Consider the following 576,716-nt stretch of genomic DNA (forward strand, 5'->3'; position numbering starts at 1 on the left):
GGAGACCCTCACATTGGGACTTGCCCTGTTTTCTGATTTTGTCTCCTACCACTCTTCTACAGATGCCTATCTCTTTTTCTGAGCTATTTGCTGTTCCCAGATCCTATCCCTAACATGCTGTCTCTCTCTCTGTTTTGTGTTCATCCAAACTGCCTCGTCATCCATCTGTTTCTAAAAATCCTATTCATCCTGTTAGGCTCAACTCAACAAGTTATTTCCTTCATGAAGTAGTTCCCAATCCCTCCAGATTGGAACGGCACAGCCTAACACCGAGAGTCAATTGTCTCATGTCAAGGTCTTGGTGACCTTGATCAGTCTGCTCATCAATTTCTAAGTTTCTTAAAGATAGGAGCTCTTTCAATTACACAAATTCCCTTTTTAAAAGTATTTATGGAACAAATAAATAAAGCTAAGTGTGAAATCCTGTTCGTGTTCGAAACTCAACAGCTTTGGTTGAATAGGATGGAATGAACATCTAAGCAAATCTATGGGGTCTTAGTTGACTCTAAGTAGAATAAGTAATAAATACTATGGGGACCAAAAGCTAATGTAAACATAGACTACACAATCCAGATGACAGATAAACTCTTGTGAGTAATTATTCTGTATGGACTCTGATTATCAAATGCTTAAAGGGTTGCTATACAGTAAGCTAATGGATGAAGGGAAAGGGCTTCACCTGTAGGGTGGTTTCTTATCATTTGCCTTGCCAGTAACAACACATTCCTTACCCTGGAATCAGATGAAATCTCTACACATTCTTGGACCTACAGGGACCAAGGAGTTGGAATCCTATGTCCCTGGTGATGGCTGCAAAGGGGACACATGGCTAAAAAGGGTTGGGCTCATCTTACGTTGGGAAATAAAAATGTTGGTGGCTGTGAGGGACAGTCTGAGGACACTGAATTGGGATGGGAGCACAAGAGGCGTGACCTCCATGGGAGTCGGGCTGAAGACCTGGAGGTCAAACAGCCACTGGAGGTCAAACAAGAGGTGGCTACTGGAGGAGGCGGAGGAACAGCCCGAAGCCTGTGGGGCACAGCAGCCCTGTCACTGAAGAGTCAGAAGGTCAAAGGGGAGAAGCACCTACATTGGTGTAATTTGTGTTTTCTGTAGTCATTTCTGTTTTGCCTCACCTTGGTATTTCTTAAAGGATTTTTCCTGGAAAAGTAAGGAAAAGCCCTCTGATTTCCAGTTCTGCATGTAAGGAGCTTGGAAGTCACTATCCCCTCCTAACAACAAGTAAAAAGCTAAACAGGCTAAAAAAAACAAAAACAAAAACAAAAACAACTATCCTAAGATCTGTAAGAGAAGTAAGGACACAGGGCAAACCACTGCCTCTAAGGGTGGAGATACAGACAAATACAGAGAAAACCCAGGAGCAGAGACCAACAAGCAGAAATGGCCACTGGCACCAGTGCTGGGGTAGGAAAACCAGAACCGAATCGACAAGTTGCTGGAGGCTCAGGGCAGACAACTCTGAGAGTTAAAAACTCCAGGGGACCCTGTCATGGGGCGGGGGGCCCACAATATTGTGACATTTACCTCCAGGATCTTGACCAGGTTCTCACAGTAAATACCAGAGAAATTTTCCTTCGTGCTTCCGGCAGCAGGAGGTCACGGTGAAGGAACCATTTTGAAATACATCAGGGCGCTCCGTTCTTAAGAAGGCTTTCCCTCCGGTGGAACTACTTAACAGAGCCTAACCTGCTGGGCTGTCTTCGGGGCCTAACCAGGAGGAAGGGAACTAGCCAATTGCAGTCAGCTGTAGCCTGCCACAAAGGGAGATAAATACTCAACTCCAGCCATGCTAGCCACCCTCTCCCACCTAAGAGAGGGGAAAAAACTAAGACCCATTTCCCAAACTGGAAAGCAAAGAGAACAAAACCCAGAACAGAATATCCAAGGACTGTAGGACCACTACAGAAGGTGTAACATAGGGGCGCCTGGGTGGCTCAGTCAACTGAGTGTCCAACTTCAGCTCAGGTCATGGTGTCATGGTTCATGGGTTCGAGCCCCGCATCAGGCTCTGCTGACAAGCTTGGAGCCTGGAGCCTGCTTCAGATTCTGTGTCTCCCTCTCTCTTTGCCCCTCCCCTGCTTGTGCTCTCTCTCTCTCTCTCAAAAATAAATATTAAAAAGAAAAGAAGGCATAACATATACCTACTGGGAATACCAGGAGAAGAAAGAGAGAAAGGAAGAAAAGAAATATTTGAACCAATGACTTAGAATTTCCCCCAATTTAATGTTGGAAACCTAACCACAGATCTGGGAAGCTCAGAGAACACCAAGTGGGATAAATGCCAACAAAACAAAGCAAAACAAACAAAAACTGTACCTTGGCATTTCATTTTTAAACTATAGAAAATCAAAGATGAAGAAAAAAAATCTTGAAAGTAACTGGAGGAACCTTGCCTTTAGAGAAACAAAGGATTACATCCAACTTCTCTTCAAAACCATGCAATCAAGGGAGGAGAGAAACATCTGAAGTGTTGAGAGAAAAAACCCACCAATCTAGAATTCTGTATCCCACAGATTTATCCCTTAAAAATGGAGCAATAAATAAAAATTGGGGGAAATCGTTGCTAATTGGCTTGCCTTGCAAGAAATGTTAAGGGTTCTGTAGAGAGAAGGAAAATAAAATAGGTCAGAAACTTAGATCTGCATGAAGAAAGGAAGAACATGGAAAAAGGAATAAGTGAAGATAGTTTTCTCATTCCTAACTGACCTAACAGATTAACAGTTTGCTCAACATAATAACAGCAACAATGCATTTGATGATGTATGGATATTATGTTTATTTTTTAAAATTTTATTTATTTACTTTGAGAGAGAGTGAGGGAGCACAAGTGGGTGAGGGGCAGAGAGAAGGAGAGACAAAATCCCAAGCAGGCTTTGTGCCATTAACGCAGAGGCCGATGGTGGGCTTGAACTCATGAACCGTGAGACCATGACCTGAGTGGAGATCAGGAGTTGGAGGCTTAACTGACTGAGCCACCCAGGTGCCCCTAGATGTTATGGTTATATGTGTCTTTATATGCTTATGTATACTTATCTATAAATGAAATGAATGACAGAGATGATACAAGGGATGGGGAAAGAATTAGGATTATTTTATTATTATAAGGTACTCACATTACATATGACATGGATTATTTGGAAGTAGTTGGATTAGTTGTAAATGCAAACTCTAGGGCAATCAGTAAAAAAAAGTTTTCAAATAAATATAACTGATATACTAAGAAAGGAGAGAAAATGGAATCATATAAAATGCTCAATTAAAACCATAAGACCAAAACCACAAAGAACAAGGGCAGAGACATACAGGGAACAGAGCTGAGCATCTTCAAAAGGTGACACCCGCCATCAGCCTGTGGCCACGCGACTCCGCTGAGCCCAATCTAAGCCAGCCAAAGTGCAATCCCATGCAGATTGGTGAGCACGGGCAGAGACTTGCTTGTTACAGGCCACTGAGTGCAAGGTGGATTTTTTTAAATGTTTATTTTTGAGAGAGAGAGAGAGAGAGAGAGAGAGAGACAGAACCCCAAGCAGGCTCCAGGCTCTGAGCTGTCAGCACAGAGCCTGACGGAGGGCTCGAACTCACCAACCGGTGAGATCTGACCTGAGAGGAAGTCGGACGCTTAACCCACTGAGCCACCCACGTGTCCCATGAGGCGGAGTTTTAACACAGCACTATTGCGGCAATGCCCGATTAAAGAAAAAAGCCTACCTGCCTTACATCCCATTCTCTCAGGGGCGTATTAGGTGACTTCGTGGATGGTCATTGACACGGATTCTGGTTAAGTACATCGGGCTCTGTGAGCTCAATGAGAGCGCTTTCCAGGTACTGATTGTAAATTTCAAAAAGGCTCTTCTGGAGCCGGTGAGCTATGTCTGGAAAGAGATACACTCCATCAGGTGGATCTAAAGAATCTTTTCTATCTCCCCAATTCAGAGGGCTGCTCAGAGGCTTGGTGGAGACCGGATTGAAAAGGGCAAGACAGCGGAATAATAGAAACTGTAGCTTTTTCTTGTTGCTGTAAACGAACTGTACGGTATACTGAATTGCATTACTAAAACCTGAAAAGTAATCCATTGTAGCAAGATATCACAGATGATTAAGACATTTAGTTTCTAGTCTGTGGTATTAAATGTTTAGAACCCTTCCCAGATTCATATTTGAGGGTCACAGACGGGTACAGATGGATATATGGAGTGCTTAACACGCTCATTCATAGATAAGAGAATTTTTAGAATGGGTTTCTCATAAGTGACGTCTAAAATAACCTGGCAACAGCCGAAGGGTCTTGGGACTCCCTGTGGTTGGACTGTTTGGAAATATGTAGCATTTCCTGCAAACATCTATTATTAATTCTAATGTTAATAAAGCCATCCATATGGCATATACTTCCGAGTTCCCATAAAAGTTGAAAGAGTTTCTATTTTTAGTTTTGACTTTGCAGCTCGATTGCTTTTCATCGAAATCCACACTGAGCCCTCTCTGCCAGACCTTGGCCAGGACACTGAAGTGCCCTCCTTATTGATTCTCCGCTGTGTGTGTTGTTGCTTGCTGGATTGATCCAGTCACATCTTGTATTGAAAGCAGCCCGCTGTCAGTTCCATTAGCTAATTTTATGAGCGTTGGCGCCCATGTGCAGTCCCAGATGGGATTCTAGGACCCGTCTGCTTCCACCTGCTCTGATAGCATGACATGGCTTCTGCTTTGGTTGCCCGCTCTCTCCTGGAGTTGTATCATGGTGCTTTCTGAAGAAGGGACATCTCAGCCGTGGGATGTTTGGCTTAAATTTCTTTTAGCCACAGTCTATGTATTAGTCAGAAAACTGTGGGTATTTGAAGGGATTCTTCATGATTTGGGCTCTACCCGTCTCTGCAGCCTTATCTTCTGCCAGAGATATTAATGGACACCGCACTGATGCACTGTTTGTATATGTGTCTTTGTATGCCTCATCTGTATTTACCTAGCTATCTATCTAATGCAGTCATGGCCCCAAACTCCATACGGCATCAGTAGTTATCTCTAAGGCCCACAGAGCCCAGGTTAATAGCTCAAATGAGCAAAGGCCAGCACAAGTACACACGCAAATACTCACGAACGATCTGGCTGAAGGGTGTAGCCCCAAGTGGGGCTGGCTGATTTTTGCTGTGAAATATTGCTGGAAGTTTCTTTCTTTTTTTTTTTTTTAATTTTTTTTTCAACGTTTATTTATTATTTTTTGGGACAGAGAGAGACAGCATGAACGGGGAAGGGGCAGAGAGAGAGGGAGACACAGAATCGGAAACAGGCTCCAGGCTCTGAGCCATCAGCCCAGAGCCCGACGCGGGGCTCGAACTCGCGGACCGCGAGATCGTGACCTGGCTGAAGTCGGACGCTTAACCGACTGCGCCACCCAGGCGCCCCTGGAAGTTTCTTTCAAGAGAAGTTATTTAAGGGAAATCAGAAATCCACACCTTTTCAAAAATTTTAAAATTTATTTAATTATTTTTGAGAGAGAGAGAGAGAGAGAGAGAGAGAGAAAGTGAGAGCACAAGTGGGAGAGGGGCAGAGAGAGAGAAAGGGAGACATAGAATCAAGAGCAGGCTCCAGGCTCTGAGCTGTCCGTGGGGCTCGAACCCAGGAATCGTGAGATTGTAGAAATCCACACTTTAATGTGAAATCTCCTAATTTAAAAATGTTGACTCAAATGCCTTCATGGTAGTAAATGCGGGGAATGTGAATTGGTGCAGCCACTGTGGAAAACGGTATGGGGCATGGTCCTCAAAAAATTAAAAATAGAACTACCATATGAGCTTGTTTCCACTGGACCCACTGGATTCTACTTCTAGGTATATATCCAAAGGAAACTAAATCAGTATCTTGATGAGACAGCTACACTTGCGTATTCATTGCAGGACTATTTATTACAGCTGAAACATGTAAACAGCAGAAGGGTCCACTGACGAATGACTGGATGAAGAAGATGTGATATATACATATGTATCACAGACAGATCTAAATATCGATGTAGATAAGACATATCCATATAGATAAGACAAATACTGTATGATTTCACTTATTTGGCTAAAAAAGCCAAATTCACAGAAACAGAACAGATTGGTGGTTGCCAGAGGCGGGACATGGGGGTTTGGGGGGAAATGGGTGGAGAGGGTCAAAAGGTACAAACTTCCAGTTGTAAGATAAATAAGTTCTGGGGATGTCATGTACAGTATGGTGGCTATGGTTAACACTATCTGAAAGTTGCTAAGACAGGAGATTCCAAAAGTTCTCATAACAACAACAACATGTAACTAACTATGTGTGAGGTGATGGATGCTAACTAAATTATTGCGACATTCATTTCACAATATACAAATATATCAAGTCATTTCATCGTACACTTTAAACTAATGTAATGTTATATGTCAATTATAGCTCAATAAAAACCAGGAAAAAGAGAATACATTCTGAATGATACAGAAAAGGGTGCAATCAAATAAGACAGCTACGTATGTTACCAGTGTGTATGAAAGACAACTCGGACGTCACTAGTTCTCAACTTTTGGCTTACTATTCTTACCTTCTTATTTCTGTGCATGCTACTTCCTGTGTTGTTAGCCTGCTACCCCTCTATTTACCTTCAAAATGCTCACTCAGGTGGTACCTCCTCTGTAGAAGTATTTCTGGTCTCTCTCTCAGAGGCCAGCGGTCAGTTTGAGCCCCACCCCATCTACCCTGTATATATAACCATCGTGGTACTTATCACACCGCCTTGTTATTTATTTATTTATTTATTTATTTATTCATTCATTCAGTTATTTAGTTATTTAGTTATTGAGAGAGAATCTTAGGCAGGCTACACACTGACACTGTGATTTTTGGCTGAAAGTTGGACATTTTTATATTCTAATATGTAACTTCGGAAATAGTACTCTCTCCCTTACCTTTTCTGTTTTGTTCTGTGTTTGTGTTGTGGTTTTGGCTGTTGAAGGCTGTAGTAGTCCATTTGTTTGGTGACTTTCCCAAACGACTATTGCAAAGACTGTATTCTTGCCATGTGTGGTCACTGAAATCTGTTCCTTACCTTTTTGGGGGGCTAGTATTTGACAGAGATTTCTTTGGATGCCAGCAGCTGAAAACAAAAACAACAAAAACACACATAGCAATCAAGCATACAAAAGGAGAGACAGAAAAAAGGCACGTCTTACAATCTTGGTAGATTGGGTCTGTCAGTGCCCTCCTTCAGCATTTAGCCAGGTTTGCACTGAGATCAGGGATCAACACGAGGCTGAAGGTTTAGGGTCCCATTGAAAAGACTCAAAACGAAAGCTTAGAGTCTTTTCTGAGCATGTGTTTTGTCCTTGGAAGGCATAGGGGGCTTTCTAAATCCCCCAGTATACATGGATGCTTTTGAGTGTCCTAATTTCCCAAAGAAACTCGCCTCAACTTTTGCTTAGGCAGTCTAATACGGGTTTCAGCTATAATCTTTGCCTCAGACATCTGAGGACTGTTAGTTCAGCCTCCAGTGTTTTCAGCAATGCTCATCACTTTTTTGGCCTGAGTTCTGAGGTAGGCAAAACAGAGATGAGTGCCTTCCGTCAGTCCTTCAGGTACCCACCAGGCAGGTTAGAGCACATATACACAGTGTAGACACAGCAGTCTGCTAAGGCTGCCATAACAAAATACCACAGACTGGGCGGAGAGTAACCAACAGAAGTTTGTTTCCTCACAGTTCTGGAAGCTAGAAGTCCAAGATCCAGGTGCTATCAGGGCGGGTTTCTGGTAAAGCTTCACTTCCTGGCTTATGATGGCTGTTGTCTTGCTGTGTCCTCAGATAGCCTCTCCTTGTGTGTGAACTCTCATATGTCTTTTCTTCTTATAAGGACACCCACCCTACTGGATGAGGATCTCACCCTTGTGACCTCAATTCTTCTTTATTTCCCTTAAGGCCCTTTCTCCAATACTGTCACATTGGGGCTTAAGGCTCCAACATATGAATCTTGAGGGGGCACGATTCAGTCCATAACACACAGTAGCTTGTGAATAAGGTCTTCACTCCTTCCTCCGGAGCCAGGAACCAGGGTTCCCTTCCAGAAACGTGGACTGCTGATGCTTAAAGACCAAAACTGCCTAAAGGGCACAGGGGAAAGGCAAATAAAATGACCACAGAGCTTTCCTACCATTTTGAAATTCCCTTTTCTTGAGTCAGCGTTCATTTGGTTGCTGTAAACTTTTGACTGTTTTACAGAAATCTGGTAAAGTTGGTACTCATGGTTCCCGCTTGTTTTTGTGTTTCTGGGGAGGGAGCTATCAAGAACTTGGAGCTGCAGACTCCACCAACTTGCTGATGTCAATTTAGCCCATGCTTCTTAAAAGTTGAACTTTTGTAATCCCTTTATTCCCAGAAAAGAGCACAATGTTTGGTAAGAGAGAAGAGTTAAATAAATATTGAATACACATGTCAATCTTGGTGAGCATCTAGGCTAATGCAGTGCATGGGCAAGAGTCTAAAGCCTTCACGGGAGAGCTTCAAGGAAATTCAAGGCTCTGGAAGGAGGCTGGAGGTTGGAGAATCTGGGAGCTGGTATAGACCAAAGTCTGTGGGAAACAGAGCACCAAGAGCCACCTATGTCCAAAGCCAGAAAGTTCCGTGGAAACATGTTTTGCTATATTATATTATATTATATTATATTATATTATATTATACTTTATTTTATTTTTGAAAAGTGTTTATTTTTGAGAAAAAGACCGTGTGAGCGGGGTAGGGACAGAGAGAGTGGGAGACACAGAATCCAAAGCAGGCTCCAGGCTCTGAGTTGTTAGCACAGAGCCCAATGTGGGGCTCAAACTCACAAACCACTAGATCATGACCTGAGCCAAAGTCGGATGCTTAACTGACAGAGCCCCCCCAAGCGGCTCCTTGCTATATTTATGACGATTCATTTTCAAATGCTTCAGGATGATATGTAAATGTGGGAAGATGAATTTACCCTACGTTATCAATATCTTAGGATTGTTTAAATTATCACTGCAAGTGGTAGAAGTACTTTGATAGAACAATTCAATTTTTATTCTTTGCTTAAATAAGGCATAAAATTGTCAAGCCCAACAGACTACACAAGGAGTCAGCGAAGTATGACCCATGGGCCAAATGTGGTCTGATGTAAGTTTTTGTAAAAAAAAAAAAAAAAAGTTGAATTGCAACACAGCTATTCTACTATCTATATATTGTCTTTGGCACCTGTTGTGCTACAACAGAGTTGAATTGTTGTGACAAAGACCATATAGTCTTCAAAACCTAAATTTATTTTATTTTATTTTTTTAACATTTTAAAAAAATTGTTTTATTTATTTGTTTTTAGACAGAGAGAGACAGAGCATGGGCGGGGAGGGGCAGAGAGAGAGGGAGACACAGAATCTGAAGCAGGTTCCAGGCTCCGAGCCATCAGCACAGAGCCCGACGCGGGGCTGGAACTCACAAACTGTGAGATCATGACCTGATCAAAAGCCGGAAGCCCAACTGACTGAGCCACCCAGGTGCCCCCCAAACCTAAATTTTACTGTATGTTCTTTTACAGAAAAAATTTTCTAACTGTTGTTCTACAGCCTGATATTTGAAGGCCACTTTGGCAGGATATAACATCCTGGGTTCACACTTTTCTTCCCTTCAATTTTCAGAAAATATTTCTCCATTGCTATCTTGCTTTTTATGTAATTATTGAGACATCTAATGCCAACCTGATTTTTCTAAAGCTTTGTGAGTCGGCTGGTCTTTGCTGGAATTCCAGCAATTTTTTCCCCTGAAAGTCTAAAGGTTTTACCAGAAATATATTTTGAGAATGATCATTCTGGATCAATTGTCTCAGGTATACATTTTTCCCCTATATATGTCCAGATCTTCTTTTATTTTCACAAAATTTTCTTGAATTACTAATTTAAATATAACCATCCATTGTTTTGTTTTCCTTTTAGGGGACTTCATCATTCACATATTGTAAATGTTGGGTTTTATTTGTTGATTTTATGTATCTATAGCTTTTGTCAGATCCTTTTGCTTCTATTTATTGATTTATTGTGTTTTACTCTTCTTGATTTTTATAATTCTTCTACTCAGGTTTCAATATTTTCAGCAAATCTATTATCTCTAGGTATTTTATAAGGTCTTTATTTCTGAGATGATTTTTTTCTTTATTTCTTGAGTTTGGTTAACTAACTGTTATTTCACATTTTCATATTTTTGTCCATTTCTCTTCTGATTAGACTTCTTATTCAAGGCATTCTCTTCTACCTGAACATGCATTGATATGTTAAATATCAATGATATTTAATTTGTGTGGCAGGTCAAAGACTTGGGGACGAATGACAGATACTCAGGGCAGGAGTGGCTGAAGAAGCCTAGGCTCAGAAGGGTTAAAGGAAATTTTGCCAAGACTCAACTGAGTTCATTGTGGAGGGGAGCTTTGAGCTTTCAGCAGGAGTTTGGCTTAGAGGCTTGGACACTGAGAGGTCAGAAGTCAGATGAGTTTCCACTATGCAGGCATTTTTTGATAAAGCTTCAGTGTCTTTATTGGGGGGAACAATGGGAATGACTCAAAAATATCTGAAGGAAATTAACAAAATCCAAGCCATTCCCAGCACCTGAAGGTTGGATTGCATCAGTAGCCAAGCAATCCCTCCGATTTAGGAAGGATCATTTTAGATTCAGTCTTTCCTGTGCCATCATTAAGGGTTGCTAGTATAAACTCAAGCACCAATTAGACCCCTTTCCAATATTCAGTATAGACATTAAGGACTAGCATGATAAGGATTCCCATAGAAATGGGGAAACTGAACCCTGTGTGCACTAGTTATTGGAAGTCCAGAGGACACACAATTCACATTGAATAAGAAGAGGCTTAACGCTGCCCACCATGTGCCAACATGTTCATGAACCTTAGGATTATAGGGAAAACACTGATATTATTTTGGATGAAATAGGTAACCCTAATCATTATTTGACAGGATCCTGGGAGAATTCTATGATGTTGACTATGGGATATATATAATATGACTGAGATGTTCACCCTGTACTCTCCAAGGGGAATTGACATAATTGTTATAAATCATGTCTAATTATTTTAAAAGCTTATAAAAAAGAGCCAATTCAATAAATACATCCTATTGTTTATGTGGGACCCTGCTGGGTGCAAAGGACAAAAATTAAGGAACACAGTTTTTGTTTTTGTTTTTGTTTTTGTCCCTTAGGAATATTAATACTGTAAGAGAGAGAAGTTTTGACTGTAATGTGTGGCACCGGAGATAGAGAAATTTCTGTGCAGGCCACAAAGTAGGCATATTAGTTGTCATGGGGTAAATGAGGAGTTTCATTAAGGAGGAAACATTGGAAGTAGACATGTAAGAACATGTAAGATTTGGCCAGGCAGAAAGAGGGAGAGGGAGGAGGAATTCTATGCAGAATTAACAGCAGTATCAAGACAAGAGAAAATACGGTATCTCTGAGAAATAGTAAATAGTCTAGTATGGTTGAAGGGCAGGAGATGTTGGTGATTGTAGTGGCAGGTGAGTTTGGAAAGATTAGTTACTGCCAAATTGCGGTGGGCCTTGAATTCAGGCTCAGGATTAACAGTTTATTTAATAAAGCATTTAATAACGGTTTATTTAATAAAGACTCTGAAGATCTTTGTGCAAGACAGTGAAACAACCCCAGCTTTACAGGACAGATCAGACGACTTGGAACTCCCTGGGTGATACATACTAGGAAATGGGGTGCCTGGGTGGCTTGGTCGGTTAAGCGTCCGACTTCGGCTCAGGTCATGATCTCATGGTCCGTGAGTTCAAGCCCTGCGTCAGGCTCTGTGCTGACAGCTCAGAGCCTGGAGCCTGTTTCAGATTCTGTGTCTCCCTCTCTCTCTGCCCCTCCCCTGTTCATTCTCTGTCTCTCTCTGTCTCAAAAATAAATAAACGTTAAAAAAAATTAATGAAGTAGGGTAGTAGCGGTGGGGTGGGTGGCAGGGGAGGGTTCTACACATGATTTGGAGTTACAACACCACCGACTTGGATGTGAATCATACAGTGATTGCTAGTGTAAGAGTAAGGAAGAAGTTAAAGGTAGTATTAAGATTTTATGCGCTATTACAAGATCATAGTGATGCCAATTAACACCAATAGAAGGAGGAATGGTTTTCCGGGTGAGAAAATAGAATGTATAGTTTGGGACATGTTAACATTGAGGGGCTGCTAGGACACATCGGGAGAAATGTCTGGGAGGTGGTTAAAAACTCAGATTTGTAGATGGCAGAGATTTGGAAGTGATTTTCAAGGAGGTGAAAATTAGAGACACAAAACTGGATGAAATGGGAGGCAAGGTGGCCTTGGATGGAAAAGGCCATGGGCTGGAATGCTCTTCAAAGGAAATGATTGCTCAAGCTTGGAAGATGTGCTCTGGTGGTGGTGGTGGTGGTGATGATGTTGATGCTATCGTTTATTGAGTACCTACTTATGTCTAGAAACAGTGCTTAGCTTTCATACATAGTGTTTTGTTTTACCTTGGTGATCTTCTAAGTTAGACTGTTTTTATTCTTTTTTTAAAAATTTAAAAAAATTTTTTTAACGTTTTTATTTATTTTTGGGACAGAGAGAGACAGAGCATGAACGGGGGAGGGGCAGAGAGAGAGGGAGACACAGAATCGGAAACAGGCTCCAGGCTCTGAGCCATCAGCCCAGAGCCTGACGCGGGGCTTGAACTCAAAGACCGCGAGATCGTGACCTGGCTGAAGTCGGACGCTTAACTGACTGCGCCACCCAGGCGCCCCTAGACTGTTTTTCTTCTTATTTGACAGGTGAGAAAACTGAGACTCAGTCGTGTCAAGTGACTTGCCCAAGGTCACAAAACTATAAATCGTAGAGCTGGGCTTTGAATCCAGTTCTGTCTGTCCCTAAATTCCATGTTATTAACCACTGCACTCTTCTACTATAGCTCTGCCCTGAACCTTGTAAGATTTCTATTTTTAGGAATTTGAAGACAAAGCATATCAGCTAAGGGAAAGAGAGTAAGGACTAGAGACAGAGATAGTAAAGTAGCATCAGTGTGTGCTGAATTCATCCAGGTATAAGAGGAAATGATACACTTTTGGTGCAAATTCAATCTTCCAAACAAACGCACTCTTCATTCGGGGCAATGTAGGGATTATGAATGGATCATCAAATCTCCATTTCTGAGTGTTCCGAGCAAAGTGGATTGAGTGTACTACTTTCGAACCCAGGATTCAGAAATATAAACAAGTGGCCATGTCCCATAGGCAGGGCTGTAGAGGGCGAGAGGTTGGTCAGTGAGGTCCCAGAAGAGCTGTGGGGACTGTGCCTGGGTGTGTGAACACACTCATGAGAAGTGCTTGGTAAGTTGCAAACACGTACAAATATTGACTCTTGTCGTTGTTGTTTCGGGGTGGTGGTGCTGGTGGTGTTAGTTGCATGCAAAGGAAAGTACAGTCAGTGAAGCAGAAGAAGATCTGGTGGAGGAAAGAACTGCGAGTTGAAGGGAAAGGGAAGGACTAGTAGAATCAGGTCCAAGGTGGCTGAGAAGTTGACAAGAGAAGTAGGGGATGGGTAGCCTGGTCATTTTGCTGGGGTGACAAAAAACCTACCATTGACTTCAGTTAGAAATCGATACCAGAAAGGAACTTATGGGCACGGTGTCATTTGTAGAAAATACCCAGCCTTTACAGAGCTTTAATGCTAACCGAGCTCTTCCAAAGTCCCAGGAGACCATCTGTCATGCTTCTAGGAAGGCCCTTGATAAAATCACTCAGCAGAGAAGCTTGTCCTTAGAGCCTTTCCCTCTGTGTGGTCGCCCCACAAACCAAAGAGTGGGGCTCTGGGAGGGGGGTGGTCAATGAAGGCAGCCTGCTTTGCCTCTCCTAGCCACATGGCCTTGTGGCAAGTCCCTTGATAATCACTTATTAGAGTCATAGAACATTCTGCAGCTTTTACGTTGCTTTCACAAACATATCCCTGAAACCCTGGGGACCAGAGTTTCATAGCATTTCCTAGTATTTTGATTTATCTTAGTTGACATTTTAGAAGCAGACGTCCTTCTTACTGTCTCTGCCTTCAAAACCTTTTCATTCATCTTGCGCTCAGAAGTCTTGATCAAATTTTTTAAAGCTATCTTTCAGCATCTAAAATTCTTTAATTTTTTTAAATGTTTATTTTTGAGAGAGAGAGAGAGAGAGAGAGAGTGAGTGGGCAAGGGTAGATAGGGAGACACAGAATCTGAAGCAGGTTCCAGGCTCCGAGCTGTCAGCACAGAGCCTGATGCGGGGCTTGAACTCACCAACCGTGAGATCTTGACCTGAGCTGAAGTTGGACGCTTAACCAACTGAGCCACCCAGGCACCCCTCAGCATCTAAAATTCTAATAGCATTTTTATGCAGGATAAAGATAACAGAACTTGGATTATTTTCTAAGTTCTTAGAAACACCAAGCCAAACACTCTGCAACAGATAAAATCAAAAAACAGAAAACACAAACTTACAATTTAGGAGAAGTCTAGAAGTCCAGCAATCCAAAAGTAACCCGTAAACCTTTTGATGCAATAATGCCCGCAGATGAGTCAGATCTGCAGAGAGTTAAATATCCCAATGTGCTTTGGACTTTAAATTGGTGCTAACAGTAATATCTGACTTAAAAAAAATTAAGCTTTGGAGAAAAATACCAGGATCTCTGTAGATGATCATTGCTTGCTAAAGGGATTTAAGAAAGTTACCAGGTAGCAGCTGGATGAATCAATACCCAGCCCCATATGGTATCATTTATTTAAAAAAATTGTAATTTCTAGTTAGTGATTAGCTTTCATGGATGATTTAAACAAAATTTTTAAAAAATGGAAGCAGGCTAATTGGTCAAAATATGTACTAAGAGCTCACAGTAAACGTAGCAAATGCACATGCATGGGTACACCCACACCCACACCCACACAAGGTCCTTGATGAAATCCAACGTCTGCGCATTACCACTCAGCAGGGCTACCTACTGGGCACAGATATTTGCAAAATCCTAGAAAAGTGGTGAAACCACCAGCATCCCCATGAGGCTGCCTTCTCCACATATTTCAGTTGATAAAAGAAGGTGTTCCACAAATTCAATGGGGATGAAATCAGAGAACAGGGAGAGAGGGAACTACATCTAGTTGGTGTAACTGAGTTTACAGTTCTCATAAATGGAGGGGCCAGAGAAGGATGGTTGGGGATTAAAAAAACCAAACTCTAATCCCGGATAGAGGTGTAAATTGAAAAAAGAACACCATAAGGGTATACCGCTAGTTTTGCTTTCCTTATACCCAAATCTCCCCCTTCGTTGCATGCAGAGACTGACCCAGAGGTCCATCAAACTGACTCATTTCCTGAACTCTGAGCAGAAGTGAGATGAGCTACTTTCAGGCCTCTCCTCTCTAGCCTGTGGATGAGCGTCGCCATCTTGAAGTTGCATGTTGAAGATGAAGAGCCATAGCGAAGGGGTCTGGGTCCCAGAGTCACTGCTCAGGGGAGAGCTATCTGGTGATTAGGAATACGTTTTGGACGTGAATGAGCTTGGGCTACTCACCAGGTGTGCGTGTGACGGCACCTGGTGTTACACAGTGCCCCCTCTCCCCTCAGGCATGCTGCATTAGGTGGGCACCAACAGTATCCTGTAAGACCCTGGGTTAACGGCTGCTTCCGCCTCGCCCCTCAGATTCCCCTACATCACTGGAATTCAGGAGATTCCTAAGAAATTGAAGGGAGTAGGTAGGTGGCCAGCTGCTCTTCTATTTTTCTTTCTTTCTTTTTTTAATGTTTATTCATTTTTTGAGAGACAGAGAGAGACAGAGCTGAGTGGGGAAGGGGCAGAGAGAGAGGGAGACACAGAACCCGAAGCAGGCTCCAGGCTCTGAGCCATTAGCACAGAGCCTGATGCGGGGCTCGAATTTGTAAACTGTGAGATCATGACCTAAGCCAAAATGTGACGCTCAACCGACTGAGCCACCCAGGCGCCCAGCTGCTCTTCTATTTCTAATAAGGAGTAAACATGGATTCCTGGAGGAAACCTTCTAGAGGTTCTTAAATTCATTTCATTTATTTTCTTATGGTGAAGTATCTCTTCCTTAGGATGCCTTTCTATGGAGATACTTGTATTTACAAGTCAAAAGCCAAGAAGGCACACTTAGGTTCTTATGTGTTCATGTCAGCTCTCAGAGAGAAAGTGCCCTTCCCAGGGAGATTCCCCAGCCATCGGGTTCCCTCTCGGCCATTTTCCTCTATTCTAGACTGCTGCCATTACTGTTCCTGAGGCTCCTAATACAACTGCAGTTATTACTGGCTTGTGGCTTTATGTGTATTTCCAAATCTCCCCAGGAAGCATATTCTTTTTTTCAGTAAGAGAAAAAAAATTCACCATGTTTTGTTCTGAGCTAAAATTCACAACTCATTACACTGTAATTACATGAAGTCTCATTTCCCATAATTTCAGTAACTGTTTGTTTGTTTGATAATTTAGAGAAGATTGACCTCGGCTGAAGTTTACCAGTATTTTAACTCAAGGAAAGGGTTTTCTTGGGATGCCTGGCTGCCTCAGTCTGTAGAGCATACAACTCTTGATCTCAGGGTGGTGTGTTTGAGCCCCATGTTGGGTGTAGAGATTACTTCAAAAAAAGGGGGGGGGTTTCAAAAATGTGACAATGCTGAATACAAGAAAAAATATGGAAGGGAAAATACCATTGTTTAAAATGTTTTTAAAAATATGTTTTGGGGGGTCGCCTGGGTGGCTCAGTCAAGCGTCTGGCTTCAGCTCAGGTCATGATCTCACTGTTCATGGGTTCAAGCCCCGCATTGGGCTCTGTGCTGACAGCTCGAAGCCTGGAACCTGCTTCGGATTCTGTATCTCCCCTCTCTCTGCCCCTTCTCTGCTCAGGCCCTGTCTCTCTCAAAAATAAACATTAGGGGCACCTGGGTGGCTCAGTTGGTTAAGCGTCCGACTTTCGCTCAGGTCATGATCTAGCAGTTCGTGAGTTCGAGCCCCGCGTCGGGCTCTGTGCTGACAGCTCTGAGCCTGGAGCCTGCTCTGGATTCTGTCTCCTTCTCTCTCTGCCCCTCCCCCACTTGTGGCCTGTCTCTATCAAAAATAAGTAAGTGTATAATATTTTTTAATAAAAAAATAGGGGCGCCTGGGTGGCGCAGTCAGTTAAGCGTCCGACTTCAGCCAGGTCACAATCTCGCGGTCCGTGAGTTCAAGCCTCGCGTCAGGCTCTGGGCTGATGGCTCAGAGCCTGGAGCCTGTTTCCGATTCTGTGTCTCCCTCTCTCTCTGCCCCTTCCCCGTTCATGCTCTGTCTCTCTCTGTCCCCCCAAAAATAAATAAACGTTGAAAAAAAAATAAACATTAAAGAATTAAAAAAATGTATGTTCTGGGATGCCAGGGTAGCTCGGTCGGTTAAGCATCTGAGTCTTGATTTGGGCTCAAGTCATTGTTTGTGGGTTCTAGCCCCACACTGGGCCCTGTACTGACAGTGCAAAGCCTGCTTGGGATTCTCTCTCTCTCTCTCTGCCCCTACCCTGATTGTGCTCTCTGTCTCTCAAAATTAATAAACTTAAAAAATATGTTTTAAGCACTGTGGAGAACTTTCACATCCTCTTTATTTCTCTATCATTAATGCATTTCTTATAAATCATTCCTAGTCATCCTTAAAGCAGTTTGACTGAGGAGTCCTGCTCAGCCATCACAAGCCCAGCTGCATGGAAGGATCTGTTTGGAACCAGGCAGCAACCATGGATCTCCACACTGGGTGGGGATTGAGGCCACGGCCAGGAGCCCGGGGACTGGCTGGTCAGCGCGGCCCTCCTAGGCTGTTCCTCGGGGTCTGGTATTCCTTGCTCCAGAACCAAAGTCCTAGGAGACTGCAGCCTGCTGGCCAAGTGCAATTCACCCCTCCTTTCCCTCCCTGGACTGTGGGGGGGAGGGGTGGTGGCGCCCATATGGAGCATCTGTTCCCTTCAGCCTCCGAACCGAAGCAATGTGCTGTTTTAAATAGGGATCAGATGCCGGGCAGCCAACACCAAGCCAACTACCCAGGAAATGTCCTCTCTGCTTGTAAGATTTTGGCAAAGGCATTTTAACTCATTTCGTGGGGCAACCGTTTATCTATTATCTAATAAACCACTTTATTGAGATATTATCCACATGCTGTAAAATTCTCCCCTTTGAAGTGTATGAAAAATTGAATTTTATTTAAAAATTTTTTAATATTTATTTTTGAGAGAGAGACAGAATGTGAGTGGGGGAGGGGCAGAAAGAGAGGGAGACACAGAATCTGAAGCAGACTCCAGGCTTCGAGCTATCAGTACAGAGCCCGAAGCAGGGCTGAAACTCACAAACGTCAAAATCATGACCTGAGCCGAAGTCAGATGCTTAACTGACTGAGCCACCCAGGCACCCCGAAATTGAATTTTAGAATATTCACAGAATGGTACAACCACAACCACATTCCAATTTTAGAACACATCATTTATTTTCAAAATCGAGTATGAAGAACTCCACATTATGCGTCCCTGGCTAGATTTGGAAACACACCTGTTCTACGGGGTGGTAGGTTCTCTGGCAACAGTTTCTTCTCTCCTGTTTCTCTTTAGCCTGAGCGTCTGCAGAGCAGGTATGAGTTCCCAGAGACAGCTGTGACTCGATGTGGCAAGGCGGCTGGTCACTTCGTGTCCTCTGGCTCCAAATGGCCACATTCTGACAGAGAAGGTAGGATTGGAGGCTTCTAAGCGTCTTTGGGACCCTGATCAGCAGCAGAGGCCCCGTATCCTCTTTGTACTTTCTGTCTTTCCTTCTACTCTTCAAAGGAGCAAAATTGGAAGAATCCTTTCATTGCTATCCAGACTGGCCTCTAGAGGGCAGACGATTCCCCAGACAGAGCACTGATGGAGCCTGTTTCTCAAAGCCACGCCATGGTTCCATTGGAAGGGACTCTTTTTCTGGGATTCTTCTCTTCATAGACCCCTTCTGGGTTAGCCACAGCTCACACCAGTCCTTGAAGCCTGCTTGGGGTGGAGGTGGGAAGATGTGGTTTGTATCCTTTCTGGAAAGAAAGCTCTCAAAGCCCCTCAACCCTCTTCCAACTCGTGTGTATAATGTCCTGAGAGGACCATTAACCATTCCTGAGAGTTTTAACCTTTTTATGTCACATACCTCACCTTTAATATTTTTTTTATTATTATAACATGCAAATAACATAAAATTTACCATGTAGGCATTTCCAGGTGTACGTTTCAGCGGCACTGGGTACCTTCACATTGTTGTGCCCCGTTACCACCATCTGTCTCCAAAACATTTTTATCTTACAATTGAAACCCTGTCCCCACTGAATGAAAACTCTTCATTTCCAGCCACTAGCGGCCAAACTTCTGTGTCTATGAACTTGACTATTCTGGGTACCTCATATAAGTGGATCATGTATTTGTCCTTTTGTGACTTCTTTCTTTCAGCATTATGTCTTCAATGTCCATCCATGGTGTACCGTGTGTCAGAATCTTTTTTTAAGGCTGAATAATATTCCACTGTGTGTACATGTTGTTTATTTATTCATCTGTTGATGGACACTTGTGGTACTTCCACCCCTTGGCTTTTGTGAATAAGGCTGCTATGACCCTAGTGGACAAATACCCCTTTGAGTCCCTGCTTTCAATTCTTTTGGGTCTTCACCGTCTTTTAGGCCAAATGGGTGAGTGGGGTAAATCTTCTCTAGTGTAGGCCTTCCCAACTTTTTCATGCTGTGGCTTCCATAGGAAATGTTTGGCACCCTGACGTAACAAAATCATGGAGGTGACTCGTCCAGGCTCCACTAAGGGGGCTGAGGGGTTCCCCCTCACAGCACACACTGGACACATCAGGCAGGGAGCTCTCTGCTTTGGACAGCTCAACTCACCAGTTCTTATTTATTATTCTAATTTATTTTTAGTTTTTAATTTACATCCAAGTTAGTTAGCATATAGTGCAATAATGATTTCAGGAGCAGAACCCAGTGATTCATCCCCTGCGTATAACGCCCAGTGCTCACCCCAACAAGCATCCTTCTTAATGCCCCTTGTCCATATAGCCCACCACCCCCCACCCACAAACCCTCCAGCAACCCTCAGTTTGTTGTCTACATTTAAGAGTCTCTTATGTTTTGTCTGCCTCCCTGTTTTTGTTATTATTTTTGTTTCCCTTCCCTTATGTTCATCTGTTTTGTCTCTTAAAGTCCTCATATGAGTGAAGTCATATGGTATTTGTCTTTCTCTAATTTCGCTTAGCATAATACACTCCATTCATGTTGGAGCGAGTGGCAAGATTGCATTGTTTTTGATCAATGAGTAATATTCCATTGTATATATAAACCACATCTTCTTCATCCATTCATCTGTCAATGGACATTTGGGCTCTTTCCATACTTTGGCTGCTATAAACATTGGGTACATGTGCCCCTTCCAAACAGCACACTTGTATCCTTTGGATAAATGTGCTATTGCTGGGTCGCAGGGTCGTTCTATTTTTAATTTTTTGAGGAACCTCCGTACTGTTTTCCAGAGTGGCCGCACCAGTTTGCATTCCCACCAGCAGTGCAAAAAGATCCTCTCTGTCCGCATCCTCGCCAACATCCGTTGTTGCCTGAGTTGTCACTGTCAGCCACTCTGACAGGTGTGAGGTGGTACCTCATTGTGGTTTGGATTTGTATTTCCCTGATGATGATGAGTGATGTTGAGCATCAGCTCACCAGTTCTGACCCCAAGGAGCAAGTGATGCATGGTGTATGGTCGCTCTAGGTGTGGCTGGCAGGGTGACGTGTCCTGAAGAAGCTTGCCGTCTCGTCTCCTCTCTGCTCCACCCCCCCTCCCCCCCACCCATCCTTAGAGAACCTGGCCGTTTGCAGCTGCAGAATGAGAGACATTGGACCTCACGGCCCCTGGCTGCAGCTGCCTGGAACAGAATATTGAGGCTGGTACCTCAAATTCTCCACAGAGCTAGAACGAGGTTAGGACACTGAGGCAGAAGTGAGGGGTGGGAGTGGAGCTGGAAGACCGTGCCGACATGGCGACCGAGGCCGCCACTTGGAGGTAGCTATGAGGGCAACGTGAGCTGAGGAAGCAGTCTGTGCAGAAAAAAGAGAGACACAAGCAACACCCAGAGCTGAGTAGGGGGCAGGCGCCTGGAGGGAAAGGAGAGGGGGGTGAAGGGAGAGGAGGAGGGGAGGGAGACGATGCCTCAAGACATTTTGTATGAGGCCCAGATGGCTGTTTTGCATTCTGCTTTTGTGCCAGTCACCTCTGTCGTCACAATGAGAATCTTCGCCCCTTGAGGTGGCTGGGTGGGTTTTCATGCCTTGGTGGCGCGGGAGGGTGGGACCTGCTGGGAGCGGGAATGGGCGGGAGTGGGCACCGTGGGAATGCAACAACGGGGCCACCAACACAGCACGAAATGCTTCTTTTTTAAATAGTTTATTCATCTGTTTGGCCAAACAGGTAATGGAAACTGAGAATAATAATTTGCTAAAAAGTTCAGGTCACGAATGCCCCTTTCCCCTATGAAACGAAAGACTCCATGGTTAACAGAGTGCACCATTGGGTTATGACAACATTTCAAAATAAGGTCTCCATTTCGTATGTAACAATGTAAACTTCAAAAATAGTAAACTCTAACCCCCTTGTCCCTCTTTACAAGATCTATCACAGATAGAATTTTTCTGGCAGACCTAAATTGTGTAAGTAAACAGCCCGGTGCTTTAAAAGTTTCATAAAAAGGTTTACAGGTTCAGGAAGTAATTTTTCCAGCTTGGTCACGAAGTGAAAGCAATTCACCTCCGGCATAGTCTACCTTGTCTGTGCATTGCACACCGCTAACCATGTGCCATTACACAGGTCACCAGCTTGTCATTTTTCGTACACACACACACACGCACATATATAGTTTTATTGGTTTCTAAAGATTTTTACACCTAAATAAGAAGACGGCGCCAGTGACTTACAATGTCACCTCGCTTCACGTAGGTAAAGACGAAAATTCTGTAGAAGGCACTGTAATTTCTCTTGCGTGATCTTACACAGACACAGGAGAGCATCCAGATGGGGCTTGGGCTTCTCTTTCCCTCTCTGTCACCCGGCGCGGGCCTGTCCTCCTCCAACCGCCACCCCGAGGTTAAGTCCGCAGTCGATGGGTTCTGCAGCCCGTTTCCCTTTTCCGCGTCACCTCTTAACGTCCTCATCCATCCATCCCTCCGTCCGCCCAGATTGACCGAACAGTCAGCTTTTGGTTCGTTGAGATCCCTTAAAATTAAGAATACAGCTCTGGTATAAAACAAAATATGACCCTACCATAGCTGGAAAGTAATCACAGTGTGCAATGTAAATTTTCAGTTGCTAAGATTCAGAACACTTGGCCCTGCCTCTCGTCGTCCCCGGACAATCAATGCCAGGGTAACTGTAACCAGCTTTACATTCCCTGAAAAAGGGCCGAGAGGCTCTTCTCGTCGCTCTCATTTTGAACTGGTAACCTTAGGAGAAAGGTCTGATGTGGAAAAAGAGCAAGCAAATTGGACATGCCAATAAATACCGTATAACTTACCGCAGATTACCGGAACTGTACAGGTATGTACACCTTACCAAACCGAGGGGCCCCCGCCAGGAAGAGACCCCCCAAGTCACTAACAACGAGCGTGAGCGTTCGCCGCAGAGTTCTGGAGGGCCCACGGTCAGCGGGCGAACGAAGGGCGGGCTCTTCTGTTCTTGCTCTGAGGTCCCGAGCCCGGGTCTGCAGCGCCCTCCGCCGTCTCCTCCTTCTTCCTCACCTTGAGGCGGGTCAGCAGCTTGATCAACCAGACATCCCACTCCTCGGGCAAGAGCAGGAGGAGGAAGCCCAGGCCGATGATGATGATGGCGATGACCCGGACGCCGTTGAAGACGATCTTACTGGTGTAGTGATCAACCACTGCACGAGACCGAGAAAAGCCGGGTTACTCGGAGGTGAGCCAGGCGCAGGGGCTGGGGCGTCCCCTCGCGGGCCGGCAGGAAGCGGTCTTCCTTGACCACAGGATCTTCCTCAGGGTGGCTTCGTTCCTTGCGGGCAGGGGCTGCCTCTCAATTTTATAAGCCTGGCGCTTGTATGTCGCTTCCCCAAACTGACCTGGCACCTCAGTTCAGGCACTGACTTATGTGACAGGCAAAATTAACGGTGGGGGGGGGGCAATTGGAGATACACCCCCCCTCCCCGGACGATTATTCTTGGCCCACCTCCCGAGGATCCGGGGGAGGGGGGACGGGCAGGATAATGAAAACATTATTGCCTTCTTTATATTTTTGGTACTTTTCATGTTTTTTTTTTTTTTTTTACAATGACGTTTTGTATTTATAATTTATTTATTTATTTATTTTTAATTTTTTTTTTCAACGTTTATTTATTTTTGGGACAGAGAGAGACAGAGCATGAACGGGGGAGGGGCAGAGAGAGAGGGAGACACAGAATCGGAAACAGGCTCCAGGCTCCGAGCCATCAGCCCAGAGCCCGACGCAGGGCTCGAACTCACGGACCGCGAGATCGTGACCTGGCTGAAGTCGGACGCTTAACCGACTGCGCCACCCAGGCGCCCCTGTATTTATAATTTAAAAGCATTATTTCCCAATATCCGCATAGGTACGGTTTAAAGGCCAAACTCACACTGGTGTTTTGAAGATAATAAATATAAATTCTTGTTCCGCCCCAGGCCGTTATTAGCACGACACTTCAAAGCCACCTGGGTCGTCACTGACTATTCAAGTTTATTAAAGGTCCACGGGGCACATGGCTCATACCCGACCCACATCGGGTGAGGGAACACAGCGAGAAGCAGGGTTAACGTCCGGTCATAAAAATCCACACCATCACTCTCTTCATAGCTGAATGGTCAAAACCACTGGGGATATTAAGGGTTTTCTTTTTTCCTTTTTTTTTTGCTTTATTTCCCTGCGTTCTTAATTAAAAGCCAGAAAAAGCAAATTTGGAGGCCGCCTTCTACACAAGAGACACCAACTGCTTACTTTTCTATCACTTCGTGACAGAGCGTTTGCTGACTTCGAGCACGCGGCCTTTGAAAGCCACCTTGCTGGCCGGCGGTCGCCGGCTCTCCACGTGTGGGCCCAGGATGTGGCCCCGGACATGGCCTGGCTTCTGGCCTTCTCCCCTCACGGGTCTCCACTCTCCCTGCCTCCCCCCAGCCTCCCCTCCCTGCCTCTCACCTTGCCACTAGGGGAGGCAGAGAAAGACACAGGGATAAGAGTTAAAACGGGAAGAGAAACTGTTAGCAGCCCTTTTGTGGAACTAAAGTGCCTCTTTTGTCTCACTGCAATTCAGCAAGGCTTTAATTTTTAATAATGGCGGAACATTCTGTGAATTCAACGGACGGGGACAGTCAATTAGCAGGGCCCACGGGCTGCGCCCCAGATAGGCGCCAGGGAGGGTCGGGAAACCACCCAATGGCTCCGCTCTGACACATCAGGTAATGGTGGCCACCTTTGCTCCTCTCTTCCACTGGGGAATTGGATGTGATCCCTTCCTTGGCCGCAGAATTAAACTCCTAGGTTGCAGGTGAGTGATGAGAAATGATGCTGATTTCTCTCTCAAACCCCTGGCTGTATGATACGGTCAAAGTAAGCATCTGTCTAGGAACCACCTGTGATATGCCTTCTCCAAGTGAAGAACGGCGTGACTACAAAGACGCCGTAAGGGGTAGGGGGTAAGCTGAGAAGTGATTTTCCAGAAGGCAGCAGTGTCTGGAGGCTCACGGTGAGGACCGCTTCTTACCAGCTCTCTCTGACGCATTCAGCCTTTTGAGATATTGACCGAGGGGAGGTACTACCTTCACATTCGGGTGGGACAGGCAAAGACCCAGCGAGGCAATGGGTTGGGACCACCATCCTCCAGGTGGGCGGAGCCCGTGCTGCCACCCCCGCCAGGCCTTTTTCCACACGCTGCCCTGAGGTACCCCTAGGAGGGTCTGGGGCCAGGGTGAGGCACATACAGAACAAGTGGGACAGGAGGGGTGAGGAACCAGATCACAGGAAAAGGCTTCGGAAATTGAGAGCTGTCAACGGGGCGAGTGCTACAGAGAGAAGAGATTTACAAACCCTTCTCCGGCTAACGACAGGTTATACGGGGGCGTCAGGTGTGGGGGGGGGGGTGCTACGGGAAGAAAATCCAAAATTGCCACCAGGATGAGCCAGGAAAGGAGGAAGGTGGGGGGCAGGCGACCACAAAGTTTTGGAAGAGCTGCCGACTGTCTCCAGCAGAAAACAAAGCAAGGTCCCGAGTCACCCGGGGAAAGGGCTCTCGCTCTCCGGGGAGGTGGAGAATCACGTGCACGCTCCTTCAGTCTGTAAACCCTACATCGTACCCATCACACCCTGAGCACATTTTCTGCCCCAGAAAGTCACTTGCAAAAGTTAAAAGTTTCTTCCCGCTACGTATTTTTCCATGCTTCTGACTCATATGAATGATACTCCTCTCCGGTCCTCACGGCAGTTAGCCCTGAGATGGCTTTAGACTAGCTGTACTTTGGTGTGCTACGTGAAAATCAATGCATTCTGGAGAAATGCCGTATATATGAGAAACACCGACTTGTACCTAAGTGCTTGCTTTCTTTCGTTTTTTATTTGTTTATTTTGAGAGAGAGCGAGCAGGCTCCACGCTGTCAACATGAAGCCCGACATGGGGCTCGATCCCACGAACCGTGAGATCATGACCTGAGCCGAAATCAAGAGTCAGACACTCAACCGACTGAGCCACCCAGGCACCCCTAAGTGCTTTCTTTTTATACAGAAGGTTAAACCTGCTTTCCATGGCAGGCACAGCAAGAGTGTGTGTGAGTACGTGTGTTTGTAAGCGTGCACACGTGTGTGCGTGTGTGTGTGTGTGCAAGCAGATACTGGAAGCCATACTGGCTTACCTGCATTCACAGGTACACTGAGGACGATTCCAACAGACATCAGAGTGGGATACGTAACAGCAATTCCAAAATTTAATACAATATTGAATGCTGAAATAAAGAAGAGAGAGGGTGTTATTCGTGGCTGGCCCTGGACTTTACAGCCTCCCTGGTCTGTCCCACCCCACCTTCTCTGATGAGGCTGGAGTCACGGGAGTTACCACTGACTCAGTGACCTTGGGTGGGGGTTAGGGTCGAACACCCTGATTATGTAGCTTTCTTCCCTCCCCTGAGCGCTGAAGAAGGGAAAAGAAATCCGGAAAAGGTGGTCAGGGGGAAGGCACTGGAAAAGAGGGCTGGGGCCATCCTACTCATCCTACATCCCGGTGCTTTCTGCCGGCAGTGACCATGGCAGGCGCTTCGGGTTATGCATTTTTAGATGGAAACTGGGCGAGGCACCTTCTTGGCCACTTTTCTGCCTAGGACCCCGCCTTCCATCAAGGAACGGTGATGATGATATTAACAGTAATGATAACTGATAATATTTATTGGACACCCATGTGTATTAGACACCGTTCTAAGAACCTTGCGCGTATCATTTGCCAACTCCCTACCGGTCCTGTGGGGACTGTTCTGTTATCAGTTCTGTTATCAGTAGGTCACTATTCAGAGCGGCAGTGACCATGGCTACTACTGCCTCGACTGTGGTTCTGAATTAGAATCCAGTGCCATCTTTACAAGGACTTAACAGTCTTCAAAGACTCAACCATCTTGAAAAGCACTGGGAATTTCAGCATAACAACAGAATGCTTTTCTTCTTCAGGGCATGGGTTTGCAGATGCCCCTTGAGCTGCCCGGTCCTGTTCACCCATCATTGCTTCTGACGGCGGGGATTCTGACGGGGTGATCGACACTTACTCAATAAGAGGACTGAAAATCCACAAAGGTTTCCCCATGGAATGTCATCGAAGGAGCTCCAGTATTCCACTTTGGTAAAGTAGAGGATGACGGGAATACAGGTGATGAAGAGGATGTTAAACACACCCAAAATGGACAAAAATAAGGCGGCTTCTCCGAACTTAGCACTGCCCAGGAGGAGCTTGAACAGAACCTGCCGGAGGAAACAGAGGAGGCCGGGTGAAGACTCGCCCCAGACGTCACCTTGTCACAGGGGGAGTAGAATGCACCTGATGAGGCTGGGCTGGACCACAGGACTGCAGCCACGTGAAGGGTAAATCCTCCCTTACCAGGCTTCATGGAAAAGGTGGTGGGGTCTGACCTATGTGCACCTGTACACATATCCAAATCTCAGCAGCGCCATAATGAAGAGTTACGGATCTCTGGCCTCATAGAAGGCATCTTCAGGACTCGTGGGTTTTCACGCTAGGCTTCATTTGTCTGTGTTGTGTTCATTGAATGTTTACTTATTTTTGAGAGAGAGCGAGAGCGCGTGAGTGTGAGAGAGCACACAAGTGGGGAAGGGCCGAAAAAGAGAGAGGGAGACACAGAATCCGAAGCAGGCTCCAGGCTCCGAGCTGACAGCACAGAGCCCGACGCGAGGCTCAAACTCATGAGCCATGAGATCACGACCCGAGCCAAAGTCGGACCCTCAACTAACTGAGCCACCCAGGTGCCCCTGTCTGTGTTGCATTCATCACACGACATGCCAGGTTCAGAGAGTCTGAAGAGGAGGAAGCCACAGAAATTACAAGTGACTACCGTTCGTCTGATGGATCTCTGACTTTGCACAACACAGCTTGCCCCCAGTGAAAAGAGCTTTGGCTGCAAAGCCATGTTCTGCAAATCGAAGGTAGAGGGACTGTAACACTCAGCTCATCTCTGCTCCATCCCGCCACCTCATTCCAGAACCGGCAAGGGTTTTAGTGGAACGCGCCTGCCCCACTCTGAGTTCTCACACCCTTTCTTGTTTGTACATATTTCAAATGTGTGAGGGCCGGAGAGAGAGGGATAGATGTGCCTGGAGGCTGGGAAGCTGGGATTACAGAGGCAGCCTTCAGGGAACGATCCACAACCAGGGAACTAACCGATCTGAGTCGAGCTGGAGTCTCCTCCTACCCTGCCTGCTTCTTCCTTTTTTCAGCCAGTTCTCAAGTCTTTCAGGTATTTCTGGGCATACGTGCAAGGAGCACGAAGAGGGAAATAAATTGCTCGGGCTTCCACCCGCTAGCCCCTCTGCGTAAGGAGGGGGCAGGGGAGGAGATGGGAAATGGGAATCAAAATCAGCATTATTTGTGCTCATTGTGGATTGATTGCATTTCCGTGTGCCCTCTGCTTCCCATTAGCACGCAGCTGATCGAGTGCAGCCGAGTGTGGCCTTGTCCTATTTTCTGCATTTGAATAGTGCCTTTGAAGTCTCAGAGCGGCGTGGGCCTATCGCATCCTCTTGGCGAGCTGTGTTCCGGAGAAGGAAGATGGCCTGTGTGCGTCTCTCTGTGGGCAGTGAGGGCAGGGAGCTGATGAAGGATGGGAAGGTGCCGTTATTTCGCATTCCCAAACCACAAAATGTCTTACGCACAGAGCTGGGAAAAAGTGCCTTTTCTTATACCTCTCTACCATACATCATTTTCTCTGTCCTACCGTCTGGATCCCCAAAGGGCCAGTAAGTCTCAAGGCTAAATCCTCACTCCTCCCTGGGTCCTCCTCGAAACCTCCGGGTCAGGCTCCCAGCTTGGAGATCAAAGACTATTTGCATTCTTCACAATGGACATAAAAGAAGGAGAGAGGAAGAAAGGGAAGGAGGAGGGAGAGCAGCGAGAAGCCATGATGGGGTGGGGGAGCAGAGAGTGGGGATCAAAACTGGTCCCATCCAGGGGCGCCTGGGCAGCTCAGTCGGTTACGCATCTGACTTCACCTCAGGTGATGATCTCGCGGTTTGTGAGTTCGAGCCCCGCATCGGGCTCTGTGCTGACAGCTCAGAGCCTGGAGCCTGCTTCGGATTCTGTGTCTCCCTCTCTCTCTGCTCCTCCCCCACTCGCACCCTGTCTCTCTCTCAAAAATAAGTAAATGTTGGGGCACCTGGGTGGCTCAGTCGGTTAAGCGTCCGACTTTGGCTCAGGTCACGATCTCGCGATCTCGAGGTCCGTGAGTTCGAGCCCCGCGTCGGGCTCTGGGCTGATGGCTCAGAGCCTGGAGCCTGCTTCCAATTCTGTGTCTCCCTCTCTCTCTGCTCCTCCCCCGTTTACGCTCTGTCTCTCTCTCTGTCTCAAAAATAAATAAACGTTAAAAAAAATAGGTAAATGTTAAATTTTTTTTTTTTAAATGGTCCCATCCACACCTGCAGTTGGGACATGCTTTCCAGCACTTCCCAACATTTTGTCAAAAATAGGTTATAATCCCCATATCATAGTAGTTGTTCTTCAGATCTCCGGGCAGTGCTCCAAATGCATTATGGATTCATGCTGAGTACGGGTAGCTGCACAAACCATGGGATGAAAGGTTTCATTGACAAGGCTGCACCGGGTATTTAAATCTTCGCGTCAGACCTGGTGGGAAATCATCTCCCCCAACACCGAACCAGCCCTTTAGGGCCCCCGATCCTCCTCCAGTCCTTGCCAAACCATGAAGTCACCGACATCTGACACTGCCGATCCACTGCTCCATCTATGTTATCCCCAGTACTGCAAAGATACGGCCGCCGATGGCCAGATCTAGAGAGTCAAAGCCAAGAGCAGGTGCACGCCTCATCACTACAGTCTGTATGCTGCTCACCTTAAAACACAGGTGCCATCAAGGCGCCCCAAAGGTGCTGGGCCAGCCACGCAGAGGCCCGCTGTTCTCTCCCGGGAAAGCTCAGGGAGCTTGCTCTGCGCGTACTTACCTTGTAGAGGGCAGACATGGACGCAGAGCCCACCACCAGCGCTATGCCGATGACAGAGTGGCTGTGGAAGCCATCCGCATAGGTCATCATCACGATCCCAGCGATGGCGAGGATGGCGGCCACAATCTGGACAGAAGGAAGAAGACAGCGGTGAGGGTAGTGGTGGGGAATCCGATGGGCCGCTGGAGGGTGAATGCGGTAGAAAAGCTCATGGAAGTTCAGTAATGGGACGGAAGAGTGGGGTCTCCTTTCCAGGTCTCTGGAGAACGAGCGAAATTTCCGTTCTTGCTCAGTAAAGCTTGGTGCGACCGAAGAACCCGGAATGGCTGTTAGCAAGGAGACATGCTCATCCCGTGGTGGCCCGTCACTGGGAGCCTTGGGAACCGCAGGGGAGGCGGCCGTAACGCCAACAGCAGGTGGTTTGGCCGTGACAAGGGTTGGTAGATAGCACCTGGAAGTCACCTCGGTTCCTTCCCAACCTTCTGAAAGCACCTCACGGGATCTTGCTTTTACGTACTTTGTATCTCAACAGAGAGAGGGCGCAGATCATGACCCCATTTAACATGCCAGCAGTAGGGTCTTCTGATAGAGTGAGTGTCATATGACAAAGGGCAACAGTGTCCTCACCCTGGGAGGGCAGCTCCTTTTCTTAGCTGCTGCAGGGCCATCCCCCCCGCCCCCCACCGACCCCCGCTAATCCTGTCATTATCCGGATATAGACTTCTTGGGTGGAATGGCCCTTCCAGGGAGACGTACACATTCCTGCCGCTGCGCCCAATGAAACTGTCGGAATACCCAGGAGACTGACTCCATGGGATGACATTTCGCAAAGGAGAAATGCATCAGCGCGGCGAACAAGGACAAGTTTGGACCCGAGGCGGTCAGGGAGCTACGGAAATGTTGCTGGTGCTGAGTGGGGGTGCTGTAGGCAAAACACGGGGAGGCCAGAACAAATGTGCGCGATACAAGTTTCTGCTACTGGGTTCGCTGGGAGCTTTCTCTCTCTTAACGGATCAAAGTTGACCTCAGCTGCCTACAACAATATCAGTCGCCACTTACTAACTCGGGGGTCACGGGCTAAGTGTTCTCTATGTATTTTCCCGCTTTATCCTCAAAACAGGTAGATACGATCATTCATTTCATTTTGTAAACATGAAAGCTTTGGCTCAGGGAGGCTACGTAACTCGCCCAAAGTCACAGCGCTGGTGTGTGGCTGAGCGGGTACGCCAAATTTCAGGTCTGTCTGGTTGCAAAGTCACTGTTTATCTCAACAGGAAAGGCTGCCTCACGTCACATGCTACTGCCAACCACCCTGTCTGCGGTTGGAACTGTGGTTTCCTTCGCGGCTTAAACATAAAAATTTCAGGTTAGTGCAAGGTACTGCGGTTGAGCGTCACGCAGCCTGAGTTACAAACTTCTGGTATGTTCCTCACACAGTACTTCCGGGTCATGATAAATCTGCCCGGAGAATACAGAGGCTCTTGAGAGAGCAGGTGATGGTCATCTGCTAGAGAAGTGCCAGGCCCCTGTCTGCCTACTTGTCCTTTCTGGGTTAGTGACTCGCTGTTAGGCAGATGCTTCATCCCGCATCACACACGGAATCTATTTCATACTCAGATGCTACCCATACTGCGTGCGACTGCTCACGTAGGGAAAGAAACGGAGACCGTAAGACGGTAAGGGGGTTTTCTTCCCCCCTCCAGAAGAAGAGAGGGGCAAGCGATAAGGCCGGCAGGGAAAGAGGGCGGCTTCTGGTCCAGGGGACACACGCAGCGCAAAGATGCCGCTTGGAACAGTTTAACCTGGCTGGGCACCGGAGGTCCGCAGAAGAGAAAAATAACTAGAAAAAAAGGAGGGAAGAAAATAGCTGCGTTTCAGACGATTTGGTGCAGCCCCAATGGTATTTGAGCCTTTTCAAACTTGGGGCTGAAGTTTCAAGGAAATGAAGGGGATCAGGGCTTATTTTCTCCTGAAGACTTACAAGGCTGGTCTCCAGCCTCTGGCTCTGTCTTCCCTACTGGGTAAATAACGAAGGGCTGAAAGCTTCCGCCTGCGCTGAGCTGTGCAAAAGAGTGGAGGGAAGGGGTTGGAGGGGTAAGAGTGAGAACCTTCCAGTCAGCAGTCGGGAGCCCGGGCCCCAAGATTTCATTCTGACAGGTGGCACCGGGGGACTGTGGTCCCCCCCCCCCCCGCCACTGGCTCAGACCTCCAGTTCTCCTCTTCGGAGTCCCTGCCACAGGTCACAGGGGACTCCTGTGAGCTCCACTGTGAGGCCCCCACTCTCCTGGCACCAGCAGCCCTGATGGGACCCCTAGCCCTGAGCCTGGGGCACACCCATGGTGCTGGGGCTAAGCTAACTCTTAACACCCCCCGAACAGCAGGGCAGAGCTGAAGCACCCTATGGATTTGGGGGGGGGGGGTGGGACCTGGAAGTCCTCCCTCAAGCCTGACATTTTCTTTCAAGATCCCAATTCTATCTTTAAAAAAATACGTGCAGGGGCGCCTGGGTGGCTCAGTCCGTTAAGCTTCCGACTTCAGCTGAGGTGATGATCTCTCGGTTCGTGGGTTCGAGCCCCGCGTCGGGCTCTGTGCTGACAGCTCAGATTCTGCGTCTCCCTCTTTCTCTGCCCCTCCCCCCGCCTGCGCTCTTATCACTATCCAGCAAGGCCAGACATGCCTGTCCTGTGGTTTCACATGCCCCTTGTCTAGATCGGGGTGTCCCTGAGGGAGAATGTGGGGTTTGAGGAGGAAATAAAGAAAAGTAGACAGCCGAATTTCCCCCAGCCCTCCTTTCTCCCACCTTCCACCACCCCCTCCAGGTAGCCCACTGACCTGTCCCAAAACGGGGACTTGGGGCTTCAGACTGGTGGCTGACAGAGGCCCTAAGACCAAGAAGGGTGAGATCACCATCTCTTCTCCAGCTGGAGGGGAGGAGAGTTAGACACAGGAGACTCCGAGGCCAGTGTGGTGCCAATTACCCTTTTACTGGTGGCCTCGCCTCGCGTGGTGACCCCACCAGAGCCTGCCTGGCCCTGGGAGCTTTGGATTCAGAGCTCCAGCAACTCAGTGATGCGCCCTGCGTCCCCTGTGGCCGCACTACCCCATCTCCAATGTCAGGCTGAGCAGAAGGAGGTGAAGCCCTCGAACATCCAGGAGGAAAGGTGGGTGCAGCACCACAGTCGGGCCCCCTCTCAGACGGGCTCTGCCCTCTACTCTGCCCAGACCGCGATGGGCCGCGCGTCCTCTCCCCAACCAAGCCCCGGGTGCTGCACTGTGGATGTTGACAGTTGGGGGCAATTTTGAGAAATAGAAAGGACACGTTTTAAATATACTTCCCCTAACACTTCCCCTCCCAGCTCCTAGCTGCTCTTCCCCACTCAGAAGAGTGTAACAGGAGGGGGCTGGCTGTGAGCCCTCCAGTGACCCCCCCACCCCACCTCCCCCGCCGTGCTCTGTGTCCCAGCTCCCCCCAGCTGTGCTCAGGTGGCAGGGGGCAGCCTCCCAAACGGAAGGCAGTCGAGATCGGAAGTGGAGCTACCATTCAGGGATGGCCCCTCGGGCGACACCAAGAGAGCACTGTCATTATTGAAAACATCAGCTGGAATCTGAGATGGGAACTGGTCTGGGAAAAAGCACGGATCCCCGGGGAATGTGCTGCTGGGCTTTGGGGGCCCACGTGAATGATCTCTCAGGTGGCTGTCTTGCTTCTGCCCCAGTCCCTCCTGGCTGGAAAGCCCTAGCTATTGGGGACCGTTATGAATAGATGCCCAGGAAACAGAAGATCCCATCATCTTCCGTTTCTACCGAGATGGGGGTCTCACCCAGACAAGGCTTCTTTATCCAGCTGCTGAGCACAGCTGGGAGGGCTTTGGCTTTAGCAGAGGCCTTCCTCATGCCCCAAGTTCTACCTGTTTTCGTTCAGCCGCTGCTTTTGCTACACAAAACTGCCTCCCTAGACATCTGTCGGCTTCCGGGACTGTCACCAGAAGAATGGAGCTGATCCAACAAACCCCTCCAGCTGAGAAGGAATGATCAAAATAACAACACTGAGAAAGAGAACAGTTACTGGATTTTATGTGCCGAGCACACATCATCGTATTTTATTCTCACAACTGTCCTATAAAATAAGTAACAAAGGCTCAGAGACGTTAAGTAACTTGCTCAAGGCCCAACAGCTTGTAAGAGCGGAATCAAAATCCAAAGCCTAGTCGTTTGACTCTAGACTGGAACATCTCCCTACTGCATCAGAAACCCTGAATCTGGAGAGCCGGGGGACGTACGGAAAGCCCATCTAAGCACAGGGTGAAAGGGGACACAATGGCCAACGTGGGCTGCTTTCAACAGTCCCCTCTGATGCCTTAAGTGGCCAGGATCTCTCCAGCATGAGAAGATATGTTTGCTTCTTCTTGGCCAGCCCATGTGACCTGGACCAGTTGATGTTTTCCAGGAACCACAGCCCTTGTGATGTAACTGTCGTAAGAACGCAGATCCTCTGGGCGGGCTGTTCCCACAAACATAAGGTTGGTGCTCCTTTGTCTTAATGTCTGTGAGATTCTCCAGCTCATATGCTCAGCCCCCAGGATGGGGAACACTGTCAGTTTCCTCCAATGTCTGGAAATTTTGTGCTTGGATAACCCAGCAGTCTGAGGGAAATCTAAAAGAACCCTTGCACCAGTTAGATATTATCTTGGACCTAGGTTTCCCATCTGTTATCAAGGGGGAGATTTCCCATCACTCTGGCTGCTGCTGGGGTCCCACAGATTTTGCTAGCTCTCTGAATTCTTAAAGATGGGAAGAGGGGAATACACCATGACTTGGAGTGGGAAGCTCTTGGATGGGGGAGCGGGGGTCACATGCTTCTCAGAGGATTAATGCTTATTAGGGAGACCCATAGCTACACAGCACTTTACAGGTTACAAAATTTCATTGCCAGTACCAGCTTCTGGGACCTTCTTTTCAGTGCTGGCCTAGTGATGGCTTCAACACAAAATTTTGTTCAGTATATAGTGGTCAGTGCAGACCAAACTGACCAAGTGGCCAGGACGGCTAGACAAGATCATAGTTCAAGGGATGTCATGGGAGAAAACCCTCCTATCCGTGAATAGCAACAAAGGAAAGATCTGGGTATGTCACATTGTTCTCTACGGGTCTAGGAGGGTTTCAAGTATTTTCCAGCCTACTTCTCTTAACCTCAAAAAAAAAAAAAAAATCCAGCTTTGGTGCAGAATTCATCTTGAAGTTTCTCTTCCCGATTAACAGAGTCTCATTTGGAATTTGCTTTGGACATGAGAATCATGCCAAAGAGTTTCCTGAATTCCCTTGGCATGTGGCAGCCAAATGAAGTCACAACGGGCTCCAGGACATCGGAGTCTGCAGAGTCCAGGCAGGCAGGCTGTTGGACAGATTACCGCTGGAAGCACCTGTGTTTTTTGTGGCGAGGTATTAGATCATGTATTTGCTGAAAGCTTTTCTGGGTGGTAGCACAGTGAGCGAGTTTTAATTCCAAAATTAACACTGAGACTCAAAACACAATTTCCCCCTACTGCAAGCTAAAAATACTACTCAGCAGTTGACTCATGTCCCCACTGCTGTTTGAGTAACTAGGTGGGTGTGAATCCTCCATCAGGGTGATGTCATTGTCCTCAGGACAATGAGCAAAGGATACAAGTGGAGGACCTGGAGTGGAGCCTGCCCCTTGCTGGATGCCTGTGTGGTTCACGGTCACAGAGCTGCCCATCAACAGGGCTCTCAGCTGCATGGCCGGCCCACGTGGCCCGACGGGCAGGAAGGAGTAAGCGATGTGCCCTGTCTACAAGAGGACGGGCCGTGTGGCCAAATCCCCTTTTGTCCTTGTTTGTGGCAAGGAGGTGATGGGGCAGTATCAGCTCCTGGCCACCAAAGGGAGGCGAGCAGAAGCCACCAGGACTCTGTCAACTGAACTGTCACCTTGTGCTTTCATTCAGGGTGAGTCCCTTGCTATTACAGCTGACAGTTGACAATGCACCTATCATATTTCACACAACCGTTAGGAAATCTGACTGGCTGAGGTTGACTAGATTTTGACGGAATTTACTAAGTCTCGGATCTCACAACAAGAAGTAATTCACAGGATATAATTTCCCTCTCCCTTCGCCTGGGGTGTGAAGGAAATGAAACCGGCCCTCCACAGTCTGGATTTAGCCTAAGTGCATCCGGCCCACTTTGGCTTGTACACACGGTCCAGACAGAGGGTCTACCAAGACTGCGCGCATATGTGGATGCGGAAGGATCCTCAGGCTTTCAGATGCGTCCTAAGCAAAGAGCGACAGGGTTAGCAGAGAGCTCCAGGCTGCAGGGCACTGCTGCCCAGGAGAGAGAGAGAAAGCACGCAGAGAGGAAATGCATCCCCATCCCCAGGTTGGGTCCCCGACTGGCACACACTTTGGGGAATGCTTGCTGAAATGCTTGAAATGAACGGTGCTTTAATGAATGCTGGTCTAGTATGGTTTGCAAGCAAGAGAGTTTGCAAGGCGCACCAAGAACCAGGCCCTCTGCCGGGGCTCCTTTTCTGCTGCAAATCAGAAGGGAAGTGGTCAGCAGTTTATGCTTATGACGCAGCACATGGAGGTAAGCAAGCCAATGGGCAGGTTTTGGTTGACATGACCAAGTGAGGGAGGAAGACAGAGAATAAGGAACTTACCCTCACTCCCATGAACCTGTCCCTGAGAACGATCCATGAGAGCAAGAACACAAAAGCTTTGTTGCAGCAGAATAAGACGGAGACATCCGTAGTGTTTATTTTCTTTATTGCATGTAAGTACAGGTAGTTTGTGAGTGTCCAAAGAACACCAAAGGGTGCTGCCTTGGTAAAAAACACCTTCAAAGTCAAGCCATTGTCTCCAAAAAATCGACAGCATTCCCTAAAACAAGGAAAGAGAGGCAGTGTTATTATATTCTTGGGTTGAGACAGATCATTTTTTCCCCTATACCCATTTTTAAAGCAGATGAGGAAGGGGTGGGGTTGCTTATTATTATGTTTTCTGGAACATCTATTAAATAGCTCTTCAACCTATTGCTTTAGTCCATTGGAGACAATGTCCCACGACGGTCTGACATCATAGATGATTATTCCTTCTGCTCATGCTAAGTTTGGAACTGATGGTTCTAGACAGAAGGTAGTGGAGTGTTGGGCTTATCTGAAGAAGGCCCAGTTCCATGGCGACTGACTGAGGAATTCTTTTACCTGCTTGTTAAGAGAAGGAAGTCACTAGATCTTTTCAGGGGGGCGGGGGGGGGGGCGGGAAGAATACTCGAAGAGAACTCACTAAAACATATTTTTAAAAAAGTTTGCCTCCAGCTGGAATTGTCTCTGGTCAGCCAGGGGCAGTCCTTTCTTGGGTGCCTCTAATACATTTTGGCTATGATACAACTAGTGTTAACTATCTGCATTTTCTCTATGAGGCCTTTTTTAGGGTCTGTCCTTCAGCCATGTGGAAGTTCATGTCTCCATGCCACCTAAGAAACTGGCACAGATTCAAGAGCTCAGCAGCAGAACAGAGAGGGAGGTGAGGAACCACCGATAGAAGGAGGTTTTTGAATGCTCTTCTGGATTCCAGGGGAAAGGACCATGAGTGTATGGAAAACCACGTCAGAAAAACAAAGCTAACCTTCCACACACAGAAGAAGACAGCAGAGGAGGCCGTGGGGTAGATGGAGAGGACATCTACCCCCTGAGAGGGGCTTGGTCTGCAGACAGCCTGCTATTGCCAGGACCGCCTGGGAGCCAAGGCCATTGCTCTGCTGCCCTGACAGCCAGGCAAGGGGATGGGTGGGCAAGGAGCCTGGATCCCATGGCCGTCAGCGCCCAGGCACACAGACTGTGCCCAGTGCAGCTGATGCATGAGCGAGTGAGGACAGGAGTGAGAGAAAAGAAATAACTAGAATAAGCGAAATACCCCAGCGTGGGGGAAGGGGGGGGATAGCTGTAGTCTATGCCACTTAAATTTAAAATGCAGCAGGAGAGGAGAAAAATTAAGAGCACGCATCAAAGGGGATTTGGCATGATTTTTATTTTAATTTGTTCTTATCATTAATCCAAAATGCAATCCGCCTTCGCTCATGACTTGACTGTGGGATCGCCACAGAAGAGACAGGGAAACGCATGCTCTTTCACTGAATTCAGGGGCCTCTGTTGCTTCTAAACCACCACCAGGGGAATACGTCTGAATTTCTAAAGTTACCATGAAACCAATTCGGCTGAATTGATTCCAGTGCGGCTTTATACAGACGAAGCTCTCATCTGATAGGTTGATGTTTCTGCTGCTTCATGATCTTCATACAATATTTCAGTGGAATTTTTCTAGGGGGTTTTCTTGAGTCCCTGTGCATGGAACAGTCTTCTTTCCTTCAGGGGTGATGCCCAGGGATGGCTTCCTTCAAGTTTGTGTTTGACAGTAGCCAGAAAGTGGTGTCAGTCCTTTCAGCATGATCAATAGGAAATACAAATTAAAAAAATTTTTTTAATGTTTATTTATTTTTGATACAGAGAGAGGGAGAGACAATGCGAGTGGGGGAGAGGCAGAGAGAGAGGGAGACATAGAATCCGAAGCAGGCTCCAGGCTCTGAGCTGTCAGCACAGAGCCCGACACAGGGCTCAAGCCCACAGACCATAGATCATGACCTAAGCCAAAGTCGGATGCTTAACCGACTGAGCCACCCAGGAGCCCCAGGAAGTACAAATTTTAACTCTACTTAGAGGTTACCCTTCTTAAGGGAGCACAATGAAAGTAGGATTTCTAAGTTTCCCTGACTCACTAGTATAAAAAATGATTCATGCTGTGGCAGGGGCCATCCGAAGTCAGTTGGACACGTTATGTCCTCTCTAGGTTCTAAGGAGACCAAGATGATTGGCCCTGAGCCAGTGAAACTTGTGCTGTTTTATAGTTAGAGTTGGAGAATGTCCTTGGAGAGAGAAGAGAAGAAATTATATCAATGAAACAAGAACAAATGGCTATAAAAAAGGAGACAATCTTGGAAATTAAATAAAGGATAGCTAAACTAAAAAGATTAAATAGAAGAATTGCACATAAAGCCAAGATAATCTCTCATGAGAGAAGGAAAGAGAAAGAATCTATGTGTGAGTCTTCCAAAGTGTGATGGTTGTAGAAGTGGTGGGGGAGGGGGATCCATCCTGGAGATGGAAAAGGCAAGATTTCTGAGCCCAGTAGAGTTCTTTTGGCCCTTTGTGGACTGATGGCTGGGGAAGTACAGCTAAGATGGGTTCTAAGGAGACCAAGATGATTGGCCCTGAGCCAGTGAAACTTGTGCTGTTTTTTTTTTTTTTTTCAACGTTTATTTATTTTTGGGACAGAGAGAGACAGAGCATGAACGGGGGAGGGGCAGAGAGAGAGGGAGACACAGAATCGGAAACAGGCTCCAGGCTCTGAGCCATCAGCCCAGAGCCCGACGCGGGGCTCGAACTCACGGACCGCGAGATCGTGACCTGGCTGCAGTCGGACGCTTAACCGACTGCGCCATCCAGGCGCCCCAACTTGTGCTGTTTTAAGACTAAAGGCTGTGCACTGATCTATGTCAGGTATATATACCCTTGATTGCAAGGGGACTCAAGAGAGATGATGAGCACAAATTCTTTTCTTCCAGATACCTCTTCTTGGTACACAAAGAATAGAGTATAGTAGAGACTCTTGACTTGTTTTTGCTTAAATGATATGACAGTTGAATGCCCTTCTTTCTTTGGCAGACCAAGTACTCAAGGCTGGCAGGGTATTCTCCAGCAAGCTCAAACCCTTTGGTTTCTACCAACTGAGTCATGTGTTAGCAGAGATTTAGATGTTGTTTGTTTCCAATCCTGCTTGTGCCAACTGTTCTTGGTTATTTCAACTGCCTAATTTATTAGATATTTTCTAAACCAACGAAATATAGTGAAAAAAGAAAGTTGTGTTTTCTCTATGAAATCTAAGTAGAGAGTTTCATGGGAAAGTCAATAAAAGTCACTAAAACATTGTTCTTGAATAACCCAGCTAGGACAGCCTGACTCAGTGGAATTAGGATGGCCATTTTTTTTAAACCAATAAGCACTTATTTATCACTTGTTGTATTCACAATTCTAGACAAGGCACTCTGGCTGATAAAGAACAAGTAAACAGTGCTTCCTTGGTCTTGAGAATATTAGAGTGCGATCAGGGAGAGAAAACTGATTTCCTCAACAGCAAGAAATGCAAATTTAATCACGTATTAGATGGTGTGGAATATAACAGTGCCATAGAATTCATGTTTAAGGAAGAGATTTGAACTGATTGGACAAGGCCTCACACAAGATACGGATTTTGACCTGAACATTCAAGGATAGGTAGGATTTATAGTTAGAGTTGGGGGAGAATGTCCCTGGAGAGAGAAGAGAAGAAATTATATCAATGATACAAGAACAAATGGCTATAAAAAAGGAGACAATCTCGGAAATTAAATAAAGGATAGCTAAACTAAAAAGATTAAATAGAAGAATTGCACATAAAGCCAAGATAATCTCTCATGAGAGAGGAAAGAGAAAGAGAGAGAAGGAGGAGGAGGAGAAGGAGGAGGAGGAGGAAGGTAACATTAGAAGGTCAAGCCAGGAGGTCCAATATTAAACTAAAAGAAACTCTAGACTAAAGGGAAAATGGAAAAAATGAAGTGGAGAAAATTACAAAAGAAATAATGCAAGAAATGTTTTTAGAAATGTAGGATATGAATCTTCATAACAAAAGGGCCTACCAAGTATCAAGAAAACTGACTGAAGGAAGAACCAAAACAAGGCACATATTGTGACATGAAGGGATAAAGAGAAAATGTAAAAGCTCTCAAGAGTAATAAAACCAAATAGGTCCAAGGGGTAGCAAATTGTAATAGCATCTGATATCTCAAAAACCAAAATGGAAGCTATACAATAATGACTTTAACATTTTTCAAGGGCAATGTTTTTTGGGAGCCAAAATTCTGTTACCAGCCAACCATCAATTAAATGGCACAGTAGGATAAAGACATTTTCAGTTATACAGTACTCAAAAACATAGTCTCCCTTACTATTAGAGGACAGGCTGCACCAACACAAGGGTATAAACCAAGAAAGAAGATATGGCAGCAGGAGGCATGGCTCCAACACAGGCAAGAGTGAAAGCTAGTCCCAGGAGGAGGCTCCACGGCAGATCACGTGGGGCTCTGGAAATGGAATCTCCAGGGAAGTCTTCTGATCAAACCAGCACAGGGAATATATTGGCAGGTTTTTGAGATGGCAGGAGATTTAGGAAAAAATATCAATCATTACTGGAAATCAGGGTAAATGAGACAAAAGAGGCAAATGTTTCTGCAGGAGAAATGACAAGTTGTTCATAAAAGGAGACAGTCTCCGGGTACTATTTGCATGCTTATAATAATGAAAACACTATTAACCAAATGTTGAGGTAGCATTATGTTGACGGGAACAGAATCAGGGCAAGTGGGTATAGGAGGGGTCAGAAATCAATAGATGTCTACATGGGAGAAACACGGAGATAAGAATTTTACATAAATTGGCATAAATAACACAAGAATTGGGAGTGGCTGAGAGTGAGGAGGTATGGACAGGGGCTGCAATTTTTTTAAAATAATTATTTTACTACCATTTGCTTTCTCAAAGTATGTACATGTATTAAATTGCTAAAAATAAAAAACATTATTTAAAAACACGCAAGAGAGGTCAAGGTCGCTGTGGCTGAAGTTGAAATGTGAGTGCTCTCAGACAGTTCTGAGGAGTGCAGTTTGAAAACCGTAATTGCAGAGAAACCCTGCAAGGTACAGATAAAGATGCTGTGGCCCAGACAGATTAAATGATGTATTCAAGTTCAGTCAGTGGTGGAGCCAGGCCCGCAGCCTGTGCTCACTCCCCAGCGAACACTCTCAATGGTCCCCCTTCCTTTTGGATCCTTTCTGTCACCATTTAGATAGGCCTAAGCCTCACCAACCTTAAAATATACCCCCCAAAGCAAAAGCAAGCATCCTGTCAGCCCCCCGTCCTCCCTCATCCCCTCTTTCAGAGCCAAGATTCTTCAGAATGGTTGTCTGCACTCAAGTCCCCCACACCCACCTCTCTCACTCTTCCATTTACTAACCCAGCATCAGCTCCCACCACTCACCCAGACCCTTGGCCTGATAACTAATGAGCTCTGCACTGCTACATCCAACAGGTACCTTCGGATGTTCCTCTTTCTCTCGGAAGCCTCTGACGTTGTTCACTATTCCTCCTTGAAGCACCTTTCTTGACTTCCAACTCCGCACACTCCTCTTGGTGTCCTCGAACCTCTCCGCCCACTTCCAAAGCTTCCTCTGAAAGACTTCTTCAGTATTTTCCTAGATTTCTCTTCTTCTATCTCCTCTTTTTGTCCTGCAGTCACTGAGCAACCTCATCTACTGTTCTAGTTTCAAAGCCCAGCTGGTGATCTCTAGTTAAGACACTTCTACTGGATACCATCTGCATGGTGGACATCCCAGACACCTCAAATCTGGCCTTCTCAAATGGATGTGATATCTTCCCCCTCAACCTTCAACCACGGCATGGTACCATGATTCACATTTCTACCCAGGCTACATATACTTGGGAATCATTTTTAAAAATGTCCCCCCTTCTTCACATCTAATTCATTCACCAAGACCTATAGATTATTTCTCCTAAATATCTCATTCCCACGGCCACTGCCCTGGCCCATGCGTCTTCCCCTCTCACTTGGACCACTGCTGCCACAGCTAATTGAGCTTCTGTCTCCACTGTTGTCTCTTCTCCAATCCATTCCATTCTCCATGCTACAGCCAGAGAGGTTCTCCTCTCACCTCGCTTTCTCTTAGGATAATGGCCAAGCTTCCCTACAAGGCTTGTCAAGTCCTTCCTGACCTGGCCTTATTCCATCCATTAACTTACCCATCACTACTTCCCCACCCATACTCTGAACTTCACTCACCTTGAACTCACTTCAGTTCTCTGAATTCACGTTTTTTCTTTCTCTGCTCTAGGTCTCAACCCATTCTCCATTTCCTTTCACTGAAACACTCTTACTTTCCCCCTCTTTCTTTGGTTGGTTTCTTCCCATCCACTGGGTACCAGTTCATACACCCCTTCAGTGAAGTGTGCCTGATATGTGCTCCCCAAATGCCATATACTCCTTATCACACATACGGTACCCTCCGTTGTAACTGTACTTTACTGTAACCATTTATTTCATCATCTGACTTCTTCATTAAAAAATAAGCTCCTTGTGGTCATTATATTTTTGCTTCATCTTATATCCTCATAGCCTAAGACATAATCTCTCTCTATCTCTATCTACATACACACCATTAGTCTTAGAAATCTAAGGGATCCTTTAAAAATACGGATTACCTGGGGGTTCCTGGGTGGCTCAGTCACTTGAGCATCCAGCTCCGAATTTCAGCTTGGGTCATGGTTTGTGAGATCAAGCCCCACGTCATTGTTGGGCTCTGTGCTGAATGGTATGGAGCCCGCTTGGGATTCTCTCGCTCCCTTTCTCTTTGCCCCTCCCCTGCTCATGCTGTCTCTGTCTCAGAAAAAATAAATATAAAAAATAAATATAAAAAAAAAGATTGCTTGGATTCAACCCTAGATATACTTGATCAAATTGTCTAGTAAGGAGCCTAGAATCCTATAGAGAATGGTGCTGTTTACAGAAAGGTTACATTCTTGACAACATTCCATGGTTCAAAACTTACAAATCTTGATTCGTTTTTCCCACAGTATACTGTATTTCTGTTTGCCAGCGAATGTTAACACTGCCACCTGGCATTTATAGTTCCCTTGGCCTCCCAGAGCTGATATTGTGATTCTTATTTAACATTTAAACTCTCAAGAGAGTCACATTATTTGAAATTTTATGCATAAATGAATCATTAGTCATACTTACATTTTGTTATTGCAAATTTGCATTAAAATGTGACTGCTCTGTATTTTTTAAAATTTCCAAACGATTCTCATGTGCAGCTAAGTTTGGATTCAAAAGTTCTCTGTTTTCTTGCTTTAAAAAATGTTTTTAATTGTGGTAAAATCCACATAACATTTATGATTTTAAGCATTGTTTAGTGTAGTTCAATAGTGTTAAGTACATTCATATTGTATAATCAATCTCCGGCACTCTTTTCATCTTGCAAAACTGAAACCCTGCACTCATTAACAACTCCCCATTCTTCCCTCCCCATAACTGCTGGCAAACAGCATTCTACTTTCTGCCTCTGTAAATTCTGACTACTCTAGGACCTCGTATAAGTGTGACAATATGGTATGTGTATTTTTGTGACTGGCTTATTTAACTTAGTATAATGTCCTCAAGGTTCATCTATGTTGTGCCATGTGGAAGAATTTCTTTCCTTTTTAAGGCTGAATAATATACCATTGTATGGATATACCAACATTGTGTTTACCCATTTATTCACTGATGGACGCTTGGGTTGTGTCACCTCTTGACTATTGTCAAGACTATCGTCTAAGACTATTGACTGTAATTATTGTGAATAATGCTGTCACGAACATGACTGTACAGATATCTCTTTGAGATCCTGATTTCAATTCTTTTGTATATATACCCTGAAGAAGAACTTCTCGATCACGTGGTAATTCTACTTTCAATTTTTTGAGGAATGGCCATAGTGTTTTGCATAGTGGCCACATGATTTTATATTCCACCAAAAGTGCACAAGGGTTCCAATTTCTCCACATCCTTATCAACATATATTTTTTTAATTTTAATGTTTATTGTAGCGATTGTATGGATGTAAGGTGGTATCTCGTGGTTTTGATTTCCTTCATGATTTCCCTCACAATTAATGATCTGGAGCATCTTTTCATGAGATTGTTGGCTATTTGTATATCATCTTTGGAGAAATGTCTGTTCAAGTTCTTTGTCTATTTTTAATTGTTGGTTTTTGTTGTTGTTGAGTTGTAGGAGTTCTTTATATATTCTGGATATTAACCCCTTATCAGATATATGATTTGCAAGTGTTTTCTCCCATACCATTTCACTCTGTTATGTCCTTTACTGTGCAAAAGTTTTTAATTTTAATATAATCCAATTTATTTTTACTTTTGTTGCCTATGCTTTTGGTGTCATATCCAAGAAATCGTTGCCAAACACAATTTATAAACTTTTGTCCTTATGTTTTAAGAGTTTTATAGTATCAGCTCTTACATTTAGATATTTGATCCATTTTGAGTTAATTTTTGTGTATCATGTAAAATTAGCATCCAACTTTATTCTTTTGCATTTGAATACCCATCTTTCCTAGCACTATTTGTTGAAAAGACTGTCCTTTCCCATTGAATGATCTTAGTATTCTTGTCAAAAATCATTAACCATGTATGTCAGGGTTTATTTCTGGGTTCTCTATTCTATTTCATTGGTCTATAAATCTGTCTTTATTCCAGTATCACACTTCTTGTCAGTTTTGATTACTATAGCTTTATAATGTTTTGAAATCAAGAAATGTGCAACCTCAAACTTTATTCTTTTCTTTCAACATTATTTTGGCTATTTTGCATTCCTTGAGATTCTATATTAATTTTAGGATGGATTATTCTATTTCTGAAAAAAATGCTCTTGGAATTTCGGTAGGGATTACTTTAAACCTCTAGATTGCTTTGGGTAGTACTGATATCTATCAATATTAAGTCTTTCAATCAATGCACAAACACTAAATGATGGGTGATGTCTTTTCACCCATTTTGTGTCTTAATTTCTTTTAGGAACATTTTGTAGTTTTCCATATAGACACCTTTCACTTCCTGGGTTGTTTGCTTCTAAGTAATTTATCCTTTTTGATGGTATTATAAATGTAACTGTTTTATTCTCTTTCTTTTTCAGAAAAAAATTTAAAAAATGAAATACTACATGTATTTCTTTAAGTGCACAAAGATTAAAGTATACAGTCTGATTAATTTTTATAAAGAAAAATTATACACATAACACCATCTCTATCAAGATATAGAATATACCAGCACCCTAGAATCTTCCCCTGTGGCCTCTCTTAGTCATTTCCTGCCCTCTAAATATAATCATTATGGAGAGTTCTGTCATAATAGTTTACTTTTCCTTTATAAAGATAGAACCACACGTTATATTTATTCTTTTGTGTCTGGTTTCTCTTACTCAGTATGATGTCTGAGAGATTTTAGTTGTAGGTAGCTGTAATTCAGTTGCTTTATAGTATCTACTTTATGAATTTACCACAATTTACTCATTCTTCAGTTGATAGACATTGAGTGGTTTTATGAATTTAGAGAGTATCCATTTATATTTTACCACATATTTGCTCTTCTTAAAGTTTATCATTCTTTTCTGAATTATACTTCCATCTGGATTGTTCCTTCTGCCTTAAGAGTCCCTTTAAGTATTTTTTTTCTACTATTGGTCTGTTTGTATTAAAATATCTTTATTTTGCTTTCACTATTTAAGGACATTTTCACTGGATTTAGGATTCTAGATTGACAGTCATATAATTTCTGCCCTTTGAAGAAATAATTCCATTGTCTTCCAGCTTTCAGTTTTTCTGTTGAGAAATCAATTGTCCGTTTGTTAATACGTCTTTTGATCTTTTGATAATAATCTCATTTTTCCTAGTTTCTTTAAAGATTTTGTTATTTACTTTGGTTTTTAACAGATTTGCTATGACGATAATAGGTGTGGTTTTCTTTTATCCGTATTTTTTTTTTTTTTTTTTTTGGTTTGAGATTTCTAAATCTTGACTCTGTGGCTTGATGTCTTTCATCAATTTTGGAGAATTCTTGGCCAATATACTCATACTTTTCCCTCTACTCCTGGTACTCCAATTATACACACACCAGACCTTTCCACTGTTCTCTTTATGCATCTTGTACTTCTTTTTGTATTTTCCATCCCCCCTTTTTTCAATCTTATTTGTAACTGACCTATTTTTCCATTTTACAGATTCCTCTTTTGTTGTGTCTAATCTGTTGTTAAACTCATGAACAGATCCTTGACTTCTGTTGTATTTTTCAGTTCTAGAATTTTCATTTGATTATTTTTCATAGATTTTTATTTCTCTGGTGAAATTTTTCATATGTTCAGCATTCCCTTGAACATATTAATCAGTTATTTTATGGTGTGTGTGTACCTGATACTCCAAAATCTAGAACATCTCTGAATCTGTTTCTAACGCCTATTTTATTTTTTTCTTAGGTTTTGGTCACCTGTTTCTTGGCAACCTGTATTATTTTTGATTGATGACAGACTACATATGGAAAATTTTAAGGCTGTGGACGATGCTTTCTTCTTCTAGTGTAGATTTAATTTCTTCTGGTATGAAGATCACCTTGGCTAATTGATGCTAGCCAATTTCCATTTTCCTCCCTTACTCTTAGGTCACAGCTCTTTTACTGGTCTCAGTTGAAAGTATCTCCTGCTTTGTGGGCTTGAACCCCAACTTTTCACTCCAGGACCATGAAACTACTGAAGTTTTTGACCCAGTGGCTGATTTTCTACTTGGTTCTAGCTACAAACATGCATATCTCAGGAATCAGATAATGCTTTGGGGGGATAACTGCACATGAAAGTCAGGTTCACTTCTGACCTTTTTTCTTTTTTCCTGGGATCCTGAATCAATCCCAACCCATGGCTACCTTGGCAGCCTTGAATTCCTAATTTTATATTCCTATCCCAATGACTGCTGTAAGCTCTATGCTGTTAATTTCTGTTTGGCTTCTATAATCCACTCTGTTAATTTTTCAAAAGGGAAAAGAACCAGAAAATGTAAGCTTCCCTTCATGTGTTCCCTTTTACTCTGAGATCTTGGTGCTTCAAGTCCTGGCTGTACAGGTTGTTCTCTATGCCTTCAAACAATTTTTTAAGGTATTTTCCCCAAGTTTTAGAATTCTTTATGGAGGAAGGATTGATATTTTGTTATAGAACTATCTCCCTTGTTAAGCTATTAACATTTAGAGGCTTTGAGGATGTTCTGAAATAGCCCTGGGTAGGTGATGATAAATTAGCCACACTGGTGTCAAACTGATGATTCTTGGGCCCACTCCAGAGATTTTGTTCCAGTAGGTTTGGAATGGGGAACAGGGATTTATATTTTTAAACGATGCTTAGGAGATTCTGATGTACATCCAGATTTGGGAGGCAGTTCTCTAGATTGCTGTTTCTGAAAGTGTATCTGAGGAACATTATAACACCTGGTGCACTTATCATCCTGGTCTGAGCCACCATCATATCTCAGAAAGATTATCATCGCCATTTCTATTTTTGTTTCCCTCTTTTAAAATGTAAGTCAGATCATGCTATTCCTTTGCTCAGAAACTTCCACTGGCTTCCCATTTTATTCAGAGTAAAATATGTAAATAGGGAAGATTTGCCATGGTTCTCTCCCTCACCCCTTCAGGTCTCTGCTCAAATGTCAGAGAGGTCTTCCCAAACCCATAGTGAAATCACTATCTCAATCCCCCTCATTTCTTTATCACTTGGGTTCACACTCTCTGACATGCTATATGTTTACTTTAAAATTTTTAAAAATTATTTTTATAACTGTTCGTGTTTACAGAATGATTTGCAGTTCTTTTATTTATTTATTTTTTTATGAAATTTATCGTCAAATTGGTTTCCATACAACACCCAGTGCTCCTCCCAACAGGTGTCCTCCTCAATGCCCATCACCCACCCTCCTCTCCCTCCCACTCCCCACCAACCTTCAGTTTATTCTCAGTTTTTAAGAGTCTCTTATGGTTTGGCTCCCTCCCTCTCTAACTTTTTGTTTTCTTCCCCTCCCCCATGGTCTTCTGTTAAGTTTCTCAGGATCCACATAAGAGTGAAAACATATGGTATCTGTCTTTCTCTTTTAATTTTATTTATTTTTGAGGTGGGGGAAGGGGCAGAGACAGAGGAAGCCCCAGAATCAGAAGCAGGTTCCAGGCTCTGAGCTGTGAACACAGAGTCTGACGAGGGCTCAAACTCACAAACTGTGAGATGATGACCTGAGCTGAAGTCGGATGCTTAACTGACTGAGCCACCCAGGTGCACCTATGTTTCCATTTTTTTATTGTCTTTGTTCTTCCACCAAAATATGAGCACCATTAAGGCAGAAACTTTGTTTTATTTACTGCTGAGTTCCCAGTGCCTAGATCAATGCCTGGTGCATCATAAGCATTCTATAAACATTTGTTGACAAAGAGAATCCTTGTTTCCACACCAGATGGCTGAATTAGAATTTGGGGGTATGAGGCCCAAAATACCAGCTATCTCAACTGTGTGTATACTCCCAATTCTCTAATGTAACTCATATCCAAAAAATTAGTTTTAAAGGGGGAAAACACCTATAGATCTCCTCCATTCTTAGTTTTAAGTGTCATCCTATTCCTGGCTATGCCAGGAACATTGGTATTCTCAGAGAATTAATGTAAAGAAATGTGAAAGTGGTTCTAAGCTCTCTGTGTGTGTATTTATGTGTGCGTTACTTTCTTGATGTATGTGTGTTTGTCTTGCTCATTGTATTAAAATATTTAAAATTAAGACAGGGGTAAAAAAGACAATTGCCTGAAGGCAAATTTTATAGAAACAGCCATGGCTTAAATGGCTTAAATGTGACATAGCTAATGCCACCTTTAAGCCAGGTGACTATAGATTATCAAAGATAGGACTCCTTAAATTGGAGTCCAGATAATTTAATATCTTGTCACTTCCAGGACCTGGTTATTTAATCCACTGAAAGATACTGTGAAAATTGGTGTTTTAGTTTCATTTCATGTTGCTTAAGAAAATTCTAGAGTGATTTGTTTCTGAAGACTAGGATTCCAACTACCAGTCATAAAGGTGGAAAGGGAAATATTCATTTTAATTGATTATGTCCAACTGTAGCCCCTGAAAGAAGTAGGTGGTGTGTGTGTCGGGGGGTAAGATTAGAGGGAATATCACTTCTGCAGATGCTAAGGCATTTCAAGTAACTCAATTCCAAGGTGAGAAACCAGACTCTAAACTTTGTTCCTGTCCAAGAACTACCCTCACATATAAGCCATTAGGATAGTACTTGTTAACAGAAAACATGATAAATACCTCACATTCTAGAAGAAAAATGTGAGGCAAACACATTGGCTACATTTATATTCGCAGGAGCTGGAACAACCCAAGAAGTTTGGTGCAAACAGTGTAGATGGCTCTGGGAGATACACAGAGTCCCTGGGGCACACAGACTCATACATTTTGTAAGGACCTCCAGGTCAGAAACCAATTAATGCTGGTTTCTAAAGGGTCCACTGTTAAAACCATAGCACGGTGCCAGGGAAATGTGATTCAGTGCCAGGGCAGGAAGCTCAGGAGATAGATTAGAACCCTAGGGAGCAAACCCAGTCTTGAGCATTAGATAGAAACACTATTGATTTTCTTCTGGATCTCTCTCTGTGTTGAGCAGCTCTGGCCTGCTTTTGTACCTACAGCCCAAATCTCTGTACTAAGTTCTTCCTGTCAGGCTCATTAAGAATAATTCCATCAGCCAATGTTTTTGACCCCCACCATCTCTGTCCATAGCTTGTAATAAAATATGCATTTAGTATATACTGGTGGTGATACAATATATTATTCAAGTTCAGGGACACACACATATATGGTAGGTGATCAAAAATATAATAGATTTATGTACAAAGATAGAAAAAGAGACTGAATAATGTATAAAATAAAAAATATAGTGGGGGCACCTGGGTGGCTCAGTCATTTAAGCATCCAACTCTTGATTTCAGCTCAGGTCATGATCTCATGGTTCATGAGTTCAAACCCCATGTTGGGCTCTGCACTGACAGTGTGGAGCCTGCTTGGGGGTTTCCCTCTCTCCTATTCTCTCTCTCTCTCTCAAAATAAATAAATAAACTTAACATATATATATATATATATATATATATATATATATACACACACACACACACACACACATACACACACACACACACATATGTGTATATATATGCCTATATATATAGGCACACACAATTAAACTAAATGACTAATTGGGGCTTCCCTTGAGTCACAAATACTAACCAAATTTGTTGAAAATAAAAATAATGATTGGAGATATTACCATAGCAAAATTAGTACCATAATCCCAGTTATACCTTTTTTCTCTTTCCTTTCGTAGGTCTTTTTTTTTTTTTTTAATTTTTTTTTTCAACGTTTATTTATTTTTGGGACAGAGAGAGACAGAGCATGAACGGGGGAGGGGCAGAGAGAGAGGGAGACACAGAATCGGAAACAGGCTCCAGGCTCTGAGCCATCAGCCCAGAGCCTGACGCGGGGCTCGAACTCACGGACCGCGAGATCGTGACCTGGCTGAAGTCGGACGCTTAACCGACTGCGCCACCCAGGCACCTCATCCTTTCGTAGGTCTTAAAGCATATGGTCAGTCGAGATAAAATGTCATTTAAATACATTTTTTTTAAGTTTATTTATTTATTTTGAGAGAGAGAGACAGAGAAAATGCGTGCACGAATAGGGGAGGGACAGGGAGAGAGGGAGAGAAAGAACCCCAAGCAGGCTCCACATTGTCAGCACAGAGCCTGATGCGGGACTCAAACTCACAAACCATGAGATTGTGGCCTGAGCCAAAATCAAGAGTTGGGCACTTAACTGACTGAGCCACCAGGCACCCCTTAAATATATTTGATATGCAAAAGACAGCTCACTGTGTGAGTTCTGGCTCAGAAGACATGAAAACGAATAAGTAAATGGAAGAATTAGAAGTTGGTAACTAATCAAAGAATTAAAAAAATCTAGGAAACCATGATAAGGAAGAAATCAAAATAGGTTCTGAAAAATCAAAATAGTGAATCAACAGAGCAGTAGTTGGGGGTGGGCAGGGGGTAGGTGGGGACATAGAGATGCAGGAGAAATTCCCAAAGCATTACTCAGCAACAGGTTCAGATGATCTCTGAGAACCACAAGGGAAGGAAATTTGTCTTGAAACAGAACTGCATTTCTACCATAGCCTCCCAAGGAGACTTTGGGAAATGCCAGAATCCCTTGGCATGCGGTAGGTGGGATGGACACACAGCCCTATGGACAGAGGCCAGCTTTCCTGTTACACTGGAAGAGGACCTGCTTCATAGGTCCTCTATGGTCCTTCATCAGCAGATGAACGAAAGTCTACCTACTTTCGAGAACAGAGGCATCACAGAAAAAGCCGAGTGGGTTGGGCAAGCTTCTAAGAACAGAGAAGAAATCTGACACCTACTCACTCTGTGACCGAAAGGCAATATGCTTACTGCTCATGGCCTCTTTACAAATTAGGTTGATCAAAATTTTAGAAAAAAAAAGAAAAAAGATTTCATCTGGAATTCCTTAAAGCTGCCTCACCGTGAAAGTACTTTAAGGGCAGTTCTTGAGCTAAGCTATGGTCATTCATTAAAAAATACAAACCATCAGGTCAGTGTATCCCTAAGAAAACATGGACAGGATCTCACTTTCTAGTCCATTGCCAACATTCACTTTCAACAAAAAGATTAATCCCAAACAGGTGCGTAGGTATCCACCCTATGAACGCATTTAAAGGTGATGTCTGTCATAGTTTTGCAACTATCACACAGGAGACAGGAAAGCAACGAGAGTGAAGCCCTGAGGAAGCTCCAGTTCATCTTCCAGAGCTTGGGTGTGTTGCCATTTTGTGGGAGTAGAGCACCCTCAAGGGAGGTTAGGAGTGTCCTAAATCAAAGATGTATCTTGTTCCCTAAGGTAGGACTTTTTGCCTAGAAGTTACTTCTTTTAGCCAAAATGAGGTTCATGAGAACAAAAAGCTCCTTCATCATTATAAAAAAGAAAAGCATTTGAGAAGAAGAAAAAAAAAGAGCTAATTAGGTTTGCAGCAAGGGGAGCCAAGCCCTCAAAACAGAAGAGTCTCTGACAAAGTCTGGAACCTCCTCAGAAAGTCAGAAAAGGAGAGAAGATACAATCACAGAACAGAAAAACAGTTTTGAAACACTGACCTCACCCCCGGAACTGGAAAAACCAAAAGCAACCTAATCATGGGGGTTGAGGTCAGAGTTAAGGTAGATCAACAGTCTAATCCTAATAATTGTTTTGCTTCAGTTACCATTCTTAAACTTCTTCCATATGGTAAGAAAACCAACTTGGATTATAGAAGGATCCTAAAAATTAACTATCTCTCACTCCTAACTCCCAATCCCCAGTTCTCCTCAAAGTCAACCACCATAACAGGTTTGTGCCTTCTGGAAAGAGCCTATTCAGAGTCAACATAAGTGGATACTTTTTTTTTTTTGCCATACAGATATTTACATATAATTTAATTATATAGTAAACTGATAAGCTTATCTGCAGTGTGATTAAAGACGTAAAATAATTATTCATCTTTGATGGGCCCTAATTAAAGAATCATTATGAACGGATACAGGCATTGGGGGATGGCTTGTGCCCTATGGTGTGTGCCTACTCTATCTGGTAAAGAGGAATGAGAGATAAAGGCAAATATTCAATTAAAAGAAAACCTAAGTTCAGGGCCAATAGGAGGCTGCCCTTTAATTTCAAGAAACAATCCAATTGGATTCTTTATCTCTACAATGGGCTTTTAAAAATATTAACTTTGTAAAACATTTTATTTGCTTTCTTAAAGCAATTTTTAAAAACATAAAACAATGTAAAAGAAAAATCTGAAAGGAGAAAAGAAGTCTTACTCATGATGAAATAATTTCAACCCAATTGTGATTTTGACATATTTCCTTCAGGTTTCTCCCCAAACAGATGTGTCTACCCACATGTAATCATTATGCACACTCAAGGCCATATCTTGCTTTTTTAACTGACAACATCTCATAAGAATGCTCCCTTGAGGTCACATGGTTTTCTACTTACTGGATTTGTTTTTGTGTAGAACTGGGGCTGGTGCCCTTCTAATTGATACCTGCATGGATATTCTGGCAATATTCTGCCTAGAGCTGGGGTAGTGAATATACTGTGATAGTCTTACTATTCCTCTACTATTACTCCAATTTATTATAACAAAAAAGATGACAAATATCTTCATGCTTAAAGTTTTCTACAAATTTTCAAACTTTTCCTGAAGAATAACTGTATTTATAATAGAATGTTGGGGGAGGTTATAGATGACTCAAGTGTTGTTATGAAATTCACCACCAACTCACATGATTAGGGCACATCTGTATAATTAACTGTATTATAAAGAAAACAGGTGTCATGGTGAGAGTTAGGTTCCAGACCCCTAGGGTATACTTGGCTGTTCATTTTTCATTCAAGGAGTAGTTCCCAAGACTTCAGCACCTACTTCAGGATTTTACTGAAAATAGATGGCAGAATGGCCAGCATTATAGCATATTTATATGGCCTGGGCATGTGATATCTTCATCTAGAGTATCAATAAGCAGATTGTAAGGTGGTAAGTTCAAGATATTCATTCCAGGGACACCTGGGTGGCTCAGTTGGTTAAGTGTCTGACTCTTGGTTTCAGCTCAGGTCATGATCTCATGATTTGTGAGTTCAAGCCCCACATCCGTCTCTGTGCTGACAGTGTGGATGGAGCCTGCTTGGATTCTCTCTCTCCGCCCCCTCCCCTGCGTGCACTCTCTCTCAAAATAAATACATAAACTTAAAAAAAGAAATAGTCACTCCAGCATTAGCAGGAAGGCTGGACTCTATGAAATTGAATGTTTTCAACTTTGAGATTCTGAGATTAGAAAATAAAACCTTTCAAACACGCAAATGTCAGAGTGGCATCCAGCTAGAAGTAGTGAACTGTTGGGTAAATGTTTATTTCCTCTTTTTTCCCCCTGCATTTGTTTAGAACTTTAAGCTAACAGAAGCAGCAGAGACCAGTTACCAAAGTCATGAATTAGGCTTTTGTTTATTTTGAAATTTTAAGACATCTTTTGGGGAATTTTAAGTGGAATGGTTTTCCCATGTAAGTCACTGCTGATCATAAGTAAGTGAAAATGTGTTTGCATTTCCCATGAGTATGTTTCAGTGTTACAGATCTTCCATTCTGTAGCAGATCCAGGCTTAGCCAAGCCAAAGTATCCTTGTATATTAGAATCAGGTTGTAAAGACTTGTCTAAGCAGTCAAAATGATTAACTTTCATAGCACAACTAGAAACAAAATACTGAGTAATTTTATCAGCTTGACTTCCTACAATTGTAGGTTTTCTAAGCAACTAGTAGAATGTTTTGTTACCAGTGAGTCCAGAAGTTTGTATGCATCTATCTATCTATCTATCCATCCATCCATCCTTCTACTCATCCAACTATCCGTCCATCTATCTATCCATCAATCAGCTTATCTTTCTCTTTCTTTTTTCCTTTCTTTCTTTTTCTTTTTTCCTTTCTTTCTTTTCTTTCTTTCTTTCTTTCTTTCTTTCTTTCTTTCTTTCTTTCTCTTTCTTCCCTTCTTTCCTTTCTTTCATGTATCTATCTATGTATCTATGTATCTATCTGTCTATCCATCCATCCATCCTGTTATTGGTCAGTTCTAAAAATACATGCTTGAGACATTTAGAGGCAGAAAAAGACAGGTCTTCCATGATATTAGTGGCAATGTTCTTTTTGGAAAGGGATCCAAGATAAACAGAGGGCATTAACAGCATATGAAGAATTTTGGTCCCTGAGGTTCTCTCATAGGAATGGTCCAGCCTTGACCATGTCTTGGAGAGGGAATATCCAAAAAGCACAAATTACATACATGTCCCACTAACTAGGGGTTTCCTCCTCCATAGGAATCTGTTCTTTGTTGGGGACTTAGCTGGTTATTTTGTGTGCACAAACAGCAGAAGTATCTGAAAAGTACAGAGAGTGCCTAATCCCTGAGCACTATCTTGGTCCACAGGGCTCCTGGCTAACATTCAAGTCAGAATGAAGCAATTATGCATTCCATGCCAGAGGTGAAGATCAAAACATCAAAGACAGGGATAACCAACAGCTTCTATCTGTGTGTGTAGACTAAAGTGCCAACTGAAGTAGTTTGGCCATTTAGGAAAGATGGGCTCTCAGAATTTCTGTGCATTTCCTCCCAACCTGAAACAGGCTCTCAATACTAGAAATGATTCTGCATGCTCTAGGGAGTTCATTCAAATACTGCCTCATGACATAAATGTCCTCTGAGAACCCTTGTTTGTGACAGTCCAACTAACCCAGGATATTGGACAAGGTTTCCTTTAGCAGAAAGATACATAGGACCATCTGTGGCAAGAAAGGATTTCTCTCCTGTGCAGGTAGGAGACTAACAGACTGGAGATGGGCACTTATGAGAATTGTTAATTTAGTGCTGAAATAGAACCCGTGGCTCAGGAAATAGTCAACCTTCTGCTTTAATGAAGCACATGCCCAAGAGAAGCAGAAGGACACAGCATCAAGCATTGGTTCAACAGGCCCCAGAAAATAACAACTGCTGACCTGTTTTGAGTTTTGCTAAGCTGTCAAGAGTTGAACCAGGAATACATGTTTACAACACATGATCCAACAGCATTTTTATCACAGAGTGAAGGCACGGCGGATCTGGTGGACCTTTCCCTGGCTCTCTGTAAGAAGTTGGAGCTCAGACTTTGTGATGGTGGGATGATATGGGATTCAATGGTGCATCAGAGTCACAGAGTTGAACCCCACAGCCATAGCAGATGTCTGTATTCACCCGCTGGCCAGCCTCACTTTCTTCCCAGTGGGTGGTTATTTGCCTGGGGCTTTGGAGTGGTAGAAAGAAGCATATTTAGTTCATGGTAAGGAAGAAGCTTCTAGTAACGGCTCAACCAGAGAAGAACTGAGGGCTCCACACGCTATGCCTACTTTTGTCCTCCTATACCACGTTTCAGGTATCTGGGATTCTATCAGTTTGGAGAAATGACCAGCAGGAATTCCAAAAATATGATCAAATTTCCTGAAGACCTTAGGTGAGCAGCCCTCTCTGTCTCTGCCTGTCTCTCATCCTTGCAATGGAAAGTCCCAGGCTTGAGACTGAAGCCTGGGTCAATGACCAGAGTGCTCTCTGCATCTGTCACAGTGAGAGGCAATAGGATTTTGGCAAAGGTCAGTAGCTAGAATGGGAATCTTCAGAGCCCAAGTTTTACAAGGGAGTAATACAGGGTACAATGAGATTTCATATAGCTGTCTCATAGATCTGCTTCACAGACACTTAAGAACAGTATAATGGGATCATTAAATTATGCCACAGGGATTCCAAAAGGCCTTTAGTCTGACTTTAGTCCCTTTATCATGCACGTTAATATTATCTGCTGTCCTTGGACTTTCTCAGAGGAGTATGAGCAATATCTTGTTGTACAATCTGTCTGCTAAAGCTGGCCGTAGGAAGGCAGAACTCCTGTCTGGTTTGGAGAGCAGAGTACAGAGACGGATGCCCGCCTTGTTAGGAATAAAGGCATTTCTCTCTACTGGGCTGAACTCAGTTCTTCTGAGGGCCACACTCCCATGGGCTTCAGAAATTCAGTCACCCCTCCATTGCCATCTCCTTCATGGAGCTACCAGGTATCTCCTCCTCCAGGGCTTCCTCTTCAACCTCCAGCTCCCTGGAAGCACCCTGCAAATACATCCCCTAATACTCTGGGCCTAGCTCTGTCATATCTCCACAGACTTTTATAAAACTCTTTACATCAGTGTTTCTTCCAATAAACCACTGGTTTCTACCCAGAGGAGGGACCCCTGTGTCTTAGTCACCTTTGTACCCACCAAGACCTAGGACAGCGCCTGATTCAAAAGTGTACTGAATCAATATTGGTGAATAAGTCACAAACTTAGCCCTTGATATTTTGGCATAATTTGCCAATGTCAGTACTGCTAGAACATTCAGCAGGTGACTATTGTACAACTTCAGACTGTCAGTGCTGGCAATGATGTGAGAGACCCAACTTGCTTATTTTATTTAAATTAAAAAATTTTTTTAAATTTATTTTTTGAGAGAGAGAGAGTGCAAGCAGGGAAGGTACAGAGAGAGAGGGAGACACAGAATCTGAAGCAGGCTCCAGGCTCTGAGGTGTCAGCACAGAGCCCGATGTGGGGCTGGAACCCATGAGCCGCGAGATCATGACCTGAACTGAAGTTGGATGCTTAACCGACTGAGCCACCCAGGTGCCCCAAACTTGCTTATTTTAGATGTAGGCAAGCTCAGGCATGGAGGAAATGAGTTCTGCCCAGGACTATGGAGCTGGTTAGTAGCAAGGCTGAGTCTAGAACCAAGAGATTGTGATTCACTTCCCCATTCTCTGCATTTATTTTAATGAAACCTTAATGGTGGCTAATGTGCCAGGTAAAGCAGACTATTTTAACCATGGAAAGAGTAGCCACCCACCCACTTTGCTGGCCAGGACAGAATGAGAAAACAAAGCAGAGCCCTTTGCAATGGCTCCCTTGCCACTTCAGGCTCAGTGACCATGAAAGGTGTGTGTGTGTGTGTGTGTGTGTGTGTGTGTGTGTGTGCGTGTGTGTGTGTGTGTAGTGCTGAGTGCAAAGAACCTGCCTCTTTGGATTTTACAGGAATGGGCATGTGGATTTAGGGTATATTCCCTGCAACTAATTATGCAGATGTGTGGGCAATGCTCCTTGCTATTTTCAGGAGATGTGTCAAAGCTATTTAAAACCATGGGCGTAAATTTATCTCTATAAAGACAAATTCAGGGAAACTGGCCTAGAGGCTACCCTTTTGGCTTTATCAACAGATTTCTGCTTTTAAAAAACAGCTTCCATCAAACTGAAGAGATGTGAATATTTGTGTAATTCAGTGTCAGGGGAACAGGCTGTATTTTCTTTATCTTGAACCTAGAATCAAACAAAGATGCCACAAATTCAATAGGGGCTAAAAACTCAGTGTTGTTACTAAGGAGAGCAATTTCACAAAAGCTGACATGAAATTTTGTTGTCTCTCAAGGACAGAAATGCTTACAGCTAAGGCCAATTCCATAATGTGCCATTTTGGAAAGAACTGATTGATATTAACTGTGAAGCTTTTTGAAGCTGGCACCAGGAGACTGGTGTGTGGACGTGTGTCCACTGATTTTGAAGGTTGTTTTCCTCTTTGTGTGTGTGTGTGTGTGTGTGTGTGTGTGTCTGTCTCTCCCTTACACACACACAGTCAGAATTGCTCGACCTAAATGGGCAGCATAGATTTCTTCAGAATTGGATGGATTTCCATGGCACACACCAACAGCTCCTTTTAAAAATAAATTAGATTGAACCTTAGGGACTGTCTAAATACATATTGGTTGGCCCTGTGCTACTGACTCAAGACACACATTGTTTAGCCTTGAAGAAGTCACTGTGATTCCCTGAGATTCAGGGATAAAAAAAAAATGGCTGAGAGAAAGCTCTCCTTGCTTTTGGGAATTTCTCTAGTGTAGAGAAAACTCTGGGGGCACAACTGAGCTCCTGCTCTGGCTTCCTCCCATACTAGACTCAGACCTGCATCCAAGGAGCTGTTGTTCTCAGGGGTCCTGCTTACTCCAGAGGCTTCTTAATGGCTCTTCCTGTTTACTGTCTTGCTGCAATTCCAATTTTCGGTTCCTTTCTGTTCACCTGGGGTCTACAAGCACCAGTGACAGTCAGCTCCAATTGTGTAAGAGGTAGTCTACATCTTCTAGGAAAGTGCAGGTTTTCAAAGTAAAATGACCCATCTAATCTCCTGTGGCAGAGGTGTCTCGAGGCAGGCTCTTTCTTGAGTAGCCTTTTTGGAAACCTGATAATAAAACTTGCAACTCTTCTTTTTGTTGCTGTTTTTTTTGGTTGTGGAGCACACATTGATTTCAATCTATTGTGGGAAGTCTGTAAAAAAAAATGTTACTTTGGGGCGCCTGGGTGGCTCAGTCGGTTGGGCGTCCGACTTCGGCTCAGGTCATGATCTCGCGGTCCGTGAGTTCGAGCCCCGCGTCGGGCTCTGTGCTGACAGCTCAGAGCCTGGAGCCTGTTTCGGATTCTGTGTCTCCCTCTCTCTCTGACCCTCCCCTGCTCATGCTCTGTCTCTCTCTGTCTCAAAAATAAATAAATGTTAACAAAAAAGGTTTAAAAAAATGTTACTTTACCCATCTTTTAAAAGTAAGGTATTGTGTTTACATGGGAACATCTCCGTGAAGGACAATATTAACCATCTAATCAGCTTTTCAGTATGTGACCCTAATTAAACCCTTTTTAAATGATTGTGTGACAAAAGACAAAGTAAAGTGAAAATGAAAAATAATCACATGAGATTTTGGAGATTAACAACCTGTCAGCATAATTTATGACACTTTTCAAGAGGAAGTAAAAAAATCCTAACCTACATTATACCAGGGAAGAAAACTTTATCTTTTTTTTAAATTTTGATAATGTTTATTTATTTTTGAGAGAGAGAGAGAGAGAGAGAGAGTGAGCGGGAGAGGGGCAGAGAGAGAGGGAGACACAGAATCTGAAGCAGGCTCCAGGCTCTCGGCTGTCAGCACAGAGCCCGATGTGGGGCTCAAACTCACAAACCGTGAGATCACGACCTGAGCCAAAGTCGGGATTCTTAACTGACTGAGCCACCCAGATGCCCCAAAACTTTATATATATATTTTAAAGTTTATTTATTTATTTATTTTGAGAGAGAGAGAGAAAGAGCGTGAGCAGGGGAGGGGCTGTCAAGAAGAGCCTGACGTGGGGCTCAAATTCACGAACCATGAGATCATGACCTGAGCCAAAACCAAGAGTTGGACGCTGAACCAACTGAGCCACCCAGGTGTCCCAGTCAGGAAAGAAAACTTAAAAATTTACTGCTCTATACTTTAAAAAAGCAAACAAATAGAAGAAAAGAACCCTTGCATGTGTTTGTTATTTTCTCCTAGCAAGGTTATCAGTACAGATAATCATAAATCCATCGTGAAAAAATATAGTCCTAGAACTAACAAAATAAGAAATTTCCATCAGCGTATTATGATTTATAAGGAAATCTACCTACCTCCACCTTAAACCTTAGGAATATTAAATCTAAAAATTAATAAGCCGTATGACTCTTGGTCTGTTTTTTCATCTATAAATATGAGACTCACATCCTAGTAGATGGAAAATCTATACCTGGAAGTACCTCCCTGGAGCAGAGGCCCGGGCACCTGCTACAGGCGGGCTCTGGTCTGTGAGGCATCAGGAGGACCGACCCTTCAAGCCTGCACAGCTCTTTTCTCTCTGATCGCAGGGGCTGCCCCAACCAGCAATGTGCCTTTCCCTGGGAATATTCACTCCAGCCCAGTTGGACCCTAGGCCCCATGCTGCAAACTGGCAGGACCCTTCCCCTCTCATGCAGGGCCTTTGGGATGCCCACGTACTCATGTCAGATTCTAACATCCCTTCCAGCCTCCCAGGATGACCTGTAAGCCTCACAACCATTTCCATCAGTTTTGGGTCAAAGTTCAGCAAACAGATGATTTAGTGAGCCAAAATCTTCCCTGCCCATTTTCTCTCTGCAGGCCCGGAATCAAGACCCCACTGGTCTGCAGAGGACCACAGCTCAGGAGCAGATGGCTTCCTTGTTGTCCTCAGCCACTTGGCAGGGACCAGCCTCAACCACTTGTACGCTTGCCAGGGTTCTAAATGTGCCGAGTGGTCAAAACTCATCACAAAAGGCAGCAGATAGGTGCTGGGAGCACGTCTACAGGGATGGATGAATTGAGAGCTCACAAATCCCTGCCCACCTCCTCCCAAGACACATAAGCTCAAGCCCCAGACCTGCAGCCAAGCCCAGGCATGTGAAGGCTGAGATTGTGAGCTACGGCTTCCCTGGAGCCAAGACAGCTGGCATCACCCTCTGCCACTCTCCACCTCATGTTCCTCTGTTGCTCTCATCCTGCCTTGAAGCCTGGTGCTCCTTTTTGTCCTCTACACATACAGACCTCCACTGGTTCCTCATACTTTTTGGCTTTTGCCTTAAAGTTGGCAAAAGTACTGAGTTGGAAAGTACCGAGTCCAACAGTAGTCCTTTCTGCTTCCTGGATGCAAGAAGATCCTGAGTGTTGTGAACATAAAGCATGGCAGCTTCTCCAATCACAAAAATGTCTCTTGTGGCCAGCTCTGTGATACCCTCCTGATGCAATCCACTCCCCACCACACCATGCCAAGGTCCCGATGCGTGGTCCTGGGACCAGGAGCATGAGCATTGCCTGACAGCTTGTGAGGAACTCAGAAGCTTAGGCTCCACCTTAGTCCTCCTCCTCGAGATCAGAATCTGCTTTTAACAAGTTCCCCTGGTGATCTGAGTGCATGTTAGCCATCTGGGTTGAATGGCGAGTACTGCCTTTCTGGCCACAGTGATTAGTGCGTACATGCGAGAGGAACAGGCACGCAACCCAAGCTTGGCTCTAGCTTTCTTTTTTTTTTTTTTTTTTTCAACGTTTATTTATTTTTGGGACAGAGAGAGACAGAGCATGAACGGGGGAGGGGCAGAGAGAGAGGGAGACACAGAATCGAAAGCAGGCTCCAGGCGCCTGGGTGGCGCAGTCGGTTAAGCGTCCGACTTCAGCCAGGTCACGATCTCGCGGTCCGTGGGTTCGAGCCCCGCATCAGGCTCTGGGCTGATGGCTCGGAGCCTGTTTCTGATTCTGTGTCTCCCTCTCTCTCTGCCCCTCCCCCGTTCATGCTCTGTCTCTCTCTGTCCCAAAAATAAATAAACGTTGAAAAAAAAAATTAAAAAAAAAAAAAAAAAAAAAAAGAAAGCAGGCTCCAGGCTCTGAGCCATCAGCCCAGATTGGCTCTAGCTTTCAAGTTCCTGGTTCCACTAATTCAGGTTCTTGAATTTTCTAGTTCATTTCAGCCTAAGGCCAGGTACCTAGCTCCTCCATCATCTCTGAGCCTCTGCAATGTCCATCCAGTAAATCCCAGTTTTCTTTTTTTCTTCCTTAAGATAATTTGGTTTTATTCATTTCTAACCTTAAGGTTGGAAGTGACCTGACAAGCATCCATCCTCAAAGTCAGAGGCCGGGGCCTCTGCGGTGCATCAGGATGAAGAAGGGAAGCTGAGCATGGTCCTCAGCATCTCCTGTGCTGATGAGTGTCCTCACCCTTGCTTCCAGGACATAAATCAGTGAAGGCATCACTCCCATTCAGGCTCTCCTACACCATGGAGTCTGTCCTGTGCTTGTGGAACCAGGTTTGTTGGAGTATAATTACAATGTCTCAGTCTGGTGATATTTTATTATGCTCATCTGGGGGTTTCCTGTACTTTGTAATCTGAAGATCACTGTCTTGCATCATTTCTAGAAATCTTTTCTTACCATTATTCTTCTAAAAATTGCTTCTCCCTCTTTTATGTTTCTGAAGCTCCTATTAGATGAACATTGTAGCTTTTAATTTTCTTATTAACATTCTATTGCTCTTTCTCATTCTTTTTTTTTCCCTTTTGGTATTTTTCATCTCTTTATGTCTGTGTTTTATTCTGGGTGCTTTCCTCAGACAATCTTCCAATTCACTAATTCTCCTTTCAGCTGTATCTGGTTTACTGTTTAACTCATCCATTTCTAGAATGTTTACATAATTAGCTTTCATTTTCATCCCCCACCTACAATGACTTCTCCTCTTCCTTCTTTGAATATTTAAAAAGATCTTTACTGAACTTCTTTTGGGTTGTTCAGTAGTTCCTTGGGTGTGTTTTCTACCGTGTCTTGTGGTTTGCTAACTTTTGCAGTCATGGTGGGTATTTGTTTTTTGCTAATTTCTTAGCTTATGGTTTGATTCTGTTTGGTTTATGTGAACTTGGGCTCCATATCTGCACATAGCATGGGCTTGGGGTTCTAGTTTCTCACAGGTGACTTTTTCTTCTCCTGTGCCAAGGGTGGGCAACCTGTTTCTGTGCCCCCATGCTCCCTGCACATCCCCACCCCCAGTTTTGTAGACAGAATGTTTCAAGTCTCCTCTCATGGATGGAGAGTGAGTTAATGTATAAAATATAGTAATATTTGAAGCCAGAGAAATGAAGATTAAACCCTGCTTCACTACTTGTCACCAGCGAGGCCATTATAAGCATCTTGTGGGAACTTTAGGACTCCTAATGTTCTCATCAGAAAAATGGGCATTTTAATAGTAACCTTAGAAGACTGTGGTGGTGGTTAAATGAAATTATGAGTTAAGCAATTACCAAAGTGGCTGATAGGGTAGAAACTCCTTATATATCATCCTCCCCCACATCCCTCCCTTCAAAGAGGACAGACTTCAATTTAAGGAAACGACTTTGAGGCTGGAGTCTAATTTCCCAGGCTGCCAAGAGTCACAGACTAAAAATGTCTTTCACATTTTGTACCAAATCACAGTAGACACAGCGATTAGTCTGACTGCATTTAAGAGAGTTTTATTAACAGTCGTTAAACCACAGAAGTCATAAGGTTTTTTTTTAAAGTACTAAATGTATAATGATTTATAACTTGAGCACTTAATTAAAGTTCTACCAAATTCTACAGTTTTCAGCTCAATTTCCTAATGCTCTGAGTTTTATTGCCTTCTTTCTTTTCACAGATGCAATGCTCTGGCTGGGGGAAGGGGCATCTATACTGTGGTACAGACCCAGCACATGACTGTTGGGGAAACATAAAGATTTGCTCCACACCAATCTCAACATGGAGGCAACTGCCTTTCAATGCAAAGTCAATGTAAATGAAGGAATTGGAATTTTAAGCTTAGAGTCAAAGTGAATGATCCTATTCAGACACTGATGTCTCATATCCTTAGGCAAAAGTTTTCACTACACTGCAGCAGCCCTTGACAGGCAGCAGACATGTGGTTAAAGGCATAGGCTCTGGAGCCACACTGCCTAGTCCAAATCCTGGGTAGGATAGTGACTTAGGTCAGTTATAGAACTTCTCTGTGTCTCAGCTTCATCATCTGGAAAATGGGAATAATAGTATCCACCTCATAGGGTTGTTAAATGAACTGCCTGTATTAAGGTACTTAGATTAGTGCCTGGTACATAGTAAGCATTCAATACACATTAGCCATTATGATTATGATTAGTGGTTTCAGGCATATAGAAGGTTCACTAGGCAACCTGTGTCCTAGTAGAACACAGATTTGGGTGTTGGGCAGATGTGAACTCTTCTGTTCATTAGCTATGACTCCTCTGAGGTATTTAACTTCTATGAATCTATGTTCTCATGTCCAATGCAAGCATAGGGCACGACTTGCAGTATTATTGTGAAGGTAAAATAAGAAGGTATGTGGGAGGGGTGCCCGGGTGGCTCAGACAGTTTAGCACCTGACTCTTGATTTTGCCTCAGGTTATGATCTCACAGTTCATGAGATTGAGCCCCACGTCAGGCTCCTCACTGACAGTATGGAGCCTGCTTCATATTCTCTCTCTCTCTCTCTCTCTCTCTCTCTCTCTCTCCTCTCCCTGCCCCTGCTCCACTAGTGCATGTACTCTCTCTCTCTCTCAAGATAAATAAACTTAAAAAAAAGAAATTATGTGGGAAAGTGAAGGATCTGACTGGTGCCCTATAAATACTACCTTTCCTATTAATGCAAAACTCATCACTTCTGAGAGCTTTGAGGAAATGTTTTCTTTTTATCTTGACTTATGATCTACCTTCATAGGTCTACTACCTACGGGTCCGAATTCTACCTTTTAAAACCAATCTCATACCTTTTCCGTTTAGATAAAAAATCACATATGTGGAAGTTTCTCTTCTTTGGACTGATTATCCCCACTTCCTGTCACATCTCGTGGCACTTGATCTGGGGATCTTCTTGACACTCTCACCACCACTCATCTGTGTCTCTTAAAATGTGGCCCCATATGACATTACTAGTATAATGTGGTCACTGAAAAAGTGGACAAAACCGTCAGTTCCTTAGTTCGAGTTACTATACTTCGTTATGTACCCTGGATTCAATAAAAAATTTTGATGACTTCCTCATACAAATAACTCATGTTAACGGTGATAATCACCTGAAGTCCTTTTCCCACGTGTAACTGTCAGGCTGCCCCATCCCCCACACCAGCTCTGCTCCTCATGGACACATGGACACTTTACATTTATTCCTATAAATTTCTTGTTATATTTGGCCCTGCCTTCCAACCCACCAGATCTTTCTGGATCCCAGTTCTGTCATAAAAAAAAATCACTATCCCTCCTAGGTTTTGTGTCATTCACAAATTTCACAAATATCAACTTTTATGTTTTTACTAACGTCATTGATAAAAATGTTGAACAAGCCTACATATACAATGGACTCAGCCTGGTTAAAGGCCCTGAGAAATTGTCCTTGGAGTTGACATAGTTAATGAACATACATCTTTGCAGGCAGTTATTTTCACCCTTGCATGTCTTGCTTTCAAAACTGTTTCTCTATTTTTCATCCGAGTTTCTTATAAGGTGAGGTCAGAGGCTTTGCTGAAGTTCAGCTATACAGGATCTACTACAGTGTGTGCTCTTGAGCTACCACTCAGGAATTCTCACCTAAAAAAATGGTGCCCAGTTGACAAGACAGACGCTTGGAAAGTGTGAGCTGCTTCCTCGCAGTCACCACCTGTGGTCCTTTAAAGCCTCACAAAGTATCCCTTTACTAATCCCGTCTTGCATTTGCTCTGGGATCACCTTGCATAAAAGTTGGAACTTGTGGAGTCTGTCTTTCTTCTTCCCTTTCCTGAATCTATTCTTCTGCCCCCTGCCCCTTCCTTCCCCAGAGCTCTGCTAAGACCACTAACTGTGAGTCATGACCTCACTTGCTATCTCACTGATACCTTGTAATGCCATCCTTTGGTTCAAGTGACCTGGGCACCTGCATTTAGGGCAGCTAGGCACTCTCTCACCTCCTCATTCTGCGCTTTCAGCAGCCTTTGATCCTTTTTTTGAATTGTTTTGAAATTGTTTGAATTTTTTAACATAAGAGACAGAATCACAATTGAAGACTTTGTGCCTTCCCTTCTACTTTCCCCAAGCCACGAGAACAGAGCCAGGCATGCAGAAGGAAGGAACTCAGTGAACATTTGTTGTATGAATTCTATTTGAAACCACACTTACATTTCCAGTACCAACTCACACAAGGAGGTGAAGAGTCCAAGGTAAACATTTATGTGGAACGTGAGCAGGAGTGAACGTGGGCCGTACGGCAAATAGTTGTTTTTGTGCATAAAGTTAGACACACCTAGGGGCGCCTGGATGGCGCAGTCGGTTAAGCGTCCGACTTCAGCCAGGTCACGACCTCGCGGTCCGGGAGTTCGAGCCCCGCGTCAGGCTCTGGGCTGATGGCTCAGAGCCTGGAGCCTGTTTCCGATTCTGTGTCTCCCTCTCTCTCTGCCCCTCCCCCGTTCATGCTCTGTCTCTCTCTGTCCCAAAAATAAATAAACGTTGGGAAAAAAAAATTTAAAAAAAAAGTTAGACACACCTAGGTATGAATTCTGCCCTTATTACTTTCTACCTGTGTGATCTTGGGAAAGTTAATTTCCTTCTCTGAGCCCCAATTTTGTCATTTATAAAATGGGAATAATAATACCTATCTTAAAAGAGTTATGATGGGGCACCTGGGTGGCTCAGTCAGTTGAGCGTCTGACTTTGGCTCAGGTCATGAACTCATGGTTTGTGAGTTCGAGCCCCGTGTCGGGCTCTGTGCTGGCAGCTCAGAGCCTGGAGCCTGCTTTGGGTTCTGTGTCTCCCTCTCTCTCTGTTCCTCTCCCCCTTGCACTCTGTCTCTATTAAGAAAAGTTATGATCAATATTTAGTTAGCTACCGTGGAAAAGGTCCAAGAGTAGTAACTGCTGCACCTCGTACTCTCAGTTATAATTACTATAATCATGACAGTTATTGTGTCCTTAAAAATTCTAGGTACTGGGGGTGACCATTATCATGCTGTAACACCCAGGCACCACACTTTTACCACCAATCAACATTTCCATAGAGAGTGCCTGCACATTGTTGCTGGTAAACAGAATGGTGAGGATTCATCTTCCAGGCACATATTCTGTGGAAGGCTGGATTCTTCTGCCTTCATAGATTTCTGCTCTTATAAGCATTCCAGAATTAAGCTGCCTTTCAGTGGTGGCCCACATTATGGAATCCATTCAATCCCACTGTTATGAGGGTCTGCCTTAGGAACAAATGGACCAACCCAATTGCCTGTTGGTCTGCAGTGCTATTTTGCATTCCGCGATACCTCCAATAAACTATCAAGTAGACCTAAAAACCCACAGTTGTTAATTAGCAATGAGTTGTGCCAGTGTTTATTTTAGTCATTTGTGGAGAGAACAGTAGTAATTAGCATAAAATACCTGTCCTTTGTGCCTTAAGAATATTTGTGGGGTAAATCATAGGAGGTAAAGTAGTAGTTTGTTCAAAATAGTTTCTGCAAAATCAAGATATGGCTTATGGTCATGTGCACTTTGGCTTCGGCCAGCCTGATGGAGGATAGCATGAAGAAAGTCTCCCATCAGGCCCGTAGGAAGGCTCTGTTCTAGGCCAAGAAGACGGGTTCTCCTGCAAGGACAAACTCAGGTCAAGAGCATGGGTAGGAGACTACCAGTTCTAATGTCACCTGGATCATAAGCTAAAAACCTGGGACAGACCCACAGGCTCACACAGGTCCATTGTCAGGCTTCTGGACCAAGTGAGCATTTGAGACTCTACTCCTGACTAGCAATAGGGACTGGGGTATCAGCTTGGTGGGTCCTCTGAATGTTTATTCATTCCTCTAGAACCAAGCACAGAAGTATTTGGGGTGAAGGATTTGGGCTTCTTGCTTTTCCGTAAAGTGACTAGCTGGGGATTGTGTACAGCTGTGTGCAACAATGTCAAACGGGGTTGGGAGGGGTCTTTATTCTGCCCGACAGCTCACGTCACAGGGCTGTGAGGCCAGGATGCTCCTCTACGCTATGTGCCAGGAAATGTTGGCATCGGAAAAGCACCAAGGGCTTAGGCTCAGCCTCAGCCCGGCCGCTACAGTGTGTTCCTTGCTCCCTGGCCAGGGCTGCGGCTCTGACGGTAATTTGACATGATGCATTAGAGATGACCAAGTGCTTGGTTGGGCCTTCACAATGCACTGTAATCCTGAGAGAAAGTACACAGAAGTCTTCACACACACTTGATGTGATTGCTTCACAGGATCTGACAATGTAGAGCATCTCTTTCCAAGTGAAAGGCCAAGCCGTTTTGAAGGTCACCTTGGAAGGGTGGGTTATATTACCACTTATCGCAGACCCCTTTGCGGTTCAAGAAGAAAAAACCTGAGCTGGCAACTGTTTGCTTACACTTATTCCATGATGTGTGTCTGAAGATTCTATTTTAAATTACCAACCATTTTTTTTTTTGTTTTTTGTTATTTTGGTTCCGAGAGTTTAAAAAAGTCTGCTGTAACACTTCATTAAATCTCTGTTTTCCCAATGCAGTATCATAGTTGATGTAGGTTGACTTTATGTCCACTCTTTTCTCTGCCAACTGGGGACAAAGAGGAAACAGAAGCCTCAAACCATGTGGATTAGTTGGCTCAGACTGCTGTAACAAAGCACCACAGGCTGGGTGGTTTAGAAGCAGAACTTTACTTCTGCATGGTTCTGGAGGCTGGAAGGCCGGAAGTCACAGATCAAGGTGTGGGCGGATTTGGTTTCTCCTGAGGCCTTTCTCCCAGGCTTGTACTTGGCCATGTTCTCCCTCTGTACTCACATGGTCGTGCCTCTGTGTACCTATATCTGAGCCTCCTTATAAGGGCACCACTCAGTGGGGATTAGGGCCCACTTGTTTTAACTTAAGTGCCTCTTTGAAGGCCCTAGTTCCAAATACAGTCACATTCTGAGGCACTGGGGGCTGGAACTTCAACATATGAATTGAATTTTGGGGCACACAGCTCAGCTTATAATACTCATGTAAGCCTGGGAAGGCCCTCTGCTGTCTCCACCACGACCTGCATTGACCTCTGCCTTTAGGCGGACGTGTGGCACTGAAGACAAGTTGCCAAGCAGAGTCTGCAGGCCCTTCCCCTCGGGGTCTCAGCGGCCCAGCCATTGCAGACAATTGTGAAGCACTCCAGCTAGGATGCCAATGAGGTTGTGGGGAAGCAAGGCCGCGTCTAGAGTCACGCTTGGGTTCCAATCTTGCCTGTGACAACTAACAAGTTATTCAACCTGTCTGAGCCTCAGTTTCTCCATCTTTAAGAAGGAGATGCTAACAACACCTACCTCCTAGGATGCCTGTGTGGTTGAAATGGGACAAAGTATGTGTGTGTGCTTAGCACCACGCTGGCCCCTGGCCAGTGCCCAGGAATGGGGCTTTTCATAATCCTGTACAAAGTAAAGAGAACGTCCTGGAAGTTGGGAGAGTCATCCTGGGCTTTCTAGGGGCTTAGTTACCCCGCTTCCATCTTTCTTTCGTTCAGTGTCCCCCAACAATTTTCCTGTCCCACTCCCCTCCCAGAAAGCCCACTTAATACTGTGTCGTGCCTTCCTGGTCACAAAGGCATCCCTTGTTATTCTCTCCACTGGCTTGCAACACACGGCCTGGCAAGGCCTGCCTCAGTTCCAGGGCGAGTTTATTTAATAATGAGGCTCACTAGAAAGGTTAACACAGCCATTAGTTACTCTAATTATGGTTCCCCTCCAGACTGCGAATGTGCTTAGGCGTCTGATATAGGGGGTGACCAAGAACAAGGGCAATATCACATGCCAGCTGCCTACGAGGATGTTCGTTCATCACCCAAAGTGATCTCATGAGCGCCCCCGGTTGGGGTGAAGCCATGAGCTGAAAATGAGCAGGAAACATTTCCCCTAATGGCGCACTGGAGAGAAGCAAATGAGGAATCTCTGGTTGTCGAAACGCTAATGCTTTCTATCCTGAAGGGGAGTGGCTCCTGGTGGATAAAGGATCAAGAACTCTCTGGCCACAAGAACAATGGTGAGCCAGTTAATGAGCCAGATGCCATTTCCACAGTCGCTGTCAAGCATGCTCATTTGCTAACTGGGCAAGGATGAATGGGGTAATGGTGCCTGACGTGCCGGCGGATCCAGGGAAGTCTAACTAATGTGCTGTGAAATAACAACACATCACTTATTTACATAATGGAGCCAAGCCAAGGTCTGATAGCACAGCCGTAAATGGACCAGTTCACAAATAGCATTTTTAGTCTTTGCTGTTCTTTACCGTGAGACAGTCCGTATTTTTTCTTCCTGTTGTAGACCTAGCCTCTAGGGGAAGCTCCACAAGCTACCTGGGTATTTCTCAGAGGTCCTGCCCACATTTATTTCTGTGTGGGTCCTGGCCTCCATTCTCTTGACACCCGTCTCCACCTCCTGCCCTCCCGTTCAGATCTCTTCAGGGTGCTTTGTGTAAATGCTCTTCTCTGACCTGTGGCTCTAGGCCCTTGCTCCCTGGCACAGAGGGCCCCAGGGTCCTGAGCCTGGCCGGGGTTGAAAGGAAGCCACATGTTCATCTCCCTTCTGCTTTTTCACCTGTTTTTAAAAACCACATGAATCCAACCAAATCCTACAAAAAGTTATCTTGGGAGAAAGACACCCACATTACAACATTCCAACATTGGTCTTTCCCTTTTCCAAATATCGCAGTGTCCCCTTTACAGAGTCAATGACTTTGACTTCAGCCATTCCCGCTCTCATTTGGCAGTGTCTTCTGCCTTCCAGAAAACCAATATAAAACCATAACTCTTGTGGGTCCCAATTTCTAGCCACAATCTTGGGTTACGTCTTTTTCAGGTATGTCACATTCACTTGGTTAGGGTGTAAGAACAAGAGAAATGCAGATCGAAGGTTAGACAGGGTGGGATCAAATGGGGGCACCCTCTGTTGTATTTCTTCTTTAGGAAAATGAGATAAGCATTTAACGAGACTTTAGGCTAGAGCACAAACCCACTTCCAAAGGTGGTGATATGGAAGAGTATTAAAGCAAAGGGCCAAAAGCGTGGAAACTCTTTCCCACCTACACAGGACCGATGTAAATATGGTTTTAAGTGAAGGCTGAGATGGCCCACGTGTCTGGGTATGAGGAACATTCTTTGCCTAGAAACTCTGATTCTAGCACAAAGTATTTGCCTCCACATTTATATCTCACCCAACCTTTTCTCCTCCTCTCCCTCCTTAGAAAATCGAAATGTGGCTGGTAAGCTGCCTTCACTCTAAAGCCCCCTAATTAGAAAACAACAGCATGTGACAAATGCAGTTCAAGTGGCCTCCAAACCACACTGGAGTCCTGTTTCTATCTCTGTGATTTCATTGCCCACAGTTCCCTCTCTTAAAACCACTGTCCACCAGGACAGGAGGACTTCTCCAGAGACCTATCACTCCTGGGATGGAGGGTCCTTCTTCTTGTGTTCTCTTACGCCACCTATCCCACCCCTTGCCTGTTGTACGGGGACCCATTACGGCTATTAAAATGCCATTGAAACCACTGCGACTTTGAGGGCACCGGCTATCTACAAAATGGCTAGATTTGAGTTCCATGGCACATGTCATCCAAGCCAGGTCAACTTAACCTGGCTGAAAATCTCTTCCAAGCATCCCTAGTTTTATGTCCGAGCTCCTCCTGTGACCAGATCCTGTGAGGGTCCCATCTTTCCTGCTGGTTCAGCTTTGCCATCACCTCCTCAGTACCACATGAGAGGCAATGCTTTTCGATTTCTCTATCCTCAAGAAAGCAGATGGCTTTTCTTTGGGGTCCTCAGTCTTGGGAACACAGGTCCAAATTACTTTCTGATAGCTGTCTGCCCTTTGTGCTATCTGTGGATCTGCTTAACAAGGTTCCAGAAGCTTTGCTGCTAGAGGCACCAACATCCTTGCCAGTAATGTTGAGGTGTTCCTCTGTTCCTGCTCCGCCCCTCAAAGACCCTCTGGAACTCCAACCTCTCACTTGCTGGCACATGCTCCCAAAACTCTGAGAATATTCCACCTGGGTAAGGCCCCCCCCCTTGAAGCCACTCTGCTCTCAGACCCTTTTAGCCTTAAGCATCACTGCTCTTAGATGTTGTCTGGGGTGACCTGCCTCTCATCTTGGCCTCTCTCAACTCTAGCAGTCCTCGCGGGACTCCCAGAGCTCCCTCTGGGAGTGGGAAGGCACCACTTGGAGGGGAAGGCCACCCCACTGTTGTACAGCTCCAAGACAAAGACATTCTCCCTTTACTGAGCCTTTGTGTAGCAACAACATGGTATTAATAATTGATACTAATAATTATGGGGGCTACAAGTCTAAGAAGTCGTGGAGCAGGATTTGAACTCAAAATATTGGACCCCTCTGTCTGTATTCATGAGCATTACAAGCAATATCCAGCCTTCTTGGATAGCTCTCATTTGCCCTCTGAAACAATTTAAAAAATAGTGTAAGTCTGGCCTCTCTTGTACATGATAATGTCCCAAAATATCTGAAAACACTGAAGAGAGATACCCTCCTCCCAGAATTTTCTCTTCAAGTTAAGCATTTTATTTATTAAAAAAATTTTTTTTAATGTTTATTCATTTTTGAGAGAGACAGAGCATGAGTGGGGGAGGGGCAGAGAGCAAGGGAGACACAGAATCTGAAGCAGGCCCCAGGCTCCGAGCTGTCAGCACAGAGCCCAACACAGGGCTCCAACCCACAAACTGTTGGATCATGACCTGAGTCGAAGTCAGAACTGACTCAGTCTGACTGAGTCGAAGTCAGAACCCAGGCGCCCCTCAAGTTAAGCATTTTAAACTCTCCCTAAGGTCACGCTACACAATGTGGTAGACACTAGCCACACGTGGCTTTTTACAGCTGACATGTATTCTAGATGCATCACCATTGTGATCATCTTTTTTTGTACATACTCTCAAGGAGTGGTGATCAGACGCCAGCCCATACCCTAAATTTCACTCTTGTGCAGAATTTGAGCAACCATGAGCGCTTGGGGCCATGCTAAATACAATGAGCAAAGCCTTCTGGGTCTGGGGCTTTATTGGGAATCATATATTTTGCTTCTAAATATTGAACTTAGTTCCAGGATGTAATGCCTTACATCAGGGGGTTCCGTAAGCTTTGCTCATTGCCAAATCTGGCCCAATGGATGCTTTGTAAAGAAAGGCCCTACAACAGCCACACTCATCATTTATGCATTACTGGTGGCTGCATAAGCTCTACAATGGCAGAATTTGGTAGGTACAACAGAAACCAAAAGTATTCAGTACCTGGCCCTTTTCAGGAGAAGTCTGCCAACTCCTTAGGTCCAGAGAGCTTTGACTGCCTCATTAGACCAATATGCTAAAATGAGGGGGAAATGTGGAAAATGTGGAGGAGACAGCATCTGTCTTTGCAAGAACTGAGGTTCCCCTTCTGCCAAAGATGCATGTCTGCAACCATCAGGGCTTCTAATTCTTATCAGAATCTTCAAAACCCAGCACTTTGGGGGCAATAATTCCTAATGTATTTAGTTGGGTTAACTGGTAACTGACTAATTGGTAACTCAGACTGGAACATTCAATGGCTGAAACCAAAGAGCTTAATTTGGAAAGGAATTTGTCAGAGAACATCTTCAAAGAAAGAGACCCCAGGAACTATGATTTAGCAAGTCTGGCTGGGACTTAGACCTCTGTATTTGAACAAGCTCCCCAAGAGATTTAGATACAGGTGTCCCACTTGTCATATTGAGAAATACTCATCTCTTTGAAGGTCAAGCTCCCTTGTGGATGCTCCCTTTGAAAAGTGGAGGCTCCCATAGAGTTTCCAGGAACACATGTGCCTGCGCGGGCCTTTCTCTTGCAAATGAAAGAAGGACTGCCATCACTTCTTCTGTTTCCTCTTTTATCAGTGCCACCTCTGGAGCCCAGTAACTTTGTTGGCACCACCAGACTCTGTTGGGTTGGGATTCCTGGATCCATAGCCTTGGGATGTGGGGAGCAATCTGCAGCAGCTGCTGGGGATGGGCAATGCCAGAGAACTATTGGCAACTTAACACCTGCCTTGGGAACATGTCTTTGCTGGGATGCCTCAGTTTACCTCCAGCAGAACGATGGCCTGGGTCCATGCTGGGTGAACAGCTCTGGGGAGCTGTCGTGTGGGGCTCTCAAGCTAGGGAGGCTGGTGGCCATACAAGTGGAGGGAACCAAGCCAGGGGAGAGAATACTGGTTGGTGGCTGGGGACAGGGGGTGGGAAGACCAAGTGAGTCCCAATGGAACGGCATGAACTGGAGTCAGAAGAACCCTGTTGGGGAGTTTGGAGGCTGGGTCCCAATTCTGACTGTGTGGCCAGGGGTGATTAACCTACTTGTTTTTTTTCCCCTTGTCATTAAAACCAAGGAATTGGGTTAGATGCATGTTCTCCAAAATAACATGCTGAGAGAGTCTGACAAATTCGTGAACACAGAGCTCTGTGAGTCTTCCTCTTCCCCACAGCCTTCCGACAGCTTCTCACTGCAGCTGGAATAAAAGCAGCCCCTTCCTGAAGGTTCAAGGCCCCGCGTTTCCTGTGTCCCCACTCCCCGTGCTCCGCCACATAGCACTGCTTTCATCCTTCCTACTGTCAAGCCTGTTATCACTCCAGAGTCTTTTTTAATGATTTGCTTCAGAGGACCGCATCGTGTGAAATCACATGAACGTGTGTACGGCTGACCCTTGCGCAACACGAATTTGAACGGCGCAGGCCCACTTACATGCGGCTCTTTTATAGTAGGTACGGTCAATGTCTTCTCTCTTCCTTATGATTTTCTTCATAACACTTCCTTTTCCCTCACTATATTGTCAGAATATAGCAGCGAATACACGTAACATGCAACATATGTGCTGTTGACGTTATTGGTAAGGCTTCTGGTCAATAGTAGGTTAAGGGGGAGTCAATGGGGATGTGCGGCCTCTCAACTGCAGGAGGGGTTGGCACCTCTAACCCCCACGCTGTTCAATGGTCACCTGTACTATATCTGTACATATCCTTCTATGTGTAATATGTATGTGCATGTATTTGCATGTGTGTTTGCATGTACATATGTGTAGGCATATGCATGCATATGTGTACATATGTGTGTGCGGGTATATTTGGATGTGGGTGTGCGTGCACGTGTTTGTGTGTGTGTGCCTATGTGGGTTCACTGCCGCCTTCACGAGAATGCACACGAATGAGGGTGGGCGCTTGGTCTTGTTTACTGTGCAATCACCAGAGTCTAGAACAGTCTTGGTACATCTTAGACACTCAGTAAGTGTTAGCTGGAAGAACAAATAAGTTAGATGTTAATTACATCTCTACACAACTGGGCGAGAAACCCAAAATAAGCAGTTGAATAAGCCAATGAATAAGAAATAAAGCAGAAAAGAGGGGCGCCTGGGTGGCGCAGTCGGTTAAGCGTCCGACTTCAGCCAGGTCACGATCTCGCAGTCCATGAGTTCGAGCCCCACGTCAGGCTCTGGGCTGATGGCTCGGAGCCTGGAGCCTGTTTCCGATTCTGTGTCTCCCTCTCTCTCTGCCCCTCCCCCATTCATGCTCTGTCTCTCTCTGTCCCAAAAATAAATAAAAAAACGTTGAAAAAAAATTTTTTTAAATAAAAAAAAAAAAGCAGAAAAGAAATACGGGAGGTGTTAATCTCCTCCCGTTTTGTGAATGGGCAATAAGTCAGAAAAACCCCAATTCAGGTTCCTCTGTTACTCCTTCCTCTTAACCCATGGCGGGTGGGAGCTTTACCAAAGCTTGTGGGTCAAGGGGAATTATAAGGCACACTGTGTGAAATCCATTACTACTCTCAACATGGCACATGATGAAAAGTGGTTACTTTCAAGGTCGTGGTAGTTACTTCTTCTTCCCAGCAGATACTGGCTGGGAAGCCAACATGCACAAGTGTGTCCCAAGTGCCAGTTACACCTCCTAATGCTGACCCTCCCAGCCACACAGGGTACTGGTGGCTGGCTTCCCTCTTTCCTCACCGGACTGTGCCTGATGAAGAATTCTGTGAAGACCTCCCTCCCTTCTCTCAGACTACTCCTGCTCCTGGTGATGTCAGAGAAGATGGCATCATCCCTGTAAGAATGCCTCTACTCTTTCTCCTTTTCCTCTCCAACAACTGAGAAATTACTATTTTAAGTTACACAGTGCTCAGAACCAGCTCTGGGGGGAGAGAAACACCCTGAAGCTGCCCCTGGCGATTCTGCATGGGGCCCCTTTGTGCTTTCCACCTGCCTTCGCTATTGATGCTGGTGGCAAGGGGCCAGATGTTGGCCTTTAATGGGCACCAAATGTTATTTTTAACAAGGCGCTTGCTGGAGTCCACTAACATCCAAAGCAAGATTCATCCTCATTTTTCATTTAATTCAAATAAAATCTCTACCTTTTATTCTGCACGACACTTTTCTCTTCTCCTCTGGCTTCCTCCAGTCCTGGAAGCCACTTATCAAACAGTGACAGAGGCATACAAAGCAACCTGCCTGAGGAACGAATCTGCTGGAGAAAGAGCTGTGATGATATAGCCCAAGGCTCATTCTGCCCATCCTCCTGTGCTCTGCCCACGTTGTTTTGGATTATCTGCTCTGTCTCAGGCATTGGGCTAGGCCCTGAGGATACATACAGATCAACAGGACACGCATGACACGGATTCTGGCATCACGGATCTTTCTACCGAGTTGGTTCGAAAGCATGTACAATACGCTGTAATGCCAGGTAGAGCGTGCAATGGGCCTCATGCAAGATAGAGACAAAGAACCACCGAGATGCTGCAAAGAACTCCTGGCCCCAGCCCCCCAAGCACCACTGTCCATTATCTCCTCCAGCCCCTAAGTCTCTAAGCTCTCAGCACCCACAGGTTCTGGTTGGTCAATCTCACTGTGGATGAGAAAAGACAGACACCGAGGGCTTATCTTGGGTGCAAGGCCATGATGTGCCAGAGGACCTGGAATCCGTGCTACTTTCAGCATTTCTGAGCTGGAACAGACTTAGACTTTTGAGTAAGATTTTTTTCCCAGATTTCTGTTGTATAAAAACATCCCACTTAACCGACTATGAAGAAGTGATACAATGCCAGCGCAATGACCATTATCAGTCGCATGGTGATCACTTCCTACAGTGTCGCCTCATGTCTGAAGAGGTTAGAGTGGGGGGCCCTGGGTCTGACGCACCTGGCTCAGCTCTGACTTTTCTGTTTCACAGATGTGTCACCTGAGGCAAGTGAGGAGGGCTTCCGGCACCTTGGCTCCATGTGGAAAATGAAGAAAATAAAGGCACCTATGTGGATGGAACTAGAGGGTAATATGCGAAGTGAAATCAATCAGCCAGAGAAATACAAATACCATCTGATTTCACTTGTATGTGGAATTCAAGAAACACAACAGATGAACATAGGGGAAGGGAAAGAAAAATAAGATAAAAACAGAGAGGGAGGCAAACCGTAAGAGACTCTTAAATACAGAGAGCAAACTGAAGGTCGCAGGAGGGAGGTGGGTGGGGGGATGGGCTAAAGGAGTGATGGGTATTAAGGAGGGCACTTGTTGGGATGAGCACCGGGTGTCCTATGGAAGTGGCAAATCACTAGGTTCTACTCCCGAAACCATTATTACACTATATGTTAACTAACTTGGGTGGGGGGGAAAGCGCACCAACTCCATGGGGCTCTTATCAGTACCTAGAATAGTACTTGGCACCACATATTAAACACTAAATATTAGCTATCATCATAATCATCTTCTATGCCATACATACACACACACACACACACACACACACACACACACACACACATACATATACACCAGTATTTATCCATGATGCTTTAGCCATATCAGAGAACATTCCATAGACAAATCAACTGTCTGAGATTAAGACTTGAGTAATGTGTGTGTGTGTGTATCTGGTACATTTATGAATATATGTGTGTGTGTGTGTATAAAATACACACACGTGTGGTACATCTATATTTGTGTGTTTTATGTATATATTAGTCTATCTATATCTAATATACTATAGTATACTATAGTATAGAATAGTACTATAGTATGTTAGATATACTAATATCTAATATACTATAAACTCACATATGTATATATTAGTCCAGCCATCTGTCCATCCATCTGTCCATCCGTCCATCCATCCATCCACCTACCACCTATATCTATCCATGTATTTATGTATCCATATACCTATGGACGGGTGGATATATCTAACTAGCTAGCTTATGTAGGAGTTTTGAGTACTCCTCTGTATCTGCAATATTGAAAAAGAATCTGTGTACCCTTAACTGGAAATGACATAAAATGAGGAATTCAGGGGAATGAAATTGGTATCTAAAGGAATCCTACTCAACCAATGAGGTGTGAAGTCTTTCAAAGGCGGAATTCTGTCTTCTGTCTGCAGCACTGATGATTAATGTATGGGAGGACAAGACAGACGATGACTAGGGACACAGCCACCAACCAGGATGTTCTTCCTCAGCAAATGCAGTCTGCTCTATCACACTGGCCTTGGCTTGGATGGCTTTCTCCATTGGGTTTGACGAGCCGAGTAGTACGTCATCCTACAGCGGGGAATGCCAAGGTCTCGTGCCCCTGACGAGACGTGCGTGTTCAGAGACTCCCCTCTCTCCAAATTACTGTCTATTCGTCTCATTTGGTAACTGATTATGTGCGGTCTCCAGTGAAATTTCTTAGGTTTCTTTTTAACATTTTATGTATCTTGTGTGTAGTTATTTTCCTAAATGGATCATATTCTCCCTAGGTTTACCAGACTATTTCTTTTGTGTATCTATTTCCATCTTATCTGATGCCTATACCAGTGCCCATGCATGTCACAGCTCATAGTAAGTCTTTATTAAGACTTTGCGTTTGTTCTCCAGCAGCCCAGAAACACCCAATAGGATACTTTTTTAATTGGAACAAAAACTTCCCCTGAAAACTATTAAAATTTTACCACCAACAATTTTAGGAGTTGAGCTACAGGTTGCTTGTTCCATCTCTGATTTTATTTATTTATTTATTTATTTATTTATTTATTTATTTATTTTTAATGTTTATTTATTTTTGACAGAGAGAGAGAGACAGACAGATAGAGCATGAGCGGGGGAGGGGCAGAGAGAGAGGGAGACACAGACTCTGAAGCAGGCTCCAGGCTCTGAGCAGTCAGCACAGAGCCAGACGTGGGGCTTGAACTCACAGACCACGAGATCATGACCTGAGCTCAAGTCAGACGTTCAACCGACTGAGCCACCCAGGCGCCCCTGATTTTTCTTTTTTTAAAGCAGACTTCAATGTATACAAAAAAATTTTTAACCAGAATTCTACATCCTTGAGTGTAGCCCATTTTGTACACAAATGTTACTAAATGGTATGTGACGAGCAAGAGAGGTGCAAAACCACTCTTCGTCAGTCTTAACTTTTCCATGACTTGGGTGCCTTCAGGAGCTGATTATTGTCACCCTTGGGTAGGGGACTTCCCAGACTGCTCTTCCCCTCCCCACCCCATCTCCAGCTGCTCTAGATAGCATTTCATGAATTTATTTTCATTCCTCCAAGGCTCTAGGTGTGCCTTCGAGCATCTCCCCGACCCATTCCTACCTTATTCCAGGGCCTCACAACTTTGTGCATGGATTACTGTGGCCACCCTTCTGAAAGCTTTCCCAGCCACACCAGCCTTCACTGTGACCTGCCCCAAATCCTATACCATTTATAATCTGTAGCACATAATTTATGACTCACACCTGTGTCAGCCCTTCCAGGGGCCACTTGTAAAGGGTAAGTCAAAGGAATTCATCACTGAGACTCTGAAGTTGTGTAAGCAACAGCCTATGCGAAGGGTAGGAAAAATAAGTAAAGACACAGCTGGAAGTCAGATATCTGGCTTTGGAAATAAATCAAGTGAAAATCGGTGCACTGAATGAAGGAGGTTCATCTACAGAAAAGCAGGCAGGGGCAGCCAGAGTGAGCCATTACTGGCAAATCTCTGGAATGCAGGTCGTATCAGATTACAGTGGTCCTGGAATGAAATAATGGATCACGGAACAGAAGGAAGAGGCTGAGGGAAAAGCAAGAAAGGCACTGGTTAAGTGCTGCCCACACAGTCACTTCCTGTCCCGCAGTCTAGACTCAGCACCCCTAGTTAATAAATCCCAGGTGCTGAGGCCATCCTAGGAGGAATTCAAAGTCTGTTTCATAATTCTGGCTCACCAAGGACAACATCCTTGCCGTCCAAATTGGTGGAGAGAAGCAGCCACCAGGCAAGAGAAACAACAAATAGGGACAGTCAACGAGCCCCACAAAGACAGCATATGGAACCATGCAACCTTTCATTTGGAAAGCAAATCTATATAGGAATGTCACCATCACAGACGGAAAAGGAGGTTGGGAAAACATGTGGAGTTTAAGGAAGATCTGACACAATTTCATGCATCTTTAGAAAGAACAATAAGGCTTCTCTGATGAAGTCATAGGACAGGCTCTCAGGGGTGCAAGAGATTCTAAGAACATGGGAGCCAACCCCACATGCATCTCTTGATTTCCTCCACAATCCATCTGACATTGGTTGTGCTGGCCAATGCTTGTACCCAACCCTCACCCCACCCTTTCAGCCTACTCTGTCTCAGGACAACTGCAAATGCAGGAAAGGACTCCAAAGAGGTCACAGGTATAACAGTGTTCCAACAGTGTGTGTGCAAAGGTTGTGGAGAAGATGTTCTTGATGTGCTACTTCTTGACCTTTCTGATCCTGCAGTCTACAGCTGAAGTATGTTGTTCTGTTGCTAGAACCCCTTATGTCCTGTTATCCAGCCTCTCCGAAGAGTTTCACTGATAGTGATCTACCACTCTCTTAACGTCTTACTTTCCATACTCTGGCAAGCATATCTAGTTCTAGAATATTCCATCAGGATGGCCAGCCAGTGACTCTTAAACACGAATGGGTTCTATCGCTCTCTGCTTGTGGTTCTCACATATTTGTTAAGTAGAGCTCAATCAATCACGGAGTTGAAAATCAAGGTATCCTCATTATTCACTGGGAAGAGGCATCAGATTCACTAGCAATAGTGAACAGTGAGTAGTGACTACAATAGTGAATTCAATAGAGAAATAGTAAGATTTGGCTTTTCTGTGCAAGCAAAGTCTCTTAATACTACGATTTAGGTTGAGACTCAAATCTCTGATGAATGAGATTTTTGTTTTAGGCCAGGTTTCTTTTAAATAATACCCATAACACATTACACTTTACATTTTATAGCACTTTTCCACTTTCCTCTATGGGTCTCAAAGGACCTCACAAACAACTATAAAGTCAAAGAGAAAGGGGAAAAAAAGCATGATTTCTATTTTTCAAAAGGAAGAAGCCCTGAACAGGACATTTACTAATAATCCCAGGAATGAATCCTTTAATTAACAAGACCAAATTGTAGATATTTGCAGTTTCCATACTGAGAGTGTTAGGATTCCAGTGACAAGTATTTCAAAAACTTTTTTTTTTAATATATGAAAAGAATAAAGAATGACTCATTACACTAATGGGGCTCTGTACATGGTACAAAATAACAATACTTTTTCTCAGTCCTTGTACCCACCCAGGACCTCTTCACAAAGGTAGAGGTAAGCCTAGATGGACAATTTGTCCTGGTGGTCACCACTCGAGGCCCTCAAGGGGTTAAATCAACTCATATCCACCCCCTCCCATCTTTAAATTTATAGCTACTCTCCTGCTGTTTTAGGAAGCCTCTGACTTGAACTTTATCTAATTTTAACAGCAATAAAATTGCAAAGGCAGAGGTATAAAGAACCCAAGAACTGCATGCTGAGACTATGGCTTACAATAAATGATCTGCCTTTGTAGCTGTTGCTACAGATCCCTTCTTCCACAGGAAGAGGTGATATTTTCCCATTTTAATAGCTACATAGAATCGGCATTGCTTAACATTGAACCGCCCGTAAGCATGATGAGGACTGTTTTTGAGCAATTTATCAAGCCCCTCTCTCCTGGGCTTCCATGACAGCTGCCTCCCACCTTCACAAGACCCTGTGTCGGGCAGGAATCATCTCCATTTGGCCTTGACAGCTGTTACACAGAACACCCTTCAGGAGTGAAACCTGAAACAATCAGTTGCCTTTTCTCTCCCAGAGAGCCTTTACTGTGGCCTCAGCTTGGAATGGCCATCCATCACAATTAGCAAGTCTGGGCCAGCACAGTCTTCCAGAACGTGCACTGAGCTTTGTGGGCAATTACCAGCCTTTCCACGGACTCTGGAGGGCAGGGGTGAAGGGACTGCCATCTGAACAGCAGGTATTATGGTCTGAAAGCTTCATGCTGCCACAGATCACACAGTGAAATGGTTAAGTAGTCTTAAAACTTTTTATTTGTATTGCTAACCATGCCTCCAACCCACAAACTCTGGCATAGCCACTGATGCGTAAACAACTTGATAGATTTATTTATTTTTATCTCTGAGAAGCTGAGATGGCCTAAGAACTCCTTTACAAAGTTTATGGGATGAAACCCTTTCCTCTGGACTGGCTGTTACCTTCTCTGAAGCCTAGGTGATTTTCTTTCCTTTTTTGATTTTTTAAAAAATGTTTATTTGTGTGTGTGTGTGTGTGTGTGTGTGTGTGTGTGTGTGCGTGTGTGAGTGAGAGTGAGAGAGAGACAGAGAGAGAGAATCTGAAGCAGGCTGCAGGCTCTGAGCTGTCTGCACAGAGCCTGACGCAGGGCTTGAATTCACGAGCTGGGAGATCATGACCTGAACTGAAGACAGATGCTTAACTGACTGAGCCACCCAAGACCAGGTGTCCCAAGACCAGGTGATTTTCTAACTCCTTGACAGAAACACATGGGGCTATGAACTGGTTTCTTGGAGTGGGATGAGTTGAGGGATACCAAAAAGGCTGCATGACCAGAATTAACAGAAACAAATGCACACATAAGAGCAAAGGTATTCATTGGGAGACCCTGCACATTAATGGGGATTTAAAAAATCAGAACGCAGTCCTCGTAACTCAATTTTTGCTAAGATAATAAGTGAAAATGGGCATAGGTGTATGCACTTAAATGAAGAAGTGAAGGTTAGGGATGCAGGATGCTGTGAACTCACCAGGGGGTGTCAGTTTTAGGAATGTAAAAGGGCAGCGAGGGCTTGCCCTGAACTTGAAGACGAGGCCACCAGAAGATGTGCCACTTGGTGGACCTTTTGTGTTCCACTCTGGTTTCTTCCCATCTTGCCTGTGTAGGAGCCCCTCCAAATGCTGGGCCTCAGCAATCATGGTTTTGGGGATCTGCTCTAACCTCTTCTAGATGTAGGAAGGGTGAGGGCCTTTCATTATTCCTGTTAATAGCTCCATACAGGAAATAGTTCTGTCAAATGTCTCAATCCAACTGTTTACAGTGGGATTGTTGTTCTTGAACTCATTAGATCTGTAGAAGCAAATATTTACAACATATATAGGGCAAATAACAGAATGCTCAACAATCAGTTTAAAGGCTAGAACATTTCTGCTATCACCAACATAGCAACATACATCATTCTTGACTTTGGTCCCTATCACAAGAACTAACAATTATTCAAGAACAGAACACCTCTGAGAGAATCCCAGAACATGGAGGTAAGGCCGAAGCACCCCCCTGTATCTCAGAGACCAAGGTATTGACCGCACTGCCCCTCCCCAGAACAGCACAGCACCATATAGAGAGGTCTCCCCTGAGCCTAGGGTTCTTCCAGTGGAAAAAGAGAATCCAGGGTGGGGGGGGCATCTAGCCCCTCCACAGTACTGTGGATTTCTCTGTGGAGGCCCCTAGTCTGATCTTGCACTATGGGGACTGCACTGGAATGTGGGGCTCAGTCATTGGGAGTCTGACACAGAAATGGGGAGGAGCTTACAACAACCACCACATGGATCTTGGCAAACGGAGTTCACAACTGCATTGCCCAAGTAGTGACCCCAAAGAGCAGCTGTGATTACTTGCAGAACCAAGTCACGGGGTGCACTCTGACCGGGCAACTTGGTAGGGTCCAGATCTGCCTGATTTAGATTCTCAGATGAAGAGTTTTGCTGGCCCTAGAGTCCAGGTGCACCCTGTAGGCCCTGAGCCCAGAGGTGTTGGGGCAAGGGGGTGGGTAGAGCTGATTACCCCCAGAGCAAAGCCAGTAACAGGCATGGAGTGGTTCTGTGCTATATTCAGGAAGGGGGATTCATTCATAGCTAAGGCTAAAGGTAGCCCCCGGTTCTCCCACCTGGAGAGCCCATTTGGGAAATTGAGATCAGCCTGGAGTGACCTCTCCCCCCACCCACCCAGGCAAGGAGGCTGGGACACAACCCTACCTCTGTGGCTCTGAGCATTCTTGGAGAAGAGGGGCTGGCAAAGACATCTGGAAGCCCGCGGCCCTGTTTGGTCAGGGAACCTGGGGTATGGGTTGCCTTAAGACAACAAATAAAGCATGTTTACTAGCTTTGGGGTTGCTTCTCCTACTGTGCCCAGGCAGGGAATCTAATTTGTAGCCCCACTCATTGCTGAATGCAGCCTTCAGCTGGTCTGACCAGGAAATGTCACCAGAACACATGGAAAGCTGTGAAGCCCATTCAACAGCCCTACACACAGTGGCCCTTGAACACATAGCACAGCCTGTGGCTTCTCCCATCTGCAGAGCAAAACTTGTGGTCTCACCTGACCAAGGGATTTAGTGTATGTTCAGGCCTGATTCAGGTCACCAAACAATGAGATGTACAGGCCCTAGGTCTCATCCTGCTGCCCTGCCAGGGCAGGGCAGCTAATTCATCCTCTCTTTTACTACTGAACATGGTACCCAGTTCTGACCATCTAGTGAGTCTGATCAAGGAATCCAGGCAGCCACGGAGCCCATCCTACAGTCTCAGTTGTGCAGGGAACCAAACCAGCAGTCCTACCCAATGGTTCTCAGCCAGTGGCACAACCCCCCTATCCTCATCCTCAGAGCTCAAACACTTGCCTTGCCCCAAAATGGACCATGCAGCAGGCCCCACCGGCCAAGGACATTACCAGCAGAAACACTCAGAAACCCAAACTGAGCTGACAGGTGAAGAGCTGTGTCTCTAACAAAGCAAACCTGTAAAGTCTGGAAGAGGAACCTGATTACTCAAATGTGCAGAAAGCAATGTACAGAATCAATGGTCATGGAAAATAGGGTAAATATGACACCACCAAAAGAAAGTAATAAAGCTCCAATTACTAACCCGAAAGAAATGAAGATCTAGGAACTATCAGGTAAAGAATTATGAATAATTCTAAAAAAACACAGACAGGCAACTAAATGAAACTAGGAACACAATGCATGAACAAAACGAGAAGTTTGACAAGGAGATCGCAACCATCAACCATCAAAAACAAAACCAAAAATTAGAGTTGAAAAATACAAAAATTGAACTGAAGAATTCAATAGGGAATTTCAAAAGCAGACTGGACCATGCAAAAGAAACAGTCAGTGACCTGGAGGATAGGACATTGGAAATTATCCAGTCCAGGGAGCAAAAAGAGAAGAGGAATGAAAAAGACTGAAGAAAGCCTAAGGAATTATGGGACACAATAAGAAGAAACAATATTCACATTATGGGAATTCCAGAAGGAGAAGAGAAAGAAAAAGGGACAGAGAGCATATCTAAAGCAACAGTGGCTAAAAACTTCCCACATCTAGGGAGAAAAATGGACATCCAGATCCATGAGGCCCAATGAACCCCAAAGAGTTTGAACACCAATAAGGTTATACCAACCCACATTATTATTAACTTGTTAAAAATCATAGACAAAGAAAGAATTTTAAGAATAGAAAGAGAAGAGAGAAGTTATATATAAGGGAACCCCGGTAAGAGTGGATTTCTCAATAGAAAAAATCAGAATATTTCCAGTAACTCCAAACCTCCCACCCTTCTGTGTCATGTATCCTTCCTTTCCCCTAGCAGATGTCTGATATCCTGTGTCTGTCATCCCTATATATTTCTATGCAGCTTAGTTTCACATGCTTTAAACCTCACATTAGTGGAATAACACCAACTATACTCTTCTGTGATTTGCCTTTTTTCTTTTTTGTCTAACATCATGCCCTGAAGAGTCATCCTGGAGATGTCTAGTGCTGAATTTCATTCACTTTTCACTACTATATAGCATTCTACCATGTGCTTATACCACAGATTCCTTCCATGCTCCTGCTGGGGTATTTGGGTTGTTTTCTGGTGTTATTACAAACACTGCTGCTAGCAGTTTCATAGCATGAAACTTTTTCTGTGTAGTTTATTTGGACTCAAGTGCAAACGTTTCTGTAGGGCATAAGTCTAGGAATGGAATCGCTAGGTCATAGGTATGTAGATGTAGATAAGGTCGAAGATTTTTATCCTTCTTCCAACAGTGAATATGAGTTCAACATGTTGCACATTCTCTCTTCCCCTGATATTTTTTGAGAATCTAGTGGGGCACAAAACGCATCTCCCACTGGTTTTCATGTGAAGTTCCTAGATTACTATACAAGGCTCCTATATTTCATATGTTTATTGGCCTATGTGTTTTCCCTTCCATAGCATGCAGGTTAAACTCTTTGTTCATTTTCTTTTGTATTTTTTGATAATATTCGAGATATTTATTTTTTTTTAATTTTTTTTCAACGTTTTTTATTTATTTTTGGGACAGAGAGAAACAGAGCATGAACGGGTGAGGGGCAGAGAGAGAGGGAGACACAGAATCGGAAACAGGCTCCAGGCTCCGAGCCATCAGCCCAGAGCCTGACGCGGGGCTCGAACTCACAGACTGCGAGATCGTGACCTGGCTGAAGTTGGACGCTTAACCGACTGCGCCACCCAGGCGCCCCAATATTCGAGATATTTAAATATATTTAAGTTTGATTTAAAAACAAGGGAACAGAAAAAGAATCAGAGTTGAAAAATACGAAACGGTTAAGATGGTAAAGTTTATGAATTGTATATTTTACCATAATTAAAAAAAAATTGAATGCCTATTCTCTGCCAGGCTCTATCATAGGTTCCGGGATAGAGCAGTGTACAAAACAAAGCCTCTCTACTCATTTCCTAGAGAACACTCTAGGAAATAAAAAAAGTCATCTTAAAATTCATATTCAAGGGATGCCAGATAGCCAAAACAATTTTGAAAAAGAGCAAAATTGTAAGTCTCACACTTTTGATTTCAAATTATTATAAAGCTACAGTAATCAAAATAGTGTGATACTCGCATAAAGACAGACACATAGAACTAAAATCAAAACAGTCCCCCCAAAATCCTAGCATATATGGTCAAGTGATTTTTGACAGGGCTCCCAAGATCCAGTGGTGGAAGTGAGTCTCTTCAACAAATGGTATTGGGAAACGACATGCAAAAGAATGAATTTGGATCCATAGCTTACACCATACACAAAAATTAACTCAAAATGATCCAAAGACCTAACCATAATAGCTAGAACTGTCCAACTTGTAGAAGAAAACAGAGAAGGAAAAAAAGCCTCATGACATTGGATTTGGCAATGATTTCTTGGATACCACACCAAAGGCAACAAAAGAAAAAATTAGATAAACTGGACTAACATCAATATAAAAAACCTTCTGTGCATCAAAGGACACAATCAACAGAGTGAAAAGGCAATTAAAGAATGGGAGAAAATATTTTTGGTAGACACGTAACATGGTGCTGCCACTATGGAAAACAGTATGGCCATTCCTCAGAAAGTTAAAAACGGAATTACCATATGATTCAGCAAATCCATGCATATGTCACACTGAGCAGCCGGGCACCTCTGTTTCATGTATATATCCAAAAGGATTAAAAACAGGGTCTCACAGAAGCATTTGCACATGACAGCATTATTCACAATAGCCAAAATGTAGAAGGAACCTCATGTCTGTTGACAGAAGAATGTGTAAACGAAATGTGGTATATACACACAATGGAATATTCAGCCTTAAAAAGGAAGGAAATTCTGACATATGTGACAACATGGATGAAACTTGAGGATATAACATTAATTATGCATGGTGCTAAGTGGAAAACAAGAGACGAGAGGCATATTGCTAAGGGAAATAAGTCTGTCACGAAAAGACAAATACTGTATCATTCCACTGGTATGATGTACCTAGAGTAGTCAAATACATAGAAACAGAAAATAGAATGGCGGCCAGGGGCTGGGGGAGGGGAAATGGGAGTTAGTGTTCCATGGGGACAGAGTTTCAGTTTGGGAAGATAAAAAAGTTCTGGAGATGGATGGGGGTGATGGTCGCACAACACTGAGAGGTACTTAAGGCCATTGACCTGTACAATTAAAAACGGTTAAGATGAGGGGCGCCTGGGTGGCGCAGTCGGTTAAGCGTCTGACTTCAGCCAGGTCACGATCTCGTGGTCCGGGAGTTCGAGCCCCGCGTCAGGCTCTGGGCTGATGGTTCGGAGCCTGGAGCCTGTTTCCCATTCTGTGTCTCCCTCTCTCTCTGCCCCTCCCCCGTTCATGCTCTGTCTCTCTCTGTCCCAAAAATAAATAAACGTTGAAAAATAATTAAAAAAACAAAAACGGTTAAGATGGTAAAATTTATGTAATGTATATTTTACCATAATTTTAAAAAACTGAATGCCTATTCTCTGCCAGGCTCTATTGTAGGTTCTGGGATAGAGCAGTAGCAGTGTATGCAACAAAGCCTCTCTACTCATGCGTCCTAGTAGAGAGAATAAACAAGCAAACACATGAGTAAATATAGAGTGCACCACAGACTTCTGAATACTACAGAGAAAAAGCAGCAGAGTGAGAGAGATAGGGAGTCAGGAAGAACCTCACGGAGGGGGTGACATTGGAGCAGAGACCTGTTAGGAGAGTAAGCTGTGCAGATGCCTGGGGAGACACTCCTAGCAAGAAGGAAAATAACGAGCAGAGACCGGGGAGGCAGGAGCACGCATGACAGGTTCAAGCAACAAAAAGGCTGGAGTATGTGTGGTGCTGAAAGGCCAGGAGGGAAAGCCAGGATGAGGTGTGAGAAGGATCAGAGCCTTGATCATAGGGTTGCAGACTTTGTCTTTTATTCTGAGTGACTTGGGAGGTCACTGTAGGGGTCTGAATACAGGAGTGACAATAGGACTTGTGTCTGGAAGGGCTCACTCTGTGCTGTGTGGAGAACAGACTGCAGTCAGGCATGGAAAGGAGAACAGAGAACTGTCCAGAGGCTAACTCAGTGATCTGGGGAGAGAGAATGATGTCTGGGGTGGACATGGTGGGGTGGTGAGAAGTAGTCAGTTTCTAGATACATCACTGAAGTGCAGTCAAGAGGATCCCTGGTGGGTTGGATGGGGCATGAGGGAAAGAGGGGCATCAAGGAGAAATGCTGAGATTTTTTTGCCTCAGTAGCAGCAAGGATAATGCTGTTGTAACTTGATATGGAGTGAGACCATGGAAAGAACAGATAGGGGAGGTGATTAAGCCTTTCAATTTTTGACATGTTACATTGGAGAGGTCTTTTAGCTATCCGAGGGAAGATGTTGAGTAGGTAGTTGGTTGTATGTGCTGGAATTCACAAAAGAGGCCCCAGCTGAGGCCATACTTTTAGGAGTCTTCATCCTGCAGACCTGAGACTGGAAAACACCCTCCCCCTGCCAATGAGTGAACATAGATATTGTAGAGCTGAGGACAGAGGATGGGCACCAGGCCTGGACTGTTCAGAGGTCAGGGGGCAGGAAGAACCAGTAAAGCAGCCTGGGAAGGAATAGCCAGGGTAGAAAGAGAAGGACATAGAGTGTGATGTCCCAGAAGCCAGGGGAAGAAAGTGTTTCTGGAGGGAGGAGTCATCAGGTAATAGGTTAAGGGAGACCAGAACTGAGAACGACCGCTGGATTTGGCAGCATATGCCTTTGATGAGAGCTTACTGGTAGTAATGAGGGTTTAAGAGGAAAAAGGAGTCAGCGAGTATACACTACTCTTCAGGAGAGTTTGCTGTATTCAGAGAGACTAATGAGGTGGTGCCTGGTCAAGAGTATTTTTTAAATTCTTAGCTCTTAGCGCTATCATGTTATAATTGGCTGACAGAAATGCTCCACCAAGAGACAGAAGTTGGTTAGCAGGAGAGAGAGAGGACAACCGCTGGGGTGATGTCCTTGAGGAGACGGAAGGCGAAGGTCCTCCAGCATCCCTGAATCCACCGGGAGTGTAGGCATCAGATAGGAAGGAACACGGTGAATGATTTTCTGGATATTAGTCCCTTGTCAATCATTTGTGTTGCTAATGTTTTTCTCCCAATTTATTCTTAATGAAGGGTTATTCTTAATTCTAATGTAGCCAAATTGACCAATCTTCACTTTATGACCTACTTAAGTCCTTCCTGGCCATGCACAACCAACCCAAATTGGTTTCCTTACCCTTGAGCCCCACAGGACTGTCGGGATGGAAGTTCACAGTCATGTCCTCAAGGCTATGGGTGTGTCAATGGTTCATCTATCACTCTGGATTCAGTGCGGTTTTAGAGTCTTCATTTAAAAAGTGTTTTTTAAAAAAGTGTTATCCAGCATCATTTTCATTTGGAAGGTTTTTCAGGATATCAACATTATACTGCCAAAACAAGAGTCATGACTGATGTTTCTAAAAAAGAAACTGGAGAAAGACTGAAACTCTGATTTGTGAACAGTCTCCTCGCTCTAGGGTATTATGGAAGAGATCCTGGTGGGGATCACAGCTCCTGTCTGCTATGTGTGGGCTGGACTATAGACTTGTCTTTGGAGGGATGCCTAGCTTGCTGGACGTTCCCCACTGTGGAGCCAGGTAGGTGACCCTCAAGGGTGGACAGCTACTTGGTCCACATGGAGGCCCTTCCTGAAGGCCACTTGTCTCTGGGGTCGTAATCCATTCTCCTATGCAAACAGCACCAGTCCTGAGGAACTCTCCACCTATAATGTTCTACATAAGCTCCAAGTATGTGACTTCACCTCTTCTGAAATAGCATATAGCTGAGTTTTAAAAATCTAACTTTAGTCACTATGCCTAGTAGACCAACTTAATCTGTTACTGTAAATAGTGTAATTAGTGGTATGTCTGGATTGACTTCTACCATCTTATTGGGCTTATGGTTTTCATTTCTCTTTCTCCTTTCCTATGTTTTGATGGATTGATGTCCTCTGCATATAAATATATATACATGGAACTTTTTAAGTTTTTAGCAAGAAAATACAACCTTATATTTTTCTCAAGTCTAAAAAAGTTTATCAACGTCTCTAGCTTTCTCTTGAATAAGAAAAGGACTATAGACTATCTAATTTCCCTCTCAAATTCCTCACTTTTATTTTACATGTTATTATAATTCAGTACTTTAGTTCCGCTTCATTTTTATCCTCCATGTTTTTTTTTTTTTGTAGTCAATAATTATTACCAATGTCTTTGTGCATCCGTGGTTTCTTTCTTCCCATCCTTCTGTGCTGCATTCTTAGTACATTCTTCAGACTTCCCTTGAACTTATGTTTCCTCTTCAGCCAAGTATCATCTACTTTTTAATCTGTTGATTAAGTTTTCAATTATTACACATTTTATTTATAGATTTTGCTTGGTGCTTTTCCAAGCCTGTCTTTTAAAAATGTGCTGTGTCAGTTTTCTATTATTGTTGTAATATATCGCTATAAGCAAAGGCTTCAGCACCACAAATTCTCTTACAGTTCTGTAGCTCAGAAGTCTGATACAGCTCTTACTGGGCTAAAATCAAGATGTCCACAGGGCTGTGTTCCTTTCTGGAAGCTCTGAGGAAGAATCCATTTCCTTGCTCATTTGGGCTGTTCGCTGAATTCAGTTCCTTAGTTTGTAAGGCTGAGGTCCCCATTTCCCTGCTGGCTGTAAGCTAAGGCCTGTTTCCAGTTTGCACAAGCTGCCCCGCTCTTCGGCGTGTCCCCTTCCTCCATCTTCAAAGCCATCAAAAGTAGGTCAAATCCCTTTCACACTTCAAATCTCTCCCGTCTCTTCTTCTGTCCTCTCACTTCTGACTCACTCCTTGTCTGTCTCTTCCAATTTTAAGGACCCGGGCAGACACATCCAGGATGCAGATAATCCAGGATGCTCTCTTCATCTCAAGGTTCTCAAGGATAACCACATCCACAAAGTCTCTTCTGCCATGTCACGGAACGTATTCACAGGTTCTAGGAATCAGGATATGGACATCTTTGGGAGTGATATTACTCTTCCCACCATATCTGTTGTTACATAGATTATATTTCTTCCTTTATCTCTTTGCTTACTTTTTATTTTTTTAATATTTATCTATTTTGAGGGAGAGAGAACATGAGCAGGAGAGGGGCAGAGAGAGAGGAAGAAAGAATCCCAAGCAGGCTCCATGCTCCGCACAGAGCCCAATGCGGGGCTCAATCCAACGACCGTGAGATCACAACCCAAGCTGAAATCAAGAGTTGGATGCTTAACCAACTGAGCCACCCAGGCGCCCCTCTTTGCTTATTTTAAACATACTTATGTTGAACGTGCTCTCTCCATCGCTCTACTATCTGTAGCTCATGGAGTATGAGCGATTTTTCCCGTCTTCTGCTTTTTTCTCAGAGCAGTGAGCTCATCTTCATGGGGGATGGGATGGAGTTAGGGACAGAGTAAGGGTCCGGGATGGGGTGTAGAAAGGACTGGCTTCATGAGCATTACCTGTGTAGGCACACAGGCCCCCAGGACCAGGAGGCTCATACAGCTTTAATGCCCTATTCTTACAGTCTTGGAGTTCTTCATACTTTTTGAACAAGGGGCCCTGTGTTTTCATTTTGCACTGGGCCTGGAAAGTTATGTAGATGGTCATGGTTGTCAATCAAGAATGAATGAAGGCGAGTGAGCTCCTGGAAGGGGATGAGGGGATGAGGACAGGGTCAGAAGGAATGAGGAGAAGGGTAAAATGAGATGAGAAGCAGAATGAGGTGAGTGACCCGTGATGTCATCCATTTATTAGAAACTAAAACAAAAAGCAGGGATGGTGCAGGATGAAGTAGTCAAGTTATCACAGACAAAATCCTCTGCAAAATGAACGATGCTAACTTTTCAACAAGTAAACTGAGTGAGGATGGAGAAAGTGACTATAGATCAAAACACTGCCTGGATATTTGATACAGTTAAGGAATTACTAATCATTTTAGGTATGGCAATGGCATTGTGGTTATTTTTAAAATAACACAGAATCAAGCAAGATAAATTTTACTCAAGGTCTCACATGCGAGGCGAAACAGAGGGTTTATGCTGCATACCAACCGATGACCCTGAGAAATTAAAATTCTCTTGTGGCTCCATACAAATTTCAGGATTATTTGTTCTAGTTCTGTGAAACATGCTGTCAGTATTTTGATAGGGATTGCACTGAACCTGTAGATTGTTTGGGTGGTATGCACATTTTAACAATACAAAATTTCTGTTCCCTTTTAAATTCTTCTAGCTCTCGTTCACACTTTTCTTCTTTGAAAATTTTCCTTCCTTTTTTTTTTTAAAAAAAATGATTATTTATTTATTTCGAGGGAGGGGGAGCAGAGAGAGAAGGAGAGAGAGAGAATCCCAAGCAGGCTCCACGGTCTCAGCACAGAGCCCAATGTGGGGCTCGATCTCACAAACCATGAGATCATGACCTGAACCGAAACCAAGAGTCAAACATTCAACCGGCTGAGCCACCCGGGCTTGTCTTTCTCTCTTCCAAGCACACCTCACTCTCAGTGGCACTGAAACCTCCCCTAACTTCTAGCACCCGACTCTGGGATTTTCCCCCTGTGCCTCTTTGTGTCTCTTCCCTGTCTCCAAAGGAGCTCACCCGGCCTGGCCCTGCAGGCAGCATTCTGCACAGTGAGCAGGGCAGACAGGATCAATCATCTGAGTTATTGTACATAGCAGATCTTGTATTTCACCAGCAATCCTGTATGTTTGCCTGCGTGTGTGTATCTGATCCCATCAGCAAGGTAACCAAATGCAAAGGCCCATCACCGGGAGCACACCTGTTCCAGATACAAACTGTAACCCAGAACTATGGCAACCAGGAAATGTAAGCAGCCTGTTTTTCACTCCAAGGTCGAACCCATTAGTCAAATAGCTGTTTGCCTAATAAAAACTGACCTCAATTCGACCAAGTAAATATTACAACACAAACAGTTCTGTTTCCCTAAAGCAGGCGGAGTCCTACCCCCGCCTGGGGGCTGGGGGAGGGGTGAGAAGAAGGTGGGGGTCAGAGCCCATGCTTTGGCACTGCTGAGGGTCATACCCTCGGCCCCAAAGCCACAACCAGAACCTTGTTCTGGAAGCTGTTGCACGTCACAGCTTGCCCACAGGAAATGAGCGGCTGGGCTGGGCACAAGAGAGGATACATTTGGCACACTCGAGTCCTGACTCTGCCAAAATAAATGTCAGAGGACCTCCCGAGGACCAAGAGGGGAATAACGAGGACAGCTCACCTGGAAGGAAGCGGAGCCGTTTTCTTCTCCTGCGAGAAGTGCCACACCTGAAAAGCTGCCCTCACCACGCCCCCTCCCCCACCAATTCTAGAGTTCCATGCCCACTGGGTAGGGCTTTGATAGGCACTTTTTATTAATGCATTTCGTCTCAAATTACTTCCGAGTGTCACAGCAAATGACCCTGTAATGTCAGTCCTGTGAATCCCATCTCCCAGGTAAGAAAACCAAAGCTCCGAAGACTAAGTCCCTTGCCAGACACAAATGGAGTCAGTGCCACAGTGGGTGTGCCTGGTGCTAACCCCCTCACCGAATGCCTTGACATTTGATCTTTGACTTAGCCATCACTTTAACCTCTAGCACTTAACACAGAGCTTGCCGCACAGTATGTGCTAAGTAAATACTGAATGCCAAGAGCCTCCTCCTTACCCAGCCAGGGGACAGTCCCTGGGGGTGGGGGTGGGGTTGCTGACAAGCTGGAGAGATGTCAATGTCCTGACGACGTAAGGGCATAGGATTTCTCACCTGCAAACCCAGATTGGAGTCTCAGACCTGCTGGCTCGATGACACTAGTTAAATCCTTTAAGTTTTGCTTATTTATCCATGCACATCCTTGAAGGTGGGTATGGCAGTGTCCCCAAACAGCAACACCTGAGCCCTACCAGCAGGATCACCATGGGGATCAGAGGGTACGGGAGGCAGCCTGAGTGGTTTACCAGCAGCAAGCCCTGTTTGGCATTGTGGTAGCCAAACTTTAGCTGATACAGTGACAGTAAAACCTTGGATTGCGAGTAGCTTGTTCTGCGAGTGTTCCACAAGACGAGCAAACGTTTCTAATAAATTTAACTTGATAAACGAGCAATGTCTTGCAATACGAGTAGTACGTGAGGCCGAATGTCACATGATCGCAACTGAACCAGCGGTTCTCGAACTTCGTTTTTTTTTTTTTAATTTTTTTTTTAACATTTATTTATTTTTGAGACAGAGAGAGACAGAGCATGAACGGGGGAGGGTCAGAGAGAGAGGGAGACACAGAATCCGAAACAGGCTCCAGGCTCTGAGCGGTCAGCACAGAGCCTGACACGGGGCTTGAACTCACGGATGGGACCGTGAGATCATGACCTGAGCTGAAGTTGGACGCTCAACCGACTGAGCCACCCAGGTGCCCCTCGAACTTCGTTTTGACGTAGAAGTGCCCTGGATGACAAGCATGTTTCGGGAACGAATTATGCTTGCAAATCAAGGTTTTCCTGTACTTTCATTTTAAAGAGAAAAAGAATTTCGTTCCATAAACCTTCCATGTTTCTTGGTTTAGCCTCATGTTAAAACAAAAAAAGGAAAAGTTTACCCATATTGAGGTTCTGATTTGCACATTCTTCCCTCTGCTGGGAAGCCTGTTGTGCATATGTAAGGCTACAAGAAAGAGAAGCGAGCACAGAGAAGCCCAGTCAAGCACCTTATTTTGTTCTTGAATAATCGTAGCGCAGGGGAAAGGAGCAATGAGGAGCTAATGTGGTCGGTGCCTCCCATGAGCCACGTGCTTACTCATAAACACATCCAAGTCTCACAGTTGCCTTACTAGGGTCAGATGATTTGTTTCCCCATCTCAGTAGGTGAAAAAGTCCAGGCTCCCAAAGGTTAAGCGAACTACCCATCGTGCTCAGATACCTGCATTCCATATGCCAAGCCGCGACACTAGAGTTTTATCCCGCAGCCTAGGCTAGTTAGACCTCACCATCCAAACTCCAAACTGGAGGACACTGGAGTCAGAGACCAAAACCTCCATCCAGTGGGTTTTCTGGGCTCCTGAGCAGAACTCACAGGGGACAAACCAAAAAAACCCCAGTGTCTTTTACCTTAACTCCAGGTGGTTATTACGGAACTCATTTCTGAATTACACAGGAGAACTTCACTCCTTTGGTCTAAACCGGTAGATTTTTTTTCTTTTTTAATGTTTATTTACTTTTGAGAGAGAGAAAGACAGAGCGTGAGAGGACGTGGGGCAGAGAGAGAGAGAGAGGGAGACACAGAAACCGAAACAGGCTCCAGACCCCGACACGGGGCTTGAACTCCCGAACTGTGAGATCATGACCTGAGCGGATGTCCGATGCTTAACCGACTGAGCCACCCAGGTGCCCCAGATCTTTCTCTTTAAGTGAGAGCATATTAAAGAATGGCAGGGCGGATTTTTGCTTTTGAGGCCACACAGCAGCTGTTTACGAAATGTGGAATCCCCTGGAGCATTTGGTATAAATTCAGAGCCCCAGGTCCGCACTGGGCAGGACTTAGAATGTCTAGGTACGGAGGCTTGGAATCAGCATTTTAACCAGTTCCCCGGGTGATTCTTTGATACACCAAACTCAAAGAACTGGCCAGACACAGGAATGGGTCCTAAAGAGCCAGAGGTACAGAAGAGAGAATACCCAAGTATCGTACCAACTAATTTCAAGTAGATGGAGGACAGATGGAAAAAACTGTTATTTTTCACAGAGGTTAGACACTGCCCTTCCTCCCCACTTACATACACTATCCATTTCTTCAGCAAACTTTTCCTTCAGGAGTAGCTCAAGATACTGTGGTTCAATCTCTGCCAACATTAATTCGCAACTAAAGGTGCCTGAATTAATAAGATTTAGCTGTGCCGAGGCTATGATTTCACTGGGTAAGAGCATCAGCGTCCAAACAAAGATATCACTGATTATAGCTGTCTTGGCTAATAGAGACACAACCGCCAGAGAATAAAAATAGCCCAAACTCTGCCGAGACAAGGGTGTCAGCACAAATCAGGAGATGGCTTCTTTATGCTGAAGGAACCCTGCCCCAGAGAAGCCGGAGCACCCCCAGCCTGCATCTGGAGAAAGCATTCTAGAACTGTACTTAGAAGCTCAGTTATGTGTGCGGCAGCTTGCATTGAATAAAAACCCTCTTTCGTTCCCTCTTATTATCATTGGTTTCAATTAGCTAATGGGAGGTGGGAAGTGATTAGCTTGCTACCAACCTGCAGGGATAATATGCTTTTGTTTAAGGCTGCCACGGAATACTGCAGGGAGAAACAGAATGTACGAGACGAGGTCTTTTAAAGTGAAGGTTTAACACAACAGTAGGAATCAGAATCTTCCAGGGGGACGAACACTTAGAGGTCATCTTGTCCTACAGCAAAATGCTAGAATTCTTTTTCAATTTGAAGGCAGCTATCAAGCTCTCTGAAGTCTTGCTTTGTCCGGGACAACTATTCTCAGTTCTGTCAACCGTTGAAATGGCTTCCGGTCCCCACCCCCTCCACTATTATCCCCTTCAACTCCTCTGGACATGATAATGTATCAAAACCCCTCTGACAGTGTGGAGCCCAGAAGAGCACACATTATCCCACATGGTCCCATCGTGCAGAATGCAGCTTGACTCCTGTCTCTGCCAGTCAAGACGGGCTATGTTAATTAGCCCAGACAAGAAGGACATGACATGAGCCTCTTATGGAGCTGAGGCTGCTGGCTTGCCTTCATCTGGACACCAACTAAAAGCAAGACGTGCCCTGTCAACACAGGTGCAAAAAGCCACAGGTATAATTTAAAGTGAAAACGCTTGAAACGAGCGTTTTAAACTGAGATTAGGGATAATAGGCAACGTGTATTAAATCTCCTTTTGGTGGTTTACGAGGATCCTCTCCAGCTTACCAATATCTTTTTTGAATCCCGACAGGGCCATCCACTCGTGTTTAATCTACATATTTGATGAAAAAATGCATCCTGGGGGCGCCTGGGTGGCTCCGTCGGTTGAGCGTCCGACTTCGGCTCCGGTCATGATCTCACGGCTAGTGAGTTCGAGCCCCGTGTCGGGCTCAGTGCTGACAGCTCAGAGCCTGGAGCCTGCTTCCGATTCTGTGTCTCCCTCTCTCTCTGCCCCTAACCCACTGGCATTCCATCTCTGTCTCTCTCAAAAATAAATAAACATTAAAAAAATTTTTTTTAATGCATCCCATTTTACTCAGGCCTTCCCACACCTTTATTATTGCAGTCTCTGCAGTTCCCAAGTTGTAGGGGAAAGCAAAAATCATCCTAACATGAAACCGTTCCCTAGTGCACCAACTTCAGGGCGACATAAAAATACTTCCTACTCAAACATCTTCCCCCATTCCACGCTGGCATCTGTGCACATCCTTTGATTCAACATCCCTGTCTATCTTCTGCTGAGTGCAATTACACGGTGATTACTTACGAAGTGAATGGCAAAACCAAACTGAGTTCACCAAAGTGAATCCCCAAACCGAAACAAACCGACAGTCCCTCCATGGGAGCGATGCTGGAGAACAGACGAGGTCATACACTACGCCACTGGCCAATGAGGGTCAGCGGGGTTAGAGGGGTTGGCAACGAAAGGGGATGATGATTGACAGATGCAAGGACTTGAAAGAGGGCTTAAAAGACAGTGGATTGAATATTAGGATATTTAGAGGAGATTTGTGAAGAACCGATAAGGCTCTGATGAAAATAATCCTTTTCAGGATCACTCAGCACAAGTCAAACATGAAGTGAAGGATGATATCCACCACTTTCATACAATTCTGGGGTAACAATTCTATGCCAAATCACTCACCCCTGAAAACACTGACGTCATGGAATATAATTTACAGACAGTACAATGCATGCATTTTAAGTCGTAAAAATCCCTGATTTTTGATTGGTTTACACAACCATGATAGTATCATCAGTATCGAGCTAGAGACCATTTCCATCACCCCCAAAACTTGATTACTTGATTCACTTCTGGTTCATTCGAATTCACTGATGCAATTGTAAATTAATTTTGAGAGAGCTGAGTTTCATAATTTTTGGTTTCGTTTTTCACAAAAGTTGCCCATCAAATATTGTCTCTACTTTTTAATTTGGACATTGAAAAATGGATAGACTTTATTTTTTCAGAGCAGGTTTAGGTTTACAGAGGAACTGAGCAAAAGTACTGAGTTCCCATGTAGTCTCCGCCCCCTCCATTATTAACATCTTGCACTGGTGGTACGTTAGTTACAACGGAAGAACCAGTGTTAATGCATTATTATTAAACTAAAGTCCATATTTTAAACTGGGGTTCACTCTGTATTACACAGGGTTTCTTTTGTTTTTCACAAATGCATAATGTGACGTTATCCCCTATTACACTATCATATGAAATCGTTTTCACTGCCCTAAAACACCTGTGCTTCACCTATTTTTTTCTCCCACCCACCTCCCCCATCCCCAAACACAGATATGTATTTTTGCTCTATCTGTACTGCCTTTTCCAGAATGTTCTATAGTTGAAATCACAGCACGCAGCTTTTCCAGATGGACTTCTTACACTTAGCAGTATACATTTCAGGTTCCCTCATGTCGGAGAAGGGCACTTTGTTTGCTTCCAAGTTTTGGCGATGATGAATAAAGCTGCTGTAAACGTTCCTGTTAAGACTGTTCTGTGGACCTAAGTGTTCTCCTTATGAGTAAATACTGAAGAGCACAACTGCTGGGTCACATGGTAAGAGTAAGTTTGGTTTTGTAAGAAACTGCCAAACTGCCTTCCAAAGTACTGTTTGGGCTGGCTTTTCGCCGGCTGTGCTATTTTGCATTTTCCCCGGCCGTGAATGAGAGTTCCTGTTTCCCCACATCCTTGTCAGCATTTGCTGTTGTCAGGGTTTTGATTTTAGCCATTCTAACATGAACGTAGTGATATCCTGTTGTTGTTTGAATTTGCAAATCCCTGACGTGTATCACGTTGAGCAACTTTTCATATCCTCAACTGCCATCTCTATACCTTCTTTGGTGACCTGCCTGTTTGTTTCTTTTGTCCACTTTTTAACTGGATTTTTCTACTGTTTTTTTTTTGATGTTTTGTTGTGAAATATACATAAAATTTACCATCTTAATCACGGTTAAGTGTATAACTCAGTGGTAATAAATATATTCATAATGTTGTGCAACCATCACCACCCATCTATCTCTCTAGCTCTTTCATCTTATAAAACTGTCACTCATACCCATCAAAGAGTAACTCCCAATTGCTCCCTTTCCTAACCCCCGGAAACCACCATTCTACTCTCTATGAAGTTGACTACTCTAACTATCTAATGTAAGTGGGATCATAGAGTAGTTGTCATTCTATGATTGGCTAATTTCACTTAGCAGAACATCCTCAAGGTTTATTCAGGTTGTAGCATGTGTCATACTTTCCATCCTTTTTGATACAGCAATATAGATTATAAGGGGCACATGCACCCCGATGTTTATAGCAGCATTATCAACAAGAGACAAACTATGGAAAGATCCCAAATGTCCACCAACTGATGAATAGATAAAGAAGATGTGGTACATATACACAACGGAATATTACTCAACCATAAAAATGAATGAAACCTTGCCGTTTGTAACAACATAGATGGGGCTACAGTGTCAGAGGAAGACAAACACCATGATTTCACTCATATGTGGAATTTAAGGAACAAAACAAATACATGGGAAGGAAAAAAAAAAGAGGGAGAGGGAAGCAAACCATAAGGAACTCTTAACTATAGAGAACAAACTGAGGGTTGATGGAGGGAGGTGGGTGGAGGATGGGTTAGACACGTGATGGGTATTAAAGAGGGCACTTGTTATGATGAGCACTAGGTGCTGTATGTAAGTGATGAATCACTAAATTCTACTCCTGAAACCGATATTACACTACACGTTAACTAACTGGAATTTAAATAAAATTTCAAGAAACAAAGAGTTTCCTTCCTTTTTAAGGGTGAATAATATTCCATTGTATGGATATACCACATTTTGCTTATCCATTCATCTATCAGTGGACAGTTGGGTTTCTTCCACCCCTGGCTATTGTGAATCATGCTGCTATGAACATGGGTTTACAAATATCTTTGAAAAGTCCTGCTGTCCATTTTCTTGGGTATCTTCCCAGAAGGAAGAATGATAGATCACACAGTCATTCTATTTTTAGGGAGCCATCATATGGTTTCCCATAAAGGATGTGCCATTTTACATTCCCAACTAACAGTACACAAGTGTTCCACTTTCTCCACATCCTGGCCAACACTTTTAATTTTTCTGTCTCATTTTTTTGTTTGCTTGTTTTGAGAATAGTCATTCCTCATGTGTGAGAGATGATCCTGTTGTTGAACTACAGAAGTTCTTTTTATATTTGGATGCCGATTCTTTATCAGATGTTCTGCAAATATTTTCTCCCAGTCTGTGGCTTGTCATTTCATCGTCTTAACCATGTCTTTCACAAAGCAGAAGTTTTAAAATAATTATGACATTTAAATACATTATGTAAAACAAATTACCATAGGATAATAGACTTTTACCACATCTATACCTCTTAGTTACTACAAAATTAATGAATAGGATAGTTTAAAGGTGTTGAGCATTGGATATCTCTCTCCAGGTTGACAATGATCAACTAAAACATAAATAGACATTTTTTTCCAAAGAAGACGTACAGATGCCTAACAGGCATGTGAAAAGATGCTCAATATTAATAATCAACGGGGAAATATGTATCAAACACACAATGAGATATCACCTTACAACTCTGAGAATGGCTAAAATAAAAAAAAGATAAGAAATAACAAGTGTTGGCAAGGATATAGACAAAAGGGAACCTGTGGGAACTGTTGGTAGCAATAAAAATTGGTATAGCCACTGTGGAAAATGGTATCGAGGTTCCTCAAAAAATTACAAATAGAATTACCATACGATCTAATAGTTCCATTACTTACCCAAAGAAAATGAAAACACTAATTCAAAAAGATATATGCACCCCTATGTTTATTGCAGCATTATTTACAATAGCCAAGATATGGAAGCAACCTAAGTGTCCATCAATAAAGTGGATAAGGAAGATCACACACACACACACACACACACACACACACACACACAGTGTAATATTACACAGCCATAAAAAGGATGATATCTTGCCATGTGTGACAACATGGATGGACATACAGGGTATTATGCTAAGTCAAATAAGTCAGACTGAGAAAGACAAGCACCATATGATGTCATTCACATGTAGAATCTAAAACAAGCAAACAAACAAACAAAACGCAGAATCAGACCTATAAATACAGAGAACAAACTGATAGTTGCCAGAGGGAAGGATGGTGGGGGGATGGGAAAAATGGGTGAAAAGAGGTGGGAGATACAGGCTTTCAGTTACAGAATGAGTAGGTCATGGGAATAAAAGGCACAGGATAGGGAATATAGTGAATGTATTGTAATAGCATTGTATGGTGACAGGTGGTGGCTACATTCGTGGTGAGTATAGCACACTGTATAGAGTTGTCCAATCACTATGTTGTACATCTGAAACTAATATAGCACTGTGTGTCAACTTTACTCAAACAAAACAAAAAATAAATAAAACCTGTTGACCAAGATTCCACAGCTCATTTGGCATGTTTTTATAAATGAACCATGGTGGTTACTAGTTATTCCCTTCTTGTTAAAGTGCTCACAAAGCATTTAATAATTCATTCGTGGGGCGCCTGGGTGGCTCAGTCAGTTAAGCGTCCGACTTTGGCTCAGGTCACGATCTCACAGTTCATGAGTTCGAGCCCCGCATCAGGCTCTGTGCTGACAGCTTAGAGCCTGGAGCCTGCTTCAAATTCTCTGTCTCCCTCTCTCTATGCTCCTTCCCCGCTCATGCTCTGTCTCTCTCTCCTTCAAAAATAAATAAAAACATTAAAAAAAATAATTCATTCGTGAGTTTTACCATGAGTCAACATTACGCCTATTTGGTAAAGAGTTTTCTTTTCTATCATTTGGAAAACTGAGGAATGATCTTCCAGTGTCTTTCCTCATCTTATAATAGCTTGCACAATCATGTTGGCAAGGTGTTTCACTACCCTGGGATAGAATTAACTTGGGCCCAAAGACTTGAGGATATTTTGAACGGTTAAGTGTACTTCTTCAATCTTGCCTCCTTTCTTAGAGTTTTAACTCCTTCTTCATACACTTTGTGCCTCACTTTTCTTACTCCATTTGAAGATTATACTTCCTGGACTGGGGAAGATGGTGACATACTTCTCCCCAACGGTTTGGTACCTGAAGGGCGAAATCCGTACCTGCACTGCTGGTGGCCTCTGGAAAGAAGAGGCCAGGGTGCAGTGGAGGGACTCACAGTTGACCCGGCAGGTCAGATGAAGCTGCTCAGAGGCTGAAATGAGGTCCAGAATGAGTTTTGAGACCAGAGGAGAGTGTGAACACTATTCAAGAATACAGAAAGCACACATTTTGACTCTGAAGGAGCCAAAAGCATAAAGGGGGCAACCAACCCAAAGGAACAGGGGCAGGCCAAATATAATAGTCCCACAGCATTAAGCCAAACAAAGAAAACAAAATGAAACAACCAAGGCCATTCTTTGCACAAGTCAACCAACCCAGAGAGCTACACAAAGGGGAATCACCTGGGTACCTCCTGAGTTTGTCAGTGTTGCTCCAAATCAGGAGCAGCCTTTGCCTGGCTTGGGAAATGGGAGAAGCTAAGAGGCCCAAGTACAAGCAGAGCTTAAAAATTGCACACATAAGACGCAGTAGGGCCATAACAGGAAAGCAGTTCTACTTTCTGTCTGTCACCAATTAGCATCCTGCCATCTCCCCTTAGCAGTGACGACATGAACCTTTCTTGTTACGTTCTCACTCAAAACCAAAAATAGTCTTGTACCTGACATCTTTCACGAGGCTTAGCTCATCCTGGGGGTTATTCTTGCCCTTATCTGGCATCCAGCCTTGGTTATGTGCCTCTCCTATTTTCTTTACTTTCTTTCTTTCTTTTTTTTTTTTTTTTTTGGTTTTTGGAGCTCTGAGATCAATAGACAGCACCCTGGATGGTCATATTCCTGTTCTTGGCTCCTCTATTCATTTTATTTAATTATAATTTATTTTTAATTTTTAAATGTTTATTTATTTTTGAGACAGAGAGGGAGAGAGAGAGCGCAGAAGAGAGGACAGAGAGAGGGAGACACAGAATCCAAAGCAGGCTCCAGGCTCTGAGCTGTCAGCACAGAGCCCAATGTGGGGCTCGAACCCATGGACAGCGAGATCATCTTTGTATTAGATTGCTGTTGCCACCTTACAAGTCACCCCCAAACTTAGCAGCTTAAAGAATTTGGGAGTGGTTTCATGGGTGTTTCTGGTTCAGAGGCTCACATGTATTTGCCATCAAGATGTCAGCAGGGGCTGGCAGGAGGCCTCAACTGATTGCCAAGGGGTCTTTCTCCTCCACAGGCAACCTGAGTGTCTTCACAAAACAGGGCAGTGGATTTTCCCCAGAGGAAAAGGTCCAAAACAAAGAAAGGAGGAGGCCATAATGTCTCTGATGACCTAGTCACCCACCATCGATCAGTTCCATTATTGTTCCATTCACTGGAAGAGTCACTAAGGCCAACCCATACCTAAGGGTGGGAAAATTGAGCCCCACCTCTTGAAGGGAAGAATATCAAAGAACTTGGGGCTTTATTTTAAAACAACATGCACCCCATGCTACCCTGTCTTTTAATTTTTGCTTCAGTGTTTTAGAGTAAAAACTAATTTCTTTTCTTCCTCTCTCTCTCTCTCTTCAATTATTTTTCCTCAAGTAAATTTCTTCAGTCAATTAAGTCAAATGGAATATACCCAGGATGAATCTCTTGGCTATAGTCATGAGTTTAACACCCTGGGTACCACATTATCATCACCAGGGACTAGTGTTCTAGACTGTATTTTGAAAGAAGACAGGATTGAAGGGGCTTTGGTTTCCATTGGTAGGACTCTTCTTTTTAACTGCCTGACCAGCAGTTGGTGTTTCTTCTCTTGCTGTAAAATCAGTAATCCGATGGGAATGCTAGCTACAAAGACTAGCTTGCATTGTGGGTAGAGATGAGCCACTGACAGACATAGGCATTAGGACCTTTTTTCCTGCTGTCATTCAACATTGACCCCAAATCCCTAGAGCCAAGATAAATAACATACACTGAGCGTCCTTATAAATGCAGGTATCAACAGGATCAACTTCTAGAAGCAGAATCGATTGGCAAATGGGCATTCAAAATTTCAATAGATATTGTCAAATTGTCCTCCAAAATTATTGTACCAATCTACCCTGTCACCACAGCATTTGAGCCTGCCAAATTCTGCTCACTCTCACTTACACCGGGGTATCATCAAACCATCAGATCTTTGCTGTATAAGAATTACAGCTGTTCTCCCCATGCTGGCAAACAGAAGCAGGGCTAGTATCTGTGAAAACGCTTGAAATAAGTGTCAAATTCATTCATCTCTGGTAGCATTTTATTGAATGAAAAAGAGTAGATGATGGGAAACTGAGGTCAGAAAGAGAATCAGTTGGAAGGAAATTGAAAGTGGCTTTAGCTGGCAGGGGCTGGGAACACCTGCTTTTTTAAAAAAATACTTTTTAATGGTTATTTATTTTTGAGAGAGAGAGAGAGAGAGCGAGCACATAAGCAGGGGAGGGGCAGAGAGAGGAGACAAACAATCCGAAGCAGACTCCAGGCTCTGAGCCGTCAGCACAGAGCCTGACATGGGGCTCGAACCCAAGAACCGTGAGATCATGCCCTGAGCTGAAGTCAGATGCTTAACTGACTGAGCCACCACCTGCTCTTTATCTACAGCTCAGTAGTGAATAGAATGCCACTGTAAGCTTGTACCTCTTTAGCTAGTCCCCCACTGGCAAATATTTTACATTTTTTTTTAATGTTTATTTATTTTTGAGAGACAGAGAGAGAGCGAGAGAGAGAGAGAGCACACAAGCAGGGGAGGAGCAGAGAGAGAGGGAGACCCAGAATCCGAAACAGGCTCCAGGCTCTGAGCTGTCAACACAGAGCCCAACGCGGGGCTCGAACTCATGAACCATGAGATCATGACCCGAGCCGAAGCCGGACGCTCACCCGACTGAGCCACCCAGGTGCCCCTACGTTATTTCTAATCTTTATCTAATTACAAACAATGCTGCAGTGATACCTTGTTCATACCTCATGATCCATGCTTACTTGTAACATAAATTCCTACAAGTGAAGCACTCGGTCGAAGCGAGTTGGCATCTGTGATTCTGATAGACACTACTCTACAGGGTGCCTCGCATGAGGTTTACGAATCTACACTCCACCAGCAGTGTGTCAATGTGCTGTTTCCTCACAGTCTTGCCACGTGTCGCGTATTATCAAATATTTTATTCGTTTATTTTTCTCTGTCAATCTTTCAGGTAAAAAAAATCAGTTTTAATTTACATTTCTCTCATCAGGAGTGGGATTAAGCATTTTTCAGATACATTTATAGGCCTTCGGATACATATAGGCAGTATATGAACTGCTCGTCATATACTTTGCACATTTTTTTTTCTAGTGAGTTGTTGCTTTTATCGGTCTATGAGGGCTCTTTATTAAGGAGCTGAAAATGAAAACTCTTTGCCTCTCATGTGAATCGCAAATAGTTTCCCTAGTTTGTCAAGTTGTTTTTTTTCCCACTCTGTCTATGGTGATTTTTATTTTATTTATTTATTGTTTGGCCAAGGACTAGACCTTAGGCTTTAAAAAAAAATGTAGTTTAATCTAAAACTTATTAGTCTTTCCTTTGATGATTATCACAGTGAGACGGGTTGTAAAAGGATTACCCAATATTTTTATGGACTACCCATAAAATTTTGGATTTTACACCTAAATTCTATTTGGAATTTAGCTAGGCTTACAGAGGTCGTTGAGTCACCTTTTCTGCTACATGGCTCCCCTGTTGTCCCAACATCACTGACTAAATAGTTCATCTTTCTTTCACTTAGACAAGATGCCACATTTAGCATATACTAAGGTTCCTTGGGTTTAGGTCCACTTGAGGATGTTCTACTACATTCGATCGGTCTTCTGTCGAAACATGTGTCGGTACCACACTGCTTCGATCCCTGAGGCTTCACTGCATATTTAACCTCCAGAACCGCTAGGTCCAGCGCATTCTCCTTTCTCCGAGTTTTCTTGCCCACTTCCAAAACAAACCTAATTTTAGCTGGAATAGCATTACACTCATAAATGAAGGTGGGGAGGACTGACATTTTTATGCTGTTGAGTCTCAGGCAGATTCTAAAATTGTTCTTCATCCAGGTCCTATAAATTTCTATCGCGTTCATTACTCAGGATTTGGAGTTGTTTGGTTGAGCTTGTAAATGGGCTCTTTTCTCCAATCCAGTTTCTCTCTGGTTGTGATTCTCATGATTGGCCTAGGGCCAAAGGGCTCAACTCAAATGATCTGCCCGCCATCTGTTTCCCTTTCAACAGCCTCCAGGAGGACTTGGTCGGTTTCCCCGGTGTCTCTGCAACCTTCACCCACGAAACTCTGTTTCCTTATTCGTCAAAGAGCACCACTTTTAGGTATTTTCTTTCCCTCTTGAGCGATGGAATTATCCCGAAGAAGGTCAGAGATTTATCAGAGGACCCCCGTTCAGCTTAACAAGGCATCCAGAAATGGTCAAGACATTGAACCATCCCATTGCTCCTGTCTGTTCTCAGGGACTTGGCTGGCACTGTCGTCTGCACCAAGCAGGAGTCATCTGTATCATCCCTCTGCTGGGGGACCAGGACCCAGCTCCTTTCACCCTCCTCTTTGCCTTTGCTCTACTTTTCCTACCATTAGGCTCACCGTTTGCCACCAAGTGCTTCTCTTTTTAGGTTAGGATCCCCCAAATTTCTTTTTCTACTTGGGATCATTATTTAAATACCACCTTCAAAAATGGGCTTCTCAGAATGCTGGTGCAGGTGTTAGATTCAGCACAAAAAGGGCCCGAAGGCTGTGTTGGGAGGCACTCCATGCTATATGGCACTCGTGAGGTCCCAGGGCACGTTAACGCTTTAAAGGCCGAGAAGTTCTGCACATTTCACAGACTGACTTGACCACAGTTAATTAACACACCGCATGACTCACATTCGGTGGAACGCACTTCAGGGGATGCAGCCTTGAGACCAGAAGCTCCCGGTTCTACCGGAGTCACTCTGCTCAGGACACCTGTGATCTCAGTTATCTACCTGGGCGCAAGCATCAAGTTCACCTATGGGCTGCGAACTGGGATAGAACACTCAAAATTCAAGTTTGCCTATTGATCCTCAGGACGACTACATAATTTACAGAGCCCACCTTTTTTTTCAGTGGAATATAAATATGGGGCCCTGGCCCGGGCAGGGCACTCAGTCTCCCCCTTCCTATGGGCCTTCTGCCCTGACCCACAGCAGACGGGTGACCCCACGGGATTGGAACCTCCATGGCAAGATGCACTTGGTACTGGCCGGGGCTGGCCAAGGGGCCCCTGTGGAGACACCCACCAAATGTGCCACCGGAAGTGAAAACCAAAAGGATTCCTCTCAGACCCACAAGGCAAGAGGGAGGCACCTCTCCCGCCTGAGGCACACAGGGGGCTGGCCTTCCCCCCAGAGAAGAAAAAGGAAGTGAGAGATTCCTTGTTCTCATTAGCGGGATGGAAGCTTCTGTAGGAGACAGAGGGGAAAACTAGGAAAGCAGCTAGAAATACATAAGGAGGAAGAGGGAAGTAGGGCAGAATAACATGAGCCTTCATGGCCTGGAGCTGGTGAGGAGAATGAGGCCCTCTTAGGAGGAGCGGCCCACCCCCACCGGGCCCTGGCCCCCTGCCTCTCCCAGGAGGATATGCGGGGGGACCTTGGTGGTCAGCCATTCCCGGCAGGTGTTCCAAGAATTTTAACTCACTCACCTGTGACCACTTCCTAGCGGACTGCTCCCTAAGACTCACCCACGGAACTAGCAACTCTCCCTTCCTCTTGACAGAAGAACAAGCAAGGGACTCTGTCCGGAGAAACATGGAACAGACCTCCCAGATGACCTGGAAGCCCTCACGGGAGCTGCACAGGTGATGTTTTCACCCGGCTCCACTCTGAGTGGGGTCCTTGACTCCGGAAGGGCCGGTGGGGGTGGGGGGGGGCAATCACCTTGTTCACCTAAGTGGCAGCAAAAAACATTTTGGTTTCTGGGCTGTGATGTGGTGCTTCTGGGGGAACAGACTTGCATCTCAGGCTTTGCACCTGGTTAAGAAGGACAGAAATGTGCCCGGGAGAGATTAGTGCCGTCTGCATACAGCGAGGACAGCTCCTCTCTACTGCATTTCCTTGCGTGATGTCTTTTTTTATTAGAAGAAAGCATTCCTTTGCTAAACACTCCCAAACAAAACCTAACTAGCCAATCAAAGAAACCACCCAACTGACCAAATCAACTGACCCACTAACCAATCTACCGAATGAGCAACCAACTAACCAACCTGCCAAACAAAGATTAAAACCATTGCAACCCCGGGGGCACCTGGGTGGCTCAGTCAGTTAAGCATCTGACTTTGGCTCAGGTCATGATCTCCCGGTTTGTGAGTTTGAGCCCCCTGTCGGGCTCTGTGCTGACAGCTCGGAGCCTGGAGCCTGCTTCGGAGTCTATGTCTCCCTCTGTCTCTGCCCCTCCCCTGCTTGTGCTCTGTGTCTCTCTCAAAAATAAATAAACATTAAAAAAAAAAAACTAAAAAAATAAATTAGGCACTCAGCACCCAGTGTACCCATGCACTTAGCCTTGGACTTTTTAGGAAGCCACTGCTGGTGACCGCACCCCGCCCCACTTGGTTTCACACCTCCATTTCCAGCCCTGTGAACTGCCCCCATCTTGGACTTGACTGTGGAGTTTGCTCCTTCGAGGCGTCCCATCCTGCCGTGCCTGTCACCTCTCCTATGCCCTGCCCTGGGTCCTAGGACAGCCTTACCAGCCCTACCTATACCACTGACTTGAACACACATGGCGGCCATGGAGTCTCCCAGTTCTCAGAGCGCTGAGAACTGAGCCACAAGAACACTCTGCTGTCCTTGCTGCTTCTGGGAGCAATTTCCTATTCATGCCTTAATTCCTCATATGGCTGTTTCTGTCGTATGTGTGGTTTTTGCTAATGCGAGGTGTTTTGGCAGTTCAGTGCATACAGGGATGTGACTCGGGTTATAAATTACTGTGTTAACGGTGGCCTGGAATGCTGTGGTCCTTGAACACTATTTGCATAAAAATAACTCACGTATTTAGAAGGGGAAACATCAGTATGGAAAAAGGGATCAAGGAGATAGCCCGAAAGTAAACACATCACGTCTCTGTTCTTACACTTGGGCAGTTCCCGAGTAGTTTTCCACCCTCTGAGTCATTTATTATCGCTTTTATTAGCCTTCTCCATCCAGGCTGACATTATTTTCTGTTTTACTGATAAAGACGATGCTTCTCGGAGAAAGGAGTGGCTGGGGCAGCTGCTGGAGCCTGGGGTGGAGAGCGGACAGACATCCGGCCCAGAGATCCCACTGCGTCCACCTGGCTGCTAGGGCTAGCCTGGCCCACATCCACCAGCTTCTGGAGGAAACCCAGGTTCCGACCTCTCTCTCAGGTCAGGATGAGAGAGGTTCCTTGGGCACCTTCTGCTTCCCTTGTAATCCTCTTCCTCCACTCTGCCTCCTACATCCCGAGCCTTGTGTAGCCCAGAAACATGCCTCTTTTTTTGCTGTCGTTTTTAAGTTAATTTAGTGTGTGTGTGTGTGTGCGCGTGCGTGAGAGAGAGAGAGGACAAGTTGAAGGGGCAGAGGGAGAGGGAGGGAGAGAATCACAAGCAGACGCTGCACTATCGATGCAGAGCCAGATGCGGGGCTTGAACTCACAAACCACGAGATCATGACCTGAGCCAAAATTGAGAGCCCCGGATGCTTAACCGACCGAGCCACCCAGGAGCCCCGAAATACACCTTTTTCAAACAAGGCAGGTCTACTGCTCTCCCCCCCTCCCCAACACCATGGTGCTTTAGATATTGTAGTAGACTGTATTTTCCAAGTAGGTGGCAACAATACCTACCGAACTTGGTGGGCACTGTCCAGGGGTCTCGTCACCCTCCAGTTGAGGAGTGGGGTGTATGTCTCCCTTGACATTGGGCAGGCTTGTGACTGCTTTGATAGAGAGAGGATGGTAGAGATGCCACCAGTAAGACTTCTCAGGCTAGGTGCTAAAAGGAATGAGGCCTCTTGTCACTGTTGGGACCCTAGCCACCATGAAAGCAGTCTGACTACTCTGGGCCACCATGCTGTGAGGAAATCCAGGCCACCTAAAGATGCCATGGGAGGGTGCTCAGGTAGACAGCCCCAACTGATGTCGCCGGGGACTAACAGCTGCTAGGCACTGAGGGGAGACAGCCCAGATAATCATAGCCCCCAGCGGTCAGGTTGCTCCCCGCCAGAAAACCTTCCCAGCGGAGGCTCCTCACGTTGTGCAGCAGAGAAAAGCCATCCCTGATGCTTTGTTGGAATCCCTGGCCCACAGAGTCCCAGAGTTTAACAAGAAGGGTGTTTATACCATTAAGTTTTAGGGTATGTCTCAGATTTCACGGCAGGTTAAAACGTGTGCAACCCTTTTAAGATCCTAAATGCACAAATCCTCTAAATTCTTCTTCTCTGGGACAGAGTGAGGGTGTAGTTTTCAGCGAATGTGAAATTCCAGCCAAGATAACTGCCAACTTGAATCTTCACGAGGATGGCCTTGTGGCTTGGCTTTAATCACATCGCATAAAGGACCACCCCTCGCCCCTAAGCTGGAGCCTGCTAATTTCAGACCAGACCAATTCTAAAAAACGTCTGATAATCAAGCACTTCTTCTTCTAATACTGTTTTATAATTAAAGAGCTCTTTCAGAACGGGATCAGTGTATCATTCTGGATGGCAGGGGGGACCACTGCGGTCAGGATAAAGGGTCACTTCCAGGGCTGCCCCACGGAGAGTGCCTGCTAAGAGCTGTCTCAGTAAGTCTTCTCTGGCAGGAAGTGTGAGGGTGACAACCGTGACACTGCCCATGTGATCGTATCCTCCCTTCCTTTCTCCTGCTTCCCCTGCCTTCTCTCAGCATCCATCATGTGTATACTCTGCACCAGGCACTGAGCTAGGTGCTGGGGATATGCAGGTGAGCAAGGCGGATGTGATCCCTATTCTTGAGTGTAGAAGCTGCCGTTTTCTTGGGGTGCCTGGGTGGTTCAGTAAGTTAAGCATCTGACTTTGGCTCAGCTCATGATCTCGCGTTTCGTGGGTTCGAGCCCCGTGTCAGGCTCTGTGCTGACAGCTGGGAGCCTGGAGCCCGCTTGGAATTCTGTGTCTCCCTCTCTCTCCGCCCCTCTCCCATTTGCACTGTGTCTGTCTGTCTCTCTCTTTCAAAAATAAATTAAGAAAAAAGAAGCTGCCATTTTCTGTCCAGTATACTTCTTAAAAAAATTTTTAAATGCTTTTCTTTTTGAGAGAGAGAGAGAGAGAGAGAGAGAACACGAGCAGGGGAGGGGCAGAGAGAGGGACACGCAGAATTTGAAGCCGGTTCCAGGCTCTAAGCTGTCAGCACAGAGCCCGACACGGGGCTCGAACTCACAAGCCCTGAGATCATGACCTGAGCCGGAGTCAGACGCTTAACCAACTGAGCCACCCAGGTGCCCCTTAACATTTTTAAAAATATTCAGAATACAAATAAAACTACATGGAAGTTTATGGGTGGTGAGGATGTCCAAGTGCACATGGTTGAGGATATGGATTTTCAGATGGACTCTGCGGGCAGGGGTAGAAGGGTGGGGACTGTATTAATTAGCGCAATGCTGGCTATGGCATCAAACCCCCTAGTTCAGAGGCTTGGCATGACAGAAGTTCCCTTCTGATTCATGTTGTTGGGAGATACGTGGCATTTCCCCATTTGGTGACTTTCCTTCTGTTGGTAGCTCTGTCATCCCTTCGAGCCTGGGAATCCTGCATGTGTTGCCAGTAGAGCAGGGAAATGCCTACGTGCTTTTGATCTGCCTCGGTTGATACGTTATCATTTCAGAGAGAAGTCGTTTGGCCCAACTTAGATGCCCAGGGAGGCTTGGAGATGCAGCCGCTGGCCAGACAGCCCCTCCAGCAACAACCCGATACTATGGCAGGAGAAGCAGCGATCTTTGTTATGCAGTTCCCCATACCTGCTCTTGGGTGATGTTGGAGGGTTTCTGTCCACCATGATGCCAGTGCACTATGGAATGACACTGGCTTGCTTAGGACTCTTGAGAGCTGGGGGCTTGGCCAGGAAACGTAGATGGCTCCATCCCACCTCTGTAGGAAGATCTATAAAGCCTCACATGTCCCCAGAAAGGATTTTTTTTTTAAGAGAGAGAGAGCATGAGTAGTGGAGGGGCAGAGACAGAAAGAGAGAGAGAAGACGCAGGGCTTGATCTCATGAACCGTGAGACCATGACCTGTGCCGAAATCAAGAGTCGGACACTAAACCAACTGAGCCACCTGAGCACCCGCAGAAAGGATTCCATAAAACGCATATGTGGACGTGTCTACCAGTCTGCCTTGTCAATTCCCTCTGCTACCTATATGGGAGAAAACATCTTTAACCAAGAAACAAGGACACTCTCTGAGGAGCGCTTCAACACACCAACTTTCATAAAACCAAATGCTTAAAAAATAACCAATAAGCATTTAAAATGCCCATATCCCCTCAACACTAATTCATAATAAAATATTAAGAAGCCTGTCACCATTCTGTTGGTGGAGAACTTAAAGCTCTTCTCTGAAAAACATTCTCTTCTGTGTACCCCCGGAGAAACATACAGCAGAATAATGCCATATAACGGTTCTAACGATATGTTCCTGCAACAAGAGAGTTTTAGTTTCCATTGCTTTTCATTTATTTTATGTTATAAATTAATAACATATTTATGATGGAGAGTAACTCATTTAATTCATTAAATATAAGTACCATAAAGTAAGGCACTTAGATAAGAAAAGTGTGAAATGATCCTGATGCACTCCTAAATGTTACATTAAGTATATAAATCATTTTGTTTTCTCTCTGCTTGAAGTAGAAAGCAGCTGAGGAGGTAAATGTAATTACTATAATTCTATTTTAAAAGGTCCAGGAAGCACGAGAATAGAATTTGCGCAAACATCAAAAAAGGCAGCTTATTCTGGCCCCATTTGTCATCTTCCGTGACAAACTCAACTAGATCGTATGGGGTGTGGCCATGAAATGAATACGCACTTTCAACGACTGAGAGCTTTACAGGACTAGGCTCCCCAGCTCTAAGGCACAGGGAACCCACTACTTGCTGGGGTCTGACTTTTTCAACCTTGACGACCCGGGCTAGAAAATCATCTGAAGTTTCCCTGTTGGAAGCCCCCACCCTCTTAGTCCCAGATCTTCAGGGCTTTGGATGGTTGGTGGGGTGGAGGGCTGGCCCGAGGGGGCCTGGACACGTGGACTGGTCTATTCCAGCTCATGCCCAAAGTGGGTACATAGGAGAAAATGCAAGTGTCAAAAGTCCCTCTGCTCCGTGGCTGCATTAGAAAGGAAACAGCTAAAAGAAATACGGTGGGCACAGTAAGGCTGTTAAGGGGGAGAACGAACAACGGCCCCCACTGCTCCAACAGTAGGGGGTGCGGGAACCACCGTCAACTCAACACCAACAAATGGCCAAGTTCGGGCCAGGCTGATTTGCACACAGTGCTCCCAACCTTGTGGATACGGGCTTTCTTGGCCTCATTCTTAAATATGGGAACACGGAAGCAAAAGGAGCACTCATAAACAACTCACCCAAAGTCACACGGTTTTGTGAATGGTGGATCTGAGAACATGAACCAGCCTGACTCCAGGGCAGGGGGTGGTCCCTTCCCTCTGCCGTGTGGCCTTGTTCCTCGCTGTATCCCTGGGGCCTGGTGTGGGATGATCCTAGTAGGTGCACACTAGGACGGGGCAGGAAGGGTGGAGAGGGCTTTGGAAGCCATTCTAATGTCTGCTCCTCTGGACGTGGGTGGCTGTTCCAGCTTAGCTAAGAGTTGTGTACAATAAAGCTAAGGTGATGCCAGCGGAAGAACAACGACACGCATCGGCTTTAGTATTCTATGTGGTACCAGCATGTTCCCCCTTTGCCTTTTCTTACCTTCCAAAAACCCGAAAAGAACACCACAGGAGCTCCCTGCCCTTTTCCTGTCAAACTCGTCTCACGGCTCACCACTGCCAAAAAATGCCCCCATCCTGACAGTCCAAAATAATGACAGGGCATTATGCTGTTTTCTCTGCTGTGGGTTCCACACCAGCTACGTTGCTTATCTGAATCTTCATGAGGAGAAAGGGTCAGTTACCTGTGGTTGAAATATGCTCCATCATCGTCACCACCACCATGATCATGGTCACCATCATCGTCACCATCATAACCATCACCATCATCGTCATCTTATAATCTGCAGGGAGTGGGAGCCACGCTTTGTGTGCATCTAGGGATTCACATTCGAAGTCAACTGGTGATGGACACAAAATCCCGGGACCAAGTAGAGTTTGGGGCTTTATACACACTATCACATTTAAGCCTGTGCGGTTGGAACGCAAGATCTAGACAAGAGCTTTGAGAGCCCAGGGGCCCCTGGGTGGCTCAGTCAGTTAAGTGTCTGACTTCGGCTCAGGTCATGATCTCACGGTTCGGCAATTCAAGCCCCGCATCGGGCTCTGTGCTGACAGCTCGGAGCCTGGAGCCTGCCTGGGATTCTGTGTCTCCCTCTCTCTCTGCCCCTCCGTCTCTCTCTCTCTCTCTCTCTCTCTCAAAAATAATTAAACATTAAAAAAAACAGCTTTGAGATCCTAGAGGAAGGGCAATCCTAGCTGCGACCCTCAGAGGTGCGTATTAGGGGCTCTATTTTACAGAGAAGGAGTGAAGCTTGGAGCTTTTCGGTGACTAACATACGGCCAAATCGCGAAATAAAGGTGAAGCTGGGCTTCAAATCTGGGCTGTGTAATGACAAGCCTACACTCCCACCATGTTATCACCGTGCCCCAAATGTAGGCTGCTGGCTTTCTCACCCACTGTTGCTCCATTGCCTCCATGCTCCTCCCTCTGAGGAAAGAGTGTTGACCTATTTCCCTCCCGGTGGCATTTCTGAAACAAGACTGGAACTGAAGAGGACAAAGGCCTCACGCTCCTTCTCTGAGCATCTGTGGCCTCTTTGATAATATGGATGAGTTGGATCAGAGAATCCTCAAAGTCCCTTCCTGACCTTTTGAGATCTCCATTCAGATGATCTTCTCCCTAAATGTGGTGAAATTTTAACTCTTCAATATGCCCGTGAGCTGGCTTACGAAACTTGACTCTATGACTCAGGATTACACAGAAAAGAAATGGCTCGACGTTCGCTGGGTGGGATGGGGTGGGGTCTGTGTCTCCTGGGCATCTTCCTGCAGCTGATACACACCCGGACACACCTCCCGGAACCTTCCTGCGTCCATGCACAGGAGCCCTTCTCCATCGCCTGACTTGTACACGTGTTAACTCCTCCTCAAGACCCACTGGCTGAAGGGGTCAGGGACGGATGGAAAGCCATCATTTCTTGTTCCGCACCTTCTCTACAGTGACCCTGATCTTGCGAATGTTCACAAGGGTCCTGGCACTTTGTGCTAAAAATTTCACTACATCTCTTGCTGGTAAGTCTAGCCGAGGGCCCCTTGACCCCCCATCACACGGATATGGCAATGATTTAAATGGCTACTATTCTTCAAACGCAGGATCACGTGCAATGGACCTGACCTTTTGCAAAATTTCCACAAAACTGCATGGGAAGGCATAACATTGCCGCAGCTGAATTAGACGTGCTCTGAAATTACAAGGTTAAATTGGATAACCTCCTTACACTGCTGAACTGCCAAGACAAATCACTGATATCCCTTCAGGGATTAACAAAGACCTCAGATAACCGATGGAGGCTGAACTGAAGTACGTGAGGACAGAGGAGATCAGGAGCTAACACAGTATTTCCTCCTTGCCTCAGTGAAGGCTGAAAAATCACTTGTGGAATATTCTGGACTCCTCGGTAGGAGAGTCTGGTCATCAGTGAATTTCGCGGGACACAGCAGCTGTTTAGCTGAGATGTGGTGGTGAGGTGGGGATGATACGTGAAGAGAAATAAATGAGCCAAACTATGAAGGCCATGATGACAGGACACGGGGGTGGACCCTGTACAACAGGGGGGACCTGGTGTAAAAGCATGAGGGTGCTGTCACTGTCTGGGTCATGAGGACAATGCTCTGTGCTTTGTTTCTCCACTAATGCCTCCTTGACTATTACAAATGGTATCTTAAAACAGGCAGGGACGATCTAACCTACGCCAGCCACCTCCTCTCATTTCTTCCTTTGCTGACACTGGGATCCATTATGACTTCCCATCTAGACTTGGAGCATGGCTTGTGTGCTCAGATGGCTATGTGCACATGCATGTGAATGCACACACGCGTGCGGTGTGGATGTGTGGTGTGTATGGGGGGCTAGGGGGAAGGTACTCCGCCTCGGCAGCAAGCCTGACCAAGATCCCCTGGCATAAAGATGGTTATATATCATTACCATTATTTACCACCAAGCAGAAGACACAGGCCAAACTAAAAACTAACGTTCCCAAATATTTTGCCCACTTTTTCTAAACCAGTTACAAAAACAAACAACAAAACATCATACGTCAACTGCAAGGGCTCTGGATGTGTCGTTGCTTTGGGGGTTGATGATTCACAAAAATGAGACAGGAAACAAGACTGCTACACGTCAGGAGGAAGGGTGAGGGCAGAAGCATGTGCTGAAAACAGGACATTGTGCCGCTCCCTCCGCCCGTCGGGCCCTGTGAGCTGGTGTCTTGGCCGGGGTTCTCGGGTCCGTCCCACAGGAGGCCAAACAGGCCAGGCCTCCTTGCCACCTGACTCCTGTATCCAGGGGTACAAAGGTAGCTTCCCCCACTGGGTTATGAGCAGCTCAGGGGCAGAAATGTGCTTGGAACTTCCATTCCCCAGTGCCCCGCTGTGCAGGGTCAGAGTAGGCATTTGGTGAGGGCCTACTACACAAATGAATGCTTGTAGGGATCAAGAACGAACAAGCCATAGGTAACCAGGGCTAACCCTGGCATTCGGGTCTGGGTGGGGTGGGGAGGTGTGGGGGTAACCACAGGTCCCTTCAAGAGACAGAGGGATCCCCATCCCAACATCAATATCCCCCCATTGAGCACCCCAACCCTCCAGCCTTGCTTCACGTGACACATTATATTTTATCTATGTGTTTGTTTCCCCGCTAAAACGTAAGTTCTACACAGGCAGGGATTTTCACTTGTTTGGGTCACTGCTATGGATACAGCAGTGACCAAACCCTGGCAGATTCTGTAGAATGAATTCTGGCAGATTGTGTAAAATGAATGAAAGGGTATGTCCATCCTGCTAGAGTTGGAGATCCTTGCTGCCTTGATTCCACAGTGCCCTCACCCTATAAAGAGCTGTGGATGGGAGAACAGGCCAGAGCACGTCTGGGGCTCGGGGTAAGAAAGGGCAAGGAAAGAAACCCATCAGCCTGCATCAGACAGAAGGCCCCGATGGCACTGGGAAGGCAGAGGTGTGCTGGGGCATCTCTAATGAGGGCTGCCTTGGTGCAGCCTTAGCATTCACACGGGGCCCAACAAACACGTACCGATGTTTCCTGGAAAGAACATCTCCCCCCTATTTTCAGAATGCCTGAGTCTGGTGAGAAAATAACCACTGGAATGCTGTTCACCAAAACAAAAGTTTGCTTCAGGGTAAAGAAGTGACAATTCAAAGCAAGATATCTGGCTTTGCAACACTTCAAGATTTACCACTGTTTCTCAGGAACTGGGGTCCCTCTCCCCTCACCCCCTAAAAAAGCCTCACAAAGAAACGAAAAATGAAAACCCCCGAGAGGCATGGTGCCGTGGATGTGAATTGGGGAATTCTGTAACCAGTTGTATAATTAGCACTCGGAAGCCTTACTTTTGAAAGCAGCTCTGATTATCTGTCTTCTACTCAAAACGTCCTCAAGGATCCCACTGCTTAGAGAATAAAGCCCTTGATCCAACAGCACCCAAAGCCCTTCCCCTCTGGGCCTCAGTCTGACCTACAGCTCTAACATGTACGGGGCCCTGTCCATGCACGCAGCCAGCCAGCTGACTGCCCACCCTCCTGCCTGCCTCCTCCTTACATCTCTTACAGCTCGTGTGATTTTCACGTGGGTCTCTCTCCCACTCCAGTGAGCTCCTAAGGTGAGGAACAACACCTGCGTGACCCACATGTTCCCACGTGCCCCAGATACACTGACGTCAACAAGTGTTTGGCAGTGGTGTTTCTAGATCCAGTCTGATGGCGGTGGTGGTACTTCTAGATCCAGCCTGATGGCGGTGGTGGTATTTCCAGATCCAGTCTGATGGTGGTGGTGGTATTTCTAGATCCAGTCTGATGGCAGTGGTGTTTCTAGGTCCAGCCTGATGGCGGCGGTGGTGTTTCTAGATCCAGCCTGATGGCGGTGGTGGTACTTCTAGATCCAGCCTGATGGCGGCGGTGGTGTTTCTAGATCCAGCCTGATGGCGGCAGTGGTGGTGTTTCCAGATCCAGCCTGATGGCGGCAGTGGTGGTGTTTCCAGATCCAGCCTGATGGCGATGGTGGTACTTCTAGATCCAGCCTGATGGCGGCAGTGGTGTTTCTAGATCCAGCCTGATGGCGGCGGTGGTGTTTCTAGATCCAGCCTGATGGCGGTGGTGGTGTTTCCAGATCCAGCCTGATGGCGGTGGTGGTACTTCTAGATCCAGCCTGATGGCGGCGGTGGTGTTTCTAGATCCAGCCTGATGGCGGTGATGGTACTTCTAGATCCAGCCTGATGGTGGTGGTAGTATTTCTAGATCCAGTCTGATGGCTTCTCTGTTCTCCCTAGAATCCTTCCATGGCTCCCCCCTAGTATCCACACGAGAATTCAACCTCTGTGTGAGGTGTGGGAGGTGTGGGAGGATCGCCAGGGGCTGCTCCCGCCTAGCTTACCTCCCACAGCCAAGTCAGAGCCCCTCGCATGCCATGCTCTCTGTGTTCCCTCTGTGTTTCCCTGTGCTACTCTGCCGGCCCAGGGTGCTTTGGCTTTAAAGAGCTTGTCCCTCGGTCATCTCCGCTAAGAAACCTTCCCATCCTGCTGAGGACCCACGCCCTTGGCCTCTCTCCTGGGCTCCCCTGCACACCCCCACACCTTGCTTGCCTATCTGACTCCCACACCAGGTGCTCTCTGAGGACAGGGAGCATTTATCATCATGTCCCTAGTGCCCCGCGCGGAGAAGACGTGCGATGCCATTTTCAGAACGAACAAGCCTCTGGCTTGCAATTGCCCCAATTTGCTCCTTTGACCTTGAATGTTACAGCTGCATGAGACCGACCACACACACACACACACACACACACACACACACACACACAGTTCCTGCATTAGGACCGTTACCTCCATACCCACTGGGCCCTGATAAGATTTAAGATGAAAGGTATCCAAACTGCCCTTTCCCCTTTCTTGGCTCAGAATGTTTCTCGCTGTTTCTAAAAGAGAATCCATTGGCTAGCTTCCAGAAGCCTGAAGCTACAAAAGGCAGAGGGAAACATCTGTCACCACTGTATCGTTCACTTTTCTTGGCAGCTGCATGATGGCAGAAGGTTCTAGCATTTGCTTATGAAAAGAAGTCACTACTGGAAGAAATTCCTGGCAGACTTTCTGACAAGAGTGCAGGAGCCCCAGATCTGCTCTAGCTGATTTCCGCTCCCTGTGGTGAGCCCTGGGATCTGAGAAGCTGTCCTCCTGATCTAGAAAGTCATCCCTCTCTGGGGCATGGACCTGATGCGGCCTCTTCCTCGGGTGCCCAGCTGTGTAGGAGACTCACAGGACCGCCCCCTTCCCGTTGTGACTGCGGTTTCTGCCGCGCCCACACGCATCTCCATGGCCGGAGCCCAGCCTGGGTCCCAGGCACCACTACTTTCTTGGCACATCCCCATGGCCCGCTGTCAGCAAGAAGCAGGGAACCAGAGGCATGAGACCGGAAACCCAGTTCAGCTGGGCTGGGGGGTTTTCGCATCTGTGCCCTTAATTCCTAACAACAGTGCCCAATCGTGAGAAGCCCGGGCCAGCTCTAGGATGCCCCGTGCCGCCAGCAGCACCCGGAGTTGACTTCTCCAAGGCATAACACCTGCATGAGGCCGCAGGGTTAGCACTTCCCCCAAGACCCGCCCCGGTCATTAAAATCGGTCATCACGGTACAGCGACAGTTGCTCACATCTTAACAGCATTTCACGGTTTACAGGGCGCGTGCATGGATGGTGCCTCATTTGATCGCACAACAATCTCGTGTGCAAGACGGTGCACGTGTCATCACCTCCCATTTACAAGTGAGCATCTGAGGCTCCCACAGCTTAAACGATTGCCCATGGAGCCTCTCCTCTCTCGAAAGTGGCACAGGACCTGAGCTCAAACAGTCCCGGGGCCAGAAGTGAGTCACTCATCGGTTCCACGTGGGATGGTGAAGCCTGGTTCCTACATCTGGTCAGATTAGCGGCATTTAAAACCCTGTAGCTAAGACTCACAACTCCTGGGCCTTTTCAGTCAAGGCACAGCCCTTGGCCAGCAGCACCAGCATTTCCTGGAAGCTTGTTAGGAAAGCAGAAACTCAGATCCATCCAGAACTACCCAATTAGCATGTGCCGTCCAGCAAGATCCCGGGTGGACATGTTGGGTTGCAGGGGCTGTGCACTAGGCAACGTATGCTCTCCTTTCCACTTTGGCTGACTTTTCTGGCTTCACACTGGGAACACAGCTCGGGTGGGGAGGGCTTGGGGAAAAGAAACTTCCATCAGACTGCTTGATAGCCACAAGAAGAGCTGGCTTAACTGTTCCCCTCTCTGTGAAAAAGGTCTCCACCTTTGTCCTCTTTTCCCCAGCTTCCTGCCGAAGCACTTTTAGCCAGAGACACACCTCTTCCGCTGACTCTAGATCCTTCCCTCTCTGGCGCTAATTCTGATAAAAGCACAAAGAGGGGAGATGTGAGTTCAGTCTTCCTTGAGTTCTGGGAATCCCAAAGTCTGTTTAGAGAACCCCCAATTTGAGTTGTGACAGAGTCATGATCTCCTAAGCGAAGCCTGTGAGGCTAAAATTTTTTCTCTCCCTTTTATTGACAAAGAATCTTTCCTTGCCCCTTCAGTGGTGTGCACGGCTTGACCAAGCTACCCACTCAACTGGTAAGCAAATGGGCCAATCTGCTTAGAGCTGATTTTTAAAAAGATGGTTAGAAAGATTTTTTTAAAGAGGCGGACCTAAGATTTACTGTAGAGACTGGGCAAGGTTTTAGGTGGCTTCGCTGACCATGTTGTGATTACGGACCCTGCTCCTCACTGCCGTCCGGATCGCTCCGTCTCCACAACCTTTTCGTGATTCTGCAGGAAGTCCTGACTCTCCAGACACGTTCCGCAGAAAGACAATTCTGCAGTCGGTGTTGACTGATGTCTGTGTTTAGCTAATCCACTTGGGTGACCTCTTGTTCTTCCCACCTGGCCTTTTTACCCCCCCCCCCCCCCCCCACTGAGCTTGGTTTTTTTTTTTCTGTGCTTGTTCTCAGCAGTCAGTTACATGGCTCGAGGCCTGCCCGGAGTAGCCAGTCGCGCCCGTCTTGTCCCGAGGCGAGTGGCGGTCATGTGAGGACACGTGTGTAAACCAGCAGTCACCGCTGCCCTCAGGGGAGGCCCTGTTAGAGCGCACGCAGGTGAAGGGAGCAGGGAGAAACACGTCACCTTCTCCGCCAGCGATTCTCTCCCAAGAAAGGGGGCATAAGCTCACTTCTAACTCTTTGCTAAGGGAAAGGGGCTTCATATTCTAGTCAGTTTCACGGAAGGCAAACGCTCCATCACAAACTCTGCGTAGAGCCACATGACTGTTAAATACATCATTTACCGAGTGTCTGTTCTTATCTGCGACCAAAAGCAGACCGTTATTTTTCCTGAGGGGCCAATCTTGGGCCCTCAGGAAGTTTCTAGACCTATCTGTTTCAGTCTGCGTCTGGGTGCTCTTCAGGAGAGGCGCACGAAGTCCCTCTTTAGCAATGTCTGGCTGGCCCGTGAGCCGCTGGTTCAATTCAATGCTGAGAATGCCCCAGGCCTGGGCCCCAGTTCCAGGCTTCAGGCTCCTTGCTCTAGGGGCCTTGTCTACTGAATTTGCTCGGATTCCTTGCCACTCAGGGGACGTGTGAAGCTAGCCTTATGACTCCGTCTATGCTCCATTGGAGCCCCTTCCTCTGGAATCAGTGGTCCGATTTCCAATTTGGTCTTCCAGTCCAAATTCTGTCTGCCGGAACTGTAAAAAGTAGGGCACCTCACGCATCCGCCTGTGACTGACAGCGACATAATGGCAGATTCCCGCAGGAAGGTTCTGATCTGAGTCTAGACCTCCGTTCCCCAGACTCATTGCTCCTTGGACCCGTGATGTTTTTCGTTACCTTGTGATGTCTAATGGCAGCTTGAAAACAGGGGCGGAGCTCGGAGCAGATGGTACGAGGGGCGCGGTGGTTTCGTGGGGCATGTGTTTGGCGGGGTGGGGGTGAGGGGGGAAAGAAGGCAGTGGGGAGGAGACCCTTGAACTTTCAAATTTTTCCCCCACCATGAGGGCTGACAAAAAGATAAGTTCCCAGGGCCCACCTGGTCACCTTGGCCAGCGTTCTTGCCTCTTTTTGTTTTTTCCCTGAGTAGATCAGATTTGGGCCAGCAGGAAGGCCTCCGATCAGGGCAACCATGAGATCCAACGACTGGCATAGGATGGGGACTCAGGGTCAACACCGACAACGTGACTTCTAAGGAAGGCTGGGGGGACCCCGCTGTATACTGAGGTACACAGTTAGTCAGGGTTTCTGGCTTCTTTGGGAAAGGAAGGTCACACCAATGGGCTCCACGTGGGAAAGTAGAGTCAACAAGGCCTAGACGCTGCTTTGACTTTGAGAGCCACCCTCTCCAGGCCCAGGCAATCACACCACAAAGAAGGAAGTGTCCTGGGTCGGAGAGAGGATGAACGATCAAGTCTTTGAGGAGGGGCGATGGAACGACAGAGCTGTCCCAGTTGTCCCCTTTCTGGGGACCTACCACAGGCTGTCTCTGAAAGATGCTGCCTTTTGTTTCACATAAAGGACTTCTTCGGGCTGAAGACACAGGAAGCAGGTGCTCACCACCCCAAGGGGAGAGGATTCTGATCCTCGCCCCACTAAGACAGCAGGTGACACCGTGACCTCTGACCGCTGCTTCCCCCGGCCCGACGCAGCGCCAGCACTCAACAGAGCGGCCCGGAGCGCGGGGCCTGCCCCCACGGAAGTGCCTACCTGTATCTCTGCTTCACAGACTGCTTCTCTGCGGACTTGCAGACGTGCCCCACGTAGTACAACGGGAAGAACAAAAAGTTCCAGTTGGTGGCAAACCACGTCAGGGTGAAGGGGGCGTCGAACTTCCTGAAGGTCAGCTTGGCGAGCTGCGTGGAGCCCGCCCAGGAGGAGCACACGCACAGCACGACCGCCACGCCCCAGAAGATCTTCTTGAGCTGCGCCCGGGAGCATCTCCAGCAGCGGTGGCTCGTCCTCCCGCCGGCCTCCGCCCCAGCCGGCGCCTGGGCCTCCACCGGGCCCGGGGAATCCCGGGGGCGCTCCTCCCCTGGAGGAAGAGAAGGGGTTGGTTACCTGGGGGCCTCCACGCCTTCACCTCGTCGTCCCCGAAACCCAGGGGTGAGCGGGAGCGGGAAGGCCCCCGACCCCACTTGCCATTGTCAAGGCCAGCTGCCCCAGGGAGGGGATGAGGGGCCGTGGCAGCCTTCTGGAACAAAACTTAAACAGAAGACGTTTTCGCTGGTTCAGTGATCCTCCAGGATCCCGACCCCCGAAGCATGGTCCGTGGGCTAGGAGCATCAGCGCTCACCCCCAGTTTGTTGGAAATGGGAGACTCTCAGGCCCCACTCCAGAAGCCCCGAATCGGAATCTGCCTTTCCACAAAGCACAAGAGACTCTTGAATACGGAGGACAAACTGAGGGTTGATGGGCAGCGGGAGCGGGGGGCAAACGGGTGATGGGCATTGAGGAGGGCACCTGTGGGGAGGAGCACTGGGTGTTGTATGGAAGCGATGAACCACGGGAATCTACCCCCCAAACCAAGAGCACACTGTATACACTGTATGTTAGGCAACTTGACGATACGTGATATATTTATACATACACAAAAGAATCTGCCTCTCAACAGGTGGTTTGCGTGCACACCAGTGTTTGGGAAACACGTCTCCAGCACGCATGGAGAGGCGGAAACATTTTCACCCCGGTCTGTGTCGGCTCACCCGTCCTGCTGTGCTCCGGGGCACCGGGCATGCCGGGTCCGGGGATGCGTGCCTGAGAAGGGCACAGGCCCTGACCTCTGGAAGCTCCCAGTCCACGGATACCAGCTCCTTCTGCCCGTTCAACGCACGAATGCCAAGATGCTCATCTTACTCCGCGTGGAGGGCAAAAATAGACGTTCCCCCTCTTCTCTATTTGCTTTGTCTTCCTGCCGACGGCCTTCAGTCCCACTGCGAAGCGTTACTTAAAAACCACAGCCTCTGGCAGCAGAGGCTGTGGAAGGCCTCAGACACCCCGTTCTAAGCCACGTGACTTCTGGGAGCCAGCCCGCAGCCCGAAGCCTGGCCCTGGGGCAGAGTCGTTCCCACAGACCAAGAGGAGGTAGAAAGGCGTTATTTTCCACCGTTTGGTTTTCATTCACGATTGTGTGCGAGCCGGTCAGCTGGAAATGCAGACAGAGCTGTAACGGTGCGTAGGGTGTAACCATGGACAGATGCAAATTTCCGGCGCACTTGCCTTTCAGACGGTCAGCCCGGCACTTAGCTGGACCGGGGCGCCCAGTGCTCAAAGGCCGTGTCTATTACAGGGGTGCAGGAGTCAGTGCAAAATCTCCTGGGGCCAAACATACTCTATATATTCTGTTTAAACACGGCCAACTGAGCTTCGTGCATGATGCTCTCTAAAACAGTAAATGCACGAGGCAAAAATCCTGACCCAACTGTCAGCCCCCGGCTGTATCTGTTTTAGCCAAAGGTTCTACCAGGCCTTACGTGGCTACTCACGTGAGCGATCACGTCCTTTACTGGCTCAAATCCTGCTCGACACCATCTCTAGTGTGCTTCCTTGCCTGCTTTATTAGTGTTTAATTTCTTTCTTCCTCTTACTTTTCATGTGAGTGTATATGATAACGAGAAGGCCTCTGGAAAATCAAATGCTTAATCACCCTCTCAGCTTCCGGCAAGTGGCGGGTCTCTGTCATGGGCTGGAGGGCAGGAGACAGGAGGGCGAAAGCAAGCAGGTTCGCATCCTGTTGGGTTATGTCCTCCCACCAGTATGGCTTGACTTTGTTCCCAGCGAATCCCCGCAACTTAAGGGAAATTTAATTTCAGATAGATGCACGCATATTTCAATTTATATACACTGATTGCCGGGCATGCGGGACTGACCCTGCAGGCTTTCATTAATGGGGATAATTTCCAAGCAGTGTTGGGGGTGATTTCTCAACCACCATTACCACTGTCAAAAACTCATGGAAAAGACAACTATGGAGATGAAAGAAAAAGTCCACGGACAAATCAAATGCAGTTTCACACGACTAACTTCCTACTAAAGACAGACTCTGGAGGAGGCTGAGTAAATTCAGGCTTGCAGCTTTTTTTTTGTTTTGTTTTTTGTTTTTTCATTTAGCCCTTCTCTGTGCCAAATACAGTTTTAAAACTTAAAGAATTAGGGGCACCTGGGTGGCTCTGTCGGTTGAGCGTCTGACTTCGGCTCAGGTCATGATCTCACGGTTCGTGAGTTCGAGCCCCACATCGGGCTCTCTGCTGTCAGTGCAGAGCCTGCTTCGGATCCTCTGTCTCCTTCTCCCTGTGTCCCTCCCCCACTTGCGCTCCCTGTCTCTCAAAAACACATAAACATTAAAAATAAACACCTTAAAGAATTAAGCGATGACAGATGCTGTGTGCTGTTCCGATGAAAGAGAAAGTCACCAAATCATGTAATGCTGTGTTAAAATACTCCCGTAGATTTGGAATCAAGAAGTTATACTCTTTTTTATAAAGATTTTTTAAATGTTTATTTACTTTAGAGAGAGACAGACAGAGAGAAAGAGCTCGAGATGGGCAAGGGGGAGGAGAGAGAGGGAGACACAGAATCGGAACAAGGCTTCAGGCTCTGAACTGTCAGCACAGAGCCAGACGCAGGCCTGGAACCCATGAACAGTGAGATCACAACCTGAGCCGAAGTCGGACACTTAACCAACTGAGCCACCCAGGCGCCCCATGAGAAGTTATACTCTTAATTTTGTAAGCCTTTTGGATCATTTAACCAAAGGAATATTAAGAACACACAAGCTGGTACAGCGTGTGACTCTTGATCTCAGGGTTGTGAGTTTGAGCCCCACGTTAGGTGTAGAGATTAATTAAAATAAAACATCTTAAAAAAATAGACAAGCAAAATAAAGACATTCAAAACTACAATCTAGGCTCTTCTTTAAAAATAAGATAGAACAATGTTTCCCAACATTAATAGGCATTATAAGAAAAAAAGGATTCCATGATCAGAAAAGTCTGGAGAATACTAGGTAGATAGATCAGAACCAGGTTGCTTTGCTTAAGGAGTATTCAGGGCTGATGGGCATTATGAATTTCCACAGCTACAGAATGTGTGTTTCCTATATTATTTAAACGTAACACCTGTGGTAGGAATGGTGCCCCTTGGAACACACTTTGGGACACTGGAACAGACCCACAAGGAATCGTAGGCATCCAAGCCAAATTCATTGCCAACTTTCCATTTCACTGTACTGAGCTTCTTATGAAAATAATAATTACTTATCAATTTCATTGCCTCATTCATTCTTAATACTAGATCTACCTCCCATAAACTAAAAGTTTTCTTTACAAGTAGTTTACAAAATTGCTGAATAGCATACATAATAAGGACTACAGACTAATTTTAGTACCCAGAGATAATACCATGGAGATTTTGCCACAGTCTCCCTGGTCTTTAGTGTCTTTGTCTCACACACACACACACACACACACACACACACACACACACACAGCAAAACTGGGATCATACTGTATTTCTTCTAGTATTCATTTAACTGAATGGACTTCATAACAGCATGGACTTCATAAGTTTCAAAGGGCGACATTCAGTATGATGTATCATAGGAATATCTCAGCTGACTCGGGAGCTGACATGAAGCATCTGCCCCGTGCCAAGAGCTCCAGGCAGTCAATGAAGTAAATATAAAGCATGGTTACTGTTCTTCAGGAACTTACAGTCTGTCTGGGAGTGACAAAACAGACCTGTGAAAGAACTACAGAACAATCATGTGTGAAACAGAGGGATTTTGACTGTAATGGAAATTGTGAACACAGCACGACCAGCATGGGCCATGATACCGGTGGAAAGAACCAGATGATGCAGAAGGCTGGCCTGGATGAAAGAGAGAAAGGCCCTGAGTAGAAAGTGGAACAAAATTCAAGGTCAGGAATACACAGGGTGTGCTGAGGGGCAGTGAGGAAGGCGGTGGGGTCTGAAATCCATTGCCACCTTGCCCCACCTTGATACCCAATTTTTTTTTTTAATTCAAGTTAGTTAACATACAGTGTTCTTGCCTTGGTCAGACACTCGGCCAGGGTGGCTGAAAGGATGGGAGAAAATTCAGGTGTTAGTCGTTCTTTATTTAGGAAGTTCATACCCCAGCATCTATAACCAATAGACAGAATTAGTTAAGGAGTAAATAGAGAGTGATATAATAAATTTGGTTTTCAGGTGCATTGGTTCTCCACTATTTTTTTTAAATTTTTTATGTTTATTTATTTTGCAGAGAAAAGAGACAGACAGACAGCATGAGCAGGGGAGACACAGAACCCGAAGCAGGCTCCACGCTCTGTGCTGACAGCTCAGAGCCCGACATGGGGCTCAAACTCACAAACCGAGAGATCATGACCTGAGCCAAAGTCAGATGCTTAACCGACTGAGCCACCCAGGCGCCCCTGGTTCTCCGCCATTTGAAAGGCAGCAAACGTACCCCATGTCAGGTACCATTCTCAGGGTCATTTTAAATGCACTGATTTATGCTCAGACTTCAGAGAGAAGGAATTACAACAAGAGGTAGAGCATCCCTTCTCAAAAACCTCTCAAGTCTTCAAGCGCAGGAAACTCTTGCTGACTTTCCCTCCCATCCTAAATTGCAAGTCAAGGGACTCCTCTGCCTTTGATTTCACTCCTTTAGTAGAACAGCTGAAACAGGAAGTGCAGATTCCTGGAAGGAACAACCGAAACAGGAAGTCTCAAAGAAATCAGTGCGGAATTAGCCTCACGCTGTTTCCTGTCTCGGCTCCTCTGACCATTGTTGTACGACGAGGAATGCTATTTATGTCACCTTCACTCTTCCAACACCCCCTCCCGCCAACCGCTAACTAACTACCCTTCTATCCACCATCTTGTGCCTTCCATCCTAACTTTAGCCTCAACAGTTCTGCAGGCAAAGTGGACCATACGCTCTGGCCCCCTGGTTGTACTGCCACATGCTGGAATTGTGGACTCAAGCAACTCCCTATTGGTTATGCCACTTGATTCACTCAGAAGCGCTGGGGGACAGGAGGGCTCTTCCCCGGGTCGGAGGAGTGTTCTCTTATGCACAACGTGCACTTCACGACGCGGTGAGACGTAACCACACCTGTGCATGAACTTCCATCTGGAGCTCTGTCCCGGAGTCAGGCAATTTACTGAAACCATGCTTCAGTCCTACCACCTGCAACATCACACGCACTGCTGGTCTCCTACTGGCACTTAGAATACATTCACTGTCTTGGGTCAAGAAGCAGCAGCTCCCAGAGACAGAGTCCGCTCAGGACAAGGAAACTCTAGCTCATAATGGGTGAGCTGGAGGTCTGTTTTAGCCACTCATTCTCAGGCCAAGGCAAGCCTCAGGAGCTGTCCGCTGCTTTCCCCTGCGAAAGTGATGCATCGGGGGCTTTTTGCGTTTATTTAGTGAAAGCCCATTTCTATCATGAGAAAGGAGGAAAAACTGGAAAAGCATTCACTCTTAACTTAAAGTTCCCATAAAATAGCTCCTCCAAATTTCCAAGAGAACACTAGCTTTCTTTCTGAGGTCGCCTGAGAACAAGTAGACTTTTGGTGACTCTATGAAAAAGCATCCAGGAAGTTTGCACTTAGTAAGTCCCCAAATCATGTCTTAGGGGTAAAGGACCCAGAGCTGGGATCAAAGACCTGCTGGCTGGCATGGTCCCAGCCTCCCAGAAGCAAAGGCAATACCCGGTCTCTACTGGGAGGAGGTAGCCCTCAACAACATCTCCATCAATGAGACTTACATAATTATTTTTCATCGCTTTCTGGAGGCATACATTTCGTAACCATAAAGTTAACTTGCTTTAGGAGTACAATGCACGATTTTTATTACATTTACAGAATTGTGAAACTATCACCACTATCCAGTCGTAGAACATTTCCATCACCTCAAAATGAGTCCTGATGCCCACTTTCAGTCAGCCATCCTTGTCCACCCCAACCCCAGACAACCACAAAGCTTCCACCTCTACCAATCTGCCTATTCTGGGTATTTCATATAAATATGGAGATTTCTGCATCTGACTTCTTTCATTGACCATCACGTCTTTCGGGTTTGTCCATGTTGTAGCACGTGACACCAGCTCATTCCCTTTTATGGCCGGGTGGCATTCCATTTTATGGATATTCTACATTGTGTTTCTCCATTCATCAGCTGACGGACAGGTGCATCGCTTCCAGGTTTCAGCTACTGTGAATAACACTGCTGTGAACGCTCACATAAAAGTCTCTGTGTTACTTGTATGTTTTCCTTTCTCTCGGGTGGACTAGTTATGCTTTTAGGCTGCTTATCCAACTAACATTCACTGACACCCTCTTTGCAGCACAAAGGGGCAGTGCTTACGTGCCCGCACCTTACGAGGTTCTGTGCCTCCAAGCTCCATCCAAACAGGGCACGGCTGAGAGGTGCTCTGGGAACCAGAACCTACTCTCTCGTTTTTGTGTCCTGGACTGCCCAGGGGAGAGTGCCTGATGAGAAATTGCCCATTGACTGGCCACCGATGCATACACCGGTTCAGGGCCAGGTCACCCAACTAAGTAGCTTTTATAAAATTGAGCTCAGAAGAAAGTTTTTGTTTACGGCCATGTGCAAGTGTAATTCATCTCCCAAAAATGCACGTCAGGTTTTGCTTACCTGATATACTCTTTCAATACTTGCGCAGTGAGTTTACGCATGATGGTGTGTGTGTGTGTGTGTGTGTGTGTGTGTGTGTGTGTGTGTAAGTAGTGGTTTGGAGAAGAGGGAAGGAGAGGCTGGATGTCCCAAAACAATGCCCACTTCACATATCCTGACCCGTTATGCCCACCCGTACTTGCCAGACCATGCTTGGACTCCTGGATTTGGGGTCGGAAAATACTCGCATTATTCATACGTGCTCCTGGCTAGCACTGGTCACAAGGAAAGAATAGAATCCACAGATGATTAAAGTTGGATGCTGACCCTGAGAAAGGAAGAGGTGGGGGCACAGGCAGGAAAAGGGATAAGTGACAGGTACGCGTCACTTGTATACACGGCTTACTCTCTGTGAGAGGATTTTATAGATCTTTTTTTTTTTTTAACCTGTCATAATGTTGGCGGTCAGTATGACTATTGTTTTGCAGATCGGACGGCTGAGGATCTGACGGTTGCTCTCCAAGGTCACAGGTTAGTTAGTGGCTGAGATGCCCTTCCAAGCCTCTGACTCCCAAACATCGACAGGAACAGAGAGCAAGCACCCTTATTCTCCCCTACGAAAGTGGATTAGGGTCGTGGTGCCCCACACCCCAGTCAGAACTGCAGATCGCTGGAGATGGGCTTCAGGTTTCTGGAAGAGAGACCCTTGGAAGAGCCTCACTGGGTATGGGACTCTGGGCCAGGACTTACCATCCTGGAACAGTTTGTCATGAACTTCTGCGTCTTCCCCACCAAATTCATACATTGAAGCCTTAACCCCCAGTGTGCCTGTGTTTGGAGACGGTGCCTTTAATCAAGTATTTAAGGTTAAATGAGGTCATAAGGATGGGGCTCTGGTCTGACAGGGTGTGGCCTTATAAGAAGAGATGGCAGAGAGCTCACTCTCTCTCTGTCTCCCTGGGTGCATATGGAAGAAAGGCCACGTGAGGACATAGGGAAGGGGCGACCCTCTACAAACCTGGAAGAGACCCTCATCAGGAACCAGATTTGCCACCACCTTGATCTTGGACTTCCTGCCTCCAGAACTGAGGAAACCCATGTCTGCCGTCCGAGTCACCCAGTCCACAGTGCTTAGTTAGGGCAGCCTCAGCGGAATAACCTGAGGGAGTCACAGCGCTGTGCGCTGTGCTTATGGGGGTGGGAACACAGACCGTGACCGCCACCGTGCACGACGTGGGGCCAAGCTGCAGAGGACGGGGTACTTATTTGGATAACCTTTCAGGAGGAGAAGTAACTGCACTGATCGCTGGATTAGAGACATGAGATACTATCTCACACGCGTGCGCCTCCTGTGAATTGCTCAGGCCTTTGTTGGAAAGTGAGTCCCGGAGGCAGTCTGCAGAGACAGAACACAAGGCAACTGCAAAGTTCTTTTTAAAAATCCAAACAGGCGCCGGGGTGGCTCAGTCGGTTAAGCGTCTGACTTCAGCTCAGATCATGACCTCGTGCTTTGTGGGTTCGAGCCCCGCATTGGGCTCTCTGCTGTGGCCACAGAGCCTGCTTCAGATCCTCTGTCCCCCCTCTCTCTCTGTCCCTCCCCTACTTGTGCTCTCACTCGTTCTCAAAAATAAGTAAACGTTAAAAAATACAAATAAAAAACCCAAATGATTTCCCCGGTGTGGATACAGAACTGGGGGGGGGGGTGAACCCTGAAGCCCTACCCTGCGGCAGTTAGAGAGCTAGAGTGGGTCACGCCCACATCTGGCCAGTGGCCAGACATCCCAGACATCTGCAGTGGCATTTGCACCCCACTCTGCATTTCCTTAGAGGGCCCCCCATGACACTCAAGTGTGGAAAGACCGGCTTTAAGACAATCCTGACGGGTACACAGCCTCAGGCGAACGTGACATCTGAGAAAGTGACTGGCTACAGGTAAGCTTTCAAGGCAGCCGTCGGAGCCCCGGGGAAGGAGAAGTCCACGTCTCCCTTGGGAGGGGAGCAAGGCCTGCCTTCCAGCCAGCTCGCGGGCACCCAGTCTTACTCCGCCGCCCTGCCAGTGAGTGGCCCGCACAGTCCCCGGGAATCTCGCCATCTGCACGGCCCCGGGCACACGGCACCTCTGTACCCACAGCAGGGGCTCACCACATGCAGCCGGTGATGTTTGGGGGCGGCCGGTGACCCGCACACAAACACAGGCCAACACGCACACACTCCCTGTTGCTGACGTGTCTCCTAGTCAGAGGATCCCTTCGACCTGTGCGTGGACAGGAGCTCAGGCTGGCAGAGCTCATGGGGACAGGCCAGGGTTTCCCAAGAGGGTAGGCTGGATGCGGGGATGGCCCCTCCAGGCAGAATCCTTCCACGGGCAGGAAGGGGTGCGCCCTGGGGCCTTGTCCCCCAGCGGGGAGCGGGACAACAGGGCCCTATTTTAGCTGATGGCATGGGCTCTTACTCGATTTCCCTTGAAGAACAAAGCACTGTTTTCTGAAACAGACCACCAAGTTCTCAGCAGGGTCACGCACGGGCAGGACTGAACGCGTTCTGAACGGAAGTGGGGTCGGCCTGAACGTGTGAACCTCTTCCTCCCAAGCTTTCTCTCCTGCCTTCTGTACCAACTGACGGGGACGTGGCTCGGCTAATCCCGAACCATGAGGCTTTTCTACAAAAACACCCAGGCCTGCCTCGAGCAAGGCTTATGACTTCCAGTACCTTCCAGAGATCTTCCTGTACTTTTTTTTTTTTTTTTTGGCATCGCCCCATCACCTGGGGGTCGTCTCTGGAGGCCAGCAGTTTCCGGCTGCTGAAGATTCAGGGAGCAAGTTGTACTCACACAGCTGGTCTTTCCTCCCCATGTTCAAATACCACAAGAGTACATGCCTCCTTGTGGACACACACACACACACACGCACACACATGGTGCACGCACACAACACAGGCTGAATTTCTTATTTCTGCCGGGTTTCATTTCCTCAGAGCCCTGCTCCCTGGAGTATAGCTACTGAAGGGTTTTAAGCAGATAAACCCATCTCTGCTAATGAGGAAGCTACTTCCTAGACTCACAGAATGTGTCTTGCGAAGACAGTGGGTAGGAGATCTATTCTAATCCCCCATCTTTTCAGAGAAGAGAAGGCCGGGCTCCAAGAGGTGAGGCGACACGTCCAGTATATTAATCAGCAAGCGGGGGAGCAGGAAAGGAAACGTCAGCGTCCCGACCCTCACCCGGTGTTCCTCCCCACACATGCTTTCCCAAGTCACACGATGTCTTAACCAGTGAGTACGGATCACTCGCCAAAAAGGCTTTTAAGAATTACATCTCTTCTTGGCTCTTCCGAGGCAGCTATTCTGAACTCTTTCCCACCTCTGAAGCCTCCAGTCCCCATCCGCGATCTTCGGCAGATGATTCCACGTCCTATGTTGCAAAGAAGATCAAAGTCACCAGCTCAGGTCCTTGACTTCCCTCCCCTGCCGTGTCCACATTTCTGTGTCTTTGCTCATCAGCTCTTCCATTACTCTTTCTCAGGGCCACTGCCCCCTTCTCTCGTCTTGTGCTTTCTTCCCGTGCCCCTTGCCGCACCCCCACCCCCCGCCCCGGCCACTGTTGCGTGAACCACATTTCTCCTGTGCTGGAACCAGCCTCCTTCCTCTGGTCTACAGCAATGCTTTGCTTTCAAACTCTCTCCTCCCCCTGAAGGTGGAGAACTGCTCTCACAGCCAGGGGCGCCTGGGTGGCTCAGTCAGTTAAGCGTCTGACTCTTGATTTTGGCTCCGGTCATGATTTTGCAGTTCGTGGGATCGAGCCCCACGTCGAACTCTGCGCTGACAGCGCGGAGCCTGCTTGGGATTCCCTGTCCCCCTCTCTCTCTGCCCCTCCCCCATGCGTGCTCCCTCTCTCTCCCTCTCTCTCTCTCTCAAAATAATAAGTAAATAATCTTTAAAGAACCACTCTCACTGCCAAACACATTAACCAAGTATCCCCATACCTGCTGTTCCTCTGCCTCACCCAACACTCACCCCTTGAGATCTGGCTGGCAGACCAGCACCCACCTGAAATCGTGTCTACAGAACCGCCCTCCTTGGCCGTACAGTAAAACCCTGGATCGCAAGTAACTTGTTCTGCGAGCGTTCCGCAAGACGAGCACACATTTCTGAAAAATTCTGACTTGATAAACGAGCGACGTCTTGCAGTCTGAGTAACAGGGGCCGCCGAATGTCACGTGATCACAACTGAGCCAACGGTTCTTGAAATCTGCTTCGAGTGCTTTGAATGGCAAGCAGGTTTCTGGAACGAACTATGCTCGCAAAGCAAGGTTTTACTGTATTTGCAACCACGTCACGCTCGCTCTTTCTTGGTTTTCCTCCTGTGGTTTCTATGATGCCCTATGACGTGGGTCCTCTGGTTCGGCCTGCAGAGACTTCTCTCCCGCCCTGTCTCCCAGGTGCACGTGGCTGTGAGGACTCTGCACGTGCCTACTCCCTCCCCTCGAGCCAGCTCTCACCTCATCAGTCACTCAGCCTCCGCCACCCCTCCCTCCACCTCCTGGCCCGCTCCACACCTGCGCGTGAAGGCACTGCCAAGGCTTCCGGCTCAGCCCATCTAAACCCGACCCCCAACTCTCCTTCATGGATGTGCCTCCCCTCCCACCCCTGCCGTTTCCACTACTGTTCGTGGCATCTCTGCTCCTGGAGAACCTTCAGGCTTCACCTGTAGAGCTGCCTTTGGCGGCTCCCTTTCCAGCACTCCACCCGAAACCGTGATACGCTTTGACACTGTTGACTCTATCCTCCTGTCTTCATTCAAAAACATTAATTGTGATGGATGAAATAGACTTCGTGACCCATTTGGAACACCACAGCTATAGAAGACTGTCCAATTTTCTCCGACTTCGATGGTGTGTTTCCCCCCTTCTTTGGCTTCCCCTTCCTCCCTGCTGCAATTTACTCTCCTGAGCCCAGCATACAGGAGGCCTCTGAACCCTGGCCCCTTCTGTCCCCCACTACTTCTTCAGGTAGCGTGAGCTCTGGCCCCAGGAGAGGGCACACAGGTCACTGCCACGTGCCAGCCTTCCCTAGCTGTGCACCTCTGTCTGTGGGTTGCCTCTTCCAGGAACACTGTGTTCGTACCTCCCGCCCATGACAGCACAGGGCACAGGAACAGCCTCTACCACGCTGTCCTGATCGTGCTCAGGATGTACAGTCATCACCTGCATTTTGGAGATGACAAAGATCCTGAGGCCACCTCCAGGCTCAGCGGGAAAGCGTGTCCTTCGTTTATGTCATTTTGGCAAAGCGGGGGGCAGGGGGGAGACTGGTGGCCAGAGAGCTATTTAGTGGCCACCTGCGTCCCAGCCAGACGGGAGCGCGCCCTCTGCTGAAACGCGTCATTTATGTTATCATCCTTTCATGGAATTAAAAAGAAAATGAGATTCCAACATGGCATCTGTGACATTTCTCCCTTGTTTGGGAGCTCTGTGTAATTTATCCCTCTAGCGTCCTCAAGCAATATCCAGTTCATTCTCTTGCGCAGACTAGGTAACGTGTGTGTTCAACACACAAATGACAAATGACTTTTGTTACTGAACTTTCAGGTCTGGGACCACCCAACCAGGCAAACATTTTTGGGTACAGGATCCCTTTGGCAGTACGTTTCTCAAGACTCCCGTAAGACGGGACCGACAGGGCTGGGGCTCCACCTACGTGATAATGGGGCACCCCAGGATGACAGTCCTACCCCATTAATAGAAACCCAGTAGCCACACCTACACTGGGGGTGGCTGAGACAGGCTGACAGCCCCAGAGCAGAGGTACTAAGCATATCAATGACAGTGGGTCTGTGAGTCCCAGGGACGGTCCAGACCTCTACGCCATATTGTAGCAGGAGCTCCAGTGAGCAAACATTTTCCCAGCCCTTACAGAGTGCCATGAGCAGATGCAATTCCCACTGCCAATCAGATGAAATGCAGTTGTACAGAGGTTCTCCAACACCCCGGAGCCAGTGAAGATCCGGACACACAGCCTGACATGCTTACTTTCAAACTGCATGACCTTGCAGGAGCAGTTTCTCTGAACCTCGGTTTCCTCGTCTATCAGTTGGGGTAACAGTGCTTATCCTTCCTTTGGGAGAAAGAGCAGGAAGGCAGCCATCTCCCCAAACAAAGCGTCTGCAACACGGCAGTCACGTTTGCAAAAACAATCATTCTCAGTGTTAAGAGGGACGTCTCGCCCCTCTTCGCTTTCACGTAAGAGAACAGATTCCCACTAAGCTTGAGTCATTTGGCGAAGTTACTCAGGTCAGCACGAGAGGTGGGCACTAAACCCGGCCCACCTAATGCTAAAGCCCTCACTCTTTCCAGAATACGACACACCGCCAGCCTCTTGGGGAAACCTACTGCATTTCTCAACTACCGATTCCTACTGAATGTAATTCTACTGAGTGTGATTTAGCTGGTTGTGAATGTAGACGGTCCCAGGAAACACTGCTCTACTAGAGATGTACCACTGATCGATGCTCAGTGTCTGCATCCGATGGGAAAGGGAGGAAAAGGATCGGAGAATGAGATATGCTGTCAGACGGGACAGATGCCATCAACCTGGCTGGAAACCACTTTTCGAGCCTCAACCCCTCTCTGGGGCCCAGCTGCTCTCCCTTCTCGTGCTTCCTGGCCAAGCCTGCGCACACACCAGTCCTTCTGCCTGAAACAGCTCACCCTCCCTTCTGCGCCTGACAAGTTTTCTCACTTCGGTTACAACACCTCTACCTCAGAAGGCTTCCTCCTCAGACAGGCCTCCTCTTGTTCAGGAAGGTCTTCTCCTCAAGGAGGTCTCCTCCTCGAGAGGGCCTCCTTAGATTACTCAATTATCAGCGTCCCCGTGATACTTTGTCCTTAGCTCTGTACCAGAACTTTCTCTCTTACACTAGATAATGTATCTATCTGCATGTCTCTTTGGCACTAGACTGAAAACTTCCCTGAGGAAACGAAGCTAGCGTTGTTGTTTATTTTTGCGTTTCCAGGGCCTCGCTAAGTGGGCAAGGGATGGGGAGTCGGGTGGGATGAGGTCTCTGGCGAGTAAATGAAGTCCGCTTGTCCATTTTTCTGTGTTTCAGTTCAGCCCAGCATTGCATTTTCTATTTTGGTTTTATATGTGCCGCATGCTGGTGCCTTCTTGCCTCCCCATAGAAGACACACTCCACAACCCAATAAATATTCCTTGCTGGCTGCATTCTGTCACTATAGCCCGTCTGCCAGCCACACAGAAACAGCCACAGGATGGGGACCACCCTGCCCTGTGCATCCAAGGCAAAACAAAATGATTCAGCACTTCCAAAGCGAGCACATAAGATGTAAATGGTTTCAAAAAATAGACCAAGAGCCAAACTGAACAAAAACACCAAGCAAAAAAAAAAAAAAAAAAAAAAAAAAAAAAAAAAAAAAGAAAGAAAAAGAAAAGAAAAAAAAAAAAAGGCAGAGAGAAAGTGCTACATGTATTCCCGGTCGTACCAATGGCAGGTTTTATCCGGCCCTGGCCTGCAGACTTCTGCTGACATACACGTAGGTATCCTAGGCAAAAAGGGAACTGGGGGCTTTCTAGCATCACCGGAACTCTGTGGATGCTTCTAGATACCGTCCTCATTCCCTTACTCTTTGAGAGCAAGGTTTGCTGAAGGCACAAGACAGTCTGTGACTGGAGGAGTGCCAGACGTTTATTAAGGAGCTACTGTGTGCCAGGTATGTGCTAGGTATTATCACCCATCCTACCTCACTGCATTCCCAAAAGTCAGCTGAGGTGGGTTTATGACTTCTGTTTTACCAGGGCTCAAAACAAGGAAACTGAGGCTCAGCGCTCACGATTTACGCAAGTCGGGCGGGGGGCAGAGAAGGAGAAGGGCACCGTCTTCATCCCCGATCTCTCCGATTCTCAGTGAAATACACTTTCCGCTACAGACGCGTATGGGCAAATGTTGGTTAAAAAACCAAGTCCATGGCTTGCTAAGGTTGTCAGTGTGGACGGGAGGCTCAGAGTTCACCTGACAGTTACACCTAAGGCAACGGAGGAGGGTGTCCCCGTTTTTATTCCCTGAAGGTGAACCTGGGGCTGGCATGTCCCTCCCTGCCTCCTGCAGCACCTCTGGGGTCACGGGGCACCCAGCCTGGGTGACCTCGCCGTCCATATTCAGCCTGACTCCGCGGGCAGCTCAGACCTGTCCTGCACGATGGGCTGGGGATTGCCAGGGGCGGGGGCGGGGGGGGGGGTGGGGAGACACTCTGCTGTTGGAAAGCAGCACCAACCCTGCTGTACTTAAAAGGTGGAGGTGGGTGACTTCCCACAAGGACCCCAGGAGTGGGCAGACATTTCCAGCTTCCCTATGGGACATACACATCCTCCAATCCTTCCCCTCCCCCATCTTGCACGCACGCCTGGGCAGTGTCCCTGAGAAGGCCTGGAAATGCAGAACCCCTTAGGAAAGTCGGCACATGCACTAAACTTAGGTGTAGATAACAGATACCATGTCTCTCCTAAGATCGGGATGGGGAAGGGGAAGAGACAGCTACACGGAGGGGAAAAAAAAAATCAGCCTCCTTTAGACAGAAAATGAAGCAAATGGTAAGGAGTTGCAGGTTCGTGAAGAATCGTGTCCTGAAAAGCACAGGTTTGGGATCAGAGGGCCCAGAAGTCCATTCCTGTCTCACCACCCATTAGTTATGGGTCTTGGACAAGTCAATCCACCTTGCAGGGTCTCACAGTCCTTAGCTGTTCGATGGGGGGTAATGGTACCAGGATGGCTCCTGGTCGACCCCGGTGGGCCGGCTGGGCTGCGTGTGGAGTACACAACCGCCCCAAGTTTCCATCTCATTCTTACTGGTTCTCACTGTGACAAACAAGGACTCATGAGGGGTACAGGTCCTTGGAGGCCATCATACAGAGGTCTGGGCTCCAGGCTGCAGTCCCAGGGACAAGGTAGAAGCTGGGCTCTCTCCTACACACTGGTTGCACCGGGCTCTGTTAGCTCAGGAGACACGAAGGCCTGGAACCGAGGGGTCCGCCTTCCTGTCCCCACTGGCCGGGGGCTCCCTCCCAGCCCTCGCCTGGCCAACTTGGCCAGCTCTAGGAAGACTCAGTCATTCCACCTCCTGTTAGAGCAGTTCAGGATGGAGCCTGGTCTCTCTCTGCATCCCTCCTCCCTGCCCCCCATCAGAAAGGGAGGTCCCCTTTACTCCAGCAGGATAACAGCTGTGTCTGAGTAAGTGTCTGTATCTTTCTCCTGAGTTGGGGAAAGGACCTGTTTCCAGGCTGCTGGTGGCTTCTCTCTCACCTGCTTGCCCGCCCGTTCCCAGGGAGCTGGGCACTCACACTGCTGGGGGGCTGGCAGGCTTCAGGGGCAGGAAGGCTGATTTGGGCTGCGGCAGATACATATCTCCTTCCTCCGCCAGCAGAGCAATACCTCTGGTCTTCCTAGGGGTGGGGGTGGGGGTGACGCTCCAAACCCAAGGTATTCAAGTGTGTGTGTGTGTGTGTGTGTGTGTGTGCGCACGCGCGCCTGTGTGTGCAGTGTGGTGGTGGGGGTTGGTGTGAGGGAGAGCACTGGTTAGTGTCTGGGAGACCCCTTCCTCCTCCGGCCCCAGCTGGCAGGTGCCTCAGGACAGGACAGGCAGGAGCTCAGGCCACCGCTGCCCGCTGCTGTTGCCAGATGTACTGGGGGCCACGCAGGGAGGAGCCAGCCCCGTGTTCTGGCAGCAGGGGGACAGCCCCGCAGACCCCGCAGCAGCTCGGCCCGGCGCGCCCGGGAGCCACCTCTCCAGCTGCCACCCCCGCCCCCCGCAGGCATCAGGCATCGGGGCGCTGCACTGCGGGCGACGCTTCCTGGGGAGCGCGGCAGCACCCACGGCCAGGCAGCCCCAGCAGGGTGCCCCCCCCCCCCCAGCCCCGGGGCCATTACCTTCCACTTTGGTGAGGGTAAGGACCGGACTGTTGCAGGCGCTGAGCGGGGCCACCCGGGCCGAGTGCTTCTTCATGATGAGCCGTCCGCCTGCAGGAGCGCCTCCGCCGATCGCCTACATCCTGGGGCCGGCCGGGGCGCGCCTCTCGGGTCCGGTCCCGGTGGCCTCCGCCGCGGAGGAGCGCGAGCGGCTGGCCGCTCAGGCCCTGCCCCCGGGGCTGCCGGCCGGGCTCCTGTCGCCGTGCGGCTCACTGCGGCGGCCGCCCCTCCGAGCACATCCTCCCTGGCCGCGCAGCCACTCCACACACGCGCCCACAGCTCCTGCCTGGAGGTTGCTGCAAACTCCAACGTCACGTACAAGTGCGCTCCCCACGCCCACCCCACGGGCTCACCTGCTCCGCCCCGCGCCCTGGGACGCCCGGCCCCCCGCAGCAGCAGCAGCCCGGGCCCTCCCTCCCAGCCCTGTCCCGGCTGTGGCCTCCTGCGGGGCTGGCCATCAGCTCCCAGGTCTGCCCTTTGCCACCACCCGCTCGCTCGCGGGAGGGGACACCCGAGAACTTAGCCTCGAGTTTAAAATGCGAGGCGTTTGACTTTGAATTGAGAGCTGACTTCCCTGCACAGAGTCCTGAGATGTGGTTTACAGGAAGAAGTCAGGAAAGAAGGAAAGCTTCCCCAACAGCTTGTGTGAACTTCTTTGAAAGAGTCTAGGGACACGTTATCTTGTCTGGCCTCGGGGGACAATTTTGGGGGGGGGGCAGAAGATGCAAAGTCCATAGAGCAAAGCAGCAACAAGAGGAAGGCTTGAGATTTCTGCTCCCGCCCCACCGGCCGGGTCCAGCGAGTCCCAACTCCCTGGGAAGTGGAGAAACTTCATCTCTGCCCAGCTCCCGGGTTCATGCTGCTGCCGCCGGTCTGGCGTTTGCCTCTGCACACACTGGTCTCACTGCTCCCACTCAGACCCAGCTGTAAGCTACTGGCCAATGACGCGTGATAAAAAGCAATGACATCCCTACTGCATCATTGGCTGGGGTGATCCTTAAGTGACCACCGAGTCCCCAGGACGTTTATGCAATGATAATGCATCATTCGAGGTGCCCTGCCATCACCCTGCAGGTAGGATGCACAGGGCTTGCACAGCCCAAGAACTCCACGAGGCCTAATGGGCATCTCACTCACACATGCCCAGGCACCCGTCGGAGTCCCAGCCTCCTCTGGGAAACGGAAGATTCGGTGGTCATTCAAGGTGGGTTTTGTTATTGTTAAGTCCTTCCCCAGAGTTTGAGAGCCTCCCAACTCTGCTTGGTTTCCTGTCTCAAAGCTGATATTCTACTATACGATGTAATTCGTGTCCCCCATAAGGCTAACTCAGTGGAGTGGTAAGAGGCAGAGAGAAACCCTCGCCTGGTTCCTAACAGGCGTTTCTGGTGCCATCCACGTGCAAAGCCTCGGGTCCCTGGCAGAAGTGGTTCTTACAAGTGGTCTTGTAGGGATCTTGTTATTCCTTGCCCTCCTGAACAGTCCCGATGGACAGAATGGCCCCTGGCTCTGCGAAAGGCCATGGTTTCTCAAGGTTGCTTCATCACTATAGCCAAGGAAAAGGATTACAGGGTCTCTGCAGAGCCCTCTAGTGGTAGCCTCAACATTATATGCCTCTTCCATGAACTTGTCTCAAGACCCCTAGAGATGACAGTCCAAGTCAGTAAGCTATTCGTTCCCTTCTTTGTAAAAATTAAGCATAAATAGGCCCAAAGCAAAAGAATTTCATCTTATATAAAGAGGGCCTTGTAGATACGCAATATAATATTCTTATGTGTTGTTTCACTAAGTTCATCAATCAACATTATATACAGTAACTAAAACAAGTATCACATGACTACTTATTTTTTGAGTACTTACTATGTATCAAATACCATGTTAGTTTGCTTTGCAGAAATCATTTCATTATTTACTTACAAGAGCTCTGTGAGATTGCTGTTACCTTGTTTTATAGATGGGGAAACTGAGGCAAAGAGAGATTTTTATATAAAATGCAAACTGGCCAAGCAGGGATTTATATTCCAGTCTGAACAAATCACTATTGTACTCAGAAGAGCCTGCCATGCTATTCACTTGTTAGAGATGTAAAATGTAAAAACTCCACTTAACTATTCTAATTCAGGTAGGAGATACTAATCAGGTAATCCATAATTCATTTCCTTGCACTTGAATATGGTTTCAATAGATTTCATCATGCTTTTGCACCTCCTGGAGTCTGGGTCTCCCCAGAACTTCAATTTTTAGCTTTACTTGCTGCTGAAACAAATACCCCTGAGACTTAAAATTAGCCCGTCCACCACACTCATTCTACTGGGCAGCTCACAATGAAAGTGCCCAATAAATAGTTGTCTGTTTCTTTATGCATCTTCCTATTTACTGCAATGTCTTATACAAGTTAAACAGATGATCAAGTATTGGTTTTTTTTCTGTTTATTTATTTTGGACAGAGCGAGTCTGGGAGAGGCAGAGAGAAAGGGGGAACAGAGGATCCAAAGGGGGGCTCTGTGCTGACAGCAGCGAGCCCAATGCAGGGCTCAAACTCACAAACCATGAGATCATGACCTGAGCCGAAGTTGGACGCTCTACTGACTGAGACACTCAGGCACTCATTAAGTGTTGTTAAATACTCCTGTCAACTTCACTCATTAAGTAGTTATACCTAAACCTTCTTTTCCCCATACAGGATACTCCAGGACCTTCTGATACCTGAGAGATCATCACCTCCTCATGTCTATCAACTTCTGCTTATCAAAAAGGCGGTACCAAATCTCATCTCAGCTTCCTCCCCTTCTTTTTAAGAACCGAATGCTGTTTCTCATTTTTTATACTCTATTAGCTCATACCTTGTGTTCCAACAAAAAAACCTTAACGCCCACCAAATATTTCCTCTACTCCCCTTTTTAAAAAAGGAGTTCCTGTGGCTTGACCATGTGAGAGCTGACACTCCTGAGTGCACACTTTTCTGGGGGGAGTGAGTGTGATGAGGATGCATATTTACAAACTTACATACATAAAATTATTCTAGGATATTAACTGTGTGCTGGTATATGAGCACACTGGTATTTTGAGAATTCCAACAATTTAAAACCCTATGCTAGGGTGAGGCCACCATGACCTAACTCAGGGATACCTAGAAAATCACACAAGCTCCCCACTTAAAAACCCAATTCTCAAATTACATAAAAAAGGATGCTAATAATTCTTTCAATAAAGACAGACATGATCCCCCAAGTATCAATGGAAACAAATCCTGTATATATAATATCTAGGCAAGAGGTGAGCTCATTTAACCCTGTTCTATGGAGGATGCTTGTGTGAGCTGATAACTGAACGATGTCACTGGGTAGCTACCAGTCTTAAATTTAATATTATAGGAATTTATCTGAAAGAGGGACTGGGGGTTGACTTTTTCCAGGTCATATTCATAAATGTCATCTTCTAAAAATGGTCAATGGTTTGCTCACCAAACCCAGCATTTCCCTCAGCTTTACATGACATGCCATCCTCTGTGACAGAAGAATGTTCTTTGTCACTAACCCCACGCTCTGGTTTTCTCTTTTCATTGCTGAGGTTGGGGAGATGGGATATTTAATGGCCATCTGTGGCATTCTGGTACAGCAGGCTCATAAGAGTCAGTGGGCTTTGCGTTCTTAGTACGATGGTCCAAACAATGGAGTAAGTTCACTGAACAGATACAGAGAGTAACAAGTCTATGACGCAGAACTTACATAACGTGGGTATGAGTTTTATACTCCCTGGCCTGCCTTCAACAGCCTCCCAGCCTAACCCCCACTTCCCACTTGCGAACCAGAGTAAAGGAGTGAAAGGAGGAGTCTCAGGTAAGAAAGAAGACAAATCAGCCAGTTTCTTGTACACCCAAGAGGCTCTATTTAAATTGCAACCCTATGTGGGGTCCTGGCCATGGCCCTTTAGGAAGAGAAGGGCAGGCAACCTTGGGATGAATCATCAAGGAGATGCATAGCTCTAAGGACCCGGTTGATTCCTCAAGTTCTGGAGGCTTACTACTTTTCTTTCTGGTACTGGACTCCCAGGTCCAGCTCTATATTCAGTCTCCGGCCTCCCTAAATAACTCGTGTCGCCCAAACAGTCTGGTCTGGTCTTCCTGGACTGACTCCTGCATCTGCCGTTCATGGTGGTCACTGGCCATTTCAATCTTCTGTACTGGAATGTATTTTCAGACTCATCACACTATTCCAAACAGGCACGTGATCCCCTTGGTGGGGGTAAGTAATACTTGTGACTCTCTTGAGCCCAAGAGACATGGAAAATGCCCTGAATAACAGCCAGCAACGGCTCAAGTTTGAGCACCAGCTCTGGCAAGAAGAGTGGCCAACCTCGAGGGGCCACTCAGCTTATTCTGGCCTCAGCTTCCTAACTTGGGCACACGATAGTTAGCCCCCACTGGTAGTTTCCAGACTGTTTTTCCTGGTCTCTCTGCAGACTGACTCGACTTGTCTATGTCCACGTTAGATTCAGTTTATAAAACAGCTGTCACTGTAAAAAGAAGGTTTTGAAAATGATGAGCTGAACAATTTCCAAGGTGCCATTTGGCTTTAAAATTTGGGGTGTATGAAATTATCTTCCAAGATAAGATAGTTGTCACTTCCTCCAAAGATCTTAAAAGAATATTATCTTTCGTGAATACTTCAGTTAGTAGACTCTCCCTTTAAATGGTTTCTCACTTTTTTGACAGAAGGAAATCTACATTTCTTAAAAATTCATAGAATTTTACACTGAAAGGATGAATTTTACTGTTTGTAAACCATATGCCAATTTAAAACTTGGTAAAAATATGCTTGACGTGTACAAACACATATATAACTGAGCTGAATATTTAATAAAATACCACCCTTACCGTGTATGAACACTTCTCTTCTCTTCTCTTCTCTTCTCTTCTCTTCTCTTCTCTTTCTCTTTCTCTTTCTCTTTCTCTTCTATTTCTCTTCTCTTCTATTTCTATTCTATTCTATTCTATTCTATTCTATTCTATTCTATTCTATTCTATTCTATTCTATTCTTCTGTTCTGTTCCATATATTTTGTTCTGTTCTTTTATTGCAAAAAAAAAATGCTGACTGTGGAGTGCTTGGGTGGCTCAGTCGGTTAAGCGTCTGACTTCAGCTCAGGTCATGATCTCATGGTTTGTGGGTTCAAGCCCCGGGTCAGGCTCTGTGCTGATAGCTCAGAGCCTGGAGCCTGCTTCGGATTCTGTGTCTTCTTCTCTCTCTCTGTCCCTCCCCCACTCTCTCTCTCTCTCTCTCTCTCTCTCTCTCAAAAACAAATAAACATTAAAAAAATTTTTTTAAATGCTGATTGTGATCAAGTAAGTTGACTTTAGTATGATCTGCTCTTGGGTCATAATGCATATGGTTTGAAAAATACTATTAAAATTACATTCTTTTTAAGCAGAGAGCTTTACTTAATCTCTTCAAAATTAATAATAAAAATATAAAATCCAGCAAAGGTTTTCAATAGTCAGAAAACAGACCGCTTCAATTAATTTGCTCTGAAATATTAACACTGCTTCAGAGGCCTTTGTAGTATTAAACAGTAAGAATAACAAATTATTTTTGTGGTTACCCATGTTTAAAAATAATCACTTCAAGTAGCTCCAAGAACCAGAAATGGAGTTTTACCCAAATAAATCAGTCTGCAGCATTAGAAGCTTTCAAAGTGGAGCACACATTGGTATTTCCAACAGGCGAGAAGGTCTAATGATCGAAAGAAATTAACTCCATGCGTTGGGCCGCTCATTCCCCTGATCTGGCAGGAATAACTGATAACCTTTTTCAATAACTCCAAGTGCAAGTTCAGGGAATCAAGAACCATTAGACAGATCTCTGGGTGGCTTTTCTCATCCTCACATGCCCCTTCTCTGGCACTGTGCATCAACAGCATAAACTCAGAACTCATTAGGGCCCCACTAGGATTTTTCCTCTTTTGCTAGAAAGTAATGTCAAGGTTGCTTTTGCAGACACATCCCCTCGCGGCATCTCCATGATTGCTCCACGGTGACTGGACAACAGTTAGCTTTGTGGCCATTCTGAGCCCAGGGTCAGGATCATGATGAACAAAAAGAGATGGGAATGGGGTGTCTGGTCACTTCCTTTGTGGATCCTGGTCAGGAGCCTGAGTCCAGCGGAAGGCACCATGGGGTGGCCCTCTGCAAGACCAGGCCATGGCATGGTGGCATCATGGGAGCTGAGAAGGGGCAGCTTCCCTGGAAGAGCAGACAGGCCAGAAGGGACACCTGGGGTGGGCTTGGGCGGGCTGGCGGTGGGGGAGGCTCCCTTTCCTGGGACCTTCAGAGACCTACTTTGGTGCCAACACAGACCATGAGTATAGAACGAGTACACAATGTCTGGTCCCCAGAAGATACTCAAGAAGTGATCATTCTCTTCCACTTTGGGAAATGAACATGCCAACTTCCACACATTCCTTCCGACACTGGAAAGGGGGCACTGCTTAACGATGGTTTCACCTGGTCATGTCGTTTAATCGCTCCACGCTCAACACATCATCCTTAAGATGGAGATAATAATAGTAGCTACCTTACAGTGCTGCTGTGAAGATTAGAAAAAGGGATACATGTGAAGTTCACGTAAGAGAACCTGGTAAAGAGCAGCACTCAGAACGCATCAGTCATTACCTTCAGTCTCTCCCACTAGGTTCTTTACTGGGGAGGGGCCATCTCTGGTTTGTACCAAGCACCATATATGGCTTACGTAATAGGTGCTCAAAACAGGAAGTTCTGAAGGAAGGGGAGGGAGGAAGGAAGCAAACAAGAGCATATTCACAGGACCCAGAATTCTGGAGTTTTCTAGAACTGTCGGCTTCAGCCACCTCCCAGACTATCCCTTTGTGCCTGCATGGAAACAGCGGTGCCAAGAAAACCACGCTTGGCCAGCTCCCTCCTGCTCAGGGCTCTCTGCCCCCCACTGGCTTCATCTCAGAGGAAGTGCCTGGAGACCAGGGCACTGGACTCAAGGTGAGGAGAGAGAGATCTGATGCCATTTAGTTCAGAAATAGCTGCTCGCTGTGTTCCGGATGATTCATCGACCACAGCTGGACTCCTGTCTGATTCCCCTGCTCTTCTTCCTCTGTGGAGCAGGAACTAGAATACTGACCTACATCGGATCCTCGTCAAGGCCAGAGGCGCGCTCCCTTGGCTGGTGTTCGTTTCCAAGGGTGAATCAAGGGGATTGGCCATCAGGCTGACTTGAAAATGAGAAAGATGTATTGGTTCGGGAAGGCGCCTGCTCTACTCTTTAGTTCCTGAGCACAGGACAGGCCAGGATCAGCAGGCAGGGGTCATGTGCACCAAGGACAGAAGAGGCTCCGAGTTGGGCAGATAGAGTTTCAGAAGTCCTGGGATCGGGGCCTCCTCTGGAGTCACTTAGCTCTTTGTACTTCTTTGAAGGCAGTGATAACCTCTGCCTTGCCCTAGAGTTTTCTGTACACCTGCCTCAGCTTCCTGTTGGCTGTAAGCACTGGGAGTGAGGAACCCTGCCCAGGAACAGGGCCTCAATGAGCACCGGTGAATGAATGAATGAATGAATGAATGAATGAATGAATGAAAGAAAGCAAAATCATTAGGGCAGGAAGAAGCAGGAATTTACCAATGGCTTAGATAGGCAAGGAGCTGAAACCAGAGAGGCAGATTCAGCAGGTCTGCGGGGGCAGGTACCGGCAGGATCAGCTTCCTGAACTAGCCCTAGAAACAGCCCCTTCACGGATCAGGGAAGTCCTGCCCATGTGCCAAAGGAGCTCCAGGCAGGACCAACCCCCTTTGTGTGGGCAACCTCTGGGTACCCCCTTCTTCAAACAGACCCTGATTCCCAAGGCTTCCTTCCTCTCTTGAGAGCCTGGCTATCGTCCTTCATTCCCCAGTTAGGACGGGTCTGGGAAACAGCTGGGCCCTCCTGATGCCTGGCGTAGCTCTGCCCCTCCATATAATCTCAAATCACCAGAAGCTTCCAAGGTACAGGGGTTTTATTTTTTCAACGTTTATTTATTTTTGGGACAGAGAGAGACAGAGCATGAACGGGGGAGGGGCAGAGAGAGAGGGAGACACAGAATTTGGAACAGGCTCCAGGCTCTGAGCTGTCAGCCCAGAGCCCGACGCGGGGCTCGAACTCACGGACCGCGAGATCGTGACCTGGCTGAAGTCGGACGCTTAACCGACTGCGCCACCCAGGCGCCCCTCCAAGGTACAGGGGTTTTATAGAGTGTCATCTGGATGCCTGAAAATTACTGAACACACGGTCTACTTCCCGCACTTTCCCAGTCCCAGGGGCTTCTCTACGCCTCCCATCCACGTGGCACCCTCACCTTCTCCTTCCTCTACCCAGCAGGCCTCATACACACTAGGATCCAGGCCCACTGTCCTCCTGGCCGAGCAGAACCTCCTGGGAAGTGTCTTCTGCTGACCTGACCAGAAAGGGGTATGCCAGTAACAAAAAGCCTTCTCCCCTGCTAGACTTGTTTCCCTGAAGTCTTGGTTCAGGCTCATTTTGCCCCTAAGGGGGCGTCTGCGCATTGGTGTACTTTGCTCCCCTACCCCAAAGAACAGACCAACCAACAACCTGCTTACAGCAATGGGGTTGGCTCCTGGCCAAACGGCTGGCATTAGAAGCCCCCAAGTGCTGCCCCTGGCTTCCGCCACCTCAGGCTGGATTCAGAGAAAGATGGGACCCTGGCGGAGGCCAGCAAGGCCAGGATCTTGGAGGGGGTGGGGTCAGAGTGTGACTACAGCAGGCCTGGTGCCAGCTGTCCCCAAGACTTACTCTCAGCGATCACTTCACTGGAAACCTTCAATTAAGCACTTGTTCCCTGTTCCCAGGGGTGTGCTTCCTGCTCAGTGACAATGAAGCTGAGCTCTGACCGATGACGTTCCATGCGTGACACAAAGAGACCCCAGATCGCGGCTGACCAAATCCGCTGTAACTCTGTGTGAACTCACTGGGTGAGAGGAAAGAAACGTTCTGGCACGTCAGGGGCTACCAAATGACTCCCCTGGCCAAAAACTATAAAATTCCCCCAAGAGATCACTGAGTCTTCCCCACAGTAAGCCTTGAGGATGGTCCTTTTCTCCTGCCTTGTTTTGCACAAGATCTTAGTTGCCCTACGCTGGGCATGTGTGGGCACAGGGGTGGGGGGGGGGCGGTATATGCATCTAAACCTGCAACGAATTGTATCCTTCAGCGGAAGTAGGGGCAGACCACAGGGAGAGACGTTCTACCATTTTATCAGATTATGAGAGATACCCCTCACTTTTTTCCCCCCAAAGCAAACAAAAATCCAGCAAAGGCTGTTTTTTTTTTTTTGCTTTAGGGCTGAAACAGAAGGTCCCACAGATTTTGGACAAAAGCAAGAAGGAGCCAGGAGTCTGGAGATACACCCTGTTCCTGACCGAGGCAGTGAGTCCCGCCTTTTCCCCAAATGACCAGCTCGTGTCAGCAAGGGGACAAGTCTCAAGAATTATCTAGAACTCTTGGTTGGTTGTGGAGGATTAAATGTATGCATGATTTGTTCCCCAAAGTTACCTCCCTGGTGTCAGAATATTTCTGTCTCGTGGATTCCATAACTACCTCCCAACCCTAGCTCCTTGGCCCTTTGACAAAGATGGGCTTGTTGGTGCCCCAAGGGAGTGTCTGAGGCTATGTGACACCGAGTGACCAGCCTAGGGCACTTGTTGGTGAGACAACCAGGCTTGTCTGGGTTTTCCCTAGGACATCAACACCACAATCATTTTCCAGCTTGATGGGAACCTTTTGAAATTATCTAGTCAAAATCTGTTCTTGGAATTTTTTCGTCAACCCTCATTTTGATTTTAAGATAATGATCTCTGGAAATTTCACATAAATGCCCATTCTGAAAGTTGGCGATGTGTATCAAAATTCCTAAAAAATACAAATGTTTATGGCCTCTTACCCAGTATTTTCATTTTAAGGAATTTACCCAAGAAATAATCTGATGTGAACATAGACATATGGAGAAAGATGGCCATCAAGTGTTTTTTTTTTTAAGTTTATTTGTTTGAGAGAGACAGAGACAGCATGAATGGGGGAGGGGTAGAGAGAGAAGGAGAGAGAGAATCCCAAGCAGGCTCTGTGCTGTCAGTGCAGAGCCCGATGTGGGGCTTGAACCCACGAAGCGTTGAGATCGTGACCTGAGCCGAAACCAAGAGTTGGACACCCAACCAACTGAGTCACCAGGCAACGCTCCATCTAAGTTTTAATATGAGTAAGTAAAAAAATAGAAACAACCTAAAGGTTCATTAACAGGGAAATGGGAAATAAAGTTTGATGTATTTAGACAAAAGGGTATATCACAGCTGATAAAACAAGTCATTCAATAATACAGGGGAAATGCTAAGGAGAAAACAAGGTGTACATTTATGTTCAATGTGATTTTTACATACATTACGTGTTTCTTTTATATGTAGGCCATATCATTATATATGTATGTGTATATATATATATATGCACACACACGTAAGTATATAAATAACATGTATTTGAAAAAAAATAGGCTACCATTTTTTTTGGTTTTTTTCCCTAACTACCACAAAAATAGTGATTCATTTACTTTCTCCTTGAGAATTCTCTAAAAGAGAAGTTTATCTACTTTTAGAAGTTCAGTTCCATAGTAGACGGGGTTGAGACCAATACTGACGCCTGAGAATAGTTTAAAGGGTGTGTCTCTTGTAAACAGATACAAATGCTAACAAAATGGGAAAAGCCTTAGGGTACAAGAGTATATAAAATAATGCTGCAACTGTTTTTTCTTTGAAAATGATTAGACAGTTTCTGGGGCAACTGGGGGGCTCAGATGGTTAAGCGACCGACTTTTGATCTCAGCTCAGGTCTCGATGTCAGGGCTGTGAGTTCAAGGCTCGCACTGGGCTCTACACGGGGCGTGGAGCCTACGTAGAAAATATGTAGACACTTTTCGATTCTTCTTACATAAAACTCTGTCAGATCCGTGCTTTCACGGCCATTGTTGCTTGGCCGGTACAGAAGCATCCATTCCAACATCAAAAGGAACATGTAGTTCTGTTTTCCATGTTTTGAATGTTTTGTTTCTCACATCCTTTTTATATCCGTGCCGCGCAAATCTCCAGAAGATGTGAGTAATGAGACAAAGGGAAGGGAGCGTGAGTAGCGGTGTTAGGTTCTTCCTGCAAGACTGAAGGGAGGCACAGCCACAGCTGTGAGTTGGTAGAGTCCTCAGCTGCTCGCCTACCTTGGGGGGGGTGGGGGGAGGCGCCCCGTCGGCTTGGTGAAGGGCCAGGTGGCTCCCCTGGCCAGGCCTTCTGACTGCTCCCTCAGGATGCTTCTGTCTTTGGTCCAACCTCAGGGGACTCTTATCTAATCTTTTCCCCTCATCTCTTCACTCCTGCTCATCATACACAGTTTTAGATCTTGCCCTTGAGTGTACGTCAGTGACAAGGCTACTGTGTCGGTATCTGTCTTAGACGGGAGGACTGTCATCTCCTTGCATCCCGGTCGGCTCTGTGGTGCCCCCGGGCACCTCACGGTGGTAGGTATTTGAAACCCAGAGGGCTCCAGTGCATGAGGGAGGCACTCCGACATGACGGTGGGAACAAGAGAGAGGGGCCCCATGATGCACAGCTTCCATGCCTTCTAGCACACCAATCACAGCTACCAGCTTTAGGGCAGGACACTGTTAGAAATGATTAGGCATAGTTTTTACCCCTGGGTTTTTGTGCACCCATTCCACATGTTGTATTAATAAAGTATAATATAATACTTCTTGGCAGGGATTTATTGGGTCCGATATGTTCTCCCCACTTCCTGAAAACTCAAACGAACAAAATGGGACACGACTCAACCCCGCCCCCATCTCTCAGCTTTCTTCTCTTGCCTGAAACTTGGCCCCTCTTTATACCTTACTCCCCACTCGAAGCCTACCCTTTCTGCAAAACTACAAAAATAAAAACGGAAGACAAAAACACATACCATCGAATACATTCAAGTCTCGGACTCCCTGCTCACCGCGGAGGGGACCAATCGTGGGGGCGGCTCTGTGTGGAGCCTAGCTTATGGGCAATACTCACAAGACAAGCCCATCGATCTTTGTTTTAACCTTGACTGCTTGTTTAAAGTGAACCGGCATCAAATGCTCTATTGATAGCAGAATTCTAATTTGGGATCAGTAACAACCTAAAATATCTGAGACATGAAGGATAACTGTAGCTTGAAAATCTGTTTCCAGCAGTGATATCTGCAGAATTTAAGGCGCCCTTCATCCATGGCCCCTGGAGCATTATTTGATTCGTTAATGGCATGGAGGAAATAAACCACAAACGGTCCTCGGAACTGAAGATGAACAAATACGTACACTTAGGGTGTCAGCGTAAACTAGAATTAAAAAAAAAAAAATCACTTTCACCGCAAAATGTTTGACTACAGTCCTGTCCAGAAATGATATAGGTGAGCATAATGGTCTTCAACTAGATATATGACTTTGCAGGAAACTTGTGTATGAATTTGAATGGTAGTAATCAAGTCACGCTGGGATTCAGAGTCCATGGGCCCAGCCGATTCACAGCCAGAGGGTCTCTTCTGCATTTGGGTGAGTACTCCCTGCTTGCTAGTAGACTTTGGGCGTGGCTTCTAGGTGACACTCTGGGCCCATGCGAAGGAGGGCCTGGACACTGCTTAAGAGTACGGACTCTGCAGAGTGGAAAGAGTTCTGGAAATCACCCAGTGCATCACCCTTAGTTTGGGCCAGGGAAGAATAAAACTAAGATGACGATGAGAAACAAAAGACTATGGCTATGCTGGGAACCAAAGAGAAGCAACCAAAATATACCTCCAGAAATGCACAAGGACCAAATGACAAGGTCTGCCTCGCAGCCGTGGCTGCTACGAAGCCGAGAGTAGTTTCGATCGATGGGACCCGCCTGCATTTCAGAGACTCGTCAGGAGGTTAAATAAAGAGGCCACTCCTTCTTGGACTTTAATTTTAAACTCTGGACAAGATTCAGGACAATTACAGCGCCTTTAAAGTGATTCCTTGTTTTTTATGAAAGGAAGCTGTCCTCGAGGAAAACAAACAAACAAAAAACTCCTCAATCTTAAGACATGAAAGACGATGTGAGTGCTTCCTAACTCCGAGTGGAGTCTTGCAGGAGATGGAAGGTGAATTAGGGCATCTAGCAAGGCTCTGCGACAGTCCTGTCACCAAGGCTGTAGGCACGGGCAAAAAGAGCATACTCGTCTGTTTCTCACCACAAAGCGGTGAAAGTGCAAACACAAGAAACAGAATGGGAGAAAACATTTGTAGATCATATAAGTGATTACGGATTTCTACGTAAAATATAGGAAGAACTCTAACAACTCAGTAATAAAAAGGACAAGGCCCCAGTTAAAAGCCAGGCGGAGGTGATTTTAAAATGGGCCAAAGACCACACGATCACCTCACTGGAGAAGATACGTAGACGGCAAAGACACATACGAAAAGATGCTCCTCATCTATATCACCAGGGAAATGGGAATGAAAACAACAGTGAGATACCACAGCACCCCTCCCCCTCAAAATGGCCAAGTTCGAACACAGATATCAGCAGATGCTGGTGAAGATACAGGGCAAGAGGACCTGTCATTCATTGCGGGTGGGAATGCAAAATGGTACAACCACTTTGGGAGGCATTTGGGCAGTTTCTTTACAAAATGAAATACACTCTTGCCATGTGATCCAGCAGTCGTGCTCTTTGGTACTTGCCCCAAGGAACTGAAAAGTTATGTCCATACAAACACCCGCACGTGGATGTTTACGGCAGCTTTCTTCACGAATGCCAAAACTTAGAACCATCAAAATGTCCATCAGGAGGTGAACAGATAAATAATTTGTGGTGCATCCATATTATGGAGTATTGTTTAGTGCTAAAAAAAAAAAAAAGCTGTCAAGCCATGAAAAGCATTGAGGAACCTTAAATGCATATTATTAAGTGAACGAAGCTGGTCTAAAAAGGCCACATGACATACAAATACAGGACATTCTGGAAAAGGAGACTATGGAGACTGTAAAAGGATCAGTGGTTACAGGGGTGGGGGGAAAGGGAGGGGAGCACAGAGCATCTTTAGGGCAGTAAAAACACTCTGTATAGTAAATATAATGATGGATGGATGTCATTACACATTTGTTCAAGCCACAGAATGTACAGCACCAAGCGTGGACCCTAAGGTAAACTACGGACTTTGGGTGATTATGTTGTGTCAATGTAGGTTCATCCTTGGTACAAAGTATACATTCTGGTGAGTAATGTCCACGATGGTGGAGGCTATGTATGTTTGGGGCCAGGGAGTGTATAGGAAATCTCTGTACCTTCCTCCCAGTTTTGTTGTAAACCCAAACTGTTCTAAAATAATCAAGTCTTCAGGAAAATGAGCAAAGGGCGTGAACAGATATTCCTCCAAAGAAGACACACACACCATGAGATTTGTGATAGGCACATGAGAAGATACACAACATCAAATGACACCAGAAAAACCAAAAGCACGGTGAGATGCTACTTACACCCACTAGGATGGCTAGAAGCAAAATGTCAGACGATAACAAGCGTTGGGGAGGATGTGGAGAAACGGAGAAGGAAAACTCGTAACTTCTGGTGGAGTCGTAAAATGTACGGTCACTCTGGAACGTCGTCTGGCAGTTCCTCAAAAGGTTAACTATAGACGTGCCATATGAGCAATTCTACGTCTAGGTTTATACCCAAGAGAAATAAAAACACACATCCCTATAAACACCTGTATGTGAATGTTCACGGTGGCATTATTCACAATAGCCCCAAATGGAAGTATCCCAAACGTCCGTCGACTTGATAAATGAATACAGACAACACGGCATATCCACCAAAGAGAATATTATTCAGCCATGAAACGTTGATGAGCCCTGAAAACAGTATGCCAAGTGGAAGAAGCCAGACACAAAAGGATACATCTTGTGAGATCCCGTTTCCATGAAATGTCCAGAAAGGGCAAATCCATAGATACAGAACGTAGACTGGCGGCTGGCAGAGGAATAGGGGAAGGGAGAATTGAGGGGGACTGCTAACGTATATGGAGTTTCTTTTTGGGGTGATAAGCATGTTCTAAAATTAATCGTGGCAATGGTTGCACAGCCCCATGAATATCCTAAAAAAAACCAGAGTTGAACTCTTTACACAGGTGAACTGTGTGGTCCGTTAACTCCATTTCAATGAAGCTGTGATTTAAAAAAAAACTCTATGCTCCTTAAAACCTTCTGAACTATAGTCCCATATATCTGTTGGTATCTATTATTAAATAGTGAGTGTTTTCACAAAAATATTAGTAGCTGTTGTGTTCGGTGGCACTGCAGATGACTTTTAAAATTATTTCTCTTGTTCTTTTTTTTGAGGGGGGGACTGATTTTTCTTAAGCCAATACATGCTAAAAATGTTATAAAAGGAAACTGGCCAGGTTTTACAAATGCCTGCATACAGCCTTTCAGACCAAATGCTCAACGCACCTACTTGATACGATGGATGCCTTTGGCCTTTGACATTCTTGCAGTATTTGTTCTCAGAGCCCATTACATCACTACAGACAATGATTACGCTCTCTGCCTAAACATTTCAGCTCATGCCTCTGAAACGGGCATTGCTCTACCCTCCTTGCGTGGTGGCAGGGAGGATTAAGAGGGACCCTGCATTAATCAGGACTCCATAGCATGGCAGCAACCCGGCTAGGGGGCCAAATGCTCGGCTCGCCTGTCGTCTGGGTGAGGCCGCCGGATGCTGGCCTGGCAGCTGATGCTGTCCGCTCCGCCCCTCAGCCAAGTACAAGGTGCCTACGTCGCTGGGTATCGAGGGTATTTCCACACGGCCGAGATGTAAGAGTTAAGTCAAGAGCTGCTACAGATTTCCAATAAGTGTTCTCCTAGCCGACCCTCATCCAAGACTTTATACACTTTCCCCTTCTGTCTGTATATTTTCCCTAAGTGCCAAAATGAGGAAGATGCTGAAAAAAAAAATAATAGGAACCCACTCTCCCTTTTCCTACGGTGCATGATTCTCTACAGCAGAATCACTGTTTTTGGTTTTTTCTTGGAATTAGAACATCACCCCTTCACGAAGATACCTAGAACTTGGAAGTTGAACTCAGTAGGACTCGTGCCTTCTACCAACTTCTCTGTCACCCAGGAGGAGGCTTCCCAAGGGAACTAGTTTACCAGAGCCACGGAGGATGAGGTTTGAGCAACCAAGCATACGAGGAAATGTCTTAAAAAGAGTCTTGTAGGTACCTCTTTCTCAAAATCCTTGAAGGCCACATATAGAACAATCTAGATGACTTACTATATGTCCTGAGAAGTGCTAAACCAGCTCTGAAAAATAACAGTCCTGAGTTGTGGCATTTTTTCAATGGCTTTGGTGTAAATACTGATGATTTCAAGTCATCAATGTGCTGTCACTGAACTTGAAATTGGGAGGACATATGGAACTGGAAGGAGATGGTAGGAGCCCCCATGCCATGCCATATCACACCACAAGCTGGGTTTATTTAATGACACATTGATGACAATAAAATTCTAGACCACCCAGCTCAGCAACTGTAGCACCCCAGTCCGAGCTCGTATCACTCAGGGGATTGGTGAATCGACTAAAATAGACTTCTTTAATCCTAACAGGTTCCTGTGGCCCTCAGACTCTGACACATGACCCATGTGTTATCCATCAGGTGTTAAGCACCCTGGGCCTGGCAGTGTGCAGTGGGGCAGACTGGTAATCTGGTCTAGCGTAGCTTAAACATTCTTCCTCCTAATGCGGCTTTTCATTAAATGCTGCTCATTCTCTCAAATGCTCTCGTCTCTCTGTGTCTATTTTAATTGAACTCCAATTCATTTTCTGGCGTGTGCCGGCCAGAACCATTGCTAGAGTTTCTTAACCGGCCACTTGGTTAAGAAACCTCTCTCTTCCGTACTCGCTGCCATCAGAGGAGTCTCCCTCCGTCCCTCCTTCCTTTCCCTTCCCTCCCTTTCTTTCTTCTCTTTCTTTCTTTTTAAAGTTTATTTATTTATTTTGAGAGAGACAGAGAGAGTGGGTGGGAGAGGGGCAGAGAGAAGGGGGGAGAGAATCCCAAGCCGGCTCCGCACTGTCAGCACAGAGCCCAACGCGGAGCTCGAACCCACGCAGTGTGATATCGTGACCTGAGCCGAAATCAAGAGTTGGACAGGTCTCCCCTGAGCCTCTGGTTCCTCCAGTGGGAACCCAGTGGGAAAAATCAACCCCCATCGGCACTGTGGGTCACTTCTCAGAAGCTGCTACTCTGATCTCGTACTATGGGGACTGCAGGTCAATCTGTGGGGCCCAATCACTGGGAATCTGACTGCGATGGAGGAGGGGGGAGGGGCCTGATGCAACCAGCACACAGATCTTGGCAGATTAAGTTCAGACCAAGCAGTAATCCCAAGCAGTGGCTTTGTTCCTCTGCAGAATCAGGTGGGAGATGCGCTCTGACCAGGGAATTTGGCACTGTACAAATCTGTCTGATCCAGATCCTCGAGTGAGTTTTGCCAGCCCTAGAGCTCAGTTTGCCCACGCCCAGGCAAAGTGGCTGAGTCTCAGCCCACCTGCTGTGGAGAGTGCCTTCCAGGCCCCATCCGACCAGAGGGCTGGTGACAACTTCTGGAAGCTGTGTGGCTCAGAGCACTCCAGCCAAGAGGCGGCCAGGCAGAACTGACCGCCCCCCCGCGCAAAGCCGGTACTTAGCATGGAATGTTCCTGGGCTATGTGGGCAGGGGGATTATTCACAGCCAAAGCTGAGGGCAGCGCCTGGCCCCTCCCAACTGGAAAGGCTGTTTGGGAAATTAAGAGTAGCCTGGAGTGTCCCCTCCTCTTCCCATCCAGAGAAGGAAGCTGAGACAGAGCCCCACCCACCGTGAAGAATGTTTACAGGCCCCATCTGACCAGAAGGGCTGGAGACAATTCCTAGAAGCTGTCTGGCCCACCGGCCCTCAAGCTGAGAGGCAGGTGGGGAGAGCTGACAGTTTGCAGAACAAAACCAGCGGCTTGTTTGGCCAGAGAACTTGGGGCTTGCGTCAGCTTGAGTTAAGACAACAAAGAGCTTTACCAGCTTTATAGCTGTGTCTCCTGCAGTGCGTGGGCAGGGAATCTAATTCATAGCCCTGCTCATTGCTGAATGCAGCCTTCGGCATATCTGACCAGGGAACCTAATCAGAGCATATAGGAAGCTAGGAAGCCCATTCAATAGCCCTACATACAGTGGCCCTTGAACAGAGAGCCCAGCCTGTGGATTCCCCCATCTGCTGAGTGACCCCAGAGGCCTCATCTGAGCAGGGAGGTCAGGGCACACTCTGGCCTGATGCAGGTTCCCAAAGAATGAGATGTACAGGCCCCAGGTCCTGGTCTGTTGCCCTCCCAGGATGGGCAGGCTAATTTATAACACCCTCTACTGAATATAGGACCCAGTTCTAACCACTTAGTAGGACTGACCAGAGATTCCGGGCAATCATGGAGCCCGTGCTACAGAAACACTTGGGCAGTGAAAGAAACCAGTAGTCCTATCCAGTCAGTGGCACTCCTCACCTCCTTATCCTTGTCTTCAGAGCTCAAACACAACACTGGCCTCACCTAAGAACAGAACATACAGCACACCCTACCCACCCACGGACATCACTAGCAGAAACACTCAGAAACCTAAACTGAGCTGATTAGTGAAGATTTGTCTGTGCCAAAGCAAACCTGTAAAGTCCAGAAGAGGAGTCCCATTACTCAAATGCACATTTACCAATGTAAGGAATCAAAGGTCATGCAAAATCTGGTATGATTTTATAATATGGCACCACCAAAGGAAACTAATAAAGCTCCAACAACTGACCTAAAAAAAAAAAAAAAAAAAGGACAACCGTGCACTGTCAGACAAAGAATTCAGAATAATCCTCTTAAGGAAGTTTGGTGAACTGCAAGAAAACACACACAGACAACAGAATGGAATTAGGAAGACAAGGCACGAACAAAATAAGAAGTTTGACGAGGAAATAGCAACCACCAACCAACAAACAGACAAATAAGCAAAGAAACACACAGAAATCTGAGAGCTGAAAAATACTGTAACTGCAGAATTCCACAGAATTTCAAAAAGACTGGACCAGGCAGAAGAAGCTATCAGTGGCCCAGAGGACAGGACATTGGAAATTACCCAGTTGGAAGAGCAAAAAGAGGAAAGAACGCAAAAGTGAAGAAAGCCTACGGGAATTATGGAACACATGGAAAAGAAACAATATTCACATTATGGGAACTCCAGGAAGGAAGGAAAACGAGAACGGGTCAGAAAGTATATTTAAAGCAATAATGGCTAAAACTTTCCCAAACCTGGGTAGAGACATGGACATCCAGATCCATGAGGTTCAAAGGATCCCAAACAGGCTCAACCTGAATCGGGCTACACAGAGATATAATTAAATTGTCAAAAGTCAAAGACAAAGAGTTTTAAGGGTAGCAAGAGACAGAGGTTATATTCAAGGGAGTCCCCATAAGACTAACAGTGATTTCTCAACAGGAACTCTTCAGGCCAGGAGAGAATGGAATGACACACTCAATATATTGAAAGAAAACAGGCGTTAACCAAGAATCCTACATGTGGCAAAGCTGTCCTTCAGAAACAAAGGAGAGATAAAGACTTTCACAAATAAAAGATGAAGGCGGTCATTACTACCAGACTTGCCTGACAAGGAATACTTAAAGGAGTTCTGTGTGGAAGTAAAAGAATGCTAATTCAATTAACAACATAAAAGACCTGTAAATCTCACTGGTAACGGTAAATACATAGTCATAGTTACATTCAACAATATGGTATCAGTAGTACACAATTCATTTACGACTCTAGTTCAAAAGTTAAAGAAAATGAAGTAAAACTAACCATTCTACAACAATCGAAGTTACCCAGTATAAAAAAATCATGTAAATTGGGAACAGCAATAACCTAAAATGTGAGAGGGAGAAATAAAAGTATAAAGATTACAAATTCTACTGAACTGAAAGTTATCAGTTTAAAATAGTGTTCTATAAGTTTAAAGTATTCTATGTAACCCTCCTGGTAACCATAAGGGAAAATTCTATAGTAATTATACAAAAGAACATGATAAAAAAGTTAAAGCATGCTGATGTCAAATATCAAAACACACAAAAAACCAGGATTAAGAAACAAGGAAAATCAGAACTACAAAACATCTAGAAAACATTAACAAAATGGCAATAGTAAGTCCTTACCTATCAAGAGTTCCTTTAAATGTAAATGGATTAAATTCTCCAATCAAAAGATACAGAATGCCTGAATGGATACAACAAATAAAAATGAAAAAAACAAAAAAACAAGATCCAACAATATGCTGCTTAGTCCATCAGTGGATGGAATATTCACACACACACACACACACACACACAAACGCACACACTCTACACACACACACACACACATGTAAACATATTATTCAGCCATCAAAAAGCAAAGAAATCCTACCATTTGTAGCAACATGGACGGACCCTAAAGGCGTCATGCTAAGTGAAATAAGACAGAGATCTCATTTACATGTAAAATCTAAAAAAAAAAAATTATAGACAAATTTATAGAAAAAGAGATCAGATTTGTGGTTACCAGAGGCAGCAGCAGGGAAGGTGGTGAGTGGGTGGGACTGGAGAGAGTTGGTCAAAAAGGCACAAAATTCCAGTTATAAGATCAATAAGTACTAGGGATGTAATGGACAGCATGAAGACTGTAGCTAACACTGCTGTATGATATATAGTAAAATTGTGAAAGAAAAAATCTAAGAGTTATCATCAAAAGGATATTTTTTCCCTTTCTTCTTTTTCTTCTTCTTCTTTTTTATTGTATCTGTATGCGAAGATGGATATATTGGCTAAACCTACTGTGGTAACCATTTCACAATATATATAAATTAAGCCATCGTGCTGTAAGCCTTAAACTTATACAGTGATGTGTGTTGATTATTTCTTGATAAAAGAAAGAAAAAGATATTTCCCCACTGAAATGAAGATCAATGGCTGGGCCAGAATTGGTACCCAGGGAGAAAAAAGGAAGGATGGGGGAAAGACCTATATCGACTGCTCCCCACCATCCACAATGGGAGTTCTCAACCCTGGATGCTCACAGGATTATTTGAAAATGTAGATGCTGAAGTCCCACCTCAGAACAACTAAATAATCTTGCGGGCTGAGGCACACCTCGGTACCTATAGTCCTAAAGAGCATCCCTGGTGATTCTGCTGCAGAGAATCAATAGGATAAACTCAATGTGTCCCAACCTCTCTCCTCCACACCACCTCTCATGTCCCTGTCTTCTATAACCAGCTTTACAATGCAGATGCTCTCTTTCCACTTCTCCCTCCCTTTGGTCCTCACTTCAAGACCCAGATCGGATACACCCTTCTCTAAGAAGACTTTCCTGATTCTCCGAGGCAGAGCTGCTGTCTTTCATGCTTCCGTCAACACTGTGTATATGTAGAACCTAGGATGGCATGTGTAGTTCCCAAAGTATGTTTCATGGAACACTAGCTACTAGGGTGGGGGCTACAGGAAATGGGAAATGTTCCACAACATATATTCCACCCCCTTGAAGATCCACAAGATACATTAGCTTATGAGAGCCTCTGGGAAGACCTACAATAAGAATGAAAGCAACACAAAACAAAAACCTGCTGAAACTGATTTACCCCACTGTTTATCTTACACTTATTTGATCACAGACCTCCTTCCCCCAGCCCAATACTATACAGTGGGGGTTGCTGTCATTACAAGCATACTTTGGAGGTATTCCAGTGGTTCTAGACCACTGCAATAAAGAGATCACAATAAAGACAGTCAGATGAATTTTTTCGTTTCCCAGTGCATATAAAAGTTATGTCCACACTGTATATACTGTGCTCTATTAAGTGTAGTCTAGTAAGTACTGTCTAAAAAAATGTACATACGTTAATTAAAAATACTTTATTGCTAAAAAAAAATGCTAACCATCATCTGAGCTTTCAGTGAGTCCAATCACTGACCACCATAGCAAATATAACAATATTTGATATTATTGGTGATAAGACCACCGTAACAAATATAATAATGAAAAAGTTTCAAATATCGTGATAATTACCCAAATGTGACAGCAGCACGGAGTGCACAAATGCCGTTGGAAAAAGGGTGCCTGTAGACTTGCTCGATGCAGGTTTGCCACAAAATTTAAAAACAAAAACAAAAACAAAAACCGAAGTATCAGCAAAGAGCAATAAAGCAAGGCACAAAAAAACGAGGTATGCCTGTTTGAGCTTTCCATCTTTGCTACTTGGCAAACTTTTAGCATCAGTACGTGTTTCTTGAACAAATCACTGAATACTTATTTTGTTCTCTCTTAGGACTTTTTTTTTTTTCTGAAAAGCCTGAACAGTTGGAGTGTCTGGTGTTTGTTTTTTTCAAAATATTTGCCCAACAGGGGATGCTGAATTCCTGCTCCACTCCTATAAAGACCAACCCTACAGCGGTGAAGATACTGGAGCATAGATCCTACCCACCCCCCTGCCACTGTCATTAAGGTCTTATTGTCTCATCCAACCCAGTTTCCCCGGAACAGTTTCGTCTTTGAAAAGAAACACATGATCCAGGTAATCAACATGGAAATGAGCAAAATATCTTCGCAAGAACTAATTTCCTAGTTAGCAGCAAAAGGTGCTAATCAACGTATCTGAATACCTACTGATGGCTCTCCTTGATGGGTCCTTTCCTTCTCTAAGCCACTCAGCTGCCAGAGCTGACATTTGTCAGATTAATCACCTACTAAACATCTCGCCAATGCCCCTGGGGTTCAAGTGGGTTTCCATATGCCAACACATCTTCCTGTATTTATACTTACAGCATATCACAGGTGAAGGAAAGACCTGGCAGGGATTTCTAACAGCTCATTATTAATTATGGCCGTAGTCTGCATAGCTCATCAGAGGAATAAATCTAGTTGATCTTGTTAAGAATAAAAAAGGTGGGCACCGTTCAGCTGCCTCTGTTTTTCTGGTTGGTCTTTCAACACAACAGATGTGTTATTGCTGCAAACATGCTCACGTTAAAACCTGATGCTGGTTCTTTTGAAATTTCTTTCTCCTCAAATCAATGGTATTGAGTCAAGGTCAATGAAGATTCCAAAACATGTCTGCAAACACTCATTGTACAGGGACTGCCCGACTCTGTGGGTGAGCCACAGCAGGCACGTGGCCTGATTTTATAACCTAAAGGTCTGCTGAGCTGTCACCCTCCACCCTGGGGTCCTCCATGACTGAGACAGCTACTCCGCCTCCCTTCTGCACCCACCCCTCTCCCCACACCCCCTCCTGTTATTCATTCACTCATTTGTTCACTGATACATTAAATGCTAATTGAGCACTTCCTAGGTGCCAAGCACCGTACTGGTGGGTAAGGACTGATGAAGATTCCCTTCCTTCTTTTTTTTTTTTTTGTTTAATTCTTTAAATGTTTATTTATTCTTGAGAGAGACACAGACAGAGACAGAGTGTGAGTAGGGGAGGGTCAGAGAGAGAGGGAGACACAGAATCAGCACAGAGCCCGACGCGGGGCTCGAACTCACAAACTGTGAGATCCTGACCTGAGCCGAAGTCGGACGCTTAACCGACTGAGCCACCCAGGTGCCCCACAAAGATTCCCTTCTTACCTAAACCCTAGCCAGGCTCCTCTGAGCCCTCAGTTAGGCCTCAACCTTGGCCTATAAAGACCTGAGCCAACACGAACACAGTGTGTAACATCTCAAGCCTACATCTCTGGGATGACCAGTGCGATCTCACTGTTTCCGGGTTCGAGCCCTGCATCAGGCTCTGTGCTGACAGCTCAGAATCTGGAGCCTGTTTCAGATCCTGTGTCTCCCTTCCTCTCTGCCCCTCCCTCCCTCACACTCTTTCTCTAAAAAATAAATAAACATTAAAAAAGAGAAACCTGTTTTAACTAATGCCTGGCCGTGTTTATCTCTGACCAGCTAAAGTCTCTGCCCTCCTGGGGCTTGCATTTCAGTGGGGAGGCAGACAATGAGCAAGTTAAAGGAGGCAGTGGGGTGATGTCTAGGTCCGTGGGTGTCAGGGGTGGTCTCCTTGAGAATGTGAAAATTGAGCTGGAAACTGAAGAATAAGCCATGCTTTGGAGAGCTGGTTGAAGAAAGTTCCAGCTACAGGGGACGCAAGACAAGGCGGACGGTGTGACCGGAAGGGATTGAGCGGGAGGCCCACTGAGAGACGAGTTTGAAAAAGCAGGTAGGAACCCACACCACATTGACCGGAGGCCTCGATGAATCTGGATTAAAAAAAAAAAAACATTCCCTTATTTTCTTCTGCCCCCTGCCAGGGTCATGCTTGGGAGCCCAAAGAGGGGGAGATTGGAGGGAAAAAAGTCAAGTTTCCATCAAGAAACTGTCCTGTGGAAATTTGGTGGAAATAAGGCAAGAAATGAATTTGTAATGTGGTGTTCAGGATCATTCTGGAGGGAACGGGAGGAGGCTGAGCTGGTCTGTGACTTTTCTGACAAAGACCATCTTGGCAACTGCTCATTGGGGGTGCTTGGCCTGGAGAGCGGCAGGACAAAGGAAGAAGACGCAGGTGGGGCAAGGATTCTGACCACGCGTGTCCTCTGGTCGCTCCTTCCCACGTATTCACTTGCTTCCAAGGTGTGGTTGGTCTTCCTCGTCCTCCTCAGGGCCGTGTGTGGTTTTCAGAGGCAGGGATGCTGAGCCGCTGCTGTACCCTCGCTCAGAAAGAAGCGTCTGAGGTGGTGCTCACCGGAAGGCTGGGAGGAGGGACGCAGGAAGTTTGGGCCAAGAGTGGCTCCCATTATGTGCGTTCTTTCCAACCCCACAGAAGGCTGTTATCTGTCTTTCTAATTGCTTCTCTGTAGGACTGGGCATGGGGTGGGCTAACATTAACAGAAACGGGGAAATGGGTTAAAAAGTGCCAGAACTGGAACATTCTGAGACCAGGATGCGCTGGAGGAAATAGGTGAGTCACCTTCTTCTATCACAGGGGCTGGAGATGTCCAGTCTCCCAGACTGGTGCCCACGTCCATTCCTAAGCCCCAAAGGGGTCTTGCTGCTCATTCATTTTGCTTTCCTGGTCTGGAATCCTCTCTTCTTCTGTAGTTGAGTTGCTTCTTGACAACCCTGTGCTTACGTGGGCATGGCTGGGTGGTTTTCCTTCTACCCAGGAGGTTGGAAACGTTAGGGAGAGCATCCGATTTAAAAACTGGTGCGGTGGGGGGTGCCTGCGTGGCTCAGTCGGTTAAGTGTCTGACTCTTGGTTTTGGCTCAGGTCATGATCTCACGGTATTGTGGGTTCGAGCCCCGCGTTGGGCTCTGTGCTGATGGCATGGGGCCTGCTTGGGATTCCCTTTCTCCCTCTCTCTCTCTCGCCCCTCCCCTGCTCACACTGTCTCTGTCTCTCTCAAAAATAAAAATAAACTTAAAAAAATATATTTAGAACTGGCGTGGTGGTTGGCTCGCTGCTTCCTGGCACAGTGTGGGGTCGGCAGGCAATGGCTGGGGCCCCTGCAGAGGTGCTGATGGAAAGCCTGGGGACCCACCACTGATTTTCCCTTCGTGGTAGACCACTTGCTATGAGAGTCGGGCCAATTCCCTTGGAATCCAGAGCCAGAAGGGGCGGCTCCCCAAGGGAGAAGAGGAAGTTGGAGATGAGGAAGGAGGCATGAGAGGGAAGTAGGAGCCAGAGCCAGCCCCGAGAGCAGACGGAGCCGAGGCAGAAGGCAAGAGCTTCCAAAACCGGAGCGTGTCTCACCCTGGGCTCATCCCAGGCCCCCCGCCATGCTGTCTCATGAAGGGGTGCTGTAGGCTGACGTGAGGCATGTTCATAAAGCACCCAGCACAGCACTTTGCACTAACAAGTCACTACTGTTACTGCTGTTATTTAAAATAACTGCCGAAATGCTGGCCTCGTGACTGCACTCGAGATGTGCATCAACAGGACAGAGTATTTGAGACCAGGGCAATGGGGAAGAGTCAATACCATGGCCAGTGATCCCGATGGCATGTCTACCCCCTATCTGCCAGTGGCCACTTCCTAGTGTCAGGACATCGCATCTCAGCTCAAACAGGGTGTCAGCCCGGCCCACGGAGAGAATCGGCAAGACTAGGAGGACAGAGCAGGGCTAGAGGAGGGCACCCTGCCTGACCCACCCTCTGAGCGGAGGCCAAGTCAGCCCTATGCTTGGGTCTTGCTAAGCACCCACCGAGACATGGCTTCTGTCCCTACACCGGCTGCTTGCTGGCCACGTCTTAAAAACCAAGTGCTGGTCAGTCTGAAGTCTGCTTAGTGGTAACAACCAAACCCTGGAGCATCTGGCCATTACCGTGCGATTGCACCTTCGAGCAGTGCTTCCGAGCAAGGCAGGAATATGAATGCAGTGTGCCTGCGGAGTTGATCCGCACCCTACTAGTGATCCACGCACCAAACACCTGCAGGAGAGAGTGTGAGCCGGCGGCCTCCCCGTGGCCGTGAGGACTGCGGGGGCCCTTCCCTGTGCCTCTTTTCATCTCTGTCATTGGGGACCTCTTGTAAAATGCCGCCCTCATGCCGAGTGTCCGCACGGTACCCAGCCTATGTTAGCAAGAATGGAAGACAGGGGGCTCTGTCTTTTCCCAGACAGCGGAAATTAAAACCAGCAGGACACCACGAGTTGTTCAGCCAGGAGAGGGACCAAAGAATCAAGGCTAGAGTCAAAAAGGGGAATCTCGTCTTCCTGTGGCACTGACAGTGTGACCAGGTACTAAAACCACTACCAGCGTGGACCTGGGGTTCAGCGGGTACTCGGACACTGGCACGATCAGTGGTGCCAAAGTGTTAAATATCTTCAGAATGAACACCTGAGGTGCACACTGGAGGGTTCCCCAAATATCCCCTCCCAAGCCCCCGCCTCCCCTGCAAAAGCAGGATGGGCTTTGCCCAGTGGCCCTGGGGGTAGCACTGGGCCTCCAGGACAGAAGTCGCTCCAGGGGCTCCCCGTGTGACAGCCCCGCGGGCTCCCTGAACAGACCCACACACACCCTGCCAAGCTAGAGGCACGTTGTAGCCGAGAGTCCCAGCTCAGGGCAAGGACTAATTAACTGAGCAATAGATAGACTCTCTAGCATGGCCTCATTCAAAAGTTATAAGATGAGGGTTGCCTGGGTGGCTCAGTTGGTTAAGCATCTGACTTTGGCTCAGGTCATGATCTCACAGTTCATGGGGTCGAGCCCACATCAGGCTCTGTGCTGGCAGCGGGATTGGGATTCTTTCTCTCTCTCTCTCCACACCCCCCACCTCGTGCTTTCTCTCTAAGAAATAAAAAAATAAACTTAAAAAAAGGTATACAATGAAATACACTTGCTGGGTCATGCCCAAGTTGGTTCTCCGGTGAATGCTTCTCTGACTTCGCATGGATAGCAAATACCCAGGGATCTTGTCAAAACGCGGATTCTGATATGGCAGGTCTATGTGGGACCGGCCCCTGAGCTTTGACCCTTCTAGCAAGCCCCCCAGGCAATGTCAGAGCTGTTGGTTTGAGGACCACGCTTGGGGTAGCAAGGAACTCTTACCGTAGGGCGGAGCCTGGCTTATGTCAGACTCTGGATAAATGGTTACTTGTGTGCTATTGTCCTTGTTCCTCACCTGGACCGTGGAGCTGCATGCTCAGTCCCCTTGGAGGGACAAATGAGCACAGGCCCTAGAAGTCAAGCATCAGCCTGTGGGTCATTCTGGAGCCAGGATGAGCCTCAGCATCCACTGAACTATCTTCTCTAGCCATGCCTGTGGCTGCACTAATGGGTCCCCTCTCTGCGCCCAACACTATGCAACGAGCATCGTGGGACGTGTTGATGAAAAAGACAAAATGGCGGGCCTTAAAAACTCAAAATATTAAAATCTCCTGCCCATTAAAGATTCACCTCTCAGTTTTTCTCCCTCAGGGCTAAAAATTAAAGCCATACGTCCAAAAGCTTGTATAGGCTCGGCATATGCTCTGTCACAGAAGCCACGAAGTTACGTAAACTTTCCGAAGCATGCAACGTAGTTTGAATACTTAACACATCAAGCTTACTCAGAGGAAGAGTCTTTTGCTGTGAGATTGAATATTTATGTAATAAGGTCCTGTTTTCCGTGAAAGGCAGAACCTACCAGTAAGCTGAATGACAGCGACGAGGGATGACCATTAGGGCTCACGAATGACCCAGTGACTGATGATACAGGACACAGCAGTATAAGACACATCAAACCATGTTGTGTGACAGCAGAGAATGAACTAGAAAAACAACACCCTTAAAAACATCTAGATACGTTTTCGTAACATCTAACACGCAGGCAATTAACAAATATACATTTGAACCGATGACCCTTTTTGTTGTAGCTGATGCCTCTTAACATTATACTGATGAAAGCAGATTAACAGATAAATAGAAATAATAAATTGTGAACTGCTCTGCCTAGGCCCAGGACACAGGAAGTATTCAATAGCAATGTTTTTAACCACAAATGAACGGATGGACAGATGAAAGCATGAGCGGGGCACTCTCGTAGCTTTGTGGATGGGCCTACAATGTGGCATTCTGTACTTAAACTAGAAGTTTTATAAATAGGAGACAGACACATTCGTATGGCCACAAAATCACCATTAAATAACGGGCCCTACATCCCGTTTTAAAATTAAAACATACCATTCTGAGGTATTTACACATAAAAATATGTATTTTCTTAAGAGAATTGTTTCTCTGACAAATCAGATGAAACCAGGGAAAAGAATGATTGATAACTTGGATTACATAAAAATAAAAATGTTTGCAGTGCTTTAAAAACACCCCAAGCAAAGTAGAAAGACAAATACATTGGGAAAATTATGTAAATTATAACCCAAAGAGCTCATATCATTAATATAAAAAGGGGTCCTGTCAATAGAAAAACAAAAGACCAACAATTTTATACAAAATAGGCTAGAGTATAATCAGGTAGTTCATAGATAAAGAAATGCATATAAAATAAGGAAGTCCTGGGAAGGTCATGTCACACACAGCATGCCAGCCAGAGTTCAAATATCTGAAAGTTGCTAAGAGAGTAGATCTTAAAAGTTCTCAACACAAGAAAAAAAAATGGTAACTGTGTGGGGTGATGGATATTAACTAAACTTATCGTGGTGATCATTTTGTAATATAGACATAGATCAGATCATTACGTCACACGTCTTAAACTCGTACAACGTTATGTCAATTATATCTCCACAAAACTGGGGGGAAAAGAAAAGCAAGTGGAACTTAAGTATCAACTTCATGAGAGAAACGTAAACTAAAAATACACTGTCACTTACAAATTGGCAACAGTCTGGAAGTCTGACCATGGACTGCGCTTGGCAAGGCTGTTGGGAAGCCGGCTCTGCCAGTCACTGCTGGTGGAGATGGTGCATGGTGCAAACCTATGAAGGGGTGTTGGGTATCATCTAGCAAAACGAGTATGCATTTGCCTTCTGCTCTAATAATCGCATTCCAGCAATCAATCCCAGGAGATACCAAAAGATATTTGCACAGAATATCTGGTGTAGCACTATTTGTAACAGCAAAAGACTGGAAAGAACACAAATGTTCACCGTGAGGGGGATGGAGAGGAAACCACGACATGATCACGTGTCAGACTCTCAAGGAGCTAAGGAAAGCAACCAGTGGTCCCTGAACCTTGACTGGTGTCTCAAAATACGGTTTCCGAATAAAAGACACAGGGCTCCTCAGAAAAATGGCTGATTCTCAGTCTGGAGCCGTTAATGTGTAAGACGATCCTGGAACACATTGTCATAGCAGAAAGCAAGCAAGCTATCGAAGAGTCAGGTCAGAAGGACACAAGATTCCTCTGGCCAAAGATGGGACTCTGGAATATTGATACAGATAGTAACTGTAAAGGATTCAAACGTGTTCAAACTTATTCGGTATGTTTCACTCCATTCATTTATAAAAACACTTGGAAAGAAACTTCTTGGTTACCTTTGGAGAATGGAGCCTACTTATTATTTTTAAAAAATGATTTTAAAAACCAGGAAAGAACAGGGGTTCCTGGGTGGCTCAGTTAGTTAAGCTCTGACTTCGGCTCAGGTCATGATCTCACGGTTTGTGGGTTCGAGCCCTTTGTCGGGCTCTGTGCTGACAGCTCAGAGCCCGGAGCCTGCTTTGGGTTCTGTGTCTCCCTCTCTCTCTGCCCCTCCCCTGCTCAGGTCATATTCTCTCTCTGTCTCTCTCTCTCAAAAATAAATAAAAATACTTTTAGGGGCGCCTGGGTGGCTCAGTCGGTTGAGCGTCCGACTTCAGCTCAGGTCACGATCTCGCGGTCCGTGAGTTCGAGCCCCGCGTCGGGCTCTGGGCTGATGGCTCAGAGCCTGGAGCCTGCTTCCGATTCTGTGTCTCCCCCTCTCTCTGCCCCTCCCCCGTTCATGCTCTGTCTCTCTCTGTCTCAAAAATAAATAAAAACATTAAAAAAAATTAAAAAAAATACTTTTAAAAAGTTAACAATTAATTTATCTCACCATTAGTATATGAACTATACTCCAGGAAAGTAAAACAGTTGATGAAGGGGAATTTCTCTTTACAGAAGTTGTCTGGTGAGTAAAAAAGAGAAAATAATAGAATATCCCTATTTTTCAGTCTCTGATGAATTAGTGGATTTAGACAATTCACTAATGGTTGCTAATATGTAAATAGATAACCAGACAATGTGTACCTTGTGATGAAAATACACAGAACCACATATGAATTATTCTGGCAAAACAAAAACAAAAACAAAAACAAAAGCACACAGAGATTAAGACCAGAATCCAACCCAGCTCTTGTCTAATCTATTATATCTAATGATCAGTTTACATGAAGTACAGAGGATAAAGGAAGATGTCAAATGACACCACAGAGATGCCGTTTGAAGAATTCAGCTTGTGAAAAACACTCTCGAGACCAATAAACTACTCTCTTCAACAAATAGATTGCAAGGCAAAAAAAAAAAAAAAAAGAAAAAAGAAAAAGAAAAAAAATCCTGATTCAATGACCAATAGACACAGGGAAAGATGCTCAACATCACTCATTAGCAGGGAAATACAGATCAAAACCACAGTGAGCCATCACCTCACATCTGGCAGAATGGCTAAAATCAAAAACACAGGACACAACAGGTGTTGGTGAGGCGGTAGAGAAAGGCGAACCCTCTTCTGCTGCTGGTGGGACTGCAAACTGGTACAGCCGTGCTGGAAAACAGTATGGAGGCTCCTCGAAAATTTAAAAATACAACCACCCTACAACCCAGCAATTGCACTTCTGGGCATTTACCCAAAGAATACAAAAATGGTAATTCGAAGAGATACAGGCACCCCTATGTTTATTACAGCATCGTCTACAATAGCCAAATCACGGAAACAGCCCAAATGTCCACCAACTGATGAGTGGATAAAGATGTGCTACATACATACAATGGAATATTACTCGGCCATCAAAAAGAAAATCTTGCCATGTGCAACAACGTGGATGGAGCTAGACGGTATTATGCTAAGTGAAGTAAGTCAGAGAAAGACGAATACCATATTATTTCACTCATATGTGGAATTTAATAAAACAAATGAGCATAGGGGAAAAGAGAGAGAGAGAGAGAGAGGCAAACTAAGAAACAGGATCCTAACTATAGAGAACAAACTGAAGGTCACCAGAGGGAAGGTGGGGGGGGGATGGGGGAAGTAGGTGATGGGGATTAAGGTGTGCACTTGTCTTGATGAACACCGGCTGTTGGGTGTAAATGCTGAATCACTAAATTTTATACCTGACGTTAATATTGCACTGTATGCTAACTGGAATTTAAATACAAACATAAAAAAATTCTGAGTCAAACAAATTGCAAAAAAAAAAGATTTATGACATAATTCAGGGAATCTGAACACTAGTAATTTATATAGTATTGTAAATATATATTTTTAATTTTTTAATCTTTATTTTTGAGAGACAGAGAAATAAGAGTGTGAGCAGGGGAGGGACAGAGGGAGAGGGAGACACAGAATCTGAAGCAGGCTCTAGGCTCTGAGCTGTCAGCACAGAGCCCAACACGGGGCTCGAACTCACCCACTGTAAGTTTATGACCTGAGACGAAGTCAGACGCTCAACCGACTGAGCCACCCAAGCGCCCCAGGTATTATAAGGTGTTTTAAAAAAGAGGATGCTTATAGTCTCCTGATTTGTTCATTTTAGCCACTGATTGGCATGAGGTGGTATCTGAGTGTGGTTTTTATTTGTATTTCCCTGATGAGAAGCGACGTTGAGCATCTTTTCATGTGCCTGTTGGCCATCTGGATGTCTTCTTTAGAGAAGTGTCTATTCATGTTTTCTGCCCATTTCTTCACTGGATTATTTGTTTTTCGGAACCTTCTTGCACTGTTGGTGGGAATGTAAACTGGTGCAGCCGCTCTGCAAAACAGGGTGGAGGCTCCTCAAAAAATTAAAAATAGTTCTACCCTATGACCCAGCAATAGCACTGCTAGGAATTTACCCAAGGGATACAGGAGTGCTGATGCATAGGGGCACTTGTACCCCAATGTTTATAGCAGCACTTTCAACAATAGCCAAATTATGGAAAGAGACTAAATGTCCATCGACTGATGAATGGAAAAAGAAACTGTGGTTTATATACACAATGGAATACTATGTGGCAATGAGAAAGAATGAAATATGGCCTTTTGTAGCAACATGGATGGAACTGGAGAGTGTTACGCTAAGTGAAATAAGTCATACAGAGAAAGACAGATACCATATGTGTTCACTCTTAGGTGGATCCTGAGAAACTTAACAGAAGTCCATGGGGGAGGGGAAGAAGAAAAAAAAGGTTAGAGAGGGAGGGAGCCAAACCATAAGAGACTCTTGAAAACTGAGAACAAACTGAGGGTTAATACGGGGTGGGAGGGAGGAGAGGAGGTGTGATGGGTATTGAGGAGGGCACCTGTTGGGACGAGCACTGGGTGTTGTATGGAAACCAATTTGACAATAAATTTCATATTAAAAAATAAAAAATAAAAACTGTTGTTCTGAGAAATAAATAAATAAGTAAAAGGTGAGGGAAAAAAAGAGGGTGCTTAATTTTTAGAAACACACACACTTAGAAATAGTTGAAAAGAAGCGATATGACATGTGAGATTGTCTTCAAAGCAGCCTGGTGGGAGGAGAAAGGACAGAGAAGGATGGCTAAGACCGGACTAGTCATGAACACTAACTACTGAAGCTGGATAATGGGTACAAGGTGGGGCATGGAATTATTATTTCTACTTTGTAAAAGCTGACTTTCCCTAATAAAAAAGATAAATAAATAATGAAAATTAAAAAAAAAAAAAGACTACTAGTCCCCTATGTCTGCCCTCCTTCTTTGCCTGGGGGTATGATGATTTTTATTTCTGGAACTCTTTACCCCAAGAACTCTGTGAACTTCATGGAAGTTAGATCAGCTCTTAGGTGCCTTTTCACTACAAGGTGATAGATGGAGGAACTAAAGAAGAGAGGTGAATGAGGTCCCTGGGACCAGGACTTTGAATAGGGACCTGATGATTCTAAATTCAATATCTAACCAGGCATTTGGGGGGGGGGATTCAAAGTCCTAGTGGGGAATGGTTATCTGTCTTGAGCCACTGATAAGGCCCTGTCACTAAGGAGTCATGCAGAAGTGAGGTCTTTCTTCCTCCTGGTCCCCAAGAAAACGTGAAGGTCAAGACAGCCATAGCTTCTGTCCCTATCTCATGAAACTCTAAACTTGTGTCCAAGGGAAGGCCACAGGAGGTGGCCTGATCCCTAGACCATGCAGGCATCTTGGAGAAGATCTCGTGTGAAGAATCAGCCACCTCCTGTCAAAAAGAAGGGAAGACAGAGAAAGGCCCAGAGCGGTGAAGTGACCATCTGAGGTCATGTGCAAAACCAACCGATGTACCAAACCAGAGCTGCAGACTGTCACTTCCAAACCCTGTGCTCTCAGGACTCACCCTGGCTTTCCTGAGGTTGATGGGGGATTAAAGCATCTTATCTAGAAATCAAGCCCGAACAATTCCAGAATAGAGGTCTAAGGGTCCTACTTGCTGAACTGCTGACATGTCCTTTTACGGTGAGTCTAAGTGACCACTCAAGGTCAAGGAGCTTAGGGAGAAGAGATTCAGGGGAAGCAACTTTTTTTTTTTTTTTCATTTTGTCATTCATTCTAATAAAGCATCCTGAGTTCCACTGTTGAAGTCAGAGAGGCTTTGGCAATCAGTCTCAGATTCCGGGTGTGGTTCATTCCACTACATGCCCCTCCACTGTTTTCTTCTTTAACTGGACTGGAACTGAGATTATTTTTTAACATAATTGGCAAAAACTGAAGAGTATTCACGCCACGCACTTGGGTTCATCAAAATCTTGTTTCCCTTGGGCGTGCTACAACTCAGTGCTGATAAGAACGCCAGGAGGAATTTCTGAACATTTACCTTAAGCTTGCTGTCCTAAGGATTAAGTTTGATCTTTAAAACAATGTCTTTTTTTTTTTTTTTTGCCTGAGTTTCAAAATGCTTTCAAGCTCCCATCTGTCAGCTCCCCTGAGGTGGGAATCAAGAATAGGGACCTTCAGCTTAATTGGAACATTCTCTGCAATTCTGCCATTCACTGAAACTGTCACTTTACTTTTATCTGCGAGAGCATCACAGCAGAGGTGAGTCACAGACGGTATTCCTGCAGCGGGAGTATGGAGCCGGGGGTCCGAAGACCTGGGTTCCGGAGACATCACACGGCGCCACCATACCCCTGTCTGCATCAGTTTCCATGTCTATTTAAAGATGACAGCCCACCTACATGACATTCTAGAAAAGGCAAAATTATAAAGACGGTACAAAGCTCAGTGGTTGCCATGGGTTAACAGGAGGGAGGAATAAAACAGACAATCGCGGAGGATGTGCAGGGCAGTGAAACTACTCTGACCAGTGGTAGACATGTCATTACACACTGTCTAAACCCACAGATGTACAACACGGAGAGCAAAACCTAATGTAAACTACAGATTTGGGCAGATTCTGATGTATCAGTGTAGATTCACCCACTGTAAGAAATGTACCACTCTGGTGGGGGATGTGGGTAGTGGGAGATATGGCTGGGGGGGGATATGGGTGGAAGGGGATGTGGCTGGAGGGGGAGGTGGCTGGAGGGGGGGTGGCTGGAGGGGGAGGTGGCTGGAAGGGGAGGTGGCTGGAGGGGGGGTGACAGGAGGGGGAGGTGGCTGGTGGGGGTGGTGGCTGGTGGGGGAGGTGGCTGGAGGGGGAGGTGACTGGAGGGGGGTGTGGCTGGAGGGGGAGGTGGCTGGAGGGGAAGGTGGCTGGTGGGGGGGGTGGCTGGAGGGGGAGGGGAGGTGGCTGGAGGGGGAGGTGGCTGGAGGGGGAGGGGGATGTGGCTGGAGGGGGAGGTGGCTGGAGGGGGAAGTGACTGGAGGGGGAGGTGGCTGGAGGAGGAGGAGGTGGCTGGAGGGGGAGGTGGCTGGAGGGGGAGGTGGCTGGAGGGGGAGGTGGTTGGAGGGGGAGGTGGTTGGAGGGGGAGGTGGCTGGAGGGGTGGTGGCTGGAGGGGGAGGTGGCTGGAGGGGGTGGTGGCTGGAGGGGGAGGTGGCTGGAGGGGGAGGTGGCTGGAGGGGGAGGGGAGGTGGTTGGAGGGGGAGGGGAGGTGGCTGGAGGGGGGTGTGGCTGGAGGGGAGGTGGCTGGAGGGGGGTGGCTGGAGGGGGGTGGCTGGAGGGGGGGTGACAGGAGGGGGAGGTGGCTGGAGGGGACGTGGATGCAGGGGGACGCTGTCCATGTGTGTAGGGGCAGGAGGTATATGGCAGCTCTGTACTTCCGGCTCAATTTTGCCATTAGCCTAAAACTGCTCCAAAATTTTGAAGTCAATTTTTTTTTTTTAAAAAGGAGATGGCAGAAGTTGTCTAACAGGATTGCAGAGATGAACTTCTCTCTTACTGAACACTAAGAGAAACCACACAGATGGTCGAAAATGGACAGACATGTGTCGTGTGGTTATTATTAAAAGTCTCAATAAGAAATCCTATTCCCGGGATGCCTGAGTGGCTCAGTCGGTTAAGCGTCCGACTCTTGATTCCGGCTCAGGCGGTGATCTCATGGTCCTGAACGAAGGGTTGTGAGGCTGAGCCCCGAGTCAGGATCTGCACTGGGCGTGAAACTTGCTTAATATGCTCTCTCTCCCTCTCTTGCTGCCCCTCCCCCGCTTGTAGTCGTGCACTTCCTCTCAAGGAAAAAAAAAAAAGGAAGGAAGGAAGGAAAGAAGGAAGGAAGAAAGGAGGGAGGGATGGAGGGAGGGGGGAAGGAAGGAAGGAAGGGAGAAAGGAAGGAAAGAGGGGGGGGAGAGAGAGAGAAGAGAGAAAGAAAGGAAGAAGGGAAGGAAGGAAGGAAGGAAGGAAGGAAGGAAGGAAGGAAGGAAGGAAGGAAGGAAGAAAAATTCCAACTGACCGCGGCCATAGGAGGCAGGGGCTCAGGCGCGGCAGCGAGGGCTCGATGCTGCCTCCCCAGCCTTGTTTTATATGATCGATAGCATATCCCACGGAGCACAGGGGGACTATAAACGCACTGGAAAATGCATACCCAAGTGATAATGGTCTTCCAGAGAAGCCCACTTGGGGGATGGTGCTCACATTACTAAAATGCTAGCACTGCTCCAACAGTTTGGGAATTCCCCTTGTGGAACAAGCTTCCAGAATCCTATCTGAGTATTCCCAGGGTATGGATTTAGCTTCCAGAGAAAGTTAAAAGTTTGATGATATGGTTACGTCCCAAATGAGGTGGGGCTTGGCTTCCTTGTCTGGCTGTGAGGAATGAAAGAGAGACCCTACTTGCAAAGTTGAACTTGGCCTCGCCCGGTGGAAGAACTGTACCAAACCACACCATGCCACATCGACTACCTAAGCTCGCCTGTTATTAGGGGAAGCGCTTCCCCGCCATTTATAAATTTATGGCGCACCTCCAGCCAACCTTCCAAGACCCCCCAGAATAACTCTGCAAAGACAAAATTCCAGCTACGGAGCCACTTCACAAGTGGGAAAGAATGGATACCTGTCAGTCCCCCAGGCTGGGTTCCCTCCCGGTGGGCTTTCAGAGTGCGTGCGGTGGCTTTTGAGAGCGACGGTCTGAAGGACTTTCTGGTAGGTTCTGAAGGGGATGCTGCTCTTTCACAGGAAGACCCGAGGGACCAGCCTGCTCGACACATTCACCGTTGACAGCGTGCAGGGTCCTGAAAGTTTCACCAGGGGGACCCAGGTTTCCCGTGAGTGACTATCTTCACACTATCACACTAGAAATCGTCAAGATTTTCTCTTCGTCCCTGATTGGAGACTGCTCTTTTCCACAGAGCACAACAGAAACCAGACACTCTGAGACGGACCAGCTTTCAGTACTCCCCCCGAATTTCCTTAAAACACTTGAACTCTGCCACCGCCGTGAAACGGTTCCCTCCCAGCAAAGATTACAAAACTGCCATTCGAGGCAGGAGCGAGTGTAATGTCTTCAGATCCGCCTGGCCTGGCACGGTTAATGCAGAAATCCAGCTTATGGCTCCGGAAGGAGACCCATCATGTCCCAGAAAAAGGACTGGGCTCTGCCTTCTAGTGGCCCCAACCTCTGCGGCAAGAGGGCTGGGGTGGGCGGGCGTGGGTACCGGGTGCTCGCTGTTGGGAAGCGCTTTTGAGGTTAGGGTGCCTCTGTGGAGAGGGGTGGGTTTCTAGAAGAAACCACGGACATACTTTCAGACCCACTGGCTTATCCAGACTTCCCTTCCAGCCAGTTGGTATGGAGCCATGGTTTCTTCCGAGACACAGGATGACTTAGATGGTTTGCAGGGCTGTTCTAACTTACTGCCTCTTGTTCCCGCCTCTTTTTTTTTTTTTTTTTTTTTTACCAAAACAGGCAGAGATGGCTCCTTTTGCTGGTTGTGCCAAGAATGAAGAAATAATTAATTGTCCTCCTTCTCCCGGACATGGTAAGAACCAGTTAATAAAGACGCTGGTTCTTGATCAAAATGAAAATGATTTTCCCGGGGAAGACAATTCAGAGCTTCTTTGATTGCGAAGAGATGTCGATACAAGAATCCATTGATGTGAGAGGCATTTAATGGAAGAGTTTGTGAGACAGAGTAACTATGGTGATGTCCCCACTCCAGATACGGAGATAGTATGCCTGTTTCTGAGCCTAAGAACATTCTGAAATTCACAGATCTCTAAAAAATACAGGATGGTAAGCAGTCGTAAAATCCTCCCCCAAGTATCTCAGATGGTAAGACCCTCCCATCTCCCTTTTGGCCTCCGTGAGGACCGGCCTCGTTCAGACAAGGGCCTCAGCCTTCTCTCTCCCTCATTTTCTGCCTGACATTCCCTGACTGTGAAAGCTTTTTCCCTTGTGGCTTAGGTGAAGGAACACCGTTCCTGGCGGGTGAGCACTGGGGCTGTTCCCTGAATCAGGCTTACAGGCATCTCACTGATGACACCTCATACAAATGTTTTCCGAGGTTTCTGAGTCATAAAGGAGAGCTTTCAGTCTCTTCGTCATGTATCTTGTGGCTTTTTTTTCCAGCCGGTGTGGTTTCCTCAGGACCCCCAGCTGGGAGATGTAAGTCTATGCAGACGCATAGATGCTCGTGCACAGACAATGCGGTGGAATACGATCTGTTTCAGGACCTGGAAGCTGTGTGCCCTCAGGCAGGTCACTGACTTCGCTCAATCTCAGATGCCTCTTGTGCGAAACGGGGATCATAACCACCTCTCACAGAGACATGGCTACGATTAAATAAGCTGGCGTCCTTCACACGCGAACACAAAAAAACCACCTGACACACAGCAGGTGCTCAAGAAACAGCAACTATCATATCACTGTGTGTCCGAAGTGGGTAAAACTATGGACTTTTCATCCACTAATGTGAGGTCAGGTTGCAATAAATGAACAGAAGGCTGGGGGCAGAGGGGACAGGGGATTCTATGGACTCAGTCTCCACTGGGTCTGGCTAGCGGCCTTGCTTGCTTGGCCCTGGTGTGTGCATGGGCTGAGGAGGTGTCCCGGGTGCCTCCCTCTGGTGATCCCTCCTCGTCAGACATGCAGTCAGGTGGCAAAACCAGTGGCCGCAAGACGGCCGGCAGCACAGGGACACGCATTTCCCCATGGCACCACATGGAACAGAAGCACAGGACCTCCCTGTACAGTTGTTCAGGCTGTGGCTGTACCGAGGTGCACCCGAGTGACGGACGAGCAGGGACTACGTCAGCCCAGGCTCTGCTTGCCGAGCCACTGCCAGCAAAGGTCTGGAAGCGTTCCTCTTGTTCTCGTCACGGAGGGCGCCCTTTTCTGCTATGTGTGGAGGTCCTGGATGCCGGGAAGCCTTCTCCAGCACGCACTGGGGGCACCTTCTCCAGTGTCCAGGAGAGAAAATCACTCACAAACCTGCTTTCTTACTCTTCGATCTGATGAACTTACTAGGAAGAAGAGGAAGTCTACGCTTGGACAGTGACCTAAGGCAGGACCACCCCAGTCTTCCACGGAGAGTCCTAATGGCCTAGTATTGCTCCTGAAGGAGGCAGGGACTGTGGTCAGAATGGCCCATGGTCAAGGCAAAAGGTATGTTCAATCCCATATTAAATCCTAAAAGTTTCCCAGAATTTTGCACTCTAATCCTTCTTATGGCTTCCCTTGCTGCAATAATAGATATTCTACCCTCCTCAAAGCTGCCACTACCTGTAGCCTGTGCTTTTGTTTTCCCCATCCCTGGCTGTCCACCCTGTGACCCCAGAGGTTGTGTGCACCCCTGGCTGAGAAACACAGGTTTAACGGAGGTAAAAGGGCATAGCCAGGCTGCCTGGCTCAGATTCTCCTTACTGCTGAGTGACTTGGGGTGGGTCACTTAACCTCTCTGTGCCTCTCCTTCCTCATTGGTAGTCTTGAGATGATAATAAGAGTATCTGCCCTCTGAGGCTTCTGTAAGAACTCAATGAATTAAATATCTATAAAGTACCAAGAACAATGTCATAATATCGTAAGAGTTTTTTATATTTTCATGATTCTCATTTATGAGGTTTCCAGTAGGAGCTGAAAGGCATGGCTTTTATTTCAGCCCCTCCACTGGTTCTGGACAAGGAACTCTATTCCTTGGTCAGCTAGATATCAGAACCCTTCATGAACGGGCATGGCTATTATAAAAGCCTGAAAAATGACCGGTTGGTGAAATCGGGGTAAGGTCTCCAATCTGGTTAATTTCCTGTGATGTCCAGTAAGATGCTGCCATTGGGGGAAGCCGGGTGAAGGGCACACGGGGCCTTTCATACTATTTTTGCAACGTCCTGTGAGTCTACAATAACATGACTGCTTACAAAACAGGACTGCTGTGTTTCTGCGGCTATGGCATTGACCACAGCACAAGGCATCTGAGATCGCAGCTCAGGAAGCAGCCAGAAGGATGAGAGGAGCGGAAGGAGGGCAGGTGGGCGTCTGGACGTCAAGAAAAGACAGGTACTCATGGCTAGCATGGAAGCTAGAGGTCAGGAAAGGCTGGGACACAGAAGGCAGGCAACTGGCAGGGGCAAACCTGTGCTAAAGGGACAGATCACCTTGGACATTCCTTACTGGTTCCTGGGGTCCGTGTGATCTGGGGTGGGAGGAGAACTGAGTCCACACATGCAAGGTGGAGGGTGACTGAAGCTTACTGGAGAGTAAGATTTTGGAGTCTGCGGGTGAGCTCAGGCACAGGGGGCCGGCTGATAATGCAGGTGGTGTATCTGACAGGCCACCATAGCTTGCTTGCTTCCCACAGGATTAACGGCCCCTTCTGAGCCTGCCATTAAACAGAAAAGGTACGTGATTGTTTGGCTGAATCACTAACTGCTTCAGTCTCTCAACACGTAGCCAGTGCCAGGCGGGAATGTGACAGACAAGGGGCCTGCTCTCATGAAGCTTGAGGTCTAGAGGGCGAGCCCCCTAACACACACACGTAAGTAACAAGAGGTCAATGGTTGGTTAAGCGCCAGGACAAGAGAAAAACGGGGTGATGTGATACAGAGCACGTGGGGTGCTTCTGACTGGGAGACGAGGGAAGTCTTCTTTGAGGACGTTGCGCTGAAACTGAGACCCGAGTAACAAGAGGACACAACTCTGGGGAGATCTCGTAGAGTATGAGCTTCCAGGCAGAGGATGCACTGGGGGCCAGGGTCCCAAGACGGACACAACTTAGCACTGAGGACTGCAACAAAAGCCAACAGGTCAGAGGACAGTAGACAAGGCAAAGGAGTGGGGGTAGAAAAGGAGGGTGGGTGAAGACCTTTTAAAAAAGCATTTCCCACACCAGGCTTCCTCAAATCTCACCACTACTGGCATTTGGGCCGGTAATTCTCTGCTGGGAGGGCTATCCCGCGCACTGTTGAATGTTACGCAGCATCCCAATCTCTATGGTTAGACGCCAGTAACAACGTACTCCCCTCCAGCGGTGACAACCACAATTGTCCCCAGACATTCCGAAACGTCCCGTCTTTTCCAAGGAAGATGGCCAAGCATGGGGTTCTGGACTCAGGTCTTGTAGAGCTTTCACATGGTAGCTTGAATAGCCACAGGAGCAAGTGCTCGTTAACTGTCTAGCACAAAATTTGCCTTCAGTAGGCGCTCGTTCAGTGAAAAAAACGGCCCCGATTGCATTTGTGGTGACTACCGCGCCGGTTTTGACTCAAGTAGAAGTTGGAGGTGGTGCAGAGAGGAGTGCCCAGCCCAGAGACCACAGGCACTTGCTCAGGGCCTCTTGGGACTGCCTCTGGCACTATCCAGGCTGGCTGAGAAGGGGACAGTAGGCACTGGCTGCTAAGTGCCCTGGAAATGAGAGTCTGCCTGGCCAGCCTGAGGCAGGCTGTCTGACCCAGTGGTTACAGAGACCCGACCCCTCAGGCAGGACCTCCTCCCTGACACCATACTGCCTGGGCCTAGAAGCTTGTAATTAATTTGCACACTCCTCCGGGAGAAGAAAGGTTAAGAATGGGGTAACCATGGCAGCGACACTCTGACGCATGTTATAGGGGTTGCTACTGCAGGATTTACCAAAAGAAAATGACACCTGCCTTTGGTGTAGGTTGGCCTTCAGTCACTTGCTGCAACCTTGGCTCCGTGGAGAACGAAGCAGAGAGACCCAGCTCCACTGCTGTGTCTCCAGGGGCTCACAGGCTGGCGCAATGGGCCTGGGGCACCGGCACGCGCCATGCAAAGCTTTGCCACGAATGACCCTGCCTACACAGAGCGGGTGCTGAGGCCTTCCTCATGGGCCAGAGCTGGTGGCGTGGTTCCAGTTCTGCCCAGCTCTGCAAGGAATGGCTTCTGGTGTCTTTTTGTCCAGATGGAATGAAGGGAGGAACGGGAGTGGCCCGGGTTTGTCCAGTGAGACACCCGACCAGACAAGAGGTCTGTATCATTTTGTTCTCTTGCTAAGCAGGGCTGTCTGCTCTGCAGACAAGAGATAAGGGCCAAGAGATTTCCCAGAGAGAGCACGGGGTTGGAGAGAAGGAGGAAGAGCCTGGGGATTGAGGGCCCAGTGTCCACCAGGCCAGTGCCTGCTCCCATTTCCCCGTCCCAGCCCTGAGCGGGGTGCAGGAAGAATTACTCCTACTCTGGGCAGGTGTGTGTGTGTGTGTGTGTGTGTGTGTGTGTGTGTGTGTGTGTCCAGGCTTCCCACCCCCTCCACTCCCACTGCTCTTATGCCCTCCCCCATCTGGACACTTGGGAGTTCCCTCAAACCTGGCCCATTGTTGGGGCTGAATCATGTGCCCCCCCAAAAGAAGACAGGCTGAACTCTTCACAGCACCTCAAAAGTGACTTGACTTGGAAGTAGGATCGCTGTAGATGTAATTAGTTAAGATTAGTCGTGCTGGAGTAGGGAGGCCCTTAATTCAACATGAGTGGCGTCTTTGTACGAAGAGGAGAAGAAACACAGCGACAGACACAGGAAGGCAGCCAAGTGAAGACAGGGTCAGAGACCGGAGTTGCACTGTTAAAAGTCAATGATGCCTGGAGCCAGAAGCTGGACGGGGCAAAGAAGGACTCACCCCTAGAGACTTTGGAGGGCGCACGGCCCTGCCTGCCAACGCCTTGATTTCCAACTTCTGGCCTCCGGAACTATGAGAGGATCAATGTCTGTTGTCTTAAGCCACCAAATTTGTGTGGTATTTGTTACAGCAGCCCTAAGAAAGAAATATATCCACGTTCCATATTCTATGAATGAAAGTGGGCTTAAGGACAGCTGGCTGCTTTGAGCCTACATCTCTCAGATTGAGCTTGGCAGACCATCTAGTTCAAAATCATCTGCAGGATGCATTCTGAACGCGGAGGCCTGCGACCCAGCCCTGCTGCACAGAAACGGGGTCTCTGAGGGTCCAGCTCTGGAACAGGCATTCATTAATCTTTACATACATCACAGTCTGAGAATACCTGTCACAGGTTTTGGACCTCAACTTCTACAGATCCTAACATTCAGGCTCATTCATTTCCCTTGGGGGCTATATGAGCTGGTTACATTTGTTTGTGCTGCCCGAGCCCACGATGGATCGGGCTCTATGCTGAAAAAGCAAACGAATGTATGGATTTACGACCACAAGCTGTTGAAGTGTTGAATGCCAGCCAGGCTGGGCACTCTAGGGTCCTCGTGGACATGAAGCTTCAGCTCATCAACAATGTTAGGGCAAGGCAGAGACTAGAATCCTCATGCTTTTGATGAAAAAAACAGATTCAGAGAAGCTAAGCAAGTTTCTTAAGATCACACAGAAAGTTGATGGTACTGGGATTAGACCCACAGCCTTCCTGCTACTAGGCTGAGGGCCTCCACTGCCTCCCCGGGTATCTCACGATGCTGCATTCATCAGCTACTCGTATTCTCAGCAGCCCAGACTCTGCTGGGTTGCTTTTCCTCCTCTGGCACATCGGTCCTGAAGGGTAAATAGGCCAGTGTCCAACTCCTAAGTCAGCCTAGACACCGAATCCACCCCTGTGAGACGGGGACAAGGTGAGAGAGTCCTTCTTCTCCTCTATCCCTTCTTCTCGGAGGGACATAGCTCTGTTCTCTGAGCGGAAGGCACCAGTTCCCGGCACAGCAGCTGTGGTGTTTTACGTCGTCTGGGTCATTCATTGGCATGCCGATTTGTTCTCTCCTTTACTGTGTGGTCATAGTTAACACAGTGCCAGGCCCTGTTCTAGGCGCCGGGGTTAAAACCGGGTGCGGGAAGGCCAGCTCCCCTCTGCGTAAGGAAATTATCTCAACATACATCGTATCGCGTCACCCCATGGGCAAAACCCTCAACACGAGTCGTTTTCCTGGCAGCTGCCTGTTAGAATCGCTCCTGCCCAGGATGCTCCCAGACCAAGGAAAACAGGGCCTCCGAGGCTGGGCGGGAGCATGAGCACCTGTCAGAGCTCCCCAGATGACTGCACGGCGCAAGCCCAGTCTGGGAGGCATGCATCAGGGTCCCCTGGCGGGCTGGCTGCAACCCAGATTCCTGGGCCCCACCCCTGGGTACCGGACTCAGGGGGTCTGAAGTGAGGCCTGGGAATGTGTGCTCCCAACAGGCTCCTGGGAGGTGCCGGGACTGCCTTTCTGGGGACCACACTTTGAGATCCACTGGAGGAGGGAAGAGTGAGCACAGTGAAGAGTCTCCTATCTCCGAGACACTTGCCCTATTTACATTATTACAGGATGTTCGGAAATTTCTCCTCGGTGAGCTAAGCATGAGTTTGCAAATTAAATTTCTTAATTGAACTCTTGGCTTCACCCAACAACGACTGGTTTGGCCTGCCAAGATCCCGAGAGGGCGACTGTCCCCATGGCAGGGCCACGTCTAAGTGACTTGGGAGGAAAGGAAAGGATGCTTTATTACAACTGAAAGTCCTTGCTGCCAATGAACTTCCTTGGACACTTCCTGTAGCGTTGTCTTTAACCCTGGATCTAAGTAGCTTTTGGTCTGTTTGTACTGTGGACCCTGCACCTATAACGATGAATTCTGACACCTGGGGGCCCCTAGGAGCCAGGGCTCGCTCAGGGCTGCAGGGAGAGGGTGGAGGATGTACAGGGAGTCAGAGGTTTTGCTTTTACGCCCAGGGAGACGGGCTTGGGTTGGAACGGACACCCCGTACCCTGGAGTCTGCCTGCCAGTTGGTGGCCTCACCATCATGGAGCCCACTAGGGATATCTGGCCAAAATGTGTGAGCTGCGCTGGCTGAATTCTCGCCTTTGTGCCGGTCACTCAGCGTCACTGCTGACTTGGAGGGCGGTGTGGTACAGTAGAAATATCTTTGGTGGCGTCAGCTAGATGGAACATAAGACCAAGCAATGTCCCTTAAGCAGTAGGTGGTTAACCTCTTGGAGCCTACAGTCCACCTCTCCGGGAACAGGTCACCTGCCTTGTGAGGCTCCCATCAGGACGAAATGAGACGGGAACACACGTGAAGTCTTCAGCCCAGTGCCCGACACACAGGGGGCTTCGTGTCTGTCTGTTCTCACAGTTCTCTTTTGATCTGTCCCAGGGTGGGAGGGCATATTTACTAGCCAGAGTCCTCCAGAGAAGCAGAACCAATAGCGATAGGACATGCGTGTGTCTCCGTGTGTGTGTGTGTGTGTGTGTGTGTGTGTGTGTGTCTATTTGTCTGTCTGTTCAGAGATATTTTAAGCAACCAGCTCATGTGATTATGGAGGCCGGCAAGTCCAAATATGCAGGGCAGGCCAATGGACTGGAGACCCAGGGAAGAGTGATGCCACAGTTGGGAGTCTCAAACCACCTACAGGTGTAATTCCCTTTTTCTTGCGGGGGGAGGTCAGCTTTTTTCTGTTAAGACCTTCAACTGATGGGATGAGGCCCACCCACACCACGGAAGATAATCTGATCATTCCCAGTCTATTGATTTAAATGTTAATCTCATCTGAAAAGTACCATCATGGCAACATCCGGACAGGTGTTTGACCAAATATCTGGGTATCATGCCTAACCAAGTGGACACATAAAATTAACCACAGAGGCCAAGAGGGAGAGAGGCTGGAGAAGACACATGAAGGCTTATGATGTCCACCCAGGCGAGGGGGGGGGGGGGGTGCTTCACTTTCATTAGCGGGCATCTGGGGGCTCTGTATCTATCCATTGGACCACATAGGGAGGCTGGCAGCCTCTGAGCCTGGACAGAGGTGGGACAGGTGGGCGGCCATCTTCTGCAGTGAGACTGTGGTTAACAAGGTGTCTGTGAGCAGTAACTCCCTTGTCCTGAGCATTATTCTCAGGCAGTCACAGTCCGGAACACTGGGAACCCAATGGAGCTTCCATGTAGAGCCCACCGTCTCTTCAGCTGCCCATCACTACAGAAGCACAGGATGTCGGAGCCCTTAGGACGTGCTGGGAAAACTGAGGCCCAGGGAGGCGAATGGCTTGCCCAAGGTCCCATCACTACTTGGCTACAGACTTGGAGGGAGGGCCCAGGCCTCTTGGCTATGGCTCCCACATCAAGCAGACGCCGTCTGAGGAACCCCCAGGGGCAGCCACGCCTCCTGGGAGAGGGCCGTTTTCACTGGTGTCTGTCCCAGTTCTAGTTGGTGATCTGGGACAGACACCTGACCAAAGCCAGCCCAGTCTAATTCCTTCTCCAGGGAACTGGTTCACAGGGACAGAACACAGAGACTGGGAATCCTCGGGGCCAAGCTCTGAAAAGGCAGCTGTGCTGTGACATCACGCAGCCTCACTGCAGTCCTGTCCTCCAGACCGGCCACCCAACAATTCCATGGATTCCCTGAACCAACCGGGGCCGCTCAGAGAATTTCCCTTATGCTTAAGACAGCCAAACACCAGCCCCAGGTCCTGGTGCCGAGCTGGAGGTAGCTGGCCAGCTGTGCCTTTGTATGCACCACACCCTAAGCTCTGGCAGGCCGGGGCGGGTGGTGTCCCTCTACACGGTGACGGCGACGTCCCCGAGACCCCAAAGCCATCTCTCAGGCCCAGAGGCCCCATCTGCGGCTGTCAAGCGGGAATGGTAAACTGCAGCCCTGAACTCTCATCCTGCGCTTGCTGGCCGGTGGGCAGTCAGCAGCACGATCACAGACGCTGGGCTCCACATGCCAAGAGCCATTAACAGCCGCTCCTGTAAATAACAGTGACCCTCCGGCAAGCTGTCCTGTCCTGTCCACTTGGAATGCTGATCAGAGAGGCTTGCTGCTGTGTGACAGCCGGGACGACGCAAACACTTACGAGACGGTCCCAGCCCGGGCTCTGCACCCCCACCCCACTCATCACAGGGAGAGGGGGCCACGGGCTGGGGGATACTGGGAAGGCTGTGGCCTGCTGGCAGCCTCAGGCGGGGTGATGTGCGGGCCAGCAGGGACCAGAGGGCCACCGGCCACTCGGAACCCCGAGGGAGCCTCCTGGCTGTCCCAGTTCCCTGAGAAGCTCAATCACATGAAGTGTAATGAATTTTTAAGGACCTCAGATGTCATCTGAAAGTCACCTGTAGGCCCTGGGGTGCAGAGCCCCGGAGCTGTGACTTCAGTCCAGTCTCAATGGATGACAGCCAGATATGCTGGAGGTGTTCAACTTCAGACAACTGGGTGGACCAGGGCAGGGGCTCGTAAACTGGGCCCCGCAGGCCAATGTGGCCGCTTGCTTGGGTCCTGTCACTGGCTGGCTCGGGCTACAGGGCAGTTGTGACCGGGAGTAGTCGTGACTGGGACCCGATGGCCCACAAAGCCTTATGGTTTTCTATCGAGTCCTTTCCAGAAAAAACTGGCCACCTCCCCAGACTTGGGGACAGAACATGGGCTGGGCCGCAGGACAGTCTCCTTGGGAACTGTAAGCAAAGGGGCCTCACCGTGCCCCAGCTTTCTCAGCTGTGTGACGAGGCCAGCGACATCCGCCTCACCAAGCTGTGTGGGGACTGAATTCGGTGACCTCCTGGCACAAGGGACATATTCAATATCAATCTCTCCTTCTGCTTGCTACAGCTGCCCGATCTGTGTGCAACATGGTTATTATTTCACAATAGACAGGAAAGCGCTCTGAAAAGTTAAAGGTGAAGGGGCACCTGGGTGGCTCAGTCGCTTAAGCATCTGACGTTGGCTCAGGTCATGATCTCATGGTTCATGAGTTCGCGCCTCGCGTCAGGGTCTCAACTGTCCGCACAGAGCCTGTTTCGGATCCTCTGTCTCCCTCTCTCTGTCCCTCCCCGGCTTGCTCTCTCTCAAAAAAAAAAAAATTAAAAAAAAGTTAAAGGTGTTTCATGGTTGTAGACTCTATTACAAGTATTATTCTTTTTTAAAAAAAAAAATCTATTTTTGAGAGAGAGAAAGAGTGTGAGCAGAGGAGGGGCAGACAGAGAGATGGGGACAGAGGATCTAAAGTGGGCTCTGGGCTGACAGCAGCAGGCCCATGTGGGGCTCGAACTCATGAACTGTGAGATCATGACCTGAGCCTCTTTCTGACACTTGACTGACTGAGCCACCCAGGCCCCTATACAAGTATTATTCCTGAGATACGTGGGGCCGCGGGCCCAAGGGAATCAAAACAGTTGTGTACGGGTCGGTTGCCATGGAGAAGGCCACCCAGCCACATATCTGGACACTGTGCCCTCTGTGATCGCCCGTTCCCCTGTATCCTCCTTGAGCCGCCTCGGGGAGCCTGCCTTTCCATCAGCTCTCCAGACCTTGTGGGCCAGGGGGCCGTGGGCATTTCCTCTGCCTCTCTGAGCCTCAGTTCCCCACCTGAAAGAGCCACAAGCCACGTTTTTCTCAGAGGAGGGACCTAAAGGGACGTAATGACCTACAGACAGCTTCAGGAAGGAGGCTCTAAAATGCGAGCTGTTCTTTTCATTGTAATTCTAGTTACAGCTGGAGTGAACTGCTGGGGGGCAGGGTGTGAATGATGTGGGGGGAGGGGCACTGAGAGGAGGGAGGGGAGGATGGAGAATGAGGGAGTCTGTGGCTCCCACACTGGCCCTTGCAGGAGGTCTGACCCCCAGAGAGAGGAGCAGTCTCTCCATCTAATTGCCACGCCTGGCAGGAGCAGAGGTGGCAAAGGGCACAGGCTCAGATGTAACTCAGGAGCCTGGGGCAGGGAGAGGAGGTGGGGGACAGGAAAGGAGGGGAAGGGAGGGGAGGGGAGAAGAAGGGGAGGGAAGAGAGGGGAAGGCAGGAGAATGAAGAGTGGGGAAGGGAGGGAAGTGAAGAGAAGGGGAGTGGAGGAGAGTGAGGGAAAGGGGAAAGGGAGAGAGGGGAAGGGGATGGAGGGGAAGTGGATGGAGGGGAAGAGAGAGGAGGGGAGGGGAGGAAGGGGGGGGATTTCTATAATCCCAGCTGCTCTCCTACAGCCTCCTCTGTATTCTAGTTGGCTTTTTTTTTTTTGCATTAGAACCAAGAGCTTTTTTTTTTTTCTCTCTTTCTCTTTGAGAAGAAATATCACTTTTATTTTTGAAACGGAGAGGAGAAATCAGACTATCTGTGAGCAAGCTCTTTGCCTCCTGGGTGCTGAGCAGCGGGAAGATGCTAACTGTAGAGCTCTGGGGAACCAGGGGCGCCGTCTGAGGAGGAAGGCACGGCTGGGCGTCGTTCACAAGGTGGCCCAGGAGAGACAGAGCCTTGCCACATCTGGTGGACGGGTTAAGAAAAATAAGGCCATCTGTTCGATGGGGCAGTCCGGAACCTGTTCGGCTCCCGCCTTCCCCCTCGACAGGAAGAACTTCCTCTTGGACATCTACGAAGATGGAAGCATTTCACGTCCACTGCACGGGGGTGGCTGCTCCAGACCGCCCTTCCTCTGGCGGGCACGGACCCCCTACTCGTCCGTCTGTCCTCCCGGCCCTCCTCCCCACCTCAATGACACCTGCACTCTCCCTCACCCTCTCTGCCCCAGCGAGACAGGCCCTGCCAGAGAGAACGTCTCCTCCTGCCTCCGCCTCAGTCTTCCTTTTTCCCACCCTGCCTGCCTCATCCTCCTGGGCCACCCACCACACGGCTTTCTCGCACCTTCTCCCTGACGTCCGGCGGCTGACAAGTTAAGAGATGCGCTGCGTTACCCAGTGCGTGTCGGTAAGGAGGGGAGAACGTACGAACGGCAACACGCAAATGCACGGGACAACTCGAGGTAGAAATACCAAACGCCGCAAGGGGAAAAACCTGATGGAAGTTCAAAGCATCCTGAGGCCTTAGAAATAGGACCTTCTTTTGGGGCAGAGGCACGTGTTCCTCAAGGAGCAGACCTGTCGGTGCAAAGAGCCACGCCAGCCGCCGCGGGGAGCCCAGAGTGTGCAGCAGGGGACCCGGGTCACTGCTCTCCTGGACCACTGACGTTCCTAGTGTGTCTGCTCCGGACAAGTGTCACTGCACTCAGTGCTGTGCCGAAACCTGAGTGAGGCAGAGGGCAGGACACCTCACTGCTCATCAGGCCAGAGCAAGCGATGTTCACGCCTCAGGTTACCGATGGAAATACCCAGAAGGAACCTCAGGCCAACAGACCTGGCTTATTAATGCCGGAGGGCTTTGCCCCCCACCCCGCATGCTCTCAGCAAGCGGCACTGAGCCTGGATGGTTCCTCTGTGACCTTCTTGCTCCCACATCCCTTGTCCCTTTCTCTAAGGCCTTGAGGACTTAAAGCTTAAGTGAAGAGGAAACCCAAGGGAAATGGTCTTTTCTCCTAAGGTCCAGGACAGAAGTGGCCTCGGCCGCTCACTCCAAGCTTCCTGCACCCCAGACCCAAGTCTCCCTGGCTGGCCCTCGGGGCCGGGAAGGATGGGGAGAACAGAAATGTGCCAGGACAGCAACGCAAGGAAAGCCGTCCAGACCTAGCCTGTCCTGCCTCATGTGGGGATAGACTTCCTTCAGGCAGGAAAAGATTCCAGATGGGGTCAGCCCAGGTTCCATTTAGGACCCCTTCCTGTCCCTGCTGAAGGCTCCTCCTCTTAGCCCAGAGACCTAGCCATGTTTCTGGAATCCCTGAAGCCCCCTCTTCTCTTGGGGGGCTTGGTGAGTTGGGAGTGGGTGAGGGAGAGGTAGGTAGGAGAAAACACTCTGGGCCCCACGAGACAGAGGCTATGCAGCCAGCATTCCTAAGCTCATATCACGCTAGAGGGAGGCTCAGTGTTGTGTTTCACGGTGCGTCTACACGTGACCTAGGGAATACCCAGGAAGAAGTGGCCAGAAAGCAGGCATCGGGGGGCCTGGGTTGACCCTGGGTAGGGCCTTCGAAGGTTGGCCTGTGAATGGCAAACTGTGTTCACAGGCACTTGATGTAAAGAGGCAGCGGAGGGCCCCAGATAGCCAGGGACAACCAGATGAGGACAGCAGCAAGGACAGAGCAGAGACACTGCACACACAGGGGCTGGGTAGGGGGCCCTGTGTGCAGGTACCGAGCCAGTGGAGGGGTCAGGCTGCCACTACCCTGAGGCAGTGAGGGGGGCTGGGGAGGGGGGGGACAGCAAGGCACACATCAAAGCCTGGATTCGGCAGAGGGTCCAGAAAGGACTCACAGGGGTCGGAAGTCAGGAGTTTACTACAAACCAAGCTGTTGTGATTTGACGAGAGAGCCACTGATAGCCACGGCCAGTTCCCGGAAAGGGGCATAATTTGCACACAAGGCTGCCCATGTCTCCAGGGAACCGATGCATTTCAGCCTGGTTGTACATCAGGTATATGTAACACGTAAACTTGGCTGAAGTTGTGTCCCAGGGCAGGAAACAGCTGCACAGAGAGCTAGTGAAATGCTTGGGTGAACAAGAAGCTAAGAGTTTCTGGGGCACTTGGGGGGCTCAGTCGCTTAAAACATCTGGCTTCAGCTCAGATTATGATGGCTCGAACTCACAGACCGCGAGATCATGACCTGAGCCAAAGTTGGATGCTTAACCGACTGAGCCACCCCGGCACCCGGAGGATCCTGAATTGTCATGGCAATTCTCATATCCCCTATGGCAAGAGACTGAGCCCTTCAAGGGGGCATAAAAGGCTTTATCTCCAAATCCAGCTCTTTGTTGGTAATAATGATCTTAGAATTCCTGAGACCCATCTGGATCTGAAATTCTAAGAGGAATCAGTCCAGGCTCAAAGGGATGGGCCTCACACGCATCTCCGCCGTGACCCTGTGCTCTGATCAGTCAACCTCCCCACCTAGACCGTGAGGGCAGGTGCGTGGCTGATCGTCTAAATGAAGGAATCACAGGCCTCCAAATTCTAGAAGAAATATTGTAGAACTGAACCAAAACTGAGATATTGAAAAGAGGGTAATAATCAAGGGTGTGAGATGAACATAGAGTAGATATGAGGGCTCTAGTTTACAAAGTGTGCTGAAAGATTCCCAAGGTGACATTATTTTGATGCCTTTAAAAAAAAAACCCGTTTTTTAAATGTTTATTTTGAAAGGGAGAGAGGAGCCCCTGGGTGGCTCACGTCGGGCTCTGTACTGACAGCTTGGAGCTTGGAGCCCGCTTCAGATTCTGTCTCCCTCGCTCTCTGCCCCTCCCCCACTCAAGCTCTGTCCCTCTCTCTCTCTCTCTCTAAAAAAAATAAAATAAAACATTAAAAAAAATTGAAAGGGAGACAGCGCAAGCAGTAGGAAGGGCAGAGAGGGAGGGAAGGAGGGAGAGAATCCCAAGCAGGCTACCACACTACCAGCATGGAGCCCGACATGGGGCTCAAACTCATGTACTGTGAGATCATGACCTGACAAGAGTTGGATGCTTAACCGACTGAGCCACCCAGGTACACCCCCCATTTTTTTTTAATTTATACCACTTTGCTCTCTAGATAGAGTTGATGGTTTGGAGGTGTCTGAGGTAACAGCCGTTCTTTTTATTGCCTGTTTCCTCACCAAGGATGAAAGCTTTTCAGGGATGCGAAGACCTGCAAGGCTGGGTTCAAGTCTCAGCCCGTCAATGTTTTCTTGTCTCAAATATGTCACACGTCTTCCCACAAGCTGTACATTCATGTTGCGTGAAGAGTCTTTTGCTGAGAAACGACTCTCAACTTCTATGATGTTCTAGGTATGAGAGACCCCACGGGGCCTGAGAATAAACCAGAATGGGGATGCCCCAGCTGGAAACGTGGTTCCAGTCCATGCAAAAATAGTGAAACACTGGTCCGAAAGTTCACCTGGTTAACAGAAAACTCTACCTTTATTGTTTCCCTTTTGCACAGAAATATGGGATATTATAGGAGGGGAAAAAAAAAAACCTCTGTTCATTAGTTTCCTCATCTGTAAAAACAGGGGGAATTCTATTCTAATATCTTTATTCTTTTTTTAAAGCTTATTTATTTTGGGGCACCTGGGTGGCTCGTCGGTTAAACGGTCGACTTCGGCTCAGGTCATGATCTCACGGTCCGTGAGTTCGAGCCCCACATCGGGCTCTGTGCTGACTGCTCAGAGCCTGGAGCCCGCTTCGGATTCTGTGTCTCCCTCTCTCTCTGCCCCTCCCCCATGCATGCTCTGTCTCTCTCTGTCTCAAAAATAAATAAATGTTAAAAAAAAAAATTAAAAAAAAAAAGCTTATTTATTTTGAGACAGAGAGAGGGAGCAAGTGGGGGAGGGGGAGAGAGAGAGGGAGAGAGAATCCCAAGCAGGTCCCACGGTGTCAGCTCAGAGCCCAACGTGGGGCGTGAACCCACGAACTTTGAGACTATGACTTGAGCGGAAATCAATAGTCAGCTGCCTAATCTGATGATACACCCACATTCCCCTATTCTAGTATTTTATAAGCAGTGATTACACATATTCCTTTGTTCACTGTTCCCAGAACTTTCACCTACCAGAGGTACTTGCCAAAAAAAAAAAAAAAAAAAAAAAGATAATTATTTGGCGATATGTAATGAAAACCTTAAATGTGTACCTGCTTTCGACAACCAGTTCCATGTCTAGAATCTGATGCCAGGGGGATCACAAATATGTGCCGATATTAAGCCACCGAGATGTTCATCACAAAGCTTTCTTCTAGTCCTGAAAAACTAGAAGCAATCTAAATTGTCAGCAATAAGGGTTTATGGTTAAAGAGATTATGGTGCAGCCACACAGACAGATGCCATATGGTGATTTATTCACCTAAGATAAAATATTCAAGAGATATTGCTCAATGAAAAAAGTAGTTACAAAACATTATAAAATATCATCTCAGTGTTTAACGTAGGAAAAAATATAGATTCACAGGAAAATATTGAAAGGACAGACAAATAGCACATTGCTGGGGTGGAGTTATGGGCAACTTTCCTCATCCATAGTGTCGCAAGATTTTATAATGAGTGTGTATTAGTTTTTCTAGCAAAAACACCCCACTATTTTTAAGTAATTCTGTTAGTGAAATAAGTACTCAGCCTAGTTCGAAGAAATAAGATGACCTAAAGGACGAATATAATTTAAAAGAGTGAAGAAAATAAAGTCATTCCCTTGCCCACATTACCTTATACTGGTCCAAATGCATGAATCCTGCTTGAAATCTGGACCATGACTTCCCAATGCAAGAAACAGAGAGGCCAAAGAAATCAAGAACCCAGACTCAGAAACTACAATGGAAAAGATGTTGTGCCGAGGAAACAGAATCCTTTGCTCAGATGCTATGTAAGGACACTGATGTTAAAAATGAACAGGGAGGGGCACCTGGGTGGCTCAGTCAGATAATCATCCGACTCTTTGATTTTGGCTCAGGTCATGATCTCACAGTTCAGGTTCATGAGATCGAGCCCCGCATAGGGCTCTGCGCTGATAACACGGAGCCTGCTTGGGATTCTCTCTCTCTGCCCTTTCCCTGCTCGTCCCTAACTTACTTCCTGTCCCTATGGATTTGCCTATTCTAGACACATCCCATAAATGGCATCATGCACCAGGTGGCTTTTTTTGACAGATACCTTTCACTTTCCATAATGTTTTCAGGGTTCACCCATATTGTACCATGTACTTCCCTTTTTTTTTTTTTTTATTACCAAACAATAGTCCATTGTATGGATATGCCACATTTTGTTTATCCGTTCACTAGCTGATAGACATTTGGGTGGTTTCCACTTTCTGGCTATCCTCAACAATGTTGCTGTGACTATTCACGTGCCAGATTGTTTTCTGGATATATGTTTTGATTTGTCTTGGATATACTAGGAGTCCAACTGCTGGGCCATATGGTTAACTCCACGTTTAACCTTTTCTGTCAAACTCCCACACCATTTACATGTTGGTCAGCTATGTATGAAGGTTACACTTTCTCTACATTCTTGCCAACATTATCTTTGAGTCCTGAACGTTTGTTTTTATATTCTCAGATTGCACCCTTGATTATCTCTTTAGACTACATTTCTAGAGGTGGTCCTGCTGGGTTAGAGCGCTTGTACTTTTTAAAGGCTTCGGATGTATTTTGCAAACTTGTCTTCCAGGGAGATTGTACCAGTATGTAACTGTACAGACAGTGCATGCTTTGTGATTTCGCCACATCCTCACCAGCAATGAACATTACTACTCTTTTCAATCTTTTCCAATCTAATTTGGAAAAAATGCCACCTGTTTTTGCTGCATTTCTCTGACGTACTGCTAATTTGAAATAAGTTTTGAAGTGTTCACTGGGACTGTCCATTTTTTTATATTTAAGAGCTTTTCATACGTTAAGGAGAGAAACTTTTTACTGTGTAAGTTGCAGATAATCTTTCCAATTTGTTGTTGATCTTTTGATTTGCCTCATGTATACTTCACCCAAAAGAAGTTTAAAATTTTAGATGGATATATTTAGCAACATAAATTTTATCATTTCTACCTTTGATATCATGCTTCTAAAAGTCTTACTGCTCTCAAGAACATATAAACATAAAAAATTTTCTTATAGTAATTTTAGGTTCTGATTTTCACACTTAAAAAATCACTTCATCCTGGGGCGCCTGGGTGGCGCAGTCGGTTAAGCGTCCGACTTCAGCCAGGTCACGATCTCGCGGTCCGTGAGTTCGAGCCCCGCGTCGGGCTCTGGGCTGATGGCTCAGAGCCTGGAGCCTGTTTCTGATTCTGTGTCTCCCTCTCTCTCTGCCCCTCCCCCGTTCATGCTCTGTCTCTCTCTGTTCCAAAAAAAATAAATAAACGTTGAAAAAAAAATAAAAAAAAAAATCACTTCATCCTAATTCTTTTTTGTGTTTTTTTTAAATATGGTATGAAAACTTTTTCATATTTTGATAATCCATCTTTTCATGACTACTTTGTCAGGCAGTTAGCATTTATTTAACCCTTATTTTTTTTTAATATTTTTTAATGTTTATTTATTTTTCAAGAGAGAGAGAAAGAGGGAGAGCAGCAGAGACAGAGGGAGAGAGAAATCCCAAGCTGAAAGCTCAGAGACCAATGTGGGGCTTGAACTCAGGAAGTGTGAGATCATGACCTGAGCCAAAATCAAGAGTTGGACGCTTAACCGACTGAGCCACCCAGGTGCCCCTAATCCTTATGTTTTGAATCCCTTTCTTTACTTTCTATTCTTTTCCATTAAACTATAGGTATTCGCACAGTACTACAATATTTTAATTGTTGCATTTTATAAAGATATATTAAAATATGTTAAGTCAAAAATCCCTGTAAGGATTCTCCCCTTCCCAAAGTTTCCTGATTATTTTCTCCTGATTTTCCACTAAATGATTTATTTTTTTCCGGTTCTGCCTTACAAAACCCATTGATAATCTATAAATGCAACAGAATTTAAATCAGACTAAGTTGGGTGAGTACAGCTATCTTTATCCTATGGAATCTTGCAGTGCAGAGAAGGGATGAGAGAACTTTCTATTTACTCGTGTTTTGTTTTGTTTTTTCCTAATGGTTCTTGGCTGCTGTGCTGTTTTATTGTCATAGATCTGGCACTGTAAGTTTATTTGAAACATTTTACATTTTGCGGCTAGTCTGAATGGGATTTTAAAATTAATGTATTTCCTACAGGTTACTTTTAGTAGCTAGAAAAGCCATTGCTTTTTTCCTTCAAATTTCATACGTGATCAGCTGTATTGCTTACCCACCTGTTATGCTAATAGATTTTAGTGGATGCTCTTAGGTTTTGCAGATAGAGAGTCATATCACCTGCAAATGGGGATCTTTCAGCTTCTTTTCCAACGTATCCGCCCCTTCTTTCTATTACCTTTCTGCATGGGCCAGAATTTTCCGACGTTAGTAAGGACAATCATACTGGGCAGCCTTGGCTGCTTTCGACGTTTTACGGAATGCCTCTACTGTGTTCCACAAGGTCCAATGCTGGCCATGGGTCTGAGATACATACATTGTCATCGTATGGAAGAAGTACCCTGTTAATTTCCTGTTTACTGAGAGGAAAAACTGGGAATCAGTTACTACCGTGTTGAATGCTTCTTAAGCACCTAACACGGGAATCGTATGGACTTTCACTGTTGGTATATTAACACAGTAATGATGAATAGATTTCCCAACATCAGAGGGTTGGTCTTGCATTTTGGGATTAGCCCTAGTGACGCAAGCTACGTTATCCTTTCTAATATCCTGCTGGGTTTTGGTTTGCTAATCTTTTATTTGGAATTTCCACATTTACCTAACAGGGTTAAGATTTCTCTCTCAGGCTGGCCCGGCAGGATTTGGGGGTGGCCTGGGTCCTTCCTGTGTGCCTTTCTGAAATCTCCTTTACCATAAACACCAGGGGGTGCTTAGGACCATGTGGTGGTACCCCTGGCGTGTTCTAGGTAACTAACTGTGCCCTTTCCACCTTTCATTCCATTCCAACCCAGCAGGGCCCAGGAGAAGAGGCCTTGGTCTACAGCCCTGCCATCTGGAAGACGAAAGAAATGATCCTTACGGACATTTCAGGGTTCCCTAGCAGCGTTTGCTGCAGATCAGAAGACTTACAAGTTCCTGTGTGCCCCAGAAAAATGAATCTGGGCGAAGCTGGGATGCCAGACTGCTTTGACCAATCTGAAACTGGAGCCCTTCCCTATTTGTTACCATCGCCTTTCTGGCAGCTATGTATATAACCATAATCATTAGCAACTCTGCACAAGCTAGGTAGCTCATTTATATTTACGGATTAATTGCCTAACAAGGATCTGTCAGCTCCTCAAAGTATATGAGCAGCTCAAATGAAAAAAATATAAAATGCGGACATGAGAATTTTCAATATTCAGGCAAGCCCCACAGAGAACTTGCTATAGACCAGGTAATTAAGAGGCTCGCAAACCTCTTCATTCTCCGCAATCAAGTGCCTGTTCGGCTGCAGCCTCTTTTAATCAGAAGGATGCGTCCACTCGAGGATCCTGAGGGACGCACTGGAACTTGAACTGGTAGAATTCCGTGGAAGGGAGACATGCTTTGTCATCACTGTGGTGATCAGTCTGGTTCACCCACGGAGGATGTACAACGGAGGTAGGAAGCATTCCTGATACAGCAGCGGTTCATGACCCCTTGTGGGCTATCAGTTTTTAGAGAATCTGATACAGACGACAGTCCCTGCTGCCTAAAAAGCGGTACACATACATTCGTACACGTAACCAGCCTAACAGAAAACTTCGAAAGGTCCATGGATCCCTTCAAACCAGTCTTGGTACCCAGTGAGGGGCTTACAAATCTAATCTGGCTGTGTCTCACATTAATCACCTGGACACTTGACCTTAGGCTTTACTCTCAAGAGAGTGAAAGAGGATCTCAGATGGTGTGAAGGTGTGCTCTCAACCCCCCTGGTACTTATGACAAAGTAGGCTGCAGAGTAACATGTAGGACAAATGCACCGCCACCCTCTCCCCCGCTGGGTCACTGATCCCCAGGTTAGGACCCCCTGGTGTAGATGCTAAAGGAAGGGTGTGTCAAAGTCATCAGACAACCCCATTCAGAGATGCACATCAGTTTATCTGTTAGGGTCTTTCCTGGGCTAGGTAAGACCCCAAGAAATTTTTTTTTAATAATTATCTTTTTTTTCTGAAGTTTCTTGTTTATTTTGAAAGAGACAGAGAAAGCGCAAGTGGGGGAGGAGCAGAGAGAATGAAAGAATGAGAGAGAGAGACAGAGAGAGACAGAGAGAATCCCAAGCAGGCTCCGTGCTGCCAGCACAGAGCCTGATGCAGGGATCAAACTTACACACCATGAGATCATGACCTGATCCAAAACCAAGAGTCAGACACTAAACCAAATGAGCTACTCAGGCTCCCCAGAACCCAAGAAATTTTACTAGAACGACATGCTACCACCCAAGACATGGTTAATCAACTATGTAAATATGGAGATCTGACCTCTGAAAGCAGCCAGGAGAACACAAGCTGGGCACTGGTGGAACTATTAATACAAAGAAGGGAAATGCACTAAAACCTTACAACCAAGAATTGGGTCAGTTTAAGGTTAGCAATTTTCAGAATCTGTTATTACCAGCAATAGAACTTGCATTCAATGACATGGGTCCAATTTAAATTCCAGTCACTTACTTTGGATATCCTGGGTGTGTATGTGCACATAATTGATAAGGCACAGGGATCAACCATGATCTCATCCAACATAAAAAATAATCAACTGAATAGCAGTTTTCACTTAGAAGGACAGGGAAGTTTATCAAGGCACTTTAAAAGAAGGGGGCAAGGAACTAGTCCCAAGAGAAACTTTTATTAGGCAGTCTTTCCCAAAGTACTATTTCTCCCTGAAATAAAGTGGTCTTGCGAGAAGACAAAGAGACAAAAGGAGGGAAGCCAATTCTACCTATTCTTGCTTATTTTGCCCCCTGGTGGATTTCTTTTGTCATTACAGAAGGTAGGGGCCCCTCTAAAGGCTGGGTTAGGGCTCGCAGATAGGCTGAAGGAGGCTGGATCACAGCCTTTAGAAATACTAAGTTCTAAAAAGATTATGGGGGCACCCCATCCCTAGGAATTAAAATTTGTTGAGATGAAAATAAGTGTAAGGAAATCTGACAACGATCTGATTTTTCCTTTTTTTTAAATATTTTTTAAATGTTTATTTGTTTTTGAGAGAGGGAAAGAGAGTATGAGTGGGATGGGGCAGAGAGAGAATGAGACACAGAATCTGAAGCAGGTTCCAGCCTCTGAGCTGTCGGCACAGAGCTCGACACGGGGCCCGTATTCACAGACCGCAAGATCATGACCCAAGCTGAAGTCAGATGCTTAACCGACTGAGCCACCTAGGTGCCCCTCAAGATCTCAGTTTTAAAAGTTGAATTATGATGGCTAGATTTGGGGAGAAGGAGAAGAATGTCAAACATCACATTTGTTCTCCTTAAATTTGCTTTTGGTACCCAGACATGGCCCCTGTGTTTCCTGATAGCTTCCTCACTATCTGGTGTTACAAGGGATCCCAGGTTCATTTTGCATACTTCTTGCCTAGACCTGCAAATCAGATTTTTTTTCCCCAAGGGTTCTTGTTTTCTAAAAATGAGCAAGGGATACTCGTTGCTATCCGACTGGCCACTGGAGAAATACTTGTCTACAGGTAGGTAAATGGACCCATACATAAAATACCTTACCAGTTCATATCGAGACTTCCAATTCAAATCGAAGACTTCTGGGCTTTTAGTTAACTTTCCCTGTTCTATCTGATCTCTAAGATCAGATAGAATGTGGTTTTTCACAGAAGACAGGGGATGACAGAATTAAAACGCAGTGTATTACGCTCACTTATCTTGTACTACACACATAACAGTCCTTGAATAACAATCCTAACATTACCTACCACCCACACGATTACTGAAAACACATTTTTTGGGGGGTAAGCACTCTCTGTTCTTCCTCCCACTGTTACAGTTGGGCTCTTATCTACAATGTCAGAGCATACATCATACCCTCTGAGTTTACCCCAACCTAGTGTAATGCTCAACAACAGTCCTTACATCATTCTCCCTCCAATTAGCCAGTTTTCTGGAAGATTCTTCAGGAAGTGTTCATGGGAACAACATTCCTCGAGCTCCTGCATGTTGATGAGAGTCTATATCCTTTATACTTGATTAAAAAAATCCTTGGCACACTTTCTTTACATGAGTAGTAAATAGGTTGCTGTCTGAAAGTTGATGATAATCTATTTTTCTTTCCCTCTTCAATCACATAGACTCTCTTTTTCTCTAAAATCCAGTGGTTCTGCAAAGAAAATGTCTTGGTATTAGCCATTCTGGGGTCATTCTTCTCAAATACACAGTATACTCTTTCCATGTATTGTTTTAAGTTTTCTTTCTTTCAAGATAGTTTTTTTTTTTCTTGAATTATAGTTTTCAGTATTTTATGTTGCATTGCTTCTCTTTTTCTTAAGGAGCTCCTATAAGCCATAGGATCTTTCTTTGCCCATCTTCAGTTTTTGGAACTTTCTCTCAAATTCTTCTCATAAATGCTTCATTTCTTTTTGACTTTACCACTTTCTCTCTTTTTATATTTGAAGTATTCACAAACAGGACTATGTTAGTTTCAGGTGTACAATATTGTGACTCAACACTTCCATACATCACCTTGTGCTCATCACGATAAGAGTACTCATAATCTCCTTTACCTATTTCACCGTCCCCCCCCCCCCCACCAATCTGGTAACCACCGATTTATTCTCTGCCTTTAAGAGTCTGGGTTTTTTGTTTGTTTGTTTGTTTATCTCTCTTTTCTTTGTTCATCTGTTTTGCTTCTTAAATTCCACATACGAGCGAAATCATAGAGTAGTTGTCTTTCTCGGACTTCTATCACTTAGTGCATGCCCTGTAGGTCCATCCATGTTGTTGCAAATGGCAAGATCTCATGCTTCTTATGGTTGAGTACTATTCCATTGTGCGGTGTTGCTGGGTGTGTGTCTGTGTGTATATACTGCATCTTCTATATCCATTCATCTATGGATGGACACTTAGGTTCCTTCTATACCTTGGCTACTATAAATGACGCTGCAATAAACATAGGGGTACATATATCTTTTTGAATTGGTGTTTTCATTTTGTTTGGGCAAATATCCAGTAATGGCATTACTGGATCATATGGTAATTCTATTTTAAATTTTTCGAGGAACCTCCACACTGTTTTCCACAGTGGCCACACCAATTTGCTTTCCCACCGATTTTCTTACGCCATGCAGAAAAATAAACTCAAAAAAGACCTAAATGTGAGACCTGACTCCATAAAACTCCTAGAAGAAAACATAGGCAGTAATTCCTTTGACATCAGCTGTAGAAACATTTTTCTAGATATGTCTCCTCAGGCAAGGGAAACAAAAGCAAAATTAAGCTACTGGGAGTACACTGAAATTAAAAGCTTCTGCACCGTGAAGGAAACCATCAACAAAACAAAAAGGCAACTTACTGAATGGGAGAAGATATTTGTAAGTGACATATCCAATAAGGGGATAATTCAAAATATATAAAGAACCAACACAACTCAACACCATTTTTTTTTCTTTTTTACCTTCTATCTTTCTTAAGGCACTATGTTATGTGTATTCCTGTGTTCCTTCTAGATTAGTCTTAATTTCTGAAATCAATTTTATCTCTAATTCTTTGCTGTTATGTCACCTCATTTTTGAGTGTTACTAATTCTGATTTATGTTGATCTCTCATATCTGATACAATTTTCTACTATTTTGAAATGCTAGGTTACAGTTTTGTTCTGTTTCTGGGCATGTCTTGCCACCATACTTCTACTGTGGAGGGTTTTTCTCTGCTCCCCGGTCTTTTTTTTTTTTTTTTTTTTTCCTTAGCAGTAACTTTGCCTGAGATTTGACTTTAATATTTTTCTGTTGCTCATTTTTAGGTGAAACTTGCTTTTCTGAACTTTTAGAGTGAGATGGGATGCAGGAAAGTTTTTCTAGCTCCACAAAGCTTCTTCCTGTGGTTTCGTGTAGTTTACCTATATGGCAACTTGCTCTCTGGGAATTCCTGGCTCTGTCTTCCTCCCCACGCATGGTCTGGAAGTTTCCTTTCCCTCCCTGTTCATCCCCATTATACTGAATTTTGACCCCTCCCCAGTGGGCTCAATGGCTCTGGCCCCTTCAGTCCTTCTTGCCATGGGCCCCTTGCACTGGCCTGGTATTGGAGTGAGCAAAACCCCATTCGGTTCCAATGCGTTCTTAAAATGGACTGTTCTTTCCAGGGAACACCTGCTGACTATCTGGGGTCTTCTTGTTCTCATGTCTATCATCAGCTTCTCCACTACTTCTTAGATGGCAAAACCAGCATGACTCATGGCTGCTGGTGGTCTGTCCCACCTGTTTGTATTCTGGGATCCCGGAGATAGCTTTTCATTTAGTTTTGCTCTAAATGTCCCTGGGCTTTTGACTTTGCTATCTTGTTCCTTACTTTAATGCAGGGATAAAGACACAGCGACAACTACATGGTCACTGCTACCATTTTCCTGGGATCTGCTCCTTATAAGGCTGACCTTGAAACAGTCAGTGGTGGATTTCAGTTTGGCAGATATGGGATATATTCCAGTGGGACTGTCCAAGGAGGTAAGATATAAAAGGGGGAAAGAATGAAAAAGAAAATGAGCAGGCATTAAAAAAAAATCTTGGGGGGGGCGCCTGGGTGGCTGAGTCGGTTGATTGTCCGACTCTGGCTCAGGTCACGATCTCACAGTTTGTGGGTTCGAGCCCCGCGTCAGGCTGTGTGCTGACAGCTCGGAGCCTGGAGCTCGCTTTGGATTCTGTGTCTCCCTTTCTCTTTGCCCCTCCCCCCCCTCAAAAATAAATAAACATTAAAAAAAGTGTTCTTTTTTTAAATCTTGGAATGGGGTGCCTGCGTGGCTCAGTTGGTTAAGCACCCGACTCTAGATTTTGGCTCAGGCCATGATCTCACAGTTCATGAGTTTAAGCCCTGCGTCAGGCTCCGTGCTGGCAGTGTAAAGCTTCCTGGGGATTCTCTACCTCCCCTTCTCTCTGCCACTCCCCAGCTCTCTCTCTCTTTCAAAGTAAATAAATAAACTTCAAAACAAAACAAAACAAAACAAAAAAACCTTGGGATCACATAGAGATCATTTAAGTATACTTTGTCAGCACAGAATCAGACAAGGTACAGACACATGGACCTGAAAAAAAAAAGAGATACTGGGATAGCATTGGCTGGAGATAAAGAAAAGCTCAAAAAAAAAAAAAAAAAAAAAAAGACAGTCACCAGGTCTTTCTACCCTACAGTATTAAAATCAATACCACCCTTCCCTACAACCTGGGTCACCAAATTAGGCTAATCCTTTAAGAAAGTCAAAGAAAATTAGTTGCTTTATTTACACTGAGTTTACACCCACATATATTCTGCCTCAGAAAGTACAGATGTTGCCCCTTTCGTGTGAGTACAGTTAAATGTGGACCAGTTAGCTTAACCTTTAAAGAATAGTTCTCTGGTTCTCTAGAGCTCGTTGTTTTGAGTACGAGGTTTGGGTAAAGAGCGTACTGTCAGAACCTGCTTTTACTGCTGGTCATGTGGTCTGCGTGAGGGTCAAAGCCCACAGGCTCAGGATGTGTGAGAATCTCAGGTGACTCTAGAAACCCCCAGGGCAGAGAAGCAGCACTAGGAATCTCTCTGGAGGAAGGCATAAAATGCCACCTGCAACGCTCATTTCACCAAAAGGACTTGATTTCTATGCACCACCTGGTCTCCTTGGGATTAGACTGTTCTGGGCAGTTCTAATACATTTGAAATGGCAAAATACAAAGTATTTACTTCCTTACACATTTTAAGTGTGTCTCTACTGGACTCTCTACAGGAAAAGTCGAAACAATACATCCTGTTCCTAATTCTACTGGATTTGGCCAGTAATGTGACGCAGCCCACATTCCTTTGGAAATACCAATCATGAGAATGTAGCTCTCGGGGGTCTTTCTCGAGGGAAGGAAGAAAAGAGCACAAGAAACGAACGTCCTAGAATTCACAGGATCAGGCATGTCTTTCTTTGGTCCTTGAAGGAAGTCATCAGATGAGCTGATGGATGGAAGTACAGCTGTTAGTGAATTGTTGGGATTGAATTACTGCGTCGGAGCCATCCATCTAAATGTCACAGTTACAATACCACAGCCTCTTGGAATATCTCATAACAGTTGGTAGGCACATTACCAGGCTCTAAAAACATTACTAAGTCTTTAATGACACAGAACAACTACAAATGTCAATGCTGTAAAGGAGGATTAAGAATTCAGATTGGACTTTGGAGGAAAAAACAAAAAAAAACCCAAAAAAATAAAAAACCAACAACTCTTAGAAGCTGGAGACCAGAAAGTCACTTTGTCCAAGTTCCTACTTCTTGTTGGAATGTTGTCCACGGTGCCCTCCACAGGTGGTCACCCAGCTTTGCGTGAACATTAGCAGGGACAGAAACTGCCTCAGGACTCAGTTCTGGCCTCCTCCTCTTTCCTATCTACACAGATTCCTTAGATGACGTCATCCATCTGTGTGCTAAGGACCCCTATGTGACTATCCCTCACTGGACTCTCTCCTATGCTCCAATATAGCCAACTGCCTATCTGACATCTCCACCTGGATGACTAGGAATCTTAAACTTAGAACCACTGACCCTCTGCTCCCACCCTACTTCCCACCTGGACCTCACATCCCTATGTGTTTCCCCAGATTTCCCGTCTCAGGAAGTGGCACCAATCTCTACCCAGTTGCTCAAGCTAAAAACCTAGAATTCATTTTAGGGTTTCTTTTTTTTTTCTCTCACTTCCATATCCAGGCCATCGGGACATCCTATCATATCTACCTCCAAAATATATATGTGTTTTAAAGAGATTTTTTTTTAGAGCAGTTCGGTACACAGCAAAACTGCACATTAGGTACAGAGATTTCCCATGACCTCCCAGCCCCTGCTCACGTATGGCTCTTCCACTATCAACATCCCCGACCACAGTGGTACACTGGTTACAACTGACGACCTTACACTGACACAGCATCATCACTCAAGGTCCACAGTTCACACTGGGGCTCACTTGGTGCTGTAGATTCGGTGGGTTTTGACAAACATACAGTGACATGAATCCACCACTATAATACCATGCAGACTGGTTTCACTGCCCTAAAAATCCTCTGTGCCCCACCTATACATCCTTCCCTCTCCCCCAGCCTCTGACAACCACTGATCTTTTTACTGTGTCCACAGTTTTGCCATTTCCAGAATGTCATATAGTTGGGAGTCAAAAAGTATGTAGGCTTTTCAGACTGGCTTCATTCACTTGGAAATATGTATTTAAGGCTCCTTCATGGCTTTCAGTGGCTTGATAATACACTTCTTTTAGCACTGAATATTACTCCGCTGTCTAGATGCACCAACATTCATTTACCAAAATATATTATTTATCGCCAAAACATATTTTCAGTTCATTCTTTCCTTTTTACCTTCATTCCAACCACCATAGTCCAAAACACTGTTCTCTTAGCCACATTAGCCTCTTAACTGGTCTCCCTAATTTTTGCCAAGCCACCATCTATTCTTTACAGAACAGCCAGAGTCATCTTCTTAAAATGTAAATCAGGTGATGTCTCTCTCCTGAATACACGGTCAAGGCTTCTAGTACACTGGATATGAGCCCGTCTATCCTGGAGGACCCAGAGTGATGCGGCTCTCCCTGGATGTGATATATCGCTTCTTCCTGCTCCTTCTAACATGTGGCTTTTCTCCTGCTCGTTAAACTTCAAGAAGAAAACGCTTAACAGGGTTCTTAGTGAAGACGGTGTCAGAGTTCAAGTTGGTGAGCTACACAGAATGCTGCTCCCTCCCTACAATCCGGCTCTGGAAGGATGAGTGCAAAGAACTGGCAACCGAAAACAAAAGTGGAAACAAACCTGGGGGAAGTCCCTGAAGAGTCTGAAGTCTGTCCTGAACCCATGTGTGGGCACTGAGAGGGCACCCATGTGTGGGCACTGGGAGACCACAGTGAGGGCAGTTAGAGGAAAGTCTTCCCGGCTCTGGCCCTCCCCCCACCCCCCAACTGCCGCAGATAGAATCATCCCTACTGGTTCTCTATTGCAGGCGTCTGCAGCCGGAGCCCGGGCCACCGGGGTGTGTGTGCATGTAATAACTTTGTGGGGCAAAACCCTGCCGGAGCAGACCTTTAGTGAAGGTGGGTGAGTGTGGATCAGCCAGCCCTGGGCAATCACTCCCTCTTCCCTTCTCCTTCCTGCCCTTGGGACCGGTGAGTAACAATTCAGAGAGCCTGCCTGCTCCCACTGCTGTACCTCCTTAAGACAGCACTTTCCAAGTGTGGTCTCTGGAGCAGCAGCATCTGCATCACGGGGGAACCTGTTCGAAATGCAGATTACCAGGTCCACCTCAGCTGTATCACACAAGAGACCCTGGGAGGTGGCACCCAGAGATCTGTAACAAGCTCTCCGTGTGATTCCGAAGCAAGCAGAAGCCTGAAACCACCTCCCTAAGGGTTTACAAGTGAAACTCTGAGCAGGAGAGTATTAGGGCTAGGCATGATTAAGGATGGCTCTGTGAAGCCTCAGGACCTGGCTGGTCTTGGGGTTTATCCCCTAATCTCATCCTTAAACTCTCCTGGCATAAGCTGACTTTGGGCCCTTTATCAAAATCATTACCAGAGTCACCAATTCTCCTAAGGAAACATGAGCTCACAGATCAAAATAACTCCACAACTCAGGAGCACAAGCTGTAAACAGAAACACAAAAACGGAATAATAAACAGCATGCAAAGCAGAGGTATTAAAAAAGATGTGGATACATTTTAAGTACATATGAAAACCCAACTTAGGAAGATAAATGTGAGGTAAGAATATGAAACCATAACAAAGAACTAAGTAAAAGTATTAGCTATGGATATCATAACACTTGAAATAAAAACACAATAGATGGGATTAAAAGCATGTTGTATGCAGAATATATAAAAGCAAAGGCACCGGACGAAAATGATGTCAGAAGCCACAGTAGCAGCACTATAGAAGAAAAAAATGGAGTAAGATCATTACAGGTCTTGGAACCTAGAGTTTTATGTCCAGCCAAACTGTCATTGGAATATGTAGCAAAACTCTTTTAGGAATAAAACATATCAAAATTTTTCTTGCACTACAATCCACACCAAAAACACCCTTAAGTGAGAGGAGATGAGAACCAAATTGAAGCTACAAAAAATATGGGAAGGAAGGCAAAAAAACCAAAAACTTGGTTTTAGTTTATTTTAAAGAAAAAAAAAGTAGTATCGAAGAAATGACAAAAGACAAAGTATATCCATAAACATTAAGAACTAAACATCTAGGCAATAGCAAACTCTTGGTTTGAAGAAGAATTGGGAAAGAGAGAAGGGATGTTAGAACATGACCAAATACTTGTCTTGTTGTGGGGAAGAGACAGACATTGACACGTCTGAAGAACCAATTGAGGTTCTAAGTGTAGTGACAGTTACCAGAGGGACATATTTCATCAGAAGAAACAAACAAACAAACAAAACCATTTATGCAGTGGAATTCGGGAATACAGAAAAATGCATTAAATGAAAAATATGACACAAAACTGCAGAGACCTGTTCTAAAATTATAGTACTGTCATCAATTTAAATGGTTACACTAAAAAACAAACAGAAACTACCAGACAAATTAAATAAGCAGGACTAAAACCCCACAACTACATATCTATAAGAGGCTCACTTTAAACCAAAATGACATAAAAAAACCTGACATTTAAAGGTTGGAAAAAGAGACCCTATACAAATATAATTAGAAAGTTATCTGGGATATAATCTTATTGCTAAAAACAACTAAAGACCACAATTATCATTAGATACGAAAGAGGACAATACACATGTAAAGGAACAAAGGGGAAGATCATATAACCATCATAAACATATTGCCTCTAATAACTCAGCCTGGAACAGGAAAAGCAGCAATAGACCAGACCACAGGGAGAAAACGACTTGTCACTGCAGATGGACATTACAACAGTGCTCTCAGAAGCTGAGCAAACAGATTAAGATAAGCAGACGTACTGAAGACCTTAAGACTGTGTGGATGCCTACTTAAATTCAAAATACTCCTGAGTTCCCCAAAGCTCTGTTCCACGTAGGTCCCCCAACTCCTTCAGTAGGGGATGATCTGGGATATCGTCCCATGTGGATTTTGTTCCTGAAAGTTCTAGAAGAGCCTTATTATAACACTGCACCACTCATAGCACTGCGGTGTGATAAGGACATCAAAACTAGTGTCGCCATGAGGTTCTCAGGCACTTTCTCAGGACACAGTGAAAATCCCCAGGGCTGATGTGATGGAAGCTGATCAGAGTGAAGTCAGATTCAAAAAGGGCACAATGAATATCACACGGAAAGATCGGTATGGCTGGGAAGGCGATTAGTACAAAGTTAGGTGTGATTCTACTTTCCAGATGCTATTTCCTGCTCTTGGCATGCCCTCTATCATCCCAACACACCATATATTCCTCATCCTCTTGTCTGACTGTCCCTATGTTCTCTGTGCCCCTTCACTAGACAGTGTACTGGACATCTCCCTATTATTATACTTGTCATGCAATATTACATTTCTCTGTCTCCACATGTGTCTCCTCCACCAGACTCCGAGCTCCATGAGGAAGGGGGGCCCCCCATCTATTCATCTCTCTATCCCTGGACTCTAGAAAAGGATCTTAGTAAATATTTATTAAGTGAATCAGAAGCTAATTAGAGAAAGAAACATTCTGTATTCAACTGATACAAGAATTGCGAGATTGGAAATAGTTACTATATCGATGCTCTTCAACAACCCAGGGACCATAAACACTCACCTGAACAAAAATAAGCAAAGAAATACACATAAGCATGGAATATCCAATGATAAAAGCCATTGGTCAGAGGCAGAAATAACATGCTGCAGGAAATACCGGACTAGAACCATCCATCTGTCATGGGAAAGCAGAAAGGACATTTTCCTCCAGGACCTCCGTGTTTAAAAGAGGCACTGGATGTCCACGAACCCTCTGCATCCATAACTACACCCTGCTCCCAGTTTTGGAAACCGAAGAAACCCTAAGGTCAGCTCTGCACATCCAATACTCAACTTGAAGCCATGAGGCACCTCTGTGCCTCCCACCAGGGTGCTGTGAGGGTCAGAGGAGTATTAGAGATGGTACTTTGTGCTCAGGAAGCTTATAAGTTCACTCCAGAATGGCCATGTGCTTTGGATCACACCGGGCCATCTCCCCTGCCAGGTTCGGTAACACCCCTTCAGAGTCTCCCTTCCGGGGGCATGAAGGTGCATCCTTTGTGCCCAGTGGAGGGAATAGGAACATCTTTTTCTCTTGGCCGCTTCACCTGAGCTGTTGAACCATCCCCACAGCCCCCACGGGCACTGCTCATGTCATCCCGTGAAACCTGGAAACAAGATGTCTCTCCATATCAGATACCTAACACTGATCTTTTCATGAGAATAACAGGTTTGCCCACGAGCAGCCACTATGAGGTCAGATATCTGGAATCCAAAACGTGGTGACTAAGTTGGTGGGAAAAGGGCCATATTTAGTATGCTGGACCACACTGTATTTGTATGACTTCCAACCACATATGTGAGGGTCCCACGGACCCAGTGAGGTCTCAGGCTTTCTTTTCCAGGCTGGCATAAAATTTTTATCCAGGGCACAGGAGCCTTGAAGCACATTTCTCAAGACCAAACTGTTCTTCACCATATGCCCTCATGCCTGAGGCAATTCCTTTCCTGGAGCAAGCACCATGCTGGATTCCAGCAGTCTACCCCTGGACGTAGAAACCTTCCTTCAGATGCTTCCTTCACTGCGGAGACCCCACCCCAGCGGTGCTGATGAATACAACAGCGCCTGTGTCTACCCCTGCTCCCTCAGGCTCCTCAGTCCTGTGGGGGGGAGCACCTTCCTTGTTCCTGATTGCTGAACAGCATCTCACTTCTGTGAGATAGAAACTTCTGTGCAAAGACTTCAATGATTAGCTCCCTTGACCAAACAAACACATCCTCTTCTTTAAAGCTTTATTTGTCATTCTCTCCCAGCAAACATGTCATGCCCTGAATGAAGCTTTGAAACACAGAACTGTGTCAAATTTGATGTCCAAGCCCCTCTTAGGCACTCAGTGCCATGTCAGACTATAATTGCTTCTTTACTCCGCCTTCTAGCAGCGTCGGCGTATTCTTCTGACAATCTACACTCTTCCATTCAATGAATATTTACTGAAGGGCTATGTGCCAGGCTCTGTGGCAGGCAGTAAGGGACAGACTGGTGAATGAGACAGATGTGGTCTTTGCTGCGGGTTGGCTTACATCTAATGCGGCAAATACTACAGTGAAATAGTTGATATGGCAGAGAGGACCTGAGAGGACCCTGGGAGCTCTCAGGAGGGGAGGGAGGCCACTGTGGGGAAACCATACGGAGCATATGTCTAAGGGGTGAGCAAGTGCTATCAAAGCAGGAGGGGCTCGGGGCGCCTGGGTGGCGCAGTCGGTTAAGCGTCCGACTTCAGCCAGGTCACGATCTCGCGGTCCGGGAGTTCGAGCCCCGCGTCGGGCTCTGGGCTGATGGCTCAGAGCCTGGAGCCTGTTTCCGATTCTGTGTCTCCCTCTCTCTCTGCCCCTCCCCCGTTCATGCTCTGTCTCTCTCTGTCCCAAAAATAAATAAACGTTGAAAAAAAAAAATTTTAAAAAAAAAGCAGGAGGGGCTCAGGGCACAAAGAGGGGGGAGGCAGAGAGCAGTATTCCAGGCCAAAGGCTTACTGCTTGGGGAATCATAGAGGATTTAGCAAATGGTTCAATGGGTGGAGCCTGGATGCCAAGGGGGGTTCTCCAAAGATGAGCTGGATGGTGAACCGAGTCACGTGACGAAGATCCTCGTGACCTAGTTTGGAAGTTATCTGAAAGGGAATGGGGAGGCGCTGAAGCACAAAGGACAGGTGAGTTGCTCACCACGCAGGCCCAGTGAGGGGCAGTGCATGGCCCCGGGTCCGGGTGTCCACCTCTACCACAGGGAGCAAGAGCCATAATGAAACACCCCAAGAGGCTTTGGATAGGACATCACTCATCAGCTTACAAAACTTCGTAATCACCTCAAGTTTTATTTTTTCATTTATTACAGGCCTTATGATAATAGATCATCCAGCAAAAATGCCAGGGAGGACGCCATCAGCAAATCAACCAAGAAGGTGCTGTCATCCTACCAGGCCCATCCTCAGTGATGGCTCTAAAAACCATTCTTTGCTACGCCAACATGGTAATTCCATAATTAAATTGCCACCCTGTGCAAAACACCCAGTGATACATTTTATCTAGTCCAATTAATAGCTGTCAACAACCCTTGTCATTCTTCTCTCCATGAAGATTCCATCATGGATTCCCAAGAGGTTTCCATGCAGTAAATGATTTTGTCAACCCAGGGGAATGGTGACTCCCTCGCATGTTGAAGCCTTAATCAAATTGCCTTTGGGCAAAAATTGTCAGGGCACACCTGTGAGACAGACAGGGTCAAACTTATTATTCTGATATATATATGTTTTTGAGATAAAGCAAGAAGGCGCAGTAACTTTCCCTAGTCCTGAATGAGAGATTTATAAAGGAGGGATTACTAAGCCAATACATCAATTTGCTTCCCTGGTTGAATTTTTATGATGAGTGCTATACTCCTATCATTTCTGGACTTCCGTAAGATCTGCTAAAGCCTAAAATCTAGAAAGGATGGGGAGAAACAGATCAGCGGGAGTAGAGAGACGCCTCATTATAACCTGTGTTTCTGAAGGCAATATCTCATTCTTCTTTATTCATTGAAAAGAAGACAAATTGATATAAAAATTTTATGTAAGAGCTGGAAGCATGGCCCATGTAAAAGTGTGTCCTGTAAGATATCTCCAAAGATCACTGTCGTGCCTTCATTTGGAGGTATTTTTTTTTGAGTGTAAAATAATTCCCTTTTTGGAATAGACAGCATTGTTTCAGGGAGAATAACTAGTTTCTACTGCCCATTTGAGCCTTCGGCACCTTACAGAGGAAACTGACCTGGATGCTGACCTGGAAGAGATATCAGAGGTGACATTCTACATTTCTCAAAATTGTCCTCGAGTCTCCTGTTAGGAAAGATCTGGAACTACACATAGTAATACAGTAAAATAGATTTTAGTCCTGTGACCATTAGCTTTGAAACAACTCACAAGAGATGGCCACTCTTGGATTACACAGTGTTGTGATAGGAGCATAAAGAGGCCACCCGATCCTTGGCATACAGCACCTTGCGGAACAAGGGTTAACACATCAGGTTCAATGCTGCCCTCCTTAGGAAGGCCTGTTCACGTTGTTGGCCCTGACTGGCATCTGGGAACTCAGATTTCAAATTTCAAAGAAACCACAAGCAATGTGGTTTATATTGAATGTTTGCTTTCCTTTTGGAGTCTGGAATCTTGGTACTCGTGAGGCAGAGGGTGTACAGGACCAGTGTTCCCAAAACGACCTGGGCACTGAGTTCCTATATCCATTCTTTCATGCCTACAAGGTACCAGAAGCTGGGGTAGGTGCTGGCAATACAGCTTTTTCCTGATCTTCAGGGCCTATTCCTTCACCCCGGGGCAGGCACTCCTGGAGCAGCCCATCTTAAAGGGCACTGTCCTCACTCTCTGACTGGATGGTTCTCTCCCTGGCTGCGTATCAGAAGGTTATCAATGCCAGGGCTCATCTGTAAGGCTTTAATCTCCTTGTTCTCAGATAGGGATCTGGACACACTGTTTTCCAAACCTTCTGGATGATTTCAGCACCCAGGCAGGGTTGAAACCGAGGACCACAGATCTATCCCTTCCCCCTACCTTATTTGCCTTCGTCACTCTTAGTGTTACATGGTAAGTCATACTTATTATTTGTTTTAAAACTTTGCTCGTCTTCCCCACTTAGAAAATACATTTTATAAGAGCAGGAAATAGGTCTGTTTTGTTCACTGCTAGTCTTTGGTGCCTAGAACAGTACCTGCCGTATAACGGATGCTCAGTAAATATTTGTTAAATGGAAGAACAAATTATTCTCTCTAGCATGGCATTCAGAGATCCTCATGACCTGGAAAAATCCAACTTTGCCTGCTGTTCTCATTCCCTTCCCTCCTATATCCTCCACATATTATCGACTACTTCAGTTCCACCTCGTTATTATATTTATCATAGTCTCTCTATACTGGAGCTATCTGGGCACACATCCCTCCTCCTCCTCCACCAGGTGGGAGGTCCCGTGTCCCCCAGGGCTCACTTAGCATGGTGCTTTGCTCATAGCAGGTGTCCAGCCTGTGAGTTGCACTGAGTATACTCCGGATCCATAAAATCAACATTTCAGAGCAAGGATAATTAAGCCACTGGTTTTAATTAAACCACAGGATGAAGAGATCATCACAAGAGAGGGTCACAGCCATTATCTTACTCCTAGCTTGGTAGCTTGATTAAACTTGCCAATGGCTAAAATATCCGACATCACTGTCCAAAGCACGTGTTGGCTTTCCTACGTTTAACTCCTGATCAGCTGGGCCAGTGTTGAGACCCTGGTGTGAAAAATGGAAAAGGACAGGTCTTCCCGGTCGCCAAAGCGGTAGTTCCAGCACTAATCCCACAGCAACTTTGTCATTCATCTGCTGTGGGTAACTTGATTAGGAAGAAGTGGGGACCCTGCAGGCATCCCTGTGGCAGACAGTGCTTCATCGGGTATGGCTCAGTTCTCCAGGATGTGCAAAGTCTTCACCTAGGTCTCTAGATGCTCTAAATACAAGCCGAAGAGAAGCTTTCTTAGGAGTTTAAGGGACATTTCATTTCTGGGGGTCTCCTAAAAACTTACACTGTTTTTCTGGGGCACCTGGGTGGCTCAGTTGGTTAAGCGTCCGACTCCTGACTTCTGCTCAGGTCATGATCTCAACAGTTCATGGGATAGAGCCCCACATCAAGCTCTGCACTGACTGTGCAGAGCCTGCTTGGGATTCTCTCCCTCTCTCTTTCTCTGCCCCTTCCCTGCTCATGCTCGCGCTCTCTCTCTCTCTGTCCCTTCCCTGCTCATGCTCTCTCTCTCTCAAAATAAATATTGAAAAACCTACACTGCTTTTCTTATTGTAGAATGGATATGAGATTTTTTTATCCTTTTGAAAAAATACAATAATATTCCAAATTATTCCAGCAATTTTGGGGGTGAATTTTACACATATAAAAAAGGAAATTGCTATAATTCTTGCAAAGACATTCTCTCCAAAATAAATTGCAGGACAGATAATACCATGCACAGAATCGGACTCACTACATTAGAATTCCAGCTTCGTTGCTAACTGGCTTTGGGTCCTTAAACAATTTACTTAACCACCCTGTGCTACGGTTTCCCCATCTATAAATTTGGCAAAATAACAGTAGCCTGTCTTGTAGACAGTTATGTACATTAAATAATTCAAGTACATGTAACACACTTCAAACAGTACCTAGCATAAAGTTAGCCCTCAATAGTTGTTAGCCATTGCTAGAACTTTCTAGCTACCTCTGGAAATTTAGTGTAAACAATGAAATATTAAAGTTCTAAAAGAAATGCGTTCATGTAATACTGGAGCAAAAACGCCCCTTTTAAGTATAACACTACAGACTGAAATCGTAAACCATCATGAAAAAACTCACAAATGCAAAATCAAGAAAAAAATGTAACAGAATGGCTAAAATTAACAACGTAAGAAACACCAGGTGTTGTTGGCGAGAATGCGGAAAAAGGGGAACCCTCCTGCACTGTTGGAAGGAATGCAAATTGGTGCAGCCGCTCTGGAGAACAGCATGGACGTTCTTCAAAAAATGAAAAACAGAACTACCCTACGATCCAGCAACTGCACTACTAGGTATTTATCTAAAGGATAAAACATACAGATTCAAAGGGCACATGCACCCCAATGTCTACAGCAGCATTATCAACAATAGAAAAACTATGGAGAGAGCCCGAATGTCCGTCAACTGATGAACGGATGGGGAAGATGTGATACATGTATACAATAGAATATTACTCAGCCATCGAAAAGAATGAAAACTTGCCATTTGCAATGATGTGGATGGAACTAGAATGTATTAAGCTAAGTGAAATAAGTCATCAGAGAAAGACAAATATCAATGATTTCACTCATATGTGGAATTTAAGAAACAAAAAAGATGAACATATAGGAAGGGGGGAACAGAAGAGAGGGAAACTAGTCACAAGAGACTCTTAATGATAGAGAACAAACTGAGGGTTGATGGAGGGAGGTGGGTGAGGGTTGGGTTAGATGGGTGGTGGGTACTAAGGAGGGCGCTTGTTGGGATGAGCACTGGGTGCTGTATGTAAGTGATCAATCACTGAATTCTCCTCCTGAAACTAATATTGCACTGTATGTTAACTAATTAAAATTTTAACAAAAGACAAAAAAATAAGGAGCTGCAAGGTATCAACAATAAAAAAAAAAACTAACACCACTAGGAAAATAGGCAAAAAATTAGAAAAGTTAATTCATAAATGAAAAAATATGGTCAAAAAGATGAAATATTTGAATCACAATATGCAACATTTCCTCTATCAGATCAAACTGCAAAGAGGAGATGAAATCCTCATCCAAACCCTGTCAAGAGTGCCCGAAAAACAAATAATCCAGTGAAGAAATGGGAAGAAAACATGAATAGACACTTCTCTAAAGAAGATATCCAGATGGCCAACAGGCACATGAAAAGATGCTCAACGTCGCTCCTCATCAGGGAAATACAAATCAAAAACACACTGAGATATCCCCTCACGCCAGTCAGAGTGGCCAAAATGAACAAATCAGGAGACTATAGATGCTGGAGAGGATGTGGAGAAACGGGAACCCTCTTGCACTGTTGGTGGGAATGCAAACTGGTGCAGCCGCTCTGGAAAACAGTGTGGAGGTTCCTCAAAAAATTAAAAATAGACCTACCCTATGACCCAGCAATAGGACTGCTAAGAATTGACCCAAGGGATACAGGAGTGCTGATGCATAGGGGCACTTGTACCCCAATGTTTATAGCAGCACTTTCAACAATAGCCAAATTATGGAAAGAGACTAAATGTCCATCGACTGATGAATGGATAAAGAAATTGTGGTTTATATACACAATGGAATATTACATGGCAATGAGAAAGAATGAAATATGGTCTTTTGTAGCAATGTGAATGGAACTGGAGAAAATAAATTTCGTATTAAAAAAAAAAAAAGAGTGCCCGGAAATGAGCGTGTTCACTCCCTTTGGGTACCAATGTGGCCACATATGCCAAAGACTTGAAATTTTTCATCATTTTAGATCTTAGGAAAATAATTATGGATACATACCAGCGCTCATCAAAGTATCGCTTATGGGAATGAACCGTTTTAACTAACCAAAATGTATAACAAAATGATGTGATTTAAATTAATTATACATTACAAATGATGGTGAAGCAGGATACTCTATAACGTGAACACATGTTCCAGACATATTCTTTTCGGTGAACGAAGCAGTAAAAGATAGGATGTACAACAGGGACATTTTTTTTTAAAAGTGTATGTAAAGGGGAAGAAAGACTGGAAAAACAAACAGTGGCTGTCTCTGAACAGTGAGGTGGTAGGTGTTTGTTCTTTCTTTTTGTTTGTCTTATTTACATGTTCTCTGTTGGGCATGAATTGATCTGCAAAAAGTCGTAACACATGCACTCAGAGAGACAGGGAGACAGACCAAAAGGCATCAGGAGAATCTGACTGCTTGAGCAATCCTCTCTGACTTTCACCTTGTGAGATGAAGTAAGTCCATGCTCCAGGTGCTCCAAAGCCCCCCCCCCCATTATGTTCCTTCTGATCCCTGCGTCTGAGCAGTGTTGGTGACGTTCCTTGTCCCAGCTGCTGCTGAGAAAAAAAGCTGAGTGGCCTCTCCTCCGCCCCACTCTCCCCCACCCCGCCGTTTATACATAGTCTAGAATAAACAAAAACCTTGTTTTCACAAGAGAACCGTATTATTATTACTTATTATTTGCTGAGCACCAACAGTTCTTTATAAGAAGCGACGAGTGATCTGTTCTAAATTAGGCTAACTAATAAGTGCCTGGCTCCCGGGAACACAGCCACCTGCCAAATGCCTTCTAGTTTGGGGTCTATTAAAAGCTATCCCCCCGCAGACTCCCCTCTGCAATCAGGAGACAGGCCCTGGGTAGACAGCAGTGTTACAGATTCTAGCTGTAACATCGATAGCAAGGGGTGGTGGACCCCTCTCTACGGCTGGGAGCTTAGAGCGGTGTGGTGGGGGACAGTCACCGTCTCGAACCCCAGCTCCATCTCCGGTGTCCTTCTGACCTTGGCTGACGTGGTTCAATCATACACATCCTCCAAGGATGTCAAGCGGGAATGTTCTGCTGCTGAGCCAGGGCTGGGGAGGAGGGAAGCTGGGTGAGGGAGGATGGCTTGGGTGTGTGGAGCCGGATGAAAGCAGGTGAGCAGCCGACAGCCTGTCTGTGACCTTCACTCACAGCCCTAAGGAAACGCTTCCTCTCACAAGGGAAAAACAGAAACGTGGACGTGCAAAAAGATTCACTTACTTTTCCATCGTTTCTAAAACCTGAGGCATTTCTTAAGGAGACAGTAACGTCTTAGTGAATTTTTTACTCGAGTATAACCTAGACACTGAAGAACGACAAATCATAAACGTATGCACCAAGAAGTAGAAGGTTCCAAGCCCAGGAAACTCCCCCCAGGGCTCCCCTTATCTCCATTCCCTCCGTCACCCCAAAGTTAACCCGTACCCCGACTTCTAATGCCACAGAGTCCTTCTGCTTCTTCCTGAATTATATAAACATGGAATTGTAAGGTATTTACAAGATTTACAAAATTTACAAAATTTACAAGATTTTTGTTCCATGTTCCATTTAACAGCGTTGATTTCTTTTCATGCTATGTAATACTCCGATATGTGAATACACTCTGGTTTATTTACTCGGTGCACTGTTGCTAAACGTGTGTTTTCAGCTGTTATGGGTAATGCCTCTTACGTCTTTGGCACGCAGGCACCTAGTGTTTCTAGGAGAGTATACTTCAGAATGGATTGCTGGGTCATCTTGCATGGGCATATCCAGCTACCATGAAACATTTTGTTTTTACGAAGCGATTGTATGAATTTACACACCCATCTGCAGCGTATGAGACTTTGATTTGCTCCTCATCCTTACCAACACTTGGTCTTGAGCATCTTTTAAAAGTTAAATGACTGAGCGGCGCTTGCGTGGCTCAGTAGGTTAAGCGTTCGACTTCAGTTCAGGTCATGATCTCATGGAACGTGAGTTCAAGCCCCACATCGGGCTCTCTGCTGTCAGTGCAGAGCAGAGAAAACCTGCTTCGGATCCTCTGTCTCCCTCTCTCTCTGCCCCTCCTCCTCCCTCTCCCTCTCCCTCTCCCTCTCCCTCTCCCTCTCTCAAAAATAAACATAAAAAAAAGTTAAATTACTGCGTGTGTTAGTAAAATATTTCTCTGAGTTCTGCGAGCTGTTCTGGAAAATTAATCAAACCCAAGGAGGGGGTCATTGGAACCTCCGATCTATAGCCAGTTGGTCAGAAGCACAGGTGATGACCCGAACTTGACACTGGCGACTGGATGGGTTGGGCCGGGGGACAGAGTGTAGGACTGAGCCTTTAACCTATTGGGTGTGCCGCTGTCTCCAGGTCGATGGGGTCAGAATGGAGTTAATCGCACGGTGTGGAGTAAAACACACACACATTGGGATTGGATGCAGAATCATTAAATGGGATAAACTGTGATTTTAACCTGCAGTTCTCAATTAGCGATGTCAAACAGCTTTTCATACGCTTAGTGTCCATTTGGATAATGTATTTTGTAAAACACCTACTCTTTTGGCCATTTATAATAATCTGGTTGTCTGAGTTCTTGTCACTAATTTCAAAGAATTATCTCTGTACTGGGTGAGTTCTTGGTCAGATGTACATATACGTTGCAAATATTTTTTTGCACTTCGTGGCTTGTCTTTCTTAATGGTGTCTTCAAGTGTTTACATTTGGTGATGCTAGCTCATCACTTTTTTCTTTCATTGTCAGTGCGTTTTGTGTCCTTTTTTAAAGAAATAACCGCCTCAAGGTAATCAAGCGATCTTTCTATATTTTCCTCTAGAGGTTTTATAGTTTTTGCTTTTACATTTAGGTCTATGATTCAGCTACAATTTTTGTTTATGGTGAGAGGTACAGGTCAAGGTCCATCATTCCCCACATGGATATCCAGCTGTCTCCATATGGTTACCGTATCCAGATTACATCGCATCGGTGACTCCATGAGAAACCCAGTGGCTTCAGGACTTGCCGTACTGAGGAACGCTATATTCCTTTCTATTGTCTGTTTGTCTGTCCTTACGCCAGTTCCATACTGTCTTGATCAGCAGAGTATCTTAATTTTTGGAATCTGGTAGTACTGTTAAATACATTTGTTCTTGGTTACTCTACACTTTTTGCCATAAACTTTATAATCTGTTCACCAATCCCTTGAGGATTCTGATTGAGATGTCACTGGCTGTATGGAGCATTTCTGGGAAACTGACATCTTAATGCTGCATCTTCTAAAACATCAACATGATGTATCTTTCCATCTAATGAGGTCTTCTCCAGGATTTCTCAGCAATGTTTCACAGCTTTCATCAGAAAGTCATCGCCACCTTTTTTACGTTGTGTTTATTTGAAGGTATTTGGTTTCAGTCCACTGTATTATTACGCTCTTTTAAATTATAATCGTTATGATGGGGATATCAGTATCTCTTAGGGTTTCAATTTGCATTGTCCTGGTGACCAATTATGCGGGGCAGCTTCTCACGTGTACTGGCCAGCGGATGTCCTCGTCTGTAAAAGTGCTTCTTTGTGTTTTTTGGGTCACATAAACATAAATGGTCTGCCTTCTTCTTCTTTATTTGTAGGGATTGCTATATTCTGGCAACAAGTACTGTTTAGGGCACATAAGTCATAAATACCTTCTGCTCTGTACTTCCTTTTCTACTCTCTTGATGGTGTCTTGATGAACATCCACACAAACCGACCACTTCCTCCTGTGTCCTGCTGTAGAAACATCACTCTCTTCCAGTGATGGAAGAAAATATGTTTGGGTTGCTCTTCCAGTGATGGAGGAAAATGTGTTTGGGTTGAATCCACTGCAAGGTGGGGTGCCTACATACTGTACTTCATGGACAATGTCAGAGATTTTTCAAGAGCAACTGTGATATACCTTATTTTTACCTGGCACACTGCCTTTAGAGCCCATTCTAACGGTCGGCTGAAGCGTCCTAGATTTTGTGACGAAACAGAAGAGGGGTGAGGCTAAAGGAAGTCCTTGCTCGCCAGGCCCTCGAAACTCCTCGTAAGGAAACAGGGTACGCTTACTTCTCCCTCCACAGCATCAAGGAATGGTGACAATTCCCTGCGCATTACGTGCCTTTTCCTAAGCTCTTTCCTCTGTCGGAATCCCCTTTCCTACTTGATTCCTATTTACCTTTCAAATTTAAGCTCCTCCTCGCACATTACTTCCCTCACTGAATGCCATTCTCAGCTGTGTGTTCACCGCCACTGCTCAATCCTAGCTGCCCTCCAGCACTCTGGTAACTCCCTCTGACACTCCCCCTCACCCCACACTGGAGGTTCAGACTTTCCGAGCAGGTACCCTCGAGAAGCTAAGGATGTGCCACTCCTCTGATTAACCTCAGCCTCAAGAGGTCCTTTCACAGTCACTGAGGCTGTCAGTGTTTGAACCTATCGCCCTTAGCAGGTGACACAGGGACAGTGAAGGGTGAAACGTGTAGCCAACAACTGGAGATCCAGAGTGCCTGGATGGCTCAGTCGGGTGAGCGTCCCACTCTTGATCTTGGCTCGGGTCGTGATCTCACAGTTCGTGAATTCAGGCCCCACATCGGGCTCTGTGCTGACAGTGCGGAACCTGCTTGGGATTCTCTCTCTCTCTCTCTCTCTCTCTGCCTCTCCCCCACTCATTCTCTCTCTCTCTCTCTAATAAATAAACATTTAAAAAGTTGGAAACCCAATCAAAACACCCCAAGACACACCAGCTCCCTGAAGGGCATGTGTCTTAGACCCTCACTTCCTTCCTAACTCCTGATGTCTTTCTTAACATATGTCATTCCTGGCCTTTCTAGATTGATCTCTTCTTTCTGGACTTGCAGACAAAAATAGGTATAGAGAACAAGGGCAACAAACACAAACCAGTAACCAATACGGGAGATATTAATCCAGCTATGTTAATAAGCACCTTAAATTATTTAAAAAAAATTTTAATGTTTATTTATTTTTGAGAGAGACAGCGCATGAGTAGGGGAGGGGCAGAGAGAGAGAGGGAAACAGAATCCAAAGCGGGCTCCAGACTCTGAGCTGCAGCACAGAGCCCAATGCGGGGCTCAAAGCCACAAAGCATGAGATCATGCTCATTTTCTCCAGTATGGGCTCTTGCTACTTGGAGGACACAGCCAGTCAATACTTGCTCCCAGGCTCTTTCAACTCCTGGTAACCATCTCTCCCCTCTGAGTCCTTACCCTGGGACCACACCCTGATGTCACATTCTCAGGGTGTGCCCCGGTCCTCTGAAGGAACAATTAACAGATGATTCTCGAATGCCTGTTGGGAATCACCAAGTTATAGTTGATTCATGCCATGACCTTAGCTAATAAACATGCATGTGTGTGCTTGTGTATATATCTGTGATGTTTAAGCAATATTTATTCAGACACTTCCAGTGCATTCTTAGGCAACATATAATCTTTCTAGATTTATGCTAAAAAGGAACACTGCCATGCTTACAAATCTCTTCTGCTGTATATTTGTGTTCAATTTGTTCACTTCAAAGAAAATCTAGGGCATCATATTTTTAATGCTCTGCTTTTATGATGGTAATACTTGTATATTGAAATACCTACATTACCATCCCACAAAGGAGGCTTGTAAATCAGTCTATTTATGATATTATCTTACTTTTTTTTTAAGCTCCTTGTTCTACCGTTTTCTTTTACACGGGGCCAGGAACATCTGCCCCTTCAGCTGCGCCAAACGACAGCATTATCCAGTCGGCTTCAGTCATACCCAAGAGATGGCTTTCTATAAAAATACGTCTGAAAGGACTTCAGCATTCAAGCAGTTATTGGGGGTCCTGGTGTGACAGGCGCTGCACTTGACGGTCACGAAGCGAGGAGAGAGGGCACATCTCTATTTCAGCGAGATGTGTGCGACATGAGAGACGTTTGTATGAAAGTACGTGACATAATGCATGCAAAAGCACTTTAAAAGCCGTGAAGAGGTATGCAGATAGAAGACACGGTTATTAAACGGCTCTGAATCACGAAGAGGGGTTGAAGATTGGGAAGTGAGCACGGAACAGGTGATGAATGCCAATCAGGGGCCCTGAGAAGGTGTCATGGAAGACCTTGAGAGATGGGTAGGCAGCAAGAAAAAGGAACAAAGTCTTAAGACACACGACGGCTTGGATGATCCCCCAGGGAGGTATGCTGAGTGGAAAAAGCCAATCCCAGCAGGTTGAATTTTGTAGGATTCCATGGATGCAGCATTTCCCAAATGACAATATTACAGAAATGGAGACCGGAGGAGTAGCTGCTGGGGGGGAGGGATGGGGGGCGCAGGGCAGGGGGTGCGGTGGCAGGTGTACTTGCGATAAGGCAACAGTAGCGATACTGATGATGGGCCACTCTCATTCTGTATGTTGACTATGGGGGTGGACACATGAACCTACATATATGATAAACGAAACAGAGCTGAATACGCACATACACGTGTGTACTCACACTCACACACACACACAAAGGAGTACAAGTCAAAGTGACGATATCAGAACACAAGCAGTGAACTGCACCCATGTCAATCTCCTGGTTGCAACGGCCAACTAGTTTTGCAAGAAGTCACCCCAGAGGGACCTGGGTAAAGGGTACATGGGGGTCTCTCTGTGTTATTTCTTACAACTGCAGGTGGATTTACAATGATTTCAATAAAAAAAAACCTCCAGTTAAAAAGGCAGGGAGGACTTTAACAGGTAGAGAGGAGTTGGCATGGGAGGGGCTGTGTGGGAGGAGAAGCCTTCAAGGTGGAGGAAGGGATTGGGCTGAGATGTGTGAACCTTAAAGACGTGGTCAGGAAATGGTGATGATAAAACCGGTCGCAGCAGTAGAAACAATGGTTTCCATTTACCGAGCATCACGGAGGCCAAGCATAAATCTCGCTATTTGCTCAATCGTTTAGGACCACACGGCCCCATGAGGTGGATACTATTATTATCCCTGTTCAACAGTTGACTTAGAAGGTAGATCTTCTTGCCCAGGACCATGCCGCCAGCCAGCAAAAGCACAGGGCTCTGAGCCCAGAGCCATATAACTCCATATGCTCAGAGCTACGTATTTTATGTTCCAAGAGGAGCTGAGGAGTTCTGAGTAATTAGAGTGAGGGTGCTGTGGGTTGCAGAGTAAGATGGAAATGGAGAGGTGGGTTGCTGCCAGATCCGAGAAGGCTGTGAGTGCTGTGCTAATTTTGATTAGGATTTGTGAGTAGTGAACATGATGAAAAATCTCTCCGAAGAGAAGTGACAGGCTCAGACCCGTTCTCTCAGAAAACAACTTGGCGTCATGGAAGGTGGTCTGGGGACAAGAGAAGACAAGAGGGTGGGGTTAGGGGCATGATGGGTCTGTGCTCACGGTCACTGCTCAGTCAGGAGCTGGGGGAATCTCAAGCAGCATGCCAGACTGCCTAGTGGCTCAAACAGCAGATGCCTCTGCCTGGATGGGTTATATCTTCTTGCCCCATGGACATCAGGCATAGCCACGGGACAAGTCGCGCCCTTCCGGGCGTAAGAGTGTAGTCCTGAGTATGTGAAGCCAAGAGCGGTCTTCTGAAATGTGACATGTGCGTCCTGCAACAGAGAGGATGTCGGAGAGAGCACATCAGAGATGATGTGGGCCACCTTGACAGATACAAGAAGGATAATGTGAAATAAAGAGAAAGGTCCTAGGTGGCCAGGTGAGGTGTGAGGCCGAAAACATGGCAGTGGTGGTCTCATCACTGGACGACGTCCAGGATATGAGGCACAGTGGGCATGGAGACATAAAGATGTCACGCCAGATTATTTCCTGAGACATTCTTCTCTCCCGATTTCAGTAGAACTGATAAACTGTAACATGCAACGCCCAGAATCTGGAATGGGGCATTGCCACCTTGGAGATCACCAGGGGTTCGCTTATGAACCAAAACAGAGCTGGGGAAAGATGAGCATATCCAGAAGCTGCATGGAAACACCTGCACACGCGTGCACACACACACAGTGTCTACCAATGGAATTATGAATCTCAGGATTCACAATTTCTTCAGCTTCCTCCTTTCTCTAGACTCTCCCTCGTCTCTGTTTTCGTTATTTTCTCACCTGTGTATTGTGCAAGAGGGTACTAACTTATTTCAACTTCTAGGGGACGACCTACTCCTAGGTTGGTGGGGGAAGAGGAAGAAGGAAGCCAAACGTAACTTCTCTACTTACCTTCAAAGTTGTGCAAACGTGAGCTGCACGTGAAGCTCAGAAGGAATGATGCTTAGGAGGCATCGGATGAATAACTACAAATTCTGAATCTTGGACAGAATGCCGTTGCCCCAACCCAAGAGGACAGAGTTGCCTAGGGAGCATTTGGGAACTGTCCAGCAGCTTGCTGTACCTCGGGGGGGGGGGGCGGCTTCTAGTTCATGGACACTGCATCCTGTGCCTCCATACCCCAGCACCCAACTCAGTGGCTGGGTATCTGATATGCGTTCAAAGTTGCTGGCACGACCAGCATAGAAGACCCTCAGTGGGATAACTCTGCACCCCTTATCACACTTCTTCTCTGCTGCTGGCTCTGTTCCCTCTGATGGCATGAAATACTGGAAGTCCGACTCCCAGATGCTACCTGCAGACAGCACGTCTGAGCGGTCAGCCTCAAGAGGACCAACTGGTCCTGGGACTCAGCTGGTTGCTTAGCGAACTCACATGGCTAATAAATGAACTGGGTCTTTTGAAGCAACTACTCTCTGAAATCTTGCCTGCTGCAGTCATACACCAGGCCTCCGAAAGGTGACCTCCTATGTTCCAGATCTGGAGGGCCAAATATCGGCTTTCCTGTTCTTCTCTTGCATGCTTCCTTTGTTTTTCCTTGTGTTTTCTTCCCCCCTTGCTTTTCTTAATTCCCCTCCGCGGATATGGAGAATGTCATTGCAAGAAGCTACGGGCTAACAATCAATGCTCAATTCTACGTGTGCCAATGAAACACTCCCCCCAAATGCCCCAGGGGTTCAAAATATAAGGCCATTTGGAGTAAGATTTCTCCCAAATCAGTCCTGAGATACTGGTACAGTCATTTTTCTGCAGTGTAAAACAGTACCTCTAATCTCTGGTGAGCATGACGTGGGGCAGACAGAGGAGAAAGAGTGTAACTGGTCATTGGCAGAGGCTCAGATCGATCATTGCAACATATGACTGCTTTTGACTAACTTGCAAAATTCTTAATTACTGTAACGACAACGTTAAAGTCAACCTGAAACTATTTTTTTAAATATTTATTTATTTTGAGAGAGAGAGAGAGTGTAAGCGGGGGGGGGGGGGGACAGAGAGAGAGAGAAAGGGAGAGAGCAAATCCCAAGTGGGCTCCAATACGGGGCTCTGTCTCATGACCGTGGGATTGTGACCTGAACCTATATCAAGAGTTAGACCCTTAAGGGGCACCTGGGTGGCTCAGTCGGTTGAGCGTCTGACTTCGGCTCAGATCATGATCTCACAGTCTGTGAGTTCAAGCCCCACATCGGGCTCTGTGCTGATGGCTCAGAGCCTGGAGCCTGCTTCGGATTCTGTGTCTCCCTCTCTCTCTGCTCCTTCCCCGCTCATGCTCTCTGTCTCAAAAATAAATAAAAACATTAAGAAAAAAAATTAAAAAAAAAAAGAGATCCTTAACTGACTGAGCCACCCAGGTGCCCCAACATGAAACTATTTTAATTAATACTTGGAATTACTATTAAGCTTTAGCAAGCACCTGACGTTTCCAGGTTTCTCTTTAAAAATACCTGACATTGGCTCTGCCATCATGGGAGGAAACCTTTCATTCTCGTTACTGATGCGAATAAGATGGTCAGAAATGAGAAAAAAAATCCCATCACGTGCTTTATTTCCTAGTCAACAGCTGTGACTGTGGGTGAGCCTCAAAAGGTTTAGTGTCTAAGTTTTTCTTACATATGCCATCTTCTGCTTGAGCCCGGGGAGACCGAACCCTAGAAATTTGCTTGAAACTCATCCCAAGACACATAAAAAATAAAACGGGTTTAAGCGTTTGGCAGAACGTATTAGAGTTAGCAAATGCTAAATTTGGGAAATGCTTAATGGAGCCTTGATTATGAGCAGTGATGATGAGAATCTGGAGTAGAGAAATGAAAACGGACTGGAGTTTCTGGCCGTGGGGCAGCCTGCAGAGAACGTGGGCAGGACCCACAGAAGCCACGGGTACGTCCGGACTCTGCCTCTCTCTGGCTCAGAAGGAGAACAGCGACTGCCCTGAGCTTCAGACTCTCCCTCTGCAAAAGGAGACCAGTGAGGGTCACCAGACAGGCGTGACCTCGCGCCCGTCGGGGTAACCGGCGCTCCAGATGTGCAGAGAAATGCGGCTGCTTTGGCAAAGGCAGGTTTTTGTCTCCCTGGGCGTAGATGCTTGGCTGTCTCTGGCAACTGAAGGGGAAACCAGTGCACGTGTTCTAGAGGCTCAGAGAACTCAGGCTCCGAGGACGGTTCAAACCGATGCGCCAGTGTGCCGAGCGCAGTTCCTGGGCTGCAGAAGATGCTCGGCTAACGTCAGCTGTTCCGCCACAGTTATTGTTACTCCCAGAACAACACAGACTACCTACCACGCGGTTTCTACTCTAGTTGACGGCAGTGCAGACTTGCAACACCTTAACTCTGAGACGACACGGAGAATTCATTTGCATTCCATAAGCAAGGGGACCGTCCCCTTCCACTCAGCAGCAAGAAGACGAGCGCAGTCATTATGCCTTTCTTGTTGACCCCATTTTATCTCCCAGAGACACAGAGAGGCCACCCACTGTACCATTCCAGCCGCGGTCCTCCCTGCCCGCTGCTGGAGACCGAGAATTCCAGTATTTGCCGAGTATGTGAGGCAGAGCATGAGCTGTCCCCTCTGCTGCCCGCCTCTCCAGGGTCCACACGGCCGGCGAGCAGCCGAAGGCGCTCCGAACCCCTAGGGGCGCTTCCATTTGGCAAAGCCCCTCGCGGGGTCAGGGCTGGTACTTCTGTCACAGGCTAGACCACAGGGGGAAAACATCATTTTGTTCTCGAAATTGTAGAGGACGGGGGTGCAAAGGAGGAAAATCTGTGCACGCTGCCGCCTGATGGAAGTTTATTCCTTACATAATAGGCGACTCTGCTATTTTCAGCTTCTCATCTGTTACCTTCTAGCTCTTTTAGCTATTATGTTCAGATCCTCCCCATGATACTAGCTCCTTTAGACTTTCTTTTTTTTTTTTTTTTTTTTGGATAAAACCGATTAGAACAGCAAATCACCTAATACGGGGGTCTGGAGGATGACTTCTCCCAGGGGTGTGTGTAAGAGATCATCTAAGGATCAGATGAGAAGCTCACACGGGAAGTCACGGAGCTTAATGCTCCCCTTGGCTCCAGCAAAGGACAGAGGAAGGATTCCCTCCCCTACACCAGAGCTTGGGTGAGGCTGCTGTCAAAAAAGAGACATTTCTATGCAACTGCGGACCCATCATGCTGTTCTAGACGTGCCCATGACGAATTAGCTACAGGTTGCCGTGCGTCACAGTCTTTCACGGTTATTTGATTTTTGCATCCCCAGTGTCTTTGTGACACCGTGGCGGCTAAGAGATCTCGTTTCAACCCTCTGAGGAAAAAAAAAAAAGAAATTCAGCATGAATCGTGAGGCTCTGTGGGGTTGTGGAAAGGGTGCAGGATTGGTGTCCAAGGCCCAGGCCGCACAGCCCCTGCGTGTGTGGGGGAGGCTGAATTATTATTGTTCGCCAGCGGGCGCTCCCCTCCCTTGAACGTGATACACCCGGCCCTGCCACGTGGCTTCGGCGAACCCTAGAGAAAGCGTGGATGTCCCCCCCGCCTCCCGAAGTGACCTGAGGTGGCTCGCGGGGTCGCAACCAGTGTGCCTGGAGGAAACCGCACGCCTTGTCAGGGCGGAACGTTCCAGCGAGTTCCTGCCGGCTCTGGTTCTGGCCTCTGCAGCAAAGCCAGCTACCACAGCGTAACTTAGCTCCCTTGAACTCCTCTAGAGAGTTATTCTAAAGAATCAATGATGCCCACTTCTATGGGAGAAACAAACTAATATAACAAAAGGGCTGTCAGAGGATTTGTTTCTAGCTGCTTCCTCCAAGTGTGAGCGTGCGACCTGAGGCAAGTCATTTGACCTCCGGGGAGCCTCAGTGTCCCCGTTTTAAAAATGAGAATAAGAATTCTTGGGCTCTTTACTTCACATGGCTGCTCAGGGGATCAAATGGAGAGTGGGACACATTTCCCGGAAAGGGTCTCATAGTAAACATCTTAGGCGCTGGGAGTCACGTCTGGTCTCTGTCACCGCTTCTCCTTCCTGTTTTTCTCCTTCCCCTCTCCCTCCTTCTTCTCCGCCTTCATCCATGCTTTAAAGGTTACATAGTGATAGTTTACAGTTAAACTGTAAAACCCACTCTCAGCTCACCCATCATAGGAAAGCAGGCCTCGGGCCGAATCTGGGGCTCCGGCCATATGTCGCTAAGACTGAAATCTGAAAAGATCATTAACAGGCACAAAGGCCCTGCCGGGTGTCAGCAGAAATGTGGGACGAGAAGCACATTAGCACAAGCACGGACCAATATAGCACTGAGTGCAGGCGACATTATTTAGTATCCACCATGGGTTATAATGACACACGAAGTGATGGCTCCTCATTATTCCTATTTTATCTTCTGGAAAACTAGATACTCTTTTCAGTGAACACAAAACAAGTCCCACAGAAAACGTCAACCAGTAATGCCAACAGACTTTGGGAACCCCCATGTTTTAATCACGTCCTGGCCTAATGAAACGAACTCTGGGTTTAGGGGTAGATCAGGGCTATTTCTGCAGAGCCCATCATTTTCTGTGGCTTCCTGTTTATTGTACGGACCTGGCGGTCATGTGAAGCCCTTTGTACCAGGGTTGTCTGGGATCAACATCTGAATTTAGCACTCAGAGCCGAGTCACGCCCAGTGTCCTGGAAGCAGAGAGGAGTCCAACATAGGAGTAGTTAGTCTGGCATTTAGAGGAGCCCAGAAATTCTAGGGCACGGAGTGCATGAACGGAGCCAGGGAAAACGATGAAGGAACTTTCTCGTACTAAATGTGTTTTGGTTTTGGTGGCAAGCGTAGAGATGGATCACAAAAAAGCAATCATCCTTGGGGCGCCTGGGTGGCGCAGTCGGTTAAGCGTCCGACTTCAGCCAGGTCACGATCTTGCGGTCCGGGAGTTCGAGCCCCGCGTCAGGCTTTGGGCTGATGGCTCGGAGCCTGGAGCCTGTTTCCGATTCTGTGTCTCCCTCTCTCTCTGCCCCTCCCCCGTTCATGCTCTGTCTCTCTCTGTCCCAAAAATAAATAAACGTTGAAAAAAAAAATTTAAAAAAAAAAAAATAAATAAATAAAATAAAAAAAATAAAAAAAAGCAATCATCCTTGGGAGAATTCGAGTAGCTCCCAGATCTCTGTTGCTAAGGACCATCCTCCACCAAGTGAACCAGACTTCCTGGAAAAATGGGTGACTGCAGGGCTGGGGCTGAGAAAGTTCAAGGTGAGCCTCGAAGTGCTGGTGGCAATGGAAAGTAAATAATGAAAGAATGATTGGAGCAGGTCAAAAGGACACAAGCCAACTTAAAAGAAGACTCCACTGGCCAAATGTGGGACAACGCGAGCATGAAAAAGAATTATAATACTAATAAGCTATAGCCCATACGATAACGAGAGTACGTGATCATACCACATTGATGTAGCAAATTGATATAAACAAACAAGTGAAAGAGAAATAAACACTTTTTCGTAAAGCAAGTATGGAAGAAATATTTTTAAAATAAATTCATAAAAAGCATTTTAAAAATCATGGTTTGGCAAAGACCCTAATAATATTGTTTCAGAAATGAACCATCAACGGTAGCAAAACTAGGGGAAACACTGATAACAAACAGGCTATTAACTTAGTCTCCTCTATGTTCCCATACATATCTATTAATTACAAAGGTAATAAAAAGTAACTTTATACGAGAGACACCTGTAGACACCACCTTCCCAGGGGACAGTAACATCAGCAACGATGATGTCCTATGCTTCCAAATGCAATGCACGGGGAAGGGCTTTTGGTGTGTGTCTGACCAAGATGCATATAATACGCATAATAAGGGGCGAATATCGGTTAAAGCGAATCATGACATTCTGCAAACGAACGGCCTCTTCAAAAGTGTCAAGGCCATGGAGAAAAACAGAGACAGACAGAGGAACAGTTTCAAATTAGAGGAGATTAAAAGACAGGACGACTAATGCGGTATGTGACCTTAGATTAAGTTCTGCACCACAAAACATTTAGTCTCCTTTATTTTTTTATGAGAGAGAGAGAGAGAGAGTGAGAAGGGGAGAAGAGAGAGAGAGGGACTCTTAAGCAGGATCCGTGCTGTCAGTGCGGAGCCTGACACGGGGCTCGATCCCATGATCCTGGGACGATGACCTGAGTCGAAATCAAGAGTCAGATGCTCTATTGACGGAGTCACTCAGGTGCCCCTTATTTTTCTTTCTTATGAAAGACACTAACAGCCCAGTTGGTGAAATTTGAAAGGTATGTAGATTAGAGAATAATATTGCATCAATGTTCCCTGATGTTGAAAAAAGTATTATGGTTATGTAAGAGAACGTCCTTGTTTTTAGGAAATACACTTGAGGTATTTAAGCGTTATATCCAACACTTATTTTCAAATGGTTCAGAGAAAAGAGAGGAAATCATAAAGGAAGCATAGTAAATGATTAGTTACTTAGCAAATCTTTTTCTATCTTTATAACTTTTTCCCTAAGTCTCTACTCACTTCAAAATAATTTCAGTGGCGCCTGGGTGGCTCAGTCAGTTAAGCGTCTGACTCTTGGTTTTGGCTCAGGTCATGATGTTGTGATTTTGTAAGTTCGAGCCCCGTATCGGGCTCTGTGCTGACAGTGTGGAGCCTGCTTGGGATTCTCTCTCTCTCTCTCTCTCTCTCTCTCTCTCTCTCTCTCTCTCTGCCCTCCCCCTGCTCACACTGTCTCAGTCTCTCTCAAAATAAATAAACAAACTCAAAAACATTTTTTTTAATTTCAAAATAATTTTCCCTGCAAAGTGGGGGTTAGCGACTAGAACTTGGGTTTATCTTATTCTCCATCGTTTGGACTTCAGAAGTGGGTGGTAATTTAGGGCAACAAATCGGGGTCCTAAGCCCTGAAAGAAGGCCAAAAAATAAAGGTAGAGGAACAGTTTGAGGGAAATGCTTTGGGTTGGCAATCAGAAAGCAGCCAGGATTTTTGGTCCTCTGAGCAGTCCATTATGTAAATGTACAGAGATCAGGGAACAAATAAAGCCTTTCTAAAACTACAAATTCTATGGGGTGGTGGGTAAGCATCTGACTCTTGATTTTGGCTCAGGTCCATGATCTTGTCAACGTCGTGAGATCGAGTGCTAACCCCCCAGCGAGATCGAGTGCCACCCCCCCTACACCATCAGGCTTTGCCCTAACATCACAGAGCCTACTTGGGATTCTCTCTCTCCCTCTCTTTCTGCCCCTATCCTGCTCATGCATACTCTTTCTCTCTCTCTCTGAGAGAAATAAACATTAAAAAAAAAAACCCTAAAAAGTCCCAAAAGCACTTCAAGGGGAGGTATCTACATGAACAGACATACGGGTAGTGGAAGGGAAAAGGGGCGAAGCTAGGGACCAGTCGAGGCGGGATCGGTAGTCAAAAAGGGAGCCCTGAAGCCCGTTCTGTCTGAAGGCAGACAGAAACATATCAAGTTTCCTCCAGGAGAGACTTACAGTCTTCCTACTGGAGCAGAAACCCACCCGGCACTTAGGCAGCCACAAGCAAATGCAGGCAAGAGGAACGTGCTTTTCTGGAAGGACAGGAAACCAGCGAAACAAGAGGCAGAGCCCAATGACCTCTTCACATTGATCTGCTCACTTTACAGATCTCCTGAGCACTTTCCTGCCACTAACACAGTAGCTATCTCCCCCAAAACATACTCAAAACAACAACGACGTGTGGCAAAAGGCACAACCCATGTGAAAATCACTCATATCTAAATACCGTTTCGAAACAAAGGAACCGTGCTTACAAGGTAATCCTTTAGCACCACCTTGTGTCTGTACATTTACGCGATCAATTCCTGTTCCCAATTCTCCCCAAACACCTACGACGTGTCTTCTCATTTCACCTTAAAATCCTGCTAGGTCTTTAAATCTCTTACTCTGAAGCTAAATGTTTCTCTCTCTCTCTCTCTCTCTTTTTTTTAACACATTAAATCCATCGGCAAGCAAGGACATCATCTTCAACACCAAGCGTTCATGAATCCAAAGGAGAGATTTAGGGTTCTGTTCAAAGCAAAATAGCAAAACCAAATCAGTTACGACTTCCAAATAGTTTCACTGTCCTATAGTATTTTGCGATTCTCCTCTCAAACCAACAGCCCTTCATTGCAACAGACCTTCTCATAAGTACCTCGGTTTATAATTACAGGCGTGCCTCAGAGATATTGAGGGTTCGGTTCCAGACCGTGACTATAAAGTGAGTCAAATGAATTTTTTTTCGTTTCCCCGTGATAGAAACATGATGTTCGCTCTATACTACAGTCGGCTACGTGTACAACAGCTATTGCTAATAATAGCAATATATTGCTATAGCAATATTAATTGCTAAAAAATGCTAACCATCATCTGAGTTTTCAGTAAGCCGTAACCACTCACCACAGAACAGCATAACGCATATAATAACAATGGAAAAGTCCGAAACAGTGTGAGAATTGCCAAAATGTAACACAGAAACGCAAAGCGTGCAAGCACCGTAGGAAAATTCACCCTGCTGACAAACTTCTCCGACACCGTGCCACAAACCTTCAGTCTGTAAAAAATCACGGTATCTGTGAAGCACAGGGAGGCAAAATACAAGAAAATGAGGTAATAGGTCATATTGAATATATAGTTTTATCTACTTTCCTTTCTTCGTACGTAAACGAGCAAATACACAACTTAAAAAAAAAAAAAGAAGTATAAGCCTTTCACAGACACTCCAGGGTGCATTACTCAAATTTGTTTCATGTCAAACTTAAGCAGGAATGTAATATACACGTTTCGTCGGCAACAAATACACATGCTATAAACCTTCGAAAATAACAGTAGAAATCTATTAGCGGTAGGCAGGGGCGTGCTCAAGCCAGCTCATACCGGCCCATTAGGACCACCGTGCGTGTCTCTTCCGGGACACACACTCAGTGATGGGCGGTCTGAAATCGGCTAAGGGCGGAGTAACTTCACTATGGAAACTGACACACGCCGCGAAGCAGGGCCCCGGCGTCCACTCCCGGAGAGCCAGCTGCGACGCGGTCACCAGTACAGCGAGCGCCGTGAACTAAAGCCACGGTAAAGAGAAAGACCGCATTTTAGGGTATCCTCGAACGAAACCGCTGAATATCTTTAATCCCAATTATTCCTTCCAACGCTATCTACATATATCAGTGTCTTCCTTGTCCATCATCTTTTCTTAAAATTCCTCATAAACCGGGGGGGGGGGGGCGCCTGGGGGGGTTCAGTCGGTTGAGCCTCTGGCTCTTGATTTCAGCTCAGGACATGATCTCACAGTTCGTGGGATGGAGCCCTGCATCACGATTTGTGCTCACAGCACAGAACCTGCTTTGGACCCTCTATCTCCCTCTCTCTGCCCCTCCCCCGCCCCACACTTTCTCTCTCTCTCAAAAATAAATTAATGTTAAAAAATGTTTTTCTCATAACTAAGAGCCTGTAAATATTAGCTTGTAGTGAGTATAATCGGAGCTTCCCTCCCCCCAAAAAACGAACGTCTTGGGAACGCAGACAAAAGGCCAGTGCCGAGGGGTCTCCAGAAAGGCTGTCAGGTTTTTGCTGGCTCCAGCCTCATTCTTTTGTGCTCTGGGTGTAAGGCCAAGGGCTCATGTTGGTGATAACAATTTAATCTGCGCCGGACAGAGAGGATAAATGTGGGATTCGCTGGAGGCTCATAAGACTTTTTTGCTTCCCTCAGAAACTTTAAGCAATGGCAGAGATGGTTATTCTTGGAGCCAGCCGTTAAGAAAGAGAGTTATATGCCCCAGAAGAGCGGGGAGAACCCCCAAGTGCAATGCAAGAGCGTGGCTATTTGAGATTTCTTCTGGAAGTAGGGGGTAGGAGATAAATTCTGACAGAGGATTTTTGTGAGACAAGGGGGGGCAGGTTATTCCGTGAATAAGTCAATGTGTGTCAAAACTTTCCTTCCTTGGAGTCAATGCTCAGCTGTCTCTGGTTCTCAGCTCGGAGGCCTCGGTCTGGGGACCGTCAGCCAGACACGCGCCAGCAGAGGGAGCACGGGGCCCACGGTGTGACTGCTGTGTAGGGCTCATCAGAAAGCAGCCCGGAGAAGGCCAGGAAGCCTTTTCTGCCCCAACGCGTCGGAACGAGCCCTATTAACACGGAGCAGGAGCTAAATTCCCGAAGTTAAATTCCCTCTTTGTTAAAATGTGGTAGTTCTCTTTCCTCTGATTACAAAAGAAATGGGTAACTTATTTTCTACCCTAAACTTCTCTTTCCCGAGTTTCCTATGAGAATGTCCTAAAAGCATACAGCCCAGAGATAACCACTGCTAACACAATCGAGTTTATACTAGATTTTTCGCAGAAGAGTACAAATAAGAGCCTTTCTGCCTTTTCAAACTTTGGGCTAAGGGGTTACACAATTCTATAATATGGATGTAAGTTAATGAACTCAGTCGGTACCCTTTTTTTAGAGTGTTCAAAGAAATTTTTATTTTAGAGAGAGAGGGAGAGAGTGTGAGCAGGGGAGAGGGGCAGGGTGGGGAGGAGAGAGAGAGACAGAGACAGAGAATGAATATGAATAAATCTTAAGCAGGCTCCACACTGAGTGTGGTTTGATCCAAAAACTCTGCGATCATGACCTAGGCCAAAATAAAGAGTCAGACGCTCAACTGACTGAGCCCATCCAGGGGCTCCTAAAAGTTTTGTTACAGTAGTAAAAGACTGTTCTGTAGTTAGGATTATTTTCTCAGGACAAATTACAAGAAGTACATCATTGTATCTAAGGGTATATGATCTGTATGGCTAAAAGCTCAAGTTCTATTACCATCAGCTGTGGATGAAAACTGCCCGTTTCACAGCATCCTAGTGAGCGTTTTTTAGTATCACTTGTCAAAAAATTGTATGCGGTTACTGATTCTTTTGATTACTAGGAAGACTGAATGTATTGTCTATTTGCATACATTATTTATATACTCAAACACAGGTTCATCCATCTGCCCATCCATGCAACAAATGTTTATTGAGCACCTACTATGTATAAGACATGGTGCTAAAACCTGACACATTATCTTGAGCCACACGTTATGTTGCACCACATTCGAATGAAATTCACCTTAGAAATGTTTCTAAGGGTCATCCTCCTCTTTCTGTTCCCATGGCCACCAACTCTTGTCCAGGCACCCGGGAGCTCTCGCAAGGATTATGGGGCCTAAAGTGATCTCCTACTATGTATCCAACCAATAAGCTACATGCTATATACTATTCTATCTTTCCTCTACTCAGAAATCTCTCCCTTGGGGCGCCTGGGTGACTCAATCCGTTAAGCGTCCGACTTCAGCTCAGGTCATGGTCTCACGGTCCGTGAGTTCGAGCCCCGCATCGGGCTCTGGGCTGACAGCTCGGACCCTGGAGCCTGCTTCGGATTCTGTGTCTCTCCCTCTCTCTCTGCCCCTCCCCTGCTCATGCTCTGTCTCTCTCTGTCTCAAAGATAAATAAAAACATTTTAAAAAATTAAAAAAAAAGAAATCTCCCCCTTTTCTCCACCTTCTCATCAAATTCTGAGCTTCAAGGCCTCTGAGCTTCTGGAACGAACTTAGCTTTCCAGTCTCATTTCTATCACCTTCCCTGTCATGCCACATGCCTACCAACCTGACCTAGAAGCTGTTGTTATCTGAACACTGTTGTTTTTCGGCGGAGGGTGCCCTGGGCCATGCGACCTCTCTGACAGCTCTCCCTACAGAGTTCCAGAGCCCCCATCAAAGCCCAGCTCAAACACCTCCTTCACCAGGAAGCCATTCCTGGTCCCATCGTGCAGACACCTCCCCCATTCAGAACCCAGGTGGTATCCATTCACCCTCTCCAGAATACCCAGAGCACAGTGCCCCCTTCTCCGCGAGGGCCTCTCCTCTCTCTTCGGCCACCCCCTCTTGGTGCCACTATGGAATGGCCCAGAGTGACTCGCTCATTTCTGTATCCTGTCGCCTAGAACAGTCCCGGCACACAGCTGTCCCTCCACAAACGTTTGCTAGAATGAAGAATGCATGAAGAAACCTACGAGGAAATAAAGGTGCTAGCAGCCATGCAGAGAGGTCAGTCTGCAAAGGCAGAGAGAAGGAGCACCGAGAGGGTCAAGGCCATCCCCAGGGGTCCCTGAGGCCCAGCTGCACTCCCACCCCTCGGCCACGCAGAGATGAGCCGCATGTGGGCTTTAGGACGCACCTGTGTCTACGTTCTTTCATGCCCTGCTTCTCTGAGACCAGTGCCTTCAAATGATGCCCAAAGGGTGACAGAGGTTTAACCTGTGGGCTCTACAGCAGAAATTCCAGGAAGGACACCTAGACACTCTGAGATTCCTTCCAGCCCGAAGACGCGGAAGAAGGCGAACTACAGCAGGAACATTCTTCCCCCCTGCGATTTCTGACAGGCGTTTCAAACCCTTCTTGAGTAAGAGGCTCTGTCAGGCCACCTGCTGCCTGAAATCCAGTCCATAAGCAATGAGAATAACTGGGCCCATGCGTCTAGGACCTGCTACGGCAATCACTTGAGGGAGATCTAGAGAAATCGAAAAACCCAAAGGCACGGTTGCAAAGAGCAACCAGGGGCCTCACGGGGATGGGCTCCTTTCTCCTTTGCTCAACAAAACAAAACAAAACAGCAGCTGCTTTTCCTGGACACAAACACGAGGTGGTACTGGGAGTGAACGATATTTTAAAGATTAGGAAGAACAGAGTCTCCGATAGCTTATTTCGGTAAATAATAGCATTTAGACAGTCTTCATTCTTAGGGACCCTATGCTTACCACACCCATCATTCACACCTGGAAGGAAAGAGAAAGAATTATACACGCTGTGCTGCCAGGCACATGCCCAAATAAGCAAGTCAGATTCTCCAAATACTAGAAACAGGAAACACAAATGGAGCTGCTCACGCAGTCCCGCCGTGTTTATTTAGAATTTATACTCTGCTCCCATGAATAAAAGGGTGGAAGAGGAAGTGTTACTGCTCATCTAATATGGGCCAGGGCCTATGCAAACTGCCTTCATATGCTTTCTCACTTACTTTGTAAAGCTTGCTTGATGGCCAAGAACCCCAAGGCCCAGAGAATTGAACAAGGTGACTGGGGCCAGACAGAAATGCAGGGAGCTGGGGTTTGGCCTCATGTCTGTGTCAACAGGTCTGTGTTCTTTCCCCCTCCACTGTGCTCAGTGTCACAACCATACATATGACACTGAATCGGTTAAGGTGCTCTCCACTGTAGGCAACGTAATACTTGGTGTAATAGGTTGGACCGTTGGCCCCAATTCTTTGCTCCCCACAGCCTGTCCTGTGCCTTTGCAGTGCCCTCCCTACTGTGGATGGAGTACACCTTTCCAACCCATTAAAATGGTTGGGTTTGGCCTCTGACTTGCTTTTCCATGAGAACATGGCCGAGGGTGGGTCCTGGTCCAAGGAGGATGATGACCGGCAAACGGAGCTGAGTGGAACCTAACCCACACGGCCCAGAGTCAAGTCCAGACACACAGTATAAAACAGAGGTGCTCAGCCAGGCTCACCATAGATCTTCCAGGCTCAGATCCATGAGCACGAGAATAATGACTGTTGTGAGACACTGAGATTTTGAGGCTGCTTGCTAGACAGCACTGTTGTGTTAATATTAACCCATGGAATGGATTAAAATGGTTTGAATAAATTCACACAGAGAGATGGCCAGAGGTCAGTGGTTCCAGGATTGGTCTGGTGGATCCACGGTGTTAACAAAGACAAATATTCTTTTCCATTCTACCACTTGGCTGTACCGAGGCTCTCAGCAATGCTTCCGCCCAGGTCAGCCCAATGGCTACAAGAGCTCCATACAGCGTGTCTTCATAGGACAGCATTGCAAGGAGGAAGAAAAGTGGTGGCTGTTAGAGACTGAATTGTGCCCTCTTCCTCAAATTTATATGTGGAAGTCATAACCCCAATGTGACTATATTTGAAGATAAGACTTTCGAGGAGGTAATCAAATGAGTCTGATAGGGCTAGTGTCCTGATAAGAAGAGGAAGAGACACCATGGCTCATTCTTTCTCTGTGTGCTTCACTCACACAGAGGACAATCCAGGTGAGGACACAGAGAAAGCACTGTCTACAAGATCTCCCTAGAAACCAACCCCGCTGGTACTCTCATCTGGGGCTTCTAGCATCCCGTGGTATTTTGTGATGGCAGCCTCAGCAGACCAAGATGGTGGGGGTACAGTGGGCTTCTTTTATGTTGCTCTTTCATCATTGAGGAAAATCCTTCCCACAAGTCCCTCAGCAGACTCCCAGTCCAGGCCCCATCGCCGAGAACCGGTCACATGATCACTTTAGACCCATCAGTGGCCAGCAAGAATGGGATTGCTGTCATTGCCTCAACCAATCATGATGAATCAGCTACTGCCTCCCTAACAAATCTAGGGTGTATATCCTTCAGAAAGAGCTAGGATATTCTACAGTCACAAATGCCCGTGACTTACCACAAAGGTTTATTTCAAACTCATGTGTTCTTGTCTATCAGGGATTGGCTACAATTCTACTCTAATTTCTTTGCTCTGACACCCAGGGTGTTCCATCATGGAATATCGAATGTGGCTGGAACTGGAATATGGCTGATCTCATGGTTGAGGGAACAGAGACCAGGATAAACCTCATGCTGGTTCGATGGCTTCTGCCCAAAACTGACATGCATGATCTCCCTTCACATTTCATTAGCCAGGGCAAATCTCATGCCCAGTCTTGATGGCAATAAGGCAAGAAAGGACAATCTTCCCCTGGGGAAAGGAAACTGATCTTTCTGAACAATAATACAATCCGTAGCATTGCCTTCCTGGTCATAAATACTCCCTTCTCTTCCCACATGCACAACACTCTCACCCTTTCCTCAAAGGAGATAGCTTCCAAAGCCCATCCTATCACTTCCCAGCTCAAAGTGCAGGAGTCTCTGGATCGTGCCTAGTTGTATCTTCCATGAGTTACACATATGGCTCTTTTTCACCGGAAGACCATCTCTCACGTCCCACCCCAAATGTGATACACAATGGTGACTACCTGATGGCAGAAGCAAAATCACTTCAACCAAAATTCCCACTTGGAGAGGGGAAGAATTGGCTATGTAGATTAACTGATGACCCATAATTATTTTGAAGAGGCACCGAGTAGATATGTCAGGAGCCCTTGCCTCGGGGGCAGAGGATCTTCCTTGATGAGGCCCTGATCTTATATCCTGGGAGTAGCTTCCTCAGTATTGTTCTCCTTGCCAGTGATTCCATCCTCCAGGAGGTCTTCTTTAAAATTATCTTTTTTTGGGGGCGCCTGGGTGGCGCAGTCGGTTAAGTGTCCGACTTCAGCCAGGTCACGATCTCGTGGTCCGTGAGTTCGAGCCCCGCATCAGGCTCTGGGCTGATGGCTCGGAGCCTGGAGCCTGTTTCCGATTCTGTGTCTCCCTCTCTCTCTGCCCCTCCCCCGTTCATGCTCTGTCTCTCTCTGTCCCAAAAATAAATAAAAAACGTTGAAAAAAAATAAAAATAAATAAATAAATAAAAATAAAATTATCTTTTTTTGGCCAAATCTGAAAATAACACTGGAAGATGTTCCCTCTTTGGGAACTGAGTCAGTCTCAGCCTGCTTCTGCCCATAAAAAGTTGGGGTCCAAGAGTTGGTTTTTTCTTTCTACCTTCATTGAGATACAACTGACATATAACATTGTATAATTTTCACGCGCCCAATGTGTTGATCTGACCACTCATATACTGTAATATTATTGCCACTGTAGTGTTAGCTAACACCTCTATAATGTCATATAACAACTATTTCTTTTTTTTTGTGAGGTGAGAAGATTTAAGATCTACCCTTTTAGCAACTTTCAACTACAGCATTGTTATCTACACTCAATTAGATCCCCAGAACTTACTCATCTTCTAACTGAAAGTCTATACTGTAAACTAACATCTCCCCACCTGCACACTTCAGTAATCATCATTGCACTCTCTGCTTCTACAAGTTTGGCTGTTTTTTTTAGATCCCACAGAAGTGATATCAAACTGTATTTGTCTTACTCTGTCTGACCTCTCTCACTGTCGTCAAGATCTACCTCTGTTGCAGACTGACAACAAAACATATTCTAACTAAATTTGCAAAATGCAGTTATCAAGAAAAAAACTACTAAAAGCAGGAAGACAAAAGAAGTCATTAACTTACAATGGAAAACCCGTAAGTCTAGCAGGGGGTTTTTCAACAGAAACTTTGCAAGCCCAGAAGGAAGTGGTGTGATATATTCAAAGTGCTGACTGGCAAAAACATGCAGCCTAGAATACTCTATCCAGCAAGGCTGTCATTCAGAATAGGTGAAGAGATAGCGTTTTTCAGCTACACAAAACCTAAAGGAGTTTGTGAACACTAAACCAGCTCTGCAAGAAATATTAAAAGGGACTCTTTAACTGCAAAGGAGAAACCAAAGGTGACAGTATAGCAGCAGAAAACACAAAAGTAGTAAAAATGAGCATTTCTGTAAAAAAAAAAGTCATTCAAACAACTCACAAAAAAGAATATAAAATATAATAACATGTACCTAAACTGTGAGGAGGAGAGGAGAAAAGAATGGGTTCAAACTTAACCAACCATCAACTTAATATAGACTGCTATATGCAGAAGAAGTCATATACAAACCTAGTGGTAACCATATATCAAAAACCACTAACAGATATGCAAAGAACAAAGAGAAAGAAATCCAAATATATCACTAAAGAAAATCAGCAAACCATGACAGAGAGAAAGATAGGAAAGGACCAGAGAAAATTTTCAGAAACAACCACAACACAAGTAATAAAATGGCAGGAAGTACATAACTATCAATAATTACTCTGAATGTAAATGGGCTATATGCTTCAATCAAAAGGCCTAGGGTGGAAGAATTAATAAAATAAAACAACACCCATCTCTATGCTGCTTATAAGAGACGCATTTCAAACCTAAAGACACCTGCAGATTGAAAATTAGAGGATGGTGAAACATCTATCATGCACATGGATGCCAAAAGAAAATTTGAGTAGCAATACTTATATTGGACAAAATAGACTTTAAAACAAAGATTATAGTAAAAAGAGTCAAAGAAGGACACTATATAATAATAAAGGAGACAATCCAACAAGATCTAACAATTGTAAATATTTATGCACCCAACATAGAGGTACCTAAATACATAAAACAGTTAATAACAAACATAGAGGAACTAATTGATAATGATGCAATAATAGCAGGGGACTTTAACACCTCACTTATATAAAAAAATCATCTAAACAGAATATCAACAAAGAAACATTGGCTTTGAATGACATGCTGGACTAGATGGATTTAGCAAATATATTCGGAGCGTTCCATCCTAAGACAATAAAATACACATTCCTTTCAAGTACACATGAAACTTCCTCCAGAATAGATCACATATTAGTTCACAAAACAAACAGCAATTAATTTAAGAGGATCAAAATCATACCATGCATATTTTCTGGCCACAAAACTATGAAACTAGAAGTCAACCACAAGAACAAATGTGGGAAGGCCACAAATACATGGAGGTTAAACAACATGCTATTAAACAATGAATGGGTCAACCAGCAAATCAAACAAGAAATAAAAAAGGTACGTAGAAACAAATGACAATGAAAACACAATGGTCCAAACCCTCTGGGATGCAGCAAAAGCAGTTCCAAGAGAGAATTATACAGCAATACAGGCCTACCTTAAGAAGCAAGAAAAAATCTCTGGGTTGCCAAGTGGCTCAGTCAGTTAAACAACTGACTCTAGGTTTTGGCTCAGGTCGTGATCTCACAGTTCATGGGATCGAGCACTGTGTCCAGCTCCCTGCTAATAGTGTGGAGCCTGCTTGGGATTCTCTCTCTCCCTCTCTCTTTGCCCCTCCCCTGCTCATGTGCTCTCCCCCTCTACCTCAAAATAAATAAACTTTTTTTAAAAAATGGAGAAAAATATCAAATAAACAACATAACCTTACACCTAAAGGTGCTAGAAAAAGAACAACAAAACCTAAGACCAATATAAGGAAAGACATAATAAAGATTAGAGCACAAATAAATGATATAGAAACTAAACAAACAAACAGAACACATCGATGAAACCAGGAGCTAGTTCTTTGAAAAAACTCAGTAAAATTGATAAACATCTAGCCAGACTTATCAAGAAAAAAAAGAAAGGATTGAAGCAAATAAAATCACAAATGAGAGAGGAAAAATAACAACAAACACCACAGCAATATAAATATTCGTAAGAGAATAATATGAAAAAATATATGCCAACAAATTGTACAATCTACAAGAAATGGATACATTCCTAGAAATATGTAAACTACTGAAAATGAAATAGGAAGGAATAGAAAATTTAAATAGACTGGGGTGCCTGGGTGGCTCACTCAGTTAAGGGTCCAACTTCGGCTTAGGTCATGATCTTGTGGCTTGTGAGTTCAAGCCCTGCATCAGGCTCTGTGCTGACAGCTCAGAGCCTGGAGTCTGTTCGGATTCTGTGTCTCCCTCTCTCTCTCTGCCTTTCCCCCACTTGCACTCTGTTTCTCTTTCTCTCTCTCTCTCTCAAAAATAAATAAAAATTGAAAACATTGACAAAAGGAAATTTGAACAGACCAATAACCAGCAAAGAAATTGAGTCAGTAAACAAAAAACTCCCAGCAAACTGAAGTCAAGGACCAGATGGCTTCACAGGTAAATTGTACCAAACATTTAAAAACTAGCTAATACCTATTTTTCTCAAACTATTCCTAAAAACAGAAAAGGAAGAAAAACTTCCAAATTCATTCTATGAGGCCATCATTACCTTGATACAAAAAGATAAAGACACCACTAAAAAAGAAACCACAGGCCAATATCCCTGATGAATAAAGATGCAAAAGTTCTCAACAAAATACTAGCAAACTGAATTCAACAATACATCAAAAAAAATCATTCATCACAATCAACTGGGATTTATTCTTGGGTTGCAAGGGTGGTTTAATACTTGTCAATCAATGAATGTGATATATCACATTAATAGGATAAAGGATAAGAACCATATGACCATTACAATAGATGCAGAAAAAGCATTTGACCAAGTACAACATCCACTTATGAGAAAAACCCCCAAGAAAACAGGTTTACAGGGAATATACTTTAACATAATAAAGGCCATCTATGAAAAACCCACAGCTAACATCATCCCTAATGGGGAAAACCTGAGAACTTTTCCCCTAAGGTCAGGACAAGGCATCAATGCCCACTCTCACCACTTTTATTCAGTACAGTACTAGAAGTGCTAGCCATAGCAATCAGACAACAAAAAGAAATAAAAGGAATCCAAGTTGGTAGGGAGGAAGTAAAACATTCACTATTTGCAGATGACATACATGACCTACATGGAGAAAACTTGAAAGACTCCACCAAAAAACTGCTAAACTGACAAATGAATTCAGTAAAGTTGCAGTATACAAAATCAATGTGCAGAATTCTGCTGTATTTCTATATACTGATAATGAAGCAGCAGAAAGAGAACTTTAGAAAACAATTCCAGGGGTGCCTGGGTGGCTCAGTCGGTTGAGCGTCCAACTTTGGCTCAGGTCATGATCTCATGGTCTGTGAGTTCGAGTGCTGCATCGGACTCTGTGCTGACAGCTTGGAGCCTGGAGCTCGCTTCAGATTCTGTGTCTCCCTCTCTCTCTGCCCCTCCCCAGCTCATGCTCTACCTCTCTCTGTCTCAAAAATAAATAAAAACATTTAAAAATTTAAAAAAAAGAAAACAATTCCATTTACAATTGTACCCAAAACCATAAGATACCTAGGAATGACTGTAACCAAAGAGGTGAAAGGCCTGTATTCTGAAAACTATAAAACGCTGATGAAAGAAATTTAGGATGACACAAAGAAACAGAAAGACTCATGGATTGGAAGAACAAATATTGTTAAAGTGTCTATCCTACCCAAAGCAATCTACACATTTAAAGCAATCTCTATCAAGATACTATGACCATTTCTCACAGAACTAGAACAAATGATCCTAAAATTAGTATGGAACCATAAAAGACCTTGAATAGCCAAAGCAACCCTGAAAAAGAAAAGCAAAGCTGGGGGCATCACAATTCCAGACCTCAAGTTAGATGACAAAGTGTAGTAATCAAAATAGTACGGTATTGGCTCAAAAACAGACACAGAGATCAATGGAACAGGATTAAAAAACCCAGAAATAAAGCCACAATTTTATGGTCAATTAATCTTCAACAAAGCAGGAAAGAATATCCAATGGGAAAAAGACAGTCTCTTTAACAAATGGTGTTGGTGAAACCAAGAGAAGAATGAAACTGGACCACTATCTGACACTAGACACAAAAATGAATTCAAAATGGATTAAAGACCTAAATGTGAGACCTGAAACCCTAAAAATCCTACAAGAGTACACAGGCAGTAACTTCTTTGACATCAGACACATCAACTTGTTTTCTAGGTATGCGTCCCGAGTTAAGGGAAACAAACGCAAAAATAAACTATCAGGACTACAGCACAATAAGAAGCTTCTGCTCCGCAAAGGAAGCAATCAACAAAACTAAAAGGCAACCCACAGAATGGGAGAAGGGATTTGCATATGACATTCAATAAAGGTCTAATATCCACAATACATGAAAAACTTGTAAAACTGAACACCCAATGAAACCAAATAACCCAATGAAAAACTGGGCGGAAGCCATGAACCCATATTTCTCCAAGGAAGACATCCAGATGGCCAACAAGACACAAGAAAAGATGCTCAACATCACTCATCATCACGGAAATTGAAATCAACACTACAGTGAGGTATCACCGCACACCTGTCAGAATGGCTACAATCAACAACACAAGAAACAACAAGTGTTGGTGAGGATGTGGAGAAAAGGGATCCCTTGTACACTGCTGGTGGGAATGCAAACTGGTACAGCCACTGGGGAAAACAGTGTGGAGGTTTCTCAAAAAGTTAAAAATAGAACTACCTTAAGATCCAGAAACCACACTACTGAGTATTTACCCAAAAGAATACAAGAACACACATTCAAAAGGATTCATGTACCCCTATGCTTAGAGCAGCATTACTTACAATAGCCAAGGTATGGAAGCAGCCCAAGTGTCCATCAAGTGAGGAACTGATAAAGGTGTGTGTGTGTGTGTGTGTGTGTGTGTGTGTGTGTGTGTGTGTGTATACAAACACACATATGCCGTGGAATATTATTCAGCCATAAAAAGACTGAAATCTTGCTATTTGCAATGACGTGCATAGAGCTAGAGAATACGATGCTTAGTGAAACAAGTCAGAGACAAATACCATATGATTTCACTCATACGTGGAATTTAAGAAACAAAACAAGCGAAGGAAAAAAAATGAGAGTCAAAGCAAGAAACAGACTTTTTATTACAGAGCACAATGATAGTTACCAGAGGGAAGGGGGTGGGAGGATGGGTTACACTGGAGATGGAAATTAAGGAGGGCACTTGTGATGAGCACAGGGTGATGGATGAAACTGCCGAATCACTATATTGTACACCTAAAACTAATATAATGCTGTATGTTAGCTACCTGGAATGAAAAAAATAAAAATAAAAATATTATAAAAACAAGATGCATCCCTCTTGCTGCGAGTAGTGGATTTATTTCTCATGGCCGAATAAGATTCCACTGCATAGGTATATCATTAATCTTCTTTGTCCATTAACCCACTGAGGGACAGTTAGGGTTGTTCCCACATCATGCTATTGTGAACAATGTATGGGAGTACAGACCTCTTTGAAATTCTGTTTTCGTGTCCTTTAGATATATACCCAGGAGTGGAATTACTGGACCGTATGGTACTTCTTTTTCAAAATTGTTGAGGAACCTCTGTACTATCTTCCATGGTGCCTGCCCAGATTTACGTTCCTGCCAGTAGTGTGCTAGGGGGCCCATTTCTCTGCATCCTTACCGAAACTTGTCATCTCTTGTCTTTTTCATGATAGCCTTTTTAAGAGGTTCGAGGTAGTATTTCATTGCAGTTTTGAGCGGCATTTCCCTGATTATTAGTGATAGCTAGGATCTTAATCATGTACCTCTTGGTTATCTGTTTGTCTTATCCGGAAAATGTCCATTCAGATCATCTGCCCATTTTTTTAAAAAATCAGACGGCGTGGTATTTATTATGGAGTTGTAGGAGTTATTTACATATTTTGGATATTAGCCCCTTCTCAGAAATATGGTTTGCATAAATTTTCTACCATTCTGCAAGCTCCCTTTTCATTTTGTTAATAGTTTCTTTTGCTGTGCAGAAGTTCTTTAGTTTGATGTGGTTTATGCAGTTTGATGTTTTTTTGTGTTTTGTTTTTGTTTTGTTTTTTTGCCATTGTCACTTTTTTTTTTAATGTTTACTTGAGAGAGAGAGAGAGAGAGAGAGACCGACAGAGCACGAGCAGGGGAGAGGCAGGGAGAGAGGGAGACACAGAATCTGGAGCAGGTTCCAGGCTCTGAGCTGTCAGTACAGAGCCTGACATGGGGCTCGAACTCACTGCGAGATCATGACCTGAGCTGAAGTCGGATGCTTAACCGACTGAGCCACCCAGGCGCCCCAACCACTGTCACTTTCGATTTTGATGTCACAGCCAAAGCATTGTTGCCCAGGCCAATGCCAAGGAGCTTTTTGCTTATGTTTTATTTTAGGAGTTTTATAGTTTCAGGCATTATATTTAAGTCTTTAATCCATTTGGAGTTAATTTTTGTGAGTGCTCTAAGATAGGGATCTAATTTCTTTTCTGTGCATGTGGATGTCCAGTCTGCCCAGCACTATTTACTGAAGAGGCTGTCTTTTTCCAAGTATTCTTGGCTTTCTTGTCAAATATTAAAAGACTGTCTATGTGGGGGGGTCATTTATGGGCTCTTGACACTGTTTCATTGATCTATGTGTCTATATTTATGCTGGTACCATGGTGTTTTGATCAAATACAGATTCGTGGTATAGTCTGAAGTCAGGAGGTATGATACCACCAGTTTCCCGGGCTTGCTTTATCTATCCAGGTTTTTTGTGGCTCCAAACAAATGTTAGGATTTTTTTTTTCTATTTCTGGGGAAATGACATTGGAATTTTGATAAGGATTGCACTGAACGCAACTCAATGTACAAATGGCTTTAGGTATATGAATATTTTAACTGTATTCATTCTTCTGACCCAGAAACATGGAATATCTTTCCATTTGTTTGTGTCTCCTTCCATTTCATCAAGGTCTTGCATTTTTCCGAGTACAGATCTTTTACCTCGGTTAAATTCATTCCTAAGTACTTTACTGTTTTTGATGATATTATGAATGGGATTGTTTTTAGTTCTTTTTCAGATGTTTCACTGTTAGAGTATAGACATGCAACTGGTTTTTCTCTACGTTGGTTTTATATCCTGCAACTTTACCAAATCCATTTATCAGTTCCAACAGTTTTCAGGCGACTCTTCAGCATTCTTGTATATATAAGATTTTGCATACATAACTGAGTCCCTTGCAGGCAGCATAGAGTTGGGTCTTTTTTTTTTTAATTTTTTTTTTACATTTATTCATTTTTGAGAGACAGAGAGAGACACAGCACAAGCGGGGGAGGGCAGAGAGAGAGAGAGGGAGACACAGAATCTGAAGCGGGCTCCATGCTCCGAGCTGTCAGCACTGAGCCCGACGCGGGGCTCGAACTCACAAACTGCAAGATCATGACCTGAGCCTAAGTTGGATGCCTAACCAACTGAGCTACCCAGGCGCCCCTAGAGTTGGGTCTTTCATTTATTTTTTTAAATCCATCCAGCCACTCTGTGGCTTCTGATTAGATAATCCAATCCATTTGCACTTAGAATTATCATTAATAATGTAGGGTTATTACTGCCATCTTATTGTCTTCGGACTGTTCCGTGGTTCCTTAGTTCCTTTTTGACTCTCTTGCTGCCTCTCCCCTTTCCAAACCAATGTTACAATCAGACCGATCCTTGTGGCTCCTAATACGATCGCAAGATGCCTTTCAGCAACAACTGTCACGTAACTTTGAAAAATAAAGGTTTATTACTCACAAGACCTAGAAATTACATCGCCTACCTGGGCCTACACAGGCAGAGGGCGAGCTCACAGGCCAGGGGTTCTGCTTTTACTGGGGTGCAGAAGCATGGGGAGAAAAAACACAAGGGTCCCAAATGGTTGTTGAAATCAACTGAGATCTCTGAAACAAAGAAGCTTCAGTTGGGGAAGGCAGCCTGACTCTTTATCTAGTTGAGGGTCTGGCAAGGCGTTTACTCCAGATAGCCTTGGTTGAAGTGGATGCCTCCTTGAAATGAGTGACTTCGCAATCAAAACTTGAGCCAGGCAGGCACTTGAATTACATAAAAGAAAAACAAAAAAACTATCAGGGCTTATACGACATATCTACACCTGTGACCATGATGCAGCCTGACGATCCTTGTGAGTTACTACCACAGGGACCCATGACTCAGAGGGCTGCACAGTCCTTGAGCACTTTTGCTTATGCACAGCCCTGAAGACCAGGCACTCTCCCATACTCCCACACTCTGGGACCCTTGGCCTCTGAGGGTGGCCTTGGAGGCCAGACGTGATTGGAGGCAGATGGGTAGATGCAGTGCATTTGTCTTATGAATAATAATGACACAGAATTGCCAAGGCCACATCAGGGAAGCATTGAGAAAGGGGAAAATCAAGGCAGGCACACGCACATCCGTTTTACTGGTCATCTTTCCAGGGATAAACAGACTGAACCTCAGCTCACCGTGGTCTCTCTCATGTACTGACCCAAAGGCTGTGTTCCAAATTTTGCCCACAAAGCTCCATCCATCTTTTTTTTTTTTTTTTGCCTTCTCCACCAACTTTCATGTATTTATAGTGAGGCTAATCTTACGTATGTATTCTGTGGGGTTCCCCCCGCCCCAGCAAAGCACTTGAATGTCTACGTAGCGTGACATATAACTTTGCATGGTATCGATGTGATAGGCAGATAATCCTGACGTCGGTGAATTTTCCCAAGCTCTGTCCCGTTCACTTTTCCTTCTCTCCCATTTGTTTGGCTTCTATTTCAGTTACAAGCAGATAAATGAGCTTGTTTGGCCATCTGCGTGTGTTTCCTGCCAAATGCTTCTTCAGAAGTTCAGGCTTCAGCTGCTGTGGTTTGGAGTGTCCGTGTGGGGAGACGACAGCTGCCTGGGAGCTTGACTCTGCACTTCTCCGGGGTCTGGAACTGCAGAAGTGAGACGGTAGATGGAAGAACTGAGTGCGTCACGGGCGGCGGTCACGCATGGATGATGTTTTGGGTCTTGGATGCTTTCAGCCTCGACTGGATTCTCACCTCCCGGGCAGTGAGACACGTCAGAGCTCAGGTACTCACTCACCCATCCATCCTCCGCCCGCTATGGGGCGGAAATAATGTTCACAACTCACACACTACGGAAACGCAATTGCTCAAAGGGCTGGGCTCTTCTGGAAAAGGCCTCCTGTCTGTTTGCTTGCTCAGATAGTCCAGGACGTAGCCCCTGACCTTGCTTTTCTGTCTCCTCCAGAACAAGGGAGCAGGAGTAAAAAAACACACGAACAACAACAAGAACATCCCAGGCAAACCTGAGGCAGATCTGAATCTGGGCCGAGATCCCGTTTCTCAAGTTTTCAAGAGCGCAGTGGCAGATCTGGAAGACAGGAGCTTCCTCTAGCGCTCCCGGGTGAAGTGAGGCAAGTAGCCACTGGCACAGATACTTTCTGAAGAGCTGTACGCTGAATCCAGACATTCGCATGGAAGTTACGTGTGGCATGGCAGTCCCATCTCTTCCAGTTGAAAGCAGTGTGGGGGATGTAGGCATTCTCCTCTCCCTGGGGCAGAACAGCTCTCCAGCCTATACTTTAGGCTTCTTGAATCTGGGGCAGAAAATGCACTTGGCCAATTTTAAGTCTATCTGGATGTGGCCACAACAAAAATCAAATGCTCTGCCTACGGTTAAATGATGCGCAATGATGAAAAATGTCTGTTCCTTTTTTTTTTTTAATGTTTATTTTTTGAGCAAGAGCACGGGTGGGGGAGGGACAGAGAAGGGGGACACAGGATCTGCGCTGACAGCAGGGAGCCCGATGTGGGGCTCGAACCCGTGAACCGTGAGATCGTGACCTGAGCCGAAGTCGGACACGCAACCGACTGAGCCACCCAGGCGCCTCAAGAATCTCTGAACTTACCTCCCGGCCGTTATTTGACCTTCGGGCCTTCCAACACACTTTCTGCCCTAATGCTGTAGAAAGAGAATGTGCCATGAGTTGTTGACTAACTTTTAGCAGCCGTTATACCTGAGAATTCTTGAACACAAAAAGATCCGTAAGAGCATTAGACAGATCTTCCTGGGCTCAGGAGAACAACTAACATTTATCGAGCACTTCCTGTGTGCCAAGAACCCTTCTATGCATGTATGTTCTTATTTAACCCTCATAAAAACCCATATAAACTCCGAGTCACTTTGCTATGAATGTGTTTGCTAACCTTTCCCAGTTCACTTGACCCTGCAGGGGACTAACTACACAGGTAGTAGGTGGGAGAGTGGCATGACAATGACGTCAGCCAAGTGGAGGTTCTATTGTTACCGCTACCTTATTCCAATTCTCGGATGTGTCTAGGCCAAGAATGTGATGCCGTGTTTCTTTTATACATGCAACCACAGTAAGTATTCATTGAAAAAGAGTATTTTACTGAGTGAGAAAGAGGGGCTCTCTGCCCACACGGAGCTCCCAAGATAAGAAGGAAAGCGGACACAGCTACTTAACGAATGACCCACCGCAGTGCGTACCGGAAGGCACAGAGGCCGAGACCTGCTCGGTGGCTCAGGGATGCCTTCTGGGAGACCTGCGGGATGACAAGGAGTTAGCTAATTCAGGATGGAAAGCCTAGGCAGAAAAGCGTTCCCAGGAGAGGGAAAGGCATGGGTGGAGACCAGCTGGTGGGAAGGAGCCGGTGCGCCAAAGGGCTGGATGAGGACCCGAGTGGTTGGATGCAGCGGGTGGGGTGAAGAGGGATGAGAGGGGAGCCTGATGAGCAGGCCGCCACCAAAGAAAGGCCCCAGCCAACACTCAGAGGGTATGCAACAAACAGCATGAATAACAAAGCGGCTGAGCTGGGATCCCTGCCCTGCCCTGCCCCAGCTCTTTCTGGCAGAAGTTACATGCTCTGTAGAAAGAAACACATCCATGATCCAACTTCTGCATGAGGCACCGATGTCTGGTGCCATGGGGAGACCATGTTGGAGTTTACCGGCCTAAGACACAAGGAGTCCCTCCCTCCCCCTCTTCCCTCTTGTCTCCCTCCCACAGAACAGAAATGTGCATATGTGTCCACACTCTTATACTCTATTTATTTCCAAGTTCGATAGCCAAGTTGTGCCAGGGCTGTTTAGATTTGCTGTAACAACAAACAGACTTAGGGAAGATTCTGCACGTTTCCCTGGAAAATACACAGAGGAACTGACATTATAAAGAAGGCCTTATAAAGAAGAATATTTACCAAACATTTCTGACTATCTGTCTACAAGCCAACACCAGCTTCCTTGAGTACTTCTTTCCACTTCTTACAGCGGGACGCACACACACACAAAATCCAGCTTGAGGAACAATACATAGATGTTGCAAGGGTGATACGTGTACATATACGTAATTAACATCCGTCTGACATCCATCCATCAGAGATATTGCAGGAGAGGCTGAGGGACTATTTCTTGGGAATGCTGGAGAAAGAATTCAAGTATCTGAGACGGTCTGGTTCTTTGCACAAAGGTCTTATTCAGAATGTTGACCCAACGTGTTGGGAAAGCAAGGGTGTGATGGTGATGATGATGCCAGTCACCTGTCTTCGTTCCGTTTCTTTCTCTTCTTTGGAGGATTATTTAGCTGTCATGTTTTACGAACAGCACAAGACCCAACTTACATCTACTCGATTAGGAACTAAGGCTCACGCCCTTATCCTTCAGAATACGTTGGATGTCAATGTCCTACCACTGCTGCGTATTATAGAAAGCAATTGCGATTTCAAGTTCACTGATAATGCCAAGCACTTCCTTGGACCGTGAACAGAATTATATGAGGCTCTGTGCCTGAGTCAGTATTTCTAACCCAGGCCTCTGACGACAAACTCACATCAACTCGAAGGCGCAGAGTATTTCCATTTTCCATTCTGCAATCTTTGATCCTCCCCCTCAGCTCCTTCAGCTGAACATCAGCTTTGTTCCGCGCACCATGCAGGGTGCCTCCCAACCTGGCGAAGAGACCGATTTGTGGACGTAGGTGTACTGGAAAAAAGTGCTACTCTGGGCCCTCATCATATTGTTCCCTGAATCAAGGTGCAGTGAGTGCACCTTGGTAAAACCTGCTTCAAAAAGTGATTGAGTTGTTTTGTTTTGTTTTGTTTGGCGTCGTAAAGTTTGTCTCAAGAAGAGTCAAACCCTTATCACCCAAAGTACTAAACCTGCTCTTTGTTGCTTCGGAGGAACCACTGCCAAGTGGATTCATTGGTAGCCTGCCAATAAACAGAGTCGGACCTCGATCACTGTGTGCACAATACGTCTTCTGCCTTCTCTGGAAACCACCCCCACCTCCATCGCTACTCTATAATATCACCCTTACCACCACCATCACCGTTGCAGCACTCTGCTTGGCAAGTGCCCTGAGTACGTAGGCATTGACTAGTCTCTTCATCTCTTTTCTAAATTCTCATTTCCACAAAGCCCGTGTTTTCTACAGTGGCCCACATTTGTAAGTCATTTTATTATCCACCAGCCAGACAAACCCAAGCCCTGGGAGTCACCCTGGACTCCTTCTCTCTCACCTCTTCCACCTCAAATCCATTACCGAGTCCATTCCACCTCCTCCTCTCCATGTCCACAGCCACTGACCGAGGCTAGGTTTCCGGACTTACCTGCAAAAACTAGGGAGCCTACTGGTGGTAAGCAGTAACTATGCATTGCCAAGGAAGGTGGGGGCTTTGGGCCCCAGTCTCAGCCCTGCTACAGTTCTATCTCACAACTTCTCCGAGCACTCTAGATGGTTCCTCTATAAATGAGCCAGTGATACCCAGGGCTCCTCTCCTGGCTTTTTTAGGATTAGACATTAGGGAATATTATATACAAAGTTCTTTGCACCAGATAGGTGCTCAACAAACAGAAAATGCTGTTTCCATCTCTGTACTAATAGCTTTGTGAACTACTTTGTACCTGGACTCCCGTGTCCACACCGGCTCACCACCTTCAGATCCATCTACCATGCCACCGCGAGAAGGCCCCTGGGAAAGGGCAGAATCGGCTCATCTTCACATCTCGATGATGCCTGGATTTCTAGGCTCAGGAGCCAGTGTCCCCCACCCATCCTACTTCCCACCACTGCCACGGGGCCCTTTATTCCAGCCATAAAGCAATTTGTAGCTCCTCAGATGTCCCACAGACACAGCTCTTCACGTCCTGACCATGGAGAGATTCAAACCCATCAAAACAGAGATGGAGCTACCCCCTCTATAATTCCACAGGACAAACCGCCATGCTGGCGGGTCCACTTTAAGTTAAAGATCACTAAGTTCAAGGGGGCCCTTGGTGCCATCCCATAGTCTTCCTGTAGTTTCCTACGCCTGGATGACTCACTCTGGGGCAATTTCAGGTCCAACAGTAAAAGTTAATGGAAAACCGTGACAACTAAATAAAAATGGCAGGACCACTAAGAATTCGGACTTTTCAGCAATGTGGTTTTGAGATACTCCATCAGATAAAGCACCCCAACCAGCCAGCTACCTCGTAAAGCATGATGAGACATAGAAGTTACATTATCAATCATGGCCGTGTGACCAGCTACAAAAATGAGAGCTGTAGCACGTAAGGAGGTATGTTTTCTTCCCTACTATGTGTACATATGGAGATACGTACGTGTACATATGTACAGATGTGTATATACATGTGGGCAGAGAGAGCGAAAGAACCATTAATCTCTCTTACCATTAACAAAAAATTTTAAGTTTATTTATTTTAAGAGGCGGGGGGCAGAGAAGGAGAAGAGAGAGAATCTCAAGCAGGCTCCGCACTGTCAGCACAGAGCCCTGCCTGGGGCTCGATCCCACAAACTGGGAGATCGTGACCCGAGCCGAAACCAAGAGCCGGAAGCTCAACCGACTGAGCCACGCAGGCGCCCCTCCCTCTCACCATTTGAAGCTGTCACTTGCCGTTCCCGCCCCCGCTGGGGAAAAACCTACCTCTGCAATTGCCACGGAGCCCCCACCGAGCCTCCTCAGTGCTTCGTCACCACCTCCCCCTTCCCGTACTGCCATGAAGTTCAGGAACTGCTGAGACAGAGACAGGTTCCGACACCAGAGGGCCTCAGACCAACTCACAGTTGCCCTCAGGGTTGGGTAGCACGGGGCCCCAGAAATCAACCGTCAATTACACTCTGTTTCTATGGAAACCTCTCACTAACACAAGCAGGCATCAACTGGGAACCGCCCGCGGCACCCACGATGGCCTCTGAGAACAGTGCATCTCTCCTCCGATGCAGGGCTGGCTTAAGAAATTGCCACGAGCACGCGGCGCTTTTTGCTATCTGAAGCCCAGCTGCAAATTACTCACTGCATGAAGCGTGAAGTTAGAGGATTTAAAAGGCAAATCAATTTCCTCCCGGTTCCAGTTGGATTCTGAGGTTGAATATCATTTATCTGGCCTCCCTCCAGAAACAGAGGCAGAGGAGGAACCCGCACACACGCCTTCATCTGTCTTCGGGATAATAGGTTTCAAAGACTTCTCTCTAAATTGAAGTCGCCGCCAGAGGCAGATAGAAGCAAGCTCTGGGCAATCACTCAGCTCCCCCAGAGGTGAAGGCACGTTTGTGCTGGAGGAAACCAGACCCAGGAGACCCTCGCCTGACCAGTCCCCCCCCCCCCCCCCAGGAGCTGGGTCTGACACCGCAGGCCATGCGTGCAGGAAACTCCGATGCCCGGCTGCCTGGGTGGTCCGCCGCCTGGACAGCCCTGGTGAAGAGCAGGCCCCGGCCTTGACCAACATGTTTGCATCTGGCAAAAACGTCCCGCAGCTGCAGGCCGCCCTCCCACAGTGTTCCAGCTTTTCTTGCCCTTGCCGGTTTATTCTGATCATCTCGTCACCATGTACGCAGGGGAAATGGCAAAACGGAGGCCCACTTGGCTTCATTCCTGCCCGGAGCACATTGAAGAAGCTGCTATTTTCTTTCTTGCTCAGCCGGACGGATTCTCCCATTTGAGGTGCGCAGAAGGGGTGCTGGCCGGGCGAGCAGCCCGAGACCTTCTCCTGGGCCCCCCTTTCAGGGACACACCCCACAAAGGAGCCGGCATTCCAGCTCTGTTTCCTGCATTTCCAGGGGGACCTCCCGCAGTCGTAGGGGAGGAACTGTACAACGGAAAGCTTGGTCTTTGCCCATGAAGGGACTAAGAGATAAGCACAGAGAAACACTGGGCAACCCCAGGCTTGGGCGATGGCGCCTGAGAGCTGGTGGGAGATGCAGAATGAGGTTACGGTGATCGCTGCTGACGTCCTGTAGCACTTTTCCGCTCGCCAGGGTCGTGTACGTATGTCATCTCAACAGATCGGGTTGGGAATAAGGAAGGTCATCGTGGAGTAGAAGAGCTCAAAACTGGGTCAAATAAAGCCTCTCGGTCTGAAATATGTGTTCTGGCAAAGGGATGGTGTTGGGAGGCCTGCCGGGAAGAATTACACACAAACGTATCACAACTGTCTCTCACATTCCCGAGCTGGGCTTTATACTTTACAGGGGCTGATACAGACATGATCTCACGCTAACGTCACATGAAAGCCTGAGAACCTTTTCACAAATTGGGCAACTGGGGCCCAGAGATGGTCAATGAAGTTTCCTACGATCCAGACATTCTACGTGGCAGGGTCAGGCCAAGACCCCCGAGTTTATCCACAGGGAAGCAAACTCAGTGCCTGTAGGGATTAGCCCCGGAGCACAAATGGATGAAGCCAAGTCCACAGTAGAGCAGGGAGCCCCCTGGACAGCACAGATGCTTCCTCAGTGATGCTCACTTGTTTTTTTTTTAAGTTTTGTTTATCTAAGCAATCTCTACACCTAACGCGGGGCTCAAACTCACGATCCTGAGATCAAGAGTTAGTAGCGTGCTCTTTTGACTGAGCCAGGCATGCTCCCCCTAATGCTCACTTGTACCTGCAGCACTTTGCATCCCAAGAAAACAGGTCTGGAACCTACGCGCCAGGGCCAGTCTTCCCAGTACCGTGCGGATCCCGACATCACGTTCTGTAACAACACAGTCCCCTCAGGTGTTCAGAGATGACAAGAAAGCCTGGGGGCAGGTGGGTGGCTTCCCTCAACTGCACAACAGTCTGGGTCTAAGAGCTCCGGAGGAGGCATAAGAGAGCAGGAGAGAAGGTGGAACGAGAATAATGTTCAACCCTCTCTCAATACCTTACTCCGCTGTTTCTATGAAATCCTACTGACGCTTCGGCACAGTAGCTTGCAGATAAAGCAAGACGGAGATAGGCTGACAGAAGGGAAATCCTGTGACCCAAGAGCACGTGGCTGGAGCTTAAATCTCAAGGGGGAGCTCCCCTCTGGGTGCGCCCCATCCTCTCACAGGGAGCGCCCAGCTCTCTTTCCGCCAGGCGTGTCTTTTTTAGAAACTGAAGGGCTGAGCGCCTCATGTGTGGTACTACAGGGGTATCATGCTGGGCACCAATGGGAGGGGAGCCCTGCTTCTCATAATTGTAGGAAGCCCAGGAAAGCTTGGCCCTGGGGCAAGGTCAGCACAGGTAGCCTAGGGGATGAAACGGCACTAACGGTGCTCAGGGAAATCAGTGTGTCAATTTCAGGCAGGGTCAACTGAATATGGCCCCAGCGTCCCACCGGACGCTCATGTGACAGGTTAAGATAGATATGGAGAGACATGGAAATTTAAGGCAGATTAAGTGAAAAAAAGCAAGTTATGAAATAATACAGAAGGAAGGAAGGAAGGATCCCACGTAGATACACACACCCCTGCCCCACAAGGTTTCCGCGTATGTCTGGATGTACATTATGGAGTGCAAATGTATACAGAAAGGTCTGAAAGATCGCAATCCCTATTCGTCACAGTGGCTGCTTCTGAGGCAGAGTGGTTCAGTTGGTAAGAACGCACGAAGGGAACTTTCGCTTTTTATTCCATCGATTTTTGTAGAGGGTGAGACTTTCACGATGCAAACATATACGTGCGTTACTCGTATAATTAAAAAGCCAGGCAAACGAACAAAGAAACCAAACTCATTACTTCACATTGAACTTGCCAGTGCCCGAATAATCCGTGGTGTGTCAGGACCCTTGGAAGACAGATGTCTTCTTGCCTCGCTGTGCTGCTGCTGTATGCATCTTTTCCCCCCGTTCTGTTTTCTTTCAAAAAATTTTAACGTTTATTGATTTTGAGAGACAAAGAATGTCAGAGGGGCAGAGAGAGAATTCTAAGCAGGCTCTGTGCTGTCAGCACAGAGCCCGACGTGGGGTTCGAACCCACAAACCGTGGGATCATGACCTGCGCCAAAACCAAGAGTAGGATGCCCAATCAACTGAGCCACCCAGGCTTCCCATCTTTCCCCCCGGTTCTAAAGCAAAAGCTTATCTACCTGCCTGCTTCTTTGCTCCAACTACGAGGGCTTTGCGGGCTGGACACGAGTCTCATTCAAAACTTTACCTCTAGCACAGAGCACACAGTGCCAGGAACCTGGTAACGCCGACTGAATGAATAAGTGGCACGAACCAATGCAGACACCTGGTCACCCAGGGGTCTGAGGGCAAAAGAGGCAGTGACCTCAGGGGGCCCTCTGTGATGGACAGCACGCTGCTCAGCCTTCAGGCCGGAGATAATTTAGCAACTGCTTCATGTGTAGGCTCTTCAAACAATATTTTAAGATTTTTATAGCACTCTACCTGTCCATGGATATGGTCTACAAAGGAAGGCGTTCCTTCAAAGGGAGGTCTCCTGGTTTCCAAGGCCCGAGCACGTGGAATTGTCTTTGGCATGCCTTTTTATCTTTCGTGCTTTCACATCTAAACCAGTTATGTCTCCTCTCCTTTATTTCTGTATCCTACGCCTCCGCCTCTCCTTGCCAGCCCACATGGCGACAAGGGTGCCAGGACACTGATCCCGAGGCGGTGAGAGACCCAGGCCACCCTCTCCCATGGCAAATGCCTCGTCGCCCACCCAGTGTGCCTGCACACGCTCTCCTTGCCTACGTCTTCCTTGAGGTACAAATGCCAGCAAGCTCAGACCCATCCCAAGAGTTGCTCACCCAGGCCACAGCTGGCCTTCCGGCAGGTGGCTGAAGAAACTTCTGAAACGTCTCAGGCCACCGCCCTTCCCAAATGGTATGTGACTGGCGTGAGACTGTCCAAGGATTCATCTCCTCCTCTCCTGTTTGCACTCGACACTCCCAATGTGACTGCCTTATTGTCCAATACGGTCATTCCTATTCTATAGGCTGGGCACACTTGTCCCCTGTCAGGAACCCCATTGCTTCCCTGTCTATTTCCAGGACACCTTCCCTAACTACCTCCTTCCACGGTGAACTCCGCTTTCTCTCCATCCCCACAACCCACGCTGACTTCCAGAGGAAGCAACCTCAGGTGCCTTTAGGGACTGACCAGGTAACTCCTGGCTAGAGTTAACACAGAAGCGGGCAAGTGCATGCTGTGTGTGAGATTTTCAAGCCTGTACTCTTGTAATGTATAATCAAAATGCTGAGACTGAAGGCCGCCAGTTTTCCAGGTGCACATGAACGACTCCTTGGGAGTTTTCACAAACCTGTAGCATTCCTTATGGTACTCGTAAGTTGCTCATGAACACAGACGCACAAAATGCTGCTCCAAGCACAAAAAGCTTCCTCCAAAAGCACCAGACAAACTAAACTAAAAAAATGTAGGGGTGCCTGGGTGGCTCAGTTGGTTAAGCGTCCAGCTCTTGATTTCAGCTCAGGTCACGATCCCACAATTCATGGGATCGAGTCCCACGCTGGGCTCTGCACTGACAGCACGGAGCCTGCTTGGGATCCTCTCACGCGTGCTCTCCCTCTGCCCCTCCCCCAGCCACTCTCTCTCTTAAAATAAATAAACTTTAAAATTTTCATCTATGGCTTCTATATTATTATAACAGATCCAATCATTCATTTATTCAAAAAATGTTTCATGAGTTCCCTGCGCATGCCAGGCACTGTTACAGATGCTGGAAATACATCGGTAAGGAAGAGATAAAGTCCTAGCATTCCTGGAGTTTACATTCGACTCGGGGGAGAGATGAAGGCACCAAGAAATAAATGTGGACTATATCAAAATGAAAGGGCAGAGGTGGAGGTGGGGCCCCTGCACGATGAATGAAGGAAGGCCATGTAATGATCTAGGACAGGCGCAGTCCAGCGCAGGGCAAATGTGTGCAGAGGCCTCGAGACAAGAATGACCTAGAGATGTCCCCAGGCACCAAGGAAGCCCCATGGCTGCAACAGAGTGAGCAGCAGAGGGCAGAGGGAGGTGGGGTGGAGAGGCGGAGGAAGCCACGGATTTACTTCTTGGTAGGATGGGAAGCCATTCGAGGGTTTTCAACAGGGGGGTAATACAATTTGGCTTATACTTTGAAGGGGCTCAGGAAAGCCGTTGCCTGAGGAACAGAATGAAGAAAGCATGGCACAACAGAGATGTAGACTAAGGTCAAGAATCACTGGTGCCAGCTGGGCTTGCCCATGGACTACAGCTGGGTGACACTGGGAAGGACACTTAACTCTGGGTGGCACTGTGCCCCCCTCTCAGTATAAAGGGCAGTCCTGGATTGCTGACCTTTGAGTAATTCCAGCTCCAAACATTCCGAATCTGGGCACTGGGCACTCAGCCAACACCTAACAGGTACACCACGAGCTAAAGCAAGCGTTTAATTGTTGTCACAGATGGCTGGGCTGGTACATGATGTGGGAAACTCCCAGAAGCTCTACAGGTGAACCAGAAATCCTTATTCTATATGAATAACCTACAAAGGAATCCTTCTCCCCACTCCCAGAAGAGCATGGCACACCCAAAGGCTTAGAGATAACAATGGGGGCCAGAAGCATGGGCAGCAAAGGAGAGAAACATCCTCTTACTCATGCTTTGGTCAAGCACCTGCCGTGTCCAGGTCACGTCAGGCTCACAGGTCAAAGAGCTTCCAAAGGACTCAGCATACGAAATGACATGATCCGAGGAAGGGCCAACTTATTACACCCGGAGAAATCCCACTGACAGTCCTGCCTGGAGTCTACCTCACGCTCTAACAATGCTGTGACAACAGGTCAAAAATTCCTGCGGAGCAGGAGAAAGCTGGGGAGTGGGCAGAGCGAGGGCCATAGTGCGTCTCTCAGTTATTCACCGAGCTGCTCCATTTTCCAGCAGCCCTAAGTGACATCTCCAAAAGCACCACCATCCATCTTAATTGTCACGGCATTTAACAAGAGCTAATCACTCTTCAGCTGACTCAGGTATGCATAACCCGGATACAGGTTACATTATCTACAAACACATCCCAGCCAAAAAAACCTGGCACTCAGGCAATGTGCAATGATTAATCACGTGTCATCAAGCTTATACTGTATTATGTGAAAGACTCTATGGCACTGAATGCCCATAAATTATCCCTTTCTTAGAGGTAAATACATCTCTCTTTTCAATATTGGCATTCTGTCCATTACGTTAAGAAAATTGTTTTCTTTTTTAAATACGGATGTGTTCAGCTAACTCCTCTGCGACAGGCAACTCCCAGGTGGCTAGGGAATAAAATCGACACTCCTGGACTTCAGTGGTTCTACTGAACCCTCAAAGCCCTTCATCATCTCAGCCCCTGACTCACTTCTCCCCAGTCAGTGGCACACACCACATGATTGAACTCAACAGGAAGGCTTCATTTCTAGAACACAGTTCAGGTGTCATGAAGGGCATAAGAGTTCAAGGAGATGAATTCAGCACGCAGGGATAGATCCAGATCCCCAGATCCTGAGTTAGACAAAAGCAATTCAAATAGGGACCAAATTCATTCATTCATTCACTCACTCGTCCATCCGTCCATCCGTCCGTCCATCCATCCATCCACTCATTCACTCATTTCTCCAAGATTTTATCAGGCCCCAGCTAGGATGCTGTGAGGGAAGGGTACAAATAAGAATAAACAAGATACCTTCTGACCTCAAGGAGCTTATACTCTTTTTCACTAAAACTTTCAGAATTGTTGCTATTTGGCTGTTATTGACCTACAAAACAGACGTTTCCCTATGGGTCAACCCAACAGTTATGCTAAACACCAACTATTCCCAGGTGATTTCTCAAGTAGGGATCAGAAACTGTCCCTTCTTAGAATCAGACAGCACCTTGGGGCGCCTGGGTGGCGCAGTCGGTTGGGCGTCCGACTTCAGCCAGGTCACGATCTCGCGGTCCGGGAGTTCGAGCCCTGCGTCGGGCTCTGGGCTGATGGATGGCTCAGAGCCTGGAGCCTGCTTCCGATTCTGTGTCTCCCTCTCTCTCTGCCCCTCCCCCGTTCACGCTCTGTCTCTCTCTGTCTCAAAAATAAATAAACGTTAAAAAAATTAAAAAAAAATACACTTACAGTGAAAGCCTACACTCAAGGAAATGTCATTGACAGAGGTATAATTTTATGACCTTCATAGCCTTCAAATAAGAGCAAATGTCTAAAGTGTGGGGGTATTGAGGTCTGATAACAGATGGCCTCAAAATTAGCTGCATTATAGGCCCAAACTCAACTCAAAACAGTAATATTCCATTACAATTAAGACTGTAGGGATGGGGCGCCTGGGTGGCTTAGTTGGTTGAGCGTCCAACTTTGGCTCAGGTCATGATCTCTCAGTTTGTGAGTTCAAGTCCCACATCAGGCTCCCTGCTGTCAGCACAGAGTCCGATTTGGATTCTCTCTCTCTCTTCCTCTCTCTGCCCCTCTCCCACTCATACTCTCCCTTGCTCTCAAAAATAAATAAACATCAAAAAAAATTTTTTAAAAGACTGGAAGGAAATAGGGGGCATAGTACAAGTATAATTCTTGACAGAATGCTTATCTCCAAATCTGGGTAGTAAAAAACCCCAGTAAGACTTGGAAAAGAATAATTATTATGGAAGTCCCAAGTTGATCATAAATATCTGGGTATAGGTAATTTCTAATTATCATCAATAGACAGGGAATTGCACTGCCTCCCACTTTTCCATGTGGCGGTATCTCATAGACATGGAAGCATTGCTCAGCCGAAGACTGATGTGGGGAAGCCTGGGCCAACGTTCATTATAAGCCCAGACTGGTGCTTTTCTGCGAGACACTGTCAGAAACCCAGGCCACACATTCTCTACTGTGCCCCCTGGGGCTCCTGCCACAACACATACAAGATTTAGGCTGAGTCTGAAATGTCCACTTCTAATGTGGCCCTTTGGTCCTGTAGGGAAAAAAAATCCTCAGAAACAATCCAGAAAAGCGCTCGAATCTGAAGATGCTACAATTTGTCCAACCAGCATTAAGGACAACCAATCTTAGGCAATATGCCATTTCTGAAATCTATCTTCCACCCAACTTCTTCAAGATTCTAGAAACATGACAGAGTCATGTACTTTTGTACTTCAACAGAACCCCTGAAGCCTGGAGTTGAAAGGTCTGGGAAGAATCTAGAAGCTGGGAGTTCCATTCAGCCATCAGGAGTCTCCTTCTGTTCTTTGCTAATTTCCCCACCGTAAACAAATTCAGATGTTCTCTAGAACCTTGTATAGCACATTATTTTAGAGTGATTTCTTTAAAAATATACATGTCTTAGGCCCCACAAGTTAGTTGTTTCTAGGCTTGGAAAAATATGTTGATTTGCACTTATGTAGACTAGGCTTTTGGAATTGGTCCATTCTGTGCCATAGATTCTATACCTCACACTGGCATCCTATACACAATTGAGTGGGATCCACTGGGAGACCTAATCACACAGGCACATTTTTTTAATTTTTTGTAATGCTTATTTATTTTTGAGGGAGAGCGCGCAAGCAGGGGAGGGGGCAGAGAGAGGGAGACACAGAATCCGAAGCAGGCTCCAGGCTCTGAGCTGTCAGCACAGAGCCCGACGTGGGGCTCGAACTCACAAGCCATGAGATCACGACCCAAGCCGAAGTCGGATGCTTAACGGACTGAGCCACCCTCAGGCGCCCTGAGGTACCTATAGCGCGTACAAGGCAAACAACTATTTGTGACTAACCTTCCCTCCTCCTCCACCCACACATTCTTTGGAGTTATTCCCCAGCAATAACTGTGACCAACAATTAGAGAAAATGGTTCATCATAGTGACAATCACTGGTTTTTTTGTTGTTGTCGTCGATAACCGCTTATTTTTACAAACGTTGTTTCTACTAGAAAGCTACTTCACCTCCCTCCTCACGATGGGCGCCTCGAAGCAGGCAGCTATTCTGACTGCAAGAATGCAGGGCTTCTGGAACAAAAAGATACATGAATGAGAAATTGCTAGCAAGAAGTCCAAAGCTTCTTCAAACCCTCCTGAGAAATGACTGGAAATCCGATGGCAGCCCCTCCTCACAAGCCCTCTGGGATGAAGACAAGATGGTCACAGGACTCACCTGGGACAGGAAGGAGGGAATCAGTCACGACCGAGGCCCCGTGTGCAAACTTCTGCACTGGAGACTCTGTAGGATGTATGTGGGTGCAAGAGAACGGGATGGTCCAACAGAAAGCAGCCAGGACAGATGCCAATAACGTTCCAGTGCGTGCCAAACAGCAAACAAGATACTGAGAAGCAGGACAGGTGATAGGAAACCAGCGTGTAAGAGCCTGAGCGAGGGAACAGCCAGGCCAGGACACCCCATCAAGGAGCGCCCTGGGAATGAGCATTCCCGCTTTTCTAAACCTGTGGAAAACAACCACTGGCTGACCAGATAACCACGGGACGCTAGCTGTGAGCTTTGGTGCCACACAGAACAGACTTCTGCCCACGCCAGCATTATTACCAGCATGTCTTGGTCTTTCCCTGTAGAATTAAGGAAGAAAAGGTAAGGTGGAAACAGAGAGTGCGGAAATGTCGTCTCTCTCTTCCTCTTCCCGCCCAATAGGCGATTTGTGTCAAAAATCCAATAAAATTCTCAGATAAGCTTCCAACGGCTGTTTGATTGTTCAGGGTCAGGGGACAGAGAAGGGTTAAGAGGGGCCAGCGGGCGGCTCCCTGGGGTGCAAATCCCTGTGTAAGCTACAATACCACCCCCCCGGAACATACGTTACAAAAGGATGCCAACTAACTCAGGTGTGCACCCACATCGCTCACAAGGCAGCACCTTCGACTGGAAATTAAAACCAACCCAAGCAAACGTAAAACCAAACCACCTGCTTGTTCTGTCTTGGTTGACTTTTTGTGACAACAGGCAACGAGTTTTAGCTCCAGGCAGGGAGTGAGGTGCTGTCTTAGGATCCAATCGCGCATGGAGTGGCCAGCCGTTGTCATAGGCATTGTTCTTCTTGACACATAAAAGCCCTCTGATGGGCTTTTCAAGAAATTGTTCAAAAAAATGATGGAAGAAACTGAGAAGAGGGTGAAGACCAAAGAAAAGTGGGACACAATGTACCCAATTAAAAAAAAAATTTTGTTGTTAATGTTTATTTTTTTTGAGAGAGAGACTGAGACACAGACAGAGATAGACAGCACGAGTGGGGGAGGGGCAGAGAGAGAGAGAGAGAGAGAGAGAGAAGAAGTCACAGAATATGAAACAGGCTCCAGGATCTGAGCTGTCAGCGCAGAGCCTGACGCGGGGCTTTGAACTCTGACCAGTGAGACCATGACCTGAGCTGAAGTCTGACGCCCATCCGACTGAGCTGCCCGGGCACCCCGTCAATTTACCCAATTTTATAAGGAAACTTGCGCTGGCTGACATGGCTTGTGTATTATGTGAATCTGTTTTGTATACTGATGCCATGTTTACGGCAGCGCTACTGACAACAGCCAAATTATGGAAAGAGCCCAAACATCCATCAACTGATAAATGGATAAACAAGATGTAGTACACACACACACACACACACACACACACACACACACACACACAGGAATACTCAGTGATCAAAAAGAATGAAATCTTGCTATTTGCAACAACACAGATGGAACTAGAATGTATTATGCCTAAGTGAAACAAGTCAGTCAGAGGAAGACAAATATCATCTGATTTCACTCTTAGGTGAAATTTAAGAAATATAATAGATTACCGGGCACCTGAGTGGCTCAACTGGTTAAACATCTGACTTCAGCTCAGGTCATGATCTTGTGGTCCATGAGATGAAGCCCTGCGTCAGACTTTCTTCTATCCACACAGAGCCCGCTTCAGTTCTTCTGTCTCTCTCTCTGACCCTCTCCTGCTTGCACACACTCTCTCAAAAATAAACATTAGGGGCGCCTGGGTGGCGCAGTCGGTTAAGCGTCCGACTTCAGCCAGGTCACGATCTTGCGGTCCGTGAGTTCGAGCCCCGCGTCAGGCTCTGGGCTGATGGCTCAGAGCCTGGAGCCTGTTTCCGATTCTGTGTGTGTCTCTCTCTCTCTGCCCCTCCCCCGTTCATGCTCTGTCTCTCTCTGTCCCCCAAAAAAATAAAAATAAACGTTGAAAAAAAAATAAACATTAAAAAACAACAAACAAACAAACCCAAAACAGATGAACACAGGGGAAAGGAAGGAAAAATAAGATAAAAACAGAGAGGGAGGCTGGGGTGCCTGAGTGGCTCAGTCGATTAAGCATCTGACTTTGACTCAGGTCATGATGTCATGGTTCGTGAGTTCAAGCCCCGAGTCGGGCTCTGTGCTGACAGCTTGGAGCCTGGAGCCTGGAGCCTGCTTCGGATTCCGTGCCTCCCTCTCTCTGTGCCCCTCCCCCACTCACACTGTGTGTGTGTGTGTGTGTGTCTCTCTCTCTCCAAAATAAACATTAAAAAAATTAAAAAAAGAGAAGGCAAACCATGAGACTCTTTTTTCCTTCTTTTTTTTTCAATATATGAAATTTATTGTCAAATTGGTTTCCATACAACACCCAGTGCTCATCCCAAAAGGTGCCCTCCTCAATACCCATCACCCACCCTCCCCTCCCTCCCACCCCCCATCAACCCTCAGTTTGTTCTCAGTTTTTAACAGTCTCTTATGCTTTGGCTCTCTCCCACTCTAACCTCTTTTTTGTTTTCCTTCCCCTCCCCCATGGGTTTCTGTTAAGTTTCTCAGGATCCACATAAGAGTGAAAACATATGGTATCTGTCTTTCTCTGTATGGCTTATTTCACTTAGCATCACACTCTCTAGTTCCATCCACGTTGCTACAAAGGGCCAGATTTCGTTCTTTCTCATTGCCACGTAGTACTCCATTGTGTATATAAACCACAATTTCTTTATCCATTCATCAGTTGATGGACATTTAGGCTCTTTCCATAATTTGGCTATCGTTGAGAGTGCTGCTATAAATATTGGGGTACAAGTGCCCCTATGCATCAGTACTCCTGTATCCCTTGGGTAAATTCCTAGCAGTGCTATTGCTGGGTCCTAGGGTAGGTCTATTTTTAATTTTCTGAGGAACCTCCACACTGCTTTCCAGAGTGGCTGTACCAGTTTGCATTCCCACCAACAGTGCAAGAGGGTTCCCGTTTCTCCACATCCTCTCCAGCATCTATAGCCTCCTGATTTGTTCATTTTGGCCACTCTGACTGGCGTGAGGTGATATCTTAGTGTGGTTTTGATTTGTATTTCCCTGATGAGGAGCGACGTTGAGCATCTTTTCATGTGCCTGTTGGCCATCTGCATGTCTTCTTTAGAGAAGTGTCTATTCATGTTTTCTGCCCATTTCTTCACTGGGTTATTTGTTTTTCGGGTGTGGAGTTTGGTGAGCTCTTTATAGATTTTGGATACTAGCCCTTTGTCCGATATGTCATTTGCAAATATCTTTTCCCATTCCGTTGGTTGCCTTTTAGTTTTGTTGGTTGTTTCCTTTGCTGTGCAGAAGCTTTTTATCTTCATAAGGTCCCAGTAGTTCATTTTTGCTTTTAATTCCCTTGCCTCTGGGGATGTGTCAAGTAAGAAATTGTTGTGGCTGAGGTCAGAAAGGTCTTTTCCTGCTTTCTCCTCTAGGGTTTTGATGGTTTCCTGTCTCACATTTATGAAAAGCCCACAGCTATCATCATCCTCAATGGGGAAAAACTGAGAGCTTTTTCCCTGAGATCAGGAACACGACAGGCATGTCCACTCTCACCGCTGTTGTTTAACATAGTGTTGGAAGTTCTAGCATCAGCAATCAGACAACAAAAGGAAATCAAAGGCATCAAAATTGGCAAAGATGAAGTGAAGCTTTCACTTTTTGCAGATGACATGATATTATACATGGAAAATCCGATAGACTCCACCAAAAGTCTGCTAGAACTGATACATGAATTTAGCAAAGTTGCAGGATACAAAATCAATGTACAGAAATCAGTTGCATTCTTATACACTAATAATGAAGCAACAGAAAGACAAATAAAGAAACTGATCCCATTCACAACTGCACCAAGAACCATAAAATACCTAGGGATAAATCTAACCAAAGATGTAGAAGATCTGTATGCTGAAAACTATAGAAAGCTTATGAAGGAAATTGAAGAAGATATAAAGAAATGGAAAAACATTCCGTGCTCATGGATTAGAAGAATAAATATTGTTAAAATGTCAATACTACCCAAAGCTATCTACACATTCAGTGCAATCCCAGTCAAAATTGCACCAGCATTCTTCTCGAAACTAGAACAAGCAATCCTAAAATTTATATGGAACCACAAAAGGCCCCGAATAGCCAAAGTAATTTTGAAGAAGAAGACCAAAGCAGGAGGCATCACAATCCCAGACTTTAGCCTCTACTACAAAGCTGTAATCATCAAGACAGCATGGTACTGGCACAAAAAACAGACACATAGACCAATGGAATAGAATAGAAACCCCAGAACTAGACCCACAAACGTATGGCCAACTAATCTTTGACAAAGCAGGAAAGAACATCCAATGGAAAAAAGACAGTCTCTTTAACAAATAGTGCTGGGAGAACTGGACAGCAACATGCAGAAGATTGAAACTAGACCACTTTCTCACACCATTCACAAAAATAAACTCAAAATGGATAAAGGACCTGAATGTGAGGCAAGAGACTCTTGAATACAGAGCACAAACTACGGGTTGCCGGAGTGCGGTGGGTAGGGGGATGGCCTGAGTGGGGGATGGGCATTAAGGAGGGCACTCGTTGGGATGAGCACTGGGTGTTATATGTAAGTGACGAATCTCCGGGTTCTACTCCTGAAACCAATACTACACTGTATGTTAACTACCTTGAGTTTAAATAAATAAATTGAAAAAAATTCCTCCCTGACCTCCTAGAACAAATACAGACAGCACTGTTTCAAAGGGTGCCAAGTTACCAGCCCACTCAAGGGGCCCAGACCTGGATGGCACAGGAGTTGAAGGTGCGCGGTCTTACAGTGAGTGGCCCAGAGCAAGGGCAGACGTCCGGGCTAAAAGCATCAAGAAATGGTGGTTTACAGAAAAGCAATGACTGGGGTTGAAGAATGGGCACCTCCAGCCACCGTGAAGGGTCTGTGGTTCGAGCAGAAGGATGCTCACCCCATCGCAGGGGCTCACTGCAGCCAACTCCATCCCTGGCCCCCTCTTCCAAGTCCTGGCTCCGGTCACACGAGCCAGTACCAGCAGCTTGGAGCCGGGACGTACAAGTCCCCATGAAAACACTGCTCTGTTACGATTTGTTCTCTCGGGCCACAAGCGTTAACCTTCAGTTTCCTGAGGATGAAATATGCTCTTCCGCGTTGCTGGGGATCTAACCTCCCTCTACTCGCATCACGGTTTCAATGGGAATAAATGTGTTCTGAGTGGCAACCAGTCAGGTCACAGAATGACACCTGACCCGCATGTCATTTGTAAATTGGTTGTGACTGATTACAGGTTTTGACCTGTAATATTCTGGCCAAGGTATGGGTGCACACATGGTTTAAGAACTTTGGAGGGAACTGTAGGCAAGTTAATTTGGCTGTGAAGTTCTGGACTGGCTGGTGAGAGGCAAGATATTGAGGAAGTGGGCCCACTTAGAGGCCATTACTCCTTTTAAGTATTATTAAATGTGTGGCAGCAGGAAAGGGGAGGAAAGGAACTTTCTAAGACGTTGCCAATCAAGCCTAGTTTTGTATGACTGAATAATTGTAGAGGGTGGGGGGAAAACAGAGAGGTAGGAGAATTAAGTATTACTCTGAAGGTCTTTTTCTTTTCTGCATATTTTTTCATTGAATAAAATCCACAAAACATAAAATCCCTCATTTTAAAGTATACAATTCAATGGTTTGTAGTATACTTACAATGTTGTGAAACCCTCACCACTATCTAATTTGAGAATATTTCCAATGCTCCCGTACCTGTGAGCAATCTCTCCCAGTTCTTCTCTCCCCCCACCCTTGACAAGCACCCATCTACTTTCTTTCTGTATGGGTTTACCCATTTGGGACATTTCATATAAATGGAGTCATAAAATTCTTGGCTTTTTGTGACCTTTTTTGCACTTAACTAATTCGTTCACACTGTAGCATTTATGTCATTCATTGTAATGGCTGAATAATATTCCATTGCATGGAGAGACCACATTTGTTTCTCCACTCATTGGTTGGTGGACATTTGGGTTGTTTCCACCTTTTGGCTCTTATGAATAATCCTTCTGTGAGCATTTATATACAGGCTTTAGTGGGAACATACATTTTCAATATAACCTACATAGAGAGTTTTGAGGAACTACCAACCTATTTTCCACGGTGGCTGCACCATTTTATCTTTTCATTGGCAATGTATGAAGGTTCCAATCCCTGCACACACTCATTTACACTTGCTATTTTCTGCTTCTTAAAAACTTTTACTTAAAAAAAAGACTTTTGCTTTAACCATCGTAAGGGGGTGTGAAATGGTCACTCATTGTGATTCTGATCTACATTTCCCTAATGATGAATGATGTCGCGCATCTTTCCTTGTGTTTTTTGGAAATTTGCACATCTTCTTGGGAGAAATGTCCACTCAAATCCTTGCCCCTTTAAAAACTGGGTTCTCTTTTCATAGTTGCATTGTAAGAGTTCTTTCCATATTCTGGATGCTTGGCCCTTATCAGACACATGATTTGCAAATATACTTTTCCCATTCTCTAGACTGCACGTTCACTTTCTTGATAGTGTCTTTTGACACAGACATGCTTTTATTTTTGATAAAGCCCAATGCATCTATTTTCTCTTTGATTGCTTATGCTTTTTGTGTCATATTTAAGAAAATTTGCATAATCCAAGATCATGAAGATTTACCTCTATGTTTCCTTCTCAGAGTTTTATAGTCGTAGCTCCTACATCCATTCTGAATTAATTCTTGTATATGGTGTGAGATAGGGATCCAACTTCATTCTCTTGCATGTGGAGATCCATTTGTCCCAGCCACAGTTGCAGAAGAGACTATCCTTTCTCTATTGAATGGTCTTAGCATGTGTGTTGAAAATCAGTTGACCATAGATATACAAGTTTATTTCCGGATTTTCAATTCTATGCTCTTGATCTCTAAATCTATCCTTATGTCAGCACCACACTGTCTTGATCACTGTTCCACTGAGGTAAGTTATGAAATTGGTAACTCCGACTTTGTTCTTTTTTCAAGATTGTTTAGGCTATACAAGGTCCCTTGCATTTCCATATGAATTTTAGGATCAACTTATGATTTTTTCCTGAAAAAAAAGACACTTCAAATTTGAGGCTCTTTTAAGCACTCTCTGTAGATCATAAAGTGGGGAGGGGGAAAGAAAACTTAAATGAGAATGAAGAGACATCAGTTTTTATTAGGTCAGTTATGACTTCCCTCAGTGGGTCTGTTTTTCATTGCGTAAAAGTAAGATCTTGGAAGAGATGATTTCTAAGTCCCAAATCTGAAATTCCAGCGTTCTAAAAAATATATAAACGAACTGGCTCTAGAAAAAATTTAAGTACCTACTTTGAGAGTTAGCCAGGGAGACAGCACAGAGGAGGAAAAAGGCTTAATTAGGCTGGAGTCCCAAGGAAGGTTAGTATGGAATGGTCAGCCTGAGGCCAGTGAGCCTGCAAGCAATCTGAGGACGATTCCTCCTCTGGAGCTTCCGGAGAGGCAGGAAGACGAGCAGGGAAGTGTAGCACATGGAAGTCCAGGGAGGAGATTGCTTCAGAATGGCAGGAGGGATCAACAGGGCTAGATGTCGGGAGGCTGAGGTCAAATGAAGACTCTGCGGCAGGACGAAGGAGGAAACGGTGGGTGAGGACGCAGGCAGGTTTGGGATGTCACGGTAGAAAGCTGAAGTACTTTCTCTGTGAGAGAGCTTTCACATCCTAGGAGGAGACACCGACCAGTCGTCTGCGGGGCACGGGGAGAGCCGGAGGCAGGAGGGTTTGTGAAGAAAGTTTTCCACGGAAGGCCCGCCCGGGAGCGTGACTGACAAACCCAGGAGGCATGCCGGGCAGCACTGTGGGCCACGTGGGGCTGAGGACCGCGAGCTTATCGTAGCCCCACTACCCCGGGGCCGGGAGACTTGGCATAGCCGCCCCCCAAGCACGCAGACGGTACGGATCCACCCGCTGGCTGAAGCAGACCGACGTCTGCAGCGCCCAAGCGCCCCGTCTGCTCGACTGTTCACGCCCATCCTGAGCAAGAGAATTGGCTGACTCCTGGCAGTTCTCCACGTTCCCCGCGGGACTCACCCGTGTCAGACTCTCTCCCCTCGGGCAGCACACTCTGTTCACAGAAGAGAACCGGCGAGCCATTACTTTCCCCCGCAAGGAAACAACCTCTGCGCCCCAAACTTTCCTGTCCAGGCCGCTGACGCTGGCACCGTGATGAGACCTCTGCAACCCAGCCAGCCACTGGCACCCCCTGGCAACACTCACGTTTCGCGTTTTGCTGATCAAAGAAAAAACAAACTGAGCGGTGAGTGACTGGAATTACTACCTTCCCAGCCTTCTTTCAACGTCCTCCAGATTCTATCCGCCGCCATCTACGGTGAACTCTTTCCAGTTATTCCTTACTGCCGTGCAACGTGGGCAACTTGGTTCGCACGCTGCACGCCTTCAGTGTGGAACGAAGCGACGGAAGGTGCCTCCGTGCGTTCTATCTGGAGTCTTGTCAAGATAAATCATTTTCATCATTCTACTACTTTCTCAGCCTGAGGCCGTTATCTTGCGCTACAGACGTGTTTCCGGGCAAATGTTCCCGTGTTGCTGCGTGCGCACCAGAACATGTGCTCTTTCCTAGAACGAGGCCACGCTTCCCAGGGGTGGCAGGAGAAGTTCCCACCCACTGTGGTGTGTGTTTCCTTTCGGACGCTTCCTCAGTGGCCACCCACTGCTCTTCTGACAACACCAGCCTGCATCACGCACTTGAAATGCTTGCCTCCCGAGACCTTCGACTTCTGCTAGATAAACACTCGGCTTTCTCCACCTTCTCTGAACCTTCTCCATTCCTCTAATAAGGACTGCCTCCCGCTTCCAAGAAATCCTGAGCCTTGACTCCTCCTAAAATTCTACCTGAACCCTCCACTCCCACCCCTCACGGGCCTGCTCTGTCTAGCGACACCGGAAAACCAATGCGTACCCCTGCCACCCTCCACCTTCCCACAGACTTGACATTCATGACTCATCCGCACATCTGCACACGCTGCCTTGTCATGGCGACAGTTATGTATTCTTTCGTTGTGTTTCAAGCATTTACGTCTATTTGCCTGGTCCCCTCTCTTATGTGACAAACTCCTGGTCCCCTCTCTTATGTGACAAACTCCTGGTCCCCTCTCTTATATGACAAACTCCTGTACGACAGCTGCTTCCTCTGCCGTTGCTTTTGGGAGTTCCCAGAGTTCAATCATTGCTAACTGGCACTGAAGTCAGAAGGAAAATGCTTGGCCACGTGGAAAGGAAGAGGTCCGGAAGAGATCACAGTGGGGCAGTAAAAAGAGAACTGGACGGGCAGTCAGGTTACAAGCTTCTGCCACTGACCAGCCACCTCGACCTTGATCAAGAGGAAGCTGAAGGGGGATGGGAGTTTACTTGTAGAGGGCAGGTGGCCACTAACATCTGTGGGAAGAGGATGATTTTTCAGACCATGAGACCAGAAGGGGGTTTCTGGAAACGGAGCGCCAAGGACATCCATAGGAAGACAGTAGAAGGCTAGATGGAGAGTTTTGCTAACCAAGGACTCAATATGGCTTCCAGGCCTACCAGACTCAACAGGAAAAGAAATTAAAGCTCGCACAGCAATGTGACTGTGCTTAACACTAATGAACTGTGCACTCAAACACGGTTAAGATGACAGATTATGTTATGTGCATATTACCTCAATTGACCATGATACTAAGAGAAAGAAACGAAAGCACAAATACCACCAATGGGATATTTTTCCTGAGGGATGCCTGAAGCAAAAGGTAGAGGTGGGAGAAAGAAACTATCAGTCCAGTGACTTTTCACTACTGCTTGGGTTTTCATTGTTCTTGCTCTCACCATCTGCAACAAAAGGGGCGGGTAACATACACTTATCAGGCAAGATGAAGTGATTGAAATTAACCTGCTTCAGAGAACTTCAGAAGAATTTTCCAGGGTCTTCGAAGGAAGGAGGAGCTAGGTGAAGGCATTAGGATGTGGAGCTAGATGGTCTATCCACAGGCTTAAGCAGCTCTGGTCTCTTTCTACACCGTTTCTCCACCTATACCAGGGGTTCACAGAAGGGCCGAAGGAGCGGTACACAGAGACTGCACACCCGGCATTTGCCCTCTGGTGGGAAAGTACAAACACATGCACACGTCACAGTTAAATGAATGGAGTCACTCCATGCCCCCTCCGTGCACCACCATGGCCCTCCGGGACCATTTATTACAAGAGTCCCGCCAAGTCTGCCGGTATTCACTGGGCTCCTCCCACCATCTTTTCCCATAAACCAACCAAAGTGATTCTTCAGAAACCTTAAGTTAGTTCACGTCACTCCAGATCGGAGCCTTCCAGGGCCTTCCCATCTCTCCCCACCGAGCCAAGGTCCTTACAGTGCCCTCCGAGGTGATGTCTGGTTCCTTGCTCCCTGGCACCTGGGTCCTACCGCTCTTTCTGGATTCATCCATCTCAGCCACCCACCCTGGTGCCTCTGGCTCCTCGAACACCTCAAGCACAGCTTCATCTCAGGGGGCTGCATCTCAGGGGGCTGCACTGGCTTGCCGCTGTGCCTGGGACCCTTTTCTTCTCAATACCCACAGCTCCCTGCCCTTTCTTCAGGTCTCTGCTCAGTCATCACCCTATTAGTTTCACTTCCTTGATGACCCTACAAAAAAAGGCAAGTTCTCCTCCCCATCCCACGTAACCTGGCTTGTTTTTCCTCCACTGTATATTAAATGCTACCTAACAGAGTACATATTTAGTTATATATTAGCTTAGTGTCTCTCTCCCTCCACTAATGAGGGCGACGGCCTCGTGTTGTTTGCTGCATTAACTCCATCAGTGTCTAAGGGGGGCTCAGAAAATATCTGTTGAATTAATTAAGGGCCTAGATGACTCTCATAGGCAACTGTCGCTAACAGAAATTCTATGTGTGTATCTGAAAAAAAGAAAAGGCAGAAGGGAAACACCTGGCCAGAGCATGCTCCTTTCCCTACGCGCAACTTTCTTCAGAGGTGAATAAATGCAAACTCAGAGCAAAACTATTTAGAAAAGGAGAGCGGCGGGGGGGGGGGTGCAATACAAAATAAACTATCAGTATGAAGATCGTGCTATTAGTCGAGAGGTCCCTGGAGTGAGCAACAGCACGTAAGACAGTCAAGCTGCCTCCAGTATCCACGGTTGGTGAATTAATATCCGTTGTCGCTAACATCAATCTGACCCTAAAAACAATTATTTCCACTCAGATACACTGTCATTAGCTCTCTGGTTCACAGTGTGAGCCACGGCAATCTCACTGGCTTCCCAATTCATTTTTCTGCCCAGGGGCATGAACCGTGCTCTTTGAATATGATGAAACTCTACTGCCCAGAGACAATAGACTCTCTTCCTTCCTGTAACTTAGACAATGGGTCTACCATGTTAAGAACAGAAAGGGTGGTCCCTGGCCATTAATTACATCTTTGCGAGAAATACCAGTAGGAGGTACAGAGTCTGGGAGGCAACCAGGTTCAGAAAATCTATTGCTGTTACTACTATATCCGATTCAGAAGCTATAAACCTTTTAAAGGATCCTGTTTTCCTTCCTGAGGCTTTACCTATTCAGTGAAAAACTACATACTCATGGCTGTGCTTAATATGTGATGTTTATCCAATATTCCGAAAAAAAGTGTGATTTATTGCAACCATCAGGGTGGGGGCCATGGACTCGGATCTATTACGTTGATCATTTCCGTATGTCCCGCTAATGCTCCACTCTTATCAGAGGGAAGTCAAGTGGCGAAGATCTGGAAACCCATGAATTTGGTAATACGAGGGCAGTTCATCCACCCAAGCGCTCCCCGACTCTCTGCCAGGACACCGTGGAGAACGAGATGAACGCATCTCTGCCCTCACGGAGCCCTGATGGGAACAACATGTCTGGAAACGATTCTAAAATCAGCACCGTGAGGGGAGAAATCTTTGATTATTTTGTTTTATGAGGTATGCCAAGCACGTTGACCAGTGCATAGGTTCTCAGTGACTGTTTGTTGAGTGAATAAACGAAGCACCTGACCAGCGCCTGGCACCTAGCGAGTGCTCACCTGTTGCTATTATACTATTGAATTTCTAGGCCCTGCCATGTCGCTCTCCTACACACAGGGCAGACGCACAGTCCTCCGAAAGGAAATCGCAAGGGGGCTACCCATTCACCACGTATGTAACAAGACAGACACGCTCTTAAAGAGTCATGAGAGGTCAGCGGCCTGCAGCCAGGGCCTCATGAGGGAACGTAACTTCTCCGCATCCTTTCCTGAATTTCCCAAAATGGGAGCTTGAGTGTAAGCTCCTGGCACCTTCCCAGCACGATGGTTTCCGGCCGTAACTCTACGCACAAATCCAGGACGTTGAAAGGAACATCAATGGCTTGTTTTAAGTGGCCATCCCATGTAACAGCTACAGTGAGCTGGTGGGTCAGGCACTAACATCACAAAGATGCCCATTATAACATTACCAAAAAACTACAGAAAACAAACGAACTCTTCACATAGGGTAAAACAGAAAAAGACGTCGATTAACAGGGATTGTTAGACCAATCCTACGGACCCGATTAGGTAGAAACCCACATGGAAATGATCTAGAACGTTAATTAAAAAGAAACTGGGGACACACCCATATTCGTCTATGGGAGCGAGGATTAATAGGGATGTGGTGGCCATATTTTCAAAATCAGCAATCAGTCAACATGGGCTGAAACCCGGACCCGCTATTTGGAATATGGGCTTTATTTTTTTAGAATGTAGAAGATACAGTTGGCCTGCACGCGGATAAATTCTTCAGTATACAGAAGAAAAAAAAAAAAAAAACATGTAAAAGCCCTACTGGAAAATGAAGATGTAAAGGGTATGTTTTCTTGTTTTCGTGACTGTTTCTTCACGTTGGAATCATCGGCCACGCACCCCACGGGCCTCACCGGTGCGTACCCACGACAGCCTGCCAGGGACCTACTTGTCTGAAGGAAGGTCAGAGACTTCTAGGAAACACCCAAGAGCTCACTTTACACGAGAGGACACGGACATCTGTACGCAGGTCCGAGGACGGCAATGGCGGGCAGAACACAGGGGTGGTCTTGCGTACAGCAGGCCGTGTGCTGCTCAGATCCCCTTCTGGCTCCACGCCGTCTCCCAGACAGCTTCTTGGCGGGAGGGGCGGGTGGAAGAAGAAGTGGGCTGACTCTGTGTGGGACCAGAGCACAACACAAGGCCATGCTGCCCTGATTCCCACGTGCCAAAGCTTAGCTCCGGTGAGGAAGAAGGGCGTCCCCCCGGAGCACGGCACGGGGCCCCCGGAGCAGAGCAAGACTGGTCGGCGATGCGGTCAAGGCAAGAGTGAGCTGTGAGAAGAGGGACAGAAATGCCAGGAAAAGGCTGCAAGTGCAGGGGTGATACCCAAGGATGCCTCACAGACCTGGGGGAACCAGTCCTGTGCGGGGCTGGGGTGAGCTGGGCTCCCTCAAGGCTGTCAGTGAGATCGTGCTCTTGGTCCTGGCTGCTTGCTCCTGGCCTGCTGATGTTGATCGGGGGAATCTGGGGATTCAGCACATCTGGCCGTGCAGCCTGGAGCTTGGCAGATGAGGATCTTCCTCTAGAGGCTTTGGGGACCGAGGCTCCAATATAAACACCTGACTGCTACGAGGAAGCTGTGTTAAGCGAGCCAGCGCACGGGGCGCCTGGGTGGCTCAGTCGGCTGGGCGGCCGACTTCGGCTCGGGTCACGATCTCGCGGTCCGTGAGTTCGAGCCCCGCGTCGGGCTCTGGGCTGACCCGCTCAGAGCCTGGAGCCTGTTTCGGATTCTGTGTCTCCCTCTCTCTCTGACCCTCCCCCGTTCATGCTCTGTCTCTGTCTCAAAAATAAATAAACGTTAAAAAAAAATTAAAAAAAAAAAAAAAAAGCGAGCCAGCGCAACTGGCTGTGTCAGGGAGCGTGCCCAGAAAGAAGGCAGTGGAGAACTGGAATGCTGGAGTCCTTCACTGACCCTCCTGGGGAAACTGATTACAGGGTCTCCGTGTTTCTAAAGCGCTTTGTTCCTACTCCTGGTCGAGCTCCTATTTGTGTCTCTGTCTATTTCAGGGAGTCCTGGTATGGCTTCCATTAGAAACTTGAGGCAGCTTCGGTTAACACGCGGGTGTCTGGTTCCAGCCCGTGAGCTGAACGAGGGGCAGAGGTTCGCAGCAGTTGGAGGTTCGCCAGCACGCAAGTTTCAAGACGGAGTCAGGGACCAGAAGGGACTTGAGGACAGTCACTATTTCAGAATGCTTGGTTTGCGCAGAATTTGTCACATTGAGTCTCGTGTTCCCAGCGGCTTGCCTTCCGCAGTGAGAGAGGCTTCGTTTTCATTTCTGATTGAGTCTCAGTTGGCAAAGCCTCCTAACGCTTTCGAGTCCATCTGCCTGCCTTCCAATCTCACAATGAGTTGTTAATTACCTTTAAAATGCTTAAACATCCCTAGGACAGCCTTGAAATTTTTATAATCTGAGTAAATGTCACTTAGTCAGAGGCCTCTCTGGAAACCAGGCCACGATTCAGGAATAAGCATGCACTAATGCCCACGTACTTTACTTGCAGGTAAATGACATGGGTCACCTGTTTTAGTGATCTCCAGTTTACAATTATAACCATTTTTGTTTGCTCGTGATTCTGTGGGTTAGCAATTTGGGCTGGACTCGGCCGCCCCGTTCTTCCATTGATTTCGCCTGGGGTGATGTGTGCGCCTGCAGTGATCTGGCAGCTTAGCTGGGGTGGAGAGTCTAAGAAGACCCCACTCGCACGCAGGGCAGGTGGCTCTGGCTACTGGCTGGGCCTCTCCACAAAATTCCTCACCCTCCACAAGGACAGCTCAAGCTTCCTCACGTACAGGTCGCAGGATTCTGAAGCTCTAAGGCTCCTTGAGGTCTAGTCTCAAAAGACACACATTGTCACTTGTGTCATATTAATCCATGCACGTCACCTGATCATGTCCAGAGTCAGTCTTTTGGGGAAGATGATGGCTCGCGGGTGTGCTGGAGACGATGTGCTCGCGAACAGAATACCACACCCTCATTCACAGACTCTTGACCAGCGTTTAGACAAAATTCTAATACGATTTTTTTTAAAATTTTACATTTATTTATTTTTGAGAGACACAGCACAAGAGGGGCAGAGAGAGAATGCAACACAGAATCAAGCAGGCTCCAGGCTCTGAGCTATCAGCACAGAGCCCAACGCGGGGCTCGAACTCACAGACCGTGAGATCATGACCTGAGCCGAAGTCAGACACTTAACCGACTGAGCCACCCAGGCACCCCCTCCCCCATAGTACGTTATTCTAAAACAACAAATTAGAATTTGTCAGTAGGCTCGTTTACTAAAGGTAGGTATGCTGAGAGTACCAGCGATAGCCAGGGGCAAGCTTCAGAGCAAGAAAAATAAATGAGGCAATTAGAAGAACCTAGATTGACATTTCGAGAAGCCTAACTATAGTTGTCATTTATAGTATGCGGGTAAAAAAAAAAATCAACGATGCCTTATACCCTTATTAAAGCAGCCTAGAGCAAATGATGATCACAGTGATGGGCTTTGACAATCAAAAATTATAACAAGCAGAGTAGAACAGCACATTTTTAAAAGATTTTCATTGTAAGCTATTTGTAAAATTTTTGATGCTTTAAGGGGCCAGCATTATTCATACAAAAATTAACTCATGGAAATAACACATTTCCTAGTGACCTGCACGAACGAGGAACTATGAAACCCTGTGACAACATAAATTTCGATATTGTGTGTATACGTGTGCATGTGAGAGAGAGAGAGACAGACAGACAGACAGAGCGAAGGCGAGTGCTTGGCTTCCATGCTTTGCCTCCAACCACCCCTGTTAAGTAAGAAGCGAAGCAGAAGGTAAACTGTATCTTTAGGGGTGCGGGTGGTGGGAGGCAAGTGAAGAGGGAGGATGAGCTCAGGAGTGGGACGGCCCAGGAAGGCAGAGCCCTGTGTCCCAGATGTCCTCATATCCCCAGATCTGGGGGGTCACTGGAAGAACAGACACCAACAAACATGGAGATTCCTGGACTTATTACTGTGTGGAGTTCCAGCCAGGGAGCCTAGATGGACTGAGACAGCGAGGAAGCCAGCAGGGCTGGGGCGCTGTGAACAAGGAGAAGAGGGCTCCAGGTGAGACCAGGGAGACTGGGGGTGTGGGCAGCAGACCCCCCGAGCCTGGGAGACTGGGCAAGAGCGAGACAGGAGCCCCAGCAGAGGGGGGACCTCACCTGACTTCAGCTGCTATGGTGAAGAAAAGACCCAGGAACAGGTAGTGAGAGATGAAACCCCAGTCCCGGCAGCTTGCAGTGTTTCCCTCTAGAAGTCCTTCAAGAAACTTTGGAAGCACCAACCCCTTGGGATTATCTACACAATGAAATAGTTTTTCCCAGCCCACCGAAGGACTCCAAATCATTCCCATTGATAGTTAGGGCAAAGCAGAACAGTGCCACCAGGTGGCGCCAAGGTGAAGCCAGAATGGGGTGGATTGGGCTGGCGCCTCTGACACAAGATGTCCAGAACCCAACGTGGGGCTCAAACCTACGAACCATGAGATCATGACCTGAGTCGAAATCAAGAGTCAACCACTTAACCGACTGAAGCCATCCAGGCGCCCCCATTCATTGGACTTCCTTAAATGGAAGCCCACTCATTCTAAGATCTCACTCTTCTAGAGAAATAGTCAATTTTGGAACTAAAAGGCTATGTTCACGTAGGCCTTCAATAAGTGACTGCTGTTAAGGTGTCATCAGGCCCAAGGCCAGAAATGAGCTTTACTTGCAAAGGTCATACATACAGTTCTTAAATCTCCATGTTAATATCCACATGTCCACTAAAGAAGAACAAGATACATTTTTCTCGTAATGCTCACAGCAGACTCCCATATTATGATATATAAACCTTACCCTAAAAACAACGAGAGGATATATATATATAAAAGTCAATTCTCCATTCTCAAGTCCTGAATGTTCTCAGACCTGAAAATGTAAATGTCAAACCAGCAGCTAATTTCTTGAAAAAAAAAAAAAAAACACATTTTATGGGCAGATCTCATATCCCTTCTCACGCTCTCCCTTTGCACACCCACAACTGTGAGCGCTGTAACTGTAAAATAAACCCCTTCGAAGACAGGCACCGACGATGCCAAAACTCCCCCATCAGAGACACTCTCCGTGTTCTCTTCTCTTCAGGTTGCGTGAGGCAACTGGCCTTATTTCTCGCTGTCTTATTTTTAATCTATTCTCCAATACAGGAAAATGAAGGCGTCAGTATTTTGATACTGATCTTTCAATATCCTATTCAGACTCTGAGCGTCTGCTTCCAAAACGGACAGGAATAAATACACACGATCCCTTGCTGCCATGGGTTTCTGTGAGCAGAGGGGAAATGCTGGGAACAAGGAAATCGTGTCCCCAGATACCATGACGCCTAAACTATACATGATCTACCCTGGGATCTGTTGGGACACAGTTTTCTAAGGCAGTGAAGTCAAATGATTGTCATGTTTTAACTTGACTTAATAGCACACAATAAAACCCCATGGACTTAAATTACCTAAAATTAGTGCAATTAGCCATAGCACGACTACCATCCAGAAAGGTACTGCGTGTGATTAATGTGTTGTGCGGAGCCATAGGTCCCTGGGGGGACTGTGTTACGTCACATACCTGCTGGGGGAAAAACATCTAGGACTTCCTCATAATCCTGGAGCAGAACTGTGATAACTTCGTGAATCATGGAATAAAATAGCTAGAAAAGATCTTAGAGGAACTTCCTAAAATCCGGTTGGATAAATGAAAATTAAAACAAGATACCCCCCCTTTTTTTTGGTCTATTAAACATTAACTTAACCCCTGAAAAAGGCCCTTCTTATTCTAACATTTGGTCATCCAAAACCCAACGATTTCCCACTCAAAATTCCCACCTAGTCACAGAGCACCAAAACAGAAATGCACAGAAATGAGGGGAGAAAGAGATAAGTCAGCAACAATAGTTGGAGACCTCAATACCCCACTTTCAGTAACGGATAGAAATGTGAGGCTAAGATCAACAAGGAGAAAGAAGACTAGAACAAAACTAGGAACCGGCTATATCTAACAGATACTCTGTCAGAAGGTACATTATTCTCAAGTACACCTGAACGTCTCCAGGATAGACCATGTGCGAAACCATAAAACAAACATTGATAAAGTTTAAAGTATTGAAAAAATACAAAGGATGTTCTCTATCCACAACAGAATGAAATTAGAAACTAGAAATCAATGACAAAAAAAATTTTTTTGGGAAACTCACAAATATGTATAAATCAAGCAAAACTCTCCTAAATAACCAGTGACTCAAAGGGGCAATCAACAGGGAAATTAGGAAATACTTTGAGATGAATGAACATGAACACACACCTTCAAAAACGTATGGAATGCAACTTAAACTGGGCCTAGAGAAACTTCTATGGCTTTAAATGCCCGTATTAAGAAAGAAGACAGATACCAAATCAGTAACCCAGCCTTTCACCATGACACTGGAAAAAGAACAAACTAAACCTAATACAAACAGAAGGAAGAATATAATAGAGGTTAGGGTAGAATTTAATGATATAAAGAATAGAAAAACAATAGAGAAACATCACTGAAACTAAAAGCTGTTTCTGTGAAGAGGCCGATAACACTGACTAAACCTTTAGCCACAGAAGAAAAAGAGAGTATTCAAATTACTAGAATTAGAAATGAAAGAACAGGGGCACCTGGGTGGCTCAGTTGGTTAAGCATCTGACTCTTGATTTCGGCTCAGGTCATGATCTCACCGTTCGGGAGGGTGAGCCCCACGTAGGGCTCTGTGCTGACAGTGTGGAGCCTGCTTGGGATTCTCTCTCTCCCTCTCTCTCTGTCCCTCCCCTGCTCCTGCTTGTTCTCTCTCCCTCTCACTCAAAATAAATTTAAAAACTTAAAAAGAAAGAAATTATAGAAGACTCATTATAACCAATCTTATGGGGGGAAGAATAGGAATACCATGAATAGCTGTAATCAATAAATTAGATAACTTAGATGAAATGGAAAAACTTTCCCGAAAGACAGTAAACAATGCAACTGTGTCAAGAAGAAACAGACCATCTGAAAGAACTAAAATGAATAAAGAGATTTAATTAGTAAAAAATAATCAAACAAACTGCACACCCCAAAACTACTCATAATGAAAAGTTCAGGTTCGTGTGTATTCACTGCTGCATTCTACAAAAAATTTAAAGAAGAATCGACACAATTATTCACAAACTCTTTCAAAAACAGGAGGAACACCCCTTCTATGAGACCAGCATTACCCAGATACCAAATTCAGACAAAGATAGCACAAGGAAAGAAAACTACAGACCAATACTCCTTGTGAAAATGAGTGCAAAGGAACTCAACAAAAACTAGGAAACAGAATCCCGCCACATGTATAAAAAGCATTATACATCACTGTCAAGTGGGATTTATCCCAAGAATGCAAGAACAGTTTAACATCCAAGGATAACAAATATCGTATCAATAGAATAAAAAACAAAGCCACATGATCATCTCAAAGATATAAAGAAATTCACAAAATTCCAACACCTTTTCATGACAAAAGCACTTGGTAAATTATGAATTCAAGGAAACTTCATCACCCTGATAAGGGCATCTATGAACTCGCATAGCTAATACCATATTTAATGGTGAAAGATTGGATGCTTTCGTGCTAAGATCAGAAACAAAACACAGATATCTATTTCCACTGCTTATATTTAACGTTGTACTGAAGGTTCTAGCCGAGTCAATTAGGCAAGAAAAAGAAATAAAAAGCATCCAGATTGGGAAGGAAAAGCTAAAATCTCTCTGTTCATAAATGATATGAGCTTTTATATACAGAAAATCTTAAGAAATCCACTACAAAATCCTACATAACTACTTAACTATGGAGATAAGTAAATTGAGAGACATTTAATGTTCATGGAAAGAAAGACTCAATAAGTCAACATGCCAGTTCTTCCTAGCATGATCTACAAATTCAATGCAATCCAAATCAAAATTCCAGCAAGTTATTTTGTGGATATAAACAAACTGATTCTCAAGTTTACATAGAAAAGCAAAAAACCCAATATAGCCAACATATTAGTGAAAGAGAAGAACATGGGGCGCCTGGGTGGCTCAGCCGGTTGAGCGTCTGACTTCGTCTCAGGTCGTGATCTTGTGGTTCATGGGTTCGAGCTCCACATTGGGCTCTATGCTGACAGCTCAGGGCCTGGAGCCTGCTTCGGATTCTGTGTCTCCCTCTCTCTCTGCCCCTGCCCCACTTGCTCTGTCTCTCAAGAATAAATAAACATTAAAAATTTTTTTTAAAAAAGCACAAAGTTGGAAAGCTCATGCTACCCTACTTCAGAACTCATTTTAAAGCTACAGTAATCAAGACAATATGGTGTTGGCAAAAGAAAAGACAAATAGATCAATGGAACAGAATAGTGAGTCCAGAGAGACACAGTCAACTATTTTCGACAAAGGAGCAAAGGCAGTACAAGGGAACAAAGATAGATTTTTCAGCAAATTCCATTGGAAAAGCTGGATATCCACATGTAAAAAACTTGAATCTAGACACAGACTTTACACCCTCCACAAAAACTAACACAAAATGAATCACAGATCTAAATATAAGATGAAAACTATAAAACTCTTGGAAGATAACATGAAAGAAAACCTACATGACTTGGGTATGGCAATGACTTTGTAGACACCAAAGGCATAATCCATGACAAAAATCATCAATAAGCTGGACTTCATTAAAATTAAAAACTTTTCTGTTAAAGATAGTATCAAGAGGATTAGAAGACAAGCCACCGGCTGGGAGAAAATATTTACTAATGATAACTTGATGAAGAACTATTATTCAATATATACAAAGAACTCTAAAAACTCAACAACAAAAAAACAAGTGATCTGATTAAAAAATGGGCCAAAGACCTTAAGAGACACCTCACCAAAGGAGATATAAAGATGGGAAATAAACATATGAAAAGATGCTCCACATTGTATGTCGTCAGGGAAATGCAAATTAAAGCAATGATGAGATACACCGACCTATCAGAATGGCCAAAATCCAGAACACTGACAATACCAAAGGTTGGTGAGGATATAGAGCAACAGGGACTCTCATTCGCTGCTGGTGGGAATTAGAAATTCTTTTTTGCGCAGTGAAAATATTCTAGGTAATATTATAATGATGCATATATGCCATTATACATTTGTCCAAACCCTGGAATGTACAACACCAAGAGCCAACACTAATGTGAACTCCAGACTTCAGGTGGTCATGGATTATGAAAATTCATCAAGTGTAACAAAGGTACCATTTTGTTGAGTGATCATGATAACAGACAAGGCTTTATGTGCGTGAGGGAAAGGGGTAAGTGGGAAATCTGTGTGCTTCTGCTCAATTTTGCTGTGGACCTAAAACTTCTCTAAAAAAATAAATAAATAAACTCTTTTTGGGGGGAAAAAACCCACTACTAGAACCAGTAGGGGAGTTCAGCAAGTTTGAAGGATACGTATTTATATATAAAAATCAACTGTATTTTTATGCATTGTAATAAACAACCCAAAAATGAAATTAAGAAAACAATTCCATTTATAAAAGCATACAAAAGAATAAAATTCTTAGAAATAGATTTGCAAAAGTTATACTCTGAAAACTACAAAATATGGCTGAAAGAAATTAAAGGAGATCTAAATGGAAAGACAACCCATGTTCCTGGATCAGAAAAAGTAATATTGTTAAATAGCAGTACTCCCACTCCCCACGTTGATCTCCATATTCAATGCAATCCTATCATCATCCCTGCTGACTTCATGATAGAAACTGACAAGCGAATCCTGAAATTTGCATGGAATTGCAAGGGACTCATATTTCAAAATAAGCTTCACAAAAGAAAAACAAAATAGGAGGAGTCACACTTCCTGATGTCAGAAGTTACTACAAAGAAACAGTAATGAAGATACTCTGGTATTGACATTAAGGATATACGTATCAATCAGGAAAACAGAATTGAGAGTCCAGATATAAACTAATACACACATCCATGGTTAACTTCTTCTCAACAAGTATGCCAAAACCATCCAAAGGAGAAAGAATATAGTCTTTTCAACAAAAGGTTCTGGGACAACTGGACATCTGCACGAAAAAGAAGGAGTTGGACCCTTAACCCATCGTACACAAAAATTAACTCAAGATGGATCAAAGACCTAAATATAAGAAATATAAGGGCTAAAACTATAAAACTTTTAGAAGAAAACACAGGAATAAATCTTCATCACCTTGGATTTGACAATGCATTCTAAGATATGACATCAAAAACATGAGCCACAAGAGGAAAACTAGATAAATTGGGTGAAACTTGAAAACATTATGCTGCTAAGAAAGAAGCCGGTCAGAGAATACTACACATTGTACGATTCCATTTAAATGAGACTTCACTAGTCAAATTTATACAGACAGAAAGCAGATTAGTGGTTGCTTAGAGCTAGCTGAAAGGAGCGGTGAAGCTAAAGTCTGCGGTGTTTCTTCCTGAGGTCATGAAAATGTTCCCAAGTGGACTGTGGTGATGGCTGACCTTATCAGGAAATGGTCTAAAAACCACTGAATTGTATACGAAATGGTGACTCATATGATAAGTGATGTGTGATATGCGTGATATGTGAATTTTATCTCAAAAAAAAAAAAACCTGTTAAAAACAGATGTTTCAAGAAACAGGATATTAAAAAATAAACTGTAATTGGGGTGCCAGGGTGACTCAGTCTGACTCTTGAGTTCAGCTCAGGTCATGATCCCAGGGTCGTAGGAGTGAGCCCCTGCGTTGGGCTCTGTGCTGAGCACGAAGCCTGCTTGGGACTGACTCTCTCTCTCTCTCTCTCTCTCTCTCTCTCCCCCCCTTCCCTCCCTCTGTCCCTCTCCCCTGCTCATGCACTGTCTCTCTCTCAAAAATTTTTTTAAAAAATAAACTGTGATCAATATGCTCAGAGACTTAAAAGACAGATTTATAAATACTGTATCTATAAAACAAGATCATATTACAAAAAAGAAATAACGAACAAAACATTTTAAAAAATTAAATGAATCAATAAGGTGAAAAATAAATCAAAGGAATACCTCTAGAATCTTGAGCAAATCACAGAGCAGGAAAACGTGAACAAAATAAGAGAGACATGAATCAATCCAGGAGATCCAATTTAATAGGAGCCAGAAAATGAAAAAAAAAAAAAAAAAACAGAACAGAGAGGAGAAACAAAGAAAAAATAATAGAACATTTTCCCTAGGGCCAAAGTGCATAAATCTTCAGATGAACAGCCCAATGGCATTACTCGCAAAAAGAATTTAAATAATTAACAGGACGAAACCCAAAAGACAAAATATGTGAGTCAACATAGCCCTACAAAATGTCAGACTACGGATCCTAAAAAGCTAAGAAGCTTCCAGAGAAAGTGGGGTGGGGGTGGGGGGTTAACTCAAAGGGAGAGAGATCATCCCGGAATCCATAGTACTGCATGACAGGGGGGGAAATGGACAAATTCTTTTGAAGTTTGTAGAAAAATTATTTTCTAACCAAAATTCTACATCCAAGTATCTGTTAAGGTAAGATCAGAAAAAAAGGTTTTTTTCACACACAGAAAAAAAAAAAATCTATCTTTTTTCTGCAGCTTTGCTGTGAGTAGTTTCTGTGAGGATCTGCTCAGCCAATCTGAGGACACCTCTGTCTTCAATTCTGAATAATTCTCGGCTCTTTTCTCTTTAAACATTGCTCTCCTCTTACTCCTTTTTCTTCTGGAACTCGTGTTAATTGAATCGTAAAATTTCTTTTCTTCATCTATTCTCCTTGCCTTTTACTACTATCTCCAGTTCTTAAAAATTGCTTTCACCGCATGGCTTTCGTGTGAATTCCTCAGTACTATCTTCGTATTGCTGCCTTCAACTGCAGCGAGTCTAGAGATTTTTCTCATCTATCGCATTTCTTTATCTCAATGACAGAAGTGCTCCTAAGATTTGGAATAAGATTTCTCCCTGTTCTTGTTTTCTGTTTTCCCCCATAAATTCTTGTGCTTTTAAAATGGAAGTTCCATCGTCATGTATTCCTGAAGAGGTATCTTTGAATCTAAAGTCTTTGTCTTCCTACTCTAGAAAATTAATTTCGTCGGCTGTGAATTCATATTCTCACTGCTGTCTTTGCTATCTTATCATGAGGTTTCTCCATTTATTTTGTGGTTTTAACTGGCACACTAATTCTGGACGGGAGGGGTTTTCCTTTTTTTTTTTTTTTCTAATTATTGCATTATTTTTTCATTGCTTCTTTCTTGTATTTCAGCGAGGTACTCGGTGGTTGCTATGTTTGGCCGTTAATCCATAATCAGGTCTTATAATGGCATTTCAGAGTTCCTACCCACTGTAATAACAGGCATATGTCAGATATGCAACACAGTCACCTTGTGGCTTGATTTAGCTCCTCGTCAGGAGCTTAAGTAGTTGTCCGACCACCCATCCCCGCCAGACGCCTAACACCACAATTTCTGATACAGCTCTTGGCAAGAAGTTAACTGCCTTACTTTTCCTTCCATAGGCAAGGGGGTCAGGGGTGAACCTCCCCATCTCAGTCTCTGGCTCCCCCCCACCAGCTTTACTGAGATATAACTGACAGATAACATTGTGTAAGTTTAAGATGTAAGATGTGTTAATTGGATACACATATACTGGGATGTCATGACCCTCACAGTATTATGTAATTACCATCTCATTACCCAATTACAATCTGTTATTCCATCATGTTAACTAATTACTATTTCTTTCTTGTGGTGACAACACTGAAGACCTACTCTCTTAGCAACTTCCACGGATTTAATGCATTATTGTTAACTACAAGCACAACAACGTGCATCAGATCCCCAGAACTCATTCATCTTCCAACTACTCTTTGACCAACATCTCCCCATTTTCTCCACCCCCCCACCCTTGGTAACCACCATTTTACTCTGTTTCTATGAATTCAGCTTTTTTAGATTCCACACAGAACTGATATTATACAGTATTTCTCTTTTTCTGACTTAATCTCACTTAGCATGATGCTCTCAAGGTCCATCCATGTCGCACAAATGGCAGAATTTCCTTCTTTTTATTGGCTGAATAATATTCCACTGTGTATATGCAAAAACTTATATGTATATGTGTGACTGTGTGTGTGTGTGTGTATATATATATAGAGAGAGAGACAGACACACATATATATACATTTACGCACACACACACACATACACACTATATCTTCTTTACCCAGGCTCTGGCTTCAAGCAATGAGGCTTGCTCTTCTCTCCCATATTGAGCAAAGCATTTTTAACCCTCATTACCCCACTGGAGCCAAGATCTCTGCTCTCACTGCCCACATTGGGCTTTAAGCACTTCATGCCTTGTGGCTTCAACACCACTCACCGTTGTGAGTTTGCATCCCATTTCTGGGCCACAGAAAGGTTTAGCACAACTTGAGCCCAGTCTTCTCATTTTATTTATTTATTTTTTTAATATATGAAATTTATTGTCAAATTGGTTTCCATACAACACCCAGTGCTCATCCCAAAAGGTGCCCTCCTCAATACCCATCACCCATCCTCCCCTCCCTCCCACCCCCCATCAACCCTCAGTTTGTTCTCAGTTTTTAAGAGTCTCTTATGCTTTGGCTCTCTCCCACTCTAACCTCTTTTTTTTTTTTCCTTCCCCTCCCCCATGGGTTTCTGTTAAGTTTCTCAGGCTCCACATAAGAGTGAAACCATATGGTATCTGTCTTTCTCTGTATGGCTTATTTCACTTAGCATCACACTCTCCAGTTCCATCCACGTTGCTACAAAAGGCCATATTTCATTCTTTCTCATTGCCACGTAGTATTCCATTGTGTATATAAACCACAATTTCTTTATCCATTCATCAGTTGATGGACATTTCGGCTCTTTCCATCATTTGGCTATTGTTGAGAGTGCTGCTATGAACATTGGGGTACAAGTGCCCCTATGCATCAGTACTCCTGTATCCCTTGGATAAATTCCTAGCAGTGCTATTGCTGGGTCATAGGGTAGGTCCAATCTTCTCATTTTAGCTAACTCTTTCAAATTTTAGTTATCACTGGCATGGTTTGGGAGTAGAGGAACGTCCTGCATTTGGGTCTTCATTCATAAAGATGACTGAATGAGGACATGGAGAGGTCAATGCCATTGAAAAAACAGTTCAATGTTATTCACAGTTCCCCTAGAAACAAGAGGCATGAGTCACAGAAGGAGTGAACAATTGGTTTTCGGCCAGAGCCTTTGGGGCTTCTGTGGGAAAGAAAGGTAAGGCAGGGTAAACGGATGAGGACTGGATCCTCTGAATCATCTCGAAGGCTCTATGCTCTAGGGTTGATCCCTAGATGCCTGGTACCTGGCCCTGGGATGATTACCCTGCCCCCCTGGGGTGCCTGGGTGGCTCAGTCAGTTAAGTGTCCGACTTTGGCTCAGCTCACGATCTTAAGGTTCGTGGATTCGAGCCCCGCATCAGGCTCTGTGCTGACAGCTCAGAGCCTGGAGCCTGCTTCGGATTCTGTGTCTCCCTCTCTCCGCCCCTCCCCTGCTCGTGCTGTCTCTGTCTCTCAAAACTGAATAAACATAAAAAAAAAGTTCCCCTTTCTTCCCCTTTTTTAAATGTTTATATATTATATGTATTAGGCATACATTATATAATACATATATATATAGTTTATATATATATATACTTTATATACACAATGATATATATTACATATACGATTTCCTTATTAATATTAAATCATATACTTAAATTGGCATTCTATCCCATCAGTTCTCAGCACCCCTTGTTTTCCTGGCTCCTAATGTGGGATGAGGACACTGAGCCCCCCACCCTTTGCTCCCTCTTGCACACCCCATCTCTGTCAGCTCACAGCTTTACTATGACAATGTCAAGTCTAGTGACATTTACATTCTGACCCGCAACCCTGTCGTTCCAGCTCTGACTACACACCGACGCTAAAATTTGAGAATAAATGGATGAAAAACTCTGTTGTGGCAATGTAAACATTATTATTCAGTTCATGGCCAAGAAGTATGCTTTGCTTCTTGGTGAGGGCCAAGGTCATAAATCCTGAGGCATGTGGAAGGAAATGTTTCCAGCTTTAGATCCAAAGAACATTCATCTGCCTTCCTCCCTCCCTTCCCTTCTGCCTTTAATCCGCTGCTTAAAACCATCCTCTGCTTGAGTCTGTTTCTTATGTGGACCACAACTGTTTTATACAGTTTTCTTTTGGGTTTTCCCCGAAGTTTCTAGTCTGTCTTGCTTTTCCTTATGCTGTTTGTTTTTACGCTAGCTTGATTTTCCCCCAAACTTTCAGACATGCTTTCTCTAACAAGTCAAACTCCATACGCTTCAGAAATGTCTCTCACAGAGACTTTATCCCCCTCCTTCAACCTTGAAGCTGGATATTCCCATTTCTCTTTCTTTATCCTTGTTTCCTCCGTCACTTTGCTGGACGGTTTCTAAGATGGGGGGCTTCTGAGACTCACACCCTTCATCTCTTCAAAGAGCCTTCCTGTGGCTGCATAATCTGATCTCTTCATCATTCTAAGATTTTAGTGAAAGACTGTAGTGCCACACGTTTGGCTTTCTCTAGAACATGGTTTCCTCATAGTGAATCTCACCTTCAATATTTGTTTGGACATTTCCTCAGCTAAATATCCAAGTTCGCTCTTAGGGATGCTGCTTTCTACACAAAAGCAGGACAAAAATCTTTCTGCCACACGCACGTCCTTTCCTCTGGTTTCCAATAATGGTTCCAAATAACACGTTCCTTATTTCCTCCCGAGCTGTAGCCAGCAGCATCTTGAGAATTCCCATCTCTGCTGACAATCTATTCACAATTCAGGCATTCTGTTCTCCGTGTTCCTCACTTCCCTCTGTGTCCACATGGGTGTGGTCATTGATACTCGTATCTGTGCCGACAGTCCGTTCAAGGAAATCTAGGCTTTTCCTATTGGCCTCCTCAAAACCTTTCCGCCCTCTTTCCACTGCTCAATTCCAAAGCCACTGCATGTTCCTGGGGTGTCTGTTTTCTGTTGCTGCCATAAACCCCACAAACATTACCATACGATCTGCGTGTAAGAGTCCTACAGGAGCCTGACAGGGCTGAACTCAAGGTGTGAGTACAGCTGCCTTCCTTTCTGGACACTCTAGGGGGAGAATCGGTTCCTTCTGCCTTTCCCAGCTTCTGGAAGCTTTTCCCCCGTCCTTGCACACAGTCCCCTACATGTCATGACCAGCAACAGCGTGTCACGTCCTCCTCGTGCTGCCCTCTCTCTCTCTGATGCACCCAGGACAGAATCTCTACTTGTAATGATTCATGGGATCAGACTGGGCCCACCAGATCATTTAAAACAACCTTCCCAACTCAAGATCCTTAACCGTGCCACCCTCCGCGAGGACCCTTTTGCCATGTGATACAACCTACCCAGAGATTCCGGAAGAGATGAGGCCGTGGATGTATTTGGGCGGCCAGTTATTCACATCAGGAGTATGTGTTACTCCACTTTGTTCCTCTGTTAACTTTTTGCTATATATATTGGTATGTTTATTCAAGGTAACTTCACCTGTTATGTAAGAATTTACAATGTAAATGCATCCTTAATTTAGACCATGTTCCACACGGTGCAAGAACGTGAAAGCAGTTCAGCTCCATTTGCCCGCACACCTGTTTTGCTACTGTCCCAGTCTGCTCCCCACGTAAGTATAAACCACGAGACTGTGTTATGATACCACTGTGAAGAGTTAATAGGCGTCTATACCTACCTCTCCCTGTGTTTTTCATTCCTAGAGGCATGTCCCTGCTTCCATTTGTGATTCTTTTTCTCCAGTGCGTTTCCTGCAGCGTGGGCTGGTGGAGAAATATGCTTGCAGTTCTTGTTTGTCTGAGAATATCTTTATTTCGTCTTCATTTTTTGAGAGAGATTTTTGTTGGGTATGGAATTCCGGGATACGTTAGTTTTCTTAGGAAGGGAAGCAAACCACAAGAGACTCTTGAGGACAGAGAACAAAGCGAGGGCTGATGGAGGGAGGTGCGTGGCGGGGGATGGGCACCAAGGAAGACACTTGCGGGAACGAGTACTGGGTGTTGTATGTGAGCGATGAATCACCGAATTCTACCCCTGAAACCAGTATCACACTGTACGTTGACTAAAATTTAAATCAAAAGAATACTAATAAAATAAAAAATGTATTCCATGGTCTCTGGCTTCCGTAGTTTTTGAGAGCTCACTCATCTTCCCTAGGGCTGGTCTCCTGAAGGAAATGTGCTTTTCCACTCTGGGAACTTTTAAGGTTTTCTCTTTAGATCTGATTTATAGCAGTTTTGCTACCAAGTGCCTCAGTATGCTTTTCTTTGTATTTCTCCTGCTTGTGGTGCTCTGAGCTTCTTGATTTGAAGAGTGGATGCCTTGCATTAGCCCTGGAAAAATGGTGGTGATCGTTTCTTCCAATACTCTTTTGATCAGTTCTCTCTCTTATAGAATTCCTAATATACACACATATACCTTTTAGCCACGCTCCATATTTCTCTTCTGCTTCATTATCATTCCTTTCTCTTTTCCCTCTGCTCATTTTCTGTTTTCAATTGTCCTATCCTGTGTTGATCCCTGAGTGACCGAACTCTCTGTTGTCTCTTCTAGAAGGAAACAAACCTATCTGTTCAGGGCCCCACCCTTATGACCTCATTTAACCTTAATTATTTGCTCGGGAGCCCCATCTCCACTGTGGGCTTCCCCACATTAACTTTGGGGGGCCACAAACAGTTCATAACAGTCCATGCCCAAATACATGTCCTCCTTGCACACAAAATACATTCATTCTATCCTCTTAGCCCCGAAAGTCTTCACTCGTTCCAGCATCAACTCTAAGGTTCAAAGTCAAAAGCCTCATGTAAGTGTCATCTAAATTACATACAGGTGACACTTGAGGTATGCTTCCTGCTGAAGCAAAACTCCTTTCCAGCTGTGAAACCAGGTAAGTATGTGCATCTGAAATACAATGGTGGGACAGGTACAGGATAGACATTTCCATTCCAAAAGGGAGAAACGAGGAGGAAGGAAGGGAGGGACAGAGGGAGGGAGGGAGGAAGAGAAGGGAAGGGGAGGGGAGGGGAGGGGAGGGGGAAGGAAGGAATGAAGGGAGGGAGGGAGGGAGGGACAGAGGGAGGGAGGAAGGAGGGAAGGGAAGGGAAGGGAAGGGAAGGGAAGGGAAGGGAAGAGAAGGGAAGGGAAGGGGGAGGGGAGGGAGGGAGGGAGGGAGGGAGGGAGGGAGGGAGGGAGGGAGGAAGGAAGGAAGGAAGAAGGGAAGGAGGGAGGGAAGGAACAAAGAGGGGAAGAAAGGAAGGAAGGAGGGAAGGAAAGAGGGAAGAAGGGAAAGAAGTGACAGGTCCAAAGAAAATCTAACTCCTATCAAGCCAAATTCCATTAGACCTCAGGGCTCAAGAATAATCCTCTCTGGCTCAATGCCCCACCTTCTTGACCCACTGTGGTGGCAATTCTGCCTTCTGGACCCATTGAGGCAGCTCTGTTGAGCAGGGGTCCCACTCCTATAGCTCTGCTGGCTGGCCCTGCTGGCAAGTCTGTGAGGTATTCCATCCTCAGGCTCTAGAAAGCATCATCCCCAAGGCTCCAGACAGAGGTGGCCTGGCCTATAGAAACCACAGAGGCAGCCCCTGCTCTCTGAAATCAAGGTAGAAGTAGCCTTGCTCCCAGGCCTCTGGTGAGAATGGCAGCCCTGATGATCTCTGGGTCACCTTTGGGTGACCTGTTCTGGAAGGATAAAGCATGTTTTCAGCTGAGTAACTCTACTGTTCACTCCTGTTCACTTTGGCTCAAACAGGAACTGCCTCTGCTAAGATGATGCCATCTCTGTTCCCAGCCCCTGCCTGACACCTTGGGTAACCTCCTTAAGGAGTGACTGTCCACCCACACCCTTGATGTTCTCTCCAGAACCAGTTCCCTCATTTTCTGTAATTCTGATAGATCAGAAAGTTTCCAAATCTTCAAGCTCTGGCTCCTCTGGGCTTCTCAATTCCCTCAGAGTATATCTCTCCTCAAGTTTGGTTATATAGAAGTGGTAAGGAAACCCAGGTTGCTCTTTCAATACTTCGCTCAGAGATTTCCTCTAAATACGAAGACCCAACTTAAAACTAAATAGCCAATGTCACTGCTTGCAAGGCGTCATCCACAAAACACAAAATAATTCAGCCAAGTTCTCCGGCACTTTATGGCGAGGATCAGCGATAATCTGTTCCTCATTTCCGACTGAGACTTCACCAGAACCCTCGCGTTGCTTTACCAACATTCTCCGTTGCTACTTCCGGACCGCCTAGGAAGATGGGGGCTTTCGGTACAGCTCTCTTTTCCGAGACCTCACCAAAATCAACTTCTCCACCGACAATCCCTTCAGGGAAATCCAGGCTTTCTCCAACCTGTGCTTCAAGACTCCTCCAGCCTCTAACCCATGACCCAGCTCCAAAGCCTCTTCCAGCTTCTCAAGTCTTCCCCTTTAGACATTTGTTACAGCGGCATCCCACTTCTCAGGACCCAATCTGCGTTAGCCAGGGTTTCCCAAAGAAACAGAACAGGTTGTATATATACAAGATTTATTATGAGGAATTGGCTCACAGAATTAAAGAGGCTAATGAGTTCTGAGATGTGTAGTCAGCAAGCAGGAGATCCAGGAGAGCCAAGGATGTGGTTCTAGTCTTCATCTAAAGGCTGGAGAGCCAGGATAACCACTGGTGTGGTTCCAGCCCAAAGGCTGGCAGACTTGAGACCCTAGGAAGACCTGATGTTTCAGGTCAAGAGTTTCCGAAGTACTTGACAAGACAATCTAAAATTGACATCGAAAAAACCAACGGACAAGTTTACTGACGTGATTAAGAAGAAGAGGCAATGTGACTTATTAAGATGCGACTTATAACAAAGCTAGAGTAACTAAGGGTATGTGGCTCCAAGTTGCAGGAGATGTGTGAAGAACTGAAAACAGAGACAGAAGACATTACATCAATGAGACTCTTTAAAAAAAAGTTTTTAAAGAGAAAATGAACTAGCAGGGGAGGGGCAGAGAGAGGAGGGAGACACAGGATCCGAAGCAGGCTCCAGATCTGAGCTATCAGCATACAGCCCGACACGGGGCTCGAACCCACGAACTGTGAGATCATGACCTGAGTTGAAGTCAGACATCTAACCAACTGAGCCCCCCAGGCGCCCCCAGTGGGACGCTGTAACAAATGGTGCTATGACCATTCACAAAAATAAACTCAAAATGGATAAAGGACCTGAATGTGAGACAGGAAACCATCAAAACCTTACAGGAGAAAGCAGGAAAAGACCTCTCTGACCTCAGCCGTAGCAATCTCTTACTCGACACATCCCCAAAGGCAAGGGAATTAAAAGCAAAAATGAACTACTGGGACCTTATGAAGATAAAAAGCTTCTGCAGAGCAAAGGAAACAACCAACAAAACTAAAAGGCAACCAACGGAATGGGAAAAGATATTTGCAAATGACATATCGGACAAAGGGCTAGTATCCAAAATCTACAAAGAGCTCACCAAACTCCACACCCGAAAAACAAATAACCCAGTGAAGAAATGGGCAGAAAACATGAACAGACACTTCTCTAAAGAAGACATGCGGATGGCCAACAGGCACATGAAAAGATGCTCAACGTCGCTCCTCATCAGGGAAATACAAATCAAAACCACACTCAGATATCACCTCATGCCAGTCAGAGTGGCCAAAATGAACAAATCAGGAGGCTATAGATGCTGGAGAGGATGTGGAGAAACGGGAACCCTCTTGCACTGTTGGTGGGAATGCAAACTGGTGCAGCCACTCTGTTGCAGCCACTCTGCAGTGTGGAGGTTCCTCAGAAAATTAAAAATAGACCTACCCTAGGACCCAGCAATAGCACTGCTAGGAATTTACCCAAGGGATACAGGAGTACTGATACATAGGGGCACTTGTACCCCAATGTTTATAGCAGCACTCTCAACAATAGCCAAATGATGGAAAGAGCCAAAATGTCCATCAACTGATGAATGGATAAAGAAATTGTGGTTTATATACACAATGGAGTACTATGTGGCAATGAGAAAGAACAAAATATGGCCCTTTGTAGCAACGTGGATGGAACTGGAAAGTGTGATGCTAAGTGAAATAAGCCATACAGAGAAAGACAGATACCATATGGTTTCACTCTTATGTGGGTCCTGAGAAACTTAACAGAAACCCATGGGGGAGGGGAAGAAAAAAAAAAGAGGTTAGAGTGGGAGAGAGCCAAAGCATAAGAGACTCTTAAAAACTGAGAACAAACTGAGGGTTGATGGGGGGTGGGAGGGAGGGGCGGGTGGGTGATGGGTATTGAGGAGGGCACCTTTTGGGATGAGCACTGGGTGCTGTATGGAAACCATTGTGACAATAAATTTCATATATTGAAAAAAAATAAAAAAAATAAATGGTGCTATGAGTATCCATATTAAAAAAAAAAGCAGAGTTAGATGTCTACTTCATGCAATGCAAAAGATAAATTTTAGACATTAAAGAACTAAGTTCAAGAAAAAAAAAACAAGAAAATGTTTAAAATTTTCAAAATGTGTAGAATATCTTCACAACCTTAGAGTAATGTGATGTTGTGACTTATAAGAAATACACACTTGGTCATTCAGATGATCAACACGTATTTCTCACATATATTTGGTCTTTGTGTCCACAGTTCTTGGTTAATTTCCTCAGGGATAAGAGCAATGGGAATATCTTTTGTTAGAATATTTGGTGTCTTATCCTCAGTTCCTGGAATCTTCTCAGAGCCATAAAGGGGAAGGGAGTGTTTTGTTATTTACAACAAGCCCCTTTAGCCAACTGGGTTTTTGTTAATGAGATGACTTCTGGGAAGTTCCTAAGGATGGGGGCTGGTGGCCAGTAGAATCAGCTAGGGATACAGTACCAGTCCCTGACGGCCAGGAGGGAAAAGAGGCTGGAGATTGAAACAATCACCAGTGGCTAAAGATTTAGTCAACTGCGCCAGTGTAATAAATGCTTTGTAAGAACCCAAAAGGAGGGTGTTCAGAGAGCTTCCAGATTGGTGAACCAGATTGCTTCCACAGGATCTCCTTTGTTCAGAACCTCACTCTACGTATCTCTTTATTGGGCTGTAGATTCATATCTTTTAATATCCCTTGTAATAAACCAATAATCCAGTGAGTAAACAGTGAGCAACAATTTGCCAAAGAGGGTATCTGAATGCCCAATCAGCATATGAAAACAGTAAGCAAGGAATGCTAATTAAAATCATGAAAAGATAGCATCCATTTCATAAGCATCAGATTGGCAAAAACTCTGAAGTCTTCAAGACCAAATATTAGTAAGGATGTAGAATATGTAAGGATGTAGAATAATGAGCTTTATAAAACACTGCTGATATATTTCCAGTGTATATTCAGATTTGTACAAACATAGTGGAGATACTATTAGATATTATCTAAGTTGAAAGAGATAATTAAATATTAGCCATTTGGTAATATTTTTTAAAAGGCGAATCAGCTCGTAACTTCTGACCTCAGAATTGAGATTCACGTGCTTCAGATGCACAAAGCAACAGACACAAAATGATATTTAAAGTGCTGTTTTAAGTAGTGAAATGCCGGTAATAGCTTAAATGCCTATCAACAAGGATTACACACAGCATGTTATTTACTCACAGTGGAGCAGAATATACCATAGGGCAGATAAAAACATCTATGTGTCAACATGCATAAATATAAAACACAGTTGAACGAGGTTGCTGAATGCCAGTGTAGTTTCCTGGTACTCCTATACATTTTGAAAACATACACAATGATGCACGATAACTTTTATAGATCTACCAAGACACGGTGAGACATAAAATACGCACGGAAGTGATAAACACGCAACTTGCAAAAGTGAAACAGTGATTATTTCTGGAGATGTAGGAAAGCCTCAGCTATGTCTATAATACCCTATATGTCTTTAAAAATAGTTGAAATGACAATGGCACGACGGTAGACTTTCACTGAGCCAGATGGTGCGTCCCTGTACGTGCACTGTGCTATCGTCTACTTTCCTCTGCGTGTTGTTCTAGATACACGGCTAGTGGTTACTAGCGAGTTACAAGAGCAGGACTGCCTGCTTGAGGAGTCTGCTCTTGCGCTGAATGCTGTGTGATCTTAGGCAAGTTACCCAAGCTGTTCTTCAACTTCTTCATCCATAAAGCAAAGGATCGTAATAGTATCTACTTCAGAGGACCTTTGTGAACGTTGCGTGAATTAATGCATCAAAATCAGCCAGTGACTAGCCTAGCCATCCATACACGTTACTGTTCGGAGATTTTTAAAAAAATTAAAAGGGTTAACTAAAAAACACAAGTCGTAGAATAATAAGCTGATTCTATGTATGCAAGCTTTATTGTTTATCAGTGTAAACCTCTAAGGTCAATACAGGAAACATTAACGGTGAGGTTATATATACCTGTTAGCACAGTGATCACCTCCGGACAAGGAGAGAGAAATAAGGTCTACAAGGATGTCAATGAACACTTCAGCTATCTGTAGTAAGAGCAAACACACACACACACACACACACACACACACACACACACAATACTTCCTAATGTGGCAGGCACTATTTAAATGCTTTACATATGGTAACTTGTTCAAATCTCACAGCAACTCCACGGCATAAAGAGGTTAAGTGACTTGCCCAAGGTCACTCATAAAGAAAGATTCTGCAATGCAGGTAACTGAGAAGTGGATTTAGTATTTAGACTACACAAAGAATTACAGATGGGGATGTCAACCAGTCTGGCTCCAGGGTCTGTGCTCTTAATCTCCATATGGCTCTTAAATAAATCAATGTTGGGGCGCCTGGGTGGGGCAGTCCGTTAAGCGTCCGACTTCAGCCAGGTCACGATCTCGCGGTCCGGGAGTTCGAGCCCCGCGTCGGGCTCTGGGCTGATGGCTCAGAGCCTGGAGCCTGTTTCCGATTCTGTGTCTCCCTCTCTCTCTGCCCCTCCCCCGTTCATGCTCTGTCTCTCTCTGTCCCAAAAATAAATAAACGTTGAAAAAAAAATTAAAAAAAAATAATAAAAAATAAATAAATCAATGTTTCATTATAGAAATACGTGATATTCACCATCCACATGGCCCACAAAGGATTCAAAATCAGAATTTATACAGAGGGCTGACAAATTCATTAAAAAATTATGACTCAACCGATGAAAATGGGCAACAGATGTGAACAGGAAATGCAGAGAAGAGGAAACAGAAATGACAAATGGGTTAGTAATTTTGGAAATGCAAATTAAAACAACAATGAAATATAAATTTATAAGCATCAAACTGGCCCAAGATTGAAAATCTGATGATAACAAGTGTCAATCTGGTGGGACAGCAGGAATTCTCATATATTCAGGAAGTGTGTAAATTGCACAGCCACTTTGGTGAGCAGTCTGGCAATATCTAGAAAAGTCGAGGCACATATTCCTTTCAACAGGACAATTCTCCATCTATCTCCCTTTGCTATAAAATCTCACAAGAAGACAAGGACAAGAATATTCACTGCAACTTTCTTGGTAACAGAAAAACTAAAAATAATGCAAACATCTAGAAACAAAAGACTAGGAAAAGTATGATACAGTCCTAGAATTACATACAGTATGATTGTTAAATTAGTTCCAGCTTGGGGTGCCTGGGTGGCTCAGTCGATTGAGCATCCAACTTTGGTTCAGGTCATGATCTCACAGTTTGTGAGTTCAAGCCCTGCGTCAGGCTCTGTGCTGTCAGCTCGGAGCCTGGAGCCTGCTTCGGATTCTGTGTCTCCTTCTCTCTCTGTCCCTCCCCCACTGGTGCTCTGTCTCTGTCTCTCAAAAATAAATAAGTGTAAAACAAAAATTAAAAAAAAATTAGTTCCAGCTTGTGTCACAAGTTCATAAATATAAAAGATAACGTTGAGAGACGGTAAGTTTCCTAAGATCCATACGGAATGATACGAAGTACATAAGGTTTGAAAACCAAACTAATTTCATAGTTTATGCTTATATTTATTTACTGATGCCACAAAATAACAGTGCTCAAGGGATCTTTGGGACCCTTTCAAAGGTTCTGTGACATCAAAACTATTTTCATAATATTAAGACACTATGTGCACTCTTATCCCATCATAAATGCGCAACAGTTTTCCATTGGCACGTGACATGTGACCTCACAATAACTGTCGAAGCAGGTATGAGAACCCAGTTATCTTTTGCTGAGCCAAACATAGAGAAATATACAAAACTTAAAACAACATCATTCTTCTTTTATTTGGAAAGTGCAACATAAAAATGTGTTATTTGTATTAATGTCTGATGAGTTCGTTATAATTTTAAATAAATTTATAAATATTTCTAAGATTTCTTTGTTTCAAACACTGTAAATGTTGACAGTTATAATCCATACAAAGAAAAATATTTGGGGTCCTCAATAAATATGAAGCTTGCAAAAAGATTTTGAGACCAAAACGTTTGAGAACTGCTGGTAAACATGGGAGAGATGGACCTGAAGTTCAAGGTTCTGGTTACTCAGCGGGGCTGCGCAGGGGGAGACAAAGTGATGGGATCTGGGGCGGGGACTGTGGGGCTTTAAGGCATTTGCAACATTTTTTGCCTATACCAAAGCAAGGTAACAGCAAAACAGAGCTCAATAATACTACTGGGTGGTAGTAATATTGTATTTTTGTATCTCTTGGTGTATTGAAAATAGTTCGTAATAAAAGAGGAATACAGTCATAAGCATATTACTTAGACTGATGGAAATAATTACCAGAAATACTAATAGCCACAATAGTTAAGAAGTTTCCAGTGGGGTGCGGAACTGGAGGTGGGCGAGCAAGCGTGGGAGAGGACTGCTCTTCGTAGAAGATTCTTTTGTGCCATTTCATTTGTTACTGTGCACACCCACTATACCTGCATAAAAATAGAACTTTAAAAAAAAAAGGCAAAAACTTCGTGAACTATGCAAAACATACAGAGATGAGGGTAAAATCTGGAAGGGAACAAAGTAGAACTGAGTAGCAGTTGCGTTAGGATGTTGGGATTACGGAGAAGTTTCCTTTCACTTCCACATATTCCGTAACGTGGCTGTATTGTGTATACAGTATAAGATTATTATTTAAGTCAGCAGCGCATCAGAACTATTCTTTTCTCCTGAGGAAGAAATTGATGATGGCTGTCATCTGGGTTCTTTTTATTCTTCTTGTTCTTTTTACATCATTGCCAACCTTTTATACCTTAAAGACTGTGATCACAAATAGATTCTTTTTTTAACTTGTAACTGTAGGAGCCTGTCTTTAGAGACGCAATTAACTCCATGGAAGAATACAAAATTGGTGCCGTGTCATCAGGGCACATTCAGCACGACACCACGTCTTCCAGGGTTCGCTTACAGCCATGCTAAATCAAATCTAAATCCCGATATAAATAACTGGGTGATGATCCACATCGGAGGTTCAAATGAACTATTTATTGTACCCTTTATTGTGTACCATATCCTCTGTGTCAGTGACAGCTGTTTGCTGGATAAAAGCGGAATGCTATACGAGGGGGGTTCACGGAGCAGTTGGCCTGGCTCTGTATTCATGGGCTCCACCGCAACAGGCAAGGTGAACATACATGGACATCAAGATTACAGTTTCAGTTCAGAGGACCTCGTCCAGGACCCCTTCCCCAGGACGGGAGAAGCACAGGTAGCCGGAAGGGTCTAGGAAGTTTTTGTTTTGCTTTGTCTTTAATGTGGGGCATCTAAAAAGAACGATTCCTAGGGCACCATATAAACTAACGGAAGGCAGGGGTGCGTGGGTGGCTTAGTCAGTTCAGCATCTGACTTTGGTTCAGGACGTGATCTCACGGTTCGTGAGTTTGAGGTCCACATCGGGCTCCTCACTGACAGTGCAGAGCCTGCTTGGGATTCTGTCTCTCTCCCTCTTTCTGTCGAAATAAATAATCTTTAAGAAAAATTTTGTAAAGGACCGTTCCTATACCGTGGCCAGGTTAGACTCAAAACAAAACAAAACAAAACAAAACAAAACAAAACAAAACATAAACCAGAATTTCCATGTATGGAATCAGGAATAAAGAATTTTTGAGGGGGCGGGGAAGGAACGTTTCAGTGGGTGATCAGGGAGTAGAGAATTTCATAGGACTCTCAAAACAAATTACCCCCAAACCCGGTGGCTTAACACAACAGAAATGTATTATCTCACAGTTCAGGAGGTGAGAAGTCCAAAATCAAGGCGTCTGCAAGGCTGGTTCCTTCTGGAGGCTCTGAGGGAGAATCTGTGCCAGGCCTCTCTCTCCTGGCTTCGGCTGCTGCTGGCAACCTTTGGTCTTCCTCGGCTTGGAGCCGCAGCTCTCCAATCTCTGCCTCCTTCTTCATATGGCCCTGCGTCTCTGTGTCCTCTTCTCTTCTTGTAAGGACACCAGTCATTGCATATATGGGTCACCCTAAATCCAGGAGGATTTCGTCTTGAGGTCTTTAATTAACTGTATCTGCAAAGACTGTATTTCCAAGTAGGGTCGCACTCTGAGATTCCAAGTGGACATGAGTTTCGGCGGGGGGGGGGTACATCATTCAATCCACTACACAGGGCCAAGCAAAACAAATATTAAAGGCACATGCCATGGGTTCCAATTCTGGCTGTAAGTAATGGGGAGCTGACTAACACAGGCCGTTCAAGAGAACTCTATGCAGACCACAAAGGAGGTCACGGAAGTTTTCCAAAACCACGAAAATCATTTCCGATTTGTTCTGTCCATCCATCATCCATCCATCCATCCATCCATCCAAGGATCTACTCATCAGTATGACTTTTGAACATCTATATGTTTTGCACGGTGCTGGATACGAAGTCCCTTTTTTAAAATGTTTGTTTATGTTGAGAGAGAGAGAGAGAGAGAGACAGTGCAAGCAGGGAGGCGGAGGCACAAAGAGACAGGGAGAGAAAGTAGATCCCATATGCAGGCCTCGATCCCATGATCCTGGGATCAAGACCTGAGTCGAAACCAAGAGTTGGACCCTTAACCAACTGAGCCACTTAAGCGCCCCTGGATATGAAGTACTTTTAATGGAAACTGAGGCTTCACAGGAATTATTAAATGTAATGGAACGTAATCTCATACACCCTCAAATAAGCTGTAATGCCACTTTGCAAGCAGACGATTGCATATACATGGGCAAGGGACTAGAAGGGCATTTATAAGAACAACTATAAAACATGCTATAGTTTGGGGCGCCTGGGTGGCGCAGTCGGTTAAGCGTCCGACTTCAGCCAGGTCACGATCTCACGGTCCGTGAGTTCGAGCCCCGCGTCGGGCTCTGGGCTGATGGCTCGGAGCCTGGAGCCTGTTTCCGATTCTGTGTCTCCCTCTCTCTCTGCCCCTCCCCCGTTCATGCTCTGTCTCTCTCTGTCCCAAAAATAAATAAAAACGTTGAAAAAAAAATTTAAAAAAAAAAAAAAAAACATGCTATAGTTTGCTACCATCACATAGACTTACTATACAGGTGTGTGTGTACAGAAGGACAGACAGAGAGACTGACTGGCTAGATGGGTAGCTGGATGCATGCTCCCACATCCCATTTTCTCTTTCCGGATGAGCGAGAACATTATGTCGCACACTTGAGTCTCCTTTGCAGCTAGGCCGGAAGCATGCCACTGAATCCTGACCAGGGAAATCGGGTGGCGGCGATGTCCGTCACTTGGAGGTCTGAAAAAATATCCCCCCATACCGTTTCCTCCCTTCCGTGGAGATCACGGTGGCGTGCACGGAAGAGGCGTGGATCCCTGAACCATGAAGAAGCAAGACTCAGTCGGGCCACGATTCACATCAGACAGTGACGGGGAGTAAGAAACAAACCTCTCATGGAGTAAGCCATTGAGCATCTGGGGTTATTCATTACCGTAGTCGTGGTACTTACCTTGTGTCCCATGACTGGCTGTACAAGGCCAGCTCGGGCCAAGGACGTTGAGGACGGCCATCCCCAAGCTCTAGCTTACTGAGCTGCTCAGATGAACGCTGTAGACGGATAATTTCTACTCAAGATCTTATTCGGCCAGCTCTCCTCAGGGACACCACGGACGATGGGTAACAATACTTGTCCGTTTGCAGCGCGGAGTCTGGCTGAGTTCGTTTCTGGGTGCCTTCTCTGTGGCAGACCCGCACGCACACTGTGTCACTCAGGTCCTTTCTCAGATGGATCCTAGGACAGCATGCAGCCCCCAGAATCTCCCTGGAATGACCACGCCTCCTTAGGTCCTTCTCGCCACACACCACGGGCAACCCCGTCCAGCCCCTCAGGAGGTGTCGAGGAGCAGAGGTTCCTATGCTGCCCTGCCCCCCTGCATGAGAGCCAGGACCAGCATCAGGGGGCTCTCCGGCCCCAGCTCTCCGGCTCTAGGGCAGGCAGCAGTCCCCATAGCTAAACCCGCACAGAAAAACCTGAAGGTGAATGAGATGCCTCTGTGTCAGCGTGGTACCTGTGTGTCTTTCCCACACTTCCTTTAGCTAAGCTGCCCTTTCCATTAACACTTCGGTCACACGACTATGACTTAGGACTACTCGCCGTCCCCTGGGTGGCAATGCCCTCCACCCTGCCCCTCTCCCAGCCGTTCCTCCGGAACATCGGACACACGCTCGTGTTGCCTCTGCGAAGCCTCCCCAGCTTCCCTGGGGTTGGGAGAGCTTCCTCCTAGGGCTCACCGAGCGCTCAGTTCACACCCTGTTCTGGTATTTATCAACTGGGACTTCCGTTTATCTGACTGAAAGCCCATCTTGCTAACCGAACCGTGAACTGGTCAGAGGCAGGGATGTGCTGATTTTCCCTTATCCAAAGACCTTGTTCCTCAACTTTTGGGACACTCCACAATCTGGGCTCTCTTTCTGTCGCTGGCTGCTTCTAGGTCCCCAGGGTCATTCAGCAGGCCTCTTCCCTCGTCTAACTCACTCCGCAGATGACTGCATCCCATCTGGAGCTACCAAGATCTCTAATGTCCCCCAAGGTTGTATCTCCAGTGCAAACCTCTTCCCTGAGCTCTAGGTACCAATACGCAAAAGATCTGCCCACCTCTGATTCAAAGTCCATCTGATGCGTGTCTCCGAACAGAGCCAAACTCCTCCCTCCACCAGGAGTTGGGCGCACTTCCTTACAACGTGCTCCTTCCTTAACACTTCCCCGTCAGAGAACCGGAATAACATTCTTCTTCCATTTTCCCAGTCCCCAAACCTTGTCGTTCCGGATGCCAGATGCTAGATGCTAGATGATGTGTTCCACCAGAAAAAGGGGAAAATCCAAGGGGTGCCTGGGTGGCTCAGTCAGTTGAGCGTCTGACTTTGGCTCAGCTCATGATCTCACAGTTTGTGAGTTCGAGCCCCGCGTCAGGCTCTGTGCCGACAGCTCGGAGCCTGGAGCCTGTTTCAGATTGTGTGTGTGTGTGTGTGTGTGTGTGTGTGAGCGCGCGCACACCTCTCCCACTCACGCTCTCTCAAAATTGAAAATAAACATTAAAAAAATTTTTTTAAATTTTTTAAAAAGGGGGAGAAATCCAGGAAAGGGGAAGAACAGGATGCAGGAGTCAGGAGCGAATACCCAGGATGAGAAATCTAAGAGATTTCTCTAAGACGACAACATTGTTGGAATGCTTATGTGCCCTAAATGCTTGCACAAGGTTTAAATGGGTGGACAGGGGAAAACTAAGCAAGCAAAAAATGTAGTAATTAATTTCAGGAAAAATCAAAGCTTGCTCAGGAAAGGAACAGTAATCATAGTTTTCTATAAGCTCAAGAGGAAACAGAATTTAAATAAAAAGAACAGGAATAATGATATTGAAAAAATTATAATCTAGGGGTACCTGGGTAGCTCAGTCAGTTGAGTGTCCAATTCTTGATTTCAGTTCAAGTCATGATCTCACGGTTGTGAGATCGAACTCCCCCATCAGTTTCCATGCTGAGCGTGGATCTTGCATAAGATATTCTCCCTCTCCCCCCGTATACAGATTTTATATATATATATATATATATATATATACACACACACACACATACATACACACACACACATATTTATATATATTTTAATATAGATTTAATATATATATTATATGTTGCATATATGCATACACACACACACAGACACACACACACACATATATATCCCTCTGCCCCTCCTCTGCTCATGCTCTCTCTGTTTAAAATAAATTAAAAAATAATTTTAAATAATGATCTAACTAAGTCAGGACAATGGATGGCTGGGCAGGGTGCTTGGGGACAGGGGAACACAGAAAAGGCAGCTAAATTCTTACTTTTAAAAAAAATTTTTTTTAACATTTATTCATTTCTGAGAGTGAGAGAGAGCATGAGCGGGGGAAGGGCAGAGAGAGAGGGAGACACAGAATCAGAAGCAGGCTCCAGGCTCTGAGCTGTCAGCACAGAGCCCGATGCAGGGCTCGAACTCACAGACTGCGAGATCATGACCTGAGCTGAAGTCAGACTCTCAACCGACTGAGCCACCCAGACACCCCTAAATTCTTACTTTTTGTTTTTAATTTTTTTTAATGTTTATTTATTTTTGAGATAGAGAGAGACACAGCATGAACGGGGGGAGGGTCAGAGAGAGAAGAAGACACAGAATCTGAAGCGGGCTCCAGGCTCTGAGCTGTCAGCACAGAGCCTGATGCAGGGCTCGAACTCACGGACCGTGAGATCATGACCTGAGCTGAAGTCAGACTCTCAACCGACTGAGCCACCCAGACACCCCTAAATTCTTACTTTTTGTTTTTAATTTTTTTTAATGTTTATTTATTTTTGAGATAGAGAGAGACACAGCATGAACGGGGGGAGAGTCAGAGAGAGAGGAAGACACAGAATCTGAAGCGGGCTCCAGGCTCTGAGCTGTCAGCACAGAGCCTGATGCAGGGCTCGAACTCATGGACCGTGAGATCATGACCTGAGCCGAAGTCAGACACCTAACCAACTGAGCCACCCAGGCGCCCCTAAATTCTTACTTTTTATAGTACAAAGTCAACAGATAATGCCCAAGGCGGTACACTCAGATATGATGAATGCAATTTAGAAATACAGAATTCAACACCAAGCGAGTCAACTAAAAGAGCTGTAACAGACTTCCCTGAGGAATGGGAAAATGGCTGTTCTGTTTGCCTACAAACCTGATGAGACTATTTGACTCCTATGCACTCATACATGAGACCTAATTTTTAAAAATCAGGGAATAAGCAATTGGCTTATCCTGGATAAGACTAGAAATGTCAGTATTAGAGAAGGAGAAGGGTCATTCTGGCAGCTTCTCTCCTGTGACTCTTCCAAGGGACCCCTCCACGGCATCAGCAGTCACGTGCTCCTTCACTACTACAAAGCCTGGAAATCAAAAAGGAGGTCCAACGGGGTCCAGAGGAGACCTGGGTCCTTTCTGAGTTCACACATGCGTGGTGACTTCTTTTCTCCAAAGAGACAGTGAGATACACGATACGGCATGAGAACCATGGTCTTGTGAACACAACGGGACTGAATGAGCCCCTGCGCATATGACTGAGCACATGAATGGGGGCTCTGTGGGAAAGACCACCTGCACCAAGAAAGTGGGTGGGCTGGTAGGGAGGAGATCGCTTGGAATGAGAGAGGGGATCCAACTCAAGAAGACATCCGGCTGTGGATCTCTGGGTGCAAAAGGGGTAAACTCGCAGTAAATTCTTACACGGGTTTTGGCTTTTTTCTCCTGTCCTGACTCCTTGACCCCAGTGACGGTCACAGGTTGGGAAAGCAACACACCGATGATCTTTTCCTGTCTGCACAGGCAGAAAACTGTCAGCGAAATAAGATGTGCTTTGTCTCATTCTCCCATCAGAGGTCAGACTAACAATGGCAGACTCCAAAAGCAATGTGCACCAGGAGAAGGAGCGTTAGAATCAATCCATCTTTCTCCTGGTCTCCCCACCTCCAAGTTTCTCGTTAAAATTCTGGGTGGTCTATGGCTTTACATGTGAACGCTATGGGTGTTACAAATGCATAGTACCACACAACGTGTGTGTGTGTGAGTGTGTGCGCGCACACGCGTCAGGTGAGCTACACGAAATTGCTCTTTTGTAGGTAAAAACCCAAATGTTGGCAGTTTCACGTTATAGAACCGAAGAGTCTTGCCATATTCTCATGCCAGTCCTCTGAATTAGGAGTTAGATTTGTTAATCCCGTTTTATAGATGAAGAAGGAGTCGTGGGGGACTTCATGCTTTGTAACTGTGCTTTCCCAAAGCAGTGTCAAGGCAACCCAGTCTGTGACCCGAGGGTCTACAGTTAGATCCCATGTTGGGGCAGTTCTGTGTGCTGGAAGTGCCCTGGGGACCTGTAGGCACATCCTCCTCAGCTGCTACCTGATGCCACCACGAATCCCCAGGAAACAGGCTCACTGCTTCCCTACATCCAAACCAACAGGGGGAGCACAGGGCAGCACTGATGGGGGAGGGGGGGGCGGGGCGGGGCATGTCCACAGGTGCAGCTCAGTGGCGGCCTGGAGGAGAGGGGTCTGATCATCGCGGTTGGTTTGTTTTTTGTTTTTGTTTTGGGGGTTTTTGTTTCTCTGTTTGGTTTTGGTTAGAATCCAGCAGGTATAATAGTTTCTGTAAAAGGTAATCTTGAAAACAGTGCATTCTGTCTGGCTAAATCAGATTTCAGAAGAAAAAGGACCATGTCAGCTAAGGGCTACATTTAACATCAGATATTTAATTTAGATTATTTAATACAATTTAAAAAGCTCTCTAGGAATATTTGGCCAAAATCTCTTTGGCCAAGGAGCATGGCAGAAAAACTATTCTTAAAAAAATAAAGGGAAAGAGACAAAGGAAGAAATTTAGCACAGAATTGGAACTTAGAAAGAATGGAGAGCACAGGGACATAGCTAAGAAAAGTGGGGTGGGGAATAGTCAGACGTGAAGGATTTTTTTCAGATTGATCTCAATTACTGCATTTTTTTCCCAGGAAAATAGAAGAAGATGGGTTTCACCTGTTTGTCAATGGCGTCTCTAAACTGCATGTGTGGTTTTCTGGCAGGGCAGGATCTGGGGATCTGGGTAGCTGGGGTTCAGAGGAGTAATGCCCATCTTCCACTTTGCTCCTGGGGCCCCATGTCCACCTCACTTTACTGCACCCTGCCCCCAGGCACGGGTCGGTTTACTGCCCATCTGTTCCCCCTGTAGACTGATAGCCCATCCACAAGGCTGGGGTCCAGTGTCCTATTCACTAAGCAATGGAATATAGCTTAGCCATAATAAAGAGGGAAATAAAGGATGGACCTTGAGGGCATTATACCAAGTGAAATAAGAGTAAGACAAATACTGTATGATCTCGCTTATATGTAGACTCAACACAAACTCACAGATATGGAAGACAGACTGGTGGTTGCCAGTGATATGAATAGATATGCCACAATTTCCTTATCCATTCATCCATCAAGGGACACTTAAGTTGCTTCCATGTCTTGGCTACTGTAAATAATGCTATGAACATGGAGGTGCATATATCTTTTTGAGTTAGTGTTTTCATTTCCTTTGGATATATACACAGAAGTGAAATTTCGGGATGATACGGTAATCTTACTTTTAATTTTTTGAGGAGCATCCATACCGTTTTCTCTAAATTTTTTTTAACATTTATTTATTATTGAGAGACAGAGAGACACAGAGCATGAGCAGGGGAAGGGTCGAGAGATGGAGAGACACAGGATCTGAAGCAGGATCCAGGCTCCGAGCTGTCAGCACAGAGCCCTACGCAGGGTTCGAACTCACAAACCACGAGATCATGACCTGAGCCAAGGCTGGATGCTCAACCGACTGAGCCACCCAGGCACCCCTTCCATACCATTTTCCATAGTGGCTGTACCAACTTATATTCCCAAGAGTGAAGGAGGGTTCCCTCTTTTCCATATCCTCTCCAACAGCTGGCATTTCTTGTAGTTTTGATAACAGCCATTCTAACAAGACGTGGTATCTCATTGTGGTTTTGATTTGTCTTTCTCTGACGATTAGTGATTTTGAGCATCTTCTCATGTAACTATTGTCCATCTTTCTTTTTTGGAAAAATGTCTGTTCGGGTCTTGTGCCCATTTTTTAATCAGGCTCTGTTTTGCTACTGAGTTGTAGGAGTTCTTCATATGTTTTGGATATTAACTCCTTATCAGATAAATGATTTGCAAATATTTTCTCCCGTTTTGCAGGCTGCCTTTTTATCGTCTTGATGGTTTTCTTTGATGTGCAGAAGCTTTTTAGCTTACCGGAGTTAGTTCCATTTGTTTATTTTTGCCTGTGTTGCCTTTGCTTTTGAAGTCAAATCCAAAAACTCATGGCCAAGACTGACATCAGGCAGCTTACCACCTATGTTCTCTTCAAGGAGCTTTATGTTGTCAGGTCTTACATTCAAATCTTCAATGCATTTTGAGTTTAATGTTTGTGTAAGGTGTTAGATAAGGTCCAAGTTCATTCTTTTGCACGTGGCTGTCCAGTTTTCCCAACACCACTTACTGAAGACATTGTCCTTTCCCCCACTGGGCGTTCTTGGCATCCTTGTCAAAAATCAACAACAAATGTTTTTTCAATGGATCAAGGAAGAAGGGTTTGTCAACGTGTTATTTAGAGGCAGGTTTCCAGAAGCTTACTACAGAACTTCCAGAAGCTTCCAGAACTTACGACAGCATCAGGCAAGTCTCTTAAGCTCAAGGCTCGTATTAATTATTTGGTCCACAAAGCCTTTCCCAGCTGCTCCCCAGACCATCACCTAACAGCAGAACTACCCACACCACACAGTGCTCTCCAGTTCTGATTACTGCTTCCTTCCCTGACGGGAGTTCCTCTAATGAAACTACTACTAGGATCAGAAGCTAGGGGCAAAGAAGGGCCATGGCCAGTGCAAGGAGAGGTGGAGGATGGCACTGGAGCTTTGACTGAGATTCTCTATCCCTTGGGTCTCCTAATCCCCACCATGTTCTTCTCAGTCCTCATGTTCACGGTCAGAAGGACGCACTCCAGTGCACAGCTCTGCCTGCTGTCTCTCTTTATCATGTCTGTTTTCATAAGATCTGGCCGCCTGGTAGAGCTTTACCTGACTTTATTAACTTAATTCTTTCCTTCTGCTGGCCTAATTTGATACTCTACTCCTTTGTGATTGATTCCCCTTCAGAATTCCCCCTTTGACCCATCCTGCTTACTCAACACACATGCTGTCACCATCTGAAACTATCCTGCTTCTGTATAACCGTATTCTTTCATTATCTATCTCCCCTCCTTGGAACGCAAGCTGTGAGTATGGGAACATGTTTTTTTTTCTCACTGCTAAATACCCAGTGGTATTTAAAACATGGTAGGTTCTCAGGGGCGCCTGAGTGGCGCAGTCGGTTAAGCGTCCGACTTCAGCCAGGTCACGATCTCGCGGTCCGTGAGTTCGAGCCCCGCGTCGGGCTCTGGGCTGATGGCTCAGAGCCTGGAGCCTGTTTCCGATTCTGTGTCTCCCTCTCTCTGCCCCTCCCCCATTCACGCTCTCTCTCTGTCCCAAAAATAAATAAACGTTGAAAAAAAAATAAAAAAAAAAAAAATAAAAAAAATAAAACATGGTAGATTCTCAATGAATGTTAAATGAGTGAATTATAAATGAATAAACAAAATCTTCTTCTCATCCAAACAACTAGTCACTCTTTTATCAATTTTATTTAATACTGCTCACATCTGTACCTTTCTCTCCATCATCTGTGACTATTTTATGTCAGTCCCTCACTTTTTCCTGCCGAGAGAACAGCCTTCTAGTCTACCTATGGCAAAGCTAATAACTCCACTCTCCATTCCTTATATCCCTACCAGATGGGCTGAAACACAAGACGAATCATATCACTGCTCTGCTTGGGACCTTTCCAAGGCTCCCCATCACCTATCCTGGCTCGCCTGATGCCCTGAACTAGGTATATACAGCCCTGGACTCCCTCTTGTTCTCAGCACCCTCTCTCTGCACCAGCTTAACTGAACTATTGGCAGTTCCCTCATGCCGGATGCTTTAAAAAAAAACTTTTAATTTTAAAATAGTTTCAATTTATAGAAAAGTTTGAGAAGATAGTAGAGTGTATTCCCATATATCCTACATGGAGATTCTCCAATCATTAACATCTTCCATACATGTGACAATTATTGAATCAACATTGCTATATTATCATTATTAAGCAACATCCATATATCATTCAGATTCCCTTAGTTTTCCCTAACACCCTTTTTCTATTCCTAGATCCCACCCAAGGTATCACACAACGTTCAGTTGTCGTGTCTCCTTAGACTCCGCTAAGCGACTGTGATACTTTCTCAGGCTTTCCTGTATTTTGATGATCTTGACAGGTTTGAGAAGTATGGTCAGGTATCAGGCAGGATGTCCTTCATCTGGGATCTGATGGTTTTCTCATGTTACGAGTTTACGAGCCATAGGCCGACTAGGAAAGGAAGAATCCAGATGTAAAGTGACCTTCTCATCACATCGTCTCAAGTGTACCTGCCACCAGCATGATTTATCACTGGAATGTTGGCCCTGATGATCCGGCCGAGGGGGTATTTGTCAGGTTTCTTTGAAGTTATTCTCCTCTCCCCGTTTCTATGCTCTCTACTCCTTAAGAAGGATGTCACTAGGCACAGCCCTCCCTTAAGGACGAGGAGATATGTTCCACTTCCTTGAGAGCACAGTGTCTACATAAATTATTTGGAATTCTTCTATAAGGCAGATTTGTCTCTTTGCCCCCATTTTTAATTTACTCAATTATTTATCTGTATCAGTTTGGATTCGTGCTGATTTATTCTGTGCTTTGCGTTATAATTAACTACTACTTTTCATTTGACTCAAATCATTCCAACTTTGTCTGCTAGAAGTTCTTTCAGCTGCTCATCTGGCCCTATAACACACCCACATCAATGCCTGCCTGTTGATTTGTCTGAGTACTTCCTTACTTCCTAGCAGGATAGAACATTCCAGGCTCATTGGCACGTTTCTGCTCCAGGCCTAAAATCAGCAGGTCTCCAAGAAGTCCTGCTTCGTCTTATTGGAGAAGTGTAGAGGAAATCACGACCCAAGCACTGGGCAAGGACTGTGGTCTCTTACCTGTGTGCTTCTTCTACGGGTCACCTCTTTGCCACCCTCCTCTCCTCCTTCATCCCCCTTCCTTGCTAAAATAATTCCTCATGGTCTTCAAAACTCAGGGGAGTTACCTCCTTTTTCAGGGAAACTCTTTGACTCCTCCCGCTCCACCCCTCCAAGGCAGAGCGTTCGGTCCTGCTCTGTGGTCTCGCCCTTGCTGCGTTGTATTGTTCTAATGTGCTCGCTTGTTGGACTTTTCTCCACTGGACTGAGATACCTTTGAGCAGAGACAATATTCACAGCTTCTAAGAAAGGGTCAGACACAGATGGGCCTACACAGGTTAGAAATTCACTAAATATTTCTTTTTGGTAAATGTGTTAATAGATGCCTAACTAAATGGTATATGCTACATATTTTGATTTTTTCCCTTGACCTTTTGAGAACAGTAAGCACTATCATCCCTAAGGTACTTCTGAGAAATGCCTGAGTGAGTTTGCTGATGGCCATGCTCACTGTAAGCATCAAGGCCTGTATTCACCAAAGTGCTGTCTTATGGGTGAAAAGTTGGGCACAAAACACACTCTTAACTACAGTATAGCATGAGGTTGATCACATTACACATTACCAGCAACATCTGTCAAAAAAAAAAAAACTTCTTCGGTAGATAAAAGACTGAGAAATGGCCCTACAATGGGAATAACCTAACCACAAATAAAAGCCTGATTGGTCTGTGTGGACGGGCAAGACCAGTAGTGACCACAAGATGGTTCTGCACCACAGACTCGCAAAGGCATCACGAGAGCCCTCAAGTTCTCTGTCATGGTTTGAAGAGCCTGAAAAGCATCATGGCCTAATTACAACATCTGATGTCCACGTCAGCCTGTTACGTCGCCCACGGTGCCAGGCCCAATTATCATGCTAGTCAATAGTTGTAAAACAGCGTTATGTATTGCACTGATGCACAAACACAAAAGAAATGACTGATCACTCAAAAAATCCAGTTGGCAGGTAAAAAATTCCAAACGTAGAGCTCTTGGGGAGGCTCTTCTACTTTTTCACTTCAAAGAAGGAATAATGTGTGGGGTTAGGGGCTTTGTATCAGCGTTGGCACATGCACATGTCGAGAGAACGATGAGTCTATTTCAGAACCCAAACTACAGAATCCCTTCTCCGAGCCCCGCTGCGTGCTTCCTTCCACTACTGTCCAATCCCAAGAACCCATCTTCCCAGAGCACTGAACCTGGGGTGATTTGCCAGCCCCAGGGTGACCTCTATGTCCAAAGTCCTGAGGGGACGATGGATGGGGGAGTGGCCTGCAGGGTCAACCAACAAATAAATTCAGACTTAGAATCACAAGACCGGCACAGGCCAGGTGTCCTGATGTACCCCAGGGGCTCCCTGAGCCTCAACTTCCTCACCACAAAAACAAAGGCTGGATAGAGGTTCTTTCTAAAATCTATAATGCTCATAGCTAGATGTCTTTATGAGGCTTTCTGAGAACCAGGTGCTCAATGACTACATTCGTCTTGCATTTCTTGGATCCTACAATAGCAAATGGATGCTCTGGGGCCATCTATAAGTGGCACCTTTAAAGCATGAGCTATAAAATGCCTTTATTCAGGGAGGACAAGCCTAGGAACACTGCAGGGAGTTTTCAGGGCTGAGGAAGGAGCGGCTGCCGGAGACCTATGCTCAGCTTCTCAAGCCATTTCCCAGCCTACAACCCGGGCCTCTCACTCTATTCAGAAGAAAGAAAATAACTCACAATAAAAAATCCTGTAGCACGAAAAGAACTGCTGCTAATTAGAATCTTCTACAACCTAAGGTTCCTAGGAGGTACTGAAAGAGAAAAAATGAGCGTCTGGAGAGCAGTCTGGCTGTGAGCGAACTTTCGGCAAGCTTATCTCCTCCTACTGCCAGTTCATGATGTAGGAAAGCGTAATCTCCAAAAGAGAAGCGGGAGTCCGAAAGGAAGGGAAAAAAAGCAAAGGAACAGGTAGTCTGCTGTCTGAATATTTGATTTTGAACTTCATGAAGAGCAAAGGTCTTTATGATAACCTGCCTTTGCCCGTGGTTTTAATCTACATTTCTAAGCACAGAGTATTTTGTTAATGATACAAATAGAAATAGATCATACCAGAGAATGTATCCAAGGGGAAACGAATACATACAGGGGAAAGTGAAGTCTTTAAACGCCAATAAATGATGACTAAGAGCCCCACACATTACAAATGAGGTCAGAATGACCATCACTACACTGCGATGATATCCCCCCAGGTAATGAGGAAGTAAAGGCTCCCTTCAAAACTGGGATTTCAGACTTGTTTCACAGGGGACGGGGGATGGCCCACGAGCAAGGGCAGACCCACGTGGCCGCAGAAATGGCCCACAGCACAGAACCTCGTTCTCAGCGCTGCTGTCCAAGCTGCTATCACAACGGGGAACATTCATGTTGTTGCTCAGGAGTTGCCTGGGGTCACAGTTATCAGGCCGCATTATGACTCAAGGTGCCCCTGAACGGAGGATTTTTCAACCAATCAGCCCCTGGCTCTTGGCATTTGCAGATTTCACATTCGTAATTTTAGCCATTCAACCCCTCGGGGGGGACCCTAAGTGCTTAAACCAGTGGAAATGTGTGTGTTTCTGAGGACTGAATTTTAACCACATATGGTGAGCTATGGATACTGGGTCTGAAGATACCGAGTGAGGAAGGGGCTATAATGATTAAGCATCCACTTGGCGAGGCTACAGGGTCCAGTTCTTTAGTCACACACCAGTGCAGATGTTGCTGTGTGAAATATTTTTTAGATGTGATTGACATGTAAATCTGTAGACTTTGAGTAAAGCAGATTACCTTCCTTAAGGTGGGTGGGCCGCACCCAATCAGTAGAAGGGCTTAATAGAAAAAAGACTGACCTCCCCTGTGCAAGAGGGAATTCTGCCAGTAGACTGTCTTCGGATTTGAATTAGAAGTCTTCCCTGGAGCTCTAGCCTGCCAGCCTGCCCTGCAGATTTGGGGCTTACTTGTCCCCACAATCTCATGAGCAATTCCTTAAAATAAATCTCTTTTTCTCTCTCTGCCTCTCTCTCCATATGTGTGTGTGTGTGTGTGTATACATACATACATACATATTTATTTATAAATATGTATTTTATAACAGAGAGGTCACTCTATCTCATGAAGGCACCAAGAGCTGCCAAGGAAGTTTTCTTGTAGACTTGGTGAAAACACACTTTTCTGTCATTTGGTCTCCATTCTGGGGCTGGCAAACACGCCAGGCAGTTCCTCTGGGCTAAACGGAAGCCTGCGTCCACCCGGTCAGGTTGGAACACAGGCCAGATGGGAGCTTCTGGGGCTTCTTTCAAGGGCTTCAAACATCTAGCTGCTGTTGCTTGAATTCTCAACGCAACTGACGCGTACGACTGTTTCCTCTCCGGAAAGGCAGCGTGCCATCAGTGCAGACAGCCAACGGGGAAATTATATTAGGAAGAGAGAAAAAGTAGGAGCTGCAAGAAATTTATAGGCCCATTACAGCGTTTCCCAAGTGACCGCCTGGACCATACTGCCAAGATAACATATGTATCAAGGAAATGTAAATCAAGACGAGATTTTGGCAGAGATAATGTGAATTGCTGCTTCCTATGAATGATCTCATTCACAGGCACAGGAGGGCAGGGGGAAAGGAAAGGAAGGGGGAGGGGGGAGGGGGGAGGGGGGACGGGAGGGGGAGGGGGAGGGGGAGGGGAAGGGGAAGGGGAAGGGGAAGGGGAAGGGAAGGAAATATATGGGTAGGAGAGACGGGGACAGTCAGCAAAGAGAAATCTGCGGAAGATCCCTCCCCCCTAGCCTCCTGCGTTTCCGGCTGCACAGCCGGCTAAATGGAGGGGTGGGGCAGGGCTATGTCCTGGGCCCTGTCTTCCTCTGGGAGCTTTAAGTAATGAGAGCAATAAAACAGCCAATGTTTTCGAGAAATTACTATGTCAGGTACAGTTGATCCTCATTACTCATAGGTACCATTTCTGCAAGTTCACCTACTGGCTACAATTTATCTGCAACTCCAAAATTAACATCATCTGCCAACATGCCCAGAAAGGTGAAATGTCTGTGTTGCCCGACCTGCCATGTTCCCGGCCAGGCTGAAACACAGAAAGGCCTTCTCGTGTCGGCCCTCATACTGTACAATCCATTGGTGCTCTACCTAATGCCACGTGTTTTGCATTTCTGTGTTTCTGTTGGTAATTTCGCTGGTTAAAATGACCCTTGAGGGGCGCCTGGGTGGCTCAGTCGGTTAAGCGTCCGACTTTGGCTCAGGTCATGACCTCAAAGCCCGTGGGTTCGAGCCCTGCATCGGGCTCTGTGCTGACGGCTCAGAGCCTGGAGCCTGCTTCGGATTCTGGGTCTCCCTTTCTCTCTGCCCCTCCCCCGCTTGCACTCTGTCTCTCAAAAATAAACAAACATTAAAATTTTTAAAAATTGACCCATGAGCTTATATGATACTGGCATGCTGTTTTTTGCTCCTGGGTGCAAGAAGGCTGCAATGTGCTTTCCGTGAGTTACAGAAGCTTCCAGTAGACACGAGTCATAGTGTGAATCAGTAATATGTATTAAACAAGGAGTCTTTAAACAGTAACTCACATAAAACGAGGCTATCTCTTCTTGATCAACAATCTGACTCCGTATTACTCTTAAGAGCAATGCTTCAGCATTCCCTAATCCAGTGCTCATGGTGGCTTTACAAACCACTAACTATTGCAAATAATGAGAACTGACTGTATGTTTTTGGTTTTGTTGTTTTTTTTTTTTTTTTTTTTTTATTGCTGAGTTTTCTGCCACCCTAACCCTGGCCCTGGTGCCTGCAGTGACAACCAAGCATAACTACCATGAATAAGGGGAATGGCCTGAACTCTGCACTTAGTGTTTTACATAATCTTCATTGGTAACTCTGTAAGGTATGGACTGTTATCGCTAAGACTTGCAAACTGAGGAAATTTGCTTTAGCACAATTAAGCGGCTTGCCCGAGGTAAGCAGAGAGCCAGGAATTGTCGGGACCCCGAGTCGGGCCCAGACAGAGTGACTCCAGAGCCCGCCGTGGACTCTGTGAGCTCGACCGCCTACCATCCACCTTCCCAGGCATCTCAGGGCAGAATTATGGACGCGAGGCGCTCAGAGGCTGGGGAGCCGCTGCAGACACACCGGACCGGGGCTCTTAACTTCTCTGTGCCACCGACTCCTTTGGCGGACTGATAAGGCAAGCCTACGAACTCCTTTCCAGAATAACGTTTGTGACCTCTTAAAGCACACAGATGACCAAAGAAATCAGCTTCACTGGAATACATTTATCAGATCACTGAAAAGTAATTAGGACTGCAGGGTCTGCACACATGCAAAAGAAAGGAAATGCTGCATTTCACATACAAGTTGGCAAACCAGACCCTGTCTTCCATCCCCTCCCACGCCCCCCCCCCCCCACCAAGTACATGTTCCCTCTTCCCATACGTTCTCCCACGGAAGACTTGCTCAAGGACCCTTGCACCAGCCAGCATCTGCTCTACCTGAAGCGGCTAAGAGCCGGGCGGGGGCTGGGTGGGGTGTACAGGAAGTCCCCTGGCTTAGAAATCCCCTTGTCTCCCCTGAGTTCACATCCTGGGCGCCGAAAGAACACAGTGAACTACAAGTAAGCGGGCTGGGGGGGGGGGGAGGATCTCCTACTTAAATTTAACTTCAGGATCTGAGAACGACTTCTGGAATCGCATCAAGTGTGTAGCGGGAAAGAGGCCAACGTCTGCGAGGTCCTTCCTTCCCGCATGTGCGGTGATGAAGCCGCCTCAGATCCTCAGACACGCACACGTCATTCACGGGGTTGGCGGTATGTGTCGGCGAACTCACACGAACAAACGTCTGTGTCACCGGCCTTGGCTCAGTACGGTCGCTCAGGTTCGTAGCAATGTCTCACAATGGAGGCTGATTTTTTTTTTTTAAAGGGCAGCATGGGGCGCCTCGGTGGCGCAGTCGGTTAAGCGTCCGACTTCAGCCAGGTCACGATCTCGTGGTCCGGGAGTTCGAGCCCCGCGTCAGGCTCTGGGCTGACGGCTCAGAGCCTGGAGCCTGTTTCCGATTCTGTGTCTCCCTCTCTCTCTGCCCCTCCCCCGTTCATGCTCTGTCTCTCTCTGTCCCAAAAATAAATAAAAATGTTGAAAAAAAAAATTAAAAAAAAAAAAATAAAGGGCGGCAGTCTCTGTGGGCTGCCACAAATACAGACTTCACGTGGATCTCACAGAGTCACATGGATTCTTCCGGTTATCTGAACCCCGAAAAGTGAAGATGAGTCAGTAAACCACGCAATTCTGCGTATGGTTATTCAGCAAAGCAGAAGGAGGTGGTCGGGATATACCTGATTTGTTCACCATGATCCAAATGGCAGAAAACCATTTGAGACTGGGATAAGCAAATTAAAAGAAAATTCTGGATTAGAGGAGACCCGTATGATTGCATGCCATCCTTTTAGCTCGCGTGAGAACAGGCACAAACTTAGTGGCATTACGGGCACTGTGCTTGGAATCAACTTGAACGTGAAATCAATGGGCAACAAGCATCTAAGAAAATTAAATTCCACAGGCATCTGCAAACAAAGAGTTGTTGGTAGCATCTAGCTTGGAAGGCTGGAGTGTTTCTGCAAAACACATCTAAAAACCAGAGCAGGGAATTTCATACTTAAATGCCTCTCTTGCCTTCAAAAAAATCGAAGAGTTCTGGTCTGCTTTTGTTCTCTAGACAGGAATTTGGGGATCGGACAGAAATAGGTCCGCGTTCCAGTGAATTTCAGCGCCGTGCCAAACAATGGTGAAGTTAAAACCAAAGGGGGCAAAATACCTTTTAACGTTTATTTATTTTTGAGACAGAGAGAGACAGAGCATGAACGGGGGAGGGGCAGAGAGAGAGGGAGACACAGAACTGGAAGCAGGCTCCAGGCTCTGAGCCATCAGCCCAGAGCCCGACGCGGGGCTCGAACTCACGGACTGTGAGATCGTGACCTGAGCTGAAATCGGACGCCTAACCGACTGAGCCACCCAGGCGCCCTGAAAAATACCTTTTAGAATGCCCGCTTTATGTAACCTGTGTAAGCAAGTGATCTGGTATGAAGAAAAACAGACTTTTGCCCTTTACCTCCATGAAAAAGGGAAAGAGAGAGACAAGAATTGGTCTGAGAACTCAGTGAAGGCTTCACCCATCCCTCACCTCCTGGCCCAGGGGAAGCTGGGAAGTGAAATCAAGCAGGCAGCATTTTTTTTTTTTTTTTTTTTTTTGCAGGAGTACAGAGTTGCGGTTTGGGATGACTGAGAACAGGCGTGACAGAAGGGACTCCCGGGGGTGCTGGGCGACAGCCAGCAGCCACCGCACAAGCACATGCCGTACGGCACTGAGCGAGAGTGGCACCACCAGCTCCTCCCCTGGGGGATGCTGCACCTGCAGACCGGCCCCAAGCCAGGGACTCTGTCTCATTAAGAGGAACACGCAGGTCTGAGAGAGGGGAGCAAGACCGGCCGTCCAGAGCCTGGAGAAAAGGGGGCTTGACAGCAGTCTTTGTAAACAAATGGCTGGGACCCAGAGGAGGCGCAGGAGGGAACAGAGGAAAGAGGGAACGGCCTGCAGAGCCCTGACCAGACAGGGTCCACTTCTGGCTGGGAAACGTGCTCGCTTTAGCTCAGGGCGCACAGTCCCCAAGAGGGGCACACTTCCAGGGAAACAACTGAAGGCATGTCATGAACTAGTAGCCTGAAATGGTACTGGGGCTTCAGGATGTCCGGCCCCTGACAACAAGTTTCATCGTCCCAGACTTGAACACCTGGAATCCTGCTGTCCTCTACTGGCAGTGACAGAAGGACCCCCAGAATGCGATCCTGGGCTGCCAAAAGCTGCCTCTGGGCAGGTGGGCAAGAGAGAAAGGACACCGGAGGGGAGAAGAGAGGGCGTTCCCACCATTTTCCAGTCCCAATGCACCCAGAGAGAACCCAGGGTGTCTGTTCCCAAACTTTTGGAAACGAGAATTTAGAGAAAATAAAGCTTATCAATTTTTGAGTCTGATCTTTCACTAAATATGTTCATCTATTTAGTCCTAATCAAGAGCGTCCTTAGATGTCTCCCATCTCCAATCCAAAATGGGAATAAAGCCACAAGGGAGAAAGAGTGTGACAGGGCTCGCACCTGTCAGAATGGCTAAAATCAACGACACAAAAAAGAACGCGTGCTAGTGAGGATGTGGAGAGAAGGAACCTCCGTGCACTGCTGGTGGGAACGCAACCTGGTGCAGCCACTGTGGGAAACAGTGTGGAGGGCCCTCAAAAAGTTAAAAATAGAGGGCGCCTGCGTGGCTCAGTCGGTTCAGCATCCAACTTTGGCTCAGGTCATGATCTCACGGTTCGTGGGTTCGAGCCCCGCGTTGGGCTCTGTGCTGACAGCTCAGAGCCTGGAGCCTGCTTCATATTCTGTGTCTCCCCCTCTCTCTCTGCCCCTCCCCTGCTAGGGCTCTATCTCTCTCTGTGTCTCAAAAATAAAAACATTTTTTAAAAAAAGTTAAAAATAGAACCACCTTACTATCCAGCAATTGCATTACTGGGTATTTACCCCAAAAATACAAGCACACGAATTCAATGGGATATACGCACACCTATGTTCGTGGCAGCATTATTTACAATAGCCAAGACAGGGAGCCGCCCAAGTGTTCATCGACTAAAGAATGGATAAAAAAAGGGGGCGCCTGGGTGGCTTGGTCGGTTGAGCGTCCGACTTTGGCTCAGGTCATGATCTCACGGTCCGTGGGTTCAAGCCCCGCGTCGGGCTCTGTGCTGACGGCTCGGAGCCCGGAGCCTGTTTCGGATTCTGGGTCTCCCTCTCTCTCTGCCCCTCCCCCATTCATGCTCTGTCTCTCTCTGTCTCAAAAATAAATAAAAGTTAAAAAAAATTAAAAAAAAAGAATGGATAAAAAAAGATGTGAGATACACACACACACACACACACACACCAAACCCTCAGTTTGTTCTGAATATTCTATTATATATTATTCTAATATATATTATTATACATTAAGTATATGTTATTCTAACATAATATTCTATTACATTACATATAGATTTAATATATATATTATTATATACAATAGAATATCATTCAGCCACAAAAAGAATGAAATCTTTCCATTTGCAAGGTCATGGATGGAGCTAGGGAGTATAATGCTAAGCCAAAATAAGTCAGTCAGAGAAAGACAAATACCATATGGTTTCACTCACATGTAGAACCTAGGAAATAAATAAGCAAAGGGAAAAAATAAGATAGAGAAAAAAATATAAAGAAACAGACTCTTAATTGTATAGAACAAACTGATGGTTTGGGAGGGGAAGGGAAGGGAGGGGACACAGGTGGTGGGGATTCATTCAGGAGGGCCCATGTCCTGATGAGCCCCCGGGGAGGCATCCAAGTGCCAAATTGAACACTGTCCACCTGAAAACTAACATTACACTATATGTTCACTAATTGGAATTAAAATAAAAACTTTTTATTAAAAAAAAGTTAATGTTTATTTCTTTTTGAGAGAGAGAGAGAGAGAGAGAGAGACAGAGTGCAAGAGGGGGAAAGGCAGAGAGAGAGGGAGACACGGAATCCGAAGCAGGCTCCAAGCTCTGAGCCGTCGGCACAGAGCCCGATGTGGGGCTCGAACCCACGAACTGTGCAATCGTGACCTGAGCCAAAGCCGGATGTTTAACCGACCGGGCCACCCAGGAGCCCCCAAAATAAAAACTTTTAAAAAGAAGCAGGTGTGTGACAGGGCAATGCAGCCAAATGGCCCAATGGGCACACTCCATGGGACTCTGAATTCTCCATGACAGATTCTAAACATTTTTATGCTTTCACTTTCATCATTATCTTTAACATGTTAATGAAAGTGTATTCAGACCATGGCATTGACCACCCACTAACCAAAAACCTCAAAGTGCAGCACCTACGTGTGACTGTACAATCCTGTGGGTTCTAAGCTGGGCTACTCCTCGTGCTTTAACAGTTTTGCTAAGAGCAGGGTGCCAGGGCGGCTTAGTCAGTTGAGCGTCTGACTCTTGATTTCAGCTCAGATCATGATCCCAGGGTCGTGGGATCGAGCTCCACGTCGGGCTCCATGCTGAGCATGGGGCCTGCTTAAGATTCTCTCTCTCCCCGTCTTTCTAAAATAACATAACATAAAACAAAATTATAAAATAAACAAAATAAAACAAAATAAAACAAAAAAATAAAATAAAATAAAATAAAACAAAATAAAATAAAAATAAAATAAAACAAAACAAAATAAAAATAAAATAAAATGAAATAAAATGAATAAAATAAAATAAAATAAAATAAAATAAAATAAAATAAAATAAAATAGTTTGCTAAAGCAAAGGAATCAAGCATAGTACACAAGTGAACAGTCACACAAATAGGCGAAATGAGCCTGCAGGAAAAAGCAAACTCCCACCGGGCCTCCTTTCTTGCCCTCAGTCTCCGCCTCTGATCTCAGCTTCCTGTCCTGTATCTTCCTCATTCTGTTACAGCCATGCCAGCGTCTCATACAGTTAAAAACTATAGGCAAGATATAATAAACTATGGTAAAAATGTAGTTAAAAACTGTAATTCGCTTTTTTCTTGGGTTTATCATTCACTGTCCAGAAGAGGCCAGCCAACTACAGCCCTGGAAGAAAGTGTGGCCCACCACTTGTTCCTACAAATAAAGTTTTATTGCAGCACGGTCACATCCATTCACCAGTGGCCACTGTACCTGTGGCTGCTTTGACGCTATGACGGCAGAGGTGAGAAGCTGTGACAGAGACTGTATGGCACATAAAGACAAAGTCATTTACTCTCTGAGCCTTGAACAGAAGAAATCTGCCAACCCCTGGTCCAGAATCTAAGTCCCGAAAGGACAGGAAACTGTTATGTTCCTTCGTGTATCCCAAGTCCCTGTCCCATGGTAAGCCCTCCATAGATATTTGTAGAAGGGATTTTTATAAATGGCGCAAGGGGTTTTGTTCTTATCTTTGCCTGGGTAGCCTAAATACAGAAAATAGAGCCACCAGTCATGACACCTTAAATCACACATGGAAAGCAAATAGCCCTGAGCAGTAGCGGTGAGTACCTTTTAGGTTTATACCGATTAAGAAAACACTGGGTGTTTATGAGAATTCTTTTCCCCGTAAAAAGGGGTACCCACATTCGCAAGTGTGAGAAGCACTGGGATAAGACGCTTGATCTGTGGAGCAGGTCCACAAAGATGGGTCTTGTGACCGTGAGACCGAGAAGCCCCGCAAACCACTGAATTCTCAGGAGCCTTAATTCTCGTCTGGCCCCTGTTCCTGTACAGTTGTACTTACAAGGTTCTGTGTCTCAGTGCCCGGTTCACAGACAAGGTTTTCCAGGGGGACACAGTCTCCAGAAGAGGGATATCCCTGGTCCCAGTCTAAGATGAGGAGAGAAGGTGTAGGCACCCATAGACTCCACTCTCTCTGGTATCATGAATCCAAGAGAAGAATCAGGAAAATACTTCAATTCCACTTCTTCTGAAGTATTGAGGGACCTCTTCAAAGTCTTACAGAATCAAGGAATTATCCTCGAATGTAACTGCACAAACGAACCATGGACCCCATCTAAGCCAACATGTGCATCTCCCAGAGAACGTGTGGCTCAAAGTTTTGCCCAAAGTCAGACTGCACTGGTGGCAGAGTCAGCCCTGAGCGTCCCCGTCTTCTCTGGGTCTGTCTCTGCCTGCGACACATCTCCCTCTTGCCACAGAAACCAGAGACTTATTCGATTACTAGTGGTTCCATCCTTCCAGGTTTTTAGAAATGGGAGCAACCGATCCTATAATTTCCACTTCGAGAATCTGGCCAAGAGGCCTCCTCCAGTCCACAGAGGTGTTGTAGCAACCAGATCTGGCAACCGCCTCGCTATGCATCCGCATCCACTGACGCCTAGAGAAAAACATCTGTTTCACTGAATGGTCACAAAGGGCATTAAAAAACAATCTCACCTGCTCTGCATGTTACCACTGCTGCCACCACCATGATCAAATCACCATCAGCATGCCAGCGGCAGAGGCCACCATGCTTTAGTTTCATTCTATCTGAGGAAAAACAAGACCTTGGGAGGCAGGGAACAATCCCTCAAGCCTGTGGTGATCTATAAGTAAGGGCACTCTGGCAGGAACGTGGCTCGGCATCTGATTGTGCCAGGAAAACTCAACTCAACCAGGGGTCGGCACAGAGCTCTCTTCGGGGTCCTTCAAATCCGTGCAAGTGTGCGAATTACACCATCTGAGGCAGAACTCAAGAAAAATGGTTCCGCCGTTAAGATTTAGATGAGTTAATTCTTGCACGAAAACCTTGCTTCTTTTTTTTTTTTTTTTTAATTTTTTTTTTCAACGTTTATTTATTTTTTGGGACAGAGAGAGACAGAGCATGAACGGGGGAGGGGCAGAGAGAGAGGGAGACACAGAATCGGAAACAGGCTCCAGGCTCCGAGCCATCAGCCCAGAGCCTGACGCGGGGCTCGAACTCATGGACCGCGAGATCGTGACCTGGCTGAAGTCGGACGCTTAACCGACTGCGCCACCCAGGCGCCCCCTTGCTTCTTTATTATTAGTCCTCTTTTGTCTCAGAACATGCTGATGGCCCAAGTCTTCATTCCCAGAGACCTACAAAATGTCAGAGGTGACTGGGGTTTAGCTTCTCAGGAGCCCGAGGTGGTTGGCCAATGGAGGCCCTACTTACTCTAGGTTCGAAGGAAGTAATCAGGAATACAAATTTGCATTGGAACATTTTTTGAAAGTCTCGAGGATTTCCACTTTTCCTATTTCATTCTTTCAACCCAGACGAAAAAAATTCTTTAATTTCCTGCTAAAGAGTCCCTCCTTAGAATCTTCCAGAAGAAATTCCTTTTATCTAAAGATGACTGCTTCTATGATTAATGAATTTCCACCTTCATGCATAAGCTGTAAACTCGCACGTGAGAGGATAATTCAGGACTATTAGAAAAGCCACTTGAAAATAAGGAAGGAAAACTGTAGCGAAATCATGTATGATGGGCACGAAGCAGGTGTATTTATTATGAAATTACCTGATCTAACCGAGAGAGCTATTTTCCCTTCAGCAATAAATGCCAGCTCTTAGAACTTCAGCAAATTATGTATGCTGCAAAAAACATGCTTCCATTTCTTAAGAGGTAAATTTGGGCTTTTTTCTTCTCTGTAATTTCTTCCTGTATCTTTTTCTTCAAAATTGATTTTTAATTTTAGCATTCATACAGAAATCTATTCTCTTTATTCAAAATCAGACCATCACAACACATTCTGCGGTACCTTCCCTATCCCCATCTCTTTCACCCTTCCCAGTGACAACCAGTACCATGCTATCTTGAATGTTATTATCCACCTTTAGAAAATACTTTTAGGGGTGCCTGGGTGGCTCAGTCAGTTGAGCATCTGCCTTTGGCTCAGGTTGTGATCTCACAGTTCGTGAGTTCGAGCCCCACGTCAGGCTCTCTGCCATCAGCACAGAGCCCACTTCAGATCCTCTGTCTCCCTCTCTGCCCTGCCCCACTCGTGCACGTGCATGTGCGCTCTCTCTCTCTCTCGCTCTCAAAAATAAATGTAAAAAAAAAAAACACTTTTACAACCCATATGCACATACACTGCATTCTTCTGTGTTCCATTACATTTATAGGTACTATGGTGTTTCATTTTGCAACTTGTTTTTTTAATTGGGAAATCTTTTTTTGAGATCCGCCCATTTTGAAATACAGATAGAAAAACAGGGGAGATAGATTTCAGTCATTCCTTTTCAATGCTGTTGACTTCTCTATTATAAGCATTGTCTACATTGTATCTATTCATCCTTCAAGGGATGGCCATGAGGCTCTTTGTTTCTAAGTTTTTGCTGTTACAGTAATAGAACAGTCTTATTCATCATAGCTACGTGACTCTATGTTTGCATTTCTTTAGGACAGACATTTGAAAGCTGAGTGCTTGAGTCACAGGGAAAGTGACTACAGTGTTACTAGGTTCTGTCCAGCTGCCCTCTCCAGATGCTAATGCCACTTGTTCTCCATCAGCATGGCGGGTACCATTCCCCCTGAGCTCGCCAGCTCTCCACATCCTCCCACTGCAAAATTCTTTAACAATCTGTGGATGTGTTTTAATTTGCATTCCCCTAGCTATTAGTGAAGTTGAGCTCATTTCATTTACTGACCACTCTGTTATTCCTCATCTGTGAGCCCGATGCTTCCACCTTTCATTTTTCCATTTCTGGCTTTATTTTTATCATAAATTGGAGGCGTTTCTTATATATTCTTCCATTATACCTTCGCCTAGGCTTTATCTGGTTTCGTGTTGTATTCTGTGATATAGAAGTTCTAAATGCTGCTGTAGTTAACAGTATTTGCCCTTTATGGATTTTGCCCTTTGCTGTGTGTTTTGTTGTTGAAGAAGCTGTCGCTACTCCAACATTGTGCAGATGTCCTTCCATGTTGTTTTGTAACTCACTTAAAGTTTCCTTTTCCATCTTTGGGGTCTTTAATTTACTGGAGTATATATATATTGGTTGTGGATTAACTCTAATGTTACTTCATTTTGTAAGGCTCAGCCACTGGAAAGTCCCATTTATTAAATTATCTGTGCTTTCCCAATTGCTGGAAAAGTCATCAATCATATACTGTATTTTCTCTCCTGTAGCAAAAGGAAGGAAGGAAGGAAGGAAAAAAAAAGAGAAAGAAAGAGAAGGAAAGAAAGAAAGAAAGGAAGAAAGAGAAAGAAAAAAGAAAAAGAAAGAATGAAAGAGAAAGGAAGGAAGGAAGGAAGGAAGGAGGAAAGAAAGAAAGAAAGAAAGAAAGAAAGAAAGAAAGAGAAAGAAAGCAAGCCAGTCCTCTGTTCTTCCACTGACTATGAGAGCTATCTGTAAGAATATCATAACCTCTCATGCCCTCAGGTTCTAATGTGAACAACCAGATTGGATTAAACATTCTCTATGTCTCTCAAATACCAGACTATAAAGCCAAACATCATAATATTTTTTAATGTTTTTATTTTTGATAGAGAGAGCGAGCGAGCATGAATGGGGGAAGGGGCAGAGAGAGGGAGACACAGAATCCAAAGCAGTCTCCAGGCTCTGAGCTGTCAGCCCAGAGCCCGATGCGGGGCTCGAACCCACAAACTGTGAGATCGTGACCTGAGCCGAAGCCGGACGCTCAACCGACTGAGCCACCCAGGCTCCCGAGCCTCCGTTTTCTTGAGTATAGGATGGGAACACACCCAGTCTGTCTACCTGCCAGGGTGATCACGAAGTAACAGAGGACTACTCGGTCCACACACCTACGGGCTCACAAAGCACAGCACAAAGGAAAGTTCCAGTGGCACGGCCGGTGACAACTAGGAGAACAGCCATTCATCCAATACTACTTCTAACCCCGCTTCTGCTCCGTGTGGCATGCCCAAATGACCCGCCACGTACAACCGCCTCGCCTCTGCGTCCCAGAGCTTAGTCAGTACGTGCTGCTCGTTTATCAAGTGGGGTTTGAGGAGGGAGACACCACATGCGTTACTGGCTTTCCCTGTCACGCTGAGGGAAATGTTCCCGAGGTAATTTAAGGTCTTTGCTGTGTCACAAAGGTCTGGAAGTGCAAACGTTCGTAGGCTGGCAGCTTCCTGCCTTCCTGCCCATCTTCGTCCGCTGGGCTAACGGCCGGCATGACCCTCGGAAGACAATGCTTTCACCCAGGGCCTCATCCGTCGTTGGCCGCACGGACCGTAAGGCCCAACTCCTCCGTCCAGCTCTCCCTGTGAGAAGCCAGCCTCTGCGAAGATCAAGTTCTCTACCCCCTTGCCTCCCGGCCTAAGATTTGTTCCTTCTCTTTGTCTCCTCGCATATTAAAGCATTAGCCCTCGAGGGGAACTGTCACTGTCACTGTCACTGTCACAGAGTAGCAGCCATCTTCCCTTGATGCCAATTACAGCAACAACGGCCTGGGGAAGCACGGCTCTCCGTGAATAAAGAAATTAGCCTCCCCAGCAGGTCCCCGCCATTCCAGCCCGGCCCCGACAGGCTCTGACCAAGGTCCAACCGTGAGGCTTCATTTAGAAGCTCGGTAATGCACTAACTCACTTTTCCACTGCAAAAATCGGCAACAGCTGGATGTTTAAATTTCCATTTGCGGCGAACTCAGCCCTTTCTTAGCTCCGGTTCCATTACCAATTTTGGTCACAGAGGGGCACTCAACCGTCGCCTTCGTGCTTGAATCCAGAAATCGATGGCGTTCCTCATGCACAGCCATGGCTTACAAAACCATCTCCTCTTGACAGGATGGGTGTTCCCATGACTTTCTTAATAATGCTTTGTGGCACCTAGGACCAGGCCTCACACATCAGGATGTCGATACACATAATGCCGATTTCACAGGGCCTGGCTAGGCAGCAACATGTCCCCCACCACCGCCTAAACTGGGAATGGTGGGCTCTTTCCATATTCATGACCACACCAAAGCTAAATCTAAAACAAAATCAAAGTGAGAGACAAAGGCTTCAATTGCATCTTTAGCTCCTGAGTTGGACTCCAATCCTAACTAACTTCATGGACGCTTATTAAACCAGAAGCAGGGAGCTGCTTTTCACTGAAGAAATGTAAAGCAGCCCGTATTTTCTGCTATTTGCATGTATGAATTCCTTGCTGAGTTAGAAGCTTTGTCATTCACGGTGAGCATTCATATTTACTTTAAAAATCTTGAAATACATCCTCGATTTAAGAGGATGTATGTTGTGATCTGACAAAGGGCTTTGCTAGGAAAACTGTCATATTGTGAGTATACAGGGGTTATTCTCACTATAAAAAAGACTACGCTTTAAAAGGGGAATCGCCCATTTTAAATTTTTTTAATGTTTATTTTTGAGAGAGAAAGAGAGCGAGCGAGTGAGCGCAGGGGAGGGGCAGAGAGGGAGGGAGACACAGAATCTGAAGCAGGCTCCAGGCTCTGAGCCATCAGCACAGAGCCCGACACGGAGCTCGAACTCATGAACCGTGAGATCATGACCTGGGCCAAAGTTGGATGCTTAACTGACTGAGCCAGCCACCCAGGCACCGCTAAAAGGGGAATCATATCCTAAGTGTTTAAACATTTCTGTTAAGATATTTGTTCATCTTAACTAGTTAACAACCACCTTGTTTGGTATAGGGACACTGTGAAGGACACAGAGAAATAAAGACACCATCTCTGTCTTTGTGGATTTGTGAGTCCAGAAAGGAAATGCACACACATAAAAACACTGTGAGCCAGGGTAGGCACACACACAGAGGGGTTGAACAGGCATGGGAGAAGAGCAAGAGGGGCTTGGCTGCCTGCACAGCAGAGGCAGCCTGGGCACTGGGCACTGGAAGGCAGAGCGTCAGCTGGGAGAAGAGATGGGAGGGGGGCAGCCGGAGAGGGGAGGAGACGGCAGACCAGTAGCAGAGCGAGCAAAGGCACTGGGTGGGAGTGCTGAGGCTGTGCTCAAATGGCAGCAAAACCACCCAGCTGAGCTAGAGGACGAACACTGCAGGTGCAATAGCAGAGACGAGCCTGGGGCGGCCCTGAGCGCCAGGACGTAGGAAGCAATGAAGGAGCTGCTCTGGGAACCCTGCTCTGCCGCTATGCTCATCGGACGGATGGGGCACGTGAGAGATGGACACGGGGCGATAAGTCCCGAGATCCTTGAACAGGAAGGTGCAGAAGAGGAAGGATGTTCAGAATCTCTGCCACGAACGGTCATTCAGAATTGGTGCTCGAATATCGTGGAGTCCACACTCTAAGCCAGCAGGCAAGGACAACTTGGGGTGGAAAAGGGGGGGATTACCCCCAGCCTGTGTGGAAGACAGCTCAGATGAAAGGGGGTACCCAGGGTTCCATCCATCCTGCTGTCTTCTCTCCCCAGACTTGAGGCCACGAACTGTAAGTCATACCCAAAGCCCTAACGCCTATTCCACAGTAAGAATGCAATAATGAGAAGACTAGTAGCTGCCATCTTTAACGAGCAGCAGGCTCAAAGGTTTTGCATGATTATCTTAAGTCAATCCCTAATCCTGGAAAGCAGGCATCATAGGCCTCATTCCACAGATGAAATGGTCCGGCACCCAGTAGGCTGAAACTTGCAAAATATTTGCTCAGTTACTCATCATTCATAAGCAAAATGGTCACGGAAGGACACATCACCAAAAATCATTGTATTTTCTGTTATTAGCAGATATTGGGTATTTTTATATATTTTAGCAGGTATTTTCTAAATGAATTTCTGTTTTTCCAGATTTGCTGAGATACAAGTGGCAAATAAAAATGGTATACATTTAAGATGTGGAATGTGATGCTTTTTCATACGTATACATTGTGAAATGACCCCCATGCCCAAGTTAATTAACATTTTCACCACCTCATATAGTTACCTTTTTTCTATGTGGTGAGAACACTTAAGATCTATATACCCTTAGCAAATTTCAAGTACACAATATAGTATTGTTTATTTAAGAGATAGTGAGCAAGGGAGGGGCAGAGAGAGAGAGAGAGAGAGAGAGAGAATCCCAAACAGGTTCCACACTGTCAGTGCAGAGCCTGATGCAGGGCTTGAACTCATGAACCATGAGATCACAATCCAAGCCAAAACCAAGAGTCAGACACTCAACCAACTGAGCCACCCAGGCACCCCATCCAGTATAGTATTATTAACTATAGTCCCCACAGGTAATTCATCTTGTGTAACTGAAACTTTGTACCCTTTGATCAGTGTCTCCCTCTCAGCCCCCACCCTGGCAACAACCATTCTATCCTCTACTTTCAGGAGCTCAAATTTTTTCAATTCCCCATATGAGTGATACTATGGGGTAATCTATGACTAGATGTTTGTTTAACTCCTATCTCTGAAATCATCACATACAGTTGCCGCTAGCTGTCTGTGGCTACTTAAACTTCATTAAAATGAAATGAAATGCCGAGTTCAGTTTCTCAATAAAACCGGCCACATTGTAAGTGCTCGGGAGTCACACGTGACCAGGGACTAGTCACGTGTGCCAAGCTGCACAGGGCAGTTCTGGAATGTTCCATTGTTTTTGGATAGCACTGCTCTATAACCTCACGGGATTTCCTGGGAGAAATCCTTCCCTCCGTGCAAAGTCACTGCCTGGTCAGACACAGCATCTCATTGGAAGGTCCCTCCGTGTCCCACCCCAGCTATGTTATTTCAGCAAATGACCGTTTGGCACAGGCTCTCCATTAGATGTGGTACTCATTAAGTGTGGGGGACACAAAGCAAAGTCAAACATGCCTTGAAGGGGTTTACAGCCTATCAGAGGAAGAAGAAATACTCAGTTATAATTGGATGTTGTCGTATTTGCAACACATAAAACAAAACACTGATACCCAAAATACACAAGGCATGGGAAGCTACCTAAATAGGATAATGACTGAATGGCGGTGTATTCACTGGATAGGATTCTATAGGAGTTTAAGTGATTGAACCAGAACTATATATATATAGGTCAACATGGACAGATCATCAAAAACAAAATATTGAGGGAGAAATTAAATTGCAGAGCGAAATTTACACTGTGATGTATGAAAATTTAACAACCTGGACCAATGGTACATGTTGTTTGTGGATATACATACCTATCCATAACGGTTTAGTCATTTTAATTAAAAACAGACTTGAAGCAAATATGAACATGTTAGCAGCTGTTCACTCTCAACTAAGACTACTATAGTTCACAAAATCGAAGAAGGAAGTAAAGGAACATAAAACAACAGCCTCTGTGTCACAGAGGAAGAAGAAATGATGTACACGCAGCACGGAAAGGAGGATGAAGGTCCATGGGAGGCAGGAAGATCAAGAAAGGCACGAAGTGAGGGGTGCCTGGGTGGCTCAGTCGGTTCAGCGTCCGGCTCATGATGTCAGCTCAGGTCATGATCTCGTGGTTCGTGGGTTCAAGCCCCATGTCTGGCTCTGTGCTGCTAGCTCGGAGCCTGCTTGGGATTTTCTCTCTACCTCTCTCTCTGCTCCTCCCCTGCTCTCTCTCTCAAAGTAAATTTTAAAAAATACTTTAAAACAGAAAGAGAGGAGTTGGAACAGACAAGTCCAGTGGGAACAAACTCCAAGAGCAAAGATGAGGAGGACGTGAGGGAACACAGTGCGGCCGGAAGCAAAGCAGAAAGGTGGGTGTAGGGAAAGATACCGCAGGGGCGGTTAGCAGCCGGGTCCCTGGCAGTCTTCAGTACTCCCCTAAACATCTGGCCCATGATCCTGTGGGCAATGGTGAGCTACCGAAGCATCTTAGGCTGCAGGACAGCAGGACCGTCACGTTACAGACCGTCAGCTGTAAGGTCCAGAAAGACCTCAGAGACAGTGCACCCCTGCCTTTGGTCAGCAGTCACACAACGCTGAGTCAGCAAGTCTGGAGCAGACAAGGCAAGGAGAGCAAAGCCAGGGATTCTTCAAGGTTCCACTCACATGTCACTGCCACCCTGCCCCCGGAATTAACCTCCGGATAGCGATGCCAGCTCCCAATGCGCCCTTCACTGGGCTCTGTGATGCTGCAGGGAATGAATTCATTTGAGTATTTCTCTGCAATGAACACACAGTTAAGCTTTCTCAGTCTGGGGCGGGGGCGGGGCGTGAGACCCTGCAGGAAGAAGGGACTTCTCTCCCTGACTCCAGGGTCACAGCAGCAGTCAGTGCTCTGGCGGTGAGGATGCGGCAGGGGTGAGGCGCTCTGGTTCGGGCATACTGCGGAACCCAAGTCTCTCTGCAGCCCCGCGGCCCCGGCCCAGCCTGGTGACCTCTTCCCTGCAGACCCGCCCGCGCCAGCACCCTGCCTCCCCATGCCTGCCCGTCCCCATCCGGGACGTCTGTCTCCTGCAGCCTTTCAGTTGGGGCACTGGGTGTGCCAGGCCTCCCTCTGCACGCCCCTGCCTGTTCCAGCTTGCCTGTGCCTTCCTGATCGCCCGCTGACTGCAGGCCACCTCCAGTCCCGGAGAACCGGCACATTTCTCTGCCACCGCGATGGGGGTGAGGGGGGGGGGTGCCGCCTCACCTTCACCAATGTGGTGCGGCCCCCAGCCTTGGGGACAGGCCTCCGTCCAAGTCTGTCCCCTGGACGCTCTCCCTCAGCCCTGAGGCGTCCTGCAGAGTTCTCCAACAGCTTGTAGTCACTCTGTTGCAGCCTCCCATCACGCAATTGCTACTCTGATGCCATCGGTCTGCCCCCTAGGCTGGGGGCGGGGGGTTTGGGGTTCCTGGAGGGCAGGGCCCATCTTCCCTCCCAGGAACATAACAAAGTGGGGGGGGGGGCAGGTCCCAGATGTCCAAAGAGATTCCACAGGACCAGGACTGTCGGCAAAACGCACCCCTGTGCAGCAGTCAGGAGAGGATGCCAGCACGCCCCTCTGCCCCGTAGTGACCGACCCTGTGCTATGCTGCTGTTACTGTCTTCGAAGGCAGTGCCCTCGTGCGGCACCTCGTTCACAGGAAACGCGTCGTGGGGTTTTGCTGCAAGCAGAGTGCTTTAGATCGGATGGAATCTTGTCCTTCCTTGGTAGTTAAAGAAGAGCGTTCTGAAAATGTGCCCTGGCCTCCCTCGGATTGGAACCGCCGAGAAGCAAAGCAATCGAACCTGAGTGCTGGTCTTGCTCGGTGTGTGCCTGCCGTTCACGTGGCGTTTCGTAAGTTTAGATGTTAACAACGTGCGGTCTTAAAATTTCATTTAAAAACAAACCAACCCGGGGCGCCTGGGTGGCTCAGTCAAGCACCCAACTTCAGCTCAGGTCATGATCTTGAGGTCTGTGAGTTCAAGCCCTGCATCCGGCTCTGTGCTGACAGCTCAGAGCCTGGAGCCTGCTTCAGATTCTGTGTCTCCCTCTCTCTCTGCCTGCCCCCCCGCCCCTCCCCACTCAAACTTTGTGTGTGTGTGTCTCTCTCTCAAAAATAAACATTAAAGAATTTTGTTTAGGGACGCCTGGGTGGCTTGGTCGGTTAAGCGTCCGACTTCGGCTCAGGTCATGATCTCACGGTCCGTGAGTTCGAGCCCCGCGTCGGGCTCTGTGCTGACAGCTCAGAGCCTGGAGCCTGTTTCGGATTCTGTGTCTCCCTCTCTCTCTGCCCCTCCCCTGTTCATGCTCTGTCTCTCTCTGTCTCAAAAATAAATGTTAAAAAAAAAATTTTTTTTTAATTTTGTTTAATAAAGTAAAAACAAACCAACCCTTAAGCCCCAAAAGATTAAGGAATAATCGTGACCAGGAGCAGAACCACAACACCTGAAGGCAGCGTTGCTCAGACACACAGGCCTGGGTTACAGAACCACCCATATGGGGTCAACCCACCCCCCGTCCCCCCTCCCCCCGCCCCAGTTACCAGCTATTTGACTTTTGGCAAATTTCTTAACCAAGTCGATCTAATTTCATCACCTTGCCTGCTTTCTGTCACTCTCTAATGAGGGAATGCAAACTTGTGCCACTCTCAGCACAGAGCCCGGATCCCTCATCAGCCCCCGGGCACTGATTAGCCATCATCAATCACGGCAGAGTGAAACATCCTCAGAAAAACCCTACGTGCAGATGAAAATGATTCAGGGGGCTGAGATGCTCACCACGGGAGCAAACAAATGCCTTGTGCTGGTACATGCCAGAAAGGGGACGTTTTGGAAATCAGGGTGAGCTGCCAGGGAACCCACAGATTCCCCCACCCCCTTATCCTCCCGAGGGTCTCTCCTAGCTCGCCTAGTCTCAGCCGAATCAACCTTCCTTCCGAATCCCCCCTACACTGGCTGAGCACCAGAATACTGTGTGTGGCTGTATACACACATTATTCATAAAATGTTCCATCTGCTCTAAGATGACAATAAAATGCCCCAGGTGAAGACAAATCAATCGAATTCCACTGCAAACTCTGAGCAGGCATTCAGAATAGAGATAAGGAAAACTTCATTTGCCCCCCCCATCTTCTCTCCAGTGATGTCATTCCTTAAGAGCCCAGAAAGACATGCTAGATAAATGTGCAACTGGGTCAGGAAGCAGGTACCCAGAGGCTGCAGACGCTGGGCTCCGCAGAGCCCTGGCCCCTTGTGCCTGTGCTGTGCCAGCCCTGCTCTCCGCTGAGGACGAAGTGTGTCCTCGCAGGGACGAGGTACGCGAGCTATGTACAGGGATAAGCAGGGGACCTGTACGTGCCCCTCCTGCTGGTGACGCCCTGCCCCGTGCCTAAGAACAGCCTCCATTCTCAGGGCATCAGAAAGTATTCAAAAGCAGCTCGGACAGTGACTGCCCGGCTGACCTTATCACAGAGCAGAGCGGCTCCCCCGTCAAAGACGAGCGATGGGTCTCAACACAGGGGGAGGCTCCGAGCCTGGCTGACTCTTGGTTCAAAACCACGGGGCGCTCCCGGGTGCCCGCGGCCGGCACTGCGGCCAGACGCGGGCTCGTCCCTCTTGTTCGGAGCCCCCACCTCTCATGCCCATGGCGGTCAGTCCCTCCCACGGGTACACACTGCCAGGTTACCCACCGCCCGACTCCCCCTCTCCCTCTCCTCCCCACATCGCCCTCCGCTCTCAGAAACACCTGGGAAACACCTTCCCTGAAAACCTCTGTATCTCCAGGTCTGGCTCCGTCTCCCGGGGAAAAAATGCACACGTGGCTACGTTTTAGATACATTTAAAGATGAGAAAATGGAGGCCCCAGGAACTGCCTTTTTAAAAATCGCATGCCGGGGTGGGGTGGTTGTCAAGGACGGAGCCTGGGCTACAACCCGGTCACTTAAGCCCCACAAAGTACTTTTTATCAGGAAGCCTCTCCAGGCACAGTATTTCAGTGCATCAGGACATAAGGACAAAGCGAGAAGCCTGATGGACCTCCCCCCACCCCACCCCCACCACCCAGCTGAGCAGGCTCCCAGGGTGAAAGCCAGGAAGGAGTGACGTAGTTTGCCACTGTTCTGGACCACCGCTCCGGCGGTGCCCAGTGGTTCCAGGAAACGGGCCACAGGCTTCCGCAGGGGGGATGAACTAAAACACACCGCATTCTGCTGTATTTGTAGAGGCCGGGCACGCTGTGGTTAAGAGCTTGCTCGCACTCCAGAGTTCCATCAACTTGTAAATAAATTCTCACTCTGCCTTTCGGGGCGCCTGGGTGGCGCAGTCGGTTAAGCGTCCGACTTCAGCCAGGTCACGATCTCGCGGTCTGTGAGTTCGAGCCCCGCGTCAGGCTCTGGGCTGATGGCTCGGAGCCTGGAGCCTGTTTCCGATTCTGTGTCTCCCTCTCTCTCTGCCCCTCCCCCCGTTCATGCTCTGTCTCTCTCTGTCCCAAAAATAAATAAACGTTGAAAAAAAAATTCAAAAAAAAAAATTCTCACTCTCCCTCTGGTGAGGTCGGCTACACCCTGGATCATGTGCTTCCACCCTCAGTTTTCTCACTTGCAAAATGGGGATAATTCATGCCTCAAAGATGGTTTTAGACGGTTTCAAAGATCATGCCCTTGGCCCCACTCCTGTGCACGGTCAAGGCTAATGAAAGTCTGCCTGTCGTTACTACGAGCATTATCGCTACTAACTTCTCCGCCGGCCCGTCTCCACACGGCACCGTGGACGGGTGCCCACACTGTGGCGGGACAAACTCACTGCAAGTCATGAACGTTTCACATCTGTCAGGGACGTGGCCTTTGACTCCACTGCTCAGACTTCCCGGTGACAATTAAATACCTTTCTCCCATGGCCATGCAGAAGCACAGTTACTTCGTATTTGTCACTGTGGTAACCAGGCACCTGACAGTCTTCTCACACAATGAAAATGCTCCAAATGGCCTTACTCTGATTCATTCTAGCAGGCGCAGGTCAGGCGGCTGAGTCATCTGTACTTCCTCAGTGGTACAATTAGGGGCCAGGTTTTTAGCAGCACCTCTAATTGCTCCCCAGATATTAGGTTGCGCAGAGATGCAGAACCCCCCCCCCACCCCCCATTGCGGACCAACCCCACACCGGCTCAGGGCAGAGGTTTTTCAGGAGGGTGATGTGTCGTTGACCATCAACAGAACTGGCTGGCTCTGGTCTCCAGTGCGCCCGTGGAGCCATGCAATCCTAGACAAGTCATTTAACGGCCTGGGTCTCCGTTTGCTTATCTATAAAATGAGGGTATTAGAGTAGAGAACGTCTCAAAGGGCCGCTTAGCTCTAAATCTCTCTGATTAAGTAAAAAAAAGGCTGCTTGCCTGGCAAAAATCCATTATACAGAGTGCCTTTCAGGTTTCAGAGTTTTTTGTTCAATCGATGACACACAAACCCGTGACTGCAGTAGTGGGTTAGGGCTTCAAAGCTAGTTCCTCACAAGGTTAAAGACACGAGATCTTCAAATTCAATGCATTTAGTCCTCTTCTGAGGTGGAGTCTGCCTTCAGCCACTGGTCCGGAAAGACTGGTCAAGCTGGGCTGAGCGTGGCGGTGTGATCCGTGGTACCCTCTGGACGGCCTTTTTCTTTCATTGGAAGTTAGGTGCTGGCTCTGATGAGCTAAAAACTCCCCATGTGGAGAGCAGATGTTGCAGCAGACAAGGCAGAGGCCTGTCAAGTGTCTTCAGATGACCGTGGACTAGAGAGCCTCTGTAGCATGGAGAGCAAGGACTGGAAGGCTGTGGCTCTCAGGGTTCCTCCGGGGCCCCCGACAAGTCCCCTCCTCTCCCCTCACCCACCTGCTCCACCCTTGCCCCCAGCCCTGCACCAGATGCCCTGGGTTCTTAGATGCTCTTGGAACCCCGGGCCTTGCTATGGTGTCCACCTAGGGGAACCCTCATGAGATCAGCTGCGTATTTACTGACTGTACGGCCTGCTTGGGGTTCTCTCCCTCCTTCCCTCTCTGCCCCTCCCCTGTTCACACACACACACACACACACACACACACACACACACTCTCTCTCTCTCTCTCTCTCTCTCTCTCTCAAAATAACGAACATAAAAAAATATTATTTTTCAATTTCATCTACAATTAGGAAAAGACGGTTATAATCCAGCCAGCAAATTTCCATTTTCTTGGGCACCCTGTCACAAACATTTTCCTATTTTTCACAAATGGGTTCAAAAACCTACTGAAACTCTCCACTTGGAATATCTTCAAATCCGTTAGGAGACGAAAAACCATTGAAAACAATTTCAAGGTTTACGTATATAGGTATGACTTTAATATGCGACACGTTGTGTTCAACAGAAATATTCCTGTAACATTTCAAAACAGTTTAGGTTCAGAGCGTTCCCTATAGACCAGAAGTTCTCTTTTTAAATATACTATTTCCTCACTGTTAAAACATCACCCTTGCTTAAATCAGACCGTTTGTCTGCAACATTTGCTTAGTATCATATTCCAACGGTCCCTGCTTACAAGGAGAGCCACAACTTACACTGCTGGCCTTTTCTAAAAGGAAAACAACTGTGTAACATCCTTAAATTCAGTAACATTTCTAAGTACTGCGTTACAAGAAACCAGAGAAATCTCAGAACGTAACAGATGATTTTCATGGAAATTTTCTACTTCATTATAAAGTGCAATGACTATACTATTTCAGGGTTGGTTTTTTCTTAAGTTTTATTTATCGAGAGAGAGAGTGAGCGAGCACACACGCAAGCAAGAGAGAGCAGGGAAGGGGTAGACAGAGAGGGAGACAGAACCCAAGCAGGCTCCGCGCCGTCAGCACAGCCCTCGATGCAGGGCTCGAACTCATGAACCGTGAGGTCGTGACCCGAGCCGAAATCAAGAGTCGGACGCTTAACCGGCTGAGCCACCCAGACACCCCAGGTTTTGTTTTTATAAAACTAACCAGGCAGCACTACCAAAGGCCAATACGTTTCAGTATTCCAAAGGAGAACGAAGGAGGCCCCACGGCCCACCTGCCGGGTTGTGGAACCCCCATCCTCCTCTGGTATCAGGTATCCGGTGAGCCACACGCAATCCATGACCCCCCTGACGAATGTATCGAACCACGATCCAGCGTTACCGTTTGCAATATTAACAGTAAAGCTTCAGCTGTTTCATTTTTTAGATTCAAAACATAAACGCGAAGTCTAATACCTTCCTAACACCAATGAGTCATCTTGCACACCTCTAGGGCAGGATCTCCATTCTCGGAGACTATTGCCCAGGGCCATCGTGTCCTGCTGCCTCCCAGGCAACTCTTCTGCCCTTTTTTTTTTTTTTTTTAATTTTTTTTTTTTCAACGTTTATTTATTTTTGGGACAGAGAGAGACAGAGCATGAACGGGGGAGGGGCAGAGAGAGAGGGAGACACAGAATCGGAAACAGGCTCCAGGCTCTGAGCCATCAGCCCAGAGCCCGACGCGGGGCTCGAACTCACGGACCGCGAGATCGTGACCTGGCTGAAGTCGGACGCTTAACCGACGGCGCCACCCAGGCGCCCCCGCCCTGCTTTGACAATCAACCAGGCAGAGAGCGGGGCTGATCTTCTCCTCTGAAAATTAAGGGGAGCCTTCTGACAAGGCTGGGCACAATAAGCCCGTGTTTTACCTCAACCTCTCTGCAAGTCTCACTTAAACCATAACTCCACAAGGACAGAGAGGAGGAAAGAGACTTGTAACAGTCGGGAAATGTCCATATAACTTCATTTTTTAGAAGTTTTTGCTCAAATTCCCATCAGTTAGCATCCAGCGTGATGTTAGTTCCACGCGTACAATTTAGTGATTCCACACTTCCATACAAAACCTGGTGTTCATCACAAGTGCCTCCTTAATCCCCGTCACCTGTTTCTCCCATTCCCCCCACTCCCCCCCAGTGACCATCAGTGTGTTCTCTATAGGTAAGAGTCTACTTCTTGGTTTCTCTCTCTCTCTCTTTTCCCTGAGCTCATTTGTTTTGCTTCTCAACCTCTACGTATGAGTGAAATCATAGGGTACTTGTCTTTCTCTGACTTATTTCGTTTAGCAGTATACTCTTTAGCTCCACTCACATCATTGCCGATGGCACGATTCCATTCCCTTTATGACTCACATTCCATTGTGTATTTGCGTATACACATATACATACATACGTGTGTATGTATACATACACACACACGTATATATACACACCACAGCTTCTTTGTCCATTCGTCGGCTGAGATGTCCGTATAATTTTGGAAGCAGAGAGGCAGATGATAAATGGTGGCTGACTTAGTAGCCTAAGCAAAGCTGAGCGTCTGCTAGTGACGGAGGAGGGAGGGAGAGTGTGTGTGTACAGGGAGACAAGTAAGCCTGGAAGTAATTCTGAGTGACAGGACCCCTGAAGAGCTCAGTCATTATTAGCACCGTGCAAGGGGGCCAATGGGCTAGAAAAGAGGGGAACTGGTAGGAAGTCTGCATAAGATGCAGTTAGTTGGGCCACCTGGGGGGCCTCAGTCGGCTGAACGTCTGTCTCTTGATTTCAGCTCAGGTCAGGATCCTAGGATTGTGGGATCTAGCCCCGATGGGCTCCACACTGAGCATGGAACCTGCTTGAGATCCTCTCTCCCTCCCTCCCTCTCTCTCTCTCTCTCTGCCCCTCTCCCTGCTTGTGCCTGCTCTCTTAAACAATTTTTTTTTTCAACGTTTATTTATTTTTGGGACAGAGAGAGACAGAGCATGAACGGGGGAGGGGCAGAGAGAGAGGGAGACACAGAATCGGAAACAGGCTCCAGGCTCTGAGCCATCAGCCCAGAGCCCGACGCGGGGCTCGAACTCACGGACCGCGAGATCGTGACCTGGCTGAAGTCGGACGCTTAACCGACTGCGCCACCCAGGTGCCCCTTAAAATGAATGAGCGAATGAATGGATACATTTTTTTAAAGGACGTGGTTAGACCCAGACCCCTGTGCAGCCAAGCAAGATCTCTGCGATACCACGGACAGCTTGCTCACCTAAAGGTGAGGAACTAAGTTCAAGTTGACATATTCAATGGTTCAGACCCGGTCCAGCCTCCTTCCCCACGCATTTGCTAAAAAAGTAGCAGCTACATCCGTATTTTTCAGGCAATGAACTAGATGACTGCATTCTGCAAAAACTGACACAAACAAGAGAAAACATCTCCAGTTACTAACGATTTGGAGTCCTTCATAAAACCATCTGATCCCCAGCCAGCAGCCCAGGAGCTCATCATTTAATAAATGCTACCCATGCATTGGAGCTCCCACATTGCCTTTTTGTGTGCCTCTGTCTTAAAAAGGAACGGACAGCAAAAATCATCACACACTTAAGTAAAAACTCTAACATCAAAAACGACAAAGCAAGCCAACAAAGAAAGGACTCTGGAAGCAAAAGAATCAATACAGGGAACAGAGGAAAAGTTAAGAATGATTTCTATAATTAGTAACTTTCAAGGCTTTGAGAGACAGGAAGAAACTGAAACAACAAAAGAACTCTTGAAAATTAAAATACAAGGAGGAAAGAAATTAGCAGAGGAAGTAAAAGATCAATCTGGAGAACTCTCCCCAAAAGACAGACATTTGGAAAATAAGACATAACATGTAAGAGAATTTTAAGAATAATCCAGGAAATCCAACATCTGAGTGATAAGCGTCCCAAAAAGAGAAAAAAAAGGTAAAATTAAGGGGGAAGAAATTATCAAAGAATTATTATTACAATATTTCCCAAATCTGAAAGGTAAGGGTTTTTAGATTGGGAGAGTCCACCAGGTGGCTAGCGAAAAGATTTTTAAAAGTGTGACAAGCAATCCGTATTATTGTAATGTGTCAAAATACCGGGGACAAAAGTAATATCCCAAAATCTTCCGGAGAGAAAAAGTAGATCGAAATCGCAACACGGGGACAGGGCTGTCAGAACGAACAGGTTCAGACTTTTGTTTTTAAGTGTGTTTATTTATTCTGAGAGAGAAAGAGAGAGAGAGCCAGCAGGGGAGGGGCGGCAAGAGAGGAAGAGAAAGAATTCCAAGCAGGCTCTGCACTGTCAGCACAGAGCCCGAGGCAGGGCTCGAACTCACAAACTACGAGATAGTGACCTGAGCTGGAGTCAGACGCTTAACTGACTGAGCCACCCAGGCCCCCACACTGCCAGAAAGACACTTTCATACCTAACAAGCTCATAAAAACTGTACCAACCTCTTACACGATTTCTCAAGAAGTTACTGAAGGATATGGTTCAACAAAAGAGGGGTGAAAACCAAGAAAGAGAAATGAGACATCAAGAAATGGGGGATCCCATACAGGAGAGAGAGAAAGGGACGGTGATGGTGGTGGTGATGATGATGATAGAGGAAAATCCCAGATGCCTGGAGACTGATCAATTCAGATTAGAGCTGAGCAGAGGACTCCGGGAAGGAAAGCCTCCAAGGAAACAAGGTAAAACAAATAGGTGATTTCAATGCTGGAATCCACCCAGGGGAGAGATTTCATGTCCTGTGGACAGTATGGGCTCAGTCAGTAATATGTAAATAAGCTACACAACTGTTAAAATTATTCAATTCTAAAAGCCAAGGGGAAAAAGTTCAACAAGAAAGGAAATATATCCACTGCACACAGGACGACTCAGCCAAACACACATAACAGCCAAGTTTCTAGGAAGTCTAGATGTTATGTGAATATCTAGAGAATGCAGAGAGCATAAGAGAGCCAAATCCTTATTTTCTGTATCTGGAAATCAAACAGTCATCTTAAAAACTGCAAGACTATTCGGACGGGAAGTAATCAACCAGATAAAAACCAGAGTGGAAAATAACAGTGTCTCAAAAGTGGGAATCTGGGGGAAACAGCATAAGCCTCAAACCACAATTGGAAAAAATGTTTAAAAGCAACATGTATTCTTTTGATAAAAATAAAAACTAAATCTAAAGAAACACAGGATGGCGGGGGCAGGATTAAAGAAGAAAAGCTACAGCGTGCATACTGTGCTTGAGGCACATTAACCTACCTCCGCAAACCCTAGGAGGTAATAATGCTGTTATTACACCGCCCGCTTTTAGACCGGTATAGTAAAGGCTCGGAGACCTTTAGTAGCTCAACACAAGGCTGCACGGTGAGGAAGCAGTAAGAGCAGGATTTTAACCTGCACAGCCTGGGAAAAGGAAGATATTTAAAAGGCATACCGAGAACATTTTGTCTGATTAAAAGTCCATTCGCCTCTGCAACGAGTTTCTGCAGGCAGGACGGAGAGCCTTCTCAGAGAATAGCTCTGGGTCTGTGCCCACACAAAAGGCTGCTGGGCAGCTGTGTTTCCAGCATTCTCTCTGCCTTATGCTTTTATGCATGATTTTAGCTTAGAGAATGATCTAGCACGGCCTTTTGCACAGTCTCAGTAAAGCACCCCCAGAATGCCTAAAGAAAGGCGGGCTGCTGGAAACGTCCCTCGTTAATTTACACAACGTAGCAATGACTAGTACTAGTAGGAGACGAAAGAACTGCATGTGGGTCTCTGGAGGGTCCAAGAATCCAAGTGGAATTTGTTCTCAGTGGTCACACAGAGCTCTGCACATCCGTGCGAAATACTCAGAAAATTAAGGCTTAAGTCACTCTCCCATAAACAGCGGATGGAGACTTCCAGTCCATTCATTGTAGGAGGAAAGACAGAAGAGAAAAGCGATTGTATACTGTACGTAGTACGTAACTCACGTGACAGAAAAATCCCCAGACGGCATGAGAAGTCCTGCCTGGTCAGTTGATTTTTCTCCGTAAGCCATACTGTGTGCTGTCTGGTTAAGTGGTATTATTTCTGACAGAGAAGGCTCATCTGGAATCAGGAGACACGATGTCATAGGTCACTGAGGGGTCTTATTGATTTCCTAGGAAAGGAGCTTTGAAGAGTTCACGGTGAAGTCTTCCTACCCTTCAAGTGCCATCGGGTGGGCCTTGCACCAGGAGCACTGGCCTCATCAATGGTCTTTCATGTGGCATTTTATTTTGTAATTTTTTTTTAATGTTTATTTTTGAAAGGGAGAGAGACAGAGCGCAAGCAGGCGAGGGGCAGAGAGAGAGGGAGACACAGAATCCAAAGCAGGCTCCAGGCTCTGAGCTGTCAGCACAGAGCCCAACGCGGGGCTTGAACCCAAGAACTGTGAGATCATGACCTGAGCCGAAGTCGGACGCTTAACCGACTGAGCCGCCCAGGTGCCCCTCATGTGGCATTTTACACTCTTCAAAATATGTGCTGTTCTCCCTGGGTTTGGGCCCAAATCCGCAGAGAGATGGCAGTGACACAGGCAGGGCTACGCACGGCATGGGGAGCTCAGGATCCAAGAGAGAAGAGTCAGGCAGCCTTTTGAATCCTCACAGTCAGGAAAAACAATGCATCCCTGCCGCTGAGCGCCATGAACCTGACCTTGATTTAGTTTCCGTGGATGACAGTACAGAGGGTCAAAGAACCTGAGCAAAGTCTAAGGAGGGATGGGCGGGGCCAACAGTGAGGAGCGAGCCAAACGTCTTGAGCACGGCCACCCTATTTCCTCAACTTTCTGTCACAGTCACCATTAGACTGCGTCCCAGTGTCAGGACACATGGTCTTTTTTTTTTTTTTTTTAATTTTTTTTTTCAACGTTTTTTATTTATTTTGGGACAGAGAGAGACAGAGCACGAACGGGGGAGGGGCAGAGAGAGAGGGAGACACAGAATCGGAAACAGGCTCCAGGCTCCGAGCCATCAGCCCAGAGCCTGACGCGAGGCTCGAACTCAAGGATCGCAAGATCGTGACCTGGCTGAAGTCGGACACTTAACCGACTGCGCCACCCAGGCGCCCCATGGACACACGGTCTTTGCTCAGTTCAGGAAGCGAGGTCTCCAGACCTAAAGGGAACCCGCCCTGCGTTTAGACAGCCCGCCTCCTGGGACTCTCTTATTTGCTTCCAGAATTGCAACGGAGAGAAATGAGCCCGATTTAGTGCTTATTACAGCGAGGAAAGCAGGGGCGGGGGGGAGGGGGTTCGCTTCAATCTGAAGCTGGGTCTACTGCATGCGGACTCCCTTAATTTCTGTCGATGAAGCAGTTTCTGAAGGAGCAGGGGAGCTGGTGAGGACTGCTGGCAAGGGAAGTGGGAAGCCAGCAACCTCCCGTGTCGGAGGCAGACGAAAAGGCCGGTAAGAGGTCACGCCAGGAGTAACTCCGTCGGTAGAGGAAGGCATCAAAGTTAAGAAGAAGAGTGTACTACAATCTGTATTCTCGAAGCTTGCTACACTGCCGTGGAGGTAGTGAACACACAGATTGTGGGTGTTTTGTGAAACTGCTCCTTTTTTGCACATTAAATCGGTATGAGGGATATTACTTATGAATCCAACGCTGTTCTAAATGAATGTACCACCTCACCCTTGTAAGAGGGCACTTGTTCCCCGGTTCGACCAAGGACCAGGTGATAAAAGGAACAAACAATACTTCCTTCGGGTTGATCATGCTCTTGTCAAATTTTTTACCTTCGTAAAACAAGTTTCACGATGGCAAAAGTTTGAAGTGTGCTTTCTGATCGCTGAGCAACAGAGATGCAGACCGATGGGAGTGAGATCTGACCTCAGAGGGGAAGGAATACGCAGTTCTGTGGCTGCTCGATTGTCCTTCGTGCGTTTCCTCAGCAGGGACTGAAAGTCAGCTCCCAGCAAGAGCCAGAAGGACGTACAGCCCCCTGCAGGGCTGCAGGAACCCCGATGCCCACCTGCTCCTGGCATTTCCTGCTCCCCCAGGTCCTGGCTCAGCTCCTGGATTCCCTGGCTCCTCCCAGGTCCGGTAAAGTCCCTCCTGTCACTGTGTGCTCTCAGGGCACTGCAGTTCACCGTCATGGCACTTCATGACCACAGCCGAAACTCTCTACCACTGTGAGCGATTGTGAAATTCTCCCTCCCCGCTAGACTATAAGCTCTATCCGGGCAGGGACAATGATGTTTGTCCCCAGGTCCTGGGTCAGTCCTTGTATATAGTCAGCTCTCAATAGATATGAATGTGGGAGGTGGGCGGGGGGATGGGTTAAATGGGTGACAGGCATTAAGGAGGGCACTTGTTGGGATGAACACTGGGTGTCATATATAAGAGATGAATCTCTGGGTTCTACTCCTGAAGCCAAGACTACACTATATGTTAAATAACTTGATTTCAAATTCAAAAAAGAAAACAAAAATGAATGTGGCTCTCCGACAAAGCACTCATAAGTAGAATATATATAAAAAAAAAAAAACTCTCAAACCAAATAGTAAAAAAAAAAAAAAAAAAAATCAAACAATCCAGTTAGAAAACAGACAAAAGAATTAAAAAGACAAGAGGGGCACCTGGGTGACTCAGTCAGTTAAGCGTCCAACTTCGGCTCAGGTCATGATCTCATGGTTCATAGGTTCACGCCCCACACTGGGCTCTGTGCGGACAGCTCAGAGCCTGGAGCCTGCTTCCGATTCTGTGTCTCCCTTTCTCTGCCTGTCTACCGCTCGCTCTCTTGCTCTCTCGCTCTCTCTCTGAAGAATAAATAAACATTAAAAAAAAAAAGAATTGAAAAGACAAGAAACAACAAGTATTGGTGAGTATGGGGAGAAAAAAGGACCTTCATGCACTGTTGGTGGGAATGTAAATTTGTGCAGCCACTGGGGAGGACAGTATGGAGATTCCTCAAAATATTAAAAAATAAAAATACCACACGACCTATAATTCCACTGCTGGGTATTTACCCAAAGAAAATCAAAACAATTGCTCAAAAAGCATATGCAGCCCTATGTTCATCGTAGGATTATTTTTTTAATGTTTATTCATTTTTGAAAGAGAGAGACAGAGCACAAGCAGGGGTGGGGCAGAAAGAGAGGGAGACACAGAATCCAAAGCAGGCTCCAGGCTCTGAGCTGTCAGCACAGAGCTCGATGAGGGGCTTGAACCTATGAACCGGGAGATCATGACCTGAGCCAAAGTTGGACACTCAACCGACTAAGCCACCCAGATGCCCCGTTACAGCATTATTTACAATAGCCAAGATATGGAGCAATACACACACAGACACACACACACACGTGTGTGTGCAATGGAATATTACTCAGCCAAAAAAAAGAATGAGAAAGAATGAAATCTTGCCATCCGTGACAACACGGAATGGACCTAGAGGGTATCATGCTCAGTGAAGTAATTATATGCTCAGAAAAAGAAAATACCAAATATTATGTACACCAGTTGGAAACAGACCCGTAAATACAGACAGCAAACTGGTGGTTGCCAGAGGAGAGTGGGAGGGGGGGATGGGCGAAGCAGGTAAAGGGGATCAAGAGGTACAAACTTCCAGTTGTAAGACAAGTAAGTCACAGGGATGAAAAGTACAGCAGAGGGAAGACGGTCAATATTGTAGCAACAAGGTACGGAGACAGGTGGTTGAGAGCTGCTCGACGCACTGAACCGCTGAATCACCACGTTGTATACCTGAAGCTAAGAGAACGCTGCAGGTCAGCTACACTGCAATTTAAAAAAAAAGAATACATGGGGTGCCTGGGTGGCTCAGTCAGTTGGGCGTCCGACTTCGGCTCAGGTCACGATCTCGCGGTCCGTGAGTTCGAGCCCCGTGTCGGGCTCTGGGCTGATGGCTCAGAGCCTGGAGCCTGCTTCCGATTCTGTGTCTCCCTCTCTCTCTGCCCCTCCCCCGTTCATGCTCTGTCTCTCTCAGTCTCAAAAATAAATAAAAAACGTTAAAAAAAATTTAAAAAATAAAATAAAATAAAAATAAAAGAATACAGCAATGTTACTTAAAGATGGAAAATTCCCAACTTGACGTTAGCCAATAAAATTGAGCATTACAGAAGAAAAAAAAAGGGAAACGGACAAAGGAGACGAACACGTGCTCTCATCAGAGAGGATACGCGAACGGCAAATAAACACGTGAAAAGATGTTCAACATCGCGTGTCATTGGGAAAGCGCAAAGCCGAGCCATGATAAGATATTACCCCCCACCTATCAGAACACGGGAAAAATGGCGACAAAGCCGAATGCTGACGAAAATACAAAGAAATGGGATCGCTCGGACACTGCTGCTGAATGTAGGATGACACTGCCACTCTGGAAAGCCGTTCGGCAGCTCCTTAAACGACAAAATGAGCACGTGCCTTGTAGCCCAGCAGTTGCATTTCTGAGCATTTATTCCAGAGAAAAGAAAAATTCTGTCCACAGACAAATCCGTGCGTGAACGGGCGCGGCAAGCTCATTCGTTCACAGCCCCAAACCAAAAACGACCCAGATGTTCTTGAACGGGTGGACCGTGCAACGGCCACGCCGTGGAATCCTTGCCGGCGAGAGGAAGTCACCGTCACAAACGCACAACCACCTGGGTGCGTCTCCAGGGCCTTCTGATGAGCGGAAGGGGCTGATGTCAAACGGTTAGGTACTCTCTCTGACTCCATGTGCACAGCACTCTTGAAATGATAAAACTGCAGACACCGAGAAGAGGTCAGTGATTGCCAGGGGTCAGGGACACAGAGACCGAGAAGAGGTGAGTGATTGCCAGGGGTCAGGGACGGCAGTTAGGGGCGAGGAAGACTATGAAGGAGTCTCATGAGGGAGACCCCTGCGAGAGGGACCAGTTCTGTATCTTGATTGTGGTGGTGGCTACACACACACACACACACACGAGTGCATATAAAACTGCCGAAATCAACCTGCGTTGTACCTGTGTCCACTTCCTGGGCGTAAAACGCACTACAGTCACACGTGATGTTACCTGCACGGGAAACCACATGAAAGATGTCCAGGATCTCCCTGTGCTCCTACGGCACCTTCCTGTCTATCTCTAACTATTTGAAAAAGAAAAGGTAAAAACAGCCCGGCAGAATAATGTCAGGGAAAACTACACGCTCAGAAGGAAAGCAGCAACCTTGGTGAGCAAGCGGGCCCATGTACAAGGTCCCACAAAGTGAGGTTGAGGGGGGGACCTGGGCGACGCAGCAAAGGGGGAGGTCCATGGTTGGGGGAAAGGACACAGGCTTCATTGTCCAAATAAATGTGCTCCCAAGCTTATGCTGAGCTTGGCCTCAAGCAGCACAGGTAAGCACCTACAGGGTAGAGGTGGTCAGAGCCCAAGTGATCAGGTGGGGGTGACCTCACACCTCACTACATCTCAATTTATATCTTGGGAAGATCAATTAACAACTGTAAGTATCTTCAGTGAGGTATTTCACATTCAGGAGGGCCCTAGGTGGCATGGTCATATCAACACCCTTAGCGGTGACCCCATCATGGTTTTCTGAGAAGGAGGAGGGTAAGGACAGGAGTCAGACCCTAGAAAAGGGGGTCTGGCAGGGGCTCTGGAGGTGACCAGGGACAAAGCAAGCAGGGGCCACAGAGGCCATACCAGAGCCTGGGGCAAGAGTAAAATTCAGACATACCAACCCTCTCTTTACTTAAAATTCTCTATTCTTTTTATCATGGATTTTCTTGGCATTAATTTTGATTCTTTAAAATAATGCATTAGAGGCGCCTGGGTGGCTTGGTCGGTTAAGCGTCCGACTTCGGCTCAGGTCATGATCTCACGGTCCGTGAGTTTGAACCCCGCGTCAGACTCTGTGCTGACGGCTCAGAGCCTGGAGCCCGTTTCAGATTCTGTGTCTCCCTCTCTCTCTGCCCCTCCCCTGTCCATGCTCTCTCTCTGTCTCAAAACTAAATAAACGTTAAAAAAAATTAAAAAAAATAATAAAATAAAATAATGCATTAAAGGGGCACCTGGGTGGTTCAGTGGGTTAAGCATCTGACTTCAGTTCAGGTCATGATCTCATGGTTTATGAGTTCAAGCCCCACGTCAGGCTCTGTGCTGACAGCTTGACAGTCTGCTTCTGATTCTGTGTCTCTCTCTCTCTCTGCCCCTTCCCCACTCATGCTCTGTCTCTCTCTCTCTCTAAAATAAACACTTAAAAAAATAAACTAAAATCTTTAAAATAATGCATTAAAGTATAGCCAATCCTCATTACTTGCAGATTAGGCATTCGTGACTTTTCCTACTTACTGAAATTGGTTTGTAACCTCAAAACAGGTACCTGCAGGTTTCAGGGTCATTTGCAGGCACGTGCAGAGTGGCAGAAAAATCTGAATCACCCACCATGCACGTTTGCAGCGGAGGGAGAACAAGGCAACACTCCCGGTTCACTTTTTAGCTCTCACGTGTCCTTTTTACAATCTCCTTAGTGCCACATTTTTCACATGTTTGTGGGTTTTCTTGGTAGTTCTGCTGCTCAAAATGGTCCCCAAGTGTAGTGCTGAAATGCTACCCCGTGTTCCTAAAATGCACAGGGCTGCATGCATTATGGAGAAGAGATGTGTGCTATCTGGACACGAGTCCAAGCTGCTGGCTCGAGTTCAACGTTAATCACCAAATAAGATCTGTTAGGGTATCTTTAAGTGGAAACACACAGATTAACAAAACTGGATTACGCACTGATGTACTGACCAAACTGTTGTGACCACTGGCTCTTGGGAGCCTGACCGCGTAATCCCGCTAGGAGCAGAGGTTCAGACTACTCCAGCGATTACAGTGACTGTGCAGAACCTAACTGCTGAGAATGACGGGAGCCGACTGTATCATTTATCTTGATTACTGGGTTTTTGCAACATCAATCCCAGCCCTTGGTGATGGAGACCTGGGGCTTGCATTTCGCAGACCACAGGGCTCCCAAAATGTGACGTCCATTTTTCATTGTTTTATGCTGCTGGGTAAGCCGTTCAAAACCCTCACTGCTACCTACAGTGACTGCATATTAACCAAAGAGAAAAATTTAACACCGCAAACACAAAAAGGACAAAATAAAGAACGGCTCTTCTTCAAAAAAGGCTGGTGGAAATTTTACATTATTTTAAAGAACAGGTTAACATTTTTAAATGCAAAATTTTATTTTATTTTATTTTTAAAGTTTATTTATTTTGAGAGAGGGGAGAGTATGAACGGAGAGAGTGAGAGAGAGAGAGAGGGAGAGAGAGAATCCCAAGCAGGCTCCACACTGTCAGCGCAGAGTCGGACGTGGGGCCTGAACTCACGAACCACAAGATCATGACCTGAGCTGAGATCGAGGGTCGGGTGCTTCGCCAACTGAGCCAGCCAGGCGCCCCTCAAATTTTATTTTAGAATACTGCTTTGCACATGACTACTTCTCTTGACTTTTGTCAGCTCAAGTGTTCAGAGTGAAGGGAGACATGTTCTTAAATTTATCGTTAGCCAGATCTTAAAAAGAGACGAGATGGTAAATGGTTTAGAAGTCTCGATTCTCCAGTTGCCTGGAGTTCAGATCCTAACCCCTTTCCAGCTATGGGAGTTTAGGAAGGGGAAACGTTAACTCATCTATGCTTTAGCTTGCTACCTTAAAGTGGGCACAACAGTATTCACTAGTGGATGGGTTGAGAATGGAATCTGTTAATGCATAGAAGACGGAGACAAAGTAAGCACCCGCTGAGTGTCAGCTGCTGTCACCTGATTCTAATAATGACCATCATTATGACAGTTGCCAGGGAGCTCAAATGTCCAACCTGTTTCAGTATATTGCCTAAAATCAGTCACTACAAGGAAAATCAGTTTCATCCGGGTGCGAGGATGATGCAATTTTACATTTGGAAACCTGGGCTGAAACAGGCTGACAATCCACCGCCTGCCCTCCGCGGATCCGCTGCTGGCCTCAAGGACCGCCAGCTCTGGGAGGTCAGGCTTCCGGAAAGCGGTGACCTCCAGCACGTTCCACACGGAGCGGTCCAGAGTCCACCAGGGATGCGGGCGTGGGAACCACAGGCCTCGCAGGAGACAGCGCGGCGTGGAGAAGAGACGGAGGCCGAGCCACGGTTGGTCACTGACCCGTCCTCCTTTCGGAGGCGGCCGCGGGGTGACCCTGCACCATCTTCCCCGCTGGATCCTGAGGCCTTGGAGGGTCGGCTCGGTCCCGAATCCCTAAGCCCAACACGGGTTGCGGCATGGAAGTAAGCGCAAACTAAATGCCTGCTCCTAGCAGCTCTAGAATGCCCTCCGCTCTCCTTCCGACTGGCAAAATCCTGCCCGTCCTCTAAGGGCAAGTCACATGTCCCTGGTGAAGCTGCTATGAGGATTCAGTGACACGTGTGTGAAGGCAAAGCCCGTGCAGAGGAGGAACCCAAGCACGTCAGGAGGCCCACTCGTGTGGGCAGAAGGCACAACGGGGGCGGGGGAGCGGGGGACGGGGGGGTACAGCTCCATTTGCGCTGTGCGCCCACCTCACCTCCCTTCCCCGACAGCTGACGTCGGTGGGACGAGGCTGGTGCCAGTTTCCTCATCTCTCAAACCGGAGAACAGGAGACTGCTCGTGAGATTCCTTCCGTTTTCACCTGACGCTTCTGTGTCGGACGAGGCAGACCCCACAGAAGCTGCAACCACCGGCCTCCAGGAGCAGGTGGTCCGGGGGCATCAACCCCACGAGTCAAGGGTGAAGGCCTCCACGCGAACAGGCACCAACCTCTAAAATGCTGCTGGCTGGGGCGCCTGGGTGGCTCAGTCGGTTGGGCGTCCGACTTAGGCTCAGGTCACGATCTCGCGGTCCCTGAGTTCGAGCCCCGCGTCGGGCTCTGGGCTGATGGCTCGGAGCCTGGAGCCTGTTTCCGATTCTGTGCCACCCTCTCTCTCTGCCCCTCCCCTGCACGCACTCTGTCCCTGTCTCAAAATTAAATAAATGTTAAAAAAAAAAATTTTTTTTAATAAAAAATAAATAAATAAATAAAATGCTCCTGGCTGTCACACGGGCATGCCCTAGCTCTCCCAGGGACACGACAACGTGTCTCACCACAGGGCACAGGCTATTTAACATCTGTCCGCCTTGGTAAGGCCTGTGTAAGATGAACGAGCCCGCCGCTGTTGGTGGGAGAAGCGAGGAAACAAAAGGAGGCTGCCAGCCATCAGGACACAACGTCCTCTCTCTTCGCATCACGCGGCCTGACAGGCTTGGGTTCTGTGTGGCCTGAATAACTCGCCATATGCTTGCATTTATTGTTCCCGTGGGCTTTTAGACCCCAATCGCTTTTCTGATCATCTGGGGGAGTTTAGAATCTAATGTGAAGGGACGCTTGAAATTCGTAGGGAACCAACGGCCTCATTTTACAGATGAGAAAACCAAGGCTGAGAGGTCAGGTGTCTCTCTCCCTGCCGTGCACAGAGGAGAAGGGTGAGTCACGAGTCAGGGTCCAAACCCGACTTCTGAGATCACTTCCCGTGACCCGACGTGCACCATTCACTTCACTCATTTTTCAATAACCACACAAAACAGATCGGCCCCGGTCCCTTACTTCCTCCTGTGGGAGACAGAGGCGACGTCCCATGAACATCACAGATGCCAAGTGCATCGTGGACAGAGTAAGGAGGCAAGGGCTCAGGAGCTGAGTCTGCTGACGGGAAACGTGCACAAACCCCCCACTCGGGAGCACCCAACCCCCCCCCCCCCCGCAGGGACCCTGGGGTGCAGCGGGAGTCCCAGCATCCCTGAGGTTCCGTCCAGGAAGACCAGCTATTTACGGAGCCGTCGTTTCACGGCTTTGCACTAAGGGATGGCTTGAGGGTTAGGGTCCGTGCGCAGGTGGACCACCGAAAGCCCCACCGTGACATATCCCTTTAGGAAGACCTCACTGCACAGTAGGAAGGCTGCAGTTTCGGCACTGGTGAACAAAGCAGTGGTTCCCAGTACAAAAGCCACCTCCGACCCCTGTGGGGGAGGGGCCGTGTGGGCAGACAGTGGCCAACAAGGAGTTGGTCGGTCACCACACCCCCAGTTTCTCTGCTTGGTCCTGGACCCCTTCCTTCCCCTCCTCTTTTCTCCCTCGGGGCTTTCTCGCTGGGCTGCAGACACCCGCCAGCCTCCAGCCACTGTGATCGGGCTCCCCCAGAGTCTGGCGCCTGCAGCCTCCCAGCTGCCCACGGAAACCCTTCCCTGGACACAGGGACAGCCTGGGGGGCACCCGGTGGCACACCGAGGGCGGCCATCCCTTCTGGTCTCTGGATGTGCAGAAAGGACACGTGTGCTCTCTCCTCGCTTCCTGCCAGCCGAGGTCCTCAGAGTCCCTCTCACTTTCAACATCAAATAAAAAGCATTCACTGGCCCAAGCCAAACATTTTGGCCTAAAAACTGCTTATTTTGCCTGGTCTTCTAAGACCTGTACCCGCACCCAGGGCTCAGAGCAGCACTTGCCCTTAAGAACTGAGCGGCTGAGCAGCCATTAAGGGCTTAAGGCACAGGAGAAGCTTGGTGCCGTGATTTATGCGAGCCGTTGGCCAACACTGCTTCATAAATGATGACGATTTTGTGTGATTTAGAAGCACTGCTAACAGTGCCCAAAACGTACGGTGTAGAGCAGATCTCGATAAATATAACGAATGCGGGCACCCCATTACTGCAACAGAAAAAGAGCATCCAACGGCAGGGACCCGCCTATGCGATGCAGCTCCCTCGTGCCTCCGGCGGGTGACAAGAGACCCAGGTGCTCCGCCAGGCTAGGACGCGAGGGAGCTGAAGATCCCGGCTTCCTCAACCTGACAGCTGGGACTGCAAAGTTTTGCCTTCGCTGTCAATTTTCTCCTCTGACAGCCAAAGCGGCAACTTTGAATCCCACAGACATACGGAGGTGGAAGATTTGTTCAACCTTGCAATAAAGTTACTTGCACAAGACAGCTATTGTGGGAAGAGAAGAGAATCCTTGCAATTACTCAAGGCCAAACATCCTGGCTCTAAAAGAAGCCTGGAGGGAAGCGCAGGGATCGGGGACGCAGGGAGGCAGGGGGACAGGACACAGCTGGGCTGCCCACAGGGCACGAGTCACCAAGTGACATCTGAATGTTACCCCGTGTGCTTTCACAAAGATGCTTCTAGAAAGGGTGTCAGGAAGCTGGCCTCTGCATTTCCTGTAAACACAACGTCAGAGCAAGCCTCAGAATGTCACCGGCACCACACCCTGGATGGTAACTTCTCTTTAAAATGTAACGCCCACCATGCCACGAAATAACGCCCAGTGCTACACACTGTGTTTCAGTTTTTCTTCCAGAACACGAGAGTAAAAATAAACTCACCATGGGACATTCACTGGAAAAACAAAAACCACATCTTCATACATAGTCGGGAGCTTAAGAAGCCGTGAGGGCACAGAATGCCAGTAACCGCTTCGAGTCAAACACATGAGAAATCGCTACCCCTCTCCGTACTTTTGGGTTAAGGCTGAAGCCTTCCCTAACAGAAAGTTTAAAATATAACAAAAAAATGAAAAGATGTTAAATGCAGTGAAACGTTAACTGTGTTTAATCCTGGTAGGACCGGGGACGATTTCTATTTTTTCTTGTTTATCTCTGTATGTGGTTTCAGTTTTTTCCTACAAACCTATTATAGCTACAATAAAAAGCCAGGTGGGTGCCTGGGTAGCTCAGTTGGTTAAGCAGCCGACTTCAGCTCGCGTCATGAACTTTGGGTTCATGGGTTCGAGCCCCGCATCAGGCTGTGTGCTGACAGCTCAGAGCCTGGAGCTTGCTTTGGATTTTTGGATTTTTGGATCCCTCCTTCTTTCCTTCTCTCTCTCTCTCCTTCTCTCTCTCTCTCTCTTCCTCCTCCTCCTCCTCCTCTGCTTGCACCCTTGTCGGTCTCTCTCAAAAATAAAACCCTTAAAAAAAATCAATAAAAAGCCAGGCTACTTAAATGATTTGTGCTATAAACATTGAGATTTTCTTGAAGAGTTGGTATATTTTCTTCCACCCCATTCCCTCACCCTCTTCTTCTTCTTTTTTTTTTTTTCATAAGAAAAATATAACCCAATATGTTTTCTTTTTTGCCCTGGCTCATTGATGGTAAGGACATAACCCTCGTGGTTGCCCGATTTCTTTCTCTTTCTCACGATGCTCCGTCTATCTCTAGTATCTTACGCACATATAAGATGCCATGCACACCTACGCATGCATGTCATTTGCGGACACACACCTCCAGTCCCTCTGGAGGGGGCTGGGGCTGCTGTGCTCAAGGCAGAAGCTGGCAGACCCGAGTGAAAACCACACCACCGTCCTCCTCCCTGCTAGCGACCAGCGCCCTCCAAACCAAACCCGTGAGCTCGTTCGTGCGTCTGCCCTGTGCTGTGGCCCTGAGCAGCAGCCCCCGGCTCCTTCCTCAACGGAAAGCTTGCGGCTCACCTCCCACCCATCACCCTGGTCACGGCAACTCGGGAAGGGGAGCCTGAGGCCTTGTGCCACTGAGCTCCGAGCTCCCATCACCGATCCCACGTCTAGCGCTAATGGACGGTAACGGCGGCCTCTACTGGCACCCCCACTTCCTCCTTTGTCGAGGAGAGACAGAAACAGAGAGAGAGAGACTTTTGTTTTCATTCCCTGTCAACACACAATGCTCTAAACTCATGGGACTGTGAAGGGCAAAGGTCGTCTTCGTTTCTTAGAGCCAGGTCTGGCTCCGATGTTCTGTAATTAAATTATCATCACAAGATCCCAAGTCACGCACCTAGAGGGCTCCCGCAGCAAGCAGGCCCAGTGATGACTGACACATGTCATCAGCACCTGCCAGGTATCTCTGAGCCTTCAGAGTGCTTTGCTCTCAATATCGCAATGCCTTCCTTCATCTTCTCACTCACAGAAGCCCTTTAACTACCTCTTAACGGCGGTGTTTCTCAAAATGTTTATCAGAAGGGCGTAGGCAGTTAACATGCCGATTCCTAGGCACTGGCCCCGACTTCCCGACTCCCAGTGTCTGAAGATGGGACCAGGAAATCCTGGTTTCAGCTTTCTTCTTTTTTTTTAAATTTTTTTAAATGTTTATTGCTTTTTGAGAGACAGAGACAGAGAGAGGGTGAGCAGGGGTGGGTCAGAGAGAGAGGGAGACACAGAATCCGAAGCAGGCTCCAGGCTCTGAGCTGTCGGCACAGAGCCCGACCTGAGGCTCGAACTCACAAGCTGTGAGATCATGACCTGAGCCGCAGTTGGACACTGACCCCAATTGAGCCACCCAGGCGCCCCAAGTTTCGGCTTTTCTATGACGACGATCCTCATCACGGAGATTCAGCGCCTCGGCTCTGCAGCCTGGCTCGCTTTTTAAGCCCCTGTGCTCTTTCCACAGCCCCCCCAGCCCATCTTGGGGTCTTGTCTCAGAACTGTCTTCGGGATCTGACAACATACATAGTTCTGTAACGTTCAGTCATGCCTATGGTTCGTCTCCTCAGATACCAAAACCACACGGTAAGTGAGGTCTACATCTCCATGCATAGTAAGTGCCCAAATCCCTGTTCTGAGTTTGTCTGAAACAGAGGAGTGAACTCAACGATGGCTCCGGAAACAGAGGCTTTTGCCGGATGCTCAATCTGTCAAAGTCCCTGGTTTCAGCTATCTATCAAAGTCACTCACGTGTTCGGGGAGAGCATAAAGTCCTGCCCAAAAAGTACAGAAATTCATTCCCAGAGTCACCAGGAGCAAGAAATGAGAAAGGGTGCGTTCTCTCTCACTGGAGAGAACCGAACACTGAGTCAGGGGGTGAGCGGGACAGAATGACGGGGTATAAACGGGGCCGCCGTGAGGCACCCTGATTCTGCGTAAGGGGCAAGTGCCCAACCTAGGTCAGAGGTAACCGCTGAAGTTAGTTTTCTTCGAAACCAAACCAAAATACATCCTGGAAAGTCATAGTCACCTGCCTTTAGAATGGGTTCAGCGGATTTCCCGAAAAACTCACTTTTCAAGAGAACCCTGCCATCAGGGAAAGTTTCTCTAGTGAGCAAACACGCTGAGTCACTAGCAAGGATTTAAGGTTTGCCGGGGGCTTGGAAAGAAATTAAAAATTGCAATGCAGGTGTTTGAGGGATTAAGATGTTTCTTCAGAGTTGACTGTCTAGCTAAGTCTGTAATCAGACTTCCGAAAATGTTTGCACCCGCCACATAATAAGAGAACACTGTGTGCCAGTTTTAAACAAAAAAAAAAAAAAAGAAAGAAAAAAATACAAAACTACAAACTGCCCGGGCTCTGCAGCCAAGCCACCAGGCCCACGTGCCCTCGAACGCCTCCTCCTTCCCCACCCCAAGGGAAGAGGGCGTCCACCCTGCCTCGCCAATCCCCACATCCACACAGACGGGGTCTGCATCCCTCTTAGCTCTCCTGCCTGTGCAATCATCTTTCTCTCGTCTTCAGTCTAACTCAGAAGCTCCTCGACAACAGGAACCACCCACATAGGATTCTGAGTCCCCAGTTCCGCCCAAGATTCTGGGTCATAACCAGAATTCTAAATGTCTGGGTATTTCTGAAGGCTCCTTCATAGGAACAGCCAATGATGGCAAGGCCCCCTTCTGCAGGAGCAGACTTGATCTCCAGGACGTTTGAGGTGGCAGGAGACTGGGCGTCCACCTCACATGCATAGACACGGTCCCCGCCCCGAGCCACTGCTCTGGGTGGCTCAAAGCATCTGCCACCTCCCCTGGTAACTGCTCACTTTTCCATGGTGCCTCCCTGAGCCCGAGATGCCCGGGCTGTGACTTGGCTGTGCATCCAACCCCGGAATCTCACGGACTGTTGGATTTCAGCGCCAACAGATAACGGTTCTAGACATGACGGGAGACATGGAGTCATACTTCTCTGACGACCAGTGAGCCTGCAGACGTGGCCCCCGAGCCACATAAGCATATGGTGGCCCAAGGTGACAATGTCTGGAAGCCCTAGGCACACGCATTCATTGCCAGGGACAAGGGCTGCGAGACCTGGACGTGGAGAAGTGGTGAGCCAGGAATTCCCCCCGCAGTCCCAACAGGGACCAGGGGTCGGGGGCAGTGCAGGGAGAGGGGTCGGGGCGCTCTGTGGTTGGTTTTGGCTCCGTCGCTTCGTGACGTGGCTAAATGGCTCCACTGTCTGAACCTTATTTTCTCATCTCTATGGTAACGGGCACTAGCCCTAAGAGCCTAGTGACAAACTGTATCACGCACGGGAGTCACCGGGACGCTGCGTTCAATAGCCCAGCCCACCTACGTCATGCGTTCCAACAGAGAAACCAAGGAAGGCGTCCCTAGTGCCCATCCCCGTGTCTCCTCTCTCGCTCTGCTGTGGCGATGAGCCTAACGAGGCTGCGTGTTGAGCTAACCATGCTGGCAACGTTTGGCACAGCGATCACAAGATAGCAGCAGCATCCACGGTTCCAAGATGAGGAAACTGAGGCACAGAGAAGGTCATGCGGCTACACGTGGTGGGGCCGGGAGTCCAACCTGACCGTGCCCTAGCTCGCTACTTTTGCTTGTCCTAGACCACCTTGGAAAGGGGGAAGAAATTTAAAAAACAGTAATAAAGAGCTCACGCTGAATGATGCTAATGTGACTGTGAGGCATTATATTATGTGAAATGCTTTTTGACGTCCTGTGCTGTTTTATGCTCGTGCAAGTCCCTTGATGTAGAGGTTACGATTTGCCAGGGTATTGCTGGGGAAACTGAGGCAGGAGGCAAAGCCTGGCAGTCTGATGCCAAACTCCTGGCTGAACCACCCCACTGCACGGCCTGCATTGCAAGCGCCCAGGCACACATGTGAAGCCGGTAGTGTTGGCTGTTAATGGACAGAGTGCTCTTAAAACACTGCCTCAAATCCCATTGCCAGGGGAGTCATGGCTGGGAGGAGGCCCTCAGACTCAGGGTTACCGCGCCATACATGTGACTGACGCAGGCTAACTCTGGGTGTGGCCCCCAGCCTCCCGCCAAGCACTTGGGGCCGGGGGAGCTATCCCTTCCCACTGGGGCAACAGGCCTGGGACATCCAGAGCGTTGAGTGGATGACCGGACCCTTCCGGGATGCCCCTGGGCCTCATCCCACGCAGCCAGAACCCGAACTCACGAGGCCTGGTCCCAGACTCGCGGTGGCCACCTGGCTTGCAACAGGGAAGGCGCCTGGGCACCTTCTGACAAGTCTGCTTATTATCGTAGGGTTTGACCTGAACGACGGTTCTCTCTTTTCTTGCCGTCACCAGGTGTTACATTAGGACTTTTCTTTGCAAACGACTCTCTCAGAAACGGTCCTTCCCCTCTGTACTGACGTCCGGCTGTAGTCGAGAGCACAGTGATGTGGTGGGTGTGGGAAAGGAAAGGAGCATCTCCTGTCTCTGGGTCTCTGATTCTTCCTTCACACGGCCGACGAGTCTGTAACCAGGGCAGAAGGCGCTGCGGACATCAGGGTTCCCCGGACGTGCTGAGCACCCAAATCCTGTACCTCGGCTCCCTGTGCCCCAGATGTAGGCAGTCTGCCCCTGAGCCAGGGTCTAAATACGAGTGCAGGGAACAGCCACGTACGCGAAGATAGTAACAAAAGGATTCCGCTTTTTAGGTGTCAATGCACGAGCCCAGCTACAGATCAGCAAGCACGTTTAGGAATCTAACCTGGTCCAAAATCGTCACTAGTTTGCTAGGGCAGCCCTAACAAAATATCGCTGACTGAGGGGCTTAGACAACAGAAATTTATCTCCTCACAGTTCTGGAGGCTGGAAGTCAGAGGTGGAGGCGTGGGCAGGGTAGGGTTTCTCCCGAGGTCCCTCTCCCTGCCTCGCAGATGGCCGCCTCCTCCGTGTCCTCACGCAGTCTTGCCTCCGTGCGTCTGTGTCTGGCTCTCCTCCTCTTACGAGGACACCAGTCGGGCTGGATCAGGGCCGACCCTCATGACCTCATTTTAGCTTCATCAGCTCTCCCGAGACCTCATCTCCAAACACAGGCACACGCTGAGGTCCTGGGGGTTAGGACTTCCAACACAAGAATCTGGGGGGTCGCGGGTCAGCCCTTAACACTGTGCCTTCTTCCCCTGACCCAATTCACGTCTTTCTCACGTGCAAACCACACCTAACCGCGTCCCCACAGTCCCGAATATCCTCACCCATTCCAGCACCAACTTTAAGGCCAAACCCTCATGAAAATCAGGGATGGGTGGAATCTGAGGCACAACTCATCTTGAGGACACAGGTCTTATCTTTCTTTGGGCCACAGAGTGCCGGAAGCCAAGCTATCCAACCAGCCTGGTGACAGGGCCCGGGCGGTGGACGGATCGGGACTGCATGGTGGCCCACGAAAGCGAAGCTTCTTCTGCTCCTGCTTTTATGTAATTTGGCCTTAGCGTTGGTCGGGGAAGCCCCCCTACCAATGAAAGTACCTGGGGATTTGTCAGTTGAGGAATTGCCCACGACGGGCCCCCCGGGAAAAGAACCACTGGGGAAAGAAATAAGAGTCCGCAGGGAAATTATGCGGCCCTACATCCAGCCCTTGCCACCCCCTATAAAGACTCCTCTACCTAAAGGAAGGACAGCCCCACATATTTCCCAGCCAAGGAGGGGGACAAATGGGTTCGAAATCCCCACCCCGGCAACAAAGGAATCTATCTATGGATACAAGTTACTCCAACCCCTAGTCCCACTTGGCCCCCAGGAGCCATTCCAGATGATAACTGGACCTGGTGGGTTAAGGTACAGAATGGTTCATTAGTTCCTAGAGTATACACTGTCTCTCTGGGAGCGCATAAGGCATGGGTTTCCAGGGTCCTCCTGGCTCCCTCCCGGCACCCCAGACCAAAGCGAATACTTTTGTTCCTCACGCAGCAAGTGGCACAAAGGAACAATTAAGAAGTCGTGTCCTTGTAAACCTTCCACTTGAGGGGTTGAGAGCTAGATGACCTTGAAAGGGCAGGAGGGAATGTTACAAGAAAATAACCGAAAATAACCGTGTCGGAATGTTACAAGAAAATAACCGTGTCGTTCCTTTATGGGTGATCACACAAAGGAACATTTTTAGAATTAGGTAATGCGGAGAAACATAAAGAAACATAGATAACGCGCACGCTACAAGGAATCTGCTAACAAATATAATGCCGCGCTTGCTACAATAAAGGGGCCAGTCTAACACACTCCTGTTGTCTGTGTCCATTTGTTATTTTCAGCGACGCCGTTCATCCTTTGGGAACCCCTGGACCTGCTGGGGCTGGACCCCGGCAGCAGAGCCCTGAAAAGGGTGGCTTCTTTGAACGAGTTTGCTGAGTTACCCGCACCACTATTCCACTTGCCAGCATCCCCGGAGAGTGGCTGGGGGCCAGCGATGACAGAAGCCACCCCCGACGATGGCCACTCGGCACGGCGGAAGAGATATGGCATCGGTGGTAAGCTGACTGGTCCCCATGTCACTATAAGGCTGGGCCAGACTGGGGCAGAGGCCGCTGGTGTCTGTCCTTCATTTCCCCTCCCTAGTTCCTTACTGGCAGGACCCTTGTATGGCTGGGAGATGTGGCAAACTGGGCCACTAGAAATATATTTCCAAGACTCCCTTAGAAGCTCAGGAGCGGTGCCCAGGGGCCAGCCTCGGGACGGGGGTGCCCCCCTCCTTCTCTGGACTTTCCTCCTGCCTGGGGTGCAGCTGTGACAGCCAGACAATGGAAACCAGCCTCAGTGACGGTGGGGCAGAAAGACCACAGGAGCCTGAGCCTACTGGTATCATGGCATCACCTGAGCTGTGTATTTCTGGAACTCACGTTACGTGAGGGGAAAAGAAAATGCCTATCTTTTTAAGTGACGGTTTCATGTCTCTGTGAACAGAGCTAAGGAGAGCCACGCCTTCTGACACCAGGTACGAGGCCCTGTGCGGTAGCCCACGTTCACCACTTAATTAGTTATGGCTTTTCTGTGGCCGTTTTCCTTTGAAGCGGCAGGAGAGGTGCACAAAGGAGCCTCACACAGCTAATGCTCCTCCCACTGTCAAAGAGGAGGTGAGGGACCCCGGGAGAGAGGACAGGGGGTGGCCACAGATAAGCAGGAAGAGCACAGGGGAGAAGAAAGGAAGGAAGAAGGGCAGGCCGGAGAGGACAGCGATGCTAGGCTGAGGAGGTGCCGTCCACACCAACCCTGGAGCCGCACCTCCTGAGGGAAACCAGGGCAGCTGTGCACAAAGAGTGCCCACTGGGACCGCATCCCCAGCCGCCACAAGGATCTCCGTCCCACCGCAGGAGGGAGGGGCCCTCCCTGTAGTTCTTCTGAACTGAATGGGGTTCGTGGAAGGATGCACATTCCATGAGAAATTCATCCAGATGAATTTCCAGAGCGCTGCACAAAGGGGGGATAGGTAATTCAACGCTTTGTAAATTTTGTCTGACTGCAGTGTGCATATTCTACGTCACGAGCTGAACTGTGTTCCAAAGAAAGACACGTTGAGGTTCTAACCCTCGGACTGCGGTCTTCCTTGGAAACAGGGTCATTGCGGATGTAATCAGTTAAGACGAGGTGATCCTGGAGTAGAGCAGCTCCCAATCCAACGTGCCTGGTGTCCTTAAGACAGTCACGTGAAGGCACAGAATGCAGGGGGAAGGCTGGGGAACACGGAGGCAGAACGGGAGGGATGTGTCCGCAAGCCAAGGAACACCAAGAATTGCCAGCAACCAGGAGAAGCGAGACAGAGGCCGGCAACAGATCCTCCCTCGGAGGCTCCAGGAGGAACCAGCCCTGCCAATGCCTTGATTTAGGTCTTCTGGCCTCCAGACATAGGAGACGACAAATTTCTATTTTAAGACACCTGGTTTGCTATACTTGGTTAGGTAGCTCCAAACCTTCCATTCCTTCCATTCCTTCCATTCCCTCCCCCAAACCTTCCATTCACTAGTGAAATTATAGTTTTCTTGTCGGCAAGGTTTTCTTTTATTTCCTTTTACTTGGTTATGGTAGCTCCAAACCTTCCATTCCTTCCATTCCTTTCAATTCCTCCCCCAAACCTTCCATTCACTAGTGAAATTACAGTTTCATCTTCTCGGCAAGATTTTCTTTTATTTCCTTTTTTAAGGAAAAAAAAAAAGTCACACGATTTAAAATGGAAACAATTAAAGAACTTAGTTTTTTCATTGGCAATTGAACCTATCCCAGGCTTCAGAATAAATGCCTTTTAATACTCCAGAATGGAAAAATTTATTGAGCATGGGCTGTAGTTTTTAGGACTAAATTAAATCTGCTTTGAAAAGATTCTTTAAATGAAAAAGCGCTTTATGTGTAGTTTCTGGTATAAAATTCCTTCTGATTGGGCTTTATATCGGTCTCAACTCATAAAATTTTACCATATGAACTGATTAGCATAAATGTAGTCATTAAAATAAGGTTCCCATGTTGGACAGAATGCAGCAATGCATGTACTGAAGTTCACCACCAAGGTTTACATTTCCTTCCTATGTAAACAGACGTTGAAGAACAGGTACTATGAGACCCCCATCTATTTACATTCATGGTATTTTATTGGTCAGTTAATCTATCTAGAACATAACTTGAAAATTTGTTTTAACATTTATTTATTTTTTGAGAGACAAAGAGAGAAACAGCGTCAATGGGGAAGGGGGAGGGAGAGAGAGAGAGAGAGAGAGAGAGAGAGAGAGAGAGACAGATTCAGAAGCAGGCTCCCATCTCTGAGCTGTCAGCATAGAGCACGATGCCGGGTCTGAACTTACAAACCGTGAGATCATGACCTGAGCTGAAGTCGGATGCTTAACCGACTGAGACGCCCCAGCACCCCTAAAAAATAACTCTTACCTAAAACTACGCATGAATGCACAGAATTCCTTACCAGTGATCCAGTTTCTTTTTTTTTTCTAGAAAGGCAGACTGCCACGTGCAGCACCTCATTTGAATATGTTTGGAGTCTTAGAAGCTCGACTACCCTGTATTCTCCTACAAACAGACCTTGAGAGCTTGTCTGGAGGTGCCAGCAGGGGAGCACAGATATTCATATGCTCTTGACCGCACAACAGTCCTCCTCTCTCGGGGAAGGTTGTCCTCTTCGACTAAGCACACATCTTCGGAAGGGACGCACATGGAGTGGTGAGGGAGGACGGGGACACCCGCCTAACCAGACAGATCAGCCACATCAGTCCTGGCGATCGATGGGGTGACAAATGTCACAGAGCGCCCTCACAACCCTGTTTTCTTTTTTAAAACCCTTAGAATTGAACTGTTTCTAAAAGGGTGTTTAAAATACATGGCAACTGAAATGCCTCTACAACAGGATCGCCAGATCAAATATAAGATGCTTGACAAAATCTGAATTTCAGAGCAACAATTTTTTTGAGAGTAAGTATGTCCCTTGCAATATCTGACACAATTAAACTACGACATTATTTGGTTTTGACCTGAAATTCAAATATAACTGAGTGCCCTGTATTTTTATTTGCTAAATCTAGCAACCCTGCTCTAAAAGTACAGACGGAACACTGAGTCAAAGGAGCTTTTGACCCAGGAAAAGGCCACACCAGTACCCTGTCATACGGAGCTGGAGATTTGATATGTGTTCATTCACTGCCAGCAGTGGTATTTTCTCTCCAAAGAAAACAAAGGAACTGAAGCCCAATCATGGATTGCCTTAGCTTTTCTATAGAATTCCTAGAACCACTTCTACCTCCATAAATCTGCATTTGACCCCAAACAAAATTAGCCTGCAAACAGAGAAAGGCTTATGACTTAGGGAATTCTACAGTTGTTCTGTGAATGGAGAAGTTCTGGGTTTTTTCTGAGAGTACCAGAGATGGTTTCCCTAAAGAGTCTTTAGAAATCATGGGAGCAGGCATTCTGGAGGCTACTTAGCTGGCCAAGGAGTAGGAGTGAGTGGGTATCTTCCATCCAGATTAGGCTGGACAGATCCAGATCGGTTTATTCAACACTTTCCTGTCTTTTCCTGCTGCTCCCTAACAAAGCAGCACATACTATTGGTTTCTAGCAGTCCACGCTTATTGTTGCTGTTTCTGTGGGTCAGGAATCAGGGCACAGGTGAAAGCTTGCTGCAATCAAACTGCTGGCTGGGGCTGTGTCCTCATCTGGAGGCTTGACTGGGGAAGAATCTGCTCCCAGGCTCACTCAAGTTATCGGTACGATTTATTTCCTTGGAAGCTATAAGACTGAGGGCCATTGCTTCCTGCTGGCCCACAGCTGGAGGCTGCCCTTGGCCCCTAGAAGCCACCATCTGTGCCTTGTCATGTAGATTTCAATATGGTCGCTTACTTCATCAAGCTAGCAAGCAGAGTCTCTCCAGTGTCTCCTACCTAGCAAAACAAAGTCTTCTAGAACGTAACATAACCAGAGAAGTGACAGCCCATCATGTCTGCCATATTCTGCTGGTTGGAAGCATGTCACAGCTCTTGCACCTACACTCAAGGGGAAGGCATCAGACAAAGAGATAAGCCTGATCAAAGGCTCAGCCCTCCAGCTCTGAACCTGGAATAGATGCTTAAACATTTTATTATGAATCCCAAATGGGAGAAACAATACTACAGAATATTTCTGTATCTTTGGTGTCTTTTTTGGGTCAAGTTTTTGATGAACAGCCACTTACCATCCTTTTAAATGGATATAAACTCTCAGAGAACTGATTTAGTTGTATGTTTTAAGAAGGACCCCAGACCCAGTGCCTGAAATAGCAGCTGAATGGAACCAGACTACAGACAAAGGTTTTTAAAAAAAAAACAATTCCAGGGGCGCCTGGGTGGCTCAGTCGGTTGGGCGTCCGACTTCGGCTCAGGTCATGATCTCGTGGTCCGTGGGTTCAAGCCCCACATCGGGCTCTGTGCTGACACCTCAGAGCCTGGAGCCTGTTTCAGATTCTGTGTCTCCCTCTTTCTCTGACCCTCCCCTGTTCATGCTCTCTGTCTCAAAAATAAATAAATGAATGTTAAAAAAAAATTAAAAAAAAAAAAAACAATTCCAGGGGTGCCTGGGTGGCTCAGTTCATTAAGCGTCTGACTTTGACTCGGGTCATGATCTCATGGTTCACGGGTTGGGTCCCCATGTTGGGCTCTGTGCTGACAGCTCAGAACCTGGAGTCTGCTTCGGATTTTGTGTCTCCCTCTCTTTCCCTCTGCCCATTCCCGGCTCATACTCCGTCTCTCTCAAAAATTATTAAAAAAAAAAATTCCAGTCCCAGGACTACATTTCTTCAGACACCAATGTTCAAAGTCCAACAGCAATGACAACCTCATAATGCTGGTGAGAGCAGGGGACTGGGGACAATTTTACTGGTAAGAATGTTGGTGGCAGGTCAATTTCCTTCCACTTCCACAAAAGGGTAGTGTAACTCTGTCCTGCTCTGACGTTGGTGTGGTCCTCTGAAACCTCACCTGCAGCGATGAGGATTTCCTCAAAGGGGGAAACATCGGGGTCAGAGCAGAGGCAGGACAAGCAGTGATGACGGCCAGCACGGGGTGGCCCTGGGAGGAGCGCATCCCGATGGCACAGGGCGCTACACCAAGTCTCCCACCACACACAGCTGCTTTCACTCGCCCGTCCCTCCGTCTGGCACTCGTCTTCTGACCCTTCACACAACTGCCTTCTCGCACCGTCCAGCTGGGACGCTGGCTCCTCGGAGAGGCTTCCCTGCACGCGTGGGCCAAGCACCCTCCCGCGTCTCCCGTTCTCCCATCTCCTGACCTGCTGCCTTCACGGCACCTTCCTTGACCCTTGAAGCAACCTCGCTCCTCGTTTATTTTGCCATCTGTTGTTGCATTCACCTCACTTTCAACGCATCTGCCTCATGCGCGGTCGGGTCCTCAGTGCCGCCAGTGTGCTGGGCACGGAGGGGGCTCCCCGTGAGCATTTCTGAATGAATGAGCCAGCGGACCAGCACCTTCGTCCAGCTCTGGGCCACTTTGGTATGACCCGCTGGTGGCATATTCTAAGGGCCGATGCACCTACTTTGAGCCTCATCCCATATCTGCCTCCTGACCAGAGGTCTTCTCCTTGGGGAGCCTACAAACATGATCTTCCCCCTCGAATGGTCGTGAAAGAGGTCGGAGCGGCCCAGGTGGGGGCCAAGGTGAACCCCTCGCTTGCTGGGCTGGAGCCTCAGCTTCACCGGAGGTGAAAGGGGGCAATTCCTCAGACGGTTAGCAACTTTCAACAACACAGACGTGTCCGAGAACACCTGAAGAAATTTTCACTGCCGTATTCATGCAGGAAGCGGCATTACTTTGCACTGAGGTCTTTAGAAATGAGGACAATTCCTACAACCTGCTCTAAGGGCGAAAAGCCCTCCTCCCAGTGGGAAAGTCCAGATCTGGGGTTATCAGCCCACCCGATGCCAGAAGAAGTGACGCCCCAAACCCAGAGTGCCTCCAGCTGACCCGGAGAGCAAACACCCAGAGCAAGTGTGGGGTGCTAACTGGGTTACCGTTAACGAGCGACTTTCAGCAATGCAGAGAGTTACTCTGACAGAGTTCTGGATTCGTCAGCAGGACGAGGCAAAAGAGGACCTTCGCCTCCCTAAACCTGTGAGGTCAAATGGCTCACAGGCACCTGTGTTAGCCCATGCAATTCCGCCCTTGTTGCAGCAACCTCCCCTTACAGCAGCCGACCTGCACCCAAGGGTGCCCTGGAGACTGGCAGCAGCCCCCACCTTCCCAGAAGGCTCTCCACACTAGGGGGCAGACACAGTGGGTGAAGCGATTCGGGTATGTGAAAGGCACCACGACGAATGGCCTGTCGTTTAAGACGCAGGAAGAGAAGTTCCAACGGTACCCAGGCGAGTTTGCAAGAGCAAAAGCAGAGAGGGCCACGACTGCTAGAAACAGCCATCCGGTGAATGTCTGTCTCTGGTGTTCCGGGGGCGCTCCACAGCTGAAGATTTGGAACAACATGCCCATCACTGTGCACAAAACCCACGGCAGCGTCTTCCAAAATGCTAAGCCATTTGCTACGCACGTCACAGCTTTTTTGGTCAGGAGGCCTTTTTGTGAGGCGTGGTGATTAATTCATCACTGCCACACCAAAAAATGCAATATCCAGTCACCAGGCTGACGGATGGAAAGGGACGCACGGCAGAGGTCTGAGGACACCTTGAAAACGTAACCTTTCGTTCTGCATGAGATGGTAATAATGCCTGCTCGATGATGAATGATTATCAGGGCCGCCTACTCTAGCCATCAAGGATTGGGTCACCTGGGCAATGTCACAAAAAAAGCAACTCCTCAAAGCAGAAAATACACAAGAAAGATGCGCAGGATAAAGCACTAAGCATACCAACCCTGACCTCCTGTAGAAACCGTGGAAGAGCTCAATGCATTTTACTATGAACGCTACGAAGATCCACTCGGGCTCATTTTGGCTGACTAGCAATTAGTCGCATTAGGCACAGCAGGAGCTCCATAAATGTGACACGTGCACTCAAAGATTCATGGACATGAATGTTTAACGCAATGCTGCTTCCACAGGAGGACTGGAAATGAAAAAAAAAACCCACATGAAATTTCCAGCAACAAGGACACGGATAAGCGTATTTTGATGTATGTACACAATGCGACCATCTAAAAACATACCCTGGAAGAATAATTAAGGGGAAATAGAAACTGCTCTAAACATTATGTTAATATTAAACAAACACAGCCACCCATGTTATATAAATCGTAGGCTTTTCATTAAAAAAAAGTCTGTAAAAATATGCACCGGAATAAAACGTTAACGCTGGTTTTCTTCATGGTGAAAGTATAGATGGCTTTTCTTTTCTAATATAGACATTTCTGCATTTCACAAGATTGTGACAGGATCACATTTACTCCTTGAATGAATGAATGAATGAATGAATGAATGAAAGAATGAATGGAAGAATGAATGAATGAATGAACGGAAGAATGAATGAATGAATGAATGAATGAATGAATGGAAGAACAACCCCATAGGATTTCAAGAACGATCATTCTGCAGCCTCATCCCTATAAAATTTTGACTGGAACGTGCCAGAAAATTCTTATGTCCCCAGGACCACCTGCTTCCTCACACACTGTTAGCATCACTGCCCTAGGTTAAGACACTAACTCCGTTCCAGTTAAAACATATCTAATCTTCACGGGAGGGTACTAAATCCTTCATAGGAGGGTCCTGTAAGAAAGCTGAGATGGGGACCCTAAGTCAGGATTTAGGACTTCCAGGGCAAGTGATGTCAAAGACCTCTAGAGCAGGGCTTCCCAAAGTGTAAATCAGGAATCTATGAGATGCAGATTTGAATCCAGTAGGTCTGGGTGGATCCTGGTGGCACAGGACTGTCCTTCTAACAAGCTGGCAGGTGTGGCCTGAGCTGCGGGGCTGCCCGGCCCACGCTGGGGAGCAAGACACAGAGTGAGCTCAGTAAAGCAGGGACAGTCAGGGTGACAGGAAGACACCAGTCCCTGGGATGAGCTGAGAAAGGATGATGTCAGAGACGGCAACCAAACTGGAAGTGGTGGGGGAGCAGAAAAAGGCAGAGGCAGGGTTTTAGATGTCCCATTCCACTTGCCTTACAGTTTTCCTCTGATCCACGCCTGTCCCAGCCCTTACAGGATACCCACAGGCCATATCGTTTTCCTTCTGGAGCCTCACCCACTGCGGAGGCACAAACCACTGCCAGCAAGTTGTGGCTTTCTGAATAAAGATTCGAGGGAATCGCCTCTCACAAACGGCCTCCTGGGGGAGGTCACAGACTGACAGGTCGTGTTGGGAACGGTCCCGCCCGCAGCGTGAGCGGTCCTGTGGGGGAGCAGGTGCACCTCTGTGGGCAGCTGTGGTCTCGGCCAGGACTTGGGTGGGTGGTGCAGGTGCATGGGGCCCCAGAGACGCAGGGCTCACTGCTGCAGTCTCCTAACCCTGCCCCCACATAGGACACAGCTGCTGCTCCCACGCAGACAGAGAAAGCCAAGGTCAAGGTCGAAGGAACTTCTATGTGTCAAGCATCTGAGACAAGCTTCATATCCCAGTCCTTCCAAAAGGATGTTAGTTAGCAGCGGGGCTCCATTCTGGTCATTCTTCTACACCTGTCTTCCCTGACAAAGCATAGCGTGACCCAGGACCTAACGGTGAAATGAGGGTGGAAATCTGCTAGGGAAATGCAAGAAATGGTCTAACGTAAGAAGGAATGCCGGTAACTAGCAACATGCAACAGATGAACGGGCCAAGGTGGGAAGAAACGACTCCTTACACCGCGGGCATCCGAGCCCAAGATGGAGAGCCGTCTGCCAGGCTTTCTGCCAAAGGAGACACCACCGGGCCAGACGATCTTAGAGGGCCTTTCCGACCCCAAATTCTGTCTTAAAGGGACACAGGTTTACCTTCCTGGGGAGAAAAGTAGTTCTCTTTATTGCAGGATAAAGAAAAGAAAGAAAGAAGAAACAGGTAAGGGCCTCACCTCAAGGCCAAGGAGGAGCTGTCTTACTTTGCCAGGTCAAGAAGGTCAAGAAGGAGGGAAAGTGAGGGCACCTGCTCGTGGAGGAAGGGAGTGACAAGGGCACAGCTGTTCATTCGGGTGACGGAAGGAGAACCAGAGGGCATATTAACAGCAAAGCCCTGTGCCTATCACACAAAGACAAAATAGACACTCCCATGTGAATAAGGGACCCACGACCAGAAAAGAGGCCGTGATCTAGATTTTGTCAACTGTGTTCAGACCCCAGACCCAGAGATGAGACTGTCAGGGACAAGGGTGTGCTGGAGAGGAAACATCATGGCAAGTAAGTCTACACCGCGCTACCCACAAAACGCTGCATGACACGGTGACGCTGTTGTATGAAAACAAACCACGGCAGCAGCTTGGCGACCCAGGTCCTCCAAGCCCAGGACCCCCAGTACCAGTTAAACCAGAATATCTGGGGTGAAGCCAGGCATTGGTGGTTTTGAAACTCCCTGGCGATTTCAAGCAGGCATGGCTGAAAATCACAGATGGAAGCCCCAGCCCGGCCACCAGTTAAACAATCCTGGTCGAGTCACTTAACCTCTGGGGATCAGTGGAAACGTACAACAGGAGAAAATCAATCTCGTAGGCTCTCCTCGGGCAATAAAAATTCTATTATTCCATGAAGTTTTTAAAACCTGTAGTTACTCAGACCCGTTCAGTCTTAAAAACGTGACTGATGTTCACAGTACTAAGGGATCAGACCACACCACTGAGCCGGCCTCCAGCGGTTCCCCTAATGGGACCTGTTACTGAAAAAAATTATACCTGTTTTTTTCCCCCCCTTTAACACCGTTTTCTGCTAAACCCTCCTATCCCTCTCCCCAGTGAGATGCTTTCCCCTGGGTCTAGAGGAAATGAAAAGGCCACTGGGCAGAGATTTCCATTATGTGTACTTACTGCTTTTTTTCCCCCCCTGCATTTGGCAGCAGCTGTAGTTAAGGGCAAAAAGTCTTTAAGTAGTTTTGAAACATCTGGCTGTCAAACCAGTCAATGCTGGAGCTACAGATAAGGCTAAGCTGCCTTCTCTAAAAAAAAAAAAAAAAACCTAAGTCAGTGACAAGTGACACTCGAACACACAATCACTGTGTACCACTTTGTATATGGGAATAAGGCGACTCGAAAATAAGAATAAGCTTTGGAGTTAGTCCCACACACAAAGATGCCATTAAAAGCGATGCAATCAGCTATTCAAACACGCCTTGTTTTGTAACAGCCTCTGGGGATGAGTGGCAAATGGAAAGTACACTGTTCAGGAAGCAAGAGTGCTTCCCCCCCCCCATCCCATTATTTTTGTTCATTTCAGAGGTACCTGATCGTATCCATATCTACGGTTCAAAACAAGAAAAACATAAACAGTTGTTTGAAATGGTCTTCTATTTTCTGCCATGGAAAAAAGGGTAAAGGCTTAGGGCAGCAGCTCGTGCGTTTGTTTAGTGTTCAAAGGTCAAGTAAAACTCGAGCGAGGTTGCATACTTGCTTGTATATTTATTTTATATTCTGTTAACTTGGAACTAATCTTTAACTCACTCCCTTCCGGAAGTTCTGGGGGAACCCTGGATTGAAGTCCTGGGGCACAGTTATCAAACGGTATGATAAAACTGATGGCCTAACAACACTCTGACTTTGTATTTTACTGTTTTAAAAATAACCCCTCAGGGGCGCCTGGGTGGCGCAGTCGGTTAAGCGTCCGACTTCAGCCAGGTCACGATCTCGCGGCCCGTGAGTTCGAGCCCCGCGTCGGGCTCTGGGCTGATGGGTCGGAGCCTGGAGCCCGTTTCCGATTCTGTGTCTCCCTCTCTCTCTGCCCCTCCCCCGTTCATGCTCTGTCTCTCTCTGTCCCAAAAATAAATAAACGTTCAAAAAAAAAAAAAATAACCCCTCAGGCATCATCTCATGCAGTATGTTCTCTCACTTCTGCCTTGAAACTTGACCAAGATTCATAAAATGTGTGAGCTGGAAAGGACCTCAACTGTCACCTGGTCAAACCTGCAAGAATTATGTCCCACAAAAATCCTTACTATGGTCATAGGGTCCCTACTAGAATAGGCCTCACAGGTAGGAATGGATTCATTCACTCATTTGTTCAATAAACGTTTATCGCACGCCCACCCGGCGTCTGCTAGTCCCTGTTTCCAGCACTAAAGAAACAAGAGTAAGTCATGACCATTCGGGAGTTACAGTCTAACTTGGGAGAAAGTGTCCAGAGCACATGTCTATGTCCAGGGTACATAAAACAAAGTGACCAGACCTGCCTTGAATCGCTAAGTGCTATTCACAGAAGGCTTAGGAACCAAGTAGGACATACCTATCAGAAAAATCACTATAAGCAAAAAAATCAGAAACACGTAATAGCACAGATCCCTCGGGACGGTGAACTCAGCAATGGTGATGCCGCACGCCTTTCCAGCCTAGCCTCAGAGAGGCGGCAGATCTCCCCCTTCTGGAATACCGGAGTGACTCCAAGGAGAAGTTACCCAAGAGGTCATGGGGCTGGGGGGTGGGGGCGGGGTGGGGTGAGCGGCTGTAAAACTGGAACAGAGATCCAGTCTCCTCAGCATCCAGGTCCAGTTGAGTGAGCTTCCAGACGCATCCGGTCCCAGCCACCACCTGACCACAACCCCATGAGAGCCAGGGACCAGCAGCAGCCCAGCACTGCCCGGCAGGGCCCAGCCCACCTGTCGGCCACGGGCAGTAACCCAGCGGTGGCTGTTTCACGACAGAGTGTTGGTAGGATCTGTCATGCCGCAAGAGGCCACGGAAACATTCAGAAAACTGCGCACGATTCCGTAAGACTGGGACGCAGGGTATCGTGCAAGAGAGAAAGGAAGTGAGGCCAGGGGTGAGGCCACCCAGTTAGTGAGACAAAGGTGGAGACTCCCACTTCTCCCTGTCACTGCTGACGGCGTTATGTGCAATCTTCCTCTCTCACCAGCCTCCTTTACTTATGGTAAACTCGTCCCATTTAAAACTCCAGCTTCACCAAAAAAAAAAAAAAAAAAAAAAAGAGGTTAGAGTAGAAGAGAGCCAAAGCATAAGTGACTCTTAAAAACTGACAACAAACTGAGGGTTGATGGGGGGTGGGAGGGAGGGGAGGGTGGGTGATGGGCATTGAGGAGGGCACCTGTCGGGATGAGCACTGGGTGTTGTATGGAAACCAATTTGACAATAAATTTCATATATTGAAAAAAAAAAATAAAATAAAATAAATATGATCTAAATGAAAACAATAAAAAAAAAAAAAAAAACTCCAGCTTCACGGGGGCGCCTGGGCGGCTCAGTTGCCTAAGCGTCCAACTTCGGCTCAGGTCACAATCTCACGGCTCATGAGTTCCAGCCCTGCGTCGGGCTCTGTGCTGACAGCTGGGAGCCTGCTTGCGATTCTCTCTCCTCTTTCTCTCTCTGCCCCTCCCCCACTTGTACACTCTGTCTCAAAATAAATAAATAAACATGAAAAAAAAGCGTTAACACACACCATGTTTCCAATCCCAGGGCAACAGGAAAGCCACACGCAACTTTTAACTTTTCAACAAAGTTAACAATCTGGGTGGTCGCGACGCCCTTTGTGGGGTTTTCCAAGCACAGAAGGAACAAGAACATTCAGGAGGGTTCCTTAACATCAATGTGAAGGGCTAGGGGCTGTGCGACCAGTTAGAAATGCCTGTAGCAGGACCTACGAGGGACGGGGAGAGCCTGGACCCAGGCTGCTAGAAGGGGGAGGGCCGGGGGTGACGTAAAAATATCCCGCAACATCACATACCGCACGTGTCATCAGCGTTTGCCCACTTCTGCTACCGGGGCGGGATTAAGTGAAGCTGCCCCCCAGTTAGATGTGCAGGTTATAGGAGGCCGGACGGAGGCTGAGCCCTAGTTTGTGGCGGGGGTGCCCGGATAGCTGGTGGGGACGCTCATCAAGGGGAGGCATGAGGGGGCAGAAACGCAGGGAGGAAGAGCTGTTACAGAGACCGAGACTAAGGAAGTCCCTTCTGAGGCTGCACCACGCCGATCAACAGAAAGGCCTGCCTGGCTGAATCCACGTCCTCGTTCCCGCGACTCAGCATAGCGTCGCCGTCTCCGTTAAAAATGAGTTTGGGTGCAAATCACGGCAATTCAGCCAACACCGGCTGAAACGGACACACTGCTTTTTCTCACGTGATCAGAAGACTGGAAATACGTGGTCCTGCACTGGTGTGGCTGCTGCTGGATGTTGGCCAGTACCCAGCCTGCTCCACCTCCCTGGTCTGCTGTTCTTGCCAGGGAGCTTTTAAGGTCACACTCGCCAGAGGGCCACCGCCCTGGGCCCAAACCTCGGTGTGAGGGGGGAGGGAAAAGGCCGCAGCACCTTCCCCCACGGAGCCTTCTCCATCCTATTCGGTGAGGGGCTCCTCTCCCAGGCCCTCCCATTGGCCCAAATACGGCACGTGTCTGCCGCGCACAAAACGTGCTTAAAGACGGAGGTGCTGCCAGCACAGGCCCCCCAGGCCAGCCACGGAGGCCGCTGGCTCACTTCCTCAGACTTCCTGCAACGCCTCGTACTTGGTACCCTCCAGCCCTGACCTAACTTAACTTCTGCACCACACAGGGCACGGCTTCCCTTCCGACAGCTGCCCCCACCCCTTTCCCGCACACCCGGTTTTGTCAGAACCTTGAGGTCTTTCTGTAAAAGAGGCTCTAGGGGCATCTGGGTGGCTCAGTCGGTTAAATGTCCAACTTCGGCTCAGGTCACGATCTCGTGGTTTGGGAGCTCGAGCCCCGCATCGGGCTCGGTGCTGACAGCTCAGAGCCTGGAGCCTGCTTCGGATTCTGTGTCTCCCCCTCTCTCTGCCCCTCCCTTGCTTGAGCTCTGTTTCTGTCTCTCAATAATAAATAAATGTTAAAAAAATTTTTTTAATGAAAACAATAAAAGAGGCTCTATTCTGGAGCCTAATACTGAGAAAAGCACGATGGGCTTCTTATCACCTCTCATGATCGCCTGGAAGTACTATTTCCAGTAACGCAGTTCAGGCTTGCCTGAGCGGGTCTCAGCAGCCACACCTTGCTGTTGGCTCCCACGACTTGCACCCTTCTTTCCCCCCCCCCCTTTTGATGTTATACCTCTCCTGATATTCTTCCTGCCTCTCTCACTCGACTCTGAGCCGGGTCCTCTTCCTCCTTCCTTTCCGTAAATTATCATCGCTCCCGAGGGACATCCCCTTACTCACTGATGCTCTCCCTCATTCTATCCTGGGAGCTTTCATGAATTACCTGCCTCCTGTATCTGCACCGGGGCCACCTCCCTCCTAAACTTCACTCCTGCTGAGACAACTGCCTGCCAGACACACGCATTCAGCCGAGACGGCGTGGGGCACCCACCTCCTCCACGGGCAGGGCCTGGCCAGCAGAGCGCTGATGAATGCGGAGGCAGGACTCCAGTCCTCCGGGACGTGACGGGAAAGGCGTCAGCAGGACCTTACACTGTGTCTCTCTAATCTGCCACTTGAAGGGAACTGTATGCATCCACTAACACTGCTTTTGCGTTGACTTTTAAGTTCATGCTTAGAAGATAATCTCGTTTCTTTTTTATCAGAAGCATGAATCCTCAGTGAAATCACAGCTACCACTCCACAGTCTCGTCCATTCTGAGTTCCCAACTTTAAATCATTCTTAATTCCTCCCCCTCGCCAGCAAATATAATATACCTTCGAATACGACTGAAGTATTATTATCCTTGTTAATATTTCTTGCCTTTGTCTTCTTACCTTGGCAATCCCATCCCCACCAGCTCATCTCAGGCCATGACTGTCTCCCACCTGGATGTCACCTTGGGTTTTAGGCTTATCCCCTGGCTCTGGTGTTTACTTATTTTCAAGTGACCCTTTATGGTACAACCACATTATGAATCCTCAAACTCTTGCTTCATTTTGTTTCACTATGCAAAGCCTTTTAGTGGCCATCCATCCATCACTCACAGCCTCAAGGTCAAAGCCCTCCATTCGGGAGGACCATTATTTTAAGTGGCATAAAGTCAATACTTTCCCCTTATCTTCTTGGAGAGCATCCAAAAGCAATGAAAGAGAATGAGGAAAAACCTCCATTTTTGGTAACACGAAGAGTTAAGATCCCTGATTCCAAAAGCTGGTGGAAAGCCTACCTAAGTCAATGGCAAATGAACAGGGGTGAGTGTGGGAGGAAGGGAAGAAGAGGGGAGAGAAATCAGAGGCTGGGGATTAAAAAGACCGGACAAAGGGTGCCTGGGTGGCTCCGTCGGTTAAGTATCCGACTCCTGATCTTGGCTCGAGTCACGATCTCAAGGTCATGGGTTTGAGCCATCTGTTAGGCTCCCCCCTGACAGTATGGAGCCTGCTTGGGATTCTCTCTGTCTCTCTGCTCTTCCCTCTCAAAAATAAATAAATAAATAAATAAACTTAAAAGAAAAAAGGGGGGGCAGACAAAGCATATTTCTCAAACTTGAGAGGTGATTCCTTAGATGTGAAACTTAAATGCTCTGTTTGCCCCGGCAGAGGTGCGTTGTGTGGTGGACCGGAGGGCCAGCTGTGACTGCAGGAAGGCCTGGGTCCAGGGCTAAAGAGAAAACACAGGAAGGAGTCCACATGCAGGAAGTAGTCTGTCTCTGTGGCAGTTGTGGGGGAGAGGGAGTTCTCACTGTGAAGAATCACACAGCTTAGTCCCACCGGGTGGGAGAAAACAAAATCTAAGTGAATTTAAACATAAATCGTTGGGTCCTAAGAAATTCCGTGCCATCCTGGGGCAAGGCCCGTGGCCCCTCACCCCAGTTTCTCACACAAGAGTTGCCCAAAGAAAAAGTCACCTGCTTCACTGATAACTAATCAAAAAACAAGGTAATGCATGGTGAAAGCACGCGGCAAATAGAGAACAGTTATCAAAAAGCGTTTCCATACAGCAGATGGAAAAGATGACCCTCCTGCCAGGCATTTAAAAGAGCATAATGAAGAAGGAACATCTCTGAAGAAATTGAAATTGTATCTTTGAGATCAAGAAAGCAGCACAAGGGAACACAACAGCATCACAGAAGTGCATGGAAAACCGTAAGAAACACAGGAGCAAAGGACTGTTGGAAGGAAGCACGGGTAACAGAGGTCAGAAACGGAAAAGCAAGCAAGATGGAAAGAAAACAGGAAGAGCTGAAAGGATAGTGTCAGCCGTGGTGAAGGGGAAACACAGAGAACAAACTGGTCGTTGCCAGAGGTGGGGGGGGTGGTGAGGACAGAGTGGGTGATGGGGAGAGGAAGGTACAGGCTTCTAGTTCTGGAGCAAGGAAGTCATGCGGATGAAAGGCACAGCACGGGAATACAGTCAAGGATGCTATGATATCATCATCATCATCATATGCTGCGTGATGGTAGCTGAATCTGTGGTGACCACAGCGTAATGTATGGAGTTGCTGAATCACTATGTTGTATACCTGGAACAAATATAGCATTGTCAACTACAGTTCAATTAAAAAAAGAGTATATGATAAGGGGCGCCTGGGTGGCCCAGTCAGTTGGGCGTCTGACTTCGGCTCAGGTCATGATCTTTGTTTGTGGGATCGAGCCCAGCTTCGGGCTCTGTGCTGACAGCTCAGAGCCTGGAGCCTGCTTCGAATTCTGTTGTCTCCCTCTCTCTCTGCCCCTCCCTGCTCATGCTCTGTCTCTCTCTCTCAAAAATAAACATTAAAAATTGTTTTAAAGAATATATGATAAGCATGATTAAATTAATAAATGACAAAACCTAAAGAAAAGAAAGGTGGCAAAGGAGAGCCAACAAGTAACTGAAATCTCAGAGGATGGACCCTGAGGTGATGCACAGAGTAAATATTGAAAGGTACATTTGTTGTTAAAGACGACTGAAATCTACATGCTGAAAGGCCACAATTATGTCCCAGGAGAGACTGAAATCTACATGCTGAAAGGCCACAATTATGTCCCAGGAGAAACCGACACAGAATAGTCAACTACTGTGTTTCAAAAAGCTGGGAGGGGAGAAAAAGGCAAAACAAAACTACCTTTGGACAGGCAGGCAAAAAACATCAGCCACTTAGACCAGAAACAAAACTCAGGCTGGCCTCAGACTTCTCCAGAGCCAACAGTCAGTTCCAGACACAGTGGGATCACATGTACACAATGCTCAAGGGAAAAGGGGATGGCTCAAACTAACCCCCATCATCTCTCCTTGAGGAAAAGTACTACAGGATAAAACAGCTGGCATAATGACGGGAGGTGGGGGATGAGCCTCAAATTTATTTAACTACAAGAGCAAGGCTAAAACACGCGTGGGGACTTCAGGACATGGAACAGACCGCACACGTCACAGGCTAGGGCAACGTAGAAAACGTGTATCAAGTTAGATCTGTGCTTCCCACTCAACACAGGAAACTTTCCAGATGGATCCAAGACCTCCAGGCAGCAAAGGGGTGTGCCTTTTTAAACACCGAAAGAAGCCTTTCTAACTAACACGTAAAACCTGGAAGCCAAAAACAAAAGAGGACTCATCAATTTGACTATGAAAACAATTTCTCCATGGCCAAAGCACCGACAGATAATCAAATGACGTGCAACCAAGAAAATTATCTGTAATTTGCATCACACATATTGTGAACAACTTCCTTTTTGTTCCAGTGACTCTATTTCAGGGGGCGTACAGGAAGCCCACAGATCAATGGTGTAAAACAATTACCATTTATTTGGTCACATCCCTTGTGTTGACAATTCGGGCTGGGCTCAGCTAAGCAGCTGTTCTGCTCGTTTCTCCTGTGGTCATTCTTACTGCAGCAGTCAACTGGTGGCTGGAATGGCTCAATGGTATAAGACAATCTCACCCACATGCCCGATAGTAGGCATACTTTATAATCCCTCATCCCTGAAGAGACGAGCTAGATTTCTTCCCATGGCCCTCTCAAGGCACCAAGGGAGTGAAAGGAAGTTGCAAGTCTCTGGAGGCCTTGCTCAGAAGTCACACAACAGGGGCGCCTGGGTGATTCAGTCAGTAAGCATCCGACTTCGGCTCAGGTCATGATCTCACGGTTCACAGGTTCGAGCCTTGCGTCGGGCTCTGTGCTGATGGCTCGGAGCCTGGAGCCTGCTTCGGATTCTGGCTGTCTCTCTCTCTCTGACCGTCCACTGCTCACACCGTCTGTCTCTCTCTCCCCAAAATAAATAAACGTTTTTTTTTTTTTTTTAAAGTCACTCAACATTACTCTCTGTAGTCTGATCAAAGCGAGTCACAAAGCAAGGCCCATTTCAAGGCATGATGAAACAGACCGCACCTCCAGATGGGAAAAACCGTAAATCTGGGGGCATCCTTAATCCCATCACATATTTCACATATACTCATAAGTAATGCCTATAAATCACTAAAACCAAAGGCCATCAACTGAATATACAGAAAGAACTCAAGAGAAAAGGAAATGCAAATAACTCGAGGCAGACGAGAAGGTACTTAAACTCACTCATAAAAAGAGAACGCAGATTAAAAGTCCACCAAAGGCTCTACTTTTCACCTGTCAGATTGGCAAAGCACAGTCAGACGTCACCATCTGGGCAACGCTATGGGGGGAAAAGTACTCTCGTTTCCGTTTAGAATACCAATAGGGGCAACTTCCATTAAATACAATTTGGCAATATCAGTATTGCCAGTGGATATTCTCTGAGCAGCAATTTCACTTCCAGCCACGCGGCTCACGGATGTACTCGTACACCGGGGGCGGGGGGGGGGGGGGCAGGACCCATGCTGGGTATTCTGTGCAGCACTGTCTGTGACACCCGAAGACTAGGAACAGTCTAACCGCCCATCAGGAGAGCTGGCACTGTGCCACTATAAAAACAGAATGAGGAGATTCATTATGCACGGACGTGTGGGCCACCATCCGTGTGAGTGCTGTGTGTGACATAGAAAGACAACATAGCTCCCTGGTAGGATGAGAACCGTATCAATGAACGGTACCCTACGCTCTCTTGGTCTCCAGAATTTGGGGCCGTGTGAATGTGCGACCCAGTCAACAGATAAGTAGTGGTCTGCATGCTCACTAGGACACTTAAAGCCCTCTCCACCCTGGCTGCAGAGGACCTGCCCACAGCTACCCACCCCCATGCTCCTTCACCACACACGCGCTGTCACCAGAGCCATGCAACCTGGGTCCCTGCAATTCACCCGTGATCTGGTTTCTAAGCCGCTGTCCTTCTCCAACCTGAAATTCTCCTTTCTTGTCTACCCAATCTTCCAGATGATGACTCCTGAAGCATCCCTGGACCCTCGCAGGTCTTTGGCACAAAGTCTCCTTTATGAACTCCCGTGGGTACTGCTGTCTGCCCTATTCCCACAGATCGCATCCTGTCCTCTTTTGGTCTCTCCTTCTCCTTCGCCTTCTTGTCAGTAACGTCCTTCACGCACACATGTCTTTGTTGCCCAACTAAACCGCGTCCTCCTGGAGGACAGGACTGTGTATATGTCACTTTGTTTCCCCTTCATATTAGCACACTGCCTTGCACATAGCAGAACACCGACAGAAGCGTGTTAGTCTGACACGGACCCGATCCTAGGGTGGAGGGCTGATAATGGCTCCCAAGGACAGGTCAATGCCGTAATTCCCAGAGCCTGTGAATGTTCTCTTTAAGTTTCTGCACCTGCGATTATGTTGAGGCTCTTAAAATAAAGAGGTGATCCTGGATTATCTGGGAGCCCTAGAAATCCTTACAAGAGCGATTTAGGGAGAGGAGACACGCCGCAGAGGAGAAGGTGGCAGTGTGACCACAGAGGCAAGAGTGGAGCCTTGCAGCCACACATCAGGGACCACCAAAAGTGGCAAAGACTGGAGTCTCCCCTGGAGCCTCAGGGTGCGTGCCCCTGGGCCGACATCCTGACTGCAGCCCAGTAAAGTGGATTATTGACCTTCTGGCCTCGAGAATAGACAGAGAACAAGTCCCTGTGATTTCATGCCACCAGGTTGGTGGTCACCGGTTATGGCAGCCACAGGAAAGTGATAGAGGCAGCAATAAAGTGTGGCACAACTGAGGGACAGTACGGGGACGAGATGCCGAAGCGGCACAGACGGATGGCCTGTCACCCAGTCTGGAGGTTTTTCCAGGACTCTGCCTCATCACCTCAAACTCTTCCAGCATCCTGGTGTGCGACCCCAGAACCCTGGAACGCACAGAAGGCTGAAGCAAGATTGAGCGGTTTCTTCTTGAATTACCAGCCCACTTGGAAACGATGACCTTAACAACCCACATTTTCCTAGATTTTGAGAGCTTCCTGTTTCTGAAACGGGATCCTGCCCATTCACAACGGGGAATCCTCCTGAGAACAGCAGCCCTTGTCTGCTCAGACCTGTGGGGGCCACTGCCGCGTGGATCACGCTGTCCTTGAGAACTGTGCTTTTTCAAAAGCCTGATCTACCAGAGCTAGAATATATTTGATCCAAGGCACGTGTCATTTGGCAGAGGACAAATATGTACGTGAAAAGCATTTCTCTCCAAGAAAATCTGTCCCCACTGCCCCCCCCCCACCTCTCCTCCCACCTCAAACCGTCCAGGCAGAAATGGGCCCACTGGAAATCTTTCCTACTTCCTTATTCTGGGTTACTATCATTAGAGCTTGCTACTCTAAAAGCTAGGTTGGTTCAGTCTGTCCTTAAAGTCCGACACGTTCAAGAGGACAGAGACACTGCAGAAAACAGACTGATGCTTCCATTCCAGTGGAGGAAGACAGACAACGGATAAGCAAATAAAGATATATGACATCATGATGCCAAGAGAGTAAAGGGATGAACATGATAGAGAATGCTGTTTTAGGTAAGTTTTCCCCCAGAAAAGTCTGTTTTCTGGGCTGTTTTTGGTTTGCGGCGCCACTGATGGATGACAAGAAGGACTGGAGGAAGGGAGGGAAATATTTCTCGACTGGTAACCACTTTCTGCCTCGTTGTCTTTTTGTCGTCCGTGGACTGTTTCCTCTGAGAATGGATTCATACGGGATGGAAACAGGTGGCCATCCTTTGGGCCCCCAAATGCTGACACTCACAGGCCTCCTCACCTCCCATGCACAGGTAGGCCTGACTGGAGGCCACCTTGGCTCGTGGCGAGCGTCTCTGCTGACCGCAGGGCCCGCCGTCTCTGCCCAGGGACCGCTGGGTGCCCTCGGGGGTCTCTCACAGTGGTCTCCCTGACGTCACACATGCTCACGCTCCTCTAATTCGCTTGGTGCAGAGGAGGGTCAGTGCCCCACTCTGGCTGCTGGAGGCACTAACAAAACTGCCCGGGGATCCCTACGTGACAAGCCCCGGTGAGCGTTCTAGGGCACCAAGGTCCGGCACCTGCGTTCTCTGCTGGCCTCTCGCCACAGTGCTGGTCACGTGCTCTGTGGGCTGCACGGTCCTGAGGGAGCTCTCACCAAGCAGCCAGCCAATCCACCAGCCATGGGTGACCTCAGGGTCGAAAGCAGAACCATTTCTCCCTGAATACCCTCTGTCCTCCAGTAGCGAGAGGCTCCCTCGGATCTGTCCCCTTCTGTAACAATAATGCTCCCCCCTCGCTGCCCCACCCAATCCTCACTGGCCATCCTCCCCGCTGGGCCACTGCATTCACAGAACACTGTCCCGTGAGCATCAATATTCTTCAAAGAGCGGCCACATTTATCCCAAGCCCCAGGGCTCCGGGCAGACCACCAGAGGACCCAGGAGCTGGTGCCTGAGCCTGTCCCCAGCCTCCGTGTATGTTCAGGGACCACGTTAAGGGGAGCACGGACACTGCCAGCCTCAGGGAGAGACACCAACGGGAGAAAAAGGGAAGCCAACCAGGTCTCTGAGAAAAAGTTAGGGACTCGGAAGGAAGGTGGGCACCTTCCCTCTAAAGTCTGGGTGTGAGATTATGGAAAAACGAGGCAGTCGCTCAGTGGGTGGAGGGAAGAATTTTTAGGCAAGAATATATGTTAACTAGGGATGGAAGGGACTCAGCAGTTGGAGGCTGGGGATTCTAGTGCTGGTTCCTCAGAGCAGCTCAGCTCCTCACGGTCCCCCAGTGAGGGGACAGCAGTCTCCCATCTTAGATGTTTGAACTGGACTGCATTCGTACTCATGCAAGTGAGACTTATCACGGGAGCACACTCGCTACCTTTCCGCCTCTTCCTGGCCTCACCTGAAACTTGTCTTCCATTTCTAGCCTTCACAGCGTTATTTTTGCAGTGCCCATCTGAGCCCCTACTTCCGGAGACACTGACCAGACATTAACATGGAAATAGCCCCTCCTGGGGCCAAACAGAACCAAAGATGGTCCTGGAGGAAGAGCAAACTTAATGACCCATCAGGAGCTCTCTCTGACTGGCTCTTGGCCCTGAGAACAAACCATCTTGTTGCAGGTCTGAGCTTGTTTTCAAGTGGTGGGTCTTTATTCCTTTCTTTTTCCCCCTGCCCCGAGGAGTATGGACGCCGTGTGGGAGACTTGTTAAAATTCAGATCGGTCTGTCTCCCACATGAGGCACAGCTAACTTGTAAGACAAATTTTCACAGATGAAATACTTTTGAGTCGGAATAGACTTAAGACTACTCATCAAAAATCAGAAGACAGGGGCGCCTGGGTGGCGCAGTCGGTTAAGCGTCCGACTTCAGCCAGGTCATGATCTCTCAGTCTGTGGGTTCGAGCCCCACGTCGGGCTCTGGGCTGATGGCTCAGAGCCTGGAGCCTGTTTCCGATTCTGTGTCTCCCTCTCTCTCTGCCCCTCCCCCGTTCATGCTCTGTCTCTCTGTCCCAAAAATAAATAAAAAACGTTGGAAAAAAAAAAATCAGAAGACAGGAGGTCTCAAGCAGCGTCCGGCTCACGGAAGTGTTCTTTGTGGCTCATTAAGTTTTGAAAAGTATTTTTTAAAAACTTTAATTAGTTGCAAATAGTAAAGCTGAAGAGTCTTTCCCAGAAATACTCATTTTAAGCTTCTCTTGAAAAATCCCAAAATCCAGCCATAGTAACAGGTGGCAGAAGTGAACAGGGGCTATCCCCGTCAGAAGGGCACGCACCGTCCAGGTTACCCCCGTCCCCACCGTGCCTTACGTGGTCCCCTTACCAAAACTGAGCCAGATTTCAGCTTCCATTGATCACTGTGCATCCACTGTTTTTATCAGGACAGACTTGGAAGTTTGGGATCTCATGAGTCCATGAGGATGTCAAAAGCAGTAACACAAAGGACAGAGTCTCCAAGTTAAATAAAAGTGGGTAAAACGTGATTTTTTTTTTTTTTGCAGAAGCAAAAAATTATTCTTGCAGACAACCTACTTCAGTCATTTATTTTACCTTTTTTTTCTCAATTACATTTGACTATTTCACCCACAATGTGATCCAACTGTCCTCTGTCACGGGGGGGGGGGGGGGGAGATAAACCACGAAGAGATAAGGGACGTATTCTAGATCACACAGCTGAACAACAGCGGAAATTAGATTTGAACACAGGCTCTCCAGCTCTACTTCATGAGTCCTGTCCGCCGTTTCCGAATGAACTTGCACTTCCTAATGTGCAACACACACGTTCTAGCCACCATGTTGGGCACACGGTTCAGTGATCACCACTGTCTGACACACTTTTATAGCAATCTTCACTGTGAAGTACCTCAGAGGAGTGCTTTCCAAATCCTTCATCCCCACTGACCATAAGGGGTGTTGCCACGTGGGCGACGGGTCTTGGGTAAACTATTTTAAAAGATTCATCCAAAAATTTTAAATAAGAAAGCATATTATTTTAACTATCATTTATTGTCAAGTTGGTTAACATACAGAGTATACAGTGAGCTCTTGGTTTTGGGGGTAGATTCCCATGATTCGTCGCTTACATACATCACCCAGTGCTCATCCCAACAGGTGCCCTCCTCAATGCCCATCACCCATTTTCCCCTCTCTCCCCCACCATCAACCCTCAGCTTGTTCTCTGCATTTAAGAGTCTCTTATGGTTTGTCCTATAGTTTGAAGCTACTTTTCCCCTCCTCTTTCCCTATGGTCTTAAGTTTCTCAAGTTCCACATGAGTGAAAACATTTTAAATGAGTCATAATGGTTTCACATCGATGAAAGAGATATTCTTTGCAACTATTCATGAACATATTTGATTCCAAGACAGCTTGAACTATGTTTATTGGGTATCTTTTCTTGATTTTTACTACTATTGTACTGGAAAGTTCAAACAAAATTATAGGCCATTTCGAATGTCAGCAAGAGTAGGATGGTTCTGTCACACAGTCCCGGATATTCAAATTGAAGATGGATTCTGAATTTTATCGAGATGTTGTCTAAAAAAAATCTTTGGGGGAGTCTGGGTGCCTCAGTCGGTGAAGCATCCAACTCTTGACCTCAGCTCAAGTCATGACCTCAGGGTTGTGAGTTCCAGCCTCACATTGGAGCTACTTAAAGAAAGAGAGAGAGGGAAAGAAGAGAGGGGTGGAGGGGGCAGAAAGAGAGAGAGAGAAAGAAAGAGAGGGAGGTGGAGAAAGAGACAGAGAGATTGAGAGATTGAGAGATTGAGAGAGAGAGAGAGAGAGAGAGAGAGAGAGAATCCTTGCGTTGAAAGACACTACATCAACAGGATAGTCAGTATCCCTCCCCTCAGCAGCCAGAGTTTAGAGTGTGGTTCACAGACCTCCTATCCACTCTCTGCTACACCGGGGCAAAGTCGTTCTGTTGAGTATTTCCTCCTCAAATCTGTGTGATCACAGATCTCTTACTCCAACTATTACAGGAAACATGTGATTGCTGGGAAAGTGTCAAACATTCAGCAATCAGGTTGTATGTGCCACAGTTCAGTCTCCTTAAGAAATCCTGAAAAACCATCCTCAATGTTAAAAGCTGGCATATGCTGGCCCCAAAGCGGCAGATCTAAGCTATTCAAAATGCTGATACATCCACGAGATATGCAGCCTGAGAAATCTACCTGAAATCCTAGGAACAGGATTTTCCCAGGCTCTACTGGTTTCAGAAGAAGCATTTTACCTCATCCCCATGTCAAAATCCAAAGTCCCAGAAACAAAGTAGAATGGTGGTTGCCAGGGGCAGGGGGAGGTCAGTCAAAGGGGACAAACTTCCATCACAAGGTAAGTTCTAAGGATCGAATATCCAGCATTATGCCGATAGTTAACAAGACTATTATTATATATTTGAAAGCTGCTAAGAGAGATCTTAAATGTCACCACACACACACACACACACAAAGTTGTAATTATGTGAGGTGATGGATGTGCTAATTAACCTTATTGTGATCATTTCACAACATATATGTGTATCAAATCATCACATTGTGCACCTTAAACTTACACAAGGCTTTATGTCAAGTACATCTCAATAAGGCTGGGAGAAAAGTTCAGGATCATGTCAAAAAGTAAAAGAAAACAAAATTTTTCAACAGCCAGTGACAATCATAATGGAAAAACAGCTTTATACTTGCTGCTGCTTTTTTAACGTTCTCTGAAAACGAGTACACTTATTAGCCTTAATGTGGATAATTGTGGATCGGTAATTTTCACTATTTCCTTCGTACTGAATCACATCCTGGAGGCATACTGTGAACCTCGGTCTGTGCTCCACGAAAAAGGCTGCAGGCAGCCTGGTAGTCTGGAGCAAAGACTTTTACTCAAATACCAATGCCCATCTGCTTGCACATTTCACTGGTGCTCTGTCAGTATTGATTGACCCTGAATCACCACTTCCTGTCTCTGCATCACCGTTCACAACATAATCATTAACCTCATGGAAACCCTCTTCCACTTGCATGGAGTTTCAATTATAAACAGAACAGCAACAAACATCCACCCAGCCTTTGTCCCTCCCATATATATGCAGGCACATTACTTGATACTTTGTACATGGGGGGGGGGGTTCATCCCAGTCACAGCCGAATGCCTCTGAGGATGCACACCGATTGCAAAGGTTCTCCCAGCTACATCAGTTACTGCTGCTGATATCGACGAAGTTCCAACAGTGTTCTTAACTAAGGGATGCTGCCACAGTTCTTTCTGTTCCCTCCACAATCATAAGAGCATAATTTATCATGAACTTTGCAGCTGGCTTTACAAGCTCTCCAGCAATGGTACAACGTGTACCTGTTTCAGCAACGAGGAGGGCACTAATGACGCTTCCATAGCTTTGATCTCTTTTCTGCCATTAGCAACAAAATTCAGCCCTCTCAAGCCAGAAAACTGTATCGGCTTTTCTGACTCTTGGTTTACAAGAGGTCAGCACTTTGCTGGAAACTGACTGACAAGAACTTTGGATGCCTCCCCCAGACCATGAGAGAAAGTCACCCTGGAGGATCTGGAGCCCCCGAGGCCGAGGGTGTGAGGCTCAAGTTGTGACACCACCACCCCTCCCCCCTGCAAGATGCATAAGCCTTGACCCAGACACTGAAGTGAAAAGTAGAAGCCACAATGGAAATTGGGAAAGATTTAGAACTGAATGCCATTATAAGCGCCACAGAACCAAAATATGGAACGTAGTTAGACTAGCACTCAGAACGCTATATACATATATTATAATATACATATATACATACGTATACATACGTTACATATGCATATGTATATGTTATGTATACACAGAATAGAGTCTAGAAATGGAAATGGATGAAGCAAGTGTTCAACTCAAGAAGCTAAAAAAGGGGGGGGGCTATGGAGGAAACCTCAAAGAAAAATAAAGAAAAAACTTAAAACTGAACTTAATTTTTTAAAAAACTTGTACTTGTAAATTTTTATCACACACACTTGTGCTTAGAGGCAAATGGATTTACTCAATAAATTTCCATTTTTAGCTATTTGTCGAAACTCATCTTTGACTTTTCCTTTCCCTGGCTTATGCAAAGTTATCACATTAACAGGTACAGATTTATTCACCATCTGCCCTGGAGTCCTCGGCATTCTTTAAATTCGAGAGATTATCCTAAACTGTAATATTTTCTTTAATTCATGCTTCTGTACTTTAATGAACCACCACTCACCCATTTTCTTATATTAGGGACATAATACTACACAACTGAAATAATAAAAAATGTAAACGTAGGGACGCCTGGGTGGCTCAGCCAGGTGGGTATCCGATTTTTTATTTCGGCTCAGGTCATGACTCCCCGTTTGTGAATTTGAGTCCCACATCAGGCTCCCGATGATAGTGCAAAGCCTGCTTGGGATCCTCTCTCGCTCCCTCTCTGTGCATGTGCGCGTGAGCTCAATCTCTCTCTCTGCCCCTACCCCACACATGTGCACTTGCGTGCATGTGCACATGAGGTTAATCTCTCTCTCTGAAAAATAAACTTTAAAAAAAATGTAAACTTAGCAAAAGTAATAACTGGAAAATGACACATAAATATATTGGTCAAATCTACATGCATTTTGCTAACTAAATACAATCTGTGCATTGCCTGAGCCTTAAAGAACAAAGTAATTAAGAATTTAATGAAACTATGGGGTGCCTGGGTGGCTCAGTCGGTTTTAAGTGTCTGACTTGGGCTCAGGTCATGATCTCACAGTTTCTGAGTTCAAGCCCTGCGTCAGTGCTGACAGCTCAGAGCCTGGAGCTGGCTTCTGATTTTGTCTCCTTCTCTCTCTGCCCCTCCCTTGCTTGTGTGCATGCTCTCTCTCTCTCGCTCTCTCTCTCTAAAATAAATAAACATTTTTAAAAAATTTTTTAAAGAATTTAATGAGACCATGGACAAAATCATCTGGAACCTTTAGAAACTGGGGGAATACCTGTGACCAAGATTATTTCACTACTTTTCACTCCAAAAACTACCAAATTCACTTTGGACCACTGATGACTGATGGAGATCCAAGGACTATTCTTTGAATCAGCTTATGAGCCAAATGAGATAAACAGACTTCCTGCTTTATAGACAAGGTTTGCTTTGAATGTCACAGAGCATTTCCATTATGGTCTCCCATTTTCATCACTAGAATTACCTCAGAGTGATGTCTGGCTATTTTCTAAAACAAATTCTAGCCTCCATTCACCCATCCATGGAAATATGGGTTGTCTCCAGATCACGACTACTGCGAATGGCAGGAGGTCCTGCCATTTGCGATGATGCGGATGAACCCAGAGGACATTACATGAAGTGAAATAAGCCTGCACTGAATCACGAATACATGAGGTGTCTGAAACAGTCACATTCACAGAAGCAGAGAAGAGAACGGTTTCCAGGAGCTGGGGGCAGGGGATCATGACCTCGTCGTTCATGGGTTTCAGCCCCGTGTCAGGCTCTGTGCTGACAGCTCAGAGCCTGGAGCCTGCTTCAGGTTCTGTGCCCCCGCCCCCTTTCTCTCTTGTGTGGCCCATGCATGCTCTATCTCTCTCAAAAATAAACATTTAAAAAAATTTTTTTAAAGAGTAAGTTCAGAAATGGTGCCTGTACTTAACAATATGGTAAAATTGTGCACTTAACAATTTGAGAATAGATCTCATATTAAGTGTTCTTACCACAAAACAAAACAAACCAAAGGCATAAGGAGTGATAGATACGTTTAGTATATATATGACTCGGTGATCTTTTCACGGATATATGCAGCTGTCACAACTCGTCAAACTGTACACATTACGTGTGTGTGTGTGTGTGTGTGTGTGTGTGTATCAACTAGGCCTCCTTAAAGCTGTCAAAAAAAACAATCTAGCCGCAAAGGTTATGATTTGCCACCCCGCAATCAAAACAACTTCGATGCAATTTACAAAGGAACCTCCCTGAAAGGGGTTCTAAAAATAGCCTGAGCAACAGCATCACTGGTATAATTAGGGATGGATATCTACTTGACCACTGCTGTAGCTGTAATAATCATTTGGTGCCCGACTTGTGGTGTAATTGGTTTTTTAAAACCCACAAAGCTTCAGTTAATTGATTAGTTTATTCCACAAATATGTTGTGAGCACAGACCATGTGTCAAGTACAAATGTTCTGGATCTCAGGGTGCAAAAATGTGTAGCACAATGACCCCTCCCTTTCTGCACATTCCTGTCCTGGGGTTGGTCTAATGGGGGAGAGTCACATTAAATAATTATTCAGTGATGGTCCTGTATCACGCCCTTAAAGGGTCCCGTATCACACCCCTAACCTCTTCCCAGCCAACTGAGTCACGAGCCTTTAAATCCATACATTTACTCCAGTAACAAAGTTCTGATGCAAGATCACAACGGCTCAGATAAAATGGGTTTCTAGAAGAAAAAGTCCTAGCGTGCTGTGAAGAATAAATGAAACATCAGGAGGATCACGAGGGGCAGAAATACCATAGTTACCAAAATGAGAGGAAGGCATGCTCACGGGGACTCAGGAGCTCAGCTGCAACCATATAAGGTGCACGGAAGGAGAACAGTTCATTTCCCTAAGTGTTCCAACTGCCTACGCTAAATCGCGAGCACAATGCGGCAGCCAGTCAAAGGATTCTTAGTGGTGGCAAGTGGAGAAAAATAATGAAAAATAAGCTGGTGGCCCATCCAGTTCATAGGGAAGTAGGCACGTGTTGGAAATCAGCATACACCTTCTGGAAGGCATTTTGTGGCGAGAGTATCTTCTCGGTAATACTAATGTGCACTCCCTTCGGCCCAGCAACTGCATTTCCCAGTAGCGATCCCACAGAAAGTCCAAAGACTAATCTACAAGATTGCTGCGCAAGGATGGTTACTGTGAAAGCTTTAATAATACTAAAAACTGGAACAAAACGAATCGTCCCGCAACGGGGAGAGGCTCAAATGCGTGACAGCTCATTGCCAACAGGGGACACATACCTCTCAGGTAGGAGTGAGGTCTGATTTAGTCAAAATCACATCTGATTACTACTTCCTCAGGGGACTATCAAATAAAGGAGCTGGCTCAGGCTCGACAATCTGCCTCTGAATGGGAGGCTCGCGCCCTGTGGGGTCAAGTCAGCGCACTGTGCAAGTCTACGGGGGGCCGAGACCTCCTAAGGGGCCAGCGAACAGAGCAGAACCACAGACATCATACTTCATTCCTGTTTTCTTTGCCTGCACCTCTGTATCTCTTTGCCTTTTTCTGCATCTCCTTCTCCCAAGGCCCAAAGAGTTAAATGGAAAACGAAATTCAGTATTCGTACACCGCCATTTCACTGCACGTCTGGCATCGAAAGATGTAACATTACGTATACGTGTCTTACTAAGTGAAAAAAGCCAGCTGCAGAACAGTGTACAAACTATGATCCCCTTGTAGCAAAAAAATATAGGTGTGAATGTATGTGTTGGCAGGTGAATGCCTATCATAGATGGGTTAGGCTTAACCCAACACATAAACAGCGGTTATCTCTAGGCAGTAGTTTCTCTAGGCAGAAAGTTGAGCTGAAGTAATTATTTTATGTTATCTCCCAGGGCCACTGCTTCAATCTCATAACAAAGTCTGACAATTAAAATGTTTTTTAATAAAAAGGTGGGGGAGGAGGGGGCACTGTGACCTTAGACCTTTGAGCTTTTGATGGTCTCCACAGCTTCCCGGCTCCCTCCTCCTCGGAGTTGATCACGCTCTCCCCAGGTTCAGAGAGCATTCGGTCCCAAGAGCTTAGCTGAAGTGAGCCCTTCTTCTAAACAGGATTCCCGCTGCTTTCTCTAAGAGGCTCACTTATGGGAGAACCCAGAAGCGTCAGGGGCAGGAGCTGAGCAACGACTGTGATCACAGCACTGTGACACCTCTCAGCTGCGGGGAGCACGCTCCCCACGTCTCTGAAACTCACACCCTTCTTTATTCCGTGGGAAGAAGACATCTCTAACACAAGCTGAGGCTTCACCTCTTCTCTGCATCAGGGATTCACAAAGTTCCCAACAATGCTTAATTACATCCGTGTCTAAGCCAATTAGACAGGAAGTAGTACTTATTTATTTAGCCTGATGCTCTAAGCACCAGCTACCGCTCTTAGATCCCAGCAAGCTGAAAGAAACGGAGGCATCAGAACAGGGAACGGGAGGAAGAGATATGCTTGCCGTTCCAAATTCTACCGCGGACAATGGAGAGTGCAGCACGCTCAGAAAGCCAACAATCCACTAACAGAACAAAAGGATGCTTTTCATTCATCTTCCTTAACTGCTGCTGCATTTGAGGTCATTCACCAGTCCTGCTCTATCACTTTTTCCTTTCCTTGTTTCTGTGACCTTATTTCTTTTTTTTGTCCTTCCTGTGTCTTTCCGACTCTCTTCCATTTTCCTATGCTAGCTCCTTTACGTCTGTATGTCTGTCTGTCCATCCATTTCTTAGTCCAACTTTCTTGTTGTTGAAGACACGTTCCTTACGTACGATAACCCTTTTGGTTGTTTTCCAGCATCTATCCCCTCTGACTACTGATGTCCTGAAGTCCATTTGGGGGCAAATTCCCATTGCGTATAATCCTGCCAGAACATTCTGAGCCTGCCTCTTACTGCAGCTTCTCACCACCGCAGCCAGGGACAGAAGATTCTTCAACACCCTACCTCCTGGTACAGCCAGGGGAACCACGTGACCCAGACTGAGCCAATCATCTGCCTGGAAATCTTGAGCAAGCAAAGACAGAGGAACCAAGTGGAGACCAGGCTGGTCAGGAGCAGGCCGCCTTCTTAGGCACGGACTTCGCTGTGGTCACCGCTTCCTAGCATGTGGACCCCCAACGTCATGTCCGTTTCTCAGGCCTGGCCATTTGCTCTCCCACAGTGCATACGGGTCTTCAGTCGCTCTTCAAAAATTACCATTTCGCACGTGATTAATAGATGGGCTAGCTGTTATTTGTGAACAAGAAGCCCAACTAATCGATGGGAGCCACGGCATTGATTCATGGCTTCATTTATTGCCTGTCACCTGTACTTTGATAAGGGCAGTCAACCCGAACCTCTCTCCCGAATTCTGGAAACCATCTCCAACTAATTAATGGATGCTACTATCTGGAGATGAGCCGGTGGCCATGTCACAAATGTGACCACCCTCCCCTCCTCACCCCCCTCGTGCACTCACTGTATGCCATCATCAACTTCTAATGCCACCGCTTCTATCCCTGGCTGTCCCCAGCCCATCCCACCTTCTGCACGCCCGCTCACCGGGCCTCAGTCGTCACCTGTTTCTTCCTGCCTCAATCACAGCACTTGGCCTCCCGGCCAGACACGGGGTTCAGCCCAGCCTCCATCCTGTTGCAGAGATTTTCCAAAATGAAAGGTCCCTTCCCTTCTCCAAACACTTCCAAAGCTCTCTGCCTCCATGATGGAATCTCAAACTTGCTTTTCCAAGGCATCACGTGACTCCAGCAGGGCACTTGGGTGGGAATATAAAATAACTGATGTCTTCCAGTTCATAGAAAAAGCCTTCACTTTGAGAATACTGGGCAAGCATACACAGAGAGCTGATCAGACCCGCTGGGATTATCTTTACTGCTAATTTGACAGGAGCACAGACCTACGACAGACGGCCTTAATTTTCTACTTATATATATATATTTTTTAACCAGAGAGGTATATCACATCTTGAATTTTAAACAGAATGGGCGTCCCAAACCATCTTCATCCATTGGTTTGCATCAGCTACTTTCTGCATCCCAGTAAAAGCTTTGCTCAAAGGCACCACCTTCTAAAACGCCCCCAGCTCCTTTTCTAAGGCTGGGTCCCCACACAAGTGGCATTCAAATTCATATAAGGCTCTTTCCTGCCGCTCACTATATTGAAGTGGGATTTTTTAGGTTTCCCCTTTCTGCAAAACTTGGGAGGGGGGTTAGTGTCTTGTTTCGATGGAGGGAAGGTATCTGGGGCCAAATGCTGTAAACCGCTGGACTCGTGGGGGGAGGCGGTTCGAGAAGGGGTAGAGACTGCTAACTGCTAAGTGGCAGGGTCTGCAAGAAGACAGCAGCACTGGATGGGGCTCAAGAGGAAAAGCACCAAACGCTCACACACCTCCTCCTCTCTTGTTCTGAGACGTGGGTTTTTCATAATGACAGGCATGGACCACGAGACATTCGGCAAAGATACTATGATACGGACGGGACGGTGATCTATAAAAACCTAACCAGTAAAAAAGTTTACACCTTTGACCTGAGACAGAGATGTCACTTTGCTTCCCTTTTACATACAATTATCTAAGGATCAAAAATGGTTCCGGAAACAGGTGTCTCTGTCTTTACTACGCTAACCTGGGGCCCGGGGACGAGTATTACTTAAGACCTTGCCTCTTGGTAAGTTGGTACTATTTGCCAACACCAAAAACAAATACGTAATTAATATTAACTTAAAAGTTAAAACCAAGTACTGATTTGCCTTAGTATGTGGAAAGATTCAAAAGAATTGTTATTCCACCCAAACAACAAGAAAGAGCTGGATGATCTAAACACTTAAAATATTTATTGAGCCCCTCCGAGAGCAGAGGTCACAGGGCAGACGTGTAAACGGAATTCCGAAGAGCGACGAGTGCCTGGGAGTTGAGATGAAGCACACCATCTGTTTCACCTTTAGCAGAGCATGGAAGAAAGAGGAGGTTTCCAGAGCAGTGGGCAAGAAGAAATCAGTCACATTTTTAATGAATTGTTAAAGGCAAAGTGCACCCTAGTGTATCAATTTGCAAGAGCTGAGAGTCTCCGACGCAAAGGGAGTTTGCACCCAGTCCCAAGCTCTTTTCCCTGAGTCCTCCCCCTCTAGCTCACTAGAAGGATCTGGGGCATGGCCAGAGACGTCAAGAGCTGTTCAGGGCGGCACAGACTTGTGGCAGGTGATGGGACTGCTGGGAGACAGGCATGGTGCCCTGTCCACTTCCCCAAACCTGCTCTCTTACTAAGCAAAAGCCTTCAGCCACTGCGCAGCAAACCCTCGTACTCCAGGGCCAAGGGAAAAGATCTACTGCTTCTGGGGTAGGAGTAGGAGCAAAGACAGCTCACTCTGCGGGTGAAACAGAAAATCCTCTTGCCCCCCGGGATACAGGTAAAGATCCGTTGCTGCTGAGGGAGGGTTAAAGTGGAAGACCCAAGAAAACCCAAACTCAGCTAGACTGACTCAACCTCCCACATTAATGGCCTGGTACAAAACGATGTGTGCCCATGGGCACCAATAATACGTACCAGTCGATTCTGTCCATGTGCATGCAACATCCAGTGGCCAATCAAATATTATGGGACACACAATAAAGCAAGTCAAGAAACCCACCCATTGTCAAGAAATGAAACCATCAAGAGAATCATATACAAAGACTACCGGACATTGGTTCTCTAAGGACAGGAACTTTAGGGGCATCTGGGTGACCCAGTTAAGTGTCCGACTCTTGATATCATGATCTCACGGTTGTAAGATGGAGCCCAGTGTCGGGCTCTGCACAGAACTTGGGGCCTACTTGGGATTCCCTCTCTCCCTCTCTCTCTGCCCCTCCCCTGCTTGTGCACATGCACACTCTCTCTCAAAACAAAATTAAAAAAAAAAACCCTCAAGGACAGGAACTTTAAAATAACTATGATGAAATGTTAAGAATCTAATAAACCAGGCGGACAACCATACATAAACAGATACGAGCACTGCAGCACAGAGATCTGTCTGGAAGACAGTTCTTTCAAAGGGGCATTACAATTATAAAGTAAACCCCGTTTTTCTAAGAAGTTTTCTAAAAACCCAGTTTTTCTAAGAAGCACGATGTGATCCCATTTTTGACACGATGCCCACATTAGAATGCATGAAAGATACCTTGATCATTGCAACAAAATACCTGTGCAGACACAGTTTCCTTATCAAGGACAGGACACAGCTAGATTTTCATTGAAACAGCTTTTGCCTCTATAGGAAGCCATAGGAGTGAAAGCCTATGGCTTTTTTTTTTTTTTATCGTTTTAAAATTAAGTACGCAGAGCTCCTATATGAGTGTAAAAAATAAACAGCCTACATGCCCATCATATTCTATTTCGTGATCTGGATACAGGAAACATGAATATATCCGTTTTGTAAAAGTCCATCAAATTGCACGCTTACGACTTATATTCATTCCTCATTGTGGATATTTTACTTCAAGGAGAATGTATTTTTAAAATAGCTCATTAAAATATTTCTAGTAAAAATTTATTTTTTTCTTGTCTAATGCTACTTTTCTCTTAAGGCAAATTAAATGCATCTGAGCTATACAATCCAACAGTACAACCCATTTAGCTGCATAGTTATTCTCAGGAAAATGATTTGGACTAGGTAAGGCGGTTTGTGAAGACCTTTTGTAGGAGTAAGGAACTCAAGCGCATAGAAAAGATCTACTAGCGAATGTAACGGAAACACCAACATCAAAAAGGTCTTGGAAAATGGGGAATAGGAAGCCCCGTTCCCTGGGGAATTCGTTTGTCTCTGAAACCTCACTTAGGGAAGCTCACATGGGCAGAAACCACTTTTTTTTTTTTTTTAATGTTTACTTATTTTTGAGACTGAGACAGAGCATGAGCAGGGGAGGGGCGGAGAGAGAGGGAGACACAGAATCCGAAGCAGGCTCCAGGCTCCGAGCTGTCAGCACAGAGCCTGATGCGGGGCTCGAACTCACGGGCTGTGGGATCATGACCTGAGCTGAAGTCGGACGCTTAGCCGACTGAGCCACCCAGGCGCCCCTGATGGCCTCTCTTTTTTTAATGTGTATTTATTTTTGAGAGAGAGAGAGATAGAGCGCAAGCGGGGAGGGGCAGAGAGAGAGAGGGGGACACAGAATCCGAAGCAGGCTCCAGGCTCCCAGCTGTCAGCACAGAGCCCGACGCGGGGCTCGAACCCACGAACCGCGAGATCATGACCTGAGCCGAAGTCAGACGCTTAACCGACTGACCCACCCAAGTGCCCCTGGGCAGAGGCCACTTTTAATGTGAGAGATAACGCATGCATCCGTTTTATCGCCTGGACATATCGCCTTGGATGAAGTGCACCAACCTTCTTGGCAGCACTCCAAGAACACAGACACCTGACACAATCGCGCTCCAGAGGGACACAGCGTGTCACGCCCGACCCCAGGCCCTTTGTTCCGGAAAGCAGTGAATTGTATCAAAGCCAGAGATGATCTCCAAGTGCTTTGGAAACGCAGTCGGACCCCACCCTGCCCAGGACTCGGACACCATTTGGTCCAGTCTGGCCCCTGCTTTCTGCAGGTCCTCACTCTTCAGTCCCACTTCCAGCCCCCAACGTGGTGTCTCCCGTGCTAGAATCTGCAGACCAGAAGGCTCACAGCCCCTAGGTGCAGAAAACAAATCCTTCGTTCTACCCCCATTATATTAAAAGTATGGTTCTGGAGCCCCTGGGTGGCTCAGTCGGTAAGCGTCCGACTTCAGCTCAGGTCATGATCTCACGTTTGTGAGTTCGAGCCTTGCGTCGGGCTCTGTGCTGACAGCTCGGAGCCTGGAGCCTGCTTCCGATTCTGTGTCTCCCTCTCTCTCTGCCCCTCCCCCGCTCGCACTCTGTCTCTCTCTCTCTCAAAAATAAATAAACCTTAAAAAAAATTTTCTTTAAAGTATGGTTCTAAGGACTAAATTTACTTTGTTTTCTGATTTAAATTTACAAGCTGGTGGACTGCAAGTTTTCAAATGAACATCCACTTTGCACCTGCAATTATCTGAACTGAAGGTCACGGAGAGGATGGTGTTCAAAATCATAGCCAGCAGTAAGTTGGCTGGACTATCTGGAATCAGTAAAAGCATGGGAATTTAAGCAAGGAGAGACCCTCCAACCTTATAGTTTGGACTACTGTTCTCATAAAAACTCACAATTAACGGAGACAAAACTTCTAAGTGAGCCAGCCATGCTTTACTTTTCTTCTATCTCCTTTGTTATCTTCTGGGAGAAAACTGGGAAGTAGGAAAATAATGGTACAGAGAGAGGGTGATACACAAAGCCCCGGTTATTTTCACCATGGCCTTAGTGTCCTTGTCATTACAGAGCCAAAACCTGTGGTCTTCTCCGAGCATATACTTGTTCAGAAATCCCAGCGCCCTAAAGCAGGATGTACATAGATGAGTTGAATCTGCAGTATTCCTACAGACAGGGGAAACGCGATGTGCGTCTATTTACAAACATCAAACTGCGCAAAACAAACGGGCTATGTTTAAAAGTGACCCTGCTGTTCAGGACTTCAATGGAACAACAATGACAAGGACAACAAAAGAACCACAGCCACAGGTCCTACGGGGGTCACCATCCTCCATAAACAGCCTGATTCGCCCAGTGACCCGTATCTCTATACGGAGGAATCCCCATCCCCAACAACCACCTTTTACAAAAAGATTTTTCAGGTGAGGTATACACAATACGGCAAAGCACCCGACGACTTTTTACATACACACGCCCCCTCTTACATACACACAGCCTGCCGTCCAGACTCCATCCCGAACATTATCACCATACCAGAAAGACGGCTCCCTCATAGCCCCTTCCCAGCCCCCACACCCTACATGTACCCACTCTTCTGGCTTTTAGCACCACAGACTAGTTGTGCCAATCTGTGACCTTTAGATGGATGGAATCACAGAGTACGTCGGAGGGCATTCTCTCTTGCGAAGCTCACAGACTTCAGCAGGACCCTGAGAACCACGCACGAGCACTGCGGTACTGTGAACGGATGGTTCGCCACTCCCCATGCCAGCCCTCTAACATCTGGAGTTTGCTGGGGGCGGGGGGGGGGGCGGTAAAGCTTTAATACCTCTTTATGCTGAGAAAGAAAACCAAAAGTCCAACCGTGGCTAGCTTTGCCCGAAGACAGCAAAGTTACGACCTGCTGTGACAGCAGACAGGAATGGCTGAGTCCCTCCCCATGTGACACTTGAGAAGATGCTCCCGGGGACAGCTCTGTGCATCGGAACCTGCATGAGATAAAGCTCTCCACGTCTGGGGGTGCGAGGCACTCCCCTTGTCAACCGTTCTCAAAGGGGCAGCTCCCAAAAGCTGGTCCCGTCAACAGCCTTTCAAACTTTCCCCACTTCTATTCTTACCCTCCCTTCCAAGAACAGCTGCAGGCCAGAGTTAGTCTATGGAAACCACGTCCACAGAGCTCCTCACCACAAAGACCCACTGAGCTCTCAGGTGGCTGCGACGATGGCACAATTTCTTTTTCAAGGAACGTATTCAGCCCCATAACCATCTTATGGCAACAACAGAACCAGGGTCGAGTCTCCAGGGCGCTCCCTCTGCTCCCTCAAAGATGTAACCTGAAGACAGGGGCTCCTGGGGCTCAGAAGCAGTCCTTAGATTCTTTAAGGATTTCACTGGAAATCCAGATTGCCGTTTCTCTTCTTTTCAGGGTTTAGAAATGCAAACACTAAGTTGGCCGTGTTTTAGCGTTCAACAGAATTAATCAGGGAAGATTTAGTCAGGATATTTTTGGTCAGTGGAGTCAAAGATATAAGGGGAAAAGAGTGGCGGAATCAAAAAAGAAACTCGTTAATCCGTGCGTTTCCCTCTCCAGTGACTCAGAAGCAGAGATTCAAGTTGCAGGCTCTGCCGACTACATACGGCAGAGGTGGTTCGACCGGACTAATTTTCTAGGTAGGACACAAGTTCGGCTAGCCTCCTAATTTTTCTTTTTACCTCTAAACATTCATTCGCAGAGTAGAGGAGTTCCTCAGATGTCGCAGGTAAATCTTAGACTCGTTAAAATGTCATGTTGCTAGGGATTCAGGAGGTAATCTAGCCAAATGCCTTCATTGCACACAAAAGGTGAGGGATGGCCAGGCCGGGTGAGGGACCTGGTCAATAATAACCCAGTTAGGAAATGGCCGAGCCAAGACCAAAATTCAGGTACAGGCTTCAGCCTGATTGGGTTTCTCTACCCTTGTTGTTCGATCGCTTTATTGGCCTATTCTCCACCACCTTTGGTACATGAGGATGAAGGCAAGGTGCTGGTGAGGCTGGTTTGCATCTAGGGGTTCAATCAGGGAAGGATTTGCTTTTCCATCGGCGTGACTGCTGAGAGCATTCAGTTCCTGGTGGCTGTTGGACTGAGAGCTTCAGTCTTTTGCTGGCTGGTGGCTGGGTACCTCCCTCGACTATAAAAAGCCACCCACAGCTCTTTGCCACATGGGCCTCCCAACATGACCACTGTTTCACTGAGGTGGACGAGGGACAGAGCAGATCTCGAGTGAGTGTTCTGTCTACTGCAGCCCTGAACCCCCACTCCTGGGCGTATAGCTCACAGATGTGAGCGCTAATACTCATCTGGGGTAACTACAAAACATTCGCAGCCGCTTTACAAAGTAGCTGTCGTCTCTCCTCCTTTGGGTTTAGCACCTTCCACACATGATTCTCGCGAGAACAGTCTGAAATTCAAACCCCACTCCTGCCTTCCTGCTGCTCGATACCCCTTTCTCTGACCTTGCATATACTTTATTCTGAAACCAATAAATCATTTCCACTCCCAGCGTGGTAAATACTTCCTCTTTCACACAGTGTAGCGTCTGTGCTTTTTTTTTTTTTTTTAACATTTATTTATGTTTGAGAGACAGAGAAAGACAGAGCATGAGCAGGGAAGGAGTAGAGAGAGAGGGAGACACAGAGTCAGAAGCAGGCTCCAGGCTCTGAGCTGTCAGCACAGAGCCCAACGTGGGGCTCGAACCCACAGACCGAGAGATCATGACCAAAGCCAAAGTTGGCTGCTTAACCGACTGAGCGCCCCCGGTGCCCCAATATCTTTCCCTCTTTCAACAAAGGAACCCTCACAACTCATCAGACTGCCTCCGATACTCATGTATTTACCTTGAGGCAAAAGTCGTATTATCCCTGTGTGGTCTGTTCATTATTCTGTGCCTTCATTTCTCTATCCACAAACAGCGATAATAATGCCCTCCTAGGGGCCCCCTGAGGGGAACTCTGCCAGAATAGCAAATGGCAACTCTTCATCATCTATAGCGTGCCTGCTGAGTGATGGAAACCAGGCAACTCTCCTTCTCTCCTGCCACCACAGTGCCCTTCTCCAGGTAGTAGTTGATAGAGCAATTTTGGGGGGACCATCTCTCAAAAAAAAATGGCCTTCCCTCTATGGCCTCACCCTAATCCCTGGGAGCCAAGAGGAAAGACAGAGTTGGTCAGGAGAGATGTACGATACAACAGGAGATGAGATGCCAGAGTTCTGGAGACGCGGCACTGGAACACAGTCTATACTGCAGGCCAACTGATCCATGGAAAACAGCCTGTTTCGCAGACTCTGATGCAAATTCAAGCACATTTTTATTTCACAGGGTACAAAGTTAAAAGCATTTAGAGACATGGGCTAGAAATCTAAGTCTCTGAAAAAAACAGGTGTCCTTCAACAAAAGAACCCTGGAACCTGAGACATGTCCCACATGGCAAAGAGCATGTCTTTTTTTTTTTTTTTTTTTAAATTAAACACCACTTAAGGTCTGACCGACATACATAAGGCTGTACGTATTTAACGTATACAACCTGAGGAGTGTGGAGATGGGTACACACCCACAAAACCACCACCACATTCCTGTCATAAACTTGTCCGGGCGATGAGCAGGTCTGAGGGACGGGGACGTGGCCGGAGGTGGTGAAGGGAAATCAAGGCAAACGCAGTGCCTCACTCCATTCGGGCTGCCATGACGGACTCCCACGACTGAGTGGCCTAGAAACAACACAAATGTTATCTCTCACTGTCTAGAGGCCGGGAGTCTGAGAGCAGGCGCCAAGGTGGCTGGGATCTGGTGAGAGACCTTTTCTGCGTTGGAATCTGCCAACCTCTCGTATCCTCACATGGTACAAAGAGAGCCAGCTGACTCTCTGCTCTCTTCTTAAAAAGGCACTAATCCCATTCGTGAGGCCCCCCGCTTTGTGAACTCACCACCTTCCAGCAGCCCCACCTCTCCCTACACAATCACACTGGGGGCTAGGATTTCCACCTGCGAACCTGGTGGGGGACACTAATGCTGAGACCACAACGCTTAGGCTGGGTCCCACCTGGAAGGTGGCACTGAATATGCTGAGTGTGGCCGGAAGCCAGCTCTATGCTGCCTTCAAGTGAAGAACCTACAGCCTCCCTGAGACAACCTGTCAAATTTCACACGCTCCTCCCTACTTCGCGGCCAAAGTCTGACGTGATAACTCTAAACCAACTCACTTAGGCCTGACCTATGCTATGCCATTGGCTGGAACGATGGCATTTTTTATTTTGAAAATGTTTGCATTGATCGGAAGGTTGGGAAGACAGTCCAATGAATACACGTGGATCTATTATTTCGATTCACCAAATATTAAAATTTTTGCCCCATTTTGTCCACCTGTCATCACACCTACCTGTCCATCCTTGTTTTTGTTGAACTACGTGAAAGCAGTTTACAGACTACAAGTACATTACAGACATAATGACACTTTATGCCTAAATACTTTGTTCTCTTAAGATTCAGGACATTTTCCTATATACCCACATGAATATTGTTAAGCCCAAGAAAAATAACAGTATTCCACAAAATAATTTAATAAACAGAAGACCTTCAAATTTCCCTGACTGCCTCTAAAAGCTTTTATAATTATGCGTGGTACTGTAACATATAACAAGAAATATACACCAAACCAAAAAACAGATTCTTAACTACACAGAACTGATGGTCACCAGAGGGCAAGGGATGGGGAGGGGAGAAATGGGGAAATGGGGAAATGGGTAAACGGGTTAAGAGTACCCTTAATCGTGATGGGCACTGAGTAACGTACAGAACTGTGGATCACTATATTGTCCATCAAAAACTCACACTGTGGGGCGCCTGGGTGGCGCAGTCGGTTGGGCGTCCTACTTCAGCCAGGTCACGATCTCACGGTCCGGGAGTTCGAGCCCCGCGTCAGGCTCTGGGCTGATGGCTCAGAGCCTGGAGCCTGTTTCCGATTCTGTGTCTCCCTCTCTCTCTGCCCCTCCCCCGTTCATGCTCTGTCTCTCTCTGTCCCAAAAATAAATAAACGTTGAAAAAAAAATTTAAAAACTCACACTGTATGTTAACTATACTGGAATTATAAAAAAATTTTTTTAAAAAGATGACCTATATTTGGTTTTCATTGCCATTTCTGGCACAGAGCTCCTAAGACCCTTGGAATTTCCTATGTGATAAGAGCAACAAAGGTGAAATGAGTCTCTTCTGTGGTTCATTCCTAAGTAGCCCTTTTCAGCTGAGTTTATAGTCATGAGGTGACTTCTGGAACTTCTGAGGATGGGGGCTGGCTGCCAGGGGAACCCACCCTGTGAAAAGAGGGTTGGATCTTTCAGGGGCACCTGGGTGGCTCAGTCAGTTGAGTGCCTGACTCCTGATTTTGGCGCAGGCCGTAATCTCATAGATTGTGAGTTCGAGCCCTGCATCATGCTCTGCATGGACAGTGTGGGGCCTGCTTGAGATTCTGTCTCTCCTTCAGTCTTTGGCCCTCCCTTGCTCACACTCACGTGCTCTCTTTCTCTCTCTTTCAAAATAAACAAATAAACTTTAAAAAAAAAAAAAGAGGGTTGGAACTTTCAGTCCCACCCCCTGACCTCCAGGGAAGGGAAAGGGGATGGAGGGTGAATCAAGCACCAATGGCCAATGATTTAATCAACTCTGCCTATGTCATGGGGCCTCCATACAAACCCAAGAGGAGGGAGCTGGAGCTTGGAGAGCCTCCAGGTGGGCAGACACGGAGACGTGCTGGGAGGGTGGTGCCCCCAGAGAGGGCACGGAAGCTCCATGCCCCTTCCCACAATACCTTGCCCTGTGCATCTTTCCCTCAGGGCTGTTAAGTTACATCCTCCTATGACACACTGATAATCTTTTTTTTTTTTTTTTTTTAATTTTTTTTCAACGTTTATTTATTTTTGGGACAAAGAGAGACAGAGCATGAACGGGGGAGGGGCAGAGAGAGAGGGAGACACAGAATCGGAAACAGGCCCCAGGCTCTGAGCCATCAGCCCAGAGCCTGACGCGGGGCTCGAACTCCCGGACCGGCGAGATCGTGACCTGGCTGAAGTCGGACGCTTAACCGACTGCGCCACCCAGGCGCCCCTGACACACTGATAATCTAATAAGTCAACTATTTTCCTGAGTTCTGTGAGCCACTCTAGCAAATGACTCAAACCCAAGGAGGGAGCTGTGGGAACCTCCAAATTCCAGCCAGTAGATCAGAAGCACCAGTAATAAGGGGATTTGTCGGACATGGGGGCGGTCTCGTAGAACTGAGTCTTTAGCCCGTGGGGCCTGACGCTGCCTCCACGTACATAATAACATCAGCATCGAGTTAAACCTCAAGATACCCAGCTGGTGCTGCAGGAGTGTTTGGCGTGGAAAAAAATCACATAGTTGGTGACCGGAAGTGTCAGAAGTAAAGTACTCTCCCTAGAGTCGTGTGTATAGCACAAAGGAAAATGGTTCTGTGATTTTTCTTTAGACTATGTTTCTCCCAAAGCAATCCAGACACCTCTAGATAGAAAGTAAGGAGGTCCCAGTGTAGTGTGCTGGCCTTGAGACAAGAGATCACCAGAGCATCACCATTATCTTGTCACCTCCCAGCTTCCTATTAGATATGAGGTGGCCAAGATCCTCAGTCGCCTAAGTCACATCCCTCACCTACAGGAGCCGCGTCAACCGAAAAGCGGTAGAGAAATCTAGAACCCTAGGCACTGATCCGAATAACTCTAGGCCACGTGCTGACCATCAGGGATCATCAGTGCCCAGGACACACGGCCCTCGGCCGGTGCTCAGACCCCACGTGCTCAGCATAAAGAAAAGGTGGGGATCGAGCAACAAGGCAAGCGAGAGAGGCAGAAGTGAGCGCACAATGTCCTCCAACAACCTGTGTCCTACATTTTAGCTCAACCACCTCCCCGAGTCTTAGATTCATCCACACAAGAGGAAGTGGCTCCAGGACCTGAACGCAAGAAACTGCTGTCCAGACGCCAGATCCTAACTTGCGTTCTCGACATTATGGAAAGTAACGGTCGCAGTCACCGGGACGGCCTTCAGAAACAGCACTCCCTTCACAGCTATATGAACTGGACGGTGTCGGGACTCTTCAGCTAAACAGCCAGGAGAAGAAGCCGGAGAAGTGGATTTCTACGGACGTGGGAATTTCCTCCTTTAGGCACCGGAAAGAAGTGTTCTTTCAGACAGAATGCACAGCAGCGCGGGAACGCAATCCCAGCTCTTCTGAATTCCAGGCCACTGTATTCCTGCTAGGCCCCTAGTCAGAGGAAGAAGAACGGCCCGTGTCTCAGGCCAGCTTCCTTTAGCACCGGAAAGAACCAGAATGTCCGAAGCATAAAACATTAGGGGGGAAATGTGCCGGCTTTGTGGCCTAATCTCAATAACCCAGTCAAAAATCCTTGTTGTTGCAGGATTTCAGGAAAGAGGGGAAAAAATGTTTAATGGCTGGGACACATTAAATACATGAATTAGAATTCTGATTACGGCCGCAGAGCTCACAATTCCAAACGAACAGAAAAAGAAGTTCGCTGTGGCTCGGTACCTTCCCGTTGCTGATTACGGTGCCCTATGATAAAATATACAATATCATGTACGCAGTACAGATCTTAGCGTAAGGCTGCTCAATGTTGATCCCACATACCCCAAGGTATTTCGCTAGCGAAACACCAGAGAAACATGTAGCGCATCTGTGAGATGGCCCCAACGCAAGGAATGTGTGGGACTTTACGAATTGTCTTATCTCTCCACTACGTAATTTTCTAGAAAACAGTAACTACACTGTGTATGTATATTTACCCTAGAAGTGAATACATCTGCTGCCCTTTGGAAGCAGTGAACTGTTTGATGTCTGGATGGATGGATGGATGGATGGATGGATGATGAATGGCTGGGTGGATGGATAAATACACATTCATGGTTGGTTCTATTGTTTGATCTGTTTCCAAATCATTCACAAATAGACCCTTTCATAAAGCAGTGTTTGACATTCTATGCAGTGATTTTCTGAAGGCCCTGCCCGGCCATGGGCTTCTTGAGAGAGAGTATGATGGTGGTGGGGTCTAGCTGGAAAGGGATCCTTCCTCCACCTCCAGCCACCACACTGAAAAGTCCTCAATGACTTTTAGAATTTTTAGAACAAATTCTAACTATGTAACTTTATTCACATGTAACTTTGAGAGCATACCCACTGCATAAAATCAGATAAATATACAAAAGATTTTGCATGTTACGTATTTAATCAAACAAAATGCTGACTTAAAAGAGTTTGGATGGTTTGGGGCGCCTGAGTGGCTCAGTCGGTTGAGCGTCTGACTTCAGCTCAGGTCATGATCTCACAGTTCGTGGGTTTGAGCCCCATGTTGGGCTCTGGGCTGACAGCTCAGAGCTTGGAGCCTACTTTGGATTCCGTGTCTCCCTCTCTCCCTCTGCCCCTCTCCGCTCATGCTCTGTCTCTCTCTCTGCCTCTCAAAAATAAAGAAACGTAATAAAAAAAATTTTTTTAAAAAGAGTTTGGATGAATCCTTGAGTTCTGCCACTCTGGATTACAGCATTTAAATGGTCTTCAAACTATTTTATTCTTCTCTGAAAACAAAATGCACAGAGGTGGAGACTTCCGAGTCCTGCCTAGGGTAACACACAGCGGCATATGCACTTCTCCATGCAAAGTGTTCCTTAAACTCCCACACGCGCATGGCATGAGAACACTCCAGAAAACCCAAGTGTTTCACACCAGAATCATAATTATATTCATTTTTTTAAGAGGGCATCTTCATATATGTTCATTGAGTATGAACAGACTTGATTTACGAAAAGAAAAATAAGGAAGCCAAGTCCACGTTCATCAAGAAGCATCTTGCTTCTGACCCCTTCAGATAAAACTGTGAGGACGTGCCTGAATTTTGATTACTCAACGTTGTTACAAAGTAGACGGTGAAAAGGGATGAAAGTAATTTCCTGATAGACTCTTACCTAGGCAAGTAAGGTAGATGACACACAGCAGACTGACAAGGAGAAAATATGAATGTCACAGAAAACATCTGTCAAAAGTTGAAAAGTGCTCTGAGAAATTCACTGAATCTCTCGGTCTCAGGAACCCACGATACATACACTCTGCCCTTCCATACTGCAAATCACCTGGGAGGGGCAACTCATTCCCTGTGATTTCGAATGCTGTCGTAAGTGAAGGCTACGTCAAGCTGTGTAAGGGAAAAGCGTGTGCCCGTGTCCTGGGCAATTGTTCAAGGTCTTGTCACCATCATGAACTGAAAGAATTTATCAGACTCCGAATTGTGCAAGTTCCCTTCTAGGCTCTGCAATAAAATAAGGAAACACAACTGGCCTAATACTCTATTGATCGACGCACACTCACTGCTGAACTAAAAGACATCACGTCAGAAAAAAAAAACAACAAACTAAACCAAATCCGCTTCACCCTTACCACAGGGTAAGTAAATACCTAATCCAGCTGGGGTTACTGAGTGCCTGCCTCTTTCTGAGTCTTTCCAGTGACGAAGGCTCCATAATCTTTTTGATCTCAGCAGTCAGAACATGATTTCTTATTTCCAATGGGAAATTCTCGGTATGTATACCCTTGTTTTGCCCTACATGAGCCTGAGCAAAAGTCCCTGAGAAATATTATTCAGATGGGGGTCTGCAGCTGTGCAGAACAAAACCAGAAAAAAACAGCTTCTGTTCACTCAACAGGAAGGGGCTGTGGCGTTGCCACAGTGGCATCTCCTGGAGCTCAAAGGACGAGCTGCATGGCGACCTTGACCTAGCAGGGAAAGAGGACCCAGCACAGAGCCCTGAAAACCGCCCCGGGTCCCTCTGGGCTCCTTTGCACACCTGCCTGATTCTTCTGTGCAGACCGGATTTCTCTGGCTCTTGGGCCGCACAGAAGCCAGAAGAACTCCTCCATAGCATTTCCCCCACGTGAAAGACCACCCCAAGCTAGGTCACAAGCTCCTGATTTTAACGTCGAATTCCAGGAGGGAGATACTAAGTATGTGTCAAGAGTCCACGCCAGTCTAACCTGTGGTGCCCAGGAGACAGCTGATGCCAAGTCTGGCTTAAGAGCCTACCTAGAGGGTGTGATGCTGGGCACGTAGGGGTGTCATGGCGAGCTGGGAAGACATTCCCCATGGTGTCAGCTCCCATCGTTCTCACCAAGCCATGTCACGGGCCTGTTTTACCTCTCCCTCCCCCAATACTTTATTCTTGCTAGTAGCAAGAATTTTCAAACCCCACTGACCCATTTCTCTTCTCCCCTGGGCTCTGTTCATTTTTTCCGTATCATTTTGAACACGGGCTTGTCGAAACCACACTAAGCGCTCTGATAGGGCACCGGCTAACATAGCTGTAGGAGCGGGAATGCCTGTCAGTGTTTTTAGCTGGGTCAAGGTGAAGACCCAGGAGACGAGCACTGGGAGGCTCAGTTCTTGACGTAGAAAGGCATTCAGAAGTGCTCTGTGCGGGGTAACTCTGGAAGACGCCACAGACACACAGACGCGTAGCAGCCACGTGTGCATACGTGTGACCTTTCATTAATACGTTTAACAAATGTTTACCGCAATAGGTGCCAGAGGTGCTCTGCGATCGGGGGATAGAGTCACCCCTGTCCTGTGTGCAGCGAGCCATGCTGAGGACAGGGGACGCGGCCCGGAGCCCCGCCCTCACAGAGCTCCCCGTCTGTAAGTTTCAGCCCCGCACCTGAACCTGCCATGACAACACACGAGAAGTGACAGCACCGTGCGGCCCCCTGGCAAGGACACCTCACCCGATCTAGATGGTCAGGGAGGCTCCCTGGAAGAAGTGGGCGGCACTCAGCCAGGGACCTGGCTGGGGAAGGTGACAGGCATCAGGGCCCCTCCTGATGACACACACCGGACTGAAGAAGCATAAGGGACCAGAGTCAGTTTCTGCTCGCAGACCGACTTCATCCGTTGCGTTTCCTAGCGGCTACGCTCCAGGCAGGCTGAGTCACCTTCTAGAAACAGCGTGTGCGCGTTTCTGTACATATACGTGCCTCTGCATGGAAGGCACACCTCCCCTCCATCCACCTCCTGCGGCTCATTCCCCCTCCAGCTTCTGAACTGCACTCACCCCTGCGGGGAAGGGCTCTCCGTGCACCCCCGAGCCAGTCTTCACGGTACGTCGGCCTGGCCTCGGGCTTCCCCTCGACACTGGGAGATCTGGGGGCGAGGACTGTGTCACTCACCCCTAGATCCTGGCACACACCAAGTGCTCAGAAAGTCTGCAGGATGAATCCACAAAAATAAAGGATTGTGTACAGGTGCCAGGCAAAGGGCCGGAAGCCACATATGCATTCCTGCACCTACCCCTCAGGACAACCCTCGGGGAGGAGTGACAGTCTCCCCCATTTTAGAGGCAAGAAAACAGAGGCTCACGGAGGTGACTGACGTGCTTGCTCCTACAGAGGGATGAAGCTGCCGGGGATCCATTTCATCTGCGTCTCCTGCCAACGGGAGACCCTGAGGCTGCCCCCACCCTCACTCAGGGGCTACGCCACGAATGAGCAGCCTTAGCAACACCCAGTAAAACGCTGAACAGAGCACAATGGCTCAACCACATGTGTATTAATTTTTTAAGGCAACTGACCTCAATTTTTCCAGCTGCTCAGGGAAAGGACAAATGTTTAGTTACCCCTGGTGTTTTAGATTCGGCACCTTGTAAACAGAACCAGGATCCACTTCGGAAGAATAGGGAGAGATCTCCTTGCCCAGATCTCTTTTAAAACCCAGAGGACTCTGCTCCCTTGGAGGGGAGACTTCACAACCAGACGCAAAAGGGGCATAACCCCCGTCCCTGATCTGAGCCTACTGGTGGGGGGGGGGGGGCGCTCTGCTTCCCTAGGAGACCACAGTTCTGCATCGTGATTCTTCCGAATCTCAGGAAACCATTTACCAAACTGCAAACATGTATTCACATTCAGGAATAAGACGGGCTGTCTGAGACATCAGGCAATGTGATTTACGCTCTCTGCTCACTCCAGCCCGCCCCTGCCACCTCCAACTTTTTTTTTCCCCCTTCAAAATCTTTTCAATCTAGGATTTCATGCGCCCAGCTCCATTCTAGAATAAACGTTTACAACCAAATTATAAATCTCTCACAAGTGGGTCATTTTTGAATTGCTGACCTGACCTTTCCTATTTCGGGAGGCCCGAACAGAAGGTGCTCCCCATGAATTCAATTATACTATGAGCCGCTGTTCAAGTTATCACTGGCAACGACGTCAGCGACCTGGATGCACAGTCCAGGCGGAAATGGCACAGAGAGTAGAAAAGATGGCCTTTCTCCGCCCACCACTCCCCCTTCCCTCACACGAATGCTCTCCGACATTTTTAACCTGGAGGATCCCTTAACACGAGACTGCCTTCTTACCAGGAGTTATTCAGGGCCCTCTTTCTCAGCGTGAACTATAAAACCTTCACCCATAGTTTTCCTCAGTCATCCTCAGGCTCCTGGCGGAAACTCAACTCGCCAACTGCAGGCCGGAGTGGGCTGGACACGGGAGGGTCACCTGGGACTAGCCCACCCTCTGCCCTACAAATGACCGAAAACGAAACCCATCGGCGTTGTTTCCAAAACCACCTCATTTTTATCTGAACATCCCAGCATCATGTAATATTAACGAATCTACTCAAGAGACGGCTGTGCCTCATTTTAAGCAATAAACGTGGCCATCCCCGCCCCCAGCCCTGCACCCAAAAGCTACTCCTAAAAAGTTTCTTTACTAGGAAAATGTTCAAGAGTTCACTGTTTGAAACCACCCATTAAGGGGGCGCCTGGGTGGCTCCCTCGGTGAGGCGTCCAACTTCAGCTCCGGTCATGATCTCACGTTCCGAGAGTTCGAGCCCCGCGTCGGGCTCTGTGCTGACAGCTCGGAGCCTGGAGTCCGCTTCGGATTCTCTGTCTCCTTCTCTCTCTGCACCTCCCCCACTTGACTTTGTCTCTCTCTCTCTCTCTCTCTCTCTCTCTCTCTCTCTCTCTCTCTCTCACAAATAAATATTTAAAAAAAAATAACAATTAAACAAAAAAAGAAACCACCCATTAGCAAAACCTAAAGTACAACATCCCTGCGCACTGTAAACAGTGCACCCATCTCCTAACAGCAGGTGTCTGTCGCCCTGTGCTCCCTGACAAAGGTCCGTCTGGGTACATCTGTGCAGTGAGCCTCCTTTCTCGTCACTAATCTCTGTGCTCTGGAATTTCGTAAACGCTCCCAAGAAGTTTGCTAAATGAGTGAATGTAAATAAGGAGTAAACGAAAGTAAGCATCGAGGATTGCTCCTTCATCCAGGATCTCCAAAGGCTGTTACTTCAATCATCTCTGTGCCAAAATGCCACCGGTCCCCACTGCCTCAGACGCCTAGGCCTGACTACCACTCTGCTGATGGCTTCTTCCCGATTTTTGTCCCCTGCCCCGCCAAAGTGGTGTCTACACCAGAGAGATGAGAAAGCAAGGGGGCAACCCAGGACGTTCCACTTGGTCAGTTCTCTCCTGCTGTGACACAAGGTGGGAGGGGAAAGGAAGTCACTGAAAGCAATTATGCTCCTTGTGCTGAATTCGAAAGCACTTTCTAGAAGGTATCAATTTATGGTGAATGGGACAGAATCACGTCAGCTGAGAAAGCAACAGGCTCTTTCAGAAGGATAGAAGTTTATTCTATCCCAAGAGGTGGTCCAGGAGGAAGGAAGACAGGAGGTCAGGAATTCAGAGGGCAGGCCTTTCAGGGTCAACAGTAGAGCTCCCTTGGAGGACACATTTCTCATTACATTATAAGGGCTTCCTATCCAAAGGCACATGCCCAGGGGACCTCTGGAATCGTCTGGAAACATTTCTGGCTGTCACGATGCAGGGGATGGCGGGGGAGTGCCAGAGGCCAAGGATGCTGCTAGGCACCCCACGATGGACAGGACAGCCCCCCACAATAAAGAATTACTCGGTACAAAATGTTGATGGTGCTGAGGTTGCGGAACCCTGGGCTACACCAAAGCCTGCCATCAGCAATTCCGGTCTAGTCTATGGTTTGGAAAGCCAAGGACGCAGTTAGGGTGGCAGCACAGGGCAGGAGTGAGGCAATTCCAAACAGACAGGAAGGCAGCATAAAGAATTCGAGGCCCTGAATCACTACAGAGATACATTCGAAGGTTCTCTCCTGGAGGTCAGCATCTCAGGCCGCATTCATTCACTCACTCACTCGCTCACCAAACTTTTACTGAGCAACTTCTGTGAACCACCCGCTCTCTGGGCTCTGGATACACTCACAGCCAGGAACCCGAGGAATCACCACAAACACTGCCCAGCGGTTTGGTTCAGAAAATGGAATGTGGAATGTGCTCGGAGGACTTTAGCCACTGAGAAGAGGCGCGTGACCCATCCTGGCTGCTGGTTTCTTATTTAATTCTCAGCTGACTGTTCCACACACACCATCCCTCTCAGACCCAGGGGCCTTGGGGAGTTTTTAAAAACAATTCCTTATAAAAAGTCCCTCGTCTGCCATGAAACGTGTTCATCTCACTGACTGGACAGAAAGTATGAGAGGCACCTAGGTGGCTCAGCTGGTTAAGCGACCGAATTCAGCTCAGGTCATGGTCTTACGGTCCGTGAGTTTGAGCCCCGCGTCGGGCTCTGTGCTGACAGCTCGGAGCCTGAAGCCTGCTTCGGATTCTGTGTCTCCCTCTCTCTCTGCCCCTTCCCTGCTCGCATTCTCTCTCAAAAATATATAAATGTTAAAAAAAAATTTTTTTTGTATAAAGAAAATACCGAGCAAGGGTCGTTTCTACACTATTTACAATCACCTCACTTATCTTAGCCACCCAAAACAAAGACTAAAAGTGGAGAAGGTAGGAACGAATACCTGGTCATGCCAATCATGTCTGCTGCTACAAAGCTGGCCGGCTAACTCGTTAGTCCCTCTCATACAGTCAGAAACTCTCAGCGCAGCTCCTTCCAGAAACTCTCAGCGCAGACACAGATGAACCACCTTGAAAGATGGCAGACAGGTAGCACAGCAATGCCAAGGTGCCCAGGATAAGGCTCACCGCAGCCCACAGCTTGTTCCGCACACCGTGAGAATAACATGTATTCTGGGATCATCATGTCTCCCAGTGTGCTGAGAGTGATTATTAACCAAGAAACTGAAGAAATGATCCCAACCTACAGAGAAGCCTCTTCATTTTTCTTCTGCTCAGGATAGAAATAACACACAGCCCAAGGGCTCCCCTAAAACATCTCTGACTATATTAATAAAACATGAGCTTCTCTAAATTTAAACTTAAAATCTAATTAATTCGTCAAAATGTCAGTTGTCACCTAAAGCCTTTTAGGAGAAAGGGACTACCCTGGAATAAAGAGGAAGCTCCACGGCAATAAAAAGAGTTGAGTGAGCCGAGTGTAGTCACTCCCAGTGATCGCTGTCGCCTTGTTTGTTAATATTACGCCTTCCACAAAGCTTCACGGAGAAGGGATTTAAGAATCCATTCATTCTCCATACGGCCTGTCCCCTGTCCTAATTATAAAGTGTGTCCGTACGAAACACAGTCATCACTGCTGTGGCTCCCTGTCTGCCCCCGAAGTCAGGAACCCCGGTGAAATCGTCTACAAAGTACATGGGGCCAGTCACAAATAAAATGACAACGATAAATCTGTGGACGACTTTAGGGGCTAGATGACCCCACGAAGGTTGTTAAATCGCACCACCGTCTTTCTTTATCAAGAAAGCAGAGAACAGAAGAAACAGGAAGTTCCTGATAGGAATTTAGCAAGCAGAAAGAGGAGCTGAGCCTCCTAGTTCTATCATGGTTTCCAATGGGTTTGCAATCTTGTAGCACTGTTTCATCCTATGCCCAGGATTCTCCTGCTGAAAAGAGAACTTGGTCCCTTGTCTTCCTTCTGTGATCCAAAGACAATCTATCAGCTACAATTGTAGCGGCAGAAGCAGGAGACCGCAGGACACACAGATAACCTTTTAAAGGTCTATGCAGTGTTAAAAGCAATCACCACAGTCCTCTACAAACAAGTAAGGGCATGAAAACAAAACATGAAAATCCTAGGTTTCTGTCTGCAAATAACTTAAAAGTAACCAGCTTATTGCTAGCATACTGCTGACGTTCGGCTTGAGAGTCAAGGGTTTTAGGAGAAAACGAGCCGTATTTTTAGAGCTGAACATGATTAATTTACAGAAGCCTGATTTTTTTTTCCTAAGGACCAATAAAGTATGTTCCAATTTCAAGCAATGAAGGGGAAAAACATATCTCACAATCATTAGGCTGTTAGCCTTTACTACAAATGGAATGAAGCAAACTCCTTTCTTGACTGAAGTGGTAAAGGGCAATGTTTCTGCCCCAGGACAGTGATGGGACCGCCTGATCACGGTTCTCAGAGGCATCTGGAGTGGCTTCCAGCCAACTTCTCCCTCCCAGGTGGAAGCCATGCCCACCAAATCGGCCCTGCTCGCACAGCTACTATCCATACAACAGATCCCAGCATTGCCAAAGGTATCAGCTGGGGCCCACTGGCCAAGAAAACTTTCAGCTGCTGCACCTGGCACCAACCACTGATCTCTCGGGGACCAAATACCATCATCTAGAATGATCCAGACAGAACCCCTACACCGAGGACGGATAAAGACCTGAGGCAAAGGGAGCGCAGGGGTCTGAAATGAAGGCCCAAGAATCATCCTCCAGCATCAGGGCCCAGGAGACAAAGGGAAGAGTGAAAACCCAGGCCCATTAAGTCTGCAGTCTCCGAACCAGCTGAGCCCGACTGGGCGCGGGTACCACTCTGGGATCCGCAGGAGAGCCACACAAGTGCAGGGCACACTGAGTTTCCAATCTGCCTCCCTAATGCGACGCCTCCAGAGCAAGGGGATGCAAAGGGAGAAGCCGTGTGGGAAGGGGAGGGGGCGCAAGAGACCGATCAGAATTTCCCAAAGGTCCCGGAGAACTCCGTCTCCAGGTCTCTCCAAAAAGTTGCAAAGCCCGGTCTGTATCTCCGGGCAGGGCGGCGGAGGGGGGGGGGGCGGCAGGACGCGTCGCCTCGTGTGCTCCCCAGCCGCCGCGATGAGGGCAGGGGGCACGGACCGGCGGACGAGGGAGTCTTACTTTTGTAGCTCGCCGCCCAGGGCTGGTAGCCGTAGTAGCCGGTGATGCGCAGGATCCGCTCCTCGATGGACGTGAGCCCCACGGGCCCGCTGGTGAGGTCCTCCACGGAGCGCGACCATTTCAGATCCTCCTTGATAGCCTCGTCCACCACCAGGTACTTGAGCTGCCGGAGCTGGGGGCTGATGTCGGACAGTCTCCGGGGGCTGACGTCCGGTGACCTCCTCATGCCACTGCGGCCGCGCGCGGGCAGGTGGGCGAGGGAGGAGGTGGGGAGAGAAGGGGGGGGGGGCCGGTGAGGAGCCGATCCGAGGGCGAGCAAGGGCGCCGCAGGGGCAGGTGCCGCCGCAGGGCCGCCGCTCGTGCCCCGCCCGCCTCGCACCCCGGCAACCCCGGCAGCCTCGGCGTCGGGTCCCGTCTCCCGCGCCGGCCCCGGGCGCCCCGGGGCGGCGCAGATCGGGGCGAGCGGTGAGGGAGAGGACGCCCGGAACTTCTCGAGCAGCCCCGCCGCGCGCCGCCCCTCCCCGAGCCCCAGGCTGCAAAGGGCCGCCCGCCCCGCCCGCCCCCAAGCCCGGGCGCTACTCACACGGCGATGCTCTTGCCCCTGGGTGCGCCGCCGGGAAACTCTCGGATCCCCATGGGCACCGGCAGCGTGGGGCCGGGCGCGCCCAGACTTGAGGCGGAGGGGCCGCGGCCCCGGGGAGGTGGGCGCGCTGCCCGCCGAGGGTCCGCGCGGCGCCCGCCGCCCCGCGCCGCCCGTGCGCGCCCGCGCCCGCCGTCCCCGAGCGCCTCCGCGGCGTGTGCGGCGCGACACGGGCGCGGCGGCTCACCCGGCTCCGGCCGGTCCGCGGCGCTCGCTGCAGGCGGCCGGCGGCCGCGGCGGGCCCGGGCCCCCTCCGCCTGTCGCCGTCGCCCCGGCACACGGCGGGCGCGGGAGCCGCGGACCCCGAGCGAGCGCCGGGAGCTTGCGTGCGCTCTCGAGGCACCCGGGCGGCGGGATGCGCCCGGCCCGGGAGAGGCGCGGCCAGGCGGGGGCGCTGCTGCGCCCCCTTCCCGCCCGCCGGGGTGTGCGCGGGGTTCCGGAGCCGATCCCGGCCTCCGCGCTTCGCCCGGCAGCCTCGGGCTGGGGCGCGCTCGTCCTCCCCTCTCCCTCCCCTCTCCCGTGACTTGTGGGCTCCCCCCGCTCCCCCTTCCCTGCCCCGGTTCGCGCCCGCCAACCGCTCCCGGTCTCCTTTCCCTCGTCCTAAAACACCAGGCAAACTACTTGGAAAGACAAGAGACCCGGCTCCGTCTCCACAAAGACCACGCTGGGGATGCCAAAGAAACAAATAGCATTTCCCAAGCGAGACCGAGGCGCAGGTGAGATGACTTACGACGCTGCGGGGTTAGTTCAGGCCGGCCTGGCCCTCAGAGAGCTTGTGTTCTCCTCGGTGACGGTGACGCAATTACTAAACCCCTGCTCTCTCCACGGATTTTTCCATGTTCCTTCGTCTCTGTCCGTTTTTCTGTCGGCCGGCCATTCTCTTCCGAGAATCTTTCCATCACTTTCCATAATGTCAGTTTTCTGTTTTATATATATATATATATTATATATATATATATATATATATATATATAAAACATAGGTTCATCGGGGCAAAGTGAGAAAATACAGAAATGTGTAAAGAAAACTCTCATTATCCAGCCAACCAGGTCCCCCCATGTCAAATACATTCGCACAAAATCAGAATCAGATTATATACACTACTTATTGTACCGTGTTTTATATTAAAATTATATTGTGTCTCAGCAAACTAGGAAGAGAGGGGGAACTTGCTTAAATTAATAAAGGACACCTACAAATACCTACAGCTAACATGGTACTTCATGGAAAGAAACTAGAAGCTTCCTCGCTAAGATCAGGAGCAAGGCAAGGATGTCTGTCTCTTCGCACTCCTTTTCGATATCTACTGCAAATCCCAGCTCATGAAATTTGATAAGAAAAGGACATTAAAACGTGTATCTATTGGGAAGGAGGAAATAAAATTGTCTTTGTTCACAGGTGACATGATCATCTATATAGAAAACTTCAAAAGTCGACCAAAAATTAAACTGAAACAAATATTGGTTATAGCAAGGTTGAATGATACAAGATTAATGTACAAAAGTCAATCAACGCCCTATATATCAACAAGGAACAAATGGAATTTGATAGTTAAAACATAATACCACCTACATTGGCACACGGAATAAAGAAGTGCTTTTTCATGAGGAAGGTTACAAAGCTCTGATGAAAGAAATCAAAGAAGGCCTAAATAAAAGATAGCCCATGTCCATCACTGGGAATACTCAATGTTATGTCGGTTCTTTCCAACTTGATGTACAGATTCTAAGTAACCCCAGTCAGTCTCTCAGCAAGTTATGTTGTGGCTGTCACCAAAATGATTCTAAACTTTACAGGGAGAGGCAAAAGACCCAGACTAGCCAACAAAATACTGGAGAAGAACAAAGTTGGAGGGCTGAGGCAAAGGGATAAGTAGAACAACATACAGAGCTCAGAAACACTCACTTTGCCAAGTGGTCTTTGATGAAAAGGCCACGTCAATTTCATGGAGCAAGGTCAGTGTTCTCAAAGGATGTGGGGACAACCGGACATCCACATGAAAAACAATGATCATAAGCCTAAATATAAATTGGAAAATCATAAAATTCTTAGAAGACAACATCAGAGAAGATCCAGACAGCCTTGGGTTTGGTGATGACTTTTTAAATACAAAATCAAAGGCATTATCCATGAAAAAAAAATGTTAATAATTTAGACCTCATTAAAATTAAAAACTGCTCTCCAAAAGACACTGTCGAGAGAATAAGATGACAAGCCACAGACAGGCAGAAAATATGTGCAAAATACATATCATATGAAGGGTTATTATCCCAAATAAGAACACTTAAAAGTCAACAATAAGAAAATGAACAACCTAGGGGCGCCTGGGTGGCTCAGTCTGTTGGGCGTCCAACTTCAGCTCAGGTCATGATCTCACAGCTCATGGATTTGATCCCCGCGTCAGGCTGCTGTGCTGACAGCTCAGAGCCTGGAGCCTCCTTCAGATTCTGTGTCTCCCTCTCTCTCTCTCTGCCCCTGCCCCCCCCAAAAATGAAAATAAAAACATTTTTAAAAAATCAAAACAAAAAAGAAAGAAAATGAACGACCCAATTTGAAAATTGGCAAAATATCTGAACAGACATGTCACCAGAGATGATACACAGATGGCCAACAAGCTTATGAAATGATGCTCAACATCCATATGTCATTGCAGAATTACAGTTTAAAACAATGAGTGAGGGGCGCCTGGGTGGCTCAGTCAGTAAGCGTCTGACTCTTCATTTTTGGCTCAGGTCGTGATCCCAGTGTTGTGGGATCAAGCCCTGTGTTGGGCTCTGTGCCGTGCATGGAAGCCTGCTTGGGATTCTCCCTCTCTCTCCCTCTCTCTCTCTCTCTCTCTCTCTCTCTCCCTCTGCCCCTCTCCCTAGCTCACTCTCTCTCAAAAAAAAAAAAAAAAAAAAGAGTGAGATAATACTGCATACCTACGACAGTGGACACAGTCCAAAACTCTGACACCCCCAAATGCTGACGAGTATGTGGAACAGTAGGAACTCTCATTCACTGATGGCAGAAATGCAAAATGGCACAGCCATTTTGGAAGACAGTTTTGCAGTTTCTTACGAAACCAAATATACTCCCACCAAAAGATCCAGCAATCACACACTTTGGTGTATTTCTAAATTAGACTGAAAATATATGTCCACACAAAACCTGCACACAAATATTTACAGCATATTTATTAATAATTGCCAAAGCGCGGAAACAACCAAGAAGACCCCCAGTAGGCAAACACTGTGATACATCGGTACAATAAAATTAATGAACTATCAAGTCATGAGAGGACACGGAGGAACCTTAAATGTATATTGTCAAGTGAAAGAAACTTCTCTGAAAGGTGATATTCTGTATGATTCCAACCATACGACGCTGTAGAAGAGGCAAAGCTATGGAGACACTAAAACGATCAGTGGTTACCAGAGGTTCCTGGTGTGGAGAGTGGTAGTGGGAGGGAGAGGAGGAGGAATGAATGGGTGAGCACAGGAGATTTTTTATGTCAGTGAAACTATTCTGTATGATACTACAATGGCGGATGCGTATCATTATACGTTTGTCAAAATCCATAGGTTGGACGACACCAAGAGTGAACCCTAATGTAAATTATAGACTTTGGCAGAAAATGATGTGTCAGTGTTGGTTCATTGGTTGAAAGAAGCATACTACAATCATGCAGGATGTTAATGTTGGTGGGGAGGCTATATGTAAACGTGGGGGTTGGAGGTAGTTGAAAACTCTCTGTACTTTCCCCTCAATTTTGTTGGGAACCTAAAATGGCCCTAAAAGATAGTCTATTTATTTCAAAAACTTATGCAGCTTTCCAGGGTCACAATATTCCCCTAAAATATTACTTTTAATATATATATATATATATATATATTATTCTTATGGCTGTTATCATAAAAACAACAAAGCCATTATAAATAAAAATACCAGGAAATACTTAGGTATATAAATAAAAATTAATATCCTCCATAATTGTACATAATTTTTAAACTTTCTTTTGTGAGAGCCTTAGGAACATGTTTCCTCTCTCTCCCTCTCTCTCTCCCTCCCTCTTTCTCTCCCTCCCTCCCTCTCTCTCCCCACCCCCCCACCGTATGAGTATGTGTGTAAGTTCTCTTCTTAATCCCTTCCGAGACTGTAGGACAAGTCTTTATTTCTTACACCTGAAGTATCTCATCTTCAGCAAGACTTGACTGCCATGAAAAACACTTCACCTGGTGTTTCTAGAGCATCCTCAGAGGACCACCTGAAGTCAAAGCCACTCAAGATCGTTGTTTACAAATGCTGAACTCGGAGTCACTTCTCAGTGTGGGCATGGGAACCCTCCACCTCACTGACTTCCCCAGGGGGACGCCGTTGGCACGCTGTTTGAGAGAGCAGTGTAAACAATGACTGAAGTTTCGTGAACTCAGAATCCCCCACCTTGCTTTTACAGACACATTGAAGGTCTAGGCATAGTTAGAAGACGACAGAGGCCACTCCCCCCTTTAATTATCACATTCTGGCGCCTGTAATTCTAGGCAAGGTCTTTAACATTTTTGAGCCTCCGTTCCCGTTATCTGTATGAAAGAGATGACCCTGGTGAGCTTGTGGTGAAGACAGAAAACGAGTTAATACGTGTCAAGTACCTAGCACGTGACCAGGGCCAGGACTTCAGAGACATGAGCTTTATTATTAGCAAGGGGGCTCCCGGTTGAAGCATATTCTTTGACAGCCACATCAAACTGCTGACTCATATCCAGGTTCATGTTGCCTAAAATCTCTACGTCATGTTACATACACAGTTGCTAAGCTCCACACTGTACCCCTCCCCGCCCCCACTCCTTTTAAATAAATAGCATGGGGTTTGAAATCAGATAAAAGGACTTAAATACTGGCTTCTCCACTCACCAGTCAGATAGCCTTGCAAAATGTATTTCACGTCTCTAAACCTCATTTTCTCACACCACCCTCAAATAGTTATTATAAAGGTTAAATACGGGCGCCTGGGTGGCCCCGTCGGTTAAGCATCCAACTTCAGCTCAGGTCATGATCTCGCAGTTCACGAGTTCGAGCCCCATATCGGGCTCTGTGCTGACAGCTCAGAGCCTGGAGCCTGCTTCGGATCCTGTGTCTCCCTCTCTCTCTCTCTGCCCCTCCCTCATTCGCTTTCTGTCTCTCTCTCTCTCTTTCTCAAAAATAAAAACATTTAAAAAAAAATTTTTTTTAAGTTAACTAAGGTCAAGTGTGTTAAGAATTTAGCACAGGCTTTAGTGCTCAATAAATGTTAGCAGGGACAATTATTTGTCACTTCTATGACATTTACATCTGTCAGATGTAGTCAGGGCCATAACATCTTGGGATGTTTGGGATAGTGACTCTGTCAGCCATTGCAATCCCTGCCCCCACCTCACCGAGTACTATGGGGCACCTCTCACCTCCACAGGCAGCCTCTTTAAATCCTGTTCTGATGTCCGTAACTGATGTTAAATACTTCAGCGGGGGCGGTGTGATACTGCATGTAGAGTCCCTTGGAGATGTTAGTACCAGCAACCTACTCTTCCAATCAGGTGTGACTAGCCAGCATCATACAATAAAGACCACATGCAGAAATAACCAACACAGGCTCTCCTACCGCCCATACATCAATCAACGCCTGAAGCTCTGCTTTGGGGCACGGTACGTATCAGAAGTGGGTTACGATTGATGAAATCACTTGCTTGTTCCATGGCCTGACGAGTGAGGGTTAGGAATGGGCTCCCATAGGGGACTTATAGCAATTCAGGACATCTGGATCAGATACACTATTTCAGAGATCCTCTCCACCTTTGCACAACAGGTGACACAGGATTCGTAACCTTGTTGGAGGAGGTCATTGAGAAGATGTGACTGCCAGTAGACCAGTGAGCCGGACCCAGGCTCCTCCCCCTGAATATACGTTCTACTCACTGTTCCCACACAGTAGGAGCTGTTTCAAGGATGCAGTCTTGAGACAGTCGGGTGTTGAGACCACCTGGATAGTGTGCATTACTGAACCCAGTTAAGGCCTCTATATAAACTTTTAAGATTCTGATGGGTAGGTGAAAAAATGTCCTCATCTTGAGGCCACCCAAGACAGGCCCCAATCCGGAGTAATCTGCCTCTTTCTTCAGTCTCTCCTTGCCCTCTGTGTATTGGGATCAGTTTCAGATTTCACCCAGGGAACTCCCAGGGCTGTGAACCAATAAACGTTTATCCTTAGAGATGGTATCCAAAGTTGCCATCCTTTTTCCAGTCAGCGTGTATGTATAAGGATTTATAGTTGCCTGAGGCAACTAACTATAAGGGTAATGGAATCCTGCTCTAGAATATTGTCCCTGTGCTTGGAGCGATTGTCAGGTGTGGTCAGAGCACCTAAAAAAACAGAATGCTAAAACTTTGTCTAACTTAGAGAACAGCCTATATAAACTTTTTTTTTTTTTCTGAACACATGCTGACAAAAGTTGTTGGGTTAACAGTTATGTGCATGGATGGTGTAATGTGATATAAAATGTTTCTATCGTAATCTGATGGCTAGGTCATGGGTAACTACTTTCCCATTTACTGATGTAAAAAATTCATTTGTGAACTCCATCCATCCAAAGAGCCCAAGGCCTGTGCATGAACTCACTGGCTTAAGTCGGTCTGCAAAACATCTACAAAGCGGTGTATAAAGGAATTTGGGCTACTCTAAGCATAAAAGTGAGATCCTGATACAAGTTCTGTTCGGAATATTCGAGAACATCCAGCATCACAAAAAGCAATAGTGGAAATATTTCCAAAAAAAATCTCTATACTGGTGGCTCTAAAAATGTAAATTTTTCAGAATCACTTCAGGTGCTAATGGATTAAAGACTTAACTGTAAGACTTAAAACCATAAAACTCTTGGGGCGCCTGGGTGGCTCAGTCAGTTGGGCATCCGACTTTGGCTCAGGTCATGCTCTCGCAGTTTGTGACTTTAAGCCCTGTGTGGGGCTCTGTGCTGACAGCTCAGAGCCTGGAGCTTGCTTTGGATTCTGTGTCTCCCCCTCTCTCTGCCCCTCCTCTGCTCATGCTCTGTCTCTGTCTCTCAATAATAAATAAATGTTTAAAAATGTTTAAAAAAACCCATAAAGCTCTTAGGAGAAAACACAGAGTTAAAGCATCTTGTCATGGGTCTTGGCAATGAGTTTTTGGATATAACATTTAAAGCACAAGCAACAAAATTTTTTAAAAAGTGGGATTACATCAAGGCAAAAAGCCTCTGCCCAGCAAAATAAATAATCAACAAAGTAAAAAGGCAACCTATGGAATGGAAGAAGACATTTGCAAATCATGTATCTGATAAGGGGTTCAAATCCAAAATATATGAAGAATGCATACAACTCAATAGCAACAACACAAAGAATCCACCTAAAAATGGACAAAGAACCAGAAGAGAGACATTTTTCCAAAGAAGATAGTCAAATGGATAACAGACAGATGAAAAGACCCTCAACATCACTACTCATCAGGGAAATGTAAACCACAACCACACTTGTATCACCTCACGCTTGTCACAAAGACTATCATGAAAAAGATAAGAGATAACAAGTGCTGGGAGGGGGTGGTACACAGGTGTTTTGTGCATCGTTGGTAGGAACACAAATTGGGGTGGCCATTTTCAAAATCAGTACAGAGGTTCCTCAAAAAAAATTTTTTTTAAATAGAACTCCCATATGATCCAGAAATTTCACTTCTGTGTATGTATCTGAAGGAAACAAAATCACCATGTCAAAGGAATATCTTCACCATGTTCATTGTAGCATTATTTACAATGTCCAAGGCACAGAAACCGCCTAAGTGTCCATCAACAGATGAATGAATGAATAAAATGTCAAACACACACACACACACACACACACACACACACACACACACACTGGAATATTATTCAGCCATAAAAAAATAGGAAATCCTGCCATTTACAGCAACATGGATGAGCCTTGAGGACATTATGCTAAGTGAAATAAATCAGAGAAAAACAAATCTGTATCATCTCACAGGTAAAATCTGAAATAACCGAACTCCTAGAGAAAGAGATCGTATCTTTGGTAGCCAGAAGTGGGAGGTGGATGAGAGGGGGTTGTGGGAATGGGGTGAAGGTGGTCAAAAGTTACAAACTTTCAGTTATTAATAAGTACAGGGGATATAATATACAGCATGGTGACTACAGTTAACAATGTTGTATGGAATATTTGAAAATTGCTAAGACAGTAAATCCTAAAAGTTGTCACCACAAGGAGATACTTTTGTATTTCTATGAGGTTATGGATGATCTGAATCTGTTATGGTAACCATTTTGCAATATATACATGTGTCAAGTCATTATGCTGTGCACCTTATACAGTGTTTTGTCAATTCTATCTCAATGAAATGAGAAGAGAAAATAAAATAAATTTCAGACTCTCATATTTTATTCATAGGGAGGTGTTTTCTTTCCAGTGAGCCTGGTAATCTGCATTTTAATGAGCACCCTTGATAAGGCTGATGCAAATGATCAGTGAACTATACTCCTTGAAGACAAGTCTCCCTCAAAACCATGTGGACACATTTAACAAATACAAATTTCCAGGCTTCTCTCCAGATTCTTCAGTAAGAAACTTGTATGTATGGACTGCACATAAACATTTTTAAACATCTTCTCTAGTGATTCTTTAACATATTAGTCATAGTTATTTTGAAGTCCTTGTTGATTAGCTCCAATATTGAAGTCATCTATGAATATGTGTCGATTGCCTGTTTTTTCTCTTGATCGTCAATCATATTTTCTTGCTTATGCACATGTCTGGTAATTTTTACTGTATTCCAGACATTGTTATTTGAAACATTATAGAGCCTCCAGATGACCATATCTCCTACCAGAGAAGGGCTTCCTTCTTCTCTTAAGCAGTGAGAATGAGAAATCGATCACATAATCCAATCAGAAATTTAACTAATTTGGGATTAGGTTGCACTATTAGTAAGATTCCACAACTGCTTTGACCTTTTCCTTAGGCATAGTCTTCCCAGGCTTTTTACTGAAAGCTTGGCAGGCATTAATCTCCTGAGTTCTAAAAGACTGTAGGGAATCCACCTCTACCCTTTATAGATCCAACCGAAGTCTACAGCTTCCCACCCACACAGTTTTTAAAAGTTCTAAATACCTTAAGGGAGAAATTGTTGGTGTTCTTTAAGCAAGACCCTTCTTCGAGTGGATCTTTGTTGCTTAATCCCCAAGAGACTATGCTAAAGCTCTTTCTTCCTTTAGAAGCTTTTGACTTAGCTCCCCAGCCTCCCATGCAAACTCAGACCTCAGCAAACATTTCATGTGGAAACTTGGGTTCTTCAAGTTTCCAATTTGTCCTCCAGCTCTGTTCAATCACTGAAAGCTTTGTTGATTTCACTGATCTTTGGCAGAGGCCCTCTTCCAAGGCCATTTTCAATCTTCAGCTTGTACCCAGAATTGGCAAATACTCCTAGGGCAAAAAACAGTTGGCGGCCATCAGCTTACCTTAGAACAGTTTTGCTTGTCTGGAATATAAATTCACCTAATCATTGTTCCTTCCGTAGCTTTCTGGTACCTTTACAAACATTATTTACCTGGATTTTCAAGTTGTTGCAATGAAAAATGAAAATGTTGATCTGCCAAGACCTGCTACATCCTACCTAAATGTTGATGTCTTCCTGATACATATTTTTATAGATGTCTGTTTATTTTCCTTTTTTAAAGCAGTCATGTACTCATATCAAAGCTAACAGATTTATCAAGCTACCTTTTGATACATTAACATCCATTTCTTTTCATCTGGCTTCCCTTGGTTCCTGGGTTAATGTGAAGGAAAGGGGTCAGGGATGGAAATGATCATTCACTGACTTCATTTTGCTTACTTGGTATTTTATTCATTTTTTAATGATTTCAATTCAGAGACTACAGTTAAGAACAGCAGCAGTCAGTGTATTTATATGCTGTTAGAAGCCACTCTACTCACTGCCTAAATGAGATTGCATATTTTTCATTTTCTGCTCATAATAAAACTTCAGTGAGTAAGTTCATCAGCATCAGTACTGTGCTGCAGGCCAAGCTAATCAACTGCTGCTTCCTAATAAGAAATATTTTCTGCATATATGTTTCTGTAGCATTTCAAGATATCATAAGATGAACTTTAAACTGTTAACTGTTACTTTATTAAAAACATCATTCTTTGATGCAAAAATTATGTATTTTTACCAAAGCGAAGAATCCTAAAATATAGGGTATTAAGAGCTCTGTCTCTTTTACAAATATTTATTAGCAGCTAGTAAAACAAATAAGATAGACATTCTCTGCTCTTAATGAACCCACGGTATAATAAACAAACAGGCAAATAGGCAAATACTTGCAAAATGGTGTGATAGGGGCCATGACTGATGTATACCAATGATTCCATGCAAGCATGCAGGGAGGATTTCTGAACCACTACTGGGGGAAGAGTGGAAGAGGAGACATAGCACCAGGGACGAGTCAGATAAGACTTCTCAGGTTAGATTAATGTGCAAACTAGTTTTGAAAAATGAATAGAAATTAGCCAGGAGGAGAAGGACAAGGAGAAGGGGATGGGGAGGGGGAGGAGGGGACAAGGGAGATGGAGAAGGGGGAGAAGGGGGTGAAAGAGAAGGAGGAGAAGGAAAAGAAGACTGAGGGAAGAAGCCATGGGCACAAAAGCCTGGAGGTGTGCGAAGCCACCTGTCTGGAAGGCACTGCATGAATGGGGATAAGCTGTAGAGTGGAGAGGTAGACAGGGTCGGATCACAAAGAGCTTTGTAAACAAATCCACCACTACTGCTAGGGATACTAAAGTAACATCCTAACTGGCCTTGCCGCATCCATTCCTTTCTGCCTCCTTCTCAGAGAAAGCCTTTGGAAGTCTGATCAGGTCACTCTCCTCTGTGAAACCTTTTCAGTGAGTAGCATCTCATTTCTTTAAGTAAGAGACCCAAGCCTTAACCTTGCCGCACCTGAGCTGCCTCTTGACTTGTGCTCTGTGTGTATTCTCCATCCACACCAGCCTCTCAGAGCCCCTGGAATTTGTTTGCCTTGAGCTGGCCTCCAGGATATTGCACGAGATAGCCTCTCTGCCCATCCACCTCCTACCACTGTTAGCTTGTCAGTTTCTTCAACTGGCTCTCCTCTGCCGCTCAGACTTTCCTCCTCCATGAGGCCTCTTCTGACCCTCCCCAAACGGGATTAGGTCTTTCTATACAACCCTATAATACTCTATAATTGCCTTTATAGCCCTTATTAGAGCTTTCTTGCATATTGATAAGATTCTTTGATTAAAAAATTATCTCCCACTTAGGCTAAAAGTTCTATAAGGCAGAGACTGTTCGGCTCTCCTTGGGATTCTCATATCCCACATGATGCCTGGGGAGATGCTGCTAAAAATGAATGGTTTTAAATGAATGAGAAAATGGGGGGCGGGGAATGAAGGAATAAGACAATATGTGAGGAATATATTGCACACAATTTGCAAAATCGATTTTCATTTTTTGTTCCTTGTCAGTTCCCATTTCTAGGTTAAGACTAGATTATAAAGTTACCAGGGGAGTGACTTCTAGAACTAATTCTCTCCCAGTCTCGCTTCCAGGATTCTTTCAGCCTTTCTACAATCCTACTTTTTCAACCTAGATAGTATGTGTAGCAATACAATATCTGAAGTTGGTCTTGGTTTAAAATATCCTGTTCCATTGTTCTCGAAAAAGTGTGTCCTATTGTTCAGAAATTTTAGTCACTGTAATAAATATTTCTGACATGCTTATTATGGAAGATATATGGGTTCTGATAGATAGAGAAAGAAAGAAAGAAAGAAAGAAAGAAAGAAAGAAAGAAAGAAAGAAAGAAAGAAAGAATAATGGTTAGGTGGATGGATAGATGGATGGACAGATAACCACATACGATGCATTTGTTTTACCTTACCCCAATAAATGGTAATCTTTAATTTAGGAGCCACGTCTTTCTCTCCTTTTCTAACCCTTACAATGTTCAAAAACTAAGTGAATGCTGTGGTTGGATTAACCAAAATCAGGACGAGAGAGAAGTGGATTTCTAATGTTGTACAATGTGTAGTAAGTAGGGAAGGAGGTCTTTGATCTTTCAGACATTTGATCAGACCAGCTACGACCAATATCCTCAGTCAGGATTATGACATTTGGGCTTTAGTAAAGACAATGCTATGTATTTCAAAATGTTCCTCTGTGTTAGCTATTATTATCTGTGTTGGGCAAGACGCATTATAAGAAAGAGATGAACTCAAGAGAGAATGTCGACTTGTAAGAGCAAAAGAAAAAAAAAAAAAACAGATACACTCTGAAAGTTTGGAACCTCCTAGAACTGGGGAAGCTGTCCCGATGCCTGCTCTACAGGGTTTCATCATCGCTCTGGGCCAATGACTTCTGTGTATTACTCATCCTTCCCCTTTCCCAGAAAGTATGTGTTGCTGTCATCCTGCCTCTATTCCATTATTGAATCTTGAGTGTGTGGAGAGACCCAAATAACTTGCCTCTTCAGCCAGAGATTGCTTTAAACACTCATATCTGAATTTGAGGAAGAGGAAAACTGAAAAATTAGCAAACCACTGGGAGATCCTGGACTTCAAGCTGGATCCAGCGGCTCTATGGGACTTTGAGTTGTGTTCTTAAGGGAAGGGGTGAGCATATTCTATACGGTCATCTAGTGATAAAATGGATATTTGGCCACTATGGCTAACAGTGCTTTGTGTCTGCCAATCCTACCTCATCTATTCTATATCCCCTAACCTGGTCATCTAGAAAGACTTCATCTCTCAGCCTCCCTGGAGCCATCTGCTCCGTTCTTGCCAATAGAACGTGGGTAGAAGTTATATGCACTCCTTCCAGACTTGCCCTCTAAAAGTTCTTTTTTTAAACATTTATTTATTTATTTATTTTGAGGGGGGTGGAGAACGGAGGAGGGGCAGAGAGAGAGGGAGAAAGAGGGAATCCTAAGCAGGCTCCTTGCTGTCAGCACAGAGTCTGATGCAGGGCTCAAATTCACGAACCGTGGGATCATGACCTGAGCTGAAATCAAGAGTTGGATGCTTAACCAACTGAGCCAACCAGGAGCCCCAACTTCCTGAGAAATACTTTACATGCTCTCCCATGGCTTTAGTGCTGGGGATGATGATGTTACTAGGTAGAAGCATTGTGGGTCCCTGAGTCTCCACTTGAAGGACAGCTGTCTTGGAGAGCCACCCAATCAGGAATATCCCTTTTGGACATTTCATGAGCAAAAGGCAAAACTTTAACTGTATTAAAAGTAAAAGTATACTCTTTGTGTATACTAAGCCATTGGCATTTCCAAGTCTATTTGTTACTGCAGCACAGAAGCATTGTCTTAAAGAATGAATGGGTCAACCAGGCAATTAGAGAAGACATTTAAAAATGTATGGAAACAGGGGCGCCTGGGTGGCGCAGTCGGTTAAGCGTCCGACTTCAGCCAGGTCACGATCTCGCGGTCCGGGAGTTCGAGCCCCGCGTCGGGCTCTGGGCTGATGGCTCAGAGCCTGGAGCCTGTTTCCGATTCTGTGTCTCCCTCTCTCTCTGCCCCTCCCCTGTTCATGCTCTGTCTCTCTCTGTCCCAAAAATAAATAAACGTTGAAAAAAAAAAAAAAATTTAAAAAAATAAAAATGTATGGAAACAAACAAAAATGAAAATACAGCAATCCAAACGCTTTGGGATGCAGCGAAGGCAGTCCTGAGAGGAAAATACATTGCAATCCAGGCCTATCTCAAGAAACAAGAAAAATCCCAAATACAAAATCTAACAGCACACCTAAAGGAAATAGAAGCAGAACAGCAAAGACAGCCTAAACCCAGCAGAAGAAGAGAAATAATAAAGCTCAGAGCAGAAATAAACAATATAGAATCTAAAAAAACTGTAGAGCAGATCAATGAAACCAAGAGTTGGTTTTTTCAGAAGCATTGTCTGGACTTGGATTACCTTGACTAATATAGTGTAATAGCACAGATGTTCAATGGCTCTCCTCTCATCTTTCACTTGGCTCTGTATTTCTCCTTAGCTGTATAGTTCCTGCATTTGGCATCTTTGTTTAATCATAGAAAACTAAAAAAAATAAAGTAAGTTTCAGGAAAAAACATAACCCACTTTTATCTTTTCTATATTTCTGGCACTCTGGATGATATAAAGCTGAAAACTATGCCCTCAAGGAATTTCAAAGCAGAAGACACATACACAAATGACCAAGCTAAAAAGTTAAAAGCACAGGGTACTTAAGTTAGATACAAAGACAGTTCTGTAAGAATTTAGAGGAGGAAGTGATTACTTGCCATATTGCACATTAAATGCAAATAAACCCATGGTTCTAATCAATTTTTTAAAATTCTGAAGATGCCCCTCCCTCCATTCCTAACAGATTGTTTATCACCCGGACACACACTTTATCTGCACTGTGGAATATCCACTTTAGATTTTAAAGTGTAGGCTGATTCCTGCCTACCACCTCGCATATATGTATCAGAACAGTCAACTCCTATCTGCGTGTGGGCTCTAGAAATTCCAACAAAAACCTGTATTATTAGGTGCAGAAAACATTTCAAAAACAAAGGCCACAAGCAAATATAAGTTCTTTAAGTATTATATGCTACATGACTTTGCCTCTACACAGACAGGTAATCAAGATAAGGTTCCTAACAATTAAATAAATGTAGGTTTTCTAGAAAGACTTGAGTGGGCAGCTACTCCTGTTCTCTTTCCAGTGAGAAACCTGTTCCATGGCATCTCTGAAAGGGAGAATCAAGTCTCTGCTTAAATGCCCCTGGATGTGGGATCTCATGCCTTCCCAAGAAGCCTTTTCTGAAGATGAAAAACTCAAAACCTAGCTCTATTTTTACCAATTTAAGCAGATAAATCACTTTTAGTTTGAACTCTATTCAACTCTTCTCCCTTTTTTTTGGTAATAATTCTCCCGTGATTCATTGAGGAAGTGTTGTTATATACAGTCAAGAGAAATAAATCCCTACATAGAAAGAACAAGGCATGAGAGGAGCTTGTATTTGTCCACAGCCCCTCTGCTCAAAAATAGAGGCATCAGACCCCAGTGCCTCCTGCTCTTGGCCTTGTCGGTGATTTATGTTTGTGTTGTTATCCATTAGGTCCCGGAGAGTTCCATCCACTCTATCATGATCACTCAGAACCATTTCATTCTCTTCAGTGATGCTGAGGCTTCTGTTTGGAGCCTTTCCAATTTCTGTCTGCGCAGGCCCTCGTGTCCCTTAGGACCTCCAGGAAGGGCAGGACTTCAGGGGGAACTGCTGATAAACACATTCAACACAGAACATTTTTTCCTCTGTTCCAACGGTCCTTTAACCCCTTCAAGATTCTGCTGCTGGAAACTGAAATATCTCCCCTACCGTGGCAGCGGGAGAGCTGTATGAGCGCACACGTGCACATACTTACAATTTTGGGTATCATTTCAAGAAATTCACAGACCCTCTGAACATGACCTATGACCCTCAAATGAAGAATCCGAGCCTTACAGCAAAACAGAGTGACTTTAACTCAAACAAATTAGCAGGAGTTTACTGAGCACTGATTCTGGTCAAACACAGCATTCAGACACGAATAAAGCACAGTCCCTACACAGACCATCTAGAGGGGAAATAGACTTACGCTTGGTTTTGATGGAGCCATGTCTCATGCGTATCACTGATAAAGGGTGCTACTTGTGAGACAAGATGAGTAGCACCTTCAAAGTCTCAGTTGTGACCACTGTGGGACACACGACAATCTCCCGTGAGAGCAAGGATGTTACATTCCATCTTTCATCGGCACGTCCATGCCACTCTCCCTATCATGTCGTTAACAAGATTGATCCATGGGAGACTTGGAAATGGGGGTGATAAATTGCTATGTAATCTCAGGTGGTAATTCCATTAACTCCCAAAATGCCTCAGTGTCCTCTCAATCCCATCACCTATTCACCCATCCCCCACCCTGCTCTCCTCTGGTGACCATCACTTTGTTCTCCATAGTTAAGAGTCTGTTTTTTGGTTTGTCTCTTCATGTTTCCTTTGTTTCTTAAATTCCACACATGAGTGAAATCATATGGTATCTGTCTCTTTCTCTGACTTTTTTCACTTAACATTATACTCTCTAGCTCCATCCATGTTGTTGCAAATGCAAGATTCCATTATTTCTTATGGCTGGATAATATTTCATTACACACACACACACACACACACATCACATCACATCACATCTTCTTTATCCATTCATCAGTTGGTGGATGTTTGGGCTGCTTCCATAATTTGCTTATTCAAAGTCTCTGGGTAGTTAGAAGCCTGGCAAGAATGTTTGAAGTAATTTTCACTGGAGACAGCTTGTCACTGCAGGGGCTGATCGCCTCTTGACTCTACAATTTCTCCCACTCTAGCAATTGCCAGAAGGCCAGGCAGGCTGGTCGAGCTCACATGGCATGGGGGAGATACTCTTCTGCTCGCACGAAGCTTTAGGTGGATGAAAGCCAGACAGAAAAGGTTCTGGGTATCAAAGTTAGAGAAGAGGACCAAGATGGAGCTCCTTTTTCTAAGTTTTTATTTATTTATTTTGAGAGAGAAAGAGAGAGAGAGCACCTGCGAATAGGAGAGAGGCAGACAGAGATAGAATAATACCAAGCAGGCTCTGTGCAGTCAGTGCAGAGCCCGATGTGGGGCTCAAACTCACGAAGCATGAGATCATGACCTGAGCTGAAATCAAGAGTCAGAAGCTTAACTGACTGAGGCACCCAGTTGCCTCCTAAAATGGAGCTTCTGATGAAGCTTTCAGAAGTCAGAATGCAGAATCATAAGGTCAGAGATTCAAATGTCAGTGGGTTCAAACGGAAAAGCAGGAGGTGTCTGCGCACATAATAGGAATTACAAGCACTGCGGAGACAGGGTGTGTCTGTGTCCCAGAAGCATGTTCTCTGTGGACCAAATCCACTGACGGGCCAGGGACTGGACCCGCATGAGCATTCCTTTTTGTCTGCAGCTGCTTCCATTTCCCTGCTACCGTTATTGATGAGTCGTCGTCTTCCAGTATGAGGATCTCAAAGAGCTATCTTACCGGTTTGTTTAAAAGAGCGGTCATAACCAACTGATCCAGAGAAGAGGAAAGAGACGATGTATACACAGTGGAATTCTCACATTATTTACAATGTCATTTAAGCCAACAATTTTAATTAATGTCCCATCAAAGCATTCAACAGGACTGTGGTAAGGAACCAAATTAATGGCTTTGATTTTTGCTCTTTTCTTCTTCCCTTGTCCGTCTGATAAAGATTGGATATAGCAAAGATTACCCTTTGATAAGTTTACCCAATGTGTTTTGCCTTCCACTCCTCTCTTCTGGAAATGACTACTCCCTGGCGGTCATTCTACTAGAGTTCTATGGGAGGGGCAAGGACTCGTGTCATGGTGGAAAGGAGGAAGACAGCACACTGGCAGGGAAATCTTGTCTAAATGGAAGGAAGAGGCGCGCCTCCCCTCTCCATCATGGGAGGCTACACAGAGACAAGAGTAGACCAAAGAACTTGAAGATCAAGATTTCCATATCTCCCCAGACTTCAGGCTACATCTCCAAGGATGGGGTCAAGGTGCTATAAAAAGTTCCTGCTAAGTATAGGGGCCACCAAGAGCATCTGGCCTGTGGATGTTTCCCCGGGCATAAGACAGAAAGGTTATGAGTTTCTAATACAGGAGACAACATGCCTTTGGTACTCCTGGCAGCCCGTGAGAACGTAGGTAAAAGTTATTTGTGCTACATCCAGCATTGCAAACTACTTCCAGGTAAAGGAGCCTGAGAGAGCGAAAGAGAATGCAAGCATTAGCCCCTTCCTGCCCACTGCTGGCCACAAGCCCCAGTACCGAGAAGACCACTGGGTTGGCAGGGTCTTAAGGTCTGCGAGAGGAGCCCACTGTGGATGGGACTCTCAGTGAGAAGAGGGAAGGCAAGGTCAGTGGTCAGTGGCAGTGCATCTATTCTACCTGGCCCAACGAGGCCGGCTGACCTCAGAAAATGGTGGTCCCGGCCCAGCCCGCTATTCCGCGACAGAGACGCGAAGGTATCCAGAGAACCCTGCATCGATCAGGAACACTGTCAACTAACTGTTAACACTGTCTAAGATACTTCCTTAGAGGGGAAGGACAAAGTCTAGCATTCTGAAAGCAATCATTTTAACACAAACGGAGGCCGTTTAAAATGGAAAAGACAGATTATTAAAAACAGGTTTAAGCTTCCCCGCAACCCAGTGAGTTGGAAAGGAGGGGAGATAATCACCAAAGACGATTCTCTCTGCACAACAGAGGGTAGAGTGGAAAATTTGTGACCTACTCTACTAATCATCAGGGGAAATACTGCCAGAGATAGGCAGCCAAGAGGAAGAATAAGCAAGACATTGCAGAGGCAAAATAATTGGCTTCTGAACAATTAAGATTTATCGGTAAACAGAACAACCTATTATCCCTACAGAGACTCACTTCCCGAGGGTCAAAAGCTTGGCTGGGGTCAACCACACCTTAACAGCAGGGCCAGAGGTAGAATCCACAGACCTTAAACCCAATCTTTAATCTGTAAATATGTTCACAAATATGAGCTGATTTTTATGTTACATTAACGGTGTCTTTACATGCACGGTTTGAATGGAAAGACTGAAGGTAAGAAATCAGCTGCTGCAAACCACACGAACTGGCACCTGTCAGAACATAGGAGAGCTCGGTGGTGGGCCTGCGTGTCATTCGGGCTCATGCGGCTCAACAACGTGGACCAAGCGCTCTGTGGTCTCTCAGAGCAACTTTCTTCTAATGATGGCATGGCCTTTGGGTGACTCTTTGGCCATAGAGCTGGCTCTGCAAGCAGGTCTTATTTTTGGAGTTAATAAAAGGCTGGGGAACTCTGGTTACATTGGTGGGGCTGCACAGCACTGGATAGTAAAGATGCTTCCTGCCAAGGGGCAGGTGTGGAGAAAACTCTGCCCCCCACATGCTTGGAGCGCATATACAGAGAGGTGGGGAGGATGGGGTTCTGAGAAGGAAGATGACCTTGAGAGAGACGTCCAGTGAGAACAGTCCCAGAGAACTGTGAAGGTGCTTCACGAGCAGAAGTGTCACCCAAGCAGGGTAGCATCTATTCAAAGCCACAGAAGGACGATGATAATTCTTGGCTCTGACTTCTGAGAAAGGAATAGAGAAAACAGAATTTCAAGCAAGGCCACCGATTCCTCATATCTGGGTCCCATTGGGCGAGACAAGAGCCCACAATAGGGCAATGCGCAGCTCTCTTCATGTGCTTGGGTACTTGGCCAAGGGGTGCTGCCCCCTCAGCACCCCCACCATCCTGCCATTGCCACCTGGGCCCACCTAGCTCTGAAATATTTAGTAGTAGCCAAAGGGGTTCTTGTTATTCCGGACTTTATAAGGATTAAACTTTAAAAGATTGAGGATTCATTTAAGGATAATTTAATTTAATTAAACCAGTTAATTTAAGGATATCAATACACATCGATGTCGATTTATACCTGTCTAACAAATTCGAACACTATAAGCTATAACCCTGGGTCATGTGTTATCCGGCATGATGAAATCCCCAGCCAACAGCGTCCAGGGAAATGATCCTACCCAAGCATCCTCCCCTTTGTCGCCTGGTTCCAGAACCCTTTTCAGTAGCCACTATAGTCCAGGGTTCCCATTAATCCCTCCTAGTCCACCTTCACCTGGTCACTCAGGTGTCGTTGTCAATATGCTACTTAATGACCGAGATTCCTTAGAGGTTTTGGGCTACTTCTGCAAGTTTAGACTTTCAAGCACTGTAGTTGCTAACTGCATTTCTAGAACCTCATATATTTCTGTTCCTATAGCTGACCCAGTTTTCTGCAGCAAGGCTTTCTCACTCTGTCTATGGGAAGCAGACCAAGAGCGTCATGGCCGCTAGTGGAAGGGGAAGACCATAGGACTTGGGTACTCCTAAAAGAAAATGTCTCCATTGCTTTAAAAGCCATTTACAGTCTCATTGCAAGATTAATGTCCCATCCAAGGCACTGGGAAACTGGGACTGAATTTCACATACTGCCTCCCGGGGCTTTTGTGTTTCATGCCCACTGGGGTGAACATTGTACAGACATATCTCCATTATTTCTATCCTTTGCTCTAGGACCTCAGGTGTGATTTCAGTACAGAACAACCATGACAAGGAAAGCATATGTGACTTAAGGGTATATATAGAGAGAGAGGCTCTATGCAAATATATATTTGAATATATATGAATATATATGCGTATTCATGACATATATACCCAAAATATTTCTTCAGTGTCCACCTTGAGGGAGTTGTTGTCTCAATTCATTCCCACTGCTATTGCTTAAAAGATTTTGAGGACTTTGCTTTCAAAATGGCTTTTAGAATCTGTAGCACAAACTTTTCAATAGCGTCTGCAACGATCATCTTTATTCATGGAGGGTGGCTTTGGGTTTGGAAAACAGTCAAAAGTCATTTGGAGCAAGCTCTGGCTAAAATGTGGTTGATTAAGCTGAGATAAAAATCAATTTAGGTTTTTTTTTTTTTCTTTTTGCCAAATATACACTCATTTGGAGAATTGTCAGGAGACAAAAGCAAATCAGTGGGCTACAGCACAGTCTTTTTCCTTTGTACGCAATCTCTCAGATGCTTCGGTTTTTACATAATAAATCCCGGACCATTTGATGGTAGAAGGTAAAATCTATATAAACGATGCGTTGTGTCAAAGAAATAAATCAACATTAAATCATTTAACAATTCTGCCACATTATGTTTCTGGAATCTCTGAGACACTGTAATTTTTCTGTCATTATAATATAGTTTTCATTTTTGGATCATATTCAGGATAATAAAATAAACCAAAAATCCTCTTGTTTCATCTCTGGGCATTTCCTCAAGAGTCTGTGAAAGACCCTTATGATAAGGAATTGACTCATGCAATTATGGAGAGCTGATGTCCTGCTCTGAGTCCAAAGGCCAGCAGGCTGACAAAGTCCCCCTTCCTGGGGGATGGTCAGCTTTTTATTCTACTCAGGCCTTCAGCTGATTGGGTGAGTCCCACCCACATGGTGGAGGGCAATCTGCTTTACTCGGTCTAACAAATGTAAACGTTACATGCATCCAAAACACCCTCACAGAAACACCCATAATAACTTTTGGCCAAATAGCTAGGCACCCATGTGCAGTCATGCTAACACGTAAAACGAACCATCGCAGCACTCTACCTTCATGTTTTCTCACCATTACCCAAAAGAAGGGCACGGTCTTTACAGTTACTGTCCCTAGAGTATTACAGAATGTTCAAGCTTCAAATACACTTAGGCAACTCATTCTTTTGCAGGTGGTGCTAGAGCAGACTCAAAATCACTCAGCGGTTCAGAGGAGAAGCAAGCTCTAGAACCAAGTATTTGAACTCCCAGGATACTACACCCCATCCTGGTATACTTTCTACACCACTAACATTTTCCTGTGTAATGGGTCTGTATCTTTACCTACTTTTATTGCTTTGGGCACCATTGTTACAGTTCATCAGATATTTTCACCCATCAAAGTTTTGACACTTGTTATAGGGTAAAAATGAAGACACTTGGTTACTTCCGGCAGCATCTTTCCAAACGTCTTCAGACCTCCTTGTGACAATCAAAAACATTCATTTGACATTTTTTTACTCACACGCTTATTTTAATGTGCCAGCTGCCTATTTGGCAAACTGATTTAACTTTTTTCAAAATGTGATACGAATTCCTTTCTCTGATTAACAGTTATTCATTTGTACCCTGACATGCGGCAACATGTACTCACGCTTGCCCTAACTAAAAATACTAGTACTGTTGGGCATGTTGAAATTTTCCATTTGAAACTGGAGAAGGAGCACTGAACTGAAAAGTCAGGAGATGCTGACTCTGGAATTTCACTGCCACAAAATAGCCTATGACCTTGATCCAGTTCAGTCATTTCTCAGCATATCGGTGAAAGGAGTTGAATCTTAAGATATGAATTATCCTGGGGCGCCTGGGTGGCTCAGTCGGTTAAGCGTCTGACTTCAGCCCAGGTCATGATCTCATGATTTGTGGGTTCGAGCCCCGCGTCGGGCTCTGTGCCGACAGCTCAGAGCCTTCACATCTGTTTATAAAGACATGCTCTCTCACACATTATCCCATTCAACTCTTAAAAGTTCACTGTGAAGTGGTGACATTTCCCATGCTGTAAAGTCAATGCCTTTATCAGCAGACGCCTACAATGAAATGTTGCCATATGTCTCTATTATCTCTCCTTCTCGGCTCCTTGGGCCACAAAGGAAAAGTTTGCTTGCAATTACTGCTGATGCAAATCCAAGATCTCTTCAGGGATCCATCCGTGGTACACACCTGGAAAGATCTTGATTAGATGTTCATCCTGGGTGCAGGAAATGGAGAACACCCAACACTCAGGATGGACGGAGATGATACTGAAACATAAAACTTGCTAACTCATCAATAATGACAAAGCTGAGCCTTAAGTGTGGGGGCAGCTGGGGGTGGGCGTAGTGGAGTGGAGTGTGTAGATTTAGGAACCTGAGACCCGGAAAATCGTAATTTCCCTTCTGAAAGGAGTGGGCATAGGGTAGAGGTAACTTTCTCACCCATCTGTCATTCTAACATGTGTGTCTCCAGCCCAAACCTCTCTAGTGGCCATCTCTACGTGAATGTCCAATGGCTATCTCCAGCTTAGCATGCCCCCCGCCCCGATCAAACTCCCAGTCTTCCCCTCCCACTATAAAACCTACTCTTCCTATGGTCTTTCGCTCTCCATTAACAGCCATTCCATCCTCCCAGTGGCTTGGGCCAAAATCCTAGAAGTCATTCTTGAGTCCTCCCTCTCCCTCACAACCTTCTCATACTAGCTCTACTTTCTTACAACTTTTCTACTATCACCCCCTCAAGCCCCCTCCAAGTCACTGTTGCCTTTTTTCTGGATTATTGCACCGACCTACTAATCACTCCCCTGATTTTACCCTTAGGCTCTGCTCCTTACAGTCTATTGCCAACTCAGCACTCGGAGTAACATGGAGTAATTATTAGAATGCAAGTCAGATTATGTTAGTCTCCTGCTTGGAAATCTCCAATGGTTTTTGCCTCAGACAAGTAAAAACCAAAGACCTTACTGCAGCCCCAAATGCCTTCTGCTCTCTCTGACCTCATTATCTATTCTCCTTAAATAGGTCTACTGATCTGTGCCCACACCGGCCTCCTTGCTGCCCTTTGAAAACTCTGACATCCTCTGGTTATAAGGCTTCTTATTTTCTTTGTTTAGCTACTGGAATGTAAGCTCCACGAGAGGAGGGATTTTGTCTGTTGTATCCACTGATACATCCTCAGGGTTCCACATCATGCCTGGAACAGGTAGGTACTTAATAAATATTTTCAGAATTAAATTTAATCAGCCCAATACCCTCCCCTCTGAAGGGGCAGAGACCTCAGTCCATGGGAAAGGCACTTCGGGGACCAGAGTCCTCCCAATGCCCAGGGCTTTGCACCTGGACCTGTGGAATCCCATCTGCTGTGGCACCAGTCAAGTCTCAGCCGTGAATGAATGCTGCTGGGCATCCTATGCATTTGATGAAAAATAATTAAAAAGGGATTTGCTTGGAAACAAATTGATACTGGCTTCGGGCACCCAAGAAATGCTTCTTTGTAGTTTTCTATGCTTCCTTCTGTATCTGGCCATCCTTGGCATGACATTAACCAAGACTGGTGCCTCTTGACTGCGTTCCGATGCCATTATCGTGCAGTTCACCCCTGTTAACCCCTGCTCACCCTCACCACCCCAGATGGACATGTGCCATCACGGAAGATCCCAGCTGAAATCTGACCAAATCCCGCCAACTTGTGGAAGAGAAGGTCATTGTGTGCCTTAGTCTAGTACTTGCAATAAAAAACAGAAGCACTGTTCACCTCAAGAGCCCATTGAAATGTGGTGCACGGATGTGGAATAGGTTTCTTCAATTTTATAGATTATTGGAAAAAGTATTTGAGAGTAGAAAGCTCCTGATGTGACCAGAGACACAGGGTGGAGTGTAGGTGGAGGAGGGGCACTCAAAAATCTTCGCGTTTAGGAGCACAGGAGCCACAGAGGGGCAAACGCTGTGGCCCTGTCCCATGTCACCATGCCTTTTCAAAGTGGTGTGAATCATAAAGTGAGGGCAATACTCTTCCTACGGCTTCCAGCATTACTACAGGCATGCAACATCACACCTCCTCACCAGGTTTAAGCACATTTGCTTGACAAATTCATTGTTCCCATGTCTATCCGACAGAACTGTAATGTTCATAACGTTGACTTTAAGATGGCAATTAGCCAAACATCCTTCTGCTGACTTCCTAAGAGAGGAAGATAATGAAATGATTTCAGCTTGAACCCTTTCCTCAGAGGAAGATTAGGAAATGCCTGCTTTTCTTTTGGACCATGGAGAGCTCCATGAGAGTGGGACTTAACACTCAGGGGTGTCTCTTAGGAAAATGCTTCCGCTGAACCATAACCCCTCCCCCCGACCTTTGGGGCTAAGAGGACATCTACATATTTTAACCTTGCAAAGCAGGGGTTGAGACAAAAGCAGAGACTTTAAAGCAGTTCATGAAATGAGGGAGTTGAAGAAAATCTAAGATAACCGAATTAGCATGCAACATGCTGAACTGTGATTATGAAAACTGATTGAGTTTTCCATTAAAACACATGTTAATTACTATAGTTGATATCTTACTAAATCATATTCTAAGTGTTCCACTCGAGTAACAGATCAGTTGTTGGGTTTTTTTTCTTTTTCTTTCAACTGTCTGCAGGCTCAGTGCACCATGACCTCCGGCACTGACCCGCAAACCCAAAGGATGATCATCTCACCCCACCTGCAGTAACCTCCTGTTTCAGGCTTCCACTGTTCCCACTCAGTAGTGCCTAATGCAGTCCATTCTCCACATGGATGGCAGAATGCTTGCTTGTGTTTCGTTAAAACTAGTTTATGTCCTTTCTCTGCTCACTTGCTCCCATCTGCCCTCATGGCTTCCTATTGAGCTCATGTTAACATTCAATCTCCTCACTACGGCTTAGATCTAACCTCTGGTCACCTGACCAACAGCTCCTACCAATTTCTCCCAGTGCCCTTTGCTCGGATCACACTAGTTCGTTTTTTTCTTCCTTGAACATATAACATCCCCATCTGAGGATCTTGCTAACTGCTCTCCTAAGACTGCTTTTTCAGACATCTGAAATGATTCATCCTCACGTCATTCCGGTCTCTGCTCAAATGTCACCTCTCAGAAGAGACTTTCTCTGGAGCACCTGGGTGGCTCAGTTGGTTGAGAGTCCAACTCTTGATCGCCACTCAGGTCATGATCTCCTGGTTCAGGAGTTCCTGCCCTGTGGCGGGCTCTGCGCTGGCAGCGTGAAGTCTGCTTGGGATTGTCTCTCCCTCTCTCTGCCCCTCCCCTTCTTGTGCTGTCTCTCTCAAAATAAATAAAAATTTGAAAAAAAAAAAAGAGGCCTTCTCTGATCACCCAAGTAGCAATATTCCTCCCGAGTCACAATCTGTTTTCCTGCTTGCTTTATTTCAATCACAACACTTAGGAACATCTAAAATTATATTACATATATTATACTATTTACTTACTTGTGTATTGTCTCTCCATGAGGATAGGGACTTTGTCATATTCACTGCTGTATCCCCAGTGCTTTACAAAACTACTTGGCACATAGAATTTAATAAAAACTTGTTTAATGAGGGGTGCCTGGGTGGCTCAGTCAGTTGAGTGTCCAAATCTTAGTTTCAGCTCAGGTCATGATCTCTCGGTTCTTGGGGTCAAGCCCCGTGTAGACTCTGTGCTGACAGTGCACAGCCTGCTTGGGATTCTTTCTTCCTCTTTCTCTGCCCTTCCCCGACTTGTGCATGCACTCTTGTCTCTCTCAAAATAAATAAATAAACTTTAAAAAATAAAAATAAAATAAAATGAAAGGAATAAGTTAAGGCATATCAGTAACGAAAATATACACGAAGAAATTAAATTTCCAGATTAAAACTCGGATCAAAAACTAAAAGAAAGTCCAGGTACACCCAATTTATAAGCGATACTTAGAAACAAATATATTTTTTTGTCCAAACCTCCCACATGTATCCCCCCTGCTATATTCCCCTCTTGAGGAATGACAGATACCCAAGTCAGGAACTTGGAAATCATATTCCTTATGTTCCTCTCTCCTTCATCAACCTCTCCATTCATTCTCTGCCTTCCCCTACCTCCCACTTCTCCATTCCCACCCAAGTCCTGCTCATTACATCTCCCGAGATCTTCTCTTCATCCTGGCTAGTGCCACCTTGGTTTATCATCTCTCACCTGAGTTCCTGCAACATCTTCCTAACTGGCTTTCATGATTCCAATCTTACCGCCCTCCAATCTATTTTCCACACCGCATTCAGAACACTCTTTCTACAAATGTAAGTCTGATCGTATCCCTCTTCTTTTTAAAGCTCTTTAGATACTGCCTTTTGCCATCAAAACGAAGTTCAAAATGGCTAATGTGGAATATAAAGCTCTTGTATTCTGGCCTGTGTCCCATCCCTAACTTCTCTCGAAACATCCTCCTCCTAAATGGGAACCCTCTTGCACGGTTGGTGGGAATGCAAACTGGTGCAGCCGCTCTGGAAAACAGTGTGGAGGTTCCTCAAAAAATTAAAAATAGATCTACCCTATGACCCAGGAATAGCACTGCTAGGAACTTACCCAAGGGATTGAGGGGCACATGTACCCCAATGTTCATAGCAGCACTTTCAACAATAGCCAAATTATGAAAAGAGCCTAAATACCCATCAATTGACGAATGGATAAAGAGGATGTGGTTTATATATACAATGGAATATTACTTGGCAATGAGAAAGAATGAAATCCGGCCATTTGCAGCAACATGGATGGAACTGAAAGGTATTATGCTAAGTGAAATAAGTCAGTCAGAGAAAGACATATCATGTTTTCACTCATACGTGGATCTTGAGAAATTTAACAGAAGACCATGGGGGAGGGGAAGGGGGAAAAAGTTACAGAGAGGGAGGGAGGCCAACTAGAAGAGACTCTTGGATACTAAGAACAAACTGAGGGTTGATGGGGGGTGGGGGAGAGGGGAAAGTGGGTGATGGGCATTGAGGAGGGCACTTGTTGGGATGAGCACTGGGTGTTGTATGGAAACCAATTTGTCAATGAATTATATTAAAAACAATAATAAAAAAACAAATATATTTTAAAAATTATAAAGGCAATTGTTGAAATACAAGAATGAGAAAAAACTATGCCATGAGAATTGTAAAAAAAAATCTGTAATAAAAAATAAAATGTAGGGGCGCCTGGGTGGCGCAGTCGGTTAAGCGTCCGACTTCAGCCAGGTCACGATCTCGCGGTCCGTGAGTTGGAGCCCCGCGTCAGGCTCCGGGCTGATGGCTCAGAGCCTGGAGCCTGTTTCCGATTCTGTGTCTCCCTCTCTCTCTGCCCCTCCCCCGTTCATGCTCTGTCTCTCTCTGTCCCAAAAATAAATAAACGTTGGAAAAAAAAATTTTTTTTAAATAAAACATAGTTAAAAAAAGAAAGCATTAAATGAGACCAAAAACTAATTTCATTTCAGAGAAATTCATCTAATGAATATTTAACAGTCATGATCCTTGATCAGTTAACAAGAAAGCAAATAGGTGTATACAGCAAAATGGATAGGAATGCAAACAAAATTGGCAAATCCACAATCATAAGAAGATTTTTTTTAATGTCTGTCTTAGAAATTAAATCAAGGGGCTTAAAAATAAGTACACACATAATTCAGTTAACAAGTTTTAATACATACCCCAAACCATCAGCTTACAAATATGTATACACATACACCCACACCCACATATTTGATGTAACTTACCTCAAAACCAAAAATAATTCCCCAAATAACCATATGTCATTAACAAAAACTGTCCATGTATTAAGACATAAAGAAAAAAATTATATATTTGAAAAACCAGATAATATATGATACATTCTCTGATCACTATATGATGATATAAACTAAAAATGAAAGGATAACCAAAAATCATCTACCCTGCGGAAAATTTCTAAATGTTCTTCTAACTAACTCTTGTTCTAAGATAAAAACCACAACTGAAATTATAAGTGAATATGAGTGATAATGAAAGCACTACATGACAAAACGGTGTTTAGTCCAAAGAGATACATAGGGGAAATTTTCTTGTCTTGTAAGCATTCATTAAAAAATAAGAGGTTAACAATAAAGTAACCAAGAATTTACCTCAAAGAGCTAAAGAAAGGATGATCAAAACTAAACCAAAAGAGTATAGGGACAGAACTAATAAAGATCAAAAACAAGTAAATCAAAGAAAAAAAAAGTGGAATTAGTCAAGAGAATCAAAAACTGGTTCTCTAAAAAAAAAATCAATAAAACAGGCAAGTTTTGGCACATCTCATCAAGAAAAATAAGGAAAGGTACAAATAAATACTATTAAGAACAAAAAAAAAAGAAATAACTAGAGAGACAGTAAAGATAAGAGACATTTAAGATAAGATTATGTATAGGGGCGCCTGGGTGGCGCAGTCGGTTAGGCGTCCGACTTCAGCCAGGTCACGATCTCGCGGTCCGTGAGTTCGAGCCCCGCGTCGGGCTCTGGGCTGATGGCTCAGAGCCTGGAGCCTGTTTCTGATTCTGTGTCTCCCTCTCTCTGCCCCTCCCCCGTTCATGCTCTGTCTCTCTCTGTCCCAAAAATAAATAAACGTTGAAAAAAAATTTAAAAAAAAAAAAAAAAAGATAAGATTATGTATAAATTTGATGATTTAGACAACATAAGTGATTTTCTCAATGTATGTAAATTAGCAAAACTGGGTTAAGAAATTAGACTTAATTTCTTGGCTCACTGGGTGGCTCAGTCGTTTAAGCATCAGACTTCGGCTCAGGTCATGATCTCATAGTTTGTGAATTGGAGCCCCGCGTCGGGCGCTGTGGTAACAGCTGGGAGCCCGGAGCCTGCTTTGGATTCTGTGTCTCCCTCTCTCTCTGCCCCTCCCCCACTCACACTCTGCCTCTGTCTCTCTCTCTCCAAAAGAAATAGACATTAAAAAAAATAAAAATAAAAAAAGAAATTAGACTTACATGTGAAACACAAACTATGAAATTCCCAGAAGATAATACAGGAGAAAATGTAGATGACCTTAGATAGGGTGATGACTTCGTGGTCGACAGAACACCAAAAGCATGGTCATTTGGAAAACAGTATGGAGCTTCCTCAAAAAATTAAAAATAGAAATATCATTTAATCCAATAATTCCACTACTGGGTAATTACCCACAGAAAACAAAAACGCCGACTTCAAAAGGTACATTCACCCTTATGTTCACTGCAGCATTATTTACAACAGCCAAGATATGGAAGCAACCTAAGCACCCACTGATGGATGAATAGATAAAGAAGATGGTACATATATATGCACAATGGAATATTATTTAGCCATGAAAAGAATGAGACCTTGCCATTTGCCACAACATGGGTGGACCTAGAACATATCATGCTAAGTGAAATAAGTCAGAGAAAGACAAAACCATATGATTTCACCTAAACTCATGGAATCTAAAAAACAAAGCAAGCAACAAGCAGAATCACACCTATGAATAGGTGTGCAAAAAAACAAACAAACAAGCAAACAAAAAGCAGAATTACACCTGTGACTACAGAGAACAAACTGATGGTTGCCAGAGGGAACAGAGTGGAGGGTATGGGCAGATGGGGGAGGGGGGTGGGAGACTCAGGCTTCTGGTTATGGAATGAGTAGGTCATGGATATAAAAGGTGCAGCCTAGGGAAGACAGTCAGTGGTACCGTAACAGCTTGTGTGGTGACAGATGGTGACCGCAGTCATGGTGAACACAGCGTAACATACACACTTGGCAAATCACCATGTTATACGCCTGAAACTAATGCAAAGCTAATGTAACACTGTGTATCAACGATACTCCAATAAAAATGTGAATTAAGAAGCATTATAAAACCTAAACTGACGAATTAAAAAATGAAAAAAAAAAAAAAAGGAAGACAAGCAAATAGCTATCCCTAAGGAAAGCAAGTCTGGAGAACTCCAGGGCTCATGCACAACAGGGTCACACCAGGGTTATTCAGAAAGGTAGGCGCGGAGGAAGGGAACGGGTGGGGGAACAGGACACAAACACTAGGGTTTACCTCCAGAAGGAGGAAACCTTATCCTTATTGGGAAGTGAGAGAATTAGCTGACATTTGGTGGATCAGAGCTTTGGTGACGAGAGTTGAAAGCACGAACCCAGAAAGGACTGGAAATGGCAGCATGGAAGGGATAGAAAGCCCTTAGCTCATTCTACATGCAGTAATGATAGCAAAGCACAAGCATCAGAAGCTTTCAAGGAACACATTGACCAATTAGACTAGATAAAAATTAAGAACCTCTTTTGATAAATACACATGCACAGATTAAAGACAAAGTCAGAGCAAAAGTCTTTGTTGCAACTACAGCAATTAATTTATATAGAGAATAACCAATTTTCTTTTCTTTTGCTGGCATGAGTGTAGTAATTTGGATACATCACAGTGGAGAGCACAGGGTGGCCTTAGGAGTTGGGATCCAACTCTGTCCATCTAATCTCTCTTTCTCCTGCCTGTTGTGTGATCATAGACACATTTCTAAATCCCTTTGTATGTGAAGACAGTAAAAATACTTTCCTTGTAGGCTTAATTGGAAGCTTAAACATGATACCTAATATATAATGTATGTAAGGTGCTTTAAAATTTTTTTAATGTTTATTTATTTTTGAGAGAGAGAGAGACAGAAAGACAGACAGACAGAGCATGAGAAGGGGAGGAGCAGAGAAAGAGGGAGACGCAGAATCCAAAGCAGGCTCCAGGCTCTGAGCTGTCAGCACAGAGCCCAACGTGGGGCTCAAGATTGTGACCTGAGCTGAAGTCGAACTTGACCAACTGAGCCACCCAGCACCCCTGTAAGGTGCTTTTAATAGTTTCCATATTATAGAAGTGCCTAAGAAATAGCTATTATTAAAGAAGCATCACAAGCAAAATTGACACGTAAGCAACAAACTAGGACAATACTTGTCACGAATGTACAAGGCAAGAAGAAATTATCCCTATTAAAATAGCTCCAAGATTTCTCTCCTAGGTCAGGCCTCACCAGGTAGGGCCCGTGTCAACCACGTCCTTCCCTCTGGCTCAGCTTCCTTCAGGAGCTCTGCTTCCCTTTCCCTGGGACAGCTTTCCTGTCCCCTGCATGGCCAATCCCCTTGCTTCCATCATCAGCTTAGCTCCCAAGAAAAGTCATCAAAAATCACTTTATTTTACTTGAAGACCATAATGATGAGGGATGAGCTGGTAAGAGCTGAAAATAAGATCAAAGATGAGAGAAGAAGCCACCAAATGGCTTTTAAACTACAGATCGCTTTAATAGTTGCTCTAATGCATCACTTCTAAATATAGTGTTTAAAATTTGCTGTTGCAAAGCATTTTTATAAAAAGAAAAGGAAAATGGCTGCTTATCTTGATGTCAATCAAACATTCTCAGAGTTTAGGCTTTCTGCTTTAGCTCCAGTGAAAGAAATCACTTCATGGTAGCAGCTATCAAAGGGGGTCAGAAGCAAACCACCTTCACGTGTGTTGCATTCTTGATTCCAAGGTATGAAGACAATGGATGTCGGACAATGTAACACGGAGGAAAGAAGAAAATGCTCCCAAGTCATATGATGCTGGGACCGTAGTTTAAATAGGTCATGGCTATCTCGTAAAGACGTCTGCCTAGATCCCCACGAACCCCTACATGTTCCGCCTATTAGCTGTGATGGGCCAGACAGCCTTCTGGTGAAAAGTGGTGCCGCTGTCCTGGCCATCGTGGGCACCTCACACCAGCTGGCCACGCAAGGGTTTCTTCTGAAGAGGCTTGAATTTGAGAAAGGAGTCCTCACTGCAGATGACAGAACTTGCTTGGGAACCGGAGGCTGGACATCCCGCACCCACTGTGAGTCTGCACAACAGGAGGAATGGGGGTCATCAGGGCCAGGGCAGCATGGAGCAGAGAGGAGAGATGGAGAGTGGATGGCTCTCCAGGTCTAGACTCAGTGTCTCTCTCTGGGAAACCCATTGGCATTTTTACCATTAGCTTCAATGGCATTTTCCTACATCTATGATGAATTCTCCTCTTCTTTGTAAACTGGCTGCAATCTGTTTATGCCCTCTGAAACGAAATTCCTAATTAGTAGAATGAATGTATGGGATGAGTGCATACAATTCCACAGTTAAGACCTTGACAGCAGGAAACACACCATTTTTCATTCCTTATATATATATATATAAAATTGTATATAATTATATATATTTATATATTTATAATATATATTTATTTTTATTTATATTTTTATATTTTTATAAATCCATATATATTTATATATTATTTATATAATTTATATATTTATAGAATATATTTACATATATAATTCATTCCTTCCATATATAATTTTATATATATTATATGTATATTTATATATATAATATATATTTATATTTATATTTTTATGTTATATATAATATATATTATTTTTTATATATTTATATATTTTAATATATAATCTTATATATTATATACAATTTTATTATTGCATATGTTATATATATTTATTATGTATATTATATATAAATATATACATATATATTATTTATTTATTTGTAATTTTTTAAATGTTTGTTTATTTTTGAGAGAGAGTGTGAGCAGGGGAGGGGCAGAGAGAGAGGGAGACGCAAACCCGAAGCAGGCTTTAGGTTCTGAGCTATCAGCACAGAGCCCGCTGTGAGGATTGAACCCGCAAACTGTGAGATCATGACCTGAGCCAAAATCAGACGCTTAACTGAGCCACCCCGGCACCCCTTTCCACTAATATTTATTAATCACCGATTAGATACCAAACAGTGTAGGAGCTTAGAAGACAATAGTAAACAGGATATGTAAACTGCTTCTATTAGGATGTGCTACTATAAATATGATGACCAGGAAAGGCCTCTCTGAGAAGATATGTGAGCAGAAACTTGATGGAGGTCAGAGAAAAAACTGATAATGCAGCAAAACCACTAATAAACGCAAAGGCTCTGAGATGGGAATGTGTTTGGCATATAAGGAATGGAAAATGGAGTGGAGGGTGGAATGAGCAAGGAAAAGTTAGGCAGGGAGCAGGGTTAGAAAGGCTGGATGTGGGTTTTAGCGTGATCAGAAGACTCTGGAGGAAGGCAGTTATTGTCTGATTAATGGGGTTTTCTTTTTTTGGAGATAAAGTGGGATTTACTGTTATATCAACATGATTAAAGAGGTTTTAAAGAAAACAGCTTGATGAATGTTTGAAAACGATCATTCTGCCCCGGGATGTAGAGAATTGACTGGAGTGTTCATGGGCAGAGGGCAAGCAAGATGGGAGAGACGAGACCAGTATGGCTGCTCTCACAGGACCTGGGAAAGACACAAAAGGTGCCTTAAGATGGCAGTGGTGGGGGAAGTGAGAAATGGGCACATTCGCGATGGGTTCCAGACACAGAGCTCACAGGATCTGCCATGGGTTAGATGTGATATTTGAGAGAAAAGGAGGATTGGAGAAGGACTCCAAGAATTTTGGCCCAAGTACCTGGCAGGATGCAAGTGCCATTTACTGAGATGGGTAAGACTTGGCAGAGAAGTAGTTTGGTAGGGAAAACAGAGTTCTATCTTTGACACACTAATATTAAATTAGCTTTCCAAGTAGAAATGTCAAGAAGGCTGTTGGATAGATGAACTGGAGCTCAGAAGAGAGGCGATTTAGGGTTACGAGCATACAGATGGCTTGTACAAGTACCGGACTGGTCAAGCCCACTTGGGGAGTGAGGTTAGCTAGGTAGGAAGCATGAGGAGTGAGTTCCAGGTATTTCAGTATGTGGCATAGGGAGGAAGAGAAGCATCTAAGAAAGTGAACTGAGAAGGAGCACATGTGCGGTGGGTGGAAGTCCAGGAGGGTCCATATCCTATGTTTTCAAGGAGAACGGGATCAAGGCGGCCCTTCGGTAAAGTGCAAAAACACGCCAAACTAAACATTGCTGAAGGGTACAACTCATAGAATTACTAGGGAAAGCAAGTGACAGCTGAATGGAAGGTTCAGCCGAGTATTTAATGGGGTTGGGGGAAGCAGGTGGGTCAGGGTTAAACTGCGAACGTTGTATTACCTACACAGTGTACGTACATGGATATTCACTTTCTTGTTACTCTTCATGTCTTTTTGCCTGGCACAAACACCATGGACTATCTCTTGTACCTCTTCAACTTAAAAAATAATTTTAAGAAGTAAAAAGAGTGAATGGTGAGCAAATGTTGTAGTAATGTTGTCATCTTCAATGTGATGGCAGGGTCACAGACGCTCGTTTTATTACAAGGCTTCCTAAACTACACATATGTTGCACCTGTCCTTTTATGAGTATAAAATATATCATAATAAAATGAGAAGACACTGGGAAGTAAAGATACGTATAGCTCGGGTGCAGAGAACCCTTGAACTCTGATCTAAGAGACGGCAGAAAACTCGGGCAGGGGTTGAAGTTGGATGTGGGGCCAAGAGACATGGCTTTAAAGATGGGTCAGTTATCAGCATGCGTGCACGTCAATGGAATAATCAGGAGAGAGCTTAGGATGGCGTGAGAAAGTCAGGGGCTCAGGGGACATCAACGTAGGGGGGTGACATGACCTGCTGCCCCTGTGGCAACTCGTCTTAGTGCTGAGCAAAGGCCATTCTCCCTCTTTGCCCCTCATCAGCACCCAGGACAGATCTGCACACGTCCTAAGTGGTTCTCAGCTGAGGCTGCACAAGAGAGGGAAATGGGAGCTTTTAGGGCGCCTCATGCCTAGACCTCACCTCATACCAATCAAATCACAACCACAGAAAGTGAGGCCTTGGCATTGGTATTGTTTAAAAGCTTCCAAGGAAACTGGATGCCTGGCTGGCTCAGCCAGTAGAGCATGTGACTCTTGATCTTAGGGTCATGAGTTTGAGCCCCATGTTGGGTGTAGAGATTACTTTACAATAAATAAATAAATAAATAAATAAATAAATAAATAAATAAATAAAAGCTTCCCAGGAGACTGTAATGTGGATGCAGGGTTGAGAAACGAGGTTCTTAGCTCCTGAAAATGTACTGAGTGAATAAATCAAGAAGGACATTTCAGAAGTGAATGAGTCTTTTCCTATTTTGGAAAGCATTCAATAACCTGGCCACAGAAATGCTGTGTAACAAAATGTCTCCATCTCCAGTGAAGCTCTCTCCTGGGATACCGGTACATTCTCCTCTCTGTCCAGCCTCTACCTCCAAAGCTGCTATCCATAAAACTTCATTAGCATTGCCACAGCTCTTTCTTCTGGAGGAGTACTTCACTGTGTGGGCAACACATCCTATTTTACCCACAAGAGGAAAATAAAGCACATGGAAAAGAGGAACAAATTAAGTTTCTGTTGGCAGAAAGCGGTGGTCAAAGTCAACGCATGCTTAATTTTCTGAGTTTTTGTCAGACCCTTGATCCCCACTCCTCTCTGTTCTCTAAAGGGTCCCTTAAACACTCCCGTAACATTTAAAACTGGGAGAATCCTTGGAAATATCTATACTGATGGCTTGTGATTTTCTGGGTTCTTTAAAAATTGTTTTTGATGTTTATTTATTTTTGAAGGAGAGACAGAGCGTGAGGGGGGAGCGGCAGAGAGAGGGAGACACAGAATCCGAAGCAGGCTCCAGGCTCTGAGCTGTCAGCACAGAGGACGACACGGGGCTCGATCTCACAAACCATGAGATCATGACCTGAGCTGAAGTCAGAGGCTTAACCGACTGAGCCACCCAGGTGCCCCAATGATTTTCTGTTTGTTTGTTTTATTTATTTATTTATTTATTTATTTATTTAACGTTTTTTATTTATTTTTGAGACAGAGAGAGACAGAGCATGAATGGGGGAGGGGCAGAGAGAGAGGGAGACACAGAATCGGAAGCAGGCTCCAGGCTCTGAGCCATCAGCCCAGAGCCCGACGCAGGGCTCGAACTCACAGACTGCGAGATCATGACCTGAGCTGAAGTCGGACGCTTAACCAACTGAGCCACCCAGGCACCCCTCTGTTTTTTAATTTAAGCCTCCAAGCACAATCTCTAATGCTGACACAGAAGCTCAGTTCTTTGTGCTCACCTGCTTCCTTCTGGGGGCTCTAGAAAGCATGGTGTGAAAACCTAGGGCCCTAGGGAGAAGCTAGCATACAAGCCCCTAATTTGTAGATGAAGAAGTAGGGGCTGAGATAGCTTATGTGTGTCTTGTCCAAGGACAACCAACCAGGAAATGGCCCACACATCATTGGGTTCCCGGGCCCTAGCCCCGGTGCCTTCCATATGGCCAAACTGCCTTCCTCCTTCATGGAAACCTCATACCTCATTGGTTAGAATAATATGTTTTGAAAACTACAATGAAAAAAACTAATTTGGACCTAATCTACAGCTTACTGAATACGGGCCTAGAGTTAGATTTCCAGAGATAACAAATAAAAATATGACACCTAGCCAAATTTAGATTCCCAGTTAAATTCAAGTTTCAGACAAACAATAAATATATTTTTAGTGTAAGTGTATCACTTGCAGTATTTGGGACATATTTATACTAAAAAGAAAATTATTCATTGTTTATCTGAACTTCTAATTTAACTAGGCATCCTATATTTTATTTCAACCTTACCTGGAGCTAACCGGGAGAATACGGTTAATTCTACCATATTCTGATTAACTTAAGGAGAGTAAAACTCATTTCAACACTCCTTTTGTTTTCTTTAGCAAGAGAATTATTAAGAAGAGAATTAAATCAGCACTGGTCAAAAAGAAAACCATACACTGCCTACCAAACAATGGTGGGTAATGTGTTTCCAGGGCTAAGAAACAGGATTCTAGCTCCTGATAGTGTCTTGAACAAATAAGAAAGAAAATTTCAGTAGTGAATGAGTCTGTTATATTTGGGTATAGCAAAATATCATTCCATTGACCCTAAAATCTTAAGACCTTTGTACCCTCTCAAGGAGGAAAAGTAAATTTTAAAACTTGTGATTTTTTTTTTTTTTTTTTGCTATGATATGATTCATTCTCTTCTCCTTACTCCACAACTAAAGCCTGATCCCTCCTTACATAATGACCCGCTGTCAGCCTCAGGTTAATCAAATGGCTAACAGACATTCTTATTTTATCCTACTAATCCATCATCCCATGACAATGGCCAGAGGAAGAAAGCAAAGAGGGGTTTCAGGTCACAGATTGGAGAAAGTGAATCTCCTTTGTTTGGCACTGTGGGAAACTCAAAATGTCTTTAGAATCTTGACGGTAATTATCAAGAATTCAGATTCAGTTCAGCTTTGCCAAGAGCTATGAAGACTGAAAAGACTCCATTTTGGCTCTAGCCAGATTTAGCCCCATGTACTGTAGCTTGCCCACCTACACACACGCATCACGCTGAGTTAGCTCCAGCCTGGAATTCCCAGGAAAGTCTCATAAAAATGATCTAGAAAGACCTATTTCTAAGAAGAAAAGAAGCGGTGATAAATTAACCATTTTACTTATAAGATGACGGGGGCCACACCTATTTGTAATTCACAGATAACCTCAAACGTTTATTTGATAGTAGCTCTATCTTTTTCCCCATTTGCTTTTAAACCAAAGACACAAAAAGGTCATAAAGTGAATTCATGTCCACTCTTTCCCTATTGCCCTTTATTTACTCTGGTGTATCCGTGGTCTATCCATAGTCAACAATGGGTAGGTGACCAGACAGAGAAGGGGGTAGCAAAACAAGAGGCCTAAAAAATTCACATCCTTCATGTTTATTTCTTTAAAAATTAGACTTGACTGTATGCTTTTAGGGAGCGCAAACAAGAAAGGAAGATAGAAGGCAGGGAAAGAAGGAAATTATAGAAAAGGAGTAGAAAATCTCTTGGAGTTGCTACCTTCGTTTATATTTAACAGGAAGTGTTGGCGTGTGCAAAAGAAATGGCAGACTATGAGCACATAAGCAAGCAACCATGTACTCCAGTCCTTCCTTTCAGCCCAGGGGGCTCTGACTACATGTTGGGCTGGGAGCTGAAGTAAGATAAGCCGCTATGAGCACCTGCTTAGAACAAGCCTGATGGAAGGAACAACCAGTTGACAGTCCCTAGGATTTGCTGGGAGGCTGGTGAGGATTAGGCAGCACCTGAGCTGACTTTACACTCTGTCCCTAGGCTTCCTTCCATAAGAACTGTGCAGAATAGCAGAACTGGTTTCCAGAAAATGATGCAGCTTTTAAGGTGATGGAAGTAAGACCCTGCGCCCGAGGGGCGATTTCCGTCTTTGTGTAATGAAGGCCCGTGGTAGTACCTCACCCCACAGGCCACCACATGCTGCCTTCTAGAGCAACGTGACATTATACCATTTAATCCTGACTCACTGCGGCAGCAGGCACTTACTGGAGGGACGCTGCTGGTAAATGATGTGCTTGTTTCAAAGATCTACTGGGCCCGCTGTACAGGGAAGTATGTCATGGGATCACATCACTTCACACTGGTTATTTTCTGTATGTTTTCATTGCCTGGATGATTCTTTCTTTGTTATGTTTCTCTCCCTTTAGACTGCCAGCTGGTTGTTAAGCAGGGACCTTGATGTCTGGTACATAATGAAGGCTCAATGAACAAGTACTCTCTGGGTCCCCTTCTTTAAGATGCCACCTTCTCAGAGTGGCAGATGTTTCAAATATCAACAAAGATCTTGTATCTGGACATACATTTCTGCAAATACTAGGACCTAAGTTGATCCCATTTTGTGGAAATACTGAGAAAGCAGTCAGTATTAATAGATGGGGAAAATTTTTTTTCAGGCTCCAGAAACTTACAAGAGATTCTGGTACATTTAAAACTCATGAAAATAAATAGGAAAACTCAGGAAGCCCTTTAGAATGCTGGCAAAGAGTATGAATAAGCAATGTATAGAACTGAAAACCTGAATAGCTAACAACTATTTAAAGACAGGTTCATATTCACTAGAATTTAGAGATGCAAAAATTAAAACAACAATGCAATATCACTATACTCCATATTTTTAAGGTAGATAATACCAAGTTCTAGAGATCATCAGAGGACACAGGAATCCTTTTACACTCGTGGAGAAAATGTAAGTGAATTTGGCCTCAACAGAGAATAATTATTAGTACATAATGAAATTAGGCATGAATACCACTGTATCTATCACCATCCTGGTGATTCTATACCTCAAAAAACTAGCACACAACTCTGTAAAGAAAGATGCACTAGGCGATTCTTAACCACACTGGTGGTGCCGATGGCAACAAGGAGAAACTAGTAACCCTTGTGTCTGTGCTTAGGGAAGTGGGTAAGTAAAATGTTAGTGCTTGCAGTGAAACATTCTGTAGCAGTCAGAAGGAAAGCACGCATGGTTTGCAAAAACAAGAACAAAAACAAAGAATTTTAAAAAAAGGAGAAACAAAGATACATATTTTTCAACATTAATAACAATTAAAGACATATTTACACGAGCATTACATATTTTTCAAGGCAGTTTACAGAGGCAATATTTAAAATAGTTAGAAATACATGTGGCATGGGCACCAACCCACCAAAATTGGCTCCTCCTGGATACTGTGCCCATGTGCACCATGGCAAGTCAGCCCAGATATACGTACAGTGACCACCTAGAATGTGTATGGTGTGGACATACATGGAGGACAGTCAGGTGGGTCTGACTGTGGAGGAAATGAAAGTTGAACAGGCAATAAAGGAAGAATTGAGGGCCTTGCATGGAGTAAGGAGTATAGTCAACTCAATTCTGTAAGGTAAGGCAGTGAGGAGGAGGAGGAGGAGGAGGAGGAGGAGGAGGAGAGGTGGGCTCTAAGAAGGTACCACAATGCATCACTGTTGAATGATATATACACACTATGTGGCTTTACAACCCAACTGCTAAACCAAGAGTAGAGTGGTCATCAAAAGAAATTGTGTCATTCTTCTGGTGCAGGAACTGAATGTCTCTATAATTTTATTTCTCTAATCCTCATTTGTTTCTCAACTAAACAATTCATTCATTCTATCCAACAAATACTTATTGGGCAGTTACATGTGCCAGGAGCTGTTCTAGGCAATGCAGCTGCAGCAGAGAAACAAAGAAACAAAGAAAAGCCCCTTACTGTTGTCATGTCTAGTATCCTACGACAGGTTCAGATGAACACCAGGAGTATCATCCGGTGTGGCCTCTAGAGGGGCTTTCACCTTGTAGTTATGACCGTGTAGAGGTCTCCCTTCCTTGTTCACAGTGAACTCAAGTCCCTCAGCACCCAATTTAAGAATAGGCTGGGAACACCTGCCCCTCCTGATTGGTCGGTCTCCTTATCAGGGCAGTTTTCTTCTCCGTAGAGACCCTGCTGACCTGACATTTCTGAAGGACCTGGTTTGGGGCTGTGGTGGTCCATGAACCCGGCCACCAGCTCCCCAACTCTGGGGCTTCAGCGGCTCTTGGTAGAGTGGTCACTTCACTTCATGTGCAGCCCCTCTGAGACCAGATCTGGCCATCCCTCTTCTTCACTCAAGGCTCAAGTGGTCCATGGAAACCATGCCACCAAGCTTAGTCAGGACAGCCTGTGGACATGGATAATGAGATCCCACCTCCACTAACTGCCTTCCCAAGTGACTTCTCTCACTGCCAATGTGATGTCTTCCATCTTGAGGTGGCCCCATTGGTCTTCTGCCAGGCTCCGGGGGGCAAGTGGCTTCTTCCCTATTTCAGCAGCTTCTCTGTCATACAATGACTTGGTCCATTCTGCCTCAGTGCCATCTGGAACTCACAGGCAGAAGGGCTACCTGTCCCTCATCTTCACAGCATCCTACAGACAAGTGTGTGTAGGCAGATAACAGCTGATACACTATTGGGATGGTGTTCTAGCACAGACCACCAAGGCCCTTGTTGATCTCTTTTTTATTAGGTATAAATGAGAGTAATCTTCTCTGGTTTAGGAACCACACAATCTGAGCTTAGATGCCAGCTATTTAGGTGAGGACTAGAAAACACCACCTTCTCTTTACTTTAAGACCTAGAAAGCATTAGTGCCCTAGGAAATTGAGTTCATGTGTAGTCCCTCTAACTGGGGGAAGAAACAGCCCCAGGCCCAGCTGGGCTGTCAGGCAATGTAGAGCCAGGTCACATAGCCATTCACTGGACAGCTCTGCTGGATGCCATAAAGGGACAGACAATTAAAAAAAATAAGTAAGAAGTGATAAATGCTATAGAGGAAAGAACATCTTAGTAGGCTGTATAGGATGTGCCAGAATTTAGGGGGAGAGTGCAGAGCTGGATGGTTCCACCTCTCTGAAATTGTCCTTGCCATGATAACCAACAATCTTCTGCTCACCAGTGATGACCTTAAGTTTTTAACCCTTTTATATTTGCTGTCTTGGTAGCATTCAACATAGACACTCCCTCCTCTAAACTCCCATAACTGCCTAAAATCCATCATCCTTCTCAGTCTTTCTGTCCCTACTCTACATTCTCTGTTAGTTAATGTCATCACCATTAATTAAGTCTCCAAACCAGAAACCTGGGAGTCATTCTGGGAACTTACCTTATTCATTTTCCACAAATTTTTCCGAGTGCCCACTATATGCCAGACACAGGGCTATGTTTTGGGTACATATTTGCCAATAAAGAGGCCTGGTCCCTTGGTGATAGAGTTCACAAAGTTGCGATGAGCATTATGGGAACTTCTGGTAGGAGGAGCTATAAAAAATGAATGTCTTTGCAAACAATGCAATTATTTTCTATGTTGCTACATTATACTGTACAATTCAGTCAATAACCATTTATTGAAGAACTTAGGGCATGTGCCACTGATACTTAATATTCAAAGTATTTTCAGAAAACCCAGAAATGAACCCACAGCTATCTGGTCAACTAATCTGCAACAAATCAGGAAAGAATATCCAATGGAAAAAAGACAGTACCTTCAACAAATGGGTTGGGAAAACTGGACTGCAACATGTAGAAGAATAAAACTGGACCACTTTCTTACACCATACACAAAAATAAATTCAAATGGATGAAAGACATAAATGTGAGACAGAATACCATCAAAATCCGAGAGGACAACTCACGCAGTAACCTTTTTGACTTCGGCTGGAGCAACTTCTTATTAGACACATATGTTACTGGAGGCAAGGGAAACACAAGCAAAAATGAACTGCCGGGACTTCATCAAGATAAAAAGCTTCTGCACAGCAAAGAAAATAATCAACAAAACTAAAAGGCAGCCTGTGGAATGGAAGAAGATATTTGCAAACGACATATCTGATAAAGAGCTAGTATCCAAAATCTATAAAGAAATTATCAAACTCAACACCCAAAAAACAAATGGTCCAGTTAAGAAATGCGAAGAATAGACAGTTTTCCAAAGCAGATATCCAGATGGATAACTGACACATGAAAAAATGCTCAACATCACTCATCATCCGGGAAATACAAATCAAAATCACCATGAGATACCCCCTCACACTTGTCAGAGTGGCTAAAATCAACCACACAAGATACAATAGGTGTTGGTGAGGATGCGGAGGAAGGGGAATCCTCTTGCAGTGCAGGTGGGAACGCAAACTGGTGCAGCCACTCTGGACAACAGTAAAAAGTTGTCCGCAAAAAAAATGTTCTGCAAAAAGTTAAAAACAGAACTACCCTATGATCCAGAAATTGCACTACTTGGTATTCACCCAAAGGATATAAAAATACAGATTTGAAGGGGTACATGCACCCCAATGTTTATAGCAGCACTATCAACAATAGCCAAACAATGGAGAGAGCCCAAATGTCTACCGACTGATGAATGAATAAAGAAGACATGGTATCTACATACAATGGAATATGACTCAGCCGTCAGAAAGAATGAAATCTTGCCATTGGCAGTGACGTAGATGGAGCTAGAGTGTATTACGCTGAGAAAAATATGCCAGTCAGAGAAAGACAAATACCATATGGTTTCTCTCATATGTGGAATTTAAGAAGCAAAACAGATGAACATATGGGAGAAGGAAAAAAGAGAGAGAGGGAAACAAACCATAAGAGACTCTTAAAGACAGAGAACAAACAGAGGTTTGATGGAGGAAGGGCATGGGGGATGGGCATTAGGAGGACACATGTTATGATGAGCACTGGGTATCGTATGTAAGTGATGAATCCCTGAATTCTACTCCTGAAACCAATATTGTACTGCGTGTTAACTAACTACAATTTAAATTAAAAATTGAAAAAAGAAAAGAAAAGAAATAAGAATATTTAGTAGAAGCTTCTGAATTCTGGACGGATCAAATAAGGGAAAAAAGGAAAAATGCTTCAACCTTTGAGGCAAAGATACACCTAACCAAATTGTTGTACCTTACAGATAGCTTAGGACAGAGGAGAAAAGGGGTCCTTTACATCCATAAAACAAGACACTGAAGAACCAGCAATGTTGCAAATGATATCATCCAAATTAAAATCATGTCCATCACTTCGTTCAGTGTTTTGTAATTAATTCTTGTTTTGTTTCATCTTGAGTTAGCAGCTTTAGGAACAATCAGTCTTCCATTAAAGCTTTAGAAACTCTCACTCAGAAAATGAATTTTCCAAGAATACACTTTTGAATTTCTTTGGTTATACATTTCATAATAGTGGTTGTCAATAAGGAAGTCAGAATTACACGGCAAGCTTTGTTTAATATTATGCACTTAAACGTGTGTGTGTGTATGTGTGTGTACACATACGTGTATCCAGTCAGGTTGAGAACTACAAATTTGGGGAAAATTCTGAAATGTCTAGGAAGCAAATCACACATTTATTATTTCCTTATTTATAATTGATATTACTGAACAAAGAGAATACTAACTCTAAAACTGCTTCTGTTTTATGACCCAAAGCCTTATCAATCAATCATGAAATAAAGAGCATTCTTATCTGTGAGGATGATAGAAAGGATATAAGGTGATTTTTATATTTAATTGGTATTAATATTGTTAGTGATATGCCATATGCTGTTTCTTTTTTTTTTTTAATTTTTTTCAACGTTTTTTATTTATTTTTGGGACAGAGAGAGACAGAGCATGAGCGGGGAAGGGGCAGAGAGAGGGAGACACAGAATCGGAAACAGGCTCCAGGCTCTGAGCTGTCAGCAAAGAGCCTGATGCAGGGCTCGAACTCACAAACTGTGAGATCCTGACCTGAGCCAAAGTCGGACACTCAACCGACTGAGCCACCCAGGCACCCCGGTTTTTTTTAATTTTCAAGTAGCTGTCTGCAATGTCACCATGAGATATGGACCAGAAACATTCCTTCCTGAATGTCATTATTCTATCTCTATATGATGGTGTATTTTTTTTTAATTTTTTTTTCAACGTTTATTTATTTTTTGGGACAGAGAGAGACAGAGCATGAACGGGGGAGGGGCAGAGAGAGAGAGAGACACAGAATCGGAAACAGGCTCCAGGCTCTGAGCCATCAGCCCAGAGCCTGACGCGGGGCTCGAACTCACGGACCGCAAGATCGTGACCTGGCTGAAGTCGGACGCTTAACCGACTGCGCCACCCAGGCGCCCCATATGATGGTGTTTTTAATGAATACAAACTGGGGGGTAAAATAATGACACAGATTTCAGAAAACTGCAGCTGTTATCAAAAGTATGAAAGAACCAAAACAAGTAATCTTGGTTGGTAGGTAAGATCACTTTTGCCCAATGTTTGATTCAAAACACTATTTCTCTTCCATTACAGGCTTATTAAGTACAGGCAGTTTTAACAGGGCTTTGAAATGAGAGGCAAAGAAATAAGCTAAATCACTTAATTTGAGTCAGTATAGGGTCTGGTGTAGGTATTAAACTGTTCAATGAGCAAAATAAATGAGAATATTGCCTTTGATGTTCATTTATAAGTGACCATAATATGATTTAAGGATAAAAAGCAAGACTTTTAAAATTTATATCCCAAGGAATCATTTAATATCTGCCAGAAACAGCTGGGTTTATTTTCATGTCCAGAGCACTAATGTCAGATGAAGAAAGATGTCCAGCTTTGAGTATTTTAATCTCTTTCTACAATACATGCATAATTTTCACATCATTTAAATCTCTAGATAATTGAGCTGCCTGGGTGGTTCAATTGGTTAAGCATCCAACTCTTGATTTCAGCTAGGTCATGATGTCACAGTTTGTGAAACTGAGCCCCACATCAGGCTCTACCCTGAGAGCATGGAGCCTGCTTGAGATTTTTTCTCCCTGGCTCTCTGCCCCTCCCCCACTCTCTCTCACTCTCTCTCAAAATAAATAATTAAAAAAAATATTTAAGGTTTTATTTATTTTTGAGACAGTGTGAGCAGGGGAAGGGGAGAGGGAGAGAGGGAGAGAGGGAGAGAGGGAGAGAGGGGGAGAGGGAGAGAGAGAGAGAGAGAGAGAGAGAGAGAAATAGAGAAATAGAGAATCCCAAGTAGGCTCCATGTTGCCATCATAGAGCCCGATATGGGGCTTGAACCCACGAAACTGTGAAATCATGGCCTGAGCTGAAACCAAGAGTTAGACGGTTAACCAACTGAACCACCCAGGCATTCCAATAAATAAACTTAATAAAATAAATAAATAAATACATAATTAATTGCCAGATAATGCAAAACCATGGGATGCAAACTATTAGTTAAGATGTAAAGATAAAATTTCAAGGATGATTTTCTAACATGAGGCTTGGGAAAGGGTGTCTGTATTCATAAAGATCTTTCGACTTTTAAAAATAGTTTATGGTTTTCTGTGCTCTACTGGGGAAAAAATCACTTAAAAAGTCATTAAAATCATTTACAATAATTACTACAATTTATATGGAACCCAAAAAAACCCTGAATAGCCCAAGCAATCTTGAGAAAGAAGAACATAGCTAGAAGAATCATGCTCCCTGGTTTCAAATTATATTACAAAGCTATAGTAATCAAAACAGTATGGTATTGGCATAAAAAAACAGATACATAGATTAATGAAATAGAAGAGAAGAGCCCAGAAAGAAACGCACACATATATGGTCAAGTAATTTACAACAAGGGGCCAAGAATATATAATAAGGTATATAATAAGGGGAATCTCTTCAATAAACGGTGCTGGGAAAATTGGACAGCCACATGTAAAAGAGTGAAACTCAACCACTGCCTTACACCATACACAAAAATCAAATCAGAATGGAGACTTGAGTGTGTAACCTGAAGCTATTAAACTTATAGAAGAAAACATAGGAATAAGCTCCTTGACATAGGTCTTGGCAACGATTTCTTGAATCTGACATCAAAGCAAAAGCAACAAAAACAAAAATAAATAGGTGGGGTTGCATGATACTAAAAAGCTGTGCACCTCAAAGGAAACCATCAAAAAATGAAAAGACAACCTACTGAATGGGAGAAAATATTTGCAAATTATATATCTGATAAGGGGTTAATATCCAAAATATCTAAAGAATTCATACAACTCAATAGCAAAAAAAAAATCAAATTAAGAAATGGGCATAAGATCTGAAAAGGCATTTTTCTGTTAAAATTTTTTTTTCAACGTTTTTTTATTTATTTTTGGGACAGAGAGAGACAGAGCATGAACGGGGGAGGGGCAGAGAGAGAGGGAGACACAGAATCCGAAACAGGCTCCAGGCTCTGAGCCATCAGCCCAGAGTCCGACACGGGGCTCGAACTCCCGGACCGCGAGATCGTGACCTGGCTGAAGTCGGACGCTTAACCGACTGTGCCACCCAGGCGCCCCTGAAAAGACATTTTTCAAAGAAGACATACAGATGGCTGATACTCAACGTCATTAATCATTAGGGAAATGCAAATTAAAACTACAATGAGCTATCACTTCACAGCTGTTAGATGGCTATTATAAAAAAAGACAAGAAATAACAAGTGTTAGATTTGGGAATAAGTTTAGGAATTCCCTGAGCTTGCACCAATGGGTTAACAAGGCTTAGGACTAAAGCATCCAGGATAGGTAAATAGGTAAGCAGGGTGATAGAGTGGATTTGCCCAGAGCAGAGCTAATTAGCAAAAGAAAGGTGCCTTGTTGACCCTGAGGTAGCATGCTCTGTCTTATCCTCTAGGAAAATTAAGATAAACAGATGTGCCACCTCCTGCCTGCCACAAACAGCCATCTGTTTGGCTCACTGGGATTTTGTTTTGTATTGACCCAAATCCCTAGCACCGCATATTTTCAAAACCCCCTTTCTCTCACACACTTGAGTTAATGATCACAGTTTCATTGTCTTTTTCTGCACATCCATCACATTTGTGAGCCTTCTGATCCTAATAAAAGAGGAGCAAGGACCCTTCCTTGGGGCTCTGGTCTCCTGGACGTTAGCCTCTCTCGCATTTCATTCTGCATCCACTCTCTTGCTCAACAAGAGCAAACTCCAGACTCAAAGTCTGCGACAATTAGAGAGGATATGGAGAAAAGGGATCACTAACATACCATCGGTAGGAATGCAAACTGGTGCAGCCACTGTGGAAAACAGTACAGACGTTCCTCAAAAAATTAAAACTAGAACTACCATATAGTATAGGAATTCTACTTCCACTATTTATTCAAAGAATAATTAGTGACAACACTAATTCAAAAAGATATTCATTACAGCACTATTTACAATAGCCAAGGTACAGAAATAACCTAAATGTCCATGGTTGAATAAAGAAGTTTTATATATATACACACACACACACACACACACACACACACACACACACACACACACAAAATGGAGTATTAGTCATAAAAATAAATGCTATCTTGCCATTTGTGACAATATGGATGGACTCTGAGGGCATTATGCTAAGTGAAATAAGTCAGAGAAAAACAAATAGCATGCGATCTCTCTTATATGTGGAATATAATATATATGATATAATATATTATATCATATATTATATCATATATAATATGTATGATATAATATATACGACATATCATATATCATATATAATATGATATATAATATACATAATCGCAAATACAGAGAATATAGTAGCATGTGAGAGTGGGGGTGGGGCAGAGGGAGAGAGAGAATCTTACACAGGCTCCATGCCCAGCACAGAGCCCGACATGGGGCTTGTTCCCATAACCCCGGGATCAAGACCTGAGCGGAAACCAAGAGGCAGAGGCTCAATCAACTGAGCCCCCCAGGCACCCCTTGCCCATTTTCTAATTGGATTGTTTGAGGATTGTTTGATTTTTGAGAGTTCTTCATACGTTCTAGATATAGTCCTTGTTGGACATATGGTTTGCAAACATTTCCTCCTAGGCTAGAGCCTATCTTTTCATCCTACTAATAGGGAGCTTGAAAAGAATGTGAATTTGGTTGTTGGGTAGAGTGTTGTATAATTGTCAGTTAGATCCCGTCGGTTGATGTTGTTGTTCAGCTCTTTGATGTCCTTGCTGACTTTCTTGTAGCTGTTCTGTCAACTGTTGAGAGAGAGGTGTTGAAGTCTGCAAATATAATTATGGATTTGTCTATTTCTCTCTGCTGCTTCTACCAATTTTCACTTCGCGCATGCTGCAGCTCAGTGGTTTGGTGCAGACACGTTTAGGATTGTTGGTTTTCATGGTGGATTGACCCCTTTACCATTATATAATGTGCCACTCTGTCTCTAGCAATTTTCTTTGCTGTGAAGTCAATTTTAGATGATATTAATATAGCTACTCCTGCTTTGCCCTGGATCATGTTTGTATGGTATATTTTTCCTAATCTTTTACTTTCAACCTGCCAGTACTGATATATTTGAAGTGAGTTTCTTATAGACAGCATATAATTGGGTTGTGTTCTCTAAATGCATTCCATCAATCTCTGTCTTCTAATTGGTGTCTTTTTTCATTCCGTTTTAAGATCTTACTGGCTCTCGGTAGGATGAGAAATTTTCTACTGAAACCATGACATTTAGGTATTATGCTGAGACTCTGAATCTTATTTAAACCTCTGTTTTAGCTGTTTATTTCTGATCCCACTCCAGTAGGAAAAAGGAGGTGTGCCACCTCATTACCGCTAACACACGTAAGAACAAATTCTGCTAACAGAATTTATGCGTGGGTGATGGGGGAAGCCTGGCCTTCTAATTTCATGCAAGAGCTACATATTTCAGTTTATCAATAATAATATTGATACAGGCAAGTGAAAAACAATTTTATATCTTCATCTTCTAGAATTGTGGAATAGATGTAGAGATAAATCCAACATGAGAACTAAAGCCTTCAGATCCAGCATTTTCCATCCACACTTGGGATTTCAAAATCAATCAGTTACTGTTTTAGTAACTGTTCAGTTACTGTTTAGTTACTGTTTTTCTTTTTATGAAGCAAGAGAACCTTGTCATTTTTATTACAAGTATGACATAGCTGTAATAATTGCCTAAGCATTAAATCCATAGTGTAAAATGCATAAAACAATATTTTTTAGCAATGCAATGACAAATTAAAAAGAGAAACTTTCAGAAGTGTTACCATACTACTGGAGTACTCCTTTACACCTGGCCTAGAAGGTTTCTGCCCCAGCACCCTCCTCTAAGTGTGCTCTGCTCTTATCTTCCACTATATGGACCTTCCCTAGCTCTGCCCCTCCATTCTTGGGGTGAAGAAATGACCACACCAAGAGGGCACGTCTACCTGGAGCCCAGACCTAGGTCACACTCTGGGACTTATGATCCAGGAATTCCCTGCTCCACTGGCCCCATGCATATTTCCAGAACTTGTATGGGCCTCTTCTTAGGTCTGTTCTCCTAAGGACAGCCTCTTATACCAAGATGTGCACCCCAGATCTGAGAAGTGGCCAAGGGGGAGCTGCTTTGGGCAGTTCTGAAGGACATTTAGGCATGTGGAGGGGGCACCTAATTGTCTGTGTGCTTGTGAGTTTCTTGGTGGTGCGGGACGGAACCACGGCTGGGAAGGGATGTGAGACAACTTCTGACATGGCAGTGTTCCAATCTGGAACTCTGTGAGTTTGACTTGGCTTTTCAAGTCAATAGAAAGGTATATTTGTCAATGCAGGAGCATAAAATATATTTGACAGTAGGTTCGCTTGATTTGTGACATTAAAATACTTACCAGGATCTGAGTCCTAGTCTGACCCCGCCTTGGAGCCATGTACAAGCTTGAATTATAGTTCAGTCCCAGTTTAAGAAAAAAATCAAGGGCAGGCCTTACCATCAATAAGTCTTTGACAATGCTAGTTCAAAAAGTAAATGAGAAAAGCAAGGATTTGAAAAAATTAATAATGCATGCTTTCAAGCATTTAGGCTTATAAACATTGTATATACCTTCTCTAGAGTAATCCTTATAAAATTGTTTAATATACCTTCCCTTTTATTGATATATACCGGTTGCCTTTCAAGGTCTCAAAAATGGAAGGCATTAGGAAGCTAGCTTTCAGTTTCTTCATAGTATGAAAAATGTCTCAAGCCTCTATCTGTCCAATTCTTCTCCCATCGGGGGAGGCTGGTTGCATTCTCTGTCCCCCAGGGCCCAGGCACCTCTCACCTGACACTGTGATGTATGCAGCAGCAGAAGCCCGTAAGTCAATTCTCAAGAAGGAAAGGCCAGTAAATCAGAGCGACATGTCCAGAAAGAATATGAAATCAAAGACTGCATCAGGAGGTAGACTGCAAGGCCAAGTCTAGGATGGTCTCAGCAGACAGCAAAGGAATAGTGAAGATGGCTCTGTCAGGACACAAGACAAAACTAGGATTTTGGGTCCCCTAGATCCTCTGCATTTATGATCTGGATGTATTTTTAAGGGTCCAGGAAACAGTGGGAAATACATAGGCTCTCATCTACAATTTCTTGTGCATGCATCAAAATTAATTTAGTACCTAATTCACCTCCTTCTTTTTAATTCTGAGATATTTACAGTAACTGAGACCCTTAATAAAATAGCTAATATTTGTTGTTTTTTACATGCTTTGGGCACAGTTCTAAGCACTTACAAATTCTTCTTAAGAAGGTATGGAATTTATCCAAAGGACACAGGAGTGCTTATTCATAAGGGCACACGTACCCAATGTTTATTGCAGCGCTTTCAACAATAGCCAAATTATGGAAAGAGCCTAAATGTCCATCAACTGACAAATGGGTAAAGAAGATGTGGTTTATATACACAATGGAATACTACTTGACAATGAACAGAGGGTTGATGGGGGGTGGGGGAGAAGGGAAAATGGGTGATGGTCATTGAGGAGGGCACTTGTTGGGATGAGCACTGGGTGTTGTATGGAAGCGATGAACCATGGGAATCTACCCCCAAAACCAAGAGCACACTGTACATCCTGTATGTTAGCCAACTTGACACTGAATGATATTTTTTAAAAAGTACGTATAGTCTTTGTAAGCACTCAATTCTTACAACAATGCTATGAAGTTGTGATTATTATTATCATTCCCATTTTGAGGTTGAAAACCACTGATGGAGGCAGAGGGAAATTAAGTAATCTGTCCGAGGTCATGCAACTAATCAACAGCAGAGCTGAGATTCAAAGCCATGTGGGCTGACTCCAAAACCTGATCCTTTTAATCGCTACATTACACTGGCGTCTAGCAGGAACCTCATCTTATTCACACACCTGCTTTTAGCTACAGGTAAATAGGCAAGTTCAATAAGCTGTTGGATATTGGTTCAGACCCTCAAAGTGCCCTGAATCTTCTACAGGAAAGGCTCTTCCAATGCATACTTTGTTCTGTGGTCACATTGCTGGATTATATGGGGACACAACAGTCACCGCGTGAAAGGGTCACAAGGCCCTGAGTCCTGGGCAGTGTAGGCTTCGAATGGCAGAGCCTTAGAGATGTGGCAGGCCTTTTACCACCCTCCCATTGCACCTCCTTTCTCTCTGCCAGGCCAGCACACTCAGACATGTTTACCTTCTCTAGCTGTGGTAAAGCTTCATGAAGAAGTAGTCCCAAGCAGCTTTAAGGCTCCTGAGTGCTGGGCACCATCACAGTCTCAGCTCATGGAGTCACTACGTATCGATCAATCCTTACTAATAAAATTATGGTGCTTCCAGTCCCCGCCTGCAAATATGGCAAATGCTCAGTGCATACGGCCTGCTGAGCCATGACTTCATCGCCACCACTGGTCTGATGCCTTAATTAAGCTGTAATGCTCTCTAGGGGGTTGCAGGCATCCAGTCAGGATTTTGTCTGCATGAGATGCTCTCTCCAAAGAAGAATTCGTTTCCCTCACTCGCCATAGGCCCACAACGTCTTCAGAGGGGCAGAATGTGTTCAGAACTCTTCCAGTGTGGTACCAGGGCCCTCACCTACCATGACCAGGCTCCTCACTGCAACAGAGTGTGGCAGGCAGCCCAACCAGCTGCTGTGTCTTGAGACATGGGGAAGAGGAGGGAGCAAAAGTAGAGGGTTGAGACAGAGTATTCTGAGACCCTCTCAGACCCCACCCCCTCTTCCTGGTACACCTCTCCACCTTTCTTCATGAACTTACCCATGAAACTCGGTTCCCTTTGCCATGTCTCTGATCTACTGCCTTTCCCTGGGATCCTGCTCACTTCAGACCCTGGCTTTAGGCACTTGGCCTGCTGTGACAGCACCCAACTGATCTCCCTGCCTTTAGCCTCTCCTCTTCCCTGCCCATGTAGCCAAATTCATTGTCCCTGAGTAGGGTTTACACAAGGCCATTCTCTTTTTAAAAATATCTTGCCTTTACCCCCATGCATGCATGCATTCATTCATTCATTCATTCATTCATTCACAGCTCGGAACTACCTATCACATGTCAGGCACTTTTATATGTGCTGGAAATACAACAGTACACTGAAAAGGTCCTTGTCCCATGGATCTTACAGTCCAGCATAAGGGGAAAGTGAACGAGCAAATAAATATATACCATGTCAGGTAGTGACTGGTAAGTACTGATAAATGGGAGTAGACAGAAGATTGATCTGTTAATCAGGAAATGGGGAGACAGATCCTCAGGTGACCTCTAACGATCCCGCCTTCTGGTGTTCACACCCTTGTATAATCCTCTTCCTTTGAGTGTGAGTGCAGAACAGCAAAGGGAAGGGAACAGCACTCCTGTGATTACATTCCATTCCAGAAGCTTCCATCCAGCTAACAGTTTTGCAGGTACTTTCTCTCCATCACAGTCTTCGGGGGAGCTGCAAAGAACATGTGCGTGCAAATTTTTGTGTGTATACCTGTTTTTATTTCTCTGGGATTAATACCTAAGAATTGCTGGATCATATGGTATATTTATGGTTAAATATTTAAGAAATTGCTAACCTATGACTATACCATTTTACATCACCACAGCAATGTATGAGGATTACAATTTCTCCACATCCTTGTCAACACTTATTTTTTATTTTATTTTAGCCATCCTAGTGGGCATAAAGTGGTTTGTCCTTTTGTTGTTGAGTTGGAAAAGTTCTTTATACATTCTGGATAATAAATCCTTATCAGATAAATGATTTATAAATATTTACTCCCATTTTTTAGACCTATGTAACTTTCTTGATAATGTATTTTGATGCACAAAAAAATTGTAATCTGCATGAAATCCAATATATATTTTTTTTCTTTTGTGGATTGTACTTTTGTTATCATTTCTAAGAATCTATTGCCAAATTCAAGGTCATGAATATTTATTCCCATGTTCCCTTCTACTAGCTCTATAGTTTTAGCTCTTACATTAGGTCTTTCATCCATTTTGATGTAATTTTTGTGTATGGTGTGAGGTAGGGGACAAACTTTATTCTTTTGCATGTGGATATCCAGTTGTCTCAACCCGTTTGTTGAAAAGCCAATTCTATCTCCAACTGAATGGTCCTAAGACCCTTGTGGAAAATCAATTGACCATAGATGTATGGGTTTACTTTTGGATTCTCAATTCTATTACATTGATCTATGTCTATCCTTACATGAGTCACACTATATTAATTATTGTAGCCCTGGAGGAAATTTTGATACTGGGTCCTGTGAGTCCTCCCACTTTATCTTTTTCAGGCTTGTTTTGCCTTTTTGGAGCCATTTGCAACTCCATATGAATTTTAGGAACAGTTTTCACATTTTTTACAAAAGAGGCCACTGGGATTTTGGTTGGAATTACACTGAATCTGTAGATCACTTTGGATAGTATTGCCTTTCTTAACAATAGGAAGTCTTCCAATTCCTGAACGTGGATGTTTTTCCATTTAGTAGGATCTTACTAATTTCTTCCATAACCAGTTTGTAGTTTTCAGTGTACAAGTCTTGAATGACTTGGTTAAATTTACTCTTAAGTATTTTATTCTTTTGATGCTATCATGAATGGAATTGATTTCTTCATTTCATTTTCAGATTGTTCACTGTTAGTGTATAGAAATGCATATGATTTTTGTGTATTGATTTTATATGCTGTAATTTTGCTGAATTCATGCATTAGCTGTAATGGGTCTTTTGTGGATTCATTAGGATATTTTATACATTTTAAATTGTTATGTCCTCTTGACTAATCGATCTTTCCCCATTATGAAATTTTTAACTCTGCTAATGCTCCTTTTCTTAAAAATAGCTGTTTGATTGTTAGTATGATCATCTCGGATTTCTTCTGGATAATGCTGGTACATTTTTCCATGCTTTACTCTATCTGCCTATGTCTTTATACTTAGAGTGTATCTCTTGTAGACAGTATATAGTTGCATCATACATTCTTATGCAACAAATCCAAGGATCTGTATTCAACAAGTCCTCCTTTTAGTTTGTATATTTATTCCATTTATATTTAATGCAATTATTGATAATGTTGGGATTAGGTCTACCATATTGCTATTTTTTTTCTGTTTCTCTCTTTTTTAGGGTGCAGGAGACAATTAAGTCACTTGTAGTATTCCATTTTATCTTGTCTATTAGTATTTTTCCAGTAACTCTTTGTATTATATTTTGTTGATTGTTCTAGTGATTCCAATTTTATTTATACCTTATCACAGTTAAACTTGGAATAATATTAAGTTACTTCACATATGTCGTAAGAACCTCATGCAAAGTGTTTCTATTTAACCCCTTCTGTCCTTTGTGTTATTGTTGTATTTTACTTTTATATATCTACATATGTATCCCACAATACATCAATATTATTTTGGCTTTTAATGATTGTCTTTTAAAGAAATTAAATAAAGGGGGAAAAACCTTTCATATTTATTTGCATAGCATTTACTATACAATGATTTTGTTTTTAGATCGTGGTGGGTTTTGTTTTTTGTTTCTGTTTTTTAATCTGAGTGTCCTGAAGTACTATTTCTTTTAGCATTTGCTTCAACATGGATCTGGTGGAGAAGAGTTCTCTTAGCTTTTGTTTACTGAGAATTTGACTTGGAATTTTTGATTTCCCTTCATTTTTACTAAATATTTTCTTTTTTCTTTTTTTAAATATATAATTTATTGTCAAAGTGGTTTCCATACAACACCCAGTGCTCATCCCAACAGATGCCTTCCTCAATGCCCATCACCCACTTTCCTAGATATAGAATTCTAGATTGACTGCTTTCTACTCTGAGTACACTAAAGGTATCATTCACTCATTTGTTTGCTCTCCTCTTTTGCTTCTGGTGAGAATGTGGCTGTTAATCTTCGTCACTTTTATGCAATGTGTCATTTTCCTCTGGATTCCCCTGTTGATTTTCACAATATTTCACTTTACTTCTATCTGCACAGAATCAGCCCAGTATCAGCCATTTGTATCCTTAGACATATTTCTGAATCTATAAATTACCCGTTTCATTGTCATGGAAAAATGAATTTGCAGAATTTTTTTCCTCTTTTTTGATTTTGTATGGTTTACAAAAGGAAAAAGGACAAGATACTGATTTAGGCAGCCATTTTATCATTAACTATAATTAGCTGAAGATATCTGAAAATATTATTTATAATTTCTTTATGTTTTTCCATATTTCTGTTTTGTTTAAAGCCAAGGCAAGTCATTTACTTGCCTCAATCTTTCTAATGGTATTAGAATAAACATCACCTAAATAAAGTTCAGTGGTGCTGAATGTCTGCAATATACGAAGTGATTTTACACATGTGAACAACAAATTTTTATAGAATTGAAAATTATTTTAGCAATTTTGGTCTGCCCATAGAAGGAGTTACTCATTCTGTATTCTGACCTAAACATAGCAAATGGGGGAAATGTGAGGCCACAAGCAAGGATGTTGTATGCTGTTTATCAGGCTAGTTCTCAATCCCTTTACTACACATACTTACCCTTTAAACATAACACACAAATGTAATAGATGGTTACCACACTTAAAATTGGGCCCTTACTGAAAAGACCTCTCATGGCGACATATCTGCTGCAAAAATCTCCTGTAAAGAAATAATAAATCTTTATAATGCTATGATTTTATAAAACATCTTCCACTGTTTTTTGGTTTTGTTTTTGTCGTGTCTGTAATTGTAGCCCTAGGACAGAGAAATAGTATGAGCAGCATGGAGAATTTCTGTCTCTCAGTAGCAGGGGTAATGAACATATTTGTAAAGACTGAGTCAGGCTTTCAGAATTACAATACACAATAATTATTAATTAAGAAAAATTTCTCATGCTCTTAGTACAGTATGACTATATTCCTTGCAAGCTGTCAACCCTTCAAAGGTTTTTATGTTAACGATTTTGGTATATTTTCAAAAGACATTAATAAATTTATTACAGATTTTTTAAATCTGTACTTAATAGTAAAACATGTTTGCTGTTTCTTCATTATTTTCTTACACACAGTATACATTTAACAATTGTAATGCTAATTCCAACTTCTTGCCTTTCCATTTTACATGTATTTATTTTTCAATTCTTTGACAAGTTAGAGCCATATTTATAATGCCCAACCTCATTTTAGATAGATTAAAAATATACCTCGGAGATAGTGTGGTCTTAATTCCACACTACTGCAATAAAATGAATATTGCAATGAAATAAGTCAAATGAATTTTTTGATTTCCAAGTGCATATAAAAGTCATCTTAGCACTACAGTGTAGTCTATTAAGTGTATAAATAGCATTATGTCTAAAAAAATAATGTACATATCTCAATTTAAAAATACTTTTATTGCAAAAAATATTTTATTGCTAAAAAATACTAATCAACATCTGTTTGCAGCAAGTCACAAATCACTGATCATAGATCACCATAATAAATATACTAATAGTGAAAAAGTTTGCAATATGGCAAGAATTACCAAAATATAACACAGAGACACTAAGTGAGCAGATGTTGTTGAAAGAATGGTGTCAAGTACACTTGCACAGCACAGCCTTGTTACAAACCTTCATCTTGTAAAAAACATATCTCTGGGGGCACCTAGGTTGGTTAAGCGTCTGACTTTGGCTCAGGTCATGATCTCGTGTTTGTGGGTTCGAGCCCCACATCAGGCTCTGTGCTGACAGTTCAGAGCCTGGAACTTGCTTCGGATTCTGCATGTCCCTCTCTCTCTGACCCTCCCCTGCCTGCACTGTGTCTCTCTCTCTCAAAAATAAATAAACATTAAAAAACCCCACATATCTCTGAAGTACAATAAAGCGAAGCTTAGTAAAATGAGGTGTGACTATATAAATATTTCAAGAATTTATAATGTGATTCTTACATAGAAGTGTTTGTGTTCATTCTAGAAATTTCTGGAGTACAGACAAGTATAAAGAATAAAATTAAAAGAATACAATTTAAATCTCATTTCTTGTCCTATTTAAAGAGTTAATATTTTGAGTTTGTTTTTGTGAATAGTGTAAGAAAGTGGTCTAGTTTCATCCTTCTGCATGTTGCTGTCCAGTTCTCCCAGCACCATTTGTTAAAGAGACTGTCTTTTTTCCATTGGATATTCCTCCCTGCTTTGTCAAAGATCAGCTGGCCACACTTTTGTGGGTCTAGTTCTGGGGATTCTATTCTGTTCCATTGGTCTATGTGTCTGTTTTTGTGCCAATATTATGCTGTCTTGATGATTACAGCTTTGTAGAAGAGGCTAAAGTCTGGGATTGTGATGCCTCCTGCTTTGGTCTTCTTCTTCAAAATTACTTTGGCTATTTGGGGCCTTTTGTGGTTCCATACAAATTTTAGGATTGCTTGTTCTAGCTTCGAGAAGAATGCTGGTGCAATTTTGGTTGGGATGGCATTGAATGTGTAGATAGCTTTGGGTAGTATTGACATTTTGACAATATTTATTCTTCCAATCCATGAGCACGGAATGTTTTTCCATTTCTTTATATCTTCTTCAATTCCCTTCATAAGCTTTCTATACTTTTCAGCATACAGATCTTTTACATCTTTGGTTAGGTTTATTCCGAGGTATTTTATGCTTCTTGGTGCAATTGTGAATGGGATCGGTTTCTCTGTCTTTCTGTTGCTTCATTATTAGTGTATAAGAATGCAACTGATTTCTGTACATTGATTTTGTATCCTGCGACTTTGCTGAATTCATGCATCAGTTCTAGGAGACTTTTGGTGGAGTCTATCAGATTTTCCATGTATTATATCATGTCATCTGCAAAAAATGAAAGCTTGACTTCATCTTTGCCAATTTTGATGCCTTTGGTTTCCTTTTGTTGTCTGATTGCTGATGCTAGGACTTCCAACACTATGTTAAACAACAGCGGTGAGAGTGGACATCCCTGTCGTGTTCCTGATCTCAGGGAGAAAGCTCTCAGTTTTTCCCCATTGAGGATGATATTAGCTGTGGGCTTTTCATAAATGGCTTTTATGATGTTTAAGTATGTTCCTTCTATCCCGACTTTCTCGAGGGTTTTTATTAAGAAAGGATGCTGAATTTTGTCAAATGCTTTTTCTGCATCGATTGACAGGAATCATATGGTTTTATCTTTTCTTTTCTTAATGTGATGTATCACATTGATTGATTTGTGAATGTTGAACCAGCCCTGCATCCCAGGAATGAATCCTACTTGATCATGGTGAATAATTCTCTTTATATGCTGTTGAATTCGATTTGCTAGTATCTTATTGAGAATTTTTGCATCCATATTCATCAGGGATATTGGCCTGTAGTTCTCTTTCTTTACTGGGTCTGTGTCTGGTTTAGGAATCAAAGTAATGCTGGCTTCATGGATAAAGGACCTGAATGTGAGACAGGAAACCATCACTACCCTAGAGGAGAAAGCAGGAAAAAACCTCTTTCACCTCAGCCGCAGCAATTTCTTACTTGACTCATTCCCAGAGGCAAGGGAATTAAAAGCAAAAATAAACTATTGGGACCTCAAGAAGATAAAAAGCTTCTGCACAGCAAAGGAAACAATCAACAAAACTAAAAGGCAACCAACAGAATGGGAAAAGATATTTGCAAATGACATATCAGACAAAGGGCTAGTTTCCAAAATCTATAAAGAGCTCACCAAACTCCACACCCAAAAAACAAATAACCCAGTGAAGAAACGGGCAGAAAACATGAATAGACACTTCTCTAAAGAAGACATCCGGATGGCCAACAGGCACATGAAAAGATGCTCAACGTCGCTCCTCATCAGGGAAATACAAATCAAAACCACCCTCAGATATTGCCTCACGCCAGTCAGAGTGACCAAAATGAACAAATCAGGAGACTATAGATGCTGGAGAGGATGTGGAGAAACGGGAACCCTCTTGCATTGTTGGTGGGAATGCAAACTGGTGCAACTGCTCTGGAAAACTGTGGAGATCCCTCAAAAAATTAAAAATAGACCTACCCTATGACCCAGCAATAGCACTGCTAGGAATTTACCCAAGGGATACAGGAGTACTGATGCATAGGGGCACTTGTACCCCAATGTTTATAGTAGCACTCTCAACAATAGCCAAATTATGGAAAGAGCCTAAATGTCCATCAACTGATGAATGGATAAAGAAACTGTGGTTTATATACACAAGGAATACTACGTGGCAATGAGAAAGAATGAAATATGGCCCTTTGTAGCAACGTGGATGGAACTGGAGAGTGTATGCTAAGTGAAATAAGTAATACAGGGGCGCCTGGGTGGCGCAGTCGGTTGGGCGTCCGACTTCAGCCAGGTCACGATCTCGCGGTCCGGGAGTTCGAGCCCCGCGTCAGGCTCTGGGCTGATGGCTCAGAGCCTGGAGCCTGTTTCCCTCTGTGTCTCCCTCTCTCTCTGCCCCTCCCCCGTTCATGCTCTGTCTCTCTCTATCCCAAAAATAAATAAACGTTGAAAAAAAAATTAAAAAAAAAAAAGAAATAAGTAATACAGAGAAAGACAGATACCATATGTTTTCACTCTTATGTAGATCCTGAGAAACTTAACAGAAGTCCATGGGAGAGGGGAAGAAAAAAAAAAAAGAAGTTAGAGAGGGAGAGAGCCAAAGCATAAGAGACTCTTAAAAACTGAGAACAAACTGAGGGTTGATGGGAGGTGAGAGGGAGGGGAGGATGGGTGATGGGTATTGAGGAGGGCACCTTTTGGGATGAGCACTGGGTGTTGTATGGAAACCAATTTGATAATAAATTTTATATTAAAAAATAAGGAGTTAATATTTTAATTGCACATACAGTTTTTGAACAGCTTCAGTTTATATACTATTTATATATGGTTTAAAATTTTTTTTAATGTTTATTTATTTTTGAGAGAGAGACAGAGCATGAGCAGGGGAGGGGCAGAGAGAGAGGGAGACACAGAATCCGAAACAGGCTCCAGGCTCTGAGCTGTCAGCACAGAGCCCACCACGGGGCTCGAAACCACGAACCATGAGATCATGACCTGAGCCGAAGTCTGGAGCTTAACTGACAGAGCCACCCAGGTCCCCCTATATAGCAATTTTTAGTTTAATTATATGAATTTCCATTTCTACTGATATTCCCTAGAAGCCTAGTTATAATGGCTGCACATTTCATTTCTGCATGTATCTCAATTCATTGCATAATTTCTCCTTTGTTGTATATTCAATTAGTTCCAGCTTTCTTTGTCATAAATATTATAGTTAAAACTTTATACATAACTCTTTGGCTTTATCCTTCACTATTTCTTTAGGGTAGATTGCTAGAAGTGGTTATGACGGATCAAAGGTTAGAAAATTTTCAAAGTTCTTAACTTCCATTGCCAAATTCCTTCCTGAGAAGTAGTCCCAATTTATAATTCCACTGGCAGTATAACAGAATGTTCCTCTGACTTTATCTTCAGCAATATCAAGTATTATGATTTAAATTATCTAAATTTATAGCAATTTGACAGGCATCTTGTTTTCATTTTTATTTTTTCTGATTAATAGGGTGAACATTTTTCTTACATTTATTAAGCCTTCATATTTCTTTGGCGAATTCTTTTTTTATGGCTTTTGTATAGCTTTTCTATTAGGATATGAATGTTTTTCTTATTTATTTACAAAATCTTCTTGTAAGAAGCTTTTACATAAATGTATGTATATAAAGGGGCAATTACTGAAAATGTCTCTTATCGCTTTCAGGAATTTTTTTACATTGACATATAATTGACATATAACATTATATTTGTTTCATGGGTACGACAGAATTATGCATTATCTGTATATATTATGAAATGAACACCACAATAAATCTACTTAACATCAGTCACCATACACAGGTTTTTCTCGTGATGAGAACTGTTTAAGGTCTACTCTCAGCAACTTTCAAATATACAATACAGTGTTATTAACTACAGTCACCACATTGTACATTATGTCCCCAAGACTTACGTATTTTATAACTGGAAGTTTGTATCTTTGATCCCAGCCCCTTCAACCTATCTCACCCCCTCCCCTACCTCCTGTCTAGCAACCACCAACCTGCTCTATGAGATTTTTTTTTCTTCAAGATTCTACCTAGAAGTGAGATCAGAAAAAATGTTTAATGTTTATTTATTTATTTGGGGAGGGAGAGAGGGAGAGAGAATCCTAAGCAAGCTCCCTGCCAGCAGCACAGAGCAGGCGACATGGGGCTGGAACTCACGAACTGTGAAATCCATGACCTGAGCCGAAATTAAGTCAGACGCTTAACCAACTGAGCCACCCAGGTCCCTCAAGATCAAAATCTTTTTGAAAAACTATTCTTTTGTAAAACATTTCTAGATATATGATGAATTTTTTTCATTGTTGCTTTGATAAAAGAAATGTATTTCCATGATGCCATGTAAGAAGTTATTATTAATATAAAGAAAAACTACTGGGTTTATATATTTATCTTATGTCTTGCCCTTTCAGCTAACTCATTTAATCCTTATAAGCAATTTTCGGTGGACTTTCTGTTTTTTGTTTTATTTTATGATTTCTTTTAATGTTTCTTTATTTTGAGGGGGAGAGAGTGAGCAAGCATGAGAGGGGGAAGGGCAGAGAAGAAGAGAGAAAGAGAATCCCAAGCAGGCTCTGCACTGTCAGCGCAGAGCCCGATGCAGGGTTCAGTCTCATGAACCATGAGATCATGACTTGAGCCAAAATCAAAAGTCAGACACTTAACCAACTGAGCCACCCAGGTGCCCATCTGGTTTTTAGACATATTATTGTGCAAACGACAAGAAAATTAATTTTTTCTTCTTTCTTTTCAGAGTTATTCATTTCTATTTTATACACAATTTCATTCGCCAGAACTTCTCAAACAGTATTAAATAATCACGATCCTAGAAAATATTCTTGACTTACTCCTGATCTTTTTTTTTTTAATTTTTTTTTTCAACGTTTATTTATTTTTGGACAGAGAGAGACAGAGCATGAGCGGGGGAGGGGCAGAGAGAGAGGGAGACACAGAATCGGAAACAGGCTCCAGGCTCCGAGCCATCAGCCCAGAGCCTGACGCGGGGCTCGAACTCACGGACCGCGAGATCGTGACCTGGCTGAAGTCGGACGCTTAACCGACTGCGCCACCCAGGCGCCCCTACTTACTCCTGATCTTAATGGAAACAACTCTAGTATTTCATTGTTAAGTAAGATGTGGATTACTGGATCAAGATAAAGCCCTTTTTTTTAAATGTTTATTTTTGAGAGAGAGAGAGAGAGAGAGACAGAGACAGAGACAGAGACAGAGACAGAGTGCAAGCAGGGGAGGGGCAGAGAGAGAAGGAGACACAGAATGTGAAACAGGCTCCAGGCTCCGAGCTGTCAGAATGAAGCCTGACGCGGGCTCAAACTCACAAACTGCATGACATCATGACCTGAGTCGAAGTTGGGTGCTTAATCAACCAGGCCACCCAGGTGTCCCAGGATAAAGCTCTTTACCATAGGAAGAACACATCATTACATTCCTAATTTTCTAAAGACTTACAAAAATCTTGAATAAATGTCAAACTTTACTCACTTTTAGGCAATATATGGAAATTATATGATTTTTTGTTGGACCAATTAAAGTGATGACTTAACAGACTGCCTAACATTAAACTACCCCTGAATTATTTTATAATGTACCACTGAATTGAATTTCCTAGCATTTTATTTATGATCACCCTATCTATATTCATAGTACAATTTTATCGATAGCAAAATTTTCCAAATAGTTTCATGAACACAGCTTCCACAATGGGTTCCTGAAATTAAATTAAGCTTGTGAACTCTCTGTGCTGAACCAACCATGGAAATTCAATAGTATGCATAAAATATTAAGTTCAATACTAAAAAGTGGAGTTCAATACTAAAAAAACCATTAGAGAAAGAAAAAATTTGCTTGGCTTTTCCCCCAAATCCTTCATAGGTTTTTCTCTGCTTAAGTTGTCAGCTTTATTTTGAGTTAGTTTTGCTAATTCATACTTTTTAAGGATACATTCATTTCTGCATCAAACATAATGGCAACAGCTTGACTACAGGTATTAAACTTCACAATTAAGATAAACGTTCTCTTTCTCAATTATTACAAGCATTTTAGTGTGTTTATGAGAGGCTGCAAAGAGCTCACCAGTTACATGTCATTTTTATTTATTTTTAATGTTTATTTATTTTTGAGAGAGACAGAGACAGAATGCGAGTGGGTTAGGGGCAGAGAGAGGGAGACACGGAATCTGAAGCAGGCTCCAGGCTCCGAGCTCTCAGCACAGAGCCCGACACGGGGCTTGAACTCACGAGCTGTGAGATCATGACCTGAGCCGAAGTCGGACGCTCAACCGACTGAGCCACCTAGGCGCCCCTACATGTCATTTTTAAAGTGAAAGTTCTCTGCATTCACCATTGATACTGCCTGTTCTTTGAACAATTTTCAAAATGGCAAGGACAACACTGTTATCGTCATCATTCAGATCATACATACATTCTATCAGCATTGTTCTGTGCTCTCTGAGTGCAGCATGGTGGAAGAAGTCAACAGAAATGTACCCACAACTATATATTTCATTCACCTACAATATTAAACAGAAATGAACAATGTACCACCAAAAACCTCTGGTTAAATCTCAAAACATGTGTATTTTATTTTTTATATAAAATGAAATCCACATAGCATCATTGCCTTGTTACCTTCACACTCAGGTAGTTACAGTAGCTGATTTTATATGTCAATTTGGCTGGGCCACGGTGCCCAGATATTTGGTCAAATATTATTCTGGGTGTTTCTGGAAGGGTGTTTTGGGATGATATTAACATTCAGATGGAGAGGCTGAGTAAGGCAGATTGTCTTCCATAATGTGTGTGGGTCTCACCTAATCAGTTGAAGGTTTAAATAGAAAAGACCTCCCTGAGCAAGAAGTAATTCTGCCAGCTGACGGCTTTTGGACTTGAGCTGCAGCATCATCTATCTCTCTCTCTCTCTCTCTCTCTCTCTCTTTCTTTTTCTTTTCTTTTCTTTCTTCTTCTTTTTTTTTTTTTCGTCTCCAGCCTGCTGGATTACTCTGCAGATTTTGGACATGTTAGCTTCTACAATCCCATGAGCCAATTCTTTAAAATAAATTTCTTTATCTATCTCTCCATCTCATCTCATCTCTCTCTCTCTCTCTCTCTCTTCTATTGGTTCTGGAGAACCCTAATATAGTAATGAACAGTTAATGTCTTAGATTTACAGAATTTCTGAGCTGAAAGGAACCTGAAGGATCATCTAGTTCCAGGAGTAATCATCAAACAATAAACCAAAGATCAGTGTTTGACACTTTACTAAGCTTTGTAGAAATCAAGTCATGCATATCTAGCTTCCACTGCTAACTGATGTAAGATCAACGCGGACAGCACGCAAGTACATAAACAGCACCAGTAAAATATAAAAGAACCACAATACTGTCAATACAAGTCTAATTTTATCACTTTCTGCTTTAAAAATATTTAAGTGGTCCTCATTTGCTTACACAAAATACCAAATTCCTTACCATGAACTTCAAGCCACTAAACAACGTTACCCCACCAGCCTCCCCAGCTCAGCTCCTGATGCTGCACTCCTGGGCCTCCCTGCACACTGTCCAATCCCCATGGTCTTCCCCAGACCCTTTTCCTCTTAATTGTTCTTAATTCTTCATGGTCAAGTTCAGTCCCCACACCCCTACACTGTGATGCTGTCCTGTCACTCTAAATCAAAGGATGGCTTGCTACCCTGGCTTCTGCCAAGTGGTATAGATAATGTCAAGACGGCATCTCCCCCTTTCAGGGACAGACCACATTTCATTCACCTTCTTCTTGCTGAAATGTCAAAGGAGGCTCAAAACATGTTTAATGAATGAACAAACAGACTATACACATAAATATTTAAGCATTTAGTTCTTAATGGCTGTTGTTATTGCCTATGTGCCAAATTTGCACAGAATGCCTCACTCTGTAATTGGAGAAGGAGAAACCTGGAGATCAATGAAGGTGACGTCCCTGGCAGTCATTGAAAGCTAGATGTAGAATGTAGGAAGTAAGAATGTCCCTGTTTCTTCTGAGCAGCCCCAAAATGAAGGCACCAAGCTAAAATCTATATAGTACGCCAAAGTCATCAGCTCCTAGTCAATAGCTAATAGGATGGGTAGTATTGAAGAGGGCTGGATTATGTCTTCTGGTGATCTGGTGATATTCTCTGCTTTTGGGGATAGTGGACTCTACAAGGTGAAAAACAGGTGATAAGTATTTATTTTAATTCAAGCAATAGTGCCTGGGAATGCCTGAGCTCTACAAAGAATCCTTACAATAAAAAGGGAAGTGTGGCCTCATGGACAAGACTTCTCACACTTAAATGGTCTCCTGCGCCACAAAGGATCAGGCAACAACAGACATCAGTGGTGAGATTCCAGATGGAAGCCAACAAAGCAGTCTGTGAGGCCACAGAAATATCGAGCACCTTTGAGAAAGGAATCAAGGTGCAGTGACAGAGGTTTTTGGGTTAGCAAATGATAAGGATGGAATTCTCTTGAGGCAGTCATCGTTCATTTGTAGTGCCACACACTGGCCTACAGGGAAGGGAAATCATGGCAGTCAATGATGGCCCCTAAAGATGGAGGAAACTGCCATATTGCTTGTGGGTACAGATAGTATGCGCAATCATTGAGATATGATCTCTCGGCAGTTCTTGCAAGAGGAGAGGCACCAGGCTGTGCAGCATGATGGACTACCCATGTGTCTGGGCAGGTGCTCAAAATAAGAAAAGTATCATGTGCACAGCTGGTTCAAATCTGCAAATCAATCAATGTGATACATCACATTAATAAAAGAAAGAGAAGAACCACATGATCCTCTCAATAGATGCAGAGAAAGCATTTGACAAAATACAGCATCCTTTCTCTATAAAAACCCTCAAGAAAATACGAGTAAAAGGATCATACCTCAAGATCATAAAAGCCATGTACAAAAGACCCATCATTAATATCATCCTCGATAGGAGAAAACTGAGAGCTTTCCCCCTACAGCCAGGAACATGACTGGGATGCCCACTCTCACCACTGTTATTTAACATAGTGCTGGAAGTCTTCGCCTCAGCAATCAGACAACACAAAGGAATAAAAGGCATCCAAACTGGCAAGGAGGAAGTCAAACTATCATTCTTCGCAACAACATGATACTCTATATAGAAAACCCAAAAGATTCCACCAAAAAACTGCTAGAACTGATCCATGAATTCAGCAAAGTTGCAGGATATAAAATCAATGCACAGAAATCGGTTGCATTTCTCTATACCAATAATGAACAGGAAAGAGAAATCAAGGAATCGATCCCATTTACAATTGTACCAAAAACCATAAAATACTTAGGAATAAACCTAACCAAAGAGGTAAAAAAATCTATACACTGAAAACTATAGAAAGCTTATGAAAGAAATTAAAGAAGACACAAAAAAATGGAAAACATCCCATGCTCATAGATTGGAATAACAAATATTGTTAAAATGTCAATACTACCCAATCTACATATTCAATGCAATCCTTATTAAAATAACACCAGCATTCTTCACAGAGCTAGAATAAACAATCCTAAAATTTGTATGGAACCAGAAAAGACCCTGAATAGCCAAAGCAATCCTGAAAAAGAAAACCAAAGCTTGAGGTGTCACAATCCCAGACTTTGAGATATATTATAAAAGCTATAATCATCAAGAAAGTATGGTAGTGGCACAAAAACAGACACTTAGATCAGAACAGAATAAAGAACCGAGAAATGGACCACAAACATATGGCCAACTAATCTTTGACAAAGCAGGAAAGAATATCCAATGGAATAAAGATAGTCTCTTCAGCAAATGGTGCTGGGAAAACTGGACAGCGACATGCAGAAGAATGAACCTGGACCACTTTTTTACAACTGACACAAAAATAAACTCAAAATGGATGAAAGAACTAAACGTAAGACAGGAAGCCATCAAAATCCTAGAGGAGAAAGCAGGCAAAAACCTCTTTGACCTCGGCTGCAGCAACTTCTTACTCAACACATCTCCGGAGGCAAGGGAAACAAAAGCAGAAATGAACTATTGGGACCTCATCAAGATAAATAGCTTCTGCACAGCGAAGGAAACAATCAGCAAAACTAAAAGGCAACCGATGGAATGGGAGAAGATACTTGCAATGTCATATCAGATAAAGGGTTAGTATCCCAAATCTATAAAGAACTTATCAAACTCAACACCCAAAAAACCAAATAATCCAGTAAAGAAATGGGCAAAAGACATGAATAGACATTTCTCCAAAGAAGACATCCAAATGGCTAACAGACACATGAAAAAAATGTTCAACGTCACTCACCGTCAGGGAAATACAAATCAAAACCACAATGAAATACCACCTCACACCTGTCAGAATGGCTAAAATTAACAACTCAGGCAACAACAGATGTTGGCGAGGATGCGGAGAAAGAGTATCTCTTTTGCACTGCTGGTGGAATGCAAACTGGTGCAGCCACTCTGGAGAACAGTATGGAGGTTCCTCAAAAAATTAAAAACAGAACTACCCTACGATCTAGCAATTGCACTCTTAGGTATTTACCTAAAGGATACAAAAATACAGATTTGAAGGGGCACATGCACCCCAATGTTCATAGCAGTGCTATTGACAATAGCCAAAGTATGGAAAGAGCCAAAATGTCCATCAACAGATGAATGGATAAAGATGTATTGTACACACACACACACACACACACACACACACACACACAATGGGGTATTACTCAGCTATCAAAAAGAATGAAATCTTGCCACTTGCAATGACATGGATGGAGTTAGAATGTATTATGCGAGGTAAAATAAGTCAGTCTGAGAAAGAGAAATGTCATATGACTTCACTCATGTGGAATTTAAGATACAAAACAGATGAACATAAGGGAAGGGAAGCAAAAACAAAATAAAAACAGGGAGGGGGGACAAAACATAAGAGACTCCTAAATATAGAGAACAAACTGAGGGTTGTCGGAGGGGTTGTGGGTAGGGGGATGGGCTAAACGGGTAAGGGGCATTTAGGAAGACACTTGGGATGAGGACTAGGTGTTATACACAGGGGATGAATCACTGGAATCTACTCCTGAAATCATCATTGCACTAACTAACTTGGATGTACATTTAAAAAAATAATAAATAAATAAAAAAGAAAAGCAACCTGAACCATCAGAAAGAAGCCACTCCTCTAAGCCACAGCTGCCTTGGCAGAAGCACTAATCTTAAACGGAAACACACGTGACTATTATTTGCAAAAATAGGAGATAAAATTCAGATCGTTCAGATGAAAGGAAAAATAATAGCTCTGATTTAAAAAGGTATGTCTAAAGTGGTCCCACTCCAAATTAACCACCTAGAGATCCCGTATTCCCTGGAAAACTTTTCCTCCTGTCCCCCACCAAAACAAACAAAACAAAACAAAAAATTCAAACCCTGGAGATTCTCTTCAGGCATTCCTTCCCATTCTCACTCAGCAAATTACCTCCCCTTCTACTTCAGAGAAAATGGAAGCTCTCGAGAAAAGAATCCCTGAACTTCGTACTACCTACCTACCTGCGCCCTCCTCCGTACTTTCCTTCCTTGCCTCCTGACACAGGAGACTTGTGCCTCCACCAGGGCCATCTGCCACCTCTCTCCTACATGGCTATCTTGTAACAGAACAGGAAACAATGAGTCGACAGGCTTTATTCTAGGTGAGCCTTCTTCCCATACAAAGTGATGCTCCCATACAAACATCACTCAGTCTCTGAGCTGAACTGAGGAAACACAACTTTTATAGGCACTGCGGGTGTCGTGAGCCAGTAGGATCTTACAAAACAGCTGGGCCAATCTTATGTTTATAGAAATGGTTCTGGTTATTTTGTACAATGGTCTCTGTTCTGAAAAAGAGACAGGATTTTATTTCACTGGCATTTACCTTGGAAGTACAGGTGATTGCTATTATTTTTTATTATTATTTCGCACGCAAAGAAAACTTGTATTTGTCTATCTAAAAACTGTCATCTATATTGTTCAGTCTGCTGGGCTTTTGGAAAGGTCCTCTGGCTTAAAACTGGAAGACATTCACTTCTCTTTCCCACAGAAACCAACTACCTATATAAGTAGCTTTTCATAAAGGTCAGGGTTGACCTCCGAGATTCTTAGAATCATGACTCCAAGACTCTTCCTGTATAATCTCCAAACATTCTGTCTCCTGGCTCCTACCCTTACCTCCTCCCACTTTTCTAGATACTTCTCTGTACTCGTGGCCATTTTCTTTTCTTGTCTGTTATGTGTATGTTCCCCAGGGCATGGTCTTAGTCTTTCTACTACCAATCACTGCACCTGGACAGAAGCATTCATTCTGAGATTTCAATTACATTCCTGTGCTGCTGACCCCCAAATCCATATTTTCAGTGAGAACCTTTCTCCTGAGCCCCACTTAGATGTCTGATGGGCACTCCCAATTCAACATGTTCAAGGTTGTCCTGATCCCCCAAGTTCCATAACCTTTGTTCACTCTTCCCTCAGATGCTGCCATGACGGCTGTGCTAGAAACTCTCCCTGTCACCCACGCCATCCAAACATCTCACTACTTCACAACTGCTCCTTCAGGTAGAAACTTCACTGGGCACAAATTCTGTTTACCTGAATCTATCAGCATAGCCTGATCTTGTGCTCAGACCCAAATGCCTCACAGGGATGAGATAATATTATATCATTTGGTAACTTTTTATGAATGGTTCATGCATGGTAGGCTAAAATTTTTTTAAAAAAAACTTTGCCTAATCATTAAAGGAAAGGGACACAGCAATGGTGATACTAGGAACATTCTTGCTAATATTCCCAAACGGCCAACGTTCCCTTGCAAGCCCTTGCTCTGGGCAGGTCCAGCGACAGACAGGTGCTGGGGACGCAGAGGTACAAGGTCGTCCCTGCCTCCAAGCTGCTTACAGAGTAAGGGAGGAGAGTGGCAGGGATATCATCACCATTCACCAGGCAAGTCCTTTCACATGAGATACAGAAACCAGGGGTTGGGGATGGTGTAACCAGGGAACACCCCTCAGACCAGGGGTGTGCGGCAAATTTCCTGGGGGCAATGAAATTTAAGATGGGTTTTCAACTTGATCATCTCTTCACTTTGTTTTCCGTTCAGTCATCTATAAAATGAGCCTTTATTTATTTAAAAAAATTTTTTTAATGTTTATTTTTGAGAGAGAGAGACTGAGTGTGAGCGGGGGAAGGGCAGAGAAAGAGGGAGACACAGAATCCGAAGCAGGCTCCAGGCTCTGAGCTGTCAGCACAGAGCCCAACGCGGAGGTCGAACCCATGAACGGTGAGATGATGGCCTGAGCTGAAGTCGGACACTCAACCGACTGAGCCACCAGGTGCCTCTTCGAGAGGCCTTTAGTCAGCTCCTTCACAACTGCTCTTTAATTGGCCATCTGATCACACTCTCCATCTCTAATGCCAAAAGGATCTTTGCTTTTATTATTCAAAGGCTCGGAACCCTAGAGTTTGATGTGGAAGGGAGAAGACTTAGGCCACATCATAACAAGAAAAGAAGAAGAAAAACGGCCTTCCCAGCTCACTGTCTCCTTTTCAGGGAGCTGGACTGTCAGGCCAACCTCATTCAGACGGACAGGAAGGTTGGCAGTCATGTTTAACACGCTCGCAGTCTGCAGATATTTTCTAGACGCTGTGGTCTGGCACTGTGAGTACACGGTGCCCTCTTTCTGAATAAATTACAGAACAATGACAGCCCAAGGGAGGGGAGTGCTCCCTTTCTGCTGCCACCGCAGTGATTCAGAAGGTGCCCAGGCCCACGGCATGGGGGTGGGGCTCAGAGACAGCAGCCCCTGCCTAGCATCACCAGTAATCGTCTAGGACGGGAGAGGCCATGGGAGGCCCTGACCCCAATACTCAAGCCCCAATGGTGCTCTGGTTGCGGACACACAAGGTGACGTGAACTGGCAAATGATCCAGACTGAGTCTCTGTGCCTTCAGAACTTTCAGCTCTCCCTGCTGTTGGCTTTACAGCCAAGCTCTAGCTCTGGTGCCTTGCAGCACCGCCGAGAGACTGAATGTAAAAATGGACAGTGACTAGACCGTGCATGCAAGATAAAACTCTCACCCACTACCTGCAGGGACCTGTTCAGGAAACTGACCCCTATGTACAAGGAACAGGCTAGGAAGCCCGCCTGCTAGTAGTCAGACTTAGGAAGTCAGGCTGCTGTCTTAGAACAATCCAGGGGGCCAGGTAATGCCTGTAACAGCCCCAAATGGCCAGAACGTTAATAACTGACGGCTTCCTTAACTTTCGTTCCTGCTTCCAATTCGGGGCCAACCAGAGAAAGCCAAATATTCAGTCCTAACCAGTCACGTAGGATGTCCCTCTTCCCCTTAGCCCACCTCCAGCCACCCCAGGATGACAGCGTCCATTCAGGGCAGACCTGGAAACTTCCATTTTGTGCACCACACAGCTTTCCCACTCCTCTGCTATCTTTGAGTCTCTACCGAAATGCAGGTGACGGTGGCTGACCCCGTGGCTGTTGTAAGGTCTGCATAACAGCCTTTGCTTTTCTCTCTCGGTGGGTCTTCATTTATTGCCACACTGCCGTTCAGACTCACTGGCTTTAATCCCTGGCCTCAAGCTCTTGTCTCCAGATCTTGCCCTCTTAGTCCTTTGCTGGGCACGCTCTCAAGAATGAACAATCGAGGGGCGCCTGGGTGGCTCAGTCGGTTAAGCGTCCGACTTCGGCTCAGGTCACGATCTCACGGTCCATGAGTTCGAGCCCCGCGTCCAGCTCTGGGCTGATGGCTCAGAGCCTGGAGCCTGCTTCCAATTCTGTGTCTCCCTCTCTCTCTGCCCCTCCCCCGTTCATGCTCTGTCTCTCTCTGTCTCAAAAATAAATAAACGTTAAAAAAAAATTAAAAAAAAAAAAAGAATGAACAATCGATATCCAAGGTTGTTTGAAAGAGGTGAGGTGGGCAAGATGATTAATTTAGGAATCTGAGAAGATAAAAGTAGCGTTCCCATCTTTGAAAACACAGTTTTTATTGTGAGCCACGGCAGCAAGAACAGACACAGTCACGGCTGAAGTGAGGGTGTAGGTACAGGTACGAGACACAGATACAGGTGTGGATGTATGTTTTCCTCTATGTGGTGTAAAGGATGCGGTAAGGAGGGGGATATCACCCTGAAGGGAAAGCGTTGTGTTCCCTATGAAAACAAGGAAATCAGGAAGTAGAAAGAAAAGGAGAAATGAGTTGCTGACAAGTCTGTAACCACAGCAATAACCTTTCTCCTTGAAAACTGGCCACACATCAGCTGACTAGTGTGTGCATTTTCGAGATACACACACACACACACACACACACACACACACACACACACACAGACTCTAACAGCCAGCAATGCATTCATTATTTTCCTTCTTCCTTATGTATGGGCAATCCCATGATACTTTATAAATGCATCTAAAATTATTATATGCAATGAGATGCGAATATCATCAATCACCTTATCAGCACTTGAAATAGTCGAGATAATTAGAATATGGCAAAGAAAGCAACGGCCGACAAACATCATCTACATCAGCACTCTATTCTTATTCTCTTAATAAAGTAGTAGTTGTACTCCTATGGCGTGAACACTAATACTCTAGAAGGAACTAGGAGGAAATTGTAAGCAGCCTGTAGAACTGGGTTCCTAAATGGGCCATTCAGTCTTTCTTACCTACCTCCCTCCACTCCCTCCTCCGAACCTCACCCGACCCCACCACCCTGGTCAAGCTTTCCGTCACTTCTGTCTCTCATGCTGACATCTCCACTATCACTCCTTGTTAAAATTCTTGCCTTGAAATCCAGAAAATGAAGAATCCAGTAGTTACACACTAGGGCAAGGAAGGGTCTGTATCCCTCTGAGGGAAAATACACAGGTAGCACGTTTAATCTAGAAGCTTGCTTGGCATTGGCACAGTTATCCAAAGCCCCTCCTGGAACGTCTCTTCCTGTGTCCCTGAACCTGGCGGTCGTGTCCCTCACAAGACTCGATCAGCTCCAGGAGGAGGTGTGAACACTCAGCTCGCCACGTGGAATCCCAGGTACTAATCACTTCCCTTGGTGATCACCCCCCACACACCCAACTGCATGTCAGTCGCTCTGTGAGGTGCTGAGATTTTACATCAAGCATTCAGGTGGGGGGGGGGAAGCGGGGTGCAGCTACCCCTGAAACCCAATTTCTATCTCTTTCTTTCAAAACACATTATTGTTTCCTTGAAATACTGATCAAAGCACACCTCCACAGAGATGTCCCGAATGGGTCCCAGAGGGCCCTTGTGAAACGGGTTCCTCCAGCACCCCGGCTGCACGAACCGATACACGGGACTCCACATTCGCACATTTCTTACCCGGGCTCTGGCCTCAGGACTGTAAACACTGTTGTCTGCTCCCGTGTGACATGTTCAGTTCCACTTCTCAAGGAGCGTGGTTTCTGACGCCTCCATCCCACGCACATCCCTCTGGAAAGCAGGAAGGCGGGAGTTTCCAGAGTGCATCTAACACGCTGATTGCATCCTTTACCTGTCGGAAACTCGCCAGGCAGAGGGCAAGCTGAGGGCTGCTAAGTGCACCAGGTTTCTTTCGCCAATCTGGGGCAGAAATGTTACTTCCCATCAGCCACCCAGAGCAAGAGAGACCGAGCAGCCCGTAGGAAAGAAAAGCTCATGACAAGCCCTCAACTAGGCCCCAGAAGTGCAGTTCAACTGCGTGACAGGGACAGAAATGCTGACCATCAGGGGCCTCATCCTCACTCCCCTAACGAGTCTTCCAGAGGAGACTCTCCGCTCATGTCTTGTCCTCTCTGACAGCGCTAGAGGTGGAGAAAATGTAGAAGGCTGGGCCGGCACAAGAAAAGGTCATCAACACAGATTCCTGGAGCAAAGGACACCAACAATTTTGAAGGGCGTGGAAGGGCTGAGAGAAGCTTGGCTAACGTAGGAGAACAGCGAGCAAGCAGTGAAAGGGACAAGGGAATTTCCAGGGGCAGAGGGCAGAGGAACTAGGGACAGCTCTCATGACAAGTGATACTTTTTGTGGGAAGAGAAACAGGTTTTCCAGAAGTCTCTCATGTGCCCTATGGTGGAAATCCCCACCTCACTGTCATGCTCTCTACACGTCCCCAAGAAACCTTCCAGAAAGACCGACGTTGTTCGGCAGTGCCTGTCAGGCGTTAGGTGTCGTGTCTCCCGCGTCCTGTTCCATGCGGAGGCTGCCTTCAAGGCAGGAGCAAAGGGGCCTGCGGTTTGGTAGACTGGCAGCTCGGAGCTGGGTCCCGAGTACCTAACCACACCGTGGCTTGGATCCCAACCTAGAACTGGGTCCAGAGAGTAATCTCCCAACTGCCCAGGTGCCAGACCGCTGCTTGGAGGGGCTTGGGGGTGTGACAAGCACAATCTGTGATAAGCCCCGGAATCCCACTCAAAGTAGAAAGATGCAGAGCCAATACTGTGAGTCCAGAGTTACAGTTTTGGGGAAAAGACGCTGTGAAAAAGACACTGCAAATATCACACGGAAACCAAACCTTTGCACGAATCTGTCACTTCCTGGGAAAGACTAAGAAGATTCCTCACACGTTTACAGGTTTGACCCAAATCTCGGGAGGCACAATTCTACCGGCCTTGGATACTTTCCAAGAAGGGGAGAGGTGTTTGATTGCCCTGTATCCTGGCTGAGATCACCACCGAGGTGCCCCAGTGGTGACACAGGGTCAGAACCTGTGTGGAACATTAGACGTGCCTTGCAGCACATCACGGCGGGAGCAGTTTCTATCTGGGAGTTATTTTTAAAATGTAAGCCTCTCCAAGAGCCATGTGAATCCTAGACACTGGCAGAACTGATTTAGATACAGATGGCAATGCCTATGTTCAGAAAACAAGACCAAATAACATAACCACAGCGGGACCAGAACTAGCCGGGGAAGTACCATACATGTGACTCAGCCTGCTGAGGGCAGAGTTGTGACAAATAAGGACCTAGTGGGTAGGTAATAAGAGTGTTTCCCAGCCCCGATCCGTGCCTCCCCTGCCCCCTCTTTCCTTCTTCCTTCTTCTTCCTCCCACCCCTAATCCCACCCCCACCTTCTAGTTTGGATCATACATGATGCCTCTGATTTGGTTCCAGGTGATGGAGATGATATCAAATACCTGAGCACTGAGCCCCTGGTGCCTCAGTGGACCTAAAACTCAGGGAATGTGTTTAGTAAGCAACTCAGCACCACCTGGGACTTGGGACAATGGATATATCCTTGTACCAGGCATGGTTTCGATGACAAGCAACATCTAGTGGTAGATTGTACCCATGAGGAAAGAACTCTGTGAAGACCCCATTTTTTTCCTCGGGCAGAAGGGTAGCCCCTGGAACCACGGAATGACACTCACAGCTCCCCCTGGAACCTTCCACAGTGTGCTTTGCCCAGGACAGCTATGCAGGCTTAGTAGGCAATCGTGTGTTAATTTGCATTTGTTATATGTGAAAACCGTCTGGGTATCTCAGATGGTAATGGAATGTGCCTTGGTGTTGTTGAAATTTGGGATTAAAAAAAATGTATAGCTTTCGGTCTCAGTGGTGGGGTTTCTGGAAACAGATCAGTGATTTTTAAGAGAGGGATCGTTTTACCAAGTTTTTTGGTTTTTGTTTTTTTTCAGAAGAGGAATTCAGTGCCCCTAATTTGCTGCTACCAAAGCACATGAGCCTGTTGAGAGAGCCAGCTCTAGGCTGGGTGACAGTCTGCTCCAGCCACAGAGTGATGAGAAACTCTGGAGACAGCCACTTCCCTGAGGAGAACTGGGGAGAGGGAGTGGATTTTCTAGAAGTCCCAGCGGGTGATGTGCAGACACTCTCTTCACTCCTGAGGGAGCAAACTTAGGTAGAGATTGGTTCTCAGTGGTCTTCTCGGGTCTGTTTTGTGCTCCTTCTGGGCGCCACACCATGGCCAAGACTGTCTGCTGCTTGTGTTCAAGTTACCATATCTGCAAGTACCAAATCCGTGTATTCCAACGTAAGGCCAGACCAAGCCTTCTGTTCGTCACAGAGGTCCTTGGGAGACTGCACTGGAATCCAGACAGGACAGTGGCCAAAAGACATTTCCAGATTGTTGGTGTTAGAAGTCTTGCCAAGGGGAGGGTGGTACGTGAGTTCCTTTGGCAGAGGTGAGACTTGGAGAGGAGCCAGATCTCCTCTCTCTCCTCGCTGCTCACCGGCTCGCCCCACAAACTATTTCATGACCCCCGCGGCAAGAGGGGAGCACGGGAGTCTCCATGGGGTGCTCCAGGGACAAAGGTGGGATGGTGCACACAGGGCAGGAAACACTCTCCACTTGTGTGCAGCTCCCTGCAGGTGGCAGGGTGTGGCCTGGCCTTGACAGTGCGGGAGGTGGCCACTGGTGGCCTCAGAGGACAGGCCCTTGGCCAGTGAGTCAGTGTTGCCTCCACAAACGGCCCCCACAGCAGTGCAGCCGGTCACCAGTTCGCAGGGGCTCTGCCTGTGTGGACATCAGCAAGGGGCATTTCGAGACCTGAAGCAGTGCCTCGTGGGACTTTAAGAGAAGGGTTGTCCACAGTAAGTGGGTGCAGGAGACAGCTACATTGCAATGAGTCATTTACACACAGTCTGGGGAATCCTGCAGAACCCAAGATCACTCAGGATTATGAGACATTATTTGACTGTTTAAATAAATAGATCTTCGTCTGCTTCCATAAAGAAAACACTATAGGGGCGCCTGGGTGGCGCAGTCGGTTAAGCGTCCGACTTCAGCCAGGTCACGATCTCGCGGTCTGTGAGTTCGAGCCCCGCGTCGGGCTCTGGGCTGATGGCTCAGAGCCTGGAGCCTGTTTCCGATGCTGTGTCTCCCTCTCTCTCTGCCCCTCCCCCGTTCATGCTCTGTCTCTCTCTGTCCCAAAAATAAAATAAACGTTGAAAAAAAAAATTAAAAAAAAAAAAAAAGAAAACACTATTGATCTCTTATTAGGCGGTCATTCACTCAACATTTCGGTCACTGCTGTTTTTTGTCGTTACTGAGTTTTGTGGTTATTGTATTGCTGTTGTCTGTTCTTTGCTGACATTTTTCAGCAGTGTTGACAGATTCTCAGTGAAAAATCCACAGTCTCTCAGGAAGGCATACCGGATACTTGACTGTGATCAGGAAACATGAGTAGGGCTGGAGGCATAGTCATATGAGGATGAAATCTGTTCCCTGGCCCGAATAATCATCTGCACTATTTTATTCATTGATTTAAGACGTCCAGTGAGATTCCACGCCTGCCAAGCCAGAGCTACTACAAGGGCCATAAAGATGAACAACTTGCCTTTAAAAGGGGGACACGGTTGAACACAAATAATTTCAGTGTGATAGTAAGAGTGCTGGAACAGAGTTGCATCTGCAAAGAGAAGTGTGAGGCCAATTCTTTACCTGGAGACATGGGAAGGTTTCAGAGAGAAGGCGATGGCTGAAATGAATTTTGAAGGACAGGTGGGAGATTTCCTTAAGAAGGATGAAGAAAACAAGAAGAGAGAAACACCTTTCATTACCTACCAGCTCTCTCAGTGCTCCCGCTTCACAGCTGTGTTCTCCCCTTTGAAGCAGATAATCAAGGCTTGGCTTTAAGACTGGATGGATGGTTTCAGTGAATCCAGAGTTTGTCTACATGTGTTCTGCCAGGGGCTTCAGAGGATACAATGGAAGCATGAACAAGGCTCTCATTCAAGAACCGTACTGATCAAGGTGCCTGGGTGGCTCAGTTGGTTAAGCATCTGACTCTTGGTTTCACCTCAGGTCATGATCTTGTGGTTTTCTAAGTTCAAGCCCTGCATCTGGCAAGGCAGCACAAAGCCAGCCTGGGATCCTTGCTCTCTCCCTCTCTCTCTGTCCCTCTCCCCTCTCGCACTGTTTCTGCCTTTCTCAAAAATAAATAAACTTAAAAAAAAACAACAACTGTATTGATCACATCTTTTGGACGTAACACAACTAAGAACAAAACGTCATGCCTTAAGTCCCCAGATCTGACAGAACAGAAGTAAGTTCAACAGAACTTTCTATGAGATGCACTCTACAGCTGTGTTTATTCCTCTGTAACATTGGACTCCTCTTGTATTTTCTCTATTATGCGTTGCCCTTTAGTAATGATATTTACGTTTAAATTCCCAAACGTCACTGTCAGCCAGGAGATACGTTTGGGAATTTTAAAGAATAATGATATTTTTAAGATTTTTCTTGGTATTTCTATTTGCACTAATGGGAAAACAGTACAATTGTTGCGTAGAATCTTGCCCACTGGCCTCTTGCTTCACCAATTTAGATACCAATTTCCTCCAATGTACATCTCTATTACGAAATGGAAAATTCTCAATCTATTATCTCCAGCTCTAAGGGTAGGGAGGCAAGGGTAAAAACAAACACACAAATGAAACCAAATGAAAACCAAAAACCTAAGTCTCATCTCTTGAAAGAAACATTATTTAGAAAATCTCCACCCTTTACCAGTTGCAAGATCTAGTAATTTCTAGTCTGGAATGGTCTGTAATGAAAGATCTTTAATAGGCAGAGGAGAAAAGAAAGTTAGGTATTCATTTATTAGTAAGAATTAAAAATAGCCATAGACACATAAAAAGATCACATCAGCTTTTAAACAGGAAGACAGAAAGTTTCTTTCCTTTTTTTTTTTTTTTTTTACATTTACCAGTTTATTAAAGGATTTGATAAAGGTTCCAGATGAACAGCCAGGTAAAGAGATAACATAGGACGAGGTCTGGGAGAGTCCCAACTACAGGAGCTTCTGTCCCCATGGAATTGGGATGCGTCATCCTCCAGGTATGAATGTGTCTGCCAGCCTGGAAGCTTCCGGAACCCTGTACATTTGGGATTTTATGGAGGCTTCCTCACGTAGGCACAATCAATTATTAACTCTATTTCCAATATTAACTCTCTATTTCTCCATTTAGAAACTAATCCTTTTCTTGGGAAATTGACTCAAACAGGACTGTGCATTAGCACGCTCCAATCAGACTCTCTGCTATCGGGACCCACTGTCACGCTTAAGTCCCCACAGCAGAAAGAATGGTAACATTCACATTTTCTCACCTTAACTAGAAGACCAGAAAGTTCAGAAACACCATCCTAGAGACCAAATGCCTTTTTTGGACACCTGGGAAGGAGACTTTGCAGTGATTGTAAGAAAACACATAAGATGGCAGGTACACAGGGGTTACTCCATGCCTAACAGAACACAAAAAATTATCTCTAATGGTTCACTGTATTCATTTTATTGGGAACGCCAATGAAATCAGTAAACAAGGCAGTGGTGACATGATTTCAGTGAGGAAGATTATGCCTATTGAAAATACATATAACTAAGTCAAAGACTGAATGAAAGGTATAACCATATATATAAGGCCTAGCTGGACACCAATCTCTCTTTTCCTTGGCCTTTTTTTTTTTTTTTTGAGAAGTTTTAGGCTTCCAGAATGACTCAGTGTAAAGTACACAGGGCTCCCCACGGCCTCCTGTGCCCTCTCCAAGTCTCTCCTCTTATTAATATCTTCAATAGGTGTGGTACATTTGTTACAAATGATGGACCAATATTGACACATTCTTTTTTTTTTTTTTAAGTTTATTCATTGACAGAGAGACACAGAGAGCATGCACAATTGGGGGAGGGGCAGAGAGAGAGAAAAAGAGAGAATCCCAAGCAGGTTCCACGCTGAGCCCAATGAAGGGCTTGAACCCACAAACCATGAGATTATGACCTGAGCTGAGATCAAGAGTTGGATACTCAACTGACTGAGCTACGGAGATGCCCAAAAACATTATTCTTAACTAAAGTCCACACTTTATATTAGGGTTCAATCTAGATGTTTTACATTCTACTGGTCTGGATAAACATATAACAACATATATTCACCATTACAGTATTACGCAGAATAGTTTCACCGCCCTAAAAATCCTCTGTGATTCACCAATTTATCCCTTCCTCCTCCCCACTCAGAGGCCCTGGCAACCACTGACCTTTTTACTGTCTCCCTAGTTTTGCCTTTTCCAGAATGTCCTATAGTTGGGATCACACAGTATGTAACCTTTTCAGATTGGTTTCTTTCACTCAGTAATAGGCATCTAAGGTTCCTCCGTGTCCTTTCATGGCTTGACAGCTCATTTCTTTTTAGTGCCAAATATTATTCCACTGTCTGAAGCACGGTTTATGTATTCATTCACCTGCTGAAGGACGCCTTCGTTGCTTCTAAGTTTTGACAATTATGAGTCCAGCTACTGTAAGCATTTGTGTGCTTGTGTTTGCATGACCCTAAGTTTTCGTCTCCCTTGAGTGAATACAAGGAGCACGACTGCCGGACTGCATGTCAGGAAGGAGTATCTTTAGTTTGGTAAGAAACTGCCGAGCTATCTTCCAATGTGAAGTCTCTGAGAAGACCTGTAAGAAGTTTTTAATTTCAGTGAAGTCCAGCTTATCCACGATTTCTTTCATGAATTGTGCTTTTGTCATCGTAGCTCAAAAGTCATCACCAAGCCCAAAGTCACTGAGATTTTCTCCTATGTTATCTTCTAGGAGTTATGTGGGTTTGCATTTTACCTTTAAGTCTGTGATCCGCTTTGAATTAATTTCAGGGAAAGGTGTAAGGTCTGGGTCTAGATTCACTTTTTTTGCATAGGGATGTCTAGCTGGTCCAGCATCATTTGTTAAAAAAGACTATCCTTTCTTCACCCAAGCTGTGCTTCTTTGCCAAAGACCAGTTGGTTATATTCATGTGGGTCTATTTCTGGGCTTGCTATTCTGTTCCACTGATCCACTTGTCTATTCTTTCACCAACACACACTATGTCAATCACCACAGCTGTATAGGAAGGCTTGAGACCTAGTAATGTCCGTCTTCCAACTTTGCTCATCAACTTCGATACTGGATAGGCTATTCTGGACACTCTGCTTTCCAGATAAACTTGAGAATGCATTTGTTGGGGTTCCAGTTCAAAAGGGAGACACAGGAAAACCCTGATACACCGAGGATTTCACCCCATTGATACACTGAGTCTATAGCTACATAGATGGAATAATTTCCTCTTCAAAAAAATCCTAAAGGCTAGCTGAGAGATGACTACACGTTGGGCAATGAGAAGAAAACCACAATGAAGTGAGTAGGAGAGGCTGGGACACAATCTTACCATAAATCCCACCTCTAACATGGTGACCCACAGCTGGGAGAAAACTCAGAACCTGGAACTTCTCCCTGGGGAGTGAAAGGTTTGAACCCCATACTGGGAAGGTCAACTTTTAGGAACTGCACCTGAGAAACGAGCCCCCAAACACCTAACTTTGAAAACCAGCAGGACTCACATCCTAAGACCCACAGTGCTGCAGTGACCTGGGAGATGACTCTTAAAGAACCTGCATACTGGGATGCCCCCCGCCCCAAGGCCCAGGTCAGAGAGATGACAGCCACACTTAAAGTGAGGGAAGCTCACTTGCTTCTATGAAAACACCGTCCTGAGGGGAGGGCATCTAACAGCACACACGTCTCTCCCGGAACACTCTCCTGGAGGGGTACCAGTGGGCTATCCTGGAGCTCCCCCAGTGTCATGCTCCAGGGCTCCAGTACTTCTGGGAAGGGAGCTTTCACACGTGGCTCGTCCCCAGATTTTTGTGGCTGCAGCCCAGGGGAACCTCTTGGTTGCCTAGCTCTGGAGGCAAGGGCAACTTTGCATTCCCGGTTCCGGATAACCAGTGATAATTGCTGTCACTCAGAAAGGAGCTCATACCCTTGTCTGGTGCCCTGGTTTTTGCAGCTGCTGCCAGAGGACAAGTCTAGATTGCCTGGCTCTGGTGGCCAGTGGGGCTTATGCTGTGGCAGGCTGCCACCCCCTCAGCACTGCGCGGACAGCAGGCTGAGGCACACCCCTCACTCATTCTGTGAAGGAGACGTCTTTGCTTGTCCTAGAGCTTTGGCCGGAGGGGCAGACTTCGGATCTGGCACACACCTAGTGGCCTATGGGGCTGCTCTCAAGGAACACACGCTGTGGTGCCATCTTGGCACCCTTCCTCCACCTTGCTCCAGCTCATCTCCCAGGAGAGAGCTTGTAACCATCTGGAGCCCTGAGTTTTGCAACTGCTGCCCAGGGGATACTACTGGATTGCTTGGCCCGTGGGGCTTATGCTTGCATAAGCTTATTTTGAAAAGCTGCCGCCTGAGGGTCTGGCTTCCAATCAGTCTGAATCTAGGTGCTGAGACCCTCCCCTTAGAAACACTGACAGGTCTTGGCACATCTTTGACCGCCTGGACAAGTACAAAGGTTTGAGAGGCGACAAAAAGCTGGGGCAGGGTTGAATGACAAGTTTATCTCCTTTAAGACTGGGAGAGGTGGCTATTTTATCTACTGTATAGAAACCAAATAGAGAGTCAAGCAAGATGAAAAACCAGAGGAATATTTGCCAAATAAAAGGACAAGATAAAGTCTCAGGAAAAAACTTTAATGAAACAGAGATAAGTAATTTATCTGATAAGGAGTTCAAAGTAATGGTCATAACAATGCTCACCAAACTGGAGAGGAGAACGGATATACACAGTGAGAACTCCAACAAAGAGCAGGAAAACATAAGAAGATACCAAATACAAGTCACAGAGATGAGTGAAAAATACACCAGAGGGCTTCAACAGCAGACAAGATGATGCAGAAGAAAAGATCAGTCAAGTCAAAGACGAATCAGTGAAACTCACCCCATCAGAGTAGCAAAAAGAAAAAAAAAATGAAAAAGCTAAGATAGCCTAAGTGGCATATACTACAACATCAAACAGACTAATATTTGTATCATAGGGGTCCCAGAAGGAGAGAGAGAAAGGAACAGAAATCTTGTTTGAGGAAATAAATAACTGAAAATGTCCCTAACCTGGGACAGAAAACAGACATCCAGATCCAGGAAGCACGGACAGTTCCACAAGAGATTAAACTAAAGAGACCCACACCAAGATACATTATAATTAAGATGTCAAAAGGTAAAGCGACAAATGGATAAAGAAGTTGTGGTTTATATACACAATGGAATACTACTTGGCAATGAGAAAGAATGAAATCTGGCCTTTTGCAGCAACATGGATGGAACTGGAGAGTGTTATGCTAAGTGAAGTAAGTCACACAGAGAAAGACAGATACCATATGTTTTTCACTCTTATGTGGATCCTGAGAAACTCAACAGAAGACCATGGGGGAGGGGAAGGGGGAAAAAAGTTACAGAGAGGGAGGGAGGCAAACCATAAGAGACTCTTAGATACTGAGAATAAATTGAGGGTTAATGGGGGTGGGGAGAGAGGAGAGAGTGAGTGACGGGCATTGAGGAGGGCACTTGTTGGGATGAGCACTGGGTATTGTATGGAAACCAATTTGACAATAAATTATATTAAAAAAAAAGGTAAAGGGGTGCCTGGGTGGCTCAGTCAGGGTGTGTGTCTGACTTTGGCTCAGGTCATGATCTCACTGTGAGTTCGAGCCCCACAGAGGGCTCCGTGCTGATAGCTCGGAGCCTGGTGCCTGCTTTGGATTCTGTGTCTCCTCTCTCTCTTCCCCTCCCCTGCTCACATTCTGTCTCTCTCTTTCTTTCTCTCTCAAAAAATGAATAAAACATTTCAGAAACCCCAAAGATGTCAAAAGGCAAAGACTAAAAGAGAATATTAAAAGCAGTAACAGAAAAACAACTTGTTATGTATGAGGGAACCCCCACAAGACCATCAGCAGATTTTTCAGCAGAGACCTTACAGAGTGGCATGATATAGTCAAAGTGATGAAAGAAAAAAAATCTTCCAACCCAAAACACACTGACTGGCAAAGTTATCGTTTTGAATTGAAGGAGAGAGAGAGTTCTCCAGACAAACAAAAGCTAAAGGGGTTCATCACCTTTAAACCAGTGTTACAAGGAATGTTAAATGGACTTCTTGAAGCTGAGACGGGCACTAATTAGTAATAACAAAACATATGAAAGAATAAATCTCACTGGAAAAGTAAGTATATAGTAAAGGTAGCAGGCTGTGAAGAGAAAAAATATGCAGCTGAGAATCCTTTATCCAGCAAGTCTGGCATTCAAAATAGAAGGAGAGATAAAGGTTTTCCTAAACAAAAAACTGAAGGAATTCATTACCATTAAACCAGCCCTACAAGAGATCCTAAGGGGGACTCTGTGAGTGAAATGTTGCAAGGACCACAAAGTACCAGAGACACCACTACAAGCATGAAACCTACAGACATCACAATGACTCTAAACCCGTATCTTTCAATAACAACACTGAACATAAATGGACTAAATGCTCCAACCAAAAGACATAGTGTATCAGAATGGATTAAAAAAAAAAAACAAAAAACAAGACCCATCTATTTGCTACCTACAAGAGACTCATTTTAGACCAGAGGACCTTCAGAATGAAAGTGAGGGGATGAAGAACTATCTATCATGCTACTGGAAGTCAAAAGAAAGCTGGAGTAGCCATACTTATATCAGACAAACTAGACTTTAAATTAAAGGCTGTAACAAGAGATGAAAAGGGCATTATATAACAATTACAGGGTCTATCCATCAGGAAGAACTAACAATTATAAATTCTATGCGCCGAATACAGGAGCCCCCAAATATATAAAACAATTAATCACAAACATAAGCAACCTTATTGATAAGAATGTGGTAATTTCAGGGGACTTTAATACTCCACTTACAACAATGGATAGAACATCTAGACACAGGATCAATAAAGAAACAAGTGCTCTGAATGATATATTGGATCAGATGGACTTGACAGATATATTTAGAACTCTGCATCCCAAAGCAACAGAATATATTTTCTTCTCAAGGGCACATGGAACATTCTCCAAGACAGATCACATTCTGGGTCACAAAACAGCTCTTAATAAGTATAAAAGAATTGAGATTATACCATGCACACTTTCAGACCACAATGCTATGAAAGTTGAAATCAACCACAGGAAAAAGTCTGGAAAACCTCCGAAAGCATGGAGGTTAAAGAACACCCTACTAAAGAATGAATGGGTCAACCAGGCAATTAGAGAAGAAATTAAAAAATATATGGAAACAAATGAAAATGAAAATACACAACAATCCAAATGCTTTGGGATGTAGCAAAGGCAGTCCTGAGAGGAAAATACGTTGCAATCCAGGCCTATCTCAAGAAACAAGAAAAATCCCAAATACAAAATCTAACAGCACACCTAAAGGAACTAGAAGCAGAACAGCAAAGGCAGCCTAAACCCAGCAGAAGGAGAGAATAATAAAGCTCAGAGCAGAAATAAACAATATAGAATCTAGAAAACAGTAGAGCAGATCAATGAAACCAAGAGTTGGCTTTTTGAAAAAATAAACAAGGGGCGCCTGGGTGGTGCAGTCGGTTAAGCGTCCGACTTCAGCCAGGTCACGATCTCGCGGTCCGGGAGTTCGAGCCCCGCGTCAGGCTCTGGGCTGATGGCTCAGAGCCTGGAGCCTGTTTCCGATTCTGTGTCTCCCTCTCTCTCTGCCCCTCCCCCGTTCATGCTCTGTCTCTCTCTGTCCCAAAAATAAATAAACGTTGAAAAAAAAGATTTAAAAAAAAAAAAAAGAAAAAGAAAAAATAAACAAAATTGATAAACCTCTAGCCAGGCTTCTCAAAAAGAAAAGGGAGATGACCCAAATAGATAAAATTATGAATGAAAATGGAATTATTACAACCAATCCCTCAGAAATATAAGCAATTATCAGGGAATACTAGGAAAAATTATATGCCAACAAACTGGACAACCTGGAAGAAATGGACAAATTCCTAAGCACCCACACACTTCCAAAACTCAAACAGGAAGAAATAGAAAACTTGAACAGACACATAACCAGCAAAGAAATTGAATCAGTTATCAAAAATCTCCCAACAAATAAGAGTCCAGGACCAGATGGCTTCCCTGGGAAATTCTACCAGACAGTTAAAGCAGAGATAATACCTATCCTTCTCAAGCTGTTCCAAAAATAGAAAGGGAAGGAAAACTTCCAGACTCAATCTATGAAGCCAGCATTACTTTGATTCCCAAACCAGACAGAGACCCAGCAAAAAAAGAATACTACAGGCCAATCTCCATGATGAATATGGATGCAAAAATTCTCAACAATATACTAGCAAATCGAATTCAACAGCATATAAAGAGAATTATTCACCATGATCAAGTGGGATTCATTCCTGGGATGCAGGGCTGGTTCAATATTCGCAAATCAATCAATGTAATACATCACATTAACAAAATAAAAGATAAGAACCATATGATCCTATCAATCAATGCAGAAAAAGCTTTTGACAAAATTCAGCATCTTTTCTTAATAAAAACCCTCAAGAAAGTCGGGATAGAAGGAATATACTTAAACATCATAAAAGCCATTTATGAAAAGCCCACAGCTAGCATCATACTCAATGGGGAGAAACTGAGAGCTTTCCCCCTGAGATCAGGAACATGACAGGGATGTCCACTCTCACTGCTGTGTTGAACATAGTGTTGGAAGTCCTAGCATCAGCAATCAGACAACAAAAGGAAATCAAAGGCATCAACATTGGCAAAGATGAAGTCAAGCTTTCACTTTTTGCAGATGACATGATATTATACACGGAAAACCCGACAGACTCCACCAAAAGTCTCCTAGAACTGATACATGAATTCAGCAAAGTCGCAGGATACAAAATCAATGTACAGAAATCAGTTGCATTCTTATACACTAACAATAAAGCAACAGAAAGACAAATAAAGAAACTGACCCCATTCACAATTGCACCAAGAATCATAAAATACCTAAGAATAAACCTAACCAAAGATGTAAAAGATCTGTATGCTGAAAACTATAGAAAGCTTATGAAGGGAATTGAAGAAGATACAAAGAAATGGAAAAACATTCCATGCTCACGGATTGGAAGAATAAATATTGTTAAAATGTCAATACTACCCAAAGCTATCTACACATGCAATGCCATCCCAACCAAAATTGCACCAGCATTCTTCTCGAAGCTAGAACAAGCAATCCTAAAATTTGTATGGAACCACAAAAGACCTCAAATACCCAAAGTTATACTGAAGAAAACCAAAGCGGGAGGCATCACAATTCTAGACCTTAGCCTCTACTACAAAGCTGTAATCATCAAGACAGCATAATATTGGCACCAAAACAGACACATAGACCAATGGAATAGAATAGAGACTCCAGAATTGGACCCACAAATGTATGGCCAACTCATCTTTGACAAAGCAGGAAAGAATTTCTGATGGTAAAAAGACAGTCTCTTTAACAAATGGTGCTGGGAGAACTGGACAACAACATGCAGAAGAATGAAACTAGACCACTTTCTTACACCGTTCACAAAAATAAACTCAAAATGGATAAAGGACCTGAATGTGAGACAGGAAACCATCAAAACCCTAGAGGAGAAAGCAGGAAAAAAACCTCTCTGACCTCAGCCGTAGCAATCTCTTACTTGACACATCCCCAAAGGCAAAGGAATTAAAAGCAAAAAGCTTTTAAATAGGATAAAAAGCTTCTGCACCACAAAGGAAACTATCAACAAAACTAAAAGGCAACCAACGGAATGGGAAAAGATATTTGCAAATGACATATCAGACAAAGGGCTAGGATCCAAAATCTATAAAGAGCTCACCAAACTCCACACCCGAAAAACAAATAATCCAGTGAAGAAATGGGCAGAAAACATGAATAGACACTTCTCTAAAGAAGACATCCAGATGGCCAACAGGCACATGAAAAGATGCTCAACGTCACTTCTCATCAGGGAAATACAAATCAAAACCACACTGAGGTATCACCTCACGCCGGTCAGAGTGGCTAAAATGAACAAATCAGGAGACTATAGATGCTGGAGAGGATGTGGAGAAACGGGAACCCTCTTGCACCGTTGTTGGGAATACAAACTGGTGCAGCCACTCTGGATAACAGTGTGGAGGAGGTTCGTCAAAAAATTAAAAATAGATCTACCCTATGACCCAGCAATAGCACTGCTAGGAATTTACCCAAGGGGTACAGGAGTGCTGATGCATAGGGGCACTTGTATCCCAATGTTTATAGCAGCACTTTCAACAACAGCCAAATTATGGAAAGAGCCTAAATGTCCATCCACTGATTAATGGGTAAAGAAATTGTGGTTTATATACACATGGAATACTATGTGGCAATGAGAAAGAATGAAATCTGGCCTTTTGTAGCAATGTGGATGGAACTGGAGAGTGTTATGCTAAATGAAGTAAGTCACACAGAGAAAGACAGATACCATATGTTTTCACTCTTATGTGGATCCTGAGAAACTTAACAGAAGACCATGGGGGAGGGGAAGGCGAAAAAAAAGTTACAAAGAAGGAAGGAGGCAAACCATAAGAGACCCTTAAAAACTGAGAATAAACTGAGGGTTGATGGAGGGCGGGAGGGAGGGTAAAGTGGGTGATGGGCATTGAGGAGGGGACCTGTTGGGATGAGCACTGGGTGTTGTATGGAAACCAATTTGACAATAAATTTCATAATAAAAATAAATAAATAATTTTTATAAGTAACCAAATAAAAAAAAAACACCCAAGATAACCACATTAGTGTTTCCTATGCATAATCTATTAAATATATGTTTATATGTATATGTGTATGTTGAGGTAAACTTAGATGTACTGTTTTATGTCCATATTCATTTAATATCATGAAGAGTTCCAGAATTTTAAAAACTCCTGAGACATGGTTTTTAACGTCTTTTTGTTATTCCAGCACATGAAAGTACCACAAGTTATTTAACAAACTCTATTAACTAAGCCATACAGTTATTGCCAAATTTTTGCCAAAATACTACTATGAGGCCTATCTCTTGTATGTAAATCTATGTCCTTATCTGACTATTTTCTTGGAAAAGATTTCTAAACTTTCTAATTGTGAAATCTAAAAACAAAAAAGTGGATCAAACTTAAATTGTTATCAACTTTAAACTGTTACAGATTAAGTTGTTATACATAAGCCTCTTGGTAACCACAAAACAAAAACCTATAGTAAACACTGGAAAGATAAAGGAATGAAAGTATGCCACTGAAATAAGGCACCAAACCAAAAAAGAAGACAGAGAGAGAAGAAAGGATCAGAGAAGAACTCAAAACCAGCCAGTAAATGATTAACAAAATGGCAATAAGTACATACCTATCAATAATCACTTTAAATGTAAATGGACTTAATTCTCCACTCCAAAAGACACAGTGTCTGAATGGGTTTAAAAAAATAAAAACAAACACAAACACACACAAAAAAACCCCACAAGACTCAGCTAGATGCTGTCTATAAGACACTGACTTCAGATATAAGGACACATATAAACCGAAAGTGAAGGATGGAAAAAGATGTACCATGCAAATGAAAACCAAAATAAAGTTGGGGTAGCAATACTTATAAAATATAAAATTGACTTTGAAATAGACTGTAATGGGAGACAAAGATGGGCATTACATAATGATAAAGGAATCAATTGAACAAGAGAATGTAATACTTGTAAATATTTATGCACCCAGCATAGGAGCACCTAACTATATAAAGTATTAATAGCCCTAAAGAAAGAAATGGATAGTAATACGATAATAGCAGGGGATTTTAATGTCCCACTTAAATCAATGGATGGATCATCCAGACAGAAAATCAATAAGGAATCATCATCCTTAAATGAAACAATCAACCAAATAGTCTTAACAGATATATGTAGAATATTCCATCCCAAAGCAACATAATACACATTCTTCTCAAGGGCACATGGAATATTTCCCTGGATAGATCCTATGTTAGGCTACAAACCAAGTATTAATAAACTTAAGAGGACTGAAATCATATCAAGCATTTTTCCAATCACAAGGGTATGTATGAAATTAGAAATCAACTACATGAAGAAAACTGGAACACTCACAGATATGTGGAGATTAAACAACATGCTATTAAATGACCAATGGGTCAATGAAGAAATAAAAGGAAAAATTGAAAAAAGTGCCTACAGACAAAGGAAAATACCAGAATACCAAAATTAGCGACATGCAGCAAAAGCAGTTCTAAGAGGGAAGTTCATAGCGATTTAATGCCTATCTCAAAAAAACAGGAGAAGTCTCAAATAAAGAACCTAACTTTACACCTCAAGTTATCAGAAAAAGAAGAACAAATGAAGCCCAAAGTTAGCAGAAGGAAGGGAACAGCAAAAACTAGAGTGGAAATAAAATAAGAGATTTTAAAAACACAGGAGAGAAGATCAATGAAACTAAGAGTTAGTTCTCTCTAAAAAGATAAAATTGACCAGCCCTTAGCTAGACTCACCAAGAAAAAGAGAGAACTCAAACGAATAAAATCAGAAATGTGGGGTGCCTGGGAGGCAAAGCCTCCAACTTTGGCTCAGGTCATGATCTCACAGTTCATGAGTTCAAGCCCCATATCAGGCTCTGTGCTGACAGCTCAGAGCCTGGAGCTTGCTTCAGATTCTGTGTGTGTGTGTGTGTGTGTGTGTGTGTGTGTGTGTGTGTGTGTGTATCTGACCCTCCCTCATCTCAAAAATAAACATTAAAAATTTTTTAATAAAACTAATAAAAATCAAATAAAAGAGGAGATGTTATAATTGATAGTACATAAACACAAAGGATCATAAAAGCCACTTGAACAATTAAACATGGACAAATTGGACAACCTAGAATAAATGGATAAATTCCTAGCAACATATATATCCATACATAAACATACATACTTTGTCTATTCCCACGCTGTGCTGAGATTTTGATTGGGAAAGCATGAATCTATTAGGTCGGTCTGGGAAGAACGGAAATGTTGACTATATTGAGTCCTCTCATCCATGTACATGGCATATCCATCCATTTATTTATTTATTTGTTTGATTTCTTTCATCAGAGTTTTAAAATTTTCCTCATATAAATCTTATTCTGTTAGATTTACATCAAAGTATTTCATTTTCTTTGATATTAATGTAAGTGGTATTATGATTTTTGTTTCAAATTCTAATTGTTCATTGTTGGTATGGAAAAAAGAAATTGACTTCTATATATTAATCTTGAAACCTGAAGCCTTTCTATGATCACGTATTGATTCCAGAGTATCTGTGTTGATTCTTTGGGATTTTTTACATAGACAATCATGTCACTTGCAAACAAAGACAGTTTTTTTTTTACCTTCCCAATCTATAATATGAATAGATGAATAGGCACTGAATTCTGTCAGATGGTTTTTCCACATCCATTTATGTAATATGCTTTTTCTTCTTTGGCTTTTGGATATGATTAATAACATTAATTGCTTTTCAAATGTTCAAGTAGACTTTCATTCTTGGAATAAATCCCACTTGGTCATGGTGTATAATTCTTTTTATAAATTGCTGGATTTGATTTGCTAATATTTTGCTGAGAATTTTTAATCTATGTTCATGAGATATATTGGTCTATACTTTTTTTCTTTCTTGTAATATCTTTGTCTAGTTTTGGCATTCGGGTAATGTTGGTCTCATAGAATGAGCTGTTTAAGTTTCTCTCTGCTTCTATTTTCTGAAATGGATTGTACAGAATTGGCATCATATATTTTTTAGGTATCTGGTAGAATTACCAGTGAATACATCTGGGCTTGGCACTTCCTGTTCTGGAAGGTTCTTAATGCTTGATTCAATTTCTTTAATAGATATAAACCTATTCAGATTACCTAGTTATCCTTGTGTGGGTGTTGGTAGATTGTGCCATATGGTAGATATGGTCCATTTCATCTAGGTTATCAAATTTGCAGCATAAAGTTGTTGATAGTGTTCCTTTATTACCCTCTAATATCTATGGATCAGTGGTTGTGGCCCATCTTTCATTTTTGAGATTAATAATTTGAGTCTTCTCTCTCTTTTTCTTAGGTAAAACATGGCTAAAAGCTTATAAACTGTATTGATCTTTTTAAAGAACCAGCTTTTAGTTTTGTTGGTCTTCTCTACTGAGTTTCCATTTTCAATCCAAGTTCTTAATTCTTATCTTCAACCAAAGAAGTGAAAGGCATTTTTATTTACTTTGATGAAATTACTATCCCTACTAACCCTAATCCCATAAAATCTACAGTCATTTTAAAACACAATAATTGGTAATCTGACGAATGGGACAATAATAACCATCAAAAGTAAAAACATTTCCCTGAGTGAGTGGGAAGCACTTCAGCTCATCCAGGGCGATTCTGACTCTCTTATTCTCCTCCCCTCACCCTCCCCCACCCCCCCCCCCCACACACAGGGTAAAAGCAGTGCCTGAACACTCTTTGATAAGCAAGGATGACTGGACACAGGGTAGTTCAATGAACTCTGTTTCATTGTTTTCTGATTATTGTTTGGCACACACAGGCGAAACTTAGCATGGGAGAATTCATCGCTCATAGTCCAAGACCGGACCATCAGACCTGGGAAGTGGTACTGTTCCGTCAGAATGTCCGGATTCAACTTTTCCAGAATCATGTGGAAGATCGTAGGAAGAGGAGTAGTCAGCAAAGCCACTGTGGGGGCAGATGTGACACAGTCTGCAGATGTGTTGCAGGTGTGGGAGGAAGATGTGAATCTCAAATAGAGGCAAGCAGTTCTCATGACCAACCAAGTACTAAGTCCCAGATTTCTTACTTAACTGGTAAAACACAAATGTCGGAGAGCATCTTTGTGAGGGAAATGTTCTCTGGAGGAAAAGAAACTCTGGTCAAACGTGAACTCCCACAGGATGTGTGTGATCCAGGAAACGGGAAGCCTAAGGAACTCCGCTGCAACCAACTTAGTACTGTGGCAGACGGTCCCTGTTCCCTCAAGAATTATTTGGTGATGGTGACAGTATCTGGAGAAATAGGCACTTCTCTACAGGGGCCATGACCTAGCATGAAATGAGCGTGGTCCCTTCACAGGGCGTTGGGGATGTTGGTGGACGGGAGACCAGGAAGATTCTGTGGCCTTCCATTCGATATGGTGGCTGCGTCATCAATGTGGATCCACGCCGGAGGGGTGGGGCATGCGATGGATCCTCAAGTCGGGCTCTCAGATTTGCCAGACTGTGATCCCTTTTGCCCTTAATGCCCAGAGCCCATTGACCAACCACTGCTCTGATTGTGAAGTGCTGTGCGGGAAAACTACCATGGGCTGTTCCAATAAGCGTGTGGCCCACCTACTCATGCTCCCCCCCCTCCAGGTGAAGAGGCTGCTTCTAAGGCAACAGAGCCCCTCTCTGTGGTCAAAAGAACAGCTGCTATCCTGACTCATCTCCCTGAAACATCCCCAGAAGACAGAATCCATTTCGGTTCTTCTTACCTTTTCTTCCCTCAGAGAGAGAGGTTCATGAATAAAGATTAAATTCTCTTTTCTCTCAGCTCCCTTTGGAGCTTACAGGAGATCAGATTCCAGTCAGCACATAAGTGTTTGCCATGAGACACCTTCTCTCTCAGGGAGAGAAGGGTCTGTTTTCCCAACCATTGTTTGTAATTAATCAGCACTTGCACAGATTAAAATACTCTTTTGATACTGGATACACTGTACCCATTTTTTACTGCAATTTTTTTTTTCTTGGCAAGCATAGTTCTTCCCTATTTTACCAATGAAGAATTAAAGGTATTTGGGAGAAAACAGGAATCCCAGATCAAAGATTGAGAAGAGGCTTAAGACATGCTCAAAATCAATACGGGTAACGGCCTGATTGCTAGCTCTTCTGTGGGGCTCTCTTAGCTCTAGTATCTAATGATTAAATTGAATCCAATCTGAGCGGTTAGAAAAGGCCAGCTAGGAATGGGGAGAATTTGAGTTGCAGATCATTTTAAACTGAATTTTTCTTCCATATTATCTATCATCTCAGGAGCTTTCGGCTCATTACGTTGCTGAGCCTGTTCTAATGAAGGTGTCGTTTGCACATTCTTGTTTTTTGTAGGAAGGTGAACCGCTGACAATTCTTTAAGATACATTCTCAAGTGAAAACTTTCCCATCATGGTCTCGCTTATATCCTTAAAGTCACACGGGATAAGGCAAACCTCAGTCTGGCTGAATCATCCTGCCATTCCAGATTAGTGGTTCTGAATTAATGAAACTGTAGGGTGATTTGCAAAACTCGGCGTGCTAATAAATGTGTCGTAGTCCCAGTGGCGAGGCAACCATGCCCCCACTCCTTCACACTGTAACTAGGACTCTGCAGGGCTCTGGAGAGAACACGGGGTCAGCTCCCAGAAAGTTCATGCAGAATTCTTCCAGCCACAAAAGGTGAGAGGAGATTGGAGGGAACACCAGTGCGACTTTCCAGTACACGTGAGGAATGCGGAGCCCAAGGAGGGGACCATCCCTTGTGTTCCATGGTGCTTCATGCACAAGGCTCTAGCATTTCTCTTCCAGAGCTTTTAGGCCGACCTGGTTCCCACTGAATCATCTCCTACCCCATCTGTTCACACCTCAGACCTCCCCCACTCTCGGTGCTTGGTACCAGCTCTGTCCCAATTATTCCCCTCTTCCCTTGAGCTCTAGGCTCTTCTTAATAAATCTGGCTTCTAAACAGTGATGGCGTTCTTCCTGTTTCTTCTCCCTATTCCTCAGTCATTTGTACAGTAAAATGGGGAAACCGATATTTTCTCCAAGTGTCTGACAAGACTGTTGCAGGGATTAAAGGGGATAAGAGAAGTGTGAAGCGGTTCTTTTCTGTACAAGGGATTCTTTTGCTTCATCGGGTATTTATCTCACTGTGACACCTGGGAAGCCACATTTTCCAGTCACTATACCTGCCTTATAGACAGGGGTGTGCCGGGAACAACTGTGTTTCTAGGAACGAGAGGCCTTCACATGTAGCTTTTGTTGATTTCCAGGCATCAGTGAGTTCTCCAACTATGGTTGCTTGTAAGCTGCCAAGGTGAAGTGCACAGACTGGCAGAGTTCCTTCTGAAAGTATCTGACAATCAACGCTCGGGAGCCTGTATGAGCCAGCTCCAGCTCACCCCTGGATATGGCCCAGATTTCAGGGTCATGAGCACCCAACGGGTTCACTGTCCAAAATCGTGACCTGCTCCAGCTTCCTCATCCCAGACCAACTCTGCTGCCTCCTCTGACAATGACCCTCATCATCAGGGGCTGCTCCTCTGGACACACTTGTCCCCTACCTACACCCCAGCTGCGTCCACTGTGGCCTGGACAGGGTTGGGGGGTCAGGAGGAGGGGACCCCGCTCGGCTTGTGCCGGCTCACAAGGACACATCGTCAAGTAATGAGGAATCCTGAAGCCAGATGTGAAACCATTGGTAGCTTGAAACAGGCCACAGTGGGAGTGTTTGTACCAGAGGCAGTGGCAGATGCTAGAAAAATCAGAGCCTTCCCTCCACCGCCCCCAGAGTTAAGTTCGTCTCTCTGATTTACTGTGGCTCTCAGATCTCCGGCTTTAACCTCTAGGGAGAACTGAGCAAAGAGAACTACGATACAGAGCAAGTCTTCACTTGCCACAGAGGGCCACAAGCTCAGCCCCTCACACTGTCGGCTCTCCTCTCACTTGCCTTCCTGCCAGGAGGGAGGGGGCTCGCTCCTTTGTGGCCGGAAGGGCACCCAGTATCTCCGTGACTCAGATCTCTTGCGAAACTGATTCCAGCTGCCACATAAAGGAGGACGGGTTTCCTTTTTTGTAGTCTAACAGTGGCTCCTGAGTCCTCATTTCCTGGCACAACAGCGACTTCTTTCCAGGACAAATGATGGCGTGAAACATCCCCCCTCAGGAAAACTGAACCCACACCGAGGGCTGTTCTAACAAAGCAGTCCTGCAATCACCAGACCTCCTCCACACATGCCCTCGTGCTGGAGGCAGGCAGCCTGGGCAGCCCCATTCTGGGAACAGACTGGGCGGCACCTACTTTAGTACAAGTCCTTCAGAGTCCTTAGTAAAGGTTTTTTCAAAGAAGTCTCTGTCTTGTCTTACATAGTGTCACCAGATCATATATAGCTATTCGAGGCTTTGGACACATGGCTGTTGTGGTTTTACAATGCCACGGCGAACACAAGAAATATTATTGGCCACAGAATGAGGCTTGGTGTCAAACATCACGGGCTCTGTGCGCCCATGCACGATGGGAAACATGCGGGAAGAACAGGTGTGGAGCCCCGAGCCAGTTTTCACCATTTCTGGAAAGTAATCCAGGCTTGCAAGACACAGGAATTGCCCCTGTGATGGACTTCCATCCACCTCCCAACTCCTCTCTAGGTCATTCGATGGCAGCGTAAAATCTCACTATTAGACCTTCTGCCTTTCGCCCCTGCACTGAAGGCATCTACAAGGCAAAGCCTAACATACAGGCATGCTTGCTCTCTGCAGTGATGACAGAATCTGGGAGGAGGGAGGAAGGAGGAAAAGTGGAGGAATACATGAGGGAGAGCAATGTTTCTAAGGCCAAGAACGTGTGAAAGGGAGACGTGAAAGAGGAAGGAAAAGGCCATGAAGCAACTGGGGACCGAGTTGCAGAGCCGGGCAGAGGCGCTCAGATGCTGCCGCAGGTGGGTCCCCACCTCTGAGAGCAGCCGCCCCGGACAGTGGCCCTCAGGAGAGATATGCGGATGGGCTACGTGGCAGGAAGGGGCGGTAAAACCCGGAGAAGAACCAAGCAGGTAGGTAGGTGTTTTATTCTGGATTTTAACGATTGTGTCTAAGCGTCCTCTAACTTCTCATGCCCTGGGCCTGTTGGCCAGTTTAAATTAGCATGGCTACAATAAATTCTCCCAAATCATAAATGCTTATGTGGAAAGAGCCCCAGGCACCTTTCCCTAAAGGAGCCTGAAGTGTCTGCAAGTAATATCTATCTGACATCCCTTAAGGCACACAAAAGCGAAGCCAGCTGGGGCAATTATTGTTATTTTCCATTTTTCATTATGGAAACTGTGTTGTAAGGGTCTGGTGTATTGTGGAGGCAGGAGGAACAGGAATCTTGAATTACTGACCATTCATTCCACAACTTCTTGGCGTTTCCTCCATGCCGACCGTGGGCCTCGTCACGTCCCATCTCACGACAGTGAACCACCTTGGGATGGAACACGGAATGGACGTGCGCTTTCCAAAGCCAGCGGCAGCCTTTGAAGCCAGCCCACGAGGGCAGGCGGCAGGTGGGCGTCAACAAAGGTCTTCTTGCTGCCAAATCTAATGGTGCTGGTTAGGGGGGAGTTGGGAGGGCTGCGAGGCAGGGCACGAAACTCACCCAACAGAGACCCCTACCCCTTCTCTGGAAAGAGCGCCAAGTACGACCTTCCTAGGCCACTTCTATAAGGTAGGAAAACAGGTCTTCTGTGGCCGTGGGGGGAGAGCTGCCTAGCAGGGACTCACAAAAGACTGTCCTCTCCCTGACAACCACGTTCTGGCCCAAACCAGTCCCGTGCGGCCTTCAGAGAGATACTAACTAGAGTATCTGTATGTGGCCTCTTTGTAATGACTGTGGCTCCTCGACTAGGATGATGAGTCACTGTGCACAACTCATCCTGTTGGTAAGAGAGACCATCTCTGAATGTCCGTGTAGGCTCTACTAACCCCCCAGGTACCTGCGGACTATGACGCCGAAGAAGAGGGAGGAAGAAAAGTGAAGGGAACCACCATCCACTGACTGGACCCTATGCTTGCCACGTGTCTTACGTGGACCATTCATTTGGTCATTCACTCCACGGAGACTCCCCGCGCACCTCCCCTGCGTGAGGCCTGGGCTAAGTGAGGCAAGCAGGGGCACGGCGGCGCACGGCTCTGAGGAAAGTCGGGTTCAGAGAAAGCAAGCCTTGCGAGAGTCACGTCATTACCTAAATGGGTGAGTCGAAATGGGGCCCCCAGATTAACTTCTCAGGCCCTTTTCTTCCTCACAGGCTGCCCCTGCCTCTGAAAACACATCTACCAGAGCTCCTTCCTTCACGGAGAAATGAAATGAACCAGGCCTGAACGCATCTTACTCTGCAGTGTGCCTGCTGAGCGGCATTGACGCTCACCTGGGACGTGACGGCTCTTCAGGGAATGCAGGGACAGTGATGTCCCAGTCCTCGGGATGACACCACCAGTACAGGCACATATACTGCCATCTGGCCCATCGTACGTCTACGGTCTCGCACGCGCAGGAAAAAGGAGACACCACGGAGTTAGAAATGCTTTAAGATTACCCCAATACCAACATCAAGAAGAGAAACTGCAGGAGCCCAAACGATGGGGTCAGTAAAGCAAGACTGACCAGCATCATGGAGCAACTGAGAGCTGTCACTCCTGCCCTGGTCTCTGAGGAGGGGGATCAGATGTCCCCACAGCACCGAAGTCCGTGACTCTGCCTGCCCTGGGAGAGGGCCTAGGCTGCCGGTGGGAGGTTCTTAGCAGAGGAGCTGGGACCAGATGGCCTGTGTTCAAATTCTGAGGTCTCTACTAGTCTGACCTTGAAGCTGAAGACTCCATGCTCCGGGTTCACCACTGTCAACCGAGGACAGTAAGAGCACCCAGCTCACGGCCTAGTAGCTTAAGCAGCTAATGCATTTCAAGCACTGAGACAGTAAGCTCTCAGCAAATGCTGCTAACACTATTCTACTACTGCGAGCTCTTGCTACAATTAACTCTGACCTTTCACCCAGGGATTTGAACGTGAGAGCACAGACCCTACCAATCCGACTGAGTCTTAGAACATAACCAAGTGTGTCTAAAACTTTCTCTTCAAAAAAGTGCCACCAGCCTTTTCCTTTTAATTTTTTTAATGTTTTTTTTTAATTTATTTTTGAGAGAGACAAAGAGACAGAGCATGAGTGGAGGAGGTGCGGAGAAAGAGAGAGAAACAGAATCCGAAGAAGGCTCCAGGGTCTGAGCTGTCAGCACAGAGCCTGATGTGGGCTCAAAACTCGTTTACTGAAAGATCATGACCTGAACTGAAGTCGGAAGGAAGCTTAACCGACTGAGCCACCCAGGCCCCCCACCGACCAGTCTTTTCTAAAAGGCTTAGTCTAAATTATTAAGGTCACTGCTACTTTGTAAAGAAGTTTCTTTTTAACAAGCCTGTGATGTTGCAATTTACAATAAGAGATATACATTTGCTCTTGGTTTCTGGCATAGAACTCCTAAAACCCTAGGAGTTTCCTAAGTGATGGGAGCCAAAAGGTTTCCTCTGTTACGTTAATGAAGTGACTTCTGGAAAGTACCTAAGGATGGAGGCCTGTTGTCAGAGGAGCCAACCATGCGAATAGAGGGTGAGAACTTTCAGGCCCACCCCACCCCACTCCTGAGGAGGAGAAGAGGGAGGGGCTGGAGCTTCGAGCCGGCGCCCATGACCAATGATTTAATCAACCATGCCTCTGTACTGGAGCCCTCCATAAAAACTCAGAAGGAGAGTACTTGGAGACTTGCTAGGTTGGTGAACACATGGGGATTCGGGGATGATGGCCCACCGGTAGAGGACATGGAACAACCCCACTCCCAGACCTTGCCCTACGCATCTCCCCCATCTGGCTGTTTCTGAGTTGTACCATTTTCTAGCAAACCGATGATCCAGTAGGTAACACGTTTCTCTGATTTCTGTGACATGTCCGAGCAAATTCATTGATCCCAAGCAGAGGGTTGTGGGGACTTCTGATTTCCAGCCGGTCAGTCAGAAGTACAAGTAACACCTGGACTTGGTACTAGAGTGTGAAGTCCAAGGAGGGGGTCATGGAAACTCTTTCTACATCGCTGGTCAGTCAGAAGCACAGGGAACCTGGGCTGGTGACTGGTGTCTGAAGGGGGTGTGGGAAGCAGGCTTGTGGGACTGAGCCTGCGGCCGATGGGATCTGATGATGTCTCTGGGTCGACAGTGTCAGAACTGAGTTGACTCTCGACGTGCTGCTGGTGTCTGAGAGGTGCTTGTTGGTGTCCAGAAGACCCCACCACATGTCAGAAGTGGTCTCAGAACCCTTTTAAAGTCTTGTAATACCGCCATATACTTAGGATGCCCTGGACTGTGGCCGGGCTGCCTTCAGTCCTCATTAAGGCCACATGAAAACAGCACCTGTGTCAGAGGTGAGTGTTGGAGGAGAAGCTGGCTGAGAATGAGATGATGATGATGACAAGAAATCAGATGAAACAATTCTCACGATTGACCAGCTCAGAAAGGGGCTGGACAGTATGAGTGCCACCAGGTGAGGAGGGGACATCGCTCTGGCATTTTAGACCTGGTGGAGATTGGTCCCCTCCTCTTGATCACCAATGATCAGGGCCGGTGCCCTGAACTGGCCCTCCATTCAGGTCCAGTTTCGTAGATCCAATTTCTCAAAACCTCAGTCGTTGTTGTTGTTGTTGTTACTGGATTTCTAATGGATGCTTTTTGGTAAACTGGTCACACTGCCCAATGCCTTTGCCCAATCACATCATTCAGTTCTTTAGAAAGTACCTGAAAAGACTGAGCCCAACACAAGGCATTTCAGGAAAGACTCAGGACATAAGGAAAATACAGATGTTGTGGAGGGTGTAAGTCAGGCTCTCCAGAGGAACAGGAGAATACAGAGACAGATATGTAAGAGGAGAATTACCATGAGGAATGGCTCACACAATCATGGGAACCAAGAAGTGCTATTATCTGTCATCAGAAAGTTGGAGACCCAGAAAAATCGGCGGTGTGATTCAGTCTGAGTCTGAAGGCCCCAGAATCAGGAGCACTGATGTCTGTAGGCAGTAGAAGACGGGAGTCCCAGCTGAAGAAGAGAGCGACAATTCGCCCTGCCTCTGCCTTCCTGTTCTATCAGGCCTTCGACGAGTCGGATGATGCACACCCACATTGGTGAGAATGAACCTACTTTACTTAGTCTACAGATTCAAATGCTAATCTCTTCCAGAAATACCCTCCCAGGCACACCCAGCAATCATGTTTTACCAGCAACGTGGAGATCCCTTAACTGAGTCAAGGTGATACATCAAAGTAGCCACTACATAGGTAGCGTGCTGCTCAAACGGCCAAAGGAGGCAGGACAGGGTCGGCCATCCGTATGGTGGCAAATGGCTTGGGGAAAGGTTTCTTTCTTTTCAAACCTCTGCTAAGTAATAAAAGGAGCAAGCCGTGCAGAGCACATGGGGGTGGATAAATCACACTGCAGCAAGGAAGGCACGGCCCATAAAGCGTGCCACCTTATGGCACAGGAGCCACTGCTAGCCTTGCTGACTTATTACTCTCCGTGCCAGGAGGCACTGAGGACGCGTGGCTGGGCTGCCTCTGAGGCAATAGATTCTGCGGCAAGTGACGCGTGGAGGAACAGAAACGCACAAACAGCCAGATGCGGAGTGGCAGGGCGGCTCTGACTGAACACAGATCTCACCTTCTCTATTCATATGTAACGTGTGATCAGTTTGCCAGGCTGCAAGTTCCAGTGTGAAACAAGGTGCAAAATTATAGCTGGCTCTGGCCTTGGCACATTTTACTCAGAAGCAGGCTGTGTGGGATTCAGAATCGACGGGAAATTCAAAGAGAAGAGAACAAACTAGAATTTCTGCATCCCCGGGGCACCTGGGTGGCTCAGGTGGTTAAGCACCTGACTTTGGCTCGGGTCATGATCTCGTGGTCTGTGAGTTCGAGCCTTGCATCCAGCTATGTGTGGACAGCCCAAAGCCTGGAGCCTGTTCCGGATTCTGTGTCTCCCTCTCTCTCTTTGCCCCTCCCCCACTCATGCTCGCTCTCTCTCTCTCTCTCTCTCTCTCTCAAAAGTAAATAATTTTTAAAAATGAAAAAAGAGAACTTTTGTATCCCCATCTACATTATGTAAAGTTCTGACTTTTATTTCTTTAAGGTGAAACAGTTTTAAAAAGATACAAGGAAGCTCACCCAAAATTTGACTATTCTTTAATGTTAAATTACGAGGTGTGGTTTTCCTGCTGTCCCGAAAATTTGAGACAAGTAACAATTTAAAACATCCTCACCCCAGCAAGGAAAACAAAGTGCGCCTCGCTCTCAACACCTGTGTTGTGCTCTTATAGAGCCACTAGAGGGGGCACACGCTACCTAACATGGCTTGTCCCCAGGCCCAGACAGCTCTGAGGATGCTCGCAGTTACATTTGGGAGGACGGAACGTGCTTCCATCTTGGCATCTGTTCTGCAAAAATACTAAGCAAACTGGAACCGAACTCCATCGTAAGACTGGAAGGCAGTGTTTCCCATTAGAGTGTCCTTTGCTCCTGGAAACTCCAGGCACACCGAGTAGATACGAAGATGCAGGGCTTGATCCTAGTTAAGGAGCTTTAGGGCAAGAGTATCCAGAAACGCACACACCTCAACAAGGGCCTGTTTCCGACTCTCCTTCCCTGAGCAGGAGTAGGGGCTGTGAGTTCTTTGATGTCGGGTCCAGACAAGCACCCATGGAGACAGGGGTGATATAGAAAGGGGGGTGTGCGTGCCTGCGTGTGTGTGTGTGTGTGTGTGTGTGTGTGTGTGTGTGTGTGTTTCTAGGGCAGGAAACAGATTCTGATTAGTCAAATTCTTTCCACTCTGTTCTACCAGATCAGGAGCTGGGAATCCTAATAACCTGAAAGAGTTTTCCAATGAGGGCAGCAGTAGGGAAGCCTTTTTTGTTTTTAATTATTATTTTTTTAAAATTTTTAAAAATGTTATTTTGAGAGACGGAGCGCGGGCACCCGCACGCACCAGCAGGCACGGGGGAGGGGCAGAAAGAGGGAGAGAGAATCCCAAGCTGTCAGTGCGGGGCCTGACAGGGCTCGATCTCACAAACTGCGAGACCATGACCTGAGCTGAAATCAAGAGTCAGACGCTTAACTGACTGAGCCACCCAGATGCCCGTTTTTCATTTTTATACGAGGTTCATAGGAAGTACTGTCCACACTTGTTTAGTGAAATTGATAAGTGGTTCATTTCTCCCAGGAAGATGACAGAACGTCTGAGTTACATTATCACTTTCTCATCTGTTTTCTAGTAAGGAGGATCCTCCCTTCTTTGGGCTCAAATTAGACTACAGAATACCTCAGAATTCCCTAAAAGGATTTTGATGGGTTAAAGAAGGGAGCTCAGAAAGTAACATTAAGGGGCAGTATGCACACTGGAAGGAATTGTTTCATGTAGTCGTTACTTTTGGAGCTCTAACATGCCAGTTAGATACCGTGCCCGCGAAGAGCCAGGGGGCTGATAATTCAGTGGCACAGAAAGTGTTCGGCACATGACAGCCTCTCTGCAGATGTTTATGAAGTGGACGAATTAATGAAGAAGCGAATGAGTAACAGAGGGAAGTACAAGCTGAGGAAATCATGAAAAAAAGGGACACGTAAACCAGACGAGAGGGGTGGCTCGGGGACAGGAGATGCTGGGCGGGATTTGGGGAGGACATCTCAGAGAAGATCAGGCCTGAGCTGAGCCCTGTAAGAGGGCTGAGAGGCAGGGGGTCAGGGAGTAAGAGGGGGCAGCAGGGCTGGGAAGGGGCATTCCGAGCACCAGGAGAAACATGTCCAGAGATGCTGAGCTATGGAAGATGAATAAGCACACTGGAGAACTGCAGGCAGCTTAAAATGATGGCGGCATGGAGTTCAGCTGGAGATGACTCAGGCCTCAAGTATAAAGTTAATTTTATCAATTAGGAGTGAAATATTAATACTTATTAAATTACATTTTATTAATTAATTTTATCTTAAGTTATAGGTGATTTTGAAATGTGATAAGCATTAATAATAATAACAGCCAGCAGCTAAGCCCAGTACTAAATGCCTTCTACATAACACCTTGAGTCCTTACAACAATATAAGGCAGGCTACTCTTATTTCTTATACTCATTTTACAAGGGAAGAAAGAATTTAAGAAACATGAACCGAGTCACGTGCACTAGACGTGTTACTAATAGGCACTTAAAGATACTTCAAGAACTCCAACAACCTGGAAGGACTGTATGACAAAGAGAGGTTCCTATAGTCTTTCAGAAGCTTTCAAAGGTGAGATGACTGGGCCAATCGTTTGCCCAAGTCCAGCCTCACTGGTATTTAGTTAGAGAAAAATTCTACGAGTCATTCCAAACAAAGAAGACCTTCAAATCTTACGTCAAGTCGTTTTCTGGAACCAGAGTCTTTAATGGTGGAGGTATAACATTACATATGACTTATTAACTCATTCGGAGTACTAACAGTACCAATTCAAAAGGTGGTATACCTAAAATTCTCAAGTGCTCAAAGAACAGAGTTGGAAGAGAGAGGACTAATATTTAGATTTAGCAAAGCTGCTTAATTCTTAGCAAAAACATATACATTTATATAATATAAAATTAGACTTCCCAGCTCATACAATTAAAAGTTTTTCTAAATAAGTCAATGTTTAACTATTTAAAAAATGAGAAATAAATGATAGAATATGAGAAAATAGTAAATGTAAAAATTTATACAATCTTAAAGAAAACATATACACGTGCAGATTAATCAATTAATGAAAAATAGCTAACTTCCCTAGGTTAAAAAAAAATAGTCATTTTTTCCTTCCAGAGGCAGCATACAAACGGCCAACAGGCACAAGAAGAGGTGCTCAACATCACTAATCATCAGGGATTTGCAAAACCACAATGGGATCCCAACTCACCTGCCTCACAATGATGTATCCCTTCGGCACGTGCTGGGAGTCTGAGTTGTTGCAGCCACTACGGAAAACAGGGTGAAGGTTTCTCAAAAACAATAAAAGTATAACTACCATATGATCTGGCAAGCCCATATCCCATATTTCCTTACATCAAAAGGAAATACAATCACCATCTTGACAAGATATCTACACTTTCATGTTCAGTGTAGCATTATCCATCATAGCCAAGACAGGAAAACAATGTAAATGTCTACTGGCAGATGAACAGGTAAAGACAAGGTGGTGTGTGTGTGCGTATGCATATGTGTGTATACATATATATATATATATATGCATGCAATATTACACGGCCCTAAAAAAAGGAAATCCTCCCATTTGTGACAACAGGGACAAACCTGGAGGGCATATACTAAGTGAAATAAGCCAGACACAGAAAGACAAATACTGCCGGGATCTCACGTATATGTGGAGGGAAAAGAAGAAAATTGTGAGCGTGAGTGTGTGTGTGTGTGTGTGTGTACTCACAGTAACAGAGAGTAGAATGGTGGTTATCACTGGAGCAGGGGGAAGGGGAATGGAGAGTTACTGTTTAATGGGTACAAAGTTCCAGTTTTACAAAATGAAGAGAGTTCTGGAGATGGATGGTGCTAATGGTTATCATGTGAAGGACTTAATGATGCTGAACTATACATTTAAAAATGATTTAGACAGTAAATGTTATGTTACGCATATTTTAGCACAGCAAGAAAAAAATTGGTCAAAAAAATGGACGCAAAAAAACTTACTAATTCCTGCAGTCTGCAAAGAAAAACCCCCTTTTTATGCTGAGACCCCCCAGTTTAAAGTCACTGAAGTCTTCACGTCCAGGAGCTCTGGGACTAAGTCATGTCACAGGTTTCACGTGGCAGAGAAGCTTGTTTGTTTTTTCTTGGAGTTAAATAATCTCAACTCAAATTTCATCTATTTGAAGTGCCTTGAAAATTCTCATTAAGTAATAATTTTTCATCTTATTCTTGCCTTTAACTTCACTGAATTTCAGGCCAATGTCTTGGATCAGCCGCTCATATTGGCATATTACCCACATATATCATTCCAGCTTTCCCTATAAAATGGCATTGCCATTTTAAAATTTCATTTTTATGGTATGCTCTTCGGAAGTCTCAGAACATTTTGGATGCGAGCAATTAAGAAATAAAGGTCCACGCCATTCCCCCTCAGGCAATAAATCACTCACAGACTAATGTTACCCTTGTAAATGAGCCCACTGGCTAAGTTTAGTATCTCAAATTCAGTCTCTGCTTTAGGAAAGCTTATTGCATCTACGTCATAAACAGAGTTGATAATTTATACTGAAGTTATTTCTAGAAAAAGATTTAGAATGGCTTATGATCAAATATGTGTTTATGTATTTATACTTACACATACATTCAACAGGACATGCATTTTCATGGGGGTGATATCACCACCAAGGGGGTGGAAACCAGTTCTTGGCAGGGGGGAGGTTAAAAAAAAAAATTAGGTATTAGAATAGTCTGTGGCCTTCCAAAGCTTCACTCTACCCAATAAAGTCGTATTCTTCAACATTTACTTTCTAGCGTTACACAGAAATTAAATGAATGAATATGTAAATAAATTCAACGTGTCCCTTTAGTGGGGGCAATAGCAGAAAAGGATTGAAACACTGCAATGGAACAATCGCATGGGAAGAGAGAAAGGAAGGCGAGACCCCACAGCTGACAAGGGAGTAGTTTGGTCCCCACCGTCGGTCAACAGGACGTGAGCAATGCAGGGCAGGTGAGCAGGTGAGGGCAGATTCCTGCACTCACTGCCTGGCTGCATATGAACCTGGGCCTCCCCTTTTACCTGCCATGCCCTCCACTTGGTGTTCTGCCTCGATGAGGTTTCCCCATTCCGATGACACAGAAGTGTGAACACCAAGGTGTGGTGGTCATAGAGCTCTGCTCACATACAAACATTCTGGCCATATTGCCCCCCGATCAAGGTCTTTGGGGGAGTGTCTCTCCCAGATTTGCCAGGTGAAGGTATGTCTTCAGGTGGCTCTCCACATCTCATCTGCAAAGCCTCCCACGGGACCGTCATGCATTTCTGTCTCTGAGGGGCCTCCCCGACTTCTCTCACCAGCCTTGGCTCTTGCCAAACTGCCCTCACCCTCTTCTCCAAGCACAGCAGACCAGGCGGCCCTTCCAAACCCAGCCTGCATGTAACTACCCACACAGTCATCCGGTCTGTCCCCTTGAGTTTCCTACCACGTCGTCTTTCCTTTCACTCCCCATCTGGGAGATCCAGCTCGGATGTCACCTCCTGTAGGAATCCTTACTCAGCGCCCCCCCCCCCCGTCATCAATTTGTCATTATGTCTCCATTTGCTGGGCCCTTCTCGCTCTGCTGGAGCACCTGTCACATTCTGCTGCTCTCAGGCCTGTGTCACTACAGCCTTCCTCCCACTTATTCCAATTTTTCTGCAGGGATGACCAGGCCTTCTGGATGTTTCTATCCCCTTCAGTTTTGATTACAGAGTCAGGGGCTGAAAAAAACATTTAGTAAATTGATGGACCACTGTATTTTCTTTAAAGGGACATATGGGGCGCCTGGGTGGCGCAGTCGGTTAAGCGTCCGACTTCAGCCAGGTCACGATCTCGCGGTCCGGGAGTTCGAGCCCCGTGTCGGGCTCTGGGCTGATGGCTCGGAGCCTGGAGCCTGTTTCCGATTCTGTGTCTCCCTCTCTCTCTGCCCCTCCCCCGTTCATGCTCTGTCTCTCTCTGTCCCAAAAATAAATAAACGTTGAAAAAAAAAAAATTAAAAAAAAAAAAAATTAAAGGGACATACTACGCTTAAAAAAAAATGTTTAAATACTTTTACAAAATAGTCTTAGAAAAGAAAAGGTTGTAATAAGAGTCTCTTTAAATGAAGTGGCTCCTCTGGGTCTGGAGATAATCAGCAACGTGACATGTGGTTTTCTATAAATTTCCACAAAGGAACCTAGGAAACTACATTTTTTTTTCAAGTCAGAAATGAATAAAGTTGAGTTTTGTTTCCAAAAAAAAGGGGGGGGGATGGTAGGTTCTGCACACAAGCAGAAAACTCCTGGTCAGCCCAAGAGCACAAACAGGTTTCATCTCCAGGATCGCGTCTGAGTGGCTGGAGGCGTCTCTGTCGCAGAAGCTTGAGAGGCTGGGGGAGGAGACGGGCTCAGCTGGACAGTGGTGGCCCGATGACAGACACCTGGCCATCATGGGCAGACACGCAGCACGAGCCCGGCTGACCTGCATGGGGCCGAGTGCTGCTGCCTCCACACGGCCCCGGGGGGTGGGCTTCATGGAGGAGGCAGCGGCCTCAACTGGCACCCACGTCTCATCTACAGGAGATCCGCTGGATGCAAAACCAGCAAGGCCTGTTGTGTGCCCGGCCTTGTGGTAGCAGGTTCACGGCAATCTTTTTAACCTTCACCCTAATCCTATGCGATGACGTTTTTTATCACCACCTGACAGAGGAGAAACTCGAGGAATTAAGTAACCTTCTCAAGGTCACATCGTATGAAAATTGCAAAGCATGGACCAGAACCCAGGCCTGCCTGACCCCCCGGGCCCTGTGCTCATCTGCCACCACAACCTCATCTCCAGGGTGCTCAGGAGGGGGCCCTGCTGACCTAAGTAACTCTGGAGTAATAAAGAATCCCACGGGCCTACCAGGTAAGTGCGGCTTCAAAACGCACTGCAAATAAACCCAACATCACACACAAGAGCGGAACACCGGCGGTCCGGCACCTGATGTTTATTTTCCCAAAGGAAAGAAAGAAATCTCTAGCCTAAAGCAGTGATTTTTCCTTTCCCGTAGGCAAGACTGGGTACACAACAGCGTCTCCACGCTCTAGCAGGGGCGGTCTGTGGTTGCACTTGAGCCCTAACACTGATTCATGTTGAATCTGCCATCCCACCTTCCAAAACAGAGGAAAGCAAGGGGCAGGAAGGACTTTCAGGGTGAGAGAAATGCTGTGTATTTGCAGTGCGTTGGTGACCACCTGACTCTACGGAGTTTCTAAACTCATTGAATTTAACACTTAAAAAGTGGGTGATTTTATTGTGTGTAAATCATACCTCAATAAAGCTGCTAGAAACAGAAGTATAGAATCCCCAACAGATTCCAGCAGCACAGAGAGCCGTTCACATGGGGTGCGGGGAACCAGGTCAGTAGTTCAACCGCACATGGCTTCCGCGGTCGGTACTCGTGGCCTGTTTCCTGGCCTCTCTTCTCAAAATCTAGACAAAACACAGCAGAAGGCAACATGGCAGAATTGGCTCCACTTTGCACGTCCTCAGTAGATGTGGATCACCCAGGTTCAGGCGGTTACTTTTAAACTCCTGTCGATGAGATTCTACATATTTAAATGGGCAACAATTATTTGTGTTTTTATACTCTGAGATGTGAATGAGGACCACTTACATTCCACCCCTTTAAGAAAATTATGCAGGAGGGGCGCCGCTGGGGTGGCTCAGTTGGCTAAGCACCCAACTCTTGATTTCAGCTCGGGTCATGATCAGAGGTTGTGGGATTGAGCCCCGCATTGGGCTCCGTGGTGAGCATGAAACCTGCTTAAGATTCTCTCTCCCTCTGCCTCTGCCCCTCTCCCAGCTCACGCTCTCTCTAAAAAAAAAAAAAAAAAAAAAAAAAAAAAGAAAAAGAAAAGAAAGGAAATTATGCAGGAAATAACAAGCTATTTCTAAGAAGTTGGGAAGGAACCAGTCACATGTGGAGGCCGGACCAGGAGAGTCAGAGAGGATTAGGAATCTCATAGGAGAAACCAGCACCTCTGTGTTTGTGAGACTATATCTAACCCCCTTTTGGTCTGTTTTAAAAACAGGTATAACTAGTTCCTGGAGGCTGGTTCTGGAGGGCTAGGGCGGAGGGCGTGGGATCCTGCAGAGTGAGGATTTAAACCCCAAGGTGATGGCAAAACATCTGAAGTTCATTGCCAGGACTGTGATGGTACAGGAAGGAAATGTGGAAGGTGCATACAGGACCCTAAACAGAATTCTCACCATGGATGGGCTCATTGAGGACATTAAGCGACGGCGGTACTATGAAAAGCCTTGTCGCCGACGACAGAGGGAAAGCTATGAAACCTGCCGGCGGATCTACAACATGGAAATGGCTCGCAAGATCAACTTCTTGATGCGAAAGAATCGGGCAGACCCATGGCAGGGCTGCTGAGGCCTGTGGATTGTAGGCCCAGTATGAAAATCCCTCTCCAGCTGTCTCCTTCCTATCTCAAACCTCATTTTTTCTCCCCTTTTTTATAATAATAAACTCAATCACATATAAAAAAAATAAAATAAAAACAGGTGTAACTAATGTACAACATTATGTAAGCATCAGGAGTACAATACGATGATTCAATATTTGTACCTGTTGTTAAATGACCACAAATAAGTCTAGTTAACATCTGTCACCACGTATAGCTGACAGGTTTTTTTTTTCTTGTGATGAGAACTTTTAAGATCTACTCTTAGCAACAAACATGCAATACAGTATTGTTAATTAGAGCTGCCATGCTTATATTACCTCCAAGGAATACTTATTTTACGACCAGAAGTTTGTACCTTTTGACCCCCTTCACCCGTTTCACTCCCACTGCCTCCCCCGGCAACCACCCACCTGTTCTCTGTGTTTCTGAGTTTTGGATTCAGGGAGTCTATTTTTGGTCTCACTTTTCTGAATAATAAATAGGAGATATGACAATGCCTTCATGATATTGTAAATCTAAAGACCAATGGAATGTTCTGCCAGCCCCAAAGCTATTTCAGTGGTAAACAAGGCACCCACACATGCTGGGGCGGGCGGGGGGGGGCCGGATTATCTACGTTTTGATCTCTATCAGTCACTGGGACATAAACTTTTCGAAGCAGACTTGACTCTCAGAAGTGAAATGGCTCTCTACGGATAATTACTTTTTTTCCTTCAAACGCCACAGCCCTCTTTCAGCAACTGTGGGTTTGTAAGTTAAGCCTGCATGATGCTCAAGTTGCTTGAGTTGACGAAACCAAAAATATCCTTTAAAACATTTAAAAATAAGTACAAATGTGTCTGTGGTAAGAGGGTTATATACTCAGTTAGAACATGAATTCTTCATACCATTTCCAGCCACGCGAGGAGAGTGATTGAAAAATTCAGGACAAGCAACGTGCCTGCTGTCAGTGGCACAGCCTCCGAGCAGGCGTGTGCGGGGGGGGGGGGGGGGTGCACACAGACATGGCTGAGTTCTCGCACGCTCTGCCTTACTGTTGTGTAAAGGGGGTGTGTTGCACCCGATGCTGGGAGTCAGGAGAGTTAAAAGCCGACTGCCAGCTCATCGTGCATTTGGCTCTCCTGTTTATCGGGACGGAGTGTGATCATTACCGTAGAGGTAGCCATTAGTCATGAACTACTTATGTGCCGGGCATGACTGAGGCAAAAAGACACCTAAGAAGCCCAAAAATGAAGTTGAGAGGTAAGATGCACATACGGGACATTTAAATACTGCTACTACCATCAAGCCTAGCTTTCAGAAGCCACTCAGGCTCGTCCTGACACTTGCAGGGCCCGGGGCCAGGGCACACACAGAGGCTACGTGCCAGATGACTAAAATATCTAACGGTTGGAAACCAAGTCAGCAAACTCAAATATGTCCTTCATCCCACCTCGCCACATACACCTTCATAATGATCTGAAGACCAGGCTGGTAGTGAACGTGCTCAGAAGCCTGGGCTGGCAGACGATGGGGCAGGGAAAACTGGCCCCTGGCCCACCCTTTCCTCTTCCCAGCCTTGGTTCCATCCTGCCCTGTAAGGTCCTTACGTGCATGCGTGGACCATCCCCCCCCCCCCCGCCCCCACAACACAGCCATGCTCTGTCAACACGCCCTTGTACACAATTGCCCCTTGGGCCTGAGCACTTCTGGGACAATGGATCTAGGACAGAAGTCCAAGCAGATCCCATCACCCCATGGGGTTGGGAACATTTGGCCAGAGAATCCCCAGGTTGCAAAAACACAGAGCACGGTCCGGTGGGGATGGCATGGAGTCCTAGAGGCCCCGCAGACTTCTCATTCCAACCTAAGAGGCACAGCCAAGAGGAAAGGGTCTCTATACCCTGGGACTCCGGTCAGGGGCTCCTCTTATCTGGACATAAACGTGGTCCCAGAGCCACTGACCACAATGCTCTAATCTGCTCTATTTAGACACTGTAGACTCAGGGACTAGAGACAAGTGGGCAGTAGTGCCTATTTGGTCAAAGGATTTCAGAAGACAGAAAGAATAGCAACCCCAAGTGTTAAGAGATGTAACCATCACAATGCATGGGCTTTCTTAAAATGCTATACGTTTTCTCCCAGCAGGTCAGGACTGGAAAGTGGGTCCCAATCCACCCTTCTAGAGAGAGCAGATCAATTCCAGTATCGGGAATGGTTTTCTACAAACTCTGGGAAGACACTGAAACCAAAGATTAAGGATTCGTTTGCTTACTGATTTGAGAAACATTTACCGAGGACGAGACCCTGCTCTAAGTGTAGAAGATGCAATGGTGGACAGAACAGGCAAGAGTCCTGCCCTCACGGGGCCTAAATTCCAGTGGGGAGATAGGCAAGAACACAGGAATAAGCAAATCCATTTCCACGTTGTGGCAGATTCTGTGATTGAAACAAAACAGGGAGAGACTAGAGGATGGGGAAGGGGTGTGTGTGTGTGTGTAGGGATGGCTGTTTTACTTAGGTCAATGAGGAAGTTAAAGTGCTCCGTGACCATCAATGACAGATCCTGCCAATCGAGTGGTCAAACTCCACAGTGGATCAGGTCTCTTCTGGGGTAAAGGGGAGTCTGGGGAGCAAAGGGGTTCCATTCTGAATGGAAATCCCAGCTGCCCCTAAGAAGCTGCATGTCCCAGAATATGTCACTCGATCTTGCCTTGCCTCATTAAAGAATTTGCAAATGGAGAAAAGGGTGGTGTCCACATTGTAGAATTATTACTATGAACCCTAAGTGAGATCATACTTCTCAAGTGAGTAAGCCCCGTGCAGGCCACGCTGTAGGCAGCTGTCAGTAATAAATTATATCAATTACTGGTAGTTCAAATAAACTTGATGGCCAGAAGGTTTTTGTCTCATATGACGTACGGTGAGGCTCAACTTCCTGGAAAAAGACACACAGTAAAATACGGCACACCTGCCTGTCAGGTGGAGGAGGTCCCTTGGGAGCCTCAGATGGCAAGCACAGTGATGACAGCAGGGGACAGTTAGACCACAGCCACCGCAGCTCATGAGGGTTCTGCAGAGACTTCCCTTCACCTTTCTGGGGAGCGTTTCGATTCCCCTTGGAATAAAAGGATAAGCTGGGTTGGGGCTTTCACATTTGAGCCACAGGAAGATCAAAGGAGCTTGTTAACAGATTCCAGGTCAGGCCACTTGGGAGATTTGGATTCAGCGGGTCTGAGGTGGAGACGAGGAAACACATTTTTACTAAGCACCCACGTAATTCTATTATGGGTGGTCTCCTGACCCCGCTTTGAGCGACACTGAGCCAGATGATGATCTTCTGTCTTGTGTGGCACCTTTTCTGACCACCTAACCCAAATCCGGCTTGAGAGTCTGCTCACATCAAAGGATCAGATGACTGTAAACTTGAGCAGGCTCAGGAGTTGACCTGGCCCTAAACTTCGCAAACTCCCACACGGCTTCAATGGCTGACTGGATAGATTAATATATGCAAACTGCCTTGGGCACCATGGGAGGAGGCATCAGGTCAACATGGAAATACAGAAATGCATGTTTGTTACGAGCTCCGAGGGCCTCAAAGGAAAGGGGAGCTGTGTAAATGCAAATCAGTGTTGTGTTATGTATCGTAATTTTTAGCAGCTCTGAGGAAAGCAAACCTTAGTGCTTCAGTTAGGCTCCTGGGAATCTGATCTTGACAGGGTAGGAACAGACAGGTTTCTATCAAGCACACGCTCCCCAAAATGTTAAATAATGGCTCTGGGAGCAACAATTTTGGAGAATGTTATTATTCTGTCTCTAATTTAAATGGTCCTTTTTGCATAACAACAAAATAAAATTATAAAATAAACACCACCACTAACAGAAACAAAAGACAACACAAGCAGCCAGGAGAGCTTCATTCACATCTGTTGCTAAGCTGTTAGGTGACCTTGGCTTTGTGAGACTCAGTTTCTCCATTTACAGCAGTGTCACCCCCTTCCGCTAACGTGTGGATCAAGTGAGGTCATGGCTATGGAACCACTCTGGACATGGTGGAGCACTTCACTTCCTTCGTATCGCCCTAAAGAACAGCGTCTCCCACGGTATCTCTGAGGCTCCCCCAGCACAGTCAAGACTATGCTTTCCAGGATGCTAGGAGAGTTTAGGATGGCTGCAAGTGAGCACAGAGGGTCTTTGGAGCAGGAAATTGTGTCCCGAGGCAACCGTGTGAAGGGAGGGGGGCAGAGATGGCATGATTCTGCCTACAACTGAGGATATCATCAGTCCAGAGTTTCTGTATGACTCAAACCACAGGGCGTAAGTAAGAAGAAACATTTGAGGCAGACCATCTGTGAAATCTCATCAGATGCCAGACAAGGGAAGGACAGCCAAAGATGAGACACGTCCAAAAGGCAGAAGTGTGGCCACTGCTGTTATTGACATGCACAGAGTCGTTATCTTAGTCCGACCTAATTTCCCTGCTGATTTTTTGGCCTCTCGTTCCATGTGGTCCTCTTAGATGTATTTCTAGGTTATACTGCACTTGCCAACTGTGGATGTTCCAGATGAGTCCCTCACCTTTCAGGCCCCCATCATGGGCTCTGCCTCGAAGCTGGTGACGTCCACATGCAATTTTCTGAACCTCCATGGCCAACTGATGCATGCACCTTTTGTGGTCTTTGTTCCAGCATCCCTCTGTGATGAACACCCTGGCTTATCTATCTGACCCAGCCTCCATGCCAGTCTTCTCTCTCTTCTTCCTCATCATGATGCATTTCCCCAATGCTTCATGGGAAGTTAACCTTTTTCTCACTCTCGCTCTGCTTTCTGCCTCTGCACCTTGTATCACAAATCATAACAACAGAATGCAACAATTCAAACACAAATCCAAGGTGATAGGAGATTTAACAGAAATTCTTTGTAAAGCATAAAAAATATGAAAATAACAGAACCCTTGGAAATGAGTCCTTCAAAATGCTTTCTTAAACTAGAACAAGTTTACCACAAAGAGGGATTCCAGAAGTGGAGTATCTCAGGAGGAGAGAACCAGGGGTGGAGCTGTGCGGCACAGGGTCTAAGTCCAGGCTCTCTCTGCCCTGTCGTCACGAGTCTGGGCCAAACAAGAGAGGGTGTTTCTTTACCAAGTGGCTAAAGCACACAGACAACGCAGCCTTGGCAAATTATTTGACATTCTGTGCCTCCAGTTCCCCAAATATAAAATGGGGTGAATAACAGTATTTATCTCACTGGGGTTCTTGTAAGTATTGAATAAAAATGTAAAGTGCTTAGAAGTTTAGAACAATGTTTTCACATTCCAAGGGTTTTGTAAATTACTAGCTATGCGTCTCACAGAAAATCCTTTTTTAAAAAACTTTGTATTATGTAAAATTTCAAATGTAAACAGAATTGGGACAAAAAGGTATAATGAACCCCTACGTGCACATCTCTCAGCTTTGACAATAATCGACTCATCGCCAGTGTGATTTTCTGTTCCCCAACTATTCTGTCTGCCTTCCCCTTCAGATTATCTTGATGCAAATCCTAGATATTATACTAATCCACCTTTTGATATTTCAGTATGGCTCTCTAAAAGATAAGATTTGTTTTAAAAAAAAAACAGAACCTACCCACAAAGCCATTTTCATACCTAAAAAATATCAATACTTTCTAGAGAAAATACTTGATAGGCCTTATTCATTCCCTTTACACTTCAGCACATAGAGCATACGCTCACAATATTCGTGAATTACAATTAATTGATTTTTAATTTTTTCTTGTTTAACAATTTGGTTGAGACTCCTACAATGCGAGGGAGTTCTGTTCCTCTGAAAATTAAAAAGAACCAAATTTTTCTTTTAAATGCTTAATACATTCTGAGAAGCACATTTTCAGGGACCATTAACAATAATTGTACTTTTTCTCTTGGTTCTAAGAAAGCTTAATTGATATTACCAATTGCATTCTTGAGGATATCATAACATATTATATACTCTACAATGGAATTCTTTTACAGACGTGTGTGTGTGTGTGTATATATATACGCACATACACACACATACACACCCACATATATATATATACACACACATATATACAAGACAGACTTCAGTTCTAGAAATGTGACCATTATCTATTCCATATCTTTAAAAGCGTATTATTACTACAACTCCTGAAGTTATTATATCACCAGACAGGAGGAGAGCAGAATGGAAAATGCCAGACATTCCATGGCACCAACCACAGTATCACCTGCAGAAGCCTAGCCAACTACAAGACTTCCATTGTATTTGGCTAAATGGCTTGCTGTAAGTGTTACATCCTGCTAAGAACAACAGTGATCTTTTTAGATGCAAGCAAAATGATCTATGGCTTTGTTCTTTTGACAATGACTTGTGTCATCTAACCATGCACGCGTGCGCACGCGTGCACACACACACACACACACACACACACACACACAACAGGCATCATCAGTTTATAAACCATCCAGGCTTCCACTGCGACCAACAGATGTCAATACACTCAAGGCTGCAAGTGTCTTTCTATTCATGCTTGCTTTATTTTGTCTTTGTCTACAGTTGACGGCTGCTTCTGAGTTAAGGCTGTGACCCTATAAGGCACAACAGAGACGAAGTGGAAAAGAGTGGCTGGCCCAGAGCAGTCAGAAAAAGGAGTGCACTCTGGTTTTGGGTACTTATGGAAAGGTATCTTAAGTGCTTGCTATTAAAAAAAAACAAAAACAAAAACAAAAAACTGGACCAAATCCTGTGCTCTTATGATTAATTGAATAGTGAAGATAGTTAATAATCTGGAACTAAAAGTTTCATTTGCTGGGAATATAATTAGGGGTAAACACTTAGGGAAGATTTTTTTTAAAGGAATTTTTTTAAATATTAATAAGGACAAATTGCTACTGAACTTAGCCATTACTCTATGTCAACTTCCTTCTTTATGATTCTTTACTTCCTTTATTTAGGTCAAAAAAGTAAAAAAAAAAAATGTATTAGCACACAGCCAAGTACAGCATGAATGGGAAAGTTAATATATTAATGTCTATAAAGCACGTTTTCTACCTCAAAATTACAAAACAGTCTAACTTGCTTTTCTTCTGAGTATAAATCCACTAAAAAATTCACTAAAAAAATACACTGCAACAGTTTCAGGAAACAAATGCAGAAACCTTAAATTAAAAAAAAAGACTTGTCAGATTGCTTTCACCTTAATGCGTCTTGGGCAAGAAATAAGATTCTGGATAGGATTGTGCAATTACAGACACAGTGAGAATCAAAACTGGTTTGGGTTTAATTAGGAAAAGAGTTAAGCAGTCTGGGTTTTAGGGGAGCTTTTTAAGAGTACTTACGTGTAACTGGAGAAGGGATTTCCATCACTTATATACAGCAAGCAGGGCCGTTACCTTGCATCCTACAAGTACCATACTCACCTTTTCAGGGGCAACATAATTCAACTGTATTTCGAACATATTAAAGAGAAACTAGCTTTGAAGAAAGATAAATAAAAATGTCCATGACTTAAAAGTCACTGGCATCAAACTGGAAATGGCAGTTCTTGTTATACAGTCCTCTTAATGCTACTGTTCTGCTTTTTCTCTTATACAAAATAGTACATTTGTGAAGAAAGTGTACACTATTTAGAAATACATAAGGCAAAAACTAAAATGATCTATAATCCAACCATTCAGGAACAATAGTTAAAACACTGTTAATATTTTGGTGCATTTCCTTAAAAATAAAGATATTGGTGGGGCGCCTGGGTGGCGCAGTCGGTTAAGCGTCCGACTTCGGCCAGGTCACGATCTCGCGGTCCGTGAGTTCGAGCCCCGCGTCGGGCTCTGGGCTGATGGCTCAGAGCCTGGAGCCTGTTTCTGATTCTGTGTCTCCCTCTCTCTCTGCTCCTCCCCCGTTCATGCTCTGTCTCTCTCTGTCCCAAAAATAAATAAATGTTGAAAAAAAAATAAAAAAAAAATAAAAAAAAAAAAATAAAGATATTGGTATAACAATGCAAAATTGAGATCTACTTTATTTTCAGTTCTGTATCCAATTTTTTTGTGTTTAGCTTTATATTATGAGCATTCTCTCATTATCAGGTATGTTTCTTAGCAGCTTGATTTTTAATTGCTATATGACATACCATCATGGGGACAGACTATACTTTCTTTAAAGCGTCTCCTGTTTTTGAAAACATAGGTCTCCTATTTTGATTTTATAAGTGATAAAATTAATGTCTTATATTAAAAGCAGTGACCAGGGGCGCCTGGGTGGCGCAGTCGGTTAAGCGTCCGACTTCAGCCAGGTCACGATCTCGCGGTCCATGAGTTCGAGCCCCGCGTCGGGCTCTGGGCTGATGGCTCAGAGCCTGGAGCCTGTTTCCCATTCTGTGTCTCCCTCTCTCTCTGCCCCTCCCCCGTTCATGCTCTGTCTCTCTCTGTCCCAAAAATAAATAAACGTTGAAAAAAAAAAAATTAAAAGCAGTGACCAAATCTTGTCAATTATAGCTATTAATTACCTTTCAAAACCATCCACTGTTCTACGTTCCCATTGTTCCTGCCATATTTCTCTCACTTAGAGCAATAACTCTCTAAATAGTTTCTTTGCCCTCAGGCTTTCTCTCCACAAGTCCATTTTCTACAGTTCAAAGTAATTCTATCTTTCATTTTTGTTTAAATTACAGAATTTGATAATATACTACGTTAGCAAGGATACAGGAAAGCTGGCACTCTTTTTTATTGCCAGGGAGAATCTACACAGGTACATGTTTTAAGGAGGGATATTTGGCCTATCTATAGACATTATGAATTACAAGTTATAAATTCAAAATGTAATCTTTCAAGTATGTATTGTGCACAATTAGAAATGTATTGTGCAGATCAGTTAATCTATGACAACTGAGGCAAGGATATACAATGGGGAAAAGACAGTCTCTTCAGTAAAGGGTGTTGGGAAAACTGGACAGCTACATGCAAAAGAATGAAATTGGACCACTTTCTTATACCATACACAAAAATAAATTCAAAATGGATTAAAGACCTAATGTGTCCTGAAACCATAAAATCCTAGAAGAAAACATAGGCAGTAGACTCTTGGGACATCGACCTTAGTAATCTGTTTCTGGATCTGTCTCCTCAGACAAAAGAAACAAAATCAAAAGTAAGTAATTGGGACTACATCCAACTAAGAAGTTTTTGCACAGCAAAGGAAACTATCAAAAAAAAAAAAAAAACCAAAACAAACAAAACAAAAAAACGAAAAGGCATCCTACTGAATGGGAGAAGATATTTGCAAATAATATATCTGATAAGTAGTTAATATCCAAAATATAAAAGAACTTGTACAACTCAATATCAAAAAACAACAAATAATCCAATTAAAAAATGGGCAGAGGACCTGAATAGACATTTTCCCAAAGAAGAACAGATGGCCAAAGAAATGTATGAAAAGATGCTCAGCATAAGCCATCAGAGAAATGCAAATCAAAACCACAACGAGATATCACCTCACACCTGTCAGAATGGCTACACTCAAAAATAGAAGAAACAACAAGTGTTGGCAAGGATGTGAAGAAAAGGGAACCCTCATGCACTGTTGGTGAGAATGGAAATTGGTGTGGTCATTGTGGAAAACAACATGAAAGTTCCTCAAAAATTAAAAAGAAAACTATAATATGACTCAGCAACCCCACTACTGGGTAATTACCACCAAAAATGAAAACGCTAATTTGAAAAGATATACTCACCTTTATGCATATTTTACATTATATACAATAGCCAAGACATGGACTCAACGTAAGTGTTCAACAACAAGTGAATGGATAAAGAAAATGTGGTGTGTATATACACAATGGGATATTAACCATACAAAAGGATGAGATCTTGGCATCTGTGACAACATAAATGGATCTGGAGGGTATTATGCTAAGTGAAATAAGTCAAACAGAGACACATAAGTACTGTGTGCTTTTACCTTTTATGTGGAATCTAAAAAACAAAACAAACAGAAATGGACTCATAAATACAGAGAACAAACTGCTGATTGCCAGAGGAGAGGCGGGTGGGAGGATAGGCAAAACAGATGAAGGGGAGTAAGAGGTACAAACTTGCAGTTATAAAACAAGAAAGTCACAGGGAAGAGAAGTACAGCATAGGGAACATAATCAATATCATTGTCATAACACTGTATTGCGATAGATGGTAATAGCACTTCTCGTGGTGATCATTTCATAATATAAATAACTGTCAAATCACAATGTTGTACCCCTAAGACTAACATAATACTGTATGTCAACTATGCTTCAATTAAAAATAAAAAAATACATTTATGCAGATATACACACATACAACAGATGAAATGAGTTTATATGAAGTTTTTCATTATTTTTTTTGGAATACAAAAATATCGGAACCAATCTAAAAGGTTATCATTGGGGGGGCACCTGGGTAACTCAGTCAGTTAAGCGTCCAACTTTGGCTCAGGTCATGACCTCACAGTTCATGGGTTCAAGCCCCATGTTGGGCTCTGTGCTGACAGCTCAGAGCCTGGAGCCTGCCTCTGATTCTGTGTCCCCCTCTCTCTCTGCCCCTCCCCTGCTCACTCTGTCTCTGTCTCTCAAAAATAAACATTATTTACACTTGTAATTCAATACTTGGGTTTGCCAAATCTGAATGTTTTGCTGTGGACATAGTTTAATTTTCCTGCCCACCCTCCTTGACCCCAAAACTCAATGGTACTGGCTGAGGTAGCTGGAGCTTATAAGTCAGGGTTCCAAAAAGAAGGAAGTACATGCAGAAAGAACTACAGAAATCTGTGTAACATTCCCTTGCATCTTTAGGTAGATTATTATTCCTTACAAGCACAGGGCAAAGCTTGGGAGAAAACAGCTAGGGGCATGTGAGCTGGATGGGTTTGTTTTTTTTTTTTTTTAATAATTTTAGCTTGTTTCCAACGTTTATTTATTTTTGGGACAGAGAGAGACAGAGCATGAACGGGGGAGGGGCAGAGAGAGAGGGAGACACAGAATGGGAAACAGGCTCCAGGCTCTGAGCCATCAGCCCAGAGCCCGACGCGGGGCTCGAACTCACGGACCGCGAGATCGTGACCTGGCTGAAGTCGGACGCTTAACCGACTGCGCCACCCAGGCGCCCCTGGATGGGGGTTTTTAAGGTCTTACAATTCTAGGAGATACTAAAGTTCAAAATAGTCTCAGTAAAAAGACCTTGCTGAACATCCTGGGTGTTCTGTTGAGACCAAATAAAGGCTATGCCTAGCCCTAGAGTAAGAGCTATTCTAGAACTTCTGTAACAAAGCCCCAAAACAGACTTCTGTAGGATCACACCAATGTGCAAACTGACTGCATGCCAGAAACCTCAACAGTTTTTATAGGAAGACAACAAAATCCAGGCTCTCGACAATGCAGCATTCCTAAAACTCAGCCTACAAGAAAAAAATAACTAGCAATGAATAAAATGTGACTACTAATAGGAAAAATATAGAAACAGATACAGAGATAACACATTTGTTGGAATTAGAAGTCAGAACTTTAGAGTCCACTGAATTTTGATCTCTGTTTTCTCTACCAACTGCTATTTTATGCTCACACTCTAGTTCCCAGGTCATCCTTCCAGACTCAGAGCGGAAAGGCAGGGTGAATGTGCAATTCGTGGAGTTTCCCTTGTCTCAAGGATCACAGTACTTGTCCAATGTTCATGAACATCTCCTTCGTTTTATCCAATTTGCCAAGTGGGAGCGTAAGTTTCATAGCCATAACTTCGTTGTTCACAGTATTAATGTAATTAGCACTGTTTGAATTGCTAGCAAATTTGGGCATGGATTTCAAATATTTGTTATTTAGGTATATTTTTTTGCGAAATGTTTGATTCTTTAACTTGTTTCCATTATTTTCCTGTATTGTTTGCCCTTCTCCTGACTTCTATGAATTTTTCATGTATTTTGGAAACTAATATTTTAATTGAAAAATAATTTTTTTTTATTTTTTAATGTTTATTTTATTTTTGAGGAAGAGACACAGAGCATGAGCTGGGGAAGAGCAGAGAGAGGGAGACCAGAACCTGAAGCAGACCCCAGCTGAGCTGTCAGCACAGAGCTGGACTCGGGACTTGAACCCACGAACTGCAAGATCATGACTTGAGCTGAAGTCAGATGCTTAACCAACTAAGCCACTCAGGTGCCCCCCAAAATAATTTCTTATCTAAAGACAGTAATACAGTCTTCTATGATTTTTTTCCTAAAATTTCAATGTCTTGCTATTCATATTTACAACTTCACTCTACAGAACGGATTTGACATGTTGTAAAGTTGAAAATTTTCACTTTAAACATAAGGATAAACATTTCAACATGCACGGGACCATTTGTTACTTTTCTACTTTGTTCCATTATCTACTTTTTTTATCCCCATGCCAATGACACATCCCATTAACTACTTTAGCTTTATAACCTGTTGTGATATCTTATAGGACAAGTTTTATCACAGGGCATCTTTTTCAAAATTGTCCTTACTCTCCTTAAGCGTTTTCTTTCCCACGTAGTCTTGAGAACCACTTGCCATGTTCAGGAATTACTTAACTCTGTAAAGATATGAAAAAACTAAAAACTTCTACATATACCAAAAAGGATACAGCGTTAAAAATGAATATGTTATAGGAAACTCTAGGATTCTGTATTCTAAAAATAAATACTCTGATGAGACAAATGTTTGATTTTTTTTTTCCTACCCTCCCAGTCCCCAGGAGTAGAGAGTGGAAATGGTGACCTAGTCTGGGCTTTTTTTTTTTTTTTTTTTTTTTTTAATTCTTGCTACTGCAACACCTGTTCACACCCCTCCCCAGCTTTACGCGCTATCCCCTTCGAAGGCTAGCCTACTAAATGGTAAAACTGTTGTTCAGCCTGCGTCCCTGGAGCCTGCCTCACGTTGAAGTCTGAACAGCATGTGGCTCTGCCTTCCCTTTTCAGGTAGAATCCAGTTGGTCTCTGCCTTCCCCGCAGGTCCCAGTGAGCTCCTCACAGAGAAAAACAAAGAGGCAAGTTTCAGGAGAAATGTATAACATGGAAAATGATTAAGGTTTTACTTTATAATAATTAGTTCTTTCCTCCAAATTAGACTTCCTTTGGTTTGGCCAGAAAGTGCAGTTTGGAAGTTAAAGAGTAACTTAATCAAATCTCCCGGGAATGAAGTCGGCACATTCATCTAGAATTACAAATGAAGAAACCGAGGTGCATCACCCATGCTAAGGGAATTCTGGCAACCCAGTAATTATGCACGCACAGTAACACTACTGCACTAATGTATTATTCCAGCATATAAATTCTTAGAGGACCAGCAGTTCATGTGCCCTGGTTAATAATACTAGGGACACAGGCGCTAAAGAAAAACCCCAATCAACACAAGTAACACATAATGAGAGCACAGATGTTTTTTAAAAAAGATGCTCCAAATGCACATTATAAAAATTCAAAACAGGAGAACACCAATTAAGTGCAAGTCTTTGCTGGGACTATATCTGATTACAAGCTGTCACGTATTTCCTGGCTGAACTTTTGCATAAATGCTCTTCATTTCCCCTAATGAAGCTGTGGAAATAGAGAATTATATTGTGAAACTGAAAAAATAAAACCTTTAAAAACGATCACCTCGCAATTCAATCCGTCTGTCATCAGCTTACGGACAGGTAATCAAGAGTGTTTGACAACGAAGAAAGAGAAGAGGGGTTTGCATGGCTACTAGATAGGCAGGCAGCCACACTCCGATGGAAGGTGATCTAGATCTCAAAGGACTTGCCGGGGGTCCTCAGATGATCTTCTGGGGAAACCTTTGCAACTGTATTCAAAATGTTATGTCTGTGCAACAATTCTAACTTGTGTGTGTCAAACCTGCAAATGATTCATGTGCTTCTGGGGTTGAACTTTCACCAACGGTCCTCATAGGAAGGGTTAAGCCTGGAGTAGAGATGAGGGGTTGTGGGGGCGGGGGGAAGCTGGGCAGACAGAAGTTCTGCTCAACCCTGACCCGGACCGGGGGTGCAGAGTACAATGCAGTTCCCTCCCCTCACTGTCACTACTGAAAGCCTGGGCCACTTTCCAGTGACTACACTGAAGGGCACACCTCTGCGCCCTGTCCTTGTCCCTCATGCTGCCATTTCCATGCACTCCTGCCAGCTTGCAGCCAGGATTGGCATGTCTGGGGCATTTTCTGGACCATCGGAACCCATGCTGCCCTCCGACATGGTGAGCCTAAGCACTAGGGGATTCACCTCCCTGAGAACAGCCTTTGACCAGTGACTCCTGAGAGTTGGTATATAAATACTCCAGCTTCCTCACCCCTCGGCTGGGATAATTCTGAGTTGTGTGCCTTATACCACTTCCCAGAAGTGCCCCCAAGGGATTAACCCCCGGAAACCAATTTCTCTCTTTTATGGCCTAGGTCTCCAGTGGGGCATGTAGGCTTTTCTTCCAGCAGGAACCTGTTAAATAACAAAAATTCAAACGAGTCAATGTGAAGATCTAATTGGCTTTATGAAGTCATCCATGAATCAGGCAGTGTCCCATCTAGCAAGGAGAGGGGAGCTTGGAGGAGTTGAACAGAACGGAAGATTTTCAGGAGGGGCAAGCAAGGAGTTATTAGCAAAAGAAAAGAAAAGCTCATTTCCCTTAGAGAGAAGGGCAGGGGCTTTATCATGCAGATCACCTCTGCTTCTTTGGGAGGGCCCACATGACAGATTAGCTCTTTGGTGATCAGAAAATTCTGGACTGATGGATCAAGACCACATTTCTGGGGGAGGGTGAAACTAAAATTAGGTTAGGTGTTAAGTCACGATTTGCTAAGTCGGCCTAAGTGACGCCATTCTGGGCCTGTGGTTTTCTTTTCAATACACCAGAATCTTCCGCTTTCTGGGCCACAGCTACTTTACCCACTGGAGGCATCTCTGCTCTTGTGGAAAGAGCTGCATTTGCATACAAAACATTGGGGATTTTTGTCTCACTCCAGCTCTGTGACCCTCTGCAGATCATTCAACCTAACCTGGGTTTTCTCATCAGTAAAATGTTCAAAATTAACAAAATTTTAGCTATCCAACAGGATAGTGATGTGGATTAAGAGAGGTGGATGCTTAGGACAGTATCTTGTTAATGAAGCCAACTGAGATAGTATTTTTCACTGATCATGTTAGCAAAGATGAAAATATCTGAGAATGCTCTGTGCTGGGGGGGGGGGCGGAACAGAACTCACATACATTGCCACTGGCGATGTAAATTGTTATCATTTCCCTGAAGGAACATTTGGCAAGCGTTTTCAAAATTATGAAGACACATGCCCTTTAACCTAGCAATTCCACTCACCAGAATGTGTCCTCAGAGATACTCATACACGTGTGCAAAATGACTGTGTACATGAGCACACACATACACAGAAGATGTGAACGTTAATCACAGCATGGTTTATGATAGAAAAATACACGAAACAACGTAAATAGTCATCCAGATAGGACAGGTTAAACAAGTCACAGTTCAATGACTCTGTCAAATTCCACACAATCATTAAAAAGAGCAAACCAGTTCCATATACCCTGATACAGAGTCATCTCTGAAAAACTTAATAAATGGGGGGAAAAAACAGAACAATGTGTACAGTTTGCGATGGTCCGCGTAAAAATATGTGCAAACCTCTGGAAAAACGTACAAGACGCTGTTGGAGAGGAGAATCACAGAGCTGGAGGACCAGGGAGCTGAGGGGGTCTTATCTTCTTTTGGTACCATTTTGCACCTTTTGAATCTCATGCCATGCATGTTACCTAACCAAATAGTGTTAATGAAAAAAAAATAAAAATAAACTAGAAAACTCATGTGAAACATGCAATATTATTAGATCTTGTGAGTGTTTGCCAAGCAAAATACTGCAGCATCAGATCCTGGGTAACCTTGTGCAAAAGGCTGCCAGGCTCCAGGGACAGCTCAGCCTCCACCCCTAGATGGCACCATGATGCTCTTGAGGTCCTGACACACATTCACTGCAGTCTCCTCCCTGGGTCTTAGCTGTGGGGCAGGAGCGACCTGGTTTCCTCTTAGAATGAGGAACCTGGCGGGTGGCCAGCTGGTTAGCATAATATCAAACATTCTCATTTCCACAGCCTGTGTTTCCTTTACACTCAGACACAGCCTGCTGCCTGGATGCATTTGTAGCGACGCCTTCATGAGTTCCAGAACCAGATGTGTTTGTATTTACTCCTGCTCTGTATTTGCATATGTTTGTTTTCCTCCCATTTGGGCTCATTAGGGTGCCTGGGAATCCTGCGCCTGTGCACGCGGGCTGGGCATCTTGGTGCGTTACTTCAGGGAATGTTTTCATGCTGGGCTCCGGCTCTGGAACAGACTTAATGGTGCTGAAATGCACCTATCTGGGCTTCCTTTCAGATTAAGAACACCTGTGGAGGTGCCGGAGGCATTGCTGGATTTAAGCCCACTTAGTCTGTTTGGGTTGCTATATCCAATCACCACGGACCAGGTGGCTTAAACAATTTATTTCTCACAGCTCCGGAGGCTGGAAGCCCGAGATCAAGGTGCCAGCAGATCCCTTGTCTGGTGAGGCCCTGCTTCCTTGTTTGCAGATGGCTGTCTTGCTGTGTCCTCACCAGGCAGAGAGGAAGTTAAGCTCTCCTCTCTGTTGTTAGAAGGCCACAAATCCCATTACAGGGGCTCCAGCCTCGTGACCTAATCCCCTCCCAAAGGCCCCACCTCCTAACACCATCCCACTGGATGGTGTCTCAACATACGGTATTTCAACATATGATATGATAGGTTTCAACATATGAATATGCGGTGGCGGGCAGGGATGCAAACATGTTGTCCATACACTGACCTACAGGCCAGCAGGGGATTAAAAGAAATCCTTCCAGAAAGATCAGCCATGACACAGTTGTTACTCTGAGTATGTACACTGGTGAAGTGATGACCTTAAGGGTCACAAAGCGTGGCATGCTAAATTCCAGGGGCATTGCAGGCCCGAGTTCCTCAATCCTATTGGACCCCTGCTCCCTTCTTTTGACAAATAAATTGTAACAACCTCCTTAGTATTTGGAAATGAAATCTATAAATAATATTACCGCCTACGCACAGAATTTCAATAAAACAAAGCATTAGAACAGCAATATAAGCTAAACTAGAAGGAAAGTCACTTGATGTAAAAGGGTACGTCTTTCCACATGTAAACGCTCAGGTGTGACCACACTAGAGGACGTGCTGCAGCATCTGTCACCTCTGTGTTGAGTCACCAGCAAAGCAGCAGCTACGTGCATAATGTGATGGTGTGTGTTATCCTAGTGACTCACACGTCAGGAGAACAATGGCAGAAGCAACAGAATTTTCTGAAACCGGAAACAGAGAAGAGTTCAGGTTTATACACCAAAGGAAATTTGACATATAAAGTGGACTTACGTAAACACAGATCAGGTTTTCACTGAAAATCATGCAGGATGTGTGGGACAATTCTTTATTGGGCACGATTATCCCACGCATTGAAGGAGTTTTAGCATTCTTGGCCTACATCTAAATGCCAATATCTACCTGACTATTGCTACAACACACTGACAGAGCCAGCCTTCTTTGCGCTCTGCCTGGCCCCGAGAATCTCCCCCAACTGGCTTCTAAGACCCTCTGGCTCTCCACTCCTAGAGGAACACATGTGATTCACAGTATCACTGCAAAACATACACATTACCTGGAAGGGCCACCAGCATGGCATGAATTCGTATACTGTATACATTAACCGCTATATGACAGCATGCATTCCCGAGGTCCTAGAAATTGGACAACAGGGTCCACACCCTAGGTCTGAAACCCTGCAGACAGGGAGCAGGTCCAGACGTGATGGTGAATACACACAACTAGCACAAAGGGGTATTTGGGCACCTGTCTTCAAACTTCTTTTGCCTGTGCCTGTGCCTGTGCCTGAAACACGTTTAAAATCTATCACCCCTCGGGTGTCTGGGTGGCTAAGTAGGTGGAGCGTCCGACTTCGGCTCAGGTCATGATCTCACGGTCTGTGAGTTCGAGCCCCGCGTCAGGCTCTGTGCTGACAGCTCAAGGCCTGGAGCCTGCTTCAGATTCTATGTCTCCCTGTCTCTCTGCCCCTCCCCTGCTCATGCTCTGTCTCTCTGTCTCTCTTTCTGTCAAAAATAAACATTAAAAAATAAAAATTAAAAAAAAATCTGTCACCCTGCATGTTGTGAGGTTGACAACAAATTTTTTTTAAGTTTACATGCTTGCAAAGATGATAATTTCTGGAGTATTATACATACAGGCATTTTAAGAAACAATCACTACATTTATCTTTTATATCTTATGGAATCTAAATACCAAAGTGGTTTGATACCATCCCAATGTTTTCTATTTTATTATAGAAATTTCCAAACATACAGGAGGGTTGAAATAACGTTACACTGAAGACCTGTATACCCACTACCTAGATTCAACAACTAAAATTTCAGTACTTATTATATCTATCCATCTCTCCATCACTCTAACCATAAATCCATCTTATTTTCACGCTTTTCAAAGTTAAGTTGAAGACATCAGACGTTCCTCCTCAAAACACTCCAGCATGCGTATCATTCATTAGAATTCCATATTTCCTTACAGATTTTTTCTTTTGAGTTAAATTGACATGAATAGAGTATATCTTTTAATATATAATATATAATAAATCTTTTATCACTTGAACCTTGAACCCCTATAAAGATACAGTGTATTAACTTCACTTCAGAAAGACTCCTTGTATGTCCTCCCAGTAACTTCCATCCCCATTCCCTCAAAGTTCTGATTTTTTTTCTTAACGATACAATATTTTGCCTATACTAGAACTTCATATAAAGGGAGTCTTACAGGAAGTACACTTTCACTCAGCAAGTTTCTGATGTTCATCCACATTGCTGCATGTATCAGTAGCCCGTTCCACTTCACAGGTGAGTAGTACTCCATAGTATGAATTTACAACAATTGTGCTTTTGAGGGACACTGCAACTGTTTCTAGCTTGGAGCTATTACAAATAAAGCTGCTATGAATATCCTTGCACAAGCTTTTTTGTGGACCTATACTCTCACTTCTCTTGGGTGAAACCAAAGGTAGAATTTGGAATATGTGAAGATTTGTAAAACCCAAAGGGCTTGTACCATTTGACACTCCCAATGACTATGTATGAGAGTTCTGTGTGTTGTTGATTTATGTTAGCCGTTTTGGTGAGTGTATGGTGTCATCCTGTCGACGTTTTATTTTGCATTTCTTTAGCGACCTAAGGATGTTAAACACTCTTAATTGCTGGAACTGTATAGTAAGTCTTGAAATCAGGTAATGTAAGTCTTCCAATCGTTCTTTTTCAAAATTGTTTTGCTATCTTCAGCCCTTTACATTTCCATATAAACTTGAGAATTCGGTTTGTGGACTTTTACACCAAATGTCTGTTGGGATTTTGGCTGGGACTGCACTGAAACTATAGATCAACTTGAGAATAACTGATATCCATTATGGCATTAACAATATTAAGTCTTCTAATTCAGAAATATGTTATATTTGCCATTAGTTTAGTTCCTTTTCATTTCTCTCAACAATGCTTCATGGTCTTCAGTGCACATCTTTTGTTAAATTTATTCCTAAGTCATTTAATATGTAATTCTTTCAAAGACAGTTTTTCATTTTATTTCTCAGTTCTTTTGCTATTGGTATATAAAAGTACATTTAACCTTGTGTCCTACAACCTTGTTAAAGTCATTTATTGGTTCTGTTTGTTTTGTAAATATCTTAGACTCTTCTGTGTAAACAATGATGCCATATGCAGAGACACTTTTACTTCTTCCTTTCTTAAAATTTTTTTTTTCAACGTTTATTTATTTTTTTTGAGACAGAGAGAGACAGAGCATGAACGGGGGAGGGGCAGAGAGAGGGAGACACAGAATCGGAAACAGGCTCCAGGCTCTGAGCCATCAGCCCAGAGCCTGACGCGGGGCTCGAACTCACGGACCGCGAGATCGTGACCTGGCTGAAGTCGGACGCTTAACCGACTGCGCCACCCAGGCGCCCCTACTTCTTCCTTTCTTAATTTCATGTCTTTATTTTTCTTACATTATCACACCAACTTGAACCTGTAATGCAACACTGAATAGGAGTGGTCAGAGGGGGCATCCTTGATTTGTCTCCAATCTTAGGTTAAAGGGTTCAATTGTTTCACCATGTGAAAAGATTTCAATCTAAAAATGGTCTTGAAGGATATGAAATGCAGAACCTCACACATGAGCCCTCAGAAGAACAGAACTTAACAAGGGAGACTCATTTCCCGAAAATGCCTGATTTACAGAATACCAAGACTTATCTCTTGACCAATGAGCAACCACCAAGAATCTCTCCCCATCCTCAAGCCAAGGAATTTACTGCTTGGACTCTGGCTGGACTTCCCCCTTTTGCACTCCTGTCCCATAAATACAGCCCACCCCAAACCCTCAGCAGAACTGCCTGCAGCTCATTACAGCACACATTTCCCAAAATGCAATTCCTCTGCTATTCTTGAATAAACTTAATTTCTGGTAATTCAAGCTGGTCTCAGTTTATCTTTATCTAGGATGATGACCATTAGGTATGATGTTAGCTGTACATTTTTATAGATGATGTTTAATAGAATGAGAACTGTCTCCTGCTTTCCCAGTTTGTCGGGCACTTACATCATGAAAGGATGTTGAATTTTGCTCATTATTTTTACTGCATCCCTTGAAATATGATTTTCCTCCTTTATTCTAGTAAGAGAGTAAATTATATTAATTTTTGAATGTCAAACCAACTTTCTATACTTAAGGTAAACCTTACATGGTAAGGATGTATTATCCTTCTTATATTCTGATTTGACTTGGTAATTTTTTTCTTTAATTTTCCTTCTCTGTTCCTGAGCAACAATGGTCTGTAATTTTATTTTTCTTTTCTACTATTCTTTGTGATGTTTTGTCAAGTTTTGGTATTTGGTATTGGTATGCTAGTATCATAAAATGGGATGGTTTCATAAAATGAAAGAGGTTTTATACAATTGGCACCATTTTCTCCTTAAATGTTTGACAGAATTTAGTAGTGAAAAACTCTTGACCTGTAGTTTTCTTTGTAGGAAGTTTCTGGATAATTCAATTTCTCTTTCTTTAAATTTACTATTTAAGTTTTTTCCTTCATCATGGTAAATTTTAGCTTTTGAGGAATTTGTCCATTTCATCTAATTTGTTGAATTGTTGATTTAAAACTGTTTATAATATTCTTTTAACTTATTTTAATGTCTGTAGGATCTGTAATGACTTCTCTTTCATTCCCAATATTGGTGATTTGCATTCTCTCTTTCTCTCTCTCTCTCTCTCTCTTTTTTTTTTTTTTTCCTAAGTCAGTCTTGTTTGGAGTTCATCAATTTTGCTTACCTTTTCAAAGAACCATCTCTTTTGGCTTTGTTGATTTTATGTCTTCTACTATGTTGATTTCTGCTATTTATTACTATTTTCCCTAAACATACTTTGGGTTTACATTGCTCTTCTTTTTATAGCTTCTTCAGTTGGAACTTTAGGTTATCCACTTGATGCTTGTCTGCACAGTATTTAAAAAAGAAACCTTGTTTCTTGAGGAAAACTTGCCATGCAGAGGGTTTCCTTCTTTTTATCAAAACAAAATTGTGTTAGTCTAACTGGATTGTAGTCTCCCTTTAACAGATGTATGAATATAAAAGGGATTTAATTCATGAAATTATTCAATCTACACCTAACCTACAATATACATTGTGAGTGAACTAGAATAGGTATTCTCTAATTAAAAAATTATTTATATAGGGGTACGTGGGTGGCTCAGTCGGTTAAGCTTCCAACTTTGGCTCAGGTCATGATCTCATGGTTTCAGAGTTCACCTTTTTTTAAAAAGAAAAGGTGCCATTTGGACAACTAGCTAGAAAAGAATAAAAGTGAACCACTTTCTTACACCATACATAAAAATAAACTCAAAATGGATTAAAGACCTTAAATGGGAGACCTGAAACAATAAAAACCCTAGAAGAGAGCATAAACAGTAATTTCTCTAACATCGGCCATAGCAACATTTTTCTAGATATGTCTCCTGAGGCAAGGGAAACAAAAGAAAAAATAAACGATTGGGACCATACCAAAATAAAAAGCTTCTGCACAGCAAGGCAAACCATCGACAAAACAAAAAGGCAATCTACTGAATGGAAGAAGGTATTTGGCAATGATCTATCCCATAAGGGGTTAATATCCAAAATATATAAAGAACTTACACGACTTAATGCCAAAACACACACACACACACACACACACACACACACACACACAACAAAAAATCTGATTAAAAATGGGCAAAGGACCTGAATAGACATTTTTCCAAAGAAGACATCCAGATAGCCAACAGACACATAAAAGATGTTCAGTATCACTCATCATCAGGGAAATACAAATCGAACCCACAATCACCTCATACCTGTCAGAAGGCTAGAAACAAAAGATAAGAAATAACAAGTGTTGGCAAGGATGTGGAGTAAAAGGAACTTTTGTGTTGGTAACATAAGCTGGTGCAGCTACCGTGGAAAACAGTGTAGAGATTCCTCAAAAAATTTAAAATAGAAATACCATGACTCAGTAAGTCCACTACTGGGTATTTGCCCAAAGAAAATGAAAACACTAATTTAAAGGGATATATGCACCCCTATGTTTATTGCAATATTATTTACAACGGCCAAGATATGGAAGCAGCCCAAGCGTCCATCAATAGGTGAATGGAGAAAGATGTGGTATATATACCATGGAATATTACTCAGCCATACAAAAGGATGAGATCTTGGCATTTGTGCCAACATGGGAGGATCTAGAGGATATAATTCTAAGTGAAGTCAGTCAGAGAAAGGTAAATACTACATAATTCCACTTACATGTGGAATCTAAAAAACAAAACAAATAAATAAACAAACAAAAAGCAGAACTACACCTATACATAAACTGACAGTTGCCGGTGGGAGGGAAGTAGGGGGATGGGCAAATGGCTGAAGGGCAGTGGGAGATACAGGCTTCTGATTTGGGAATGGATAAGTCACAGGGATAAAAGGTACAACACAGGGAGTATGATAAATGGTTTTAAAAGAGCACTGTATGGTGAACATATGGTAGCTAACTTGTGATGAACATAGCATAATGTATAAACTTGTCAAATCACTATGTTGTACACCTGAAATGATGTAACATTGTGTCAACTATCCTTCAATAAATAAATAAATAAATGAAGTAAAAATAAATTTAAAAAATAGAGAAGGTGACATTAAATTTGCCAATTTTGATACCTGCAATTAACATGTGTTTATGATTTGGTGAAGTAAACGGCAACACCCTAGCTAAAATTCACTTCAAAATATCTATAAATAATACTCTGAACACATCCGCTCAGATCACCAAGCACTGGCCGTAGTTTTAAGTAATAATACATTCAAATTTCAAAAGTAGGGTCCATATCTCCATTTAGACTTTGAGGATTCTTCCATTTGATCAATTCACTCTAATTTTAAGAACCGCACGTAAAATATAACAGTAGTCACCGTTTGGTGAGTGCCTTTACATATATTGTTGCTAAGCCTGACAACAGGCTTATCAAGTAGGTATTACTGCTTCGAATTAAAAGGTATAGAAATTGAAATTCACAGAGATTAATAGGCTTTTCTGAGGTTCAACAGCTTTGCCAATAGGGAATATGCTGTTTAAAAGCATCTCTGAGGGGCGCCTGGGTGGCGCAGTCGGTTAAGCGTCCGACTTCAGCCAGGTCACGATCTCGCGGTCTGTGAGTTCGAGCCCCGCGTCGGGCTCTGGGCTGATGGCTCAGAGCCTGGAGCCTGTTTCCGGTTCTGTGTCTCCCTCTCTCTCTGCCCCTCCCCCGTTCATGCTCTGTCTCTCTCTGTCCCAAAAATAAATAAACATTGAAAAAAAAAATTAAAAAAAAAAAATTAAAAGCATCTCTGATTTGGTTAAGAAAGAGGTTGGCTGGGGATGGTGGAGCAGGAGGACACTAAGCTTGCCTCGTCCACAGATACAGCTAGATAACACTCACATGGGCGTAAGTAACCCACAAAATGAGTCCAACTATGGCAGAACTCCACAACTAAATGGTATAGAAGAGACCACATGGAAGAAGGTAGGAAGGGTGAAGATGCGGTCTGGGAGCAAAACAGACTGAGGCCATCTGCAGTGGGGAGGGAGCTGGTGGCACAGAGAAGAAAGGAAAGCAGACTTTTACGCCAGGGAGACCACGAACAGGGGGGACAAATCCCCATAATATTTGCCTGTGAAAGTGAGAAGGGCCTAATTTTGTGAGTTCTTAAAAGCAGTGGGACTTAATCTTGGAATTTTAAAAATCAGTGGGCGAGGCTCTAGGAGAGCCTGGAGAGTGGAGGGTGGGGCATTAGAAGTGGTTCAATGTTCTCAAAGAACAATCAATGTGATATGTGACATCAATTAGAGAAATGATAAAAAATATATATATATATGATCATTTCAATAGATGCAGAAAAAGCATTTGACAAAGTACAACATCCATTCATGATAAAAACACTCTGAAAAGTTGGTCTAGAGGGAACATAGTTCAACATAATAAAGGCCTTATATAAAAAATCCATAGCTAACATCATACTCAATGGTGAAAACCTGAGAGCTTTTCCCTTAAGGTCAGGAACAAGACAAGGATGTACACTCTCACCACTTTTATTCAACATTGTATTAGAAGTCCAAGCCATAGCAATCAGACAACATAAAGAAATAAAAGGCATCCAAATTGGTGAGGAAAAAGTAAAACTCTACTTGCATATCATAGGATATTATATAGACAGCACCTTAAAGACTCCACCAAAAAACTACTAGAACCAATAAATGAATTCATTAAACTCACAGGATACAAAATCAATATAACAGAAATCTGCTGCATGCACATACACTAATAATGAAGCAGCAAAGAGTGAAAGGAAGACAACCATCCCATTTATAACTGCACCCAAAACAATGAAATACCTAGTAACAAGCTTAACCAAAGAGGTGAAAGGCTTATACTCTAAAAATTATAAAAATGCCAATGAAAGAAATTAAAGACAACACAATGAAATGGAAAGATATTCCAAGCTTGTGGGAACTGTTAAATGTCTATATTACCCAAAGCAATCTACAGATTTAATGCCCTCCCTATCAAGATACCAAAGAATTTTTCATAGAACTGGAACAAACAGTCCTAAAATTTGTATGGAACTACAAATGACCTCATATAGCCAAAGCAATCTTGAAAAAGGAAAACAAAACTGGAGGTATCATAATTCCAGATTTCAAGTTATATTACAAAGCAATAGTAATGAAAACAGTATGGTACTGACATAAAAACAGAAACATAGATCTATGGAATAGAACAGGAAATTTAGAAATAAACCCACAATCATCTGGTCACTTAATCCTCAACAAAGCAGGAAAGAATATTCAATGGGAAAAAGGCAGTGTCTTCAAACAATGGTGTTGGGAAAACCAGACAGTTACCTATAAAAGAATGAGACTGGACTGCTTTCTTTCACCATACACAAAAATAAATTCAAAATGGATTAAAGACCTAAATGTGAGACCTGAAACCATAAAAATCCTAGAAGAAAGTAAAAGCAGTAACTCTCTGACCTCAGCCAGAGTAACATTTTTCTAGATATGTCTCCTCAGGCAAAGGAAATAGAAGCAAAAATAAATTACTGGGACTATCAAAATAAAAAGCTTCTACATGGTGAACGAAAGGAACAAACAAGAACTAAAATGCAACCTACTGAATGAGAGAAGATACTTGCAAATGACACACCTGATAAAGGGTTAGAATCATATATATATGGTTATATATATATATATATATATATATATGATATATATATATAACTGATACAACTCAATGCCTCAAAAACAAATAATCCATTTAAAAAATGGGCAGAAGACATGAACAGACGTTTCTCCAAAGAAGACATGCCAAGGGCCAGCAGATATATGAAAAGATGCTCAACATCACACATTATCAGGGAAATGCAAATCAAAACTACAATGAGATACCACTTCACACCTGTCATAATGGCTAAAATCAAAAACACAAGAAACAAGTGTTGGCCAGGATGTGGAGAAAAAGGAACACTTGTGCACTGTTGGTGGGAATGCAATCTGGTGCAGCCACTGTGGAAAACAGAAGTTCCTCAAAAAGTTAAAAATAGAACTATCCGATGACCCAGGAATCACACTACTGGGTATTTACCCAAAAAATACAAAAACACTAAGTCAAATGGATATATGCACCCCTGTTTATTGCAACATTATTTATAATAGCCAATCTATGGAAGCATCCCAAGTGTCCATCAGTAGATGAATGGATAAAGTGGTACATGTATATACACAAGAATGTTATTCAGCCATAAAAAGGAGTGAAATCTTGCCATTTGCAACAACATGGATAGAGCTACAGAGTGTGCTAAGCAAAATAAGTCAGTCAGAGAAAGACAAATACCATATGATCTCAGTCATACGTGGAACTTGAGAAACAAAACAAATTAGCAAGAGAAAAAAAGAGACAGAGACTAAGAGACAAATCAAGAAACAGACTCTTAACTATGGAGAACAAACTGATGGTTACCAGAGGGGAGGTGACTGGGAGTTGGGGGAAATAGGGGATGGGGATTAGAAAGTACATTTATTATGATATAAAATAAATTTAAAAATAAAAAATTAGAGCAACACTACCAAGGGCTTATAAAGGGTTTAAAACCATCTTACCAAGAGCTTCAGATTCCAGCTGATTTTCAATCATGGCACAAAGTTCAGGGATGGATCATCCAGGGCAAGTGCAACTGCTCAAAATGCCATCAAGTATTTGGGTTCCGCCTATTCTAAACAATAAAATGGCAAGATTTAGCTTTTGGCCTTTATGATCATCGTTAAAATACAGCTGCTGTAACTCTAGCACTGAATCCAAGTTACAGGCAGAAAAAGGAAGGAAGGAAAAGGACGAGAACATTTTTTCATGAGGCTTTGCCCTTTCAGGATAAAAACACAAAGCAAAGCAGAAACAGAAGGAAATTTTCTCAGCCTAGGAAAAAGTATAAGACCCACAGCAATGGTGAAATACTAAATGTTTTCTCCTCAGGAAAAAGACAACGTTTGCTCTTACCACTGTCACTCAATATTGTACTGGACATTCTTTGTAGGCCAATAAAATAAAATAAATAAATAAATAACAAAGATACCATAGAAAGGCATGAAATTGGCAAGAAAAAATTAAAACTATCTCAAATTGGAGATGACCGGATATTGAATATAGAAAATCCTAAGGAATCTACTAAAAATCTATTAGAATAAGTAAGTTCTAGTAGGAAAGATGGTAGGAAATAAGATAAACATAAAAATAAATTTTATTTCTATACACTTGCAATGAACCTGAAAATGAAATTAAGAAAAAACTGCATTTATAATCACATCAAAAAATATGTAAGAATAAATTTAGTAAGTGTAAAACCTGTACATCGAAAACCACAAAATGCTGGGGTGCCTAGATGGCTCAGTTGGTTAAGCATCCGACTCGTGATTTTGGCTCAAGTCATGATCTCACGGTTTGTGAGTTTGAGCCCCCATCAGGCTCTGAGCTGACAGTGCTGAACCTGCTTGGGATTCCCTCTCTCTTTCTCTCTCTCTCAAAATAACTAAATATGAGAGAGAAAAAAAGAAAACCACAAAATGTTGAAAGACAATGAAGAAGAGCTAAAAAAAAAAAAAAAAAAGGGAAAGCATCCCATGTGCTTGGATCAGAAGACTTAATACAGTTAAGATGACAGTACTTTCCAAATTTATCTACAGATTCAAAACAATTTGAAGTTATTAAAAACTCAGCTGCCTTTTTTTTTTTTTGAAGAAATAGACAAGCTGATCTGAAAATTCATATAGAAATTCAAGGGACCCAGAAAAGCCAAAACTATCTTTAAAACTAAGAACAAAGTTGGTGGGCTCAAATTCTCCGATTCTGAAACTTACAACAAAGCTACAGTTACCAAGGCTACAAGGTGTGACCTAAGGACAGACATACAGACCACTGCAATAGACTTCAGAGTCCACAATACACCCTCACATTTACAGTCAACAGATTTTCAACAAGGATGCCAAGACAATTCAATGGTGAAAGAATAGCCTTTTAAACAAATGGTGCTGGGACAAGTGAATATCTACATAAAAATGAAAGATGAGGGGCTCCTGGGTGGCTCAGTCGGTTGAGCGTCCGACTTCAGCTCGGGTCATGATCTCCCAGTCTGTGAGTTCGAGCCCTGCGTCAGGCTCTGTGCTGACAGCTCAGAGCCTGGAGCCCGTTTCCGATTCTGTGTCTCCCTCTCTCTCTGCCCCTCCCCTGTTCATGCTCTGTCTCTCTCTGTCTCAAAAATAAATAAACGTTAAAAAAAAATTAAAAAAAAAATAAAAAGGAAAGATGAAGTTGGACCCTTTTCCCGCAGCACACGCATAACTCAAAATGGATTATAGATGTCAATGTAAGAGATAAAACTATAAAACCCTTACAAGAAATGTAAGAGTAAATCTTTATGATCTTGGGTTGGGAAAAAGCACAAGTAACCAAAAGCAGAACAAAATTAGACTTCATAAAAAATGTGAAATTAGACTTTATAAAAATGTAAAACTTTTGCGCTGCAAATGATACAAAGAAAGTGAAAGTCCAAACCCCGGAACGATAGCAAATATTTGCCAACTATGTATCTGATAAGAGATTTATAGCCAGAATATGTGAAAAACTTACCAAACGCAGTAACAAAAAATAACCCAATTAAAAATGGGTAATGGATTTTAATACACGTTTCTCCAAAGAAGGTATACAAATAGTTGATAAGCACACACAAAAATGCTCACTACCAATAGTCAATAAGGAACCACACAAATCAAAAACATAATTGGATTTCATTTCATTCCAATTTGGAGGGCTACAATAGAAAAAACAGACAACAGTGTCGGCACGGATGTGGAGAAATGGGAACCCATACGTTGCTGGTGGAAATGTAAAATGGTGCAGCTGCTGTGGGAAAGAGTTTGGCAGTTCTTCAAAAAGTAAAACACAGAGGAACCGTGTGACCCAGCAATTCCACTCCCAGGTATATGCCCCAAAGAACTTGCATTTATTCCCATTGTTAGGAGCAAATTATTAGGCTGCATCAAACATTCCGTGTTTCAAAACCTTTAGGAAGCAGACATCAACTTGGAGTGTGATGGTTTGTGGATTTAGTTCTGATGAATATAGAATTTTGTCAAAGGAGGTTTATTTAAAATAAACACTGAACATTTTTTTTCACGTGCCTTATGATTTTAGCTCCATTTTATGGCTTTTGCTCTGACGCATTAAGCCTCTAGCAAGTGCAAGCAGAGCTGAGCTTCACTCTTCAATTTTTCTCTAGGCTATTATCACTTATTATTTTATAGCATCAAAGACATGACAATGTCTCTGCTTTGAGAGAATTTGCTCTTCCTACAGACACAGAGCTATAATGAGATGCCGTGCCTGCTGCTATTTCTTCTAATTCCTAAAACTACGATAGCGTGATTTATGTTTATTTTAATCTCCTCTCCACTTGGACTAGATGCAGAATGGAAGTAATTGAAAATGCAGTCAATGAAAAACAGACCAGCCTCATCTTTGGCTGAGTTTTGCCTAGTATGACAACGCAGGTTCATTCTCAAAGTTCTGAGCCAGCTTGAGGCCTCTCTTGGAAATGGCCAATTTCATTCGGGCAAATAAAAGATAAAGTGAGGCCATAACAAAGGTTGCTGCAAAACAGTGCCCAGACTGCCACAAACTTAGAGTATGAGATTGGAATCGGATGTTCTTGTCCCTTAGTTGATGCTGCATTAGTCAAAGACCTTAAGTCGTTTTCTATCTTGAAGGGCTTTGGGACAAATGGGCATAAAAAACTGTCAGTCATTCAGGACTCTCCTTTTGTGCTTATTTCTGGATCCCTCCCAGGGATAGATTTCACAGATACACAATTTGGGTCAACAAAACTGTTGAGTCATACTTTTCTCTAGATTGCAGAGAGGAATCTAATTTTTTTCTAGGAAAACCTCAAGGAAAAAGAAGTAAGTAGCTTAGAAGGTGATTTCCACAATAATGTTTTGAGAAGACAGAGTCAGTGCTTGCTATTAGAGAAAGTTTATTTCTAATGACCTCATCTCAAAGTAAACCCCTGTAAGCACAGGTTCTGGCAGCCTATGTGGGTGTAGGGCTGCACAAAGAATGGCTGGGCTCGGGGTTTTTGTTCGTCTTCCCGTCTGGCTTCCAGCTAAATAACAGCACACAGCCAGCTCTCCAACGGTGGTCTATTACTCCCCATATGTGCACCTCGCCACTCCAGACAGAAAAGGCCAGGACAGACAAGACAGAGAGAGCAGCTGGGATATGAAAAATGCCCGAGTCTGTGGCTTGTCCTTCCTAGGGTGTGTGCGCATGTGCACAAGTGTGCACATGTTCCATGTGGATCTCTCATTTCCTAGTGACCTCAATACTCTCGACAGTCAGTGCAGTACTGTTGCTTTCTGGCTGTGCAATCTCTCCCTCCTTCCACTACGGCATTCCATCCAGGTTTGATCCAGCCACCCTGCACCTTTTTATTACATACTGGGAAAACAATCTAATTAAACCCCATCGCTACACTGGGTTTTAAATTTTGTGACTCCAGAAGGCCTTTTCTTCCTTATTTATCCTCCCAGCTGCTGATTCCTGGGAAGTATAGTTATCTGCAATCACGTTAAGTTCTAGAAGAAGATTTTGTTAAGGGGAAGGAGGAACAGAGAGTCAGCTAGGTATTTCCTCAATTTCTGGGGGGCCTGGATTATTCTAAGTACTGAAAGGTATGATGATCAGAAAAACAGGGGTTTACTTTGAGTCTATGAAGCCAACGCTTCATTTTTAAAATTTTTATTATGGCAGCACTGCCCTTCTGGGCACCAATTTTTGTATCAGGCAGTTATTTCTATGTAACAAACCACCACCAAAATTAGTAGAGTGAAAGGAACCATCATTTAGTGAGTTCACGAGTGTGTGCACGATTGGGTGGTTCTGGTGATCCGGGCCATGCTGGGCCGGTCTCAGCTGGACCTGCTCCTGTATTTTTGGTCAGCTGCTGGCACAGCTGGAGCTGACAGGTCAAGGTAGGCCTCGTGGAAAGGCTCATCTGCACACCGTGTGCTCGCATCCTCCAAACCGGCCCAAACTTGCTCACGTGGCAGCTGGTCAGAGCTGTGTGGGAGCCAGCGGAAGTACACAACGCCTTTCGAGAGCTAACTTGGAACTGGCACATGAGTTCTGCTGTATTTTTATTGGTCAGGGCAAGAGACAATTCTAGGCCAGAGTCAAGGGGTGCAGAAATAAGCTCTTCATGGTATAGAGAAACAATTACAGCCATTGCAATGGGCGAGGTGGTGGCAAATTATTTCCAAGTTTTGCAGATACTTAGCTTGCTCTAAGGATATTTTATGAAGGTCTTTCATTTCCAAATATTTAGAATTACAGCAAGTTAATCACTGACATCTTCAAGTCGGTGTGGCTTAAGGAAAAGCTCAAGCACATCTTCGCGTAGCTCAAACTGTTGGGAACATATAGCTCTATCAGCTTCCTTCTGCATTGTGTGCATAGAATATTTTTAAATTTTTCCTTGTGGTTTCTTCTTTGACCCATGGGCTTTGTAGAAAGGTGGTAATATGTTGGTTATCCTAATGCTACTGAGTTCTAACCTAATTCTATTATAGTCAAAGCACATACTCTCAGGGGAGAGTAAATGATTTTTAGGAAAGATGCATGGGCCCTCAGAAGAAGAGATGGGAGGTATGACAGTTTGGGACATGGTTTGTCTGGGTGTGGTGTTGACTTCTAGTTTCCTCTCCTGTTACAGGAGTTGATCTTTTCTGGTTGATGAAACTCCCCAAGGAGGACCTATGGCAATTGAGTTCCTTGTGGAGCATCTGTCTTTAGGCAGATAAGCTTTTCTCTGCATTTGCTATTTTTCAGTTGCCTACAGTTCAAGATAATCAATATACCAAAGCAGCCTATTTTGGGGCGGCAAGTCCTGAACTTGTACGATCACATTTTGGAGCGGCATTTTATACTACCCCTCACATGCTACCACATTAGTATGTTTTGTTGTCCTGCCTGGATTTGGAATTTGCTTTTACAAGTGCAGTGACTCACTGCTACTTAAGGTCAGTCCAAAAGAAAAAAGTGCTTGTTTGGAGATAAAAATAAAAAGTCCCAATTTGGCAGTGAGATAATGGAGTTCAAAAATATTACCTTGATTCTATTTTAAAAAGTGAACGAAGCAGCAAAAATATGACCATTCCTTTACTTCTGGCATGATGTTTATAAACTCAGCTTTGAAGATTTTTTAATATGCATTTTGAAGAGAAAAGCACATTAAATATATACCTTCAATTGAGAAGCAAATCTTAAGTTTAAAGGGGGAAAAGGTTGATAAAAGAAATTACTGAACGACCTACATCATTAATAAGAGCTCTGCTGGGGTGCCTGGGTGGTTCAGTCAGTTGAGCATCCGACTACTGATTTCGGCTCAGGTCACGATCCCAGGGTCGTGGAAGTGAGCCCTGTGTCAGGCTCCATGCTGAGCCTGGAGCCTGCTTGAGATTCTCTGCACCCACCCTGTGCCTCTCCCTCACTCACATGTGCATGCTCTCTCTCTCTCTCTCTCTCTAAAATAATAATAAAAAAAAATTAACAAGAGCTCTGTTGGCATGCAAAGTATATGTACAATATCATTTACCTCAAGTGCAATACACTGGAATAAGAACCAGCAGAGTTATATAATTTAATATGACCCTAATTAACTGAAATCACATTCTGGAATTAAGTCAAAGAGAAACAGCTAAAGATAAAGTGTTTCTCTTTATTCACAAAAGAAAAACAGGGGGCCTCCAAAGAGATTTGGCTAATATTTGTCAAACGTCAGAGTCAGATACTATTTTAAGAGCTTTACATGAATTAACTTGTTTTATTCTCACAACAACGTTGTGACTTAGGAACTATTATCACCTCCATTTTATAGGTGAGAATGTTAGAATACACAAGACTGCAAGAGACCATAGCTAAATGTGACAGGGCCAGGATGCAAATCCAGACGGTCTAGATCAAGATTCCAAATGTGGTGTCTACACTCCATCTGTGTTTTAAATTGAATCACAGGTTCAGACTTCCAATAAAAACATATTTGACTATCCTCCTATAAACAACAATTATAAATGCTGTATAAAATACTGAAGACAATACCTGAAGGCACTGATGAGCAAAGAAAGCAAGCTGACGATGGAGAGCATGCAATCAAACAAGGGACCCACATCTGTGAAATGCACATTTATTCAGCCTTTCCCCTGAAGACACTTTTAAGTCAGCATAACCTCTAACAGAGCTCAAGTAGAAAGATTCAGCTGTATGGGCCTGAGGAGATAGGAGATTGAAATTGTGGGGGCAGGGGGGGGAGAAATCCTGGAACAGAAAAATTATAGTAAGGGGAGCCCCAATCCTTGGCTGTACCTGAACTGCACATGTGTGAGGTGAATCAAAGAATTTACTCTGAAAGGCTGAGACGGCTGCATAGAGATTTCAGCAATGCCCCAGACTGAGCAGATGGAGTTTGGGTTTGGGTCCAGCTCTAGTGGAGGCATGGAAAACACATCTTGCTTTCACTGGACACCAGAGGGCCATGATTTAGGAGTAAAGATCATATCTCAGGAGCAGTTTTCCCTACCCTACCATGAAAAACAAGAAAGAGACCTACTCTAGCAAAGCCTAAACCCAAGAGCCTACACAAGACCAAAAGCCTCTACAAGTCTATCAGTAAGATAGACCCTATGCTGGACTATAAAACAAGTCCCAGTAATTCCAATGGACTGAAATCATATAGAGCATAGTCTCTGACTACACCAGAATTAAGTTAGAAATCAGTACCATTAGGACAACCAACGTATCTCCAAATATTTGGAAACCAAATGATACCTTTTGACAAAGGCAAGAAAACGAGAACTCACAAGAAACTTTTTTTAAATAGTCCTTGCAAATAATGCAAAAGAAAGCTGATATAACTATACTAACACCAAACTTTGTAGGCTTCAAGACAATGAGGGGCCTTTAATAATAATGAAAGGTTGAACTGAATTGAATAATGAAAGTCAAGTGGCATATTTTGCTACCTTTCCGAATCCTTTCCTCCAAATTTCAGGAACAGAGCAAGTATACTGAAGTATACTTCTCTTCAAATTGTACTGGAGATCTTAGTACAATAAGGCAAGGGAATAAATGACAGACCTTAAAATCAGAAAACAGAGGTAAAGCTGTGATTATCCACAGATGACCGATGATGTATGCACACAAGGAGTTTACGAAACAGCCACTACAATAAGTGAATGTAGCATGCTTGATATTGATATGAGGTCATGATATGAGGTCAACATACAAAAGTCTATTGCACCTCTACGTAACAGGTATAAACAAAACAAAATTTAAAAATAGTTTCGCTCATAAGAATGCAAAGAATTTAACTCAGGAATAAATTTAACAAAGCAAGTGTAAGACTTATATGCTAAAAACTACAATGAATTGCAGAAAGAAAGTTTTTTTAAAGCTCTGAATAAACAGACATATATAACACATTCCTGGATTGAAAGACAATATTTTTAATATGCCTGTTTTCCCCAAATCTATAGGCTCAACACAATCCCAAACTTAACACCCAGTAGCTTCTTTGTAGGTACTGGTAATCTCACTGTAAAATTTATATGGAAATGACAAGGTCCAAGATTAGCCAAACCAAATCAATCTTGAAAAAGAACTCTGATCTCAACATTCGTTATAATCTACAGTATTTAAGATAATTTAAGAGTGGTACTGGTGTAAAAATAAAGTCCAGCAAAAGACACACAGAGATTCCAAAATAATTTTCAACAAAGACACCAAAGCAATTCATTAAAGAAAGGTCTTTTCAACAAATGGAATAACTAAATAAACATAGAAAAACATGAACCGTGCCTCCTACTTTACGCTAAAACACAAAGATTAATTTGGGGTGGATCACACACATAAACATAAAGCCACGAAGTTTCTGAAAGAAAGCAAGGCATAGATACAGTTGAAGAAGCAACGAAGGGACAAGGAGTCGTTTGTGAGGGAGGCATTATGGCAAGAACTGCAGGGTGGGGACTGCCTGCCCCTACAGTGAGAAAAAAGCCACAGGCTGCAGGACCCAGAACATTCCAGCAAGCCCTCAAGATGTGGAGGGCTGCCACCTGTGTGCGCAGCCCCGCCACGACCGCTCGTCACCCCAGATGGCTACCTGCGTGAGCACGAGGCAATCCTGGCGTACACTTCGCACCAGAAGGAGACCACGGCGAAGATGAGGATCCAGGAGCAGCCGGGGGCTGGGCGTGAGGTGCAGAAACAGCCGCGGCGGCCACGGCGCAGGGGCAAGTGCACGGCTTCCCGGAAGAGGACGCGGCCATCGTGCACACTGAGCTGCTGCTCAACCTTTCATGCCCAAAGCCGCCTGGGGAACAGGCCCAGAAGACGCCTGAGCCGGGCCACTGCAGGTCCCGCAGGACAAAGACAAAGCACTGCCCAGCTTCCGGATCCCGTCGCTGACCCCCCAAGCCAAGACCGCCAGGCTCAGAAGCCGACGAGCACCGCCACGGTCCCTACGGCGGAGACGTCACGGCGCATGTCAGACCTCATGGCGCATGCGCCCCACGCCGTTCGCCGCCCTCATGGATCCCCTGAGGCTCATCAAGCTCAGCCCGCGCCACGTGTGTGCCGTGACCCGCGACAGCTTGGGAGGTGCAGTGCCTCACGCCGTTGCTCTGGCCTTCTGCGGTCGTGGTCACCTTGGAGCGCAGGATGAAGCTGATGGCGGAGGACGTGGTGGACCCGGTGAACCGGGAGAAGCTCCTGGATCAGGACAGCGGCATGCTGCAGCGGGTGGCACGGGCTTCACGGGCTCGGGAGTATCGGCGCAGGTAGAGAAACCCAGGCTGGTGATGCAGGCCTGGTGCACCTGACACCAAGTAAATGGGCTCGAACGTGGAAGAAAAATATTAAAGATGACAGAGCATCTGTGCAACCTTAGGGGAGCAAAGATTTCATGATTATAATTACTAAAGAAAATAAATTATAATTTTTTAAAATATATTTTTTAAAGGTGCCATTAAGAAAATGATAGGGGTGTGTGTGTGTGTGTGTGTGTGTGTGTGTGTGTGTGTGTGTGGTGCCTGGGTGGCTCAGTCAGTTAAGTCTCTGACTTCCGGTCATGCTCTTAGGGTTGATGGGTTGGAGCCCTGCCTCTGGCTTAGTGCTGATAGCTCAGAGCTTGAAGCCTGCTTTGTTTTCTGTCTCCCTCTCTCTCTCTCTCTTTGCCTCCTTCTCTCTCTCTCTCTCTCAAAAATAAATAAACATTAAAAAAGAAAATGATAGGTGAGACCCAGACTAAAAAATATGTTTGTGACACATTATATCTGACATATGTAACTGGAATATATAAAGAACTACTATAAGTCAATATGAAGAAAGGAGACACACTGAGCACTGAGTAATGTATAGAAATGATGAATCACTATGTTGTACACCTAAAACGAATATAACAGTGTATGTTTACTAGAATTAAAATAAAAACAAGAAGGTCAAAAAATAACAAATATAAAAAAAACAACCCAATAAAAATTGAGCACTTCACAGAAGAATGTGACTATGTCTATAAGGGTAAGAAAAGATGCTCAGAATTATTAGTTTTCTTAAAATTTTTTTTTCAACGTTTATTTATTTTTGGGACAGAGAGAGACAGAGCATGAACGGGGGAGGGGCAGAGAGAGAGGGAGACACAGAATCGGAAACAGGCTCCAGGCTCCGAGCCATCAGCCCAGAGCCCGACGCGGGGCTCGAACTCACGGACCGCGAGATCGTGACCTGGCTGAAGTCGGACGCCCAACCGACTGCGCCACCCAGGCGCCCCAGAATTATTAGTTTTCATGAAGAGGCTGAGATGATACTACCCAACCACTAGCAGGGCAAAAGAAAGAAATCGAAACCAGGCCATTTCAGAAGTTGGTAGTACGGAGATTGAGCAAATGGAATTCTTGTACACTACTGGCTGGAGCGTAAATAACACAACCACTTGGAAATGTTGGAAATTTGCACACACACACACACACAAAAGTTAAACATACATCTAACCTATAGCCCAGCAATTCCACTCTTGTGTGTTTCTTCAAAAGAGAGACAGGTCCCTGAAAAGACTTGTACAAGAACGTTCATAGCAGCTTTGTTCATAATAGCCCCAGATTAGAAAACACCTGAAGGAACATCAAGTGAATAGGTTTCATGTGGAATTCTACTCAACAATGAAAAGGAATGAACTACTAACACAGCATGGACGAATCTCACAAATGTTACACCACATGTAAGAAACCAGACCAAAAAAAAAAAAAAGAGTCCATGTTTGATTCAATTCATACAAAAATATTAGATCAGGCAAGACTAAACTACATTGTTACAAAGCAGAACAGCAACTGACTCCAGTGAGCGAATTGACTGCAGACTAGTAAGGAAATTTTCCAGGTAGGGGAAATGTTTTTGTCTTCACAGTGTAGTGACTGTGCAGGTGTATGCATGTGGCAAAATTCACTGGTACAACATGGGTGCGTGTTACTATATTTCAATTAGACCCTTAAGCATTGTATGTATAAGAATTAAATTACTAAGAACTGTTGCTTGTGCCATATTCTCTGTCTTGCAACATAAATGCAGTCAATGGCTTGAGAAGAACAGGATGTCAACCCCCTGAAGTGACAGGTATTTTGGTGTTCAGAGAGAGGACAACGTCTCCAGAACATTCACATGCTAAGCTTCTACAACAGCCCATCAGCAACACTGTTATTTGTCATTCAGCAGTTCAGCTCCACCATCACTCTGATGTGCTAGATTTATTATCTGTCTCCCAAGAAGGTCAAAGCTCTGCTGACAATGGTTTCCCTGATGTCACAAAACCCAGAGCTGAATCCTGAAACATGTATCTAAATCTCTCACCTTCCATTAGCCCTTTTCTTTCCTCTACATGTTCCAAGTTAGCCCTTATGAGGCTAGATTCTTGCTGTCTATTATAATTCTAGGTGGCTATAAGGACACTCCAGGGATTTCTGTACTAATTCTGCATTCCATGACAAGGTCACCTTGGAAAATAATTCTCTAAGTGAGTAGATACATATATAAACAATAAATAACATCCTTCCAAACCAAAGAACATTGGGTTACAAATTTTTAATATTAGCACGATCTTTTATTGGCAGTGACCTAATTCCAGACTATATGTAATCTCTAAACTTTCTTCCCACAACCAAGTATCCATTACAAAGAAAAATCTAAATCATGATGATTTTCAAGTTTTAAGTTTTGACCATTAATATTCCCTAGAGATAACAATGTTTCTGCACACTTCCGGTCTACCTTTTTTTACACTTAATTAATTAATTTCTGGTCAAAAACACTTCCATATGAAAAAAAAATAAGTCCATTCTTATTTTAAAGTCAATCATTGATCATGTATGGCAAATATAGCTATCATCAGCTGTTTTCATACAAGCAGTGGACCAAGTAGGATGAGTTCAAGGATGGGGATCAGGAAACGTGGGCTCCAGTGTTGACTATACCATGCAGTAATGATTGAGGGCCAAGTTACAACCTATTTGAATCTCAAATTCTGCAAATATAACATGGAAGAGTTGGACGAAATGTTCTGAGTCCTCCCTCTTTGCCTAGTAAAAAACTTTGGTGACCATGTAAACCGTGGAGGGGAATTATCTAATTTCAAACTCTTATAGCTAGAAAATCTTCCAAGGGCTTGGATGGGGTGGGGAGGAGAGGAATACAGAAATGACAGGGGGCAGAGAAACATTGTATCGTTCCTGGCTCTGCTGTTTTATCACTTCTGTCGCTCTGTGAGAGGAGAGCTCTGTTTTGCCCACACCTGTATTCCCACCGTTAAAGCAGTGCCTGGCACCGTGTAGACATTCAATACACATCTTAGTGAATGTTAAATATTTATCAAAATAGGGCATGAAGCTCATCAGTGAGGGCAGACACCTTATCTGTCTTCTTCATTCCTATGCCCTGATGCCTAGAATATACATGGTGTATAACAGGATGTATAATATTAATGTATAATGTTAACATGAGTGGGGAAAATAAATGAAAATATTATCTCTCACAGAAGTGTTAGCCAGGGAGCAAGAATTCAAAATGCCAGAATCCTCCTGGAATGGTTTTAATATCCAGGTCAAGGGCAATTCCCACTATACCTAGCTTCTTGAACAGTCCTGGAGAGCTTTTTGTAATATCTCCTTTGATGGAATCCCTGGTGGGCATATCTGAGATCAGAAAGGCAGGCGTCAGGGTGCCTGGGTGGCTCAGTTGGTTAAGTGTCCAACTTCGGCTCAGGTCATGATCTCATGGTTCACGAGTCCGAGCCCCACTTTGGGCTCTAACAGCTCAGAGCCTGGAGCCTGCTTTGGATTCTGTGTGTGTCTCTCTCTCTTCCCCTCCCCGGTTCTCACTCTGTCTCTCTCTCTCTCTCAAAAATAAAATAAACATTGGCACAAGAACAGACACTCAGATCAATGGAATAGAACAGACAACCCAGAAATGGACCCACAAATGTATGGGCAACTAATATTTGACAAAGCAGGAAAGAATATCCAATGGGATAAAGACAGTCTCTTCAGCAAGTGGTGCTGGGAAAACTGGACAGCAACATGCAGAAGAATGAACCTGGACCACTTTCTTACACCATACACAAAAATAAATTCAAAGTGGATGAAAGACCTCAATGTAAGACAGGAAGCCATCAAAATCCTCGAGGAGAAAGCTAACCCTAACCTCTTTGATCTTGCCCGCAGCAATTTCTTACTCAACACGTCCCTGGAGGCAAGGGAAACAAAAGCAAAAATGAACTACTGGGACCTCATCAAAATAAAAAGCTTCTGCACAGCGAAGGAAACAATCAGCAAAACTAAAAGGCAACTGACAGAATGGGAGAAGATATTTGCAAATGACATATCAGGTAAATGGTTAGTATCCAAAATCTACAAAGAACTTACCAAACACAACACCCAAAAAACAAATAATCCAGTGAAGAAATGGGCAAAACACATGAATAGACACTTCTTCAAAGAAGACATCCAGGTGGCCAACCGACACATGAAAAAATGCTCCACATCACTCATCATCAGGGAAATACAAATCAAAACCACAATGAGATACCACCTTACCCCTGTCAGAATGGCTAACATTAACAACTCAGGCAACAACAGATGTTGGCGAGGATGTGGAGAAAGAGGACCTCTTTTGCATTGTTGGTGGGAATGCAAGCTGGTGCAGCCACTCTGGAAAACAGTATGGAGGTGTCTCAAAAAAGTAAAAATAGAACTACCCTACGACCCAGCAATTGCACGAGTAGGCATTTATCCAAGGGATACAAGTATGCTGTTTCGAAGGGACACATGCATCCCCATGTTTCTAGCAGCACTATCAACAATAACCAAAGTATGGAAAGAGCCCAAATGTCCATCGATGGATGAATGGATAAAGAAGGTGTGGTATATATATACAATGGAGTATTACTCGGCAATCAAAAGAATGAAATCTTGCCATTTGCAACTACGTGGATGGAACTGGAGGGTATTATGCTAAGTGAAATTAGTCAGAGAAAGACAAAAATCATATGACTTCACTCATATGAGGACTTTAAGAGACAAAACAGATGAACATAAGGGAAGGGAAACAAAAATAATATAAAAACAGGGAGGGGGACAAAACAAAGAGACTCATAAATATGGAGAACAAACTGAGGGTTGCTGGAGGTCTAACATAGCCCCAGGAAAGACCGTCATGAGCCTGGCCTCAGGGAACCAATCAAAAAGAGAGCTTTTGAGATGTTCAAGTTCAGAAGGGTGACAACACGTGTCTCCTTGTAACCTGCTTCTTTTCAACAATGAGAATCTCTATGTTTTAGACATCCGACCTTTATACATGTGAGAAAGAAAATACATAGATGAAAATATCTAAATCGATATATAGATGTATAATATATATATTTACCAAACTTACAAAAAAGTTTGCTACAGTTTTCATACCATGCTAGATGAAGCCACTTTAGAGAAAATGGGGTTTTGCTGTTCCTGAATTGGTCACCATCTGACAGCCCCGTGGCATTGCATGGTGTTGTCACTGTAGATTAGCTTATCAATCCCCAGCTGACAGAGGCACTTACTGCTTACATCAGTTAGGAAAAGACGACATTTATGTTAACAGCCTGTCAGGAAAAGATTAAGAGAGATGTTGATTACCTGTTAGAGAAGTTACCGTCAGAAGTTTTTGTCTGTTTGTTTAAAATTTTTTAATGTTTATTTATTTTTGAGAGAGAGCATGATATTTTTGAGAGAGAGAGCATGAGTGGACGAGGGGCAGAGAGAGAGGGAGACACAGAATCTGAAGCAGGCTCCAGGCTCTGAACTGTCAGCACAGAGCCCAGTACGGGGCTCAAACTCACAAACCGTGATAGGACCTGAGCCGAAGTTGGACACTCAACCGACCAAACCAATCAGGCTCCCCTGTTTGTTTGTTTGTTTTAACTTTGTATCTAATTTACCCATCTCCTTTAGGTATTCTTTTCTCAACTGAGTATATAAATCCCCTTTTTCCTGTTGGCTCAGCCATAGGTCAATGGTGCCTATCAAATCTATTCGCTTGAATTTTGCCTTACCATATGGAAGGCAGGCTTAATTTCTGATCTAGATAAGAGCTGTGACAGTGGCAGAATGACCCTTCTTGACACTCCCTTCCCTCTTCCCGTGGAGGAACTGTTGCCAAGGACAGGAATGGGCATTTGCGACTGCAGTCACTTCTCCCTTCAACGGAGGGCTGCCTGTGGCTCAGAAGCCACGGAGCAGGTGGCAAGGGTACAGGGCCAAGAGGAAGGGGTTACCGGGCCATCGAGGGTGGGCACATAGAGAGCTTGCAGGCAGCTGACAGATATTTTGAAATATGACCTGAGAGCATTCTCCATTCCTGTGTACGTGCAAGCTCACATAACAATTTAGTATAAAGGAACAATCTACCCCTATGGCCACTGGCTAACAAAAGCAAGATCCACCTGTGTCACTTTTGCAGCCCTGAGGCTGTCCCTGCACCGATATGACACCGGGGCAGCCTCCCTTGCGGGGGCAGGGTGGGGGGGGGGGGGGGAGAGGACAAGATCCAAACAAGAACAAAGGAATTAATGGTCACCTTGTGACTCCCAGAAATGCTCCTGAAGCCCTCTTCAAAAACAACAGTTGCAAAAAGCTAGAGCTAGACTTTTCTGGGTGAAAAGGGGATTTGCAGATCCTAGTGAGGCCAGGCTTCTTAGAGTCTGGGTTTATACAATAAACCGTAGGTAATGAGGATGAGGACAAAATGCAAGTGAATTTCCCTGGCTCAAAGGAAGACATGGAAACTCTTCCTGGGCTGGAAAAGGATGTGGCGGAGACCCTCGAATGAATCTAAGTAGGTGTGTGAACAGAAGGGATTGGCAGGAAACAGATAAAGAACACTTGATGAGGGGCACCTGGGTGGCTCAGTCGGTTGAGCGCCCAACTCTTGATTTCAGCTCAGCTCGTGATCTCATGGTTTGTGAGTTCGAGCCCTACCTCGGGCTCTGCGCTGACCGTGTGAAGTCTGTCTGCTTGTGATTCTCTCTCCCTCTCTGTCTGCACCCCCTCTCAAAATAAATAAATAAACTTAAAAAAAAAAAGGGACACTTGATGAGACTTGCCTCCTGTTTCCTGTTTGGATGTCTTGAAAGAGAAGCATCTCAGAAGGAGCCCCAATCTTAAGACGGGTTGAGACAGTGTTATAGGAATGGCAGCAGGATAGTTGCAGAGAAAAAAGGCCTAAGACAGCACGTCCCCTAGACCCTGTGCCTGCCTTGAGGGAGATGCAGATATTTCTGCATATGCAGTGGGGATCACGGGACAGTAGAGGGGGCTAGGCACTAGAAGGAACGTGGGCTGGTAAGAAGACATTGCAGGGTATGGCAGGGACAGGGACCTCAGCAGCAGGTGCTGGCATCTGCCTGGGGCCAGGTGGGACCAGGGAGGTCCATAGCACAGGCAGTGGGACTAGAGACCTGCCTTACAAAGATCAAGCATGATAGCCCAGCCAGTGGGGTCAACAGGACCCAGGCGACAGGACCAAGACTGGAATGCCCTGCATGCAGACACAACCTGGGAGACTGGAGGAAGGCAGAACAGAAATCGCAGAGAAACTGAACT

At 45.2% G+C, this 576,716-nt stretch overlaps 2 protein-coding genes across 3 annotated transcripts; one reads left to right on the top strand and one right to left on the bottom strand.

Moving 5' to 3' along the window:
• Positions 1 to 22,746: 22,746 nt before the first annotated feature.
• Positions 22,747 to 422,487, bottom strand: SLC35F3 (solute carrier family 35 member F3). Of its 2 annotated transcripts, XM_047088787.1 has the most exons (8): positions 422,435 to 422,487; positions 421,852 to 422,081; positions 125,229 to 125,553; positions 36,468 to 36,687; positions 29,789 to 29,914; positions 26,869 to 27,061; positions 25,972 to 26,061; positions 22,747 to 22,982 (listed from the first exon to the last, which is right to left on the bottom strand). In XM_047088787.1, the coding sequence occupies exons 1-8, from the start codon at positions 422,485 to 422,487 to the stop codon at positions 22,747 to 22,749; spliced, it is 1,473 nt and encodes a 490-aa protein (XP_046944743.1). The 2 variants fall into 2 exon arrangements, with proteins under 2 accessions (XP_046944743.1, XP_046944744.1); XM_047088788.1 differs by lacking the exons at positions 421,852 to 422,081; positions 422,435 to 422,487 and adding an exon at positions 142,094 to 142,169.
• A 110,446-nt stretch (positions 422,488 to 532,933) lies between these two features.
• On the top strand, positions 532,934 to 533,336 carry LOC124518688 (28S ribosomal protein S21, mitochondrial). Its single transcript, XM_047088710.1, has one exon. It carries the CDS (start codon positions 532,972 to 532,974, stop codon positions 533,233 to 533,235), a length of 264 nt encoding a protein of 87 aa, XP_046944666.1. The 5' UTR covers positions 532,934 to 532,971; the 3' UTR covers positions 533,236 to 533,336.
• The last annotated feature ends 43,380 nt before the right edge of the window (positions 533,337 to 576,716 follow it).

Source organism: Lynx rufus, unplaced genomic scaffold, assembly GCF_022079265.1.
Source record: "Lynx rufus isolate CCGP_SWC_20201006 ecotype Redwood Valley unplaced genomic scaffold, mLynRuf1.p SCAF_25, whole genome shotgun sequence".
Taxonomy (NCBI): domain Eukaryota; kingdom Metazoa; phylum Chordata; class Mammalia; order Carnivora; family Felidae; genus Lynx; species Lynx rufus.

What these genes read in the sequence shown, in the direction of transcription:
- SLC35F3 (XM_047088787.1), bottom strand. Translation starts at nt 422,487, where the DNA reads ATGGGGATCCGAGAGTTTCCCGGCGGCGCACCCAGGGGCAAGAGCATC. An exon ending in AGGGGCAAGAGCATCGCCGT is followed by an intron (nt 422,082 to 422,434) that starts GTGAGTAGCGCC and finishes GCGCGGCCGCAG; the next exon opens with TGGCATGAGGAGGTCACCGG. An exon ending in CAGTGTACCTGTGAATGCAG is followed by an intron (nt 22,983 to 25,971) that starts GTAAGCCAGTAT and finishes GGTCTCGTGCAG; the next exon opens with TGGTTGATCACTACACCAGT.
- LOC124518688 (XM_047088710.1), top strand. Translation starts at nt 532,972, where the DNA reads ATGGCAAAACATCTGAAGTTCATTGCCAGGACTGTGATGGTACAGGAA.